General features: G+C 42.3%; 3 protein-coding genes and 2 long non-coding RNA genes across 31 annotated transcripts; 2 read left to right on the top strand and 3 right to left on the bottom strand.

The window, feature by feature from the left end:
• The first annotated feature begins 275,885 nt into the window (after positions 1-275,885).
• Positions 275,886-441,410, top strand: ANKH (ANKH inorganic pyrophosphate transport regulator). Of its 2 annotated transcripts, XM_003359727.6 has the most exons (12): positions 275,886-276,310; positions 370,935-371,151; positions 383,511-383,629; positions 387,406-387,489; positions 393,930-394,100; positions 397,419-397,553; positions 399,860-399,952; positions 404,591-404,686; positions 436,034-436,163; positions 438,170-438,293; positions 438,915-439,014; positions 439,400-441,410. In XM_003359727.6, exons 1-12 carry the CDS (start codon positions 276,215-276,217, stop codon positions 439,511-439,513), a joined length of 1,479 nt encoding a protein of 492 aa, XP_003359775.2. In that variant the 5' UTR covers positions 275,886-276,214; the 3' UTR covers positions 439,514-441,410. The 2 variants fall into 2 exon arrangements, 1 of the variants encoding a protein (XP_003359775.2); XR_014830779.1 differs by lacking the exons at positions 436,034-436,163; positions 438,170-438,293; positions 438,915-439,014; positions 439,400-441,410 and adding an exon at positions 407,531-409,853 and having other exon boundaries at positions 404,591-404,856.
• On the bottom strand, positions 280,858-292,355 carry LOC146395452 (uncharacterized). The gene is made up of 4 exons (XR_014830801.1): positions 292,146-292,355; positions 287,739-288,192; positions 284,216-285,447; positions 280,858-282,797 (listed from the first exon to the last, which is right to left on the bottom strand). It is a non-coding gene; the product is annotated as an uncharacterized LOC146395452 (long non-coding RNA).
• An 8,058-nt stretch (positions 441,411-449,468) lies between the features above and the next one.
• Positions 449,469-483,513, bottom strand: OTULIN (OTU deubiquitinase with linear linkage specificity). Of its 3 annotated transcripts, none has more exons than XM_003133841.5 (7): positions 483,215-483,513; positions 475,189-475,265; positions 470,478-470,572; positions 466,990-467,133; positions 460,397-460,522; positions 457,308-457,577; positions 449,469-454,887 (listed from the first exon to the last, which is right to left on the bottom strand). In XM_003133841.5, exons 1-7 carry the CDS (start codon positions 483,364-483,366, stop codon positions 454,693-454,695), a joined length of 1,059 nt encoding a protein of 352 aa, XP_003133889.1. In that variant the 5' UTR covers positions 483,367-483,513; the 3' UTR covers positions 449,469-454,692. The 3 variants fall into 3 exon arrangements, with proteins under 3 accessions (XP_003133889.1, XP_084857850.1, XP_084857851.1); XM_085001724.1 differs by lacking the exon at positions 483,215-483,513 and adding an exon at positions 475,534-475,585; XM_085001725.1 differs by lacking the exon at positions 475,189-475,265.
• Positions 483,514-483,672: 159 nt separating this feature from the next.
• Positions 483,673-555,520, top strand: LOC110257250 (uncharacterized). Of its 18 annotated transcripts, none has more exons than XR_014830784.1 (7): positions 483,673-483,795; positions 491,242-491,347; positions 491,993-492,100; positions 492,217-492,264; positions 497,590-497,669; positions 543,846-543,946; positions 553,387-555,520. It is a non-coding gene; the product is annotated as an uncharacterized LOC110257250 (long non-coding RNA). The 18 variants fall into 18 exon arrangements; XR_014830785.1 differs by having other exon boundaries at positions 483,673-484,100; XR_002339612.2 differs by lacking the exon at positions 553,387-555,520 and adding an exon at positions 550,014-550,150.
• OTULINL (OTU deubiquitinase with linear linkage specificity like) lies at positions 545,904-576,368 on the bottom strand. Of its 7 annotated transcripts, XM_085001722.1 has the most exons (10): positions 575,849-575,969; positions 560,718-560,764; positions 556,513-556,631; positions 555,208-555,367; positions 555,089-555,120; positions 554,891-554,982; positions 553,359-553,508; positions 550,450-550,578; positions 549,320-549,589; positions 545,904-548,581 (listed from the first exon to the last, which is right to left on the bottom strand). In XM_085001722.1, the coding sequence occupies exons 3-10, from the start codon at positions 556,556-556,558 to the stop codon at positions 548,408-548,410; spliced, it is 1,053 nt and encodes a 350-aa protein (XP_084857848.1). In that variant the 5' UTR covers positions 556,559-556,631; positions 560,718-560,764; positions 575,849-575,969; the 3' UTR covers positions 545,904-548,407. The 7 variants fall into 7 exon arrangements, 3 of the variants coding, with proteins under 3 accessions (XP_084857848.1, XP_084857849.1, XP_003133888.2); XM_085001723.1 differs by lacking the exon at positions 575,849-575,969 and having other exon boundaries at positions 560,507-560,764; XR_014830782.1 differs by lacking the exons at positions 556,513-556,631; positions 560,718-560,764; positions 575,849-575,969 and adding an exon at positions 576,217-576,368 and having other exon boundaries at positions 550,450-550,550.
• Positions 576,369-576,716: the final 348 nt, after the last annotated feature.

Genomic DNA, 576,716 nt, shown 5'->3' with positions numbered 1-576,716 from the left:
CCTGAGGTGTTAAAAGAATCTGAAGACATTGATGTTTCCCCCCAACCCTTTCTTCCGCATTTAAACTGTTTATAACACACAATTGTGTGTTTTTTTCCAGATTTGATCTCTGAGTAGATCTCAAAGCAGTGCTTTTGCTTGCTTGTCCCTTTCCTTTACTACAAATCTCAGAAGGAAATAGAACATTTTGAAATCTTAATCAGCTATTACTATCATTTCCCCAGGGCAAGGATGAGAGCAAATGATATAAAACCAAGCAGAGAATCATTTAAACTCATTTTTAACTCATAATCAATGTCTCAGACCTAGTTATGGCACAGTAGTTCCATGCGTAGGCATACCTCATTTTAATGAGTTTCACAGATACTGCTTTTTTTTTTTTAACAAATTGAAAGTTCGTGGCAATCCCACATTAAGCAAATCTATGAGCACCATTTTTCTGACAGCCTTTGCTCACTTTGTGTCACTGTGTCACATTTTGTTAATTCTCACAATATTTCAGACTTTTCCATTATTATTATATTTGTTACACTGATCTGTGATCAGTGATCTTTGATGCTTCTATGGTAATTGTTTTGGGGCACCACAAACTGTGCCCATATAAGACAACAAAATTAATGGAGAAATGTTTTGTGTGTGCTTTACCAACATGCCACTCCCCCAGCTCTCTCTTTCTCTCCTTGGGCTTCCCCTACTCCCTGAGATACCACAGTATTCAAAATATGCCATTTAATAACCCTATAGTGGCCTCTAAGTGTTCAAGTGAAAGGAGGAGTTGCATGTCTCTTTTCTTTTTTGCTTTTCTTTCTTTCTTTCTTTCTTTTAATGGCTACACTGACAGGATATGGAAGTTACCAGACTAGAGGTTGAATCAGAGCTCTAGCTGCCGCCCTATACCACAGCCACAGCAATTCAGGATGTGAGCCACATCTGCAACCTACACCACAGCTCACAGCAACACAGGGTCCTTATCCCACTGAACGAGGCCAGGGATGGAACCCACAACTTCATGGATAGTAGTCAGGTTCATTACTGCTGCCCCACAACAGGAACTCCACATCTCTGACTTTTAATCAAAAGCTAGAGACAATTCAGTGAGGAAAGTATGCTGAAAGTCTATATAGCCTGAAAGAGAGGCCTCTTGCCCCAAAGAGTTAGGCGAACATGGATGCAAAAGAACAGTGGTTGAAAGAAAGCAAAAATGCTACTACCCCAGTGAACACATAAATGTTAGGAAAGCAAAACAGCCTCACTGCTAATATGGACAAAGTTTTAGTGGTCTGGATAGAAGATTAAATCAGCCACAACATTCCCTTAAGCCAAAGCCTACTCCAGAGCAAGGCCTTAACTCTCTCCAAAGCCTATGAAGGCTGATTGATGTGAGGAAGGTGTAAAAGACAAGTTTGAAGCTGGCAGAGGTTGGTTGCTAAGGTTTAAGGGGAAATGTTGTTTCTATAATGTAAAATGCAAGGTGAAGCAGCAAGTGCTGATGTAGAAGCTGGGGCAAGTTAACAGAAGTTCTAGTTAAGAAAATTTATGAAGGTGGGTACACTAACCAATAGATTTTCCTTTTTTAAAAATTTGTTTAAGATTTTTATTTTTTTTCTATTAAGCTGATTTACAATGTTCTGTCAATTTCTGCTGTACAGCAAAGTAGCCCAGTCATATATATATATTTTTTTTTCTCACATTATCCTCTATCATGTTCCATCACAAGTGACTAGATATGGTTCCCTGTGTTGTACAGCAAGATCTCATTGCTTATCCACTCCAAATGCAATTGTTTGCATCTACCAACCCCAAACTTCCAGTCCATCCTACTCCCTCCCCCTGCCCTTGGCAACCACATGTCTGTTCTCCAAGTTCATGAACTTGTTTCTTTTCTATAGATAGGTTCATTTGTGCCGTATATTAAATTGCAGATATAAATGATATCATATGATATTTGTCTTTCTCTTTCTGACTTACTTCACTTAGTATGACAGTCTCTAGTTCCATCCACATTGCTGAAAATGGCATTCAGATTTTCAATGTAGACAAAACAGTCCCATACTGGAAGAAGATGGCATCTAGGACTTTCATAGCTAGAGAGGAGAAGTCAGTGCCTGGCTTCAAAGGACAGGCTGATGTTCTTGTTAGGGGCTAATGCAGCTAATGACTTTAAGTTAAAGCCAGCGCTCATTTACCATTCTGCAAATCTTAGGACCCTTAAGAATTACACTAAATCTACTCTGCCTGTGTTTTCTAAATGGAACCACAAAGCAGGGATGACAGCACATCTGTTTGCAGCATGGTTTACTGAATATTTTCAACCCACTATTGAGACCTACTTCTCAGAAAAAAGATCCCTTTCAAAATATTATTGCTAATTGACAATGCACTGACAGAACTATACAATGAGAGTAATGCTGTTTTCATGACTGCTAACACAACATCCTTTCTACAGCCCACAGGTCGAGGAGGGAGTTTGACTTTCAAGCCTTATTATTTAATACTTTTGTAAGGTTGTAGCTATTGTAGATGGTGATTCTGCCCATGGATCTGGACAAAATAAGTTGAAAAACTTCTGGAAAGTATTCACCATTCTAGGTGCCATGAAGTACATTTGTGATTCATGGAAGAGGTCAAAATATCAGCATTAACAGGAGTTTGTAAGAAGTTGATGCTAATTCTCATGGATGACATTGAGAGGTTCAAGACCTTGGGTGGGGGGAGTAACTGCTGATGTGGTGGAAATAGCAAGAGAACTAGAAGTGGAACCTGAGATATAATTGCTGCAATCTCATTATTAAACTTTAACAAATGAGGAATTGCTGTTAGGGATGAGCAACGAAAATGGTTTCTTGAGAAGGGATCTGCTCCTGATGAAGATGCAGTGATGATTGTTGAGACAAAAACAAAGGATTTAGAATACTGCCTTTGGAATGGATAAGCAATGAGATCCTGCTGTATAGCACTGGGGACCATATCTAGTCACTTAAGATGGAGCCTGATGAAGGATGATGTGAAAAAGAATGTATATATGTGTGTGACTGGTCCTTTTGCTGTACAGCAGAAAATTGACAGAACACTATAAACCAACTATAATGGAAAAAATAAAAATCATTTTTAAAAAAAGAATATTCCATAATCTTAGTTTCATAAAGTAACAGGTAGGTTTGAGAAGATTAACTCCAACTTTTAAAGTTCTTCTGTGGGTAAAATGCTGTAAAATAGCACTGCATGCTACAGAAAAACCATTGATGAAAGGAAGAGCTGACTGATGCGGCAATCTTCACTGTTGTCTTATTTTAAGAAATAAACTGGAGTTCCTGTCATGGCTCAGTAGTTAATGAATCTGACTAGGAACTATGAAGTTGAGGGTTTGTTCAGAGGGTTAGGGATCTGGCATTGCCATCAGCTGTGGTGCAGGTTTCAGACGCAGCTTGGATCCCGCGTTGCTGTGGCTCTGGTGTAGGCCGGTGGCTATAGCTCCAATTAGACCCCTAGTCTGGAAACCTCCATATGCCATGGGAGCAGCCCTAGAAGAGGCAAAAAGACAAAAAAGAAAGAAAGAAATCTTCAGCTGGAACAAATCAGTCAGCAGTTATCAACATTGAGGCAAGACTCTCCACCAGCAAAAATATTACAATAATGTAAATGCCCCAAGAAGGAGAGAGGTATGAGAAAATATCCAGGCATGAAGAAGAGCCTGAGTGATCTGAAATGATACCTGGGGTCATCAGAGGTGAGACCTGCCATTCTGGCTCTGCCTCCTCTCCACAGAAGTGCCCCTGCCATCCAAGAAGGTATATGTGCAGGTAAAGGTCTTCGTCCTTTTCTCTCCTGGAAGGTGTTTTTCTGCTGGTGGCATCTCTCTTGCACCCAGGGCATAAGCAGAAATATGCAAGGCCTTAAGTGCTCACCTGGGACCATCCTAACGCCAACCTTAACTCACCCAACGTGGGTTGGCTCACAGAAGGCTATCATCAAATTTCGCATTTCTTCTGCTGCTTAAAATCTTTGGCTTTTGCCTTTTTTTCCTAAGCAAGAGATTCCTGGGTCAAGAGCCTTAAAGACTTCCATTACAGAATTATAGATTTGTTAAAACTCTTGAACAAAATAGAAAGACGGCACTTCTAAAGATTTACACTTAATTTCCCCTTTAAAGGGACTCTTGGTCATGGAAAAAATGATCTCATTACATCAACCACACAAATCCCAGGGTCAATATAGAGTCTAGAATCATCAGAAAACTTTCATGTCAATGAAATCCCTAATATTAAATATGCATGCACATGTATGCATGCACATATTACACATGTATGTATATGTATATGTATGTGTTTATATATCATATATATGAGTTTTTAAGAAAAAGCTGAAAATTACTGACACATGTTTAAATACAAGAGAGTCTTTAGAATTCTAAAATCTGCCAATACAAACTCAGAATTCCCAGAAAAGTTAGAATTTCATTAACCCCATCTTCTGTCCTAGCCAAAGTGTACTGATCTTCATGGATTTTAAAGTAGGGATTTTCCTCCAAAGAAACATTATTTAAACTTAGTAATTGGTAGAAATATATCAATTACATTAGCAATCAGAAGACCTGGTACTAATGTGATTTCTCTTAAAAACCATGCATTCCAATTGGAAATTTAAAAGCTCAACTTAAGGATAAAGTATTTATTTTAAAAGTATGTATTACAAATGCATGAAGTTGCTAGAGGCACTCCTCATAACCTTGATGAGTTTGAAATCTTCAGCAAATTAAAGTTTGGAATTTGCTCCGGATAAAATATTAAAGGGTAAGTTGCTGAAATTTTCTATTATTAATTAAAGGCCCTCCGGTGGCAAGGATTGTATTGGCATTTAAGTTTTCTAATGATTCTAGACTCTATACTGGCCCTGGAATTTGTGTGGTTAATGTAATTGTGTGTTGCATAATGTTGGGTTACAATTATTTTAAAGTTTTATTGAAATAGACAAAATCTGTTATTTTCATTAATTCAAAAAATATTTTTTTGCACACCTACTACGTAAAAGGCACTGTCCTTGGGTATTACAACAGGAAAAAACAATAATCTTTGCTCTCTGGAACTTACCATTGAGACAAACAATTTATTTATTTTTTTTATTTTTTTGCTTTTTAGGGCCACACCATGACATACGGAAATTCCCAGAATAGGGGTCGAATCAGAGCTACAGCTGGCTGCCGACCTATGCCACAGCCACAGCAATGCGGGATCCGAGCTGAGTCTGCAGCCTATACTACAGCTCATGGAAACACCAGATCCTTAACCCACTGATCAAGGCCAGGGATCAAATTGGCATTCTCATGGATCTTAGCCAGGTTCATTACCACTGATCCACTATGGGAACTCTGAGACGAACAATTTTAAAATAAACAAAATAAGTCCATAAAATATATAGTATATAAGAAGGTAATAAGTACTATGAAAAATAGAGGAAAAAGTGCAGCATAAGGAGGTAAGGAGTGTGGAGAGGGTGGAGAGAGTCCCATTGCAATTTTCACATAGGGTAACCATTTAAAAAGATGATTAAGCAAAAACTTGAAGGCGCTAAGAACGTCATGCAGTTATCTGTGAGATTAGCATTTATGGAGTTTGTTCTTGGACCCCCCTGTCAGGGACATTATCAAAACTCAGTAATTGCTGACACTGACCTCCATAGTGAAGTCCCTCCATAATGGGTCCAGACTCTACAAATTCATCCACATCGATTTATCAGCTTATTAGCTCTTGGATTCAGGAGCTGACAAACCACCGCTGTGCCACTCCATAAGAATGCCTTGTAGACTGAAACTGCACAAACCTAGCTCATAAATCTTGAGCTCCAGCTGTAATTTGTGGATAGTAAAAAAGTTCTGGTTCAAGAGCTATCAATCAATGTCCTTAACTGCTCCAAGAGGAATCACCCCCTCAAGGGAATCACCCCCTCAAGTGACATAGAAAATAATCTCCAAAGGGTTTTTACTGGATGTGTGTCAACCAGAAAACTTTATAACTCTTTGCAGAAGTTTGAATACCTCCTATATGTTATAGACAGTCATTGTTATCTTAAAATAATTTTATCCTTGGCTACCTAAACATAGGGACAGCACATTTGGAGATAGAACTGACGCACTGATATTCTATTCTCTGCGGAGAATCACTTTTCTCAATGGGTGGTCCATCCCTACTCAGGGCCTGTCACATCACGTATTGCTAACCATTGTCACAGCACAGTTGCTAGTTTTCCCTCATCCATTAAAGAAAGCCCATCACTAAGGACAATGTGTAGAGCAGTGAGCAAACACCCCAGGAGTCACTCAGCATTCCCCTTCCTCTTAATCTCTCTGATGTGGTTGGAAATCTCAATTGTAGGATGAAGAACCTTCATCATCATGGGCTAAATTTAAATGGCTCCTGCTCGGAAGTGTGGACCTGTATTTTCCTGCTAGTACATTTGGTCTCTTGGTACACTAAGACCTAAGGGTGGTATGGTCCTTCATCCCTTATTTCAAGATACAAAAGACATGTAGGGTTCTATCTGGTGAACTTTCATGTGTCACAAAATGCAGAAGAGATATCATACCACCTGACTTGAAATGTATAACAATTAAACATTGAGAGGTGAAAATCTTCCTGAAGTTTCCATATATGAAAAAAACCTTACTTTAAAATAATATTTCCCCTACAGTGTCACAGTGGAAAAAGCGTATTAGCAAATCTAGTACCTAAGTTACTGTGCTATTCCAAGAATGATACTGGCATCTTAGAAACTAATTGTATCTTGGGCTGTGCAAAAAAAATAGCATTTTCAAGGGGAAAGAACATTCTGTTTGAAGGGGAAAAAATGTAGCTTTACAAAAGAAGGCATGATACATATAGTATTTATTACTAAACCAAGAGATATAAGTTGCTTCAGGTATTCTGAAGATACTGACAATTAAAATCTTGTTAGATCTAAGAGTAGGAGTTCCTGTCATGGCGCAGTGGTTAACACATCTGACTAGGAATGATGAGGGTGCAGGTTCGATCCCTGGCCTTGCTCAGTGGGTTGAGAATCTGGCATTGCTGTGAGCTGTGGTGTAGGTTGCAGACGCAGCTCGGATCCCACGTTGCTGTGGCTCTGGCATAGCAGATTAGTCCAATTAGGGGTCTAGACTGGTCCGATTAGACCCCTGGCCTGGGAATCTCCATATGCCGCAGGAGCGGCCCTAGAAAAGGCAAAAAGACCAAAAAAAAAAAAAAAAAAAAAAAGAGTAATGTGATTAATGATGTTAAAGTTGCACCTTTTAAAAAATGGCAGAGATCTCTCATAAAATATTAAACACAATGTATGTATATAAATTTGGGGGGGAATATTTTTAAAAATCTGAAAGGTGATCTTATCAGATCCAGCTTTGAAATAATATGGTACCAAAAGAGGCATCAAGAAAGATAACTATAGGAGATTAACCCCCTTTATTTTTTCTTAAAGGCTGATTTCCTGTAGTCTTTTGTTAAGTGTCAGTTTCCTTTAGACCTTGTATTTCTGATACTATTCTTACCAAATGAAAGCTTGTCAATAGTCATGAATATACAAGCCTTCCTAATAAGTTATGTTGATATAAGGCATCTGAAAACACAGGGTGGGGTGTTTAGGTACAAGAAAGAGAATTCCAAAGAGTAAAACCATTTAGAAGAAATGTGTTAGATAAAGTTGAAGGCTATGAATAGTCACTAGAATTAGATTCTTTTCAGGTTTGATAACCAAGCATGCATTCTTTAAAATTTGTCTATAACCCCCCGCCCCCACCTTGAATCTAGCTGGATTTCAAATGTTCAATGTTGTCTCCCATGAGATGTAAAAATATTGCAAGCTGAATGGTTATCATGGTACCTATATTGAAACTGCCATCTGTAACCCCCAAAAGTTTTGATTGGTGGCAGGGCTCAGACATATTCCTGCTCTTCTCCATGTGGGCAAAGGAAATGTTAATAAATCAATGACTCCAAGGTAATGTGTAGAGAATTTATATTACTACTTCCGAAGTGGAATTACCCTTCACTAAGTAACAGAGAAAGGCTTTTCTAATACTCCAAATCTATGTCTCAGGTAAGATGACATGCCTGGACTTTTATGGTCTTACCTTCAAAATGGGCATTATCACAATTTACATTCCTAAAAATGATAAAATCTAAAATTTAAAAATTATTTAATTCAAAATATTTTCCAATTCATCCTGTGATTTCTTCTTTAATCCATTCATTATTTGTATTTCTCAATATTTGGTGATTTTTATGAATATATTTTATCGTTGATTCCTAACAATTCTCTAAAGTTAATAACAAATTATGTGTTTCAGTCCTTTGATATTTAGCAAGATATGTTCTATATCTGTTTTGATAAATGTTCTGTGTATATTTGGAAAGAATATGTATTATATAGTTGTTGGGTATAATATTCCTATTGATTATGCTTTGGATGTTAGAACTTTTTCTATGAATCTGAATGCTTTCTTTGGTATATGTGTTTTATTTATTATTGAGAATGTGGTGTTAGTATATCTAATTATTATTGTAGACTTTTAAATTTTTCTCTCAGTTCTATAAATTTTATTCGTGTATCTTTAAGCTCTGTCACTACATGTATACATTTAGCATTGTTTTATATTCTTGATGAATTGACCCTTTGCTCAGTGTGAAATCATGTTCTCTGCCTCTAGTAATACATACCTTGCCTTGAAGTCTACTTTCTGTGATGATATATGACACATGAGCTTTCACGCTTAGAATTTGCTTGCTAGAACATTTTCCATTCAATCTGTTTATGTTTATTGAGAATCTCTTATAAACAGAAGTTGAATATTGCTTTTTTCTTTAGTCAATTTTTTTGACAATCTGTGTTCTACATAAAATTTTTTACACATTTAGATTTAATACAATTATTAATAGAATTGTGTTTAGTGTTTAAAGACTGTATGTCTTTCTAGTTGTTCTTTCTGTTTGTGTTGTTGTTTTATTATGCTGATCATCATCTTTACTCTCTATTGGATTGATCAAGTGTTTTTTTAAGTATTCCATTCTATTCTTTCATGGCTTTGTAATAGCAACTTTATATATATATATATATATAATATGATTATATATATATATATATATATTATGATTTTTAGTGATTGCTCCAGGGGTCATATTATGCATCTTTGACCTATCATAGTCAACTTTGAATTAATATTATATGACTTCCCATATAGTTTGGGGATCTCGCGACAGTTTAATTCCATTTACACCCTCTTCCATCTTTGTCCTACTATTGTTATATATTTTACTTCTACATATATCACAAATCCCTCAGTACACTGCTAATATTTTTACTGTAAAAAGTCAGTTGACGTTATAAGAATTTGAATTTTTTGATATTTAAAGTAGCTGTAGTGAATGTATTGGAATAAAACCAATATTCTTTTGATAAGTTGGAATTTGAAGTCAAAAATATTTTTTCCTTTTTGGTAAGCACAGTCGTAATGGAGAATGTAATGGGCAGGGCGTTATCCTCAGGATCACATGGCTGTAAAGTCACACGTCCTTTTTTTCACCATTTGGTCTGTTGCACCAGTTGATTCTTAAAATACCATTTTCACCGCACGGTGTAAAGTTTATACCGATTTTAAAGAGAGATTCTCTTCCTACACATGATTTTAATGCAGTCTGTGATATATTCCTGCCTTGTTTCTTCTGAAACTGATTGGCCCCATTTCAATGCATCCTGCACACACAAGGGGGCAGAATTAAACTAGTGGTGAGAACACAGGTCCTGAGCTTTCCTGTTTGCAAATAGTTCAGATTTCATTTTTGATTTACAACAGTCATTTCCCATGTAGAATGCTTTACCTTTCCGAAACATATCTGTCTATCAGAAATGTTTAATTAATGAGATAATAACTCTGCCTTGGAAACAAAGAGTCTATGTTTACAGTTTTATTCTTGTTCTTGAGTGTGTCTCGCTTAAATATTATCTAAATCTCACTCGCCCTTCTTGGTCTCTGGGAAAATGAGCACAGAGGTAAAATATAATGACTTTTTCAATAAAATAAGCAACTAATGAGGATGCAGACCTTGGTCCTTTTTTGTCAAAAGAAGGACAAAATTCAGATGAGAACAAGATCTCAGAGTAAGCTTGAGAGTTGTAACCAGGTTAAATATGCTGATTTTTCAGATCTTCAGAGACTTCTTAAATATGCCTCTGTTTCTTAAAGACAAAATTCTTTACAGATCTACCCTCTCTGTTCCACAGGATAGAGATAGATATTTTTGAACTGGAATGTTTGTTCCTGTCCTGTTCATCATAATGTATCTTAAGCACTGAATATATGATTATTAAAGGATTAGAGAGTCTTTTTTTTTTCAGATTTAAAATATGCTTCCTCCACCTGTTAAGAATCAAAGGTTAGTTATCAGGAAGAAAGCATTTTCTTCAGTACTTTCTTCTAAGACTTAAATGCAAATAACCATGAAAGAAATGATTCACTGGCTTCAAGTCACATAGAGAAAAATTGAATGAAATCAAACCCCTTCCTTAGTGTATGGTTTTGTTTTGTTTTGTTTTTTTGTTTTTTGATAAAACCGAGTAAGAGATAAGGCTGAGAGGAAAGTTCCACCTGCCAAAGGGGAGTTGAGGAAGAAACCAAGAAAATAAGAAAAACACAGAAACAGAAATGGGCTGAGGCCAAGACAACTTAGTCATATCACATTTTAACCTGGGGAGCAACCCACTAAGCAGCCTTTTAGAACATATTTCATTGAAAACTGATATAGAAATGTAATGTGTCTGATGTTTGACATGTTAGAAGGAAATATATTTTATCTCTTTTAATTCAAACTTTCGTGTGCAATTTTTTGTTAGGCACCAGTAAACTGATTTATAAAGCCACTATTTTTTTAAAAAATTGGGAAGATTGCACATCAAAATAAGATGAATGTGTCACTGAAAACTAAGACTATAAATCTACAAAAGTATGGCATACTATATCCTGTATTTTGTATTTTAAACATATTTCCTTTGTTCAATTAAAATAGTATTTTCCCAAGGATAATAATTTCAAAACTGTTAACATTATGCTACTAACTCAGGGGAACTATTAGAAACTAAACCTCATAATTCTGTGTGGGTAGAAGAGCTGAAAATCAACAGTATATTAAAAGATGGAATAATGAGGCATAAATGAAGAAAGTGCCTGAAGAAAATTTGAATGGAGCTAAAAAACAAGTGCCATGGCTTCTGATTCCCGGCTATCCACTGGTTAACAAAGATCATTACCTGTCCCATTTTTGTATTTTAAAATGTAGCAACAAGGAAAGGTTTCACAATTACTAGATTCTTTCAGACTGTTTAACATTAAAAAAAAAATCCATTCAACAACTTTAAAAAAAGCAAGCTGATTAAACTTGCCAATATGCCAGGAAAACTACCTGAAACAGTACCTTTTCTAATTATTTTAGGAAGGCCTCATCTGACATAAAATAATTTACGAGGTCACATTCTTTAGATTTTTAATATTTGGTCTTTAATAGCATTTTTCCCCATTTCCTTCCACATCAAACCAGACTACTTGCTCTTAATTCTTTTAGCTAATATAGTAATAACATGCAAACACTGAGGTTAAAGATGTATTCAGATAAGGCATTTGAGGAAAGAAATACAGGCAGGACATGGAAATAAGAATTTGTAAAAAGCAATTTTCATTTTCAGGATCTTTGCACTTACAGTTCTCATTTAATCCTACTGCATCATCATCCTAAAGTCAACAGAGTACTTTGACCCCAGTTTATAGTGAAGACACTGAGAAGTGGAGAAGTTCATTGATGTGCTGAGTTTATAGGGCTAGAGGAAGAGCTAGGACTTAGCCTGGGTTCTCTGGGTTTATTATTAAAAGATACTACTAAGAATAACTAAAGTTCATTAAGCTCCTACTCTGTGCTAAGCACTACTCTAAACACTTCCCTTGTGTGATTCCATGCAACCCTCAGTACAAGTCATTACTTGCAGCTCTATTTTACAGAAGAGAAGGTTGAAGTAACATCTTAGTGGTGAAGGCGGGGTTTGCTTCACATGCTTTGGCCATGCTGCTCATTGAAACACTTTTACTGACACATACGGCAGAAAATTAGCCTTCTTCCTTTCTTTCCTGATTTTCTTTTTTCTCTAAATCTAGGCTATCATGAAGCATATCCATCATGGGCCTGGATCTACAATCCAGAACTCTTTTCTCAGTTCTCCCATTTGAGGAATAGGACCCCAGCATTGGGAAGAAGGCTGGAATTCCAAGCCCAGCTGCAGCAGCTGGCTATAACTTGAGTAGGTCACCCAAATTCCTCTAGACCTTGGCTTTCTCTAAAGTGAAGATCTCATTAGTTCTCAAGAAAAGAGGTTAGAATTGGTGATTTTCAGTCTCTTTCCATTCTTACATTCACAGAGCAATGCTCTTGGAATCCACTCTTTCTTTGAAAGACATGTTGCTTTTGTTTTTATTTTAATTGTGCTAGGTGTGTCCAATTTAAAAAACTATGTAAGTGGGAATATGAAATGTATTTGATTCAACAAAACTTTGCCAAGCACCTAAAGAAAAAATGTTTTAAAATAGCAACTGCATAATACAATATACAATAAGCCAACTATAAATTATCCATTCCCAAAGTGGAAATAAGAACATCAATAAGGTGCCGTTAGATAAAACTTTCAAAGTATAACTCGTCTTAATGAAGTCCAGAATTAGGTCTGTAACTAATGAAGTTAACTTTGATTATCTCAAGTACAAATTTATTTTTGATGTTCAGTGTATGGTTAAGGCAACAACGTAGACAATTATGGAAGGTCAGAGAAAAAAATCATGTGTCTAAAAATAATTAAAAATTAGATCATTTCAGTTATTACATATTTCAAAGGGGGTACAGTAAGAAAACCAGTTAGAATCAGCTTGTATTGATCAAACTCTTCCTATTACAGAAAATTTTATATGAGAGACACTGCACATATTAGAAACAAGAAAGAATTTGGATGTAAAAAAATATAATTTGAAATTCTGGCATTATTTCTAAATGGGGCAAGCTTATTCATTTTTCTGAGTCTCAGTTTTCTGGTTTGTAATACGTGATACCTGTCTTGTCTGCTTCACAAGACACAGTTCTGGACTCACTTTTGTTTTCATTGCAGATTTGGCACCTGAAAAATCTTACTGAGTTTCAGACTTTTCAATGCCATCTATACTCTAACAACTCAAAACTTTATTCTCCCATCTGGAGTTTTCCTTGTCCTCCAAACACATACATCCAGTTCTGAGTCTGACATCTCCATACGGATGTCTACTAGACATTTCTAAATTTAAAACCAAATTTCTGAGTCAAGCCCCTCCCTTAAACATAGAACCATCTTTATTTTAGTTAAATAGTAACTCCAGCTGCTCAGACCAAAACCCTAGAGTCATCCTGGGCTCCTGTCTTTTCACACTTCATAATCTATCCATCAGAACATCCTGTTGGTTTTCCCTTCAAAATACAAACAGATTCCAAGCACTTCTCACCAACTCCATTTCCAGCAGTGTGGTTTGAGCCAACAACATCTCACCTGGCTATTGCATGCGTCTGACTGGTCTGCTCTCTTTTGCCCTTGCCAGCCATATTTGTTTCCCGCGGCTGCCATAACAAAGTGCCACCAAAGTAACGGCGTAAAGCAACAGAAATGTATTGGCTTACCATTCCGGAGGCTAGAAGTCCAAAATCAAGGTGTGGGCGTGGCTGCCACACTCCCTCTGAGACAGAATAGAATCCTTCTTTGCCTCTTCTTAGCTTCTGGTGGTTGCCCACAATCCTTGGCATTCCTTGGTTTACAGCTGCATCACTCAGGTTTCCCTTGCTGTCCTCACATGGTGTTCTCCCTGTGTGTCTGTTTCCATGTTTCCCTCTTCTATCTTATTTCTTTTTAGAGCCACACCTGCAGCATATGGAAGTTCCCAGGCTAGGGGTCAAATCAGAGCTGCAGCTGCCGGCCTATACCACAGCCACAGCAACATCAGATCCAAGCTGCATCTACAACCCACACCACAGCTCATGGAAATGCCAGATCCTTAACCCACTGAGCAAAGCCCAGGGATCAAACCTGCAACCTCAGAGAGACAGTGTTGGTTCTTAACCTGCTGACTCACAATGGGAACTCCCAAGTTTCTCTCTTCTTATAGAACATCAGGCATATTGGATATAATCCAAAAGGGCTAAATCTAATGACATTATCTTAACTTGATTATATCTGTAAAGACCCAGTTTCCAAGTGTCATATTCATGGGTACTTGGGGAAGACCTTCAATATATCTTTTGTGGGGGAACACAATTCACCCCCTAACACCAACCTTCAGAATACACTCAGTGCATCAGAGTGACCTCCATATCATCTGCCTGATTAGTCAGTCTCCTTAGCTCTTATCATCACAATACATTCTCTATTTATCTGCTTATTTGCTTCCCTCACTGGACTGTTCTAGCTACTTTTATTTGCTTATAGCGGAGTAGGCACGCCATACATACTCATTGAACAAATAAATAAATGAATTTGAGCAAGCATAAATTGAGAGGTTGTTTTTTTTTTTTTTTTTAAGTTTCCCAGCTTAGGGATAGACTGATTTTCTTGTAGTCATGATAGGAAGTAGCCATCAGAATCCTTTTTAAACCTGCTCAATTGATCAAGGATCACTTCCCTCCAGTTAACACACTCTTGCACATCAACCAATCATCATCAACCCATTGCTTCTGAAAACATCTGGTCAGAGATGGGCTTGTTCCAATGACTACACCCCTGAAGGCCCACAAACCCACAACAGCCGTGCCTCCTGAATAACCAGATTTCTTCTGGTGACATGAGCCCACTTACACCTCTGAAAGTCACCAGACCCTGAAGGAGAGACTGTCTCTGACCAACATAACCTCTTTTCCCAAGGTCAACAATAAGCAACGTTTGTGCACATGTATAACTTCATCACTTCGTCGTATAGCAGAAATTATCACAACATTGTAAATCAACTCTACTTCAGTCAAACTTTAAAAAATTTTTTAAAAAGCATCTTTTTTTTAAATTTCAGATATTCAGTGGTGGTCTCATCACTCTTTGACAAATATACATAGAAAAAAAATGCGAGAAACTCCTGGGAAAATATCAAGTGCTTTATAAATGTCACTTAACATGCAATATTATGTTGTTATTGTGCCTTAAGAATCTTGAATTATTAAAAAAAGACATCTTGTTTACATACTAAATTATTCAAAAACTACTATTTTCTTATCCATTTATTACACTAACTTAATTGGGCTGGTTATTCATTCAGTTCTTCATTTCTTCAACAACATAAATAGTCCACACCTAGAGTTACTGCAGCAGCAAGTTTCATGATATGTCTGTTTCATGTCTCACAAATGAACATCCCTGAGGTGCACATATTTGAGAAGCATTTACTCTTTTCAATGCTCCACTTATTGAGTGACTACTATGTACCAAATGCTACCAGAGGTCCTGGATAATGCAATCTCTACATCAGGAAGCTCAGGGCTGGGAGGGGGCTCCAGATCTTAGACTGATGACTTAACACGTTCAAACTATGTGCTAAGTAAGTGCTATGTGCCCTGAGAGAGGGTACCAGGAGCCTGGATTGAATGGAGAGCAGGAAAGCCTCCCTGAGGAGGTGACACTTTGATGGAGAAGGAGGAGTGCAGTGTGAAAAATGAAAATATTTCTTGAGGTTATCAAAGCAGCAAATTGTCTCATTTTAAAGATAGTTGAGCAAAAAAAAAAAAAAAAAAAAAAAAAAAAAAAAAAAAAAATGGAGTCCAGAGTTTGTATCGTGGTTCAGCAGAAACAAATCTGACTAGTATCCATGAGGATGCAGGTTCAATCCTTGGCCTTGCTCAGTGGGCTAAGGACCCGGCATTGCTGTGAGCTGTGGTGTAGGTCACAGATGTGGCTCAGATCCTGTGTTCCTGTGGCTGTGTCATAGGCCAGCAGCTGCAGTTCCAATTCAGCTCCTGGCCTGGGAATCTCCTGCTGATGTGACCCTAAAAAGACAAAAATAAAAATAAAATAAAGACAGTTGACAGGAAAGGTAAACAGGTAAAGGCAAGCACTAGTAAGTGACAGACACTGAGGAACATTCCAAGAATTACTGTCACATTCAGTGTGTTCTCCATGTACCCAACCACCTCAGCTTGTTGTCCTTATAACTAACTACCATCCTACATTACTCACTGCCTGGGATGGGCTCCAACTTTTAATTGCACACATTCGTTCTCTGGAAACAAAAATATTGCTCACACTCCACGAATCATGTGATCGAAACAGACACAGACATATGAGAATAGTACCTGCCCCCCCAAAAGGTATATCCATGGCCTAAAGCCTGGAGCCTGGGACTGTTCCTTGATGTGGGAAAAGACTCTTTGCAGACATAATTAACCATTTTGCAGTGAGGAGATCATTTTGGATGATCAGGTTGGCCCTAAATCCAAAGACCAGTGTCTTCCTAAGAGACACAAAGAGGAAAAGACAGAAAGGAGGAGGAAGGATGTGGCCACAGGCCAACATTGGAGTGATGAAGCTGCAAGCCAAGGAACAGCTGAAGCTATGAGAAGCTGAATGAGACAAAGAACAGAATCTCCCTTAGAGCCTTGGGAGGGAAGGTGGCCCTGTTGACACCCCGATTTTTGACCTCTGTCCTCCGTGACTTCATAATAAAGTTCTGTTGCCTGACACCCAGTCTGTGGTAACTTGTAACAGCAGCCCTAGGAAACAAATGTTTTTCTCAAGTAATCCCAACAGATTTCAAACTGGTAGTAACTATCTAACCCAAATGGACGTAACAGCGCTGACTTTTCCTTCCCTGTTTCTTTCCATAAAGTTAAAATAGTAAAAACCACTACTAGTAATTTTAATAACAGTGTATCATAAATAATAACAAGTCTTGTAACACATTTCTTAAGTGGAAACTCTTCAAAGAACTTTTTGTCTTTTACATCATCTAACTAATGCTCATAATTAGTCAATGGATTAGGTGCTCTTAACAAGCCCATTTTCTTCACTTAGCTAGACTGAAGCTCAGTGTAATTTCACGCCATTGCCCAGTTAGGATGTAATGAAAATGGCTTTGAATTCAGGTTTTATTCCCAGCTTTTTCTACTACATCATAGTGCCTCTTTAGAAAAGGGTCAACTGCTTAATTCCCTCCATTACTTTTCATCAGTAATGGGGACTGGGCCTTTTCTGATGTTCAACCACGTTCTCTCTCTGGACCTCTGTTTCTCTCTCTGGCTTTCTCTCTCCCTCTCTCTCTCTCTCTCCCCCCCCCCTTTTCTTCCTCCCTCCCTCAATTCCTCCTTCCTTCTCTCTTTTTTAATCTCCCTTCCTTCCTCCCTTCTTTGAATTCTTTCCAACTAAAGGAACCCATGTCTCCTGACACCTTATCCAGTCGAACTATTTGGAGCTCCAATCACAAGAAACTGACAGGTTTGAGATAGTCCTAAACTGCTCAGTCTTCTAAGGGTTCAAGACCGAGCTTTGTGGAGGATATTTCCTGGAAGAAATGTCACATCCATTATGTTCAGTGTTAGCTTTGGAAAGGTTGCCTGGAGAATGTCACTGAACACCAAATTTAACCTTTCAGCAATGTTCAATATGAGAATAATTGAAACAGTCTATAAAGCTTGTGCTTCCCTAAAATAAAGATGTTAAATACATCCAGCAACTGTGCTGGAGCTGTTGGGGAGTTTTCATGACTAACTTAATGGGTTGGAAGAAATGGGTTCCATTGTTCCAACTATACAATTCACTGCTCTGATATAGCTGTTGAACTTGTAGGTGGGAGAAACCCGGCTCAAGAGTGGTTGGACTTAAGTGTGACTTTGACCTTAAGGGAGCTAGCATAAGATAGCCTGGGAAACTTTTAGGCTTCCTTGAGGAATCAGCTCCAGTGTAAGGATTCTTCCAGAAATCCTCACGGACCCCTCTCACCTCCTCACAGGGAGGAGTTATGGGCATCTCTTGGGGCTACCTACCATGTCATCTCATTACATTGAAATGTTCTATTCTTTGGTGCCTCCCCTGTAGGACTGAAAGTTTCTCAAGGCAGGAGTGACTCCACCTCTTTGCATCTCCAATGCCTAATCCTGTACCTCTGTGGGTCTTAATAAAACAGTGTCCTCTATGCACTTCCTAAACCTACACCAGCGATAGGACATGTATTACAGGTTAGCAGGGTGGCATGTTCCCTGGAATCAACACAAGGCCTGGTAGAGCTCACTATGTGCTTTTTCAATCCTTCTCCATTTGGAGAGAGGTTTGGCCAAGAAGAAAACGGAAAACAAACATCACAGTATTAATCTGATGAGCACTGATTTTGAGAGTCCAGTGAACTTCCATTTAATGCCAACCCCAACTGATGATCCCTTTTTGGCTTCAAGGTTTCACAAGCTCTTCTTCTCCCAAGACCAGAGTCTCCTGGAGTATTTCACTGCTCTGCTAACAAGAGAACTAGAGTGGCTACTTCAAGCACAGACTGAAATCTAAATTAAAAGACTCCAACAAGAGAGGTTAACTGGAATACCTTTATGGTGAATCTGATTTTTCTGGAGAAGTACTAACATTCCAGGTACTAGAGACTTTGGGCATCAGAGTAAAGTAGAAATTAGAATTCAATGTATGGTACAGACTCACTGGAACTCAAAGACCACTCTATTTCCAAAGCATTTCTCTACAGAAGTGGTTCCCTACCAGGCAGCATTTTTGAAATTACAGAGGGAGTCTTTGGTTGTGGCAAGCCTCAGCAGGCGAGGAGTGGCAGGGTGGCGGGGGGGGTGGGGGGTGGGACAGAAATGCTACTGGAATTTAGTGTGCGGGACCAAGAATGCTAGATGGCCTATAGTTCATAGAGCAGTTGTACACAACAAGAATTGTCCCAAATTGCACATGATTTTCAAAAGTCCTACTGGACTTTTTCTTCTTTAATCTTTTTCTTCTCTTTCTCTTTTGGCTGCCCCACAGTTTATGGAATTCCCAGTCCAGGGATCAGATCCAAGCCACAGGTTTTTTCATTTGTTTTGTTTTGTTTTGTTTTGTTTTGTTTTTGTCTTTTTAGGGCCTCACCTGTGACATATGGAGGTTCCCAGGCAAGGGGTCAAATCAGAGCTGTAGCTGCAGGCATTCGCCACAGCCACAGCAACGCAGGATCCGAGCTGCATCTGTGACCTACACTACAGCTCATGGCAACACTGGATCCTTAACCCACTGAGCAAGGCTGGGGATCGAACTTGCCTCCTCATGGATACTAGTCGGGTTTGTTAAGCATTGAGCCACGACAGGAACTCCCCAAGCCACAGTTTTGATCTATGTCACAGCTGCAGCAATGCCATATCCTTAACTCACTGCTGGACAGAGATTGAACCTACATCCCAGCACTTCAGAAATGCTGCCATTCCCGTCATGCCACAGCAGGAACTCCAAAGTCTGTTGTATACAGTGAGAGCTCTGAAATTCCTCTTTATTTTGATGACATCTCCATTTTACATGTATAGTCAATCCTCATAATTTGTGGTAGTTATGTTCTATAAAGTCTCATGAAGACAAAATTAGCAACTAATGAGCCTTGCCCCTAAGGGAAATACAGAGGAAGTTTCCTGTGAGCCTTGGTCACAACATTTTCATCAACCCATCAATACATAAACTTGTTTTATATCTCTTTCTGTTTAAAGTCATCTTATCTAGTACAGATTTGTTATCATCAGACTTATAGCCAATGGCACTATAACTCATGCCTGAAAGATGCTCAACAAACCCACATATTCTCTCCATAAGGCGCATCACAGCCGCCTTGTGCTCAAGAACACTAGGCAATTCTTCAGCACTGTGCTTTGAGGGCATTTTAAACAGCAAAATCAGTCCCAAAAAGCACAAACCTGTGAAATACCTAGCACTAAAGAGACCACAAAAAGGACACCTGTTTTTAGTACGAGAGCTAAAGCAAAAGAGCCTAGTTGTCCCACCTCTTCTGGAAACAGGCACATTGCTGACTCAAATTTTTCTCAGCTCTGTACTTGCCAGCAGGACTGCAAAAGCACTGTGAGTATCAACTTTGAGGTTACAAATAAATTTTGGCAAGTAGCAAAATTGGCAAATATGGAATCCACGAATAACGAGGATCGACTGTATATACAGCATAGTATATATATATATATATATATATATATATATATATATATATATATATATATTGTGCAGCTTTTGTTTAGCCTGAATTTGTCAGAAATGCATAATGGAAACCCAGGGAAAGTTGTACTTCGGCTTGGGACTTCATTGAAAGTTGGCCACTATATTGGACTTCGTTTTACTGAAGGTAACACTGCTAATGATACTCGAGTCACCAGAGCAACACATCACTGTCACTCTGCACGTATAGCAGTACCGTTCATATAATTTTCTGTGTGGGTGCAAACAACCATTTCTTTAAGTTATCTAGCACAGCTGTAAATGAGATTTATATATTGAAATACATAGAATTTCAGTGTAAAATCAGTATCCTCTCAAGTTAACTGGTATCTCTATTTCTCTACATTAAAATTGAGGCAATTAAACACAATTTACTTAGTTACTGAATGCCTACCATCTTACATTTTATTTTATGTAGAACTTTTTTCTGTCTCTTTTTACTATAGGATCCAGCGATCCCACTCCTGGGCATATATCCAAAGAACTATATCTTAAAAAGATACATGCACCCAATGTTCATGGCAGCATTAATTACAATGACCAACATATGGAAGCAAACTAAATGCCACGGACAGAGAAATGGATAAAGAAGATATGGTACATCTATATGATGGAATATTACTAAGCCATAAAAGAATGAAATAATGTCATTTGCAGTAACATGGATGGATCTAGAGATTATCATACTAAGTGAAGTAAACCAGACAAATATCATATCACTTATATGTGGAATCTTAAAAAAATGACACAAATGAACTTATTTACAAAACAGAAACAGACTCAAAGACACAGAAAACAAACCTATGATTACCAAATTGGGAAGGAATGTGGATGGATAAATAGGAGTCTGGGGCTAATATATACACAGTACATATAAAATAGGTAAAAAATGAGAATCTGCTACATAGCACAGGAAACTATACTCAATATTTTGTAATAACCTATAACAGAAAAGAATTTGAAAAAGACTACGTGTATAACTGAATCACTGAGCTGTACACCTGAAACTAACACAACATTGTAAATCAACTATACTTCAATTATATAAGGGAAAAAAACTTAATTTAATTTACCTAGAATGCTGTGTTCACGAGTATTTTCCTTTGCATCCTATTTCGTTTCTCTGAGTTACCTTATGCCCTTAATTAGTTCTTTCAGTGGAGAATTATGGCAGACACACTCTGGATGCTTGGGAATGTCCTCATTTAATTCTCATGCATAAAGCATATCCTAATAGAATGTAATATCCCAGATCAAGATATATTTCCCTTCAACACTCTGAGGACATTATTCCCCTATCTTTTATCATTTATTTTTATTGCAGGGAAAATTGCTACCAGTCTAACTATTGTTCATTTGCAGATAATCTGTTTTTCTGGTCCAATAAGTTGAAGATTTTAAGATTGCTTATTTCCCTTTGGTTGCTCTTAAGATTTTCTCCTAATGTTTACAATATCATTTGGATGTGTCTGGTGCGAATTGATTTTTCTTTATGCTGTTCTGCATTCAGTTTATACTTCAAATCTGAAGGCCCATAGAGTTTCTTAATTTCTGGAGATTTCTTTAGCCTTTATTTTAAAACAGTGATTCTTCAATCACTATAATAATATATTTATATGATATAATAATGCATATTACTTCTAATGATAGATATAGTATAATAAAATATATTTATATAACAAAATAAATCTACCTGATTTATTTTAAGAAATTGGCCCACAGGATTATGGGAGCCGGCAGACCTGAAATCTGGGCAAGTCAGAAGGTTGGCAACTCAGGTTAGAGTTGATGTTGGAGTCTTGGGTCAGCATCAAGGAGTAGGAGATTGTTCGAGTCTTTTTTTTTAATTTTATTGGAGTAGAGTTGGCTTACAATATTGTATTCATCTCAGACGTACAGCAAAGTGAATCAGTTATACATGCAAATATATCCATTCTTTTTTCCCATTTAGGTTATTACAAATATTGAATAGTTTTTCCTATGCTATACATTAGGTTCTCGTTAATCATCTATTTTACACAGTACTGTGTATATGTTATTCCCACCCTCCCATCCTTCCCTGCCCCTCAATGGTTTTACCTATGGTAACCATAATATTGCTTTTGAAATCTGTGAGTTTGTTTCTGTATCTTATATATGTTCTCTTGTATCATTTTCTATTAGATTCCACAGAAAAGTGGTATCATATGATTTGTCTTTCTTTGACTTATTTCGGTCAGTATGATAATCTCTACCATTCATGTTGCTGAAAATGGCAGTATTTCATTCTTTTTTATGGTTGAATAATATTCCATTATATATATATATATACCACATCTTTATCCGTTCCTCTGTCAATGGACATTTAGGTTGCTTCCATCTCTGGCTCTGAGCTCATCTTTTCCATGCAGCAGTGTTGCCTCCATTCAGCTACTCAAGGTCCTGCCCCAAAGTGATATTAAGGACATTATTATCCCGGACAGAGAGCCAATGGCAATTTGGCTTGCCTCCTGCTGGTAAGGCAGACTTTGCCTTTCTCTCCTTCCCTAAGATGTGGGTCACAGCCAGAAACTAGTCACAACTTTCTCATCTTCCTTTCACAGGCTTCATAGCAGTAAACTGGTCACAGTCACTCACCTCACACAGAGCACTTTTACTTTCCACTAACACACAGGAGTAGAGCACCCAGGCACCTCTGCTCAGTTCCTTGTCTGGAGTCAACAGCTCCTTCCCACTGTAGTTCCATGAGTGTTATAGTGTTGCTCAGCTCAGCTTCAGTTCTAGAAATGTTTAACTTGATTTTAGATTGTGGCTATGACTTTGATTTCTTTTTCTTTTTAAATATTTAAATATACGTTTAAAAAATATACACACTACTATATATAAAATAAATAACCTACAAGGGCCTGCTGAATAGCATAGGGAACAATACTCAATATCTTGTAATAGCCTATAATGGAAAATAATCTTAAATATATAAAACTGAATCACATTGCTGTACACCCGAAGCTAACACAACAGTGTAAATCAACTATATTTTAATTAAAAAACTTTTAAAATGCTTAACTCTCATTGATATATATATATCAGTTCTATATTCACATAAGCTATATTTGATATATATATATACATAATATATATCCTGCCATTCCTTTTGTTTGAAGAAGAAAGATTCTCAAATTATATACACCTACTGTGCTGCCTTGACTAATTTGCTCTTGACAAATTTACTCAAAAGCCTATTTGGTTATTGTCTATTTTCCATTAGAGCTGGTCTGATTAATAGTTTTCAGTTATTAAGAAACAGAAACACATTTCCTTAAAGTAATGAGAGTTTCCCAAAACATTATAAGAACAACATAAGATAACAGATGCAGTATGCAAAGAGCCTTCATGGAGACCTGGATGCTATTCATGAAGCTAAAGCAAGATCCTCATCCCCACCACACAGGATTACATTATTACTCAACAACTTTTTTCTGGGCTTCCCTCTTTCTCATTGCTTCCTGCATATAGCCTACTCTTCCTACATCACTTCAATTATGTTTTATTCTCCTATGTATTTTGGTCTTCCTTAAATTGGTTTCAAATTTCCCAAAAGAGAAGATCTTATTGATTTGTTAAAGTTACCATCAATAGAAACAGAATGACTCTACGAGGTTGAATGCTCATGCAAAATCACATTCTGAACAACTCACCATTTTTATGCCCAGACAGTACCCCCCGGTCCCATCAGTAGTAGCCAAATCTATGAGTTTTTTTTTCCCCCATCTCAGACATAGAATTCTAGATTTAAAAACAGCCTTTTGCTTTTTTTGCCCAGAAGAGGAGTGTGGATATGGCAGGCACTTGGAAAAGAATGAACTATGCAGTACAGAGCTAGTCAAAGTTCTTTCTGTCCCTAGCCCAAAGTATCTACAATTATATTCATGGTAATTGAACGGTTGTTTTTTGTTTGTTTGGTTTTTTTTTTTTTTTGCAAGTCACTATAGGATTCCTTTTATCTATTAGTAAATTCTAATTTTGTGGGCAGCATTTTTCTCATGAAATTATACCCTTGGGAAATGTTCTGCATTTCTTAAGACTGCAAAATACACATAAGCATTCTTCAAAATCATGAATACTGACTCCAGAGTGAGATGTACAATTGTGAGAAATGGAAAAAAAATTTAAAGTAAATTTGCATCTGGATATTTCTTCAAATACTCTTTAAATACTTATACTCTAAAACTGATCTAATTTTCTTCACACTATCTTAAATTTCCATCTAATTTTATCTGCTGGCAATTCCTTATAGGTTTAAATTCAGCAGATAAAGTCCATCTCATGAGCCACCTGTACTTTTAATTGGCCATCCTACCACAAGTGAACAATTGCCCTAAATAGCATTTAGAAACCCTATGCCAACAAATGAACAAATGGCCACAACTGGGGACCCATTTTGTCAATCTATAATCAAAAGCTGAAGACTACTGAAGGCTATCATATGGCATATAAATTCTACTTTCTGCTTAAACATATATGTGTGCAAAAAAAGGCAACAATGTGTTAGTTACTCTGCTGGAAACTCCTTCAATTTCCAAAATTATTTTTCCTAACTCCATTTCTTCCATGGTGGGGTGTGGTGGAAGCAGATCCCATCTGTTCTTTTAGTAAGACTAGGGAATCTTTTTTTTTTTTTTTTTTTATTTTATTTTCCCACTGTACAGCAAGGGGATCAGGTTATCCTTACATGTATACATTACAATTACAGTTTTTCCCCCACCATTTCTTCTGTTGCAACATGAGTATCTAGACATAGTTCTGAATGCTATTCAGCGGGATCTCCTTGTAAATCTATTCTAGGTTGTGTCTGATAAGCCCAAGCTCCCGATCCCTCCCACTCCCTCCCCCTCCCATCAGGCAACCACAAGTCTCTTCTCCAAGTCCATGATTTTCTCTTCTGAGGAGATGTTCATTTGTGCTGGATATTAGATTCCAGTTATAAGTGATATCATATGGTATTTGTCTTTGTCTTTCTGGCTCATTTCACTCAGGATGAGATTCTCTAGTTCCATCCATGTTGCTGCAAATGGCATGATGTCATCCTTTTTTATGGCTGAGTAGTATTCCATTGTGTATATATACCACCTCTTCCGAATCCAATCCTCTGTCGATGGACATTTGGATTGTATCCATGTCCTGGCTATTGTGAATAGTGCTGCAATGAACATGCGGGTGCATGTGTCTCTTTTAAGTAGAGCTTTGTCCGGATAGATGCCCAAGAGTGGGATTGCAGGGTCATATGGAAGTTCTATGTATAGATTTCTAAGGTATCTCCAAACTGTTCTCCATAGTGGCTGTACCAGTTTACATTCCCACCAGCAGTGCAGGAGGGTTCGAGACTAGGGAATCTTTAGTCTATATTCTTACCCGGCCATTGGCTTAAATTCATGTTTGTCAAATCCACATGGAAAAAGGCTCAAAGGACCTAAATGGTGCCTGAAAGCACTGAGAAGGCCAGACTGTGACGTATAGGGTGAGAAGCATTTCCGTTAAAATGGTGACCTGGGTATTAGACTCAATTTTCTCATGAAAAATAATTTAAAGTGAAAATAAAAATTAAAAAAAAAAAAAAAAAACTTCCTAAAAGCATGGATGAGCTGCAAGGTAGTAAGAAAATCTAAGGCCCAAATCATAGTGAAAGCTGGAAGCTATAACAGGAAACCTGTGCCTTAGCCTCACTGGCCTAAGTTTGCCAAAGTGGTAACTTGAGAGGTGATTTTTAAGGTCTCATCAGGGATATAGAACAAGTGGGTGGTCTAATAACAAGACCTCTCCTCATAAAGCTGGGACCCCAGAGGGTTCACTTTTGATTTAAGGATTAACTGGTAGAACATTTATCATCCCTTCTCCAAAGACTGCAAGGAAATTTGCTTTGTTGCTTTGGCAATAAGCAAAGTAGAGGGGAAAGAAGGAAAGAAAGAAAGAAAGAAAGAAAGAAAGAAAGAAAGAAAGAAAGAAAGAAAGAAAGAAAGAAAGAAAGAGAGAGAGAGAGAGAGAAAGAAAGAAAGAAAGAAAGAAAGAAAGAAAGAAAGAAAGAAAGAAAGAAAGAAAGAAAGGAAGGAAGAAAGAAAGGAAGGAAGGAAGGAAGAAAGGAAGGAAGGAAGGACGGACAGAGGAAGAGTGGAAGGAAGAGAGAAAGGAAAAAAAGAGAAAGAGAGAGAAAGGGTCTACTGCCATGTCACCCTGAACGTGGCTGATCTCATCTGATCCCAGAAGCTAGGCAGGTTCGGTGCTGGTTAGTACTTAGATGGGAGAAAGAGAAAGGAAGGAAGAGTGAAGAAAAGAAAGAAAAAGAGAGAAAGGAAAAGAAAAGGAGGAAGGAAGTAGAGAAGGAGATAGGGAGGGAGGGAGAGAGAGAAAATGGTAATGACAAGCTAATTTTGCAGAATTTTCATCCAGATTCACACAAGCAAATTCAAGCAATGCATTTAGTTTAGAGTGCTCCAATGGGGATGGCTTCCAGGGGCCTGGAGAATTCTACCTGAATTCTACCTGGAGGCCTTATTCTAGACCTCAAAAAATTCTCACAATTAATTCTCCAAGGAATAAGAAACCATGAACAATAACCAACAATTCAGGGCAAAAATTAAAAAACAGACTTGAACATATCTTCAAAGTAAAGGAAACTGCAAAGGATTACATTGTACACTTGTGCAGGAAGCAAATAAAGATTTTATATAGAAATACAAAGTATGATTGAAAATTAAAAAAAAAAAAATCAGGAAGTTCCCATTGTAGCACAGCAGAAATGAATCCAACTAGTATCCATGAGGATGATGTTCGATCTCTGGCCTTGCTCAGTGGGTTGGGGATCCAGCATTGCCATGAGCTGTGGTGTAGGTGGCAGATGTGGCTTGGATCCTGCATTGCTGTAGCTGGAGACTCCTAGCCTGGAGACCTCCATATGACTCAGGTGTGGCCCTGGAAAAAGAGCAAAAAAAGAAGAAAAGAAAATTCAATAGACAGACTTAATAGCATATTAGATACCACTGAGGAGACATGAAAATTAACATAAGGATATCTCAAAAAATTTTCAGCCACATGAAATATTGTATTGCTCCACTCTCTCTCATTTCCTGTAACTCTAAACATTTGTTTTTATAACTAGAAAATATTTATTAACGTGCAAATATACAGAGTTTCTGATGAAGAGGACAGAGGACGGAATACAGGCAATATCTGAAGTTTTTCCAGATACAGTAAAAGATCAAGAAGCCAAATGAATCCCAAACAAGATAGATATAAATAAACTGACACCTAGATAAAATGGAATTTAGCTGAAAAACAAAAAGACAAACATACTCTTAATAGAAGCACAAAGACGAAGAACAGAACATCATTTAGATTGACAGATGGCTTCTTGACAGCTGCAGTAGAAGCTAGAATAGAGTTGTATAATATATTGATATAATCAGGTTTTGGTTATTTACTGCTGGAAAACAAATCACCTAGAAAGCTACTAGCTTAGAAAAACAATGATCATTCACTGTACTCAAGAATCTGTGATTTGGGCAGAGAGTGGCAGGAATGTCTCAACTCCGTCCGCTGAAGCATCAGACAAGGACTCTCAACTTGAGGCTGATCTACTTACAGTGTAATTCACTTACATGACAGGCAGGTTCTTCTAATGTGGGACCGTCCACAGGCTGTTAGGGCTTCATTACAATATGGTGGTTGTGTTTCAACAGCTAGTTAGCATTCCAAGAGAACAAAATAAAAGTATATGACATTCTTATGACCTTATCCAGAAGGTCATATAACATGACTTCCACCATATCTTACTGGTCAAGCCAATCACAAACCCTGCACAGATTCAAGGAAAAGATTAGCTTTTGAGGTGATTTCAAGGAAGAGGGGTAGACTTTATCTCCAAGAGAAGAAAGTCAAAGTTCCATTAGGATATGTAGAATGAGAGATACGTTTTCAACCATCTTTGGAAGACATAATTCCTCACATCCTTCATTTGCACAGAAATTCACATTTTTCTGAATACAAAAATATATGCTCTTCCTTCCTCAAGACCTCAAACTCATCACACAGCAGAAGGCTTAGGCTTGAGGTTCAGAATGTTGTCTTATAAATCATATTCATGTATGGATGAGATTCCTCAAATGCAATTCCTCAGCTTCAGCTCTTTAGGAATTGCTCTTTTTCATTCTGAAAACATGAATTAAAGAGAAAAGACAACTCACCACATACACAACCAGTGGACCATTGTGGCACAGACATTCCTGTTCAAAAATAGCAGGAGAAGTACCCAGATGTCACTGACCCATAAATTCTAAAATCCAGCTAGGCATATGTTTCTACTTGCTTGATTAATGCTAAATCCTATTCTTTGGGGTTATCCTCCAAAGTTCTTGGCTCCTCCTTCTGAGTAATCTTTCTTTTTATATTCACAGTAGCTCCTATTTGAAGCTGGATGGTTTTCTCAGCCTAATTAATAGAAGCTTTGTGGGAAAAGACCCTCCTTTTATTTCATAGTATGTCTAGGTTTCTTTAGCCCACTCCAGAAGTATTTATTTTGGAAAATTCTCCTGAAAACATTGTGGATTTTACATTAATCTCTTTTTTTTTTTTTGGTCTTTTTAGGGCCACAACCACAGTATATGGAGGTTCCCAGGCTAGGAGCCTAATTGGAACTACAGCTGCCAGCCTACAACACAGCCACAGCAATGCCAGATCTGAGCCGTGTCTGTGACCTACACCACAGCTCATGGCAACGCTGGATCTTTAACCCACTGAGCAAGGCCAGCAATCAAACCTGAAACCTCATGGTTCAGTGGATTCATTTCTGCTGTACCACAACAGGAACTCCAATTTTCTGCTAATTTTACTGAGATTTTCTCTGTTAGATAAAAGCTACTAAAACAAAATTCTTCATGATAAGCCTTCTCTGTCTCCTGCTGATGCTTCTTATGAGATATGCATGCCCACAATATCCTTAGAGGGCTGAGAATCATAGAAAGGCTTTAAAAGCTATGGCATTAGATTTTTATGATGTCTGTTAAAAATACCTTATAATTCTACCCTGGATATATCTTTACCTGAGGCACTTTCTTACTCTGAGAATTGTTTGAGGTCTAGGGAAACTGGGAAAACTCTCACTCTTTTATATAAACAGTTCAGATCTGGAGTTCCCGTCTTGGCTCAGTGGTTAACGAATCCAACTAGGATTGGGTTGTGGGTTCGATCTCTGACCTTGCTCAGTGGGTTAAAGATCCAACATTGCCATGAGCTGTGGTGTAGGTTGCAGATGCGGCTCAGATCCCACGTTGCTGTGGCTCTGGTGTAGGCCGGTGGCTACAGCTCCGATTCAACCCCTAGCCTGGGAACCTCCATATACTGCAGGGGCGGCTCAAGAAATGACAAAAAGACAAAAAAAAAAAAAAAAAAAAAAAAGAACAAAAAAACAGTTCAGATCTTTAGTTTGTCTCTCTTCTCTTGAATTTTCTCATAGACAACAAGAAGGAGGTTTCAATACTGTACCTGAAAATCTCCTTATCTCAATCTTTGTGTTCTAGGTATATTTACTTTTTTCCATACTACCGCAGATGACAGTATTGCAAAACATCCCACCACCAATCACCAAAGATTTACTTTCCTCCAACTTCCAATAATATTTCGCTCCTGTCCATTTAAGCCCTCACTCTCAGCCTCCCTTTGGACTTCTACCGACATTCTCCTCAAGGTCTTCTAGGCTCTCACTGACTGTCTCCCTAAAGCCTTCCAGCTTCTGCCTAGTACTCAGTCTGAAAGCCAACATTAAATTTTCCAGGGTTTTTTTTTAGGGATGTTCTTCACTCATAGGTACTAAATCTGTTGCAGTTTTCTATTGTTGTATAATCACCATCAATACTGAGAACAACGATCATCATTTACTTTCATCATGAATCTGATATTTGGTTATAGCTTTATAGGGATGGCTTCTCTCTATTCCACACAGAACCAGCTAGAAAGGCTTAACTGGGGGATGTAGGATCCACTTTTAAGATGGTTTATCCAATGAATGTCTGGTAAGTTGGTACTGGATGTTGGCATCTCAGCCAGGACCATAGGCCAGGGTTTTCAGTTCATCTCCACATGAGCCTCTCCACAGACTGTTTGGGCTTCCTTACAACATGGTGGTTGGATTCCAAGATTTAATACAAGAGATGTATTTTTTTATGATATATCTATATATCATACAGACCATAGATAAGATACTGCTCCGTTTTTCTCTTTTGGCTGATTTTAAGACATAGCAGACACATGTCTATAGATAGAGATAGAGATATGTGGTATATCCATCTATCTATCTATATACAGAGAGAGATATAGATAGATATAGATAGTGTGTATATGTCTTAAATGCAGCTCAAAGGGAAAAAAGATGCATTATTTTTAAAGGAGAAACAGACTAGTGCTCCTTTAATTGATGCTTCAGAAGAGAATCAATAGAAGCTATAACAGAATGGAATGGTCCTTTAATATGATGGTCAGTTATTGCAATGTCCCCTTTTTGCTACCATTCACTACCTTATCACCCTTGCACTTTGTTGTAATCATTGAGCTAAACCCCAGTTCTCATTAAATCCAAATCTCTGCATGTTCCAGGCCTGCAACCATAGCCACATTCAAACAATTGGAGAAAAACAAGTGTGCTGACAGGTCACCCTTTCAGCTCACAATCACAGTATCATGCGTCAAGCTAAGCTGCTATCATTAAGAAACCCAGTAATCACTGGATTAAGTATCAGAGAAATGCATTGTCTCAATCCAGTTTGGCAGAGTGTCACTGACTCATATGGTCCTTCAGATACCCAGCTACTCTCCATCTTATTCTGACAACCCCAGGGTATTCTTATCTATGTGGACAAAGCTGGGAAGCTTCCATGTCAACAGTCCAGCTGTAAAACAGGGGGAAAGAGTGTGGATGAGTCCATGTTCGATGTTTCAGGCCCAGACTTGGCTGAGGCACACATCTTTTCTCATAGTTTGCTTCTAAGAACTTAGTAAAATATTAGCTAAGTAAAAACTAAAAAGGAACCAAAAAAAAAAAAAAAAAAGGAGTTCCCATTGTGGCTTAGTGGTTATCAAACCCAACTAGCAGCCAGGAGGTCACAGGTTTGACCCCTGGACTCACTCAGTGGGTTAAGGATCCAGCGTTGCTGTGAGCTGTGGTGTAGGACACAGACATGGTTCAGGTCCGGCATTGCTGTGGCTCTGGTGTAGGCTGGCAGCTACAGTTCCAATTGGACCCTTAGCCTGGGAACACTCATATGCTGAGAATGTGGCCCTAAACAGACAAAAAGACAAAAAAAAAAAAAAAAAAAGCAAAAACAAAAAGCCTACAAAGGAATCAGTGGCTGTAAAACTGACTGGGTAGCCAAGTCCCTAATTAAAACTCTGTGACTCTAGAGGAAAGTGAGAAAGTGTTTTGATTGACAGTTTTTAGCCATCACCACAATTATTAGCCTTAAATGGGTCCTCAAGGTGTCTGGTAATCTTTCCACGTGTCCTTAGTCCATTTTCTCCCCCACTGTTTTGGACCCTTATGCCATCCCTTCATTCTCTCATCACAAACGGGCTTCCTTTCTATTTCACTGAGAAATTTAATGCTCCCACCATTACTTCTGCATACCCATCTTCATGTCGTCTTTCCTGAATGAATGATCTGTATTCCCAGCTAATGAAAGCTATTCCACTTGTCCACCAGACACCATGATCTATCACCTTCTCAAGAACATCAGTCCAACCATGGTCCTGTCTCTCTCTCCCACATCTTCAGCTTTCCTCTCTTGTAGATCATTATTAAGCATGCTGTTACTTCTCCCATAATGTCAACCTTCCCTGGACATCCGCTTTCCTCCACCAGCTACCATCAAATTTCCCTCCTTAATTTTATAGCAAAAAAGTTAACTATACTTAACATCACCAGTTTCTCTCTTCCCATTCTCATTTGAGCCAGGTCCAGTTTGACTCTCACTAAAATTTGCACAAAAATTTCTCTTCTTAGGACCACTGAGCAATTCCATGATACTAAATTCAAAAGTTCTCAGTTCTCACTGAGACCACACTCCTTCAGGTGGGACTCGAACCCAGCCACACCTCAGATTGGGACTTGAACCCACAATCCCTGACTTAGGAGTAGACTTGAACCCGCTGTCTTTTTTCTTAAACAAAATACTGATATATATAATATAACCATACAGTATAATACATATAATATCTGCACAAATACAAAGGATTCCAATAAATCAATAAAAATGATGAATATCCCATTTGAACCCATTGTCTTTTCATTAAAATCACTTATCTGGTGTCAGGACTTATGGAAGCTCAGGTTCTTCAGTCTTGTCTCAGAAAGAATTCAACCTGAGGCAAAGCAATTGGCAAAGAGTGAGTTTATTAGCATAGGATGTTTGTAAGAGATGCTGTAGAAGTGGGCAGGCAAGGGAGCACAGTCCTGAGAAAACAAAGAGAGCTACGTTTTTACAATCAAAGAAGAAGTGGGAAGGAGAGAAGACCACTTTCTTCCTTATTCTTCGGTCAACATTGAAGCTTACATCATTAGTTCCTCCTTGTCTACTAGGGACTGTCATGGTGCTATTTCAATCACATGAATATTAGCAAAAAGGCAGTGACATATACTGAAATATGGTAATTCATTCAGGTTTCAGTATAATATCCTCTTTCAACTAGTTTCTTTCACCTTTCACCTATATTCCTGTCTTGGCTACCTACAGAAATGCTACTCTTCAAGGGCCATTAACTCTCTGAATTCTTGTAATGAAATCCACACCCCATATCTATTGTCTTTTAACTAGCAGAATTTGTGGCTTGAGTCTGCCTGGTGCTTGAATGCACTTGGTCTTCCTTAAAGGTTACTGTACTGTTACTGTATTCTATTCTTGAGTGGTCATTACCTTACTATCACCTCACAAACTCCCTTAAAAATCCCTTTCTATCTTTAATCCCCTAGAGGGATTTCTAAACTATTCAATTATCCTACTCTATCCCTATCATCACCTTACTTGGTCATCAATATTCTGTGAACTATGTGTTAACTCTTTACTCTCCAAAACATTACCTCCACTCAATTTCTAGGTCTTTACATTCATCTAATTTTCCCTGCTACCTCTTAGACCACCTTTTCCTGATTCCTCCCTTCCACCTGTCATCCAAATATTTCAACGTCCCAGAATTAACCCCCCACACCTTTCTCATCTATTTTCAATCTCTCGTGATCGCCAACCTTGTGAAATTATCATCTATATGTAAAATCTTTTCAATTTAATATATCATTATCTTAGACTACTCCTTTAAATCCCAGATTTATATATCTACCTGCTTACCTAAACCTTACATAAACATTAATAAGCCTCTCAGTCGTTACTTGTTCAAACCAAGCTTCTAATATTTCCCCTAAATCTCTCTTTTTCTACTCTCTACCAACTCAGAAAGTGGCAACTGAATTCTTCCATTTGTTCAGACCAAAAAACCTGAACAAATTGTTATATACATTCTTATAGAGTAATTGTTACCATCAATTACTCTGTAAGAATCTTGCTGAATTTGCCTTCAGAATAATCAGTGAAGCTTTCAATTTTCATTACCTCTCTTGCTACCACTCTGGTTCAAGTCAGTGTGATTTCTTTACTGGAATATTGTAGTATCATTGGATTTTTATTTTCACTCTTGACCCACTACAATCTCTTATTGACAGAGCAGCCAGAGCCTTCCTATTGTGATGAGTCAAATCGTGTCATACCTCTTCTCAAAATCCGCCCATGGCTTTCCAGTTCCAAATATATTTGCATGGTTGCTCCAACACTTTCTTTAGATTTTACTTAATTATTGTGTACTTACTGAGGACTGAACCTAGACTGAGTAAGGACATTCTCAGCACATCTAAAATTGGATAAAACAAGACCAGAAGCTACTTGGATGCCATATCCTCTTTCCCTGCTTTGCTCCTCACCTTAGCACCTAACAAGTGCACACTGTAGATCGATCATTCTCAAACATTGATGTGCCTACAAATTGCCTGGGGACTTGCCAAATCAAAGATTCTGATTCAGCAGGTCCCAGTGAAACCAGAGATTCGGCACTTCTAACAAATTTCCAACTGAAGCTAATGCTGCTAGAATGTAGGCTACACAGGGTATTGCCAATTTCATAGAAATATGATGCAAGCCACACATGTGAGTCTAAATTTTCTAGTAGCTACATTTAAAAAATAAATCAATGAAACATAAATAAATAAGTGAAATTAATTTTAGTAACATATTTTAGTTAGCCCTATATATCTTAATTATTACCATTTCATCTCAGTTTGGACTGGCTGCATGTAAAGTACTCAGTAAGGCACATGTGGCTAGATACTACCATACTGGACAGCACTGATCTAGATTTTACTATATTCCTGCATTTGTAGTTCTCTCCTTTCAAAATGAAAGTTACAGATGGATTGGGTTTTTATTTTGCTTACTAAAGCATCCCCCTTGTACCTGAAAGAGTGTCTGGCCTTAGTAACCCTGAGAAAGATTTGTTGAATAAATAGATCCATGAGTATCTTGGTGTACTGAGAGAAAATTGGATTGGCTCTGTTTTTTGTCATTTCCCAGAATCTCCCAGAAAAAGTAAACTCGTCACCCGCAGTGGTGGCTTCTCTTAATTGGCTGCCTTCCCTTCGTTGGCCACATCTTTACTCTGCTCCAAGAAAATTACTTTCCCTGGAATCCTTATTTCAGGGTCTGCTTTGGGGGAAACATAAACCAATACACTGGCTTCAACCAACAATTCATTCCTCTACAATTTAGCTGAATGTGGGTCCCTCTTTCTTGGGCTCCCTACTCTGCTGGATGAGGGCCATGATTCATTTGCCAAAGAGGACACCAAGTTTAATGGCCAGCGTGTTCCTCATCCAGTTGACATTTCCCCAATCTCCTTTTCCATCCACCACCACCACCAGATTCAAAGAAATCAATTTGTTAAGATAGAAATTACCAAAATATTACCCAAAGCCCATGAACATGCCTGGAAAAGTCAACTGTGAGCTATGTCCAAGAAATTCCTGAGGAGTGACAAGGCTTTCTTTCTACTTTGCTTGGTGCTGACAACTGAGAGAAAATGCACACAAAACCATCCTTGTGATAATTCATCCTTGGGCTAGCAGCGGCTGGATAGTGCCATTTCTTTTTAAGGGACAGAAACAAAAAGTCTTTTATTTAGGATTACTTCTCCAAAATCAACATTTTTGAAATGGTGCCCATTCTCATAGCCTCCTTCTCTGAAGCATAAACATTGAAACCACCTCTTTGAATCTCAAGAATGAGGCCCCAGGGGCTGGGTACAAACACAGGCTTCCAGCCTTAAATGCTAGATCAGATATCAGCTGTAATACCTGGGGTCTGTTAGTACAGTATAGCTGTCTGAAGGGGAAGCAGTTTTTTGTTTTGTTTGTTTGTTTGTTTGTTTTCCAACACAGCAAATTCTGCAGCTCTGAAATTCTGAGTTCTGGATCAAGTTTGTTTTGATAATGCATACCTCAGCTGCTCCAGAGAAAGTTTCTCCCAGTAGAGAAATGGAGGCCTCAATTAGACTTGGCCACACTAGTCAAAGCCTGCAATTGTGATTCAATGGACTGCTGATGTCTTATTCTGCTGCTTTTGACATACATTGTTTTCTGTCTGTGGCTCATCTCCAACTCTGCTCCACAGAAGCCATCCATGAGTATAAAATGTGTCCCTCGCACAACAGAACAATTGATGACTTCTCAACGGCCAGGGGCCAAGGTCCTTCTTTCTATCTGCAGCTTCCTCTCTTAAAGGAAAGCCCTCCGTCCCACTTTCTCTCTACAAAAGTGAGTCTGCACACCATTGCAGAGAACAGATAAGCCAGGTGACACTGAAACCCTAGGAAGAAATAGATGCGAGCTGGCTTATTTGATGGTGCCTAAAGTATTAGAAAAGTGCAGAACCAGAGAAAACTTGAGTGTTTAAGGTTAAGCAATAGGAATCACTTCCCTGCTATTCTTTTATAAGCAGAAAAATTATTATCTCTATGATTTATTTTAGGTAAAAATGTTTCAGTTGATAGGAATGGTTGCCCAACTCATTTTCTCATTTCGGAAGTAATCTTCCTTGCTTCCACCAGGAGGTTGCTCAAGTAAATATCCAAGTGTTACCTTCTCAATGAGGTCTACATTGACCATTTGGTTTAAAATTACAAAACCAATTCCTCTCCCTCACTTTTGCTAAATTACCTATCAATTTCTATTTTTCTACATAATTTACTTATTATGCATATTAAGCAAAAGAGATGATATCAGGCAAATTATCTATTATACTTTTAAAAATCATGAGAAAAGGAATCCTTGTCAGTTTTTTTCAAGCACCTAGAATAAGGTCTGTCCAGATTGGCACTGACTAAATATCCCTGAATGAATATATAAATGAACTCGTGAACTAAGGAGTTACAGTGTAGTAGCCACAAATCAAGGCCATATAGGTAGGAGATTAATATCATATTAGATCACACTGTATCAGGGATTGTGAATTCAGATACCTCTAGGATCCAGGGAGATGCAATTCATGAGTGAAGTGGGACAAGTATAAAACAATAGAAGAGGGTGGGACTGGAGGCACCAGTAGAATACCCACCCCTACCAAAGGCATCACATTCAATTTAGGAAAGTTCTTTGCCAAATGAAAACACATCTGCAGAGTATCTGACCTTCCACATTAAGGTCTTTTCCAACATACCCATATTTTCTTCCTCCTCCTTTTAATTCTTTCCAAACTTCCTATCACAGAAAGTCAAAATACTATAAAGTCAGACTCAACTCTCATAAAATTGATGTTCCATTTCAAAGCTATTCCATTTCTGGTTCTAATTAAAAGAGTTATGCTCAAGTATTATTCAAGGGATTTAAAATCTATCTCATGTGTAAGAAACAACAGTTACTTCCCAGTATCTGATTTATTTGCAATAGAGGTAAATGTGGAGACCCAGTCTAGTCTTAGTTTTTCATTTCTAAATTGCTGTGTGAACTGGGGCCTTTCATTTAACCTCTCTAGATGCCAGTTTACCTATCTCTATAAGAAATACTGTGTTCTTTTAATTTTATGATTATATCTACAGTTTATATCCCCATCTTGCCCTGAGAATATAAAATCTAACATCTTTTAGTTTATAACCCTAAAGAATGCTTTAGGCATGTTGTATTAAGGCATTGTATCAATCAGCTATTGCTGTGTAATAAGCAACCACAAAACCTCAGAGGTGTACCCTCATGACTCTGATCCACAGGTCTCATGATGGCTACAAAGTGGGTAGAAATGGAAACATCAGATGGTATCCACCAAGCAAACACTTTGCAACCTCTGTCCACATCACATCCATTAACACACTTCAGCCCAGGGAGGCATGAGAATGCACCACTCGGATATCCTGCTGCAGGAAAACTAACCAACTGAAGGTGCCAATTGTTGCTGCTGTGCAGCCCCTTCCATATTCACGGTGGAGCCACATTTCTCTTGGGCTACTCCCAGCCAATGATTGAGGTCAGGAATAGAGGTACATTCATTCTTGAAAGATGCAGGACCCCTTATTTGAGTGACTTTGGCTTGAGGACTTTACATGAGTCTGGCCAACACTTTACAGGGACTGCCCTACAATCTGTCTCCTTTCCAACCTTCTTCCTTCTCCCTCTCCTGCACCTGTCCAGTCTGCACCTCAGTCTTCTCAGCCCCATAGCCTTTATTCTCCCAAGCAACTCAGCTGATCAATTTTAAATCCAAAGGGTAGAAAATCATCCTATGCCCACCTTAGACCCATGCCAGGTGTGCAGATGTGTAACGCTCTGACAGGGGAGTAAAACATGGGAGCTAACTGTTCTTTGTATCACAGTAACAAAATGAAGGCACTATTTTTTTAAAAAAAAAAAAAAGCAATTATAAAAAAGTTATTTGTAGGCAGAATCCTAAAATAACTCCAAGATTCCCACCCCAGCATCATCCCCTCCCCTTAAGTATCTTCAGGACTTTTGGATATGATGGGATTTCCTTTCCATGATTAGGTTGCCAATCAGTGGACTTTGAGTTAATCAAAAGGGAGATTATCCCCCCATCCATGGGCCTGACCTAATCAATGACCCCTAACAATATGGCCCCTAACAAGAGGAAGTCATAGAGATTGTGGCCACTGGCCTTGAAGAAGTAATTGATCAAGGATTTGGCCATGTGGAAGAAGACCATGTGGGAATGATGAGAGTGGTCCCCACCTAACAACCAGTTAAAAAACCAGGACCTCCACCCCACAACTGCAAAAAACTGAATTCTATCAACAATTTATGAGCTTAGAAGAACTTGCACTTCACACAAGTTTGTGGCCCCAACCTTGATTTCAGCCTGTTCAGACACTGAGCAGAGACATTAACCTCCACCCAGCCTCCTCATGCATGGAAAATGTGAGATAATAGATATTGTTTTAAACTTCCAAGTTTGTAAAGATGCATTATACAGCAATAGACCATTAACACAAAAAGACATTCTAAACTTAATGTGAATGGCTTGGCAATATTTTAAGTTTATCAAAATTACAGAAGCCCTGGAGGTCCTGTTGTGGTCCAGCGGGTTAAGAACCTAGCTAGTATCCATGAGGCTGTGGGTTTGATCCCTGGCCTCACTCAGTGAGGATCCAGCATTGCTGCAACCTGTGGTGAAGGTCAAAGATGCGGCTTGGATTCCATGTTGCTGTGGCTGTGGTGTAGACCGGCAGCTGCAGCTCCGATTTGACCCCTAGCCTGGGAACTTCCATATGCTGCAGGTGCAAACCTAAAGAGAAAAGAAAAATTACAGAAGCCCTTCAACAATTAGTAAATGATTTCCATCTTAAAGTACGTTGACATAAAAGGAAACAGCAGTGTATATCACACCCCTGATTGATCTCCTGCCTCCACCAGATCCACCTATTTGCTGTGACTTTCTTTTCCCTAGCTGGCTCTTCCCCATCATCTTTAGCAGCCCCCCTGCTCCCCTCTCAAACACACAGTCACACCGTGTCCCCTTCAGTTTCAGATGACATCACCACCTAATTTCAACCACATGGAGCAATAAATTCCATTTGTGTTTATGCCACTTTGATTTAGGTTTTCTGTTTCTTGGAAGAAAAGATTCCTACTGAAAAAAATCTCTTCCAGTTATTATCCTTTCTCTCTCTATTTCCTTTCCCAGCCAATGTCTTGAAAACATTGCTCCATGTTTCTATCCTTTTATACCGTCTTAGCTGTCTGGAATCTGAGGCTCTCCCCATTACTCCAAAGGAACTGCCATTATTAAATTCCCTAAAGACCTTTGTTGTTGGTGCAACCAACAGTCACTGCTCAAAGCTTAGTGTGCTTGATATTTCAGCAGCATTTGACAATTCTGCCTCTGTGAATATGCTTCCTGGGTTTTTATTTGTCTCCTCTGATAATTCTCTTTCTGTAAACTTTTTGGACCTCTCATTCTCTTCTCTTTCCTGAAATGATGATATTCTGGGGTGATGGCTTTGGCCCAAAACCTGAAAGTTGTGCTGGATTCCTCTTCTTCATTCCTTGAAGAATTATTTATCAAGTTCTGTGAAGTCCACTTCCAGAATATCTCCTGACTCTGTCCACTTCCCTCCCTTCCAAATACCACTACCACCATCCAGCCATCACCAGCCTGGTGCACATTCACCTAACAGTCCCCCTTCCAGTCTCGCTGATGGCTCTGTTCTTACCTTTTATCTTACCTTACCATAAGTCCATTATCCTCTCTATAGATTGATCCATTTTTCTAAAATGCAAATCTGGCTCCATCACTTCATTGCTTGAGATACTGCAGCATGTCTTCTCTGCCCTTCTCTGTCCCTGGTGATCTGACTTCTCCTTGCCTTGTTGTCCTTCCGAACAGTCTAAGCACCAGCCATTCTCTGGTCTCCAGAATATGCTCTTCTCTCTCTTGCTTTGTTTCCTCCAGAGGAATCATTTTCAACCCCTGCTCCTACCATCTTCTTCCTCCCAGGTTCCTTCCTGAGCCTTGCTCTCTGGGGCTATGCCCCTCCAGTGTGCCCTACACCTGGACAAAACTGTCTCAGCACGTCTCATTGTCCTTTAACCAGTAAAGTAATTACCATGATTGTCTCCCCTATTGCTGCATTCCCAGCATCCCACACAGTGCCTGGTACATGACAGATCCTCATGAAGTCATGGTTGATTACATATTGAAGGAATGAGTGTGTTCCGTGTGAGCTGGACACATCCATTGGTACTGGTCTTACTCCTCTGAGTTCCTGTATCTATCTCAGAAACCATGAGCTGCTTGCTGTGTGGTGAGGAATGTCTGTAGGCACTGGCTGGATATTCGCAGCTCCTAAGGGTGCCAGACAGCTCCCTTGGCAGAGGCAGGGTAGCTCCAGAGGGTGAAACCCTTACTATCATCCTCTGTCATCAATTCCCTGAGCCCTGGTCCCCCTCCCTCAGAGCGGAAGGGCCCAGCTGTCTACCTACCCTCTATTGTACCTAAATTAACTTTATGTCTTGGTCCGCCGAAACTTGGCCTTTAGATCAAGGATGCTTACAGATACATACTACCATGTATAAAATAGGCAAACAACAAGGATTTACTGTATAGCATGGGGAGCTATATTCAATAACTTGTAATAACCTATAATGGATAAGAATTTTTTAAAAGAACACATATAAAAAGCCAAATCACCACCATTCCCCTGAAACTAATACAATATTATAAATCAACAATAAACAAATAATAATCAAATAACATGATCAAAACTTTTTTAATTTTTAAAAAAAATTTTTAAAAAGAATTCTTAAACTATGTCTGAAGATCTAAAGAACTCAGGGATTCTACGAAATTAAATGAGGAAAAATAGATCTTTATTTTCACCAACCTCTACCTGGGCTCTAACGTTTCTTGCAGGATCGATGCAGTCCACAAACCACAGTTGTATTTGAAAAATGTGTGACCATCCCGCAAAAAATCACATATGTTTCATATCACATTTCAGATGTTGCCGATATCTCAATATCAGTATCAATATCTCTACCCACCACTACTTTGAAATGACATTGTCACTAGACTCACCACTAGATCTTGCATTCTAATTCAATAATAAAGAAGTATACATACCTTTTTGTAAGACATATGTCATTTATTATGATTTTAGTAACTGTATTTCAAGAAAGTTGTAATTTTGTAAACTATATATTATATTTTATGTCTTAAAAATGTTCTTAGGGAAATTCTTGTTGTGGTGCAGTGGATATGAATCCAACTAGTATCCATGAGGATGGAGGTTTGATCCCTGGCCTCTCTCAGTGGGTTGGGGATCCTGTGTTTCCCGTGAGCTGCGGTGTAGGTCGCAGACGCAGCTCAGATCCCACGTCACTCTGGCTGTGGTCTAGGCCAGTGGCTGTAGCTCCAATTTGACCCCTAGCCTGGGAACTTCTATATGCTGTGGGTGTGGCCCTAAAAAAGAAAAAATAAATCCTTAGAAGATCTCTCTGGACTTCTCCAGACCGCCAAGATGTTCCATGGCATAAAAAAAGGTTAAGTACCTCTACTTTATTCTCTAAAAAAAATACCCACTTAATATTTCTCTCAAAAAGCTCTTGAAAACAGGTTTTACCTTTCTCTTTCACAACTATTTTCTCCAAAATTGACTTTTAGAGTCTATTTTAGAATTTAAAACTTTTAAATCATTCTCCGCATTTTTGCTGTAATTACAACCTCTCCCTTGCCATGGACATCTCTGGCTGAACAGGGAGAGGGTCAACGACAACAAAATATGAAAAAGAAAAACATGTCAGCATCACCTGATATTATCTGCCTGAAAGTACTAGATAATGAAGGATAAGAAGGATTCTTGCCACTCAAAATATACCCCAAAAGACAGATTTTTTCCTGTGACCGACGTCTCCTTCTCGTCTGGGATGAAAAAATGCTGTGTGGCTGAGATATGAGGTTTAGGAGAAACAGGAAAGATTCCACGGTTTCTGCAACATTACAGTTATCAGGAACCTCGAGTAGACCCCACATATACATGCCAGCCACCCTCCAGTCTAAAATTATCACACTTCTGTTGCCTGCAGCACCCAGGAAACTCAACTTCATATGAGAGATGTCCCCTTCCTGCCCTCACTGTCCAACCAAAACTCAGCTGTCTCATCGATGGCTATGACCACAGTTGTTAAGTGACTGACACTCCCGAATTACAGTCACTGTGCCACACCCTCCCCTCTACCCCTGCCTGACTAATGAGGGGAAATCAGTAGTCAGTTCAGGTTTTACAGGACACAACTGAAGAGCTGAGTACAATGCCCTTCAAATCCATTTCACTTTTCATTTTTCACTCTTTCTGTTACTTCCCATTCTGACATCTGCAGTGGTCCTAGAAACTCATGAATTTATGATGCCATTAGTGTTTTGAAAAGCAAGTACTTCTCTTCCCAGATGTCATTTTGTATAAAGATTTTTCTTCTTCTGTACCAGTTCAAATAAACCAAGTCATGAGTCTAATTTGAATGAGGACACAGACCTCACTCTGTCACATTCCAGCTGTTGTGAATAAATATTATGACAGACAGGACACACGATGTGTCTTGAGGCTGGTAGGGACATGGCAGGCTTCCCACCCAAGAAGGCAGAGCAAACCATAGTGTTGGCACACTGCCTCGCTCTTTCCCCGGACCTCTGTCAAACCATTTGGAGGAAACATTAACTTGCAATATATCACAGGAAATTAAAATCAAAAGAATGGCCCATGTAAATATCCATGATTATCCATAATCATTTAATTCAAAACCCTGAAGTGTACAAAAGTGTCTACAGCACATTCTGGGGATTATTATTTTACATTTGAAGCCCTAGCGTATTATTCTGTCTTCTGAAATCATGTTGGGGGGGGTAACTTGGCCATCAGGATTCATCTTAGAAGTAGAAAAACCTTATCATAAAGAAATAAGTTCTTGGAGTAGAACTGAGAGATCACAAGTGAAAGTGTTTTCCCACAGAATTTTCCTGCCACTCCTTACATCACCAAATGTAGTCAAAAGGCTATTAGTACCCCTTAAAAAGAGTTAGTATGCCCATCCTAGGACATTAATTCAAGCTAGTTTGTGTCGATTGCTCTGCACCTATGAAGACAAAGTTCTACCCTGTCCAGACTGAGCCTCAGCATCCGTCTCGACACCAAACCCTTGGTTCAGAGCTGACATTGGAGAGACATTGGAGAGACATTGGAGAGAAAATTTATCTTCTCTGCATTAAGATACTGCATTAAGATATTGAAAGTGACAGGAAACTGAATGTGGAAGTAGGTCAAAGCAAGAAGCCTTTTCCCCATCACCACTTATCAAAATCCTGATGGCCAAATACCACCTCGATATTTGTACTTTCTTCAACATTTTTCTTGAGGTTCTCAACTTAAGAACTCAGTCCCAGAATCTGTAATATTCTGTAGTATTTGGCTCCTACCATTCAATGGCACATATGCATTGCAACATGTCAATTTGTAGAGTATGTGAGCATTTCTATTATCACCTTTACTTGTTTGACTCATTATTCAATCATTTTTAGAGCATTCATTATGTACTAGGATCTGGGGGTACAAAAATACATTGTCAAAATTCCTGTCTTTGAGTCGCTCACAGACATAACTAATTAAATATAAAAAAAGCTTAAGTACAAAATAATGTGTTTCCTAAACAATCCATTTTTATACTACCATAACTATACATGGTCATAAATATAGATTATATTTTAAAATTGGAAGTAGAGAAAAATAAGTAAGAAAATGGAGCAATTAAGATCTGGGGGATGGGGGTGAAGGAGAATAAACCAAAATATTAAACTCCACATGAAAAGCACCTAGGTTAGGGCAAGAATGAAAAGGCATGTAAGCAGCAAGATAATATGTGATAGTAATATTTGGAAGTCAGTGAACCACCATAGAAGCTTGGTGTATGGAATTAGCAGGATAAATTCCCACTTTCTCAAGGGGTGAGATCAAGACAGTGAGGAGGACACTGAACTCACCTGCCCTACAAATACATCAAAGATAAATCTATACATGCAGCAATTTTCACTGAAAACTAACTGGATACCAGCAGAAAGACTACCCTTCAACCAGAGCTGTAAGAAAGATCCACAAGGAATCAGGTAGGAAGGGAAGAGAAGCAATCAGATCAGAACCTGTGCCCCTAGGAGGGGACTCAGAAGAGGAGGGAGATTACCTGGGCAGAGATACTCCCTGGGGAGTGAAAGGTCCAAGACCTTATTGGGTGCCCTAGCCATGGAGTCCAAAATCGAGAAGATAAGTTCACTTGGATGGGTAAAGGAGTCAGTTGGACAAAAAGAGGGCTCTGGGAAGCCTGGACTCTCTGAGAGGTGTGCACACTTGCTTACTCCTGAAACAAGGCAGAGAGGGAAGATTGGAACTGCCCTAGACATTGACTGATTTCTGAGACCACCTTAGCATGCACCCCAGTGTGAGTCAAGTACCAGCGCTGGGCACTCTTGTTTCACAACATAGCTCCACATTGGGGCAAGTGCTGCCAAGACTGAAGGGATAGCTCAGCTGTGAGGGACAAAGATAGCTCAGACACAGCACATTTGAGCAGGTGTTTACAGCTTTACTGGTGTTTACAGAGGCGGCACGTCAGAACCTGTCCAGGTCGCTGACTGACCAGGACTGCCATAGCCTGTGCCAAGACCTATGTTGAGCACCTGAAACAGGCCCTCTTGCTCCAGCACTGCTTCCCTCTGGGGCAAGTGTACCAGTACTGGGATTGGGAGAGTATATGTTTAAAGAGGTAACTCAGACCTAAACCTCAGGACTTATTTTCCAACAACTTGGGACCTGACACCACCCCAAATAGTGTGGTGTTGGCCACCAAGCAGAGGAAAAGTCTCAGATCACACCTGGCCTTGGCCTAAGCCTCTCCATCTCCAGCCCCACCTCCTACCAAAGTGATAGCTGTTAGCACACCCTGGGTAAAGATGTGACTTGTTCTCGTGTCAGATCTAGCTCTCCCACCAAAACTACTAGGCACATACAGACTGTATAGTGATGCCCCCACCTAAGCACATCCATTTAAGACTACATTAGGTAACTGTGTCACCTAATTTCATAGACAGGGAAAGTTTAGCAAAAAGAGAAGAGAGAGAAAAACGTTTCAGTTGAAAGAATAAGAGAACCCCCTCAAAAAAACTAACGAAACAAATAATTTACAGATAAAGAGTTCAAAGCATTAGTAATAAGAATGCTAATGGAGAGTTCCCACCATAGCATGGTGGGTTAAGAATCCAACTGCAGGAGCTTGGGTCACTGTAGAGGCATGGATTCAATCCCTGGCCAGTTGTACTGGGTTAAAGTATTCACTGTTGCCATAGCTGCAACATAGTTCACAGCTCTGGCTCAGATTCAATTCCTGGCCCAGGATCTTCCATTTACCATGGGAGTGGCCATTAAAAGGGAAGAAGAAGAATGCTAATGGACTTAGGGAAAAGAATAGATAAAGACACTGAGAACTTTAACATGGGACTAAAAAATACAAGAAAGAAACAGTCATAACTGAAGAATATAATAACTGAAATAAAAAGCACACTAGAAGGAATTGATAGCAGACTGGGTGATAAGAAGAACACATAAGTGACCTGAAAGACAGAAAAATGGAAATCACCCAATCAGAACAACAAAATTAAAAAAAAATTTAATTGAGAATATTATCAAGAACAACATCAAATATACCAACATTTGCATTATAGGCATCCCATAGGAGAAGACAGAGAGAAAGAGTTGAAAATATATTTTATGAAATTATGGCTGAAGACTTTTTGAAACTGAAGAAGGAAACATATCTCCAGGTGCAGAAATAAGAGAGGTTCCCAAAACAAAAGGAAATCAAAAAGACCCACACCAAGATATATCATAATTAAAATGATAAATGTTAGAGATAAAAAGAGAATTCTAAAGGCAGCAGGAGAAAAATAAAGAGTCATATACAAGGGAATCCCCATAAGGCTATCAGCAATTTTCTCTGCACAAATTTTACAGGTGAGAAGGGAGTTACATAATTTATTTTAAGTACTAAAAGGGAAAAAGCTGCAACCTCGAATATTCTAACCAGTAAGATTTTCATTCAGATTCAAAGGAGAGATTTAAAAAGTTTCTCAGAAAAGCAAAAGCTAAAATAGCTCATTGATACTAAATCTACCCTAAAAGAAATGCTAAAGAGTCTTTTCAAGTGTAAATTAAACACTTGAAAAGAAGTATCTATAACAAGAAGTATCTATAGGAAAGTAAAAATCCCACTAGTAAAGGCAAATTTATAGTAAAGACTGATGGTCAACCACTTAAATAAGCTACTGCAATGATTAAGGACAAAAAAATATAAAACCAACTATATAACTACAATAATAAGTGAAGGGATAAACATGAAGATGTGAAATATGATGTCAAAAACACAAAATTTGAGGAAGAGGAGTAAAAGATATAGATCATTTAGAATGTGTTTGAGCTTAAATGACTACCAGTTTAAAAAACAGATATAGGGAATTCCCATCGTGGTGCAGTGGTTAACGAATCCAACTAGGAACCATGAGGTTGCGGGTTTGATCCCTGCCCTTGTTCAGTGGGTTAACAATCTGGCATTGCCATGAGCTGTGGTGTAGGTCGCAGACGTGGCTCAGATCCCGCATTGCTGTGGCTCTGGCATAGGCTGGCAGCTACGGCTCTGATTGGACCCCTAGCCTGGGAACCTCCATATGCTGCAGGAGCAGCTCAAGAAATGGCAAAAAGATTAAAAAAAAAAAAAAACAAAAAAAACAAAAAACAGATATAGCCATAGGTCAGTGCACATGAACCCCCATAAATCAAAAATCGACAATAGATATACAAAAAATAGATAGAAATGAACACATTTTACCATTAATGAAAATTATCAAACATGGAGAAAGAACCAAAAGGAAAAGTATAGAAAAGAACTACAAAATCAACCAGAAAACAAGTAACAACAGAGCAATAAGTACATACCTATCAATAATCACTTTTTTTCTTATTCAGCCACACACATGCCATATTAAGTTCCCAAGCTAGGGGTCAAATCTGAGCCTCAGCTGATACCTACACTACAGCTGTGGCAATGCCAGGCCAGGGATCAAACCTGCACCTCAGCAGTGAACCAATTTGCTGCAGAGACAAATCTTAACCCACAGCAGGAATTCCTCAATAATCACTTTTAATTACAATGGATTAAATTCTCCAAAAAAAAAAGGAATATAGGGTGGTATATAGAATACATAAAACAAGATCTATTTGCTGCTTACACTAGACTCCAGAGCTAAAGACATAAACTGACTGAAAATAAGGAAATGACAAAAGACATTTCATGCAAACAGAAATGACAAAAAAAGCAGTGGGAGAATGTTCACATCAGATAAAATAGACTTTAAAACAAGATGAAAGACAAAGATAGGCATAAAAATAATGATAAAGGGATAATATAAGGAAAGAATATAGCACTTATTAACATATACACACCTAATAAGAGAACACCTAAATATATTATGCAAATATTAACATATATAAAGGGATTACAATAATAGTAGAGGACTTTAACATTTCACTTACATCAATGGACAGATCATCTAGACAGAAAATCAGTAAAGAAATAGTGGTCTTAAGCAACACATTAGACCATTTGGACTACAGGACATTCCATCCAAAAACAGAAGAATACGCATTCTTTTCAAGTGCACATGGTACATTCTCCAGGATAGAGCACATGCTAAGGCCACAAAACAAGGCTCAACAAATTTAAGAAGATAAGAGGCTATAGTAAGCATTTTTTTCTATTCACAAGAGTAAAAAACTAGAAATCAGTTACAAAAATAAAAATGAGAAAAACACAAACAGTTGAAGACTCATGTCATTAAAAAAGTGATGGGTCAATGAAGAAATCAATAGGAAATAAGAAAATACCTCAAGATAAAGGAAAATGGAAACACAATATTCTAAAATAAATGGGATGTAGCAAAAGCAGTTCTAAGAGGGAAATTCATAGCAATACAGAAACAAAACACCTCAAGAAACAGGAAAAATCTCAAATAAACAACCTAATCTACTATCTACAGGAATTCAAAAAAGAACAAACAAAGCTAAAGCCAGCAGAAGGAAGGAAATAATAAAGACCAGAGAAGAAATAAATAAAACAGAGACCAAAATAATAGAAAAGGTCAATGAAAAACAAAGTTCATTTTAAAAAGATAAATAAAATTGATAAGTTTTGGCCAGGATAATCAAGGGGAAAAAAAGCCCAAATAAAGTAAGAAATGAAAGAGGAAGTATTAAACTAATATTACAGAGATACAAAAATGTCATAAGAGAATACTGCAAACAGTCATATGCCAACAAATAGGACAACCTAGAAGAAATGGATACTGTCTTCCAAGACTGAATCAGGAAGGAATAGATAATCTGAACAGTTGATCACTAGTAGTGAATATCAATTGGTAATTCAAAAAAAAAAATCCCAGCAAACAAAAGTCCAGAAACAGACAGCTTCACGGGGGAATGCAAATATAAAAAGAAGAGCTGATACCTACCCTTACCAAACTATTCCAAAAACACTGAGGAGGAAGTAACCATCCCAAACTCCTTCCAAGAGGTCAGAATTACCCTGATACCTAAAACAAAGACACAGAAAGAAAAAAAATTAGAGGCCAATATCTCTGATGATCATAGATGCAAAAACTCTCAACAAAATATTTAACTGAATTCAAAAATATATGAAAGAGATCATAAACCATAATCAAGTGGAAGTTATTCCAGGAATGCAAGGATGGTTCAGTGTTCACAAATCAATGTGATATTACCACATTCACAAAATGAAGGATAAAAACCGCATGATCATTTCAATATATGCAGCAAAAAATGACAAAATTTAACATCAATTGATAAAAATTCTCAATAAAATTGATATGGGGGAACATATCTCAACATAATAAAGGTCATTTATGGCAAAACTACAGCTAACATCATAATTAATGATGAAAGGCTATAAGTTTTTTTCTAAGATCAAGAACAGGACAAGATGCCCTCTCTTATCATTTCTATTTAACACAGTATTGGAAGTCTTTAGCCACAAGCATTCAGAGAGGAAAAAGAAATAAAAGGCATCCAAATTGGAAGGGAAAAACTAAAACTGTCACTATTTGCAGATGACATGATACTATATATAGAAGATCATAAAGACTCCACTAAAAAATCATTAGAACTAATGAATTAATTCAGTAAAGTTGCAAATGATATAACTGATAAGGGGTTGATATTCAAAATATACAAAGGGCTCATATAACTCAATATAAAAAAAAAACCTTAAAAAAAATGAGCAGAGGGAGTTCCTGTTGTGGCACAGTAGAAACAAATCCAACTAGTATCCGTGAGGATGTAAGCTTGATCCCTGGCTTCTCTGGTGGGTGAAGGATCTGGTGTTGTCGTGAGCTGTGTTGTAGGTCACAGACGTATCTTGGATTCCATGTCACTGTGGCTGTAGTGTAGTTGGCAGCTACAGCTCCGATCCATCCCCTAGCCTGGGAACTTCCATATGCTGCAGGTGAGACCCTAAAAAGAAAAAAAAAGGGGGGAAGGGCAGAGGACCTGAATGGGCATTTTTCCAAAGATATACAGATGGCCAATAGACATATGAAAATATGCTCAGTAGCCCTCATCAAGTAAACTCAAACCAAAACCACAATGAGAAATAACCTCACACCTGTCAGCATGGCTACCATCAAAAAGTCAATAAATAAGAAGTGTTGGAAAGGATGCAGAAAAAATATATCCCTCATGTACTGTTGGTGGAAGTGTAAATGGATACAGCCTTCATGGAAGACAATATGGAGATTCCTCAAAAAATTAAAAATAGAATTAATATATGGGTTAATCAATTCCACTGATAGGTATATATTTGAAGAAACTGGGAAAGATACATGTACCCCAATACTCATGGGAACATTATTTATAATAATCAAGGTATGGGAGTTCCCGTCGTGGCGCAGTGGTTAACGAATCCGACTAGGAACCATGAGGTTGCGGGTTCGGTCCCTGCCCTTGCTCAGTGGGTTAACGATCCGGCGTTGCCGTGAGCTGTGGTGTAGGTCGCAGACGCGGCTCGGATCCCGCGTTGCTGTGGCTCTGGTGTAGGCCGGTGGCTACAGCTCCGGTTCAACCCCTAGCCTGGGAACCTCCATATGCCGCGGGAGCGGCCCAAGAAATAGCAACAACAACAAAAGACAAAAAGACAAAAAAAAAAAAAAAAAAATCAAGGTATGAAAGAAACTTACATGTCCATCAACAAATGAACAAAGAAGATGTGCTATAAATACACAATAGAATATTTCTAAACCATAAAAAAGAATACAGTTTCATCCTTTGCAACAATATGGATAACTATAGAGGGTATCATACTTAGTGAATAAGTCAGACAGGGAAAAACAAATACTGTATGTTTTCACTTATATGCAGAATCTAAAAAAATAAAACAAATTGACAAATATAACAAAACAGAAACAGACTGAAAGATACAGAGAATAAACTAGTGATTATGAGTGTGGAGAGGGTTGGGGGAGGAGAAAGGCAGGGGGAGCTGATAAAGAGGTACCAACTACTACATACAAAATAACTAAGATATAAAGATGTAATGTACAGCACAGGGAATATAGCAAATTTTTATAATAACTTGAAATGGAATGTAATCTCTAAACATACAGAATCATAATGTTGTACACCTGAAACTAACTATGTAATAAATTCTAATACTTTATATTCTCTTTAGAAAAATTTGCTAGTTATAACACATGAAAATGACTATATGACCCACTTCTGACTATGACATTTATTTCAAATCACATAGCTTTAAGTGCATTGATAGGTGATCAGCAACATGAAACAGGCGTCAAGTGAAGGCGAATGAAGAGATCACAAAGTTTGGAGTTAGCCAAGTTAAGGTTAGATAAAATTAAAGTTTAAACTTTTGAAATTTATTTAAAGCAAATTTTTAATAATTTAACTTATTAATACTTTAAGCAAATACTAATAAATATTACTATTTATGCTTTTAAATGAATTTTTAAAATAATTTCAAATTTAAATACAAATTTGTTGTTTATTTAAATAAAACTGATATTTTGTATAATAATGTCTAATCATAAATAATTTCATGGGCACTAGAGTACCACTCTCTTCATTAAACTAAAATAATTGTCATTATTACTGCTTTCATTTTACCCTATATAGTAAGATAGATTTCAATATGGAAATTCTAAACTTGCCCATAGACTAATTTTTTATTCTTTGAAGAAAATGTCAGTATACACAGCCAAGCTCCTAAGTATCTAAATGAACTGGCCTTTCCCAAGTATGAAAATGGCTTCCTCTGGGCAATCATTCTATTATTTGGGACAAGTCATGGTTTTCCACCTGTGGTAAGAAGAAGCAAAGCATGGTCTCCAAGAGTCCTTAATCTCTCACTTCTAATAATAACTCACTCCCAAGAGCTACACAAATGAATAAAAATCTTAGAGAAAATTAAATTGGCTTTTATGGGTAGTAAGTATATAAAATAGTGTGAGAGCCATCAGGGCTTTGCAGCATTTTGCAAGCCCTCTCTTCCCAGATGAATGTGGAACTCCACCAGCTGCTTTAAGTATAACCTTGCGACTTGAAATATGAGCAGAGAATCACTATGTGCAAGTCCAGCCTGGGTCACAGAAGAAGGACAGTGTTGGCATGTGGACAGAACCCCCATGCATCCCTCAATGGGGCAGAAAATAAATCTTTGTTATTTTAAGTCACTGAGATTTGAGAGCTGGTTTTTATCTTTGCATAACCCCATTCACATGGTTATCTATAGAAGTGATATAGAAACACTGCGTGTGAAAATATTTCCTGTCTCTATCAAGATCCCTCAAATAAATTTTCTCTTTTCTGAAGTGTTTGAAGCCGTAAGAATACAATAAAGGAGGTTTCAAAGAAGCGATTTCACTTAGCCCATCAAAAAATATACAGAAATCCTCCTGAAAAAAACATATCTCATTTTTCCAATGAGAAAAAAAAATATGTACCAGAACAACACTTCATTTAGGTTTTGTAAATCAACACTTTCTAACATTTATGCCATCAAGTAGATCACCTTTTGGGTGTTTACACTGAAGAAGAAAGATTGGACCATCCTGGTTCACTTGGAAAGAGTAAATGTTTCTGGGCCTTGTTCACTGACCTGCTGGGAGTCACTAGGCAGAACTCATGAGTTGCTCTTTTTCATTTCCAAGGCATCCTACCAGATTAAATATGCACCATACCATATCGCATCCAAAGTTTTTTTTAATTATTCTGTAAATGATTCCACACCAAAACAAATATCAACTTGCAAGCAAAGTTTACAGAGCCAAAACAATTGCAAAGTACCATCACGTTAGAAGATCCATTTAAAAAAATGATCTCATCTTAAAGCTAGGGAAATATAACTGGCATTTTCTCTTTCCTAGCAGTGAAGAAACCACCCTCCAGATTCCAAAGGATCTAAACCCTCCAAAATCTATCTATCTATCTATCTATCTATCTATCTACATATCTATGTAAATTATTGACTGTGCTGGACAATTCTTTCCATCAGTTCAAAGGTGTACTGAGAATGGCTAAAAATGTGATCAAGTACAGAAGTCCCTTATCAAAATTTGCATCAATATCTTACACATATACTATTGAGGAGAACTCTGCTGTATATACTCATAATCAAAGATTTTGGTGGTATCTGTGCTCTGGGAAAACAGAAGACTTTATATATGCTCCCTCTTTAAAAGATGAAAGAATAGATATAATGGCAACTCATGAAATTGTCTAAACTAGTGAAACATATCACCTACATTAAATTTGCCTACAAGGGGTCATGATTTTGTTATGCTTGTAACATCCAAGACTAAGCTGTTTCATCTTGGAGATAAAAGGCAATGAATGATGTATGGTGATATCTTTATTAAAATGAAGCACATTATCTTGATTATACAATGTGTCATATGCCCTTTGTCTTTACAAAGCCTGTACAACCTCTGTGGGAATATTTTAAGCTATGTACATGCACATTTGTAATTACAAGGAGTTCCCTCTGAATTGGAAAACTTGGTTGAATCTGAGGATACAGAAAAGCTTCTCAAGTGCCTTTCTGAATGTCTTGGCTCCCAGAAAACCCCAAGTGCAATTGGCCAACCACTTTCACCCTTAACTTTCAAGCTCATGTGTATTTTAAAGGGAAATTCGATCCGTATGTTTCTGAATCATGGACACTGAACCCATTAAGATTTTTGTTTGGTAAGGGCTTTCTAAATCCCAAGATGACTTATAAGACTTTTTATAGCCTGTTTACTTTGAAGCAAAGAAGTCACGTTTTGCTGAAAGTAAACAGGACTTAGAAGTAAGGAACTCTGAGGCTTAGATAAAATGAGAGTTCAAGTAAGTTTATGTACATCCAACCTGTGCAAAACTCATTAGTTGATTCCTCCAATTTACTCTATCCAAAGCAGAATTAATGGCACATTGGGGCAATAAGTAGTTATTTTTATAAACATAGTCCACAGTATTTTAGAACAGCATAGCTCTTTAACTTGAGGCAATAGTTAGTCTCTCAATAGAATTGCATATTTATTCCTTTTTTTTTTAGTGGAAACACTTTCAAAAGTGAGTGTTGCTGATTTTGAGTTGTGATGCATGGCTTGATTTCAGTTTCTGTGTGTGTTAACTCTGAAGTGCTGTTGGCAAAATCTTCATTAAATCACATGGTATTAATTTGGAATTATTGATCTGGAGTAAAGTTTACTCATAATTCCACTGTGGAAAAGGATTTGGAAATAAACTTGCATATAAGCAAGAGCTGGGTAGAGTCTTATTTCACATATTAACTTCTTTAAAGTAGTGAGCACTCTTTTTCATGCAAAAATATATACCCATAAATAACTATCATTACTAAAGAAAGTTATAAAAATATTTTAGTTGTCAAAATTTAATGTACCTAAATCTAACAAAAATAAGCTCAAAATGGATTTAAGACCTAAACATAAGATCAGATACTATAAAACTCCTAAAGGAAAACATAGGCAGAATATTCCTTGACATAAATCACACTAATATTTTTTTTTGTATTTTCCTCTGAAAGCAAAGGAAATAAAAGCAAAAATAAACAAACAAGACCTAATTAAACTTAAAAGCTTTTGCAAAGCGAAGGAAACTATTGACAAAAAAAGACACCCTACTGAATGGGAGAAAGTATTTGCAAATGATATGACCTATAAGAGGTTAATATCCAATATATATAAACAGCTCTACAACTCAACATCAAAAATCAAACAACTCAATTTTAAAATGGGCAGAAGAACTGAATAGATATTTTTCCAAAGAAGAAATGCAGCTGGCCAATAGGCACATGAAAAGATGCTCAATATCACTAATCATCAGGGAAATACAAATGAAAACTTCAATGAGATATCACCTCATACTTGTCAGAATGGGTATTATCAAAAAGACAAGAAATAACAAATATTGGATAGGATGTGGAGAAAAGGGAGCCTTTCTATGTGTTGGTAGGAATGTAAATTGCTGCAACCACTATGGAAAACAGTATGAAAGTCTCTCTCTCAAAAAACTAAAAATAGAACTATCATGACACAGCAATTCCATTCCTAGGTAAATATATCTGAGATAAAAAATGCTAATTTAAGGAGATACATGCACCTCAATGGTCATAGCAAAATTATTTACAATTACCAAGATATAAAAGCAACATAAGTATTGAACAGATGAGTGGGTAAGATATGGTTATACCACATGCAATGGAATATTACTCAGCCATAAAAAATGAAATTTTGCCATTTGCAGCAACTTGGATGCACTTATAGGGCATTATGCTAAGTGGAATACGTCAGACAGAGAAAGACAAATACTGCATGATATCTCTTAATATGTGTAATATAAAAAAATGCAAAAAACTAGTAAATATAACAAAAAAGAAAGACTCACAAATATAGAGAACAAACTAGGGTTACCAGTGGGAAGATGGCAAAGAGGAGGGAAGGATTAAGAGGTACAAACTATTACATATAAAATAAGTTACAAGGATATATTTTACAACATGGGAAATATAGCCAATATTTTATAATAACCATAAATGTAGTATGAACTTTAAAAAAATTGTGAATCATTACAGTATACACCTGTAATTATATAATATTGTACATCAACTATATTTCAATTAAAAACATAAAAGTTCAAAAAAATATATACTTAAATCTAATAGTTGCATGTACTTGATAGTAACAAAATATAATTTATTTAATTAATCTGTCATTTTGGTTAGCCTTTCCTCTTTCATTTGCCTGAATTAGTGATGTGGGTTTTCAGATGTCAGACATTTTTAAATTCAGATTATCAGAGTCAAAGCTGTGGCACTTTGTGATTCAGCCACATTAATTTCAATGTATTATGGTTCAGAATGCCTTTATCAAACACCCTAGAGCACCCTCAATCATAATATTTTCTTGAATGCTTAAAGCTTTGAGAATGTTCATAGTACATACTTTATTAATTTAAATGTCTTGAAATAAATCAGTAAATGGCAACAATAAATATATCTTAGGCACCAGCTCTGTGCATGATGCAAGGCACCGTACTAGATACTAAGGCATTATTAACATAAGATGTAATTTTGCTGTGGAAGAAACTGGTTTTTTTAAATATGCAATTAATCCAAACACAAGCTGAGCAGTAAACACTTAGGAGGTGCTAAAATGTGTTAAGGCAGAACTAGAGAAAAAACAGTGAAGAAATCTGAGAATGTGAATTGGGCCCTGAAGAAAGAATCTACCTGTGGCAAGTGGAGGGAGGGAGGATTCTGGGAGCCATTCCCAGCGAAGGAAGGAGGTATCATAAGCAAAGGTAGTGGAGATGCAGAGGCCAAGCAGATTTAAGACATCCCAAGCAATATGACATGACTAAGACACAAGTAGTGAGAAGAATTTAGCATAAGGCAAAACTGGGATTGGATTAGACAACAAGATACTGTAGGAAAATCTAGTGAAGAATATGGGGTAGGGGGATACAAAACTTATCCAACATTATTTTTGTGAAAGAATAAGAGCAAATAAAAGAATAAGTGTTCTAGCAAGAGAGAAAACCTAGTGGATAAGATATAACCAGGAGATTGTTTTTCTCCCTCCAGTCAAGTGAGTTTAAGGAAGAAAAGAAGAAAGAGAAACATCAAAAAAGGGAGGAGTGAGGAAGGGAAGAAGAAAAAAGAAAATATTTTCTTATGAAGAATTCTAACCACGTATATAGTACACTTTATTTTTACTGAAACATCTTTGAAGTGAACATTGAGAGAATAAAATACCAAATTAATGTGTTGATCTCAACAAAAGAGATTAAATAGATTATTTTGTTAGCTTAAATTTCTGGCACAAACAAACTTGTAATTCCAGGATTTCAATTCCTCCATGTATTAAAAAAAAAAAAAAATCCTTCATCTAACATTTCAGATGAAAACCTAACTGAAATAGACATGGAGGATGTGAACTCCAGGGATGCGGGTTTTCCTATTTTCATCAGTTAAAACAAACACACAAACACAAAAAGGCATATCATCATCTAACTTTTATCCCTGACAAAAGAAGAGATCACACCAATAACTGAAATAGCCTATAAACATTTAGCATTCGATGCAAAAACAGCATTTGACTTTTCCATTCTTTGTTCATTTAAGTTATCCTGATAGGTGTGCTATGGAACCTCACCATGATTTCGTTTTGCATTTTTTAATGACTAATGAGATTGAGCACTTTTTTATATGCTTATTGGACATTCACATACCCTCTTTTGTGATGTCTCTTACCCACTTTTCTACTAGTTGTTCCTCTTTCCCTTTATTATTTCTCGCATTCTTTCTAAATGTATATATTCTGAATATACATGTTGCAAATATCTTTTCCCACTTTGTCGGTTGACTATTTACCCTTTAAATGATGGCCTTCATAAATAGAAGTTTCTGATTTTAATATGGCCCAATGTATCTGTTTTTACTTGATGGTGGATACTTTTTTTCAAAGAAATGTTTACCAATCCTAAGGTTAGGAAAATGTAACAAATATTTTGCCTTTAAAAGCTTTATTGCTTCTTCTTTCACACTTAAATCTACAAAGTATCTTGAATTTACCTTTTTTTTAATGGCTGCTCCCACAGCATATGGAAGGTCCGGGGCCAGGAATTGAATCTGAGCTCTAGCTGTGGCAATGCCAGATCATTTTACCCACTGTGCTGGGCCAGGGATCAAACCCATGCCTCTGCAGCAACCCAAGCCTTAACCAACTGTGCCACAGCAGGAACTTCCAGAATTTACTTTTTGTATGGTGTGAGGTATGGGCAATAATACATTTTTTTTTTTCTGTATTACTATCCGACTAACCACCCTTTTCTGGCTGCACTGCAGTGTTGAATTTCCAATAAGTCATATAAAAATGAATGTTGTGGTCTGTTTGTAGAATCTCTTCTATCGGTCAGTTTGTCTCTTCTTGAATCCAATATGACGGCTGTAATTTCTATAGTTTAGTTAAGATCCTCTGGTTTTGTTACCTTTCTTCAAGAGTGTCTTATATGTTCTTGGCTTTTTGCATGTCCAAATAAATTTTGTAATCAGCCTGTCAATTTCTGCACATATACAAAAATTTTTACTTGGATTTAGAATTGTATGGCATTATTTTACTCACTGAGAGATGGTGGGGATAATTGATGTCTTAATAATATTGAGTTTTCCAGTCCATGGCTTTCCATTTATAAAATCCTTTAAAATTTCCTTTTGTCTGTTGCTTATATATAAAAATACAGTTTATCCAATCACTATGTTGCAAACCTGAGACTAATACTATTGCATGTCAATTATGCCTCAATAAAAAATATGTTTTTTAAGAGAAATACAATTGAGAAGACTTGATAAATCCGCTTGTGAATTCTAACAGTTTGTACATTCTTTATGATTTTCTATACACACAATTATGTCATCTGAGAATAAAGTCACATTTGCTTCCTCCTTCCTAATTCTAGGATTAGAATAAATAAGGAATAAAGGTAAGAGAGAAAATATTACAAAAAGATAACAGATAATAGGAAATCCCAAATATATTCAAAAGTTCCATGTCTTTGTGCCTATTTTAATGTTAGTTTCTTAGAATGGCAGGCAGCATATTGCTTCCTGAAAACAAAGTACTTTTCTTGTCTAGTCGATTATCACTGTGCCTAATTCAGGAGTCCCTTCACATCATCAAAGCTTCCTACACTGGTACAAGAAAACCACAGTAAACTCTGGCCTAGGAATTCTTGCTCTCAGTAAATCTGCTAAGAGTTAATACAAATACTCAACAGACCAAGAACTGAGTGCAAGCAGAGCAAGACTACGTGCATGGTGAGACTGGAAGGGCACTGGCAGTATGTGTGTTGGCGGGGGAGGAGCATCAAATGTGCTCAGTGCTCAAGTTCCCTGCACCTGTACTTGGGCCTTCTTTATAGCAAACCTCAATGCCAAGCAAATAGGGAGCTGAGGAATGGATAGGTTGAATACGGAAATATGTCTTTCTTCACAAGTAGACTTTTAGTCTTTTGAAAAATTTTCTTTCTTTGAACATGACATTGTCATGGCTCGGTGACACAAGATCATCTTGTGTTTTTATTTCCCTATAAGAGATGAATCTGACCTACAGCAAAAGGCCCAGGGTACACACGGGTGATATTATTTCTATACATTTCTACGTAATAAATCAAAAGTCAGGTGGAATGAAGAAAACTTTCTTCTGTAGTACACACTAGTTTCAGAAGGGGGTTCTTGAGACTGTCAGCAAACACCTGAAGCTTGTTTCCACATATCACAGCACTGTATTTATGCCTGTTCTGTGTGATGGGGGAGCCCCACATTGACACCCTAATACAGTTAGACCCACTGGGGTTCAGGAGCACCAAGGGAGAAGCATACGAAGAACTGCAGAGACAGAGTGAGACTTGGAGAGGATGAGTACAAATTCTTCTTACTTGGCTTGGGGTCCTCTCAGAACAGCCCCTGAGAAAAGATTTTTAAGCCAATATCTTTGGGATAGATGGGCAGGTTCTCCAGAGTAACATAAAAAAAATAGTATATAGAGATAGATAGATAGATGATAGATAGATAGATAGATAGATAGATAGATAGATAGATAGATAGATATAGATAGACATGATAGAATTATGAGGAATTAGCTCAAAGGATTGTGTAGTCTGAAAAATGTGATGTCTGCCATGTGCAAGCTATGTGCCCAGGAAAGCAAGTAGTGTCCAGTCCCAACCAAAGGCCTGAGAACTAGTGGAGACAATAGTGTAAGTCCTAGTCCATGCCTACAGGGCCAAGAGTGTAGCATGGAACTTAGGGCAGAAGAAACTGGATGTACCAGCTTAAGCAGCAAGCTCGTCCTCCCTCTACCTCTTGGTTCTAGTCAGGCCTTCAGCAGATTGCCTAGGCCCACTTGCATTTGTGGGAGGGATCTTCTTGAGTCAGTCTACAGATCTGAATGCTCATCTCTTCCAGAAATACCCCCACAGGCATACTCAGAAATAGTGTTTTACCAGCTATCAGAGCATTCCTTAACCCAGTCAGGTTGACGCATAAAACCAACCATCACCTGAAGTAATTCCAGGGAGTGTGAAAGAGTGAAGACCTGAGGCAGGAAAGGGAGAAAGCTAAGAAGGAATATTAATGGGTGGGTCAACTGATGATCCATCTTCCCCAGTACTCACTGAGAGACGGTGGGTGTGCACTGTCCACCATGGTAGCCACTACTTATGTGTGATGATTTAAATTTGAATTTAAAATGTTGGAGAGGATGTGGAGAAGAAAGAATCCTCCTACAATGTTGGTGGGAATGTAAATGGGTGCAACTATTATGCAGAACAGTATGGAGGCTCCTAAAAAAAACTAAAAATAGGGTTACCATATGATTCAGCAATCCCATTCCTGAAGAAACCTATAATTTGAATGAAAATATGGTGTGTGTGTGTGTGTGTGTGTGTGTGTGTGTGTGTGTGTGTGTGTAGTGGAATATTACTCAGCCATAAAAAATGAAAAATGCCTTTGCAGCAACATGGGTAGACTTAAAGATTATCATACAAAGTGAAGTTAGTAATAAGAGAAAGACAAATATCATATGATGTCACTTATATTTGGAGTCTTAAAAAATGACACAAATGAACTTATTTACAAAACAGAAATGGACCCACTGACATAGAAAACTAACTTATGCTTTCCAAGGAGGAAAGGAAGAGAGGGATAAATTCAGAGTTTGGCATTAGTAGATACACACTATGATATATAAAATAGATAACCAACAAGGACCTACTGGATAACATAGGGAACTATATTTAATAGTTTGTAATAATTTATAAGGGAAGAGAACTTGAAAAAGAATACATACACACATATGTATGTATAGCAATAATTTTGCTGTACACCTGAAACTAACACAACATTGCAAATCAACTATACTTCAATTTAATAAATGAATAAATAAATAAATTTGAGTTTAAAATGCAGTTCCAGGTGTTCCCGTCATGACTCAGTGTTTGACAAACCTGAGTAGTATCCATGAGGACTCAGGTTCAATCCCTGGCCTCGCTCAGTGGGTTAAGGATCCAGCATTGCCATGAGCTGTGGTGCAGGTCAAAGATTTGGCTCAGATCCTAAGTTGCTATGGCAGTGGTGTAGGCCAGCAGCTGTAGCTCTGATTTGACCCCTAGCCTGGGAACCTCCATATACCTCCAGTACAGCCCACAAAAGACAAAAGAATAATAATAATAAATAAAATTAAAAATAAAATAAAATAAAATCCAGTTTATTATTCTCACTAGCAACATCCCAAGTGCTCAATAGCCACATGTGGCTAATGGCTACCCTATTAGAACAGATGACAGACTACTTCCACCATCGCAGAAAGTTCTGTTGGACTGTGCTGGTCTAGGTCCCAGCACAGAAATATCCCATCCAATGGGCAAGGAAACTGGGGTAAATATCTACCAACTCTCACCCCTTACTGGATAAGGGTCATTCATGGAGCCTTAATTACCTTGGTGTCTGGTTTGCTCCCTCTACCAGAAACTACTTTCAGGCAGAGAGATGCAGAGAACCTCCTAAGTGTATAGATATTGCTGACTAGTGGCCTCTGGAATGGATGCAAGGATATGGTGGAACACCAGGTGTCTGCCATGGTTGCATCCAAAACAAATGAGAGGCAGAAATAATGAGAGACACAAAGAAGACTACAGAAGAAAGCCCATTAATCAAAAAAAAAAAAAAAGGAGGAAGAGGAGAAAGGGGAAGAATAAAGATAGAAAGGCAGAAGGAAGAAAGGAGAGAGGGAAAGAGAAAGAAAGGAAGGAAGAGAGGGAAGGAGTGGAAAAGAAGGAAGGGAGGGAGGAGAAGGGAAGGGAGAGAAAGAGGGAAAGAAAGAAAGCAGAAGGGAGGTTGGGAGGAAGGAATAAAGAGGGGAGGGGAGGAATGAAGGAAGGAAGAGGGAAAGAAAGAAAGAGAAAATGTGCAACTATCTCAGAAACAGCCATGTGCAAAGTAATGTCTGCATTACCCAGCTGTCCTGCTGAAACACCCAGACCTGCACCCACACACCCCAGCCTACTCCTCTCTGAAATGGGAATATGACCTTGCTTAGACCCAGCCCTCGGCCTTGGTTTTCCTACTTTTTTATTTTTATTTTTTTTAACATACAAAGTAACTTTATGTAGTTTCTGATATAGAGAAGTAGTGGATTCTAATAAATTTTGAGAGGTAAAAATTATCTTTTCATGTTACCTGTAACCCAGCCTTCTTTCCTTACCTGCTAATTTTAATTTTTTAGATTTTCGTTTGTCAATTTATTTCCTTTTAGCTTCTTTTTTTTTGTTTTTTTAAATTTTTTTTATTGTAGTTCACTTACAATGTTCTGTCAATTTCTGCTGTACAGCAAAGTGATCCAGTCACACATATATATACACATTCTTTTTCTCATATTACCTTCCTTCATGTTCTATCACAAGTAACTAAATACAGTTCCCTGTACTATACAGCAAGATCTCATTGCTTATCCACTCCAAATGCAATATTTTGCATGTACTAACCCCAAACTCCCAGTCCATGCCACTCCCTCCCTCTCCCCCTTGGCAACCTCAAGTCTATAAGTTTGCTTCTTTTCTGTAGATAGGTTCATTGTACTTTTTATTTTATCTTTTTTTTTCATTGTGCTTTTTAAAAAGAGTATTACAAATGGAATGGGGCTTTTTGCATAGTAGGGAAGGCAGCAAATTAACTAGGACAGGGCCAAAGAGAATCCAATCTTCCCTACTCCTCCTTCCTCCTCTAGGCCTGCACGATGGCCCAAGAAAACACTATACTCTTGCCAAACTGCCTAGCAGCCTTCTTGATGGCCCACTAATTTTAAGAGCAAACAAAGCTTCTCTCTCGTGATGTCATCAATAGAGATAAAGCTGGAAATCTAAGCATCCTGGGAGAGAAAACGTTGACCGCTTTCTTGGTTGCATATAATTTTCTCAAATATTGTTCTATGAGACTTGCATTAATTTGAGAAAGGGAATCGTCTTGAATAAGAAGAAGGGGGGCATGGTGTGGACAGTGGGCTGTAGGAGACTAAGATTAAAAATGAAAAATGAGGGCTGCATGGCAGACAGACCCATGGTACGTGGTCAAGGTTAATTTCACCAGCAATAAGTGAAGCCAAGGAGAAGGGCCTGGTACCCTTGTTGAATTCTTCTCAAAAATTTGTAATCTCCATCCAATTATGAGAAAAACATCAGACACACTCAAGTAAAAAGGCATTTTCTAAATCCCTGAAAAACAAGGGAAAACTGAGAAACTGCCACAGAGTGAGGAGGGATGACACCTGGAGGCAATAGGACAGCATGAATGGGATCCTGAAAGAGAAAAGCGACATTAGCGGGGGGTGGGGTGGGGGGAACTGAGGTAAATCGAAATAAATTATAGAGCTCAGTTCATAGTTATGTATCAGTGTCAATTTCCTAGTTGTTATAAATATACCACAGTTACCTCAAATGTCAACAACAGGAGAAAGAGTGAAGCATATATGGGAATTCTCTGCCACTTTTCCATAAATCTAAAATCATTCCAAAATTTAAAAAGCTTAGTTTTGGAAAAGCCTGCATTACCAAAGACTAACTCCGTAATTCTCCTTCGGGATAACCTCTGGCATGGGAGAAGGTATAGTGAGAGAAATAAAGTGAAAAAATGTGGCATTTAAGTAGTAGAGACTTTGGAGGGATGGGTAAGTGGGTGTAACATAGAGAAATAGAAGATTAAAAAAGAAAATATTTGTTGGCTTATCTTAAACTTCCTCAACTTTTAAAAATTCCAAGTGAAGGTAAAGGTTTTGTTTGCAATTAGAAGGGGGAGGGAGAAGAGATGGAGGAGGAGAAGAAAAGGAAGAGGAAGAAAGGGAGGAGGAGGGGATCGGGGAAGGGGAAGGAGAAGAGGAAGAAGTAGTAATTGCTATATATCACAATAAGTTTAACTTGATAAAATGCAGTATAAATAGCTGCCTTCAGACGAGTGATGGGGAAATGAGCTGTACTTTATGTGCCCGAGCCAAACAGATTGGTCTGAGATCCAGTGGTAACAGATGGTGAACAGAAATTAAGTCCAGCCCAAAGCTTTTCAGATAAGTCAGTTAAAATTAAAGGAAACAAAAATGTTGAACTGTGTATGCTTTTAATGTGTAAGCAGTGCACACTGGCCTACTGACAAAACAACAATTGCAGTTTTATTTAGCCTCAACAACAAAAATTCTAATTCAGGGAATTTCTTTGTAATTATTTTAACTCTCATTAAACACACACACACACACACACACACACACACACACACACACACACACACATACTTTTATAACATGTAACTGAATAGTTGACAATTCCAAGACTCAACAATTTCGACAAGGGTACTATAAATGGAAATAAATCCTCCAAACCCATGAACAGAATAACTGGAAGTATGGAAAAGTTTACCAAGTTTACAAAAAGAAATCCCTGAATCATATGAACTAAACAAATAAAGAACGCAAACTGCTGACATAGCATCAGAGGTTTAAGAGGGTAAAGATGAAGCCACGGTAGGAAAACGCAATTAAGAAAAGATGGGCAGAAAGCATTGTGCAACTGAGAAATGATGAAAATAAAACTTCCATACATGTCGATGTGATGGCATCAGTTGCACCTCTTGCTGACCCTAAAATGGATTCCATGTGACCTAATTATTGTGAAAATGTGCCACCTCATCTTTTCTTTTAATTCATTTTTTTACCCATTTCTCATTTCAGTACTTCATTATTTAGAATCTTATAATGCATGTATATGTACCAGGGTGCTATGTGACTCTTCCTGGTCTCTGCAAGGGCTCCTAAAAACTTTTACAGGCACCAATAATTCTAAGTTCGTGATCGTTTCTGCTAAAATTGTAATAAGTATAAAAATCATCTGGGGGTCTCCTTGCAGTGCAGGTTCTGTAGGTCGGGACGGGGGTTCAATGTTTATATGTTTAATAATCTCCCAGGTGAAGACATTGCCTGTGGTTCAAGGACTGCACTTTGAATAACAACTGTCCAGAGTACCCAGGAAGGACCAGACAAAGATAAGTGACTTTGCAGGAATGGCCCCTTTGCTTCCCTCTAGGCTGCATAGCAGAAAAGAGAGCATAACCTGGGATTTTGATGAATCCAGTCATGGGGACCTTCTCTGAAGACAGTACCCTGATTTGTGCTACTTGGGTTCCCTTCCCTGTAAGCCAATTGAGAAGGGTTTTTAAGAGAATTCTATGGATATAGGATTGCCGAGGGGGAGCAGGGTGAGTAGGATGAACAGGGAGTTTGGGGTTGGTAGATGCAAACAATTACATTTAGAATGGATAAGCAGTGAGGTCCTGCTGTATAGCACAGGACACTATATCTCTTGTGATAGGACATGATGGAAGATAGTATGAGAAAAAGAGTGTGTATCTATATATATATATGTATGACTGGGCCACTGTGCTGTACAGCAGAAATTGGCACACTGTAAATCAACAATGCTTTAATTTAAAAAAAAAATAGAGAACTCCATGGATAAACAAATTGTATTCTAGAATTTGGGAGACAAGGAGACAGGAGACCTGATTCACACCTAAAAATTAGAAGGTGGGCTATAAGGTAATAAAATGAACCTGCCAAATTTGCAGGCATAAAGATGCATGCCACAAAATAGAATCAGCTTTTGGAGGCTATTATACTGGAAGGAATCAGCACCAGATTACAGTTCTACCAGGAAATCAAAACTTTCCTTACCTTTCTTTCTAATCCCTCTTCCTCCAAGGCTCCAAACAGCAGCTAGTGAGTGAGGAAGGGGTGGAGACTGGAAAGAGAGAAGCAGCCAGCATCAGCATCAGCATTTCCCTCCACTACACCCACTGTAGACATCTGAGTCAGAGGCTGGTCTGAGCCAGAATAGAGGAAAAGCTACAAAGGAGAATTGAAAAGATGGCATCAGGTGATTTTTCTCAACTGGAGTGAACTTTTAATTATCTAGGATAAACAAGACCTACTGAAAGACCCAAGACTTTATCCAAAAGAACATTTCCATAGATCAAGTTTAATGGGAAGTGATGAGAAAGGATAAAGTTGCTTTGCCTTCACACCTTAGGAGCCTGGTTGGTTTCATATTTGAGACTGTCAGTTATGCTCATTAGAGGAAAGAATTTCATAGATCACATATACATGTATATACAGATCACTGTGCACAGGCCATGAGAAACAAGTGGAAAGATTCAACAAATATGAGGCATTTACTTTAAAGCAAAAGGAATAACCCTTCAGCAAATACCAGAATGCTGATTTGCTTTATGAAGACTCAGACTTTGAGAGCGAGAAGAAACCCTAAGGCTCATCTTGTCAAAGTTTCACATTTCATGGAAAATTTCACCAGAGAAGGAAACTAAGACTTTTATCAAGTTAAGTGAACAGTCTGAAGATAAAATTACTTGCTGGTAGAGACTCAGGCCTGAAAACCCAGTTTCATGACTTCTACTGCAGCATTCTTTCCAGTATGCCATGAAGTCAAACAAGAACATTCAAGAAACAGTGGACCTCAAATAGCCAACAGATTTGTCGTCATTTATTGCTGGAAAAGCCATTTCAGTGGGAAATGGGTTCTGGTAAGTAAGGCATAAAAACCACTATGATATAAATTTAACTTTAAATAATCTTAAGCTAAAACTTGGAAAAGGAGCAAAGTTGGAGGACTCACAATTCTTTATTTCAAAACTTATTACAAAGCTACAGTAACCAAAACAGTGTGATGCTGACATAAAGAGAGATATTTAGGAAAATGGAACAGAGTGGAGAGCCCAGAAATAAACCTTTGCATATGTGGAAAATTTATTTTTGACAAGGGTGCCAATACTTTTCAGTGAGGAAAGGACAGTTTTTTCAACAAAAGTGTTAGGAAAACTGAATACCCACATGCAAAAGAATGAAGTTGGACCTTTACTTTACACCATATATAAAAGATATGGATAAAAATGGATAAAAGATCAGAACAGAAAAGCTAACACTATAAAAGTCTTAAAGAAAACATTGGAGGAAATCTTTGTGACTATGGATTTAGCAAGGTTTCTTGGATATGATACCAAAAATGCAGGCAACAAAAGCAAAAATAGACAAATGAAACTACATTGAACTTTAAAGCTTTTACTCATCAAAGTAAACCATCAACAGTGTGAAAAACAATGCACCAAATGGGAGGAAATATATACAAACCATATATCTGATAAGAGGTTAATATTCAGAGTATATAGACAACACCTACAACTCAACAACAACAAAATTCAAAAATGGCAAAAGGCTTGAGAAGACATTTCTCCAAAAAAGCCCTGCGAATGGCCAGTAGGCCCATGAAAAGATGCTCAAAATCACTAATCATTACGGAAATGTAAATCAAAACCGCAATGAAATATTACCTCATAGTCATTAGATGGCTGCTATTAAAAATAAAACAAAGCAAAATAAAAGAAACAAAGGACAGAGAATAACAAGAATTGGTGAGGATGTGGAGAAATTGAGATCTTGTGCACTAGTGGTGGGAATGCAAAATAGTACAGTCGCTGCAGAAAGAAGTATGCCAGGTTTTTTATAAAAACCAAAAATAAAATGACCATATAATCTAGCAATTTCACTTCTGGGCAGATACCTAAAAGAATTGAAAGTAAGTTCTCTAAAAGATATTTGTATATTGATGTTCACAGCAGCATTATTTATAATAGCCAACATATCTATTGGTGGATGAATGAATCAAACAAAATTTAAAAATAGCATTGAAACTGATTAAAAAAACTTCATTGAGGGTTTCTTCAACGCACATCTTCTTTCCAAAGCCAGTCTATTCATTGTTTGAGGGAGGAATGGCAAATAGAATTCAATTCGTGCCCTGGCAAGTTGGTAAATTTCCTTTGTCATGTTCTTTAAAATTTCATATTTTGCATGGTGCAACAAGCAGCCCTAAATTAGGTAATGGAAAATTATCTAATTAATAATAAAAGTAATGTGTATATAATTTCTTTAAGGAATAGAATAGACAGACAGTATCACTTTCAGTTCTAATAGTTACATACAAAGAGAGAGAATAGCTACAACCCCCACCCCACCACCTTCAGTCCAATTCAACCTACCCAACAATAGGGACTAAACAATGTCTAAGAAACTACAAAGAAAACATTGTCACCTCTGCCAAAAAAAACAAAACAAAACAAAACAAAAAACTTGTAGGTTGATAACAACCTGGCATATCAATGACATATTTTAAAGGCATCTTAAAGTTCTACCATATTCTCCCAACCATAAAAATCGGAAAAGCAAATGGATACCAAGCCAACATTTTGATTAAGGGGGAAAAACTATTTTGTTACAGTTTCATGGGTCAAAGTTAAGGGATTAGATGCGAGTTATAAAAATCAGGCACCACAATTTCCCTGACTAAATGAAGAATGGTGGAGCATAAGCACCAGGCCTGGAGACAGATATCAAATTGTCAGTTTTAGTACTGATCAAAAACAAAACCAGAACCAAAAAACAATGTGAGCACACGTAGTGTGCTCTCCACCTCATGAGACACTTTTATAGTGAAGGCCAAAACGTTGGGCCAGAAACACTGCTCTAATGGAAATTCCTTCAGACAAAAAGTAAATGGAAAGTGAGTTTCCACCTTCACACCCGCAGGTGAGTATCATTTCCTAGTAGAATTTTAAATTCTAAAATTGGCATCTGTTTTTTGGTTATTAAGTTGTATGAGCTGTTTGTATATTTTGGAGATCAGGCCCCTGTCTGCTGCATTGTTTGTAAAGATTTTCTTCCCTTTCTGTCAGTTGACTTTGTTTTTTTTAATGGTTTCCTTTGCTGTGCAAAAGTTTTAGAATTTAATTAGTTCCCATTGGTTTATTTTTGTCTTTATCATCATTATTCTAGGAGGTGGATCAAAAAAGATGTTGCTGCCATTTATGTCGAAGAGTGTTCTGCCTATATATTTCTCTGGGAGTTTTATAGCATCTGGCCTTACATTTAGATCTTTAATCCATTTTGAGTTTATTTTTGTGTATGGTGTTAGAGAGTGTTCTAATTTCATTCTTTAACATGCAGTCTTCCAGTTTTCCCAGCACCATTTATTGAAGAGACTATCTATCTTCTGCTGTAGGTTTTTTGCCTCTTTTGTCATAGATTAGTTGACCACAGGTGCTTCAGTTTATTTCTGGGCTTTCCATCCTCTTCCATTGATCTTTGTTTATATTTTAGGGTAGATGCAAACTATTACTTTTAGAATGGATAAGAAATGGTGTCCTGATGTACAGCACAGGGAACTATGTCCATTCTCTTGGGGTGGACCAAGATGGAAGATAGTAATAGAAAGATATAGATGATAGATAGATGATAGCTAGATAGCTAGATAGATAGATAGCTAGATGATAGCTAGCTAGCTAGCTAGCTAGCTAGCTAGATAGATAACTGGGTCACTATGCTGTACAGCAGAAATTGACACAACACTGTAAATCAACTATTCTCTAATAAAAATAAAATAAAATAGGCATCTGTGATCAGGAAAGCAAAAAATATTAGCTAAAAATAAGAAAACAAGGAAGGAGCTAGTCTTGAAGTTAAGAGGTTTTTTCCCAAACTCTGCTTCCATCATTTAGAAGCTCTGTCTGCAACTACAAAGTGAATGAAAGTCTAGCCTCCCTGCCTCTGGGAACCTCGTTGGCACCTTTACATAAAGAAATAATTGTGCCCACTCTACTTGTCTCATGGAGCTCTTTTGAAGGTCCAAAAGTTATTTGCATGCAAGTGCTTGACAAAGTGCAATAGTGCTAAGCAAACTGTATTTCTCCAGTTTCTAAAGGTATACACTGCCAAGGTTTCCCAAATCTGCTAAGCACATTATCTGAAAGAATATCATGACATTTTAGTTTCCTTATTCAGACAAAGTAAGCCACTAATTTGCTCCTAAATCCCTGTGCTTGAAACTGCTGATATTACAGATTCTGGCCTTTACAAGGACATTTCCTTCTGGGAATGGCAGCCAGGAAACTTGCAGGCAAGTGGGACGGTCCGCATCCAGGTGACCTGAAAACCAGGGCACAAAGCAGCACGGGCCAGTCTGAATCGCAGCCCGCCGTCTGCTATGTCTTATGGGGAGTGCTACTGTAACTTAAATGATAAATCATCAACTAGCGAAATATAAACACTGGTTATACAAACAAGTTCAATTCCGGAGTCCCTTAATGAAGTTTTAACAAGTTACATGTGGGCTGAAGATGCCAGGCTGCTCAATGTGTTTGCTTCTGAAAAAAAAAAAAAAAAAAAAAAAAAATTAAAAACACATCAGTTCCCTGTCAGATGACTCATCTCATTAGCAAAGTGCAGTTGAAGCAGCTGACTTTTGAATTAAAATGCTATTTACTGAAGGAAGGAGGCACATGCATCTGCCACTGAGTAAAGAACAGTGGTGATGCATTTGATCAGTGAGGATTTATGAAAAATTCAAAAGTTTCCATTTGCCCCACATGACGTCCTAATCAAAATGATCTTTCTTCCTTTTCTCACAGTTAGAACTCTGAAATTATAGGATTTTCCTCCTCAACCTTTGCCTTTATTGGCTGAGACTTAAAATAAACATACACTCACATGTACACAAAGACCTTTACTGAGGAGGAAAAGAGATAAGGGTTCAGATTTGTGTAATGAAAGACTAGATTACAGAAGGCAGTGACAGCCGTGAGTTTTGTTCCCATGATGACCCAAATCTACCCATAGCATTTCCATTTACTGATAAGGAGAAGCACAGAGTCAAAAAAGATAAGCCGTGGGAGCAGTAAGGAATGAGCTTTATTAAGAAGACAGCGCCTACTTCGACCACTTGAAGGTAATTCACACCGGCAGCAAATGACACAGGAGTTCATTTATTCTGAGTGTTCTTACACAGGACTCTTTTGCTCTTCACAAAACAAGGATTCTGACAGTATTTTAAAAGGCAGGGCACCTAGGTTGCAATTGCTGGTCAAAGTTCCAGAAACTTGGCATCTTAACATAGGCCCATTCTGAACATTTATATTAACCAGCGATCTGCCACAGACATAGGAATTCAGTTCCCTGAGAATCTGAGAAAACCAAACCAGGAAAGTTGTCAATTGTGTTGGAAAAATTTTTCCGTTGTCAGTTTCAACCTAAAAGTTTCAGGAGTTTCCAGAATACAGCATGTAAATCTCTGGTTTGTTTTTTGTCTTTGTTTTCAGCATCACTCAAGCCAAAGGGATGGATTGAAATTTTTTGTTTTTTGGTTTTTTCCCAAGGGCCGCACCTGTGGCATAAGGAGGTTCCCAGGCCAGGGGTCTAATTGGAGCTGTAGCCGCCAGCCTATACCACAGCCACAGAAACACAGGACCTGAGCCATGTCTTTGACCTATACCACAGCTCATAGCAACACTGGATCCTTAACCCACTGAGCAAGGCTAGGATTTAACCTACAACCTCATGGTTCCTAGTCTGATTCGTTAACCACTGAGCCACAATGGGAACTCCTGGACTGAAGCTTTAAGCAGTAGAAACCAGCAACCCAATCTCCAGTCAACTTGATCTTTCTCATTGGAGAACCAGCATCCTTTTGGCCATTAGGTCTTGGATGGAATTGAAATCATTATATCTGCTTTGGATGATCAAGGGTAAGAACTTCATTAGCTGTTCTCTGCCTGCATACATCTTTGGGGCACAAGGTTCAGAAGCAATTGAAGCTGTAGGAAAGAATTCAGGGATCTGAACTCACACTAGAGAATATGGTTTCATTTCTCTATCCATTTCTCATTAACAGGATTAGTGTATTTGCCATTCATTCCCTAAAAATGGCGCCCATCTCCTAAGGCAGTAGGTGCCTTGAAATGGCACCTTTTCTAGGAATTCTCCATTTTCCTTGCCCTTTAGAGCCATCCCTCCCTGTCCCCACTCAATAGATGTCACACAAGTTTCTAATAGAAAGAAATGGTAAAGGTATCTGGTCAACCACTACTAGCTCCTCATAAGATACCTGGCAACCCAGCTGCACATCTGAATCCCCCAGAGAGTTTTAAAAATAGAAATGTTCATGGAAGCAACCTAAGTGCCCATTGACAGAGGAATGGATAAAGATGACATGGTACATATATACAATGGAATACTATACAGCCATAAAAATGAAATAATGTCATTTGCGACATGGATGGACCCAGAAATTATCATACTAAGTAAAGTAAATCAGACAGTGAAAGACAAACATCATATGATATCACTTACAGGCAGAATCTTAAAAAAAAAAAAAGATACAAATGAACTTATTTGCAGAACAAAAACAGAGTCAGAATTTGCAAAACATATGGTTACCAAAGAGAACATGTGGGGTGGGGAAGGATGGACTAGAGGTTTGGAATTGGCATATGCACACTGGGGTATATGGAATGACTGACCAGTGCGGATCTGCTGTATAGCACAGGGAACTCTATCCAATATTCTGTGATAATCTATGTGGGAAAAGAATCTGAAAGTGAATGGATGTGTGTACATGTATAACTGAATCACTTTGTTGTATAGCAGAAATTTCACAACATTGTAAATCAACTATACTTTAATAAAACTTTAAAAAATAAATAAATAAATATCTAAACCATCTCAGAGATTTTGATCTCAAGGGTCTAAGGAGGCTTCTAGGTGCTAGTATTTTTTTTTTTTTTCCCACTGTACAGCAAGGGGGTCAGGTCATCCTTAGATGTATACATTGCAATTACAGTTTTTCCCCCACCCTTTCTTCTGTTGCAACATGAGTATCTAGACATAGTTCTCAATGCTATTCAGCAGGATCTCCTTGTAAATCTATTCTAGGTTGTGTCTGATAAGTCCAAGCTCCTGATCCCTCCCACTCCCTCCCCCTCCCATCAGGCAACCATAAGGTGCTAGTATTTTTTTTAAGTACCCCAGGAGTTTCTAATCCAGAGCTGGCAGAGTGTCAAAAAGTTCCTGTTTTCAGGGTTAACGCCTTGGTCAGTCTCTCCTTTTCATCTTGAAGTTTTCTTCTACTTCTTCTCAGGAGCCACCCATGGCTTTGCTTCTCTGCAGAGCCATTCTGGGCAAGAGGCTCGTAGGATTGGGCGTTTATTTCTCAACACTGACTTCCCACAGCTGTTTGCCACAGGAGGGAGGGGCCACACGTCTCAAGATCCACTACGTGGAGGGTCTCAAATATAGACTCTTGGCCTCATCAATAGAGGACTGGTTTCATGCAGTCAAAAAGATACACTGCAAGGTTTGAAAGAATACTTTCATCCAACAGCTTTTTTTTTTTTTTTTTGTCTTTTGTCTTTTGTCTTTTGTCTTTTTACAGCCACACCCATGGCATGTGGAGGTTCCCAGGCGAGGGGTCGAATCACAGCCACAGCAACTTGGGATCCAAACTGCATCTGTGACCTACACCACAGCTCACAGCAGCACTGGATCCTTAACCCACTGGATCGAACCCACATCCTCATGGATACTAGCCGGGTTCGTCCACTGAGCCCCAAAGGCAACTCCCATCCAACAGCTTTAAACATGAACGTCATTAATAATCAGAGTTCCCATCGTGGCTCGGTGGTTAACGAATCTGACTAGGAACCATGAGGTTTCGGGTTCAATCCCTGGCCTTGCTCAGTGGGTTAAGGATCTGGCGTTGCCATGAGCTGTGGTGTAGGTTGCAGACGCGGCTTGGATCCTGCGTGGCTGTGGATCTGGCATAGGCCGGTGGCTACAGCTCCGATTGTACCCCTAGCCTGGGAACCTCCATATGCTGCGGGAGCAGCCCAAAAAATAGCGAAAAAAGACAAAAATAATAATAATAATCTATACCACCTGGAGTGCAGCATGAAATCATATTTTTGTAAGTCATGAAATTAATTTTGAATAACAATTATAATGCATGGGGGGGAGTATATTTGAGGCAGCCACAAGTTAAACCGAGAACACTTTAAACTTAACCACAAATTTTACAACTCTGCTTTAGCTTTCCTCATTTTAAATACCTTGGAAAAGGAGAGAGCCTGGCCGTATCTAGCCCTGGTCACAGACCTTACCCAAGGGTAGTGTCCCAGGCATCACCGTCCACAGGGGGCAGAAAACTAAGCCAGCAACACCTCCATCCCTAATTCCTTCCTATTAGAGAATCCACAACAAGGCCAGGACCAGGGTGTGGTAAGAGAAATATAACGGGCCAGTATTTAAGGAGGCACTCACTCCCACGTACCAACCCTGCACTTGCACAACCCTAAGAGTCAGGACCTCCTTAAATATTATACCTTGGGTGCTCAGGTTCTTTCTGAGCCAGCACACTCATGCACACAAGTACATGCATTGTGTGCACACATGCAAATGCATACATACACACACACACACACACATCCAGCCATCCCAACACCAATATGATGACAAAATCCTGATGGAAAGTTTTCCACCATACTGCCTTTTACCCAAAAGCATGTTTTGCATTTGAGTCCCATTTATTCTATCATAATAATTAAAAATATTTGGTAACATTGCTATTGGACATTAGTAATCCTGAGCAGAGTATAAGGTTCCCAGAGAAGAGGAAACAGAAAATGTGTCGAAAGGCTTGTTGGTATGCAGCCTGCAGATACATAAGCAGGAAAGAGCCACAGGATCTCTTGGCAACAGAGCTACAGAGACCATTATTACTTTTGTTTTCACGAAGGGGAGTTTTCACAAAAGCTAAAATATATGGTGTTCTTTGAAATGGTGGAGACAATGAGGAAAAAAAAACAAATCTAATCCAGCCAAATGGAAAATTATGTTTAAAGACCTTGGTGATATGCCAGCAACTAATCCTGAGACATTTTTCCGTAAAAATCATGGACTACAGGAGAATATCATTCTGTTCTTCCTAAAAAAAAAAAAAATTAATTTAAAAATTTTGAGAAGTCGAAAGGTCAATATTGTTTATATCAGTTGAATTTATTGTTTCAGTTCATTGCAAGTTCAAGTTACTTTTCCATTTCAAAAGGGCGTCTATACAGAGATACAGCACTAACAAGACAGCCCACTTGATCTCATGAGCACTTCCTCATTGCAGCAGCCCTCTGAAGAAAGACTATTTCTTTTGCAGATAAAAGGATGCTGTTCCTCAAAAGTACATCCGAGGAAAACAGCTTGCCGATTTATTGAGTCCCAGACACAAATCTCTTCTGGGAGGCCTGCTCCTCGCCGCTAGTTCTTGATTCTGTTTCATCATTGAATGAGCCTTGCCAGTAAATAGCTTAAAAAGTAATTCAGTGCAAAGGAGAGGGTAGGTAACAAGGGAGAGCAGATCTGTTTCCTGTGAGTTGACCAATGTCACCTCCAGCCCTCCGGCTGCCATTTTGCTGAGGATCGATATTATTGAGTTTACGAAAAATAAATAAATGACGTTCTTGGAGTTCCTGTCATAGCTCAGTGGTTAATAAACCTGACGAGGATACATGAGGATGTGGGCTCGATCCCTGGCCTCGATCAGTGGATTAAGGATCCGACATTGCCATGAGCTGTGGTGAAAGTCACAGACTCGGCTCAGATCTGGCATTGCTGTGGCTACAGCTCCGATTCGACCCCTAGCCTGGGAACCTCCATATGCTGTGGGTGTGGCCCTAAAAAGACCAAAAAAAATTTTTTAAATAAATAAATAAATGATGTTCTAGACTTTAACCCCCACCTTGGCATGAAGAAGAACCACCCCCCACCTCCACCCCCCAAAATCAGACTCATTTACTTTATAATTGACAAAGTGAGGAAAGAAAAGTCTATTGTAGGGAAAATTTTGCTTACCAGTGGAATTTCTACTTCCTAGTTCTTTAACGATCAACTTCTGGATTTGTCTTTATGAAGGAACAACCAACAAGATCATGGTTGGGAGGTGGCATAGCTTAACCGTTAATGACGCCTACAACCAGCAGTGTCAGGTACCTTGACTTTAGATCGCCACTCTGCCAATTTTCTACCCAGTTGTTCTTCAGTCATCTGTTTAGCCTCTCTTTTACTCAAGTTCTTCATCTGTAAAATGCAGACAATAAAAGCACCTCCCTGCCACTATCACAGCAACTAACAACTCATATTCAACATGCTAATGCTGGAGTTTCCGTTGTGGCACAGTGGAAATGAATCCAACCAGTATCCACAAGGATGTGGGTTCAATCCCTGGCCACACTAAGTGGGTTGGGGATCTGGTGTTGTCATGAACTGTGGTATAGGCCACAGAGGCAGCTCGGATCTCGCGTTGCTGTGGCTGTGGTGTAGGCCGGCAGCTGTAGCTCCGTTTCAACCCTTAGCCTGGGAACTTCCACGTGCCACGTGTTTGGTCCTAAAAGGCAAAACATAAAGAAACAAACAAAAACATGCCAAGTGCTGAACATGCTTAACATGCTGGCTGGGTGCTTAACACAGTGCTTATCTCAAAGCAAGGGCTCAAAATTGTAACTATAATTATGGTTAATATTAGTAAGAATCCTTAAATAATTTTGCTGGATGCAAGATCTTTTAAAGAGGCCTTTTAAAAGATCTTTTATAATTTGTCAGGATGCAAGAAGTCTTTTGTTAAGAAGACATTTTATTTATTTTTTATTTTTTTAAATTTTATTTATTTACTTATTTTTTTCCACTGTACAGCATGGGGACCCAGTTACACACACATGTATACATAATTTTTCCTCCCATTGCCATGTTGCGATGTAAGTATCTAGACATAGTTTTCACTGCTACACAGCAGGATCTCACTGTTAATCCATTTCAAGAACAATAGTTGGCATCCGTTAACCCCAAGCTCCCAATCTACCCCCCTCCCTCCCCCTCCCCCCGGCAACCACAAGTCTATTCTCCAAGTCCATGATTTTCTTTTCTGTGGAAAGGTTCATTTGTGCTGTATATTAGATTCCAGTTATAAGTGATATGATATGGTATTTGCCTTTCTCTTTCTGACACATTTCACTCACTATGAGAGTCTCTTGTTCCATCCATGTTGCTGCAAATGGAATTATTTTGTTCTTTTTTATGGCTGAGTAGTATTCCATTGTGTATATATACCACTTCTTAATATAATCACCTGTCAGTGGACATTCCGGTTGTTTCCATGTCTTGGCTGTGCTGCAATGAACATGCGGGTGCATGTGTCTCTTTTAAGGAAAATTTTGTCCAGATATATGCCCAAGAGTGGGGTTGCTGGGTCATATGGTAGTTCTATGTATAGATTTCTAAGGGACCTCCATACTGTTCTCCATAGTGACTGTACCAGTTTATATTCCCACCAACAGTGCAGGAGGGTTCCCTTTTCTCCACACCCCTCCAGCATTTGTTATTTGTGGACTTCTTCATGATGACCATTCTGACTGGGGTGAGGTGGCATCTCATGGTAGTTTTGATTTGCATTTCTCTAATAATCAGGGATGGTGAGCATTTTTTCATGTGTTTGTTGGCCATCTGTATATCTTCCTTGGAGAAATGTCTATTCAGGTTGTTTGCCCATTTTTCCATTGGCTTTTTTGCTGTTGAGTTGTATAAGTTGCTTGTCAATTCTAGAGAAGAAGCCCTTGTCAGTTGCATCATTTGAAACTCTTTTCTCCCATTCTGTCAGTTGCCTTTTTGTTTTCTTTTTGGTTTCCTTTGCTGTGTAAAATCTTGTCACTTTGATTAGGTCCCACTGGCTTATTTTTGCTTTATTTCTGTTGCTTTGGGAGACTGACCTGAGGAAATCTTCATAAGGTTGATGTCAGAGAATGTTTTGCCTATGTTCTCTTGCAGGAGTTTGATGGTGTCTTGTCTTATATTTAAGTCTTTCAGCCATTTTGAGTTTATTTTTGTGCCTGGTGTGAGGGTGTGTTCTAGTTTCACTGATTTGCATGCAGCTGGCCAGGTTTTCCAGCAATACTTGCTGGAAAGGCTGTCTTTTTCCCATTTTGTGTTCTTGCCTCCTTTGTCAAAGATTAATTGACCATGGGTGTCAGGGTTTATTTTGGGGTTCTCTATTCAGTTCCATTGGTCTGTATGTCTTGTTTTGGTACCAGTACCACACTGTCTTGATGACTCTGGCTTTGTAATAGTGCCTGAAGTCTGGGAGAGTTATGCCTCCTGCTTGGTTTTGTTTCTCAGGATTGCTTTGGCAGTTCTGGGTCTTTTGTGGTTCCATATAAATTTTTGGATTGTTTGTTCTCGTTCTGTGAAAAATATCATGGGTAATTTGACAGGGATTGTATTGAATCCGTAGATCGCTTTCAGTAGTATGGCCATTTTTACAACATTAATTTTTCCAATCCACGAACATGGAATATGTTTCCATTTCTTTACATCTTCTTTAATTTCCTTGAGTAATGTTTTATAGTTCTCAGCATATAAGTCCTTAGCCTCCTTGGTCAGGTGTATTCCCAGGTATTTGATTTTTTGGGGTGCAGTTTTAAAAGGTATTGTGTTTTTGTATTCCTTTTCTAAAGTTTCATTTTTAGTATACAGAAATGCCATTGATTTCTGAATGTTAATCTTACATCCTGCTACTTTGCTGAATTTGTTAATCAGTTCAAGTAGTTTTTGGGTTGAGTCCTTAGGGTTTTCTGTGTATAGTCTCATGTCATCTGCATACAGTAACAGTTTTATCTCTTCTCTTCCTATATGGATGCCTTTTATTTCTTTTGTTTGTCTAATTGCTGTGGCTAGGACTTCCAAAACTATGTTGAATAGTAGTGGTGAGAGTGGGCATCCCTGTCTTGTTCCAGATTTTAGTGAGATGGTTTTCAGTTTTTCTCCATTGAGTATTATATTTGCTGTGGGTTTGTCATAAATGGCTTTGATTATGTTAAGGAATGTTCTCTGTATACACACTTCGGTGAGAGTTTTTATCATAAACGGATGTTGGACTTTGTGAAATGCTTTTTCTGCATCTATTGAAATGATCATATGGTTTTTGACTTTTCTGTTGTTAATGTGGTGTATTACGTTGATTGATTTGCATATGTTGAACCATCCTTGTGAACCTGGGATGAATCCCACCTGGTCGTGGTGTACGATCTTTTTGATATGTTGTTGGATTTGGTTTGCTAGAATTTTTTTGAGAATTTTTGCATCTATATTCATCAAAGATATTGGCCTATAGTTTTCTTTTTGGGGGGTATCTTTGTCTGGTTTTGGAATTAGGGTGATGGTGGCATCATAGAATGTCTTTGGGAGTGTTCCTTCTTCTTCAACCTTTTTAAAAAGTTTAAGGAGGATGGGCACCAGTTCTTCTTTGTATGTTTGGTAGAATTCACCTGTGAAGCCATCTGGTCCTTGGCTTTTATTTGTAGGGAGTGTTTTTATGACATATTCAATTTCATTTCTAGTGATTGGTCTGTTCAGTTGTTCTAATTCTTCTTGATTCAGTTTTGGCAGGCTGTAAGATTCTAGAAAGTTGTCCATTTCTTCCAGATTGTCAAATCTGTTGGCATATAATTGTTCATAGTGTTCTCTTATGGTTTTTTGTATTTCTGCAGTATCCATTGTGATTTCTCCTTTTTCATTTCTAATTTTTTTTTTGAGGGGGGTTCTTTCTCTCCTCTTCTTAGTGAGTCTAGCCAAAGGTTTGTCAATTTTGTTTACCTTATCAAAGAACCAGCTCTTGGTTTCATTAATTTTCTCTATTGTTTTTTGAGTCTCTATTTTATTGATTTCCTTTTTGATCTTTATGTTTTCCTTCCTTCTGCTGACTTTAGGGTTTTTTTGTTGTTGTTCTTATTCTTCTTTGTCTAATTCATTTAGGTGGTGGGTTATGTTGTCGATTTGAGACTTTTCTTCTTTTTTGAGGAAGGCCTGTACTGCTATGAATTTCCCTCTGAGCACTGCTTTTGAGGCATCCCATAGATTTTGAGAGGTTGTGCCTTCATTAGCATTTGTCTTGAGGTATTTTTTAATTTCCTTCTTGATTTCCTCATTGACCCATTGGTTTTTTAGTATTATGTTGTTTAGTCTCCATGTAGTAGGTTTTTTCTCATTTCTTTTCTGTGGTTGATCTCTAGTTTCATACCATTGTGGTCAGAGAAGATACTTGAAATAATTTCTATACCCTAAAATTTGTTGAGGTTAGCTTTGTGTCACAATATGTGAATCTTGAGAATGTTCCATGAGCACTTGAGAAGAATGTGTGTTCTGATTTTTTTGGATGTAGTGTCCTGAAGATGTCAATTAAGTCTAACTTTTCTATTGTTTCCTTTAGGATCTCTGTTGCTTTATTGGTTTTCAGTCTAGAGGATATGTCCACTGATGTGATAGGGTGTTAAAATCTCCTACTATGATTGTATTCCCATCAATTTCTCCCTTTATGTCTGTTAATATTTCTTGTATGTATCTGGGTGCTCCTATATTTGGGACATATATGTTGATGATAGTAATATCCTCTTCTTGAATGGATCCTTTAGCCATCAAATAGTGTCCTTCTTTATCTTTCTTCATGGCCTTTGTTTTAAAGTCTATTTCATCTGAAATGAGTATTGCAACTCCTGCTTTCCTGTCATGTCCATTGGCAGAAATATTTTTTCCCAACCCCTCACTTTCAATCTATATGTGTCCTTTGTCCTAAGGTGAGTTTCTTGTAGGCAGCAGATTGAAGGTTTTTGTTTTTTTATCCAATCAGCAACTCTGTGTCTTTTGATTGGAGCATTCAGTCCATTGACATTTAAGGTGGTAATTGATAGATTATTATTTATTTCCATTTTAAACCTTGTTTTCCAGTTGATTTTATGACTCTCCATTCTTCCTTTCTTTTTTTGGTTGGATGGTCTCCAATTGTTTTCTGCTCAAGTATTTTTCTTTTCACTTATTATGAATGTAATGTTTGGTTTTGATTTGTGCTTGCCTTGCTTTTTAAGTGTGTTAACCCCTTCCTATAATTGTGTTTTAGCCTGATAGTCCTGTAAGTTCAAACACTTCATTACCATAATAAAATTTTAAAAAAGAAGATTTAAAAAAAATCTATTTATTTCCTTACTTCCATTGCCTACATTTTATGATTTTGATGTCTTTTTTTTCTTTTTAATTTTATTTTGTTTTAAACTTCTTCATTATTAGATCTGTATGCTGGCTTATTTGAGTGACTACTCTCTGATTGTAGTTTCCTCCATCCTAGTTCTTCTTCTTTTTTTTTTTTTTTTTTTTTTTGATTTGGAGAAGCCCTTTCAACATTTCTTTTAGAATGGGTTTTGTATTGCTGTATTCTTTTAGCTTTGGTTTGTTGGAAAAAATTTTATTTCCCCTTCTATTTTAAATGATATTCTTGCTGGATAGAGTATTCTAGGTTGCATATTTTTTCCTTTCAGTGCTTTAAATACCTCTTGCCATTCCCTCCTGGCCTGTAGAGTTTCTGTAGAGAAATCAGCTGATAGCCTTATGGGGGTACCCTTATAATTAACACTTTGCTTTTCTCTTGCTGCCTTTAGGATCCTCTCTTTATCATTAACTTTTGCCATTTTTATTATAATATGTCTTAGTGTGGGTCTATTTGGGTTCAATTTGTTTGGGGCCCTCTGTGCTTCCTGTATCTTGAAATCAGTATTTGGGAAGTTTCCAGCAATAATTTCTTCAAATATATTTTCCACCCCCTTATCTTTTTATTCTCCTTCTGGAATTCCTATTATGCACAGATTGGCCCACTTTATATTATCCCATAGGTCTCTTATATCACTTTCATGTTTTTTCATTTGGTTTTCTGTCAGCTGCCCTGTTTGGGTGATTTCCATTATTCTATCTTCCACATCACTGATTCGTTCTTCTGAATTATTCATTCTGGTTTTTACTGCCCTAGCTCAGTGTGTATCTCTGCAAATGAATTTTCTAGTTTTTCTTGGCTCCTCCTTATATTTTCTAGTTCCTTTCTGAGGGTTTCTGCATTACTGTTCATATCTTCTCTTAATTCCTTCAGTATTTTCACTATCTCCCTTTTGAACTCCCAATCTGTCAGACTACAGAGGTCTGTTTCAGTGTTGACTGCTTTAGGTGAGTTCTCCTGTTGGTTTAACTGGGGGTGGTTTCTCAGCTTCTTCATCTTGCTTGTTATTTTCTTTTTCATGATGGAGGTGCACACCCATGGCACTGCTGTGGAGTGTTTTCCAAGGACTGGCAGTGTTGGCCAGCCTTCTTTGAGGCAGTGGGGCATTTCCTGAGGGTGGGAAGGGCTATTAGGGTCACTCTGAAGCAAAGGAAGACTTCTCAAGGGCTGGTGGGACTGGCAGGACCTCACCATGTTGGGGGTGCACTTCCTGTGGCTAGGCAGGGTTTGCCCTAATGCTCCTGGGCTGCAGAGCTCTTTGCAGGGGTGGGCAGTGTTGGGTGGCTGCCTCTGCAGGAGTGAAGCACCTCCCGAGGGTGGGAAAGGCTAACTGGGTCGCTTAGAGGCAAAGGAGCACTTCCCCAGGGCAGGCAGGACTGGCAGGACCACACTGTGGTGGAGGCAGACTTCCCCTGGCCAGGCAGGGCTTGCCCTGGTGCTTCTGGGCCATGGAGCTGTCCCAGGGGGTGGGCAGTGCTGGGCAGCTGCTCCGCAGGAGTGCAGCACCTCCAGAGGGTGGACAGGCCAGGCCAGGGAAAGCCCTGGAGGTGGTTGGCTTCCCACGAGCAGTGAGGCCAGTCCTCTGGGATGGCAGGTGGCCTCAGGTCAGGTGCGTGTGGGGTTGGGGGGGGGGGATGCACTGGGAAGCACTGCTCTCTGCTAGCTGGCAGACAAGTGTGCTCACTGGGGCACAAGGAGTATTCTACGGCGGCCCACCCCTCCTCTTCTCCCCTCACCAACACTGGTGCCTCGTCTCTCCTGAGGATCCAGACCTTCTCCCAGGTTCCTTCTGTTGTGGCTTTCCACTCCCCAGCCCTTAGCGTATTGCTCCCTCCACCCACGAAGCTCCACTTCCTAATCCCTCAGGCTGTCTCCAAACCACCAACCCAAGCCCGTTCCCAGGGACTAACCTCCAGAGCCTAGGTCTTGGTGCCCGGCCCCAACCCGAGCATCTCGGTTTTGGGTGAATGAGGCAGTAATTCAGATGATCTGTTCGGCTCTCACTCTGCTTTTCAGATCTCAGACCTACTGCTGTGCTTTTCTTGGCATCTGGAGATCCCTCTGACTCAGTTGATCTTTCCATCAATTAGGTGACTTTCCAGGGTGTGGGTTCCCTTTCTCCTTCACAGTTCCCTTTCAGGAGTGCCCACCCGGTCCTGATTCCCCTTCTCTCACTCTCCTCTTCTCTTGTTTTACCCAGTTTTATCACGAGATTCTTGCCATTTTTGGAGGTTTAAGTTCTTCTGCAGCATTCAGTTGCTCTTCTGTGTGAGTCATTTAACACATAGGTGTGGTTTTTTGTTGTTTTTGTGGGAGAGGGTGAGCGCATCCCCCTACTCTTCCACCATCTTGCCTAGTCTCCCAAGAAGTCATTTTATAAGATTTTTTTTAAAAAATGAACATCAGCCTGTGTGAGAAGGCTAACAGTGGCCTTTTGGGGAGAAGCTAAGTCCAATTCATTAATACAGAATTTATCATCAAATGCTACTGTTCGTGTATATTGTAGATTCCAATTACACTAAAATTTTGTCTACTTTAACTCAGAGCCTTCCACTGATGTTAAAGTTACAGGTTTCCTTAGCAACTGACCTATGCCATTAAAAGTAAAGCAGTATCCTTCTAGGCTTGGAGGGATAAATCACTATTTTCAGAAGGAGGATAGCCCTCAACAGAAAAGGAAAAACACACACTCAAGAAACAAATATGTTTTCATGTACATCCTTAAGGAGAGAAAGAAAAATGATGGGGGGTCATCAGCTCTAAAGAGAGATGGTATGGATTGAATTTGTTCTGTGTAATTGGTGCAGACTTGGGGTTTGGGACTGGCATATGGACACTCAGGTGTATGGAATGACTGGCCAGCAGGGATCTGCTGTATTGCACAGAGAACTCTACCCAATATTTGGTGATAACCCATGTGGGAAAAGAACTTGAAAAAGAATGGATTGTGTATATGTGTGACTGAATCACTTTGTTGTACAGCAGGAATTATCTAAACAATAAAACTTTAGTTCTTCAATAAAACTTTTAAAAATGAAAAAAAAAAAAAATAGCGTGTTATGTAAGGACAACCATGAAGGTAGAAGTGGCTGGATATAACCATTCTTTTCTCAGCCAGACATTAGTTCCATGTGATGGTCTTGGATGAACAACTTCTGTCTCTCTCCCTCAGTAAAGCCACAAATATTATCAATATCAACTTAAACTTCATCCTATCCCTGAAGTAACATGAAACCTTAGGTATGGAACACAGAAGGCACCTTAAAGATAGACAAACTACGAAATGGTGAAAATTGCTTCCCTTTTGCTCATAAGAATGTTTTTCCTCTCTGGCCAACCTCTCCCTCTCTAGGGAGAAGCAAATGAATTTTTCAACTGACCAGATGAGAAAACGCTGCCATAAGGTGTTGGATATCATAGGGTAACATCTTAATCACCATTCTAGGTAATTGGTAGCTGGCAAGATCTGAAATCTATGATTTCATGTCACATTTTGAATTTTCCTGCCCCTCTGGAGTTATTTTTTAAATTTTTTATTAAAGTATACTTGATTTACAATGTTCCTTCAATTTCTGCCATACACCTTGCTGTACAATTATTTTTATATTACCAACTCAAGAAAAGCATTGAACATATTGACATCATATTTCTGTCAATCATGGGTTACGTGAACTTCCCTTTGAGTTGCTGGATAGAAAGGAAATGGGAAGTCTAAGAAGAAATCAGCTCATGGCTGTCATGATTACTACATTGTTCACAACTAACTTTGGTCATAATTACTACGCATCTCTAGATTCCACCAGCACCATTTCAGGATTCAGGGAAAAATCAAGTCAAACACAGACTTTCCTGCAATTTTAAGAAACAAAGGATTTTTTTATTACTTATGTTTTATTATTTGTTTATTACTATGTTTTTACATAAATATCCCTAAAGAGAGAAAGAAAAATGGGCATCATAGCTAACAGGGAGATAACTCAGAATGAGTTGGATTACTGCTGAGCTTGATTCTGTATCATGGATGAGCAGTGATGTTCAAACGATTGACAGAGTCTCTTCCACGGCTAAAAATCCTATTGTGCTACTAAGCTTATAGTGGCCACCTTCAGTCACCTGAGGCAAAAGCCTTGGATACAGAGTCAGGCAGACCTGGACCGTAAGCTTCACTCCATCACTTACAACTTGTGTAGGACCATGGAAAATCTCCCTCTCTGAAGCAAAAAATACCCAGCTCCTAGAGTGTGGTTAGGTTTGCACCTTTGGAATATGGAATATGCACAACCATCTATAGACACTCAATCATTACAACTTTTCCTCCTGCTAGAATCAGCCCCATGGAGGCTTACCTAGTGCCACATGCCACAAACCCCCATCCTCTGGTTTCTTTTCAACTTCCTAGGACAGGATGCCCATCCAAACATCCTTTAAAGGGTTCTTCTTAGACCCTAGCTTCTATAAGCTTAATGAACCACAGTCTTTTTTCAGCTCATTGTGCAAGAACTACATTAATATCATGGCACTTTCTATTTTTTACATGGCCAACTCAAGAAAGATATAGAAGTTACTGATGTCAAAATTATTTATATTTTTTGGTTTCCTGTCTTCCCCTGATGGTCCCCAATCAGGTAGTTGGTAGAAAGTTTCTCTATAAATCCAAGATGTGTCATCCTCAATATTGTTATAATGATATTGATTCCCTTATGAAGGTAAATTTAATAAGTTAAGACACCACCCTAACATCACAATTCAATGCTCTGAAGAACCTCTCTCATAAAAAGTTGTAGTTTGAGAGAGGACTTCTCCAGCCAAGATTTCTTGTGAAATCAGGACATGGCAAGAAAACCAGCTGGGTTGTTCTGAGTGATCAATAAACCACGTATGGCAAATCAGAAGTCCAAAGTTGAGAGAAGAAAGTTCCCAAACTGAATGAGATGGCATTTTCATTCTATCCCGGTCTTTAGATATTTGGTAAAAATATTAAGTGTCCAGGAGAAATATAAGATCTTTTCTTTGGATTAAAAGAATTGACAAGTGCATCTCTATAGGCATGGAGCAGTTATCTTAGGGAACAGATTCAAAAGCTTTGCCAAAGTGATGTGGCTTCTAGAAAAGTGATACATCAACACAAATGTCGAGTGTGTAGTAAATAGAGTCCCTGCGTGACTCTGCCCAGGTGAGACCTTACCTGGAGAATAGAGGAAAGTAGGTAAGCCCACAGTGAGTAAGGAAGAAGGGGTTAAGAGGATGGTGGGGAGATATGAAACCATGACATGTGATGGTTTTACTTTCCTACCAAAGCCAAGGGTACTGTTTCCTTGGCGAAGTCCTTCACACCTATTCCTTTTTACATCTCCACTCTGCACATTCCACTCCTCTGGGCTAGTTTGAGCCCCTCTTGTCTCTTGCTGTTATTGCAACACCTTTTCCCTCGCTCTCTCCAGACCAGTCCTTCTCCCAAACAATGGAGCAGTTTAGAGCCCAGTCTCATGAGCCAGGCTATGTGGGTGCAGTTCTGGCTCTGCCACTTAAGTATGTGACCTTGAGTGCATTGCTCAAATTCCCTGCACTTCCATCAAAGTGGAGGTAATGATATTTATCCACAGGATTAAGAGAAAATGCAATGCATTCATATATGAGAAGCACTAAAACCAGTGTCTCTACACGGGAAGCACCTTATTACTGACAATCCAAGTAGGTTTTATATCACTCCCTTTTTTCAAATACTGCCAGTGGCTCATTTTGCTTAGACTGGAAATCAACATGCTCACAAAGCATTCTAGGCCATCGTTGCTCTAAACTCAACCTAACTTTCCAGGTTTCCCTTGTATTCTATTCTTCAGACACATGCAATGTCTAACCCACGTGTATCAGGCTACCTGGCTCTAATGGAAACTGCTAAATACTCTCATCTCCTCTCACTGCCACTACTGACTAAAGGCCCACTTTTCCCAAAGTGCCTTTTAAAATGCTTCATTGCTGAGTTCTCACTGAGGCTCAGTGATTTAAGAACCCAACTAACATCCACGAGGATGTGGGTTCAATCCCTAGCCTCGCTCAGTGGGATAAGGATACTGTATTGCCACAAGCTGTGGTGTAGGTCATAGATGCAGCTCAGATCTGGCATTGCTCTGGCTGTGGCATAGGCCAGCTGCTGCAGCTCCAACTTGACCCCTGACCCAGAAAGTAACATATGCCACAGGTGTGGCCCTAAATTTAAAAAAATAAGTAAAATGAAAAAGAAAATACTGCATGCCTTTCAAGGCCTGTCATCCAGTAATAGAGTCCTGGTAACCTCATTTGGAAGAATTATCTCATCCACCTGTTTTTCTGCCCTCTGTCACTCTATTAGATCCCCGTCACAGTCACTCTTGTGTTCTCCGAGCTGGGATGGGAGAGGAGAGAGGGATATGAGTACAAGGAGAAGTTGCCCAAAATTGTTCCAGGTCCCATTCTGTGACATTTCCACTCTTAACGAGGGAACATGCCAAGGGTTTCTCTCTTTAAATATCAGGGGTGAAATAAAGAAACTGAAGAGGACCCACAGAGCTGTTCTGTGTGCTAATTCCTGTGTGCTAACTAAGATCCTGTGAAGAGGAGATTGTAACATATTTGACGGCAGTGGAGACCAGTGCTTTGAAAGAAGTAGCCGTCAGATCAAAATCATTCAAACTCTAACACCAAACTCATCTCTGTTGAGATTTAGTTTTTAATTTCCACTCCATGAAGGCAATTCTGATCCATTCAATATTAACCATCTTATACCTTACATTCTTTGAACCATAAAAGGACATCTTCTCACTTGAACTGTTGTCTTGAAATCTTTCTTTCTGCAAGCATAGTTTCACCAGCTCTTATTAAATGTTGGACTCCTTAAATCTTGCAGGACACTGGAGCCACTTTAAAAACAAAATGAGATGCCCTGGACAGTTTCTACTTTAACCATCTATCATGTTGCAATCTGTTAACATATTGAAAGGAACAGATGTTAGATGCTGTGGTAACCTCATGCAACTAGTCAAGAAATAGCTGCCTTAAAGCATTTCTAAATTACTCTGGTCCTTTCTAATGTTAAAGTTTTAACGGCAGTTGGAAAAGTAGGATCCTTTAGGAAAAATTTAGCTCTAGTCATTATTTCACAGGGTGATAAAGTGAGTTCCATTTGTGGAGGAGGGAAACTAATCTACAATCAATGCAGATCTTAGGAATTCACTCTCGACATTATTAGTGTATCCTCCATGTCTTGGCTATTGTGAATAGTGCTGCTGTGAACATATGGGTGCATGTATCTTTTTGAACTAGTTTTGTTCAGATATATGCCCAGGAGTGGGATTGCTGAATCATATATTGCCTTGCTGAATCATTGCTGAATCATTGCTATATCAAATGCTGAATCATTTAGTTTTCTGAGAACCTCCATACTGTTTTCCATAGTGGTTGTACCAATTTACATTCCTATCAACAGTGTAGGAGTGTTCTCTTTTCTCCACACCCTCTCCAACATTTGTTATTTGTAGATTTATTAATGATAGCCATTCAGCCCAGTGCGAGGTGGTACCTAAATGTCCATCGGTAGATGATAGTGGGTTAAGAAGATATGATACATATACACAATAGAATACTTACTCATAAAAAAGAACAAAATAATGCCATTTGCAGCAACATAGAGGCAACTGGAGATTCTCATACTAAGTGAAGTAAGTCAGGAAGAAAAAAAAATACCATATGACATCACTTTTATGTGGAATCTAAAACATGGCACAAATGAACTTATCTGCAAACCGAAACATACTCACAGACATGGAGAAGAAACTTGTGGTTGCCAAGGGGACGGGGAGGGAGTGGGATGGACTGGGAGTTTGGGGTCAGTAGATGCAAACTATTGTATTTCTTATGTATAAGCAATGAGGTTCTACTGTATAGTGCAGGAAACTATACCAGTCTCTTGTGATAGAACATGATGGAAAATAATATGAGAAAAAGAATGGGTGTGTATACACACACACACACACACACACACACACACATATTTATGTATATGAATGTGTGTATGACTGTGTCAATTTCTATAGCAGAAATTGACAGAACATTATAAATCAATTATACTTAAATTTAAAAAAATAGCGTTTCTGGGAGTTCCCCTTGTGGCTCAGTGGAAACTAACCCAACTAGCATCCATTAGGCTGCAGATTCACTCCCTGGCCTTCCTCAGTAGATTAATGATCTCCTGCCTTGCAGTGAGCTCTGGTATAGGTCGCAGACGTGGCTCAGATCCCACATTGCTGTGGATGTGGTGTAGGCCAGCAGCTACATCTCCGATTCAACCTCTAGACTGGGAACCTCCATAGGCTGCAGGCATGGCCCTAAAAAGACAAAAAATAAAAATAAAAAATAGAGTGTCTTATAATTTCGTATTTTTTAATTTTTATTTTTTCCATGATAGTTGGTTTACAGTGTTCTACTGTACAGCAAAGTGACCCATTCACACACACACACACACATATATATATACATTCTTTTTCTCACATTATGCTCCATCATATTCCATCGCAAATGACTAGATATATTTCCCTATGCTATACAGCAGAATCTCATTGCTTATCCACTCCAAATGCAATAGTTTGCATCTATTAACCCCAGACCAAAATACCCTCTACCCACTAGGCAAATTACAATTATCTGGGTTCAAAGATACCAGCCCAGTCACGGGCTTTCCCCAGCACAGCACTGCCTTCTTACACAGTAGGAGGCCATTTTGTCAGTTGACCTGATTAATGAGCTGGGGCTTAACTCCATCTGGGGGTTCATCAAGTGAAAGAGAAACGTTTGCACTTCCTTCAGCCTTGGATAATCCTAAGGTTATACTGCTCTAACAAGATAATCCATTAAGCATAGTCGCTCAAGTGTCTGTCCATTTGGGGGAAGAATTTATCAGGAAGCTGTCAGAGGAAAAAGAACACAAATGATGTTTCTCCAGACGTTCAGCTCACCCTGAAGATTTGAGAAGGGCCCCTGCCAAAGAGCCCACACTGGAGACAAGCCCACAAGCAGATTTATGGAGCAGGGAGACCACACTGGCTGAGAGCGTCCCATGGGAGCCTGCTCATCTCTTCACAAGTTTGGAGCTTGGCTTCACCAACTCTGAACTCTCCTAGACATTTACAGTGATCTATAGCCTCAGTTTGAAGCTCATCCAAAGATAACTGCAGAGCCATCAAGTTCTATTTCAATGAGGCTCCTCTGGAATTTACTGAGTCTACACTGGGCCCTGGACAAAAATGACCTTAGTTTTCTTTGTCACAGGAGTCATACATTTCAATCATCGGTTCCTCACGGACTGTGATCTGAAATCTCAATTTTAAAGATGGAACCTATTAAAGATTATGTACTGTAGAAAGTTTCTAAGGGAGAAACATGTTCTCCTTGGATTTTGAAGGTTAATGGAAGTGTAATGGAAACATCCACTCATCCATAATTCTACCGATACCCATAGGAGGGAGGAACATTCACAGGTGACTGTTTAGAATTCAATGCCACAAAAAGAGAGTTGACCATAGTTTACATTTCTTAAGCAGAAAATTTAATAAATTGGTCATGGGCCAAGGGAGAGACATGTTAGGTGACATCCTTGCAATAGTACATAATTGTACTATTATCACATAAATAGCTAGAGGAAAACAACAGACAGTATTGGTGCAGATAAGAAAATACTCCATAGAGGTTCCATGGGATTATTGCTTTATAAACAATTTGTATCTTTTGTATACTTTGCAGAAAGCTCAAACTCTAGGCAAAGGATACAAGGACAACTCGTATTGTCTTTTTTCCCAATATACCTTCCCAGTCTTTTTTTCAAACATTTGGCTGATAAACACAGCATCAGATCTGCCATCCTTCTGTCATCCATGCCTCCTTCAGCCCTTCATCTGCACGCTCACATCTTCCTTCCAAGTAGAACAATGTTCTGAAACACTGCCATCTGGTGGCCACTCCCAGAGAGCGCATGAGCATTGAGCACCTCAGACACCAAACCACCCAAGAAAGGACACTTATAAGAGATCGAGTTTTCACAAATGGGCATTTGGGGGATGGGGGAATTAACACCCTCCAAAATGCGCAGGGGTATGCTCAAGGTGATAGATCTTACAAGCGACACTTATTGAAAACAGAATCCACTTTAAAAAAATTATAACCATTACATAGCCAAGTACAGCCAAATCACCATTCTGGAATAAAGAAAATAGAATCAAAGAAACAAACAGTTAAAAAAAAGAAGAAGAAAAAGAATTTAAGCAATGTCAACACTGCCACCAAACAATTTTTATGCAATAATTGAAAAAAAGAAACAACAAAACCTGTCTCAAGAAGACCCCTGCTCAGGGAGGACACCCAGAAGGCGACTGCTGATCTGTGAGATGATTTCTGTACATGGCATTCCAGAAAAGAGGGACAATATTAGGGACATGTTTCCTCAACTTTTTTTCTTTGTAAGGGCACACCTGTAGCCTATGGAAGTTCCCAAGCTAGAGTCAAATCGGAGCTGCAGCTGAGACCTATGCCACAGCCACAGCAAAGCCAGATCCAAGTTGCATCTGCAACCTACACCACAGCTCAGAGCAACATTGGATCCTTAACCCACTGAGCAGGGTCATGTATCAAACCTGCATCCTCATGGATACTAGCTGGGTTCTTAACCCGCTGAGCACAACAAAAACTCCTGTTCTCTCAACTTTTTATCTGAAAAATCTTCAAACCTTCAAAAAAGCTGAGTACATAATATTATAAAACACCTGTATTCCTGTCCTTAGATTTGCCAACTATTGGCTGTTTTATCTATTTCAGTCCACTTTTTTTTTCTGCATGATTGGACAGCACGTTGTAATAATCATTAGATTTCATCCAGAATTTTTTTTTTTTACCATTTAATGCTCCAAGAATAAAGGTCTTCTCTATAGCCAGGAAATCAATGCCATACTTAAGAAGATTAATGTAAAATCAATAACATTATGTAATAGAGTCCATATTTAAATTATTTTCAATTGTGCCCCAAAACATCTTTCACATCTTTTCTTTTTCCTGATCCAAATCCACTCAAGTTTCACATGTTGCATTTGATTATGTCTATACACTCTCTTTTCAACTAGCACAGCTCCTTCTCATCACTATTTTTGTCTTTCATGAGATTGATGTGTCTGGAGAGCCCAGAGAGTTTTCTATACAGATTTTAATATTCTGAATTTGTTCATATATTTTGACTTTAGAGGACAAGTTTCTTTAATGGCACCCTCTCTCATATCTACTCTTATTTTCATTAACTATGAAACTATTTTTTCTGTAGGTTTCTATAATGAGCACTGGAGTCCCTCTGTGAGGAAGCAGAAGATATCTCATTAAACAACTTGTCAATCTCCATCAAATCTCAAGGAAGAGATCCAGAGGCCCTGAGATTTTCAGAGGGTGTGGGGTGGTGGAGAATTGTTCTGCTTGTGATTGGCAATTACTGTCCAAGCCTCCATTCTCTTCTGCCACACCCACACAAGCAGAAATTAAAGGTGTATCCTCTTATTTTCAAACACATGTTCAAGTTTTGATCAAAACTTGTCACTACATAGAAACAACCTAAATGTCCATCAACAGATGAAAGGATTAAGAAGATGTGATATACATACACAAAAGAATATTACTCAGCCATAAAAAGAACAAAATAATGCCATTTGCAGCAATGCAGATGAAACAAGATTCTCATACAAAGTGAAGTAAGTCAGAAAGAAAAATACCATACCATATCACTTATATGTGGAATCTAAAATATGGCACAGATGAATCTATCCACAGAACAGAAACACACTCACAGACATAGAGAACAGACTTGTGGTTGCCAAGGGGGAGTGGGGAGAAAGTGGGATGGACTGGGAGTTTGGGGTTAGTCAGTGCAAACTATCACATTTATTATGTATAAACAATGAGGTCCTACTGCACAGCACAGGGAACTATATCCAGTCTTTGGAGATAAAACATGATGAAAGATAATAAAAGGAATGTATTAAGAAGATGTATATATACACAATGGAATATACTCAGCCATAAAAAAGAATGAAATAATGCCATTTGCAGCGATATGGATGGAACTAGAGATGCTCATACTAAGTGAAGTAAGTCAGAAAGAAAAAGACAAATACAATATCATATCACTTATATCTGGAATCTAATATACTGGACAAATGAACCTTTCCACAGAAAATAAACTCATGGACTTGGAGAACAGGGGATGGGGAGGGAGTAGGATGGACTGGAAGTCTGGGGTTAATAGATGCAAACTATCGCCTCTGGAATAGATAGGCAATGAGATCATGCTGTATAGCACAGGGAACTATACCTAGTCACTTGTGATGCAACATGATGGAGGATAATGTGAGAAAAAGAATGTGTATATTTGTGTGACTGGGTCACTTTACTGTACAGTAGAAATTGACAGAACACTGTAAGCCAACTATAATGGAAAAAAACAAATAAATGGATAAAGAAGATGTGGTACATATATACAATGGAATGGTAGTCATAAAAAAAAGAATGAAATAATGCCATTTGTAGCAACATGGTTAGACCTAGAGATTGTCATACTAAGTGAAGTATGTCAGACAGAGAAAGACAAATACCATCTGAGATTATTTGTATGTGGAATATAATAAAAATTATATAAAAGAACTTGATAAAATATACTCACAGATTTCAAAATCAAACTTATAGTTACTAAAGGAGAAACTATGGGGGGGATAAATTGGGAGTCTTGGATTTACATATACACAATTACACATAAAATAAATAACTAACAAGGACCTACTGTATAGCACAGGGAAATCTACTCAATACTCTGCAATAACTTACATAGGAAAAGAATCTGAAAAAGAATAGATATAGGTTATGTACAACTGATTCAACTTGCTGTACTCCTGAAACTAATATAATACTGTAAGTCAAGTATACGCCAATCAAAGTTTTAAACCCTCAAAAAAAAAAAAAAAGAAAAAAGAAATGGAATGTATACGTATGACTTGGTCACTTTGCTGTACAACAGAAATTGGCACATTGTAAACCAACTATAATTTCTAAAAAAACTTGTCTTTAAGGAAAAGAGCATTAACATGGTCAAAGCATGCAAAAATAGATGGAAACCTATCAAATTTCAAAAACCATCCTACCTTGTTTTTTATCCTTTTCAACCTCAGTTGTGATCATTTGCATCCTTGCTGCAGAACATGGTGTAATTGCCATCAGTGTTAAACTGTGCATCTATCATCAGCCTGGAATCCACTGCATCCAGAGGGAGTTCTTTCAGATTTTGCTGTGAGGTCACTTGCATAATTGTTTGAGGTCTTACATGAATGAGAACCTGGTAGTCTTCTTCAGTTACTTATGAGCACATAACATAGAACTTGCCATCATCAAGAGAGCATATACCCATAATCCTCTGGTTCCTGCCACTCCCAAATGATGTTCCATTTCCATTGCCCCATCACCCAGATCTTGATTACTCCAGAGAACACCAAATACCCAGATCAAAGAGGAAGGCTGTGCTGGCCCAATGGACACTCTGCTTTTATCAGGGGTTGTAGGACCTACTTGTCCAGTGGTGTGACCCAGGCCAAGAGGTGGCACTTAGTTCCTTTGAAATGTTTGATTACCACATCATTATAACCTGGCCATTCTAATCGCTGATTGCCTCTCTTTTCCTTGGAACTAAATTTCACAAGGGCACAAAACTGTTCTCCCACATCAAGAGGAAGAGAACCTACAAACTAGTCAGAAAAACAAACAAATCAACCAACCAGATTAGAGCTGATATTCTGGAGTCCAATCTACCTGATATTCCAGCTAAACCAACTGCTAGGTGATTAATCTGGGAAAAATTATACATCTCTGTAAATTTTGGTTTTCTCATCTGTAAAATAGGAGTGCTGACAAGAGGTATCCCTCTATGATGCCTATAAATCTTATGAGATAATACATATAAAATGCTTTATTTTTCAGCCTCCTTCAAATATTCCAACATGCTTGATATACTGATTTCAAGGTGTACCAACCATTGTGAAGATGATCATAAGACCTGTGTAATTCACCAATTAGTGAGTTACTTTGGGGGAGAACAAATCTTAGACAAGACCCATTGGGAATTTGAAGGTGGTGCAGAAATTCTTCATGGATGAGAAAAATCAAAAGCCATAATAAAGGGCACTTCATACACATTGTCCGGAGCCTTTAACAGCAGCCTTTGCCAAGGAAGAGGAAATTTTAGTAAAGGGTTCTACCTCACAGGATAAAGGACTATTTGGCCAGCAGCTGCAGGATTTCCTGACTGTGCCTGGCTGAACATTTGGCCTCAGCTGATAGAAGCACATAGACCTATGTCCTGGCAAAATGACAGAGATAAAATGTCTCTCTTAGTCTGAATTCTGCCAGAAGAAGTGGACTTGGTTTAATCAGGAGGTCTGAGAGCATAAACTGGCAGTGGTGGTGGGGGGAGGGCAGGGAAGGCAAAGACACGGTGCCTATGAGACAACCCCAGCACTGGGGCACATGGCAACCTCACTCAGTCTCACCTGGCTCCTCCCCTCCATTCACGCTGGCCTCGCCAACTTCTCAATTCATCATTTCAAGTCGTCATTATCAACTGATGGGAATGGACAGACAAGCTGATGTTCCATTTTCTGCTCATACTGCTCATACAAGTCACTCTTGTTCTGGCTATTGGAGATTTTCATTAACTTATTGTGATTGGACCCATTTCATATGTCTATCCCTGTGATGTGTGAGTGCTTTTCATCATCTCTATATGGATTGGTCCTATGATTATTAGCTTCACCTTTATTTTTTCTAGAAGAATGAGAATGAAAAACAATCACATCACAATAGCCTATAAGCACCTATAAGCACACATGTGCAGAGAATGTCTAAATCTTTTATATGTTAAATCATTTAACCCACGACGCTATGAGATAGTTAACAATGCTCTGAGGTAATTACCTTTACTCTCCATATTATGCATATAAAAAAACCCAGAGAAATTAAGCAGTTTGCTCAAAGTCACAGAGCTGGAAAGTGGCAAAGCTAGGATTTGAATCCAAGTAATGGAGTCTGTGCAATTAAACATTATCCTATACTATCTTTAAGATTCATTCACTCATTCCATATGCACTTATTTCTTAAGACTGTATACAAAGGTATGTAAATTCTATTTACACAAATTTATTAGTTTGATTTACAATCTTGCCACAGCATTTTGTTATATTATAAGAACATATTTTATACTGATCCTATTTTAACATTATGAAAATTCTGTCCCTTGTCTTTTTGATTTTAATTACCTACACTGAGCCATAATAGATAATTTTATCCTTCATCTGTATCCAGAACTACTAGACTGATGCCTCTTTTACTTCTTTACAGTAAATTTACCTAAATTACTAGATGTAAGGAATGATTTGTGGTTTCCTTTCAATGGAAAGCTGAGAAGCTATTACCCAAAATATTGAAATACCTATTTTAAATATCCTCAAAAATATCCAAATATCGCAACCTTTGATCTTCCCAAAGAGAAGAGCTATTGACATGTTTGTCATCTTATTTAGAAGTAATAAATATCTGTACATTAATAATAGGTAGAGAGAATAGAGGGTGGGGACAAATTTTGCTTTTTTTCTTTTAAAAAAGGTGGGTCAATATGTTAGGATGATACAATTGCTCACATATGTCCTTAGAGCAGAAGCTCCAGAAATTGAAATAAACAAAGTGTGTTTATGCCACTGATGACAAAATCAAACAATGAAAATGGGATGTTTATTCAAAATTACTCCATATTTAAGATTAATTATGAATGAGGTTTCAAATGTGCTGGTTGCAATGGTTATACATCACATTTAAAAAAATAAAACACAAAGAACATTTTTTCATGAGCTGCTAGTGGAATATAAATTAATTCAAATTAGCAGTAAATTCAGAGCATCCATTTCCATAAGCACCGTGAGAGAAGCATAGCTTATGGATTTTATTATTGACTGGTTTCTTAAAATATAACTTTATCAATTTCTCTTATTATTCACGCATAGTCCAAAGTGCACATATCCTATAGTCTTATCTCAGTAAAACATTAATTTGTCTGATATTCTAAACATCTAAACTGATTGGCCAGTAATTTTTAAAAATCAGTTTCCTATGCACCTCTTGTGTGCCAGCCACTTTGGGGATGTACAATATTATAAATTAACAAGCTACATAATGATTCTCTAACAGCAAGGCAGTCATCAAAATAACTTTCCAAAAACTAAAAATTCAACCTACTTGCTATTGCAAGGTTCATCTCTTCAGTGGAGTTCAAAATCATTTCCACAAGCATGTGACTTTGGGAAGGTTACCTAACCTTCCTGAGAATGTCCGTGACCTCATCACTATAATAGGGACCAAAACAGAACCTGCCCCATAGTATCGAGATGATGGTGAAATAAGATAATTTGTGCAAAGCACTTAGCACAGCACCTGGCATGTGGACAGCACTCGGTGTGTGTGGCCTTCATCATTATCATCATCGTCATCATCATCCAAAGATATAAAATATTTCTTCCATATCTGGAATATGACTCATTTGCATCACTCTTGAGATGTACAAATAAAAAAGAAATCCTGAGAACATAAAAATCTGAAAAAGTTACAATTTGCCACAGGTTCCAGTCAAAAGACAGTTGGGCAGGAAAAGTCTGTTGATTTTCTAAGCCACCATCACACTAGGCACTTGGTACTCTCTTTTAATCTCGTTTAACCCCAGGAGACAGGGTTATCATCTCCTATATGAAAACAGAGTCAGATACAGTCCAGAGAAATACCCAAATCCCCTCCTGAGAGACACCTGCCCTCAATGCAGGAGGCACAGCATACCTGATTTTGCGCTGTGCCAAGTGACCCCATCACTCTGATCCCATATAGGTTAGAGCAGGGGTGGAGTTCTCATACAATGCCAAGTATTCCTATAGGTCTGTCCACCAGGCATATATGCAGAAGCCAGGTGGTGACTGGCTAATAAAATCATTTCTTCTTTGGGGAATTTGAACTCAAGACATTCAGAGAGAGAGTTTGTCATCCCATGACAGCAGTATTGCTGTATAGAGTCCAAGCTCTTACTGTTCGCCGTATGACAAACCAATAAATCAAGGGATGAGGTGTTTGGGCGAGGAATAGAGGCCTTACTGGGAAAGCCAGCAGACTGAGATGAGGGTGGACTAGTGTCCCAAGAACCATCTTACATAAGTTAGAATTCAGGCTTCTCTTATACTAAAAGGGGCAGGGGTGTGGCTGGTTGTTACAAACCTCTTGGGGCAGGAATCTTTTGTTCTTGCAGGTCTGGTTACAATGTTTCTATAAACCTCCAACAAGACAAAAGTTATTCTCTGTTCTGCAATTTTTTTATTTCTATATGAATTAAAAAGTGTTATACCTTTAAAGGTCAGAGCCTTGAAAATTGGCTATCCTGTATATTTCAGGCTAAAGGCAACATTTTTTACAAAAGGTGCAGAGCCAACATAACTAAGCACAGGTAACAGATCACAAGGATTAGAGCTAAAGCTATAAATCCAATATGGAGTCAGGTTTGTTCTCTGTTACAGCGGCAGCAGAAGAAACTAAGAAACAGTGGCCCAGCTACCAAAATAGCAGAGAACTAGAAAAATGACCAAATTTTTCCACTGCTGAGGAAGAAACTGATAGCCCATCTTTTCTCAGATAGCTCCAGGGACACGCCTTATCCTGAGAAGGAGAACAGTGGTCACTGAGCATGAAAGGAGCCCTTTCGAGGCTGGATACCATGAGACTATTATGATGCCCAAGATGAAACATGGCAATGAAGAAGTAAATGTCATGGTTAAAAATCAACAGTAAATACAGGTCTCAGGAATCTTAACTTTCTCCAAAGAGAAAGATTTTTTTTTCTTTAAATAGAAGAAAAAGAAATACCAGGTATAATTCTGTTATCCTTTAAGCTACTTTCTCAGTACTGAAAGAAGTTACAAGACTTTATCTTCATAGAAGAAGCCAAGCTGACATTCCTCTATGTCTGGTATTCACCCACATATTCTTCAAGGACAACAAGTGTCCAATTTGCAGAGAGAGGACTGTGAAATTTCAGCAAATTGATGCGGCAAAAACCGCATTCTAATGTTTCTTTTTCAGTTGCCTTTACAATGAACAATGTTTCTTTCCAGTGAAACTGCTGAATGGACAATATGCTCTCTCTTTCCTCTCTCTCTCTTCCTGGCTCTCTTGGCTGCAAAGAGTTAAATCTTAGACCTTGAAGAGTTGGCTATCAGGTAGCTACACTTAACTCCAAACACACCGTTTTCTTCTTTTAAAAAAAGGTATATATAAGAAGAAAAAATATATATGTATACACAAATATGTCTACAGAGAGAGGGAGAGAGAGAGGGAAAGAGAAAAAGGATATAGATATAAAATTATATATGGATCATACTTATATATTCTTTTTATATCTATATACTTTTATGTATATATTTGTATATATATTATATGTGTATAGATAGATAGATAGATAGATAGATAGATAGATAGATAGATAGATAGATAGACAGACAGACACACATACATAGTTTATTATATACCAGGTCACCCAAATTTAGACTAAATCTTCAAATGAAGTTGTATACAATTTTTGAAATGGACACCAAGATTATATCATATTTATAGCTCCAATTCTAATCTAGAAGTTTTGACTTTTTAGTATCACCAGCCCATACATTTCTGTCCTAAGTCTCTTCATGTCAAATTATCATTTATATAAGCACGCGATAAGTACTCATTAACTCTGACTCTCAAAATAAAAGGTGGCTATTTCTGCTCATTTCAGTTGAATTTCTGATCTGGATAGCACAGGAAATAGCAGAGCTGCATAAATGCTAATCAAATAGATTTCTTTCAAAGGTTACCAGCTGGGCTTTAGAAGAACAAGCCATGCAATTGTGCATTACGTGAGGGTAAGGCCAGGCTGGTAGATTTCCTTCAACTTCTGAATGCAAGCCACCACATTGCACAGTTCTTGGCTGAGCAAAGAAGAATAACAAAGCTAATAAACTTGACTTTTTGTAGGCTCTCATAGGCTACAACTGTTGGCATTTTAAATACACCCTGAAGCCACTTCATTTGAGATAATATCTGGGAAAGACAGTCTTCAAATGGGAACATGCCCTCTTCCCTAATTACTGTCTTAGAAATTCAAATCAGCCACTGCAGAGAATCATATTAAAATTCCTACATTATTCCTAATCTCAGGGAGCCAGGGGGGTTGAAAGTGCTCAAGACTGATGATTGTCAGGTTTAATGCAACTTAATAAAATCATAACCTGCTTTGATATAGCACTTGGCACATCCTCTTGTTAAGTCTAACAATTAGGGTTTGTTTCTTGTTGTTGCTGATGTTGTTGTTTAATGCCCATGGCATATGGAAATTCCTGGGCCAGGGATTGAATCTGAGCTGCAGCAGTGACCTACACCACAGCTGTAGCAATTCTGGATCTGGGCCAGGGAATCAAACCTGCATCTCTGCAGCAACCTGAGCAGCTACAGTCAGATTCTTAACCTACCACCCCACAGATGGAACTCCAAAATAATCATGGTTCTTAATGTTTCCAAGGGGTGTAAAATTTTTAGGCTAGAAGGTAAAACCAGGAACAAGAGTCAAAATAGAAATATGATGAGAGAGGAAGTATTGGAATCCTAAGTAGTCAATATAACAATTGTATTCCAACCATGTCATGTAGAATTAAATGTCCTGCATGCTGTATACAAAGCCACCTACCTCCCAATCAAACTGCCTCTTTCAAGAGCTGAAAACCAAGTAAATACCACTCCTACTCAGAACGCCCAAATTTCTTAATTCCAGAGTCATTGCAGCTTTTCACAGTGGGCCAGTGTCACATCGATTTTGCAACCAATGCAACCTGATAATGTATGACTCAGAGATTATTATTTTGTTCCTAATTGCTGTGCAGATTGTTAATTGAATTATGTCTTATCATCTAGGCTAACATATCACCAATTTCACCACAGACTGTTCTTTTTTTAATGACTAAATTGGATGTATAATTCTTGTCAAAGGTTTTATATAATACTTGTATGTTTGTCTCTTCCTCTTTAATTTTTTCTTGACAGTGTAATGCATTGTTTCTGTGAGTTAATCCAGCTCACTCTTCCTCAATAGCTTGGCTAACTATTGACAAGCTAAAATTCACCAGAAGGTAAAATATTATGCTTTCCCTATAACTTAAAAATAATTTTCTGCAGATCTTTTGATTTACAATAGTAAATATCTGGATCAGGACTGGCAGTGGTAATATCTTCCAAGAGGGTCTAAAACACAAAATATAGGTTAAACTATGTCATTAGTGCTGTTTTATTCTATCAAAGAGTTGCCATGGCCCTTTTGGGGAAAGCCTATTGCCTATCATAATAAAGAGGCAACAGGAATCAACACAGCTTATAGAATCTCAGGAGATTTTATTGACTTTTCCATGTCTGGGACACCTTGAGAGAGAACTGGCACTCATGCCTGGATTAATGAAAAAAGGGCACATAAATTCTACAGATATGATTGTTTGCACTAGCCCAATATTATACTATTTTCTCCTGGTTGTTTCCAATTCCATTCTCTCCCTTAAACACAATAATCCATACTTATGAGAAAAAAAATAGTATGAAAAATATTTGATAGTCATGTTTTTGTGGCCTTATCATCTTTATACACAGTCAAAAATTCACCTATTAGCCATTCTGTATTTCTGGGTTTCCGTTCAAGCTTGTGCTGTGAAGTTCTTAATTTATCTGAAATTTATTTCAGTAAAAATAAATAAATAATTTTTGAAGGACAAAATAATTACAGTGGTCACAAACATTGTGGTAAGCAAAGAGGATGTCATGATGAAAGATCCTGGAGGAACCTACTCTAGATGGGGCAACAATGAGTGGCCTCCCTAACATTTAAGCTGGGAACGTGAAGATCGGATGGGAGTGGTCCAGGAGAACGACAATCATGTCTAAGCTCCCTAGGTGAGAAAGGGCTCATGTGCTGGAAGAACTGAGCAAGGGGAGAGGGACATGAGATGCGGCTACAGAAGACCATGTAAGGCCACACGTAGCATATTCTCTGATTGGGATTGTACTCAAAGCATTAGGAAGCACTTCAACTATTTATGCAGGAGCTTGGGAAGATCCAACTAACATTTTGAAACATGACTCTAGTTGGTGAGTGGAGAATGGATAGAAGAGTGGAAGGATAGGAGGCAGGAGTCAGCTAAGGATACTGAAAGCGATGATGATACAGACAGTGGAGATGGAAAAAACTGGTAAAAATTCAAGGTACGTTGGTGGATGCAGAATAATTGGTACTTGTGCATGGATTTGTTGTGAGGTTTGAAAGAAAATGAAATGAAGGCTGACTCTTAGTTTCTGGCTAGAGTCAAATGATGATTTTGGCTAGAGTCAAATGATATTGGAGCCAATTTCCAAAATGAGAAATTGGAGAAGGAAGAGACTTGGTGGGGAAGGGATTAGAAATCAAGTTTCAGTTTCCAGTATTAACTCTATGGTGGTTGTAGATGGGACTTCCAAGCAGAGATGAAAAGTGGACCTGTGGGCACATGATTATGAGGCTCAGAGAAGAGGGCTGAGTGTATATTTTGGGAGTTGTCACAATAGATGAAGCAATGGGAAAGGATGTGACTTCTTGGGCTTCCTCCCAGCATGGTGGTCTGGGGGTAGTCTCCTTACATGACAGCTAGCTTCCTCCAGAAATTGATTCCCAGAAGATTGATTCCCAGACACAAGCTGAACGTTTTCATGAATTCGTGTTGGACATTACAAACTTTCCCTTCCATAATAAATGGTAAAACTTTACACTTTGATTGGGGTTTTTTTCCCAATTTCTCTCTGCAGACTGCTTAACTCTGTCTGATTCTTCCATAAACCAGGTTTGAAGCTGGGATTGTTTTCTTACTGGGTCCGTGTTTAAATCACATTCTAAAATGTGAGTTTTGGGGTTAAAAACATACTAACAGAGTGAGTTAGGGTATAATTATAGGGACTTCCTTCTTGGAAGAATAGCAGAAAAGGCAACCCTGAAAACATGAGACAATGAATAGGATAGAGAAAAGCCATTTTCAAACATCAATGCTATTTACCACCAAGTACATAAATCTATCATGGACCTAGTTCCAAATCTGAAGTACAGAATAATCCCTAAATGTGGTTTGACAAATACATTGCTTCTAACCCTTCCAATACTGTTCTTTCCCTTTCTCTCTCTTTTACCCAATATTTCATTTCTAAAACAAGAACTCTCTCTTTCCCTCTTTATATGCTTGTTCATATCCAAACCACATCTTTCAAAAAAAAAAAGACACCAAAGTCATACAGCATTTTCCTTCTTAAAGTTTTTTAATCTTTAGTTAATTAAATTTCAGATCAAGATATTCTACCAGTCTGTCTAGACAGCCACTAAACATTGATTAAAATAGTTGTGCACATAACTATATAAGGAATGTGTTAGGGTTATTGAAACTGCAGTATTTATTTATGTAAAGTTTTTTACAATTAACATTTTTTCATAGTGAACTCTGAAAGATGCCTTGGGAAGTGTGTCTCACTATTTCTATATTAATTCTTATCCCAAGGAATCTTTTTAATGTTACTCTGACTGGGGTTACATATTTCTTTTTCTTTTCAGATAGTATCAAAGTACCATGAAGATAGTATCAAATGCCATGAAGTTAAACAATAGGTGGAGAGATTGCATTTCAAGGATCAGTAGGGAGCACAGAGTATGGACATCATGCTTATTTGAGGACTTATTTGAGGAGACTCCCTCCGTGTAGCTTCTGGTCCTCTTCCAAGGGCAACTACTTTGAGTTGTAAAGAAATAATGGATGAACCATATCCTTAAGAAAGAGCAAAGTGCTATAAGCCAAAACCAGGGAGCTATCAAGACACACTGCCACTTTTTAAAACAGGGAGAATTGTTTTTAACTTAAAGGGAGATGGAATAAAAACTTAGTTATTCTTTCAGGTTTGGAGAGAAGTATTTGAAGTCATCTGAATTATTGAAATGTCGATGTTTCACCAGCATCTTTATTGTTCAAAATTATACATATTATGGATGTTTGTTGAGTCTTCTAGAGTTATGTAGAAGATTGATAACACATGTCTGAAAAACATCCATGCTAAATTTTCACGGCCATACTCTGCAAAATCACAAATGGGATGTCCAAAGGCGAAAAGCAGCCCTCATATGTGTTTTATTTGACCCATATCATGTTAAAAATATTAATTTTGTCCAAAATTATTCATTAGTATATTCAGGAAATATTTACTGAGTACCCTCATATATGCTAATCTGAGTACCAGATTTTAGAAATACTGCAATGAGAAAAGACATGACTTCTCTTTCAAGAAAGGAAGCCATAACTAAACAAGCAGTTAGAAAAGATATGGAAAATGTTATGATACAGTAAAAGGCATAGCTGTGTGTGTATAATAACTAGTGCTACTTGAGCACTTGTTATGCCCCAGGAATTGTATCATGTGTTTTACCACATTCAGTCTTCACAGCCCTATAAAATGAGTGCTTTTATTATCATCTCCAATTTCCAGGTGAGTATTCTGAAGCACAGAAATTTTTAGCAATTTGTCCCATATAAACACCCTCTTGAATTCAATATTTTAGTTTATCTATTCCAGGTTATTCAGGAAGGGAACATGAGTAGTTTTGCAGCATCAATTTATTCATATCTGGGACTTCCCACTTTGGCGCAGTGGTTTTAGAATCTGACTGCAGCTGCTCAGGTCGCTGTGAAGGCATGGGTTGGATGCCTGGCCAGCGCAGTGGGTTGAAGGATCCAGCATTAGTGCAGCTTCAGCACCGGTTGCAACTGAGACTTTGATTCAATCCCTGGCCTGGTAACTTCCGTATGCCATGGGTGTGGCCACAAAATTAAAAACAAACAAGTATTCATATCTTATGTTTCTCTTATTTTAACAGATAGATGATAGATAGATACATAGATAGATAGATAGATAGATAGATAGATGATAGATATTCATTTATACATTTAAATCCATAAATAAAGTTGCTATTGGCTCATTGGGTATCTAACATATGTCACACAGTGTCCTAAGCATTTAGTAAATAGTGAATTTTGATGTCAATTAAATGTTAATGAGAAAGGCATTTCTGTAATATGAAATTAGTTGCAAGTATTACTATCAGTCTGACTCTCCATTCACTGGCCAGCACCTGGATGAACCCAACCAGAGTCTAACTTTCCATTCTCTACCTGATCGCTGATCATCAGTGTTCATTATTCTACTCCAAACTCAACTTATTTCTTTGGTTTTAAAACTTCCCTTAGTTGCTTCTTCCTCTTCTGAAGCCATTCATTTGTGCTTCTCTAATGTGTTGCACTGTAACTTGGCCTGTGGCATTGGGGAACAACACTCTAAGTGCCAAAAAAGCACCTCGTGTATAGGTACCATGTAGACTTATATTTTGCATTACTGATTTCACAGTAAACAGCTTCTAATCCTTTTGGGGAAAGGCAGACTATAAATCAATCATCAATTAACTTTCCATTCCCAGCCCAAAAAACTGATTTAGGCCTGTGGAAATACACAAAACACAATAGATTTGCTAAAATGAGACATCTACCCAGCTAGAAGATACGCTAGCTGAGTTATTTTGAGTAATCTAATACATTATTATTTACTGTAAAATTCATCAATAGATCACTTACCGAGAAGTTTGCTGGAAAATGAATTTTTGAAATGAACTTTATTCTTAAGGCAATTCTTATTTAAAGTAAAATAATTGTTTTAAATCTACCTCTTTTGTAAGTTCAAAATACAGATAAGATTTTGTTTTCTTATTTTGATGCACATCTAACAAGGCAACTTCAGTAGAAAAATTCCATCTGCTTTATAGTTCCAGTCATTCATCCTTCCATTTTCCTCCCAATTAGCAATAGCATTAGTATATAGGTAGAGTTACGCTCAAGGTCAGGCTCTAGTCTCATTTTGCCATCTCTAAGAGTTTTCAATATATTAGGGAGATAAGAGAGACCTAAACAGTCAGGATACAAAGAATATAAGCCTCCCAAGGCTGTGTAAAGAGTCACACACATCATACTATATATAGAAAACCCTCAGGACTCAACCCCAAAGCTAATTAAACTGATTTACAAATGCAGCAAAGTAGCAGGATGTAAGATTAACATTCAGAAATCAATGGCATTTCTGTATAGTAACAATGAAACTTTAGAAAAGGAATACAAAAACACAATACCTTTTAAAACTGCACCCCAAAAAATCAAATACCTGGGAATACACCTGACCAAGGAGGCAAAGGACTTATATGCTGAGAACTATAAAACATTACTCAAGGAAATTAAAGAAGATGTAAAGAAATGGAAACATATTCCATGTTCCTGGATTGGAAAAATTAATGTTGTAAAAATGGCCATACTACTGAAAGCGATCTACAGATTCAATGCAGTCCCTGTCAAATTACCCAGAATGAGAACAAACAATCCAAAAATTTATATGGAACCACAAAAGACCCAGAACTGCCAAAGCAATCCTGAGAAACAAAACCAAGCAGGAGGCATAACTCTCCCAGACTTCAGGCACTACTACAAAGCCAGAGTCATCAAGACAGTGTGGTACTGGTACCAAAACAAGACATACAGACCAATGGAACTGAATAGAGAACCCCAAAATAAACCCTGACACCCATGGTCAATTAATCTTTGACAAAGGAGGCAAGAACACAAAATGGGAAAAAGACAGCCTTTCCAGCAAGTATTGCTGGAAAACCTGGCCAGCTGCATGCAAATCAGTGAAACTAGAACACACCCTCACACCAGGCACAAAAATAAACTCAAAATGGCTGAAAGACTTAAATATAAGACAAGACACCATCAAACTCCTGCAAGAGAACATAGGCAAAACATTCTCTGACATCAACCTTATGACTTAAACAATGAGGCAATAAGGAGGGCTGGATTTGGGGTAGATGTGACCCAACCTTATGAAGATTTCCTCAGGTCAGTCTCCCAAAGAAATAGAAATAAAAGCAAAAATAAACCAGTGGGACCTAATCAAAGTGACAAGATTTTACACAGCATGTGTCTCTTTTAAGGAAAGTTTTGTCCAGCTATATGCCCAAGAGTGGGGTTGCTGGGTCATATGGTAGTTCTATGTATAGATTTCTAAGGGACCTCCATACTGTTCTCCATAGTGACTGTACCAGTTTATATTCCCACCAACAGTGCAGGAGGGTTCCCTTTTCTCCACACCCCTCCAGCATTTGTTATTTGTGGACTTCTTCATGATGGCCATTCTGACTGGTGTGAGGTGGCATCTCATGGTAGTTTTGATTTGCATTTCTCTAATAATCAGGGATGGCGAGCATTTTTTCATGTGCTTGTTGTCCATCTGTACATCTTCCTTGGAGAAATGTCTATTCAGGTTGTTTGCCCATTTTTTTTTTTTTTTTTTTTGCTGTTGAGTTGTATAAGTTGCTTGTCAGTTCTAGAGAAGCTGCCTTTCATATCTATATTCTATGGTAAAGATTCTAAGACATGTAAATGCTAGATGGCTTCTAAGACATATAAAAATTATTTTTAATTACAAATAATTTTTAAGAAGCCTATGACACTATTTTATTTTATTTATTTATTTATTTATTTATTTATTGCCATGCCCACAGTATGCAGAAGTTCCCAGGCCAGGAATCAAACTCATGCCACAGCAGTGACCTGAGCCACTGCAGTGACAATGCTGTATCCTTAAACTGCTGAGCCACATGGGAACTCCAACACTCTCATTTAATTACTGGTCTCAACCTCCCTGAAATTATCCACCAATCTAATCAATCTAAACAGAAAGATGAAAGATATCAAATAAGCTAGACAGGGCAGAAATATGTACAACAGAGGCTAAGGATATGAACTTGGAAATCAGGCTGTGTGGGTCTGCATTGCCTCCTCAACTTCCTAGCTGTGTGACTTTGGACAAGTTACTTTACCTTCCTCTGCTTCAGTTTGTTCATCTGTAAAATGGGGATAATGCTAATCCTCACCTATTGCTATGTAACAAATTACCCAGATTGAGGGGCTGAAAACAACAAGTATTTATTATCTCAAATAGTTTCTAAAGATCAGGAGTCCTGGAGTGGCTTAGCTGGTGGCTCTGGCTCAGGGTCCCTCTCCAGCTGCAGTCCAACTGCAGGCAGAGGCTGCAGTCACCTCCAGCTCCACGGGGAATCAGTCTCCAGAATCACTCGTGTAGTTGTCAGCAGGCCTCATGGCTCCTCAGCAGGTAGGCCTCTTCACAGGCCTGACTGAGCACCCCCTAGACATAGCAGCCAGTGCCTCCCAGAGTTAGTGGGGAGAGAGAGAAGAAACAACCCAGACGAAGCCATAGCTTTTTTATGACCCAGTCTCCAAAGGGTTACTTCTGCTGTATCCAACTATTAGAACAAGTCCTTAAGTTCAGCCCACATTCAAAAGGAGGGAAATCAGACCTCACTTCTTGAAGACAGGCACCTCAAGAATGTGTGGACGGGAGTTCCCGTCGTGGCTCAGTGGTTAACGAATCCAACTAGGAACCATGAGGTTGAAGGTTCGATCCCTGGCCTTGCTCAGTGGGTTAAGGATCCACCGTTGCTGTGAGCTGTGGTGTAGGTCACAGACGTGGCTCAGATCCAGTGTTGCTGTGGCTCTGGCGTAGGCCGGTGGCTACAGCTCCGATTAGACCCCTAGCCTGGGAACCTCCATATGCCACAGGAGTGGCCCTAGATAAGGCAAAAAGACAAAAAAAAAAGAATGTGTGGACATATTTTTTTAACATCCCACACTGTCTGACAGGATTATGGTCAGGAGAAAATGAATCAGTACAGGTGAAACACTTAGCAGATGTAATGAGAGCACGATAAAAGCCAGCACTTACCACACTTGTAAGTATTCATGGCGTGCTCACTGTGTTTCAGGCACTGTGATCTGTCAAGGAGAGACAGAGCCAGAATAGAAATTATGACAGACTGACTCGGGCTGGCATCCAAATTGGAGATGGGAGAGTTCCCTGGTGGCTCAGCAGATTAAGGATCTAGCATTGGTACTGCTGTGGCTCAGGTTCAAGCCCTGGCCCAGGAACTTCCAAATACCACAGGTATGGCCAAAAAATAAGCTAACTGATGATGGATTAACACATCGGGGAAACAGAAGAATGTAAAGAAGCAAAGACTGAGATCTGGGTCACATCTACCCCAAATCCAGCCCTCCTTATTGCCTCATTGTTTAAGTCAGTTCAAGGTTTTTGTTGTTGACACTAAGGTTTACATCCAAAAGCACCTCATGGGTAAATCCTGAAACATCCACTGTCATATTATACACTGATTTATAATAATTTATAATAATTATATTTATAATTTAATATAAATTTGCTTATGTAAATGGCCTCAGGAAAATCTATTTAGTTTCCTAAGTTTCACAGTGCCCAATTTTCAGGTCTCCATTCTAAGCATCTGATGGTTCATTTTCTTCTTGGAGATTCAACAGAAATTACAAACAGTGGATTAACATGTCGTGGTGTGTTATTATCACTTTGTAATTAGTTTTGTTATTTAAAAAGTTAGACACAATTCATAAGAATATAATAGTATAGTTGCTCCCAGCTAGGTATTTTACTTAGGCATATTTTCATTTCTTTGAGAATATTTAGTTTGGAAAAGGAAAGGAACCACAGAATTTTTTAATAAATTAAGAAGGATTCCTATGTGGAGTTTTAGTTAATTATGGGAACTCACACACTGCTAGTTCCTAGCCATCTATCTTTGGGCAGACTCTCTAAATTTCTTATTGGAGTCAGGATATTTTCTTTGGTTTGACATTAGTGATAGCTAAAAATTAATTTTTCACCCACAGGAAATATTAGTCTTTCATTGGAGAGTCAATAATATTATTTTTCTCTGATAAATCATCAGTGAGTCAGCCAGCTCTGAAACCCAAGATTCATAAATCATAAAATCAGGAAGTTGAAGGCATCTTAGGATCTTTAAGCCCTGTCCTTCTATGGGTAGGGAAACTGAATCTTAGAGAGAGAAAAAGAATTGCCCACAGCCATAAAAGTTGAAAAGCAGGCAGATCCAAACCCAGGATCTCCTCAATTCCAATGTTCTCATTTTTCAAATACATTATTGCTGGCATGAGGAATTAATGCCAACTGTTATTTTAAATAAAAGTATGAATTGAACTTTATTCATCACTAATCAGAATGAAAGGAAGCATAAATTGCTGTGTTCTTTCCCTGTGTTTCTAATTTTTGGCCTCTCCATTTGATGGGTATCTATCTTGCTTTACCCTGTGTTTGCAGCCTTGGGGAGGATTTCTCACCTTTTTGTGTGCCTAAGGGTTGCATGTTAGAAATTAGGAAAGTTGTGGGAGTTCCTGCTGAGGCACAGTAGGTTAATGATCTGCCTTGTCTCTGTAGCATTGCTGGTTTGATCCCCAGCCACCCAGCACAAAGCACAGTGGGTTAAGGACCTGGTGTTGCCACAGCTATGGCGTAGCCCACAGATGCAGCTAGGGTTCGATCCCTGGTCCAGGAACTCCCTTATGCCACAGGTGTGACCAAAAAAAAAAAAAAAAAAGATAATTTAGGAAAGTTGTATATTCTCAAGATCTTTAACTATCAAGCCAGCCATTTTATGAATCACCAGGTTTGGCTAAAATTGATTTGTGTTTTATAACTTGGACCTCCACAGTGTGCTTCTCCTCAAACAAAAGATGATGGGAGTTCCTCCTACGACTGGCTATAGTTCAAATACATCTGAAGATAGCAGAGGATTTCGTAGCCTCTACCCATGCTCTTCACACTGTTAATCTGCCCAGGGAATGCTATAAATAGTACTTATTAATCTTGTGGAAAGAATTTTGGCTTTGAACTTACAATGTGCACTTCAGGGAAAATCAATTTTCACCTCCATGCGTCCTTCTCAGCCTTTCATCACAGTATCTTAAAAGGAGAAGAAAGGGTCTCTTACAAAGAAGAACAATTTTCTCATTTTACATCAGCTTATTGAGTGTCTCTCTGAAAATTGTTGCCCAAAGATTTCCCATTAGTCAATTTCCATTTCTCAGTTAATTATTCAGTCAATAAAGCCTCAATGACCATTTTTCCTTTTTTCATATTTTAATGTGTCTTAAACTTTCTAGAGCAGAGACTGCTCTATATACCTTAGAGATAATTCCTGTAATTAAAATGTATTGCAGGAGTTCCCAGGTGGCTCAGTGGTTTAAGAATCCAGTGTTGTCACTGCTGTGGCTCTGCTTATGGCTGTGGTATGGTTTTGATCCCTGATCTGGGAACCTCTGCACGGCCAAAAAAAAAAAAAAAAAGAATATTGCATTTCTGCAAAGGCTTAATCACATAGTATTTATGCAGACATGGGGCTATGTCTCTGCCCTCTTGCTATTTAAATGTCATACGGATCAAAACCTATTTCTGATTGTCACTACGAAGGTCAGAGGACGTGAACAGGAGATAGGTTCTTCAAGAAGAGGATGAGGAGTTCCCGTTGTGGCTCAGTGGAAACAAATCTGACTCGTATCCATGGAGACTCAGGTTCGATCCCTGCCCTCTCTCAGTGGGTTAAGGACCCCACGTTGTCTTGAGTTATTGTGTAGGTCAAAGATGTGGCTTGGATCCCACATTGCTGTGGCTGGAGTGTAGGCTGGCAGCTGTAGCTCTGATTTGACCCCTAGTCTGGGAAACTCCATATGCCACAACTGCAGCCCTAAAAAGACACACACACGGCACACACACACACACACACAAGAGGATGAAAAGTAGTTTGCAGAAATGAAATATTGGCTTGGAGAATGTAATAAATAAGGTTAGTGGGAAGTTTTTTTGAATACTATTTTGTTGCAAAGTCCATAGGTATGGAAGCAAGCATCATTCAAAAATGAAGCCGACAGGTACCTTTCTTCAGGCATCATCTGCCCCATGAGAAGCAGGGGATGGGAATTGGGATATTCCCACTTAAACAAGGGTGGTAGAAATGCATTTTATTCAAGCAGGTGAAAGAAAAGAAATTAAACCTGACTCCAAGTCTCAATTTACTGGAGTGACTAGAAATTCAACCTCATTCACATTCAGGGTTGAATAAATGACATTCACTATGTCATGTGGAAATCTGATGGACTAAATGTGCCAGGAGACACAGGGAAGAGGCTCCAGCCTCCAGTCTGCAGGACTCACTCAAATGCTAGTTGTCTCTGCCCCTACTCGGAACATGAGCATGGGAACCTTTCACCTTCACCATGGCTTCTAAGGTTGTGACCTTGCCCTTCATGAAACCACCTTGCTCAACACCCATGTGTCATGTAGAAAATGCATCTCCTCTCTTGGAAGACCTGGTCCCTACCGCACCTTTTTTTTTTGAATCCTTATTGAGATATACTCACATGTAGTATGCAATTCAATAGTCTTTACACACAGATATGTGCAAACATCACCATAGCCATTTTGGAATATTTTCATTACTCCAAAAGAAATTCTATACCCAGTATCTCTCATTCCCATTCTCTACCTGTCACAATTTACTTTCAGTCTCTATAGATTTGCCTGTTCTGGACATTTCAAATAAATGGCATCAAATAATATGTGTGTGGGTTTTTTTTCTTTTTTTGGGGGGGGGAGGTTTAGGGCCTCAGGTGTGGCATATGGAACTTCCCAGGCTAAGGGTCTAACACCACAGCCACAACAACACCAGCTTTGAGCTGTGTCTGTGACCTGCCCTGCAGCTCATGGCAATGCTGGATCCTTAACCCAGTGAGCGGGGCCAGGAATTAAACCCATATCCTCATGGATACTAGTCAGTTTTGTTTCCCCTGAGCCATGATGGGAACTCCTAAAATGTGATTTTTTGTGACTGGGTTTTTTTCACTTAGCATACTATTTACAAGGTTCTTCCACAATGTAGCATATATAAGAATTTTATTTCTTTTTATTGCGGAATAATATTCCATTTTATGGACATACTCCATTTTATTTATCCATTTAATTTATTTATCCATTTTATTCATCAGTTGAGGGACATTTGGGTTGTTTCCTCATTTTGACTATTATCAATAATGCTGCTATGAACATCCATATACAAGTTTTTGTGCATACATATGTGTTCATTTTTCTTAAATATATACCTAGGAGAGGAATTGCTGGGTCAGATGATAACTATATGTCCAACAATTTGAGGAAGTGTCCAACTGTCTTCCAAAGTGGATGCACCACTTTACATTCTTATTGTCAGTGCATGAGGGTCTAATTTCTCCATATCCTCACCAATACTTTTCACATATGACCTGTCTTTTTTATTTCAACCAGTCTTATGCATGTGGAGTGGTATCTCATTGTGGTTTGGGTTTGCATTTCTTTTTCTTTTTCTTTTTTCAGCTTTATTCAGGATAATTGGCCAATAAAGTTGTAAGATATTTAAAGTATGTATCATGGTAATTTGATAAACATATGCATTGTGAAGGGATTTCTTCCATGGAGTTAATTAACACACCCATCACCTCATGTATCTTTTACTTTTTTAATTTGGTGAAACCATTTAAATCTTATTCTCTTGGAAAATTTCGATGATATAATAGTGTATCATAGAGTCACCCTGTTATAATTAGATCTTCAGACCTTATTCATCTTATAACTGCGTTTCCCTAATGACTAATGCTGAGCATCTTTTCATGTGTCTGACACTTTTTAAAAGCCTCAAAAACTCCCGCTACCTTCTTTCTAAGAGAAGTTGTTCCCAGCAATCATTTCCCAACCCCAGAGCGCCCCCACCCCCATCACCTTTTCCAGACAAAAAACCTGTTAACTCTGGTATAAGAATATTTGCAATCTTTGGTCTCTCAAAGCCCAGCTGGTTGAAGAAAGGGACCTGGGGAAAGACCACCTCTAGGGTGAGAGGACCCAAGAGCGGTTGTTTGTGTGAAGTCACCCTTCAGAGCAGACACAGATGGGGCGATCTTAACTGGGGAAAATAGCATCACCAGTGCTGGGCGGGGGGATGCAGTGGAGAGGGGGCCAAGGCTCAGGACCCTCATCTGCCTTCCCATGACCCGGCCTCTTGCTAAAATTTCACAAGAAAAACTGCTGCTCAGCATCTTACTTCATTCTGTTTGCACTTGGGCATGTATAACAAAACTTCCCCAGGAACGAGAAAAATAGCATCAGAAAACACTTGTGCAAACCAACAATAAAAGTGTACTCAGAGGGTGAAAATGTGCTTAGTGACACAATCATTTGATGAAGACCTATTCAGAAAATCTTGAGAGTCTGTGAGTGAGTGAAGAAGGAAAAGGCTAGATATTGTCTCCTTTGCCACTTGGTATTTGTAAAGAGAGCTCCTTTCTAGAATCAGCTCATAAGGAGGGAAAAGTCTTTGCCCAGAATGTCTTTCTAATAGCCATTTTGCTCCAAGGCATTTTTGTTTTTTGCCGACAGTTTTCTAGGGTGAACTAAGTCAGTTGTATTAGTTTGCTCTGGCTGCCATAACAAGTACCACTGACTGGGTGGCTTAAACAACAGAAATTGATATCCTCAGAGGTCTTAAGGCTGCAGGTGGAAGATCAAGGCGTCAGCAGGGTCAGCTTCTTCTGAGGCCTCTCTCCTTTGGTTCCAGACGGCAATCATCCTCTGGTGCCTTCACATGGTCCTCCTCCCCTGAGTGTCTGTGACCCAGTCGCCTCTTATGATTAGGACACCGGTTGCTGTGGTCCGAATGCATTCCTTGAAGTTCCTACGTTGGGTCTTACCCTCCAGTGTGATGCTATTTGAAGGTGGGGCCGTGGGGGTGCGTAGGTCATGAGGTGGAGCCCTCGTGCATGGGATTAGCGCCTTGGAAAGAGGATCAAATGAGACCCCTCATTCCTTTCATCACCTGAGAACATAGTGTGGAGGCCATCTATGATGAGGAAGAGGGCTCTAACCACACTCCGAATCTGCCAGAACAGTGAGAAGTAAGTAGAAACAAAATTTCTATTGTTTTCAAGCCACCCAGTCTGTGGTATTTTGTTAAAGCAGGCTGGACATATTAGAACATCAGTCATATTCTATTAGGGCCCAAGTATATGCGCTCTTTTCCCCTTAATTATCGCTTTAACGGACCTATCTCCAGGAGTTCCCGTCATGGCTCAGTGGTTGATGAATCCGACTAGGAACCATGAGGTTGCAGGTTTGATCCCTGGCCTTGCTCAGTGGGTTGAGGATCCGGCGTTGCCGTGAGCCGTGGTGTAGGCTGGCGGCTACAGCTCTGATTTGACCCCTAGCCTGGGAGCCTCCATAAGCTGCGGGAGCAGCCCTAGAAATGGCAAAAAGGCAAAAAAAAAAAAAAAAAAAAAAAAAAAAAAAGGACCTATCTCCAAATATAGTCAAATTCTGAGGTACTTAGGGTTAGGATACCAACATAGGAATTTCAGGACACAATTCATCCTACAACGAGAGTCACTCTATGAATTAATGAATTTGCATAGTATGTTGACATGATACGAAGTGTGTTGACCTTTGCTATCTCATTCAATTATCACCAAAAAACTATGATTTTTGACATTATTACTTATCATTTTTAATGGAAAAACAACAATAGAGGCTCAGAAGGGCTGAGAAAGTTTTCCAGTTTTATATAGCAAGCCAGTACTTGTTTTTTTAACATAGCAAAAAAGCCCAGTACTCAGACAGCCCATTGTTGATTTTAAAATCATGAATTTTAAGATAAATTTATATTTGTATTACACAGAAAAAAATGGAAATAAGCAGTGTATTCATCAATAATGAAATAATGGCATATAGAATAAGATGTATAGGAGTTCCTCTTGTGGCTCAGCAGTTAACATATCTGACTAGTATCGATCCCTGACCTTGCTAAGTGGGTTAAGAAACCAGCATTGCCATGAGCTGTAGTGTAGGTCGCAGATAAGGCTTGGATCCTGTGGTTGCTGTGGTTGTGTCATAGGCTGGTGGCTACAGCTCCGATTCAACCCCTAGCCTGGGAATCTCTATATGCTCTGGGTGCGGCCCTAAAAAGAAAAAAATAAAATAAAAAGATATATAAAATACAAAATGTATCTATAAAAAGATGGGTTGTTCTAAGTATCTGAATATCACTTTGCTCATCTATATATAAATTTTTTAAGTAGCCACCTCACAAGCTAAGAATAAGTTTTAAAAATTACGCCAACTAGAAATATATATCTGTTCTATAAATAGTTACTTAATGTAGTAACAGGCTAGGTGATTTTTTTGGTAAGAGATGAGACTCCCATTTTCTCTCTTCTCAGCATAACAACATACTTCCTTAAAAAAAAAAAAGTTTAGTAGTTTCCCTTGAATTTTAATTGAACATTTACAGCTAATCTAAGTCCTGCATTCAAATAACATTATACCACTTGGTGCATCTTACAACAGAGTATTCTCAGTTCCTCCCCCTCATTTTTTATGACTTTCCTGTCATTCACTTCAATTATTCACAAAATAATCAACCAGTGTATTATTGCTATTAGTTGTTTGAACAAATAGTTATCCATTAGCTCAATTAAGAGTGAAAAAAGGAAGGATTATATTTTACCTTTACTTATTCCTTCTCTAATGCTCGTTCTGTCTTTGTGCTCAGTTTTCTAACTTTTATCATTTTCCTTCCCTCTAAAGTACACCAAAAGCTGACAAAGATAAAAGGAACTCTCACCATTACTGGTGGGATGCAAAATAGTACAGACAGGTACAGTTTGGGCAATTTGTTACAAAACTCAGCATAGGTTATCTGCACAATGTAGCAGTCACACTCCTTAGTATTTACCCAAATGAGTTGAATAAAACTTGAATAAAATATCTAAAGCAAACTCAGTCATAACTGCCAAAAATTTGAAAAAATCAAGATGTCTTGCAAAAGGTAAATGAATAACAAATGAACTTAATTTTAATGTCTCATATAAGAAACCAATTAGTAATAAATACAAGAAAGATCACTTTGCAGCAATATTTAAATCTATATGAAAATCGCTTGAGTGTAATCACAAATACAAAGCACAATTAAACAAACAAAAAGATATTATTTCACACTACCTTTAAGCTGGAGTCAGCAATGCATTAAAAGGTGAAACTCCCACTCAGAATGGCTATCATCAAAAAGCCTAGAAATATTAAATGCTAGAGAGGATGTAGAGAAAGGGAATCTTCATATGCTGTTGGAGGGAATGTAAACTCATACAATCACTATGGAAAACTGTATGGAGTTTCCTTAAAAAACTAAAAATTAACTACTATATGACCCATCAGTCCAGTCCTGGGTATATAGCCAGAAAAAATTAAAACTGGAAAAGATGCATGACCCCAATGTTCATAGAGCACTATTTTTTGTTTTTTTTTTTGTTTTTTAGGGCTGTACCTGCAGCATATGGAAGTTCCCAGGCTAGGGATTGAATAGGAGCTACAGATGCCGGCCGCCTATACCACAGCCACAACACAGGATCCAAGCCATGTCTGCAACCTACACCACAGCCTGCCAACACCAGATCCTTAACCCACTGAGCGAGGACAGGGATTGAACCTGCATCCTCATGGATACTAGTCAGTTTCATTCCCACTGTACCACAATGGGAACTCCCACAGCAGCACTATTTACAATAGTTAAGATATGGAAGCAATCCAAGTGCTCATCAAGACAGAAAATTGCCTTTAAAAGACTATAGAAATAGATAGATAGATAGATAGATAGATAGATAGATAGATAGATAGATAGATGATAGAGAAATAATAGAATATTATTCAGCCATTAAAGAGAATGAAATCTTGCCATTTGCAGCAACAAGTGTAGACCTAAAGAATATTATGCTCAGTGAAATAAGTCAAACAGAGAAAGACAAATACTATATGATATCAAATACATGTGGAATGTAAAAAATAATACAAAAGTATCTACATACAAAACAGATTTACATACATGGAAAATTACCCAAGGAGAGAGGAAAGGGAAGAGGGACAAAGTAGGAGTATGAGATACAAACTATGCTACATAAAATAGATTCACAACAAGGATTTACTATATAGCATAAGGAATTATACCCAAAATCTTGTAATAACCTATAATTGAATATACTTTGAAAAAAAATGAATCACTATACTGTATACTTGAAATAACACCATATTGCAAATCTACTATATTTCAAATAAAAATAATAAGAAAGATGTAACTCAGTAATAGGAGAGATTTGATAAAAATCCCTTGATGGAAATATTTGATTATAGATCTCTTTTAGGTCAAAAAGAAAGAACAGGGAGTTCCCTTTGTGGCTCAGTGGTTAATGAACCTGACTGGGATCGATGAGGATGCAGGTTTCATCCCTGGCCTTGCTCAGTGGGTTAAGGATCCGGCGTTGCCGTGAGCTGTGGTGTAGGTCACAGATGAGCCTCGGACCCCACAGTCGCTGTGGCTGTGGTGTCAGCTGGCAGCTGTAGCTCTGACTGGACCCGTAGCCTGGAAACTTCCATATGCTGCAGGTGTGGCCCTAAAAAGGAAAGAAAGAGAGAGAGAGGGAGGGAGGGAGGGAGGAAGGAAGGAAGGAAGACATGTCCTTAAGTAAATCCTTAAATGTGTAATTTTATATGCTACTAAGACTTTACAAAACTGGAAAATCTTGTTAAGAAGCAGAGGTTCTCTATCTGCGGAACAGAAACAGACTCACAGACATGGAGAACAGACTTGTGGTTGCCAAGCGGGGCGGGGGAGGGAGTGGGATGGACTGGAAGTTTGGGGTAAGTAGATATAAACTATTATTTAGAATGGATGGGCAATAAGGTCCTACTGTATAGTACAGGAAACTGTGTCTAATCTTTCAGGATAGAACATGGTGTGAGATGATATGAGGAAAAGAATCTATATATATATGTGTGTATGTATGTATGTATGAGTGGGGGCACTTTGCTATTCAGCAGAAATTGGCACAAAACTGTAAATCAACTATACTTAAATTTTAAAAAAAGCAATGGAGGTCCTCTATTTACATTTCTGTATTCAACATTTAGTCATTTTAATGGCAGTCTTCTGTGAAAGCATGTCAATTTGCAACATACTTGATAGAAAATAGCCTGTGACAAAAAATGGACGAAAAAAAAGTTCTGTGCATGTTTTAATAGATAATGAGTCAAATGGGAAAACTGAATAGAAAACAAGCATGGAACGAAATCAATGAAGACAAAACAAAACTGCTGGCATCATAGGTGTCAGACCCCAGGCCATGAAGAAGAGCAATGCAGCAGCATTCATTTCATCACTCACTAAGAATAAAACACTTGCCTCTTAATTTTCTCATTGTGTTCGATGGGGTGATAAAAAACAGTAATTGGATAGAACAAACAAGATGACCCAAAAATCAGTGCTTAGAGATATCTTTGATGAAATAGGAAGCAGTTTTGAAAACTTACTCTAAATGACACAATGCTATACAGCACAAATTGGCACAACACTAAATCAACTATAATAAAAATATTTTTTAATCTTTTAAGGGCTGTACCTGTGGTATATGGAGGTTCCTAGGCAAAAGGTCGAATTGGAGCTGCAGCTGCCTCTCTATACCACAGCCACAGCAACATCAGATCCAAGTTGTATCTTTGACCTAAGCCATGACTTGCGGCAACACCAGATCCTTAACCCACTGAGTGAGGCCAGGGACTGAACTCACATCCTCATGGATACTAGTTAGGTTCTTAACCCTGAGCCACAATGGGAACTCATAAATTTTTTTTAATTAAAAAAAAAAGAATTTATCTTTGGAATGCATACAAAGGGACTCCATCATATTCTTTCTGTTCTCCAGTCCCTCATATGTCACTCCATAGGTTGCAAAGTGTGCTATTGAAAACTAGATAGATAGATAGATAGATGTAGATTGATAAAAAATAGATAGAAATGATTGATTGACAGGTAAACAGGTAAAAGATGATAGAAAGAGAGAGACACACAAAGAGAATAATGTATATATACATGCATTATACATAATAGGCCTGGAGATAAAATATAGTAAATAACCACCACGCTTATTTGACAGAGTAAAATAGGAATGTTTGAATTTTCGATCCTTCTGTGTTGTCTAGTATTGAACAATTTTTCAGGTTATCTCGCAACTGTAATGGCCAATAGATGGATCACCAACTACATGTGGCTATGCACATTTAAATTTAAATTATATAAAAAATTTATTTTTTTATTTTTTTTATAATTTTTTTTTATTTTCCCACTGTACAGCAAGGCAGTCAGGTTATCCTTACATGTATACATTACAATTACATTTTTCCCCCAGCCTTTCTTCTGTTGCAACATGAGTATCTAGACATAGTTCTCAATGCTATTCAGCAGGATCTCCTTGTAAATCTATTCTAAGTTGTGTCTGATAAGCCCAAGCTCCCAATCCCTCCCACTCCCTCCCCCTCCCATCAGGCAGCCACAAGTCTCTTCTCCAAGTCCATGATTTTCTTTTCTGAGGAGATGTTCATTTGTGCTGGATATTAGATTCCAGTTATAAGTGATATCATATGGTATTTGTCTTCGTCTTTCTGGCTCATTTCACTCAGGATGAGAGTCTCTAGTTCCATCCATGTTGCTGCAAATGGCATTATGTCATTCTTTTTTATGGCTGAGTAGTATTCCATTGTGTATATATACCACATCTTCCTTAAAAAATATCCTTATGTGTCTAGTGGCAATTGAATCTGACAGCACAAACTATACAAAACGTTTTGCGGTTGCAGTTCTCTTGGACAGTTGCTGTCTTGCAATTTTTTCATACATATATTTTTCCATCATTAAAAAAAAAAAGGTTTAAATGGACACTCAAGGCTGGAAGCATTCTTTTCTCAGAAGGAAAATTGCTTTTCTCAAACTCCTGTAGAAACTCAAAAGATGTTCTATAGATCAGTTTTGAACCACAGGAGATTAGATTATTAGAAAGCTCAAGACCTCTGGACTTTGAAGAGTCTATCCTATAATCATTGAACCTCAGGGTTGAAATAGACCTTAGAAGTCATCTGATTCAATAATTCTTTCCATGATTTCCCATTACCCCTTCAAGAACTCTACCAAAATGCAATCTAGCCCATGCTAGAAACCTTCAGTAGAACTTAGCCATGCCTCCAGGATATACCAAACCCAAAGTGTCCAACCTAAGGAGTTGTGAAATCAACAATTATGGAATCATAGGTCTTAGTTGTTCATGACTTTGCTGCCTGTGGTTTTGTTAAATTGCCACTCTGCTGAAAGTGGTAAGACTCTTCCTTTAGTGACTTATTAAAAAAATTAATTAATAAGAAAATTAATAGCTTCTGCCCAAAATATCATTTGGCAGCCCTTCCAAAAAAAACATAGCTTCCTTTCATAAAACACTTTTGTTTTGACAAAATACTTGCTTAGTCAACAAAATGCTCTAATCATCTTGCTAATTCTTCACCTAGGGCATGGTCAAGACCACTCTAGACACTTGACCCTCAACCTCAGCCACGTTTTACACTGAACCAGAGCATATGTTTGGGCAGATGTAGAAGATGTCTTTTTTTCTCCTAGGTCTATTGTCTCATTTTTTTCATAACTTGCCAGATGGAATATGGCTACAATGAATAGTGAGAACTAAATTTGACTTGCTTTTATATTCTTATAAGCAAGAGAACCAATAAAGTGTTCACAGATGGGAGCCAAACAGAATATGAGATATTATAAAAAGGGGAGTAATATCATTTTGTCCTTTTATGTCTAGAAAGTCCCGACCATTATAAAGATACCATCAGGTCTTCCTAATGGAACTGTCATGGTTTAGTTATTTCACGCCAATAAATCTGCCTTCACCCCGGCCTGGCAATTCAAAAACTTTCTGGTTAAGAGAAAAGTGGAACTAAGCCTACTCTGCACTTCATCGATCATAATTAGTATTTGCAAGCCTATAAGTAAAATTCATATAGTGTCTTCAAACAAACAGCTGTAAGTTGGCTCAAGAATAAAATCTGTTTTCCACAAGGTAGCTGTGATGATCTTTTTAAAACATACCTCAGATCACTCCCCACTCTCCAGCTCAAAGCCATCTCACTAGAATCTCATCCTTTCCACAGCTTAGGGGGATCTGGTCTTCCCTAGGGCACTGCAGAATCTGGTCCCAGATGATGTCTCTGATCCTTTTCCTCTCTGTCCTTGACTCCTTGCTGGCCTCCTTGCTGTTCTTCAAACATGCCAAGCCTACTCCTGACTCAGGATTTTGTTTGCTGCTCCCTCTGTCTGGAATTTTTCCCCCAGATATTCACAAGGTTTCCTCCTTTGCTTCAGCCAGGGCTCACATCAATTCTCCTCTCTTTAGAGAAGCCTGCTGGGGGCACCTGTGAAAAGTTGCTCGTCTCTTCCATCACTTTCCTGCCCTTCACCTTGATTTCCTCATGGGACTTATCCACACCTTGAAAAGTTATTGGGTTTCGTATTTTTGTTTTGGTTTTTCTTTTCACAGCTGTACCTGCAGAACATGGAAGTTCCCAGGCTAGGGGTCAAATTGGAGCTGCAGCTGCAAGCCTACACCATGGCCACAGCAACGAGGGATCCAAGCCACATCTGCAACCTACACTACAGCTCTCAGCAACACCAGATGCTTAACCCACTAAGTGAGACCAGAGATTGAACCCACATCCTCACAGATACTACGCTGGGTTCTTAACCCACTGAGCCACAACAGGAACGCCATAGTTTTTGTGTTTTAATATAAACCCACTGGAGTAAAGATTTTATCTGTCATTGCCAGATGCTAGTAGCCAGATCAGTGCTCAGCACATAGTAGGTGTTTAGTGAATATATTTTCATAAATCCACAAATGAGCAAATGAATGAGCATCAGCTGTCAAATGCCTCTCTGACAAGAGTACCCAAGATTTTCCCTTTATACCCCTCAGAACCCTTTTAATTACTTGGCATTTTTATTCTCTAATAGCTGATTCATTCATTGGTTCTTTCATTGATACATTCACTGCTGTAAACCCCCAATGATTTCCAAAATGTTCTTTAAATAGGCACTGAGTGAAAATGAATCAATGAACTATCTACTTTGATTACCCATAGGATCCATCCTGATGACAGATTCAACTCTCAGCCTCAGGCAATAAAGGTAGACAGGAAAAAGCTCATAGATTCCTAAGTGTTGTTGTGATTGCTAAGGGGATTGAGAGTGCTTGAATCAATGGCCAGACCAAGTCAGAAAAAGCAAGGCAATATCAGAATGGATGGCCTTGTCATGCCTCAGAAAAGTGGTCAGAGTACCCTACCAACCACTAGGCCAGTGAAGGATGGATCCAACTGCCCCCACACACAAGCTCGGGGAGAATTGTTCCGGCTGTGCCCCAATGTAGAAAACACATTTAGAGCATATAAGTGGCTCTGGGGACATGGTGGGACATGAGGACCCTTGTCATGTTCCTTGAAATGCCTACCAAGCTTCCTACACCCCCTTCCTATTCCAGGTTACACTGGCCCCTGCTTGGGAGATACTGCTTGAAACTCACATGGCAGGTGTGAGTGTCTGACCCAAGGCAGGCCAGAGACCAAGGCCTTGTGTGGGGGAGCCGTGACAATGGTAATTAACCAAGCTGACAGTACTTTCTTTAGAGATGAAGGAAAAGATTGGCTAGTTGGCAGCAGATGGAAAACAGAGCGGTCTCACAGAGTAAAATAGAGATGCCACCTGAAAAAGAGATCATGCGGACCATGAGAGACATAAAGAAGACAGGCAGGGGACCAAGAAGTTTCCGAATCTTGATGAATTTCCTGTTCCAACTTGAGGCTGCTTCTATTCTTCAAGTAAATAACCTTTTTGAAAAGCAGATTGTGGGTGTCATTTTCAGTTCCTGAAGGCATGGAAGAGACTGCTAAGATGCAGATTCTAAGCAACTTTCAAAGAGGATATAGAAGGAATATTAACACCAGAAATGGAAGAGGTTCTTGCCATCACTGTGGGGTTCTCCCCATCACTGCTTGGAAAGCAGACAGCCCGTGCCTTAACCCCACAAAGCAATTCAGAGCTGTTGCTTCTGATCCCTTGTGATAAGGGGGCAACTCAAAAGGAATAAGAAACACAAGCCAAAGAGGCTGGAAGACAGCTTCCCACAGCATCAGAATATTTGTGAGAAAGAAAGCTGGTCCCAGGTGTGTAGCTGACACAGTTAAGACATAGAGCTGGCCATTGTGGAACTCTGCTGCAGGAAAAGATTTCTGCAAGCTAGGAAGCAAACTGAGGCCAAAGGCTAATGGCAGTCATCAAGCACTATGATTATGGTCTTTTAGATTCACGTATGGCCAGGGTTTCACGTAAAATGAAACTAGCAGGAGTTCCTGTCACAGCTTAGCGGTTAACGAATCTGACTAGCAACCATGAGTACGCAGGTTCAATTCCTGGCCTTGCTCAGTGGGTTAAGGATCTGGCGTTGCTGGCAGCTATGGTGTAGGTCACAGATGGTGCTCAGATCCTGTGTTGCTGTGGCTGTGGCATAGGCCAGCAGCTACAGCTCCAATTTGACCCCTAGCCTGCGAATCTCCGTATGCTGAGGACTCAGTCCTAAAAAGCAAAATAATAATAGTAATAATTTAAAAATAAAAAAATAAAATGAAACTAGCAAAAACCATCAGCTCAGAATGGAAGAACCCGAAGCCATGGGATTCCCCAGACATTTCCCAGGAATCACCAAATGGGTCAATCTGCCTTGTTGTGGCTCATATATGCTCAAGAGGATAAGGGAATTTAATTTTTAAAATTGGTTAGAGAGGAATTATACTCAAAAGAAATCATTGGTATTGTGTAGGGAAGATTGTTGAGGACTAGGGAAAGAACATCTTGCAAAGGAATTTATAGGAGCTCATCCAAGAAAAAAAGCAGAATTTTTTTTCACTTTTTAAAAAGTTTTATTGAAATATGGTTGATTTACAAGGTTGTGATCATTTCTGCTGTACCACAAAGTGATTCACTTATACATGTACACATACCTATTCTCTATCAGATTCCTTTCCCTTTAGATTATCACAGAATATTGGGTAGAGTTCCCTGGGCGCAAAGCACGATTTTAGATCAAGCCAAATTCATTGCCGTGGGGCAAGCTTACCTAAGATGCATATTTGATGTCTGGTGCTGAATCAAATTCCAGATGATCGTGGTTGACATTGATGCCATGCAGACAGACAGAAAGCAAAGACTGGACGAGAGGATGCTATCCAGCCTTGGTACCCATTCCTCTTCCCAGCTGTTCAGAGACTGTGGCTAGGAGTTCCCGTCATGACTCAGCAGTTAACCAATCCGACTGGGAACCATGAGGTTGCAGGTTCGACCTCTGGCCTCGCTGAGCAGGCCAAGGATCCGGCATTGCCGTGAGCTCTGGTGGAAGTCACAGACATGGCTGGGATCCTGAGTCGCTATGGCTCTGGTGTAGGCCAGCAGCTACAGCTACGATTAGACCCCTAGCCTGAGAACCTCCATATGCCACAAGTATGGCTCTAAAGAGAAAAAAAGCAAAGAAGAAAAGAAAAAAGAAAAAAAAAGAGAGAGACTATGGCTAGTGGGCGCCCCTCTGGACATGACTTGGAATATGACAACAGCAGGAAGTAATAAGAATGAGATTACTGATAGCAAATAATGGTGCTGCTGCTGACTAATCCCAAGCAGAAGAGACATAGAAATAAGACTGGGATTCATAATGAAACTTGCCGCAATTTGTATCAACAGAACCCCAAGCCTAAAGGACAGAAGCTAAACCAGACCCCCAAACTGGAGAGTTTTTATTCTTCAGTTTCCAAAAGAGCGTCATTTTACTAACTAGAATCCCTAAGATAGGAAGGTTTAAGAAACCTTGGAGAAAGGCTCTTATAACCCTTTATTCTATTAATCTGCTCCAAAAGACAGGCCGTCATTTGCCAGCGTGAACAATGCTGCAAATGTTAGTCATTTTCCTTCGTCAACAGATGAACAAAGCAGCTATGGAAAAAAAAAAAAAAAAAAAAAAAAAAAGGAGAGTGGACTTTGCATGGCCTTGATAATAACAAAAAATATCCTCTCAAATGCCTACATGTCTGCAATGACTCCAAGTTCCTGATTTTCCAGTACCAGTGACCTACCCAGGCCTGGAATAAGACACGGTACATCAAAGGGACAAGTCCTCAAGACAGGCCAAACAAATAGAAGTTTTTAGGCATGGAGGGGAGAACCACTTGCATTTGCCTTTCGTATCTCCTGTCACTTGGTATTATCTTCTGAGGGCTTTACATGATGTGGTGTTCCACACAGCATTGCATCTGGCCAAGAAATTCATCTCAAAGCAAAAGAAACAAAGCTTTAGACAGATACACATGGGCTTCACTGGCTCTACTCTCCATCTTCAGAAAAAAGTTGTATCATCAAAAGCGACAACAGGAGTTCCTGTGTGGTGCAGCAGAAACAAATCCAACTAGGAACCATGAGGTGGCAGGTTCAATCCCCGGCCTCACCCAGTGGGTTAAGGATCCGGCGTTGCCATGAGCTGTGGTGTAGGTCACAGACGTGGCTCGGATCCCGCGTTGCTGTGGCTCTGTCGTAGGCCGGCAGCAACAGCTCCATTTAGACCCCTAGCCTGGGAACCTTCATATGCCGCAGGTGCGACCCTATAAAGACAAAAGACAAAAAAAAAGCAACAACAGAACAATAACCACATCTAAGACATGATTCAGCTAATTGCAGGCTAAGTTATTTGTACTAATTCCCTTCATGAAAAGCAAGCAAAATCTGACCGAAACATTTTTTAAAAAATATCCACCTGCTATTGTTCTCCATGCTTACAAGACCTCTTGGGAACATGTGGGAAAAGAAGGATCCCAAACAGGACAGAATTCAACATCCCAGGTCCATAGTTATAATACCATTGATTGCACCCAAACTCCTGTTAGTACCAGAATTATCCCCATCTTACAGGTGGAGAAACTGAGGATTGAGTCAAGTATTTAAGTTGTGATTTGTTCATAGTACTGTTGAGCATCAAGTTCAGTTCTGTCTTACTCCAAAGTCTATGCTCTTCACAACTAGAAAATTTAATCATAAGTGCCTAATCTCTGAGCTTTCAAGGGGGTGAAATATTACCCTTGCAAAAATCTAAGTAAATAACCTGATCCAATGACTTATTTGATACTGATGCGTAAGAAATTATAAATCACTTCTGTGATCCATGCTGAAAATTTTAAGGCAATTCATAAAACATGGTCCGATCAATTTCCCACTGTTCTCAACTCAATACATCTTCATTTTACAACTGTTTGTTTACAACACACTTATTACAGACCCACTTGATGAACTCTTGTTTTGATTTAAGCAGAAAATAAAGAGGCTTCTGCTAATAAAGAGTAAATGTGTTATAGATGCATTGCCAAATTTACAGATAGGTGGTTGAAGAAAGGAGAAGAAAATGTCCCCTACCTTTTGCAAAAATTTGCTATAAACTTAACTCAAACACAGAAACAGTACTTATGAAGTTCCGGTTCAACATAAAATAAACAAGTATCTTAAGAAAGTGAATATCAGCAGGCTTGCGTCAGAACGTGAAGCCCTGCTCTACCTGTTATTACTGTACTAGACAGGTGTAAACCTCTCTAAAGTTCAGATTTTCCATCTGGAATATGCCATAGAAATCCTCATTCTTACCAAGTGCAAGGTAAAATTGTTATAAGATTCAAAGAAAACAATGCAAATGAAAATGAAACAGGACACATAGTGAAAATACTAATATATTATCTGGTAGGAACCTCTGCAAGAACTAGATGCTGCAGACAGGGGGAAATTGGAGGCAGAGTCTAGGAGTCTCTCCCAGAAGATAAAACCGCTTCTGTGTGCATAGCTTATGTTCTGGGTCCTTCTGTTCTTGCATAAGCAAGGGGAGAAAAGGGAGCCAAATGCTTTTGATGATGTTTACTTTTCTGGAGACCCTTGGGGTCAGAGTTTAGAGTTGCTCCCAAAAGGGGATTTTTTTATTGACGTATAGTTGGTTTACAATATTGTGTCAGTTTTAGGTGTATAGCAAAATAATTCAGTTATATTATTTTTCATTATGAGGTATTATAAGATATTGAATATAATTCCCTCTGCTATACAGTAAATACGGTTGCTTATGTATTTTCTGTAGAGCAGTTTGTATCTGTTAACCCCTTCCTCTTAATTTACCCATCCCCCACCTCCCTTTCCCCCTTGGTAAGCACAGGTTTGTTTGCTATGCCTATAAATATGTTTCTGTTTTTTCATATAGATTCATTTGCATTATTTTTTGGATTCCACATGTGAGTGATATCATATAATATTTTTCTTTCTCTGTCTGACTTACTTGATTTAGTATGACATTCTCTAGGCCCATCTATCTATGTTACTGAAGATGGCAATATTCATTCTTTTCATGGCTGAGTAATATTCCATTTTATACATGTACCACATCTTCTTAAACCAGTCATCTATTAATGGACACTTGGGTTATTTCTATGCCTTGAGTATTATAAGTAGCGCTGCTATGAACATTGGGGTTCATGTATCTTTTCAAATTAGAGTTTTTGTCTTTTCCAAATATATGCCAGGAATGGGATTACTGGATCATATGATGGTTCTATAGTTTTTTAAGGAACCTCCATACTGTTCTCCATGATTGCTGCACCAATTTACATTCTACCACCAGTGAGATGTTTCCTCAGGGGGATTTATTTCTTTCTGATCATTACCTAAAAGTATTTTCCCCTAGAGAGATGTTACCTCTTGTCCTGCTGGATTTTGGACATCTAGCCTCCAGATCTGAGAGGGAATAATGATTTTAAATTACCAAGTTTATGGTAATTTGCTTGAGCAGTCCTAGGAAACTGGAACAATATTGTTTAAAACATGGAAGGTGACTGCAAACACCAAGGGAGTGAATTATTGAAAAGAGGACATAAGACTGAGCTTTAAGGCCCTTCAACTGAGACGGGGCATCTAGAAAAGGACAGTGATGCAGGAGGAAACCATGGAGGGTGGGTCTGGAAGTGCATAAAGAAGGAAGGTTGGGTAACATGTCAAACGCTGCTGATTGGTGAACTTAGCAAACTGGAGATGTTGAGAGACCTCAACAAGAAAAGTTCTGTGAAGCAAAACCTGATTAGAGTTGACTTAAGACAGAACTGGAGAGAAGAGTTCCCATCGTGGCTCAGCAGTAATGAACCCAACTAGTATCTATGAGGATGCCGGTGTGATCCCTGCCCTCACTCAAGAGGTTAAGATCTGTCATTGCCATCAGCTGTGGTGTAGGTTACAAGTGCAGCTCAGCTCAGATCTGGCATTGCTGTGGCTGTGGCATAGTCTGGCAGTTGTAGCTCCAATTCAACCCCTAGCCTGGGAACTTCCATATGCCGAAGGGAAAAAAAGAAAAGGAACTGGAATGAGAAATCAGAGACTGTACATATCTAGACAACTCTCTCAAAGTTTCTTGGAAAAATGAAAGCAGAGAAATGGGGTGACAGGTAGGAAATAAAGTAAGCAAGGTTTTTTGCAACAGAAGGAGCTCCAGCAGCATATATGTATAAGCTGATGGAAATGATCAAGACAGAGCACCAAGAAATGCATTACTTAAAAGAGATAGAAAATTGCTGCAACAATGCACACAAAAAAATTTTTTTGGTAATTTTTTATACCACCATCTGTCAAGATTACAACTGTGAAGTGAGTTTCCTTAAAGTGCTTTCTACGCCTTTTTTACATGGTTGAGATTATAGTTCAAAGAATCGAGAGAGAGAGATTTAAAGATAATTACCTTGGTGATACACACAGTTCTGGAATTGAGTATTATTTGAACTCAATAATATCTGCTATTTGAATAGTTTCAAAAATGACTCAGTCCACTTAATATAATATGCCAAAAATGGTTAAATTCTTTGGCAACCTAAATGGCCATTGTGGAATTCTCCGGAATTCTGCTTTTGTGAGAACAAAAGGCTTTTTGTTTAACAGTTTTCCCTACACTACGCCCTGCTGTATTATTAGTTGGTGCATTCTTAGCAGGCACTGCAAACTGAAGAGCACAGTAGTTTTTTCACACAGTTGTCAAATATGTCAAGAAGTCAATCTGAACAGTGGGTTGAAAGAGAGGTACCTTGGGAAACATGTTTCCTGACATAGAAAAAGAAGCTGAAAAAGAACTAAGAAGAAAGCAGGAAGTCTCAAGAGTCACAGCTGACCTCCTGAATCAAAAGAACAGCAAGTAAGACAAAGAGCTCCTGTCTTTGTCTTTTTATTCTTGAGAATAAAGAATAAACAAAATAGGTGAAGGGGACTAAGAGGACAAAGCTCCACTTATAAAATAATTAAGCCACGGTGATGAACTTAATGTACTTATATGGAATATAGTCAAAAATATTGCAATAACTTTGTATGGAGACTGATGGTTACTAGACTTAACTTGGTGATCAGGAGTTCCTGTCACAGGTTAGCAGCTAACGAACCACCCTAGTATCCATGAGGATGGGGGTTAGATCCCTGGCCTTGCTTAGTGGGTTAAGGATCTGGCATTGCCATGATTTGCAGTGTAGGTCGAAGATGCGACTCAGATTTAGTGTTGCTGTGGCTGTGGTGTAGGCCAGCTGCTGCAGTTCCAATTAGACCCTAGCCTGGGATCCTCCATATGCCGTGGACGCAGCCCTAAAAAGACAAAAAATAAAAACCAAAAAAAGGCTGAAGATTTATTCGATCTGAAGAGAAACCAGAGTAAAAAGCAAGCAGGAGGCATCACTCTCCCAGACTTCAGGCAATATTACGAAGCTACAGTCATCAAGACAGCTTGGTACTGGTACCAAAACAAGACATACAGACCAATGGAACAGAATACCGAACCCAAAAATAAACCCTGACACCTATGGTCAATTAATCTTTGACAAAGTAGGCAAGAACATAAAATTCGAAAGTCTATTCAGCAAGAATTTCTGGGAAACCTGGAACAACCCAATGGAAAAATGGGCAAAAGACCTGAATAGACATTTCTCCAAGGAAGATATACAGATGGCCAACAAGCAGCTCTATTCACAATAGCCAAGACATGGAAACAACCCAAATGTCTATCCACAGATGATTGGATTAGGAAGAAGTGGTGTATATATACACAATGGAATACTACTCAGCCATAAAAAAGAACGAAATAATGCCATTTGCAGCAACATGGATGAAACTAGAGACTCTCATCCTGAGTGAAGTAAGTCAGAAAGAGAAAGACAAATACCATATGATATTGCTCGATACCTGGTATCTAATATACAGTACAAATGAAGCTTCCCACAGAAAAGAAAATCATGGACTTGGAGAATAGACCTGTGGTTACCAAGGGGAGGGGGAAGGAGTGGGGTGGATTGGGAGCTTGCAGTTAGTAGATGCAAACTATTGCCTTTGGAATGGATTAGCAATGAGCTCCTGCTGTGTAGCACTGGGGACTATGTCTAGTCACTTATGATGGAGCATGATAATGTGTGAAAATAGAATGTGCCCATGTATGTGTAACTGGGTCACCATGCTGTACAGTAGGAAAAAAACTGTATTGGGAAAATAACAATTAAAAAATATAAGAAATTATAATAATAAAAAACACCGCCATGGTGATCATTTCATAGTGTATGCAAATGTCAAGTCACTGAGTAATACTGAGTAGTGCACCTAAAACTAACATGTTACTGTACATCAATTATATTTCAATTTATAAAAAAATAATGACATCCACATTCTTGAGTCCTTCACTCATAGTTTGTAAGTTTGCATACATTATTGTAAATTTCTCATGCCTTTCCTATGACTGACAACTTCTCTATGCTCACACAGTTTTCCTTATCATCTCTTTTGATTTCTCTCCATTGTATGTGGTTTTGTTTTGCTGTTGTTGTTGTTGTTTTGTCTTTTTATGGCCACACTCCCAGGCTAGTGGTTCAATAGGAGGTGCAGCCGCCGGCCTACACCACAGCCACAGTGACACGGGACCCGAGCTACATTTGTGACCTACACCACAGCTCATGGCAACCCCGGATCCTTAACCCACTGAGAGAGGTCAAAATCAAACTTGCGTCCTCATGGATACTAGTCAGATTCATTTCTGCTGAGCCACAAAGGGAATTCACATCTGTGGTCTTTAGATTCTACAGAAGAGTAATACTTTTCTGTTGGAATTTTCTGCATTCCTAATTCAAAATTCAAACCAGAATTGCTCTGGGTATATATTTCTCATTGGTTATTTAACATGAACTAGAGTGAGGAAACAAGGAAAATAATCAATTCTTAATTCTCTCTCCTATAGGGAACTATGTTCCAGTTATTCTGATTTACACCTATAATTTTTATGTTCAAAGTCTCCATTTTTAATTTTCTATGCCGTTCTTTTCTTTTTTTTCTCCTTTCAGCACTTTAAATGTGTGATCCCACTGCATTTCTAACCTCATGGTTCCTGATATCAATTCTTAATCTTTTTTTTTTTTTTTTTTTTTTTTTTTTTTTTTTTTTTTTTGGTCTGTTTAGGGCTGCACCTGCAGCATATGGAGGTTCCCGGGCTCAGAGTAGAACTGGAGCTGTAGCCGCTGGCCTACACCACAGCCATAGCAAAGCCATATCTGAGCTGTGTCTGTGACCTACACCACAGCTCAAGGTAACACTGGATCCTTAACCCACTGATCAAGGCTAGAGATCCAACCTGAGCCCTAATGGATGCTAGTCTGATTCATTGCCACTGAGCCATAACAGGAACTCCCTGTGTATGTCATTACTTTCTTATCTAGGTCTTTTTCCTTAAGGGCTTTTAAAGTTTATTTTCCACAGTGCCTGTTTTACGTCAATTTGAATTTTACTTTATATATTATAGATTGAGTTCATTAAAATTTCCACTTCTATTTTATATTGGCTTTCATATTATCCTTTTATTTTGTTTTGTTTTGTTTGACCTTGCAATTACTATCTCTGTTATACAACAATGAATTCCTCTAGTGTCATTTTGGAGAGAGGATATAAAAGGACTTTCTAATACATTTTTTCTGATTCTTTAAAGAAGGGATTCTCAGATATTTCCTCTTCCTTGGGAATCAATTATTTCAAATATATACTTTTTTCTCTATTTCTCTATTTTTATTTATTTATTTTTATTTTTTCTTTTTAGGGCCATACTTGCTGCATACAGCACTTCCCGGCTAGGGTCCAATCAGAGCTGCAGCTGCCAACCTAAGCCACAGCCACAGCAACTTGGGATCTGAGCCACTCTGCAGCCTGCACCACAGCTCATGGCAACGCCGGATCCTTAACCCACTGAATCGAGCCAGGAATTGAACCCGAGCCCTTATGGGTACTAGTCGGATTCATTACTGCTGAGCTATAGTGGGAACTCTCCTCTATTTTTATTTATTTATTTTTTCCTCTCTATTTTTAAATGGTAGATTAGACTTTATTAAAATTTAAAACTTCTGCTCATCATCCTTCCAACTAGAATGTATCCATTTATAATGATAAGTAGGTCTGAGGAACATAGATATATTTAACTTGGAAAAAACCTATTCAGTCATCGTTAGATGAGAAAAAGAAGTTCCTGAAGAGATAGGAAAGTATAAGCCCATCTTTGCTTTAAGTACAAATATATACTTCAATCATATTGAAAAAATATTTAGCACCTCCTAACTGCCACAGTCAGCTGTAAAAAGGACAAACCTCCCGCTCTCATGATGAGTACCTTCTACAAGGGGAAAATGATAAAAGCAAAGAAATAATGTAATCTCTTTAAATCATTAAAAAATTGAGATGATTCATCTGAAAGAAAGAAATAGAGTGATCAGAACTAAAGCACAGATGACGGCTCACGTAGGGTAAACAGGATGACCTTGCCATGACCTCACTTCTGGCAAAGTGAGCTTGGAAGGATGAAAATGAATCGCCCTGAGCCCTAGGGAAGACTCTGCACATGCATAGAACAGCAAAGGCTGGAAGGTAGGAAAGGATTTGGTGTGTTTTGAAAAGTAAGTAAATAGGAGTTCCTGTGGTTGCTCAGAGGAAACGAATCTGACCAGTATCCATGAGGATACGTGTTCAATCCCTGGCCTTGCTCAATGGGTTGGGGATCTGGCGTTACCGTGAGCTGTGGTGTAGGTTGCAATTGTGGCTCAGATCCCACATTGCTGTGGCTGTGGCATAAGCTGGCAGCTACAGCTCCAATTTGACCCAAGGAAAGAAAAGAAAAGTAAGTAAATAAATGGGGGCCTGGACCTGCCTGGAATGTGTATATGGAGAAGGACAGGAATATGAGATGCAAAAGGGCATCTAATTCACTGCAAATTATTCAGGGCCTGGAAGGCCTTGCTAGGGAATCGAGAGTTAATTCTAAGAGCTCGGAAAGAGAGCTTTTTGACAAACAGAAATTGAACCCCAGAGTGTACTTCATTTCTAAGTTAATACTATATTTATTACATTTATAGATCATGTGGACCTTCCCTTGTGGCACAGCAGGTTAAGGATCCAGCGTTGTCACTGCTGTGGCTCAGATTGCTGCTGTGGCACAGGTTCGATCCCTGGCCCTGGAACTTCAGCATGCCACGGACACGGCCAACAAAAATAAAATAAGGTTACAGATCATGCATTTAGTTCTACTTTAAGCTTTTAAGGAATTTTATTGTTCAATTTCAAAGACTAGAAAATTTTAATAATCACTTAATAAGGGGTCTGGTTGATGTCTGACCTCACAAACTCAATTTATTGCCTTGAAACACTTTAAACTGTATTTATAAATTTAATATTTTTTTTCCTAATTTTGAAATTGTCTGACAAAGTTCCCTAAGCACTTAAATAATTAGCATAAATATATTGAAATACCATGTCTTTTTTTTTTTTTTTTTTTTTTTTGCCTCACCTGCAGCATATGGAGATTCCCAGGCTAGGGGTTGAATCCGAGTTACAGCTGCTGGCCTACACCACAGCTCACTGCGACACCAGATCCTTAACCCACTGACTGAGGCCAGGGATCAAACCCGCACCCTGATGGTTACTAGTCAGATTTGTTTCCACTGCACCACAGCGGGAACTCCTGAAACACATGATTCTTAAACTCTGTTAAATGTCTCAGTAACATGTGTAAGCTTAGTATGATTTCAAATTCATCAGAAACCTAAAGTAATTATTCATTTTCATACTTTTAAACTGAAATCCAGGGTTATGCTGTTGATACTCTAATATGTCTGATATTCTAAAATGTTATAGATACTTTGTCTAACAAAGGTACTATGGACTCTGAGGGTTTTTTCCTCCATATTTATATTTAATTCTAAGCCTCTATGGAATTAAAGGGACTTATCCAGGAAGGCAAAAACTGTCACCTCAAACATTTTTTTCCAACTTTATTGAGACAGAATTGACAAATTAAACTGTATGTATCTAAAGTGTACATGATTTGGAAGACATTGTGGAATGATCACCACATTCAAGCTAATAAATACGTTCATCTCTTATGGTTAGCCGTTTTGTATGTATGATGAGAATGCAAATTTCAAGTACATTATGCAGTATTTTTAACTGTAGTCACCAGACTAAACACTAGGTCTCCAGAACTTATTCATCTTTTAACTGGAAGTTTATACCCTTTGGCTAACATCTCCCCATGTCCCCTAACCCCTGGCCCCTGGTAACCGCCATTCTACTCTCCATTTCTATGAGTTTGATTTTTTTTTTTTAGATTCCACATCTGAGTGAGATCATACTGTATTTGCCTTTCTCTGTCTGGCTTATTTCACTTAGCACAATGTCTTCTAGGTTCATCCATGTTGTCACAAATGTATCCAGCCATAAAAAAGAAGGAAATCCTGCCCCACAAATGATATTGAGTTTGCTCCCCCCAAGGGAATATTTGGTCTGCTTAACGACCAGACCAAATCTGGAGCTCCAGATATCCAGGACAATCTTTCTTCCCATTCTGACTGCCAAGTCAAGTCCTATTTTGTAGTCCTTTTTATAGCTACGAATTGAGTCACAGCATTACTGAATCTTCACATCAGCTTAATCTATAAACCCCCTCCAAATCTTCTCCACCTGATTGCATTTAACAAATCTATGCACTGCTTCAGTCTGCCCTGAATTTATTTTTTCAGCTGCATTTACAGCATATGGAAGTTTCCAGACTAAGGGTCAAATCGGAATTATAGCTGCAGGCCTACACCGTAGCCAAGCAACGCCAGATCCAAGCCAGATCTGCAAACTACGTGGTTGCTTGAAGCAACACCGTATCCTTGACCCACTGGATGAGACCAGGGATCAAACCTATCTCCTCAGAGAGACAATGTTGGGTCCTTAACCTGCTGAGCCATAATGGGAATTCCTATCAATTCTTGCTCCTATTCTTCCTACTTTTTTAGACCCACCATTTGTACAGTAACATCAATCTGATGTTACTTTAATATCTGTCTCCGTGGCTTCTTCTGACAAGAGCAACAAGAAGTCATTCAACAATTTTGAGCAGGGGTGTAATGTGAACAGTTTGTATTTTCAAAGTATTATTCTGGTAACTCTGGACAAAATGAGTTAGAAGGATGCAGAGAGGATTCAGAGAGACTGACTGGAGGCTCTTGCTGTCCTGCCGGCAGGAGACAGCTTTGTGATTCAACCGGGGATTGCTTCTACTCCGACAACCTTGACCCAAGAATGGCCCTCTACCTGGGGAATCTGCCGTTTTCCATTCGGAGCCAAGGTGTGGAGGGAGACGTTAGAGGGGAAGCAGACCCCATCCAGCCAACCACACCAGCCCCATGATCCTGTCTCAATCATTTTACCTTCCTGTCCCCGGGGCATTGAACCTACAAGCCGCAGGAATTCAGCAAAGAAAGAGGCCAAAAAGGTGAGAAACCATCGTATTGGGGAGAGACCTGAGCCTGACCCAGTCATCAGGTTGTGACTGTCCCCCACTGGAATCTATGGAGGGGTGGCCACCCTGAAAGTATTTCTATGCTTTTACACTCACCTCCAAGCTCTGCAGGTGATGATGGGAGGGGAGGAGATAACTGTACCTGCAGATTCTTTGCACCTGTCTACTAATGCTATCATTTCATTCAAGTCTTTGAGAGAAGAGGGACCTGTTTTTATGAGGATCCAATTTTTATATGAGGATATTGAGACTTACAGATGCTAAATAGCCCAAGGCCATATCCAAGTGTGTGTGTGTGTGTGTGTGTCTCTCTCTCTCTCTCTCACACACACACACACACACACACACACACACACGAGGGTTAGGACTCGATTCTGAAAGTATTCCTTCCTTCAAGTATCTGCTCATATGGTTTAGGATTGTCAGTCAGGAAACGTCTCAAAGCCACGAATGCACATTTCTAACAATCCAATTTTCTCCATTATAAAAATAGTATTAAATGCTTACTGGTGGTGGGCACCGCTGTGGAGGAGATAAAGCCTGTATGATCCCTCTTTTGTTCATTATTTGGTCCCCTGAACCTAGCACTGAGCCTGGCAATGTTCAATAAATACTTAATTGGATGTTAGTTGTTAGCTATGTTCCGCTTCTTCCCAGTTGGAAGCATGTGGGGGGCAACAGTAGATTTCAAATAAGAGTAGAGTCCATTCCTGCACCATTGTTACTAGGCTGACAACCCCTAAGCCCTCTGTTCTGGTTCAAATGTGTTTTCTGCATGGTTCCCAGGAGCCCTGCCTCTTCAAGCCTTGACTCCTACAAGTAGATGCTGGTCCTGCAGCTTCTCAGGCCTCCCCCCATCCCCCGACACTGTGTAAGCACATGGAATTGATCAAATATGGTCTTTCCTCCAGGGGAAAGGAATGAAGACCAACTAATTACTTCTGTTTTGGCAGAGACCCAAAGACTCAACGTGGAAAAGAGAGACAGCTTCAGGTGGGTCCTCTGTGGAGGCTATTGGCCTGGAGAAGTTGGAGGCGAGCAAAGGAAAAGCAGGACACCCTCTGTGACTGGTTAGGTGTATACATTTGTCTTTCTCCATTTAGTCCTAAATTGGAAGCAGGGACAAAAATTCAGGAAAGCTGGGAGTTCCCATCGTGGCTCAGCAGTAAAAGAACCCAACTAGTATCCATGAGGATGTGGGTTCGATCTCTGGCCCTGCTCAGTGGGTTAAGGATCTGGCATTGCTGTGAACTGTGATGTAGGTTGAAGACAAGGCTCGGATCTGGCATTGTTGTGGCTGTGGTGTAGGCCGGCAGCTGCAGCTCCAATTCGACCTATAGCCTGGGAACATTCCTATGCTGCGGGTATGGCCCTAAAAAGACAAAAGACAAAAGACAAAAAAAAAAAAGAAAAGAAAATTTAGAAAAGCTGTCAAGTCCTGGCCATTTGAGGTTGATTGTTACAGGCATTATTGTTTGGCTTCCCGACTTGGTGCTAGAGACAGTGATCAGCTTCCTGGGCTGGCTACTCCTTGACAACAGGTTGGTTTCCTGGGTTGGCTGGATCAGAAGTCTATTTTTATGTGTATGTATAATATGGCTATTATCCATTTCTATATTTAGTCTTATACACCTCTTCAGAATTTGGCTCTTAGGCCAAAATCAGAGCTGCCTCTTACGTGTTTTGTTTTTGTTTTTTTTTTTTCTTTTTTGGCCACAGTCCCGGCATGGGGCATGTGGAAGTTCCCAGACCAAGGATTAAACCTACACCACAGCAATGACCCGAGTGAGCCACTGCAGTGATAACACTGGATTCTTAACCTGCTGGGCCGTAAGAGAACTCCATTTTATGTTTTTTAATGAGATTTAAAACAATACAGTTATTTTCACGTGACGCACTTCCTAGCATAACCTTTTTCTTCCTTGAAACCTGATCAGAAAGAAGGACTAAATAACTGGAGTTCCTGTCGTGGCACAGTGGTTAACAAATCCAACTAGGAGCCATGAGGTTGTGGGTTCGATCCCTGGCCTTGCTCAGTGGGTTAAGGATCTGGCATTGCTGTGAGCTGTGGTGTAGGTTGCAGATTCGGCTCAGATCCTGCGTTGCTGTGGCTCTGGCGTAGGCCGGTGGCTACAGCTCCGATTCAACCCCTAGCCTGGGAACCTCCATATGCCACTGGAGCGGCCCAAGAAATGGCAAAAAAAAAACAAGGACTAAATAGCTTAAATATCAAGAGCTCAGAATTGTCTCCTCCTTGTGATCCCCTTCTACAGCCCCCCGAAAAGTTTGGGTACCTATGCTTTCTTTCTAAGGCAAATGTTCTTCCCATCAGCTACTCTGCTTGAGGCAGACACAGGGATGTGCTGGCCAGATGGCCCCTAGGGTGTTATTCCTGCAGATGACAGACAGGTCAACATAAACATGAACATTCTGTTGATTCACAGCTTCAACGTTCCCGTCCCTAAATCTGGGAGTAAACACACACACACACACACACACACACACACACACACACAGAGCAATCAACCTGCCTCTGACTAGTTGCATATGTGGATAAGACCTAAGACAGAGATGAGTGAGTGATAGCTCTTAATCTGCCACTTGGTTACTGATATGCAAGGATCAAATTTACACACAGGGAAGAGTTTATCCTTCTTTTCTGTGTGGAAATGAGGCGGCAGCTGTGCTGTCATGACTCCCCTGTGCCTCTTAATCTGAGGTATGAGTATAACATGGAACCCAAGACAGTCTACTCAGTAACAGAAGAATAGAAAGGTTCACAGAGAAGTTCCCACTGTGGCTCAGTGGGTTAAGAATCCGACTAGTATCCACGAGGATGAGGGTTTGATCCCTGGCCTCGCTCAGGGGGTTAAGGATCCGGCATTGCCATGAGCTGCAGCTGCAGATGCAGCTCAGATCTGGCGTTGCTGTGCCTATGTCATAGGCTGGCAACTGTAACTCTGATCCGACCCTAGCCGGGGACTTCCATATGCTGCAGGTGTGGCTCTAAAAAGAAAAAGAAAAAATAAAAAAGTTCATAGAAAGAAGATTGGATTTAGCAAAGTTGTTACTTAGAGTCATTCCTGCTTTATAATTTAACCCTGGGCTTAGCATTTCAGCCCATAACAGGAATTTAGCATGAATCCTTTGAGCCCCAAGCTGGTCTGGGACCTAGTTGTCTGGGTTTCGGATGCTGCAAGCACAGAACCATTGACAAACACAGGCACTGGCTCCAGACAGCTACTGGATTAAGGAGAAAACTTTTTCACTGGTGTTAAATGAAACATGATCCAAATCCTCACATGACTAATATTTTGTACTTTTTTTTCTAATCAAAGGTGATTTATTGAGTAGAGGAAATGGACATTGGGAGCAAATAGCAAAGTGAATGAGCACCAGTGTGGAGAAGGAGAAAAACGCACTGCTTTAGCCTCCATTGGCTGGTGAATCACCCCCTATAGAATTATCACCAGCAATGAGAAAATACATCCATCAGGCAGAGAGTGGGCTAGAGAGGCTGGGAACAAAAGCCAAGGAGCCAGCCCCCGCCTCCTGTTTCCCAATGTGAATGCATTCCAAAATGCAGACAGCAAAGACAAGGGTCCCCAGTTGTTCATATTACACTCAAATGAACTCTCATTACTATGAGTCATTATGTTCCAGTAGCTTTATCTCTAGTGCTTTTAAGCGGCAAGACTGAATATTTCATCTGACATTAACGGGCCTGGGATAACTTGGGGTTTGGGGCATTATAGAATCACAAAAGTCAACAACCTAAATCACACAAAGAACATCAGATCAAATTAGATCAAGATGGCAGACTGAGGAGTTCCCATCTTGGCTCAGTGGTTAACGCACCTGACTAGTATCCGCGAGGGTTTGCTCCCTGGCCTTGCTCAGTGGGTTAAGGATCCAGCATTGCCATTAGCTGTGGTGTAGGTCACAGATGCAGCTCAGATCTGGCATCGCTGTGGCTGTGGGGTAGGCCAGCGGCTACAGCTCCAATTTGGCACCTAGCCTAGGAACACCCATATGCCGAGAGTGCGGCCCGACAAAGACCTCCCCCCAAAAAATAGATGGCAGACTGAGGACAAAGACGGCTTCCTCACCTATCCTAAATCCCCAGAAACATAAGAAATTAAGGGAAAGTGTGCGTGTGTGTGTACAAGAGAATAATTGCTTACCGCCATTAGGAAAAAAAATCTAGGAGTTCCCACTGGGGCTCAGCAGGTTAAGAACCCCACATAGTGTCCGTAAGGATTCAGGTTCAATTCCTGGCCTCCCTCAGTGGGTTAAGGATCCGGCATTATGCAAATCTCAGCAGTGTTCACAGATGCAACTCGAATCCAGTCTTGCTGTGGCTGTGGTGTAGGCCTACAGTTGTGGTTCCAATTTGACCCCTGGCCTAGGAACTTCCATATGTGCTGCAGCCCTAAAAAAAAAAATAAGATCAGTACACCAGAAATTTGGCTAACTCCCAAAAGAAAGAAGGCAATTGAAGTTGGTTGGATGCAGCAATCAGGAACCCCAAGCTCAGCCTACAAGAGGGAAGGTATGAAAAATGGAAGCAGGGGAGGCCCCATTGTGACTTAGCGGTAAGGAACCCAACTAGGGTCCATGAGGATGTGGATCCCTCGCCTCGACCAGTGGGTTAAGGATCTGGCGTTTCCATGAGCTGTGGTGTAGGTCGCAGACCTGGCTCAGATCTGGCACTGCTGTGGCTGTGGTGTATGTAGGGCGACAACTGCAGCTCTGATTTGACCCCCTAGGCTGGGAACTTCCATATGCCATGGATGTAGCCCTAAAAAGAAAAAAAGAAAGTGGAAGGAGGGCTGGGTGTGCCCTAAACATGGATATGGTGGTTGCAGGGAGCTGGGGAGCCCTCGGGGTTACCGAAGCACAGTTGGATGGAACAAAACAGCCTGGCAGGTCCTTCCTGCCTTCTCTGTCCCTTCACTCCACATTAGAAGAAAGCATTTTCTCCTAGACCATGGCAGTTAGTCTAAATGCTCAGGGTGGTGCTGTTGGCACCAACAGTAACTTCTGACAAATAGGAAAAGAGGAAGCCCCCAAGCCCTCAAGGCACAGTAATCAAAGGCTCCTCCAGGGAGCACATCCTGTCTTCTTCTAAAATCACTGGAGGCAGCCTGAAGCAAACGGAGACACAAACTCACAAGTGCCAAAAGGAATCTCAGATTTTTTGTTTTTTCATTTTATTTTACTTATTTATTTTATTTTATTTTTTATGGCCATACTCACAGCATATGGAAGTTCCCAGGCTAGGGGTCGAATTGGAGCTGCAGCTACCAGCCTACACCACAGCCACAGCAACACCGGATCCTTGACCCAATGAGCAGGACCAGGGATCAAACCTGAGTCCTCGTGGATACTTGGGTTTGTTACCACTGAGCCACAATGGGAACTCCACACATTTTTTAAAAGAGCACATGAGCAACAAACAGAAAATATTTAAAGAAAATTAATACTTTGAGGCAGAGGCTCAAAAGACAGTAAATAGAGAAACATGCACAATAGACCAAAAAAAAGAGGGGAATTTAAATGAAGTATAATTAATAACATCAGAGTTATGAGAGGCTCTCTCATCTATGAAATAAATATAAGTTATTTTGGAGTTCCTGCTGTGGCACACTGGGTTAAGAATCCAACTGCAGTGGCTTGGATTCTATCCCCGGAGCAGAGCAGTGGGTTAAGGACCTGCCATTGCTGTGGCTATTGTGTAGGTCGAAGCTGCAGCTCAGATTCAATCCCTGGCCTGGGAATTTCTGCATGTCACAATGCAGCCATTAAAAAAAAAAAAGAAGAATTATTTTAACAAAGAATCAGATATTTAAGAAATAAAAGAACATGATTATCAAAATAAAAATCTCAAATAGACCAATATCAAAATAAAATTCCCTGAGGAATAAATTATTAAGTTGGAAGATGGAGCTGAAAAATTCTCAGAATTCTGTACAGGGGGGGAAAAGAAAAGAAGGCATGAAATAATAAAAGTCTAAATTATGACGTTTACTTGCAAGAGTTCAAAAATCCATTGAACTAGAAAAGCTCAGGGCAATGTAAATCAAGATTCTGACAGATCTTTTGTTGCACTTGAAGTTAATTATAACATGGAAAAGAAAATGTTGAATAAAAAACAACAATGATAGAGATTTGACCCACCAAACATCAGAATGAGCTATAAGTTCTATCAGCTAATACAGTATGGAGACTGTGTATTGGTCTTGGTACATGAACATAAGTATAAAAAATAGAAGGCCTATATATTGAGATGTATTTCTTGTGAAGAGGTGATATGACAAATCAGATCCTTTTGAGGAGAGAGTGGGCCTTGGTAAAGTCCGATGACCTAACCTTGAGTCATCAGGTAACCATGGATCCTGAGTCTCCCATCATGAACCAAGTGTTGTCTGACCGACCCAGCCATCGATTGGGTGTGCAGCGATCTGTCGTCAGATGGAAATGGTATTTTAATGGCTTCATAATGTGCCATCTGGATGAGGCTGAACTACATTTCCCAGGATTCCCTTTCCTGTAGTTTCTGATTAAGGAGGGTCCCGTGGGAGATTCTTGAGCCTTTGAGAAGGCTGGAAAGAAGCAGCTGTTTGTAATGCATACACAATAGTTGCTCACCTGTTGATTCACATCATTAGCACGAAGCAGCATGTGGACCTGCAAATACTCCTTCTTATTCTACATCCTCCTTTCTCTTTTCTGAGTTCTGGGCTAGGTATGCGTGTGTTTTACTTCCAGGATAAAGGGTCATCAAAGTCAGAGGGTTTGGTTTGTCCTCCTGGGCTCCCAGCTCAGGCTCACCAGGTTTCAGTCTACTTATGATCTTCCCCTCTAACTACACACTCTGCGGATGTGCAAGAATGGCCTTAGGGAGGTTGCTTAGCCAGCTCCACGTGGCATAAGCAGGGTAAGAGCTCAAGTGAATCCAGAAAGTGCAATCCAGAAGAAAATCCATAAATCACTTCTGGGTTATGAGCAGGTGGCCCAGACTTCTTCAACACCACATCCAGTTGGAATTGCCTCCTGTCCCTACTTTTATGCCAATGGCCTCCTATGATGTTCCTATGACCCACTGACTGAGGAAAAAAACTTCAGCGTGATATGCAGGCACCACCAGGAAGTGGAAACCTGCAGCGCTACAGCCCCACTCAGGGACAACACTGAAGGACGAGGTGAAGGAAAGTCCTCCAGTGGGGAGACACGTGTCCAGCATGCAGAGTCAAAAACGGCAGAGGTGTGGCTCTACATCAATTCCTGAAGTGTTACAAGTGATTTGGCTGGACAGTCAGAGACTTGAAAGTTGGAAGTTCTGGAAACTTCCAAGTATGAAAGCTTGGGCACAAGGAAGTCTGGGGGAAAGTATGCGTATGAACCTCTCAGACTGAGATATTTGTGACTCAGGCAAATTCCATCAGAGGGCACCCACGGCCGAGGAGACTCTTAATAATCAGGTGAACAAAATGACTTAATCTGTGGAAGTCGGTCTCCTTCCTCAGACCCACCATCATTCATATTTCTGTTCACGTCACCTTCTCACCCTCATCCCTTCCTCCTCTGATTCCTTAGCCTCATTTATTTCCTTTCTTCTTTGCATGGATCACACTGTGTACCCACCATATTTATTTCTCTCTGTTCACATTCTTCTCCTATCCAGGTCACCATCAAATCCCACATGGACACAGCAACCACTTCTAACTGCTCTCATGTTTATTCTCCCACTTATTTGTCACATTGCAAAGAACACAAACTTCCTAGAATAAAAGATAAATGTGTCACTCCTCTTTGGAAAGGCTCCCGCAGCTCCCCTTTATGTAAAAAGCTTCAAATGCCCTTCATGACACATCTCCTGCACTGACTCCCTCCCCACCTCAATTAGGGGGACTCCAGACTCCATGCACACTAACCTCCTTTCTGTTCCTCAAACGCCACCACACCACACGCCACATAGAGGCCTTGCCACACATTCTCCCCTACCTGGAACACTCTCTTCTCCTTCTCTCCTCCTTTGGCTGGCTTCTCTTTGTCCTTAAGTCTTAGAATGAACGTCACTTTTCCCAGAAGACCTTTCCCAGCCCTTCCCCCATTGTAATGTCAACTTAAAAAAATATATACATGCACAACTTAAAATTTGAGCGTTAAGATTTATTTGGGAGAAATGAGGACTCTAGCCCAGGAGGCACCATTGCAGATAGCTCTGAAATACCGCTCCAAAGAGGCAAGGGGGGCTGTCAATATACATGCGCTTTTGGTGAAGCGGGAGGTACATGTGGCTGCGCACGCATTTTACAATGTCTGCTGGTCTCGTCATGAAGGTGACTACTAGTCACGAGGAGCAGACATCACCACGGAGGATCTTCTTACTTTTCTAGACATGAGGAGATGCAAGAATTGGGCTCATAAAATTTTCTCTTGAAAGTATCTGTCTGAACACCTCATCTGCCAATTTTCCCCGAGTACGGAGTGCCTCACTATGAACTCCGCCCTAAGCTCTTTCAGGGAGTATTGAGAATCAGCAGCTGCAGGGGCTCATGATTCAATCCATGTAAGGGCAGATGGCAAGTGCCAAACTCCAGTTCACAATAAGGAACACATGGCATCCTCTAGTTTTTGTATTATACCTATCACCATCTTTTCATGCACTTACTCACTTAATTATTTATGGAGAGGTAATAAAATATAGTTTTAAGAGCCTGGACTCTGAGTCTGCTGCCTGCTTGGATTTAAACCCCAGCTCTGCCTTTTACCAGCTTTATGACTGCAGGTAAATTATACCAACAATGGTAAAAAGTTCATGTGAGAATTGAGTGAACTAATAATATACATAAAGCCCTTATAATTATCATAGCACAGCAAAAACACAGTAAATGTTCCTTGTCCTTGGTGTTTCCATTCGTTGCTATTTTGTCTTCCCAGAGAGATTTCCACAGAAGGAGGGGACCCTGTACACCTCTGATTTACGGTGCCTAGTGCCTCGTAGACAAGCAACAAGTCTTTGTTGAATGAATAGATAAATAAATGGATGCAATCTTCCTTACAGTCACAGTAAGTGTGTCAGCTAGGATTGGAATCTAAGTCTTCTGTCTTTCCTTGCATTGTTTTCCCCCTTGTAATTGCGTTTCTCAAACTGAGAAGAATTTACCTCCAGGAGTAATATGCTCAGATACTCCAAGGCCCAACACAAACAGGGTTCACCTTGCTTGAGAATCAACTGTTTCTAGTGATAAGCAGTTTAAAGTGCTATCTTTACATTGGAAGTAAAATGAAATATTCACCCAAATATTTTAAGTAACACTAGCCTAGAAATAAAATTTCCTACTTGTGGCTATGCCTCATCCCACCCCCATTCCCGTCCCCTTCCCCCTGCTCCAGCACTGCCCTTCACTAACAAGGCAGGAGTTCCCATCGTGGCTCAGCAGAAATGAATCTGACTAGCATCCATGAGGATGCAGGTTTGACCCTTGGCCTTGCTCCTGAGTTAAGGATCTGGCATTGCAGTGAGCTGTGGTGTAGGTCACAGATGTGGCTCTGATCCCTCATTGCTGTGGCTGGGGTGTAGGCCAGCAGCTACAGCTCTGATTCAACCCCTAGCCTTAGAACCTCCAAATACCACTGGTGCAGCCCTAAAGAGTCCCCCCCCCCCCAAAAAAAAACCCAAAACCAAGACAGCCATATCCAATTAGGGATAGCCCTGTCACCAAATTACTTTTAGTGCCATTATCGGTAAGAATGATCAAAACAAGGTAATTATCTCCAATGACCTTGAAAATATCAGACACCATCTTAGATCTTATTTTAATTAGTTTGAGGATCATTTGGATTTTAAACAAAGTTTGAAAATATGTTTTCTTTACCACTTCAGATTACAAGTTTCAATTTTTTCTTAAAGACTATTAAAAAAAGAAAGCATAAGCTGTTAAACAACCATACATCATGGCCTAACATTAATTTTAGGCAAACCGATAATGAATAGCAAAACCATCCGTGGTGGCAAAAGGCAGTTGACATCACCCATGTCCATGTATGATCACTGAGTCAGGTACTGGAAGAGGTGCGCAAGAGCTGGAAGAAAAAGTGTCCACGAACGTGTGGTTTCTCAGCTGCAGCACTATTGACTTAAGGGTGGATATTTTGCTGTGAGGCCTGTCCTGTGCAGAGAAGAATGTTTCAGGTTTAATAGATAAAAAACTCCAAATACAAATTACCTTGTCTGCTATCCAGTAAGTTGAATATACAGATGACTGTGCTGTTAAAATGTGTGATTACAAAAGGGAAATGTGGTGAAATATGTGTGATTTTCCGTGAAAACCTTATAAAACCTATTTAAGGAAAACTGGTCTTCAGTGGAAGATTATTTAAAAGCTTAGGAGGAAAGCAGGTTGAAACTGTCCTAATTTATTGCCCATCAGATAGATCTGGCTTTTGTGAGAGATTTAATCAGTGTATCGGGAAAGTACAGAGATATAAATGTGTGCATGCCTTCAGCAGTGATCTCAACAGCAGAAATTGACAACTAGGCTCAAGGGGGAGTGGAATTCTTTCTGGGAAGGAATATAGGCTATTTGAGTCATTCTGACACCAGCCAAACTGCAGATAGAGATCTAACTTGCTTTATCCCTTGAACTATACAATAGAGGTTTGGGTAGGATTCTTCCCATAAAGAAAAACGCTTAGATAATCACATTGTCTTTTAAGGGGGTGGAAGAAAAGATGCTTTGGTATTTTTACTACTTTTACTGTTCTCTTCAGAGCTTGAAAACTCACAGCTGAGCCACAAATACTCAACATGCTTTTAAAATCTCAAAAGTCAAATATAGTAAGACATTAAACACAAGACACTGGCCTCAAAAATGGGAAACTTCCTGAGTCACTTATCACTGGTCTTGAACTCAATGTCCAAGAAGAGATGGCAGTCTTGGCACAAAACACAGAAATCATTTCCCTCTCATGCCCTTATTCCCAAAGTCCTAACTCTAAAATGATGAGTAAGAAGGTGTTGAGTTAAACAAGAATAAAACTGCTTTGAAAGGCCAGGTCAAATAATGTCAAAGGAGGAACTAAGAAAACAAGGCATGGAGTTCCTGTTGTGGCTCAGTGGTTAACAAATCCGACTAGGAACCATGAGGTTGCGGGTTCGATCCCTAGCCTTGCTCAGTGGGTTAAGGATCCGGCGTTGCCATGAGCTGTGGTGTAGATTACAGACGCGGCTTGGATCCCGCGTTGCTGTGACTCTGGCGTAGGCCGGCAGCTACAGCTCCAATTAGACCCCTAGCCTGGGAACCTCCATATGCCGCAGGAGTGGCCCTAGAAAAGGCAAAAGGCAAAAATTAATTAATTAATTAATTAATTAAAATTCAAAAAAAAAGAAAGAAAGAAAACAAGGCATGGTATTTTTGAAAATCTCAGGTAGGACTTAGAAAATATAAATCATTTGTTAATGTGGTGTATGATGTTGATTGATTGCATATGTTGAACCATCCTTGTGAACCTGGGATGAACCCAACCTGGTCATGGTGTATAATTTTTTTGATATGTTGTTGGATTCGGTTGGCTAAGATTTTGTTGAGAATTTTTGCATCTATATTCATCAATGATATTGGCCGATAGTTTTCTTTTTTGGTGGTATCTCTGTCTGGTTTTGGAATGAGGGTGATGGTGGCATCATAGAATGTCTTTGGGTATCCTGCTGAGTAGCATTGAGAACTATGTCTAGATAGTCATGTTGCAACAGAACAAAGGGTGGGGGAAAAATATGTAATGTATACATGTAAGGATAACTTGATCCCCTTGCTGTACAGTGGGAAAATTAAAAAAAAAAGAAAATATAAATCAAATGACTCAGCCACACGGTTTAGAAAACATACACAAAATCCCTGTGAAAAACCTAAATGGAATGCCAATAAAAAGGAAATGTCAAGGAGTTCCCCCTGTGGCTCTATGGGTTAAGAACCCAACATAGTGTCCATGAGGATGTGTGTTTGATCCCAGGCCTCGTTCGGTTGGTTAAGGATCCAGGATTGCAGATTCGGCTCAGATTCCCAGTTGCCATGGCTGTGGTGTAGGCCAGCAGCTTCAGCTCTGATTCAACCCCTAGCCCAGGAACTTCCAAATGCCACAGATGTGGCCCTATAAAGAAAAAACGGGGGGATGTCAAAATGGTTGATAAACGTATTTCATTTCCCACTTGCCATACAGGGTGCATGAGGGATGCTGGTGCCTTTGAAGGTCTAGCTTCTCTTGGTCAATAGCCCCACATCCCATGGAGCATGAGGTTAAATAGAAAACAAAAAACACCATGAAGCCTGCAGAGAGAACACAGAGGGTAGGAAGAGGTTTGTATTTTAGTACTTTAATGACATTCTTTCCTGGTTTTTGATTTTTTGTTATTTGTTTGTTTTTGTATTTTTAGGGCTGCACCTGCAGCATATGGAGGTTCCCAGACTAGGGGTTGAATTGGAGCTGTAGCCACCAGCCTACACAACCGCCACAGTAACACAGGATCTGAGCTGCGTCTGTGACCTACCCCACAGCTCATGGCAACGCTCACTGAGCAAGCCCAGGGATCGAACCTGAGTTCTCATGGATACTTAGTCGGGTTCATTAACTACCAAGCCACGAGAGGACCTCCTCTTTCTTGGTCTTTTTAAGGGGGTTCTGCGTTTTCACTGTGCCCGAGCCCAGCAGATAATGTAGCCAGCCCTGCCTAGAACATTCCCAAGTTAAAGATCCCCCACAGATAATGATGAACTGTCCATGTACAAATCTGGAAGGAGCCCAAATAGTAGATTCACAGGTCTCTTGGAGACTGAATCTCGAAACGTACTAATGAGGAAAAAATTCTGATTGTGGGGGTTCCTGTTGTGGCTCAACAGATTAAGAACCCAACTAGTATCCTTGAGGATGCAGGTTTGATCTCTGGCCTTGCTCAGTGGGTTAAGGATCTGGCATTGGTATAAGCAGCATAGGTTGCAGATATGGCTTGGATCCGGTGTTGCTGTGACCCTAAAAAGAAAAAAAAAAAAGAAAAAAAAATCCTGACTGTGTCCTCCATGTAGTGATCATAAAACAAACTCCCAATGCCCAGACAAAAATCCTGATAGTATATTTTAAGGTATCCCAAGAGGATATCTTCTCTAGACTCTTCGGTCTCTTAAACCAATAGATTCTCTTTGCTGCTTAGAGTTCAACTCCTGTAACTTTCAAATTGAAAGAGTCCTGAGCTATGCAGAGCTCTGAGGGTGGTGGTTCCCTGGAAGGGTGAGGTGACATCTCATTTCTCACTCACCATGGCGGAATTGTCATCAGTTTCACAATGGGGCTTTGGTAGGGGAAATGCCCACTACATCAGATCAGGCTGGTACCCTGGGGTCCTGTCCCAGGTTGATTGAAGACCCTACTCCCCCTCAAAAAATTTATTTTCTTTTTAGGGCCACACCTGCAGCATATGGAGGTTCCCAGGGTAGGGGTTGAATCAGAGCTGCAGCTGCCATCCTACACCACAGCCCCAACAACAAGGGATCCAAGCTGAATCTGCAAACTTCGCTGCAGCTTGTGGCAACACAGTATCCTTAACACACTGAGCCAGGCCAGAGGTCAAACTTGCATCCAAATGGACATTATGTCTAGTTCTTAACCAGCTAAGCCACAACGGGAACTCCCCCCAAAGTTTTAAGTTGATGGAAAGTTTGTTCAAAGTCCACCAGGAATAATAAAAATAGACAAGACAGGAGACAAATTTTGATAGGAACATAACCCTAAACAGTTGATTAACTGGAGATTAAAAGTCAAGAGGAGTTTCAAAATAGTCCTTTTAGTAATAATATTTACAGGAAGAGGAGATCTACTCTTGCAGAAAGGTTCGCTCTGAATTTTAGAAATGAGTCACAACTTTTGGCAAAAGTTTCAAGGTCACTTTGGAAAGAATAGAAAAGTTAGTTGCTCAGTCCAGAGAATAAAACTGAGGACTGCTTTGTCTGCAAAAGATAGAGAGAGGGCGTTACTGTTTGCGTTACAGAATCTGCCTTGGGATTTTGACTCAATACTGAACATATCGCTGCTAAAAATAATTCCAAAGGTAGAAATCTATTCCTGTTTCCTGAATACTTTTTTTTTTTTTTTACTTGACAGCAAAACTCAGTATTACAAAGAAACTGGAATGTGTCATTTACTTTTTACAGCTCTTGGAGATAAATTAGATTATTTTTCCCATTTTACAGAAATTGAAGCTCAGAGAGGTTAGGTACATTGCCTAATATCTCAGGGGAAACTGGCAAGTTCAAAACACGCCCAGGTGTGTCTAACTGCCCATGGTGTCAATTTCATGTTACACAATATCTCACAAAGCTAGAGAGGCCCTGGATGAACACAGCTTCTAAAGAAAATTGTTAGAGGAGGAGAGAGGAGCTACACGCTGCATGTTGTCTTTTTTTAATTCATATGCCTCTTTTCCCTCCATTTGTAAATGGAGAATACACTACTGTCTGACTCTATTCTCTTGATTCGATTTCCCAAAAGACAGCATCCTTGTGAGTTCAAAATAAAAATGTATTTGATTTGGGAGTTCCTGTCATGGCTCAGGGGTAACAAATCCAACTAGTATCCATGAGGACGCAGGTTCGATCCCTGGCCTCACTCAGTGGGTTAAGGATCCAGTGTTGCCCCGAGCTGTGTTGTAGGTCAAAGACGTGGCTTGGATCCCCGTGGTTGTGGCTGCAGTGTAGTCCAGCAGCTACAGCTCCAATTTGACCCCTAGCTCGGGAACCTCCATTAAAAAAAAAAAATTATTTGCTCATACTTGGAGCAAGAAGAGGGAGGGGTGATAAAAAAGCTAAAAATTATTTTATCTTAAGAAATTTGTTTTCAAAGAATGGTTTTAATAAAAATCCAAACTACACTTTTCTGAACAGCAGAAATTGGCACTGCATTGTAAATCCACTATTCTTTTATTTTTTAAAAAATATCCAAACTCTACACACCAAGTATAAAAATTTGCCACATGCATTTGTGTGTGCAATTCATGTGTGTACACACCTGTGTGTATTGTCTACCTACCAGGTCATACTAAGGGAAACCCTGAACATTTTACAAACACCTAATGTAAACTGTGTTTGGTTGTCACTGATCTTAGATGGGCTGTGAATCCATAAGGATCTTCGTACTAGGCAAGCTTTACGTCATTGTTCAACTGGTCTTTTCCTGGTTTCTTCCAGCTAATGGACTCTTTCTAGTAAGTAAAAGGAAGCACAAGTAATAGTTTCATCTTTCTTCAAACTGAAAACATTTGCTAAAAATGCCACAGAGGCCTGAAATAATAAAGTGGATTTTTTTTTTTTTGCAACCCCACTTGAACCCTTCACCATCCTTCTGAGCGGGAACTAAAAGAAGCAAGCTTGAACACTAGAGGGCAACATTGTTCCTTAAATATACAGACACAGGATTAACGAGAGACGTATAAAATTCCTCAGTATTTTTTTCTTCCCTTTAAGAACACTGCCTTTTGATACACACAATTTGATCACTTTGGAGGTTTACATATACCCTTGAAACCATCGCCTCCAAAAGTTTCTTCCTCTGCCCTCCACTCCAGCGCCTCCACCCCCTTTTAACAGCAAGAACATGTAACATGAGATCTATCCTCTTAAGTTTCCAAGTGTCGAATACAGTATCGTTAACTGTAGGATCTTTGCAGTACACGAGGTATCTAGAACTCGTTCATCTTGTGCAACTGAAAACTTTGTACCTGCTGGACCAAAACTCTTCATTTCTCACCTACCAGCCCTGGGCAACCACCATTTTACTCTCTGTTTCTATGAGTTGACTATTTTCGATAACTCATCTAAGTGGAACCAGGCTGCAGTCATCCTTCTCTGATTGGCTTATTTCACTGTTACGTCCTCCAGCTACATCTGTCTTGTCTTAAATGGCAGGATCTCCCTTTCTTTAGGCCTGAATAATATTTCATTGTATGTCTATACAACATTTTCTTTACCTGTTCATCCATCCATGGACATGGAGGCTGTTTCCGACCTTGGCTATTGTGAATAATGCTGCAATGAACCTTGGAGTGCAGAAAGCTCTTTTGAGATTCTGATTTTAGTTCTTTTGGGTTGTGGGATCACTCGATCATAGGATTCTACGTTTCATTTTTTGAGGAAACACCATACTGTTTTCTTTTCTTTTTTTTTTTTTTTTTTTTTTTTTTTTGTCTTTTGTTGTCTTTTGCTGTTGTTGCTATTTCTTGGGCCGCTCCCGCGGCATATGGAGGTTCCCAGGTTAGGGGTCGAATCGGAGCTGTAGCTACCGGCCTACGCCAGAGTCACAGCAACGCGGGATCCGAGCCGCGTCTGCAACCTACACCACAGCTCACGGCAACGCCGGATCGTTAACCCACTGAGCAAGGGCAGTGACCGAACCCGCAACCTCATGGTTCCTAGTCGGATTCGTTGACCACTGCGCCACGACGGGAACTCCACCATACTGTTTTCTATAGTCACTTTTCCCATACACTATGGATGATCTGCTTTTGTTTCTACAATGGTCAAACCCTCTACTCGCCTAATACTTCCCATACTCTCTTATCTATTCAGGGATATTCCTTCAGCTGTTTATGAATATTACCTTTTTTTTTTTTTTTGGAAAGTCTGTCAATCGACAACCAATTACATCCATGATCCATATGGATGGATCTCTATACATTATGCTGCATTCTACTCATCTTCTTGTTCTTCTTATAAACTTTTTTTTTTTTCTGGATTTCCTGTTGTGGCTCAGCAGAAATAAATCTGACTAGTATCCATGAGGATGCAGGTTCCATCCCTGGCCTTGCTCAGTGGGTTAAGGATCCGGCGTTACTGTGGCTGTGGTGTGGAACAGAGGCTACAGCTCCAATTCGACCCCTAGCCTGGGAACCTCCATATGCTGTGGGTGTGGTCCTAAAAAGACAAAAAATGAAAATAAACTATTTTTTCCCTAGTAAGAAGCATGATCCACACGATAATTTTGTCTGCTTCGTTCACTTCGTACTAAACCAGGAAAATTCACTCTGTACTAAACTAGGATTAGAAAAGTGACTGCCATATAATATTTTAGATATTTCCCCTTTGGAAAAACATACTCCTTTTCAATTTATTTTGCAATAGCCCTAGGAAATAATGCCTTATTTTCTGTATATCCCACCTTGAACTCAACATGTCCAAAACCAGACTCCTCACCTTTTCCATCTTCTGGACTTTCTGATTTGGGTGGTAGTCGGTACCAGCAAACACCAAGATAGCCATCTGGAAGACATTCCACTATTATCCTGTTTATCTCACTTCATTTTGAATGTACGTTTAGTTGTTTTCCATCTTCACCTGGCTTGAGTTTAGTGGGAGCAGAAACCTGCTTTATCTTCCCCACTATTGTGTACTCAAGGCCTGGCACCATATCTGTCATGTACTGGGAGTTTAATAAATATTAGTTAGATAAATGTTACTGAATACATGCTAGATGCCTTCCTTTCTCTCATGCCTCCCTTTCCAAGAGTCATCAAGTCCCTGATTCTCTTCCTAAATGTCTCTCTCATCAACCCTTCTTCCTATCTCCAGCTTGGCCCAGGCTTTTCTCATCCTTCACATTAATTCTTGCAATAATCTTCTAAGGGGGCCCTGCCCTCACACGTGCCCTGCTCCCTTCCATCCTTCTACTCAACCCCATGACTTCCTGAGGATCTGCTGTCAACACTCTAATGGAGTCCCTTTGCCTAAAGCACGGCATCTCACCTCCTTTACAAGTTCTGAAGCTCACGTCTTCCCCCTCAAATGCCACTTCCCCAACCAGGCCATAGCATTCATGCTCCCCATTTCTCAGCTGGCCCTATCCTGCCTCCATACCCCTCCCTGTGCCATGGCCTCCACCTGGGGTGCTCCCGCCCACCTGTCAGGTCTGCTTAATTAACTCCTGCTCATCTTCCCACTGCACCAGGACATACCTTTCCGACAGCCGTCACTGAGGTGGAGCCCTCTGTCCCCCTTCGTCCCCCACCTGTGCCTCGAGGTCAGGAATCTTCTGTTTCCTCTTAGAGCCTCGCCCGTCCCTCTGTGACAACAAGCCCTGGAAGTGTATTTGCTGAACCAGAGCTTAGAACACATCTTCATTTATGATTCTACATCTTTACCCCACCTGGCTTTTAGTTTCATTTGTTACTCAGCTTTTAAAGCTTATGAAGTGTTGAATTTTTATTTTCATAGTGACTTTAATGAAGTCTTTCTTTTCAAAGCTCACATCAAAATGGTATTGAGATAACTGGGTCGGGAGAATGGAAACCTAAGAAGACTGAATTTCAGTCACTCTACCAAGACATGAGGTCTCCGTGCCTGGAAAAGTCAAGGGCAGAGGGGGAGACTGACTAAATTCTCCTTGCCCAGAATTGCCCTGCCCCACAGACAGTGTTGCCCATCATCCTGGCAAAAGGTACCCATATCTCTCACCCAGGACCCCTTGCTATGGGCTGAATTCTATGTTAAGTCCTAACCTCCATCCCTCAAAATGTGACTACCTTGAAGGTAGGATCTTTACAGGGGTGATTAAGTTACAATGAAATCATGACCCAAGCCTCTTTGTCTCTGAGCCCACTTCCACATCTAGACATCTGTAACATGTCCAGAACTACAACACCTCTCAAGGGTCGTGGGGAGGAATAAGTGGAAGGAAATCATGGACTCCAAATCAATATGACTAATGTCATTGAAGGAAGAGAAAATTTTTGGACACAGACATGCTCAGAGGGAAGACAAAACGGGGAAATGGCCATCAACAAGCCAAGGGCAGAGGCCTCAGGGAAAAACTAGACCTGTTGATACCTTGATCTCAGAGTTCCAGCCTCCAAAATTGTTCAAGCCACTCAGTCTGCGGTCCTTTGTTTTGGTGGCCCTGGCGAACTAAAAATATGCTAATATTTGTGTGTCTGTCTTTCCATACTTATGCCTTTTGCAATAGTGGAGTCGTCATACTGTTTCACAACAGGCTTTTTCGTGTAACAGTGATCATCTTTCAATGCTAAGCATGTTTAATGGCCCAATAGCCCTTTTGGACATAACACACCATATAACCTTCTTCAAGAAGCCATGCCTTGTCTTTCCAGTACATTTAAAAACACAGTTGAATTCAGTAATTATCCTTTTGAAAAGTGGGGACATCTTCCCATCAACTCATCTCCCCAATTTGACTTCCATTTAGAAAGGAAAAGGAGAGATCAGACCCTAACACCTCAAAATCTTCCTACATCCTCTTCCTCTGCCCTTATCTTTCTCCAACCCACCTGGATCCATGTCACTCATGGAGAATTGATGATTCTCCAACATTCTGGGAAGCACGAACTCATAAATTCTTCGAATGCCATAGATCTTAAGCAATTTATTTGTAATTATTCTTGAAAGAAAAGGAATGTTCCTAAAAGTAGCTTAGAATTCACTTGGAGTTGGTTTATAGATTAGAAGTGTGAAAGTCAAGATACAGCGTGGCTTATTATATTACTCTTGCTTTCATGCACCTTCCTTGTTTTACGTTTGGCTTTGTTTTCTAAATTAGAGTGAAAACATCTTATAACCTGTTTTGAGCCCTGTATTGGGCTTTGTTCATGAAAGACATGATATTGAAATGAGTTCAAACTGGAGCTTTGGTGGTTGCCAGACCTCTTTTCAAATTCTTCTCTATCAACAAACCATGACAGGTGACCCAAGCCTCTGTGTCTCTGAGCGCATTTCCACACCTAGACATCTATAACATGTCCAGAACTGCATCACCTCTCAAGGGCCGTGGGGAGGAATAAATGAAATACAAAATATTTAGTGTGGTGTCTGACACATAGTTGATATTAGCAAAAAAGAAAAAAAAAGAAAAATAGAACTTAGAAAGATATTTTCTTGTGATGGCCCCTATAGCTTTACTATAAGGAAATCCTACATGCTGAATGAAAGATGCATATCTTAGATGTATAAAGCATGCTGACTTAGTATTTTGTCCTACTCTTCACTGATTGATTGGTGAAAAGAGCATGACCTAAATTGTAACGTTTGTAAGAAGTTAAGGTAGAATATGAGCACAGAAATTAATGGATTCCTTATTGTTGTCACAAGAGCATGTCCATGAATGCTTTTTAAATTTTCTACTCAAAAGATACACTTTCATGAATAAACAGTGTAGCTGCTGTTACTGGGTTTTATTGACTCTCTCAGTAAATATTGCAGGGTTTCAGAAAGTAAATTTAGGCAGGGACAGAGAGTTTCAAAGCTTAGAGTTCTTGTTGTGGCTCAGTGCGTTAAGAATCTGATGCTATCTCTGTGAGGATTCCTGGCCTTGCTCAGTGGGTTAAGGATCTGCATTGTTGCAAGCCAAGGCATAGGTCACAGATGCAGCCCCAATGTGACACTTAACCTGGGAACTTCCATATGTAGCAGGTGCAGCAATAAAAAGAAAAAAAGAGAGAGAGAATTATAAAGCACAATATTCCTTAGGTTGGAGGCCCTGGGAACCACAGATAAAGCTAAGCTAACTTCAGCCATTCAGGAATGTTAAGGGGTCTATCCTTTTGTGTAGAGTGGGCTTTTTAACCATGATTATGTAAAGTCATCTATTTCTGCATAAACTGGCAGAACAACAGTTTTAAATAAAGACACTTTCTCTCACAAAATTTTACCTTAGTATTTTAAGAATTGGAATAATTTATGCACCCATTGTAGTGTAAATCAGCCAATTTTTTTAGGGAATTTGAGTGTTCTTTGGGAAAAAAATTACACATCACACTTCCTCTGCTAAAAAAAATAATAATAAGTCATCTTAGTTACCTTTTAATTTTAGCTTATCTATCTTTTCTCCAGTTCACACCATAGTTTTGCAGGACTCCGCCCCTTTCTTCTGTGCCTCAACAAACTACCTCTGATTATCAGGTCAAGGGCCTGGCTCTGACCCAGAATCCACTGACCCACTTGCCCATATGCCTGATTGATCTAAACATTCCACCTATAACTCTGAGACTTCCTGAAAGTACCTAAAAGAAAACCAAAGGCCACCCAGCCCTTGAGCCAAGACAGAATTTCCTCTGGAATCACACTGAACTAGAATAATTCTTGACCATCTTTGTTAAGCAATTGTTTAAATGATTTAGGGATTGATGTGTTAAGGTAGTATTTCCTTTCCGACATAAGGAAAGAGAAGCCATAGAAGAAGACAGACTTTTCTTGTTGAGAAATAACTTTGGGCTTCCATTCACCCTACATCACTGCATCAGGCAACTACAAGAAGCCAACACTGCCAAAACACACTGACTAAATGGAACCACAACTCTTCCTGACATGCTGGACACTCAGCCTTTGGATGACGCAAGATTGTTAGTCAGGCGCAAACAAGAGTGGCCCTTGACAAGCTTTACTTACTTGAATTCCAAGCATCCACCTACACCGTACCAAGCTTATAATGGTAAAGACTGTATTCATTCCTTTGTCCATTGATACAGCATTCATCTCTTGAACAAGATTGATTCTAGTTCAAACCATGCTAGTTACGGAAAGAATAATTTGAGTGAAGCACATCCATGGTCACCCATCAATGACACACAATCTAATGGAGAAGAGGACAATTCCAAAACAATAAGGAAACTCAGTGAAAAACAACGACCATATAAAAAAAAAAAAATCTAACCAAGAGAACAGAGGGAGGAAGCAAAGCTCTCTTGGAAAAGGCAATGCCTGAATTGAAAGTTACACTTGAAATCTCAGAGATCTCAGAGGTCCAAATACTTTCACACACTCAGGAAAGTCCTTGTGTTTCAAGGAGATTACCTCTCAAGCCAAACTGTTCCACAAACACTCTCAATTCCCACTGGAAAATGGGCTCCAGAGCTGTGATTTCTTTATGGATTTAAATTTTGTCCATTTTGCTTTTACTTCTTCTCCTCTTTGGAATGAAACCATAAATCCTGTTCACAAGATAGGTATTTCTTGACTTGCAAGACTTTGGTTCGGCAAACATCCATTTCCTGCTCAGTTAAATAAGGCTCTCACAGATGCTAGATCTCACCCTCCTGTCAAAGCCATTAGACACATGGGCTGCGGTGTTTGGACAGACTTGAAATAGGAATGTTGAGTCCCGACGGGTGTGTCCTGATGTGATAATTGCTTTTGGGACAGGTTATTGTGTGTGGCTTTTGGTCCAAGACATTCGGCTTAAAATACATTTTGCATATCCTGCAAATCATTTGGAAAAAAAAAAAAAAAGTCTTGGTGAACTGCTTATAAAATTCCTAGCACGGGCTAGCCATATCCTCAAGTATTTTGTTTTTCCATTGGACCCAACTTCCCAAGAGTTTTTTTTTTTTTTTAAATAGAGACTTTAAAGGCAAATTTTATTACTCTCATAATAAGGGTTGAGAAATAAGCACACTAAAATGAGTCATCCACAGTTGCAGAAAGAGTTAGAGGCAAAATCTACTGGTAGATGTGGAGTTCAAGTGTCTCTTCATTAGATGTTTCTGCTTCTTACCTTATCCTTCCTTAAGATATTTTTCCATGTTTACGATATAATGCAACACATCTGTAAAACTGAATGCAGAAAAAAAGGACAAAGTTATTGATACTCCAGGATTGTCTTGGATTATACAATTCATTAGACATGAACATCATGTCTTTAGTTACATTCGATATCATATTTACACTACCCTTCAATGTAGCGTGTTGACTGCCATAAATTCAGCCTGTTTCTGGTCTCCATAAAGTACATTTTAAAGCTGTATTGATACTGTTAAACTGCTTTCATGTAAATATATTGCTCTATTATTTTTAATTTATAGTCCGTACCAGTGAATATTCAAGAAATATACCATCAGTGTCACAGTTTGCATCCCAGTGTTCATAGGAGCATTATTTACAATAACTAAGACATGGAAGCCACCAAAGTGTCCATCAAGAGATGAATGGATAGGGAGTTCCTGTTGTGGCTAAGTACGTTACAAATCCGACTAGTATACATGAGGATGCCAGTTCGATCCCTGACCCCACTCAGTGGGTTAAGGATCCGGCTTTGCTGTGAGCTGTGGTGTAGGTTGCAGACACGGCTCAGACCTGGTGTTGCTGTGGCTGTGGTGAAGGCTGGCAGTTGTAGCTCTGATTCAGCCCCTAGCCTGGGAACTTCCATATGCCTCGGGTACAGCCCTAAAAAGAAAAAAAGAGAGAGAGAGAGAGACAGAGAGAGAGAGAGAGAGATGCATGGATAAAGAAGATGTGGTACATATATACAATTGAGTATTACTCAACCATGGGAAAGAATGAAATAATGCCAATTGCAACAACAAGGTTGGGCCTTAAGTGAAGTCAGTCAAAGACAAATAATGTTATCACGTATATGTGGAATCTAAATAGTAAAACTAGTGAGTATAACAAAAAAGAAACAGACCCACAGATATAGAGAACAAACTAGTTAACAGTGGGGAGAGGGAAGGGAAAGAGGCAGGACAGGGGTACAGGATTAAAAGGTACTCACTACTATGTATAAAATAAATATGGTAAATAACAATACATTGTACAGCACAGAGAATAGTCAATATTTTATAACTATAAATGGAGTATAATGTCTAAAAATTTTGAATCACTATGTTGTACACCTGGAACTAATATAATATTGTAAATCAACTACACCCCAGTAAAAAAAAAATGAGTAACAGTCAAGTGGAAATATCCTTTGACTGTTGAGTATTGAGAATGTTTTTCTTGGTGAATGTTCATGCTTGAAGACAGTTAATTAAAAATACATTAAGAGGCCAATCCTTTGTGGGAGGGCTGCCCAATGATCAAATATAGTCCTTGATAATTCTGCTTCTTGCCATGGCCCAGCAATCGATGCATTCCCAGCGGCAAGGAAACACTCTCCCAGGTGATGGAATGGGGGTTGCCTTCCAGCCCTCCTCTGCTTTGCAGCTGTTCCATTGACTCACACCATGTGGCGGCAGGCGCCTGAGCCCCCTTTGAGCTGCAGCTTCCCATACTTTGGCGAGGTCCAGCTGTTGGTAATGAGAAAACTAAGACAACATCAGGCCAGCTTTCATGCTTCTCTCCTCAATGCCAGGCCCTGTGCTACACCTTAGGAATAGAGAAAGCAAGACAACAGACACAGTCTATCAGGAGAGGCAATCAACTAATGCTGAAAAGTACAGAGAACTAGAAGGTGGAATGGAGGAACCCAAACTGGACTGGGAGATGAGGAAACCAGGCACCTTTGTGGAGAAATGATTTCATCTAAGAACTGGCTCTCAAACTTGGCTGCAGATTGAAATCACCTGGGGAGCTTTTTAAAAATACTTTTTGGGGGAGTCCCCATCGTGATTCAGTGGTTAACGAACCCAACTAGTATCCATGAGGACAAGGGTTCGATACCTGGCATTGGATCTGGCATTGCCGTGAGCTGTGGTATAAGTCAAAGACATGGCTTGGATTCCGAGTTGCTGTGGCTCAGGTGTAGTCGCAACTACTTCTCTGATTCAAACCCTAGCCTGGGAACCTTCATATGCTGTGGGTGAGGCCCTAAAAAGGCAAAAAAAAAAAATTTTTTTTTTTGGTGTGAGCCTCCCTTCTCAGAATTTATAGATTCCGACTAAACTGGTATGAGGTGAAGTTGGACATCAGCATTTTGTACTACTCCCTAGGCCATTCTAAGGTTCAGCGAAGTTTGGGACCGAAAGCCTAAGGGTAAATGAGAGTGAGTCCAGTGAAGATGGTCCCGGTGGTGGTGGGGGAACAGCATGTACAAAGGCCCTGTGGTCTGAAGGAGTCTAGAACATTCTGGAAATACAGTGGTGTCTAAGGAGGAGGCCTGGAGGGGCAGGAGATGAGAATGAGGATGGAGAAGCTGGCAGGGGCTAGATCACATATGGCCTTGGTAAGTTAAGCTACAGGTTTCATTCTTTTTCGTAAGAGTAATGGAAGCCACTGTATGGCTTTAGACAAGGAAGTGAAATCACTGCACTTGTGATTATAAAAGGTGTCTCGGGTGGACGGAGAGGGAATGTGTTAGAGGTGATAGGACATCATGATTTGAACCAAGTCTGTCTCTACATTCAAGTAGCTCCAAGCCTAGGAAGAGCAGGGTGATAGAATATGAACAGGATCATGGTTGTGCCAAAGCAAAGAACAGAATTGGGCTCTCCTAGCTGCTCTTGGATAGTGGGAAGAGTCTGACTCTCTTTTCCACAAGCCTCACAAATCCAGCCCCCTCCCATGACACTGTCCTCCTATCTTCCACCCTCTAGATTGAAATTCCTCACCCAGCCCACACTCTCAACCCCTCCAGCAGCAAGCCCAGACTGCACTGCATGAGCAGAGACACATCACAGAGAAGAAAGCCTCGAGGGAAGAGGTTTCTCTGTTCACCCATGGTGATCCCCGCATGCCCTGAGAATCAAGACGGAAAGCCACGTGCCTTCTGCAAGGGCTGGAGAGTGCGTCCTTGAGAGAGGAGAGGGGCTGTTCCCAAATCTTCATTACCCACAGCCACTATACAGGCAGGAAGAGCCGCTGACCCCCCGGGTGAACTCTCTCTGGAGGCTTCGTGTTGATAGAGATGGAGTAGTTGCGTTATACTGGTAGATGTGGAAGTCCCGATAAGGTACCATAGACAGAGAGGGAAACCTAGGGGACTTTGGGAGATCACTGTGAGTTAATAATTGCTCAAGAGGCAGGTTTGTTTGACTTGTGGAGGCCTGAGCTATGCCTCAGGTCGCTGGGTGGGGGATGGAGGGAGGCCTGCATTCAGGTTCAGACCCAGGGCAGGAGTGTAAGGACCGCCCTTCTGCTGATTTGAATAAGCACCATGGCAGTCCTTACAGGGTCAAATACTGTCTTACCAGCCTCCTTGCCTGCCCACTTGCATCTCTCACAAGCACTTTATCTTAATAAATAAATCTATCTCTTGCCTATCACTTTGTTGCAGAATTCCTTCTGCGCTGATGCACAAAGAACCTGAACCTCTGTAAGTCCAGACACCACTGGGTGAGTGATTCTAATTTAAAAACCATGGGTGCAAGTCCCAATCGGGGCTCTGGCTAGGTTCAAGTCATAAATGCTGTCGGTTTCCGTGTGGGTGGCCTTGCCAAAAGCGGCAACACTATGTGGTATGAACAAGCCGCTCCTTCCTTCTACCCTAAGTGACAAATTAGAAACCCTGTAACTCAACTATATTCTAATAGAAATAAAATACATTTTTTTTTAAAAAGTACTCTTCAGGAACAACAACAACAACAACAAAGAAATAGGATTACACCACTTTCTGTTCTACTCCAGATTTGCTGTTGAACCCTAAAACAAAGGCTTCTTGTCTCATTATTTTCCATCCACAAAATGAGTGTTTTGATAGCTTGAGCGGGAGGTAGAGGACTCCAATCATTGAGTGATTTCAGCATTCAGAGAAATTAAAATAGAAAGCCACATCTAAAAAATTAAAACATCGTAAGAGTAATCTAGCGGCAGCGCTTTGAAATCCACTGTGAGCCGTACTCTATCACGCGAAGCTTACCCAGCGCTGCCAGCTCCTCCTCGACTAGGTTATAGCATTATCTCCATTTTACAGAAGAGGAAACCAAGGTTCCAAGTAGTTGAAGCATAATTTGCCCAAGGACACAAGAGGAGTAAATGGCTCTGGGTTGTGACTTGAACCCAGTCCTAGTCTAAACCTGGAATGTCCATCCTCAATCAGTGTGTGCCCCACTTCCCTAGACACTGGTTCTTTCTCAGATTGGGAACAATTCTGAGTGCCACCTACTCACAGCAGAGGTTCCTCTGATGACACCAACATGAAAAGGCCTGAAAACTTACCGTCAGTGAGACAGGGAAGGTTTTCATCCTATCAATACCAGATGTGTAACTGAGGCCAGTTACTTGAGCTCCATGTGCCTCAACTTCCTCACCTGCAAAATGAGGAGAATAAGAATAAAATCTACCTTATAGGGTCTGGTGAGGGTTGACTAAAAGGACTACAAAAAGCAGTAAAAGTCTATTGCATTAGGGCTCAATAAATATTAGCGATGATTAGGGAGTTCCCTCTGTGGCTCAGCAGTTAACGTACCCCAGGATCCATGAGGATGAGGGTTTGATCCCTGGCCTTGCTCACTAGGTTAAGGATCTGGCATTGCCATGAGCTGTGGTGTAGATGGCAGACATGGCTCGGATCCTGGGTGGCTGTGGTATAGGCTGAGGCATAGGCTGGGGCATAGGCTGAAATATATGATTATTATTGCTCTTATTGCAATGTTTTTCACACTTCTCCCTCTTTTAACCCCAACTGTGCAGCACCTTTCACTTTCAAGGTGGAAAGTGGCAACTAATTGAGATAAAAAGGCTAAATGTTATGAGTTCAATCAGTTGTGCTTGGCAGTAATTTGAGGGAGGCAGAGTCATGGGAAGTGAAGGAAGGTAGCTTTACCCATCACCACTAGGTGGTGCTAATATATTACATCCACCCACAATGCTTTTCATATAAATTTCACAATCAAAAATGTGCTTGCCGGCTGACAGGCGCCAGAGTATTATTTTCTAAAGGTTGCTATTATTCTACTTCTGGCACAAAGACTCTACAGTGTAACTTACATTAGGCCCTGCACCACCCCCAAGAAAAAGACACTCATTGCTTTATTTTAGATAGAAGACAACTTTAAATGGTTGTCTTTTGATATCACACATAATTAGGGTCACCCAGTCAATGTAAGAAATCTACATTTTTTGCTAACTGAAAAGTGTAATGAATTTTTGCTGTGAAAGAGTAACTTGATACAGGGACAAATGAAAGAGTCTTAGACAAAAGCATTACAATGTGTCTTTTTGCTCAATTAAGAAAAATCACATGATCTCCTCGAATGAACAAGTCCTCACAGACTCTAATTTAACAAGTATTATGGTAAATTTTCCCTGCCTAATGTTAAAAGTAAATTCCTGCCTTTTCACAAGTCTCGCCTATCAACAATACCCAGTTTCACCCACAGATGGAAGCCCTGAACACAATTTCAGGCTTGTTTCCGTGAAAGGGTCATTCAAGGATTCCTGTTCATTGCTACATCGCCTGGGTGATGAAATGCTGTTGCTGTTGCTTCCTGGGAACCACACAGGTGGGCAGGGCTTTGGGCATTTTGTGTCCCAGTCAACAGAGGACCCAGCTTCCCTGAGCAAGGAGCATGCCTTGCTCCTCCAAATGGAAAAGCACTCTCTTCACAACCATTATCAGCAGATTCCACACAAGGTGTTCAGCTATCTCCCACTCACCTTTCTTCCAAAGGATGATGGCTACTTGCCAAAGGGAAAATATCATGTTATTTTCTGTTCTCATAGCCAAAAATAATCCCAAAGGGAACCTGCTTTTAATTTCTTGTTTTAATTTCCATTGGGCCATGTTGAAAGCTGTATCATTGGAGATTCAAGATACAAGGGGAAAAGGCTTGCCTGTGCAACCCTGGCTTGATTCTGATACCTCCCACGATTTGAATTCCTCCAACGTTTTAGCTTCCAGCTCACAGCCCATTTTACATGCATTTTCTCACCTTGGTCTCTGCGCCGATGCTGTTGGAAGACAGGCAGGCAATTACTATCACTCTCTGTTGATGCATAAAATCAGATTAGTCCAAGATTGAAAATTAGCTAATGGTACAGTTGGGACTCAAACCCAAGTCTTCTTGCTGTTGCACATCAGACTCTGCTTCTTAATCAATCTTGTTCTTTTGATATTCATCATCAACGGCCTGCAGTTCTTCAGGGGTGTATGCAGTCTCTGTCCAACTAAATGTTAAGTTTAAAGACAGTGACCATGTATAATAAACTTATTATTCCCACAATGTCTTTTTATTTTATTTTTTAATTTATTATTATTATTATTTTGCCTTTTTTTTTTGTCTTTTTGCCTTTTCTAGGGCCACACCTGTGGCATATGGAGGTTCCCAGGCTAAGGGTCTAATTGGAGCTGTAGCCACCGGCCTAAGCCAGAGCCATAGCAACATGGGATCCGAGCCCCATCTGCGGCCTACACCACAACTCACAGCAATGTCAGATCCACTGAGCAAGGCCAGGGATCAAACCGGCAACCTCATGGTTCCTAGTCGGATTCCTTAACCACTGTGCCATGATGGGAACTCCCTTATTTTGCTCTTTACGGCCACATCCGAAGCCTATGGAAGTTCCCAGGCTAAGGGTCAAATTGAAGCTACAGCTATCAGCCTACACCACAGCCACAGCAATTCGGAATCCCAGCTGCATCTGTGACCTACACCACAGCTCACGGCAACGTGGATGCTTAACCCACTGAATGAGGCCAGAGATTGAACCCACTTCCTAATGAATGCTAGTGGAGCTCGTTTCCACTGAGCCACAACAGGAACTCCCAAAGTCTTTTTATTTTTACTTGTGTACTCACTTTTTAATGTTTTTATTTCCATTTATTTATTATTAAAGTATAGTTGATTTACAGTGTTGCGACAATTTCTGCTGCACAGAATAGTCGCTTAATCATACATATACACATAAGGATTCTTTTTCTCATACTATCTTCAAAGGCTTAAACACAAAAAAAAATAATTATTATTGTGTGATGAGTGAAGGCAACACAATACTCTTAAATCTAAATAAAACTGAATGCTTAGATTCTCCTTTTGTATAAAGGAAAAACACATCAGGACTGAGAAATGAACAATTTTTTCAAGTTTATTTTAAATGGAAGAAGTATGTCAATTCGGGGAAAACTCATTTCCTATTCTATATCCCTTATGGGTTTAGGTTATAATGTTTATGAGAGCAAAGAGACTAGGATTTTTTTTTTGTTTTCCTTTACTAAATGACATGATTTGGGTACAAGGAAAATTATGTTTCTGTGGGTTTGCCTCCACATTTACTCCCTGCCTGACTCCCATTTTCCAGTGTTTCATAGTCTGGAGAGGAAGTATGGTCTAGTGGTCAGAAAAACAGTTTGGGAGACTAGAGTCGTGGTTTCTATTCCTGTCTTGTTTCCTGACTCATCATAAGCTCTTGGGAGAGTCACTTAAGCATTATGAGCTTCAGTTTACCCACTCTTTTCCCACCTAGAGAAGGTGCTCAGAAATAATCAGATCATCTGACTAGGAAATAAGAAAGAAGCTTGGCTCTAAAAAGAATACCATCTGAATACAAGACTTCATGAAATGGGTACTATTGGCTATGGACGAAAAACAGGATCCTCTACCAACTGAAAGGAGTTAGCAAAAACTCTTCTAAGAAGTGTTGGTTCAGCTGGTTATGGGTACTAACTGAGATAGCATCTAGAAAACAATCTGCAATGGGAAGAAAATCAAAGAACCAAGAACCTAGACGAAAGGAGGGGCAGGAATTTACCCCTGGCCTCCAGAAGGAACAAGTAACTCCGAAGAAGCACTCAGATTTCCCTTGAGGCACAGTCTTAGGCATATCAACAGACATTCTTGAGGGTTCCTCTTTGGTCAGGCTACAGATTCAGATCTACCTGAGATCCTGGCTTCTCTCCACCCTTCTTTCACACCATGTTATCCTTCTTCAAAAAGAAAAGCTTCAGTGGATGTTACCCCAAGTGGAGTTAAAATAGAAGGAATCTGCCAAACAAAAATCAGAGCCACTCAATTTCCCACAGAGAGAATCATTTTTATTCCATCATTATTTATGGGCTGGTTAATTTAGAGCCACCAAAAGCTGCTCAAAAGAATAGAACACAATTGCCTCCAGGAGTTCCCATTATGGAGCAGTAGAAACAAATTTGACTAGTATCCATGAGGATACAGATTCGATCCCTGGCCTTGCTCTGTGGGTTAAGAATCCAGTGTTGCCGTGAACTGTGGCATAGGTCGCAGACGAGGCTCGGATCCCTGTAGCTGTGGCTGTGGCTGGCAACTGTAGCTCCAATTTGACTCCTAGCCTGGGAACTTCCACACGCCATGCGTGTGGCCCTAAAAAGAAAAAAAAAGATTACCTCCAGAACCTCACTGTTGGCTCAGTAATTGCTGTCATTGTGTTAGGTGTCGCTGTCAACTTCATAAGACAGAATCTGATGAATTGATTCTTCGGTATAATTCTGGCACTAAAACTAAAACTAGTAGTTATTATTGTAAGAATAACAACACTTTACTAATATTGACTAGGCTAGGCACAATGCTGAGTATTCTATGCATGACCTCATTAACTCTCACCTAAATCCAATAAGGTAATAATTGATTGATAGTCTCATTTTACAAATGAGGAAACTTAGAAATAAAGGCCACAGAGTAAAGAATGAAACGCAAAGCTGTCTTACTCCGAGGTCATGATCTTGACCTCTGAGATGTGCTGTCTCCCTTAAACTGGGACAGGTCAAAGGGAAGCCCCCTCCAGGAGGTATTTGGAGAGAAACAAAGGGCTTGACATTCAAATACACCTTATTTTCCAAGAAGTAGAGAAGCATGGCCCATGGGAACTTGCTAGGCCCATGGGAACTTGCTAGGTTTTTGTTTTGTTTTGTTTTTCTTGCTGAAGGCCCCATTTAGCCAAGCTGATGTCCTTGCTTGAAGAACAGGTGGGAAAAGCCGAGCCAACTCTTGTCGGCATGCCTGCTGGTTAGACGCAACAAAGTGTTCCTGGAAAAAAAATAGCAATTCCAGATTTCAAAGTTTCTTGGGATATGGGTTGGTGAAAAAGAAAAGGAAGAGGAAAAGAAGAGACTGAGAACCAGATCACCTGTACAAAATGTGAAGCCCATCCTCCCGTAGACTCTGAACCACTGACCTGATGAGGATGGGTCAAAACAACACATCCTGCAGAAATAAGCAGAGGAACCAGCACATTGAAACCAAGGGGTCAGAGACCCAAGGGGGAGGGGGGAACTACTGGGGTGGATGGCACAGTCCAGCCAGATGTGGACTTAACACAGTCAGGAGCATGTGACTGGAAAAACTCAAGGGCTGGAAGCACAGGTCAGGAAATTAAAGGTCCAGAGGGCACAGATGTTGTTTTTAAATCTTTATTTCCAACATAGGATTTAGTTTTTGAGAGAGGATATAGAATGCGAGGTTTAAAAAAAAAAAAACAAAACTTTGGTAGTGTAATCATATAATTTAGAATCCAAACTAGCACACTTTTGAAAACAAATGGGTAGGTATTAACTATTAGTTCCCCCTGGAAGAACAGATAAACTGGAGCGGTCTCAGGCAGGCTGGGATATGCGGTCAGGCTAACCTTTGCGGATACCTATCAATATAAGAATAAAACTTCAGTAGCAAAATCTAGGTCATGGTAGAATATATATACAAATACATACACTTAAAGGTGTGTATAATATAGAGAGAGGAACGAAGGAAGTTCTGTAATGCAAATATGCTGAAGAAAGGGGTTAATCTTGAAACTGATCCAAAAATGGTCACATTGAAACGGAAATAAGGAGAGACCTCATATACCTAGAAGTATTGGAAATTTCCATCTGACAACCAGGTCATCTGATAAATGTCTGGATTGAACTTGCCTTACAATTTCACTTCTCAGAAAGTAAGGGAACTCACAAAGGAACTGCTATATTACATGTGATTCTCCTTAATTTTGAGGAACTTCCAGGAGATGTGCCATCTGATACATGCTCAGACCTGCATCCTATGGCTGATTCCCTCAGTTTCCAGGGAAGAGGAATAGGATCCCACAGACCGAGATGGTACAAGAGGGAAGAGATAGATGCCCAGGAAGGCGAACATTACACAACACAGTCACAACAATTCGTGCATGATAAAGGACACGATACTAAAAAGACCTGTGAAAATAAAGCCAGAGATGCCAAAGCCAAGACGAAGTGAGGCTGGAGGAAACGTTTAAAGCTTCAGAGGAAACTCTTTGGAGCAAGAAGAAGACATTCACTGGACACATCTACCCTTTAGAGAACCCTTGAAGGATCACAAGAAGTAGAAAGAGTTGAGCATTAACCCACACTATTCCTTTGATGTCCGAGACCTTCAAGCCATTGCACGTCGTTCATTTATTTCCACTGAAGAACTCCCACTCTGTAATTAGTTCTCTCTCTCTCAAAATACTCTCACGAAGAAACACATTTGTATTCATTAGAGACACACGAGAGAGGTAAGGCAGCTGAAACTAGTAATAAGATTTATGAAATTAGAAATAAGCAGGAATATGGTTTGATGTATGGAGGTTCTCCCCATAAAAACAAAAAGGGGGAGAAGGGGAAGAAGCAAAAACAAAGAAAATAATGTGCAATTGAATATGGCATATTTACTTAGGCAACTTCCAGGAACTGAGTTCCGGCTGATTTAGAAGCCATTGCGCGTTACCACATTCCGGGGTCTGTGGGGTCTTCCGTCTTCTCATTGCCTCACAGGGTCCTGCACGTAGTAGCGCTCAGTAAATATTCGCTCAGGAAGTGGTGTTTGGGATGATACTCTAGGATTGATCTGCGTCTATATAATGCAATAATTTCTGTAGTGCAGTCCTCGAAGTTCTCTCTTGGTTAGCAACCCAAGGAAGCTAAGAATGAGAATATACAGCTCTCACCAAGTGAACAGTATTTTTAAAAAGCTCGGAGTTCCCGTTGTGGCGCGGCGGGAACAAATCCGACTAGGAACCATGAGGTTTCGGATTCAATCCCTGGCCTCGCTCAGTGGGTTAGGGATCCGGCGTTGCCCTGAGCTGTGTGTAGGTCGCAGTTGCCGCTGGGATCCGGTGCTGCTGTGGCTCTGGCCTAAGTCAGCAGCTACAGCTCTATTAGACCCCTAGCCTGGGAAGCTCCGCATGCCACAGGTGCAGCCCTAAAAAGGACAGAGGACAAAAATAAGAAGAATTAATTAATTAAAAATAAAAAAAAAGGCTCAACTTACCTGCCTGTAAAATAGGGATCTGAGTGTATCATGTAAATATAAAATAAGAAAGTGAAACAGAAAATGGGCAAGGCATAGAGAGTTTCTGAGAATAAATTGGCTCCTGCACTTGGAACGAAACCCAGGTCGTAACAATGGCGCCCTGGGATGGGGTCTGGGTTTTCCTCACCTCTCTCTCAACTCTCCTTTGACTCCTCACTCTCTCCCCTCCAGCCACCCGGATAAAAGGGCCTCTGTCCGGCACCGGATACTGTCTCCCCCTATTATCTGCGTGATTACTACCTCCCTTCCCCAGGCCTTTTCTCGAATACACCTTCTTAGCGATACCTTCCCTGGAAACCCCGCTTATATTTGCAACACCATCCCAACCTCTGCGTTCTCCGTCTCAGCCTGGGGTCCCCCAAAGCAGAGCCTGGACAGAGGCTTAAGGCAGGGGGTTATTTGAGAAATCACTCCCAGGGGGGAGTTCCCGTCGTGGCACAGTGGTTAACGAATCCGACTAGGAACCATGAGGTTGCGGATTCGGTCCCTGCCCTTGTTCAGTGGGTTAATGATCCGGCGTTGCCGTGAGCTGTGGTGTAGCTTGCAGACGCGGCTCGGATCCTGCTTTGCTGTGGCTCTGGCGTAGGCCGGTGGCTACAGCTCCGATTCAACCCCTAGCCTGGGAACCTCCATATGCCGAGGGAGCGGCCCAAGAAATAGCAACAACAACAACAACAACAACAAAAAGACAAAAAAAAAAAAAAAAAAAAAAAAAGAAATCACTCCCAGGGAGCAGAAGGGCCGGGCCAGGTGAGTGGAAGAGGCAAGGAGGGAAGGGCAATCAGGATGTGCCATCTGGCTGGCTGTCCCCTTGTGACTGATCCTTCTGGGGCCCTTGGAGGGAAGCTTAGGACGTGATATCAGAGCTATGCTTCTGGGGAACAAACACAAGAAGCATTTGTTAACTCCCTCCTGCCCACGCTCTGGGGTCATGCATGTCTGAATATAAAGCTGGTTTCCAAGGAGTGTCCTGGGCTCAGCATCAGGAAACCCCAGAGTCCTGTGCAGCACTGGGCAAGGTTGGCCAAGTTGCCAGGACCGGTCATGGCAACAGAAACTGGACTCAAAGAGAAGGCTGTGAAGACTTGAAACCGAGCACCCATTCCTTCCCCTGCTGTTTCTCCGTTGCTCTTAGCACCTTAAGAAAACCTGTTTTACTTAAGTATTTACTCCCTCTTACTGAGTAAGCTCCATGAGGGAAGAAATTAGGTTTTGTTCACTGCCATATTCCCAGTCCCCAGAGGACTGTCCAGCAGAGCGAGCCCTCGGTGTGCAATAGAGGAGGGTATAAATGAATGCACGCAAAGGCTGTTTATTCTCATATTGGGATTTAATGAACAGAAACTCACAGTTGATGTTCATGATCACATATTACCACATTATCCTCGAATTCATCCAGAAATAATTCTTCATTTTTTTCATGCTGTAAGCAAGCACTGACCATAATTAAACCCAATGAGAAAGTAGACAAAAGCAGTCAAAAATCCTTCCAAAAAAAGGAAACATTTTAGCACTTTCATTTCTCTTATGTTTTATGCAACTTTACCCAACTATATGCCATTGAGAAATGGGCAAGTTCAACCACAAAATCTAGTTCTTTTTTGCTCAATACTTTCCATTGCTTCCAGCAAATATAGCATCAGCTGTAACTGGCTTAGCTAATATTTAAAATATTTATCTCAAATATGTATTTTATATTGAAATGTTTATTTTTATATATAATATAGCCATGCAGAGATGCAAATTTACTTATTTCCTCTCTTACTTATACAAATTAATATCCCTTGCTTTCATTTCTTCTTCCCAAGCCAGTTCCCATTTCTAAGCCCCTTCCTTCATATACAATACATTTAAAAAGTGACCTGAAACATACCCATGTAATAATTTTGTGGATATTCATCTAGCTCAGGTACTGACCTCTCACCACCAATACATATAAATATATTGGTGTCTTTAAGAAAATCCAAATTTGCCAGAGACAAAGTATTCTTGTTCCAAGAGATTTCTTTATTAAGGAGCATAACCTCCTTGTGTTTTTAAATGACTGTTTAAGGAGTGATAACTAGCTAACAGATGTTGACTAGTTGCAAAGGCCTGCCCTAGTCACTTCTTACATCTCACAAGAACGCCAGGCCACATTGTATGTGATGTTGTAAGCTAGATCCCACTAGGCCTTCCACCCTATTTATCCTAAGGTGAAATACAGCCAATCCTTATTATACACAGATTTTGTATTTGCGAATTCATCTACTCAATAAAATTTACTTGTAACCCCCAAATCAATGAAACTCCAGGCACTTTTACCATCACTCATGAACATGAGCAGAACAGCAAAAAAACTGAGTTGCCTGAAGCATGCAGTCCTAGCGGTTTTGCCATTCCCCAAATCGGAGCTATGGCTGCCAGCCTACACCACAGCCACAGCAACTTGGGATCTGAGCGGTGGCTGCGACCTACACCACAGCTCACAGCAATGCCGGATCCCTAACCCACTGAGCAAGGCCAGGGATTGAACCCACAACTTCATGTTTACTAGTCGGATGCGTTTCCACTGGGTCAGGATGGGAACTCCCTGACTGCCTTCTTTTTCTGCTCTTACACTGCAAATAAGCGTCCATTTTGCAGTCTATTTTGTGCCACACTCTTCTCATTTTTATGCTTACTGTTGTTGATTTCAGTGTTTAAAATGGCCCCTGAGCATAGTAGTGTCCAGCATCTAGGGTTACAGAGCAGGAAGTCTGTGATGGGTCTTATTGGAGAAAATGTGTTAGACAAGTTTCACCAGACGGGAATTAAAGCACTAATGGCCTTGAGTTCAACATTAATGAACACTGTATATTAAATACAGTGACTTCAAACAGAAATGCATAAAACAAGGTTATGCGTTGGTCTGTTGACCAATAGTGTGCAGGTACCTGATCTGTGTTGCCTCTAGGAGTGATGGTGTCCACAGTGACTTTATCACACATTACTGCAAATAATGAGAATCACTGTACAAGCAGAAAACAGGGGTCTCCCTGCTCTAGCGAATCCATTGGTCCTCTGCCATAGCCCTGCAGCCTTCGCCTCTCCATGTGGAGGGCTGTCCAGAGCAAGGTCAGCCACCCTGAGCCCTTCTTACTGACCACAGCACCTGCAGGTAAGCAGAGCACACACTCACATTCAATACCCCTAACCACTCTCAGCAGTGATGTCTGGGGACACACAGAGGATGACACCCAGCTTCCTGGAGCCTCAGCTGGGCTAAGTCTGAGGCCAGCTCTGCACAGCTTCCCAGGTTCTCCTGGAGGAGTTGGCCTCCAGCTGCCTACAGGGCACTGACTTGATTGTGCCATTTTTAGTAGCTCTGCCCCCTTCTTATCTCACTTGTCTGGGACCATCTCCCTGATAAGCTACTTACACTCACATCCCTGTCTCAAAGTAGGCTACGTGGGACCCAAACCAAGACACATGTTTATCCCAAAGCTGCCACAAGCATCTCAGCTAAGGTGACACCATGGTAGACTCATCACCAACTCAGTGACATCCCACACTGTGTGAGGTATTCTATGACTTATAGACATGCACACTGCCCACAACGTGAGGTCTCCAGAACGCCACGCTAGGGACCAAATTTCAGGCTGATACCTTCGTGACTTGGCTCTGCTGGAGAACCTATGACAAGAGAGCCCCTGACAGCGCCTGGCTCAAAAGATGGGCTCCGAATGAATTGTTCAGCGAATGAATGTACGGTATACTTTCAATGTCATCTTGTAAGTAATGAAAAACTGCAGTGGGGTTTTGAGCAATAGAACAGCAGTATGAATTTTTTCAGAGAAATTAATCTGATGTCGACATAGAGGATGAGGAAGAAGGAGACAAACTCCAGGTTTCTAAATGAGAGAAGGAAGCATTTATTTAGATATTTTAATGGAAATCTATGCAAAAGCAAAAGATCAAAATCTGCATGGAGAGAAAGAGATTGAGAGAGAACAACAGAGGTTAGAAGAGTAAGAGTTGGAAGTTCCTGCTGTGGCTCAGCAGTAGCAAGTCTGGCTAGAAACCCTAAGGATGCGGGTTCGATCCCTGGCCTTGCTCAGTGGGTTAAGGATCTGGCCTTGCCATGAGCTGCATTGTAGGTCGCAGGTGCAGCTCAGATCCTGTATTGCTGTGGCTCTGGCATAAGCTGGCAGCAGCATCTCCGATTCAACCCTAGCCTAGGAATTCCCATATACCGCAGGTGCGGTCAAAAAAAAAAAAAATATATATATATATATATATAAAAGGGCAAGAGCCCAAGTCCTGTAATGAGCAGAGCAAAGCCAGCCACTGCCACCAGCAACAGGAGCCCTTAGCCCTGCCATGTAAATAAACGTATAGAACAAAGGTCTGGTGAGAGGTGAGAGCAGGCTTAGTGGGAGCAGGGAGTTCAGGGTTCACTGGCGGTCTTAGCAGCCACAGTAGCAGACAGCGTCCTGTGCTTGAAGGGCAGACCACGGGCAGGAAGCAGCCTCTGTCTTTATGTCTTTCTAAGATATTTATACCCTTCACTGTGGCCAGCAAACATAAGTGGTGTAACTTGGATGAAATTTTAATTATACAGGATTTTAATGACTTAAGTTGCCGTGGGTGGAGAGGGGAAGCCAGGAAGGAGGGAGCAAAGGTTCACCCAAGTACGGCTGCCCGTTTCCCTGTAGCCCTGCAGAAAAGCCGGCATTCCAGAGGAAGGTCTCAAGGTTCACTGTATAAGGTAGGAGAGAGCCACTAATTCTAGCTCCTGGCTATGGGCACTGGTTTTGTCAGTCTTCAGTCTCGCCACAACATGTCAACAAGTTGACAGAGCTGGAGTTGGTAATCTTGCTATAAAAAGGATTATCGGACCGTGGTCATCTCCATACTCCACGCTATTCTTTTTTTTTAATTTTTTATTACAGTTGATTTACAATGTTCTGTTAATTTCTACTATTCAGCAAAGTGACCCAGTTATACATACATACATACATATACATATATATATATATACACACACATTCTTTTTCTTATATTGTCTTCTATCATATTCTATCACAAGTGATTGAATATAGTTCTCTGTACTACACAGTGGGACCTCAATACTTTTCCTTTTTTTTTTTTTTTTTTTTTTTTTTTTAGGGCTAAGGGTCGAATTAGAGCTGCAGCTGCTGGCCTACACCACAGCCAGTCACAGCAACATGGGGTCTGATCCGCATCTGCAACCTACACCACAGGTAACACTGGATTCTTAACACACTGAGTGAGGCCAGGGATCGAACTCACATTCTCATGGTAGTCGGGTTCTTAACCTGCTGAGCCACAATGGGACTCCCATGTATCCATTCTAAATGTAATAATTTGCACCTGCTAACCCCAAATTCACAGTACACCTCCTTTCCCCTTGGCAACCAAAAGTCTGTTCTCTATGTCTATGAGTCTGTTTCTGTTCTGTTAGGTTCATTTGTGCCATATTTTAGATTCCACATGTAACTGATGTCATATCATATTTGTCCTTCTCTTTCTGACTTACTTCACTTAGTATGAGAATCTCTAATTGCATACATGTTGCTACAAATGGCATTATTTGGTTCTTTTTATGGCCAAGTAGTATTCCATTGTGTATATATACCCCATCTTCTTTATCCATTCATCTGTCGATGGATCTTTAGGTTGTTTCCAAGTCTTGGCTATTGTGAATAGTGCTGCAACGAACATAGGGGAGAATGTATCTTTTTGAACGAAAGCTGTGCCCAGATATATACTCGCTATTCATTTTCCCCTGCTCTTGTCTTCCTTCCCTTTATCTCTTCTTTACTCTTCTGGACTAGTCTTTCCACCTTCCTTCCATTGCCAAGAGCTGTACTAGAGGGAGACCACTCTTTTCTGCCCAGAACAGGCTTATCCTTATCTTGCCAATAGTAAGGAGGAGGTGGGCTAGACTGGCCTCCGCGTGGAGCCATGGAAGCATGCTTGATGAGACTTTCACTCAACATTGCTGACATCTGCCTGGCCTGGGTGGCAATGAGGACAATCATTGCCCCAGTGATACTTACCAAGCAGTTCATGGGCCCTTTTTAAATTACGACATAACCCTACACAAGACCTACAACATCAGACAGCTTGGGGTGGGGGGCTTTGCAAGATGCCTGAGTTGGCCATACAGTGAATAAAGGATGTGTTTTCATTCACTCAAGCCTTTACTGAGAACTAACTACTGTGCTGGCTGCCTTGATGGCCATGAGGATGAATACAGCCAAGTTTCAATCCACAGGTTGTTGATAACTTGGCAGGAAGCATAATGTATGTTCCACAATAGGACATAGCAAAGCATCCTCCCAGAGAAGAGGGGGTATGAAGGCTGTCAGCTGGGAGTTCAGGAAAGCTTCACAGACAGCGCTTGAACTTGGCCTGGGAGGACGGAGAGGATTTCCAAATGGGCAAAGGTTTGCGGATGAAATGAACAGAGAGGTAGGAAGGAACAGGGGCAGGAATGTACAAAGTGGGGGGTGAAGGCATTAAGGGACACAAAGTATTTCATTGTGGCTAAAGTATATGTATGTTAAAGGAGTTAAGCCTAAAACAGTTAGATTAGGGCTAGGAGTTGTTTTAATAGACAGTTGGGAGGCAAGGAATGTCAGAACACCTGGTCCATCCCCTCCCTTCAAAGATTAGAGCCCCACACCTAGAAAGGTGACAAGTCTTTCCTAAGATCCCTCAGCAAGTCAGAGCTGGCTCTGGGCTCCTGGTCCAGGCCTCCTCACGGTGTGTGGCTGTTCTACAATCAGAGCTGAACCTTAGGACTAAAAATCTGGCAGCAGAATGAAAAACAGATGACAGAGGGGAAGACTGAGTTACACAGAGGCCTTCAGAGGTTCCAAGAAAGGAATACCGGGCACCTGGACTGAGTTGTTGGCAGGTCTGAGTCCAAGATAATTGTGGGGGCAGAATTTACAGGAGGAGACTGTTTGGATGTGCGGGCTGTGGCAGGGCAGGCGGAAGAGTTGATTCCAAGATTTCAAGCCCAACTGACTAGGAGTCCCTTTTATGGCAAAAGGAAACCGCCCACTCCTTCCCCAGCTCCTGGCAGTGCCCCTTCCTCTCTGTCCCTCTGCTGCCAAAAGTACTCCTTCTGAGTCTTTCCTGGCCCCTGAGTCAAGCCTCTGGACGGAGCCCTTGTTCCCTGACACCTGATGACATGACACTGTTACCTGCTCCTCCTTGTTCTTTTAAGATTTTAATTTTTTCTTGTATGGTTGCTGTACAGTGTTTGTCAATTTCTGCTGTATAGCGAAGTGACCCAGTCATACATCTATATAGACACATTCTTTTTCTCACATTATCCTCCATCATGTCCCATCACGCTCGACTAGGTACAGTTCCCTGTGCTATACAGCAGGAGTGCACTGCTTACCCAGTCCAAGGGCAATAGTTTGCATCCCATCCCTCCTTTTTGTTACTCTCTCCCCATCCTGGATTTCCTGTCTCCATAGGCTTTTGTTGCCTACACTTTACCCTTTCTTCAGCCCTCTAAATGTAACTTTTTTTAAGTTTATATGCTTTTCTTCTTTCATAGTAGTGACATATGACAATAAACCCAATTCAAATTACTTCAGATTAAAAAAAAAAAAAAAAAAAAAAAAGAACATATTGGTCCTGAAATTGAAAAGCTTGGAGATATGTATGGCTTCTGGTGCAGCTGAATCCAGAGATCTAAATTGCCTCTTTTTTTTTTTTTTTTTTTTTTTTGTCTTTTTGCTATTTCTTGGGCCGCTCCCGCGGCATATGGAGGTTCCCAGGCTAGGGGCCTAATCGGAGCTGTAGCCACTGGCCTACGCCAGAGCCACAGCAACGTGGGATCCGAGCCATGTCTGCAACCTACACCACAGCTCACGGCAACGCCGGATTGTTAACCCACTGAGCAAGGGCAGGGACCGAACCCGCAACCTCATGGTTCCTAGTCGGATTCATTAACCACTGCGCCACCTCGGGAACTCCTAAATTGCCTCTTCATCCCACTCCCCCTCCACTTTCCCTCTCTCTCTCCCTCTGTCTCTTTCACACACACACAATGGAAATTGTGCTCTCTGAGAACTGAATTAATCTTTATTGATTAAAAAAAATAAGACATAGAAGCAACCTAAATATCCACTGATAGATGAATGGATAAAGAAGATGTGGTATATTTTTACAATGGACTGTTACTCAGCCATAAAAAGAAGGAAATAATACACATTGCAGAAACATGGATGGACCTAGAAATTATCAAACTAAGTGAAGCAAGTCAGACAAAGACAAATATCATCTGATATCACTTCCATGTGGAATCTAAAAAAAAATGATACAAATGAACTAAATTACAAAACAAAAAATAGACTCACAGACATAGAAAACAAATTTAGGGTTACCAAAGGGAAAATGAAGGGGGAAGAATGAATTAGGAGTTTGGGATTAACAGGTACACACTGCTATATATAAAACAGACAACCAATAAGGATCTGCTGCGGAACACAGAGAGCTGTATTCAATTGCTTGTTATAATCTATAATGGAAAAGAATCTGAAAAAGAATGTATTTATACACACATATACATAGATTTATATACATATATATTTATACACATATATATAGCTGAGTACTTATATATAACTGTACACCTTAAACTAACACATTGTAAATCAACTATACTTTAGTTAAAAAATAGAGAGGGAAAACCTACTCAAATAAAATATTGCAGTACTATAAGAAAGATTACATTACTGTTATCATTGTGCAATGTTTATCAAAGCTACTGTGTTTGACAAATTTAACCAAGAAAATTACATATTAAGTATTTAAGGATAGCAATACTAAATAATAAAGATTGTCCTGGCCTCCCCATCAGTTACTCTGCCATAGTCTCAGAAATAACCCATACCTAAAATGAATACTGTGACAAATCTACCATGGAAATTTCCCCAGTGTGAAAGAATTCCCAGAGTGGTGGGAGAGGGGGGCAAGGAAGAAGAAGTATTTTTTTCCCTTTTTTTTAAATTTTTTAGTTAAAAGGAGAAGTATTATAGAATAACAGAATTTTCAAATTAAATGAGACTATATTTGAGGGCTCTTTTAAAATCTTTTACCATTTAAGACTAAACGCAATACCTTTTTTTTTTTTAACAAGTTAGATCAATATTTCTAGCAGCTATTCTGTTTGTTGTTTTTATGCTGTTTGTTCCAAGTATAGTGGAGAAGGAAGACAGGTGGGGTTGAAAGTACAAAATTTATAGTCACTCATGAAAATGAGTCCAATTAAGAATTTTATTTTTGTTGAAAAAATACCACAAGATAGATAGAGGTCAGCCTTAACAAGGCCATAAAATAGGGAGAAGTAGCAGGATGAGCCTGGCCCTGATACCCAGCACAAAAGAGCCCATTGTGCTTGAGGTATGATCATCATACTTGATGGATGCTCTGCATCCTGGAAAACATAATTTCAGTTTTGTTCTTGGAGCCTGAACTATTTCAATCTTTGCTGCTGCTAAAATACACACAAGAGTTCCATAAACATAGATGAGTGTGGGAGTAGTGAGGAAATAGAAATGGGGCAAAGACAAACCAACTTCGAAGGTAAAAGATGAAACCTGAAATTGTCTCATGTCACAAAATAGATGCTGTGCCACGTTATGGACATCTATTTAATCGTTTAATTTCCCGTTAAAGTTTGAAAACAAATTGACATTTCATTTCCTACTATTAGTAATTGCAAAGTGCATTCCTACTATTAGTAATTGCAAAGTGCAAGAATTGGAAACACTTTTAGAATTTAAGGTAAAGCATTAAAAATAACAAGAGGTATTCTGCTATGGTACACTGGGTTGAGAATCCAACTACAGCAGGTCAGATCGCTGCAGAGGCACAGGTTTGAACCCTGGCCCGATGCAGTGGGTTAAAAGGATTTGGAGTTCCCTCACTGCAGTAAGTTTGCAGCTGTGCCACCAATACACTCCCTGCCAAGGCACTTCCATATGCCATGGCTGTGGCCACAAAATTTAAAAAAATAAAATACAAAAAATAACAATTGTGTATATGTTACGGAATACTACTCAGCCATAAAAAGAAGAAAAAATAATGCCGTTTGCAGCAACATGTATGGAATTAGAAACTCTCATACTGAGTGAAGTATTCAGAAAGAGAAAGACAAATACCGTATGATATCACTTATATCTGGAATCTGATATATGGCACACATGAACCTTTCCACAGAAAAGAAAATCATGGACTTGGAGAATAGACTTGTGGTTGCCGGGGGGAGGGGTAGGGAGGGGGGTGGATTGGGAGCTTGGGGTTAATAGATGCAAACTATTGCTTTTGGAATGGATTCCCGCAGCATATGGAGGGTCCCAGGCTAGGGGTCTATGCCAGAGCCATAGCAACAGAGGATCGGAGCTGCGTCTGTGACCTACACCACAGCTCACGGCAACGCCGGGTCCTTAACCCACTGAGCAAGGCCAGGGATCAAACCCACAATCTCATGGTTCCTAGTCGGATTTGTTAACCACTGTGCCACAACAGGAACTCCAACAATAAAAAATGTTTTTAAAAAATCAGAAGAAAAATCTCTTAGATCAGGTGAGAAAAAAATGACTGTGGTGGTATTATCTTATTGACTTCCCAGAAAAATTGGAAAATGTCGCAGAGACAAGTTACATTCTGTTTTATTATAAAATACCTTTGAAGAACATGCCAGGAAAAAAAAATGTAATCCTGCTTGCCACTTGTTATCTATATCATATTGCTGAGTATTCTTATTGTCTCAAAATGCAACCCTAGGTTGATTTTTTTTATCCCTTGCTCAGCCTCTCTTAAAGACAAATCTCTAATGGATTTAACTTTAAAGGGGTCATGTAAATGTCTTTAATCCTACAGCACAGTGAATGTACACAGTTAGAGGAATCTGAAATGGTAGATCAGTGATTTCCTCTTCCAAACACTGCTTCTCTATAATCATTTCTTAGGGATTAAAATGTATTATTCCAAGCCACAAAAAGAATAGCTGATGAACAGGCTACTTTGGAGCAGCCACCAAGAAGGTAGTCATAATTTTAGAATCCTGACACCTGCTACACCCTCAGTTTTTTTATGGGTCAAGAAGTTCTAAGCACAGTGAGTTTCCATCTGTATCTCTGTAAAAATATTATGCTATCATTTTGCTCATGGGATGGTTAGAACTAGACTTGAACATGGCCCCAGAGACCATCAAGCTTCACTTCATCTCATAAATCAGGAAATGGAAACCTGAGGAAAAGAAAAGGGTTTTCCCAAGGATCACATATCCAGCCAATTGCAGAGCAAGGAGGAAAAATCAAGTCCCTGGACTTTTCAGCAGACCCGTCTTTCCATTTATAAGAAATAAGTGCCTTGAAGCTCTTGAAACAAACATGTATCTCCTTGTACCAAAGTTGCTAATGATGGAATATGTAAATGGATATGGAACATGAGAATAATGCTTTCTAAGTACATCAGAACATTTTGTGGCATCGTTTTGTGATCTAGGTAAAGAGAGCATCATTGAAAGTCATTGTAGGCTTATAAAACAATTAAGACCTCTTCCTACCAAAGATATACTTGTAAGGTTTCCATAATGTTTAAACTCTCTGACAGCAACAATTGCATATTAGAATTGCTATGCAGAGTACCAGAAAAGATGGCAAATATTGTTTAATAACTGCTAGAGTTCTCTCCTGTCATTCTATTGGTTTTTCCTATTTTTATTACAGAATGGGCATCACCATCCTTGAGCTTCATGCATCTTGATTTTTTGCTGTGGCTGCATTTTATCCCAGAAGTTAATACAGAGTGAAAATTTCTTCTTCTTCTTCTTCTTCTTCTTTTTTTTTTTTTTTTGCCACCATGCCTGTGGCATGTGGAAGTTCCCAGGACAGGGATCAAACCGACACCACAGCAGTGACCAGAGAGACACTGCAGTGACAATACTGGATCTTTAATCCATTGCGCTGCAAAGGAATTCCAGAGTGGAAATTTCTATGTGGGACATAATAGCTCTAACAAAGAAAGGCAACAGAAACTCAACCATCATTTAAGAAACATTAGCTCAGTACCTGCACTATACTTGGTATTAGTATAGTAATAGTATACTATTAGTAATAGTAATAGTAATGTATTAGATGCTACAAGGAATATAAAAAAGAATAAGCTTTGATATTTGCTCTCAAAACTTTCATACACTTTCACAAATTGTTGAGTGTTAGTGAAATAAATAAAATACTCAAAGTCAGGAGGAAGAAAGAAAAATAAATAAATAAATAAATAAATAAAATACCAAGAGACTAAAAAAAAAAAAAAAAGCTATTAGTTATGGGCAAGGAAGAAAGCCAAGATGTTGTTAAGGGTGGCTTTTCTGCTATTTATTGTTGTTTAACCAACTATCCCAAAATTTAAAAGCTTAAAACAATGATGTCATTTATTTTGCTCCTAAATCTGCAATTTGGTCAGGACTCAGTAGGAACAGCTGGGATGGCTTGAAAGCTCACTCATTCATATTTTCAGAGATTGGTCCCTTCCTGTGGCCTTGCCTAGGACTGTTAGCCAGAACACCTGTCCATAGCATCTCCATGTTACCTGGGCTCCCTTATAACATGATGGCTAGGTTTTAAGGGTGAATTTCCTGAAAAAAAAAGAGAGAGTCCATGGGAGCCATATGACCTATGACTTAGCCTCAGGAGTCACACAGCATCAATTTTGCCACATTCTATTCATTGACATGGCCACAAAATCCTGTGCACTAGGAGTTCCTATTGTGGCTCAGTGGGCTAAGAACCTGACTAGTATCCATGAAGATGCGGGTCCGCTCCCTGGCCTCTCTCAGTGGGTTCCCTGGCCTCTCTCAGTGGATTAAGGATCCAGCATTGCTATAAGCTCTAGTGTAGGTCACAGATGTGGCTCAGATCCCGCATTTCTGTGGCTGTGGTGTAGGTCAGCAGCTGCAGCTCTGATTTGACCCCTAGCCTGGGATCTTTCATATGCCACAGATGTGGCCCTAAAAATAAAATTTAAAAAAAATCCTCTGTATCAGTTGATGAGGAAATGGTGAAGTTCCAGAAGAGGTTCAGGATCAGAAATATTGCTGTGGCCATTTCAGAAAAGTAAAATAAACCACAGGCAGTAATTTTTAAGCTAGACCTTGAAGGATGAGAATTTTTTCCCAGATGAGGAAAGGAATGTTTAGACAGAGAATACAAAGAAAATAATCAGGTAGGTGGAACTGCATAGCATGCTATCTGATCATAAATAATATATAAATCACATAGAAAATAGTTAAAACTCATTAGAGTGATTTTTCCATTAAAGTGAAAAAGATAAATTATAAATATGAAAAATATTTATGATATGCCAGTTACTGTGCAAAATACTTTCTATTTAATCTTCACAATAATCCTAAGTAGTGGGTACTATATTCTCATTTTACAGATGAAGAAAAGTTAAAATATCTGCCAAGCTAGTGAGGGATTCCGTCTTGGGTCTATGTGATTCCCAGGCTAATGACTTAATAATGGTGTTATTTTAAAACTGAAAAACGGGAATCAAATCTGAGCCCCAAATCTAGAGCTCTCATATAAGTTAAGGAATTGCCAGCTGATAAACCCCCAAACCTCAGCATATTATTATAGCTGAGATTTATTTTTACTCATGAAAATTCTGAAATGTATGTTGCTGATCAACACTCTCTTTCAAATGATTAGCTTAGATATCTGTGTTCCTTCTCTCTTATATCACACTGTCTTCCACATTTTCCTTCTGAGATTGACTTTGAAAGGGAAAGAGCTGGGAAATTGTACAACTCAGGGTACCCTTCACCTCCACTCACATTCTAGTGGCTAGAACTCAGTCACATGATCAAATGCTACCTTTCACCTCCAATCACATTCTATTGGCTAGAACTCAGTCACATGATCAAATGTTACCTTTCACCTCCACTCACACTCTATTGGCTAGAACCTAGTCACAGGATCATACTTAACTGCAAAGGAGTCTGGGAAATGTGCCTTGACCACAGCCATTTAGCAAGGAAAGTCGTTGTCTCATAGAGCTGTAATATCTATTTAAAGTGTTGAAAAGTTTTATGGAAACAAATAAGCACTTCACTCATGTTTAAATCAATGGATTTTTATTCATTTTTTCCTCATATTAAGGTATGGAATTCAGGAAAGCATTAGCATATAATCTAAACATGAACTCATCAATGTTTGTTTTTAAGTGAGATAATATATATTCTATAATGAATATCACAGTCAAGGGAGAATTATAGGCTGAGTCAACCATTGCCAGAAACAAAAGTGAATAAAGAATTTGGATTTTCAATAGATGCACTATGGAGTTCCCGTCGTGGCGCAGTGGTTTACGAATCCGACTAGGAACCATGAGGTTTCGGGTTCAGTAACTGCCCTTGCTCAGTGGGTTAATGATCCGGCGTTGCCGTGAGCTGTGGTGTAGGTTGCAGACGCAGCTCGGATCCCGCGTTGCTGTGGCTCTGGCGTAAGCTGGCAGCTACAGCTCCGATTAGGCCCCTAGCCTGGGAACCTCCATATGCCGCGGGAGCAGCCCAAAGAAATAACGAAAAGACCAAAAAAAAAAAAAAAAATAGATGCACTAACTTGTCATTGAGAATTTTTTTTTTTTTTGGTCTTTTTGCCTTTTCTAGGGCTGCACCCATGGCACATGGAGGTTTCCAGGCATGGGGTCTAATCAGAGCTGTAGCTGTTGGCCTACACCAGAGCCACAGCAACACAGGATCCAAGCCACATCTTCGACCCTACACCACACTCATGGCAACGCCGGATCCTTAACCCACTGAGCGAGGCCAGGGATCGAACCCGCAACCTAATGGTTTCTAGTCGGATTCATTAACCACTGAGCCAGAACAGGAACTCCCCTGTCATTGAGAATTAATAAGGAGTAAAAATATAGTCCACATATAAATGATATTAAACATACTCTGCAGTTTGGATTTTGGTGACTCAAACTTTTACACTGGCCATCTTGACTGCTTTTATCAAGGCCTTCCATGTCTGTCCCCAGGCATATTACCTCTCCTCTTGCTGGCTCTGCTCACCAGTGCCAAACAGAAACACAGAGACAGAGTTTTGAGCGAAGGAGAAAAAATAGCTTTATTGCTTTGCCAGGCAAAGGAGAGTCACAGTAGGGCTAATACCTTAAAGACTGTGCCCCCCTTAGAAGAGGTTGGGAGGTGGTTTTATAGTTTTGGGAGTGAAAAATAGGGCCACAGATAAGGATCAGGGTAGAGGAAAACTGCATTGATTTCAAAGCTGGTGTTCAGTGGACTGGTGCTCTCCTTTATGGCATAAAGAATGCTTCATTAACATCTTCCATTTGTTGGGGGTTTTAGTTCTGCAGAAGGACTCAAAGATATTGTTATCTCTATTCCTTGAGGAGCGTCCAGGACCCTCCTCCAAAGCTGCACTATTGTTTCTTTCTTTCTCTTTGCCTTTTTTTTTTTTTTTTGTCTTTTGTCTTTTTAGGGCCGCACCCATAGCATATGGAGGTTCCCAGGCTAGGGGTCCATTTGGAGCTACAGCTGCCTACACCACAGCCATAGTAATGTTGGATCCAAGCCGTGTCTGTGACCTACACCACAGCTCATGGCAATGCCGGAACCTTAACCCACTGAGTGAGGCCAGGGATCGAACCCACAACATCATGGTTCTTAGTTGGATTTGTTTCTGCCGCACCATGAAGGGAATTCCCTTGGTAGTTTCTTGACTGCTCCTCTCTGTTCTCTGCATCCCTTCCCTAATTAACAACTGTTTGAACCTTCCCTTTGGAACTCGGGGAAGATCATGGAGGGTGAAGTTTATGAAAACAAGAAATGAGGGGACAGAGAAAGCTTGTGTGCCCAGGAGCCCACAGCGTCCTGCTCAGTTTTACCCTCTCTGTTTCTTGAACACCACATAAATGCTTTCATCTCAGAGCCTTTGCTCTGGGGAAGCATCTAACTTTTCGCAGGATAACTCATGGACAAAGAAAGGTAATCTAGCCAGGATGGAAAGTGCCTATCCACATTGATTTTTGAAGCTAAAGAGATGATTTGCAAAGCTGGAAAAGACCCCAAAATTGCCCATGATCAAATGGGAGATTACATAGGTGAGTCATGAATCACTACATGGCTATAAAACTGAAACTTTGTAGATGGATGAAATGAGCTTGATCTTAGTTACCTTGGAAAAACAAGAACCACTCTCTAATAATGCTTTTTATTCCGTAAAGAAAGATTATATTACAGGAACAACAAAAACTGAGGATCCTTCATCTCCATCCTCATCCTATTCCACTCTAACAGGGACCACTAACTATGTAATAGGATAGCTTTTGGTTAAACATTAAAAAAACTGGAGGGCCAATAAGATTAACAAACAATAAGGAAAGCCTCAACTCTCCCAACTAGCACCCTCAGGACAGAGATAAAGAACATACCTCTTTTGGTAGGTCCTTTAAAACTCCAGTTGTCAATATATCCTGCTCTTATAACCTGAGCTGACGTCATCCCCAAAAAGCAAATTGTGTCTGGAGGCCACATTTCCACTTCGGATGATCTCTCAGAAGACACCCTTCACCTCCTGAAGGAGGCTGCTTTGGACTGAATCTTTGTCTCCCTTCAAAATTCGTATGTTGAACATTAAACCCCAAAGCCAAGATATTTAGAGGTGGGGCCTTAGGAAGGTAATTAAGTTGTGAGAGTGAAGCCATCACAAAAGGGAAATAATCTCTCTTTCTACTGGGTGAGAATACAACAAGAAAGCAGCCATCTGTAAACCAGAAAGAGAGCTCTCTCCAGGGACCAAATTGACCAACACCTTGATTTTGAACTTCTTAGCATCCAGACCTGTGAGAAATAAATGCTGTTTAAGTCACCCAGTGTTCTATCGGAGTAGCCTGAAAGGACTAAGACCAAAGCGAAAGCCAGAACTACCTCTATGCCCCAAATAGAGCCCTAACCCCTCAAACGGGCTTTCCCTGAGCCCATTTCTCAGAAAAATTTGTGCCTCTCACTTCCTCTATGTTTACAGAACAAGTTATTTAATATAGAGACAAAGGTACAGCAGAAATGAGTCAGGTGTTCTTAAAACCTCAGATATATTCATCTAAGAGCAGAACAATCCAACAGAAGCAAAATCACAACACTTTGAACCCGACTCATTATTCTGTGATAATCTATGTGGGAAAAGAAACTGAAAGAGAATGGATGTGTGTACAGGTATTAACTGAATCACTTTGTTGTACAGCAGAAATTGCCACAACCTTGTAAATCAACTATACTTCAATAAAACTTTAAAAAGTGAAAAAAAATTATAACACTTTCACCCTACCCATTATTCAAGTCCAAACTCATCTGTTATGTGCTTCCTGTACACCTTTCTCTTCCAATGGCTTGGCAGGATAGAAATATTTAATTAATTTTGGAAGACCTAGTGAGCTGGGAGGAATGGAACAGATCACAAGGAACACCAAGATTTTTTTCAGCCACTATTTCAAACACAGGTGGAAAATGATGTCTATTTTGTTGACTGACTTAGATATAAAGACACAAAAATAATCCCAATTCTAGTCATCACTTGTTACTTATTTACATTTTCTACCAGTATTAGCTATAATAGCAAAAAGAAGTAAGAAATGGAAGAAATTCAAATAGTCAACAACGTGGAGGATGGTTCATAAATTACAGTAAAAATAAACATAATAACTTACAACTTTTGAGAACTTATTTTGTGCCAGGCACTATGCTGTGCAATTCAGGTTATTTTAGCCAATCTTTACAATAATCTCCATTTCCCATCTGACACATTTTCACATACGATAGACCTCTTAACAAAGAAGTAAAGTAACTTACCTGGGATAGTAGAACTAATTCACAGATGTCTGGATTTAAAATCAGGACTGCAGCTCGTTTTTTTTTTTTAAGCATATTAAACAAAATTTATAAAATGAGCAAAACTATTTACAGCAATACTTAAAGAATATAAATATGCAGATATACTTAGCTCCCTGATATAACCCTTGCTTCTCACGAAAAAAATTTTGTTGTTTTGGGTTCTTTTTTAATTATAGTTGACTTACAGTGTTGTGTCAATTTCTGCTGTACAACATAGTGACCCAGTCATACAAATATATACATTCTTTTCCTCATGCTATCTTCTTCCATTATGTTCTATCCCAATAGATTGGATATAGTTTTCTGTGCTGTACAGTAGGACCTCATTGCTTATCCTTTTGTGTTTGTTTTTTTTTTTTTTTGCTTTTTTAGGGCCACACCCACAGCACGTGGAATTTCCAGGCTAGGGGTCAAATCAGAGCTATAGCTGCTGACCTACACCACAAACACAGCAATGCAAGATCCAGGCCGAGTCTTTGATCTATACCCCAGCTCAAGGCAACACCAGATCCTTAACCCAAGGAGTGAGGCCAGAGATCGAACCCACATCTTCATGGATACTAGTCGGATTTGTTTCCACTGCACCACAATAGGAACTCTCTGCTTATCCATTCTGTGTGTAATAGAGCCCTTTCTCATACCACCATGTGGTCAGATAAGATCCTGTCTCAGAAAGGTATTGTATAGTCTCTAGGATAGGCAGATATGAAAACTAGAATAACTGTGATATCTTGCACTAAGTACAGTTATAGAATTAAATATCTAGGCAAACTTCAAAAATAAATAATTCTTTTGCTAAATTTTGAGGATCAGATTGGTAGACAAAGGAGGAAAGAGGAGGAAGTGGGGGCATTCCCAAGAGAAGAAAACTATATTTCAGAACAGTGGGGGAATGGTTCAGAGAGAGAAAAGTGGAGGCAAAGAGGTTTGTTACAGGGTTATGGCACCAATAGCCCAGGCAAGAAATAAGGAGGTCCTAAATGAAGACAAAGCAGTGGACAGCAGATGTTAAGTTCAGAAAATACTGAAGAAGTAGAATCAGCAGATGTGAGGAATGACGGCAGATGTGAATGAGGGGGTAGAAAGTGACTTCCAGATTCTGGCCTCAGAAGACTGGGTCAATGATGGGATCACCAGCTGAAACACTGAAGAGAGAAGAAGGAATCTGAGGGCAGCCTGTTGCATTTAAGAGCCTGTAGAACATTCAGAAAGAGATGCTTCTGAAGGTCCAAAGCCTGGAGAAGCAGTCGTCTGTTTTAACCCTCACTGATCATTAGCACATGCATGGGGAACATTCCTAAGAAAGCACAACCACATCTTATCTTACCTAAAGAAAAGACATTGAAAGAGAGCTAAAAACCCCGGACACTGTGTATGAAACAAACATAAAAAGAGTCTGAAAGGTGGAGAGAAAAGGCCAGCCTACAAGGGGCCTTAAGCCTCAAGGACAACATTAAGCCTGGTTCCCTAGATTTTCCTTTTGCTTCTCAAAGCCCAGTCAAGGGACCGGAGAAGCCAGAAATGCAAACACCCACCACAGGAACAGACCAAAAAGCCCCAAGAAAAGGCTGCTCCCTCTATTTGAAGGACTAAGAAAGAGATAACTTAGCAAGACTGAAAAACATTCAGTGATAACTATCCTACCCCAACCAAACACCAGAGAAAAGCCATGACCCCCACTTCCATCAGCAAAGGCCAAGTGGGAGCCCAGACTTCCACTCCTGCTCCTTCTCAATATGACAGATTTATAAAGATGGAGAATAGATTAGTGGTTGCCAGGGGTTAGGGATGATGTGGGGAAGATGAGGTGATTATAAGGGGATCACTGGGGCCATCTTTGTGGAAATGGAAGAGTTTGCATCTTTATTGCAGTGGTGCTTATATGAGTCTTCACATGAGGCAAAATGGCAAAAACACACATACTTTACCAATGTCAATTTGCTGGCTTTGATACCATACGTTAGTTAGATAAGATGTAACCACTGGGGGAGTTCCCATTATGGCTCAGTGGGTTAAGGATTTGGTGTTGTCTCTATTTGGATGTGGGTTCAATCCCTGGCCTCATGCAGTGGCTTAAGGATCTGGCATTGCCATAAGCTTCAGCAAAATTTGCAGGTGTAGCTCAGATCCTGTGTTGCCCTGACTGTGACGTAGGCCTGCAGCTGCACCTCCAATTCAATCCTTGCTCAAAGAACTTCCACATTCTGGAAAAAAAAAAAAAAAGATGTAAATACTGGGAAAAATTGGATTAAGGATGCCCAGAATCTCTGCACTGTCTTGCAAGTTCCTGAAAATCTCTAATTATTTCCAAATAAAAGGTTTTCGATTTTCATAGAACTAGAAAAAGAACAAAATTGCATATCGAAAAAGGTCACCAGATTCTATTTGACTTCAGTATTTTTCGCATTTGTGTTTTATTATAGTGATATCTGATATCTGAGTTTATTAAAATTTAAAGCACTTCAACAAAAGGATGCTGCAGATTCTACCCAGAAATAGCTAAATGTTTCTCAGTTTCTACAACATGCTTGGTTGTGTTTCTCTAGCTCCGCAGTTTTCTACCTCTGTTACCTTTCCAGAGTCTCAGTGTCAACTGTGAAATGGAGCTAAGAAAACATACCACCCCCATTGTTGTATCTAAAGTCCTTTCCTAGCATTGACTCCAAGTTGAGGGTGGGTCCCTTTAGCCTCTTCCTTCTCAGGAATGGTCTTTCCTTAAAAAAAAAAAAAAAAAAAAAAAAAAAAGTAGTACCAGCCAAGTTAACAATGATAGGGCTGGAATTCCTGCCGTGGCAAACTGGGTTAAGGATCTGCCATTGCCACAGCTGTGGCATAGGTTGCAACTGTGCTCAGATTTGATGCCTGGGAACATATGGCCTGGGAACTTCCATATGTCATGGGTGCAGCCGAAAAAGAAAAAAGAGAAAAAAAATTGATAGTGCAGAAGTTTGCATACATTGTACTAGAGAAAAAGTATATGTTTCTATACAGCAATGCTATATTTGCTCTGGATGTATGATTCTCATTGTATGAGGTGGCAAATCAAGTAGCAATACCATAATTTACAATATAGCAAAATACCACATGATTTGAGTGACCCATATATTCCCAGTATTTAAGAAGCTCCTAGAGACACCAGAAAGCTAATATCCTTGCCTTTGCTTCTTTGATCCCATGAGCTAACCTCTATCCCTTCCAGCCTGGAAACAGAGTCAACAATTAGGAAGCTGTTTCTGTAATAGCAAACTGTAGTAAACTAACACATTAGCAATGGGAAATGAAAGAAGAGCAGATATAAGTGATATATATATATATATATTTGTCTTTTGTCCTTTTTAGGGCTGCACCCATGGCACACAGAGGTTCCCAGGCTAGGGGTCTAATTGGAGCTACAGCTGCCGGCCTACGCCAATGCCAGATCTGAGCCATGTCTGCGACATACACCACAGCTCACAGCAACGGCAGATCCTTAACCCACTGAGCAAGGCATCAAACCCGCAACCTCATGGTTCCTAGTTGGATTCTCTTCCGATGCGCCAGGACGGGAACTCCATAAGCAATACAGTGATGATGAATTGGACATCAGGATTAAGAATGAGGAAGAAAACAATGAGAATGGCACACAGATTTCTGGCTCAAAAAAAAAAAATGGGTGAGAAAAACAAGATGAGGAGGCTTGTAAACATCACAAGCCTGTTTGGGAACATGTTTACTATCAAGAGTCTGGATACAGAGATGAGGAGCTAGAAAGGGGGTTGTGCTCCAGGGGAGTCTGTGGGAATCACTGGTATCCCAGTCAAAGCTCCTGGCATGGGTGAGCATCTCAGAAGGAATACAAGGAGACGAGGGGCAGCTGAGGACACCCCTCTGAGGAATTCTAAAACACAGTGTGGGTAGAAGAGCTTCCTGAAAAGGCATCTCCTCTAAAGAGAGCAGAAAGGAAGGAGGTGACCGGGGAAAGGGTGAGGTCATGGAAGGCAAATGAGGAAGGAGAGGGATGGGGTTGGGTGACAGATTTTTACAGTGGACTCAAGGTAAGACAGAACACAAAGTGTCCACTGAATTCAATGCATGGGTGTCAGTGGGGGAGGGGCAGAGGTCACATTTCCACAGACTGGGGGAGCCAATGAAACAAGACCAAGGGCAGCCAGCACAGGGGGTGGCTTCCCACTGGGTCCCCAGCTGTCAGCACCACTGAGGAACTTGTTAGAAATGCATATTTTGGACCCTACACCAAATTTAATAAGTCAGAAACTTTCAGGGTGAAGGCTTTAATAAGCTCTCTAGTTGATCTATGCTTTAATAAGCTCTCTATGCTTTAATAAGCTCTCTAGTTGATCCTAGTGGCAGCCAGGGTTTAGATGCACAGACCTAGACAACTGTGCATCTGCAGAGAAGGAAAGGAAACCATTGGTGGAAGGGAGAAGAGGACAGTCAGTGACCTTCATTTTCCAAAATGGGAGAGACTTTTAACATGTTTGCATGCTCTGAGAAAAAGAACTAGCATTTTAAAAGAAGAGACTGGATATATCGAAAAATAAAAGATAAGGGTTAGAGCTGAGTCAGAAGAGCAGGAAAGTAGATGGTAACTATCTGGAGATATAAAAACAGACGCAGGAGTTCCCAGTGTGGCTCAGTGGGTTAAGAACCTGACTAGTATCCTTGAGGATGTGGGCTTAATCCCTGGCCTCACTCAGTGGGTTAAGAATTTGGCACGTTGCCATGAGCTGTGTTGTAGGTCACAGATATGGCTCAGATCCGTTGTTGCAGTGGCTGTGGTGTAGGCCTCAGCTGCAGCTCTGTTTCAAATTCCTAGCCTGGGAACTTCCATATGCTGCAGGTACAACCCCAAAAAGAAAAAAAAAAATTTAAAAAAAAAGACAGACTTAGCCTAAGAATTATATCTCAGTGTCAGGACCCACCTGTCCATTAAGCAAAGCAATGAGGATGAGATATTTCTGTTATGACAAATCTACTTCTAATACTTTAATCACTGCCTCCTCCAAGAATCTCTGTATTTTCACCCACTGTGGTGTAACAGATGTTAGACTGTTTCACCACATATAAGCTTTGAAGTCTAGGCAGGCTCACAGTCTCCCTAGACCAGGTCCCAGGGCCGTTCGTAACACAGGAGATGGATCTCATCATGCTTAGGCACCCTGGCTCGGATGTTTGTCTCTACACTGCATCTCCTCCATGCTTGGGGCCACACAAGGCAGAGGCCTCAGGGTCACGACCAGGAGGAGCCGTATTTTCCAGAGGCAAATGAGAAGGGACATCTGGGGCTTTTTCCAAACCAAGTACGTAGGAGATGCTCACACAGTGACCTCAATGAAAACAAGATTCCACCTTCTGATTCAAAATGTCCATTCTACAGACAAAATTTTAAAGGGGGAAAAAAAGAGGTTTGTCTGGTAGGGGAAAAAAAAAAAAAAGAGTCTGACAGCCCGTTATTGTAACATTTACGTTATTTTTCCTCTGGTCCAACTGGTCTGCAAAGACCTGGCGGACCCAGACAAGAGACGGTGGCAAAACAAGTGTCTGTACAGGAGACCTACCAGGAGATTCAAAGATTTTTAACTTTCATTAACCCCAAACTTGAAATTCATTTTCTTAAAAACATGGTGCTAAATCTTTGTGGTGAGAAACCTAGGTGGACAGCCTTTAATAAAGAAGTCTGGAAAACCAAAAAAATAAACACAGCTATGGACCAAATCACATTCTCCTTTGCGAGTTGCTTTTGAAAGCCCAAGGGAGCACCACTAGCACTAGCATCATAGGAAGAGCAGGCAATTAATTTCCCTCTGAGGGGCTTTTAGCATGTCTGCCAGAACTGACCACAGAGAGCAAACAAGTGCCACATCAAGACGTTAATCCAGATCACCAATCAGTCTACCCCAAGTTCTGCCTGGTAGTAACTTCTGTTTACTACTAGTTTGGAGGAGGTGTGAGAGTTGAAAAAAGAGTCCCAATTCCCAGCATCAATCCATACCCAATCCAGTTTCAACTGACACCGATGTTTTTCTTTCCCATCCCACTTCAGGGAAAGCAAGGTCAAATTTGGGAGCTGTGAATGGTAAAGAATAGAGTACATACCTCCCTGTGTGGATCTGTATCTCCTGAAAGAGCACATCTTTACCTTTCCTCCTCTTTATCCTTCTCACCTTGGGGAGGAGGAAGACTGGGCAGAAGTCAGTGCATCTGGGACCCAGATCAGTCAGGACAGAAGAGCTTCTTCATCGCCAAAGAAGCTTCTTCATTGTTCGCAAAGCTGCACTAATGCAGATTTTCTTTTCTAGGAGTAGATCAGGTGCTTTCTACCTGGCATTAAAGTGTCATAAAATCAATTTAATGAGTCATAATGAGGACTTTGGATATGGATAAGATAGGATGGGATGGGAATGGGATATGATGGGTTGAGGATGGGATGGGATGGATTATATAGGATAGGATAGATGGTATAGAAAATATCAGAACTAGTCACAGGTAACAAGGTTGGGAACCAGTCTGTAATGCTTCTATTTCAGTTTTGTATGTAAGTGTGTGTGTACATACACAAATGCAGTTGTGTTCTAAGTCAAATGTAACCAAAAAGTTTGAGCACTGCTATATCAGAAATGAGACCTCTCTACCTAAATCCCAGTGACTGCTGGTGTTTTTAAGCTATAAATTAAGAGCTATTCTTGCTGGCTTAGTATACCAGCCAAACATTTTATGGAGCAGAAGTAAGAGGCAAGAGTAAGCTCATCTTTGCTGAATGGGGCCTCCTAGCTCTGTGACTCTCTGAAGCATGGCCTGGCTGGGATACTGTGAGGCCAATGTTCTGGGGCTGCAGAGAGGTGGACACAGAAACACCATGTGGCTCCTCTTCATGATTTCTGAGAAATAATGTACCCAGGCCCAGCCACACTTACTAGCCCCGCATGGGCAAATACCCAAACACCAAGTCTTGGTCCAGCCTCTGCAGACCACCCATGGACAAACCAATGGACCCCACAGTCTGGATTTTCAATTTCAAATGATGTTTTAAGAAAACATTTAAGCGTTACTTTCCAAGAAATCGGTTGCAAGAGGCTCTAACACAAACACTCCCATTTATATTCTCGCCTCAATCTAGATGAAAAGGGCTGGGCTAAAAAATTTTCCTTTCCATGCAGCAGGTTCTAACCCCTGAGTTTCACCACCACAAATTGAAAGGATGCCCTGGTCCCCCAGCTTGACCGCCCTCACTGCCCCTAGATGGCTTTCTTGTGGTTCCTGCTCTTGTTGGCTTGCTGGCTGGGCACCTGGGATGCCTGGAGTCACCTCCCATTTTCACAAAATGTGGAAAATGTTGCTTTTGATTCAGGCAATAAATAATATTACAAAGTTGCTTGGGGTTTTTCTTCCCCTTGAATTCTCTTGAGATTATTTTATTATAAAAATCAAAATATTTAAAGCTCCCTTTTTCTCTTCATGCATAGTAATAGAATTTGAGGTTTTAAAAAAATAGCCAGCATCTTATGAGGACTGTCTGTCATGCTCAGGAAACATCAAAGCATCTTAGTATGTGTTTAATATGTTCATATCAACAGAACTTGAATTTTATAGTCAAATTTGATGAAACGCAAGCTACCCAAGAAATGAGAAGATCAAAAGAGTTTTTGGTGGAAAAGAGAATTTCTATAATCCCATGACAAACTACCCTTAACAAATAAGTTGGGTAATTATTCCCCCTTCATATTTCACTTTTTCTAGGTCAATAGTTAGTGACCAAGGAGTAGAACCTAGACCTAAGTGCAAAGACATTTTCTTTCTTATTGGATGTGCCTTGCATTTTCATAGCATTCATTTTGTATGCTCTAGCATCACATATACTGAAAAGGCTAAAATTACTGGAACTAAAAGAAGCTATGTGAACTGCAATAAACATTATTCCAGCTATTAAAAACATGAAGCCACAGTGAAAGTTACTATGTATGAATATTGATCAGCCAAGTGCATGTTTTCTCCTAAAAGGAAACATTACCCGTATGTACAGAATCCATACCTATAGAAATTATATTCATTTGGTACCTTTTGAAGGACACAACCTTCAGAACTAAACAGTGACTACAGATTCTCAAAGGTCTTTCCTGACACCCTCCTCTCCAGAAACAAAGGGGAGGAGGCAAGGAGACAGTTGACTGAAAGTGTGGATATTCCTTCTGTGCCTCTTTCATGAAAAGTAAGAAAATTTTTCCTTCAAATCTGGTGTCCTGGGCACATGTCCCCTCTCAAGGTCTTAGGAACCATGAGGACAGAGTAGCAGGATCTGGGCTTTCTCTCACACCACAGGAAGGACTCCATTTAGGAGCTGGAAAGCAGACCATGCAGGCCGGTCCTCTCATGGCTGATGCTGCTTATAAAGAATATACTACACGGCACTTTCAAAAAATTCCTTTCAAAACAGAGGATAGTTTTTCATGACTCAGTTGCGATGGTGCGTCTTACGTGTCAGCGTGGCATGGCTATCGTACCCAGCTACTCAAAGACTGGTCTAGGTGTATTTTGTGGATGTGATTAATATCTATAGTCAATTAACTTTAAACAAAGGGGATCACACAAGTCGACTGGACCACATCCAATTCACTGAAGGCCTTACGTGCAAAACTGAGGTTTCTTGGTGGAAGAAGAAATGTCACCTGTAGATTGCAACATTAGTTCCTGCCTGGGAGTTTCCAGACAGCTCTTCCCAATGTCTGCCCTAATCACGCTAGACTTGCCAGCTCACGCAATTACTGGTTCTGTTTCTCTGATAGAATCTTCACTGATAAGCCAGTCCGCCTCTCTGGAATGGCATCAATCTAAGTTCATTGGGAAACGAGGGTCTTCATTATACCTTAAATTTAGTCAGTCGACAAATCCCAAAACAGTGAATTTGTAACCTAGAGCACAAAGTAGCAGACCTTTAAAATGACCTGCAGCTATGTCCTTAAAGGTCATGTGGAGGGGAGTTAGTAAGAATATACTCTACTGTATAACTAGTTAATCCCAGTGCCTTTCAGGGTGAAAGACGCTTGAAATTGATGTTTGTGCTAGTTGGGTTTCCGCTGTTAAACGGCTACAGCCTTTCAAGGCAGAAAGGGAACGCATATGGAGTATGGTTTCTGAAACACCACCAAAACCCAAGTCATCTAAAATAAGTACGACTTGATGAATGCTCAAATGAAGTGGAAATTGGTTTCAGCTCATTTCCTAAATTGCAGCTGTTCTTCTGATAATTCCACTTTACCTACCTTATTTCGGTAGTTTCCTGCAGGGTTGTTTTTTTAAAATCCACATCCAAGACAGAACTGTATTCTAAATTTTTCATGCAAACTATCACCAATAAGTTTAACAGTCTTTTTCCCTACCGCAAAAGACTACAAATTCTCTTCCTGTTACATTCCTCTTTTGCCAAAATAGACCCCTATGGCTGGGTGGTTTTCTTTTGTTCCGTCATAAGAGAGTTTAATATAAGCTTGTCAAAAACAGAGACAGCCGTGACAGTCAAATTAAAAGTGGCACAAATTAATGTATTTATAGAACACGATACGAAAACAGGCAACAGATGAGGAGACAATATGCACACGTGATAAGCACGCCAGACTTCTGCAATAATCAGTTTTTCAGAAGGGCTTCACCCCAACAGATTATTAGCACAATAAAATCCCAGAGATCAAAAGAGCATAAAAAGGAGCCAATTATCCTGCCACCTGGCTTCCCCGGGGTCACAACCGCAAACCCGGGAGGCAGTGGCACAGGGCTCAAGATAATCAGTGGACAGTAACACACTCAGTTACCCATCTACCTATGGACTATGGGTCCTAGGAGGAGATTAAGCCCATCAAGCCTCCTGGTCCCTCTGGTTACCATGGCAACAGAAGGATCATTTGCCTCTGTCCAGACACCATCAGACACATGATCAGAATGTTGGCTGACTGTTTTCCTCTTTTTTGCCTCTTTCTCTCATGCCCCAATTCTGCTCTTAAAGAAGAACCTGACATCTGTCATTCACTAGTCAGCATGTTACCCTGGCCTCTCAGAGTTTCTTTCTATGGAATCTGCTCCTTATTGAAGGGATTTCTGACATCAATACCAGGCTGGGATCAGGGAGGCAAAGAAGCAAACAGAGCTTTAAGCAATTTTACAGAGCCAGGAAGACAAAATTGACTTTGAAGCTACAAAAAGGCCTTGAATAAAGAAGATGCAGTGTAAAAATAAAAAAACAAAACAAACAAAAAAATTAAGATGCAGTGCTTGTGTACACACACACACACACAATGGAATACTACTAAGTCATAGAAAAGAATGGAATCATGCCATTTGCAGCAACAGGGATGGACCTAGAGATTACCACAAATCAGAAAGACAAAGACAAATACCATATGATGTCACTTAGATGTGGAATCTAAAATACGAAACGCATGAACATATCTATGAAACAGAAACAGACACACAAATATTAAGAATAGGCTTGCAGGAGTTTCCGTCATGGCTCAGTGGTTAACGAATCCGTCTAGGAACAATGAGGTTGCAGGTTCAATCCCTGGCCTTGCTCAGTGGGTTAAGTATCCCGTGTTGCTGTGAGCTGTAGTGTCGGTCGCAGACGCAGCTCAGATCCCGTGTTGCTGTGGCTCTGGCGTAGGCCGGTGGCTACAGCTCTGATTCGACCCCTAGCCTGGGAACCCTCCATATGCTGAAGGAGCAGCCTAAGAAAATGGCAAAAAGGCAAAAAAAAAAAAAAAAAAAAAAAAGAATAGGCTTGCAGTTGCTAAGAGGGATGGGGGGAAGGGTGGATTGGAAGTTTGGCAATTTAGTACATGCAAACTATTATATACAGGATGGATGATATATATATAGTATATATCTCAGGGAACTATATTCAATATTCTGTAATAAAACATAAAGGAAAAAAGATATGAAAAAGAATATATATATATGTATAACTGAATCACTTTGCTATATAGTAGAAATTCAGAAATTAACACAACATTGTAAATCAACTATACTTCAATAAAAAATTTTAAAAAAAAGAAAGAAAATAAAGGACTTGAGAGGCCAAAGTACCAAAAAGAAGAGGGCATAAAGAATGAATCCAGCACTCAGCAGTGGTTTTCACCAATGTCAGGCAGAAGACGACTATGTGTATAAAAATACATAAGAATAATGAGCAAATGTAAATGTGTGCAATATAAATGAATATTAATTCAAACAGTAATAACAGTGTCTTATGGAGATTTAAACAAGATTCTATCAGCAAAATCAATAAACAGTTAATGAGACTGATTAAAAGAAAAGAAATGCTACAAAATGTAAAGAGAAGGAGTGGGAATGGGGCCAACCTTTGCCAATCCTACAGGTATGTAAAAGATATTAAGGGGATCTCACCAACTTTATTCCAAAACTATATTCTGAAAATTCCAATGAAAGGACAGAGTCCTTAAAGAAAAAAAAAAACTGTAAGTGACAATAAAATAAATAGAAAATCTGAATAGTTAGGTATCTAATAAAAAAAAAAAACTGAAAGTAATTGTAAGCATTATTTACCCCCATAAAGTTACCTTCAGTGTATTAGAGAAAATTAGTGCTACACCAATAATTAAAGTAGTAAAAACACATTTTATTCAAAAGCAATTACAACAGGGAAAAGATAACTGAGTTTAAAACTGGACTCTGGAGTTCCTACTGTGGTGCAGTGGGTTAATGAGCTAGCTTGACTCTGTGGAGGCACTGGTTCGATCCCAGGCATGGTGCAGTGGGTTAAGGATCCAGCATTACTGCAGTTGTGGCATAGGCTGCAGGCCCAGTTCAGATTTGATCCCGGCCCAGGAACTTCCATATGCTGGACTCAATTCCTCATACAGTAAAAGTAGCTAGGGATTTTCAGTGAGTAAGCATAATAAGGGGCTCAGTGGATGGAAAATCAAGGGGGGAGGAGGAGTTTCCTGCTGAACCAACTTAACAGGATTCTTGCCCAAGTGAGCAGATAGCAAGGGTGGGGTAGTCTTGAATAGGTACTTTCCAAAAAACAACCAAACAGCCATGAAACAAAGAAAAATGCTCATTATTAGGCATCAGAAAAATACAAATCAAAACTACAGTGAAATGCCAGTATACACCCATCAGAACACCAGCTTCAGGTGAGCATATTAAGCAATTATATTTGTCATAACTGCTATTGATAATGTAAACTAGTACAAACAATTGAAAATAGTTTGACCATACCCCCCAAAGCTGAACATAGTTTTCTCCAGTGACTAACAATTCTACTACTAAATATATTCCCAAAGAAAAAAGCACACATGTGTGCCAAAAGACATGTACAAGAATGCTCATGGAAGCACTCTGCTTATTTACCAGAAACTGGAAACTACTCAAAAGTCCATTAACAGTAAATGGATAGTTTTATGCCCTTGGCAATGAGAATGAACAAACTGGCTACAAGTAACAACAAGAAAAGAATTTCATAGACAAATGTTGAATGAGAGAAACCAGACAGTGAAGAGTACTTACTGTACTATTTCATTTATAGGAAGTTTAAAAACTTGCAAAACCAACAATTACTACTGAAGTATGGATATTGGTTACCTTTGAGGGGAGAAGGGGATTTACTGAGAAGAGTCTTCAGAGTTACCGGTAATGTTCTTTATTTTTTTTATTTTTATTTTTATTTTTTTATTTTTTTGCTTTTTAGGGCCACACCCATGGCATATGGAGGTTCCCAGGCCAGGAAGCGAATTGGAGCTGCAGCCGCCAGCCTACACCACAGCTCACAACAATGCCAGATCCTTCACCCACTGAGAAAGGCCAGGGATTGAACCAACATCCTCATGGATCCTAGTCAATTTCATTAACCACTGAGCGACAAAGGGAACTCCACCAGTAATGTTCTGTGTCTTGGCCTGGATGATGTTTATAATTCATGTTCACCTTATGAAAATTAATACATGCCTTCTTCTGTTTTTGGCATACTTTAATTAAAAGTTTATTTTCAATGTACAATTTCTCTTGTATAAAAGCAATAGGAAATGTGAAGGGGAGACAGTTATTTCTTCAAAAATATATAGATGTAGGACTATGGAAGGAATTGATTTTGCCTGGAATTTGAATTGGGAGCTTCACAAGGCTAGAAGACTACACAGAAGCTCAAAAAAAAAAAAAAAAAAAAAAGTTGTCCAAAGACATCATACAATTTCTTTGCACATTTGTAATGACCTTTTGTTGCTTTATGTCTCATGCCAATTTTTCCAATCCATAGTGCCCTAAAGAAATCTGCATAATACAATCCATAAATTGTGCTGTTTGTCCCTGGCTCACTGATACCACATCAAGGCTTGAGCACAAAGAATTAGAGTCTTAAACCTAAATCTCCTCCTCATTACATCTGTGCCACCCGAAGCCCCACAATCGCCCAGAAATGGAAACGTGCCTCTTGACCATTTCCCTGAGGAATGCCACAAAGGCTCCTTGTGGCATCATAAAGGGCAAGGCTTCCTGGGCAAAATCCCTCAACAGGAAGAATTTTGCCTCACCCTGGTTGTTCCAGTAGAGCTCATGTAGATTGTACTGAAGAAGTAAGTTCTTCCTGCTAGAGTCTGGGTAAATAATGTTCACAGAGGAGAGGGTAAAGAGAGGAAATAGGTAGTACTCCAGTGGGAAAACACTACTGAATTGAAACTCTGGCTCTGTTTCTCTTGAGTTGTTTGGTGCTAGCCAGCTCATGGAACTTAGCATTTAACCTCTTTGCAAAGTGGAGGTATGACTGGATGGTTGCTAAGCCCCTTGGCCGTGCAAATATTCTCTGATATTCTGATGAATGTTTTAAAGTGATTGAAAAACAAAACAAAGCAGAAATGGGAACGACATTGTAAATCAACTAAACTTTAATTTAAAACAAACAAACAAACAAAAAAAAAACAAAACCAGAAACAAAAACCCAAAGCCCATCTTGGTACAATGGGCTCCGAGTCAGGACTCTGTCCTAATGCCCTCCGCTGGATGGCATGTGCCAGTGCTTATTACACATATGGGAACATTCCCTGGGCATATGGTAAAGCAGATATTCTTCCTTCATTCCCAGCCAGGAATTTGTATCTTGAGAATCTAAGGTTAGATTTCTGCTACTAGAGCCTCAACCAGGAGATTTTGCTGTTTTATCCCAAGACTCTGGTTATTTGCTTTTCACATATCAGGGAATGGAACAATGCACAGTAACAAATAGAATTCTTAAATGGAGCCAAAACATAGCATGATTCTTTTCATTTAACCGCCTAGGTGGCCATAAATAGGAAGGAAAACTTTACTTCTATTTTCCCAAATGTTTGCATAGGATGTGATTTCCAATCAGAGGCATTTTAAATTGTTCTGGGCAAAATTTAAAACCTGCATCCAATGCTAACAAGTTCTAGAAATCAAAACCTCCCTATTTATTTCTCTCGGTACAACCTCATTAGACAGCTTCCAACCTTAATCGTTCAGACCATGATGTGGCCAACATGACTCTAAGTTCCCAGTTTCTCAGGACCGGGCCTACTCTCCTATGCTTGGATTCATAAATCAGCAGTACCAACAACATCTTCAAACTTCTCAAAATAGCCAAACTGCAGACTGCCTAGTCACTGAGAACTTCCTATGTGCCAAACACTATTCTAGGCACAGGAAATGCAATGCTGTGCAAAAGTTGACATTGCTGTTGACATCATGGAAAGAACACTCTAGGATAATCTTGAAAACTGCAAGATAAGCAGGACCTCCCCCATGAGGTTTAACTGTGTGAAAGTCCTTCAAATATGTTCAGTTTAAAAAATATCTCACTGGGAGTCCCTTCGTGGCTCAGTGGTTAACAAGCCCGACTAGGATCCATGAGGATTCAGGTTCACTCCCTGGCCTCGCTCAGTGGATTAAGGATCCTGTGTTGCCGTGAGCTGTGGCGTAGGTCACAGATGCGGCTCGGATCCCACCGTACTGTGGCTGTTGCAGCTCGGATCTCACCTTGCTGTGGCTGTTGTGTAGGTCAGCAGCTGTAGCTCCGATTAGACCCCTAGCCCAGGAACTCCATATGCCACTGGTGTAGTCCTAAAATGCAAAACAAAAAACAAAACAAAACAAAAGTCATTAATTTTGTACAAAAGGGATTTGGGGATGGGAAGGGATCATTCCAAGGATCATAATTATTATTATTTATTTAACATTACTATACATTAATGGTAACTGCTATATAATATTTAAGGATGCCATGAAAAGGCTCGGTATACTACAGAAAAGCAATCCCGTGTAAAATATAAATACTCTCACTTTAGCTGTTGGTCAAGTATTGGTAATTGAAATTTAGAAACTACAAAAAAATAAAAAATAAAAAAAATAAGGAGTTCCCCTCTTGGCGCAGCAGAAACGAATCTGACTAGGAACCATGAGGTTGCAGGTTCGATCCCTGGCCTTGCTCAGTGGGTTAAGGATCCGGCATTGCAGTGAGCTGTGGTATAGGTCGCAGACATGGCTCGGATTCCTTGTTGCTGTAGCTGTGGTGTAGGCCAGCAGCTACAGCTCCAATTGTACCCCTCAGCTGGGAACCTCCATAAACCACGGGTGCAGCACTAGACAAAAGACAAAAAAATAAAAATAAAAAATAGAAACTCTACTTTGTTTTCCTGAAGAAGACAAGAAGAAACGTAAATAGAAGTATGGCTCTGTATCACCTCTCAGGGTGGGTGAACCCTGGGAGACGAAGCTGCTGGAGAGAAACCTGTGATGTATAGGATATCGAAGATATTTCGACAAACTTAGTTCAGAAGATAATTTAATTAATGGAGGAGAAGAATCATTCTCTTGGATCTTTGATTTGGGCTGAGTTGTAGGAAAAGTTTGATTTAGTTCCCAGGAAGTTTTTCTTGTAGATTCTAGAGGGGTCCAGAGAGAGGGTTGGCTTGCTCAAAGACTCAGGAACACACGACTAAAGTGACTGAGAAAACAGGGTAAGGCTCAGTAAAGGTCAGGAAGTGACACAGGAAGGAGGGTGAAACAAAAACAGAGACCAAACCATCAGGGTAACGTAATGATGCCATTCTCTTGTGTGGGTGATAAGCCCTCTCCAGGGAATTCCAAAAATGTTCTATTATTTGAGCCAACACAATGCCCATTTTGAGGATGGATGCATTTATTGTTATGATTGTTTAAAACCAACCCCACAACTTAAGTCATACATTTCTCTGACTGTAAACAACAGTAAAAACAGCTCTGATGAGAGCTGTGACTTTTATAAAGGTACAATACTGGTCTTTGAGTCGCACAGAAAGGCTTGCTTTGGAGATGGAGGAATACCATTCAAGGCTGTGTACCTGAAAGTCCGTCTTCGTCTAAACAGAAGGGACATTTTGATGGGAAGAAACAACTACCTGAGAGAAGAGTTAAACAATTCTGTGGAAGTAGCAGATATGCTTTTGTGGCATTACAGGAAAGCTTATAGCAGTGGCAGCTTGAATAATCAGATTTCTGAGAAATTTTCCCTAAGAAGTCCTTTCTTGGCTCCATGACCCTGATATATCTTTTTTTAATTTATATTATTTCTATTGAAATATAATTGTTGTGTTAGTTTCAGGTGTACAGCAAAATGATTTACTTTTATGTATATGTGTATATATGTATCTATATGTGTGCGTGTGTATATATATATTCTTTTTCCCTTATAGGTTATTACAAAATATTGAATGTAGTTCCCTGTGCTATATAGTAAGTCCTTGTTGGTTATCTGCTTTATATTGAATAGTATAAATACATTAATCCCAAACTCCTAATTTACCCCCTTTCACCTTTTGTAAACATTAGTTTGTTTTCTATGTCTGTGGAATATTTTTGTTTTGTATGTAAATTCATTTGTATTTTTTTTAAGATTCCACATATAAGTGATATTATATGATATTTGTCTCTGTTTGGCTTACTTCACTTAGTGTAATAATCTCTAGGTCCATCCACGTTGCTGCAAATGGCATTATTTTATTCTTTTTTATGGCTGAGTAATATTCGTGTGTGTGTGTGTATTACACTGTTGGTAGGAATGCAAATTGGTTCAGCCACTATGGAGAACAGTATAGAGGTTCATTAAAAAATTAAAAATAGAGGTACCATATGATCCAGAAATCCCACTCCTAAGCATATATCCAGAGAAAACTGTAGTTTGAAAAAACACATGCACCCCAATGTTCATTGCAAAACTATTCACAATAGCCAAGACATAAAAGCTATGTAAATATCCATCAGCAGACGAATGAATAAAGAAGATGTGATATACCTTTTTATTCACTTGATGTATGCTACAATGAAATAAGTTATGACTGGTGAAAATGAGAATTTTGAACAATGCATTATACTATAAAACTTTAAATGGAACTTTTTGTGATGGACTATGGGACTTCAGGGTCTAATGTATGTTTTTTAGGCTATAATGTTTCTCTTCAGGTACATCATTTATAGTTGATAACATAGGATAACTTGTTTTTTCTACAAAAAAATTTATCATCTACACAATTCCCTCCCATACCAATATTTCAAAGTACAAATCATTTTAAATATTTAACCCCTTTCCTAAAAGTAAGCCCTGCCCCAATATGTATGTGCATGTTGGCCAACACTCCTTTGAACCCTAAACAAGCAAACAAAAAAGCTATCTAAAGTTATACTTCATTATTTTCAGTTGACTTTAGGAATCTATTAAATAATACAATCTTGTCATTCTCCACAATCTACACAGGATTAGATAAATGTCACACGGGTGCATAAGGTAAAGAAACTGAACTATATTTAACGTGACAGATTTAAGTAGCTGTCAGGTTTAGGAGTTGAAGTCGGGTAATCCTTTAGCTCCCGTCTCTGTGAGTATCTGGAGGTCATGCAAGTCCCCTGAGACCATGTAACTGGGAGGAAAATTCTATGAATACAAGGATTATGATGGGTACTGTCAAATAGACTTAAGCTTTTCATTGCATCTTAATACTATTCATTTTTATTTTTGTTTGGTGCTTAATAGAATTAAAACAGAATAAAAATATATCAAATGTCATTTTTTTTTTCTCAAATCCTGCTTAAATAGGAGCGGGATAATGAATTCAGAAGGTTATTTCTGAACCAAGCTAATGTCACAGTTTCCAACCTGCTGAGCTGTTGTCGTGTATGCTTAGATGTGAAGAGATAGTGTCTAAGATTAAAAGTAGATTTGATTTGATTTGATAGGTTGGTTTTCTACAGAAAATAAAGGACATGCACTCCAGGCTCTAGGCTCCCCCCAGGTCTGTAAGCAGAGGAGGTGGGATTTTCAGCCAGGTGAAATCTCTTCATCTGTCCACAGAAATGCTGGGAGAAGCAGAGCAATGGATACCTGGGGCAGGATATTACATCAGGTGCTTCTCTCCTTTGTGCCTTCAAGTCAAAACACGCTGTCTAAGGGATAAATTTTCCCCCAAGCAAAATATTCAGCTCAAGAGATGACAGTAGTTGATGAAAGAAATATCTGCCACCTTTATCTTTTTTAATTCTAAAGCATAATGGAAGGACATCCTCAGAGATCTCTGCCTTCCCTAACTATATTAAAAACAAAAATCAAAGGCAAGAAACACACCTTGAGGTTGAATGTTTAGAAAATGTTTTCACAAAAGCATGTAAAACAAGTGCCATTCCCAAAAGAAGGGAAAATGTTGATGACATCACTGACTTGAGTTAGGAGCCTTCCAAAATTAATTCTTTTGATGAATTTGGTCAACCTCAAGTTTATTCTTGTCGCTTCTCTATAATATAATGTTTTGGAGGACCATATTATAAGGCTTTTTAAAAGGAATTAATCCAACTATATATAAAATAGATAACCAACAAGACCCTATTGTATAGCACCGGGAACTATACTCAATACCTTGTAATAAACTATGAGAGAAAAGAATCCAAAAAAGAATAGATATGTATGTATGTATAACTGAATCACTTTGCTATATACCTGAAACTAACAGAACTTGTGAATCAACTATACATCAACAAAAAATGAAAATAAGTAGGGAGTTCCCATCAAGGCTCAGCAGCAAGGAACTTTACTAGGATACATGAGGACATGGGTTCAGTCCTTGGCCTCGATCAGTGGGTTAAGGATCCAGTGTTGCCATGAGCTGTGGTGTAGGCTGGCAGCTGCAGCTCAGATTCAACCCCTAGCCTGGGAACTTCCATATGCTGCAGTTGCAGCCATAAAAAAAAAAAAAAAGACAAAATAAATAATTTTAATTAACTGTTCTTTAATTTTTTTTATTTTAAGGGAATTATTCCCGGGTATATAAAAGAGTTTTTGCTAAGTGTTTTAAGATTAAAGGGTAAAAGATTCTGTAAAAGAAAGAGGAAATAACTCCTCAGTTATTACTGCTTCAAAGCACCGTGTCCTTTTTTCCTATGAACTTCTTGGAGTCATTACCCTTAACTCTATTTAGATAACTATTAGTCATTCAGGAGTAAATGATCAGTAGATATTTTTCTAGACAATTTTTGTGCTTCATCATAAGCATAATGAGTTTTTCCTGCTGTAACATCAAATGTTTATTCAAATGTAATAAAAGGGACAGAAGTCAGAAAAGGAAAAAGGCATAGGCAAAGCTGCTCATGATGTTTTAAATAGTTGTCAGTCATCCAGGGAAACAAATTACAGAACAGTTTAGGAGAGCTGTCCAGACCAGAAATTTACCAGCAGATTATCTCAATTGATATCAGAAGTTTAGGGTTCTGAAATATTTCTTTTTGGGACTAAATAGTAGAAATGGTTCTTCATACTGCTATGGCTCTAATTATAAACACTATAAAAGGATGCCCTTAAGGATTGGTAGATGAAGATACAAAATAAAGTTTCAATTTCTTATTTCAAAAAGCTGTCATCAAGAAGAGCACTTTCCATTCCATTAAAATATATATAACCTCTTGCTAATTATTTCTTTTTCATCAGACGAGACTTACTTCCTTTATCAAGGAACAGATAGGAATGTCTCCCATTACCTGGTTGTCCTTTTGGCACTGGGTCATAGTATTCCAGTCAGATTGACTCCAGGCTACTACAAAAATTACAGCCAAAACCAAGTCAACAAATCACCCAGGAAAGAGATGTCAAGCCCCAGAGGTACTGTTTCTCTGTTTCTCTCTTACCAAGCTCTTTTTTTCTTTTTTCTTTTTTTCTTTTTTTTTTTTTTTTTTTTAGCATAAGGTATAACCAATCTCTTCTTTAAATACTTCGGCTGTGGCTTTCCCCTGCCATTCCACAAGAGTCAAAATTTTCTTTCATCTCGGTGTCTTCCACTGGAATTGCAGACTCAAATTTAAAAACAGAAAATGCATGGTTTAAAATATATTATTGCAGTACTTCGCCCTATCCACACAGGAAAATAGGACTCATTCCTTGGCGCCACCTCACTTTCTTGTTCTTATTTCCTCAAAGAAATGAGGAGTTTGATGGTGAGGCAGAGCTACTTAGCACTTTTGTTTCTCCAACCTCTGCCCCATCAAACCACAGTAGAAGAATACACCGATCACACACTGTGATTTATTTGCTGTTCAGGACAACACACCCATTGGTGCATAGTAGTAGTTGTGATGCTGGCAGTAGCAATAGCAGTCGTCGTAGTAGTAATGAACATTAATTGGAAAAGTTAATTAGAAATATCAATTAACATCTGCTTTCTAGACACCAGACTAAGTACCTTACATACATTATCTAATTGAATTGTTTCTTAATAACTTTCCAAAAGGCCTATCATGATATTTGTGAACAAAATTATTGTAATGGATATATTTGCATTGGGAAGATTACTCCAATTGGAAAAAAGAGAGAGGTACCCTCCATCATTCACATTACCTCCCCAGAAAAGCTACATAGAAATCTCAGAATAAGACAATCAGTGTGGCAACAGAACAGGGACGATACTATCAGTTTCTTCACACTGGTCATGATCTGTGTGGGTGACAATGTGCAAAGTGGCAGAAGTTGGCCACCTCCATCAAAAAAAAAATAAAAATAGCCTTATAAAGAGTCTGCTCTGAAGGGTTTGCCTCAAAGTTACATCGTGCCAAAAGGCTCCATCCTTCCAATCTCTTTTATTACAGTAGTATTGGTGGTTGGCTCCCTAAACCCATCCCATCCCAAATGGTCAGCCATGGTGATCCCATTGCTCTCACTGGTAATTAGCTTAGAGGTGCCATTCAATACTACAATTTAGCCAAAAACCTTTGGGGGAAAGTTTTCCTCTTTTTCCTTTAAATGATGTCCTGTATGCTTTAATACCTAAAATTAGGGCTATGACATCAACACATAATGAAGGTCAAAGTAAAGAGAATCTCCAGCAAGCAAAGCTAAGGCTTGGAGATACCACAGCAGGAGTTGCCTTACCTCTGAAATTCTTGTTAAGTGAGATGAAAAAACTCCCTAACTTTTCCTTATGTTTAAATAAACTTAAGTTGGAGATCTCTGTCACTTAAAACATAAGTTACCCTAACAGCATCTATTAACTTTTAAAATCTCCAGAATTCTTCATACTCACTAAGCATATGGGAGGCATACAGGATTGTTCTTATCTATGTAGAAATCATTACCTGCAAACAACTCATAAAGCAGCCAGCAAAGGCACCTCCATAGACCTCATTTGGAGAAGTATTTACAAGGAAAACATGGGATGAATGAGGCAGGGGAAATCCTTTTTCTCCCTCTCTTTTGTATCTCTAAGTACAGAGAAGAAAATCAAAAGAGCTAAAAAAATTTTTCATAAAAGTCACTCTATAAGTATGATTAAGACAGAATCTTACTAATTCCTTTCGCAGTGCTTCATAGCATGAAACGCATTTTCAAATGCTTTCTGTGTATCACATTTGATGTGCAGCATCAAAGGGATTCAGATAGGTCCTGTATTAACTTCCCTTAACAAATGAGGAAACTATGATTCAGAGAAGTCATATGACTTGTCCTTATTAAAGACACATCTATGACTATGACCCAGGTCCCCTGATCTGTATCGCAGTGATTTTTCCATTGTCTGGGGGTCAGTACAGCAGAGTGAAAAGGATACGAGATTTTAATTTAAGCTCTGCTCCTCACTATTGCCAACTAACCATGTTACTTTAGGCAAACTGCTTGTGCCTAGTACATAATAGATGCTCACAGATGATCCTCATTAATTTCATCCTTGTTCCAATGGCCTTTTTCCTGTAAGTTTCCATCATAGGGGTGCACAAACTCAAAATCACATATTGGAGAGTGATTATTAAATGTAAATGAAATGTAAATGTAAAAATAAATGTAAATGAAATCAGACAAGTAACTTTTACCATGTGTACCTAATCTAAATCAGTTCTGCTTTTTAACCATCCCTACCTTTACCCCTTGGAATCATAAATGACACCCACTTGATTAAGTATGTTCATGCAATAGCTTTTATTATGTGGTAATTGCTTTGCTGTGAAATTTACTTATCAAGGGAATGGCAGAGAGTAAAACTGTTCCTAATGAGTTTTCTTGTTCGTTTCCTGCTGATCCCTGAAAAGGAGCCCATTTATAGCCACATTTTAGGATTTCTCCTCATTGTATGGGCTCTGGTGAAACCTAAGTGGTCCCAGGCTGCCTTTGTTTGTTTGTTTGTTTGTTTGTTTGTTTGCTTGTTGTGGGTGCACCCTTGGCATGCAAAAGTTCCAGGCCCAGGGATCAAACCCACGCCACAGCTTTGACCCATGCCACAACAGACACAGCACCGATCCTTAACCTGTTGCACCACCAGGGAACTCCAAGGCTGCCTTGTTTTGATTTGAAGTCTGAGAGGGGCACAAGAATGGCCCAAAAGATCTTGGCTGAAGCAAATTCCCCTTCACTCTGGTCTTTGCCTGGACCCATACCCACCAGGCAGCTTTGTCGTGGCCACACTCTATCAAACTGATTTGGGTTGACTTCGATTTCGGCTCACATCACCAGAATAGGCCACACTAGAAAAGCACATTAGGAAAATTAGAAGGGCAACCACCATAGCAATGGACTCTTACCTCACTGTCCTTTCCATTGAAAATCTAGCTTACAGCTTAGAGAATCTAGCTGGCTTATAGCTTATAGAAATAAAAATTCCCCCTGTTACTAATTTTTTCCTTGATAAATCAACAAGAACATTGAGAATAAAAACTCAAGTGGTTTTCATTAATATGCATCTCAGTTTGCCCAAGACAGTTCTGGTTTACGCCTTGTCCTGTATAATTAGTAGTGCATCCTTTTCTCAAAAAGGTCCTAGTTTGGACAATAAATTGTGTTCCCCAAAGATTTAGTTGCTTAGGAAATGACCATCTGTTCATTGGTCTAAATACTTACGGTTAGAACAATACCTAAATTGTCCCCATGAAGGCTCTGATAAATGAAAATTACCAATCTGTTTTCACAGGGATGAGTTACTGTAATGTTTCATGTTGTTTCCCTATCCTCTTCATCAGAAATACGTCAGAAAACTCTGTTCTAAAAGATTGTTTTGAGAATGACATTTTGCCATCTGCAAAAACATAGTCATTACGCTTAGTGAAATAAGTCAGACAAAGAAACACAAATACTGTATGATATCAATTGTATGAGGAATCTAAAAAGTAAAACAAATGAATATATATAACAAAACAGAAAAAACTCTTCATAGATACAGAGAACTAATGGTTACCAGTGGGGAGAGGGAAGGGGGAGGGGCAAGACAGGGGTAAGGAGTTAAGAGATACACACTATTATGTGTAAAATAAATAAGCTACAAGGATATATTGTAAAACATTGGAATATAGCCTATATATATATTATAATATCATTTTCTAATATAAAAATATAATATAAATATATTTATGTATCTTTTTAAATAATATACTTTATATATATATATTTAACGTATAAATACATATTAAAAAATTGTTTTTTTGCTTTTCAGGGCCACATGTACAGCATATGGAAGTTCTTAGGCTAAGGATTGAACCAGAGCTACAGCTGCCAGCCTATACCACAACCACAGCAATGCAGGATCCAAGCCATGTCTGTGACCTGCACCACAGTTCAAAGCAACAACGGATACTTAACTGCCTGAGCAAGGCCAGGGATGGAACTTACATTCTCACGGATACTAGTTGTGTTCATTACAGCTGAGCCACAACAGGAAATCCAGAATATAGCCAATATTTTATAATAACTTTAAATGGGATAAAATCTATAAAATATTGAATCATTATATTGTACATCAGAAACTAATATAGTGTTGTAAATCAATTTTACCTTAATAAAAATATATATAACATTTTTATTATTTCATATAACTGACTCATTTCCCTGGCATTGACAAGGAACAAGATATACAATATAAAAATCCACAAAATTGAAACTTTCCCTTCTGTCAACATTTTAATTTCATGTTTATAAAACTTTTTGCTAAATGTACTACTGATTGAGTTATACTAAATATAATATGGTCTCTCATTGCTAACTCAAGTTCATCGTAAGTTATTGATTGCGTAACAGTGGGACAATATGGTCACTGAAGTAGTCAATATTTAACTTGCCCTTTCACCAAATTTCTTCTGTTTCTGCTTTTCTTCCTTCTTTCTTTTTGTCAACTGTCATTTCTCCAAGTGTCAGCCATTGGCAATCCCTAATCTCTTCCCTGCTTTTAATTCAGTATGTGTTATAAATTAGAAAGAACCACAAGCTGCTAAGGAAAACACCAAGCTTACTAAATCAGTAATCCTAATTTTAGAAATGATCCTTAGCCAGTTGAGTTTCATCAGAAAGTAGATCTAGTCAAGTAAGACAAATAGTTTTGTAATAGTCATTGAAATAGAATAGAGGACTATTCTACGATTTCTATGTTCTTAGATATGTTCCAGATGGAAAATTTGCCAAAGCACCTAACTTCCGAAAAAATAGGTCATTATTAAACCACCGGTATTAGTCTGTGAATTGGAATAAATGAAAAATGTTCTGCAAAATCCATTACTTTCAGTAGAATGTTGAATAGCAGTGGTGAAAATGGGCATCTTTGTCTTATTCCCATTTTCACCACTGTTATTCAATATTGTACTGAAAGTCTTAGCCAGAGTAATTTGGCAAGAAAAAAATAACAATAAAAGACATCCTGGAGTTCCCATCGTGGCTCAGTGGTTGATGAATCTGACTAGGAACCATGAGGTTGAGGGTTCGATCCCTGGCCTTGCTCAGTGGATTAAGGATCTGGCATTGCAGTGAGCTGTGGTATAGGTCACAGACGTGGCTCAGATCACGCTTTGCTGTGGCTCTGGCGAAGGCCGGTGGCTACGGCTCCAATTGGACCCCTGGCCTGGGAACCTCCATGTGCAGCAGGAGCGGCTCTGGAAAAGGCAAAAAGACAAAAAAAAAAAAGAAAAAAAGAAGAAGACATCCAAATTGGAAAGTAAGAATTAAAACTACATTTATTTGCAGATGGCATGCTTCTATATACAGAAAATTCCAATGAATCTAATCAAAAAAAAAAAAACAACCCAGTAAGAACTAATAAATTCAGGAAAGTTTAGGGTAGAAGACCAACGCGTAAAAATCAGCTGTGTTTCTATACATCAGCAATGATCAATCCAAAAAGGAAATTAAGAAAACAATTCTTTTTACAATGGTATCCAAAGGAATAAAAACCTAGCAATGAAGTTAACCACAAAGGTGAAAGACTTGTACATCTGAAAACTATAAAATATTACTGAAAGAAAATAAAGAAGACCTAAATAAATCAAAAGACATCCAGTTTTCATGGATAGACTTAGAATTGCTAAAATGGCAGTATACCCCCAAAGCATTCTGCAGATAAAATGCCAGTGGCCTTTTTCTAAGAAATGGAAATGTTTTTCTCAAATCTATATAGAATTTCAAGTGGTCTTGAATAGCCAAAACAATGTTGAAAAAGGAAAAAGGAGTTAGAAGACTCACATTTCCTGATTTCAAAATAACTTCAAGGCTACATAATCATGATAGTGCAGTACTAGCATGAGAGATTTACAGACCAGAATTGATAGCCCAGAGGTAAATCTAAACATCTAGAGGCAATTGCTTTTTTTTTTTTTTTCCTTTTCTGGCTGCACTTGCAGCATATATAAGTTCCCAGGCCAGGGATTGAAACTGAGCCACATCTGCAACCTATGCCACAGACAATGACAGATCCTTAACTCACTGTGCTACAGCAGGAACTATAGGCAACTACTTTTGACAAGGGCATTGAGATCAATTAATTGGAAAATAAGTCTCTTCAGCAAATGGTTCTGGAAAAACTGTATGAATACATGCAAAAGAATAAAGTTGGACCCTTACCTCACTCCATAATAAAAAATTAACTCAAAATTGATCAAAGACTAAATAAACATAATATTTAAAAATAAAAACAATTGGCAGAAAACATAGGGGTAAATCTTCATGACCTTGAATTCGGTAATAGAACCTTAAATATTATACCAAAAGCCTGAGCAACAAAGGCAAAAATAAATAAATTGAATTTCATAAACAGAATATTTTTCGCATTGCAGGATGTTATCAAAAAGGCAAAAAGACAACATGCAGAATGGGGCAAAATATTTGTCAGTTATATACCTGATAAAAACTTAGTATCTAGAATATATACAACTATTACAATTCAACAACAAAAAGACAAACAACCCAATTACAAACTGGACAGGAGTTCCTGCTATGGCTCAGTGGATTAAGAATCCAACTGCAGTGGCTCGGGTTTCAGCTATGGCTCAGACTCAGTTTCTGGCCTGGGAATTTCCATATGCAATAAGTACAGCCATTGAAAAAAAAACTGGACATAGAATTTGGATAGACATTTCTCCAAAGATGAAATAAATGTTACATATTACATGGGTTTTTTTTAATATGACATGTCCAAAAAAAGGAAAGTCCATAAAGGCAGATAAGTGATTCCCAGAGGACTGGGCAAGGGGATTGGGGGTGAATTCTTAATGTACAGGCTGTTTTTATGGAGTAACAAAAAAAGTTTCAAAACTAAGGAGAAGTGGTGATTCCATGACATTGTGAATGTAACTAAATGCCACTGAACTGTGTACTTTGTAATAGTTAATTGTACAGTTTGTAGATTTCTTTTTCCATTGAAAAAGAAAAGCCATTACTTCATTGGTAAATAATAGCATGTATCTAGAGTTCCCTCTGGCTCAGTAGGCTGAGGATCTGACTTTGTCACTGCTGTGGCACAGGTTCAATCCCTGGCTTGGAGATTTCACATGCCATGGGTGCAGCCAAAAAAAAAAAAAAAAAAAGTATTATATGTCTTAAATTCCAGTCCACTGTTCCTGGTTCCCATACTTTTTCAGATTAAATATCAATCCTGTTGGCTTTTTTAAAAATCACTCCCAGAAGCAAAATGTTTAAAAAGTGATAAACATATCTCTTAAAGCTATTTGACAGTGAATTGTCAAAAGAATTAACCAAAAATAGATGATGAATAGAGGCAATTCCCTGTTGTTTTTTCAAGAAGAAAGTTAGATTCTCAAAATATGCATTGATGAGAACACAAGCATGGCAAAATCTTTAGCAGAGCCTAGTGTGTCTAGTGGAAGTTTCCCATGGACTTGGTGGTCTCAAGCTGACAAAGAAGCAAGACCACTCACTTCCACCTCTGAGCATCACCTAATGAATGTTTTTTCTTATTCCTGAAAAGCCTGAAATATAAGCAACCATTAAAGGGAATATGCAAAGAGGGATGGGAAAAAGAAAAAATGAAAAGAAGAATATGAAAAAGAGGTGACTATTAGGAAATGGATTTCCTTGACAGTCCCTCAGCTAAATTACATATTTCTTATCTTTATCAAAATGCCTTCAATCAAGCATAGTCCAAATGCATGGGGCAAAAATGCCTAACACCATTTGCTGAAAAGGGACTGCTACCTGGCCCAGGAACTTCCATATGCTGGAACTTCCCTTCTGCTTCTCCTCAGAGTTTGAGAAATCACTCATCTGCTTTTTTCCTCTATAGATTTACCTATTTTGGATAATTCTTATGAATTCACACAATACGTGGACTTTTGCGTCTGATTTTTTTTCTTTTTTTTTTTTTTTTTTTTTTTTGTCTTTTTGTCTTTTTGCCTTTTTGCCTTTTCTAGGGCCTCTTCCTGAGGCATATGGAGGTTCCCAGGCTAGGGGTCTAATCGGAACTGTAGGAGCTGTAGCTGCTGGCCTACACCACAGCCACAGCAACTCAGGTTCCGAGCCGGGTCTGCGACCTACACCACAGCTCACAGCAATGCTGGATCCTTAACCCACTGAGCAAGGCCAGGGATGGAACCAGCAAACTCATGGTTCCTAATCGGATTTGTTAACCACTGAGCCACGACAGGAACTCCATGTGTCTGATTTTTTTAACATAGCACCATGTTCTCAAGATGCATCTTCGCTGCAGCAAGTTTCAGTACTTCTTTTTTGTTTTGTAGCTAAATAATACTCCATTGTATGGATATACCACAATTTGTCTATCCCTTGATCCCTCTCTGGACATTTGGGTTGTTTCTACGTTATGGCTATTGTAAATGATGCTGCTATGAACATCTGTTTCTAATCTGGGAGAGTGGAATTGCTGAGTCATGTGGTGATTCTGTTTAACTTATGGAGGAATCACCACACTGTTTTCCACAGTGGCTGGACCACTTTACATTCCCACTAGTCATGTATGAATCACACTTTTTATGTCTCCAAGTTTCAGGGTGTATATATTATAGTCACTTAGAAAGAGTTTTCCACCAATGAAATTTTTTTAAATTTTGCTTTCTACCAATTACTACACTATTTACAATAGCAAAATGTGAGAAACAACTTGAATGTCTGACTATATGAAACTGTTTATATCAAATATGATATACAATAGCTTAGAAAATCATTTTCCAGTCCTCTTACTGTGTTTAATAATACTTTAATCTTAATATAGATAAATGATAGTTTATGTCACTACTTCCCAAGGTCATTTGACCAAGAACACACTTAAATCCTAAGAGGAGTTAAGATGAAACACTAGCTTGAGTTGCTACAAGAAAAGATACCAAATTTACTTGACATTTGTAATCTTCGTAATAGAGCAAAAAATAAATTGGGAAATAAATTTTTTTTATTTCAATATGCTGCTAGAATGAAAAATGATGTTGCTGGAAATTCCCATCATAGCTCAGCAGAAACGAATCTGACTAGCAACCATGAGGACGCAGGTTCAATCCCTGGCCTCATTCAGTGGGTTAAGGATCTGGCGTTGCCCCGAGCTATGATGTAGCTTGCAGAAGCAACTCAGATCCTGAGTTGCTGTGGCTGTGGTATAGGCCAGTTGATTCAACCCCTAGTCTGGGAACTTCCACATGCCATCTGTGCAGCCCTAAAAAAAAAAAAAAAAATAGCCAATCTGCTGGGACATTACAATATATCAGACATTGTCCTAAACATTTTACATTCACTCTCAAAACCCTTTCATGTATCTGCCACTGATTTTTTCCTTCTATAAATGAGAAAACAGAAGTTTAGTGAAATTAAATAATACTCAAAGTTAAGAGTAAATAGCTAGAGTCTAGATTTGAACTCCCATTCACTTTTTTTTTTTTTTTGAAGAAAAAGCCTAGGGAAGTCATTTGGGCCCATTCAGAATTTAAACTATGTATTAAGAAATTTAACTCTATCTACAAACTGTCACAATTCGACACTATGCAGAATTAGAAGTCAACTTTTCTTCTTTGGAGTAATGAAACTATTGCAGGACAACAGAGGCTAAAAGAGTTGAGCATAATACAGCCGGAAATCTTAACGATACAAAAGTGTCAATAATAATATTTTGTCTCTGTGGAGCAGCTCTCAGCCAAGAAGCTCAAAGCTGAATGTGGACAGAGATACCAGAACCCCCTGAATGTTCTTGAGGGAGTTCCCCTTGTGCCCCAGGGGGTTATGGACCCAACTAGTATCAAGGAGGATTCAGGTTCAATCCCTGCCCTTGCTCAGTGGGTTAAGGATTTGGCGTTGCCATGAACTGTGGTGTAGGTCACAGATTCGGCTGGGATCCCGTGTTGCTGTGGCTGTGGTATAGGCTGGCAGCTGTAGCTCTGCTTCAGTTCCTAGCCTGCGACATCCATATGCCACACCTGAGGCCCTAAAAGAAACAAGAAAAAGGTTCCTGAGTTAACACTGGTGTTACTGGTAGAAAAACCTCGGTGAATGCTAGTATTACCGATTTGGAGGGAACGATGTCAGAACAGAAACAACGACATAGGCAAACAGACTGCTTTCAGCTTGCCCCCCCTTCCCTCAACAGCACTCCAGGACTCCAGGACTCCAGTGTCTCTTGCCCCACACGAAAACTTGTCACTTCATTCAACAGTAGTCCCCTACCCTCAGCACCCTGACATATAGTCATCTTCCCTAACAAGAGAGGTGTCTGACAGTTTGGCACTCAGGTTAGTCAAGATTGCACTGCTTTCAAGAGTCACCGACTTGAAGGAGACTCCAGTGAGTCCGACAGGGTGGGTCTCCAGTAAGGAGAATCAGAGCCAAGTACTGCAAAGAGCCCCCTAGATCTGGAGGAAGGGAAATGTGCACCCACCTAGGACGTGACCAAGGACATTCAACTTCCTTGAGCCCCAGTCCCATCATCAGCGAAGCAGGGAAGAAGAGGGGCCAGGGCCAAGTTCTCTTCTAATTCCAGGCCTTGAAGATCCCAAGAGGACGGGGGCACCTAGCCCAGGGCTGAGCGGGGGGCCAGCCCAGTCTGTGGGGCACAGTGCAGACAAGGGATATGACGAGGTTACCAGCGCCAAGTGAGTCAGCCTGGAGGTTAGGAAAAGCTGGCTGGCCGGAACTCAGCCCACACTGGGTAAGGGTATGTGGGTGGTGGAGAGAGTTCTCTCACATCAAATCTCTCACCACAGCCGCTTGCACTCCACCTTCTCTGACCAGCCTTGGAGATGATACGCCATAGTAGAAAAACATCCAGAAGGCAAGGGTGGTGATTAAGCACTGCTATTACAAAAGGGACCCTGCCACTCTCTGCAAGCCATTAGCTTTACCTGACCCTCAATTTCCCTTTTACTTCAGTCCCTGGACTGTGTATAAAGGATGTCTGACTTCTATCCAGAGTCAAATGACTGAGAGTTGAGAGGCCATTATTCTTAGGTAATTCTGGTCCTACTTCCTACAAAGAAGAACGTCAAATTAAAAAAAAAAATTTTAAATCAACTTTACGAATCAGAAGCTACAAATTGTCCTTATGACTGAAGACCTATGTTCAGTGTTAGTAAACCTCCTTGTCCTCATACCTGGTTTTAAACTAAGTTGAAAAGGAAAAAGTTTCATTATGGGTTTGTTTTTATAGTCAGAAGTTGATGGCAGTGGGCGAATATGTTTCACAATTTCTGTTTGGACTAGAAGCCCTAGAAGCCACAGTTAGGCATTTAAAACAAGTATAACAAGCTACCTCTCCTTCCTACAGTTAAAATAATAGGAAGTGATTTATAAACTGTCTTTGGAGAGTTAGCTAAGCAACGTTGGCTTTTAGCTCATTTAGTTGGCATGATTTAAAACTCTTGGCAAATGAAAATGAGAAGTATCATCTTCACCCACTGTCATACAATGAGATTCACAACCCCAAAAAAAGCAAAAAAAAAAAAAAAATTGAATGCAGGTTTAGAGGTATAACCTTTCCAAAATTTGGACTGAGATGTATATAGAAGAGTTAGCTATATACTCAGTTGAGGATCTATAACTCAAATCATTTAGGCATAAGCTAATTGCTAGAAAGATCAAAGAGTTTGGCAATATGAAGCTGACGGTATATCAGCAAACTCTGAGAATCAGATATGACCTATGTCTGAAGGTAAAATACTATATGCAATAACTGCAATGAACATTCCAATAAAACTGTAAAAACCTTTTGCCTTCTGAAGATCAAGCCCATTTTCAACAATTGATTAATTCAAATAGAAGGTACCACCTTCTTGATTTTGACCCAGTTTTAATCTCTCCACAGAAATCCCTCACCACACACTCCATTAAAGGGTTCTGTGGAAACCACCAAGGAAAGTGAAAATTGCATCTTACATAATATTCTCAAATATTTATCCATTTATTGTCCTTTAATTTTATGCCACAGCATTCACATTTATTTATTTATTTATTTTTGTCTTTTTGTCTTTTTAGGGCTGCACTCATGGCATATGGGGTCCAATCAGAGCTGTAGCCGCAGGCCTACACCACTGCCACAGCAACTCAGGATCCAAGCCACATCTGTGACCTACACCACAGCTCATGGCAATGCCAGGTCCTTAACCCACTGAACAAGGCCAGGGATTGAACCCGCAACCTCATGGTTCCTAGTGGGATTCGTTTCCGCTGCACCATGATGAGACCTCCCATAGCACTCGCGTTAAACAAGATTTTAGCCCTAAAATAGAATAACACATTCAAATGTCATTAGAAGTAAGTAGTTTAAAATCTTGGTGTGTTAACGTCATCAGATTAATGAAACTTAATTGCTAAATTTACTTGAGATACAGAACATATAGTAAGCTTTCAAATGGCAGTAGCCAAAGAGCCACCATCTCCATAAATCAAGAAAATAGAAAAGCTCAGAAATCTCATAGATGGATGAATGAATTAAATAAGAACAGCATAGAATATCATAGGACTATTTAAAAAATGAATGGGAGTTATGCTGGTGGACTGGCAAGGCTTTCCAGGAGGTGGAGTGAATACAAAAGACAAAATGCAGAGATGAAAAGCCTGTAAGTGTATTTACATATGTAAATGTCTAAATGCTTGTACGCATGTATATGATGAATCCATGTGTATATGCATATCCTTGTATATGTATTTGTACGTGTCTATATAGAAAAAAGTACAAAAGCATAAGTATCAAGTTGCTGGCATCACCTGGTGAAGTAGACAGTGAGGGGGATACACAGGGAGTGGAAAGATTAGAAAGAAAAGGAAAAAAGAAAATGAGCCCAAAAACATATGATTCTATTTGTGTAAAATTATATGTGTGTTCAAGAAATTATTTTGAAAAGAGAGATTTTCTGACTCTTGAGTTATAGGAATGGCTTTGGAATATTAGAAGAAAAGTTGCAGAGTGATGTGTCAAGTGAGATTCTTTTTATTTCCACTTCTCAATAATTTCTTTTTTTTTTTTATTATTATTTTCCCACTGTACAGCAAGGGGGTCAGGTCATCCTTAGATGTATACATTGCAGTTACAGTTTTTTCCCCCACCCTTTCTTCTGTTGCGACATGAGTATCTAGACATAGTTCTCAATGCTATTCAGCAGGATCTCCTTATAAATCTATTCTAGGTTGTGTCTGATAAGCCCAAGCTCCCGTCCCTCCCACTCCCTCCCCCTCCCATCAGGCAACCACAAGTCTCTTCTCCAAGTCCATGATTTTCTTTTCTGAGGAGATGTTCATTTGTGCTGGATATTAGATTCCAGTTATAAGTGATATCATATGGTATTTGTCTTTGTCTTTCTGGCTCATTTCACTCAGTATGAGATTCTCTCGTTCCATCCATGTTGCTGCAAATGGCATTATGTCATCCTTTTTTATGGCTGAGTAGTATTCCATTGTGTATATATACCACATCTTCCGAATCCAATCATCTGTCGGTGGACAATTTCTATTGTTTTTTTATTTTTACTTTTTTGGCCGCATCTTTGGCATGCAAATTTCCTGGGCCAGGGATTGAGCTCATGCCACAGCTGCAGTCAGAGCTGCATCAGCAACAACACCAGATCCTTAACCTATTGAGTTGCCAGGGAACTCCATCTTCTGCTTTTTATTTTTAAAGATAGATCTTTTCTCTTTTTACAAAATTAACTTTCTCATAACAAAGTATGTTCAAAAATAGAGAAGCAGAAGAGAAAAAGATTATAATTCTAACAACCAGCGTGACCATCAACCTTCCAGGTTGTGTCATTAAGGAAAACGGGATGATGACATGTACTATACTCTCATCTTCTTTTATCAGGTCAAAGGACTCATTAGTAACACCTGGTCAGGCATTCCCTCTTCACTGACCTGCCTCCTCGTTGCTCAAGCAGGGGAACACCTGTGTTTCCAGCACATTTTCCTTTAGTTCTTAGCCTGAGTGGTCCATCCTGGCCTCTGCTAAAGGTCCACCTTCCCCTCACCACAGGGAGACCTGAGCTGATCTGCTGGACTGCAACTTAGCTACCTTCTGTGTCACCTGCCAAGGACACAGCAGGAAATTCTAGGCCCCATCCATGACCCTCCAGAAGCAAGGCAACCCAGGCTAATGAAACTTCAGCCCACTCTGGGTTTCCTAGCTTACTTCGAGGGGAGTTCCTCAGATTCACAAGGGAACAGCCTATAAGGCAACATAAAGTTGGATTAACAGTCCCCTACTCTCAGTATTTCCTTAACGACACCCCTCCTTTTTCTGGATTGTTTCCCAGAAATGTGTGATTAGGATGATGTGGATAAAAGGGAACACTTGCACCCTGCTGATAGGAATGTAAAATGGTACAGCCCCTTTTTGGAAAAAATATGGAGATTCCCCCCAAAATTAAAAATAGAACTACCATATGATCCCACAATTCCACTTCTGGGCACATACCCAAAACAACTGAAATCAAGATTTTGAAGAGATATTCATACCCTTGCATTCATCACCAGCATTATTCACAATAGTCATGACACAGAAACAACCTAAGTGTCCATTGATGGATGAATGGATAAAGAAAATGTTGTATGTACGTACAGTGGAATATTATTCAGCCTTGAAAAAGACAAGGAAATCCTGACATTTGTGAGAACATAGGTAAACCTAGAAAATATTATGCTAAGTGAAATAAGCCAGAGACAGAAGGACAAATACTGCATGAACTCATTGATACATGGAGTCTAAAACAGTCAGTAAAATGGTAGCTAACAGGAGTCAGGGTGGAGAAAACATGGGAGGTGTTGGTGGAGGGATTCTCAGTTTTAGTTGTGCAAGATAAGTTCTGGAGATCTAGTGTACAGTAATGTGATTACAGTTAACAATACTGTTTTGTAACTTGAAATTTGCTAGGTGGGTAGATCCTAAATGTTCTCACCACACACGCAGAAAAGTAATTATGTGAGGTAATGGATATGTTAATTACCTTGACTTCAGTGATCATCTCACAATGTATACATATATCAAATCATAAATTGCACACCTAAATGTATATACAATTTTTAATTGTCAATTATTCCTTAATAAAGCTGTGATGAGGAGAGAAAAAGAACACATATCATATTCCTGCAGAAACAGAAGGGCTGGGTTTCAGAACTCGATGTGCTGGTGGGGATGCAAAAACCTCTCAAGCCTACAGTTTGGCAGCAAAAGCTTATTTTGAATGTCAGAAGCCGAGTATTAATTCATTAATTTCCTTTGACATTTCTGTTGTAATGTCAACAAATCCCTATTAGTTACCCCAGCATCACACCAGCAAGGCAGATGCAGTGATTAGGGGTGATTAGGGATAAGGTAACATACTCAAAAGTGCAGAAGATAAAACACATTGCCATTTTTTCCAATATTCTGTTTCGCAAAGAAATCATCTTTCAGCAATCATTAATAGCATTCATTTTCTCTAAACTTACTCTTGGTTATAACTTAAGTGGTGCCATTGGTTACATTACAAAGTAATTTAAGCAGAAAGGTGATCGGTGCCTCCAAGAGAGAAAACAGAAGTTACCCATGTAAGAAGATGTACTTCCTTAAACACAGACCAGTGAGCACAGCTTAAATCTAAAAAGGTATAATCACAGTGCTTGGGTCTATTGAATGAAATTTCTGTATAAGTTAAGAGTTTCAAATTTGGGTGAATAATGAGAGAGGTGGAGCTTAGAAATCTCAGGTCCAAATATGGAATGACTGAATGCTGCCAGAAGGGGTGTCCTGCAAAACAATGCCAGGAACAAAGCCACAACTTCTTGCAGCCAAACAGACTCAAGTGGGGGCACTGAAAGGGCAGTGACAAGATAAAAGCCCTGGTCCCCAGATGGGAGCAGAGAGCACAGAGAAGGTTCCAGGTCAGAACATGGCATCCAGAGGTCCAAGCTGTGTGGTGAGCAGTAGGTCTGAACTTGGGTAAAGTTGAGTCCCAGAAGCCAGCACACAGGCGAGCAGACCTGCAGGGAGGCACAGATGACAAAAGCCACAAGGTTGAAACCAAGCACAGAACACCAGTAAGAGCAATGAGGCAGGTCTGCAGAGGATGGAGCAAAATGGATCCCTGAAGGAGAATGGAACGTGCTCTGCTCTCTGCCTTGCTCTAAGCCACCTTCCTGGGAGGGGCAGGCAATGGCTGGCTGGCAGGCAGGCGTCACTCACCAGAGCAAGGGCAGGACCTGAAGCTGTCAGCACTGGCTGCATATCACCGGGGAGGCTTCTTGGGTTGCATAAAGGACTGGAGAATTCATGGGAGGAGCATGAGAACGAGTGAGAACCTGCTTTTAGAATGACAGGCACCCTGCCTCATCTCCTGCAACCCTAGGATCAGGGGCAGGGGAATCATCAATGCATTTTAAAGGGGTCTCTGAGCTACATAAATTGTCCCTTTCCTGGGATTAGGATGAAAGTTAATATCAGGATGTTTCTGCAAAGTGTGATATCAGTCACAGCTAAAGTGAAAAGTCGGGTGGTGGGGCAGGGGAGAAGAGGGGAGGAAAGAAGAGACGGAGAGACAGACAGACAGACAGAGACAGAGAAGGGCTGCAAGACTAGGATAGTGGGGAAAGCTGCAGTGACTTCATAGGTGCAAACATTCTGAATTAAATGACATTTCCATAGGTTGTTTTGGGGGTTTTTGTTTGTTTGTTTGTTTGTTTGCTTTATAGGGCCACACCGCGGCACATGGAAGTTCCCAAGCTAGGGGTTAAATCAGAGCTGTAGCTGTTGGCATACACCACAGCCACAGCAACTCGGGGATCCTTTAACCTACTGAGTAAGGCCAGGGATCGAACCTGAATCCTCATGGATACTAGTCAGATTCGTTAACCACTGAGCCATGACAGGAACTCTTTCCACGGGTCTTTATTAAGTATAGAAAGAAACACTGCAGAACCCAACAGATGGTACTCAGAAATTCAGAAACAAGAATATAGTGGCCACTCAAAAAAAAAAAAAAAAAAAAAAAAAAAAGGCAGTTCCTAGCAATTGCTGGTGTTCAGCCAACATTCTCAGCTGGAAACTATAAAGTCACTTTATTTGGGGACATCCAAGGCCTCAGGGCAGGATATGATGAGTCCAGTAAATGCCGACAATCCTCCCTGCAAATATTTCCAGAGCACATCACCTCCAGGCCATTCTCGCCACCTGTGTTTGAATGTAAGCCCTCCTGGTTCTCACCTGAATTCCTAAAACAGTCTCCCAACCAGTGTCCTGGTGCCAAGCTCACCCCTCCGCCCCCTCTCCAGATGGAAGCACAATGTGTTTTCATTAAAGCGCCAGGAGCCACTCTGAACAGGAAAGTGAAAAATGGACTTGCCAGGAGTTCACTCTCCTTGTGTGTCCTGAAAGCCCCCCCTTGTGGTCCCTTGTGGGTGGATCCATGTCCAAGTACTTATATCTATCCTGGGGGAGGGGGGGCAAAGGGGAATTGTGCAGAGGCGTGTAGAGACCCTGCCCTTTCACACACCCTGCTTTAGTCTTCCAGCCAACTGTCCTGGGGTTCACATTTGGCCCCAGCCTGGAGACACTGGGTGGGGTTCCTAGGAGCTCCCTCCATCATGCAAAAAGTTTATTCAATAATTCATCTCTCCTTTCTTCCCTCCCTCCATCTATTCATTCATTTATCTAATAAATATTCAGTCTGCACCAAATATGGTGCAGGAGCTAGAGGCAGAACACTGAGCAAATACCACATGGAGGAGATTCTATAGGTCTTCAACCTTCCTAGCCTGCTGCCAGGACTGACATGTTTCTCTGCAGAGCAAACTCCTAAACACTTTAAACACAAGAAGGACAGACCCAGAAAGGGAGACTGTTAGAAAGTTGTCCTGCATCAAAGCCACACGTCTGCAGAATTCTCTTGAGTGGGATCCCAGATGGGTCTGGTTTTCAGTGTTGACTGTGGCCTTCTGTGTCACAAACCTGTCCTTGGTGTCCCCTGGTATAACTTCAGGGTCCCCTGAGCAGTTCCAGGATGGGGGGACCCCACACCATCCACCCATCTCAGGTGGCCCCTGGGGTCACCTCGTCAGAGCCTCCCAATTTTAGACACAAAATATCAGCCTGAGGACATCAGTTGAGCATCCTTAGCTTTTACAACAACCCTTCCGGGTCGCTCTTCTCTACCCAGAAAGAAGGAATGAGTTTTGGGTTTGGGGAGACCTGGGTTTTGGTCCCAGTTCATTCACTTGCTAGCTGTGTGGCCCTAGACAAATTGATCCACATCTCTGAGCTCTAAAAAATGAGGATTGTAACTAACACACATGTGGTGTGTACCCTGTGCAAAGCACTGATCTGCATTCCATAAACACATGAGTCAAGGCTCACAACAACCCCTTGAGGTGTGTGTGCTTTTTATTGTTTTGTTTTATTTTGTTTTTTTTCTTCTTAGGGCCACACCCTCAGCATATGGCGGTTCCAAGGCCAGGGCTCGAATCAGAGCTACAGCTGTTAGCCTCCGCCACAGCCACAGCAATGCCAGATCTAAGCCATGTCCAAAACCTATACCACATCACACGGCAATGCCAGATCCTCAACCCACTGAGTGAGGCCAGGGAGTGAATCTGCGTCCTCATAGATGCTAGTCAGGTTCGTTTCCATCGAGCCACAATGGGAACTCCTATTATTGACATTTTGCAGGCAGGGAAACTGAGGCACAGAGAGGAGTGGCAGAGGTCAGATGAGAACCTAGGTGGTCTCTCTTCAGAGCCCTTGCTCTTAAAAACTCTACTGCTTCCCTGGCTTGTCAGCCAATGGCAGGTTTTAAGCCAAGGATACTAGATACCTGCCCACCCACCTCCTTCTCTTGCACCCCCCTCCTCCGCCACCACCGCCTGCCCGTGGCCACCGGACCAGACCGAATGAACTTTCCAGATTGGGGTCACTCTTCAGGATTTAACACATACTCACCTATAAGTCTGAGGAACATAAAATATTGAAAAATAAGCCTTTATTTTACCTTCTTACACAGAGTTGGTTGCCTTGTTTATGGGACATGAAAAATAAAGATTGCTTTTTCACCTGCCGAGCGTAGTCTACTATTTTCAGACAGGTTTTCAAGAGTAAGTAAAAATTATTGCTTTCATTATATGTATTCCCCTCAAGCTCTAAAACGCTATGATTTAATGCACAACATTGGAAGCAATTGCCTGAAAGTATGTCTTCCTACCATTTCCTGAGGTGAAAAGTTCAATCCTGGGATCCCCCAGCGCAGCAGCTGCAGCCATTGCGGTGAAGGGCTGTCTTGCTGGCTAATGCTGGTGCATTACACTGCTGCAGTGGGTAATAATGCACAGCAATGTCTGAATCATAAGAATCAGTTCCACCTAGAAGGAAAAAAACCAAAAAAGTAAAGCGCTAGCCTGCCATTGCCAGCTGGGGTTAACTTCCCCCATGAAAGCTTAGAGAGGCCAAGCTGAGACTTAGCAAATTCTCATTTGACAATCTTTGAAATGGCAGTTGGTCTAGTGTAAGAGTTTGGATTTTGGGGTCAAACGGACCTGGCCTCCAATCCAGGCTTTGCCCCTTCCCAGGTGTGTGATCTTGGGCTAGTAGCTTAACTTCTCTGAGCCTGTTTCCTCATCTATAAAACAGAGATAATAAAACCCAAGTTGTTGGGTTGCCCTGAAGATGAAAGGAAATTTGATAGACATACTGTAACAGTGTCTGGAATGAAGGAGAGAATCAGTAAATATTTCTGACATTGTTTTAAAAGTCTAAAACCCAACATAAAGTCATTTTTCAGGGTCTCAGTTTTATTAGTAAGTTAGCAGTGTGTATAGGGAATTTTTATAACAGACACATTGAGGATTACTATACCCGAAGTATAGAAAATTCTACTCTCTGGTTTTCTATTAGCCAGACTTCCCAAACATCTTTAGTACCATTATCATTGTTACAAAACCATGGCTCTTGAAACATGGCTGTCTCCTGAAATACCTTCTGAATCATCAAAAAACAAACAAATGGAATTCTGTGCTAAATGGCACTTTTCTAAATGTATTTTATTGTATCACTTTTTTTAGACACATATTTGCCAAGGAGGAGCTACTCTCCACTCTTATTCAAAGATCCCAGTGAAATATTTCCCCCCCCTGCCAATTTCTTGTGAATTTCTTATTAGTCAAGGAAGAATATCACAAAGAGTTAATGAGCTGCTTTACTCTTTCACCTACCGAAGGTTGGAAAATACACAAACCTTCACAGAAAATCGAACCATCAGAATCACAGCAGGAACTAGATGGCACCCATAAACTGAGAGCGTTAACAAAGGTGTGGGCACTCCACTTCACTCTTCTCCCGTCCACCTTTCTCCCCACGCTTTGCATCCCACTGGCTGGACCCAGCAGAAGGCCAGATGGCAGAAGAGTCACTGATGTAGCCTGGTAAGTCCAGCTTCTCAGGGCATAGAATATGACAGAGAAGGGAGAAGGATGTATTCAGAGGGACAAAGATACACAACATGGTATGCTCACCTCGTTTTCCCTTATTCAGGGATACACTTTACCATGGGGAAAGTCTATTTTTGTAATGAGCTAAAATGTGAACGTTTTAAATCATCCCGGATAGGAGTTCCCATTGAGGCTCGGTAGGTTAAGAACTCAGTATAATGTCTGTGAGGATGTGGGGTCAATCCTGGCCTGGCTCAGTGGGTTAAGGATCTGTCATTGCTGCAAGCTCTGGCATAGGTCACAGATGAGGATCAGATCTGGTGTTGCTGTGGCTGTGGTGTAGGCCTGCAGCTGTAGTTCCAGTTCAACCCCTAGCCCAGAAGCTTCCACATGCTGCAGGTGTGGCCTTAAAAAGAAAAAAAAAAAAAAAAAAAAGTTTTATATGGATAAATCACTTTCCATAACCCTAGAAATAATTTTAATGTGTTTTATTCTTTCAACAAGTCTAGTTCATGTTTACTGGAAAAAAAGACACCAATACTTCTGCTGGATTGCAACATAAGCATACCTGAACACACCTCACATTCTTGAAAAACACTAAAATGACAGTTTATGAGAAGAGTAGGGTTGGGCAGACCACACCAAAGCTATGCAACTTGGTAACCTGAGTCTTCCTTAAAAAAAAAAAAAAAAAAAGTATTTGTTCCTGGAGAAATAATTTGAACAGCGCAGACAGGCAGCTCAGCCTGGCTGGAGGCAGCTACCGGGCTCTTAAAAATGCCCAAAAGTTTTCTTTTTTTTGTGATATCTATGTCTGGTTTTGGTATGAGAATGATGGTGGTCTCACAGAATAAGCTTGGGAGGGTTTCTTCCTCTGCAAATTTTTGGAAGTGTTTCAATAGAATAGGTGTTAAATCTTCTCTAAATGTTTGATAGAATTAGCCTATGAAGACACCTGGTCCTGGGCTTTCGCTTGTTGGAAGTTTTTTAAACACATTTTTAATTTCCATTATTTGTGATTGGTCTATTCATATTTTCTATTTCTTCCTGGTTCAGTCTTGGAAGTTTGTACCTTTGTAAGAATTTGTCCATTTCTTCTAGGTGGCCCATGTTATTGGCATATAGTTGTTTATAGTCTCTTTTCTTATGAACCTTTGTATTTCTATGGTGTTAGTAGTAACTCCTCCTGAACTACCATGTGATCCAGCAATCCCACACCTGGGCTTCTATCCAGAGAAAACCATAATTTGAAAAGACACATGGACCCCAATGTTCACTGCAGCACTATTTATAATAGCCAAGGCTCAGAAGCAACTTAAATATCTGTCAACAGAGGAATGAATAAAGATGTGGTACATATACACAATGGACTGTTACTTGGCCATCAAAAGAACAAAATAATGTCATTTGCAGTAACGTGGATAGACCTAGAGATTATCACACGGAGTGCAGCAAGCTAGACAGAGAAAGACAAATACCATATGATATCACCTACAATCTAATTTTTTTAATGATACAAAAGAATTTATCTATAAAAATGGAAACAAACACACAGATTTTGAAATCAAACTTACCAAAGAAGAAACTGTGGAGGAAAGGGGTAAATTGGGAGGATGGGGTTGACACATACACACTGCTATAAATAGAACGGACGCGAACAGGGACCTACTGTAAAACAAGGGAGGTCTGCTCAGTGTTCTGTAGTAACCTCTATGGGGACGGATATATGTCTATGTATAGGTGATTCACTCTGCTGTAAACTTGAAGCTAACACGTCATTGTAAATAAGATATACCCCAATAACTTTTTTTTAGATCCACACCCTTGGCATATGAAAGTTCCCCAGCTAGGGGTCAAATCAGAACTATAGCTACAGGCCTACGCCACAGCCACAGCAACACAGGATCCAAGCCACATCTGTAACCTACACCACAGCTCACCGTAATGCCGGATCCCCAGCCCTCTGAGCAAAGGCAAGGGATTGAACCCGCAGCCTCATGGATACTAGTCAGATTTGTTTCTGCTTCACCACAATGGGAACTCCCTACCCCAATAAAAATTTTTTTTAATGCCCAAAAGCAACAGGGTGAAAATGTGAGCAGTAGGCTAGTTAGAGCAGAGATAGGGGTGTGAACAAGGCAGATGGGAGAGGAGCACTGAGCTGGAAGTCACCTGTGAAGATGGGCCCAGGAGGCAGGACAACCTGACCTGACTCAGAGCCACATGCAGCCAGCCTGTGTGTCTCAGAGGGAGCCCCAGACACAGGCAGGCATCTTAATTGTAAAATGCAGCCAAAGGGCTCTTGGTGCTCGGGCAGCAGCTGGGTTGAAGGCTCTCTCTCCACCTGATGAAGGCTGTAATTCCACTCCCGTTATCTATGCTTGTGTAGGAAAAATCAGACTGCCATGGCAGTACGCTGGCATTGTCTTGGCTAAGTTCCCTGGAAAACAGAGCCCTGAGGCAAAGCTTACCCCATGTGGGGGTGGCTGGAGTGAAAAGAGAAGGAAAATGAAGCAGGGAAGGAGGGAACAAATATAAGGCTGTTACAAAGCTGGCCACAGCGTCGCAGAGACACCCCGACTCAGGGTCATAGGGAACCATGGCATCTCAGGAAAGATGTTTGAGCTGAGTGGAGGGTGGGCAGTTTCTCTGCCAGCTTCTTTTTGTCTCCCCCCCTTCTTTGGTAAAGTTTACCCCATAAATTCTGCTACCTTCTGGTTTGGGTTGCACCTCCCACCCCAGCCCAGGTAACAGCAGGGTCCAGCTGGGCAGAACGGGCACGGCATCTGCCCCAAACCTGGCCAGGACATTCAGGGGAGACAACTTGTTGGAAACCAAGTAGCAGCCCAAGCTATCACAGAGGCCTCTCTTGGTGGGTGGAGGGAAATGCGAAAGGGGGGAGGGCAGCGATGAGCAACTTGGAAAGGCGCCGAAACTGGGTTCAATGCTGACGTTCTTCTATTATTAGCAAATTGCATGTGAATTCATTCATGTCTTAAAAGCCCACAATACAGCACAACAGACAAGACTCTAAAGAGGAACCTGGAACCTGGGCTCCAGAAGCTGTGTTCTTATTAAACAGAAGATCGGTGCCCACAAAGCATACCCAGAATGCCCACAACACCCTCACCCACTCATCTATCCTTCAGTGGATAATGGAGTGATTTTGACACATGTCTCATCATATCACTCCCTGACTAAAATCCTTCAGTGCTTCTCCTCATCTTCATGGAGGCTGAAATCCACGCTCCATCATTTAGCAACAAGTCACCTTTTTAGAGATTGTCTTTTTCAGGAACATCTTTTCCAAGCCCTCAGTCTTCTGCTCCCCACCTCTCAGCTCCACCTGCCTCTCTCCAATGACCCCTTCTGCCACTGAAGACCAGGGATGGTAGCTGAGCTTGGGTCAGCAGAGAAAGGAGATGACACCTGTGGTGAAGCGATTGCTGCCTCAACGTGATAATCCTCTATGGATTAACTGGACAAACTTAAGTATTTGGTTTCATATAAAGTTATACAGCAGCACGAAAATTTCCTGTGATCCACGTAGGATTGTCACATTCCCAAATGCAGATGTCAGGAAATTATTATTACATAATATCACATTCCCCTGCCTCTCAGCACTCAGACACTTATCAAATTTTCCAGGATGATAGGATTAAAGATGCCTCATTCTTTCCTTGAGTTGAAAAAGAAGTCATGAGCCTATGAACATGCAAGTGGAAAAAAATAATGGCTCTGTTTTCTTTTCCTGGTGATTCCCTTTCTTTTTGTGCCTCTCTCAGACGGTGATTCTGTGTTAGTGCTGACAACAATTGTAAGTGTACCTGGTGTTCCACACCTTACCAGTTGTGTGTGGAATCCCGTGCTAGGGACATTCTTTACACACTGAGTTGGTGGCAGCCATCCTGCCTTCTCTGCCAGTGTTCCTTGCTTTGGCTGAGCTTTTCATCAGGGATTGAGGCAAAATGGGCAGTAGGGACCGCCCCCCCCATCTGCTTAGACATTACCATGTAAGTCCATGATCTTGATAGTACACACTCCCACCCCCATTTCTTTTTTTTTTTTCTTTTTTTTTTTTTTTTTTTTTTTGTCTTTTTAGGGCTGCACCCATGGCATATGGAGGTTCCCAGGCTAGGGGTCAAATTGGAGCTGTAACTGCCGGCCACAGCCACAGCAACGCAGGATATGAGCCGCAACTGCAACCTATACCACAGCTTACAGACAGCAACGCCGGATCCTTAACCTGCTGAGAAAGGTCAGGGATCGAACCTGCATCCTCATGGATGCTAGTCAGATTTGTTTCCGCTGAGCCACAATGGGAACTCCCCCACCCCCATTTCTATACCTCCCTTCCCATCCATTGGTACCTGAGTTGGTAGTAAGCTTCTAACAAATAAAATACATAACTACTCATTTAGGCTACTAGGTTCAGCTAATAAAGCAATTTGTCAGTAAAAAAAAAAAAAAAAAAAAAAAAATGGAGGGGTGGTTCTGATGAGCACAAAGTTTAAGAAAGTTGGTGCTATAGAAACATGAAAAAGCATCTCCACTGCAGGACTTCTCAGGGCCTCTGTGTTTATGTGTATGGCGATTCTCCCTTCGTAAGTGAACCACAACATGTAGTTTTCCTCCCTCCTGCTGTCTTTTCCAATGTGATGGTTAACTTGGAGGGTATCTGTGAATGAAATTAACATTTAATTGATGAAATTTTTTTCTTTTTTAGGGCCACACCCATAGCATATGGAGGTTCCCAGGCCAGGGGTCCAGTTGGAGCTACCACTGCCAGCCTACACCACAGCCACAGCAATGCCAGATCTGAGCCACATCTGTGAACTACACCAGAGCTCACAGCAACACCAGATCCTTAACTCACTGAGCGAGGCCAGGGATCTAACCAAACCCTTATTGATCCTAGTCAGGTTCCACTGAGCCACAACAGGAACTCCCTAAATTTGTGAACTTTGAGTCACACAGATTGCCCTCCAGAGCAGGATGGGCCTCGTCCAATCAGCTGATGGCCTGCATAGAACAAAAAGTGTGGCCTCCCTGAGCAAGAGGGACTTCTCCAGCTGAATGCCTTCGGACTTCATCTGCATCATGGCTCTCCTCCAGTCTCCAGCATCAGAGAAGAGACCTGCATCATCTGTTTCCTGGACCTCAAGCTGCCAGGCCATAGTGCAGATTTTGGACTTGTCAGCCTCCGTAATTGCATGAGCTAATTCCTTATAACAAAGGAATATCTATCTATCTATCTATCTATCTATCTATCTATACATATAGATATATGTATGTATATGTATACAGACACAAAGAGAGAGAGACTAATACAAATGTTGGTACTAGAAGTGGGATGATAAGGCAGCCTCCTGGTAGCAGGTTAGTTACATTGGACAACTTCCATCATGGAAGGCTGTTCTTACTAAAACAGACATTTTCTCTGGATGTGGATTTGCCTTCCCTGCATGCAATGCCTCTGCCAAAACCACCATCCGTGAACTTATAGAATGCCTTATCCACCATCATGATATCCACACAGCATTGCTTCTTATCGAGGAACTCGCTTCAGAGCAAATCAAGTGCGGCAAATTCCTCGTGGAATTTACTGGTCTTACCATGTTCCCCATCATCCTGAACAGGCTGGCTTCACAGAATAGTGAGACAGCCTTTTGAAGACTCAGCAACAAGAGAACAAACATACTAGTGGTTAGCACTGGAGAGAGGAAAGGAGAGAGGGGCGAGATAGGGGTAAGGGACTTACCTGTTATATATACAATAAATAAGCTACACGGATACATTGCACAGTACGGGAATGATAACTAGTATTTTATATTAACTTTAAATGAAGTATAATTTTTAGATTTTTGCATCACTCTATATATATATGAAATTAATATTGTAAATTAAATATATCTCAGTTTAAAAAATAAGACTCCACTTCAGTGCCAGCCAGTTGGCAATATCTTTCAGGGCTGGTGCAAGACTCCCCGGGAAGCTGAATATACTCGGAGTCAGTGTACAACATAAGGTGCTATTTCTCTGATAGGATTCATGGGTCCAGGAATCAAGGGGTGGAGATGGAAGGGGAACCACTGGCTATTCCCCCTAGTAACCCACTTGCACAAGGCCCACTTCCTGTCCTCATGACCTTATACTCTAGGCCAGCAGGCTGAGAGGTCTTTGTTTCAAAGAGAGGGATGCTTCTACCAGGAAGCCCAGCAATGATTTCATTGCACTGGCTACTTGGGAGCCTTCATGCCTCTGAATCAAGAGGCAAAGGAGAGAGTTACTCTGCTGGCTGGAGTGACTGATCCTGACTATCAGGAGAAATTGGGCTGCTAAGGAAGAGTATACCTGGACTACAGGAGAGTCTTAGGGGATCTCTTAGAACTACCACCGCTTGTGGTTGGGATCATGAAAAACCTATAGCACCCCAATCACAGTAGAACTACTGATGGCCTAGATCCTCCAGGAATGGAGATTTAGCTCAGGCCACCAGGTAATGAACCGTGACCAGCAGAGGCACTGGCTGAAGGCAAAGGGAATACAGAATGGGGCATGAAAGAAGGTAGTTATAAATATCAACAACTACCCTGGGACCAGGAATGAGCACTGTGAGTGTCATGAATATTTCATGTTATTTTGTTATGAATCTGTATGGGTGTGTGTGTGTGTGTGTGTGTGTGTGTGTGTGCGCTCATGCGCATGTCTGCTTTCTCCCCTCTTATCTCCTTATCTATTATTTAAAGAGAGGCATATGAGGGCCATGTTGACAAGGGGTGGACTTGTGATGGTTAATTTTATTTGTCAAGTTGGAGCGTGTCTTGGAAGAGGTTAATATTTAAAGTGGTCCATTTTGAACAGAACAAATTCACCTCAGCAATGAGGGTGGGCCTTATCCAGTCAATTGAAGACCTGAATAGAACCCAAAAGACCAGCCTTCTTCAAGCAAGAGGAAATTTTCCAGCAAAAGGCCTTCAGGCTTCATTTGCACCATCAGCTCTCCTGTGTCTCAAGCCTGTGGACCAACCCTGCAGATTTTGGACTTGTCAGCCTCCATAATCAGGTGAGCCTATTCCTTACAATAAATCTCTTTATATTCATATACACACCTATCACTTCTGTTTCTCTGGAGAACCTTGATTAATACAGCCAAGAAAATCCCTCTCCCTTTTTTTTTTCATGAAACTGCTATCAACTTTTGTGAGATACTAGAGTTCTGAGAAAAATAGTCTGTTACAAAAACGCCACCATAGACCATAGCCTTCTAGACGATCTGCTGTCACACAAATGCAGAATATTGGCAAGAAAAGGATCTGGAAAAAGAGAAGAAACCTAAAGAAATCATCACCAGGGGTTAGTTAGCAAGCTTTCATATTAAGGGTGTCATTCATAGGATCATTTTTCTATCACTCAAGAGCTGTTCATTCACATACCTCAAAAAAAAAATAAGTTGCAACACAAATAGAAATATGATCTCAGGAATCTTTCAAAAGATGTTTTCCCACATGACACACCTATATTCCACTAAATGTGTGTCACAGTTTTTCTTTGGCCATGAACTTTCAGGAGTGGCTATAGCGACTGATGCTGACAGATTTTGGTTCCAGATGGCTGGCATGTTCTGCACACCCAGCCCTCCACAAGCTGAAAGACAACTTGCAAAGGAATTTTAAGATGTTCTCCTGGCCCGGCGGCACCCAAGTAGCTTATCCGCGTGGCAAAACACATACAGCTGGGCAGTAATATTAAGACAAATGTGAATCTTTTGCTAAAACACGAGATAAAAACATAAAGGACTCTAAGCATTTCTGTGACACAATGACCATGAACTTTATTGCCATCTTAAACAAATAACCCTTTTTTTGGCTATAGCTGGAGGAAATTTTCCTTATATATTAAAATGAATTATTTTAGGCACTGATGTCTCATAAATAAAATAACCCTGTATGCCTAAAATATTACCTATATTCAGGAAGTCCTTCCTGTGAAGGGAGGGTAGGAAAAATTAAACACTGACTTATCAACTATGTTTAAGTAAAAATATGTCAGTTCTAGAGAATTCCATTTCAGAACATGCCTTTAAGGAGATTCCTTTTCTAACCATGTAGCTGATACTCTCATCAAGAGTTTTCTCACTTTGCAAGTAAGACTGAAAGATTACCACCTACGAAACAACCTCAAGTATTTTAAATAAAAGATGCTGAAATTCTACAATGTAGTATTTTGAATGATGCCAGACCAGAACAGTATGCAAAGCACAAGGCTATATAAGCCTTTGGAACACAGCCTAGGTTGACAGTTCTAATGGATCTATGAGTAGATAAAGTTACAGCCCTTCAAAGATGGCCTTTGCAGGAGTTCCTGTTGTAGCACAGCAGAAACGAATCCAACTAGGAACCATGAGGTTGCGGGTTTGATCCCTGGCCTCAATCAATCGGTTAAGGATCCCACATTGCCTACACCTCTGGTCGCAAACACAGCTCAGATCTGCTGTGGCATAGGCTGGCAGCCGTAGCTCCAACTGGACCCTAGCCTCTGGGAACCTCCATAAGTCACGGGTGTGGCCCTAAAAAGCAAAAAAAAAAAAAAAAAAAAAAAATGGGCTTTGCCATCTAGGGGAAAGGGGTTGAGATGTAATAATGCACCATGATTATGTGAGATCCAACCTAAAGCTTTCATGGAAGTGAAAGAAAAAGGCATGTGAGAAAACATGGCCTTGAGAAACATTATCCCCACAAAGCCCATCTGAAGGAAGGGTACCTTTCATATAAGATAGAAAGTACAGTCATACTTTCTCTAGGTCATTAGACCCAAATGATGCTCTCCAATAATGGAGTGCCCTTGCCTCTCCAACAATAATCCAACAGAGTGATTATTCAGCATTTCTAAAAGAGCACTGTGATATTATTAAGACATAGGATCTTTTCTTTTCTTATTACATCTGGATTTATGAATATGACAGCAAGATATTAAAACAGTCACTGTATATGACCTTATGTGAATTTTGCAATGGTGAAAATGGTCCTTGAATAAGAATTTAAAAGATCTTTCAAGTATTTAGAGTCTCTAACAATGAAACTAACTACCTAATGAGAAATGCATTATTTCAATTGAAAGTCTTATAGGAAAGTAATAGGTTTAGAAAAATCCTTGAGGCAAATAACTCTATTCTGATAAAAATCACAAGACTCTGAAACTGCTGGAGAATGACATTTCTCGTTGAACAGCTTCTAGCTAAGAAATTGCCCAAAGTTTGATGAGAGATCATGCCTCTGCTGATTTTTTATTAGCATCTAGTTAAGATAAATGCAAGAAAAAATTAGATTCGGGAGTACCTTGCCCTAAAACTTCATACCCTGGAACAGGTCTGTGGTTGACCATTACCCAGAAGGCTTGCACTGTGGAGGGAACTTCATCCCCAACACGGGGGACTGACTCATGACTCAAAGCGGGTGGGGTAACATGCAATACACAGAATGACCACTCAGATTTTGTCTGTCATTGAAAACAAAGCCATTTTTGCAGTGCCTGAAAACAAGGTGATAATACTGAGAAGGAAGGAAAGATAAGTGATTTTTATTGACTAGTTTATGACAAATGAGCAACTTGTCACCCATCACTGAGATGGAAATTTTTGGAAGGGATCTACATAGAAATAGCAGCACCTAAAAACGTCTTAGGCTCACTACTTAATTCAAACATATGTGTGGCCTTTTAGTCTGAGGATATATTTCCGCATACTTCACATCCTTTGGGGGTGGTGACGGGGCAGGTAAGGACTGTCACCACTGTCTCAGCTCTGTAGCTGGAGAGGCCAGCAGCAAGAGGAAACAATAATGTCTCAAGATCATTAAGTTCAGTTAACTCCAGATTGAGGTTGGAATCCACATCTCCTAACCCCTGAGCCTATTCTAACGTTTACCGGCTTTTCAACATTTCAGAGGTTAATTCAGAATTGCTATTTTGACTTTTCAATAATTAAAAGAAATCTGAAAATCATCTGTCAATCGGGAAAACCACATTGTTGACTTTCAGAGCCTGTTGATACTTGGGAACACATCTGCCACAAGATAAAGACATGGATGTAATTTGGTCACTGAAAAAGAAAAGAGATTAGATTTAGAAATTACATCTCCACCAGAGTTTTAAAATATGTGTAAACAAGAGGAACAAAGGTGTATCACTCATCCTCTCCTTATACAAAAGGTTAAGTTGCAACCCTGTGCATCACCCAGGATAGCGCACCACAAGAGGAATTCAGGACGAAAAAAACAGGATGTTTTGGATAAATGGATCCAGAGAGAGTCAAGATGTATATCTAAAGAAGAATTTCAGTCCTACTGTAAAACACAGAGAACCATAAACAATCTCTTGTGATAGAACATGATGGAAGATATGAGAAAAATAATGTATATATAATGAATGACTGGATCACTCTCCTGTGCAGCAGAAACTGACACAACATTGTAAGTCAACTATAATAAAGATAATTTAAAAATAAAGAATTTCAGTGACCCCAGAGTCTTGCATCTTCCTATACGTAGAAAAGCATTAAAATTATTCATTGAGATACTTGTTCTCTGTCACTAGCAGTAATCTTTTCATGCTTAACTACAGGTATTTCTAAGCCAAAAAAAAAAAAAAAATCATATATATCTTGGCTCATCCCCTACTTCTTTGGAGCAGTCCCTTAGAGCTATCTGAGAGGCTATCTCCTGGGCTATAGTTCTTAGTAGGCCCCCAAATAAAATGAAACTCACTGCTCTTACATTGTGCTTTTTTTTCAGTCAACACATGCAATAAGTCATTACTTTCAACAGAACACCTAAAACGCAAGGAAGCCATAAAATATAATATGGAGAACCCAATAGGCTACTTCATATACAGAAGTATTTTGAAAGGGTGTCCTAAAATGCCAAGAACTTCCACTTGCAGCTATCACAATGTCTTTGACTTAGGATAACTCTTTGACACCTATTTCTTGAAAGCTCATAGAGTCATCCCAGCTCTGAAGGATAAGAATGTTCAGTGACTACTCTGTGTCCAAGGAACTGCAGCTGAGAAGAAGGCAGCTGGGGGAGACATGACTTTGTCCAACTGTGCCCTAAATCCAGGTCAATGATCCCATCTTCAGCTCCTGGTCCTTATGGGACCTTTCTGAGAAAGACACCCCACCCCAGTGTCCTCTACTTTAACTCCTCTCCGTAGCACCTAGATGACAGTATTTGATGCACATTGCCGGAGCTGTTTTACAGATGCTAAAACCCCCACCAAATGGAAAAAGTTAACTACTTGATGACTATGAGCCTGGAGCCCCTGATCTACAGAAGCCTGAGGATTGATAATGTTAACCTTTGTGATGCCACCCTCTGATCTCACCATCAGCCAATCAGAGAATTGTGTCCCAGCTGATCACATACCCTGCAACTCCCCCTCCCTCACTTGGCCTTTAAGAATGCCTTCTTGAAGGGAGTTCCTGTTCTGGCACAGTGGTTAACGAATCCGACTAGGAACCATGAGGTTGCGGGTTCGGTCCCTGCCCTTGCTCAGTGGGTTAACGATCTGGCGTTGCCGTGAGCTGTGGTGTAGGTTGCAGACGCGGCTCGGATCCCACATTGCTGTGGCTCTGGCGTAGGCCGGTGGCTACAGCTCCGATTAGACCCCTAGCCTGGGAACCTCCATATGCCACAGGAGCGGCCCAAGAAATAGCAAAAGAAAAAAAAAAAAAAAAAAGAATGCCTTCTTGAAACCCATTGTCAGAGAGTTCAAGTTTCTGAACATTCATGCCTCCTGGACTCCTTGCCTGAAGCCTTATAATAAACACTGCCCTTTTCTTCATCACAACTTAGTGTCACCAGATGGACTTTACTGCGCAGTACCAGGGCAAGCAGACCCAAGTTTGGTATGGTAACACCCACATCCGAATGCAACCCACCCTTTGTACAGTAAAGCACCAGTGCTAGTTTAACAATGTATATTGTCTGCCTTTTGATCGTGAAATCTATGCATGAATGCACAGATAAAATAGCACCTTCTGTCAGCATACACCTCCCCCTGCCCATCAGAGAAAAGAAAAGCCCCTCTGCACCATTAAATTAGCTCAAAGGAATTATACACAAAAGAAGAAATGATTTTCAAAAGAAAGATCTCTTCACTGGGCACCTTTTTTCTCTTGCAGATTTAATTTCTGTGACACATAAAGGATACCTAATTACTATTCCTTTTGATGTTTTACTAACCAAAAGGAATTTATTCATTCTACATATGCTATATGTAAAAACTATAATATAAGTAAGGTGGAGTTCCTGCTTTGAAGTTTATAGCCTAAAACAGAAACCAGCTATAAGCATGTCTACTACACTCCAAAATAGAAATACGGCATTGACTACTTTAGAATAAACTCAGCTCTATGGGAGGTCAGAGTGACAAAGTTTATTCCAGAAAGCAGAGGAGACTGAGAGATGAAATATGCAGGGAGCTGGGAACAAAACAGGGTTGAGCAGAAAAACAGCTGGAAAGGTGGAGTTCCCACTGTGGCTCAACTATAAGGAGCCCAACTAGCATCCATGAGGATGAGGGTTGGTTCCTTGGTTCTTCTCAGTGTGTTAAGGATCCAGCATTGCCATGAGCTGTGGTGTAGGTCACAGATGAGGCTTGGGTCTGGCGTTGCTGTGGCTATGATGTAAGCCGGCAGCTCCAACTCCAATTCAACACCTAGCCTGGGAACTTCCATATGCCACAGGTGTGGCCCTAAAAAAAAAAAAAAGGCTGTGAAGTTAGGATGGGCAGTGACTTGGGAAACTTCTGACACACCAGACTAAGCAAGGAAACTTTATGCCCTACATGAGAATAATAATGCCTCACAGGACTATGAGATTTTTCAGCCTAGCCAGACATTCAAGGGGAATGAGAAGAGCTTGTCTGTAACTTAGACAAATGACTCCAGGGAAAGCAAGTTGCCTGTTTGTACTGAATTGAATTAAACTGGGCGGGTTGCAGGCAGGAAAAGTGTGGAGGTGGGAGGGAAGTGACTACTGGGGTGCAGGGGGGCAAAGCGACCAAGGCCTGGGACAGGGGGTGGCGGTGGGACCGGAAATGCCCAACAGTCATCTCTCAGAATAAATACACTCCCATGTTATTTTGTGAAAACACAGAAAAGACAACAATAACATCCTGACCACAACAGTCAACAGCAAATGCAGGCCCACCAAATGGGGGCTTTCCTTTAGGAAAGGAGTTGAGTACCGAGTGCCTGCTGTCTGAGGAAGAACAGAGACCCACCCACGCTCTTGGCTTCTTTCCCGTCATTCAGGGTCATGCTGCAAGAGGCAGGGGCCGAAACCTCTTGGTCTGCAGGGTACGCATGCGTCAGTTACCTGCACTGTTGATGCTTAGCTCCTGTCTCTTACTGAATGCTAATGGAGCCTACATTTATAAAGAAATAAAGGAGTTCCTGTTGTGGTGCAGCAGAAAAGAATCCAACTAGGAACCATGAGGATGCGTGCTCCATCCCTGGCCTCGCTCAGTGGGTTAAGGATCTGGCATTGCCGTGAGCTGTGGTGTTGGTTGCAGATGTGGCTCTGATCCTGCGTTGCTGTGGCTTTGGTTTCGGCCAGCAGCTGCAGCTCTGATTCGACCCACATGCCGAGAGGGTGGCCCTAACAAAGAAAAAGAAAGAAAGAAAAGAAGTAGAGAGTGAAAGGGAACAGAATTTGCCACGCTTAAATATATGTCTTTGGCCTATTCATTATTTTAAGCTGATTATTTTCTCAGAAACTGCAGACAAGGGGGAAAACTCTGAAGACAAAGTAGAAGTTACCCTTTGGTAAGAAATATTTACATTTATGCAAGTTCCTATTGTGGCTCAGCAGGTTAAGAACCTGACTGGTATCCATGAGGATGCAGGTTCAATCCCCTGTCTTGCTCAGTGGGTTAAGGACGTTGCCACAAGCTATGGCATAGTTGCGGCTCGGATCTGGCATCCCTGTGGCTGTGGCTGTGGCTGTGGTGTAGGCTTGCAGCTACAGCTTCAGTTCAATCCCTAGCCTGGGAACGTCCATACACAGACGGTGCGGCCTTAAAAGGAAAAAAAAATTGTACATTTATAAGGGAAATCTTCACATGTAAGCCTGTCTCCTTCCCCATCCTGGGACAAGAAGGATGATTAAATCTCTAGAGACTTAATCTGCCTGTGTAACAACCTTTCCTTTGTTTACTGTGCTTTTCCTGGGAGCCTCTTAGAACTGACTTTCCCCACCCTCGACATCCCCTTTTGTCTTTAGCTAAGAATAGTATTTAAGGTGAGGGACTTGTCCATTTGGTGAATCACTCTGTTTTCCTCAGTCTCTCCCATGTATACAAGTTATAAACATTGCTTTGATTTTTTTTTCTCCTGTGACTCAGGTAAATTTAGTAATAGACCAGCCAGAAGAACCTAGAAGGGTAGAGAATATTTCTTCCTCCCTCCCCGACAAAGACATGGGTCCATCCTGTCATGTCCTTGGGAATATACAACCCACAGGCTAAAATCAAGTTACTTCTTTCAAAATAAAACAATGGTAATAATAGCAATAAGCTTCATCATAAGTATCATTTCATTGAACTCTGTGCGCTAGGCACTCAGCAATGCACTTAACGTGGGTTCACCTGTTTCAATATTCGTAACAGGGACCTGCTGCAGAGCACAGGGAACTCTACCCAATATTCTGTGATAATCCATCAGGAAAAGAATCTGAAAGAGAATGGATGTGTGTAACTGTATAACTGAATCACTTTGTTGTGCAGCAGAAATTATCACAACATGGTAAACCAACTATACTCCAATAAAACTTAAGAAAATTCATAACCAGCCTTTGTGGTGGGAATGCCAAATTTTGCATAAATTCTAAGAAATTGATTTTTTTAACATGTTAACATACACAGGATTGGCTGTTTTACAATCAAAATATATGTTTAATGTAAGAACAGTGTTGCTTTTTTGGGGTATATTTCATTTTTCACTGAGAAGTTATTATTAAATGATGTCATTTATTTATTTTTATTTTATTTTACTTTTTGGCTGCACCTGCAGCATGTGGAATTTCACAGGCCAGGGATCAAACCTGAGCCACAGCAGTGATAACAACGAATCTTTAACTGATAGGCCACCAGAGAATTCCTTAAATGATGTCATTTAATAACGGTGTCTTCGAGTTCCTGTTGTGGCTCAGCGGTAATGAAACCCACTAATATCCATGAGGATCCGTGGCCTCACTCAGTGGGTTAAGGATCCGGTGTTGCTGTGAGCTGTGGCGTAGTTCACAGAAATAGCTCAGATCCTGCCTTGTTGTGGCTGTGGTGTAGGCAGCACTGAAGCTCTGATTCGACCCCTAGCCTGGAAACTTCCATATGCCATAGGTGCAGCCCTAAAAAAGACCAAAAAAAAAAAAAAAAAAAAAAAAAAGTAAATAAAAATAAAAAATAATGGTATCTTAAGGTGAAGAAAAAGTGAAGATATTATCCTCATTTTTAAATGAGACTGAGGCAAAGGTAATAATAAGGTCCCAACACTAGTAGGTGAGAAAGCAGGTGAGGAAACCTGCCCAGTTGTCTTAAAGGCTCTGCTCTGAATGACACTTTTTTTTTTTTTTGCTTTTTTTGCTTTTTAGGGCCACACCCAAGGCATATGGAGATTCTCAGGCTAGGGGTCGAATCAGATCTGTAGCTGCTGGCCTATGTCACAGCCACAGCAACATGGGATCCGAGCCGTGTCTGTGACCTACACCACAGCTCAAGGAAATGCTGGATCCTTAACCCACTGAGCAAGGCCAGGGATTGAACCTGCATTCTTATGGATGCTAGTCAGACTTGTTTCTGCCGAGCCACGAAGGGAACTCGTGAATGACACTCTTCTTGACATAAAAAATAGTTCATCCTCTTGCAAGGAAACTGCATGCAAGCATATGCAGTCACTGCACTAACACAATCAAGCCACTAGCCATATTCTTTCTTTCTTTCTTTCTTTTTTTTTTTTTTTTTTTTTTTTGCTTTTTAGGGCCACACCCAAGGCATATGGAGGTTTCCAGGCTAGGGGTCCAATAGGAGCTACAGCTGCTAGCCTACACCGCAGACCACAGCAACATCAGATCCTTACCTGATGTCTGCAACCTACCCTACAGCTCACGGCAACACCAGATCCTTAACCTACTGAGCAAGGCCGGGGATCAAACCCGCAACCTCATGTTTCCTAGTTGGATTCATTTCCGCTGCGCCACAACAGGAACTCCTCCACTAGCCATATTCTGTCAGTATCCACTAATTCATTTGACAAGCACCTGTCTGTCCCAGGTTGTGTGGGCCATCCTGTCTCTGGTGATAAGAAAAGCCACCTCTTTGCCCATGAACAAGAAAGACCAATGGGAGGGACAGACATCAAGCAATAATGACATAGATAAGCATTAAATTGCAAACAACAAAGCATCAGAAGCAAAAACACCTGTTGTGGTAACGTTCCTCAGAGGCTCATGTAGTCTGAAGTATCAGGGGCAGCCTTTCCTGAAGATGTTAGTTTTGAGCTCATCTAAAGGATTCAACTAAGTCTGGGCAAAGGAGGGCCCTAAAGTAGTGTCTGCTGGGTCTGGAATAATCCAGGAGATAGTAGACTACTCTAGACAGTGGAAATTGCATGTGCAAAGGCCCTGCTGTGTTTGACATCTGGAAAGAAGGTCAAGGAGGCCTTCCTTGAAGGAGAGAGTTTGCAAGAGATGAGACCAGAGAGGCTTGCAGGTCATGGAGAAGAAGTGGCTATTTATCCTAAGGGCACTAGGAGGCAGCTGCTTTTTTTACTTTAAAATGTATGAAACCATATGGTGGCAGCTGAGGGAGGCAAATAATTTCAGTTTTATATCAATGCCAATTTGAAAGCAATATGGTATCACAAGGGAAAAGCCTCTTTCAAAATAGTTAAGGTTTCTGTCTACAAATATCCTAAAGGTAAATCTGTGGTCTGTAGCAAATACATGTTACCCATCAATTAACAAGCCATTAATTAACACAATCATTAATTCTTCTAATGAGCCATTTGAAACGTATCAGCAGCCCTGTGACCAGAATCAATTTCAGATACTAAGAGGTGTTTCTATATGGAGGGGACACTTGCCAGTCATGGTGAACACCAGGGCTCGATTATCCCCTTTAGAAAGGGACAGTCACTTAGGGTGAATCTGCGTTTTTGCTGACCATAGCGTCACTGGCTTCCTATTGCTGTAAGACAGCAACAATGACAAAATTACGGGTTGTCTTTCCTCTATGAAGGCAGACTGCATGCATGTGTCAGCAGAGTAGGAGGTGCTGAGCAGTAAGAAGACTGGCCATGAACCTAATGACTGGAAGTGACCAAATTCATCAGGGGGAGAAGGCTGGCTCTGAGGTTCCCACAGGAGCAAATATTAGGGGAATCGCCCAGCCCGCCTGTCTTCCAGCCAGAAGCCTCCCTCCTCCTGAGGTCTAAACAACTGCTAGAGGAAATCCAAAAGAAAATAGGACTGGAGAGCCAGGAAAAAACAAGTTTCCAGTAGAGGTGGAGTGAGTTAGGCATTTTATCCAATTACTGGACCTTAAAATCAGCAAGAATCCCATACACTTCTGGAGGTAGTGTCAGCTGTTTCAATCTTTTAGAAATCCATATGTGTATCATTAGCCTTAAAAATGCCTATAGAGGCACTCCCGTTGTGGCGAAGCAGAAATGAATTCAACTAGGAACCATGAGGTTGAGAGTTCAATCCCTGGCCTTGTTCAGTGGGTTAAGGATCCGGCATTGCCGTGAGCTGTGGTGTAGGTTACAGACATGGCTTGGATCCTACATTGCTGTGGCTCTGGCATAGGCTGGCAACTATAGCTCCAATCGGACCCCTCGCCTGGGACCTCCATATGCCACAGGTGCAGCCCTAAAAAAAGCAAAAAAAAAATGCCCATAGGTTTTGAACCCATAATTCTGTTCCTAGAAATGTATCTTAATGGACTCATCAGAAACAATGTTCACAGCCCATCATTTACAGTACCAAGAAGTCAGAAATAGTTTATAGATCCAGTTATAGAAAAATGATGGAATAATGATAGCATGTGCAGAAGATGAACTATCTTGCAGCCACTGAAAATCGTATCTCTGAAGAACATTTGATGACATAGGAAAATATAATCCATCAAGTTTGAAAAGCCTGTGACAAAACCATAGATACTGTATAATTTCAAATACACATCTACACACACATTGTAACAGGAAAAAATGATAATAGTGATTATATCAAAATGCTAGTTACTTGCTTTTTCTATACGTTATTATTTACAATGGTCATGAAGCTTTTTTAAAAATAGGAGAAAGTACAGGAAAATAATGGGCCCTCCACCCCAAAGTAATTGTTGTTTTTGCTTCAAATATGTAATGAAGGAATAGAACTTTCCAAATGAAGTTTGAGTCCACATTATTCCTAGTTCCAGACCCCTCTCTTCCTGAGAATGCACCATCCGTCTGTATACTTTTCTATACATTATGCTTTCATAAACATCAATAACGTGTTTCTATAAATTTTTTCACAGTGCAACTTACTTCTTTCACATTTGATTTTTTTTTTTTTTTTTTTTTTTTTTTTTTTGGTGTCACCCACGGCACATGGCAGTTCCATGTGCTAGGGATCAAACCCGAGCTGTAGCTGCAACCTATACCACAGCTGTGGCAACACTGGATCCCTAACCTGCTGTGTCACAACAGGAACTCCTAAATATTCAACTTTTGAAAGCCTTTCGGGTTTCCATGTATGGAACCAATTCATGTATTTTAACTGCTCTATTCATTAAATATACCACAATTAATTAACCATTCCCCTACTGATAAAAATTTAGATTGTTTCCAGGGAGTTCCCGTCATGGCTCAGTGGTTAACGAACCTGACTAGGAACCATGATGCGGGTTCGATCCCTGGCCTTGCTCAGTGGGTTAAGGATCCGGTGTTGCTGTAAACTGTGGTGTAGGTCGCAGAAGTGGCTCAGATCCTGCATTGTTGTGGCTGTGGTGTAGGCCGGTGGCTACAGCTGCGATTCGACCCCTAGCTTGGGAATCTCCATATGCCACGGGTGCGGCCCTAAAAAGCAAACAAACAAACAAACAGAAATTTAGATTATTTCCACTTTTTAGCTATTTCAAATAACACTGCAATGTAGAGCTTTCATAATAGAAAAAGGTCATTGGCGTTCCCGCCGTGGCACATGCCTCTTTCCAGAAGTAGCAAACATGAGTCTTTATCAACTTGTTTAATCCTCAGGATTTTTCACCTGAGGAAATGAGGCACAGAAAGGTTAAGTAACTTGTCTGAGATCACACAGCTAATAAGAGGTAGAGCTGAGTTCAAAGTCCATACTCTTAACCTCTGTGCCCAAGTCCTCCTGTAATTTTCCACTGACCTACTCCTTATCACATTTCATTTTTACAGCCTCACCTCTCACCTGCTGCAAGGGAGAGACACAGGCCATCCTGCTTCCTCAGGTCTGGACTCTGACTCCTCTTTGTGGTTGTCAACCACACTGGCTCCTGTGCTTGCGTTCCTATGGCTTATAACCACTGCCCCCCACCACAAATCAATCTTTGTATTTATAATTCTGGTCTTGTCATCATTATGTTTCTTGAGCCACTGAAATCCTGACCCCTTTCTTCTTCTTCTGGCCCTAATAACCTGCTGCCAAAGCATGGGGAGCAAGAAATAAAGTAGTAAAGCTACAAGTTTTTCCCCTTCTGTCTTTACAGAATATCTGTGTCATTGGTATAAGTAAATAAATCAAAACTCTACCCACTTGGGAATGACTCTCTGCCATGGACACCTGTCTGTCAGGGGCATGGAGTGAATTTTCTACACTTCTTGGGCTCATGGCTCAAGTCCAGTTAGTAAACTGTATTGCTCAAATATTTTCTGTGGGTACTGATTTTTTCCCCCTGCTTATTCTATAAGCTTACCAAGAGAAGCGTGCTGTTGAGCTCTATAACTATAATGTGGATTGCTAGCTCTCCTTTTAGTTCTGCTGGTATTGGCTTCATATGTTTTAAAGCCATGTTATTAGCTGTATATGATTTAAGATTGTTGTGTGTTAAGATTGCTATGTGTATTGTTAAACTTGGTGAATAGCTTATTTTATCCACACATGATGTTCCTCTTTTTCCTGCAGCAGACTTTAGCTTAGAGTCTGTTTGGTTTGACACTAACACAGCCCCAACAGCCTCTGTGGGCTAGGGTTTGTGTGGTGTACTAGATTCTCTCTCTCTTTCTCTCTCTATCTCTCTTTGTTAACATTCAGCCTGTGTCTTTTTATTTAAAGCGTGTCTCTCATAAATAACACATAGGTTGCTTCTCATTCAGCATGACAATCTTTATCTTTCCATTGCAATGATTGGTCTAGGAGTTTACTTCCTAGGGTGGCCCTAACAAATCACCACAAACTGAAGGAACTCAAATGACAGAAACTGATCCTCTCCCAAGGCATGGATGCTAAAAGTCCAAAATTAAGGTGTCAGCTGGACCACACTTCCATGGAAGGCTCTAGGGAAAACTCCTTCCTCACTCGTTCCATCTGCTGGTGGTTGCCATCATTCTTGGTGCTACCTGGCTTGCAGCAGCATAATGTCAATCTCTGCTTCCATTAGCTTCTGCCTCTTCCCTGTGACTCCTCTGTCACTCTGTCCAGACCTCCCCTTCCTCTAAGGATGCCAGTCATTGGACTGAAGACCCACCCTAACCCAGTGTGACCTCATCGTAATCTTTTTCTCCAGTTATATTGAGATATAATTGACATACAGTTCTAAGTTTAAAATGTACAGCATAATGACTTATTTATATTGTGAAATAACTACCTCAATAAGTTTAGGTAACATCCATCATCTCATATAAATACAAAAGAAAAAATAAACATGTTTCTTCCTCATGATGAGAATTTCCAGCATCCACTTTATTGTAAACTTCATCTTAACTTGATTACATCTGCAAAGACCCTATTTCCAAATAAGGTCAGATTCACAGGTACCAGGGGCAGTCCACATATCTTTTGGTAGGTACACAATTTAACACATCACAGCCCATTAAGGGTTAACACAACTAGTGATACCGCCAAGAGCAGGTCAAAGCACATGGGGACATTCTTTTGGTGGTGACTTTTCTCACTTGGAATAGATCTTAGAGTTCCACAATGGAATTACACTGCCTCTTAGAATGAAGCACATCAAAATAAGTGTGTTCTCCATCTACAGAACAGAAACAGACTCACAGACATGGAGAACAGAGCTGTGGTTGCCAAGGGGGGAAGGGGAGGGAGTGGGATGGGCTGGGAGTTTGAGATTAGTAAATGCAAAATATTAGTTAGGAATGCATAAGTAATGAGGTCTTGCTGTATGGCACAGGGAATTGCATCCAATCACTTGGGATAGAACATGATGGATGATAAGATGAGAAAAAAAATATGACTGGGTCATTTTTCTATACAACAGAAATTGACAGAACATTGTAAATCGACTATACTTTACTAAAAATTTAAAAAAATAAGTGTGTTCTTATCATTCCAGAGTGGTTAGAAAGGTTTTGCCTTCCTAGTATTTTGTGAAGTGATTTTTGTTCATTTTTATATTCTAGAAGGTTTTCAGGCATGTCCTACAGCTACTATGCTTCATGGCCTTCATTTTTGCCTTTTTAGCTGGCTCACTTTTTTCCCCTTCACCCCCCCTCTCACCAGGCTGGTCCATGTTAAAGACGGATCAGCTCAAGTGCTATTTCTCTGATCCGACACCTACAAAATCATTTTACAAACACTGACAGTCTATAAAATGCAAAGTTTATGATCATTATGGCTGTGTTAGCAAAGAAAAAAAAAGGAGTAAGTTAATATTGGCTGGGTAGGCAAACAACAGTATCTGTCAGCAATAATCACATACAAAATAAAAGTCAAACTCTTTGGTCTGGTTTTCTTTTCCTTTTTTTTTCAGGGCCACACCTGTGGCATATTGATGTTCCCAAGTCAGGGCTGGAATTGGAGCTGCAGCTGCCAGACTACACCAGAGCCACAGCACCTTGGGACCCAAGCCATGTCTGCAATCTACACCACAGTTCACAGCAATGCCAGATCCTTAACCCACTGAGCAGGGCCAGAGATTGAACCTGCCTCCTCATGGATACTAGTTCCCACTGAGCCACAGTGGGAACTCCTGGTCTTGTTTTCAAAGCTCCTACCACTATCTCATCTTCAACCTAACTCTCCAACGCTCATCTCTAGGATCCCTATGTCCCACCTGCCCTCGTGACCCCTGGGAAAAACCTTGGGCTTTCAGATGCATGTTCTTTCATTTTTCAGGCTTGCAATCCTCTGCATCTTACATGCCCTGATCTTAGCTACTAAGACAGCAAATGTTTTCTAATCCTCTTCCTAGACCCCATCCCTGAAGGCTTAGTGCTCTGTATCTCTCTCCAGCGTGTCACCATTTTCCACCTTCTATTAGAGTTATGCACATATGTATCTTACATCCCATGCAGTTTGTAAGCGCCCTTTCTTGTCATCACCTTGCCAAATCTCAAGCACTTTCCTGGGAGAGGTCCACCCATATGCAAAATCTAGGATTGTTTCAATCCAGCCCTCACCCACAAATCTATCAAGATATCATATAAATTCAGGCTCAATTTTTTGGTCAGGTCTCTCACGGTGAAAGAATATTCCTTGACCATTCTCTCCTTTGCTAGCTAGAAGTATTTGTCTCCTTATAATTACTGAAAAATTTACAGATGTGAAATACCACCAGATTTGATTTTGATCATTGCTAATGTCAACAATAGCTCGTTGGAGGAAAAAGCAATTATACAACAGACATCATAAACCCATTCTATAGCAAGATCGCTCCAGTTGTTCTAATCATCTACAGTCTTTCTGGTGTTGCTTTGATGTTTGTTACCTCATAAAGGTGGCTCTTTAATTTTTGAACTACTTAGCAATGAGGGGTAGTTTTTCTATTGGACTGGTGAACTCTGCTCACCTGGAAAGTGTGTCAAGAGTTAACTGGGTGCTGTCTCACGACTTACCAAGGAGACACTAAAAATGAGGTCCGCCACACACACCAAGCCCTTTCTGGATGCGTGGTGTGTGCCTCACTGAATCTCTGGTTTGCAATCTACCGCTTTACCCACAGATATTCTTTTTCATAGTCGTGGGTACCAGATCAATTCTGTTACGTAGGGCTGAATGTTGTGAAGTGTAGGTAAGGAAAGGATTGTCATTACCTGTGTGTTTCCTGTCAATCATTCTACTCACCAGATGATGATATGAACACAGTGAGAACGAGATCCTGCCTGATTAGTCTTACCGAATTAGACAAACTATAAAAATTCCATCAGCGTTTCTGACATTTCCATGTGGGAAATGGCGCATGTCCGATATCCTGGGAGTTCAGTTGGCTGTGTTTATTTTGATTTGGGATTTTGCTCTGAGGTAGTAAAATCTGACGTCCTCCTTCTTTTATCTTCTCTCTGCGTGTTTTGTTCAACATTATGCTGGGTGTGCCCATTATTTGAGACCTGCTCTCTCTAGCCCTGATCCCACATGCAGACACCCTTGGCCCTTCTGGGCAGGGCTCTGTCCCCCTCCCTCTCCTCACCCCTCATGCACCACCCTACATAGAAATTCTAATTGCCTGGCTCTCAATCTTTAGAAACATATGCTCTCCCAGGCCCTCAAAGAGACCGTTAGAAGACAGCTCTTTAGTGAGAAAGATGGGAGTTCCCACTGTGGCTCAGCAGAAACGAACCCGATGGTAGCCCTGAGATGCTGGTTTAATCCCTGGTCCCACTCAGTGGATTAAGGATCCAGTGTCGCCGTGAGCTGTGGTGTAGGTCACAGATGCAGCTCAGATCTGGTGTGGCTGTGTCTGTGGCTGTGGTGCAGGCCGACAGCTGCAGCTCTGATTCAATCCCTAGCCTGGGAACTTCCATAAGCCTCAGGTAAGGCCCTAAAAAGCAAAATATAAATAAATAAACAAACAAACAAACAGATAAATAAGTAGAAAGCCTGCAATCATTTTGTTCAAATTAAAGGGATGTTCCTTTCACGGATTTGTGGTCTTATTTTCAACAGTTACTCAGAGTCAGCGAGGCAAGGTGGGAAAAAGGATATTCCTGAGCAGTTCCTATATGAGAGTCATTATTACAATTTAAAAATCATCCACTAAGGACACCTACCCATTTGCCCTCAAATAGGGGCTCTGTTGTTGACTGTTCTTTCTGCTTTCTTTAGAGTAGTCATTCCCAGACTTTGGGATTTCACAGAAATAACAATAATAATAGTAATAATTTTTTTAAAATAGGATGTCACCTGAGTCTATTTTTCCACGTAAAAATGTTTTCTAAAAAAAAAAAAAAAAACTAATACTGATTATTTTTGCCAATATCTTGTGGAAGAAAGGTTCACCTGAATATCAGCAAAGAACAGACATGGTATCATCATGAAGCCAGTTCTATAATTAAGTAAATTTAATTTTCTGCTCATATTTTCCTCCTATCAAAGACTGGTGAATCTTTGGTCCTGAGCTGGGGCTGGCCAGTGAACTAACACTCGGAAGCCATCACTCTGGATGTTGACATGTTTGGCCAAAGCTATGATTAGCCACCTACACTTTGCAAGTCACAATAAACATGAAGTTCACTGTGGGTGCATTTATTCAATCAGTCATTCCAACACAGAAAGAATTTGGACCATCAAGCCAGACACACCTTCATCCAAGGCCCGGCTCCACCTCTTGCCAACTGGGTGGCCTTAGGTATGTCATTTCATCTTTCTAAGTTTCTGCTGTAGCATCTATAAAAGGAAGAGAGGCAAAAATTCACTGAATTGTTAAGAGGATTAATTGAGGATTAGCAAAGCGTCTTTGTTTCAACAAACCCATCACTTGCTAGAACTGGAGTTGTCTAACCGCATGCCAGGCAGTGTCTAAGACCCTAAGACACAGAGCCCCATGTCACCATCTTCTCCTTTAAGGACCTCACAGTTAAAGGAGGAGACCCACAGAAGGGTGGCCAGACCCAGAGAAACCAGGGCTAGGAGAAAGTCAAACCTCAAAAGCCACAGGAGCTTGGAGAGGATAAAAGAAAGAAGAAGAGGAGGAGGTGAGGTCAGAGCAAAGTCTTGAGGGATATACAATTTTTAAAAGTAAAAGAAAAAAGGAATTATTAGGCTCTCAGGTGAGAACTAGGCTGAAATGTACAGAAACTCCCAGGAGCAGGAGTTCCTGTTGTGGCTCAGTAGGTTAAGAACCCAATTAGTTTCCACGAGGATGTAGATTCTACCCCTGGCCTCGCTCAGAGGGTTAAGGATCCCGTGTTGCCATGAGCTGCAGCGTAGGTCATGGATGTGGCTCCAATCTGGTGTTGCTGTGGCTGTGGCATAGGCTGGCAACTGCAGCTCTGATTTATCCCCTAGCCTGGGAACTTCCATATGCAGCAAGAGCAGCCCTAAAAAGAAAAAATAATAATAACAAAGTCTGGGGGCAAAAGCCCCTGGGTCAGCACCCTTGTTGGCTGAAAAAATGGCTGTCACCAAGGCAGACATCTCTCTGCCTTACGGCCTCCATCCTATTTGGGCTGCCCTAAGAAGATTCTTCTCTGCCAAGTATTACTTGAAGAAGATGAATTTTCAGTGAAAAAGGAAAAAGAAGTCACAGCGGATAGTCTTTGGGAAATACAGAGTGTAGAATTTTTGAAAAGACCAGAGTTTTTTATTGTTGTTTTTGATGGGGTTTTTTGGATTTTTTTTTTTTTTTGGTCTTTTTAGGGCCGCACCTGAAGCATATGGAGGTTCCCAGGCTAGGGGTCAAATTAGGGCTGTAGCTTTCAGCCTACACCACGGCCACAGCAATGACAGATCCAAGCTGCCTCTGTGACCTACCACTCATGGCAATGCCAGATCCTTAACCCACCAAATGAGACCAGGGATCGAATCTGCATCCTCACGGATACTAGTCAGATTTGTTTCCACTGAGCCACGATGAGAACTCCCAAGACCAGAGTTTTTCAGTGACTGAATTTTAGGGTGTTGCCTCGACCCTTGCAACTCCTCCATGTGGCAGTATCCACTTCACCCAGGCCCCTGCTGAAAATGCAGAATTTTGGGCCCCAGTCAAGAGCAGCTGAATGAAATACTGCATTTCCACAAGCTCCCCAGAGGAAGAAAGGGGACTTTTCAAATGTAATTCAATTATAGATCAAAAAATGAGATCATCCTGGATTTAGGGTGGGCCCTGAATCCAAGGACAGTGTCCTTGGCAGAAGAAAGTCAGAGGGAGATTTGAGACTCAGGAGACTTGAGAGAGAAGCCAGGTAGAGACAAAGGTAGAGATTAGACTTGGCTGTCATGAGCCAGGGGATGCCTCGGACTCTGGCAGCTGGAAGAGGTAAGGGAGGATTTCCCCTGGCGCAGGGCCTGGCCAACACCTCCATTTCTGACTTCAGCCCCCAGAATAAGGCCAGAGAATAAATTCCTATTGTTTCAAGCCTTCCAGCTTGTGGTAATTTGTTATGGCAGTGCCAGGAAACTAAGTCACACTGAAATGAAGGATCTCTCATTTTGTAACTATCCCGTGTTGCTACCTAGAGCCTTTAAAACCTACCTACTCTAGGAGTTCCCTGGTAGCCTAGTGGTTAAGGATCTGGCATTTTTACTGCTTGTGGCTCTGGTTTGATTCCTGGCCAGGGTGTGGCCAAAATAAATTTTTTTAATAAAAAAATTTAAGAATAAAACTTACTTACTCTGAATCCACATGATTTTGAATTGGGAAATCCAGATTTGAACATCTATGTCCAGAGTATTATTGATTTTAAGAATATACAGTCAGAAAATAATAAAATAGGGAGTTCTCACTGTGGCTCAGTGGTAACAAACCCAACTAGTATCCTTGAGGATATGGGTTCGATCCCTGGCCCTGGTCAGTTGATTAAGGGTCTGGCATTGCTGTGAGCTGCAGTATATATAGGTCGAAGACACAGCTCGGACCTAGCATTGCTGTGGCTGTGATGTAGGCCAGCAGCTGCAGCTCCAGTTCGACCCCTAGCCTGAGAACATCCATATGCTGCAAGTGTGGCCCTAAAATAAGTAAATAAATAAATAAACAAATAAACATAAATAAAATAGGGCAGTGAGTCAGCTACATCTTTCTGAAAGATGAAAATGCCTTTTCATGCAACATTTTTTGTAGTCGATAGATAATATTATTTAGCAATGAGGGCTACTTATGCTACTTCTCTAGTATCCTAATTAACTTTTCTTAAATGGGCATTAGCATAAAAGAGAGGAAATGAAAAATAACAAACACAAAGAACCTAGATTTCACCCACGAATCTGTTTTGCAGCTTGCAGTCTGTCAGAAAAGCTTGCAAATATCCCACTAGATTTTTTTGGTATAAACACTTTCTATTTTGAGCCTTTTCTTCTTCCCTTTCACGCTAATAAGAAATCTTTCAAGCAATCATGAGCCCAAACCAAAGATAAGTGGTAAGACAGGCTTCTCTTAAACACTCCACATTACCTTCCCTCTGTCCTCATTTTGAGTCATCCTCTCTGAAGATCCTGCAACAATTTAATCCTCCTCCAAATGGAGTTGAGAAAGGCTTCCACCCTAGAGCGCTCTTTACCTGGGAGGTGAGGTTAAAAAGCCCAGAACTCAGAGTTTCTGTTGTGGCTCAGCCATAATGAGCCCAATTGGTATCCATGAGGAGGCGGGTTTGATCCCTGCAGCTCGGTGGATGTGGATCCAGTGCTGCCATGAACTGGTCACAAATGCAGCCCGGACCTGGCATTGCTGTGGCTGTGGTGTAAGCCAAGAGCTGTGGCTCCGAGTTGACCCCTCGCTTGGGTGCAGATGCCATTTGCTGCAGGTACGGTCCTAAAAACACACACACACACACACACACACACACACACACACACACACACAAACCCAGAATTCCTGAACTGGAAATAGAGGAGAGAACATCTCAGGGAGCCTCTGGGTTTAGCAGCCTCGACCTGGCCTGGCTCCATCTCTGACTGTGTGAGCCCCAGTAAGTTACTAAAACTCCGAGTCTTGGCTTCCTCCCTGGCAAAGTGTGACTAGTAACAGTGCCCACCGGATCAGGTTTTGAGATAAATGAAGTACAAGTTGATAAACCCTGTGATCCACTCTGTTTTCATCTCACTCAGTGTATTGGTGCACTGGACACGGTGGGTCACTTTCTTGATTTACTGTCACAGTAAGCATTCCTGCTTTCCCTCCTCCTCTTTGAACATCCTTCAGCAGGTGTCCCTTTCTCAGCCTAAAGGCTGGAGGAGTGCAGATCTCTTATCTTCTCACTCCCTGGAGGGCCTCATCCAGGACTGTGACTTCACACAGCCCTTTTCCCTGCTGATAACACCCAAATCTAAATGCCCAGCCTGCCCTCTAGCCTCATGACTAAGCTCCCCGCCACTCTGCTCTCTCTGTCTCTGACATCACCGGATGTGTCAGAAGCATCACAAAGGTGGCAGGTCCACACCAAATTCCCGCTCTGCATCCCTGGAACTGCTCCTCTTCCCAAGCTGCCCATGGAAGTCACTGAAACAGCTAGTTCAAACTCGGGTCAAGACAAGCCTCCTCTAATGCTCTCACCACATATCCCAACCCATCGGCAAATATGTCCATCATAACTTCAGAGCATTTCCAGAATCCTCCACTTCTCAACTCCTCCCATCTTCGGTCATGGCTGCAAACCACCACCCTCCTAGATAACTGCAGGAGCTTCCTAACTGGGTTTCCTGCTCCCACTGTTACCCACAACCAGCCTTTCTTCCACTAACCAAGCAATGCAATTCCTTTCTAACCTATGTCAAAACATATCCCTGCTCAATAACCTGAATCCCTAGCTACCCCGTGGACCTCATTCCCAACCACCTCCCTCTTCCTCCCTGCTTCAACATGCCATGCCCTTCCCAGGCTCAGGGCACTGTTGTTCCCTCTGCCTGGGAAGCAGATAGTTACCCACTTGGCAGAGAAAGCTCCCCAGCCACCCTCCGTCCCCCTCTATCCCATGCTCAGATTTATTTTTCATCTTAGGACTCATCTACTTTGCATGGTATCTGTATTTGTTTGGTTGGCTGTGTCCTTTCTAGAATGTAAGCTCTAGGAGAGTGCAGACTTTGTTGCATTCACTGCTGTATCCTTGGCACCTAGCACACTGCTTGATATTAATGTTCGACATTAATAACTGTAGAAAAATTGAATAAAGGAAAGAATATGTGAATGAATCAATGATGTTCTACATCATAGTATGTAATTCTATGTATTAGTATGTAATAGTATATGTTACATAGTATGCAATTTTTTTAATATATGTATTTTTTTGTCTTTTGAATTTTTAGGGCCACACCCACAGCATATGGAGGTTCCCAGGCCAGGGGTCCAATCGGAGCTACAGTTGCCAGTCTATGCCACAGCTGCAGTGTCAGATCAGAGCCTTGTCTTCGACCTACACCATAGCTCATGGCAATGCCAGATCCTTAAACCACTGAGTGAGGCCAGGGATCGAACCAGTGTGCTCATGGACCCTAGTTGGGTTCATTAAACTCTGACCCATGATGGGAAATTCTCTTCTTTATATTTTTAATAATTATTTGTCTAGGTGCTTTACACACCCTGCCTTTCCTCCTGCCCTTCAGATTTTTAGACCTCCTGTCTGCCCAAACCTCTCCACGGGAACCAAAGGACAGTCGGAATGACAACAATGGAGATCACCACCTCTGTGGCAAGAGAGAATGCCAATGGTCAACCCTCTTCTGTTGTCACAGAGTTTGGTTCTGCCAGATACAGAGACAAGGAGGATGGTTGAACTAAACTATCTTCAGATATGCCCATCAAATGCCCCGGATGAGTTTTTGGATGGCCTCAATTCCAATTATGTGTTCTGTCCTTTTCATATACCAGCCACAGCAGGAACTCTGATGTACAAATTTAAATGGAGTATGCGATACAGGATTTTTTTTTTCTTTTTTAAGGGCCACACCCACGGCATATGGAAGTTCCCAGGCTAGGGGTCAAATTGGAGCTGCCGCTGCCAGCCTACACCACATCCATAGCAATGTGGGATCCGAGCTGCATCTGCGATAGGTCATAGCAACGCTGGGTTCTTAACGCACTGGAGCAAAGCCAGGGATCAAACCTGCATCCTCATGGACACTAGTCAGGTTCTTCACAGATGAGCCACAATAGGAACTCCCAGGATAGGGGATTTTGTAGGAAAAAGTTAGAGTAAGCCCTGGGAAAAACAAACCAAAGAAACTAGTCCCATAGTTTGCACTGGAAACTGTTATGTACTAGATAGACACTAAATCTAACCTGTGAGTGATCTGCACCTTTTTATTTATTTATTTTTATTTATTTATTTATTTTTTTTTTGAGCGACATATTCTGCATGATGTGCCAAGGAGAGATGAGTGCTCAGGCGACATGTCATTGTAAACACACCTTAAAAAGCCCTTCGCAGTGTCTTAGGGTACCACTGGGGCAGAGACAAGATGTTTTTCTTTACTGAGAGGATGAGACCTCAGGTAACAGCTCCCCTGGGCTGATAGGCAGACAGGCCACCGGAGATAAGGCCTGTCAGCGATGCCTGTCTGTGCAGACACCCCGGCGCCTGCAGCTGATGGGGTTACTTAGAGGGTCAGACCCAAGTCGAACACCCACCCGTGGCCCCAGCTCCAGAGGGAACTGGAAAATTACTAACTCTAAGGCCAAGGCTATGTCCAGAGCCACCAGACTCCCCATCCTCCCTGAGGGCAAAACACTCTTGGAGACAAACTGGCAGGATTCTTAGACAGAAGGAGACAAAATCACTGACTCGGGAAAACCAGACCCTCTCTGGAGGCGCTAAACCCTTTAAGACAGACGGAACATTCTTGGGTGGGGCAGTTCACCAAAAAATAAACAACTTAGCCCTTCACCTCCACCCAAAACAAGTCGCTCTCTGAGCCGCCCCCAGGCCAGGCCGCTCAGGCTGCTCCTTTCCTTCAGCCACAGGGACCACACCTTGGTGTGTCCCAATTCCTGACCTGCCATGGACCGGCCCTGACTCAGTCCAACCAGGGGCCGCTTCGTATGCAATCCCTTGCTCAGCCCACCTCAGGTGGCCACCGTAACTCAAAGCCTGCCTACATGAGGTCGAAACAGAAGGCAGAGAAGAGAGCAGGCTTTGGAATCAGAGACCGCATAGACCTAATCAATGAGGTTCCCAGAAACTGGGAGAACTGGCTTTGGAATCAAGACCTAAAATTCTATGTCCACTCTTTTCAGCTGTGCAGACAAAACAGGACCAGCCCTGTGAATAGCTATGGATGCTTTCTTGCCCTATTGTTTCCTGGCAACAAGATAATGGGTCCAAGGACTCAGTCCTACCAGGCCAGCTCTCTGGTAGAAAGGGGTCTCCCTCAGGACAAGGAGCAATTGAGGTCTCCAGAGGCCAGACAGCTGGTCTTCACCAGCCTTCCCTTGGTCAGCTGGCATCTTGGCTCTTGGTATGTTTATCCCTCTGGGCAAAGCCACCCTCCCTCTACAAAAAGAGAGACCCAGGCGTTCCTGTTGTGGCTTAGCAGGTTAAGAACTCAACCTAGTCTCCGTGAGGATGCAAGCTTGGTCCCTGGCCTCGCTCAATGGGTAAGGATCCGGCATTGCTGCAAGCTGCAGCATAGGTTGCAAATGTGGCTCAAATCTAGTGTTGCCATGGGTATGGCACAGGCCTACAGCTCTGATTCAAGCTCTAGCCTGGGAATTTCCATACGCTGCTGGTGCAGTTGTAAAAAAAAAAAAAAAAAAAAAGAGAGAGAGAGAGAGAGAGAGAGACCCAGGTGGGGTCCCTCTGCTGGGGCACGACTTCACAGTGTGTGCAGGTGTGCCCCAGCCCAAGAACTCTTTTCTATAAGATGCAGAGAGAACAGAGACCCTGGCTGGGCATAGATGCCAATTTGGAAGCCCCAGCAGGAAAAAAGAATGTAAAACATCATTGATGTTTTTATATTGATTACATGCTGTAATAGTAATATTGCAGATATGTTCATTAATCAAAATGAAATATATGATTAATATTAATTTCACCTGTTTTGTTTTACCTTTTTTGTTTTGTTTCTTTTCTTTTTCCTGGGGCCCATGCCACAGCCACAGCAACAATGGATCTGAGCCACCTCTACTGGATCCTTAACCCACTGAGCAAGGCCAGGAATCAAACCTGCATTCTCTTGGATACTAGTTAGGAGCTTAACCTGCCAAGTCACAACAGGAACTCCTGATCTGCCTTTTTTAAAGAAGCTACTTGTGCTGGGCTAAGTAATGATGTCCTAGGAGACCTGCTCCCTGGAACCTGGGATGGACACTCAACTTGGCAAAAGAGGGACAACTGCCTTCTATGGCAAAGGTGAGATTGTCTGTGAAGCATGGATCTCAATTCTGCAGAGTGGCCGGATGTGACCTTGAGTTGTCTTCTATTGGGGAAGGGGAGTAGACATTTGCAGTTGTACCTAGAATAGTAAGGCCTTGTGAGGCAGAGGCATCTTTGAAAGACCATATGTGGGATGACATGTATAGGTGTGGCATAGCCAAGAGGCAGGGGTCCATGTGCTGGACACCTATTGGGTTGTCTGCAAGCCCTCCTCCCTGGGGCTCCCAGTAGTCATGCTGGACAACAGGACCCCCTCCCCCCGACTTCTCTGAGTGAACCAGGGCAAGGACCTGACCCAAGCTGGCCCATACAGACCTGGGAGCAAAAAGAACCTGATATTTACACATCAGAGCAGTGGTTGGGCACTTCCTAACCACTCTGTGGACCAGAAAGGCAGAGGATGATGGAGGAGAGAGAGGAGAGGGGGAAGAAGGGAGGGAGGGAGAAAAGAGGAGAGAGAGTGATTAGAGATGCAGAGAAAGTCCTGATCATAGCTCAGGCCCTGATTCCAGCCCCTTCCTGAGGCTACGGTTCTTGAGCCCTGGGTTCTATGGGGCATACCCACATCTTCACAGTAGATGGCTAATTGAGGCTGATCTCTCTGACATTCAGCCAAAGGGACTCAACAATTACACCTTCTCATAGACAGCTCTGAGCAAGGACTATAATTCATAGAAAAATACTTTGCAAAGGACGTAGGACATAGAGAAAGGCTACTTGTGCAATTATTATCAAGGCAGCCTCTACTGCTGCTCAAGCCCTGACCTTGACTCCAGCTTTGGGAAACCCAGACTTCCTACTGTTTCTTCTCACAAGCCTGGGAACAGGCCCTGCTCCCAAACCATCCCTCATTTCCTGATTTCTGAGAACCCCAAGCACTGCTGACTTACCTCCAGGGCCCACAGTCTTTTCTCTTTGTGATCGAAAACACAGGATACACAACTGGACTAAATTATCTGTAAAATCCCCTGCGGCCTTGCTATCCTGGAATTCTGAGTCTCTTTAAGGATCCACACAACTCCCATTTCTGATAAAAACCCTTCAGAAAGGGGGCATAGAGGGAACCTATGTCAACATAATAAAGGCCATATATGACAAACCCAGAGCTAACATCATTCTCAATGGTGAAAAGCTGAAAGAATTCCTGCTGAGAACAGGAACAAGACAAGGATGTCTGCTCTCACCACTACTGTTCAACATAGTTTTGGAAGTCCTAGCCACAGCAATCAGAGAAGAAAAAGAAATAAAAGGAGTACATATTGGAAAGGAAGAAGTAAAACCATCTCTATTTGCAGATGACATGATACTATACCTAGAGAATCCTAAAGACTCTACCTGAAAACTATAGAATGAATTTGGCAAAGTCACAGGATACAAAATTAATACACAGAAATCAACTGCATTTCTATATACTAACAATGAAAGATCAGAAAGAGAAATTAGGGAAGCAATCCCATTTACCATCACATCCAAAAGAATAAAATACCTAGGAGTAAACCTACCTAAAGAGACAAAAGACTTGTACTCTGAAAACTATAAGACACTGATGAAAGAAATCAAAGATGACACAAACAGATGGAAAGATATACCATGCTCTTGGATTGGAAGAGTCAATATTGTCAAAATGACTATACTACCCAAGGCAATCTACAGATTCAATGCAATCCCTATCAAATTACCAAGGACATTTCTCACAGAACTCAAACAAAATATTTTAAAGTTTGTTTGGAAGCACAAAACACCCAGAATAGCCAAAGACATCCTGAAAAAGAAAAATGGAGCTGGAGGAATTAGGCTCCTGGACTTCAGACTCTACTACAAAACAACAATCATCAAAACTGTATGGTACTGGCACAAAGACAGAAATATAGATCAGTGGAACAGGAGAGAAAGCCCAGAATTAAACCCATGCACCTACAGCCAACTAATCTAGGACAAAGGAGGCAAGAATATACAGTGGAGAAAGGACAGCCTGTTCAACAAGTGGTGCTGGGAAAGTTGGACAGCCATGTGGAAAAGAATGAAATTAGAACACTCCCTAACACCAGACACAAAAATAAACTCCACATGGATTAAATACCTAGATATAAGACCAGACACTAGAAAACTCTTAGGGGAAAACATAGGCCAAACACTCTCTGACATGAACGACAGCAACATCGTCTCAGATCCACCTCTTAGAGTATTGACAATAAAAACAAAAATAAACAAATGGGACCTAATCAAACTGAAAAGCTTCTGCACAGCACAGGAAACCCTAAACAAAATGAAAAGACAATCCACAGAATGGGACAAAAATCTTTGCAAATGAATCGACTGACAAGGGATTCATCTCCAAAATTTATAAACACCTCCTATAGCTCAATACCAAAAAAACAAACAACCCCATCCAAAAATGGGCAGAAGATCTAAACAGACAGTTCTCCAAAGAAGACATACAGATGGCCAAAAAACACAGGAAAAGATGTTCAACATCACTCATTCTTAGAGAAATGCAAATCAAAACCACTAAGAGGTACCACCTTACACCAGCCAGAATGGCCATCATCCAAAAGTCTACAAACAGTAAGTGCTGGAGAGGGTGTGGAGGAAAAGGAACCCTATTACACGGTTGGTGGGATTGTAAATTGGTGCAACCACTGTGGAAAACAGGATGGAGATTCCTCAGAAAACTCAAAATAGAACTACCATTTGAGCCAGCAATCCCACTCCTGGGCATCTATCTAGAGGAAACCATGACTCGCAAAGACACATGTACTTCAACGTTCATTGCAGCACTCTTTGCAATAGCCAAGACGTGGAAACAACCTAAATGTCCATCGACAGGAGAGTGGATAAAGAAGAGGTGGTACATCTGCACAATGGAACATTACTCAGCCATTAAAAGCAAAGAAATAATGGCATTTGTAGCAACATGAATGGACCTAGAAATTATCACGCTAAGTGAACTCAGTCAGACAATGAGACACCAACATCAAATGTGTTCACTGACATGTGGAATCTGAAAAAAGGACAGAATGAACTTCTTTGCAGAACAGATACAGACTCACAGAATTTGCAAAACTTATGGTTTCCAAATGAGACAGGTTGGGGAGTGAAGGGATGCACTGAGGGTTTGGGGCGGACATGCTATAAAATTTGGTTGTGATAACTGTTGTACACCTATACATGTAATAACATTCATTAAGTATTAAAAAAATAAAGTTGAAATATAGACCAGAAAAAAATTAATTTTAATTTAATTTAATTTAATTTAAAAAGGAAAAAAAAAAAAGGATCCTCGAAACTCTATTAACTCCAGACTACTTCAGACTCCAGACTAGGAGAGATGATCTGAATCAGGAGATATGCAGAATCTCATGGGATGCTGTGGAAATGCAGCCTCCAGCCCTACCTCTATTCTTCATTCTGAATCCCAGGATCTGAGCAAGGGCTGAGAGTCTGCACTGTAAGCATAGAATATTAATTAATTAATTAATTTAAAAATTTTAAGCATAGAACATTTAAAAGGCCCCAGCGTGGGGATCAATTTCTTTTAAGTCATGCATATCTGGGTTGAGTACAAACCTTGCTGCTTATTCGTTGTGAGACCTTAAACAATTGGCTGAATTTTGTGTTTATGCTTCCATTGCATAAAAACAAGGGGGTAAGAGCAGAGCATTTATAGGAAGACTTAGAGGATTAAATAAGATGAGGTATGTAAAGAACATAGTGTGGTATCTGGCATACAGAAAGATCGTAATTTAGCTATTATTAGTATTACAGACAATAGAAGACTTGGTACCAAATACTAAAGCAAATTAACTGGATCAATTTGATATTTGAACATAAGTTTGTAAATTTCCTTATCCAGCTCTTCTTTATGATATGAGATGGCCAGCTATTGTTGAATGTAGTACACAATTGCACATTTACTTGTTTATTGTATATATATTATTGTTTAATAGCTGCTCAAGAAAGGAAGGGATTATGTTTCATTTTAATGTTCATGTATACTTAAAGTAGGTTTATCAAGACATAATTTATATAAATAAAATTCCCCCTTTTTAGGTGGACAGTTCTGAGTTACATCACCACAACTATAGTCAAAATATAAAACAATTCCATCTCCCTCAAAAGTTCCCTTATACCACCTTGTGGTCAGTCCTTTCAGCTCCCCAGACACTGGTGACACTGGTCTGATTTTTGCCCCTACAATTTTGTGTTTTCCATAATGTCATATCAGTAGTATCATACAGACTCTGGCTTCTTTTGCTTCTGATAAAGCCTTTGGGATTCATCCATATTATGGCACATATCTGTGGTTTGTTCTTTGAATTGCTGAGTACTATTCCATATATGGATATATCACAATTTGTTTATTCATTCACCAGTTGATGGTTTTGGTTTTTTGGGGGGGATTTTTTTGTTGTTGTTGTTGTCTTTTCTAAGGCTGTACCCGAGGCATATGGAGGTTCCCAGGCTAGGGGTCTAATCTGTTGCCACTGGCCTACGCCACAGCCACAGCAACTTGGGATCCGAGCCCCATCTGCAATTTATACCACAGCTCACAGTTAAGTGGATCCTTAACCCACTGAGCAAGGCTAGGGATAGAACCTGCAACCTCATGGTTCCTAGTTGGATTTGTTAACCACTGAGCCACGACGGGAACTCCTGATGGTCATTTAAGTTGTTTCCAGTTGTTGGTAATTATGAATAAAGCTGCTGTGACCATTCATGTGAAGGTCTTTTTCTGGACATACACTTTCATTTCTCTGGGGTAAATACCTAGGAGTGGGATCATTGGCTTGTTTTGCTAAGTGTATATTTAAGTTTATAAGGGACCTTCAAATTATTTTCCAAAGTGGTTGTACAATTTTGCATTCCCACCAGCCATGTATAACAGTCCCATTTGCTCTTTGTCCTCACCAGCACTTGGTAACATTAGGCATTTTTTTGTTTCATTTGTTTGTTTTTAATTTTAGCCATTCTTAGAGGTAACAAGCGGTTTTAATGTGCATTCCTCTAATGACTCATGAGGTTGAGAGTGTTTTCATGTGTTTATTTGCCTTCCTTGCATCTTCTTTGGTGAGGTAGCTTTTCAAAATTTTTTGCCCATTGTTTATTGGGTTATATAAATTTCTATCATTTGGTTTGAAAGTTTGTATATATGTGTGTGTGTGCGTGTGTGCGTGTATGTGTGTGCATGTGTGTGTGTGTGTGTGTGTGTGTATTCATTCATTCTGGATGCAAGTCCTTTATATGTTTTGTTTTCCTAATCTGTGGCTAGCATTTTTAATTTTCTTACCATAGCTTTCAAAGAGAAGTTTTAAATTGTGAAGTCCAATTTAGGAAGATTTTTGCATATAGTTTGTGCTTTTGGTGTATATCTAAGAAATTTTGACCTAACCCAAGGTCACAAAGATTCTCTCCTACATCTTTGTCTAGAAGTCTTGTAGTTATTACTTTAATCTGTAATCTATTTTTAGCTAATCTGTACATATGACTGAAGTATGACTCACAGGTCACTGCTTTGCCGGTAGATGTCCAACTGACCCAGCATCAATTGTTGAAAATATTACTCTTTCTCCATTTAATTGCCTTGGTATTTTTTGGTGGAAAATCAATTGACCATATGTGTGAGGGCCTGTTTCTGACTCTTCATTCTATTTCATTGGTTTGTGTGTGTATTTCATCTAAGATGATATGGTAGCTTTATAGTAAGTCTTGAAATCAAATAGAATGACTCTTCTAGTTTTGGTCTTCTTTTTCAACGTTGTTTTGGCTATGGAGTTCCCGTCATGGCTCAGCAGTCAGTGAACCCAACTAGCATCTATGAGGATGCGGGTTCGATCCCTGGCCTCGCTAAGTTGGTTAAGGATCTGGCGTTGCCGTGAGCTGTGCTGTGGGTCGCAGACACAGCTCAGATTCTGTGTTGCTGTGGCTCTGGTGTAGGCCAGTGGCTATAGCTCTGATTCGACCCCTAGCCTAGGAACCTCCATACGCCGTGGGTGTGACCCTAAAAAGACAAAAAGACAAAAAAAAAAAAGTTTTTTTGGCTATCCTCTGTCTTGTGCTTTTTCTTTTTCCAAAGGATTCTGAGTGAGATTCTGTTTATTCTGTAGGCCAATTAGGGGAGAATTGACACCTTAATAATCTTCAGGTTTCTGAGCCATCGACACATCACACCTCTCCATTTATTTAGGTCATCTCCGAACTCCTAATGTTTTGTAGTTTTCAGCACACAAGCTCTCAATGTTTTGTTAGATCTATGCCTAAGTATTTCATGGGTTTTAACACCACTGTAAATGACAGATTTTTTATTTCTATTTCCAATTCTTCACTGCTAGTATACATGATTACAATTGATGATTATAGTATATTGACTTTGTGTTCCGTGACCTTGCTAAGCGCACACATTGTTTCTGGCCACTTCCTTATAGAATCTCTGGGATTGTCTACATAAACTGGCTCATCTTCTGTGAATGAAAAATGATTTTTTTTTTCTTTCAAATGTGTATGCCTTTTATTTCTTTCACTTGCCTGAGTGCATTAGCTTACGTCCTCTGGGGTGGTGAACATGAGTGAGAGCGCACAGCTTGCATTGCTCCCAGCCTTAGGGGGATCACGTTTGCTTTGTTCAATGCTATATAACCAGCATCTTGCACTATGCACACAATAGATCCTCCAAAGAGGCTGCCGAGTGAGTTAAAAACAAAGTTAACTGATCTATACTGAGATTAAAATAACATTGGTTTATTAACACCTTGTCCAACCAGTCAATTTACTGAGTCACAAGCAAAATCATATAATAAGTAGCAGGATACCATTTTGAAATCAGGAACATTTTTAAGGATAAAAATGCTCTGGTGGAGATACAAGAATTGAGGGGTAAGCTATATACTTAATGTGAAGATGACTCTGTGCTATTTGTCTGATTAATTGATCAATTAATACCTACTCTAACCTCATTAGTAATGCTGAAAAGGGAAAATCGATTTGATTAAAATGCAGTAACAATTAAAAGAAGCATGGTTTGCCTACCTCTTCTCTTGGATGGTAAAGTCTGAGAAGCTGGAAAATCCGATTTCTATTTATACCACCCAAATGCTAAGGATGTCCAGTCAGTATTAACTGTATAACAGAAAGAATAATACACTTGTCAACCGGGAGGTTAAACACAAAAACACTTATGGAAAACTCAATTCGAAACATACTGTGTAGCGTCTATTATTGTTCTGGGATGGAAGTGAGAAGTAAGAGGGTGAAAAGAGATGGAATGATATTTTAAATAGTTCCTAACCTCAAGAAATTTAATATTTTGTGGTCAACATCAGATTTATAAACTAGAAAAAGAGACTAATATAGCGCCCATTCTGATCGTCAAAACATAAAACAGAAGAGAAATCATTCAAGTGAGCTAGAATTGCACAGAATATCTTTGTAAAACACAGGGTATTTTAAAAGTAAATAGACCTTGGGTAGGTAGCAAGAATAAAAATTTAAGTTTTATTATATGTATTTACAGGCATACCTTGGCGATATTTCAGGTTCAGTTTTAGGCCATCACTATAAAGTGAGTGTTTCAATAAAGCAAGTCACACACATTTTTTGGTTTCCAAGGCATATAAAAGTTTTCTTTACACTACACTGTAGTCTATTAAGTACACAATAGCATTATGTCTAAAAAACAGTATTTACCTTAATTTAAAAATACTTTATTGGAGTTCCTGTCGTGGTGCAGTGGTTAACGAATCCGACTAGGAACCATGAGGTTGCGGGTTCGGTCCCTGGCCTGGCTCAGTGGGTTAAGGATCCGGCGTTGCCGTGAGCTGTGGTGTAGGTTGCAGTCGCGGTACGATCCCTATGGTTCTGGTGTAGGCCTGCGGCTATAGCTTCGATTCGGCCCCTAGCCTGGGAACCTCTATATGCCGCGAGAGCGGCGCTAGAAAAGGCAAAGAGACAAAAAATAAAATAAAAAAATAAAAATAAAAATACTTTATTGCCAAAAATGCTAACAATAATCTGAGTCTTCAGCTAGTTGTAGTGGTAACATCAAAGACCACTGATCACAGATCACTATAACAAATATAATAATAATGAAAAATCTGAAATATTGGCAGAATTACCAAAATGTGACACAGAGATGTGAAGTGAGCAAATATTGTGGAAAAAAATGGCACCCATAGACAGGGTTGTCATAAATCTTCAATTGTAAAAAGAAAACAAAACACAAACAAACAAAAACCTTGCAATATCTGTGAAGCATAGTAAAGCAGTGAGGTATGTTTGTAATTACAGACGTTTTGATATTCTGGTCATTTTTTAAAAAAAGCAAAACTGGAAGTTGGAGAAAGAGGAAAAAAAAAGGGAATGAAAAGTACCTACATTTTCATCTGTTCTGTTTTCCATCTCACTCCATGGAGTTCCCCTTGTGGCTCAGCCGTAACGAACCCGACTAGGATCCATGAAGACACGGGTTCATGTCTTTGCTCAGTGGGTTAAGGATCTGGCATTGCCATGAGCTGTGGTGTCGTCCAGCAGCTGTAGCTCCAATTCAAACTTTAGCCTGGGAATTTCCTTATGCCACAGATGGGGCCGTCAAAAGACAAAAAAAAAAAAAAAAAATTTCCAGACCTAAGGTTTGGAGAGTCAGGATGCATTACATAAACAATTACCTTGTGCATTTTAGCAAAAAGAGCCAAATATAAGCCCGCAAATCATCAACTGCTCACCTATATAAAGAATCCCTATAGAAACCTGAAAGTCAGGTGGTGGTAACGATGATGATGTTTTGAGAGGCATGAGAGGAATCCATCCCAAAAAGTACTTTTGTTTTTTAGGTCACTTTTCAGGTGTAGGAGTGAGTCAACAGTTACCAATACATAACGCCATCAGCTTACATAAATGACCTGGCAAAGAGCTCCCCAAATGTTTCATTCTTTAGCAAGGATAGATCAATCAAAATTCATAAAATGTATAAGTCATATGTTTATACTCTGATGAAATCTGCCTCAAATCCTCTTCTCAGAATAATAGAGGAGTAAACAAGGAAAAAACACAGATTAGATTTGTATGTCTGCCATCGATAATTATTTTATTTACTTTTATGTTTCAACATGGAAAACCCATAAATGTTTCCAAAGCCAAAACTAGACAATAAGTTCCATTCAGAGAAATTCTTTTTCCATCCCTATTCCATCCTGGTCTCTCTCTTCTTCCCCCATAGATAAACATTTCAATAATTTTTGTTTGTATTTCCAGTGTGTCTTTTCACAAATACAGGCAAATACACAGACACACACAGGCACATTCATATTTCTCTCCCTTTTTTGCTCCTTAAAGAGCCAACCATTTCACAATTGGGCACCTTGCTTTTTTCACTTATCAAAATATTCTGCAGATCACTCCATATTACTATATAGAACTAGTCCCCATCCTTCTATAAAGCACATTTCAAAGCATCTGTGTGGTCCTTCTAAAAATATAATTGGATATCCCGTTGTGGCTCAGCAGTAATGAATCTGACTAGTATCCATGAGGACGCTGGTTCAATCCCTGGCATTGCTGCAAGCTAGGGTATAGTTCGCAGATGCAGTGGGTTAAGGATCCAGCATTGCCGTGAGCTGTGGTGTAGGTCACAGACACGGCTCAGATCTGGCATTGCTGTGGCTGTGGTGTAGGCCAGTAGCTGCAGCTCTCATTGGACCCCTAGCCTGGGAACTTCCATATGCTTCGAGAGCATCCCTAAAAAGACTACATATATATATATATATATATATATATATATATATATATATATATATATATGTATATATACATATATTTTTTAAAGAAGTTATTAAAAGTGAGAACTATAGCTTTTGGGAGAATTTATCTAATTCTTGCTTATCTATAGCAAAAGTTCAATTTCAGATAATTTATCCATGCAACTCACCTCCTACCTCCAACTATTGGGATATGCTTAGAGTACAAAAATTGCTTTTGATTTTTAGTCCAGGAAAATTGTAACTAGGCTTTGGTCTGGAATGACACAGAGATGGCAAAAGTAAAATTTGCAGTTTAGGGAAGGAAACAACTTCTCTTTTAGTTCTCTGGAAGCTTGGATATGGGCAGAAATCATGACTTCATTAAATAAGACACTAAATAGTCTAGAATCAGAAATTCCCCCCACCCCCAGCTCATTCACAATGAGCATGTACTAACAGTGTGCTAGGCCCAGGAATAGAACCACAAGGCTTGAATTTATATCTAGTCTACTCGATTTTGGACAGCTTAATGATTATTTCAAAACCAGACAATGCCAATCCTTAACCTACTGTGCCACAAGGGAACTCCTAGAATTGGATGAGCTATTTTTGTTTTTAAGCTTTTATTTTTTTTCTTTTTTTATGGCTGAGGTATGGCATATGGAAGCTCCTGGGCCAGGGGTCAAACAGGAGCTGCATCTGCGAACTATGCCCTAGCTTGCAGCAATGCCAGATCCTTAACCCACTGGGCAAGGCCAGAGATCGAGCCTGCATCCTTACAGACACTATGTCAGGTTCTCAACCAGCTGAGCCTTAATGGGAACTTCTGAAATTAAATGGTGTTAAGCATGATCTTTTATTCTGTCCTTTGGGCCAGATGTTTCTCAGGTGTAATTTGAACATATTCCTCTACAATCAATTACAGAAGAAAAGTAAATCAGACATGTATATAACTTTTAGCTTCTCTTTTCACACTAGCTTCTTCAGAATTGGTGTTACTAGTTTTAGGCATCAAAATAATAGTTTTTTTTTTTTCATTTATGAAATTGTTTTGGGAAGAGTAACTTTTTCCATGCTCTGAGACCAATTCTAACTTGGACTTCTAAGGCAGTTTTGTAAATATTAAAAAATTTTTTTTCTATTTATAAACTTATATATACCATTGTGTTAAATACTGAAAAGTATAAGAGTAATAACGCTATGCAGCTGAAAGTAACCCCTGTAAACTGTCAAGGATATTTTCTTCCAGCATTTTTTCCTATATGCACCTAATTTTTTCGTACACTCTTGAATATAGAGCGTATAAATCCTGTCATGATCTTTGGCCAAAAGCAACTGAATATCAATGAAAAACTTTGTATATTGAAAATAAAGCTGTACCCTATGAAAGATAATACTCTCTGAATCTAACTTGAAGGATTTTGTGATCTCCTCTTGGATTCTGGGTAATCTGGAAAGCTTCATATTCATTACTACCACTTGTGTTCTGGAGTTATCTTTTCAAACAAATCCTAAGTTAATAAAGGATAGGGGGAGAAAGAGAGGGAGAGAGAGAGAGAGAGAGAGAGGCCAAATATCCCTTTGAAATCTATCTGATCTTTGACTCTTCGACAGAAAAAAAGTAATTAATTGTTCCATTCAGTTCTACATAGCCATAGTGTGACTGAAATGCAAAGCCATTTCAAATATAAAGTGTCCTTAGCCATAATCAAAGATGACACTATTAAATCACTTATTTAAAAAAGCACACTTAGAATACTCAAACAAGGAGGATGACCTTCCATTGATTCAACTGGAACTTTCTCACCATTCCTTCTTCAGACCAAAGGTGTGCATTTGTATCAGTTAGCAGAAGCAGTGTGGCCAGTCCTTGTCCAGGGAACAACCAAAGCAAACGAGACTTGCTGGGGATCGATTGAAAACCTTATCAACCCCACATTCTAGACAAAGGTCAGTGTAATTAGATTGCTTTAAGTAAAACTGCCTGAGTACAGAAAGGATAGACCACAAGGTGATATTTGCTTTAGCAAAGACTGCTTCCCTGAGAGTTTCTTTAAATAATAGGCTCTCTAGGGGTGGGGGTGTTTTTTTTTTTTTTTTTTTCTGGCTGCACCCATGGCATATAGAAGTTTCCAGGCCAGGAATCAAATGCAAGTCACAGCTGTGACCAACACCACAGCTGTGGCAACACTGGATCCTCAACTCGCTGTGCCACAGTGGGAACTCCTCTCTTGGTATATTTAAAATAACATCCAACTATATTAAAACACAACTTTCAGGAACTTGCTATTGAGGAGAGTCCTATACACAAGAACTTCCTGTTTTGCTGGGAAACGTCAAATAATATGATCTAACACAATAAAAAATGACCAGAATCATTTTAATTATAGGGGATATAATTTGAGGTTACATTAGAGCCACAAGGTAAATTAGCTTCCTATTTCTCAAGGCCTTGTTCTGTTTGGAATTTTAAATGGCTTGAAAGGTCAAAAAAATATGGAAAACATTTAATACTTTCAAATAATGGGGAAATACCTGCACCCAGGAGGTGGCGGTCTCAAGCTCACTACAAGCACAAGCTTTACAATGCTAAATGGGAGGGAGGTGATAGGCTCATTTCTGGGTGCAGAATTACCTTATTACTTCCAATAATAAATTAATTTATTATGTCTAGTGTACTTTGAAAGATGTATATGTGCCAGGAGTGGGGAAAGGTGTGAGGTAATATGAGCAGGACAGGCTACAGAACTTGCCAACCCCTCCTTCAAAAACTATGTATTTCAAGAGGCAGAGCATTAAATGGGCACAGCTCCTCCTAAGTGCCAGGGCCTTTGTGTGAGCACAGGTCACACACCCATGAATCCAGACCTGCACACGAGGCCTTCTTTTATCCTCCTTTAAGGTACAGAGATCTCGCTGCAATCCCTCCCCTCCTGAGGCACTTTTCATTCCCAGGGCCTCAACCCCTGATCACCTGCTCTAGGCACATCGTGCACTTTGCTGCTGGCACTGTTCTTAAGTTTAAGGTAAAACACTCAACGCAGTTATTATTTACCCTGAAATCACTGGGGCAAGCATTATACAACAGGTTTTTCTTTCTTTTTCTTCTATATCTAAAAGAAACAGACTTTTCAAGTTTGTTGTTATAATAGTGGTGCGTGGAGAGGAATCTCAGCTCACAGCAAACTCGCCTGGAGGCAGGTCTGCGATCCCCAAAGATCTGCAGGCCTAGCCTGGGCGCCTGCGGGAATCGTCCCTGCGACTCTCCGCGCATCTGCCCCCAGAATGCGGGTCACCGTCGCCCCCGGACACCCTGAGAGAGATGCTCCTTGTCTTGGTCTCTGGATCCTGCCCAGAGCGACGCCTTCATCACTCTCAGGGCGCCGGCTCTGCGTAAAGCAGGTTCCCGGCCGGGAGCGGCCTCCTCCGCACGTCCCCGCCCGCTTCAAGGCAGCCACCTGGGGATGAGGTCCGCCCGGGGCCCGCCGGAGGAGAAAGGGGGCTTGCCAAACCCTCTCCCTCCCGGGTCCTACGCACCCCCCGATCCCTCCTAGCGCATCCGCGCTCACGTCTCCTACTCTTGACTGCCAGTTTTGCATACGTCCTGGCCCTTCCCAGGACAGCACGGGGACCCCAGTTCCCGGCCCCGTGGGGCTCCGGCGGCAAGGCCCGACCGCGGGAACTCGGGAGGCCCCCAGAGCCTCCCGATCACCGGGGGCGCCCGCCCCTGGGCACCCCCTCCGCCACACCCCCAGCGCCCCCCCACACACCCGCATCCCCAGCAGCCTTGCGCCGGGGCCCCTGCAACGACAGGGGCGCCGCGGCGAGTTGCATCCAGGACGCCGCGGAGGCGACAGGCCCGCGGCGTGTGCGTGCGCAGCGCCCCCCGCGGCCGCGCCGAGCGCAGGCGGCGGCGGAGGGAAGGAGGGCGCCGCCCGCCGAGCTCGGCCCGGCCCCTTCCCAAGCCCGCCGCCCTCCCGCCCCCCCTCCCCCGGGGCCGCCAGCGGTGTCCGCGCCTCCACGCCCGCCCCTGATTTCCTCCGCACCGCGGCGGCGGCGGCGGCGGCGGCGGCGGTGGCGGCGCCTCGTGCGCGCGGTTATTTATTTCCGGGCCCCAGAGCGCTTATAATGGAGCCGCTGTCAGCAGAACCTTCTGCTGCCGCTGCCGCCGCCGCCGCTGCCGTCCCTCCTCTTTTTTTTCCTGGCAGATCTTTGTTGTGTGGGAGGGCAGCAGGGATGGACTTGAGCTTGCGGATCTCCTGCTAGAGCAGCCGCGCTTGGAGAGGGCGCCGCAGCTACAAAGAGGAGCCGCCGCCGCCGCACCGAGGCCCCACCGACCCGGCCTCCGTCCGCCCGCGCCCCCGCCCGGCCTTTTCGGCCCGCGCCTCCCGGCAGAGTCCCCTTGCGGCGGCAGATGTGTGTGGGGTCAGCCCACGGCGGGGACTATGGTGAAATTCCCGGCGCTCACGCACTACTGGCCCCTGATCCGGTTCCTGGTGCCCCTGGGCATCACCAACATAGCCATCGACTTCGGGGAGCAGGTAAACCCCGGCCGCGCCCCTCGCCCGGCCCGGGCAGCGCCGCCCAGCGCCCCGCACCCTGCACTCTGCTCCCTCTGCCCTGGCCTTAGACGCCCGGGCGGCAGGGGATGGGGGCAGAGGAGAGTCACCTGCTCCGAGTCTCTTTTTATCCTGGAACATTTGCTTGGGTTTACAGCTTGTCAGGGATGACTTTCCAGCATTCCATTCCCCCCTCCCCCCAGTTATTCAGCAGACTTTTCCAGCGCTCTCTGGAAAATGTTAGAAGACTGGAGGGTTTGGAGCTTCACCTATAGAAGTGGTTTTAGTGCACAGGAGGAGTATTATGTAATTTGTGATTATGTAAACCTCTGGCTTGTAAGTAAAATATAGTTTCTGATAGCTCGAGTGCTGGGGTTTTGTTTATCCCGGGCTTGTGGTGATGGTGATGATGGGGAGATTTTTATATTAGAATGTGTCTGTGTGATTTCCCAGGTACTTCTAATTTTTTAAAAAGCGTATGTATGGATTAGAGGTGTCCCAAGCGTGTCCTGAGAAACCGACCACTGACCATCTCTAGTTTAGGGTTTCTTTCCGCCGCCGCCCCCCCCCCCCTTTAAAGAAGGGGAGCACATTTGTGTTTGTTGCTTTCTCATCCTTGTTTCTTTTTCATGTTTTCCCCCATTTCTCTTCATGTGGCGTCATTGCAAATCCAGCTCTGCAGACTCTCCAGCAGCGGGGCTTTGGTACTCTGCCCTTTGCTGCTGGGGACCGTTTTCGCAGGCCTCCAGCGGGATGCAGTTGTGTTTTAAGACCCAGAAGAGGATTGGGGGGAAGGTGCAGCAGCCTGTCACCTTGATGGGCAGGTGTATGACTGGCCCTGGGCAGCTCCTGCTGTTGTCCTACCCTATTTCTTTTCCTTCAAGTCAAGAGACCTCAAAGGATGTTTGAGGTAGAAAAGGCACCTATTCTGATGCACCTTTAGTTTCAAAAAACCAAACAGTTTTTTCCAAGGGGAGTTCCTTTGACTCCTCCTTTTGCTGAATATCTGCTTACATTTGTCTCTTTGCGGCTCAGAACTTTTGATTGATTGTGATGGTTTAAGCGCCTTAATACTTAACCCACTTTGTAAGCTACTTTTTACTTCGAATTTTATAGCCAGCAAGTGTTCATAATGTAGCGTAGCCTCTAGAGACCTTTGACTAGCTAGTAAGCCAACTAATTCCCTTTGATGAAATGTTATTTTTTTCTGTTGCCGCTTTGCTCTGCCAGCACCTGACCAGGTCCCCCAAGGCTTCTCTGCTACTACCCGGCCCCCAACCCCCTACGCCCCAACACACACACCTTCCCTTCTTTCATAATTAACTGGTGGCTCTGGGCATTTCCTCTAATCTTTGGAAAGGTTTTTAGACATGAATTTATTACGTTGCATATTTTAGATGAGTCAAGTGCTGCGTGTTCACCTCAACCTTTCGCTATTTTAAGACTTATCTTCTTGGAGCTGCCCCAAAGGTTATCAGAAAGCCTAGGCTGCTCACCTGATCGCTTCTCTCTGAACTGTAGTGTGTGTGTGTGGGTGTGTGTGGGTGTGGGTGTGGGTGTGGTGTAATAAAGTGATAACTGGAAGAATGAATATTCTTTGTCATAATTAAAGGGCCTGGAGTTCCCATGGTGGCTCAGCAGGTTACAAACCCAACTAGTATCCATGAGGATTTGGGTTCAACCCCTGGCCTCACTCAGTGGGTTAAAAGACCTGGTGTTGCTGTGAGCTGTGGTGTAGGTCACAGAGGTGACTGGATCTGGCCTTGCTATGGCTGTGGTGTAGGCCAGCAGCTGCAGCTCCAACTCGACCCCTGGCCTTCCATATGCCGCAGGTGTGTGGCTCTAAAAAGAAAAGGAAAAAAATAGTAATGAAGGGCCTAAAGAAAACCATGGTATTGCCTCACATTTGCCTTGATTTTATACATGGCTGATATAACTAAGGTTTGATTTTAGTGTAAGGAAAAGGGTCTCCCCAAGATCACAAAAGGGGGGCTTGACATAAGAGACAACCGTACATAAGAGACAACTGGTCTGTCCTAGTGGGTCTAATAATTCAAACTCATCCTTGAAATGTCGCTAACCTCCTTATCGTAGGTGATGTAAGCAAAGCTCTAGAAGAGTTGTCTTGTTTGCACAGAAGCAAGTTTTATCAGCAAGTGTCCTTTGCAGTTCTTATCCCTTAAGCGCAGGTATAGGCATGAGGTTATAGGCTGCCTGGTGGTGGAGATATTTTATCAGAGTTAAGGGTGGAGAGAGGAGGGAAGGAATGGTTGTGTTTCCAAAACCTTGCTCTGCCTTCCATCATCATGGTAAGTGTGCAAAATGGTGCAGGGTAAAAAGAATGGAACTTATTTTTTCATGCTGTTAAGCTGGAGGGAAAGAATTACAGTGCAAGCTAAAAAGTGATCTGGTCATAGGTGAGTAAGGAATGAAAGAGCATTTCACCCTAACTGCTTTGAGGCACAATGAAGAGGAGGAAAAAAACAAACCTATTTGCAAAAGTGGGTCTGCATTAGATTTCTGAAAGTATGCAGCCATTGACATGAAGTTTTGTCAAGTTTTAGACAGACAGACACATGAAGGTCACCACCATCCTTCTTTCAGATGAGACACATGAATTACACCTTGTTGTGAGTGGACAGTGAGTTGTACTTCAGTCACTTAGTAAATCCTAAACAAGGCTAGTGACATGGGAGCCCAGAGGTCAAAACAGTCCTTGAGTTCACAAGTTTTTGAGATGATAAATCCAAAATTAAAAAGTAGAACATCTCATTAGCTTTCAAGTCTCCGAGTTGTCAAGAACCAAAGGATAATGAAATCAATTTAATGTTTCTTCAATGAGGGTTTTTTGTGTGTGTGTGTGATTATAGACATCTCACTTTGTGGTTTCCGTAGAAAATGTGGACAGAACTTTTGAAATACAAATCCAGTTATATACTAGATACCACTGAATTTTGAATAATCAGCACATGTGACTCTGTAAAGGAGTTACACGTTAATTAACTTGGAGCTATTAGTTTTGGGGTTGGGGGAAGCCATGAAGAAGCCTGTAAACCCGTAACAGTCCATCCAGAACCTTCTACTGTTTTCCATGAACATGATCTGTTATGTGCAGGCTGTAATGTTACATAGCTTAGCCAGAAAAAGAAACCAAATATTATGGTTTCTAACAAACTTAGCGTTTCTAACAAACTCGATTTCAGTTTTGGTGGTGGTAGTAATTTGGGGGTGGGGGCATGTGATGAATTCTAGAATTCTAGACTGGAAAAAAAGCTGTATGAAATAGAATGGCATGCTATTTATTTATTTATTTATTTTTGCTTTTTTAGGGCCGCACCTGTAGCATATGGAAGTTCCTGGGTTAAGGGTCCATTCAGAGCTGCAGCTGCTAGCCTACACCACAGCCACAGAAACACAGAATCCAAGCATCTGTGACCCATACCACAGCTCACGGCTATGCTAGATCCCTGACCCACTGAGGGAGGCCAGAGATTGAACCTGCTTCCTCATGGATACTAGTCGGATTTCTTTCCACTGTGCCACAGTGGGTTCTCCTGTGACGTGCTTTTTAATGTTAAGCATAGGCAACTAAGAAAAAAATGAGAATGCATCCCTTATTGCAGAAACTAAAATAATGTTTGTAGAACCCTTTAGTTGTGTAGAACACTTTATGATATTTGCACTATGTGCAAATATTGTTTTATCTCTGTTTTTACAGATTGAGAATCAAAAGTATTCATTGCTCTCATTCATTGAGCACTCAGTGTGTGCTTGTGACATGTCAGCACATGTTATATATGAAGAAAAAATAAGAGGCCAAGGCCTGTTAAGACCCTTGTCCAAGTTCACAGGCAGTGCAGGGCAGAGCTGGGGTTCAAACCATGTCCGCCTGGCCCGTAGCCGTTCTGCTCTCTGCTTACTCACTGAGATCCACCCCGGAATTCTTAGAAATTTAGAAGTTCTGGCTTTTCTGAGTCCCAGCCTTGCTTTAAACTTAATCTTAGCTGTCATGTGTTGCATTTTAATGACTCAGCTGATATAAGACAATCATAATGAAGCCTCTTAGGAAAGGGAGACTGTGACCAATAGGCCAAATTATCCAGATAATTAATTAAATGAACACTGTATCTTATTTTGACAAGGTTGGCATAGCCTTTGGTTAAAAGGGAGGGAAAAAGATAAGAAACAACTGATACTTGACAATCAAATTGTTTAGAAGTCAGTTAAAGCCTTACAGCTTGCTAAGGAGAGATGGAAGATGCTGAGATAGATTCTGAACAGTGTATTTCTTCCAGAGTGTCTGCAGATGTCCATTTGAGCTCATCATATTCAGAGGATTGTTATTCTATTTAAAATTAAAGTGGGGGAGTTCCCATTGTGTCTCAGCGGATACAAATCTAACTAATATCCCTGAGGATGCAGGTTCGATCCCTGGCCTCAGTGGGTTAAGGATCCGGTATTGCCGTGAGCTGTGGTCACAGACACGGCTCAGATCTGGCGTTGCTGTGGCTGTGGTATAGGCTGGCAGCTGCAGCTCTGATTTGACCACTAGCCCAGGAACCTCCATATGCCTTGGGTGTGGCCCTAAAAAATTTAAATTAAATAAAATTAATTCAATTAAACTTGGTACAAAGTCCCTGAATTCCTTAAAAGCCAAGTTCACCAAATTATGTAGAATAAATCTGTGATTTTTTTTTTAAAGGTACCTAGTGACACATGAAATGTTAAGGACAGCTTTGCTGTGAAGACTTGAAACAGAAAAAGTTGAAGTCGTTCTCACTTAAGAAGAAATGTGTTCTGCTCAGTGGCAGGTAGCCTACTCTTTGACACTCAAGTGACGACTTGAGATATTTCAGATGGCCCTGAGTGAATCACTGAATTTGGTTGGGTCCAATAGGATAATTCAAAGATTCAGGGTATTTATCTCTGAAGGAAGAGTTTTGCATATGGATTGTTACAATGACTACAGTGAGATGAGTAATAGAAATGTTTTGTGTTTCCCCAGCCCCCCCTTTCTAACTTAAGAAACCCAGCCTATGGTATAAGGGGGTCTCAAATCACTAACATCACAAATGGAAAAAAAAGAGAAGCCCAGAAACCGTAGCTTAATAAATGTTCTCCTGTCTGCTAAGTAGAGAAATGCACCCCACCACCACCTTTAAAAAAGGTCTCTGTTAGACCAGGAAGTACAGGAATTTTTAAAAAGTGAATGTTATCATGGCACTGGCCACTCCTGGGCAGGGACTCTTCACCCAAGGTCACTAAGTGATGGAAGAGGCCCTCCTAGGCAGAGCTTGCACTGAGTAATAGCAAACGGGTCCGTCACATATTCCACTTTCCAAAGTACTCACATACAGAAAAGTGGATCCCAGGCTAAGTTTCTGAGTAACTGTAGGAGGGGGCCCCCCACCCCCATCTATTCAATATGAATGGAATAAATCTCAAAGCAACATTTTATCCTAATTATTAAAGTAGCATATGCTGTTGAAAGTTTGGTTACATATTTTCAAATGGAGGGGAAAAGTAAAAATATCTCTAATTCCACTCTGAAGCAAAAACCCTGTTAACATTTGGGTATCTCCTGCCAATTTTTTTTTTTTAATGTAATTTAAGGTGATACGCACACATACATACACACACATTTCACAGAACTCAGAGGCATTTTTCTCATGTCATTTAAAAGTAGATGAATGTGATTGTTTTGGAGGAGTTCCAGTCATGGCACATGGGAAACGAATCTGACTAGAAACCATGAGGTATTGGGTTCGATCCCTGGCCTCTCTCAGTGGGTTAAGGATCTGGCATTGCTGTGAGCTGTGGTGTAGGTCACAGACATGGCTCGGATCTGGTGTTGCTGTGGCTCTGGCGTAGGCCAGGAGTTGTAGCTCTGATTCTGCCCCTAGCCTGGGAACCTTCATATGCCTCAGGTGCAGCCCTAAAAATCCAAAAAAAAAAAAAAAAAAAAAAGTATGTAAGTGTGATTTTTTTCTTTTTTTTTATTTTAAAGTTTTACTGAAGTATAGTTGACTTCCTATGTTGTGATAATTTGTGCTGTACAACAGAGTGATTCGGTGCCACATACACACACATCCATTCTCTTTCAGATTCTTTTCCCACGGAATTATCACAGAATATTGGGTAGAGTTCCCTGTGTTGCACAGCAGGTCCCCAGTATTGTGATTTTTAACTAGCAGTGTCATGTGTGATTGTATGAGCATGCGGTAATTCCTTTTACTGTATATTCTCCTGTCGTTGAAATGCTGAGGTTATCTGTTTGTGGCCACACAATGTTTCAGTGAGCACCTTTGTGCTGTCGGTAGATAATATGTTTCCTCTGACTGCCTTGGGCTTTAAGCCTGACTTAATTTGATGCCTATTTCAGTTTCTCATTCATACATAGAAAATGAGGTCACTGGCAGGCCATAGTTAGTCAAGGACTCAGTGACCTCCTTAGTCCAAACGATACTCACTGCTCGGTTGTTTCCTGGTTTCCTTGAGATGTACATAGGCATTTAAAGTACCTCTCTTTGACTGCACTTAGATAAGGAGATTATTTCTAGAGCCACAAAGGTGTAATCCTGTGGTTTGCTTCTTTACTCCTTTATTTATTGAGATGGTTTGATGACCACCCTACTACTTTGTCAGAATACTTTTCTTCCCAAACATCTCCTTCAAAAACTAATCAAATACTTCTTACATCAAAACCATATCTAAGTCTCTTTCTAGTAATACATCACCTTCTTCAGCAGCAGTTTAAAAAGTGTACCAAGTAATACTGTTCATGGTACCATCTTACTTTGTTGAAGTGACAAGCCCAGATTTATAGTAGTGGGCAGTAATTGGTTTCCATGTCTTTTTTCTCTTCTTTGTTTGATCTGGGGCAATGAGCAGATTATGTTGGGATGGGAAGGCAAGAGGTCACGGTGGAAAGTCATTCTTTTAATGTCTTATGCGAGTTGGAATAAATAAACTTCGTTAAACTCATACCAGAGTGACTTGGGTCATGTCAACATTTAAAAAAATCAGTCTGGTATTTTTTGACACCTGAAACTTTATTAGTTGTTGCAGAGATGCCATAGAAATACAGAAAACCCTGTTTTATGTAGCATTATCTGTATATGAGCTACCTCTGTGAGTGCATTGTCTTGATAACTGAGGTTTATCCTTTAAAATGCAAACCACAGGTTTTTTTCCTTTTTTTAGTACAAGATTATTTTTGCTGCAAGTCTATGTTGCACGTTTCTTGACCTTATTAGATAAATATTTGTGCAAAACGCAATGAACTTTTTTTTTTTTTTTTTTTTTTTTTTGGTGGCTTATGAGTGTTGTGCTGAGCAACACTCACTGACAGGTGATATTAAAAATACTTAACAAGGAGTTCCCATAGTGGCTTAGCAGAAACAAATCTGACTATTATCATGAGGACACACAGGTTCAATCCCTGGCCTTGCTCAGTGGGTTAAGGATCTGGTGTTGCCGTGAGCTGTGGTGTAGGTTGCAGACATGGCTCGGATCTGGCATTGCTGTGGCTGTGGCGTAGGCTGGTGGCTACAGCTCTGATTCAACCCCTAGTGTGGAAACCTCCCTATGCCGTAGTGCAGCCCTAAAAGGACGACAACAACAAAAAATATTTAACAAAGAGTTTGGCACTGACCAATAAAATCAAAATAATAAGATAATAATTAATAAAAATAGCTAGTACATGTTGAATAGTTGCTTTTTTTTTTTTATTTTTAGGGCTGCACTTGCAGCATATGGAGGTTCCCAGGCTAGGGGTCGAATCAGAGCTATAGCTGCCAGTCTATGCCACAGCCACAGCAGCACAGGATCCAAGCTGCATTTGCAACCTACATCATAGCTCACGGCAATGCCAGATCCTTAACCCACTGAGCAAGGCCAGGGACCTACCCTGCAACCTCATGGTTACTAGTGAGATGTGTTTCCACTGTGCCAAAACGGGAACTCCTGAATAGTTGCTCTTTTAACTTTCTACTTTGGCTCTTCTCTGGGCCCTGAAACTATAATTTATTACAAGTCCCTGAAAAAAAAAAAATTGAAGAGTGAATCCTTTGGGAGGCTTTCCTTTGTTAAAAAAAAAAAAAAAGAAAGAAAGAAAAAGAGAAAAAAAGCATATATACTTTGTGACCCTAGCTCTTCTGCCCTGCCCTAATTTTGTTTCTGTTCTAGTGAGATTCTCCAGTGTCGGGAATGTGACCTTTGAACGAGAGGTGTTGCCAGATTTGACACAGCCCAGGCTCTCAGATTAGGTCCTGGTTGAGAAAACACACATGACACACATTTGCAGTCAGAGCATCACAGAGCGGAATGCCTCATTGCACAGTGTGGTTGGTGATGACACCCAGCAAGGTGCTCATTCGCTGTAGCATCTTGGTGAGTCTGTGGTCATGGTTAATGAAACAGGGGATATAGAGGTAGTTCTCACCCAGAGGTTGTCACCCCTGCCTTGTTCTCTGCACGCTCCTGTCACCAGAGTGGGCAGCACCTGTCTGCAAGGATGAAAGTAGAGTCACAGGGTAGGCCAATTAGCAGACTTTATATCAAGCCCTTCAGATCCTGGGTTTTTTTTTTTTGTTTCTGGTTTGTTTTATTGTTGGTATTTCCATGGTTAGAGGATCATTTAGCTGCTCTGCCAACAAACAAGCATCTCATGATGCTGAGACCAAATGAGCTTAAACATGATAAGGACTCCAGTTATCTCGGTCAGCTGAAGACTTCTGCATCACAGCTTCCTGGTTCTATATGGTTGCTTCTCCCTGCCAGAGAGGTTTTCCACATCCATCTCGGAAAGGGAAATAACTCGGTTATTTGTCAGGGCAAAGGTGGTATTTATTCCCCTAGATAATGAGTTATCAGAAAGCAGCCTGTACATCTAGTCCAGGAAAGGCCACATGGTCCCTTCGTTTCTAGTAGAGAGAGTACATTTTGGTCTAAGCTGACAAGTCCTAGCCAGCTTTTACATTTTTTATGGGGTTCTGGTGTCACAGGTTTGGCAAGGCTTTTCATGAGTTGGACGCCGGGCACTGTTATGGGGTCACTTGTGTGCAGATGGGTTTGTTGGTATGAACAGGTGTTCCTCTTACCAACCTGGGTCCACATCTCTGTCCCCAAGCTCAGGGTGGGGGAGGGGCTGTGTGTACGGCTCCTTTTCCAGCACAAGGAGTGGAGAGGCCCCCACCCCATCCCAGACATTTCCAAGCCCACATTACCAGCACACTTCCTGTGCCATGTCAGGCTGCCAGTTCCTCCTCACCTCAGTCGTCTGGATGGAGACTGTGGCTGGCAGGGGGGCCCTGTGACTCCAGGCTGGAAGGTAATTCAAAGCAAAAGCGGACTTCCCTATAGAGCTCCCATTGTGGGTCACTGAGTTAAGACCTGACATAGTGTCTATAGGGATGTGGTTCAATTCCTGGCCTCGCTGAGTGGGTTAAGGATCCAGTGTTGCTGTGAGCTGTGGCATAGGTTGCAGATGTGGCTCAGATCTGGCGTTGCTGTGGCTGCAGTATAGGTCGCAGATGCAGCTCCGATTCAACCTCTGGCCTGGAAACTTCCATATGCACCAAGATTGGCTCTAAAAAAAAAAAGTGGGACTCCCTGGATAGGAACTGTCAAGGGTGACCAAAAAGGTGAGGTTGAAGCTCCATTGGAATTCAGTGGCTGAAAGGCAGAATGTTTACCAGCAGGTTACCGAGCCTTATTCTAGGGAGCAAACTGAGCTAAGAGTGAAAAGGGGCCAAAGTTGACTCTGTGGCCATCACCTCCCCTGGGTATAAGAAGCAGAGATAGCTTATTTGGTGAGAGGCACAGAAAGGACCATTTGGGGTCAGGAAGCTTTCAAGGGTCATGGTCCAGTGCAAGCATTTACACAATGAGAGCCGGTCACTCCAGGGTGTTGTCTTGGCTAATGATAATGAGTCCACATCTATAAGCTTGCCAGGATCCCTACTCAGATTTTTTAGAAACAAATATACCATCAAGTCTAGACTTTTGAGTGGTGAACTGTCAGCTTTTCTTTTGCCTTTTGGCTTAGGAATGGCTGTGTGTTGTTTTCAAAGAAGTCTTTAAGATGATAAGAAAGTTTGTTTGCTCTTGAAGGCTGATCTGTAAACAGCCCCAGAGCTCTGCTGGCCCCTGGATTATGCGTTTTAATAGAGGGGAATGGTAGTGTGGCAAACCTAAAATAGGAGATTACAAGAAAAGAAAAAAAGAGATTGTCTGAGTGCTTTAAATGGTTTGGCAGGAAATTCAACCGTGGCTGGAACACAACGGCCTCCCACGATGTGTGGCCTAAACTTGACATTTATAAAGATGGTCAGCACAGAGGAGAATAACAAATAACCAGGCTGCGTAAGACGGGGGTGACTTTTACCTTGTCTCTTGGAGTTCCCGTTGTGGCTCAGTGGTTAACAAACCCAACTAGCATCCTTAAGGACGTGGGTTTGATCCCTGGCCTCGCTCAGTGGGTTAAGGATCTGGTGTGGCCGTGAGCTGTGAAGTAGGTCGCAGTCTCGGCTCAGATCTGGCACTGCTGTGGCTGTGGTGTAGGCCAGCGGCTACAGCTCCCATGGGACCCCTAGCTTGGGAACCTCTCCATATGCCACCTGCGGCCTAAAAGACAAAAACAAAAACAAAGCACTTTTACCTCGTCTTGATTCTGGCCACGTCTAATACAGAAGTAACTGGAAAGAGCCCTTGAGGCCGGCTTGATCCCGATTAGGGAGTGAAGGGTCCCTTCCATTGCTCCAGACTCACATTCAGCTGTGGTTCCCTGGAGCCCTCCCAGAGATCTTGTTTTTTCTTAGGATGAGTTCTGCTTCTCACCACCTCCCTTTTCCAATGCTGTGTAGCCTCCCCTGGAGCCCCAGATGAGGTCAGGGCGTTCCCATCTCCTCCCACACTGGGTCACACCTTTAGGTGTCAACACCACCCGGGCCTCACACCTACCAGGCTGCTTACCAAACCTGGGCAGCTTCCCTGGCATTGTCAGTAGTTAGCCCAACTATTTACCCGACTTCCAGGATGTCACAGTGTTTCCGCAGCAAGGAACTTGGACTTGGTTTTGGCGACAAGAGACCCACTGAAGGGCCTCAGCAGTTGGTGGCAGTGAGCCTCAGTGGCTGAGCTGCAGAACCCCTCCTGTGTTTCTAAAATTCTTATTTTCTCTTATTTTTTTTTTTTAGGCTGAGTGTGTCTTCTTTCAGGGGAGGAGGCTGGTGAACCTCTTTTTCTTTCCTTTTTAAAGATGAAAGTATCAATGGCATACAGTGAGGTGCACAGATGGTACATGAACAGATCCAAAAGTTTTGACAAATGGCCAGTGGACACCCGCGTACTATCCACACCCCAGTCAAGAGATAAGAGTGTTTCCAGCAGCCCAGAAGGTTTCTGGTGCCCCTCCCCCAGAGGCCACTGCTGTTCTGGGTGCTGTGGCAAGTCTTTTTAATTGCTCAGACAAAAGGACACACACGCCTTTTGTCCTAGATAACTGAGCTTGAGGCCACGCATTGTTCGTGCACTGTATAGTGCTGTTCCTCTTTCCTATTACAAAATATGCCCAATATTGTGGATTTTAGTGGATTTAAGGCCAGTGGAGAGTTTGCCTCTCTGCGTAAAATAACTTTTCCCTCATTTTGTACTATTTGGTGTTTGGGATTATTTGGTATTGTGTTTTTTGTTTTTTGGGTTTTGTTTTGTCTTGTCACCTCGCAGCATGTGGAAGTTCCTGGGTCAGGGGTCGAATCTGAGCCACAGCTGCAACCTACACCACAGCTGAAGCAACGTTGTATCCTTTAACCCGCTGTGTCAGGCCAGGGATGGAACCCGCACCTCTGCAGCAACCCAGGCCACTGCAGTCGGATGCTTAACCCACTGCACCACAGCAGGAACTCCTATTTGATATTTTTAATCCGTCAGTTGATATACATCCTTTAGTTTTGTGAACCGCTCATCATTTTGATATTCAGATATGCTAAAAAAAATCAGTTTGCTTAGAAAGCTAGCATCATAAAACAAAATGTGGTACCTTCATACCGTGGACTATTCAGCCTTAAAAAAAGGGAATGAAATTATGATGTGTGCTACAACATAGATGAACCTTGAGGACGTTATGCTAAGTTATTTCAGCCAGACAGAAAAGGACACACTTTTGTGTCTGTGCAAGTATGCTTTTACTTGCATGCAGTACCTAAAATAGTCCAAGTCACAGAGACAGAAAGTGGAATAGTAGTTACCCGGGTTTAGGGGAGACAGGAATGGGAGTTAGTGGTTAATGGGTGCAGAGTTTCAGTTTAGGATGACGAAGTTCTGGGGTGGGGAATGGTGGTGATGGTTGCACAATACTGTGAATATGCTGAATTCCCATGAACTATACACTTGAAATGCTTAAAATGGTAAATTTTATGTTATGTGTATTTTATCAGAATTTAAAAATTTTTCATTAATTTCATAAGCTCCCTGGAGAGCCGGTGGCTTTTGAAGAGGATCTCTTTTTTTAAGGAAAAATAATACTTATTAATTTTATTCTAGTTATAGTCATTGTTTAAAGAAGGAAAAGAAAATACCAAGAAGAAAATGAGAATCATCCGCAAGCCCACTGCCTAGAGATAATGCTGTTTATTATTTTAGTGTGTGTCTTTCTCATCTCTTTTCTATCCATCCATCTATTTTAAAACAAAACTGTAACCTCTTTCCATTTTACATCCCAGGCAGTTTCCCTTGATTTTTAAGTATTCATCTGAAATGTGCTGATTAATGGCATTTTTTCACACAGATACACAATAATTTACTTAACTACTGCTCTATGGCTAGATGTTCAGTTTATTTCTTTCTTTTTTTGTCTTTTTAGGGCCACACCCACAGCATACAGAGGTTCCCAGGCTAGGGGTCGAATCAAAGCTGCCGACTGCACCACAGCCAGAGCAATGTGGGATACAAGCCAAGTCTGCAATCTACATCGCAGCTCACAGCAACACCAGATCCGCAACCCACTGAGCGAGGCCAGGATCGAACCCATGTCCTCAAGGATGCTAGTCAGTTCGTTAATCGCTAAGCCACAATGGGAACTCCTAGATATTCAGTTTTTTCTGTTTCATTCCTTTATAAATAATGCTCTGAAACCTTTGTGTTCAGAAATCTTTGTACACCTCTGATTACTTCTTTAAATTAATACTAGAAATACTTTTGGACGCATGCACCTCTTCAAGGCTTCTGCTCTGTGTGACACCACAGTCCTGCAGAAAGGTGCCCAGGGCACCCTACAGGTGCCAGGTTAATGTGTCCTGGGCCCTAGCCCACAGTGGACATTCCTCCCTTGAGGCTCTTTTACTGTCCAGTGACTTCTGCTACCAGAAACTCCATCCTTTTTTTTTTTTTTTTTTTTTTTGTCTTTTTTTTGTCTTTTTTTTTTTCCTTTTCTAGGACCATACCCGCGGCATATGGAGGTTCCCAGGCTAGGGACCTAATCGGAGCTGTAGTTGCCGGCCTATGCCAGAGCCACAGCAACACAAGATCTGAGCCACGTCTGCAACCTACACCACAGCTCATGGCAATGCCGGACCCTTAACCCACTGAGCAAGGCCAGGGACCGAACCCACAACCTCATGGTTCCTAGTCTCATTTGTTAACCACTGTGCCACGACGGGAACTCCGGAAACTGCATTCTAATTCACTTGAAGCCGCATGGTACTAAACTCCTTCAAATAATTTCTTTTATTAAAAGCACTTTTTTTAATGCTGAGAAGTCAATTCAGTTTTTCATAATGTAATACTTTAAAACTGTTTCAAGACTTTTATTCTTTTCAGTAATCACTTTTTGGACCAAATATATACTCTGCTTTCAATTAGGCATCAGCACAGGGAGGAAAAGGAGTGACTTGGTTTTTTTCTTTAATTTTTATTTATTTATTTTTCTCTTCTTAGGGCTGAACCTGTAGTAGCACATGGAAGTTCCCAAGCCAGGGTTTGAATTGGAGCTGCGGCTGCCGGCCCATGCCACAGCCACAGCAACACCTGATCGGAGCCATGTCTGCGACCTACACCACAGCTCATGGCAATACCAGATCCTTTAACCCACCAAGTGAGACCAGGGATCAAACCTGCAACCTCATGAATACTAGTTGGATTCTTAACCTGCTGAGCTAGAATGGGAATTGCAGGAGTGACTTGATTTTACTCGCAGGGGAAGATACCTGTCCCTGCAAGTTTCAAGGCAGAGAAAGTGCCTTTTTTTTTTCTTTTTTTCTTTTTTCTTTTCTTTTCTTTTCTTTTCTTTTCTTTTCTTTTCTTTTCTTTTCTTTCTTTCTTTATTTAATTTATTTTGTAGTACCTGCAGCATTCAGAAGTTCCTGGGCCAGGGATTGAACCCATGGCCACAGCAGTGACAACACCAAATCCTTTTCCACTGAGCCACCAGGAAACTCCAATAAAGTGCTTTTTTTTGATGAGTCCAATGATGCTGAAGAAATTTGCTTCCCCAAACTTCCCATGCGAACACGTGGGAGAGGAGAAAAAAATTAACTGACCTTCCAAGATGCCAGGTCCTGCCTAAAGGTCTTGGCATGTTCTGAGGTGGGGGGAGCACATGTGCCAGGTCCTTCAGCCTCTCCGCACAGCAGCCAGGCTCCTCTGACCCATGGCTCAGGCTTAGAGTCTCATAGGAGGTTATTTGGTGTTGACTGTGTTCTAGGGAAATGCAGAGCTAGTGATTCTTAGGGGAACTGGAAGAGAAAATGGTCTCTCTTTCTACCACCCTGCCTGTGATTTCTTCCATTTAACCTGGGCTCCTTGCTGTTTCGAGCCCGCCTTGGAGGAAAGGGGCAGAGCAGACAGAGAGGGGAAGTGGTCATGCTTACGGAGGGTGCACTGCATTCCTGTGGCTCCTCCTCTGTAGTTTCTAGCAGTTCTGCAGCTGACTACAGCGTGGTTGAAAGAATGCCCGCTCCTGAAAGGTTCCCCCTAACCCCCAACCTCTGTTCCTGCACCCACTGGCTCTTTGACCTTGAGCCAAGAACTTGACTTCTGGGAATTCCCTTTGTGACTCAGCAGAAACAAGCCTGACTAGTATCCATGAGGACTCGGGTTCCTTTCCTGGCCTCTCTCAGTGGGTTAAGGATCCCATGTTGCCATGAGCTGTGGTTTAGATCATTGATGTGGCTCGGATCCCACCTTGCTGTGGCTGTGGCATAGGCCAGAGGCTGCAGTTCCAATTCAACCTCTAACCTGGCAACTTCTGTATGCTGTGGGAGCAGCCCTAAAAAGCAAAAAAAAAAAAAAAAAAAGAACTTGACTTCTGGGGGCTTCAGCTTTCCCAGCTGTTAAATGGGTGCAAAGAGTTTCTGTTCCTTCTTTTGGAAGAGCAGACCACACAGAGATTGGACACAAAAGAACTTTGAAAAGTATGCAACTCTGCCTACATAATAAGGCAGTATTGCTAAGACTTCAAGCCAGGCATGCTAATGCTCCACCTGTTTATTTTCACCCATCCTTGACTAGAGCTGACCCTTCTTGTTTTGTATGGAATCCATGACTTGCAATAAGGGGACTTGTTAAACTAGAGCCAGCTAGGTTAGAGCAAGCAAAAAAAAAGGACAGATGCGGGAAACACTTGGATTTTACAACACGTGTGTCAGCAATATTTCTGCTATTTTTTTTTTTTCTTTTCCACTTTGGAGAAAAGACATTTAAGGCTGAATTTACTCCATAGTGTTTTTTGTTTGTTTGTTTTAATTGAGTTACTGTGATTTTGGTAACATATTCTTTTTGAAATGATGGGAGAGTTCCCACAGTGGGTTAAGGATCCAACTGCAGCCGCTTGAGTCGCTGAGGAGGCGCAGGTTCAATCCCCAGCCGGGTGCAGTGGGTTAAAGGATCTGGCATTGCCGCAGCTGTGGCGTGGGTCGAAGATGCAGTTTAGATTTGATCTCTGGCCCAGGAACTTGTATATGCTGCAGATGTGGCAGAAAGGAAGGAAGGAAGGAAGGAAGAAAAGAAAGAAAGAAAAGAAAGAAAGAAAGAGGAGTTCCTCTCACAGCTCAGTGGTTAACGAATCCGACTAGGAACCATGAGGTTGCAGGTTTGATCCCTGGCCTTGCTCAGTGGGTTAAGTATCCGGCATTGCCGTCAGCTGTGGTGTAGGTTGCAGACGAGGCTCTGATCTGGTGGTGTTGTGGCTGTGGTATAGGCCGGTGGCTACAGCTCGGATTAGACCCCTAGCCTGGGAACCTCCACATGCCGCAGGAGCAGCCCTAGAAAAGGCAAAAGGACAAAAAAGAAAAAAAAAAAAAAAAGGAAGGCTAGGTTAAATGTAATTTTCTCGAGTCATAGCCTCCTGTTTGACACGGGTTGGAGGGATGGTGATTACATGTACCGTGAGCCTCTTCTCTAATCTAGACATTGAAATGGGACCACTCTTTCTCAAATTTGTTGACAATTAAGGCAGTAACACACCAAAGTGTTTGAAACAAAGTGTGGTGGCTGCTTAATGAGTTGAAAGTTGTAAGCACTTCCTCAGATGCTTAATAGACTGTTTTGGAGTGTTTTCACTATTATGTGGAGAGTAGGTTCACTCTTAATGGAGCATACGGGGCGCAGGGGGCAAGAGTGTCTTTGTGAACGTGTTCATTCAACAAATGCTTCCCGAACACCTGTCACGTGGCAGGCCCAGTGCTAAAGGTGGGCGAGGAAAAGGCCCCAGCCCTTGCCTGTGCAGTGATTAATCTAGAAGGGCAAGCAGGCAGGCAGGCACCTACCAGAAAATGTGATCAGGTCCGAGATAGAGGAATACCTGGGTGTTTACCCCAAGATCCTGTATGAGGAAGCTTCTCTGTCCTAAGGGTCAGGGAAGCTTTGGTTTAAGCTGAGACCTGAGCCCTAAAGAGAATGATAGGGTCCCCTATTCTGGAAAACATGAGAGTTCCAGGTGGAAAGTGACAGATGCTTAGTATGACTGGGGAAGGGAACAAGGCCAGGAGGGGGCAGAAGGGCGGGTGTCATGGGGTGACCCAGACAGGAAGGGCCCCTTCGGTCAGGGTGTGGAGTCTGGCCTTGATCCTGAGGGCGGTAGGGAACTTTGAAGTGTTCTGTGTAGGGTGTGGTATGCTTGGATTTGCCTGTTCACAAGATAACTTTGGTTTCAGTGTGGCTAATGAATGAGAGGAAGGTGAGAACAGAGGCTGGGGAACCAATTAAGAGGCTCTTGTGACAACCACCAGAGAGAAGGAGGCGGCCTAGATTAGGGCTGGGGGTGGGGAGGAGGGCTGAGCGAGGAAAGCTCTCTAGACGCAAATGGACTTTTCCATCACTGACTGGACAGGGTGGGAGAGAACGAAGCAGGGTAAGGTGTTACCCAACTTTATTTTTATTTATTTATTTGTCTTTTTTTGTCTTTTTTTTTTTTTCTTTGTCTTTTTGCCTTTTTCTAGGGCCGCTCCCAAGGTATATGGAGGTTCCCAGGCTAGGGGTCGAATCAGAGCTGTAGCCACCGGCCTATGCCAGAAACACAGCAATGCCAGATCGGAGCCCCGTCTGGAGCCTATACCACAGCTCATGGCAACGCCAGATCCTTAACCCACTGAGCGAGGTCAGGGATCAAATCCAAAACCTCATGGTTCCTAGTCAGATTCATTAACCACTGAGCCACGACGGGAACTCCCTACCCAGCTTTGAAAGAGTTCGTTTGGAGTGAAGAGAGTGAGTTCCATTTCAGCTGTGTTGATTTGCTGATAGATTTAGTAAAATGTTTTAAACTGCTTCCTTGAGAGAGAATACAAGTTATGCATAATGGTGGGAGCAATGATAAATACTTGGAATCTGGAATAGCACTGTGCTCTTTCGCCTTCCCTTCCCGAAGGGGCAATGGCACGGCCTCATCCGTAAGTGGGAGCTCTTTGCATTTTTACCTACATGCAGATAGCATGAATATTCATTTTTCTCCTTCAAAAAGTATGAATGTTTTATGATACTACATTCGGTTCTCAGCCGTTTGCCTTCATGAAATAGTGAATGGAAAATTCAAAACTGCTTCCGAATCATTGGCATTGGAAGACATCAGGACTGAGGGAAGCAGGTCCATCTGCATCACCATCAGGCTGTGCCGAGGATAATATTACACTTAGACCGGGTGCCTGGTGACAGGGGAGAGGTACCATCTGGAATTAAATTTGATGGGGCCCCACGGTTTTCCTTCTTCCCTCTGTATATTAAATGTTTACTGTGGAAACAGCAGGGAGTGGACAAGCCTTAGAGGGTTTCTTTTTCTGGCTTCGTGTTTGTTTCTTTGTTTTTTGGTATTTATCTACAGCTTACAGTCTGGGTGTACTTCATAAAAGCCATTGAGAATACATTTTGCTGTAGAAATAATATTAAAAATTGTGATTAGGGAGTTCCCATCGTGGCGTAACGGAAACGACTCTGACTAGGAACCATGAGGTGGCGGGTTCAATCCCTGGCCCCGCTCAGTGGGTTAAGGATCTGGCGTTGCCGTGAGCTGTGGTGTAGGTTGCAGATGTGGCTCGGATCCCTCGTTGCTATGGCTCTGGCATAGGCCAGTGGCTACAGCTCCGATTAGACCCCTAGCCGCACCCCATATGCCTCGGGTACAGCCCTCAAAAGACAAGAAAAGACAAAATAAATAATTAAATAAATAAATAAAATAAAAATTGTGGTTAGGTTTCCAGGCCACTTGACCAAAGTTACTTAATCCCTAATGTTATTATGTTGTTATAATGTTTCATGCTAAGGCTTCATTTCTTTTCTTTTTAAAAAAAATATTTATCGTAGTTGATTTACATTGTTCCATAAATTTCTGCTGTATAGCAAATGACCCAGTCATATATGTATGACATACATACATGTATATATGTGTGCACATACATTCTTTTCCTCAATTACCTTTCATCATGTTCTGTCACAAGTGATTGGATATAATTCCCTGTGCTATACAGCAGGACCTCATTGCTTATGTTATAATGTTATTAAAATATTATCTCTTTGCAACAAAGAGTGTTAGAAAACCATGCTGTTAGAATAGTAGTAATTGAAAAAAGCAGTAATATTGAAAAATGTTATTTGTCTTAATTAACTTTACCAATAGTTGGTTGGATAAGTGTAGGGAAGGTGATGGTGTTTGGGGTGCTAGGGAGGTGCCACCAGCCTTAGAGACTGGGTTGATTTAAAATCAAAACATTGGCGTTTCTATCATGGCTCAGCGGTAACAAACCCAGCTAGTATCCATGAGGACGAGGGTTCGATCCCTGGCCTCACTCAGTGGGTTAAGGATCCGGTGTTGCCATGAGCTGCAGTGTCAGTTGCAGACATGGCTTGCTTCCTGCATTGCTGTGACTGTGGCATAGGCTGACAACTGCAGCTCCGATTCATCCCCTAGTCTGGGAACTTCCATGTGCCACAGGTGTGGCCCTACAAAGACACACACACACACAAAATCAAAATGTCACCTAGATGCACATGGCTCGTTAGCTGTGATTGTGTTGATTTCATAAATGGGAGTGCCCTGCACTCCTAGTAGGAACTTGACAAGACCTGGAGAGAGAGGGATGGATGTGAAACAGATCCCTGGGGTGGAGTTGACGTGGAGTGGGGGCAGATTCTCCTGGGTGGACGGTGGAGACTGAAGAACAGAGGAGCATAAGGCTGGACGCCCCTCCAGGCTGGACCCCTGCCTCCCTTTGGTGTCTGGGACCCAGGATAGCTGCGGGGCTCAGATGGTGACCACCATAGGAGGAAGGTAATGCGCCTCCAGCCATTCATGTAGGACTATTGCCTGTAACCTGGTGTGATCTGAAGTCTGGTGGTGGTGAGCTGGCCCCCGCTAGGGAAAAATGGAAGGCAGTTTTAAATGTTTTCACCTGGAGAATAACTCTGATTTCTTTATGGCTAGAGAAACACTTATTCTGCTGGTCACAATCAGTAGCTCCCTGGACTTTAAAATTCATGCTTCCTGCAGTGTAATTGATTGTGACCTAATCACGTCTCACATGCCAGGGCCCTGCCCCTTCTGTATTGTGCTTCCTTCCCCCTAATTAGCCTTTAAGTGGCATTCACATTTGATTTTTGTGTATTATTGCCAAGTTTTCTAGTGCGTAAAATTTTAAAACACCTACCTGTAGGAGTTCCCGTTGTGGCTCAGTGGGTTAGGATGCTGACATAGTGTCCGTGAGGATGCAGGTTGGATCCCTGGCCCCCGCTCAGTGGGTTAAGGATCCAGTGTTGTCCTGAGCTGTGGTGTAGGTTGCAGAAACAGCTCAGATCTGGCATTGCTGTGGCTGTGGTGTGGGCCAGCAGCTACAGCTCTAATGAGATCGCTAGCCTGGGAACTTCCATATGCTGCAGGTGCAGCTCTGAAAAGACAAAATTTTTAAAAATTTTAATTAAAAAAAATAAAATAAAAATACCTACCTGCATCTGTTGATTTTAGGCTTACCTGTGCCTTCATGCCATTGATACCTTCTTGAAAAAATAGTGCAAAATGCAGCATTTAATGGTACCAAACCAATAAGCTACTAACAAGCTCAAAACTTAAGTGTGAATTGGAGCAATGACAGTATTTTCTGTAATTGGACCATATCCATATTGTAAAAGGAATACTTCTAATTATATATATTTATATATTTCATATCCGAATACTTATATTTATTCCTTCCTTCCTTTCCTTTTCTTTCTTTCTTTCAGAATCCGTCAATGTTAATAGAAATACCTTAAATTAAAGGAAGGGGAAACTAATACTTAACTTGCTTTTTTCTTCTAAGTTCAGCAGAATTGGACAGGATGCTGTTAATGAGTGAGGGCTGGTGTCCCCACAGCACAGAAAGCCATACTCTGAGAAGTGTTTGCAGCAAAGTAGGGGTTTATGACAGGATGCTAATCAAGGGAATGGCAAACAAGCCTCAGATCCACCCCAGGTTGGTCTTTGAGTTGGGGGCGGGGTGGGGGGGTGTTTTTAAAGGGAAAGAACAAAGAAGCTGGGATTCGTCATCCTCTCATGACATTTCTTGATCAGAGTTTCAGGGGGTCAGGATGTCCCCGGTTTATATTCTCTGACCATGTGGTCCATGGCTTGGGGGCCTGCTAACTCATCTTGCCCTGGAGAAACACCCTGAGTCTGTATGTTAATGATTATATCTATAATAGCAATTATAGTACATTAACGATGTTAACAACAGCAATTTTAGTCATTAACAGCGGATATTACCAACATTAGCGATTTCAGTCATCTGACCCTGTGGGTTAGTGTTCAGTTAGTACTGGATTGAGGGCAGAGGGTACAAGAAAAGGAGTGCAGTGTTGGACACAGAGATTAATCATAAACCCTGCAGGGGAACTCAGTTGGGATCTTGGTTTTAATGCAACAAAGTGAGCAGTGTCCTTTTGCTTGCCTGGTGCACTCTTCCCATTTGTAGAGCACTTAACAGTTGGTAAAATATATTCTCATGAATGCAGTAGTTCCACAAATCACGGGCCTGTAGAGTGACAGTGTCCAGAGGAGAGTGAGGCCATGAGCAGCGGACATCTGTAGAAAACAAGCTTGGGCATAGAGCCCACTGGCCCCACAGTGGTGATGGGTGAGTTCCCTCTTCCTTGCCCTGGATGGTGCTCCTTGGCAGGAGTCCTCTTGCGCATGGAGGAGTGTGGAGTCCAGTCTTGAAGGTAGAGAAGTTGGCGTGGATGGTGGGGAGCTCCTAAGAGCCTGTGATGTGTATGGGGGTCAGAGGACCACAGCGGGAGGATAGCCTTCCTTCCCTGCCTGTCTCCCTGGGCTGAGCCTCCTCCCCCTGCCATTTGAGGGTCCACTCTGTCCTCATGAAGATGATGGGTGCCCCCCTTTTGCACTGAGGTGGGGTCACAGCACAGGCTTAGCTGTTCATTTTCACCTGTAGGCTCTGCCAGTGTCCTCTTGGAATCCTGTCCTTATGTTCATAAGTCTTTTTTCAATATCAAAGCACATGGCTCCAAACTACCAGGGGGTTCTGCCCCACCCCTCCCTGCCCTCCTCTGAACTGAGTGCCCCATTCCTTCTCCTTATTTATGTTTCAGAGTATTACTTTCTTCAAATGTAATCATTAGGTTAAAAAAACAAACAACAACAACAAAAAAAAGAACACTCCCACGTGGGCTTTCTGGGCTCTCAGCAACTTTTCATAAATCAGGTGTCTTTATTTTAGTTTAGTTTAGTTTAGTTTAGTTTGGTTTGCTTTTAGGCATATGGAGGTTCCCAGGCTAGGGGTTGAATCGGAGCTACAGCTGCCAGCCTACCATGCCACAGCAGTGTGGGATTCGAGCTACATCTGCGACCTACGCTGTAGCTCACAGATACTAGACGGATTCATTTCTGTTGAGCCACAGTGGGAACTCCCCAAGTGTCTTTTTTTTAAAGATTTTTTTTTCCTTCCAAGCATTCATGAATTTCAGATTCATTTCCCTGGGTTTCCATCATGCTGCATTTCTTGCCTTTCATGGCAGCTGGCTCCAGAGAGGCAGAGAGAGTGGCCTTTGTTCCGCCCTTCCTGGAGGCACCTCGCCCATCTCCATAGCCCAAGGCATCTCCATAGTCACATAGCTGATGCCTCATCTCCCCACAACCCCCCAACGGCAGAGCTGGTGTGTGATGCCACCTACTGTACCTGCCTCCAGGCTCCCCTTCCTATAGCACCTGGCACAGACACAGTCTCAGAAGAGCTGAGTGAAGTAACTGAATGAAGTGAACCCGTGCCTGAATGTACAAGCCATGTGACTAATGCACTTTGCTCAGGGTTAGTGCAGGTTAGCTGTCCCTCTAAATGGAGGGGTAGCTGGGTCTACTCAATTTCTTCCTCAGCACGATACCCTGTAGGCAGTTGGCTCAGGTATGCAGCAGGAAGGTGACGTGCATTAATGTCAAGTAGAGTAGCCTCCCTCCCCACTCAACCAGGGAAGCAGCTCCTCTCCAATGTTCAATCTCATGGATTTACTATTTGGGTTTGTTAGCCAGTTATAATATCAAGATACCAGTGAGACTGACTACTTTGAAAAACAGTTATTTTTTTGTGTTTGGGTGAAAAATGATTGCTGGTAAAAGAAAAAATGCAAAACGGTGTCTTTTGCACAACATGATTTCACCCAAGGGGGGAGTATCAGGGTGATCTCTGACCATCCCCGTGCTCCCTGATGTGGAGACTGTCTTACCCCTGCAGGACACATTGTCCCAGGGAAGAGGGGAGGGTGCCCAGAGAGACCCCTGTCCACTGCCAGCCCTCATCCTGAGAGTCCACCAAGAAGACCAGCTTCTCTCTAGGGATCCATGTGCGAGTGACCATTAGCACAGTGTCTTAGTGCCTGGAGATCTTGCTTGATTGACAGGTATCTTCATCCAGGACAGTGGCATCATCCTGCACAACCGTGGCTGGAATTAGACTGGGTCAACCTGGATGTGAAGAACAGCATCCTAATATCAGCTATCTTCTCCTACAAAGAGCATTCTGTACTTTGCTCTTTCAGAGTGGGCTATGGCCGAACCAAAGCGCTTTTAATGTGCATATTACATGTCGTAGCACTGGCAATATTATATGTCATAGTGTGGGATCCGAGCAAAAGAACATTAAAGTAGTAGTCATCTAAGAGCTAGCAAACATTACTGCTGTTAAGCCTACCTTCCCTCTCTCTAGCTACCCAGTATAAGCCTAATCACCTGCAATAATTTCTATGCAAATAATATTAACCATTGTACTTTATGGATTATCTGTACGTACATAACACTGTAAGAGGGAAGCGTCCTTTGCTGTAGGGATTCTGCCCATTGACCATTACCTAAGGGAGAAGATATGGTCAAGAAGAGAACTAGAATGCTTTCCCTCCCCCAAATCCAAATGACAGAGAAAAATGCACCAGGGACTTGGCTGCTGTGCCAAGTCTACAAAGAAGAAACCTGATCTCCGGTATATATGCAAGTTCCTTAGCAACTGAGGTTGAGGCTCAAATCCAAAGAGAAAGTATAGAAATAAGAGCTATATGTTTTTAAAACACAAACACTGTTTGGTGAACTTAAACCCTATCCTCCTTAACCCAGAACCATGATATTTACTTGTTTGCAATGATTTCCCTTTGGGGGTTATTAAATCATTGATGACATAAACCTCAGCAACATTTTGATAGTTTTCTATTGTTGGAGGTTCCCTTTAGCATGATATAAAATATTTACAGGTTGGAGTTCCTATTGTGGTGCAGCAGAAACAAATCTGACTAGTATCCATGAAGATGCAGGTTTGATTGCTGGCTTTGCTTAGTGGGTTAAGAAGGATACAGTGTTGCCATGAGCTGCAGTGTAGTTCCCTGAGGCAGATTGGAGCCCATGTGGCTGTGGCTGTGGCTGTGGCTGTGGTATAGGACAGCAGCTGTAGCTCCAATTCTACCCCTAGCCTGGGAACCTCCATGTGCCTTGCAAGTGGGGCCCTAAAAAAAAAAAAAAAAAAAAAAAAAAAAAAAAAAAATTTACAGGTTGTTTGAAATCAGCTAGTTTTTGTTTTTTTTTTTTTTAAATATGCTGGAGTTAATTTTGGAAAAAAAACAACCAACCAGCCAACAAAAAATCCTTAGAAAGCAAAGCATGGATTTGCCATAAAGCTGATGGTGGGGCTTCAAAAATAAAGCCCACAGCCCAAACTAGATGAGTACCCTATATGGTTAATTTCTTAGTGACTGTAGGCTCCTCTAGTCTGCAAGTCAGTGTGGTTTCCCAAAACGTAGAAATGACCATTTTATGTGTGTGCGCTGTGGTCCTTTTTAGGGGTGGACAGCTTCTATAGGCATGAGAGCATTTTTCTTCTTTTCTTCCTCTGAGATGTGTTTTTGTTTGCATGATTTTTATGGGCGTTTTGTTTTTTTTTTTTTGGTCTGTTTTGATAGGGAGGGGAGTGAGATGAGGGGGAGAATGGAGGGAGATAGCCCACTCTTTCCCTTTCAGTAGATCACTTAAAATAATTCATAATTTACCTTTCTTCGTAATAAAGCGCCATCTTCTTCCTCATAATTACTATCGCTTTATCACAGAAAGGTACGGTCGTGACATTGGACGTTTCTCATCTTCCTAGAACAGAGTGTAAAACTGAAAAAAAAAATCTGATTGAATTTTCAGCTGTCATTTTTCCTGAGGATCTCCTATGGGCAGTGGTCATTTGAAAGCACGCGGTCCTTCTTAAGTGAGTAGAGAAACTCTCTATTCTAAGGCTGTCAGAAAGGCGGGGTCCGTGTCTGCAGACACAGCACAGGCGGGCTCTTACTCTGCCAAGCCGTATGTCTGGGCAGCCTGATCGGTAGATTGCCCCTCTGCTCTGAGGCCCCAGCAGTTGTCATGGACCCAGAGGACCACTAAAGTGAAAACATCAGCCTGTGCAGAGCCGGTTTAGCGGGAGCACGCATGAAGCCCTTGAAGTGCGCCATCCTTCTTGATCATGTCCCATTTGTTCACTTAGCAGCGCTGCGAGCTTGCTGCTTCTCTTTACTGAAGCCCTCAGGTCCTGCAGGATGACAGGGTACCTTCCTTTCTTCTGCCATCAGGGCATCCTTGTGCACAGCTGATATTCAGAGCTCCACGGTGCAGCCTCCATGGCAAAGATTTTATTTCAAAGCCAGGAACAGGCATGCTTTTCCCTTCACAATCTTGGTTTGCTTTACCGACCACATAACCACTCAGTTTGAGGTGCCTGCTTTTACCCCTTTTTCTGCCCCCTGCCCTGTCATGCATGAAAATAGTAAAGGATTTTGTTCCTGTCACCTAACCCTGTGCCTTCAGTGGTTTATCAGCCCCATCCTTTGAGAGCCTCACCCTGCTTTTGAAGAGCGCTGCAAGACTGTAGTTTGCAAAGGACTGAACTTGAGGTTTATTCTTTTCTTTGTTTGCTTTGTTTTTTGTTTTTTAGGGCCACACTCGGGCATATGGAAGTTCCCAGGCTAGAGGTCGAATCAGAGCCACAGCTGCTGGCCTACACCACAGCCATAGCAATGCCAGATCTGAGCCAAGTCTGCCACCTATACCACAGCTCACTGCAATGCCGGATCCTTAACCCACTGAGTGAGGTCAGGAATCAAACCCACATCCTCATGGATACTAGTCGAGTTCGTAACCCACTGAGCCCCAACAGGAACTCCAAGGTTTCTTCTTATTTAACATTTTTATTTGACATCTTTCTTAAATGACCGTGTGTCAGATGTGTGTGTTCTTTCTCAAATGAGTTGTGTTGGATGACGTAAACTAGGTCTCTCACAGAAACAGCCCAAGAAACAGTAACCAGAAGCTTAGCCATGGCTTCGTCATTTACTCTTGAACTACCATCCCATTGCCCATATGTGAAATAATTGAAAAAGAAACCCTCTGAAAAGCTGAATGTCTAAAAAGGACTTAAATGTGGTTATTAAATAAATCTCGCTCGCTTCTTACCATAGTCCAAACTTCACTGACTGTTACACTGAATACGTGTAAATGATGGACATGCCTTACACACTTGACTCAGAGGAAGTCCTCTTAGACACTTTGGTAACAGTCTTTAAACTTCAAAATTTATCCTAAGATTGTCAGAAAGGTGGGGTCCATAACCTTAGGTAGCAGTTGGCATGGTGCTTTGAGCATGATTTATCAAAAGACACAGGGTTACAATTTGGCTGTGTCAGAATAAGAGTTTTATTAGAATATCTTAGATGGTGAAAAGCCCACAAGGAGATTTTTCTGTGGCCACAGTTACAGTACCAGGGCAGGGTGATTAATCTGTAACCTTTGGCACATTGCTGGTGAGACACACCCTAGGTCCCCTTGCACCTCTGGTCATTGACCGGTGTTAGAGGACATTAAAGAAATCCCACAGAGCCCAGTATGCAGAGTCAGATTAGGCTGTGCCTGGCTCCTTTGATGGACTGGAATCCAAGGGGAACTCCAGCAGCCCTGTGTTGCTTCTCCTAGGACTTGACCCAGTAACTTCCTCTCAAGTCATTGTCACCCTTTGTGTAGGGGGTTCAGAAGACTCTGTAAATGTATCCACTATGTGGTAACAACAGCAGGTACAAAGGCTTATGGGAAACTCCTGACATAGCTCTTCCTGGACTCAAGCCCCTTAAACACACACACACACACACACACACACACACACACAGGCCATTTTGTTTGATTACTTTATCCTTCTTTTTTTTTCTTTTTTGTCTTTTCTAGGGCCACACTTGCAGCATATGGAGGTTCCTAGGCTAGGGGTCTAATCAGAGCTGTAGCCACAGGCCTACACCACAGCCACAGCAACTCAGGATCTGAGCCATGTCTGCAACCAGCTCATGGCAATGCCGGATCCTTAACCCACTAAGCAAAGCCAGGGATTGAACCCGCAACCTCATGGTTCTTAGTCGGATTCGTTAACCACTGCGCCATGACGGGAACTCCTATCCTGTCCTCTTTTCTTGTCCTTAATGAAACCAGGAAAGTTTAAAATCAAACACACACACCGTATTTTCTTTTGCCAGCAGCAAAGCCTTTAAACCTCAGGATGGTGATTTCAGGTGCAGGATAGAGGGAAGAAAGACAGCTCTGAACTCATTTATTCATTCACCTGGCTAGACTTTCACCAGATTTGCTAATTAGATAAACAGGTAGAATGATACTCATTTTTGTTCTTTGCCATAACAACAAAATGGAGGATTTACTGGAAAGCACGTTTCTGTCAACACCATTCATCTGGATGTTAAATGATCAGCTTATGAAAGTCTTCTCTGAAAGTTCAGTTATAAAGAAAGAGCTGTTTTCCCCCCGCATGCTTAGCTCAACAGGACTAGAAGAGCAGGAAGAAGTTGATAATGTGATAGGTTGGTAAGTAATTTCTTCCCCAAGGGGAACATTTTTAAGGAGAAAATTGATACCAGCCCAGTGGCTCCAATCTTCCCTCAACACGGTCCTAGAAACACCAGAATTCTCAGACCCAGACAAAGAGCTGGTTATACACAAAGAAAAGGCGGGGGGCAGGGGGCCGAGAAAGACACAAGTAACTCCCAACCTCAACACAAAAAATCCTTAAAGTGTGGAGAGGATGCCAGTAAACAAATCCCAAATCCCTTCCTGTGCCACCGTGAAGCGGATGTTACAGACAGTGCACGGGGCGCCTCTGAGCCCAGATGGCCTCGCTTCCATATGCAGCTGGAAATTTAGAAAATATAAAGTTCTCTTTGACTTCCTCTGTGTCCCCAGATCTCTGCGCTGTAACTGCAACACCTTAATAAAGTCTAAACCTTCACAGTGAAAGCTCAGCAAATTGAGGGCAAGCCTGAAGGGTTCAGTGGCTACAGTCATGATAGAAATGGCATTAATGCCTTCCTCTAGGTTAAGGGCCTCTTCTGAAGTAAAGTCAGACTACTGCCTTTGAGCTGATAAGACATTTGGCAAAAAACGCTGAAATAGTCCATGTAGCTAGAAATGCCATAGGCTGAAAGTAAGGTGAGGGAACCTTGGCAGGTGAAAATATCGTGTGTTTAGAACGGAAGCAAGCCTATTTGCTTGTTGGGCAGAGAGAGTGGGTTACAGGGAGACATTAGAGTTGTCCCAAGTCTGTCAACCTTGGGGATATTCAAAAATTTAAAAAGACTTTGGGTTATACCTGAAATTCAGGGCAAATAAAACATGAGACGGAAGGAGACACATCCCCCAGGCCAGCTAATGAAGTTGTTCTGCAGCCCAGCAACTGGTTGGCTCTACCGTGAATGTGAACTTGACTGCCAGTCAGAATCTCAAGGCTGATGCAAGAATACTCTCTTCTTCCCTTTCACCCTCGCTGGGTGGATTCACGGAAGGAAGAGAAAAGCATGTGTCCACGATGAAAAGGTCACATTCAGGTGTCTGAAATCGGTCCCCAGTGCATTTACTTACCTGAATGTGTGAAGTGGGGGCCTGCCGCGTGTGAGGGGTGCTGCCTGGGTGGTCAGTTTGGGAGTTGCGATTTCACTCACGCTGGCAGGTTCTCTTGACCGCCTCTCCTGCATAACCTTCCTTCACTGAGGGCCCACCTCCTCTCCCACCCAGAGCGCACAGCACCTCAGGGAAGGCAGTCATTCAGCAGAAGAGGAACCCACCTCACACCTGAGTTTCCTCCTGTCCGCTGCCTTCTCTGGCTTTTGCTTCTGACCAGGGCCTGACAACCTGCTCTTGCTTCCTGGTTGTCTGGGTCACCTTTTCTGCTACTTGAAAATGAGCTCTCTTTCCTTTTTAGTCAACCCCTACGCTCAGCAGAAGCTCCCTCTATTGAGGTCAAGGGTGCTAAAGAGAAATGGGAAGTGGGGGCTTGGTTAGGGAGTTAAATGGCCCAGGGGATGGGCTTCCCCGGGGTGCAGGCAGTTCCCATCCTCAGAATGTTCCCATCACCCAGGAGTTCCTGTTGTGGCTCAGCAGGTTATGAACCCGACTAGTATCCCTGAGGACTTGGGTTCCATCCCTGGCTTTGCTCAGTGGGTTGAGGATCCAGCATTGCCGTGAGCTGTGGTGTAGGTCACAGACACGGCTCAGATCTGGCATTGCTATGGCTGTGGTGTAGGTTGGCAGCTGCAGCTCCAGTTTGACCCCTAGCCTGGGAGCTTTCATAGGCCGCAGGTGTGGCTCTAAAAAGAAAAAGAATTAAAAATAAAAAAATAATGTTCTTGTCCCCCAGCACTCTGGCCACTACTCAGCACCCCGATTACTGTGATGCTCTCTTAGACTTTACTGTCCTGCGGTGGAACCACAGTAAAGCAGAGGCCGTGGGGAGAACAGAATCTCTAGACATCTTCATGTGTTCTGCCTTGCTTGTCCACGACATTCTGCTCTAAGCAGTATTACTAAGTGGCAAAGAGATGGAAAACCACCCTCTGATGCTGACATGACTGCTTGGTCCTGACTCATGAACACTTAGTAAAGGGAGGGGACTTGGGGAGATAGAAGACAGCTCCCATTCCCCGTCCCGCCAGCCCCATCTATTCCAAGTCCAGCCCAAGAAGCTTAACAGTATTTTTTCAGGATGCTGCAAACTAAAGGCTCGCCAGGCTGCAGGTCTGGATAATGAGCTCACTTTTCTTTCCCCACATCCATGTGGAGTGAGACGTAGCTGGTTCCCGAGGAAGGTCCGGGCGGGGCTCAACCACCTGTGTGTCTTCCTGACTGAACCCTCTGGCCAAGCCTGAACAGTGGGCCAGCCCCAGGACTCCATGAGGTGCGGCTAATGTGGCCAGGCCCTTTGGGGGTGTTGCTTGGTCAGAGCTGGTGTCTGTCCTTGGCTGTCAGATCTGCCCACCCGCTGAGTTTTTAATGTAGTTCACTCCTGCCTGAAATACACCAGTGGTCTCTAGACCTGGCAGGTGGAGTGACGATTAGCAAGGTCATTAGCTTGTTGAGAAACTGCACGCGCTTGCACGCACACATGAGCACACACACACACACACACCAGCCTCAAAGTGCTCTTCGGTGGGAGCAGTGTTATAGTGGACCCCAACTAACTATTGGCCATCTCTACCATCTCTGCTTAAACAGAACAGGCTGAGATGATATTCTCAATTTTCTCACAATAAATAGCCTTCTACGCATCTGTTACCTAGGAATTCATCTAGTTTTAGTGAAAGCATTTGTCTAGTTAACCTTTTACTATCTTCTGGGGGTAGAAATTGCTTAATGTTAATTTCCCTTTGCAAAGCACTAGTTCATTTCATTTCCTTAAACAAAAAATAATAATAATAACTCCTGGAGTTCCCGTTGTGGCTCAGTGGTTAATGAATCCAACTAGGAACCATGAGGTTTCAGGTTCGATCCCTGGCCTTGCTCAGTGGGTTAAGGATCTGGCGTTGCCATGAGCTGTGGCGTAGGTCGCAGACTTGGCTCGGATCCTGCGTTGCTGTGGCTGTGGTGTAAGCCGGCAGCTGTAGCTTCGATTCAACCCGTAGCCTGGGAACCTCCATATGCTGTGGGAGCGGCCCTAGAAAAGACAAAAAGACAAATAAATAAATAAATAAATAATAACTCCTTAGAGCTTCAGAATTGAATTAATTCTGGAATTCTAAGATTGGGGGAAATTACCACGTATTGAGACGTGCTACAACATGGATGAACCTGAAGACGTTACTCAAAGTGAAATAAGTCAGTCACAAAAAGACAAGTACAGTGTGATTCCACCCAGGGCGCCCAAACTCCTAGAGACAGAGGAGGATGGTGGTTGCTGGGGGCTGAGGGGAGGGGGATGGGGAGGTAGTGTTTGATAAGTACGGAGTTTCCAGTTTGCAAGGCAAAAAATGTTCTGGAGATGGATAGTGGCTTCAGTTGTATGACAATGACTTCATGCCACTTTAAAAATGGTTAAAATGGTAAATTTTACATTATGTGTTTTTTTTTAACCACAATTTTAAAAAAGAAGATATTAAAAAAGAAGATACTTATCCCTTAATTTATGCTTTCATTATTTTCCTTTAGCTCCTTTGTTGGTCCAGATCGAGGAGGCCCTAAGCGTTTTCTTTTGCTTTTTTAACAAAAGTATGCATGTTCACTCTTCGTCCCTCTAACATTTTCTTTGCCCATTTCTACTTAGTGAATGTAAAAGCAGTAGTGGATGAGAACCTTATCAAATTAGTTAGAGACATTCCCCCTCAAAACTCTCAGAACAGTTCTAGACATGTGTCGTAGGGTGAAGAAGAAAACAAATTGTGATTATCTGCCTGTCAAGTTATCTAAAAACCAAATAGGAGCCCAGTTTGGAGCAGCTGTGTGCTCTCTTTCTGAGGCTTCCCTCGGCGGGAACATCCCTGTTTTCCATTCATTTCCTATTTCATAGAGGCCCTTGGTGTCGCTTCTGAAATGCACCTTCGTGGCCTTTAGGTGTCTGAACCATCTCCTCTTGGACAGACTGACTGAGGCTGCCTGGACATCATTAGAAAGCCAGGGGGAGCTCCTTTAACCTGACAAATCAGTAGAATTTGGAAGCAAATCTGAAAATGCAATTCTTAGTAAATCAAATTATTTGTCCTTTCCAGAAGCCATCTTAAACATTGAATTCATAAACATCTACATTTTCTTGAAGCAGGCAACTAAACCAACCATTAGAAAAACCATTGCACCATAATTACTAATACTGTATTGTATGTTGGAGTGCTAAGAGAGTAGATTTTTAATGTTCTTATCATAAGAAAATGTGTATGATGATGGATATTAGCTAAACTTACTGTGATCACTTCACCATATATGCACATATCAAATCATTATGTTTTATGCCTAAAACTAATACAAGGTTATATGTCGATTGTATCTCAGTTTTAAAACAAGAAGTAGGGAGTTCCTGTTGTGGCACAGTGGAAACAAATCTATTAGTATCCAAGAGGATTTGGGTTCGATCCCCAGCCTCACTCAGTGGGTTGATGATCCGGCATTGCCGGATCTGTTGTGTAGGTTGCGGATATGGCTCTGCGGCTGTGGGATAGGTCGGCAGCTGTAACTCCAGTTCGATCCCTAGCCTGGGAACTTCCGTATGCCATGGGTGTGATCCTAAAAAGCAAAAAAAAGAAGTAGAAGCAAACTTTTGTGTTATTTTGATAGTGGTGATTGCTTCAATGCCATAAATGATGTCAAAATATCAAATTGAACACTTTAAAATATACCTCAATGAAGCCGTTCTAAAATTTTTTCATTTAAAGAAGAAATGATAAGCAATGAAAAAAGAGTATCACAAATCAAGAAAATGCACAGATCAATTAACCTCATAAATAGATTATAGGATTTCAAATTTAATATGCTAGAAACCAAGTGAGGAAAAAAAATCAGAATTTGGTCAAGCTCTGAATCCAGAGAAGAATAATCCATATTTGCGAATTTTTTTAATGTTTAACAGTCCCCTCTTTCCTGGAAAATTGTAGCAGAAAGAACTTTCTTAATGTGGTTCTATCCTGGGACTAAACAGAAGATGGTAGACACCTACTCTGCTGAAATAATATAATGTTCCTTTGAAATCTTTGAACTGTAACTTGGATACGGAAAGAGGAAAAACAAACTATTATTAAAAAGTGTTGGGGGAATTCCTTACTTTGGCCAGATACTCCACTTGTTGAGAATTTACAAGAGTGTCAGGATCTCTTTGTGAGCCAGCTGATTATAGGAGGTATAAGGTGTGATTAGGACAAAAGCAAAGTTATCATCCATCACTTGTATGGCAAGAACCCACCTCCCCTTTTAAGACATTTAAGAACCTCTCACATATTCTCTTGCTTAATCTCACAAGGTTTCTGTGATAGCCACAGAGCGGTGTGGCTAAATGTCTTGGACGAGGCTGGCCTGGACATTTATTATATTAGCTCACAAAAAAAGTCAGACATTGGTCAGAGTTCCCACTGTGGTGCAGCGGGTTAAGGATCTGGCATTACCACAGCTGTGGTGTATTCGAAGCTTCAGCTCGGATTTGATCCCTGGCCCAGAGACTTCGGTTCGGCCAAAAAAAAAAAATCAGACTTTGGTCATTTTTGCTGATACAATGTGTGATTGGTTACACAAGGTACTTGATAATCAAGGCATAGTTCTTGGTGAATATTTTATCTCCACATTCTTTCAGGGTTAAAATAATTGCTGGGTCCCACAGACATCCAAGACATGCATACAGTGTCTTATTTATGGTGCAAAATTAGAATATTGAGAATGAAAGGCTAAAAATTGACTGCCATTAGGATTTGAAATCTGGTATCCAATGATCTGTAGTTTCTTCCAGGAAGAGGAAAATCTAGGGCTTGGTATTTTGTAGTCTTGATTTCAGCCTGAAGATAACAGGAGTTTGGAGACTGATCAAAATCTAGCCAACCTTGAAAACAGAAGCAAACAAAAGCCCCTTTTGTTTTTTATTCCTAACTGATAAAACTCGAAGAGTTGAGGCTAGACACCTAACCTTGGTAGAGTATGCTGGCATAACACTCTTAAAAAGGACCAAGTCAGCCGGTAAGAGAAAACCATACGTGTGTGTGTGTGTGTGTGTGTGTGTGTGTGTGTGTGTGTGTGTTTCAAGTTATGAAGTATTAACTTCCCTATTTTAGCATTCTTTTTACCTGTCTTCTTTATGCTTCACTTAGATCTAAACTTAGGATGCAAGTTTAAGTTGAATCAGGAAGTAAATGGTCGCTATGGTGACTCACCTTTACATCTCTTACTTTACTTTCTAAACCTTTCCCCTTGTTAACCTGGCATGAGACTAGGCTCAATTTGCTAAAAATGAAGATGAGATCTATTTGGATGACTAGATCAAATTCATTTTAAGGGTCTCTGCTGAGTTTTGTTTTGTTTTGTTTTGTTTTGTTTTTGTCTTTTTGCCTTTTCTAAGGCCACACCCGAGGCATATGGAGGCTCCCAAGCTAGGGGTCTAATCGGAGCAGTAGCCGCAGGCCTACACCACAGTCACAGCAGCACAGGATCAGAGCCACATCTACAACCTACACCACAGCTTATGACAACACCAGATCCTTAACCCACTGAGCAAGGCCAGGGATCGAACCCACAACCTCATGGTTCCTAGTCGGATTCATTAACCACTGAGCCACGACAGGAACACCTCTGCTGAGATGTTTATGCATAGTTTTTCAGTTGCCATGTTGTTCAAAGAGATTCTCATGTTATTTACAAACAAGTGCTCAGGCCCTTGATGTGCTTTGTCTTCATGTGCATGTCTGTTCTGAGGCCAACATATGCACACTTTAGAGGCTGGGAGGCATTTGGTTGGGTTTTTGCCGGGGGCCCACCTGTGGTTTGTATACCTTGGCAGAAAAATTTCCCCCCATGTTTTGTTTTGTCATGCTCATTAAATGATTTATTGAAAAAATAAACTGATGCTAAAACTTCCCTTTATCAGAAAGCATGCAAAGGGGCATCTGCCAAATAACACAGTCCCAGTGGAATTAAGCAAACAGCCCCTCAGGAACCAGTTGTTTGTGTTGGAGCTTCTCCCCTCCTCCACTTCCTCTCCCTCTGACAACCCAGGCAAGGGAGTGGCCCCCCCAGCGCTTTGTCATTCCAGGCTTGCACTAGGAAGAACATGGCTCTGGAGTGAAAGATATCCGTGGTTTTCTGAGGGTAGAAGGGGTTGCCCACTGAGCGTGATTCAGTGGAGAGGGAGGGAGAAGGCGCACCCGGTTAAGCAGAAAGACAAACAGGAAAAGTAATGTGCAGCCGGCAGGAGCTTCTGGTAGACTCTCACAAGGCCAAAATTCGGAAGAACGCTGTGTTGACGTTTCTGGATCTTCCCAAGGCTTGAGAATAAATGATAGGGAACACGATGAGTTAGAAGCCTGTAGGGTATGGTGTGGGACGCCTGCTGCTTTGTGTCACCCGCACACCTAACTATCAGAAGGATTGTGGTTCCTGGTGGCCTAAGAGTTGAGGATCTAGCATTGTCACTGCTATGGCTCAGGTCACTGCTGTGGCTCGGGTTCAGTCCTTGGACTGGGAACTTCTGTATGCCTCAAGCACAATGGACTTATTTATTTATTTTTTTTATTGCTCAAATGAATTTATCACATCTGTAGTTGCATAATGATCATAGCAATCCAATTTCACAGGATTTCCATCCCATAACCCAAACACATCCCCCCACCCCCCAAACTGTCTCCTCCAGAGACCATAAGTTTTTCAATGTCTGTGAGTCAGCACCTGTTCTGCAAAGTTCAGTCTGTCCTTTTTTCAGATTCCATATGTCAGTGATAGCATTTGATGTTAGTGTCTCATTTTCTGACCGACTTCACTTTGTGTGATAATTTCTAGGTCCATCCATGTTGCTACAAATGCCATTATTTCTTTGCTTTTAATGGCTGAGTAATGTTCCATTGTGCAGATGTACCACCTCTTCTTTATCCACTCTCCTGTCGATGGACATTTAGGTTGTTTCCATGTCTTGGCTATTGCAAAGAGTGCTGCAATGAACATGGGAGTACCTGTGTCTTTTTGAGTCATGGTTTTCTCTGGATAGATGCCCAGGAGTGGGACTGCTGGCTCAAATGGTAGTTCTATTTTGAGTTTTCTGAGGCATCTCCATACTGTTTTCCACAGTGGTTGCACCAATTTACAATCCCACCAACCGTGTAATAGGGTTCCTTTTCCTCCACACCCTCTCCAGCACTTACTGTTTGTAGACTTTTGGATGATGGCCATTCTGGCTGGTGTAAGGTGGTACCTCTTAGTGATTTTGATTTGCATTTCTCTAAGAATGAGTGATATTGAACATCTTTTCATGCATTTTTTGGCCATCTGTATGTCTTCTTTGGAGAACTGTCTAGATCTTCTGCCCGTGTTTTTATGGGGTTGTGTGTTTTTTTGGTATGGAGCTGCAGAAAGTGTTTATAAATTTTGGAGGTTAATCACTTGTCAGTTGATTCATTTGCAAAGATTTTCTCCCATTCTGTGGGTTGTCTTGTTTAGGGTTTCCTGTGCTGTGCAGAAACTTTTCAGTTTGATTAAGTCCCATTTGTTTATTTTTGTTTTTCTGTCAATAAGAGGTGGATCTGAGAAGATGTTGCTATTGTTTATGTCAGAGAGTGTTTGGCTCATGTTTTCCTCCAAGAGTTTTCTAGTGTCTGGTCTTATATCTAGGTATTTAATCCATGTGGAGTTTCTTTTTGTGTATGGTGTTAGGGAGTGTTCTAATTTCATTCTTTTCCATGTGGCTGTCCAGTTTTCCCAGCACCACTTACTGAACAGGCTGTCTTTTCTCCATTGTATATTCTTGCCTCCTTTGTCCTAGATTAGTTGGCTGTAGGTGCATGGGTTTAATTCTGGGCTTTCTCTCCTGTTCCACTGATCTATATTTCTGTCTTTGTGCCAGTACCATACGGTTTTGATGATTGTTGCTTTGTATTAGAGTCTGAAGTCCGGGAGCCTAATTCCTCCAGCTCCATTTTTCTTTTTCAGGATGTCTTTGACTATTCTGGGTGTTTTGTGCTTCCAAACAAACTTTAAAATATTTTGTTTGAGTTCTGTGAGAAATGTCCTTGGTAATTTGATAGGGATTGCATTGAATCTGTAGATTGCCTTGGGTAGTATAGTCATTTTGATAATATTGACTCTTCCAATCACACAATGAAATTAAAAAAAAAGATTAATGGCCAGTTGTCATCATGGTTTTTAATGTCAGTGCTGCTGAGAAACATCTCAACATGCACTGAGCTGGCCATGGGCACAGTCAGATGTTCCTGAGTTTTCCTTTTGCAATGGGACAGACTCTTCCAAGAGACAGATTATTTGAACGATTAATCAGGGGCACACTTTCATCTCTTTTAGCAACATGTCTCTCTTCGTCTCTACAGAATTAGAAATATTTATGGAAGCACTCTAAAAATTTAACAAGTTCTGTCCAAATCCAGAATTGCAACTAAAAAAACAAACAAACAAAAAAACCTGTAAGGATATCACCATAAAATTAATTTTATCAGTAGCAGGAGTAATGATTAATCCTGCTTGATTCAGAAATGTTAGTGAAATAAGTAACCTTTTCTTCCCTACCTTGGCTGACTTATTTGAGAGCAGTGCTTTTCTTTCTCTTAATGCAGGTAATAATAACTAAAGGTTAAAGAACCCTGACTCTGTTCTAGGTAATGGCTCTAAGTTCTTTATGTATATTAATCCATTAATCTCTAAATAACCCAACCAAGTGGTGACTCGTAGGATCCTCTTTCTCTAAAGGAGGAAATACGGCACAGAAAACATGACTTGCCCAAGATCACACAATAGGTCTGTACATTTATTTTTTTTAAGAATCTGGAGAAATATGGGTTTTCTCCCTAACACTGCCTTTTTCTCCCTGGCTCTTTGAGCATGCTGGCCTTTAATTAGCGAGAGCAGTAATAATAGCCATCGCCATTTATGGAGAGCATATTACTCCCAACCATGCAAACACTAAATCTTTTAAATGGGTGTTTTCCATTGTGGCTCCAGTAACGATCTCCATGTCACAGATGGGAAGACTGAGGTTAAGGATGGCAGATGGCTTGTCCAGGGTCAGTGCCCAAAGCCCAGTGGCAGAGTTCATGTTCTTTGCTGCGTCCTCCGTCCCTCTTTCCTTGTATTTTAAAATTGTATATAAAAATCGCTGTAGATTTTTGTGTACAATTTTAAAGTCGCTTGTGAATTTTGCAAAAGGGGAGCCAGGTTCTAAATTTAAGCCAGGTCAGTGCCCAACGGAATGCATGTCAGCGTGAGCTTGCCACAAGCCGCACGGCAGTGCCGTTTGGTTTTCCAGTTCCTTCCTGCTGCCAAATCTGAGGTGGTGTCTTACTGAGAAGCGTTTTAATCTGAGAGAGAAGGGAGCACGCTGTGGGAGGACAGCAGGACCCCTGACAGTCTGCACATCAGCATTTCTGTTGTGTGAACAAAGGAATGACCCCCTAGGGGCTGTAACCATGCGCCAGGTCGTCCACTTCTTGCAGACTGTGATGAGCAGGGCAGGGCCTCAGGTCAACCCAGCTTGTCTCCCTCGAGCCCAGCAGAGGTCAGTCCACAAAGCAGAACGTCTTGGGTATTGTCAGAGGTCTCTGGCAGACTTGCTTTAAGCTTGTGTAGCAGCCTTCTCAGCCCTGAATGCTCGATGTGGCCCTCACCCTCTCTTACTCCTGTGGCCGCAGGATTCACCCCAACACCCTATACCCAGGCCAGGGAAAGAGCAGGCTCCAGGTTTTACAGGATGGGTACAGGTTCAAAAGTTCATTTTGCGCCACTTCACTGTTATGTCAGACCTGCGCTGGGACCTGTTTTTGCTAACCGAAAGAAAGCCAAAGAGGATTTTCAAATTTAGGGGAAAAGGGGAAAAGCAAAATAGCATTCAGCATTAGTTTCTCAGAAGGTTGTTACAAAGGCAGCTCACACCCAGAGCAGAGAAGGGGCCTTGCCAAAGCCCCTTCTCTAGGATCCACACTCAGAATCCAGCCTCCAGAGCGTTGAACTCTATCTGGGAGCAACTGTGCTTCATCTCAGTTTATTTTGTGCCTCCATTAGCAAGATGTGTCCTGAGGTAACTGCGTTTTCACTTCATACCATTTTGGCTTAGAAAAGGTTTTGCAGAAGGCTCTGCTTTCTTTTTGCTTTTTCTTTCTTTCTTTCTTTTTTTTTTTTTTTTTTTCGTCATTTTGTCTTTTTAGGGCCGCACCCATGGCATATGGAAGTTCCCAGGCCAAGGGTCCAATCGGAGCTGTTGCTACCGGCCTATGCCAGAGTCACAGCAGCACAGGATCCGAGCCGCAATTTCAACCTACACCACAGCTTACAGCAACGCTGGATCCTTAACCCACTGAGCGAGGCCAGGGATCGAACCCCTGTCCTCATGAATGCTAGTCAGGTTCGCTAACCACTGAGCCATGACGGGAACGCCACGCTCTGCTTTCTGATAGCCGGGGAAACCTGTGTTGCTAACAGCCCAACAAGCTATACAGGTGCCAATGAAAGAATGTCACTTGCAGTCCAGCTCTACAAGCATTAGGTCATTAAACCCTGTTGCCTCTGTCCTCCAACACATCCTGAGAGGTATTCAGGGTGCAGATAAGGAATGAGCTGCTCTGCTCTTGGAAAAACTGGCAGAACAGGCCTTCAAATAGTTAGATATTTTTAGAAGAAAGTTTTACGGACCCAATTTCTGGTATCTTCTCATACCTAGAAAAGCACTAAAATCGTGAACAGAGACATCTGCTCCTGGTGACTAAGCAGTAACCTTCTACCAAGATGCGGGCTTGATGACGGGTACTGCTTTGCCAAACTTATGCATATGCTGACCTCTTCCCCAGCCTCTCCAGGACAGCTTCTCAGAGTATCTGAAAGGCTGTCTCCCGGGCTAGAGTCCTCACTAAGACAGTGAAGAAACTCAACTCACAGCTTTGATGTTGTGTGGTTTTGTTTGTTTTTAGCAGGAGAGAGCTTTGGCTAGTCAGTTACCAATGACCATAAATAGCTAATACTCTTGTCAGTGAGTGAGCCCCACCCTCTACCCCAAGACCTGAGCACCACAGAAGGGGGTCATCAGAATATCAAGACAGGCGTTTCCGTTGTGGCTCAGTGGCTTAGGACCCTGACGTTGTGTCCTTGAGGATGCAGGTTGGATCCCAGGCCTCCCTCAGTGGGTTAAGCATCCAGCATTGTCATGAGCTGCGGGAGCTGTTGTGAGATTGAAGAGGCAGCTCAATCCCATATTGCTGTGGCTGAGGCATAGGCCAGTAGCTGCAGCTCCAATTCAACCCCTAGTCTGGGAACTTCCATGTGTTGCAGGTGCGGCTATAAAAAAAAAATATCCAGATTGACACCTTATTTTTAATGAGCCTGTCAAGTCAATTCTTCTTCCCAGTCTGCTCTGGCAGAACTTCCAAAATATATGACTACGCTATGATTTAAGCGTAGAACGAGGCTTCGCCTGCCTTGGGGACATCTGAAGATATCTCTCCAGAGCCTTAACATGAGCAGAGGGAAGCCACAGACCTCACCATGGTTGTGTTTGCGGCCCGACTGCTCCATCTGAGACACAGGAATAAGAACCAAGTTGGCCATCGTGGGGGCCTATCAAAGCTGCTATGTGATTGCATCAAAGAATTCCAAACATGCTAAGCACTAGAAATTGTCTCCAGGTACCCACTCACTCCGTTAGAGCTAGATATGTTTTAATTGTCTATTGGAAGGTAGCTGAAGTAATTTTTGTAAACTAGTTAAATTTCTCCTTTTCAGAAACGTTAGGTATTGATGCATCTTCCAGTATCTCAATAGTCATAGTCTTCCCAAGGTTTTTATTGCTTTCATGATGTAATGGATATCCTTATTCCTGTTTTAAAGCTAAGAAACTAAAGCATGAAAAGCAATTAAAACTTACTTTAACCTCGTTGGAAACATACCTCCTCTGATTCCCCTTGGAGCAGTTTTAAATAAATCTGTTATAATTTGTTTTTAATTTTCATGCTGTGTTTTCTAGATGATTTGAACAATTCTATAAATCTGCTTATTTACTAAGTAAGACTTTTCCCCCTGTGTGTGACCTCTAGAACTGTTAATTAGCAATTTGATCATTGACTTTGCTTTGAATTTTTTCGGAAAGGATATTGCGTGTTTATAATCTAGAAATACTTTTCCCCTCATTGCAACTATTTAGGGACCTTATAACAAAGCACAATAGTGGAAGTAGTATTTATTTCCACGTGGAAAAGCTGTCAGAATTTTCACCAAGACAATGAAATTTATGTCTGTGACAGCATCCTTTTAATAACTGAAAGACTTCCTGTCAAGTTTTTAGTTTTTGAATGGTGCTCTATTTTGGAAAGTTAACTGCTTAAAGACTTAATTCCTTCATATGATTTTCAGACCAGAAAATATTTTTTAAAAACTGTATTTGGAGATTATTGATCTCAAAATTGCTGTTGTTGGTAGGAGACTGCCAAAAAATTTCACTGTAATTTTGAGCAGTGCTGTGCACGGTTGGGTGTTAAGAGTGGGAGCTATTGAGAAATTCTTGGTGAGGCGAGGCAGATTTGGGTATTTCACTGGGCAAGGATTTTTTTTTTTTTTTTTTTTTGGTCTCTTTGTCTTTTGGGGCCACACCCGTGACTTATGGAGGTTCCCAGGCTAGGGGTCAAATCGGAACTACAACTACAGTTGCTGACCTACACCACAGCTACAGCAATGCATGATCTGAACCGCATCTGCAACCTATACCACAGCTCACGGCAACTCCAGATCCTTAACCCACTGAGCGAGGCCAGGGATTGAACTCGAGTTCTCATGGATGCTAGTCAGTTTCGTTAACCACTGAGCCATGATGGGAACTCCCGGGTAAGGATTTTTTTTCCTTCAAGATTTAGGTTGTTTTAAAAGCAAGACATGTTTCATAAATGATTAATCTTTGTTCCTTAAAGGTTATCTCTCTTCCTTATCTTTCTTAATTTAACTAGGTGATGAAAAAGATTAACCTAGGAGTTTCCTTTGTGGCTCAGCAGGTTAAGAACCCGATGTAGTGTCTGTAAGGGTACAGGTTGGATCCCTGGCCTCACTCAGTGGGTTAAGGACCTGGCGTTGCTACAAGCTATGGCATAGGTCGCAGATGCGGCTCTGTGGCTATGGCATAGGCTGGCAGCTGCAGCTCTGATTCAACCCCTAGTCTGGGAACCACCATATGCCGCATATGCAGCCCTAAAAAGAAAATGAAAAAGAAAAAGATTAAATGGAAATAGTCTGTGATTTGGTAACTGCTTTTCCCTAATTAGCAGTTTTGTGAATACCTTAGTTGGGTAAGTTTCGCATAATCTACTGCAGGATAATAAGAAACCTTGGTGAAAATTGGACCTTGTGATCAAGGAAGTTTGGGCAAAGTTAGGTTGACTACAGTAAAATCATTTTAAAGATTTTTTTTTTCCAGATCCCTGGCCTTTGCAAATGATTAGCACATGTTTAAACACCCATTGGAAGAAATGACATTCTCTGACTTTTTCAAAATCAGTAAATCAGCAGCAACAAAACCCAGGCAACCTCACGCTGTCTCTCCAGAATCCAAAGCAGTAAATTGAGTGAAAGGCTGTTACGAGGCAGGCATCCTGGGGTCACTGAGAACTCTGTAGAGGCCATCAAATGCCCAATGAAGTGGCCCCATGGAGTTTTGCTGCAACAAGGGCCGAAATGTGGTCATGGCAGAATATGGAAATTCTGCAGTCCTTCCCTTTGTTCTCAGCCTGTTCCTACCTACTCCAAGCTGGCACAGGAAGCGGTCATGTCAGGAAGTACAATGGAGAAGGGGAGGGGTCAAATGTCAGTAAGGGGAGACTGGAGATTGGGGATTAACCTTGGCTCCTGTTTGCTTCTGCCCCACTCCCTTCTGGAGGGGCGGAGTTCCACTCGGGAGGCTGCAGCCTGGCTCAGGGCCTTCAGGAGTTATCAAAGTTGTAAAACGTTATGTCAATTTGAGCTGAAAGAATATGGTTTTTCAATTACCAGCAATAGTACTACAGTACTATATATATACTATATATATATATTATATATAGTATACATATATACATATACTATATATATATATTATATATAGTATACATATATACATATACTATATATATATTATATATAGTATACATATATACATATACTATATATATATATTATATATAGTATACATATATACATATACTATATATATTATATATAGTATACATATATACATATACTATATATATATTATATATAGTATACATATATACATATACTATATATATATATTATATATAGTATACATATATACATATACTATATATATATTATATATAGTATACATATATACTATATACACTATGTATATTATATATAGTATACATATATACTATATACACTATGTATATTATATATAGTATACATATATACTATATACACTATATATATATTATATATAGTATACATATATACTATATACACTATATATATATTATATATAGTATACATATATACTATATACACTATATATATTATATATAGTATACATATATACTATATACACTATATATATATTATATATAGTATACATATATACTATATACTATACATATATATATAGTATATATATTGTATATCTTAATGTGAAAAAAAAATGCATCAGGGAGTTCTCTTTGTGGCTCGGTGATAGCAAACCTGACTAGTATCCATGAGGACACATGTTCAGTCCCTGGCCTTGCTCAGGGGGTTAAGGCTGTGGTGTAGGTCGCAGATGCAACTTGGATCCCGCGTTGCAGTGGCTGTGGTGTAGGCCCACAGCTGTAGCTCCAATTTGACCTGTAGCTAGGGAACTTCCATATGCCGCTAGGGTGGAGCCTTGAAAAGACCAAAAAAAAAAAAAAAAAGAAAATGTATAAGAGGTTGCCTTATATGACTTTTAAAAAGCTTTTAAGTCTGTTTGAATTTGTCACCTCAAATATGGTCCAGCACTAGGAATATTCAAAATTAGAGTTTCCCTTGGATTGTAGTCTTTTTATCAAAAAGTTGCTTCAGGTGTTCCCATTGTGGCTCAGGGGTAAGAACACAACTAGTATCTGTGAGGATGTGGGTTCCATCCCCGGCCTTGATCAGTGGGTTACGTAGATTGCACGCAGCTAGGATCTGGCATTGCTGTGGCCGTGGCCTCAGCTGTGGCTCCGATTTGGCTCCTATCCTGGGAACTTCCATATGCCATGAGTACGGCTCTAAAAAGGCAAAAGCCAAACAAACAAACTGGTCTTCATATAAAAGTGTGTCCTTCAATAAGGAAAAAAAAAAAAAGGGACAGTCTAACCACCTCTCTGTGAAGGCGTCATACGGAGAACATGAGATATCTTTACGGTGCCCAGTTGGCCTAGTCTGCCCAGGACTGAGGGGTTTCCCAGGACCCAGGACTCTCATTGCTAAAGTCAGACAGGTCCCAGGCATGGCCAACCTTCCGAGTGCCATGCACCAGGCTAGATGTGGCAGAAAGTAGCAATCAGATTCCATGCTTCCTGGGCAGGGCCAACTCCAGGGCTGGCCTTCCTGGGCAGTGCTTGTGCGGATGGCCAGTGGGAAGGCACTTTCGGAAAACAGACCTATGACCCTGGGCCCTTCAACAGCTCTCTGCTGCCGTGTTTGTGTTTTGCTGTTGGCTGTAATTTTTCAGTTATGACCAGATTATTTTCCTAAATTTGAGAAGTTGCTTTTTACCCCCCAAAAGCTTCACACTCACTTCCACAGTATTTAAATATCTCAAGCCATCAGGGAGTATCTTTTGGACATTTCTTCCCCCACCCCTCCCCGCTTCCCCCAGGCCCCTTGGGTGTGTTTGATTTGGCCTCTTGGCTCAGCACAGAGACAACTTTCCTATTCTGCCGTCCCCACCTTTGGGTGTTCCGGCCTGTGTGGGTGGGTGTATTGGGTGAGGTAGTGCCAGCTTCAGGGTCTAGCCACAAGTAATGTGTTCTCCGCATGATAGGGCCCTGCATTAGGAAAACACACTTGCCCAACAGGCCCAGGCACAAAAGAGGATTGTTTTGAAGGGCAGCCTCAAATACCCAAGAAGACTTTTGCCTAGCAATTTTGCTTACTATGCCCATTTTTTTTAAACCTGCTTAGCTTAGTGGTTATCCTTAAGTATGTATTCGGTCAGTCCTGGTGATTTTAGTGTATCATTGAAAGAGGTGCTTTTCAGCTTAAAACACTGCATGTTCCTGACATAAATTCATCCCTCCATCCATCTTTCAGATAAAGAATAGATGGGTGGCTTCTCCCCCACCAATCCAAAAATGGCAAAACCACGACTTATAGAACATGCTACCGATATTGCAAAAGATCATTTTAGAGGCTAGGTTAGGATCATTTTAGAGGCTAGGTTGATGTCTTCTGAGCTGAAATTATCAGGAGAGAATTGATAAGTTTTGATGAAGACGCAGAACTTACTCATGTATGACATTTTTTATAGATCTTGAGGATGGGGAAAATAGTTTATATTTGTCTCAGGTTGCTTACTGAAAACACAGGATCTGTCTGATAATTCCTTTTATTTGACTTGATTTTTTTGAGGGGAGGCACTTTCAAAGACTGGTTGTTTTTTTTCCCCCAATTTTTAAAAGTATAGTTGACTTATAATGCTGTGCCGATTTCCACTGTACAGCAAAGTGACCCACTCGTATGTATGTATGTATGTGTGTGTATGTATGTATGTGTGTGTATGTATGTGTATATGTGTGTGTGTGTGTGACTGTGATGTATACATACATATGCACATTCCTTTTCTTATATTGTGATCTACCATGGTCTATCCCAAGAGACTGGATATAGTTCCCTCTGCTATACAGTAAGACCCTATTGTTTATCCATTTTAAATGTAATAGTTTGCATCTACTAACCCCAAACTCCCAGTCCATCCCACTCTCCCCACTCCCCCTTGGCAACCACAAGTCTATTCTCCATGCAAAGACTGATCCTTAAGACACACATGGTGTGTAGTAGGCAAGCTAGTCTAGTTGAAGTGAATTCTAGATCCTATGTCAAGCATTCCTCTTGATTTGCTGCACAAGAACAGGCAACTTGCCCATATGCATTTTCCTAAGCATTTGGTAGTTTATTTATAAAGTAAAAATTTGACACTTTTCTTCTTACGTTTCAGAAAGAGGCTGTGTTATTTGCAGAACTGTGATATTTTCCAATAGAAGCCGATTCCAAACTGTGTAATACATTCAGCTTTTGATTGTTTGATTGGATTATTTCTAGAAACCTGGCCACCAAGATGAGGAAGGAGAACAGAGGGCATCTGTATATCAAAATAAATGTTTCTGGTTCTATACAGGGTGGTAGTGCTCAAATATATCAATGAATTCACCTGAGTTCAAGTACTGGCTTTGGCGCTTAGTCATGACGGCACTTAGTCACTCTCAGCCTGCTTTCTCCTCTGTAAAAGGCTGGCTTCTGGATTCTTTTATTTTGTTCATTATAATATACAACAAAAGTCAAGCATTAACTCAAAGTGTAGTAAAGGTCCATGCTTTGAAATTGCTTCTTCTGAATCATTGCCAGTAAAGAATTCCCTTGAGTAATTTAGACCTTAAAAATAAGGACATTTGACTTGGGCAAAGCAAAGTTAGCCGGTTCTTCTACCTCTATTTTGGATAAAGTGCCTTATTTTGGTAGGTTGATATTTTCCTGTAACACGCGTAGAGTCTTGGCAGTGAACCATTTGCACAGGTAAAATTCATCATCTGAGATCCTCACTAGAAGGCATGTTACCGACAGTTTTATTCCAGGGTACAGGCCCGAAGACTGCATCACAGTACAGACTTGTTTTTATGATACAGGATATCCTTCTGTGTGGTCCAAGCTGACCTGTCATGTACAGCTTCATGTCCAATTGTGTGATGGGATTACCATGGTTCCTTTTTCTAACTAGCATAACATAGACTGCAGTGCTTGAAGGAGGGTGTTGAAGCCACAGCCTAGAAATGAGGGGACATGTTTTACAGTTTGTCTGTGGTAACTGAGCTTTATCCCAAGCTAGAGTAGGTGCCTGCATGGTGTGATCTGAGGTGTACCAAATGCTCCCCTTTCTCCAAACAGATACTGCACCTATACCTACCTGGAGATGCTAGAAACTCTCAGAAATCAAATTGCTATTCCAGATTGTTGCATTGTCTCTTGAAGGCTTCTGTTAAAATCTCCACAGAAGTACATAGATATCCGAGAGGAAAACTTCGATAAAATGTATTAAATTGCTGAGCCATCAACTTCCATAGATCAGAATCCCAAGAAAAATAAGATTTAAAACAGAGGGTTTTGATATAAAGAGAGAAGGCCAAGAATTTATGTAATGTGCCCAGACAGGATCATTAAATTAATAACCCACGGAAGCTAAAGAAAGGATGAAGTATCCACTTAACAGAGAAGTGGAGGCTCTGTGAAAGGATGCTTTGGGGATCCTTTATTAACAACCAGCCTTCTCAACTGTGCCTGGACTGACCCTATATCACACCCAGGGGAATAACCCCAAAATGTGTGTGTGATGTGTGTACAATTATATTTAAAAAGCAGTATAGGAGTTCCCATTTTGGCTCAGAGGTTAACGAATCTGACTAGTATCCATGAGGATGCAGGTTCTATCCCTGGCCTCACTCACTGGGTTAAGGATCCGGCGTTGCTGTGAGCTGTGGTGTAGGCTGGTGGCTACGGCACCAATTAGACCCCTAGCCTGGGAACCTCCATATGACAAGAGCATGGCCCTAAAAAGACAAAAAAGACAAAAAAGAAAAAAGGAAAGGCAGTATAGACTAGTGGTTGAGAATACCAACCCAAGGGGGCTAGACTGTAGTTGGCACCCCAGTTCATCGATTTACATTAGTCAGATACCTTAGGTTTTAATTATTTGTGTTTCACTCTCCTTGTCTGAAAAAAATACTTGACTCATAGGATTGTGGGGAGAATTAAAAGAGCTAATGTATAGAAAGCACTTAGAGCTTTGTGTGGCACATGGTAACAGTATTTGTTGCTGTTGTTGCTAAACTGCATTGTAGCCATGCCTGCAGGAAGGAAAAACTATGGACTGGGGTCTGATAACTCCCTGAGGGAAAAATACTGACATCTCAGAGTTTCTTTCTTGTTGGTGCCACAGCCCTTGTCAGTTAGGTTATGCTCTATGCAGATCTCTAGGTGATCTTGTATATAATAGTTGTGCCATATTCTGGGGCAACTGAGTTCACTGATTTTCAGCATCCAACTGGCAGGTAAGGAAAAAGGTTTGTTCGCTCAGGAATTCTTAGAGAACAGACCTTCTTCCACATTCCCACGTTCCCACGTTTCATCAGCTTCATTACTTCTCCCACATTTCATTGGCCAAAGCTGGTGACACGGCGCCACCCAACTGCAGAGGAAACTGGGAAATGTAGTTTAGCTCTGTGCCCAGGGAGCAGAGAACAGGGAGATTGGTCAGACGGTGGATAAACCAATAGCAAATCGATGATTTTGACTTTGGTTTATGGTTTCTCTATGAAGCATAAGCATTTTTCGGTTTAATTTTAAGAATTAATGGGACGATCTACTCCCTTTTTGGTACACAACACTTAAATGCTAATGTTCATGCAGAACATCAGCTCCGTTGTCTTTCCTGAGTAAAATAATAATAAAAACTAGCATCTATGAAGCATTTACTGTATACCATCATACTAAGCACTTTGCATGTTAATTTTGTCATGTTTAGTAAGATGAAATTAATTTATTCAGAATCCACTACAGCCCTTATGAGGGAGGTACCAGAGTTGTTGGCATTCGATGGATGAAGAAACAGAATTACAAGGAAGCCATTAATCCAAATGGAAAAAAAAATGTGAATTTATAAGGAATCACAGGATTAACAGAGATTAACAAAATTGGATAGAGAGCAAATTTAAAGTCGTCAACTCCTTTCTTCATAGGAGACCAAATCTAGATACATAGCAGAAGATACTTCGTCCAGTATGGGGTGTTTCCTCTTCCTGATACAGCACTCATTAAATTGTCATGAGCTGGGTGGTTTGTCAAGACCTAATACACCCATGTGTGGAAAAACACACATCACTGTGTACTTTATCCTTTGGTTTATTTTAGTTTATTTGCTTAGCTAAACATGGTGTGTTTATTATAAAGTTAACCATGCAGATGTTGAATTAGTCTGAAAAAGTCCCCGTAGTGTCTTAACCTGATAGCTGTTTTAGATATTCCTTGAAAAATCAGTTAGTTCCCTTCCTTATATCAGAGCTTACCATTTTAATCAGAGAGGTTAAGTAATCTGATGTCACTGGCATCTGCACTTTAATCTTTTGAGCATGGCATTGTAAAGAAAAAGATAAAAGCACAATTCTGTGAGCCCCTCTAAATGGACAGTATAAAGACTGATCTTTGAATCAGGAGCTTATTGTCTTAAGAGATTCTACATGATCAGTTAAAATGAGTCAGCTCTCTGCAATCTTTATTAACCTCACAGACTGCAAGTCCCTCTATGAAACTAAGATAAGCTTGTAAAAGCACTGAAAAAGCTGAGATTTAAACAGATGTCAGATGGCAGCAGCAGATGTGTAATAGTACAAAGGTTTTGGATAGACATTGGAATAGCTGAGTAATTAGAATTTCTCTGTGCCATCGTATCTACTTAAACACTTTTGGCCAAGCCTGAAGACGACTGGGCAGGTGTCCAGTTGCCTGTGGCCTCATCTGCCTGTTGAAAAATCTCAGTATGGCAGCCAAATAAGGAAAGCACCTCCTCCTGGATATTTGGCTCTATGGCCATGGGTTTTTTTCTTTTCCATACTGCCTAGTTTGGGTGTTATAAAAATATGGGGAGAAATTGGGCTAACCGTCTAAGCTGTCCACAACTAACAGGTGTTTTATGCTTTTCACCTCTAGATCTCAGATTGTTTTCCACTGCGTAAGGTTATACTTTTTATGGAGTTGCTGTCGTGGCACAGCAGAAACGAATCTGACTAGGAACCATGAGGTTACAGGTTCAATCCCTGGCCTTGCTCAGTGGGTTAAGGATCCAGCCTTGCCAAGAGCTGTGGTATAGGTCGCAGATGCGGCTCAGATCTGGCGCTGCTATGGCTGTGGTGTAGGCCAGCAGCTGCAGGTCCAATTAAACCCCTAGCCTCCATATGCCGTGGGTGTGGCCCTAAAAAGACAAAAAAAAAGTTATACTTTTTCTTATCATGTTTGTTCTTCAAAGTAATTTTTATTGAGTTAAGAAAGTGACATTGCTCACTGTGCAGAGCCTGTAACCAGAGTCCCACAGCACTGAGCTAAACTCTGATAGACCAGGCTCAAGGCATGGGCCAGGCAGGAAGTGGAAGTATCCTGGGCTGTTATCTTGGGCTGTGACATTTGTCGTTTAGTAGGGACAGAGGACTTGGTTCCTTATTCTTTTTTTTTTTTTTTTGCTTATTAGGGCCACACTTGAGGCATATGGAAATTCCCAGGCGGGGGTCGAATCAGAGCTGCAGTTGCCGGCCTACACCGCAGCCACAGCAACTTGGGATCCAAGCTGCATCTACAGCCTTCACCACAGCTCATGGCAAACGCCAGATCCTTAACCCACTGAGTGAGGCCAGGGATCAAACCAGTCAGATTCATTTCTGCTGAGCCACAGCAGGAACTCCAGGGGACCTCAGTCTTGAGAGCCAGGGACCCTCCAAACACATCAGGAACCAGGAGCAATCACTCATGTGAGCTGGTTAAATGATGTCACAAACTACAGAACTGCTTGTATTTATTGGCTGGCGTTGCTTGGAAATGACCACTTCTTTTTATAATGAACAACCTAACATGGCTATTCTCATTCCACGAGTGAAACTGAGGGTATTTTTGGTCCCTTTGGCACTTCAGGCGGCTGTTTTAGATTTTCTGGCCATGGACATGCTTTTCATCTCTTTTCTAACTCAACACAGCTCAATTTTTGCACTAAGAAAGAACTACTTTTCTCTGTGCTCTAGGACCAAGCGCAATCTTTATTGCCCTTTAGGCTTCTGGTCCAATTTCGGTTTGATTTCTAATCAAGACTAGGTTGCATGCAGCAGACAAACCATTTCTGGGCTAGGTCTGTTCAAATCTAATCCCCCTCCCCAACCCCCCAGGGAGACAAGGAGGGGGAGTCAGCTTTTCATCACTTTTAATTTTTCCTGATCATATCGCATCAGAACCTATTTGCCCCCTTGTTTCAAGGAAGGCCAGTCCTACCAGAGATAGATCATTCCAGCATCTATATTTGTGGAGACAGAATGTAACAGAGGTGGTGTTTTTCTTCAGTCCAGGCTGTCCGAAGATTCTGCAGTCAGTATAAGATATTCTCACCACCACCTACTTGTTCAGTGGGTTTCTGTCTGCTGCCTATTTATCTGGGCAGCGGCACCGCAGGAAGAAAGGAAAGCTTAAATGTGGAAATGACTTCTTATGCGTCAGAGGCTGTAAACTTGAAAGTCATTTGTTAGTTTTGATCCCCAGTTTACTTGAAAATAACCCACTTTTTCCTCTCTCAGCCTCTCAATTACTGAATTATTTGTAAGAGGCTCACCCCACCCACTCCTACGCCACACCTTGATTGCTTTGTTGCCATACAACGCTGTAAATTGTTCATTTCCACAGCCAGTTGTTGATTTCATAAACAAAACCGCTCTCCTTTTTTAAAATTATTTTTATTTTAAGATCATTGTCACTGTTATTTCTGGTCATCTACAACATAACGCACATTGACGACGTTTAAATGAATCACACTTCAAAATACATAGGACCGATAAAAGAAATGAGCTAAAGTTATTGTCTTATAGGTGTAAAATAGTATGGATTCAGTTTTCCGATGGTCCAAGCAACTGTTAGCAGTGATCTCTGAAGTTCACAGAGAAAAGTCCTTTGCAACAAAAAGTCAATGTCAGATGTGTAGTTGAAAGTCTGGCTTCATTTAGTGCTGTAAAATTTCATAATGTTGTGTTTAATTTTATCAAGCCCAGATAACCTCACATTAATACAGTACTCCTGGGGGCTCATGGCAGGCACTTAGGGCACAAGAAAAGGGTGAAGTGGCTTTCATGTATTTCTTCAGTTTGCAGATCTGTGGCCATGAAATTTCTACTGTTTATTGGCAGAGTTTTTACTACTGCGGTTTGCCTTGCTTCTGAATGTATGCTGTATACCATGGAAAACGAGGGCCACTGCCTTTAATATACAATCAAAAGATTATGTAACAGAGTTAAATCAGCATCTGAGCAGATGGGCCCATTGTAGGGTCATATGTGATTCTGCTGGTGTGCTATTTCTGAAGTGTGAACTATTCATTCTGTTCAGATGGCTAGGAACACAGCCTCCCCCAAAGAAATACCTACTGCAGCGCTGTCTAATGCAAATGTAACCTGAGCCTCCTGGGTAATTAAACATTTTCTTCTTTTTTCTAAATAATCGAAGTAAAAGGAAAACAATAGATAGTATTTGTTCTCCATTTTATTATTATTATTATTATTATTGTTTGTCTTTTTGTGGCTGCTCCACTGGCAGGCAATAGGGAGATTCCCAAGCTAGGGGTCGAATTGGAGCTGTAGCCACACACCTACACCAGAGACACAGCAATTAAGGATCTGAGCTACATCTTCGAACTATGCTGCAGCTCATGCCAACACCGGATTGTTAACCCACTGAGTGAGGCCAGGGAATCAAACCTGTGTCCTCATGGATGCTAGTTAGATTCAATTACATTCATTTCCACTGAGCCGCAATGGGAACTCCTAATTAAACATTTTCTAGTAGCCCCATGCAAAAGGTGAAAATAATTTGATGGCTATATTTCAGTTAACCTAATGCTGCCATTTCAACATGTCATCAAAATTAAATTATTAAGGAGAGATTTAGTCCGTTTGTTGCTGTTGTTGTTGTACTGTCTTTGATATCCAGTGTGTATTTTACACTTACAGCCCCTCTCAGTTCAGACTGGTCACATTTCTGGTGCTCAGTAGCCAAATGTGACCAGTGGTTGCAGCATTGGACGAGCCAGGTCTCATGTTTTCCTAAAGAAAGTCCATTCATGGCTTGATTGCAGCTTCAGAAAGGAGGAAGAAAGGAATCATGTGAAATGTCTGCTCACTTGCAGAAAACTGAACATCGCTTCACGAAAAGGAAAATGTTGACTGGACTCTCTGGAAAATATAACTTTATTTTTGAATTGTTTATTTGTACCGGTAGAATGCTGCTCCATAGCAGAACTGACTTTATTTTTATGGAAAAATAAACACTGATTTAATGTTAGTCATTACTTAAAGGAAATTAAAAATCAACATCAGAGAGCCTTAATGTAAAGGATGCCTTTTTTCACTCCTTTATCAGAGTCGCCGTTGCCATAGCTACATGGAGGCGATCCAGTAGAAATTAAAGACTCCAATTATAGCTCTTCAACTTTCTTTCCTTATCATATTCCTTTTCAGCTCACGGATGTTTTATTGTATTGGGCTTTTTTTCCCACTGAAAATGTGGAAGTTTTGATTCATGAAGGCTTATGTTTTTATTTAGTATGGTTGGTGGGAAAATGGCACATTAACGCCATTTCAGATGTTTTGAAGCCCTCCCTTACAAAAAGTATAAGCTGTAATTAACAAAAGCGATTAATGTTTGCACCTAGCCAGAACCTGTCCTGGAGTCTTATTTGTGACCATTTTCTCCCTTCAGTGCTTCCTCTGGAATATAGGCTGTGTCACTCTGTTTTCAGAGTCTTAAGAGCTGTTTCTGTAGTTCTAAGTGAGGTGATAACAGGCTGTGTCTTTGTGGCCAGTTGAGCGTTGTTGCCAACAGGATCACTCTCCTTCTGAAGAAGCTAAGACCTTTGGGTTTATTACTGTTGATCGGAGAGGGATGTTTTGCTCGTTTATTACTCTCATGGGATCCCTGACAGAGGCATGTGCTCATACAAAGCCACAGTTTATCATTCTTAGGATGTCAGGCTCTCATAAAGTCTTTGCCTGTTTTTGAAGTTTAATTTTAAAAAATGTCGTATGGTAGAAATTGACAAAGACTGTCTCCTTAAATATTTGCTCATCTTCTTCTGGACAAGACCTCAGACTTGACCTTCAGTATCTGTCCTTGCCGGGCTTGCCTTTAGCAAGAGTCTTGCGATGTCAGATTACAAAGAATCCCGCACTTTGACATATGATTGCTCTCAATATCTGATCAAATTTCTTATCCACCAACTTTGATGTATGAGCCTTTGGCCTGCCTTTAGCCAGAATTCACCTACCTTGATGTCTCCTCTTTTTTTTTGTCTTTTTGCTATTTCTTGGGCCGCTCGCGCGGCATATGGAGGTTCCCAGGCTAGGGGTCTAATTGGAGCTGAGCCGCCAGCCTACACCAGAGCCACAGCAACATGGGACCTGAGCTGCGTCTGCGACCCACATCACAGCTCACGGCAACGCCGGATCGTTAACCCACTGAGCAAGGGCAGGGATCGAACCCGCAACCTCATGGTTCCTAGTCGGATTCGTGAACCACTGCGTCACGATGGGGACTCCTGATGTCTCCTCTTAATAACTTTCCATCCACTGACCCCCTCCCTCTGCTTATTGGTTACAAATCCCTGCTTGTCTTGCTGCCTTCAGAGCTGAACTTGATCTCTGCCCCGTTACAATAGTGTTGACCCTCGAATGCGGTAGTCTTCAATAAAATCTTTACTATTTTAACAAATGTCAGAATAACTTTTTCTATAAGTTATACTTCAGTGAAAATAAGTACATAAGAATAACCTTTTCTCCAGCAAAATAAAGAAGTTGCATAGGAAGCCCATGTATGAAAACTTTAGGACTTTATTGTATAATAACACATAGTAAGTGTTTGTTTCATTCCAACTAAAAATACTGCGTTAGTAGGCTGAAATCAAGCCTATGGTTAGACTTGAAGTTCATACTTAGAAAGTTCACTCATGTGTTACTTTTATTTTATGTAGACATTTTATTATACTTACCATCGATGCATAAATGCTGGCCTAAAACTATAAAAAGCGTATCTATAAAATACTGGATTTCCATAGTATTAACTGTTTCTGTAAGAGTAAGTTGTTTTTAATGTATAGCGTAGTATTTGGCCCAACACATATGCATCCCTCTCCCAGTGATGTTCTCTACTGAGCTGCAAAGGTCATTTGCGATTAGGCTTAATTTATTTTAAGCCACTTGCAGGAAGTCCATAGGAGTTGGTTGGGAAAGTGGCTCTTTCTATGGCAAAAATAAACGTACTAAAATGAAGGTGAGAAAGAATTCCTTTTAAACTTGGAACAGCTTTGACTGCAGAGAGGACCTCCTTTATAAATGCCAGGCTCATCAGGAGGGCTTATTTCTTTAGAGACCCTGACCCACACTGCAGGCCTTCATGATGGCATTATACCAATATGGCCCCAGATAAGATATGGGTACGTAGATTCGTGTATCAGTCTGTTTCCTGCTGGAATGGCTTTCTTCAATGTTTAGGGATTTACAAGTTATGCAAAAGAAAGAGGGAAAGCAGAATAATATCTAGTTTCAGTATTTTATTTTACTGAAGATAATTATGAACTTCCTGGAGAGTCACCTTCCAGGATTAGATCAGCTCTTTCTGGACACCAGCCAGCAGTGCCCATTTGTGATAGACAAGGGACAGCTTGTGCCAGTGGCCTGATCATTAATTCCCTGCTTAGAGTTGGGCCTTGTAGTGAAACCACTCTCAATCTCTATGTTAAAACCTTAATTAATTTCTGTTTGTTTTTAGAATAAGATATACCATGATATTTAAATATTAATACTTTACAAAAGAAGAAGCAATTAAATATTAGTTCTTTGTTGGAGTTCCCACTGTGGCACAGTGGGTTAAGAATCTAACTACCGTGGCTTAGGTTGCTTTGGAGGTGCAGGTTCGATCCCTGGCTCAGTGCAGTGTGTTAAAGGATCTGGCATTGCTGCAGCTGCAGCTCACTTTCAGTCCATGGTCGGGGAACTGCCATATGCTGCAAGTCCAGCCATGAAAAAATAAAATAAAATTAAAAATATTAGTTCTTTGTTAAGGCCTTGGCTAAAGGATCATCTATTAAGTGTGCATTTTGGGTATACTTCAGCAAGTTGTAGGCCAGAGTGATAGTATTGCAGTCAGGCTTTTTATTTCCTTCTGAAAAAGGACAGGATCTCTGCATTCACATTAGAAAAATGACACCCATGAGACTGGGTGGTATGGAGGCTACCAGTTTGCATACATGCACTTGCTTACATGTATATGATCCTTTCTCTAATTCCGCCTCATTAAAAAATTTTTTATTGTAAAGCTGGACAGGAATTCCCATCATGGCTCAGTGGTTAATAAACCCGACCAGTATCAATCCCTGGCCTCACTCAGTGGCTTAAGGATCTGGCATTGCCATAAAATATGATGTACGTTGAAGATGTGGCTTGGATCCTGCGTTGCTATAGCTCTGATTTGACCCCTAGCCTGGGAAGCTCCATATGCTATGGGTAAGGCCCTAAAAATACAAAAGATAAATAAATAAATAAAGAGGGACGGCTCAAGGAAGATGGTGGTGGGCAATAAAGACTTAAAGATGGGGGAGTTCCCATTGTGGCTCAGTGGGTTACAAACCAGACTAGTACTCATGACAATGCAGGTTCGATCCCTGGCTTTGCTCAGTGGGTTAAGGATCTGGTGTTGCCATGAGCTGTGGTATAGGTTGAAGATGCGGCTTGAATATGAAATTGCCATGGCTGTGGCTTTGGTTGGTAGCTACAGCTCCACTTCGACCTCTAGCCTGGGAACCTCCATATGCCACAGGTGGGGCCCTAAAAAGAAAAAAAAAAAAACAAACTTAAATAGGGACTGCCATGTGAAATGTAAGTAGGTGAGAGGGAAAAAAAAAAAGCTAAAGCCTTCATCAGCATGCCACATGAATCATCACTGATGGGCAGGGGAATTTGGTAGGTATTGGTTGCTTTAAATCTTGCTTTTTCTATATATGCACTTAAATTTTAAATTTTACTGCTATTGTTATAATAAGCTCTTTATTTTTACAATGAAGACGTGGATGACCCCTCTCCCCAGGTGAAGGCTATCTCTGCTGGATGCTGGTGTTACAGGTTGTGTGGCCATGTTTGAGACAGGGCTGCCTCCTGGGAGCGTTTCTCTAGACAAAATACCCTGAGAAAATAAGCAGCCTTTTTATGGTCATTGTGAACCTTGACTTGTAAAGTGGTGGCAGGTGTCACACTTTCTAAAGCCACGTCTGACATCCTGATTCTTTTTTATGTAAGATAAATACAGAAGGAGGTCAGGAAGTGAGAAGAAAGCTGGTTGGACAGCCTTTGGTGAATGCAGAGTGTATAAGTAGGGGAGAATCAATTCAACACTACAAATATATTTCATCTCATGATAGTTGTGGGATATCCATGCACTTTTTTTTTTTTTTTTTTTTTTTTTTTGGTCTTTTCTAGGGTTGCACCTAAGGCATATGAGTTTTCCAGGCTGGAGGTCTAATCAGAGCTGTAGCCACCAGCCTACGCCACAGCCACAGCAATGCAGGATCCAAGCTGCATCTGCAACCTGCACCACAGCTCATGGCAACGCCGGATCCTTAACCCACTGAGCAAGGCCAGGGATTGAACCCGCATGCTCATGGTTCCTAGTCAGATTTGTTAACCACTGAGCCATGACGGGAACTCCTCTATGCACTTTCTTACATTCATGTGGGCTCTTCCTTTTTTCTTTCCTTCCCTTTTGGCTCTTCCTATTTCCATCCTTGCATTTCACTCCTTTCCACTCTCGTTGACCAGTTTCCATTGTTTTCTTGCCCCTGTTTTAGCAGCACATGCAGAATCCTGTCACCATCAACCAGCATTCAGGGTCAGACAGCCTCTGACACATGTGTTCCAAGGCTGCTCGTGTGCGCCACGGAAAGCCAAACAGAATCCGGAAGTCTTGATTCATCGTTTCTACCCCACAGTGTCCAATCCTAGACCCTTACACGACACATCCTTTCCATCTGTCTATTTGGCAAGAGCTACCGAGAAACGAGAGCCCATGTCTAAAGGAACTGAAGCATTTTATCCAGTGAAATGTTTGAATTTAGAAAATACCATGCCACGGAATGATCAAAGAAGATTTTACATTATTTTTTAACTTAAAAAAATGTATCCAACAGAAACTCATGGCAATGCATGTAGGAAAGCCAAGCTCCATAGAATTAAGGAAAAGCGCTTGTTCCCAGTCCATGGCCCTTTCTTTCTTCACATCCCAACTGTGTGTTTTTCTTTTCCCTGTGGGAGAGTCTGTTTTGCCATCACGTTGCATCGTGGCCAGGGCCCGTGGCCTGTCGTGTTGACTGCCCTGCCTCTTGGTCGGGTGAATTTTTGAGAAGCTTTTCTTGGTTCCAGACCAGCCTATTACAGAGTCTCTACTGAGGAACAGTCAGATGTTCTTGACATTCATGTTCCAAGAAAGACAACTGAGACATAGGGGCCTCAGGAAAATATTGATGCCTGAATAAAAACCTCTTGTGAGAGAAAGGATCTGGAGAGCTAGTCGTCAAGAGTTCTCCCTCCTTTGTAAGGCCGTCACGACTTATTCTCACTTCTAAAGTTGAGAATTTCCAATCTGAACTGTTCTCTTCCCTCTCACGCTGGGTCCTATTCCTTTCTTCTGCTCCAGATCACTCTCTGGTGCTACAGTGGATCATTGAGCAGTGAAAACACTGGGGGGAAAAAAACAAAAAAACCTGTTCAGCTCTTTGAGGGTTAGAAGAAACCAAACTTAGATTCCCTTCAAGTAGCTCCTCTCTCTTTTTTTCTTTCTTTCTTTTTTTTTTTTTTTTCTTTTTGTCTTTTGTCCTTTTAGGGCCACACCCACAGCTTATGCAGGTTCCCAGGCTAGGGGTCCAATTGGAGCTGTAGCCACTGGCCTCCACCCTAGCCACAGCAATGTCAGATCAGAGCTGCGCCTGCAAACCTTCACCACAGCCCACGGCAATGCCGGATCCTTGACCCACTGAGTGAGGCCAGGGATCAAACCTGGTTTCTAGTTGGATTCGTTTCCGCTGCACCACGATGGAAACTCTCCCTCCCTCTTTTCTTAGAGCTTCTTTGTTTTAGTTTGTATGTAAGGAAACTGAGATCTAGAGAGATTATTAGTGGAAAGTAACACACTGAGAGATGACAGATGCAGATGTGGGGTGTCCTCTTCTAGGACAAACTTCTCCTTCCTTCAGCTGCTTCCTGTCAACCAAGTAAAATGTTTTGAGGTTGAGAAAAGAAAGAAATTCAGCGTAGTATGTCTCCACATTAGAATAACAACTGGCAGCATTTTTAGGTCATGAATAATCTCTCATAAGCTTATCTTCAGGGCTTTGTCAGCTGATGTAACAAAAACACCTTTAGCTGGACTGGGCAGTCTGGTGAACAGGCCCTGCAAACAGAAGACTGATCGAAACTCAGAACTGACCACATATAACAACAATCCATCTGCCTTGGGTCAGGTACTGGCTGGAGCCCTTGATGTTTACCTTAAGAGTCTGCGTGAGCTGAGTTTTGGAATGGCTGGATGCAACAGGCGACATTCGGAATCCCTTCCAACTTGTTTTTAGCAGTACTTGGTGTCTCCATTTGGTGCCACCATGCTCTTTGACGCTCTGCATTGTTTCCGTCTGCCTTGTGGCCCCTGTCTGTGTATGGACCCCTGGTGTTCTTTTTTTGCGTTTGTCTGGAAATGGCCGAGCTGTGGGGGTCATCTTCTACAGAAAAAATACTCCTTGGTAGGGACTGATGAAAACACTGTCATCCATGGGAACTGACTTGGGCCGAAGATCCAGCACATCTGGACAATGTAGAAGCCATGAAGGTCCCTGGAAATGATATGGATTTAGAATCAAATGGGAAATCGGGATCTCTCCTGTCTTATAGTGATCTAAGGGAGGAAGTACTGGGGAAATAGCTTCCATAACATGATGAGCATGGCTGTCGATGAGACATGTCGAGGCTGCGGCTACGTTCTGTTGCAGGAGACGCACTTGCCTGCACATCCGTCCACCCTGTTAACTCGTGGGTTTATGGGAGGGAAGGAATCCCTTTGATTACAGCACAGTACACATCAGTTGTTAACTCTTCACCTGTGGTACAACCCAGGAGACGAGTTAATCTCTCTGGAGCACATCAGCCCCAAGGTCCTGCAGGGGACATGTAGGTATCCTTAGGTAGAGGATATTGAAAATGAAACGGAAAATATTTCCTTACTTTTCTAAACAGCCACAGTCCTAAAGTATTGAGCATAGTTTGTCTCTGTAGAATGACATAATTTCCAGAAAGGGCCAAGTGAAATGTTCAAAAAGACAGAGATAAGATGCTGGTGTGCAAGAACATACTTGGGAGGTTAGGACTCCAGACTAGAAAGGTGAAAACTCTGTTAAGTATTCCAAGTCCATTTTCAGGTAGAGTGAGTAAAAATGGCCTTGTTAGGAGACCCAGGTGGCCTAGGTGTTAAGGATCTGGTGTTGTCATTGCCATGACTCAGGTCACTGCTATGGCATGGGTTTGATCCTTGGCCTGGGAACTTCTGCATTCTGCAGGCACAGCCAAAAAAAAAGTTTTGTTAAATAAATATTGGCATTCTGGATTGAAGATAGATCCATGAAATCTGAAGAAAGTAAAATTTGATTTAGAGAGGGGAGGAAGGAATTCCCCTCGTGGCACAGTGGAAATGAATCCGACTAGGAACCATGAGGTGGCGGGATCGATCCCTTGCCTTGCTCAGAGGGTTGAGGATCTGGCGTTGCTGTGAGCTGTGATGTAGGTCGCAGACGCGGCTCGGATCCCACGTTGCTGTGGCTGTGGCATAGGCTGGCAGCTACAGCTCCGATTAGACCCCTAGCCTGGGAACCTCCATATGCCATGGGTGCGGCCCTAAAAGGACAGAGACAAAAAAAAAATAGTAAATAAATAAAAAATAGAAAGGGGAGGGAGGGAGGAGAGAACTTGATTGGGTGACTATTAGGGAACTTGATGACCCCAAGAGGTGTTTGTTGTAAGTTGAAAGTATGAACTGTTCAGATAAATTCTTAAATGGATAGATCCATGGTGGATCCTTGAATCAGAGTTAAAGAATGCTATAAAATGCACCTTGGTGTCAGAAACAGACTATTGAACTTAAAAAAAAGAAAAGAAAAAAGAAAATCCCGGCATTCCCTCTGTGGCACAGTGGGTTAAGAATCTGACTGCATTTACTCTGATCGCTGGAGAGGCAGGCCTTTAATCTCCTGCCCATCACAGTGCATTAAGGGATCCGATATCATCACAGCTGTGGCATGCACGGGGCCATCAAAAAAAAAAAATCTGACTTAATCTGTCCACTTTGGGGTCCATTTATTTACATTTTTAGATATCTGAAGTTTGCCAGAAGCTGGGTTCGTACATCTCATTCTCAATCTCTCTCTCTCAGTATACACATACACACTCCAGTTAAATTAGTCTATTTGCTGAGTTCCATGCCTTTTTCTGTGATATTTTTCCTGTCTGGAAAACGCACACACACACACACAACCACACACATGCATACGCAGTCTTCTGCCCTTCTATGGTTTATGACCTAGTAGAACAGGCAAACATGTAAGTAACTAACTTTAAAACCTATATATCAGTGAAATAAATGTCATGCAGAGATTAACAATTGTCTATCAAAAAGATCCTGAAAAAGGAATTCTCAATTCTGGTGTGAGAGGTGGAAGTGCCGTCTCAAAGACCTCAGCCCCTGAGCTGCCCCTTGAAGGCTAGTGGGGAAATTAGGAGAGGTTTGTGTGGCTTGAGGAATCAGTCCAAGCAAAGTCGGAGGGAGATGATGCTCCAGAGGTGAGTGGTGAGTGGTTTGGAGCGAGTGAGCTGCAACACGGAATGCAGGGAAAGATGGCTAGAGGAGAAGCTGGAAAAGAACATGGCACAGGTGGAAGTTTAAACTTAACAGTTGTAGGCAGTGGGCATCCATGATGGATTTTGAAGATGAAAGTAGCGTGATTTTGTCCATCTTCTAGGAAGAGGACTCTGGAGCAGTGCAGAGAAACAATTGGAGAGCCAAGAAATTAGAACTGGAGTTGACAGGCTGTCGCAGGTGTACTGATGGGGTCTAAGGACCAGTAAAGCTCAGCCTCTGAAGGATGCCCCCAGGGGGTCCACAGGGAGGATCCAGGCATTGACAGGCATCCGAGCACACACAAATACAGATCGTTTCACAATGGGTGTTTCCAGAATGACACAGAACTTTGTGATCACCTTAACACTAAAGCTGAGGATAGTCTTACATATTTTTGCGATAATTAATCCTCCTTTCTTCTTGTGACTCCTCTGCATTTTTTATGATTAGTTAAGTGTATTTTAATTTCATGACCATAATATACCTCTCCATTTTAAAACATTTTATTGAAGTAGTTGATTTACAATGCTATGTTAATTTCTGCTATAGAGCAGAGGGTTTTATATATATATATTTTTATACATATATGTATATATTAATATATATGTATATGTGTATATATTAATATATATGTATATATGTGTATATAATATATAGAGGGTTTTATATATATTATAATATATACGTGTATATTAATATACACACGTATACGTGTGTATATTAATATATACATATATATTAATACACATTAATATTATATTAATATTAATGCATATGTATTCTTTTTCATATTCTTTTCCATATGGTTTATCACAGAATATTGAATCTAGTTCCCTGCGCTATACAAGTAGGACCTTGTCGTTTATCCATTCTGTGCATAATAGTTTGCATCTGCTAATCCCAAACTCCCAATCCATTCCTCCCCCACCCCCTCCCCCTTGGCAACCACGAGTCTGTTCTATATATTTGTGCTAACTCTTTTGTATTTATATTTTGGCCAAAATAGCTCTGTAGTAGAACCTGAACTGAACATTTCCTTAGGGAATTCAGGCTTTCACTGGCATTGCGAATCTACACAGTGTTTTTGCTGAAATTCATACTCTAAAGAGTTTGTGAGCCTATTCTAACATCATCTTGTGACATCTCAAAACCTTTACACCCACTGAAGAAATGGGTTATGCTCATAAGAACCTATTCAATCGTATATAAATATGACAAGGATGCTTACACAGAATAAAATTAAAACACAGCACTTTGCTTGTAGATTAACTGTTCATAGCACTCAATTCATGCTGCCTTGTATTCATGTTGGTTGTACTGTAGGTCTCTTTCCCTGTCTAGGCTCTCAGTTGCTTGAGGGCATGTAAACTTTATTTGTTTTGGCTGTGCCCATGGCATGCAGAAATTCCCAAGCTAGGGATCGAACCTGAGCCATAGTAGTAACTGGAACCCCTGCAGTGACAATGCCGAGTCCTTAACCACTAAGCCACCAGGAAACTCCCAGACTTTATACATCTTTGGATTATTGCCATGTTAAAGAAGAAAGTAGTCTGACATTTGTTAAAATGATAAGGAAGATTTTACTCAGGAGTATTGCACCAGGGAGTGGACACTGTCATAACTGGGGAGATCAAGCTCAGCTCTGAAGACAGCAGGACAAGTAGGAATTTGCAGCCAGTGAGCGGAGAGGAGAGGGTCACTATAACCCTGACAGTTACTAAGAGGAGGCATCGAGGGTAGAGGGGCTCTTGCTCCTCTGACCTAACAGGGTTCTTGCTCCAGGCAGGCCAAGTGTGAGTGATGGGAAGTTTGATTATATCTTGAGGGTGATCAGATATCAAGAGTAGGGGAAATCTAACTAAACCGACATAGCAGGATTCTTGCTCCAAATGGACTAGACAGGCTGAAAACAAGGCCCGCGGTCAATGAGATCTGGTGAAGAGGAGGATTCAGAGGAGTCTGCCTGATGTTGGTTGGCTCAGTGTGAGGGTCTGGTCAGCTGCAGGGCCCACAAGTGCTTGCTCCATGTTTTAAAACTGGAAAACACATTAAGTGTGTATTGGGCAGGGGGAGACCTGTAATGCCCCTCTACAGTTTGCTTCCAGACCAAGAGGCCTCCCTCAGTGGGTTAAGCATCCGTCATTGCTGTGGCTGTGGTGTAGGCCGGCGGCTACAGCTCCAGTTCAGCTCCTAACCTGGAAATTTGCATATGCTGTGGGTGCGGCCCTAAAAAGACAAAAAAAATTTTAAAACAAAAAAGTATCCAATCGGGGAGTTCCCACTGTGGTACAGTGGCTGAAGAATCTGACAGCAGTGGCTTGGGTCGCTGCAGAGGCACGGCGTCAGTCCCTGGCCCAGCACAGTGGGTTAAAGAATCTGGTATTGCCACAGCTGTGGCGTAGGTTGCAGCTGTGACTTGGATTCAATCCCTGGCCCAGGAACTTCCATATGCTGTAGGTACAGCCATTAAAAAAAATTAATTAAAAAAAAGTATCTAATCAAGAATTTTACAGAGGGAACTCTATAGGGAGAGAAGGAAGGAAGGACTTAGTACAAAAATTCATTTTTTCTAAATTTACACTTCTGATGAACCCCAGTGGTGTCATGTCTTTTTCTGTTGGTCCTTAGACCTTGAAGAATTAAGAAAAAATTGAATAAGGCAGCTAATATTAAGCATGACTCTTGATGAAAAAGTGGATGAAATATTCCAGCTCTAGGACCTTGCTGCCATGGTATTTGATTGTTTAACTTGGAAAAGGGTTCATAGCTGAATCCCTTCAGCAGAAAACGGAAATTTGCACAAAGTGTCAATGTGTCTCTTTGCGTTAGACCCCAGGTCTACCCCAGGTTTGAACAGATAAGTGTGCAAATGTTAGTAAACTAAAAATTCTGTGGGCTGAAGATAGAAGTGTCAACATTCTCTTTATTCTTGTTGTATCACACAAGGTTAATTGTTGGCTTGCATTTGGGGAGAATGCGTAATGTCCTCAGAATGCTGTTAAGCTCTTAGTTCCAACACTGCACACCCACAAGGCAACTCAAAGGGCTCTACAGTGTCCCGGGGCTTTTCTGAGCTGAAACCAGCAACCCTGCCTCCCACTGACTTTGCACAGTGGTGGTGCATGGGGGCTTCTTCATCTGGAAAGGAATAATGCGTCTGATCGGGGCAGCGGGGAGGGGTGGTGCATTGGGCAGTGGAGTTGTCAGAGCTGAGAGAATCCTGGCACCCAGACGCCTGGTTTTATCTCTTTCTCCTCTCCAGTCTCTGGGCTGTCGACCTTGGTCAGCCCTGTCTTTCTCTTCTGTGTGAGTCCAGTCATCATCCAGTGGCTGAGCTTGTTTCATCGGTCGAGTGGAAACTTTTGCCAGCCGAGTAACTACTTCGTTACAGCAAAGTGTTGGCAGTGCAAGATGCTGCTGGGGGCCAGGAGGTTCCCTAATTTAGGAGACTGTGTGGGCTTGTGCCGGAGGGACCATGAGCTGTACTTGCGGGAACATGATTTATCTTCTGCTTTTAATAGTCCATTTATCTCCCACCTACCTTCCTCACCCCCAGTGCCCTGCTGAAGTCATAATTCTCTGTCAAATGACATCTTGTCACCATGGAAATGAGAGCACTGAATCTGGGATTTTATGAATATAGTATATATATATACACCAGCCAGTGCGCTAGATGTAGAAGAGGTTAAAGAAATGACCTTGATGGTGATTCACCAGGTTTGATCTCATACTAAATCTTTTGTTCTTTTGCTGACTTTTTAATTTAGAAACAAAAAGTCCACTGTGGATTAATAAGTCAGGGAGCCAAGGACAAGTAATGGCTTCTGAGGGCACACAAAGTAGCAGCTAAACATGCACTTGTCTCTTTAGTTTCTTAGTGTTGCAAGAGATTCCTGCAACTTGAAAATGCTAGGATAAATGGCCAGAAACTGAATTCATGGTTACTGTAATTAGTCTTGTCACTTAGGTACTTTCTACTCAAAATTGGTGAAAGTTAATCTGGACAAACTTATCAGTGCAGTTAGGTACAAACAGGCCCATCATTATTCTGCTTTACATCTTAAAAGTTCATCATTTGCATGCTTTCGTAAGTGTGATTCTTCCCTCCCATGAAATTCAGAAGTGCATCTTACATCTTCCCTCCCTTGGATGGGATTCAGAAACTGCTGGTGGAACACAGCCCCTGAAAAAGTCAGAATAATGGGCAGTGATGCCACCAGAGACTGAAAACAGAGTCAGTGTCTATGGCCACGGTTCAGCTGGCATCCAAAACCTTACTTCCTGTTTAGGCTCTTTTGCGAGCAAAAGCTTGGTTTTAGGTCTTAATTCTGTTTTGGCTTCAGGGGCCCAGTGCCCACTCCGGGGTCACACTGAGACCAACCGGGCTGACTCGGAGGAGGAGGAGGGAGCCATCCTGTTGAGTCATCCACTCCACTTCCTGTGGGTCCAAAGTTTTCTTTGGAGGCATCTCATCCAAGCAGTCCCTGGCCTTAGCCTAAAGTCTGGAAATTCAGAAGGATAGGCATTGAACATCGGCAGGTCACACTCCTGCCTCTCAACTGTATACAAAGGCATCATTTCATCCCATGAACAGTTGCTTTCAAGGAGACGTAGAAAACGGGGGGCGGGGGGGCGGTCCACGGGAATCAGAGTCTTCTGTTGTGATGAATACACACTTCATCAAAGCACTTAAACACTCTCCCTACCTGTGCCCCTTTGCTGGCCTATAGACTTACTGTAGAAGACACAGTGCCTGAATATTAGAGACTTACAACTTAAATCGATGCCTTAGTGAATGTGCATGTGAAGATGTACATACAAAAATTGAAAATATTTTGGTAGGTTTACCTTTCTCACAACTGGTTCAGGTTAAGAAAACTAGTACCTGGAGTTCCCGCTATGGTGCAGTGGGTTGAGAATCTGACTGCAGCGGCTCAAGTCACTGCAGAGGCTCAGACTCAATCCCTGGCCTGGCACAGTGGGTTAAAGGATCTGGCATTGCCACGGTTGCAGCTCATATTCCATCCCTGGCCCTGGAACTTCCATATGCCATGGGTTCGGCCATTAAAAAAAAAGAAAAGAGAAAAAAGAAAATTGGTACCTAAACAACCAAAAAGTGTTATAATCTTTAGCTTTCATGAACTCAGTGCATTGACTCAATAACATTGGATGGGGTATCTGTGTAGCTGTGACTGTGATAGTTTGTCTAAGGCTGGGCTAGTGAGGAAGGGGCGCAAGAAATATTTATTTCATCACATGGACTGAAAAAAAAAGATGCATTTTTTAAAGTAGAACCATCCTTTCAGAATTCACAACAACCAGTATTGTGATTTAGTATCTCAGTTCTGCAGAGGTGCTGCAGGCTTGCTCTCTTTCTCCTGTGTTACTTTACCAGGTATCAGTTCTGTCTTTTCCACATGCATGTCCTTTTTCTACTTACAAGAGGTCACAAGAGGATAGTTAAGATGGATCACATCTGATGGAAGAGGCCCGTTCCCAGTAGAAGGGCTTCCAAGATCAACACTCACAGGAACTCACCCTGTTCACTCCTGATGCTCTGCAGTGTCACCCCTGCCCTCTTGGGGGGAGGGTGACCTCCTGCCGCAGCCACAGCCAGCACTTCCTCCCCTGACTTCCCCGGAAATGGGCTCCTGATGCCTAAGAGTAAAAGAGCAAATGCTCATCAGACACTGCCCAAAGGGGAGTGTTCTGTGGGACTCAGAGATGATTATTAAGTGGTAGTTGTTAAAACTGTGATGAACATCCCATCCAAAACATTAAAGTCCCTTGTTTTCACCCTGTTCAAGCAGTAGGCTTATATATAGATTGTTTCTCCCCTCCCAAATATATTTTATGATGGGATGTTGAGAGTTTTGTTAAGTTGTAGAGAGAAGGGGACAGGTAGTGACCAGGGAGAGTTTCTACACGGGGGATAATTCTCTTTAACTGATGAATGCTTTTATTTTATTCAACAACTGTTGAGTTAAGCAGCTCATACCTTTAGTGTTTTTGACACAAACGTATTGAGATGGCAGAAGCATGGAAGCATTGAAAATTATGGTTACACAGTTGCACCTAAGTGGCATATAACTTCATGTCTACTTGTCTTCTTTTTATAAGTTTACCTTATCTCCCCACCTATATTGTGAATGAGTCAAAAAGTACCCATTAATTTTACATGTTATCTTCTCCAAAGGTCTAGCTTAGGTGCTAATCCACATACTTAGAAGCACAGACCATTGGAGCGGGAAGCTTGTCAAAACTACCTATGGTTGGATAGGGATCCCAGTAAACCTGGGTAAACAGCCAGCAGCATATGCTATGCAGTGACAGTGTTGTCTTTGTGTGGGGAGGCAAGGTGAATATTTTTACAATCGGATGAAACCATCTACAAAGTTATACATCCAGCTTGGAGAACATACGTCAACTAGTCAATGTGAGTCACTATCTAGTACAGAAAAGAAGCGTACAGATTAGGTCTGTAGCTACCAAAGAGGTAATTACAAAAGGTGAGGCAAATTCCATGCAAACTAGATACCCCAGAATAAATACCCAAAGCAAGAGAGGCTAAACTTTCAGAAGAGTCCTTGATAACCTCCAGCGGCCTCATACAAATATATTGAGAATCACACCATTTAGAGAACCTTGGAGGCCACCTGATCATGCAAGGTGAGCTGGTGACTTCTCCAAGATCCCAAAGCCACCTGTGACAGAGCAGGAATTAGACACTGATGAACCTGCAGCTCCTAGCACCCTGTTTGAACCATCGGTGAACACAGATAATGTGTCTATTCTCTTGTTCAAAAAATGTTCTATCCTTAGTATTCATTTCCTCAGCTGTGTGTGCACGCCTAGCAACAGCAAATATTATTTAGAAAGGTCAGCAGTGTGACATGTGCCTCAAAAATGGCTTCTGGAAGTTCCCATTGTGGCTCAGCAGGTTAGGAACCTGGCTAGTATCCCTAAGGATGCTGGTTCCATCCCTGGCCTCGCTCAGTGGGTTAAGGATCTGGCGTTGGCGTGAGATGTGGTATAGGTTGAAGACGCAGCTCAGATCCTGCGTTGCTGTAGCTGTGGCCAGCAGCTGCAGCTTCGATTCAACCCCTAGCCTAGGAACTTCCATATGCTGCAGGTGCAGCCCTACAAAAAAAAAAAAAAAAAAAAAAAAAAAAAAAAAAAAAACCTCAGGCTTCAGTAGGCAAAACCATTTGGGAAACTCTATCTGTTGTCCCCTTAGAGATTTATAGCACATATTGGCATATAAAGGCTTTGAGATGTTCTTTTATAAAAATGATTAACTTGGTCAAGTTATTTGCCTGCTTTGTGCTTTTTTGTATATAGCCCTTATTAACATCCAGAAAACAGTGTTCCTGGAACATGCTTTCAAAAACACTGCCTGAGCTTGTCAATTTCCAAACCTAGACAATTTCAGAGTGATGCTGGTAATCACTAGCTTAGGGGCTTAGGCATTAGGGATGGAGTGAAACAGTGGAATTTGTTATCAGGAGAGACACAGAGAATTTAAAGACCTAAAGAGGCATCTAACAGGGTCCTGTGTAAAGATAAGAGATAAATGAAACAGTCTGGTAAAAAGAAACGTTTTAGTCCAGTGATTCTGTTAAACCTTCTAAGATATATACATCAAATTACACTCACAAGGCAGAGATAGAAATTTCTTGGTAAAAATATCCCACAAGAAAGGCAGAATTTTTTTCAGCTGCAATTCACTCTGACAATCCAAAAGGAAAATGTGTCCCGTATAATTTTAACTCTACTGGGTTCCAAGAAACAGAACCACTAGTAAGGTGTTACATTGCAAGAAGAATAATTAACCAGCCTCACAGGATCTGGGCTCATCTCAGATAATTTGCTTTTATATATTTTGCGCTACAATCTGCTTTCACAATATGTCTTCTACAGTTCTCTATTGAAAAGAGTGAGAGTTTGCTTAAAGAATCCAGCATTTTCCTTCTTCATTTTTTTCATATCTCAGTCAATTTCGCATGACTTGGGACTTATTTTCACTTAAGATGGGCTTAAGAATCACAAAGGATTGTTGAGGGAGTTCTCTAGAAGAAAAGCTGCATCTTTTTTATCAAATGCAAAGGAAAAAAAATGATGCCTGTTCTAATAGCAAACAATTATGCTCAGTGGGTCATGATTGGATCTTACTTTCCTTGAAGGTCAATTATTTTTACTCTCTTCTTATTGATTGTATTTTGACATTTGGTGGTATGGGCTCCAAATCAGTGAGCAAATTTTGTGTTTCCAGGAGCATGCTGCAGAGACAATGGTAAATGTTTCTGTGCAGGAGCATAAAAAATCCAGCTTCAGGAAATCCCGTTTCAGCTCAGCGTGTTAAAACAGGACCTGGCACCCATGACTATGCAGGTTCGATCCCTGGCCTCGCTCAGTGGGTTAAGGATCTCGCATTGTTGCAAGCTTCGGCGTCGGTTGCAGATGTGGCTCTGATCTGGTGTTGCCATTGCTGTAACGTAGGCTGGCAGCTGCAGCTCCAACTCAACCCTAGCCTGGGAATTCCATATGATGAAGGTGCGATCATTAAAAGAAAAAAAAAAAAACTCCAGCTCCAGAAAAGAGCAAGTGTTTGCAGGAGCACGTGATTAGTGAGGTGCCGTGGATAAGCATTGGACCACACTTGGGTCCAGGCATTTGGTGTTACTCAGCCAAGTAGCACAGAATAAATAAAAAACTGTGTGCCTTCTACTTCCATTACCTCTGGAAGCACACAGCACCTCGAAGGACAAAATGAGTGCATACCTCCCAAAGCGCTAAAGTAATTCTATTTCTATTGCCTCATCTCGTGCTGAATGGAACACGTGTATTTCCTCGAAGTTTTAGGACAAGGTAGTGCTAAATGCAACCTCAACCCAATTCCAAGAAGAGAAGACTGATCTGTTCCAAACCTGGATGTGCAGAACTTAAGGCCACATCTATTGAAAACCAGGCTTACTGTATGATTTGTGACAAGCACAGCCATTTGCATATTGGGTTTATCACCTCCACAGGAGAAATAATTCAGCGCGCCTTAAGAAGGGATGTGTCTGTGGGGGTCAGCTTTTAACCACAGCACATTCACAAATTGCCACAGTTAGTAAACCTGGGGAAGATTTATCTTGAAACTGATCTAACAGCAACTAAAAGGATTTCTTGTGGAAGGGGAACTATTAAGTAATTAGGGTGATGACAAAGAAAGTGGGGGAGGGCGGCATTTAATTGGAACATCCCCAACGCTCCAGTGCTGCACCATCTGCCTTTGGGTCAAGGTCAGGGCTTTTGTCTGCAGCCGTACTTCCTCCTTTCTTGTCTTCGCCATAGAGGTAGAGGCAGGGCTGGGCTCACAGGAAGCTGCCATGTAACACTTCCAGCTTGAGTAATCCAGTTTTTTCCAGGCTGCCACTGTGGCGAAATGTGTCCTTTGAAAATGGGCTCTGGTGCCCTGGAACAGCTGGGGTTCCCAGCACACTTCCTGATGGTGCTTCTGCGTCTGGGGCCGTGAGGACCTCCCCCAGGGCACACAGCACACACCCTACCTTAAGAGAATAGAGCCGTGCAGTTGCATGGTCTCCGTCTACATCCCACAGGATTTGGGTCTCACCGCTGTCAACAGGTCCCAGTGATATTTCTGTTTATCCCAACGGAAGATTGCCATCAGATGAGTGTTGGCTTCGCAAACACATTTGCTTTGCAGACTCCAAGGCAGCCTTGGTTAACACGGCCTCTTCCACTTAGAGAAACATATTCCTCCCAGTGGGCAGTGACTCCATTCATGGCTCAACAGTCAGCAACCAAGAAAAGTCATGGTGGTAAGCAAAGCGCTACTGGGCAGGAAACTGCTCCTGCCAGGGCCTTGCTTGCTTCTCTGCCCTCCTGCGGCCCCCTAGCTAGCTGGTCACCAGTTGTCACCTGAAGACTTCAGGGAAAACTCACTTGGGATCAGGTTTCTCAGCTGAGAGCCAGAGACAGTGAAGCTGAGCAGCAGTGGGCTTCCTTCTTGCCTGTTACCTGTCCTGCCGTCTTACCCTGGGCTCCCTGGTAAATTGCCTGCTTCTGGCCACCTGGCCCTTGGCCCGTTTATTCTGCCTCTTCCTGCCCTGTGCATCTCCAACCACTCACCTGTGTACCTTCCAGCGAACTGTGCTGCAGGGTATCAGATGGTCCCACCAGCCCGGTCCCCACAGGCATTACCAGGCTACCAGCTCTGTGCAGGCACAACCCCTTGGGGTTTGGGGGAAATTCCTGTGAGTAGTTGAGCAAAGCCACCAGAGGTGAGGGGTGCTTAGGAGTGAGGTATGTGGCTATGCTTGGTCCAGAGATAAACAGGGTCCCATGAACTGTCACTGCACACAGTATAGAATCAGTGTTTAATCCACAGTATCTCTGTGGGCATTTTTCAAGTCCAGGATTCTTAGATGTCAGAGTCAAGGCATTCTGGTTCTGGTGAAGCATCCTTCCCTAAAGATTATATCCCTCTTTAAACTTGGTAAGAATCTCTGCCTCTCTCTCTCTTTTTAAGGCTCCACTGTAACTAAGTATTGTTTTATTTTTGTTTTACTAACTTGGAGAATGGATGGTCCCAGATAGTGTTCTCAGCTTGTGTTCTCTGGCACCCAGTTTGCGGTAGCAACACCCCTCCTTCTTTCAGCTAGAAACCCTGAGATCCTTCTTTCCTTTCACCCGCGTTGACTGACGCCTGAGATCAGGCCCCACCCTCAGGGAGACTGATCTGGGAGGGGGGATGCTCAAGGCAGATGAGAAGCAGATCCTCTTGCATCAAAATAAATGTTGATAAGGTAGGAAACAGAGGGAATTACAGTTGTGTTCAAAACTAAAAAAAAAAAAAAAAAAAAAGTTGTGATGGTCCAAATAAAGCAAGAATGTTTGTGATATGAATAATCGGGATAATTGATTTAATAGCTTACTTTCCATGTACAGTCTAAGAAGAAAATAAACTTAATGGTTTAGTTATACCAGGCATGATATTTCTAGGTGAAATATGTTTTCCAAATATCATTAAGTAAATTTCAACTTGACTTTCAAACCTAAATAAATAAGTAAATGTTGGCCCCCATCCTTTTCCACCACCCACGCCATGGGTTCCTTGGGGCACTGTGACGGGAGGTGGTTTTCTGACTCTTTCTTCCCATTCTTGCCCATTACACACATTCCTAACTGATCAGTTTCTAAAGCTCTGCACTTACAAGCTCTCTGTCTTTCCAGTTGTCCATCACTTCCAATCTAAACTGCCCTGTCTGGGGCACATGATCCCACTTGAACGCTTTTCCCTGCGCTACTCCAGGCCCAGCCTCTTCTCCATGGGCCCGGGGCAGACTCTGCTCCATCGCTCCCGGCCCCTCCCCACTCCTCCCTGCCAGCCCAGGACTCTTCTTGTCTCCTCCAGCACACACACAGTGACTGTTGCTTTTCAGGCTGTCTCACTGCTAGTTCTTATCTTACCACCATTTAGCACTTGAGTCATTCTTTACTGATTCTGGATTCTTGCTGTAACCTCCCTAAAGTCAGAGACCTCATCTCCAGTCCCTTTTGTACACTCCAGGACCCTGGGCATGTCATAGCTACTGAACCAGCCTTCCTCATCAAGCAATTGTCGGACAGACCAGGTCCATGCAACACCTGCGTGGCAGAGATTTTCTAGGTGGAAGGTAGGAGTTGGGAGGGCCCTGAGGTAGACGCCTGGGTAGATGTTTGGCTTAATGAACTATCACTGAAACCTGCCCTTGAACCTGTAAAACCAGTGCTGCGTTACGCACCTTGTGCACATTGCCTTCTAAAGCTGTCAGATTAATGAGGATACATATTGGATAATGAGAAGTTTGCTTGGTTTTGCTTAGTTACTGCTGCTTTTGACTGCGTGGCTGAATTTATTCAAAACCAGTTTCTGCTCATTTTTAAGCAAGAGAGCAATGTTTTTAGAGAGAGAGAGAAATTAAGAGAGAGAGAGAGGGAGGGAGGAAGGGAGCAGAATGGGGTGATCAAAGCTGGAAAAGCCTAGCTCAGCAGCACTTGGTGTAGAAAGCAAGGCACTTTTGGTTTTTTGGGGTTTTTTTTTTTGGAGGGGGGTTCTTTTTACGTCTGCACCTGCAGCATATGGAAAATCCCAGGCTAGGGGTAGAATTGGAGCTGCATCTGTGACCTGTGCCACAGCTTGCTGAAACGCCGGATCTCTAACCCACTGAGTGAGGCCAGAGATCAAACCTACATCCTCTCAGAGGCTCTGTTGGGTTCTTAACCCCCTGAGCCACAATGTGAACACTAGGCAAGGTGCTTTTGGAACCACTTTGCTGAACCTGTATCTTTGCATTTTCAATAGAAATCACAAGGCAACTTCCAGTGGTATCTTCTTGCTGTTTCTCTCCTCCCCACTTAATGGGAGAGCCTTACATTTCAGGCAGTTTGAGTCATCGGTCACTTTTGGAGGGCAGAGCTCATCCATCACCCAGAAATAGGGTCCTTCACCAACCCCCTGAGTCTATACTGAGAGCCATGTGGGTGTGACCTGTTGCATGTAATGGGCCTGCATCTCTCCCTGAGCTGTGGCTACTCTAAAAAGCAAGTAAATTCCAAGAGATATTTAGACCTGCTGCAGGTCTTCGGGATGAATTCTTAATCTGCCCTGAACCAAAATTGCATCCTCAGGTCCCACAGGGTCCTTGAAGGGTCTCTGGTGTAGGTCAGACATCCAAACCATCGTATTTCCAGGGCCCTTATTTGGGGGAGGACGAAAGGGTTGGTGATTTCCTTCCTTGGGTACTAAGCACTTTCGTGGATATAATCTCAGTTCATCCTAGCATCTGTCCTACAGGAGACCACTTTGGGTGAGCAGTCCTATGCTGCTAAGCACACTGAGTTTCAGCGAGGTACAGTCACATGTCCAAGGGAACACAGCTAGAACAGGGGGGGAAATGCAGGTCTTAAACTGATGGTCAAACAGGGGGAAAAAAGCAGGTCTTAAACCGCCCATCGTAGCTCGGCGGTTAACGAACCCGACTAGGATCCATGACAATGGGGGTTCAATCCCTTGCCAGGCTCAGTGTGTTAAGGATCCAGTATTGCCATGAATTGTGGTGTAGGTCAGAGACTCTGCTCGGATCTTGTGTTGCTCTGGCTGTGGCACCGATTCAACCCCTATCCTGGGACCCTCCATATGCCACAGGTATAGCCCTAAAAAGCGAAACAAAAACAAAAACAAAAAACACTGATGGTTCAAGGGCTTCCCAGATTACTCTGCAGTATTTAGGGGCCCAAGAGCTAAGAGCTCTAAGAGCTTCCTGACCTTGGGTAATTCATTTTTCCCTATGAGTCTCAGTCTCTCCATCTTTCACAAGAGCTAAGACTCCCTACCTTGCTGGGTTTTCAGAACGATTAAATGAAACGTGACAAACTCAGGAGAAAATGCCCAGTACAGACACCTGTACCCTCAGGAGAGTACTTGAAAATAGTCAACGCTTCTGACAATGCTGCTGATCTGTACAGGGATGAATAGGAAAATAATTTTAGCTTTCTACTTAGCAGTTCCTTTAAAATATATTTTCCAAGAAGAAAAAAAAATGAAAAGAATATGTGAAAAGAGGATTTGAGTCTCATTCCAGATATATTTTAAGGTTTTATCCCCTTTCAAAATCTACAGCCAATATCAACAAACACTTAGTTTGTCTAATCTTTTTATGGTTTGCAGAGAAGGTGGATTGAGTGTTTTTCAAAGTTGGGACTTCCTGTTTTTCCCTGATCGGTGTTTTTCTCTTTGACTTCTTCAATTTTTGCATCAGCCAAGAAAACATGTGATGCAGTCATATGGGATTGGTCTTATATTTGCTTGTGTTTGAGAGGACTAGAAATTAGGTGATATAATGGTTTATATCCTACTTTATCTATTTAGCGTACTTTCATCTTCACGTGGAACTAAGCAATTATAGAGAAAGAGCTTTCATTCTATAGAAATGGTCTTATAGCAAGGTCAAGGGGAAAGTCCTAATGTATTTTAACCTGTGAGGAAACATCATGTTCTATAGTGAGCAGTTGAAAGGCATCATAAAGCTTCCCTTAAGACAGATTAAAATATACTGCAGAGTTATTTTATGCAATGAGGAAATCTTTTACTACTCAAAGTCCAAAATTATTGTTGGTTTTATCCTTCAAGTGTGATTTAAAAAAAAAAAAATCTGCACTTTGCTACTTAGCTTTGGGAAATTCCTTTTTACTCTCAGTAAAATAAGAAAAAATATTGTTTACTTTGGTTTATTCCTAAGTGTTAAGGGGAAGTTATCAAGCCAAAATCCTGAACCCTTTAAAGACTTTCTAGCAAAAGAGCTTAGCATTTTCACCACCAGCTCTCTCGAAGGACAACATGAGTTTAGAGTAATTGAAGTGAGCCTACATGTATAGAGTGGGGATATTAAGCTTGGTTTCAAAAACATGCACTTAAGCCATAGGGAAGCTCAAGACTTGGTAAAGCAATTCTAACACTGAGGGTAGAGTGATTCTTAAGTTCTTACATAAATGCAGTTACATGTTATGCCAAATGAGTGTAAATGTAGTTGTACCCAAAAAGTATACCTTTTTTTTTTTTTAAATTTTATGGCTGCATCCACAGCATATGGAAGTTCCCAGGCCAGGAGCTGAATGCGAACCACAGCTGCAGCAATGCCAGATCTTTTAATCCCCTGTGCTGCGCTGGGGATGCAACCCACACCTCTGAAGTGACCTGAGCCACCACGGTCAGATTCTAAACCCACTGCACCACGGCAGGAACTCCCCGAGAATACACCTTTTCAATTAATTTCTTTTTGCACAGCTACGGAGGGCTTATTCCCTATACTTTGTCCTCAAGTTCCCTTCTCCACATTTTGATCAGTTGGAATTTTCATCCCATCTGTACCCCTTGCAGAGCTGCACTGCTGGGTTTGTATCTTGGCACCGGTTGCAGTGATCATCTTTCCATGTGCATCTCTCTCCCCTTTCAGTGTTGTCTCCTCCCCTCCCCCACTGCTTTTTCCATCTTCAGCTCCTTGAGTCTGTCCTCCTCCTTGTCATACAAAACTTCCCTCATCCTCAGGACAAGCTGTCACTGAGTAACGAGTCATACAAGCCCCTAACTCTAAGGTTCGTGGGAGATGTAAAGAAATACTCAAGTACGCTTAGTGAGTACCACAGACTTGCCTGGCTCCGTGCATTGGTTGATCAGTGTGCATGACCTGGTGGCCATAAAAGGTCATGTTTTGCCATCGCATCATGTTCATTGGTCAATAAAGAGCACAGTGCCAGGCAGATATTCCACACTCACTAAGGATATGCGAACAAATGAAATCATGGCATGAATTAAGAGATGATGACATTAATTCACACATTAATTGTGTGGCCGAGACTGGTTGGAGAGGGGTTCCTAGGGAAAGAAAGACTTGACCTTGATTTCAGAGGATGGGCAGACACTGGCATTTCAGCTGGGATTAAGAGCTAGTACAGCAAGGAAATTCAGAGTTTTCCTCTGAAATTGCCAAGGGCAACATTGATCATCCTGTTAAGTTTATAGGACTCCAAGAAGCCTTCTTTCCCCCTGCAGACTGAGTTAAATGCCTTTATACTGTAGTCAGACTGTGTGATAATCATCGTGTTACCTATTCGTAAATACATCATGACTTAGGTGTTAAAGTCCCAAAAGGTGGAAGTAGGTCACAGAGGGCTTAAACAAGTGGCAGCAGGAGGGGTAGTTAAACAAGAGAAAATTTCTCTTTTTCTTAATGCCCAGAGGTCTGGAGTTTGGAGACTTGAAGCTTCATGAATTCAGCCCTGTGTTTAAAACGTTGGAAATCCAGGGGTTTTCAAGTGAAATGAGCAAGGGGATTCCTTCTAAGAGATATAATTCCAGGGTCGGGGGTCACAAAAAGCATGCCAGTGACTCTTCAACCTGTGCTTTGTAGGGTGGTTATCTGGCTTTGCCCCCTAAGAATTAAACATTTCATCTACTTTGTTTCCATTCATGAAATTGTTTTTACTTCATTTTAAACTATCAAAGTAACATATGTTCTTTGTCATAAGTAAAACCCTACCAATACCTGTGTAAAATTAATAATTTTCTGGAGTTCCCATCATGGCTCAGTGGTAACAAACCCGACTAGGATCCCCGAGGATTCGGGTTCAATCCCTGGCCTCACTAAGTGGGTTAGGGATCTGGCATTGCATTGAGCTGCGGTGTAGGTCTCAGATGAGACTCAGATCCTGCGTTGCTGTGGCTGTGGAGTAGGCTGGCAACTGCAGCTTTGATTCAACCCCTAGCCTGCGAACTTTCATACGCCATGGGGTGTGGCCCTAAAAAAGTAAAAAAAAAAAAAAAAAAAATTCCTTCTCCTAAAAGAACCGATATGAAGAATTTATTGATTTGTCACTTACACATTATAGTTATGCATTTTTTCGGAGTTCCCGTTGTGGCTCAGTAGTTAATGAATCTGACTAGGAACCATGAGGTTGCAGGTTCGATCCCTGGCCTTGTTCAGTGGGTTAAGGATCCGGCGTTGCCGTGAGCTGTGATGTAGGTTGCAGACACGACTCGGATCCTGTGTTGCTCCAGCTCAGATTAGACCCCTAGCCTGGGAACCTACATATGCCATGAGTGCAGCCCTAGAAAAGACAAAAAAATATATATATCGTTACGCATTTTTGAGGTCTTTTTTTAGTTTTCTTGTTTATTTACTTATTTTTAATAGAGTGCAAATATACTATTCAGCTTACAGTGCAACCTTCTTCTACTTAAACACTGTATCACAGATTTCTTTCTAGTTCCATACGTTTAGTTGTTTAGTCGCACTAGTTGCACCTGGTGCTCTGTGATTGCTGGCCAGAACTCCCCCACGTGCATGTACTGTATACACACCAAATAATAACCATCATTACTTCACATGTTCCATGCTGGCAGACAGACAGATTGTTGTCAGCTGCCTGCCCTTGCAAAGGATGCTTTAATGAACACCTTTGTATGCGAGGCATCTTGTCCTAGTGCCTTCTTGTGTTTGGATAGATTCTAAAGGAGGATTACTGGATCAAGGAGTTGGTATACTTTAAGTTTTAATACCTTTTGACCTATTCCTTTGCCACAAAAAGAAAGCAGCTCACACTCCAGCCAATACTCTATGAAATTTCCTTTTGTGCCACATCTTCACCAGCACTGGACTTTATCAGTCGTAGTGTTTTTAATCCGATGGCAGTCTTCTTCTTTCCATGTTTACTTCCCTGATGGCTTACTCTCAGGAACATCTTTTCACATGTGTACGATCCATTGGTATTTCTGCTGTGAGCCCTTTGCTCTTGGGGACTTTCACACCTGGTCAGTGAAGCTCCCCTTCCTAGACTTGTTTATCACATTTTTTTGGTTAACTGCTCCTACAGAGTTAAAAAGCATTTCAGTCAGGTCCAAATGAATACCCGAATTTCTGGAATTCTTATTGAAACCCATTACCGATGAATTCAGAAAACTCTCCAATATGGTCATAATGTTGTCTTCTCATCAAGGAACACAGCTCATCTTCTGTTTACCTAGGTCTCACTTTATGAACTTCAAGAAAGATTCCATGGTCTTCTTCATTTAGAAATTGTATTCCCTGTTGAATTCATCCCCAAGAATTGTATAGTTATCCCTCTTTTATGATGGGAAAGAGGCAGTTTACTTGTCTAACATTGGTCCAAGACGTTTATTAGTCTAATGAGACACAGACTGTGCCACCAGAAACAAAGAAAAATTGGCTTTTCTTTTTTCCCTCAACACATTATCTTAAATAACAAACATATAAAGAGTTTTAGTAGAGAATGTGATTCTTTTATCCAGCTATGTGAATGTTTTCCTAAATATTTTAAAATAATGTCAGTGTCAACCGGTAAGATTTAGGGCTTCTATTGCGTATCAGTCCTTTTTTCTTTGGGGTCTCAAGTCCGTGTAGAAATGTCACAGGACTCACAAAAGCTTGAATAACCCCAGGTGGGTTAGTTGTGAGTGACTGGATCCTGGAGGCACTGAAGGAGGGTGCTGCATGTGACCAGTAGACTTTCTGAAGCCAGGTGGTGCCTGGGCTGCTGTCGTACTGTCAGCAGGGGCAACTAGTCTTCTTGGAATCATTAGTGCCTCAAATGGGGCTCTGCTACATTTTAAATTATTTTTATTTTTTTAATTTTTTTCTAAATTTTATTGTTGGTTTACGATGTTGTATTAGCTTTAGGTTTACAGAAAAGTGAATCAGTTATATGTGTACATATACCTATTTTTTTCCCATGTAGATTATTATAGGACATTGGGTAGACTTCCCTGGGGTATACAGTGAGCACCTGTTAGTTATCTACCCTACGTATATATACCTATATATATAGTAGTTAACAGATGCTCTTCCTAGGTACTCACTGGAGTTGGTCCAGGGAGCTTTCCCAGCTTCTCATCCTGTAGGACTTCCTTACCCACACAGCAGGGTAGGGGCTGCCCAGCCTAGGCTCTGCCACCTACAGCAGCATCACTTGGCGCCAGGAGCCTGCTCTTGACTCCTTCTGAAGGGGAAGACCTCAAGGGGGTTTTAACTCAACCTGACACACCTTTCTTATAAAGGCTCTCCAATTTCCCAAATTAGATTGCCATCAGGTAAAAGTAACGATTTCCTTTAATAAAATTTCTCGTACCTAACCATCTAGATGGATAAAGACGTTTCTGTATAAGGACACACACACACCTTCCCCTGCCTCGTTGATCATGGGGAGGTATTTATCCTGCCCCCCTCCCCCCACCCACCATCTTCAGTCTAGTGTTGAGAGGACAAAATACCCCCAGGTTAATGGTCTCCCTGACATCTGGGTTGGTCTACACCATCAGTTAGCCAAGAACCTTGGGCAAGTCATGGAATCTCTTTGAGCCTTGGTTCCTTTTCCACAAAATGGGAATTTTCTGATGCCTATCCTGTGGTTGTAGCATTGTCAGATAAAATCAATGAGATAATGTGCGAGGGCACATTCAAGACTGCGCTACCGCATAGGAAAGAGGCTGGTATTCTTCAGGGGATCCATAAACGTTTCTTGAATGAATTATTGCACTCCATCAACAAACATGCTTCTGTGGCTGCAGGCTCCTTCAGGGCTCGGAGCCAAATGGAGAGGTCCACAGATGTCCCCCTTCACTGGGTCCCATCGTCCCCTCTCCACTGTAGGAGGAAGGGCTGGAGCAAGACAGCTCTGCAGTCTACTCTGATTTTCAAAGATCTAAAATCCGAATTATAGCGAATCTGGATGTACAGAATGAAGTTCAGCATGTGCATTTACTAGCTTGTTACGTTATGTATATATATATGAAATAGAAAGTGACAGAAATGTATTCATTCTCTCTTGAGTCTAGAAATTTTCAGAGCACTCTGATTTTATCCACATTATTCTATGGCTTATTACTTTGTCACATCACTTTTCTTGATGAAAAAAAAAATTAGGCCTAAAGCGTGATTATAATGATAAGGACAAAGTACATTTAAAATGTATCATTCTTAAACCCTCGCTACAGCTGTAGACACCATGTGATTCCCAGTTTGCTATGCTAAGTAATACCCTTTGTCCCTTCTCGTGTTGTGTTCAGTGAGATGATTTTACTTCACCTAGAATCCCATAAATTGGGTCAGTAATTTAGACCAGTAATAGCAGTGGGGGCGTGGCGGGGGGGGGTCATGACAAACCTGCTTGCACACAGCAAACATTGAAGACAGCTTTGTCACATTAAATATGTCTATTTGAAGGTTCCATTGTGGTTAAGAACCCAATTAGTATCCATGAGGACACAGGTTCAATCTCCGGCTGCACTCAGTGGATTAAGGGTCCGGCATTGCCGCAAGCTGTGGTGTAGGTTGCCAATGAGGCTTGGCTCCCACATTGCTGTGGCTGTGGTGTGGGCCAGCAGCTGCAGCACCAATTCACCCCTAGCCCGGGAACCTCTCTGTGCCGCAGGTTCAGCCCTAATAAAGGAAAAGAAAATTTTGTACAAGTCAAAGGTACTGAGATGATACTCTATTTCCATGGATAAGAGAAGCTCACGAACATTCTCCTCCACATCTTCTGATGGCCCTGTAGAGAGCCTCCTGGCATTTCTACCACCCTGCTGATGGGGAACTGGTGCACGAGCCATGTGTGCTGAGTTCTCAGGTGTTGATACCCTTCGCCCAGGCTGTGTGGTGCTGATGCTGGAGCATCAGTGACCTGATTTCCTTTATCCTCATTTTCTTGGCCTGGCTCAGATGCATGATGACTTCAGCCTCGCTCCGTTCATCCTCCACATTTACACTTGTAGTGCTTGCTATACATCATCACTTTAAAAAATAATCTTTGCTTTAGGGCCTTTGGAATTTTCCATAAAAAAAATAGTCTTTATCCAGAAGTTCTCTTTGTTCTGCTCAGCTAATCCTCTCTGTTTAAAGTAGGCATTTGGTCCCAACTTCAGTGTCTAATTCAAAGTGGAAGGAGGGCTTGGTTCAGGATAAGAGAGTGATGGTTAGGCTCTTCAGCCCAGAGGTCAAGGCATTCTGGATTCTTCTTCCAGCTCTGTGTCACCCTGGAGAAGTGACTTAGCCTCTCAGTATGGCAGTTTTCTTACCTGTAAGCTGGGAAATAATAGAGTTGTTGGGAGAAATTAAGACCTTAGGACAGTATCTGTCACAGAGCAAGCACTAAGGAAATGTTAGCCACCAAGGTATTTTGTCATTATTATTGTGGTCGTTGAATTTCTTAAGCTCCAGATGCAAATAGGCATTCACTTTTTCTTCTCTTAGAATAAATGCATTTAGACGTGTCAATAGAAGTTCATAGATGACATTTCAGAATGTTGCAGTTGAGCCAGAAAAAAGAATGGAGCTTCTGAGGCTCGCTGATTTACCCCCAAATGTAGGGTGCTAGAGTAATCTAGAAAAAAACTTTCCTGGAATTTCCCTTGTAGCTTAGCAGAAACAAATCTGACTAGTATCCATGAAGATGCAGGTTCGATCCCTGGCTTCACTCAGTGGGTTAAGGATCTGGCGTTGCCATGAGCTGTGGTGTGGGTCACAGATGCAGCTCAGATCTGACATTGCTGTGGCTCTGGAGTAGGCCAGTGGCTACAGCTCTCATTGGACCCCTAGCCTGGGAATCTCCATATACCATGGGTGCGGCCCTAAAAAGATAGACAGACAGACAGACCAAAAGAAAGAAAGAAAAAAAAATTAGTAGTAATCATGGAGGGAGGATGTACGTAAACAGGGTGCATGAGAATGTAGGCAGAGAGAAAGCCTAGAAAGTTAGTAACGACTCCCCAGATCCCAGACTCAGTCTGTGTCAAATGATTGTTTATAGAGTTGTCGTGTTGGTTGTTCTGTTTTGTTTTCATGGAAAAGCATTTTAAACTTGGTTCTAGAGTGGAATGGACATAGTCTTGAGATAGGAACCAAGAAGTAGCATTATTTAAGAGCCCGTGACTTTATACGTATTAAAAAAGGAGTAGGAAACCTGGAACTTTTCATAATAGTAAAGCCGTGAGACCAAGATGAGGAAGAAGTAAAGATTCTTGAATGGCATGAGAAGCTCTGGTTTTTTAAGTACACTAGACTTTTCATAGTAACATTTCCTCCTTGTCAAGTCTCCCATCATCTTGAATTGAAGTTAAATTAGGTAAATAATGCCCTAAAAAGACAAAAAAAAAAAAAAAACAACAACAAAACAAAAAATGTTGAGTGCAGGTATGGCCCTAAAAAGACGAAAACAAATAAATAAATTTAGGTAAATAAGCTTTGTGTTTAGATGAAAGCTCTAGAGGATTTGAGGAGTGTCCTGTGACACTAAAATATATCTTTGAATGAACTAATGTGTTTCCAGATTAAGAGATAAAAGTAAACTGCTTTTTGTTTCCCCTGAAGTATTGAAGAAACAATAGGAGAAAACTGAGTTAGCCTAATTTTGTACCTGTTCGGTGGTTTGTCTCTGTTCTTTATAGAAACTTCTCTCCAGGTGTGAGATGTGGCAGAGAAAACCAGGGTTGTATTTTGGACTTGCCCTGTGTTGTCTCGGAGTTTTCAGGAAGCACTAAATACGGACAGCACTGCAGGGCAGTGACTCTGATGGCCAAAGAGACCAGGCTTCATTTTACTGCCGCTCCCTTTAAACCACAACCTCATGTGTGGGTGTCAAGTTCTTGGCCAGAGCTCCAGCTAGACAGAGCGAGGGTGTCTCCTTGAGAGTAGTATAGATCCTTGAGAAAATAAAACATGGCTGGAAAACTACTGGGAAGGCAAATGATCTAATTTAACCCAAACCACTTTTTAAAATACAGACAAGCAGAACAATAACAGTGGAAAATTACAGGAACTCAGACTCTCGGAGAGGCTCGAAATCCAAAGATACTGATTATCTCTGTCTTTGGAAGAAACTGTTCCCACAGGTAGTATTGTCTCCATCTGTACTTCTGACTTTTCCACGAATGCGGATCTTCTGAGGATGCTTGGTTTGAGAAAGATGTTCCAGCTGTGTTACTTTTGCGACAATAATAGTGAGGTTACTTCCTGTTATAGAAGATGTACAGGATCTTTGAAACTGTAAAGGAGTAGTCTTTTATCAAAGAGATGAAATGACAACCTAGCAAGACAGAGTTAGTACCCAGCCCTGTGTCCTATTAGTTTTTCTAATCCAGGATGAGGCAAGGAAAGAAAGTCTTCATCTTACTAAAAGTAAAATAATGGGACTTCCAGCATTTCATATAATAATATGTGCTTTTTTTTATTATTAATTTTAGGGCTGCACCCACAGCGTATGGAGGTTCCCAGGCTAGGGGTTGAACTGGAGCTGCGGCTGCCAGCCTACACTGCAGCCAAGCAACACCAGCCTGCAACCTACACCACAGCTCAAGGCAACTCTGGATCCTTAACCCACTGAGCAGGGCCAGGGGTTGAACCCGTATCCTCATGGGTACTGGTAGGGTTCCTTACCACTGAGCCAAAACGAGAACTCCAATCTGCTGTTGTAGAGAACAAAACCATTTTCCAACTCAATGTCTTTTTGTGGAAGAATTTGAAATGCCGTTTCTACACAGGTGAACCTATCTACAGAACAGAAATGGTCTCACAGACATGAGAGCAGACATGTGGTTGCCAAGGGGGAGGAGGGGAATGGGATGGGCAGGCAGTTTGGGATTAGTAGATGCAAACTATTACATGTAGAATGGATAAGCAATGAGGTCTTGCTGGACAGTACAGGGAGCTACATCCAATCTCTTGTGATAGAACATGATGGAAGATAATATGAGAAAAAGTGTGGGAATTCCCATCGTGGCGCAGCAGAAACAAATCCGACTAGGAACCATGAGGTTGTGGGTTTGATCCCTGGCCTTGCTCAGTGGATTAAGGATCCGGCGTTGCCGTGAGCTCTGGTGTAGGTCACGGATGTGGCTTGGATCTGGCGTTGCTGTGGCTCTGGCGTAGGCTGGCATCTGTAGCTCTGATTGGACCTCTCTCCTGGGAAACTTCATGTGCCACAGGTGCAGCCCTAAAAAGAAAAGAAAAAGTGTGTATGCATATGTATGTTTAGGTCACTTTACTGTACAGCAGAAATTGACAGAACATTGTAAATCAACTATAATAAAAAAATTTTTTAAAAAATAAAAATAAAAAAGAAAGAAAAGCCATTTCTATATGAACAACACAGTCAATTTTTTTTGCCATGTGGCCATGAATGTCAGTTACAAGATCAGAGTCCACCTGCCCCGGCACTTCCTGAACTGGGTGACCATCTCTCTCGAAGCCTCGTTGCCCTTCCAAACACCCGTCACTCTGAATTTGGAGATTACCACTCCGGTTACCTGTCAGGGCACACACTGCCCTCAGCAGGGTTCTTTCAGCTTCTCCAAGAAGGTTCTTTGAAGCTAAACTTCGTATTTTCTTCTCATGGCAGCTGACTTCTGTTACAGGATTTGATTTCACAGGGGAACGGCATGTTCTGTATTCCAGTTGACGTCCAAGGGACATTAAAAAAAAAGGAGTTGGAAAAGAATCTTTGTTTAAGCTTTACACTTAAGAGGCTAATCATGTGGCTCAATGTTACGTCATATTTACGTCCCTGTGTCTACAGTTAAGGAGTCACCTTTATCCAGTACCTACTGGGGTCCCCACCTGACAGAGCACAAATAGCAGTGGAAATCCTTGTCTACTTTGTGAGAAAATATCAGAACTGCAGGAAGATATAGGATGCTACTCTCACCCTTTGCATATTTGAAATGTGAAACTTCTACCAAAAATAAGTTTATTACTCAGAAAACCAAACCTGGAGTTGGTTTTACAATCAGCTGGTGGTTACCGCTAACACATTTGTGTGTTCGCATAAGGAGTTTCAACTATGTGTCAGGCATGATGCTGAGTAGATGTAAGAAAGCTGGTGACAAATAAGCCCCATCCATCCTTGCCTCAAGGGGTCTGGTGAGATGGGCAAGCAAGTAACCAGGCAACCACAGCAGAGCCCGATGGGTGCCGTGACGCGACCTGGGGTTTGGGGTCTACAGAGCACAGAGGCGACCAAGGCTTAGGGGATGGCTTCTCAGAGATGTGACTCCTGAACTGACTGTGAGTTCACCAGGAGAGCAGGGGTGGGGGCAGGCATGAAGGTGATTCTCTGTAGAGGAAAGAGCTTGAACAAAGGCTTTTTTTAGCTGAAAGGGAGTGTGGCAAATCCAGAAAACTGCACCTACTTTAGTCCTCATAAACACACACATGAGGGGAAGTGTAGAGGGTTGAAACCAGACAGACAAGCAAGCAGGATCATGAATGGCCTTTGTGAGAGCTCACTCGTTGCACAGATACTTAGTGGATGCCTCTCCCTGTGTGCCAGACACTGTTAACAGACACAGAGCAACGGTGATGCAGTCCATAGTCTATGAACAGGATGCAGCCCTGAAGCACCTCAGATGCCCTTTGAGGAATTCAGATTTTTTTTGTGATCCGACCATAGCATGGACAGAAGGAGAGCTTGGGACAAGACCCAAGGCATGGTGGTGGGGCTGGAGAGTACTGGACAGAGTGACCAGGGCAGGAGTGTGGATGGGACCAAGAAATCTGTGGGTGTGAGGGCTCAAAGGCATCCAGGGTGGGAAACCTGGATGCATTCATTGGGATGAAACCCATGAGGAAGGCCGGGTCTGTGGGAACCCAAGCAGCCTAGTAGGTGGCGAACTCAGTTTTGGAAATGAAGGTTGTGAGGTGCCAGTGGGGCGTTCAGATGGAGATGTGTGGGTCGGAAGCTCAAGGGAAGCCCAAGAAAGCTGGAGAGATGTATGGAAGACTCCTGAGCAGACAGACAGTCACTGAAGTGGTGGGAGAGGGCGGGACGGCCGAGCCAGAGTGGAGAGTGACAGGAGGCGAGGGTCCCAGATAGAACCCTGGGGTCACCGAGACAGAGAGAGAGAAGCCATCAAAGAGAAGGAGCTGGAGCAGAAGAGATAGGAGGAGAGCCTAGAAACTTTGGTGTCACTGAATCCAAGGAGAAAAAAAGCATTTCAGAGAGGGAGTGGCCAACAGGGTCAGATCAGCTGAGGGGTCAGAAAGTGCTCCTGTGGTTCAGCAAGAAGCGCATATGGGGCCGGGGAGGAGGAGACAGAAGCCAGGACCCAGTGGCTGCCTTCCATAAAGCAGTCTGTGCTGACTGCCAGTCGCGTGACCAGATCAGGCTGGAGCTGTCCTTTTGGGGATACAGACGAGGCCCTTTTACTTCTGGAGGTGATGCTCTAATAGGCTGAGGCGTAAACGGGAAGAACAAAAGTTGAAATGAGGACTTACTCGTGCTGCCTGGACGCCAGACCTGTGCTCAGAGTCAAGGCATCCCCCCGGGCCCATTCCCAAGGGCTACAACACTCTGTCCAGCTAGCAAGGCACACTCGCTGTTAGCCCATTCCCAAGGGCTACAACACTCTGTCCAGCTAGCAAGGCACACTCGCTGTTAGCACTGGCATGAAATGATTGGCAGGATAGGGGTGAGGTGGTGACTCTTGGTTTGAAGACACTCCATCTGCAATAGAGAGATGTTTCCAGTCTCTAGAGGCCAAGTTTAAAATGTCAGGATCTCTTTTGGGGTTTAACAACCTAAGGCAGTTCATACCAGGGGGATCACATATGGGATTTGTTAGGCATTTCCCAGGAGGTGTTTTTGGTTTTGTTTTGTTTTTCACTTTTTAATATCCTGTAGTTTTGCTGACTTTCAGGGAAGGGGGGTAGAAATCAGGCCACAGAACACCATGAACCTGGCAGACCCGGGGAGATACTAGGGCAGAGAGGACCCAAGGAGAGCCTTCTGGAGCCAGATTTTTTTTAATTTATTTTTTATTAGGGTATAGTGACCCAGTCATACATATATGTACATTCTTTTTCTCATGTTGTCTTCCATTACAGTCTATCTCAAGAGGCTGGATGTAGTTCCCTGTGCTATGCAGTAGGACCTCATTGCTTATCCATTCTACATGTAATAGCTTGCACCTCCCAACCCCTAAATCTCCATCCATCCAACTTCTGCCCCCTTCCCCTCTGGCAATCGCAAGTCTGTTCTCTATGGCCGTGAGTCTGTTTCTGTTTTGTAGATAGGTTCATTTGTGCCATATTTTAGATTCCACATATAAGTGATACCATATAGTATTTGTTTTTCTCTTTTGACTTACTTTACTTAGGGTGAGAATCTCTAGTTGCATCCATGTTGCTGAAAATGGCATTATTTTGTTCTTTTTTATAGCTGAATAGTATTCCACTGACAGCTTGGATTTCTCGCTTTTGCTCATGCCTACCACGCAGTCCATCATCTGACCCATTTACTTTACCACCAAAAAGCCCTCAAGTCAGTCTGCTTCTCTCCATTTCCACTAACCCCCACCCCCAGTCGAAGCCATCACCTTCTCTCTCCTGGATGACCACTGGCTTCCTGCTCCACCTGTCCCTCTCCAGACCACGTCCATCCCTGCAGCTAGCAGGAGCCTCTGTCCCACCTCTGCTCAGATCCGTTGATGGCTTCGCACCTCTCTTAGGATGAAGCACCGTGTTCTTCCTGTTCTCCACCGTGATGCAAAGATCCCAGGTTGCCTATTCTTCCAAGTTCACCCTATACCCTTTTCTGCTCTCACTTGCTGCCTTTCTGTTCCTTAAAAACACCAAGCCCTTGGAGTTCCCGCTGTGGTACAGTGGGTTAAGTCTCCAACTGCAGCGGCTTGGGTCACTGCATAAGCAAGGATTCAATTCCCAACCCAACACAGTGGGTTAAGGATCTGGTGTTTCTGCAGCTGTGGCATGGGTCGCAGCTGTAGCTCAGATTCAGTCCTTGCCCAGGAACTTCCATATGGTGCAGGAGCAGCCATAAAGATAGAACAAAAAGCACCAAGCCCTCCTGAGGCCCCTGCCTTCCTCCAGCTCTTCCTCCAGCTGTCCATTCTTGTTCTTCAACTCTCAGTTCAAATGTTACCTCTTTGAAGGCGTTTCCTTGTTTAGTTCATGTGAATGAGCTTCTCCAAGGAGTCCCCAGCTCATTAATTTCATGGCTGCAGTACTCATTAGGAGAAATGATTATACCAATTGTGTACAGTTCTCTTTCATTCTTTCAAATAGTCATGGTTTGCCTACCTTCTGATCCCCTCTCATGTTTATCTCTGAGGATGTGGTGTGAACCAGACGAAGTTCATTGTACAAGCAGGGTCAGCAAACTGAGACAGATAAAGCAAATAACAGGGGACTGGAGGACATAAGAACTAATGGCTGATAGGAGAACATCACAAATAAATGGGCAATGGGCATTTTATTCAAACTGCTTTTGAAGAAGCTAACTATTATAGAAAACGTACCTGCTGTATAGCATTGGGAACTGTATCTAGTCACTTGTGATGGAGCATGATGGAAGATAATGTGAGAAAAAGAATGTATACATATATATGTGTGACTGAGTCACTTTGCTGTACAGTAAAAAGTTGACAGAACACTGTTAACCAACTATAATGGAAAAAATAAAAATCACTTAAAAACTTTATTTGAAGCTTTATCTCATAGCATAAGTGCCAGGAGGAGTAAAAAGTAAAATGTGCAGGAGTTCCCATCGTGGCGCAGTGGTTAACGAATCTGACTAGGAACCATGAGGTTACGGGTTTGATCCCTGCCCTTGCTCAGTGGGTTAACGATCCGGCATTGCCGTGAGCTGTGGTGTATGTCGCAGACGCGGCTCGGATCCTGCATTGCTGTGGCTCTGGCATAAGCTGGCAGCTACAGCTCCGATTCGACCCCTAGCCTGGGAACCTCCATATGCCGCAGCAGCGGCCCAAGAAATGGCAAAAAGACAAAAAAAAAAAAAAGTTAAATGTGCAAATGAAACTATAAACTAGACAAAATTACCTTATCTAGAGATGGAAAAGAATGACAAAGTCCAAAAGCATGGAAAGAAACTCTATGAAATGATAGGCCAATTACATGATAACAATATTTTTGGTATCAAAAGAAAATCATAAAATTAGGAGTGAACAAATTGGAGATAATATGACAGGTGGGAATAATAAAAAGGCTGATAATATTAGTAGAGCGTATCTCCTCAGTTCTGAAGCTCTTTTTTCTTTGCATTTTAATGCTTCCCGGAATGTTTTCCCATCACTATGTGCATTTAATATGGTCAATAAAAATGCTAAATCAATAGTAGATCTCATAAGTAATAACATGTGCATCTTACAATCAAAGTGTTATTTTTTAAGTGCCTGCAAATTAGTATCAACATTGAAATTCCTGGTAGAAAAGACCTAATTCATTCATTCATCCAGCAAGTATTTGAGTGTTTATGATGGAGCAAGGTGGTAGGTGTAGAGTGGTAAACAATTTAGATAAAAATCCTTGCTTTCAACCGCCTTCTCTAAGCCAGTCATGCCTCGTACCCTGGACACCACTTCTCTACAATCTGAGATCCATCATTTCAGTGAGAATAAGTACCTTGGCCAAGGCCATTCAGTAGTTAAGTGATAGAAGCAGGTCTAATCAAATCTGCCTGGCTCTAAACACTATGCTCTTTCCTCAAATTACCGTAATCATTGAGCTCAGTGGAGTTTTCACACCCAGTTCTTGCTGACAACACTGTTATTCCCTGTGCCCTTCCTTCTCTTCTGCCTCAGCACTGGGTTTAGGACTCCGTCAAAGAACAGCTGGTGGAAACAGAAAGATGGTGGTGGAGGCTCCAGCCAGGGCTGGTATCTTTTTAGCGAAGAATAAAGTTTTGCCTACAAGTCATATGAAAAGACTAATCCTACCTTATTTAGGCACCCTCCTATGTGCTTTTAAAACATGTGCTAATATATAATATATAATTACATCATTTAAATCTGAACACACATTGTAGCAATAAAAAGTAAACAATTTGCAGGCATCATTTGGGGAAGGATGAAAAGGAAAAAGAACAAACCAGACACTGTTCTCTATGTTTCAGAGAAGCATAATTAGAAGCTGTCTTGGAATTCCTGTTGTGGCTCAGCAGGAACAAATCCCACTAGTATCCATGAGGATGCGGGTTCGAGCCCCGGCCTTGCTCAGTGGGTTAAGAATCCAGTGTTTCTGTGAGCTGTGGTGTAGGTCACAGACACTGCAAGATCCTGCATTGCTGTGGCTGTGGCGTGGGCTGACAGCTGTAACTCCCATTCAACCCCTAGCCTGGAAACTTTCATATGCTGCGGGTGCGGCCCTAAAAAGCAAAAGCAAAAAAAAAAAAAAAAGGAAGCTGTCTTTTGTGGGGTTCTCTGGAAGCAGAGCCTGCCCTGGGGATTTCTTGTGCAAGTGATTTATTGAATGTGCATTCTCAGGAGAAGGGGAGAAGGAAGGAGTGAGTGTGGGGACAAGTTAAACAAGGATGTGGTGTCCACTGGAGACAAGCTTTCCCGCATCCCATGGATATCTCTGGAAGGTGACTTGTGCAGTGAGGCAGGGGACGTGATCTTTCATACCCCATGTCATCCAGTCATTGGCTGGGTGCTGCCCACTGGCCAGGTGTGGCTTAACTAACCCAAGGTGGCTGGGGGCCATGTGCCTGAGAATGAGGCAGCTGTGAGCCATGAGTGGCCAACTCCCAGCCCCTAGGGATGGGTACACTGACCAGTAAAGGGGATGTGGGGGGACACCGAGGACATCCACTGTACAAGTCCAAAAGGAAATCAGTTTGTAAGATTAATTTGTAAGTGATAGATTTTGACACATAGCGGGAGTCCTCTACCTCCATACCACTTTGGAACACAGGATTAATTATCAAAGAGCTTGTTGGCTTTTATGTCACTTTAGAGTGTTAACGGTATTATTAGATCAGCTGTGGTCGAAGAAAATTTGTTCCTAAGGAAGGTGTCATGGCAGGTATGCTCTGCAAAGGCTAAGAATGTTCTTACGGAAATTTTTAAGTTATTATTGGAAAAAGGTAAAGTGAGTAAGAGATATAATTGGAAACAATGATCAAAAAACTACCTTATATAATATAATAGCAGCTTTGTCGGAAAATGGTACTGAAGTGCTTCAGCCTCATACATTTTTATTCTATATTTTTCTAAAATTATTTTACACATTGGCATTTCCATGGAAGTACTCTTTTTGCTAATAGCACTTTCCGGAGAATGATAAGCATCATGGACGTTTACCAAAACCCTTAGATTGTACCACACCAAGAATGAACCCTAATGTAAAGTGTGGACTTTGAGTGATACTGATGAGTCAATGTAGGCTCACTGATTTAGTAAATGTAGCACTCTTGTTTGGGTGTGTTGTGGGTGCTTCTGGGGAGACGGGATGTGGTAACTCTGTACTTTCTGCTACATTTTGCTGTGAATCTAAAAGTAACCCCCCCAAAAGTCTATTTTTTTAAGTGTGTATACAATGAAATATTACTCAGTCATAAAAAAGAATGAAATCATGCCATTTGCAGCAACATGGACAGACCTAGAGATGATCATACTAAGTGAAGTAAATCAGAAAAAGATAATTATGGTATATCCACTTCTACGTGGCATCTAAAAAAAAAAGATACAGGAAGTTTTTGGCACAGCGGAAATGAATCTGACTAGTAACCATGAGGTTGTGGGTTCAATCCCTGGCCCTGCTCAGTGGGTGAAGGATCCAGCGTTGCTGTGAGATGTGGTATCCAGATGAGGCTCGGTCCTCTGTTGCTGTGGCTTTGGCTGTGGCTGGCAGCTGTAGCTCTGATTCAACCCCTAGGAACCTCCATATGCTGTGGATGTGGCCCTAAAAACCAAAAAAAAAAAAAAAAGATATAAATGAACTTATTTACAAAAGAGAAACAGACTCACAGACATAGAAAACAAGCTTAACGGTTGCCAAAGGAAAAGCAGAGAAGAACAAATTAGAGGAGTTTGGGATTAACATATACATGCTACTGTATATAAAATAAACAACAAGGTCCTACTGTGATGTCACTGTACTGTGTGTAAGTGATTTCTGAATCACTTTGCACCTGAAACTAACACAACATTATAAATCATCTATACCTCAATTAAAAATAAAAAGCAAAAAGTATATGACTATACAGAAATCTGACTCTCCTGGCCTGTCAGTTGCCTTTTCCTAAAGACAGAGGCAATGTTTTGGCAACCTTTTATTTATTTTTACTTTTTTATTTTTTGTCTTTTTAGAGCCGCATCTGAGGCCTATGGAGGTTCCCAGGCTAGGGATCTATTCGGAGCCGTAGCCGCTGGCCTGCGCCACAGCCACAGCAATGTGGGATCAGAGCCAAGTCTGCGACCTACACACAGCTCACGGCAACACCGGGTCCTTAACCCACTGAGCAAGGCCAGGGATCAAACCCACCACCTCATGGTTCCTAGTCAAATTCGTTTCCACTGCACCGCCAGGGGAACTCCTGGCAACCTTTAAAAATAAAGTTCTCACCTGGACGTCTGTTTCCACCATCTCTAGTCTAGTTTTATTCCTCTAGTAGGCGGGAAATTTAGTTTGGAAATGCCCTCCTGACAAGATCACCGGTACTTCAGAGAGTCCCTCATGTAGGATGGTTAAAACAGAATAGTTGGAGTTCCCGTTGTGGTTCAGTGGGTTAAAAACCTGACATAGTGTCCCTGAGGATGTGGGTTCAATCCCTGGCCTCGCTCAGTGGGTTAAGGATCCAGCGTTGCTGTGAGCTGTGGTGTAGGTAGCAGATGCAGCTGGGATCTGGCATTGCTGTGGCTGTGGTGTGGGCTCTGAAGGATACATACATAACACATCCACAAGATTTCACACACACACACACACCTTCCTTAAAGGAAAAAAAGAAACCATTACCCACTGCATATAGTGTTTGACCCATTTCCAGAATGCCTGTTGCTATTATGTAGATTCAACCTACAAAAAAAATTTAACATGTTAAGCTTTTAACCAACTTCTTAGAATTATCTCCTTTCCTGATATTCACATAAAACGCTGGTTGTTTGTTGTTGTTGGTTTTTTTTTCTATTACTTTCATCCCAGCAGACAGGTAGCTCCCCCACCAGCAGATATTTCAAACTGAAGTTAATAGGGATGAAAATGAAAACTAATAACCTTTATCAAATTATAGTGCGATTTACCTTATAAGCTGCTTAGCGTTTCTATAGAAACACAATCTGCTGAGTTTTATTGCAGAAGTGTGACTCCCTGAAGACGAGATGACTTTTCTAATGCATTTGTGGGTTTCTTCCCGCCACAGGCCTTGAACCGGGGCATCGCTGCTGTCAAGGAAGATGCAGTGGAGATGCTGGCCAGCTACGGGCTGGCGTACTCCCTCATGAAGTTCTTCACGGGGCCCATGAGTGACTTCAAGAATGTGGGCCTGGTGTTTGTGAACAGCAAGCGGGACAGGACCAAAGCTGTCCTGTGCATGGTGGTGGCCGGCGCCGTTGCCGCTGTCTTCCACACCCTAATAGGTAAGGCTGTGGGCCCTCCCCTGAGGATCTAGCTTCTGTAATTCCTTTTTTCCCCTTGATGTATTTACATGCCTTTTTTTGTCATCAGTGAATTCGCCCATAATTATTAAATATGTCTCCTGAAAATTTCAAGGGATAGAAGGATTGGAGTTTATGCTCCTAGATCAAGGAAAAAAAAAAAGTCTTTTCTCTGGGAAGCTGAAGTTTTATATCTCTGATTCCCAAACCCCATGTCAGAAAGGGATCAGTTCCATGAAGAGGTGAGGGGATCTAAGACTGGCATTCAGTAAGGTCAAAAAAATGTCAGGTGCTTTGGTGAGAGACAGGCCTTACTGTATAGACTCACTTAACCTTTTTTTTTTTTTTTTTTTTTGTCTTTTTAGGACCGCACCTATGGCATATGGAAGTCAAATCGGCCACGGCCATGTCTGCCACCTACGCCATAGCTCACAGCAACACCAGATCCTTAACCCACTGAGCGAGGCCAGGGATTGAACCCGCATCCTCATGGATACTAGTTGGGTTCATTACCCCTGAGCCACAACAGGAACTCCTCACTTAATCTTAAGAATAAAAACAGAATGGTTGTTAGGATGAAGGCTTATCAGCAGTTAAGGGCAGATTGTTTTACATATTAAAATGAACTCATTTTAGGGCTTCATGCTTCTATTTTAGACTAGACTAAATACTCTTGGTGTAATATTCTTTCCATTAAACACCAAGAAAATTGTATCACGAAGTAACTGGCCTACAGTGTCACCAGGAGAAGGCTCCATCCTTTAGAGCTGGATTTCTACTTCTGCTGCCTTCTTGGTGGTGATGAAAACCCCAAGGGCTTGATTTCAGAACCCTTTGGCTTTAAAACAGCTCAGTTTACTTGGCATAAAAATTGAATGGCACACCTACTGAACCAGTTACATAAAGCCTGTGAACGACATTTCACAAAGCCATTGTGTGCTTTCAAATTGTCATTGGTTGTATAAGAACCATGAGTGTCCACGGTGAATGAGAGCCAAGAGATTAACCTAAAGCGTTCACAGTGTACTCAGGTGTCAACTGATATTTACTCATGTAATTGCGGATCCAAAAGTAAACGGACTGAGGCCTTTGTGGTTTTCCTTTTGATGTAGCATAGAATTTCATGCTAAGAATGGTGTGAACCAGTGGTTGCTCCTCATGGGCCAAATATCCAGTCAAAGTGTGGATGTGGGCTCAGAGCTTTATTTGGGCCCAGAGCTTCAGAGCATGGGATGGAAAAGAGATGCCTTTCTTTCTCTCAACTCACTCAACACTAACTTGTCGACTGAGTTTTGAAGAAAACTTCTGCAGCCAGATTTGATCTGGACCATTTTCAAAGGTGGTATGTGTGTTTGAGCAAATTCCACACGTGAAATGAGTAGGTCTAAATACATCTTTGCCTTATTTAGTTTTTGCTACTTACTTTCAAGTAAACCCAACATTCCCTGTTTTAGTCATACTTGAATGAGACTTTGGGACTAACAGCTAATTACTCATGGTCAGTAATTAAGGAAAAGTTGAGCATAGTGTTATTGACACTGTTGGGAGGAACATTTGGTCATTAAAAAAAAAAAAAGTCATTTTCCAAGTTAAATCCAAGTTTTTTCATTTTGAATTGGAATCATAAGATCTTAAATTTGGAGTTCCCTTTGTAGCTCAGGTCAAGGACCCGCTGTCTCTTTGAGGATGTGGGTCCAATCCCTGGCCTCACTCGGTGGGTTAAGGATACAGCATTGCCACAAGCTGTGCCACAGGCTGCAGGTACAGCTCTGATTCAACCCCTGGCCTGGGAACTTCCATATGCCACAGGTGTGGTGGTAAAAAGAAAAAAAAAATTTTTTTTAATTAAATCTTAAATTTGAACCACAACAGTTCTATACCCCAGATATATTTAACAATTGCTTTTATCACTGTGGATATTTTTATAATTATAGCTTTTTTCCCCTTCTACCAAAGAAATGCATTCTACAGTTACTAAGAAAGCATGTATTCATCCCTTTCAAAGACTTAAAACTCAAATTTTAATGATTTTCCCTCCTTGAGTCTGTTGGCCTCATTTCAATTTTCTGCCTAACTTTTTGATTCTTCTCTTGCCTCTTCTGTCTGCTGCCTCAGGCATCTCTGCTCACCTTCCTTCCTCCTCCTCCTTTTTCCGCTAATCTTGTTAAGCTTTTCTTTACTCAGATCTGGCCCATTCTTTGTTTCTCCTGACCTTGACCACAAGCTCCAGATGAGATGTTGCTCTGTTGGCATCCCCCACATCTTCCAACGTTATTTTCCCACCACCAATAAACATCCCCCCATTCAGTTTCTACTTTATGATATGTCACCTACACTGCATACTAAAGCCCATTTTCACGTCTTAATGCTGAAAACAGCTTACTTACATTTCGACTTCAATGGTCAGCTCTCAGATAACTAACTATGCTTGTGACAGGGGAACAGTGCAAATAAACCAAAAAAGTAAATATTCCAAATATATGAACTGAGAAGCCATTGTCTGTTCTGAGGCAGTCTTCCTAATTATATTTGCTTGGTCTAATAGTGAAATGAGTATATATTCCCTACAAAAACAGCTCCTGAGTAGGGCTTAGAGTAAGTACCAGAAGCCATATGTTACAAATTCAGCATGCTTAACTCAAGAGTGAAATAGGAACCAGGCTAATCTAGGCTTGAAACCTAATTTCTCTATATTATTTTGTTTGGGCAAAACTAGTCTAATTGCCTTAAACTTTCCTCATTAGGTGCTATTTCCCTCTCTCCTTTGTGAATTTTTTTCTTTTATCAAGACCTTCTAACTTCTCCATGATATTTATATTAGGACATGTGAGAGCATGAAGGAGGAGGAGATTCTTTCTCTTAGGGGTTGGTTCTGAAAAGCTCATGGGGCAGGTCAGCTCTTTACCAGCTCTGAAAGCATGAGCTGTATTGCAGCACAACTCTTTCTAATTTCTCCCTTATCTTCAATGCAAAATGAGATTGAGAATCTGACCACATGCTCTACATTAACATTTTGCTATAGCCCCATAAGATTCCAAATGGTGACCCTTCTTGGCTATTACGTTTCTATTAATTCCATCAAACCTCAGGCTTGTGGTTTTAACACCATCACTGTGTTCTGTGGGTGTTTTTGTTTTGTTTTATTTTGTTTTCATTTAATGGCCAATCCTTGGTTTGCTTTTTCTTTCTTTCCTAATTGACCTGCTTACTCATTTTATTCTTTACAATATTAGTTGCTTTTCCCGGCAAGATGCCTTCTGTACATTTAATGAATATGTTCTTCTTTTTTTAAGAAATGGTCCAACATTAATAAAATTCATCCGTTTTCCCTTATGATGTTATTAATATGAATGTTACCTCTAAGGAGACACACCACTAGTATTAGTAGAGCTGGTGTTCTTGCTTCGAATTTCAGGGGCTTTGACTAAAGAGTAAGAATTGCCCCTGTTTAACTTGCTTTTAAAACAATCCAAGCCCCATCTATCAAAAAAAAAAAAAAAAAAAAAAAAGAACTTGTTGAAGAAATAGTATATACATGCCATTCAGGTCCTATTGATCAAAAGTTGCGTACAGAGGTGAGATCTGTATAAAAGATTTGGTGGCCAGATAATGCCCTTTTCCTCAAGGGGATGTAGTTGATAGGAAAGCAGGCACATTCAACGCCAAAAGCAAAAGCTATTTTCAGCCTGCGGACACTATTGAGAGATGGTGGAAGTAAACCAGAATCAAAGTGGGGGGAGCTGAAAACCACTCTCAGACTTGAAGACGCACAGGGACAGTAAGAAAGTAAGACACGGAGCTGTTGGGGAGGAAAAGCTGTGGGGTGCACACAGCAAACACATATCTACAAATCAGGGGAGAATAAAGCAAATGAGTTCAGTGTTGAATGTCACAGGTATGGGGGTGGATGCCCGATGCTAGGGTCGGGGCACGTAACCAGGTAAAGGGCGTTTGGAGCCCGAGACCATAGTAGAGCCCATTAAACAACACAGACAGCAAAAAGGGGAAGGTGGGGAGAACAGGGAAGGACAAAGTAGGAGGAGAACCAGCAGGAAAGACATTATGCTTTGAGTTCTACGTCTCTACCTGGGTCCCCTGGATAGCCTTTGCCACCAGTGGGCATTTTTTTGTGACGTCTCAAGGACAGCTATATTGAATAAAGCAGATTTATACTAGTCTTCATATGTTTAACACAGCTTTAACAACAAGAAAGATCTGTATGCTCTGCTTATTTACTGCTTTATAACCGCATGGTCTCTAAATAATTTTTTTATATTTAGAAAAGCTGAACGTATTCTGTCATTCTGCATAATCTCCTTATGCACTAGCGCCCTGGCTAGGTACTAAGATTTTTTTTTTTTCAAATGTTGTGTATTCCATGGTGCCTCCAGTCATTGATGAAATCCCGATTCCCAGCATGATCTTGTCTAGCTCTGATTCATTTTCCAATCTGGATGTATGTCAGCATTTCAAACTTTTCAGTATCTACTGATAATCTACCAGTTGCTGAAAGATATTCTTCACTTTATTTATTTATTTATTTATTTATTTATTTATTTTTTATATTCTTCACTTTAGAAGGATTTTAAATGTGAATGTCTCCAGCTTTGGAAAACTCAGTGTCACGTTAGTTCTTTATCTTCACTAACCTGGTGTCACATCTGGGCAGCCTTTGACAGGTCACAGTAAGATGTTAGAGGCAGACTCAGGTCAGGGTGGACCAAAACCTCCTTTGTAGTGTCATCACTTACTGTGTTTGCCCCAATAAAGGACAGGACTTTCACTAGGTCCGTTTTAATGCATTTGCTGTAAACAATGTTCTTTGTGTTTCATATTCATTTTCCTCTCTCTCTCTCTTTTTTTTTTTTTTTTTTTTTCTTTTTGGACCTAATTGATAAGCCAAGCATTCTCCCATCCTTGAGAGGTTGGCACATGGTTGTTGTGGATTTTCCCAGACATGGCTGGAGCGGATCCCACTGACCACACAGGTGCTTCCTCAGGAAAGTGTGGTGGAGATTGTGAGCAGAAGATGGCTCAAGAAAATGTACCCCAACCCCAAAACCTTATGCACTTTAGCCAACTGAGTAACCACTTGGAATTGTGTAGAACTGACAGACTTGAAATCTAGAAGATCCGCTGGCCAAAAAGTTGAGGTCCATTCTATGTGTACGTGTGGCCAGGCTCAGGATACCCTAATTGCAGAAGACTTGGAGTGTGGCTAGCTTTGTGTTCTTGGCCTTTGTTGGCCATCTGCCATTAAGTGTCCCTTTTTAAGCTAAATTGTACCCACTGCTCTTATCAGGGACTCATCTCTGAGACTACATTTTTTTCTTTTTCTTTTTCTTTTTGGGGCAACACATGCAGCATGTGTTAGTTCCTGAGCTAGGAGTTTGAGGCCTACACCACAGACTTAGCAACACCGGATCTGAGCCACATCTGTGACCCACACCACAGCTTGCAGCAATTCTGATCCTTAACCCACTGAGTGAGGCCAGGGATTGAACCCGCATCCTCACAGAGACAGCATCAGGTCCTTCACCCACTGAGCACAATGGGAGCTGAGACCCCATTTTTTTTTTTTATGATTTTTATTTTTTTCTGTTATAGCTGGTTTACAGTGTTCTGTCGATTTTCTGCTCTACAGCATGGTGGCCCAGTTACACATACATGTATAGATTCTTTTTTCTCACATTCCTCATGCTCCATCATAAGTGACCAGACATAGTTTCCAGTGCTACACAGCAGGATCTCATTGCTCATCCATTCCAAAGGCAATAGTCTGCATCTGTTAACCCCAAGCACCCCATCCATCCCACTCCTTCCCCCTTGGCAAGCACAAGTCTATTCTCCAAGTCCATGATTTTCTTTTCTGTGGAAAGGTTCATTTTGTAAACCTCAGGGCATGGGGTTTGCCACACGAGACCTTAATTTAGGCCAGGGGTCAGGTCAGCTATTATCCTATCTCTCTCCCTCTTTATCTGTAAAAGAGAAGAAAATTTGTGGGCCTTATATTTGGTTTCATTGGGGTCAGTGTTAATTTCACATGCACGGAAGTTAGTATTGCCTGAACTCCTAATTCCCATTGATGTAGAGACCACTGCTGGGAATTTTTTTATTTCTTTACACATTTATTCTCTGCAGTGATCGGTAAGGCCTCTTTCATGTTCCGAAGGGGCCTGGGCAGTCCGTGGAATTCAGAGGAACACAACTCGCAGGTTCCTGTGCTCCCACAGTGAGCAATTGAAGTAGTTTCTAGAGTGGTTCTGTTTGTTGGTCTCCCTACGTCGGCCAAGTTTTCTCTTATTCATGGACCATAAACCAGTCCTGTAAGGGGTAAATTGGTACAATATTATATAATTTAATCCAACAAAGGTGCTAGGAATGGACAGGCAGTTTCTGTATGGTCTCACAATGTATTGGCAACAAACCACCCCAATACTTAGTGACTCGTAACACAAGTGCCTCTGCTTGATCACCAGGCTGTGGGTTGGTGGGGTGGTTCTTTTGGACCTGGCTGTGCTTAGCCCTCTGTGGTCAGCTGAGAGTCAGGAGGAGGCTCCGCTGACTTTGGTGGGCTCACTGGAGGACCTTCAGTTGATGGTGGGCTTATCTAGATGGTCTGTGCTGAAATAGCTGAGCTCCCTTTCACATTACTTCTCGTCTTCCACCAGCCCGACCTTGTTTAAACAGCTGTGGCAGGAGTTCCCACTGTGGTGCAATGGGATCGGCGGCATCTTGGGAGCACTGGGACACAGGTTCAGTCCCTAACCCCTTAACTAGTGGGTTAAGGATCCAGCATTGCTCCAGCTGCAGCTTAGGTCACAACTGCGGCTTGGGTCTGATTCCTGGCCCAGGAACTCCATTTGCCGAGGGGTGACAAAAAAGAAAAAAAAAAAAAAAGCAGCTGTGGCAGTACTTCAAGTGAGAGAGCGAGGCACCTGAGGTCTCTTGGGACAAGAGTCAGAATCGGCTCCCCATCACTGCCACTGCACTGACCAGGACAAATCATAGGCCAGCCCAGCCTGGAGGGGTAGGGAAATAGACCCCAACTTCTTAGAAGAGGAACCATAAAATCACATCACAAGGTAGGGATATAAGGAGAGAAGAATGGCAGACACTTTGGCCATCAGTCCACCCCAGTCATCTCTGTGGGGGATCATGGATTCATGCATTTATTCCATCGATATAGTCTGAACACTTACTACGTGGCAAACAGTGGGCTAGAATCCTGGGGTTTCAGACATAAGACATGCTCTCTAGAGAGAAGCTAAAATTATGAAATAAATTATTACAAAGCCCACTCTTACCAAGGCTTGATACCAATGAGATAGAATTTAAGTTCTTGTGTTAAAACTTCACATTTACTTTCCTTACTTCATGCATTGGGCTGATGACATCTCTCCAAGGCTTGGGCAATGTTTGCCCTTCCCATCTTCCTATCTTCCAGATAAATGTTGCATGGGTGCAAATGATAAATGAAACGAGTGGCTCATATATACTATATGTATCTCAGCCCTCATGCAGGCGACTCGCCTCTCCACAGCTGGGTTCGTTGGCACAGTACCACGTACACACACGTCTTTCAGCCGTATTTGCTGAAGTGATTTAAACATGGCCCAATCACCATACAAACACACACGCTTTGGAAACGAGCCATTGGAAACACAGGGGTGAAGCTACCTGCCCTGTGAAAAGCCTGGTGAACAGAACATGTGGATCAGTCAATAGAACTTGGGTGCCTTTTAAGCATGGGAACGAAGGCATTTGAATTACAACAAGGGGTTCTCGAATGGGCCTCTTGAAAATACACATATTATTCTTTTACTAAAGTGAGAGGAGGTCTTTTCCTTCAAGGCCCATAGGAAAATTATAGACAATGAAACTTTTTTTTTTTTTGGTCTTTTTGTCTTTTGTTGTTGTTATTGTTGCTATTACAATGAAACTTTTTTGATTGATATTAATATTTTGTGGCATTTTACAAGAGGTGCTGGCAATTTCTGGTTGAACAAATTTTGAGAACCCCTGATTCTGGAAAGAGTCCGTCCCTCTGGTGGGCTGAGGTCAGAGGAGCTAGGAACTTGAATGGTCCTTCCTGTTTCTTGTCTGGGTGGCTCACAGCTGTCCACCTGCACATGGGTCACGTCCACGTCCTGCGGCAGCCATACCATGAAATCCATTTACAGTGGGTTCAGAAGCCTTGCTTAATTTTTCTCTTTTCTGTTCTCCTTTTCATAAGGAATATAAGCTCTTTCAGAACAGTCTTGGTAAAGGCAGTTTATAGAAGATGAAGGTTACTAAACATTGTTAAGGCCGCGAGCCTGGTAATTATGGACTCCATGCAAAGCACTTTAAACAAATTACCCCCAGCCTATAGCTCTCGCCAGAAACAGCTTGGGGACGGGGGAGGGGAGGAGGTATTGAGTGAAAAACAGCTGCTGGGATTTTACTTTCCCAGCTCACAGGGTGGAAACAGCCATTGAGTTATAATCAGGCTCTCCTGCTGCATAGGGGAGGCGTGAAAGGAAGAAAAAAGGGAAGAAAAAGCTTCTTTCCTGGGCCTCCAAAGTTTTCCTCTAGTAGCTAAAAGAAAACAAGAAGTACAAAGAGGCAAAAGCATCGTTGGGGAGTTCCTGCTGTGGCTCAGTGGGTTAAGAACTTGACACTGTCTGCGAGGATTCGGGTTTGATCCCTGTCCTCGCTGTTGGGTCAAGGATCTGGTGTTACTCTGTCTGTGGCATAGGCTGGTAGCTGCAGCTCCAGTTCAGCTCCTAGCCTGGGAACTTCCATCTGTCACAGGTGCGGCCGTGAAAAGAGGGGGAAAAAGCATCCTTGGGCCTGTTGGCCACCAGGTTCCCTGGAACCTGGAGACCCAGGAGCTGCAGGCAGAACAAAGCAGGGGACTGAGGTGGGGGTGGGGAGGCACATCCTGGTAGCTCAGCACTCAGCCTTCCTTCAGCCCCTGCTCAACTTCAGGTGTTTGCTCTTCTTTGCCCTGCCTACAGGCACTGTTGCTGGTGTTTTAGTTAAAATATATGAGTAAGTTGGCATATGTAGGGATAGTCAGAGAAGTTAGAAGAACTTATTTGTACTGATCCCTGTACACTCAGGCTGCACCAGCACAATGCACGGCCTGTCCACAGCTACTCCAACTCACATGCCCCTTCTTTTTTTGCTTCCACCCCAGAATCTCACAGAAAAAGGATTCTCTCCTTTTCTCAGAAGCTGCCTTTATGAGTTATCTAGGGCTGTCCTGAAAAGCACCACAGACAGGGGCACTTGAACACAGATGTGTCATCTCAGAGGCTGGAGGCTGGAGGTGGTGGCAGGCTGGGTTCCATGTGAAGCCATGCGGGAGAATGTTCCAGGCTTCTCTCCAGCTCTCCGTGGTTTGCCATGTATGATGCTTCTTGGCTGGGCGAAGCATCTCCCCATCTCTGCCTCCATGTTCTCATGGTCTTCTCACGTGCCTCTGTATCTGTGTCCGAATGTTCTAAAAGAAGGACACCAGTCACGTCAGGCCGAGAGCCTGCTCTACTCCAGCGTGACCCCATCTGAACTAATTATACCTGCAGTGACCCTGTTGCCAAATCAGGCCACGTTCTGAGGTTCTGTGGGCCAGGACACAACACACGGATTGTGAAGGAGCCCAGGTTAAACTATACATCGCCCCCTGGAGCTCAGCCTTCCACCAGTTTTGAGGTCCCGGCTTTGACCATGCAATCAAGCGGAATGGACAGAGTCCTGAGATAGGAGCCAAGAAGTAGCATCATTTGGGATCATATAACTTTAGAAGTATTAAGAAAGGAGTAGGAAACCTGAAACTTTTCATAATAGTAAAGCTGTGAGATCAAGATGAGGAAGAAGTAAAGATTCTTCAATGGCACGAGAAACTTTGGTTTTTTAAAGCACACTAGAATTTTTGTCGTAATATTTCCTCCTTGTCAAGCCTCCCACCATCTTGAATTGAAGCTAAATTTAGGTAAATAAGCTTTGTGTTTAAATGAAAGCTCTAGAGGATTTGAGGAGTGTCCTGTGACACTAAAATATATCTTTGAACGAACTAAATGTTTCCAGTTTAAGAGATAAAAGTAACCTGCATTTTGTTTCCCCTGAAGTATTGAAGAAACAATAGGAGAAAACTGAGTTAGCCAAATTTTGTACCGTTTGGTGGTTTGTCTCTGTTCTTTACAGAAACTCCTCTCCAGAGGAGTTCCCACTTCGGCACAGTGGAAACGAATCTGACTAGTACCAATGAGGTTGCCGGTTCGACCCCTGGCCTTGCTTAGTGGGTTAAGGATCCAGTGTTGCCTCCAGCTGTGGTGTAGTTGGAAGACGCGGCCCTAAAAAACAGAAAGAAAGAAGTGTGAGAAGTGACAGAGAAATCCTGGGTTGTATTTTGGACTTGCCAGCTGGCATTTTTTGGGCTCTAACCTTTACCAGGGAATTTTAGCTGATGAGCTATTCATAGCCAGGCTCGTGCACTTGGCATGACATTGCTCTGCTTGCAAAGTGTGGCAGCCTTTACCATTGCCATCGGCCTCTGCAGGAGGGGCAAGGAGTGAGTAGGGTCAGGACCACAAATGTGCAGGTTGACAGCAGCCACAGTTTCCAAGTTTCAGCACCAACGCCAGCTGTGTGTAGGATACAGTCACACATTCAACCTGGCTTTGTGTTCCGTCAGTGGCTCTTCTGGACCCACTATGCTCCACACCTGACAACTGGGCTCACCTGGCAGCTCACCCTCTGGTTTCCACCTCTGCCCCCTACCCCCTGGCAGAACTTGAACTCTCTCTTCTGCATCTGCCTTCTCACCAGCCTCGTTCTCTGGATGTCTTAGCCACTCCAGCCCCTGCCCCTTGAAGTCACTGACTTGTCCCTCTCCCTCTGCTGGGGTTCCTATTTGTACATTTAAATATCTTTGATACCATCCAGAAAACCACACTTAATTCAGCATCCCCACAATTCCAGACTAATTCTCGACAAAGGATGGAAGAGTGTATGGTGATGTCACCCCCAAACTTTGAAATGGGGGAGGGATTCATATTATTTCATATGAAAGGAGACCCTCACTCCCTTGTCTCCTATCTGATTTCAAGCAGCTTCTGCTGTTGTCAGTACATGAATATTCATATTTATAAATGAGTGAACACTGCACAAACACTACAATTAGATCCTGTGTTAAGCGCTAGGAAAAACACAAAGATTATTGTTTTCCTATGTAGTCCAAACATGTATCAATGAGGTAGAAAATAGCTTAATATTTTAATTTTTACAAATAATCTCTCTCAAAGCATCTAGCTAATACTTTGGGAGGACCTTTCTCTTTCATCCTTTCTGTCTCTTTGGCACTTACACTTTCATTCAACCTGGACTGGTTAAGACCCATTGTGTCCCAGTCACACACTGGTCTCAAGTCCTCATGTTGGGGAGACTCAGAAAGCACCTAAAGAGAGTACTTTTCACTGGGCAGGACTATACCCGCAGTTACCCCCCTCCTCCCCAGTAAAACTAAACTAAAGGAATGACAAGAGGTTAAAAACTAGCTTTAAACTTGTTATTAAAAAGGCATGTTATGTTGAATCACTATGTTGTACACTTGGAACTAACATAGCACTGATGGTCAAATATAGTTAATAAAGAAGGGGAAGAAAGAAGGAAGGAAGGAAGGAGAGAGAGAGGGAGGGAAGGAAGGAAAGAGAAAGAAAAGGAAAGAAAGAGAAAGCAGGGAGGGAAGGGAGAAGGGAAAGGAGGGAAGGAAGGAAGCAAGAAGGAAAAGAAATATTTAGGTTTAGGAATTTTCTCTTAGCAAACAATTAAGAAGAATATGAAGAAACATTTAACTTCCAAGCTATTCATCCTTGTGTTTTACATTATAAAAATAATAGAAAAAACCCACGTGTATAATAATAGGAGATTAAGTGACCCTAAGTAAACCTAGAAAAAGGAATTCATTGCAACTATTCAAATGTAGAAGCCTACTATGGATAGATGTTCATAGTTTACAAAAGAGTATGTATATGTTATGCTGAATAATATGCCTTGTATGTATAGACCACATTTTGTGTGATGCCATTTTACGTTAAAACACCCACACACAGCCCACCACACACACACCTGAAACAACAGGTGGTTAGAATCCAGAGTGTCGACTGTGACCCTTTCTGGATAGAGGATGAATGAGACTGTAGACCATCTTCTTTTTCCTCATCCGATTTTTCTATTTTTTTTTCTACCAACACCCAGATATTGTATTTTGAATTATTTTTAAACTTCTGAGATAAAAAGCTTATTGGGATAACTTTTTCTAAATATGGCCGTGCCTATTGTTTTACCTTTTGCAGCATATAGTGACCTAGGCTACTACATCATCAATAAGTTGCACCATGTGGATGAGTCAGTGGGGAATAAAACGAGAAGGGCCTTCCTGTATCTTGCTGCCTTCCCGTTTATGGATGCCATGGTGAGTAGAGAGCGCTAGCAAATTTAAAAAAAAAAATACGGTAAAAAATATATAACCTAAAATTTACTATGTTAACCATTTTGACTTTTTATTAAAGTATGGTTGATTTACAATGTTGTGCCAACGTCTGCTGTACAGCAAAGTGACCCTGTACCTTCCCTTTCTCATACTCTCTTCCATCCTCTTCTATCCCAAGAGACTGGAAAGAGTTCCCTGGGCTGTGCAGTAGGATCTCATTACTTATCTATTCTAAATGGAAGAGTTTGCATCTGTTAGCACCAACTGCCCATCCATCCCACTGCCTCCTCCCCCCACCCCTGGCAACCACAAGTCTGTTATGTCTGTGAGTCTGTTTCTGTTTTGCATTTAGGTTCACTCGTGCTGTAGTTTAGGTTACACATGTGAGTGATATCATATGTTAACCATTGCTCTGCATGTGGTTCAGGGGTGTGTAGCACATTCACACTGTTGTGAATCCTCAGAGCTCTTTTCATCTTGGGATACTGACTTTATTCCCATGAACCACTGACTCTCCATCCTCCCCTCCCCAGCCCTGGCACCTTGGAAGTGGAAATGGCCCCACTGTTTCCCCCAAAATGGGCAGCACACTTGACGCTGTCTTCACTGCCTCCGAGTGATTCTAACTGTGATGATGCACACAAAACATAAACTCACCATCTTAACTGTTTCCAAGTGCTCACTTCAGTGGCTTTAGGCGTGTTCACATCCTCTGGCTCCCATCACCCCACCCCCACCCTCAGCTCCCCATCCGCCCAGCTGAGACTCTTCCCCCTTGGACACCAGCCCCTGGCACCCACCACTCCCCTTCTGTCTGTATGAGCTTGACTGCTCTCAGCACCTCATGAGCAGAATCACACAGTATTTGTCTTTTTGTGTCATTTAACATACCGTCCTCAAGGTCTGTGTTGTATGTAGCCTGTGTCAGCATATCCTTCCTTTTGAAGGCTGAATAATATTCCTTGTATATATAGACTACATTTTGCTTATCCATTTATCCATCACTGGGCATTTGGGTTACTGCCACCTTTTGGCAATTATGAAAAACGCCTCTATGAACATGGATGGGCAAATATCTCTTGGGGTCCTTGGTTTAGTCCTTTTGAGTGTATACCCAGAAGAGGTATTATTGAATCATACAATAATTCTATTTTTATTTTTCTGAGGACCCATCATTCTGAACCACAGCAGCTGCACCATTTTACATCCCCACCAGCAGTGTACAAGAGTTCCAATTGACCACTGGCTTTTAACCAGTCTATCTGGTCAGTTTATTTTATGAGCATTATCTGTATGTGCCACACGTTCTGACTGGAGGCAAGAGAGCTCGTTGGAAAATTTGATTCAAATATAAATTCCTTTCTGATATATTCAGGATCAAAGGATCAGGATAGCTTTTTGATAAATTTACCACTCGTGTGGTATAAGCGCCCAGAGCTTTTTTAGAGTAAGACTCTCTTCAGTATACTGATAGGATTTTATTACTTTAATAAGCAGCTTTGCTGGATTAGCTAAGGGTCACTCGCTTCCATAGATTAAATTCTTTGTCATGATACTGAAGAGTTCTCAAGGGATGCTTTTTTCCTATTCATCTGTGTTACAGATACAAAACAGACTTAGCAAAAAAATTATATATATATGTTTGTATGTATATATATTTCCAACAGTGGCTAATGCTAGAAAATAAATCCTGTCTTTGGGCTCCATTTTAAATTACCTTGGAAGGAGACGATGTGTATAGGATTTCTTTTCACCACCCCTTTCCTCAAGTTATATATACATTAGACTGTAAGGTGAATGGATAGCCATACTAAGGTAAGGCAACAGCCCCAGATCCTGGGAGAAATGCAACTAGGCAAAAATGTATGTGGTCCCTCCTCTCAGATGTCATCAGAAGTCTTAGTTTGGGAGCTCCCTTCGTGGCTCAGTAGTTAACGAACCTGACTAGGATCCATGAGGATGTGGGCGTTGCCATGACCTGTGGTGTAGGTCACAGACGCTGCTCAGTTGCTGTGGCCATGGCTAGGCCTACAGCTGTAGCTCCGATTAGACCCCTAGCCTAGGAACTGCCATATGCCACAAGTGCAGCCCTGAACAAAACAAAACAAAAACAACTTAGGAGAAGTCTTAGTTTGGTCATGAGCATAGCCTCATTGAATCTGACAGCTTTCTACCTGTGTACATGGGAGCCTTAAATATTATACTCTTAGTTTTGACTAAAGGTTCTGATTTTCCATTGTCGTGACATCACTTTAGGTGGGGAATTTGGCCATTGAAACACTTCTCCCTGGATTTTCTTTTTTCTTCCTTCTCACCAGGTGTGTTTACTCTGGTCACCGACACAGACCCCCTACCCCCTCCCAGACCCACCCTCGCCCCCAAAAGAAAAGGCCAAGGGGTTGGAGTATGTAGAACCAGATTCCCCACGGTGCCCAGACTGGACTGAGGTGGCATCACAGGGCTTTCAAAGCAGTGAGAGAACTGAATGGAGTGACCTTTTCCATATCCTAGGAGAGTAAAAGCCCAGAGTCCATGGTTCTGCTCTAATACCTGCCCCCCCTGCCCCCCCAAGCTGTACTGGGACTTTGTAAACACACAGAAGAATTACAGGTATATGTGAGTTTAAGGATCTCACAGACTCTTTAGTGCCCTGTGTTCCACTCCTCTTCTGTATTTATTTGCCCCAAGAGTTTCCCAAATGCAGTCTAACACCAAAATGTTGTGATAGGCACCCTTTGCTTCTGTGTTTCATCTATCAACTCCCCCAACGACTTAGTAGTAAGGGACTGCTAATAAAAACCAAAATAGTATACATCACCTCCACACACACACACACACACACACACACACACACACACACACACACATCCTGTAGCATGGCCCTGGTGTATTAGTTGGAGAGAGAATACTTGAAAACCACAAAGCTTATCAGCCACATGGCTTTCAGTCAACAAAGATAGCCCACAAGCCGCAAATGTTATCTATGCTTTGTATTTCTTTTCACATTTGGCACCTTGGGACCTGAGTTGAGGAAGGAAGTAGATGTACAAGCTGCTATCTAAAGTCTTGACACAGACTGAGGGAATATGCCATTCTTATCTGATTGTGTTGCGCTCACATGAAATGTTATTTCTATGTCAGTTCAGGTCGGCTTTTACAGGTAAGAAGGATGATCCTTAAAGAGATCTTGCTTGGAACTTCAGACCCTCTCCAAACCCACCATCCCGTGGGCTTGTCAATGTCTGCAACTCCTGTTGGACCTTCTTCTTAATTGCCCTCAAAGGCACCAAGTGTCAGACCAGATGCTGCCCAAACTTGCAGAGAAGGAAATAGTAGAATGCTAATCAGTCCATGAGAGCCTGTAATGACTGTAGTAACTCAGAACCAATTCAGAGCCCTCACTGGAATGTGCTTCCTTTACGGAGAACGTAGCTGCTTTGTGATTCCCACTGCCCGTGGAGAGAGGGGTCGCCTTCTCCGTCCCTGGTATTCCTCCAACTTTGCTGCCAGGCACACTAGTCCACATGTAACTGGGTACCAGTAAATACTGGGCAGGCACTGGTTCTACTGAAAATTCTTCTGTGGCCACCAGGCTAAGTTATGGCCATTTTAATGAAGATTTGTCAAACTTGTGCTACCAAGGTTTGGGGGATGGATGGGTACAAAGTCTATTTCGGGAACACCCAGGAACTCATAACAACCAGAAATAACCTAATCTTGCAAGTGTATCTAATGCCCGATTCTTTCCTTTCTGGCAGGCCTGGACGCATGCTGGCATTCTCTTAAAACACAAATACAGTTTCCTGGTGGGATGTGCCTCAATCTCAGACGTCATAGCTCAGGTAAATATGGTCTGTGTGTCCATCAGGGCTGCTCAGAGCCCCTTTCTGGTGGTGGACAGAACCGCTGATGCCCCCTTTACATCAGCCACTCTGCAGGGCATCCCTATATAACTCAAATCCAATGTGGACTTTGATAATGCTTGTTCAATGAATGAGAAAATGAAACCTTCCATGATACAAGTACGTAGGATCTTGCACGAAGGGGATTTGTAGGAATTTAAGTTTATTATCAGGGGTTTTGACCTTATTATTAGGGAGCTTGCATGTGAAATGAGTCTAAAGCCACAATTGGTAGGTGGTCACAGGTCACTGGGCACTTGGCTGGGTGAACACATGGGCCTCTGTGTTGCCAAGTCACTGGGTTTTGGTTTCCAGAGAGCACACCTAGGAATTATTCTCTTTTTTTTTTTCTTTTTTCTTTTAATAGCTGCAGCTGCGGCATATGGAAGTTCATGGGCCAGGGGTCAAATCCAAGCCGCAGCTTTGTCCTCCGCCAAAGCTATGGCAACACTGGATCTGAGCCGCATCTGCAAGCTACGCTGAGGCTTATGGCAATGCTGGATCCTTAACCCACAGGTCAAGGTCAGGGATCCAACCCATATCCTCGTGGATACTAGTCGGGTCCTTAACCCATTGAACCACAATGGGAACTCCTTGGGAATTATTTCTAAATGCTGCTGCCACCTGCGGCTGCCACTCTGTCATTCCCCCACGTTTGGAAGGAACCATGAAGTTAGTTCTGAGAGGAAGACCTACCTTATACTTTCTCTTCTGTCTGGCTCCCCGGAGTCTGGCCCCAGGCCTGGTTTCCATTCTCCTTCGTTTATTCTTCCACCAAGGATACCTCATGGAAAATTTCAGCAGAAAATTAGACTTAGTTCCTGTAGCCTCAAGTTAGACTTAGTTCCCACAATCAGGGGTTGGGAGGATGATTTCTTTATAGAGGAGGAGGTTGGACTGATTTGAAGCTCCCTTCCCAGGGCTCAGGGCCATCCTGTGACCGTGTGCACGCATTTCTTCCTGGTTTTTCCCTGTTGCACCTGTTAGTCTTTCGGCCACCTTTTTGAAATAACCTGCTTTTAACTGCTAGCACCTCCCTAAAGGCCAAGGGTTAAATTTCCAAATTAATTGCGTTTACTCCATGGATAACTATTAAAAGTAATTTAAATTAATTTCTGCTGGAGTTCCCATTGCAGCTCAGCAGGTTAAGGACCCAACATAGTGTCTGTGAGGATACAGGTTCAATTCTGGCCTCGCTCAGTGAGTTAATGACCCCATGTTGCTGTGGCTGTGGCACAGGCTGGCAGCTGCAGCCCCAATGCAACCCCTCGGCCGGGAACTTCCATGTGCCATGGGTGTGGCCATAAAAAGAAAATTAATTAATTAATTAATTAATTTCTGCTAACACTGTGTGTGTGAGAGCAAGTGTGTGTATGTACACATGCATACACATACACATGTCTGAATTTTAGCTAACATCATTCTTTGATATGTCTTTGTTAATTTTCTTTTATTAGAGATTTTTTTTTTCCTGGTCTTGTCATTCATCCTCTGGAGAATGAACTAAACTGCCTTATTCACTCTAATCATTTAATTTGAAATTAAGGAAATCCTTCTCATTTTCAGCGTTAGCATCAGCAGCTCAATGAGCATTTGTAGATGTGTTATATTAAAAGCAGAAGGACCAAAAAAAATGTTGTCTTTGTCTAAGATAAACGTAGTAAGCATCCAAGGGTGGAGGAAAAAATCATGTCCCTGAAAAATGCTTTACCAGTACGCCCACAGCCACTTCCCTTCTGCATTTTAAACCTGGTCCTGGCCTCTGTCTATTGGAAGGGTGCAAAAGTTCAGAATAAACATATCTGGTTCGTAGGAGTGATGGAAGTTGGATTCGTACACCATCTGGCCTCAGGCTATTTCTGATGATGTAGTTTTTTTGGTAGGTTTTGGGGTTTTTTTTTTTTGTCTTTTTTTTTTTTTTTTGCCTTTTCTAGGGCCGTACCTGCGGCATATGGAGGTTCCCGGTCTAAATCGGAGCTGTAGCCACCGGCCTACACCAGAGCCACAGCAACGCGGGATCTGAGCCACGTCTGCAACCTACACCACAGCTCACGGCAACACCAGATCCTTAACCCACTGAGCAAGGCCAGGGATCGAACCCGAAACCTCGTGGTTCCTAGTTGGATTCATTAACCACTGCGTCACCACGGGAACTCCATTTTTTTAGGATCACACCTGCAGCATGTGGAGGTTCCCAGGCTAGGGGGCTAATCAGAGCTACAGCTGCTGGCCTACCTCAGAGCCACAGCAGTGTGGGATCCTTAACCCACTGATCGAGGCCAGGGATCAAACCCGAAACCTCATGGTTCCTGGTCAGATTTGTTTCTGCTGCACCATGATGGGAACTCCTGAAGTAGTTATTTTAAACCTTGAGTTCCTCCCACTATTTAGTTGGTGAAATAAATTCAATTTTTTTCTTAAAGTCTTTCACCCCACCCCCACCCCAGCTTCATTCCTCCCGTTACTTGAAAGCATTTGTCAATTAGCAAAGATGGTGATGAATAAATAGATCCTAGGCAGAGTTCTTTGAAAGATCACCTTGGCATAGACAGATAGGGAGTGATCGCCAATGATACAATGAAAATAGTTTATCGTGCCTTGAATTTCAGTGGCAACTCCCTTTTAAAAAAAATAATTTACTAAGCTAATTGATTTCACATCATAATACAAATGAAAAAACACTCTTGGTTGGGTTCTAACATGGTGTGCTTTCTGTGTCACCATCGTTGTTATGGTCATATGATGTTTTTGTTTTCCTTCACGATCACCAGGACTTTTATAGCTTGCTCATTATCAAAATGAGAATTCTCCTGGGGTCGTTGGATCGCACTGGGACCCCTTGTCCTTTTCCCTTTCCTCTGTCATCAGCTCTTGTCTTGGGAAGTCAGCTGAGGTCCCCAGGATGGGATCCCTAGATCCCAGTTAAGTAATCTGGCTGCACTACTGTAACCCCTCCTTGTCTCCTGCCTTCCATTCCAGCCTTCTGGCAAGATCCCAGTCCAGAACCACCCAATGGCATGCATCTTGCACCACTTGCACCCTGGTAGCAAGTGCTCCTGCAAAAAGTGGGACAAACCAACCAAACGATAAACTCCTAATCTCATCACTCACCTCAGCTAACATTAGTAACCATGTCAGAGGGTCTCCACCCCCTTCACTGTCCCCAGCAGGTGACCTCATTTCTCACCTCGCCGAGAAATTCTTTTTCTGGCCACCAGACCTACAAGACTTCCTTCAGACCCTTGCATTGTCTCTGTTTCATCCCCTGGCCCCCACTATGGGGAAGAAGGTTCCCTCCTCTGCCCAAGGCCACTTTTCCCACCTGTGCCTGTCCTGCCCTTTCTCAGGAACCTTATCTACCAGTTATCAGTGATTCCTTCTCTCTCCCCTGGACCATTTCTCTTGCCCTGGAAACAGGCTCACATATCTGCCATCTTGATACAGCAACAACACCCAGCTTTTTCTGGCTCCCACGGACCTCTTCAGCGTCAATACCCTCTCTCTTTACTGCTTCACAGTCCAATCTTTCAGAAGAGTGGTTTCCTCTCATGGTCTCCATCTTTTCACTTCTCTGTCCTCCTTCTACCTACTCCAGGCTGACTCCACACCCATCCGTCCACCCACACAGGTCTTACCAATGACCTCCTGCCCTTGAATCCAGCGGACGGTTTCCGTCGACTTAGTGGGCGTCTCAGCAGCACTTCACTCTGCTGACTCCTCCCCCTTCCATGAAACACCGCTCTCCACTGGCTCTCCCTCCACCACATCCTGGTTTCTCTTCTATTTCTGACAGCCCCGCTCATCTATTGGTGTGTAAATGTTGAAGTTCCTCAAACCCGTCTCTCCTCACTGTGTATGCCATGCATGAAGACTCTACTGCATGCCCTCCATTTATGCCGTCTGTGACGTGATCGATCATCACCAAGGAAATATTTGCAGCCAAGCCCTCTCCTCTAAACTCTAGACAAAGTATCTAAATGTCTCTGGGATAATTGCACTCAGATCCTTCAGAGGCATCTTCAGCTTCCATTCATAATTTTCATGATCTTGATGACTGCGTTTTTCAGTGAATCGGGGACACTGCCATCGGCTCAGAAACCTGGGAACTACCCTAGGTGCATTCCTCTCCATTAGCATCTTTTATAAACTCTTTTTTTTTTTTTTTTGGTCTTTTTAGGGCCGCATCTGCGGCATGTGGAGGTTCCCAGGCTAGGGGTCTAATCGGAGCTGTAGCTGCCAGCCTCCACCACAGCCACAGCAATGCCAGATCCGAGCGGCGTCTGCAACCTACACCACAGCTCACAAAAACGCCAGATCCTTAACCCACTGAGCGAGGCCGGGAATCGAACCTGCAACCTCATAGTTCCCAGTTGGATTCGTTTCTGCTTCGCCATGGCGGGAACTCCCTCTTTTATAAATTTTTAATCCTGGATGTTTCTTTGTCTTCCCTCTTCTCCACATCTCTGCTGCCTTGCCCTGGTCTGAGAAATTCTCCCACCTGGACTCCAAAATGCCTCCTAACTCGGGTCTGCCCGGGTCTCCTCACTTCCCTACTGCGTCCACGGTGAAATTCTGGCCACCTCACCCCTGCCTGCTTTAAAATTACCTCCTGGTGTTCTTGAGAGAAAAAGCCAAAATCCTGATCATGGCCTCCAGCCCTGCTTCCCCCCAACCCAGCGCCGTCACCCTCCTCTGTCCCTTTACTCTTTGCCCTCCAGCCATGGGGTCTCACTTCCAGACCTCGATGTGGCTGAGCACCCCGCCCTGGGGTCTTCGCCTGGATCCTCCTGCCCAGAAGGAAATGCCCTGCCTTGGCTCTCCCACAACCTCCGACTCCTGCCACCTCCTGCCCAGGCTCTGGCTCTCGGCTCAGATGCACCCACGTGGGTTGCCCTCCCCACCCACAGCCCAGCTCTCCCAGCATTGCCGCCCTCCTTCCTTCACGGGCCCTTCACAGGTTGTCAGTGGCTGCTCACTGGCATCACTGCTGATCACACATCTACCTTCCCTGCTAGACTGTCGGCCCCAGAACAGTCTGAGGCAGTCTCATCTATCATCGAATCCCCAGCACCCAGGACGGGGCCAGCACGCATCAGGCTCTCGATAGGAAAAATCCACACCCCTGAGACAGTAGGTTCCCCTCAGAAAATAATCCGACAAAGTTTTGATGGCTTTATCAGATTCGAACATCTCAATTCTGGATTGAAATGCAAAAGGCTCATGTGTTTATTTAAATTGATAATTGATATAAGATCTGCGATAAGTCTGGACCACAGGGCATAGAGTTCTTAACACGGGAGAGGCTAATAAAGTCCTTTTTTTTTTTTTTTTTTTTTGTCTTTTTGCCATTTCTTGGGCCGCTCCCGAGGCATATGGAGGTTCCCAGGCTAGGGGTTGAATCGGAGCTGTAGCCGCCAGCCTACGCCAGAGCAACAGCAATGCAGGATCCGAGCCGAGTCTGCGACCTACACCACAGCTCACGGCAACGCCAGATCCTTAACCCACTGAGCAAGGCCAGAGACCGAACCCATGACCTTATGGTTCCTGGTCGGATTCTTTAACCACTGAGCCACGACGGGAACTCTGACGAAGTCTTCACTTTGGCCTTGAATTGCTACCGACCAAATGCCTCCATCCCACTCTTGCCCACTCTGCTCCTCAGGCCACTGTCTTGTCATCTCCTTCACGTCCAGATCCTCCTCCTTGATCCTGCTCATCTTACATGGCCATCCTGACTGCTGGGACCCTTCCTGGACTTGGCAAAGCAGGGATTGATCTTCATGGACTCATTTTCCCACCAGTGGGGTCTGGGAAGCCAAGGATTCTAGATATTTTTTAGCAATAACCTTAACCAGAGGTGCAGCCGCCTGAAAAGAATCTCAGTGATGAATATAATACAAGGATTGTGTGGCTCTTCCAGTGAACCCCCTTGTCTGACCCTGAATTCTGCATGAGCAGTATTGGGCTACGGCCCAAGTTTCTGTTCTCTTTCTTATCAGTGTCAAGGTTTTCGCTCAGAAGATCCATCTCATCCAGGGGCAAGAGGTCTTCTCCCCTGGATGAGGGTTCCGTCTTCTCCCCACTGACTTGTTCTCTTTTTTCTTTTTTTTTTTTTTTGTGCTCCCACAGCATATGGAGGTTCCCAGGCTTGGGGTCCAATCGGAGCTGTTGCCGCCGGCCTACACCAGAGCCACAGCAAAACCGGGATCCGAGCCACATCTGCAAGCTACACCACAGCTCACGGCAACGCCGGGTCCTTAACCCACTGAGCAAGGCCAGGGATCGAACCCGCAACCTCGTGGTTCCTAGTCGGATTTGTTAACCACTGCGCCACGACGGGACCTCCTCCACTGACTTGTTCTTGTTTCGGCACCCCTCAGGTCGTTTTCGTTGCCATTCTGCTGCACAGTCACCTGGAATGCAGAGAGCCCCTGCTCATCCCCATCCTCTCGTTGTACATGGGCGCCCTGGTGCGTTGCACCACCCTGTGCCTGGGCTACTACAAGAACATCCACGACATCATCCCCGACAGGAGTGGACCCGAGCTGGGGGTAGGTCCTTCGGCCTCGCAGACACCCGTCTGCACCTTCGTGTGGAGTTCAATGTCACCCCACCCCTATGGGAAACACGACATCCGTGTAACCAGCACATACCCTGGGATGGCCTATCCAAAGGCCAAGTGCTCCGCAGTGTCCACAGGGAAGGGCAGGTGGAGACCTGATAAACTCTGGAGGTGGAAGAGACCTTAGAGGTCGCCTCCAGCCTCCTTGCCTCCACACGAGGAGACCTGGGCAGGGTGAGTCGTGTCAGGCCAGGAAGGAGACACAACATTTCTGGTGCTCCTTGCTCTCTGTTGTCACAAGTAAGTCATTCTATAGTCAGCAAAGACTTTAGGACCTATGGTTCCATTGAACTCACATTTGGTTATTTTTAATTTGGAGGGGGTGCTTTTTTAGGGCTGCACATGCAGCATATGGAAGTTTCCAGGCTAGGGGTGGAATCAGAGCTGTAGCTGCCAGCCTATGCCACAGCCACAGCAATGCCTCTGTGACCTACACCACAGCTCACAGCAACGCTGGATCCTTAACCCACTAGACAAGGTCAGGGATTAAACCCTAGTCCTCATGATTACTAGTCAGATTCGTAACCCCTGAGCCACGACGGGAATTCCACATTTGGTTATTTTTAATTTCACAGCAGGGATCCAGGCTGTGTTCACACTTTCTGCACTTGCCAAACACAGTCACTCATTCAGGTACCTTCTATGGAGGGAGTAGAGCATTTCGGAAACACAGGGCAACACAGGAATTTTTTGATTTTTTTATTTTTTGTCTTTTATGGCCACACCCGTGGCAAATAGAAGTTCCCAGCCCAGAGGTCGAATCAGAACTGTAGCTGTTGGCCCATGCCCGAGCCATAGCAACGCAGGATCCGAGCTGCATCTGTGACTACAGTTCACCGTAATGCCAGATCCTTAACCCACTGAGCAGGGCCAGGGATCGAACCTGCATCCTCATGGTTACCAGTCAGATTCATTTTCACTGAGCAACAATGAGAACTCCCAACACAGGAAGTTTTAAGATACGGTCTCTGGCCTCAAGCAGTCTTATGTTCCACTTGGCTTATCTGCCAAAACAGAAGCGACAGTTACACATGAATCCAAGACAGCAACCACAATGGGACCACTAGAGACTCTCTCACTGAGGCTGAGAGAAGGAAGATAGGGATGTGGTCTAAGAAGCCTCCTTGGTGGAGGCTGAGCTTGACCTTGAAAGGTGAATAAAGTACAAGAAAGGTATAACCTTGCACAGGGGGCCAAAGCACTCTTTTCATGTCACTATAAATAGTACCTGATTTTCCTGTATGCTAATCTTCTCTACCCTTAGGTATCGTTTGGGTTGATAGCCATCTAGCTGTTGCCCTGGTGGTCTCATGGATAGGTCTCTCCATCTAGCTGTAAGACAGACATGCCTGACTGTATATGTAGCCCTGAGAAGTGTAGGTTACCACACTCCACCCCCGATCCCCCCCGTGACCACATCACTTTTGTCATGTCAAAACAGTCATGGTATTGCCTCACCTTATCTGAGATCAGGCCATCAGTAATATCATAGCTAGTTATTTCCATCACAAGGACAGCCACATCTCATTGGTCTCGTCGGTAACAGTCAACATTCAGCCACCAGCAAAGGGAAATAAAGTGACTGAGATGATTCCATGATGGAACGCTTACCCTCGTGAGGAATCAACAGCCAAACTGCATAATGAAAGCCAGGATTTAGAGATACACATGGAGCTCCCTCTGGGGTGCAGCAGGGTAAGGATCCAGCGTTGCCATAGCTGTGGCATAGGTCGCAGCTGTGGCTCACATTTGATCCCTGGCCCGGGAACTTCCATATGGCTCAGATGTGGCCATAAAAAAATTAAAATTAAAAAATAAAGAGAGTTCCCATCATGGTGCAGAGGAAATGAATCTGACTAGGATCCATGAGGTTGGGGGTTCGATCCCTGGCCCTGCTCAGTGGGTTAAGGAAACCCTGGTAAGGACTCAGAACGCACAGCTCTGATTAGACCCCTAGCCTGGGAACCTCCGTATGCCGCAGATGCAGCCCTAAAGACAAAAGTAAATAAATAAATAAGGAGAGCACACATCTTTGCTATAGAATTCTTAATAAAGCATCTTCTCTTTACCAGACTTTTATTTTGCTTATGCTTCTGAACATTTACAAGACTCATTCATGTCAGAGCTTTGAGAACAGGAACCTCTCTGTAGTAGGTATAAACAGTGCCCAAATAATTAGGCACTTTTGTAAGCTGACTGATTCCAAAATAAATTATACTAATTTTTTACTTCTGTGAGTTACCTCTTACTGACATGGCTTCTAGCCAGTCAGTTTCATGATTTAAACAAAAACTAATTTCCAACCTGTCTCTCAGCCTATGAGGTTGAGTTCTGCCTGGGTTAAAATTGCCCTGTTTGGAAAACAGTGGTTTGGATGCATCAAGCTCAAACACGTGTTTTGATTTCACAGGAGCTTGCCAACCATCTGAGTTAATTTCTAATAAGACTGTACTGTTTTATGTTAATTCAACTTGGGTTATCTATACAGCCTTTTTTCCTATATTATTTTTTAAGGATAGTGAATTGGTTCATGATTGACATCAGAAGAAAAGGCTTTGGGAGTTCCTGTCGTCTCAGCAGTTAACAAATCCAACTAGCATCCATGAGGATGCGGGTTCAATCCCTGGCCCTGCTCAGTGTGGGTTAAGGATCCAGCATTGCCGTGGCTGTGGTGTAAGCCGGCAGCTATAGCTCTGATTCAGCCTCTAGCCTGGGAACTTCCACATGGCACAGGTGTGCCCCCACCCCCAGAAAAAGAATTGCTTTCAGTATGTCTCACATTACTTCACCACATATCTTTATTTTATAATAAATCCAGGAGTTCCCATCGTGGCGCAGTGGTTAACGAATCCAACTAGGAACCATGAGGTTGCAGGTTCGGTCCCTACCCTTGCTCAGTGGGTTAACGATCGGGCATTGCCGTGAGCTGTGGTGTAGGTTGCAGATGAGGCTCGGATCCCGCGTTGCTGTGGCTCTGGCGTAGGCCAGTGGCTACAGCTCCAATTGGACCCCTAGCCTGGGAACCTCCATATGCCGCGGGAGCGGCCCAAGAAATAGCTAAAAAGACAAAAACAAACAAACAAACAAAAATCCAGTGAAGCAAGATATCCTTCTTCTCTAATACTGTACAATATTGTGTACTCTACCCAACATGCCCACTGAGTTCACCGAGAATGAAATAATAAGGTAAATGTTTTAAAATGCTTCCTATGATATGGAAATTCTTTGCCCCGTTCTCTTGCTGTAGGGAGATGCAACCATAAGGAAGATGCTGAGCTTCTGGTGGCCTCTGGCTCTCATCTTGGCTACACAGAGAATCAGCAGGCCTATTGTCAACCTCTTTGTTTCCCGGGACCTTGGTGGCAGTTCTGCAGCTACAGAGGTAGGGCGGATCCCGGGTGTGTGGGACGTGAAAAATGAGGTGGGGGAGTCGGATGACCAGCTTGCTTCTAATCCATCTTGAGAGCTCAAGAAATTCTGTGATGTTAACTTTTGTGACACACTCTCAGAACAGACCATGATGGAAGATAATCTAAGAAATGGAATGTATGCATATGTTGTGTCACTTTGCTGTACAGCAGAAATTGACACAACATGGTAAATCAACTGTACTTCAATTTTTTTAAAAAATTATGTAACACGGTCCCACAAGGAGGCCTTGAAGATCTCCATCCGTGACTTAGAATCAAGTGGTTTTATATTTTATGAGCATGGAAGAAAATATCTCATCTGCCCTTCTCTTTTACCATATGAGGAAACCCTGGTCAGAACTCAGAACACACAGGAAGCTGGGCTCATGTTAGAATCCAGATTTTATGTCTGCATCCCGTGGCCTCCCCAGTCTCCCAGGGTGATGCCTCCTCACCGTAGCCGCAGAGGATGATGGAACCTGCCATGCGCAGTGGCGGACGGGAGGGCAGCCAGAGAGTGAAGGCTGATGCCTCCGTTCTGACCTGCCACTTCTTTCCTGTGCCTTCTCATCTCCTGCCTGTGCTGCCAGCCCTCAGTGGCTTTGTGTGCTCCTTGGCAATTTGCCCTCCTCCAGTGGCAGGGCGGGGGGCTCCAGTATGTTCTCCCAACTCAAGAAATTGATCTGAAAACTGGAAGCTCCTCCAAAAAGAGTGGAAGCACTTTTTTCCATCTTTCGAGTGTGGTATGAACAAATAGAATGACTTCATTTGTTTCCTCCTCCGCTGCCCTCTGGAGAATTAGTTCTGTCTCTGGAACTGCTGATCCTTCAGGAAGGCTGAGGGTGGCTCATGAGGGCCTCCTGTTGATGCGTCGCCCTTGACTGCTCTGTCAGCATGTTTTCAGGTTGGGGTCTCCTGCCCGTTTCCATGTCCCGGGAAGCAGCGCGTGTTGGAAAGAGGAGCATATAAATCACAAGCAAATGATTTCTCTTGCCTCTGCAGCTTCCTGGGTGTTGTTTTTTGAATCATGAATGTCATCTGGGATGGCTTCTGTGACATAGCAGCTTTTTTACTTACATAGTTCAGCTTCAGTTGCCCAGTAAAAAGCACGGGACCCCCACCTCCCAATCACCTGTGTGATGAATAGAATTCTACCTTCCCCTTAGAAAAAAACAAGGCAAATGATATATTTGAGCCATTTCTAAATGGACCTCAGGGGCATAGACATAGCATGTTGGGGTGGGAGGCAGAGCTGACATGGATTGGCTGCCTCTGATACATTCGCACTCACTTACATTTCATTGACTCCCAACAACCCTGAGTGATGGGTACTGTTATTCTCACCGTCCTGCTGGAGGAATAGAAAGGGGGCCCTAAGCAGGTTAGTGCTTTGCACAGCTGGGCAGTGATGACATGGGGTTGGATCCGAGTCCACCTGATTCCAGGGGTCTTGGGTCCATCACATGCTCCTCACAGGACTAGGTTTCTTCACCTGACGGGGACTTAGCTTTGCTTATGTTCCTGGCATCACTGCTGTGTTAATGAAGAAGCCCAACACGCCTTTGCCAGTTAGACAGGGGACCTTTGCCACGATGTAGGGCTAGATGCTCGGTTTTCATTCTTCTTCTTTGTCCTTCACATGAGAAAAGAGACTCTCATTTTCCTGGAAGAAACTGTTTGGCTTCCTATGAGAAGTAGTCATTGAGCTTTCTTAAGTTAAACATCCAGATTGGGCTCTCCTGGCTGAATGATTTGGAAGTGCATCAATTTGGAAGGAAATCCCACAACACCATCGACCAGCGTGCACCGTCAGCCTCCTTGTAGGGCAGCAAAGGTCTGGGACTCGGACCCAGAGTGAAAAGTAGCCACAGCGCAGGGGTGGGGCTCAGAATCACCTTGAGACTTGGGAATCTGGCTGGACCAGAGGGTTCGCCGTGGCTCTTTGGCAGAGTCAGTTGCACCTGGGTTGAAATCCTGGCTCCTCAAGCAGCCATCGAACCCGTTCCTTGTTGGATTCGCGTAAAACGAGACTCATCCTCCTGGTCTCAGGTGCACGCCCAGGGCTACTCAGCACACTGCCTGGGATGCAGGGGGGCACCTGCCACTTCCTCCCACTCCAGGGCCATCCTGGGGCTGGCCATACCGTGACCCAGGGTGGAGGGACCCGTCAGTGGGCCACACCTGACACAGCTTGCTCTGCTACGTGACAGACACCAGCCAGCTGCTGGGAGATGCTCTCTGCGGTTCCCCTCCTAACTGCCGCCTCTTCCTCTTGCAGGCCGTGGCCATTTTGACAGCCACATACCCCGTGGGTCACATGCCCTATGGCTGGTTGACGGAAATCCGCGCTGTCTACCCCGCTTTTGACAAGGTAAGGATCTAGTGCGGCATGGCTTCTGAAACATACTCTTTAAAATTAGTGTTTGATAGACAGGGATCTCCGATAAGAGACAGCTTCACTTTCTCAACTCTCACCTCCCCCTGTAAGGTTAATGTGGCGCTGGGGCCAGTGGCGGTGGTTGTGGAATAGTTCCCTCTGAAAATAACAGAGACAATTTTTGCTTGCTGTGATTCTGCTCCCATGATGCCTCTGCAGACTGATACTCACTCCCAGGCTACTCCTGTTGAGAAATTACTTGCGAAAGGGAAATTGCACTCTCAAAAAATTTTAATATGTTGGATCTTGTTTCTGCGGTCTGTTTTGTTTTGTTTTTAAGGCCGCACCCATGGCGTATGGATGTTGCTGCGCCACGGAATGAATCTGAGTTGCAGCTGTGGCAACGCCAGATCCTTTAACCCACTGCACCACAACGGGAACTCCTCTGGGTTTTTTTGGTTTTGTTTGTTTTGTTTTTTTGTTTTTGCTTTTTAGGGCCGCACCCATGGCATAGGGAGTTTCCCAGGCTCTGGGTCAAATCGGAGCTACAGCTGCCAGCCTACACCAGAGCCACAGCAACATCAGATCCGAGCCACATCTGCAACCTACACCACAGCTCATGCTGGATCCTTAGCCCACTGATTGAGGCCAGAAATCGAACCCACAACTTCATGGTTCCTAGTCGGATTTGTTTACTCTGTGCCACGACAGAAACTCCTGGTTTGTTCTTTTTACTTAAACCAATCCTTTACTGACCTCATAGCAGATGTGAAGGTACAGACAGGAAGTTGTGTGCTTGAGTCCATGAGCTTACAGCCCTCCTACAGGGTGCCAGAGTCCATACCCGCCAAAGGTGTCCATGCAGCAGCCGTGGGTTCAGGCTGGTGGGATGCAGCAGACTTATTCCAGCTAAAAGCCTCAGGTGACAGCTGCTCAGTCCTCCCATAGTTGCTGACGCAGCCGTAACCTGAGGCCAGCTCAGGACTGACCTGCACATCATTGGAGAAATATCTGTTTCACAAAAGCTAAATTGTTTGACCCTGGAGACTTTTATCCTACACAAATACGTAGAAAAATATATCCCCCAAAAGACCGTGTGCAGTGTTTGGAAATGGAAAAAAGCAAACAATCTGCCCCTTGCACTCTTCATAGCAACTGATTAGCCTTGAATTTCTGTAGAACTAGCTCAGAGCCATGGCCTATATCATTTAATCTGATCCCAACAAGACCAACAGAAGGTGAGGAGGGGAAGTCTTTTTCCCCCAAGGGTGCCCAGCAGAAAACCTGCCTCTACTCCCACCCCATAATCAATCACCCATGATGGGAACCCATCTCCAAGAGCTTCAGGGGCCGCCCCTCCAAGCCTAACATGAGAGAGAGTAGTGGTGTTGGAGTTCCTGCTGGGGTGCAGTGGGTTAAGAACCTGACTGTGGCAACCCAGGTCGCTGTGGAGGTGTGGGTTCGATTTCCTGGCCTGGGAACTTGCACATGCCACAGGTCCAGCCAAAAGGAAAAAAAGAATGGAACTAGAGAGGGTAGTGGTGTTGCCCAGAACTCTTTACTGGTGTGGAACTTGCCCAGTAAACCATGAGCCGCCCCCTCCACCGACTGCCAGCTTTAGGATGCAGAGCAAGCGTCTCCTAAAAAATCCCCTTTGTTCCAGGGTTCCTGTGGTGACTTAGCGGTTAACAAACCCGACTAGGATCCATGGGGATATGGGTTTGATCCCTGGCCTTGCTCAGTGGGTTAAGGATCCCGCATTGCCATGAGCTGTGCTCTAGGTCACAGACTCGACTTGGATCTTACATCGATGTGGCTGTGGTGTAGGCCGACAGCAGTAACACTGATTCAGCCCCTAGCCTGGGAACTTCCACATGCCATGGGTGCAGCCATAAAAAGAAAAAAAAAAATCGCTTTCATTCCTGCTTCCCAGGCCTTGAGCGTGGGCTTTAGAGAGCGTGAGTCCCTTCAGAAGAGACCTGTGTGTGTCTGAATGGGTTTCACCCAATCGTTGACAGAAATCAGTGTCTTCATGTCAAGGAACATGTGTATAGAAGTAAATGCTCAAAAACCAAGCCAGATACGTGTTCTTGCAAAATGACTAGCTCTTGGAGAGCCAGATTATATAATAAAACTCAATTTCAGGTTCTAAGTGTCAGAACCTCCTGGCTGTGAGCGTCCCCTCAGAAATTGTTTTTGGCTCCCTTGAAATAATAAAATTTAACAATTCAGCTCTATACAGTTTCACTAAGCGCATCCAAGAAAAACACTGTTTTATTCATGATCACAGAGGTTAGGTGCTATGAAATTCCTTCAACGAGCGGACCTCTAGCCAGATGCTGGAGTTGTTCAGAGTCCCTTTTGGAACCTCCCCCATTGTTTCCATACATTCCACTGGGCCACTCAGAGCCACTTCCATGAATGCCATCCATTCACCCAAATCTTAGACACCTCCGTGTGGACTGCCAGAATTTGCTGCATTGACAGTTAAAGTCCTTAGCCTCCTTGTGGGTTCCAGAATAAGAGACTGAAAATTTCTGGAATAACTTCGGCTGTTTCTAGCTAAAGAGCCTGCTGGGAGGGCATTTCCACTGATCCAAATTCTCTGCAGTGTTTGGTTATCATCTGCAAAAGAGAATGTTCCCACGAAAGAGCAGATTGGGCAAACAAAACGAAACACAACTGCTAGGAGTTTCCATTGTGGCTCAGTGGATTACAAACCCAACTAGTATCCATGAGGATGCGGGTTTGATCCCTGGGTTAAGGATCTGGCATTGCTGTGAGCTATGGTTTAGGTTGCAGACGCAGCTCAGATCCTGCATTGCTGTGGCTGTGGTTTAGGTGGGCGGCTGTAGCTCCGATTTACCCCCTGGCCTGGGAACTTCCATATGCTATGGGTCTGACCCTAAAAAGCAAAACAACATCACCAACAACAACAAAGAAACACAGGTGTTAATCTAGTGATACATGCTAGTGTAGTCCAGCCATACTGGCAGAAATGTTTGCTGTTTTAAAAATAAAAGTGTGCTTTGGACTTCCCGTCATGGCTCAGTGGTTAACGAATCCGACTAGGAACCATGAGGTTTCAGGTTCAATCCCTGGCCTTGCTCAGCGGGTTAAGGATCCAGCGTTGCCGTGAGCTGTGGTGTAGGTTGCAGACACGACTCGGATCCCACGTTGCTGTGGCTCTGGCGTAGGCCGGTGACTACAGCTCTGACTGGACCCCTAGCCTGGGAACCTCCATATGCCGCAGAAGTGGCCCTAGAAAAGGCAAAAAGACAAAAAAAATAATAATAATAAAAATAAAAGTGTGCCTGAAGGAAGCAGGGGCCCGTGGCTGTCACCACGGGTGGCACGTGCATTTGGAAGTCCCTAATTCCTTCCAGCATGGCCTCCTTCTCCCCCTCCTTCTCCTTCTCTCCACCGGGGCCTCACCCTTGGAGATCCCTGGGGGATGCGGAGCCAGAGGAACGTTTAACCCATTGTGACTTGCACGTCGCTATGACCAGGGTCTGTTTTTCAAAAAAGCGGATGTGCTTTGAGGACCAGAGTTAAGAAAATATAAACCCCTGCAGAGGTTTGTGCCGCTGGTGTTTGCAAGGGGAAGGGATTCGGGAGATTGCCTTCCCTCTGAAGGGAAGGAAACACCAGAAGCTCCTTTGCAAGTGGAACCTGTAACACCTCTGCTGTGTATCTTTCCTTAGGTGGGATGTGGGAGCTAGGGGCTTGAGATTTGTTTTTGTGAGTCAGCTCAGGGACTAACACACCGAGGTGGGCGTTGTTTTTTCTGCACTGCTGTTCATGGTCAAGGGCCAGAGGTGCACTTAGCACTGACGCTGGGGTGGCCTCAGCAGGCCTTGGGGATATGTCAGAGGACCTCTGAGCCCTTGGCATCATTTGCTTAAATTTCAACCTAACAAAGCCTTTTTTTTTTTTTTTTTTTTTTTTTTTACTTTTTAGGGCCACACCCGAGGCATATGGAAGTTCGCAGGCCAGGGGTCGAATCAGAGCTACAGCTACCAGCCTACACCACAGCCACAGCAACTCTGGATCCAAGACTTGTCTGCAACCTACACCGCGGCTCATGGCAACTGCATCCTTAACCCACTGATCGAGGCCAGGGATCAAACCTGCCTCGTCATGGATACTAGTCAGGTTCATTACTGCTGAGCCACAACAGGAACTCCAGCAAGGGCTTTTTGAGCATCGTCTCTAGTGGAGACAGATTGTGCCAAGTTGCAGGAGCTAAGGAGATGGGTGAGACACCCAGTGCTTTATTTCAGAGAGCGAACACGCACCAAGACACCTGCCCCCAAATACAGGCCTAGTCGCCTCCCCTGTCTGCAGAGCTCCAGGGTGGTCAGGGCCCTGGACAGGCTGCGTGGGCGCCTGGCGCCAAGGAGAGGGGACTTATTCAGGAGACACTGCCAGGCACTCAGTGCAGACTCCCTCTGGTTAGCGTTCCCATCCGGAAACTTGACAACTGTCTGAGAGACACTAAGTGACAGCTGTCTTCCAAGGTGTCCCTTGACATCGCTGCTTCAGATGAAGCATATAAAACAGAAATGAGATGCTCTGCGGGATGCACGTGTGGTCACCCAAGGATAACCCGGAGCCTTTTCTTTCCCCCAGAATAACCCCAGCAATAAAGCGGTGAGCACAAGCAACACGGTCACGGCAGCCCACATCAAGAAGTTCACGTTTGTCTGCATGGCCTTGTCGCTAACGGTAAGGAGAGACCCACCTCTGCCCCCGCTTCTGTTTTTGTCTTTGGAAAGGGCAGAATTACTGTTTTTTTAATTGAAGTATCGTTGATTTGCAATGTTGTATTAGTTTCAGGTGTACAGCGCAATGAGTCAGTTATGTGTGTGTGTGTGTGTGTGTTTATTCTTTTTCAGGTTCTTTTCCATTATAGGTTATTACTATAGGTTATAGTTCCTTGAGCTCTACATAGGACTTTGCTGGTTGTCTATTTTATATATAGTAGTGTGTATCTGTTATCCCAAACTCCTAATTTATCCGCCTCCCCTTTCCCCTTTGGTAACCATAAGTTTGTTTTCTGTGAGTCTATTTCTGTGGGAAATTGTCATTTTAAAGGGAGAAGTCTTGTCGTCCCTAATGTGATGTTTCGCTAGGTTATAGGTAAAAACCCCTTTAAGATATTTTCATCCCAAAATATGAACAATTGTTATTCAAAGAGATCACTGAATCTAAGAATAGATGGTCAGCTTCTGGCGTTTCTAGGACTTCTAACATTCTGATGAAAGGCAGGCTTTGCCTTTAATTTTAATAATACTGTCTTTACTGAATAATTCCTAGCCCATTTTTAAACAGCCAGAGTCAATGTCCCTTTGCCAAATGTAATTTTGGTGGTAAAAGTTCTTTTTGTCATACATTTACATGGATGTCTCCTACTGATTTATTTATCATTCAACACATATTATCTCGCACCTACTGAATCCCAACCTTGTAGCATCTTTAAGGATGCAGTAAACAAGCCTGGATAACACTTCACTGTTGGCAAGGCATGTCACTGACTCTGTGCAGTCTTTTTTTTTTTTTTCCTTTGGCCACACCTGGGGGCTTTTGGAAGTTCCCAGGCCAGGACTAGAACCCACACCTCTGCAGCAACCCCAGCCACTGCAGTCAGATCCTTAACCCACTGCGCCAACGTGGTAACTCTGTGCACAATCTTAAACAGCACCCATCCTTTCTTTATCAACTCCCTTGGGTAATTCAAATGTAGGAGATAACATTCACAAAACGTGGAAAAAAATCCTCCATGCTCTGTAATCCAAAGCACAGTGATATATAATTTAAGACTGTAATAGTCTTTATCAACAGTAGCAAGGCAATAATAGTAACACTTATAGACAACTTTACATTATAAGACTGTGCCCTTTGGGTTCTAAAGAGGGAAAAGAGAAGAGATTCTAAAAAGGAATATGGGGCAGAGCTTCCTTGCCTGCCCACTTGCATCTCTCACAAGCATCCTATGGTAATAAATCTATTTCTTGCCAAAAAAAAAGAAAGGACTGTGGGTATTTTGGACTTGGTTCATTGTTGTTGTAACCACACTTGTTCTGTAGAAAGTCTCCATTTTTATAGTACAATGTAAGGTTGTAACAAAAATGCCTGGATGTGTGCAGTTGCCGTCATAAATGATGGATAACGAGGCAGTAAGGCAATAGGAGGTGTTGGGCTGTGCTAAGGGCAAGAACACAGTGACCTTATCCTTCTAACCATTATCAGAAGAACCACTTAATAGATGAGCCCCAATCGTGGGTCCGTTAAAATCAAGCCCTCCCACATTTTAAATCTTTTATGGATTTTTTTTTTTTTTTTTTTTACAAAACCCACAGCTTAATATTTGATCCATCGATTCAACACCTGAGTAGATTGTATCAAGGGCAACACAAGATACATAGCCCGTCACCTAACACCGCTGACATGGAGTCATGACCTTGCATCCTCAGTCACTTGTCACCTCAACCTGGCCGTGCCCTCTCAGTCTGTCCCTCATAAAATCAGGAGGGGGTGTCAAAAGCATATTCCAGGTGTGGGGGGAATCTGATAGCCTGCCTACCTGAGAGTCAGGGCAGGTTACCCAGGCAACTCTACTCTCCTGGTTACACTATTTCTCCCTAGGGCGTGCAAGTTTTTCCATAGTTCCCCTAAATATTAGCAAAACACTGCACAACTTTGAAACCGTTTAAAGGAGTGTTTTAGGAAAAACAGAGACCATTTCTATTTCAGGAACAGACCTAAGCTTTTGGAGAGCATGTTAAGTGACTGGAAGTTGAAAGTTGAGTTGGTTTGGATGCCAGGTTCTGTGACTTGGCCCTCATCCGGCTTGAGAGCTAGAAGATTTTCGTTGTTGCTGGCTCTGAGTCAGGCTCCTCTCTCTCTTGCTCCATTTAAACAGCCTCCCTCAGCTACAGTTGAGTCCAATGGAGAACTTTACCAGACTGAGTTTAAGGATATTCCTTTCCCCCTTCAGTTCACAGGCAATTAATCTATGCCTCTAAAACGAGAGCAATACGTTTGTTTGGAAATAACTACAAAAGATCTAGAAACACGCGTTGATTTCCCATAAAGATTTTATTTAATTATTCTGATCCTACCATCTGTAACTAGATGTCTCTCAGGGGAGATTTGTCACCATAGAAATAGAGACTCAGAATCTTTTGTTGGGGAGTTCCCATTTTGGCTCCGTGGGTTAAGGAGCCAGACTTTGTCTCTGTCAGGATGCAGGTTCGATCCCTGCCCTCTCCCAGCGGGTTAAGGATCTAGCATTGCTGCAAGCTGGAGTGTCAATTGCGGATGCGACTCAGATCTGGTATTGCTGTGGCTGTGCTGTAGGCTGTCAGCTGCAGCTCTGATTTGACCCCTAGCCCAGGAACTTCCATATGCCACAGGTGCAGCTGTAAAAAGAAAAAAAAAAAACTCCTGTGTTGGAAAGGAACTGGGAGATGAACTGATCAAATCTCATAATTTCTTTTTTTTTTTTTTTTTGTCTTTTTTTTTTTTTTTTTTTGCTATTTCTTTGGGCTGCTTCCGCGGCATATGGAGGTTCCCAGGCTAGGGGTCTAATCAGAGCTGTAGCCACCGGCCAACGCCAGAGCCACAGCAACGCAGGATCTGAGCCGCGTCTGCAACCTACACCACAGCTCACAGCAACACCAGATCGTTAACCCACTGAGCAAGCGCAGGCACCGAACCCGCAACCTCATGGTTCCTAGTCGGATTCGTTAACCACTGCGCCACGACGGGAACTCCCTCATAATTTCTTAGTAAAGGAAATGAATGACTCAGAGAAGATAAGTGACTTGCTCCAGCACCCATATAGACATATGTCACTTTATTGCACTTTCCCAGGTAGTACATTTTTTACTAATTGAAGTTTTGTGGCAGCCCCGCATTGTCAGATGATGGTTTTTTAGCAATGAAGTATTTTTTAATTTTTTTAATTGAAGTATAATTGATTTACGGTGTTGTGTTAGTTATTGGTGTACAGCAAAGTGATTTAGTTATACATACATTTATACCTTTGTTTTCATATTCTTTTCCACTGTGGTTTATTATAGGATATTGAATATATAGTTCCCTTTGCTGTACAGGAGGACCTTGTTGATTATCTATTTTATATGTGTATCTGCTAATCCCAATCTCCTAATTTATCCCCCCTCCCCCGACACCCGTGGCCGTCCCCTTTGGTGACCATAGATTTGTGAGCCTGTTTCTGTTTTGTAATTAAAGGTATTTGTATCATATTTTAGATTCCACATATAAGTTGTAGCATATGATATTTGTCTTTGATTTACTTCAGTTAGTATGATAATTTCTAGGTCCACCCATGTTGCTGCAAATGATATTATTTCATTTCTTTATGGCTAAGTATTATCCCATTGTATATATGTACCACATTTTCTTTATCCATTCATCTATTGATGGACACTTAGGTTGCTTCCATATCTTGGCTATTGTAGATAATGCTGCTGTGAATATTGGGGTGCAGGTATCTTTTTGAATTAGAGCTTTGTCTGAATATATGACCAGGAGTGTGATTGCTGGATCATGTGGTAGTTCTATTTTTAGTTTTTTAAGAAGCCTCTATACTGTTCTCTATAGTGACTGCATCAATTTACATTCCCACCAACAGTACAGAAGGCTTCCCTTTTCTCCACACCATTTCCAGCATCTGTTGTTTATAGACTTGTTAATGATGGCCATTCTGACTGGTGTGAGGTAATACCTCACTGTAGTTTTGATATGCATTTCTCTAATAATTAGCAATGTTGAGCATCTTTTCATGTGCCTATTGGCCATCTGTATGTCCTTGTTGGAGAAATGTCTATTTAGGTCTTATCTATTTTTTGATTGGTTTGTTTAGGATTTTTTGTTATTGAGTAGTATGAGCTGTTTGTATATTTTGGAACTTAAACCCTTGTCAGTCACATTGTTTGCAAATATTTTCTCCCAGTCTGTAGGTTTTTTCATTTTATTTATGTCTTTCTTTGTTGTGCAAAAGCTTATAAGTTTGATTTGGTTCCATTTGTTTATTTTTGTTGTCATTTCTATTGCCTTGGGAGATTGACCAAAGCAAACAATGGTGCAATTTATATTGGAGAATGTTTTGCCTATTTTCTTCTAGGAGTCTTAGGGTGTCATGTTGTATATAGTTAAGTCTTTAAGCCATTTTGAGTTCTTTTGTGTGTATGGTATGAAGGGATGTTCTAACTTCATTGATTTACATGCAGTTGTCAAGAGTTCCCAACACCGCTTGCCAAAGAGACTGTATTTTCTCTATTGTATGTTCTTGCCTCCCTCGTCAGAGATTAATTGACTATAGGTGTGTAGGTTTATTTCTAGACTCCCTATTTTTTTTCCATTGAGTCCACACTGTTTTGATTACTGTATTTTTGTAATATTGTCTGAAATCTGGGACAGTTATTCCTCTTGCTTTGCTCATTTTCCTCAGGATTGCTTTGGCAATTCTGAGTCTTTTACGGTTCCAAATAAATTTTTGGATTTTTGTTCTAGTTCTGGGAAAATGTCATGAGTAATTTGATGGGGATTGCATTAAATCTGTAGATTGCTTTGGGTAGTATAACTATTTTAACAATATTAATTCTTCCAGAGTTCCCGTCATGGCTCAGAGGTAGCAAAACCAACTAGGACCCCTGATGATGCAGGTTCAATCCCTGGCCTTGCCCAATGGGTCAGGGATCCAGCACTGCTGTGAGCTGTGGTGTAGGTCACAGATGTGGCTCAGATCCCAAGTTGCTGTGGCTGTGGTGTAGGCCAGCAGCTGTAGCTCCAATTTGACCCCTAGCCTGGGAACTTCCATGTGCTGCAGGTGTGGCCCTAAAAAGCAAAAAGCAGAAAAAAAAAATTAGTTCTTCCAATCCAGTAGTATGGGATATCTTTCCATTTATTTGAATCATCTTCTATTTCTTTTATCAATGTTTTATAGTTCTCAGTATATTAATCTTTTACCTCTTTAGTCAGGCTTATTCCTGAGTACCTTTATTACACTTTAAGTACACTTATTCCTAAGTGGTTTTAAAAGTGATTTTTTTTTAGTTTCCCTTTCTGATACTTTATTGTTAGTGTAGGGAAATGTAACAGATTTCTGTATTTTAATCTTGTATCCTGCTACCTTGTTGAATTTGCTTATCGGTTCTAATAGTTTTTGTGTGGAGTCTTTAGGATTTTCTATATATAGCATCATGTCATCTGCATAAATTTTACCTCTTGCATATATACAATTTTACCTCTTCTCTTCCAACATGGATACCTTTTATTTATTTTTCTTGTCTGATTGCTATGGCTAGGAAGTATTTTTAAATTAAAGGATGTACATTGGTTCTTTAGACATAACACAATTGGACATTTAATAGGCTATAATATAGTGTAAATATAACTTTTATATGCAGTGGGAAACCAAAAAATTCTTGTGACTCACTTTATTACAATATTTGCTTTACTGTGGGGTGGTCTAGACCCAAACTTGCAGTATCTCTGAGATAATGCTTGTAATAGCATCTGCTAGAAGCCAGCCTTCCAGGCTTATTCTCTAGGGCCCTTTCCTCCATGCTGTGCTGTTTCCATGGGGCAGGAACAGCAATCTGGCCCTGCTGCCATGCTTGAAGCAGTTTCTTCAACACTAAAAATAGTAATATTTGAGTTTACAGCTTAGGGTGTGTCTCATATACATTATCTTTATAATAAGACAATCCGTTGGCCAACATCTTGGCTAGAACTGTCATTAAAAGATAGATAGAGGGAGTTCCCATTGTGGCTCAATGGTAATGAACCCTACTAGCATCCATGAGGATACAGGTTCAATCCCTGGCTTCACTCAGTCGGTTAAGAATGCAGCATTGACATGAGCCAGGCTGTGGTGTAGGTCCCAGATGCAGCTCGGATCCTGCGTTGCTGTGGCTGTTGTGTAGGCTAGCAGCTCCAATTTGACCCCTAGCCTGGGAACTTCCATATGCTAAGGAAGCAAGCAAGAAGAAGGAAGGAAGGAAGAAAAAAGAAAAAAAAAGGTTTTTTTCTCCCTCTAAATTCAATGCTATGCTGTTGCTATAATGTGTACATACTTTTTTATAGCACTTAACATATTCATTCTCCACGTCTATTAGTCCTCCTTGGCTCTGAGCTTCCAAGGCAGGATCTGTGGCTTAGTCATCTTTTATCCCCATGGCCCAGAATCCTGCCTGCCACAGAAGGGACACGATAACACAGACACATGAATCAATTAATGATTAACCGTGAGATAAAGACCAGAAAGGTGCCCATGGCACCCACCCCTCATGAGCAACAGTCTCCTTATTTATACTCAGGTGATCCTATTTTAAAAGCTTTTAAGAGGCCCTTAACTCTCAAGTCTGTTTTCAGCTTTTTAATTTTGAAATTTCTTAGTGTCAGGAAATGAACATAGCAGAGCACTTAAGATCGGCACATCATGTTTATTCCAGTGGATGACAGTCCCTTCAAAATATGAGCCTTCTGATGGTTTGACAGCTTTCTAGGCATCACCTAGGATTAGAGCACTTCCCCAGGCTCTGGTCCTTGGAGCACGCTGGCTCTTCCCCCTGGGACTTTGGGAAGAACTGACCCCATGACCCCCACAGACCCTCAGTGATCCAGGGATGCTAACCGGGTTCCAAAGAAAAACATATACTCTCCAGAACAAGAACGCATCCTGTGTTCAGAATAGGCTACTTTCAGACCCTGGCATTTGGCTTTGGCATCTGCCTTTGCTGGTGAAAAGTTCTTTCAACAGTTCATAGGAGACTGCCAGGTAAGCGTGCCACAGCCCACAAATGTGTTCGTTCTCTAGTACAGATTTTTAATGTAAATTTAGCATATCCATCCTACTCCAAACGTTGGTTCTTCCCTCATCTTCTCATCTAGGGTTTGTTAGAGCCACTGGGCTTCAAGACAAGCAGCAAATGCCTTCCTCCCCGCTGGAAAAGGAAGTGGATTCAGGAGGCATGTACAGTAGGAAAGTAAAAGTATTTTCCAAGTAGCATCTTGTTTTCCTTCCTTCCAAGCGCCTTTAGGAATGCTTGGCAAAGCGCTGAATGACTTATTTAGACCATGTGAGGAGTGAGGGTGAGGAAAGGTGGCACTTTAGTGGATCCAAAAGATTAGCTTCAAAATTATAGAAAGTGTCAGATAAGATGTAATCCCCTCAGTGGCAACAAAGGAGCAGACACAGTGCAAACCAGGGCTGCCAAGGTAACTGCAAACTGGCACACTACCGTTTGGGGTGAAGGAGCACAAAGTTCAAAGATATGGGAGTTCCCATTGTGGCTTAGCGGGTTAAGAACCCGACTAGTATCCATGAGGATGCAGGTTCGATCCCTGACCTCACCCAGTGGATTAAGGATATGGCATTGCCGTGAGCTGTGGTATATAGGTCACAGGTGGGGCTCAGATCCGGCATTGCCGTGGGCTGTGGCTGTGGTGTAGGCTGGGAGCTGCAGCTCCGATTCAACCCCTAGCCCAGGAACTTCCATATGCTGCAGGTGCGGCCCTAAAAAAACAAACCCCCAAAAATTACAATTCAGGGAGTCCCCTGGTGGTTTGGTGGTTAGGACTCATTACTTTCATCACTGCAGCCTGGGTTCAATCCCTGGTCTGGGAATTGAGACCACACATCAAGGCACTGCACACCACAGCCAAAAAAAAAAAGTACAGTTTAAATCAATGTGGAAGAGCAGCTTCAGATACTATACCATGTGGTGGGAGCCTGTGTGGTGGCCACATGGAGGACACAGCATCACAGACCAGCAATCAGCCTCACAGGAGAAGGCAGGACCACAAAGCACAAGACAGCAGCTGGTTCTGGGGTCAGAAGCAAACAGCCAGTTTTGCCCTGAACCTTCTTCCGGTGGAGCTTCAGTCTCCATGGCTTATGTGACTGACTATAAAGTCTGATGATTAGTGTATCCTAAAAGACTGCCTTTCTCTACTGGACAGTCGTGGTGGTCACAGACAGAGGGTAATGGCAACAAGCCTGTGATAAGGAAGCAGGAACAGCTTTCCTTCGTCTTGGGGAAAGGAGCTGGTAATGCTAAGCTCACAGAAACACAGACACGAAGTTCCCGTTGTGGCTCAGGGGGTTAAGAACCTAACTGGTATCCATGGAGATGAGGGTTCCACCCCCAGCCTCGCTCATTGGGTTGAGGATCCAGCATTAGCACAAGCTGCAGCACAGTTCACAGATTCGACCTATGGATCCTGCATCGTGGTGGCTGAAGGCTGGCAGCTGCAGCTCCAATTCGATCCCTAGCCCGGGGAACTTCCATATGCCACAGTTGCAACCCTAAAAAAGAAAAAAAAAAAAAACACAGCCTTGGAATTTGAGTCGTGGCTCAGTGGTTAACGAACCCAACAAGCATCCATGAGGTCTTGGGTTCTATCCCCGGCCTTGCTCAGTGGGTTAAGGATCCGGTGTTGCTGTGAACTGTGGTGTAGGTTGCAGATGTGGCTCAGATCCTGCATTGCTGTGGCTCTGGCATAGGCGATTTGACCCCTAGCCTAGGAACCTCCATATGCCACAGGCGTGGCCCAAAAAAGACAAAAAGAAATAGCCTCTTGTAAACCCTTTGGGACTTATAGTGATTCCCTCCCAGATTCCAGATTTGGGGATAAAATAGAAACCACTAATCTGGGTAGGATGTGTCTTTTCAAAAACCTTTTTTGGTGCAGGGAAGCACCCCCCAAAAAAATAACAGACTTCCATGGTCCTGGATGTTAGGCCATTTTGGTGAAGCCAATAGATTGGCTTAGTAAATTTACAAAACTTGCCAACTGACCCCAAACATGTGGGTTTAAAAAAAAAAAAAAAAAAAAAAAAAAAAAAACCTTTTTCTCAAGTTCATAGCAGATCATATTAAATGGAGAAGTTTTAATAGTTTTAGGTGATTTTAGTTGACCAGTTTCCATTTTGACTTCATAGTGGCATTTTTAAAACATTTGGTGTTTTCTTAAGTTCCCTGCTGCTCTAGTTTGGGGGAGCCGTTGCCAAGAGAGAGGAGGTCCCTCTGCTGCAAAGGGGGTGGGGAAGAATCATTGCAAAGCACAGGCTTGGCTGCTGCTGAGGCCTCCCCAACCCCCTTTTACAAAATGGAAATGGGCATGGCTCCCAGTGGAAGTTGGCAGGCAGAGCCAGCAAGGCGCTTTTGTGCAGTGAACAACCTACACAGTCATACCCAGAGAGGCTGAACCCAGAGATGGTGGAGGGGAAGAGCAAAGAGCAGAAAAAGGAGAGAGACAATGTGAGAGAGGTGGAGAGGGCAGGTCAGAAGGACAAGCGGAGAGCCCACGGGTCAGAAAAAGAACAGGGAGGTTGAGAGTCAAAGGAAATAGAGCAGAGTGATGGAGGTGAGAGCAATAGACAGACAAGAAGAATGGGAAGTCCCTAAAGACCCCCTAGAGCCCTCCCAGTCCCCCAGGACCCCGCCAGTCCTTCCAAGACCAATTACATGATGTCAATGTCACAGGACTGTCCCAGGGCCTCCAGGCTACATCCCACTGGCCTCCCTCAGCTTCGACAACTGGAGACTACTCCTTGGTGCTGGTGATAGTGTTGGTGTGTGTGTTGCTGTCACTTATGGCAGAGAGAGAAAGGGACCTTGCCATCAAAACACAGCACCTCACACAATAGGATGAAAGGGTATCTGAGGCCAGGAGCTGTTGTAGACTTATGGATCTAGTTATTTTAAAAAAAGAATTTAAATGGGTTTTTACTCTGGTTCCATCTGAGCCTTGTTTTTTGACATCTGTAGATGGTAGAAAAAGGAAAGTGCAAATCTGCCACCAACCCTGAGTTTTCTATTCTGATTGCTGTGGATTGAATTGTGTCTGCCCCAGATTTCTATGTTGAAATCATAACCTCCAGTGCCTCCAAATGTGGTCTTACTTGAGGTCCTGGTGGGTGAGGAAGGTGGATCCCTAATCCAGTCTGACTGGTGTTCTTAGAGGACGGGGATGTGCCACAGACCAGCACACAGGGAGGGCGCCACATCGGAGCGAGGGGGCGTGGTCCTGCCCACACCTCGATCCCAGCGATTGCTGTCACTCCAGGACTCATTGCACTAAGCTGCCTGATTCATGGTACTTTGTTACAGCAGCCCTAGCAGACTTATACCCTAGTGTTTCTGAAACAAAGGCATCTTCTTGTCATTTAAGGCCACATGGATTGATCAGACCTAACTATACAACCGATTTACTTTCTTTTTAAATTCTCCACACACTGTTTCCATAAGACATCTCTATTCGTGCCTTTCCAGTTTCTGCAGGTGAGAATCTGAGTGTAAGCTTTACTTAGAAATATCGTTCATGCAGGTCAGCACTGAACTCAATGATGTGCTTAATTAGGTCCTTGCTAGTGGAGGAGGGGTTGTTAACATCATAGCATCCAGTAGCCGTAGGTGTTCAATTTAGGTTGCTTTGCTTTTCGGGGTTTTTCTGCTTTCCATTCGTTGAACAATCCAGTGCATCTCACCCCAGCCCTTGCAGAACCTACCGTCACTAACCGTGAAAGGCTGAAACGTGTTCCCGAGTTTCCGGAAACAAATGAAGTTGCTAGTATTTCATCCAGTTGTGTGTATCCTCCCAAATTGTCTCAAAGCCTTGATCCATTCTACTGCTTCCCGCATAAACATTATAAGTGGTTTCTGATTTGGCGCAGTATTGTAAAAATTACTTAGTTTCCGTTTCTCCTGTCCGTACACACCTGCTTTCTATAAAGAAATGGTGCAAGGCCACCACCTGAAGGGGTTTGGGAATCAGGGGGAAGACACTGCACCTGCAGAGGAGTCCTAGTTGGCCTGTGGTTTCTGCACCGTCCCTAGCTGTCTGCTGGACCCCAGGCTTACATCCCAAGTTTGGTTCCCAGGCTCCAACCTCAGGCTTTTCTGGTGAAAATGCAGGTTAATCAGCAGTGGGAGGTGGTGGTCAGGAATTGTTTCCCAGAAAAGCCAAGTAACCAACTCATCATCTTCCAGGAATTATATGTGATGATTCCCTGTAACTTTTTTTAAAAAATCATTTTTATTTGTCTCAGCTTAAAGACAGAAGCCATAGGGGAGTATTTTTCTTCTTAACCGGTGGACACATTCGCAGTGTGTAAGACCCAGACATCAGTTTGGTGAGATATGTGGTCCAGACCCTCCGGACAATGACCATGATGAGCCTCATGGACAAAACAGCCTGAGGCGTTCGTGGCTGCTCGGTGTTCTGCACCTGCTCTTGCTCTCGGGTGCTTTGGGTCCTGAACACAAGCACCTTCCTGGTGGCCTGAAGCCTTGATGTCCTGTCGATTAACATGGATGAGACATGTAGGAGGAGTCAGCAAAGCCCATGTAAAATAGCTCGAAACTTCAGTTTGTAAATTATCTCAAAAAACACTGAATGGATGTATTGAAATCAGCCTGTGAGGACATGAAACGCTGCTTGATATCTTAACTGGTCATTTTGTGTTGAGTGAAACCAGAGGGCACTGGACCCAGAAACAAGAGAAAACAACCAGGCAATTCCCGTTGTGGCACAACAGAAGCAAATCCAACTAGCATCCATGAGAATGCAGGTTTGATCCCCGGCCTCGCTCAGTGGGTCAGGATCTGGCGTTGCCCTGAGCTATGGTGTAAGTCTCCAACACAGCTTGGATCCCATGTTGCTGTGGCTGTGGCGTACGTAGGCCGGCAGCTGCAGCTCTGATTCAACCCCTAGCCTGTGAATTTCCATATGCTGCAAGAAAGCTATCTGAAGAAAGCAAGAAAATTATCCAATATCATTCTGGTCACAAGGAGGTTTGTCCCCGAAAAGTAAAGTAACATAAACACTGATACTTCCATCCGATGCCATGCCACTCCTCACCTTCGTCCCCCCCCCAAAAGCATATAATTAAACACCTAAGTTTGGACACAGCTGACCTGCATGAAGATTTCTAAGCAGATCTTGGACTCAGATTCTCACCTGGGGAATCTGGAAATACAAGAAAAGAGATGTTCCATGGAAACAGTGAGCGGCTAGTTTAATTGGCTTTATTTCTCCCCATGCTTAGGTGTCTCCTGCACCTGCAGGCAGATTAGGAGGGTGCCTGGGAAAGTAGAGTCTCTTTCAACTAACTGATACATGGCCTTTGCTGGAAATGGTCTTTATTGTATCCTAAAGAGTTTTCCTGCATTTCCAGTTCTGGGCAGGAGCGCTGCGCGTTCAGGCAGTGAGGGAAACACGATTGAATTGTGCCATGAGATCACTCCAGGGGTCTCTGTGTACTTTCTGAGGCCAGGGCAAGCCTCACAGAACCACAGTGCGACACTGAGGAAAAGCACGCGTAGCAAATAATCGTGCCCCAGAAACATACTGACTGTGAATCGGGTACCAGACAGTTTTCAAAGGCCCGCCTTTAATCCTCTCGCAGAGATGGCTCTTAACCCACGTGGCTTGACAAATGAATTGGCCCTTACCAACAGAAACAAGAGGATTTTGAGAGCCGTGCTGCACATGCCAGAGCCGGCCCCTCTGAACCCGAGATGGGTTCAGACGCAGGACTGTGCCTCGTGCCAAATGGCCCTGGGCTCCTGTGACACTTAACCACCTTCTTTTCAGATTTTGATTTAACGGGGATGGGTTGGAGGCGGGGGGTGGGGGGGGGAAGGGCCCAGGAAAAGGGATTAGCTGAGGCATGAATTCTGAGCTACCCAACACAGTGTTCATGGAGGCGGCCCTGAAGCCCCGGGGCTTGGGTTCAAATCCTGCTTCACCCACTCACCAGCTGGATGGTCACTGAAAACTGTAAGCCTTGGCTTCCCCAGCTGCCATGCAGGCATGATAAAAATACCCAAGACTTTTCAAAGTTTAGTATAGCGCCTGGCATGCTGGAAGCAGAGAGTGCCAACCCTCTCCTCCACCGCCGTCCCCAGGTATGTGGGACTCCCCATAAGGAAAGAAGGCTGCACCTATAAGTGAATGGCTGCTGGTAGATTCAAAGGTAGTGATTAATTTTATGAATTTTTCTAGTAATATATATGTAATACCCTTCCAAATTTCTATGGTTTTTTTTTTGGTGTTTAAAATAATATAAATTCAACTTCTTGATAGATTTATGCATACCTTCTCTAGACAGACCCTACCTGTCCACGAGACACATATATATGTGCCCATTTTTCTCCTGCAACTTGAGAAAGCTCTTCCATGTCCCATCAACCCTTCCTGGGTTTTGGGGGAGGTTTTTGGTTTTTTGTTTTTTTTTTTTTTAATTGTTTTTTAATTAAAGTATATTTGACTCACAATGTTGTGCCAGTATCTGCACTACAGCAAAGTAACCCATATATATGACTGGGTTATATATATAACATGATGGAAGATAATATGAGAAAAAGAATGTGTGTTTGTACATATATGTGTGTGACTATATACATGTGTGTGTGTGTGTGTGTGTGTGTGTATATATATGTATGTATACACACACACACATTCTTTTTCTCATACCATCTTCCGTCATGTTTTATCTCAAGAGATTGGATATAGTCCCTGTGCTGTACAGTAGAACCTTATTGTCTATCCATTCTAAATGGAATGGTTTGCATCTACTAACCCCAAACCCCCAGCCCCTTCCTGTTTATAGCCTCCAATCCCAGGTGCTGACCATGCCTTTGGTCATCTTGCTAATTCAGAAATGCCAGTTACCCACAAGCCACTGTGAGTGCAGAGAGAGAGAAACTGGCATATTTAGTCCTCTGGCTTCGATCTGCACATGCCAACCAAATATTAGAAATGCCAGTAAGGAAAGATGTTGAAGCCACACACGGATGCATCGCCAACTGCATCTAAAGCCTGGGACACTTGCGGTGAGATGGTTGATGGAACACTTGCAGTGGGATGGTGATGCTGAGCGATTCTGTGTTTACAGCACAGCTCCCTAGAGACAGAGCACGTACATATTTACTCCTCCGACACATGCTTGAGCCCCTGCTCCATCCCAGGGCTACCACAGTGAAACAAACACACAAAGGCTTTCCTCTCAGGGAATTTATCCCATCTGGAAGAAGACAGGCAATTAACATATACCGTCATGGTGGATAGTATGTCTATTTCCTGTGGCTGCTGTAACAAATTACCATAAACCTGACTGCCTAAAACAGCGGAAATGTATTCTTTGCTAGTTCTGGAGGCCAGAAATTGAAATCAGTTCACTGGGCTGAAATCAAGGTGTTAGTGGGGCCTACTCCCTCCAGTGGTTTGCTTGCTTTGTTGTCATTTTAGGGCCGCACCCGTGGCATATGGAGGTTCCCAGGCTAGAGGTCAAATCGGGGCTGTTGCTGCCAGCCTACGCCACAGCCACAGCAATGCCAGATCCGAGCCACATCTGCAACCTACACGATGGGTCACAGCAATGCCGGATCCTTAACCCACTGAGCAAGGCCAGGGGTTGAACCTACCATCCTCATAGATGCTAGTCAGATTTGTTTCTACTGAGCCATGACGGGAACTCTGCTCCAGCGGCTTTAGAAAAGAATCCATCCCTGGCCACTTTCAGCTCCACTGCCAGCATTCCTTGGCGAAATCACTCCAATCTCTGTTTCCACATCACCTGCCCCCTTTCCTTTCCTTTTTTTTTTTTTTTTTTTTAATTCTGCCCTGCTTTTATTTATTTATTTTTAACATTTTTATTATAGTTGACTTACAATGTTCTGTCAATTTCTGCGGTATAGCAAAGTGAGCCAGTCACTATGACAAAGTCCCTTGTGATAGTATTTAGGGCTCACCCTGATGTGCCTGGGTAATCTTACCTCAATATCCTTCATTTGATCACCTCTCTTACCATATAAAGCAATAAATACTTGTTCTGGGGATTAGGGAGGGAGTATATCTTTGGGTGGCCGTTCCACAGCCTTCTACAAGTAGTCCCGGCTGCTGGGGAGAAAAATGAAGTAAAAGGAAAGAGGATGAGGGAGATGCTGTTTGGGACAAGGGCCCACATTTGCAGTAAGCTGTCCTCCAGCCCAGCGCCCCCTGTGCACACACAGCTGTGCTGGCTCCTCTGCACGTGCTCAGCTGAGCTGCTCCATTCATCCTTTCAGGGACCCTGTCTCAGTTTCTCCCTCTCTCTGATGTCTGCCTCTCCAAACACTCCTTCCTATCCACATTTAAATATCCTCAAGGCTCCCAACTTAAACAAAAAGTTAAATGTTGAAATCATGTCTTTAGGAGTTCTCATTATGGCTCAGCAGGTCACAAACCTGACATTGTCTCAGAGTTCCCATTGGCTGCAGGTTTGATCCCTGGCCTCACTCAGTGGCTTCAAGATCCAGCGTTGCCGTGAGCTATGGTGTAGGTCACAGATGTGGCTCGGATCTTGTATTGCTGTGGCTGTGGCGTAGGTCAGCAGCTGTGGCTCTGATTCAACCCCTAGCCTGGGAACTTCCATATGCACAATGTGTGGCCCTAAAAAAACCAAAAAAAATTGTGTCTTTAGCCAGCAGGTCCCCTACATTTCTCCTCTCCTTGGCATCCAAGCTCCTAGAGAGAATTATGTGAATGCACCTCACAACCACCTTCCCCGCTGCTGTTGGCCACATCTGTGCCCCCAACCTGTGCCATCTGCTGCTCCCACTGCACCCCCCTTACTCCTCCTTCAGGGGCGAGGGATCCTGCTTCCTTCCTAGGTTGTTACCGTGATCTGCCTTCTTGCCACTGTTCCCTGTCATCCCCTTAGAAAGCTCCCCGAGGTCCCCCTGGCTCATGCCCCAGCCCCCAAGGGCACCATCCAGTTCTCACCTCCTGTATTTGTCGAAGCCATCATCTGCATCCTTGGCTCATTTCCTGTGGCTTCTGTGACCCCATCCTCGGCTGCTTGTCCATCTTCCTCTCTGAGTGTCCCTTCACAGGTTTCTTCTTGAAATGCCCGTCTTCTGAGCAGTGAGCATCAGAACTCTGTCTGGGCCCCCTGCCCACCTCCTCCCAAGCCCTCTTTCTACAGGTCGTGCGTGGCTTCCATTGCTGTGTCCAGCTGATTCCTGAATCAGCGTCTGTGACTCCGATCTCTCTCCTGAGCTTCAAGCCCAAACATCTAACTGCCTTCTGCACAAATGTGCTTCAATTTCCCGTAGCACAGACTCCTCAGCCTATCCCCGAGGGGGTTCATGGCTTGCCCCCTAAACCCCGTCTCCCCTCTGTTCCCATTTCAGTGACCAGCAGGCTCCTCTGCCTGGTATGGCCAGAGCTGGAAGCGTGGGCTTGTCCTCGGCTTGGCCCCTTCCTCAGATGTGCACCGGGGACCTTAGCCGCCTCCTAAAACCCCTCAGATCTCCCTTTCCTCCTTCCCCCGCAAGTATCACCCTACCTCTGCTTCCATAGCCACCCCATCAATAGGCCCCACAGGTTAAGAATCTAACTAGTATCTATGAGGATATGGGTTCGATCCCTGGCCTCGCTCAGTGGATTGAGGATCCAGCGTTGCCGTGAGCTGTGGTGTAGGTTGCAGATCCCGTGTTGCTGTGGCTGTGGTGTAAGCCAATGGCTGCAGCTCCAATTCGACCCCTAGCCTGGGAACTTCCATATGCTACAGGTGCAGCCCTAAAAAGACAAAAAAAAAAAAAAAAAAAAATAGGCACCACAGCCCCCAATGGGGCCCCACACACTTCCCCTCCAAACCAGACCTTATGGAACAGCCGGTGTAAAGCTTCTTCATCGGCTCTGGAGCCAATGTAACCCAAACCCAAAACAAGCAAGCCCATCTCAATGTCCTCCTGCTCCCCGTCCCAGCCACGCAGAGCACTTGGTGTTGAGGGACCACTTTGTGTGTTCTCTCTGCCCAGACCTCTGCCCACCCTGTCCCTTCTCCCTGAGCCCTCTCCCGGCCTCCTTGTCCAGCAGACGTGACTCTGACCTGCTTTCGGACACTGACTAGGATGCTGTCAACGGCCTTCCCATCCTCTGCCACCCCCACTTTCCCCTTCAGATCCCGAGGCCCCCATCATGCCCCTGAAGGCTCTCTGGTCTTGGGGGCTGTATGAGGGCTGGTGTCACCTCCACCCTGTTGACCCATCGTCTGGCACAGTGCCTGATAGGACAGGTGCCCAATCATTGATTTTTGAGTGAAGACACACATAAAGCACATTGTTATAATAACAGACTGATTGCTCCAGGAATCAGTAGGTCCCTGTAGAATCAAACCTACAGAAGTAAACAGAGTTCTCTGGTGGCCTAGCAGTTGGGGACTCAGCATTGTCACTGCTGTGTCGCTATTGTGGCTCTGGTTCAATCTCTGGCCTGGGAGCCTGTGCGTGCCACAGCCATGGCCAAAAAGCAAGCAAACAAAACAAAGTACAGAAGTAACTGAGTATCTGGGAGGGGAGGAGGCTATGAAGACAGAATGCAACTTCCCTCAGACAGCGATGGTCAGGGGCTCGTCCTCATCTGCCCTCTTTGCTAACGAGCCCATCTAATCCCCCTTCCACGTGGTAGCCCTTCAAACACAAAAGCCCATTTTAATACCTTTTCACAGCCTGGCTTCTGAATCCTCTGGTGTTTTGGTTCCGTTCCTTGAAATTGTTTCAGTTTGTCAGTGTCCTCTGAGACCATGGAGCAAAAATTCCAAATCAGGTCTGGAATGGATTAGGATTGTCCAGTTTGGGGGAGTTCCTGTCCTGGCGCAGCAAAGACAAATCCGACTAGGAATCATGAGGTTCAATCTCTGGCCTCGTTCAATGGGTTAAGGATCCGGCGTTGCCGCGAGCTGTGGTGCAGGTCGCAGACCCGGCTCAGATCCTGTGTTGCTGTGGCTGTGGCGTAGGCTGGCAGCTACAGCTCCGATTAGACCGCTAGCCTAGGAAGCTCCATATGCCATGGGTGTGGCCCTAAAAAGACAAAAGACAAAAAAAAAGATTGTCCAGTTTTGACCTTAGAATTGTCGTTTATGCAGCCTAAGGCTCCAGGGGCTTTATCAGTTAGGAGGTGAAACACAAGAGCCATTAAGACTCCCTTGGCCATATTCTCAGGACAGTCAGGGACTGGCCACTTCCCAGAATCCATCTTTAGGGGATTTTCTCCTGGTATCTCCCCAGTTCTCTGCTTCCGTCCTCATGGATATTAGTCAGGCTCATTACTGCTGAGCCATGACGGGAACTCCACCTTCAAGTTTTAAGATGACTCCCTGTCGTGAAAAAGGCAGGCTCAAAGGAGGGGCTTGGGATGTAACCTCAGCCCCTAGTGGTTCTTGCCTTTTTCTCATCTCACTTCGAATGTAACTATTTTAAGGCTCTTTCTCTTGATCTCAGCACTTGCGGGCATTCAGTGTAGCTGGACTTCTGCCTGCCTGACCTGATTCATCCAGGAGGTTGTGAGACCTTGAAGGTGGTAGTCCTTAGACTTCTCCTGGGCTCACCCTCCGGGAACGTGGGCAGAGAGAGCCTGGGAGCCTGCAGACGAAGGCAGGGAGATGGCAGGTAACTGGCTACCTCCCCCAGCAGCTGGGGAACCCCTGACATCTTCAGGTGCCTGCTGTTCTCTTTTCTGGTTGTAGAGGGGGAGGGGAGTTCTCTTTTGAGAGCTTTCCAGCTCCTTTCAGAATCTTTGCTGTTATTAGGTCTTACTTGCCTCTTGCCCATGAACTTTGAAATCTCTCTCTTTTTTTTTTTTTTTTTTGTGGAGAAGACAAATGGATCATCTATTGCAGCAGCTTTTACTCAAAAAGCCTGAACTTCTCTATAGCATTCAGCAAAGCATTTTTTTTTTTTTTTTTTTTTTTTTTTTGTCTTTCTAGGGCCACACATGCAGCATATGGAAGTTCCCAGGCTTGGGGTCAAATCAGAGCTGCAGCTGCTGGCCTACGTCACAGCCACAGCAATACAGGATCCAAGCCACATCTGTGACCTCCACCACGGCTCAAGGCAATGCCGGATCTTTAATCCCCTGAGTGAGGCCAGGGATGGAACCGCAGCCTCATGGATACTAGGCAGGTTTCTAACCTGCTGAGCCGCGATGGAAACTCCCAGCAGAGCATTTTCAAAGGCAGGGTGAGGGAGGGGACTCCCAGCTGAAATCTCTTTCCTTTAATTGATTGGGGGTTTTTTATTTTCCTGGTTCTTGTGAGCTTAACAAGGACATGGTCACTCTCTCCCACGTGAGTGGCCATCTCTGCTTTGACGGCCACTGTTCCATCCAATGAGGCTGTTCTTCCTCTTGGTCCCCAGCTTCCTGAGATAAGCCTCATCTGGGAGGGGTTACTGGAGAGCGGAGGGGGTGGCTGTGCCGTCTGTGGACACCAGGCCTGGGATTGCAACACCGCTGGGTGCGTGTCGCATCTTGCCCAGGCCAGCACGAACATACATGCCACCCAAGGGGTGGAGGCCACGGCAGAATCTAAGGTGAAGATATTTGGTATTTGAAACGTTTTAATCCTAAAGCTTCAGAACTTCAGGGTCTTGGGGGGACCCCCCCCAGAGGGAAAGAAAACAAAAGGCGCAGCATCAGAGGAGGCAGCAGTGCGGAAGGCTGGTCTGATCCATCCGCCTCTCCCTCTGTGACACACTGAGATAATCCCTTTCAAGGGAGGTTCAGCTAATCTTAAAATACTTCTGCTGTTTGCACTGCTTAAGTCCTCAGAGAGCACAGATCCCACAGACACAAACAGGACCTCCACTCTGCCTTGTCCCCTCCCCCCAAAAGCGGCCACCACCTTGGAAAGGCAGCGAGGTCACTGACAGTGGCAGTATTTATAGTCCCCTAATCCTGCCAGGCCAGCTCCGGCCACCTGCTCTGCTCAAGGTCTGGGCAGCTTGGCTAAGGCGCTGCCGGCAGAAAACACCAGAAAATGCCCTGCCTACCAGTCGCAGGCTGGAGTGTTGTCCAGCCTTGCCTGTCACAGCCTCAGTTTCCCCCAGTTAGGGGGCTTTTTCATCATTCAAAGGTCAGTTTCGCTTAACAAGGACATGGATAAGGTCCCCTCCTTCCATTTTGACATATAATGGACAGTCCCAAGGGCTCTGGCCAGCACATTAAACCTCCACTGTTGCTACATCATGGGACAGCATATGTCAGCACCCAACCAGCACCTCAAGGCTCCCTTTTTCTTAGCCACACCCACCCGTCCGAGCTGCATCCCAGTAAAGAGGCCAGCCCTGAGCCCCTCCGCTGTGTGCCAGAAAGCTGCACAGTCCAAACTGAGAAATAGCAAAGGCCACCGCACGGGACCCTGTCCAGTCAGCCCCGTGCTCACAGGGAAAAGTTTGGTTGGTGAGGGTGACCCACCCCGACCCCTTGCTCTGGCTGACCTGACCCAGCACCTGTCCCTCAGCCATCGGGGTGGCGGACACTACCGGCCTTATTCCGACCGAGGTACCACACTGGCCCTGTGTCTCCAACAAGGACAGCCTGTGTGAGGCTTTGTTTCTGCTGCGCCGCCCCACGCCCGCGCCCCGAGCCTGCCTCCCCATTGTCCGCGTTATCCAGGCAAAGAAAAGGATCTCTTGTGCGTGGGGGGAGGACGAAAGGCCCGAAGGTAGATGAGCTGAACTGAAGACATTCGCGTTTTCTCACAGTGTCTGTGTACCGTGTACCCCCCGGGCCATTCAGGTGTCTTTAGACATCCCAAAAACATGGGAAGAGCAAGGCTTCTGCATCCCCAAGGCCAAGGCTGAAATCCCGGCCCCACCCTTTACAGATGAGGTGACCTGGGGACAGTCGCACAGCCCCCCAGACCCTGGTGTCCTCGGTAGAGGAGCACAAAATAATGCCCCGGTCCTGGGATTCACTAATCCAGTATTTGCTTTTTAAATCATCATACATTGTAGGTTTGAGGGGTTGATTGGTTTGTTCTGGGGAGATTAAAGACAATTAAGACGGGTCCCCTGATCTCCACCTAAGCCCTCATAATAGAATGACAGCACACATCCACACGCGCATGCTTTTGTTGTTGTTGTTGCAAAAAGCTTTGTTTCCATTTGGTCCAAGGCTTGGAAGAGGGCTCCAGGGTCGTTAAAAAAGCTGCCTTGTGGAAGCAGAGAGGGGCTTCTCAAAGGCCATGGGGCACACGTGTATTCTTAAAGCAGTTAGCAAATGAACAAGCATGCTGTGTTGTTATAAGCAGTTTCCAATTTTCTTTCTTTCTTTCTTTCTTTTTTTGCTTTTTAGGGCCACACCCCAGGCACATGGAGGTTTCCAGGCAAGGGGTCAAATTGGGGCTATAAGCCGCCGGCCTATGCCACAGCCGCAGCAATGCAGCATCAGAGCTGCGTCTGCAACCTACACCGAAGCTCACAGCAACGCCAGATCCTTAACCCACTGAGCGAGGCCAGGGATGGAACCCGCAACCTCATGGTTCCTAGTTGGATTCATTTCTGCTGCACCACAATGGGAACTCCCCAGTTTTCTTTTTAATTTTTAAAAACTACAGTACAGTACACCTCACGTATAACTTAGCACCTTAACCATGTTTCTGTGGACAGTTCAATAACTTCAAATTGTGGTGCTCCTGTCCCCACCATCCATCCACAGAAGTCTTCATCTTGCGAAACTGAACCACTCTACCCATTAAACAATGACTCCCCATCCCCACCCCGGCCCCGACCCCAGCCTCTCACAAGCTCCAATCTGACTGTTAACAGTCAACAAAAGTAAAGGCTAAACATAAGCTGAGGTTGGAACTTTCTAAATATTCTTCAAATCAGAGGAGGAAAGAATTAACATTCTGTGGATGGACGGAATGGGCAGGATTTAGGAACTGGAGCACCATCTGCGTGCTGGGTTTATGGCGCCCCCTACTGTTTGAAGTATGCAGTTTCTTTCAATCAACCCTTTGTTTCTTCCTAAGAATGTGGTCATATTAAGTCTGAAAGATACACTGCCGTGGTGCAGCAGAAATGAATCCAGCTAGGAACCATGAGGATTGGGGTTCAATCCCTGGCCTAGCTCAGTGGGTTAAGGATCTAGCATTGCCGTGAGCTATGGTTTAGGTCGCAGACCTGGCTTGGATCTGGCGTTGCTGTGTCTCTGGCATAGGCCAGCGGCTATACCTCCAATTGGACCCCTAGCCTGGGAACGTCCATATGCTGCAGGTGTGGCCATTAAAAAAAAAAAAAGTCCTCCTTTTTACATAGCTCCTCCTTTTAATATAAATTGTCCTATATATATCATCGTCCTACCTTTGACTCTGCCCTGCTCAGACGTGTTCCTCTGGATCACCCCCTCCCGTGCTGCCCCTTCGTGGCCTCTCACCCTTTCAGAGGATGGGTCAGCGGTCCCAGTCAGCGGCTCCACAGGACAGCAGCCCCATTCCCTCTGGAGAGTACTGCAGGCTTGCTCCCGCCACCGCCTTTCATGCTGATCCCCTGGAAATTGGATTCATTGCCCTTTTCACACACAGTCTGCGCCAGGCATTTCCACCCTGGTAAAATGGCATTTTTTTTTCTTTTACATTAGGACTCACCGTGGTTTTTAGAGACAGTTCTGATGAAATGCTGTCATTCCACTGGAGATGTGGTGACTTCTCATAACCTCGCTGTTAGCCTTAAGAACCTTCTTAGAAATTACTCCATCTAGCAGCTGTGGAGAGGACAGCACCCGCCCCCTCCGCCAGGCAGCCAGGCCTCCAGCCTGGAGGAGGAGACATGTGCACTCACCTCTCATCATAGCCCCTCACACTGTATGTGGACCCCTCAGCACACCCCATTAGCACCCACTTCAAACACCTCCAGATCTGACCATGTCTCACTTCCTGGACCAAAGCCATCTCTCATCTGGATTGTTACAGTAGCCCCCCAACGGGGCTTCTCCCTGCTCCTGCCCTTGAGCCCCCTGTCCCCCTCTGTTCTCACCCAGCCCTGGGAGAGCCTATCAAAACAACAATCTGATCATGTCACTTCTCCACCCACGATGTCCCACGGGCCTGGAGTCATGACCGCAACCCTCAGAACCCTTTGTGAATTCCCCCATCCCACCCCCAGCCTACCTCCACCCCCACCCCCTGTACAGCCAGCACAGTTTGATGCTAAGAATCAAAAGGCCAAATAGCATCCCTCAGGTCTACATCAGCCCTCTGTGAAAACTCAAGCAAGACAGGTGTGTGTATCTGATGGTGTCTGGCCTTGTTTTGCCCCGCCCCCAATCCCACCCCCAAGAAAATTAAATCGGTGTCCCTGCGGCCTGGAGTGTATGGCACTGGCTGTGAAACACCCCCCGCCCAAAACAAGACTGCCCCACCCCTGTCATGAGCACATACGGAGACTGACTTTATCTGTGAAGACAGATTACAGGGTCCTTTCTATTCTAAAATGTTTTCAGAGCCAGAAAAAAAGAAGATCCACTCTTTGTGCAAAAGAGGGAAAAATATACAAAGAGGAAAATAAAATCAATCCTAATCTCACCACCTGCCGACGGCCCCACTGTCAGCATTTACTGTGGTCCCAGGAAACCTTTTACAATGATGAGAGCTAAGTTTGAGCCATGTTTGCCTTGCGCGGCACTGGTGGGAGCATTTTGCGCAGATCACGGGCTCCTGAGCCTGAGGCTGCAGACGTGCGGGCGGTCAGGTCATCTGAGGTGCGCTAAGGAGCTGGCCCCAGCATGTAAATCAACTAATTCACCAAGCGCAGGGTCCACAGCCAAGCTTGTAATCACCTCTATGTATGCAGTATTGTTGAGGGTTAACCGCTGGTTTACCCGGTAAAGACTTGAACCTAATTAAACCTAAGTTGAACCCTTCTTTCTAAGTAAAACCTCAAAATAAAAATGATGCGCAGGGCCAACTATTTTAACTCAAAACAGCTGCATGTGTTTCCGTTCTAACTGCAGGGTTAAGAATGTCTGAGTTAGTACTAACCCGATTACTCAGGGTAATGGAGACAGCTCTGTGAGTTCCTCAAAAGCCTGGTCAGCAGCTCCCGGAAGTCAAGGCAAAACCAGAGCTCTTGGCTGTGTTCCTTTGTGCAATGGAATCCTCTCGGGACATGTGGAAAAGTGTTGTCCTGCCATGGCTGGGTTTGTATGTTCTCTGAGTTCAGATGCTGATGGAGACAATCAGCTTCTTCAAATCCCAAGTTCTTGGGAAAGAGACTCAGTCCCAGGGCAGGTCAGGGACTGACTCTGGATGAGGAAGTTCTTGGGAGAGACGCTCTTTTGTGGTCCTGGTCATTTTGACTCCAACTGTGGCAGCTTGGGCTCAGAAGTGTTATTTCTGTAAGGGTCGGGGCTTCCTTTCTGTACACCCTAAACCTATTTGGGGATCTTAGTATACGGTTAAACTTTGACATAACTTAGCTCACTATGACTTGGATTTGGAAATAAAAAGTTAAATACTGCTCCCAACAGAGAATAACAACATACTATATACACTTGTCAAAACTAATCCAGGAGTTTCCTAGTGGCCTAGTAGTTGAGGATCCAGCATTGTCACTGCTATGGCACAGATTTGATCCCTGGCCTGGGAACTTCCGCATGCCATAGGCGCAACTAAAAAAAAACTAGCCACTTGTACTGTATTATCTGTAAATTACACTTCAATAAAGCTTGACATTTTTTAAAGCAAAAACACAAAAACGAAAACAAAAGCTGAAACCTGCTTAAGAGGTCCTCTAAAGAAGATGTTGCATTACTCATTGATCTGCCAATCAAGCCCTCACTGGAAATGTGACCATGGATGGGTGCCTCTGTGTAACTGAATCACTTTGTTGCACAGCAGAAGTTGTCACAACCTTGTGACTCAACTGCACTTCAGTAAAACTTTGTTTAAGAACAGCATATAAAAAATTTTTAAAAACCTTCAATCTGTAGAAAAAAGAGAAAGAAAAGAAAGAAAGAGAAAGAAAGGTAACTGTATGGAGTTCCCGTCGTGGCTCAGCAGAACCAAATCTGACTAGGAACCATGAGGACGCAGGTTGGATCCCTGGCCTTGCTCAGTGGGTTAAGGATCTGGCATTGCCATGAGCTGTGGTGTAAGTCACAGACGCAGCTTGGATCCCACGTTGGCCAGCAGCTGTAACTCCAGCAGGTGTAGCTCCGATAAGACCCCTAGCCTGGGAACCTCCATATGCTGTGGGTGTGGCCCTTAAAAGCCAAAAAAAAGAAATGTGACTGTAACACATATGCTAACCAGAGAAACTTCATGTTAAGGTTGTGTATAAAAAGGCTGAAACCCTTTGGGTCAATTTCTACAGAGGCTAATACAATTCTAAAAAGAAGCAGCTAATGATCATGGAGACAGAAGGTGTGTCTATATACTCTATTCGAGATGATTGTATCTTGAAATACAAATTAGTGTTTCAAAATTCAAATTTAGTTTGAATTTGAAACACTAATTTGAAAAAAAAATTCAAAATTAGTGTTTCAAAAGTGAAAATTTCATGGTCAGTGCCTGGTCTTCAGAAAAAGAATCATAGTCTGTCAAAAGAGTGGGGTACGGGTTGTCTATTTTTTTTTCTTACTTTTTTTTAAAGAATTTTTTTGGCCACACCCGCAGTGTGTGGAAGTCCCCGGGCCAGGAATGGAACCCTCAACACAGCAGTGACCCAAGTCATAGCAGTGGCGATACCAGGTCCTTAACCTGCTGAGCCACCAGGGAACTCCTAGAATTATTTTAGGTTTACAGAAGCATGGTGAAAATAGCACAGAACTTTCACCTCACAATCTTACTGTGCTGTGGTACATTCGTCACAACTGAGGAACCAACCTTGGTACATTCTTATGAACGAAACTGCACAGCTTATCGAGATCTCACTAGCTTTTTCCTCATGTCCTTTTTCTGTTGTAGGGCCCCATCCATGTTACTACAGTACAGTTGTCTCCATAGTCTCTTCTGGTCTGTGAGAGTTTCTCAGACTTTGTTTCTGTGGCCTTCCCAGTTTCAAGGAATACTGGTTGGGTTATGTGTAGGATGGACCTCAATGTGGGTCTGTCTGGAGTTTTCTCATGGTTAGACTGGGCTTAGGGGCTTTGGGGAGGAAAACCACATGCGGGAAATGCCATTCTCATCACATCTTATCAAGAGAACCTGCCAGCAACCGAGCCATCCTGATGATGTTGACCTTGATCGCCTGGCCAAGGTCACGTTTGCCAGGTTCCTCCACTCTGAAGGCCTTCTTCCCCCTTTCCATCCTGACCTCGCTTTGGAAAGAAGTTACCATGGTCAGCTCACATTTCAGGAGTGGGGAGATATGCCCCCCTTCCTTGAGGGTATCCAGATAAATTACTTGGAATTCTGTGCTGGAGATTTGCCCTTGTTTATATCAATATGGACTCATTGGTATATATTGTATGCTGTGGAAAGTAATTCAATACTACATCTCTTTTTTTTCTTTTTCTTTTTCTTTTTTTGTCTTTTTTTAGGGCCGCACCTGCGGCATATGTAAGTTCCCAGGCTAGAGGTCCAATAGGAGCTACAGCTGCCGGCCTACGCCACAGCCACAGCAGTGCCAGATCCGAGCCACGTCTGCAGCCTACACTGAGGCTTACCAGAACGCTGGATCCTTAACCCACTGAGTGGAGGCCAGAGATGGAACCCTCGTCCTCATGGATACTAGTCGGGTTTGTTACAGCTGCACTAGGACAGGAACTCCCAATTATTCTTTGTTGCTCAGGTTCTTCCAGCTTTGCCACTGGGCGCTCTTTCTTCTGGACTCTTGTGTCCTTTAATACATTATTCCAAGCTGATCATCTTGTTTATTTACCACCCTCGTCTGAGAATGAGCCATTTCTCCAAGGAGCCCCGGTTCCTTTTATAGGAAAATAAATAGAAAAACCAAGATCTGGGCACTGAGTGGGTTGTTCTGTTTTGCTGGCTGCTTCCTAATGAGATAATGTTGACAGCAAGCTCTTCATTGGCAAACCCAACCCTGCAGCTCCTCCGAGGAACAAATCATGTTCACTGTCAGTAGTTTATTAGCTTTGTGTTCTGGTTTGGAAAAGTCAATGTCATTAGGCTCTGCAAATATTTGAAGAACCCAGCATGCCCTGGTCAACTGGCAGGACATGTTCTGAGTCAAGACTACTCAAGGTGAACTCTCCTTGTGAGGTTAATTTGTAGAACTTCTTGTCTTCTGAAACAGATTGGTTAAATCTGATCTGGTTATGATGCTAGGGCTCAATCTGTTTCTTGGGGAAAGCTGACCTACAGATAGGTATTGCAGCTCTTAATCAACACCATACCTGCTTCTGCGTTGCATGTTTTCCTTTCTGGGCAAGGTAGGAAATAGTCACTTTTTAAAGAACTTGCTGGAAGGCAAGGAGCATTTTCATCCTGGAAGCATGGTCTTGCTCAGTGGGTTAAAGGATCCGGTGAGCTGTGGTGTAGGTTGAAGATGCGGCTCGCATCCTCATGGATACTAGCTGGGTTCTTAACCTACTGAGCCACAATGGGAACTCCTGCTCATTTAATTCTTTACAGCTTTACTGCTATGGAATCCTGTCCCAGTGCTGTCCAGTGTCATTGAGAAGGTGTGATCTGAAATTGCCACCAGATCTGGGCTGAAGGTGTGAGTGACAGCTCACCATTTCAGGCTGGTACTTTAGCCATGGGAAAAGATGGCAGGGACCACTTGTCCAGGCCACTAGGTGATAAAACCTCTGAGCTCTGAGTTGCTAGATCTAAGGAAGTTTTTTCCCTTCATGTCGAAGATGGGGTGTGAGGAGTTCCTGCTGTGGCTCAGCAGCAATGAACCCAGCTCGTACCCATGAGGACACAGGTTCAATCCCTGGTCCCACTCAGTGGGTTAAGGATCTGGCACTGCCGTGAGCTGTGGTGTAGGTCACAGATGCCGCTCGGATCCTGCGTTGCTGTGGCTGTGGTGTAGGTCAGCAACTGCAGCTTTGATTCAACCCCTAGCCTGGGAACTTCCATGTGCCATGGGTGCAGCCAGGAAAAAAAAAAAAAATCATTGGGCCTCTGAGGATTGTTCCCCACAATAGCTGTTCTCCCAACCTGCCCTCTCTCCTTCTCTTACTCCAGGGTCTTCACATCTTTTGATGGATTCAGACTGTGGTCCACTCTGAGAGCTGAGCAATGATGCCCTTTCATTTAAAAAAAAAAAAATTAGTTTTTCCCAGACTTAATCATTGTCTTAGTTATCATTTTTCTTAGCTTTCTGGAAACTAAGCAGTCATTACTTTTTTTTTTTTTTTTTTTTTTTTTGTCTTTTTGCCTTTGCTAGGGCCGCTCCCGAGGCATGTGGAGATTCCCAGGCTAGGGTCTAATAGGAGCTGTAGCCACTGGCCTACACCAGAGCCACAGCAACTAGGGATCTGAGCCGCATCTGCAACCTACACCACAGCTCATGGCAACGCCGATCCTTAACCCGCTGAGCAAGGCCAGGGATTGAACCCGAAACCTCAGAGTTCCTAGTCGGATTCGTTAACCACTGTGCCACGACGGGAACTCCAAAGCAGTCATGACTTACCACTCATTTATTCCTACCATTTCCTGTAGCTGCAAAACCCCCCTTTCATGTGTTCACACACATCTTGTTTCCTGTTTCACCTCCTAAGGAAGCATCTCTGGGAGCCTTCCAACCCGCTCCAGGACGGAGAGCTGACCTGTGGGCCTTCCCGGGAGGAGCTCCCTTACCCTAGGCTGGGGGCTTCCTGTGCCTTTGGTCACTGTGATCAACCCTGTATCTTTCTTTTTCTGCATCTATGGCTCCCTTGCTTAGGCAAAGTATACCCTCAAAAGCTTCTTGAAAAAGTATGCATGGAGGGTAAATTTTTTGAGACTTTAAGCATCCAAAAGTGTCTTTCTTCTAGATAACCTTAATTGACAGTTTGGTTTCAAGTTCTAGGGGATTTTCCCTGCTAACTTATTGCCCATGCCTTCTCTCAGTGCTGGATCCCTAAGTGTCTAAAGCTGGCAGCTCTGGAAATCCAGTGTCAGCCCCAAACCTTGTCCAGTGCCATATGCCCAGTGGGTCTTTTTTCACCCACTGTGCCATGTCCGCATGATGGACCCTTTCAGGCTTAAAATTTATATCGTTCAGCTCTCAGGTTTTCACTGTCTGGAACTCATAGTATTTGAATCTTAGACGTCTTACGCTGGTCCTTTATTTATATTTTTAAAATCCATTCTTATGTACTTGCCAGGTCTTCATTTTCTGCTTTATCTTTGTGGTAGGTTTCCTCAATTTTATCTGTCATTTAGTGAATTTTTCATTCCTGCTTTTTTTTTCTTTTCTTTTCTTTTTTTTTTTTTTTTTTTCATTCCTGGGATGTCTTTCTTGTTCTTTGAAATGTCTTTTTTTTTTCTTTTTTTTTTTTGTCTTTTTGCTATTTCTTGGGCCGCTCCCACAGCATATGGAGGTTCCCAGGCTAGGGGTCTAATCGGAGCTGTAGCCACTGGCCCACGACAGAGCCACAGCAATGCGGGATCCGAGCCGCGTCTGCAACCTACACCACAGCTCACGGCAACGCTGGATCGTTAACCCACTGAGCAAGGGCAGGGACCGAACCCGCAACCTCATGGTTCCTAGTCGGATTCGTTAACCACTGCGCCATGACGGGAACTCTGAAATGTCTTTTTAATATCATTTCCATTCTGTTCTTGGCTAGAGTGTCTTCTTCAGTCACTGGAAATATCAATGGGGAAAAGTTCTCTTCCTCTTTCTCTCCCTCCCTCTTCCTTCCCCCTTTTGCCTCTCAGTATTGTCTCTATTTCCTCCCAAGTTCTTTTCCTCTTTGCTTTAGTCTCTTCATATTGAGTCCTTCCTTCAAAGCCCGGTGATCCCTGGCTGCCTCCTCGGTTTTAGGGGTGGGGCACTAGAAGCTGGCTGGCAGCTACGCACAGGTGGGTGAGGTCTCTCCTTGTGTGGCCCTCACTGATGGCTCGTTCTGGTGGGGGTGCTCCTTTGTCAGGAACCTCCAGCTTTCGGGAATTTGCAGTCTTCTCTCTTGAGCTGGTCAGGTTCCTCAGAGAGCACTCTGATCTCCTGCCTGCAGGGGGCCAGCCTGAACTGGTTTCCTGTGTCCCAGGAGGTGAATAGAAGAAGAAGGCCAGAACATTCCATATGCCATCCATCCCTTAATTCTTCTGTTTCTGTGCAGTAACTGCCCTCACCTGTGCCTGTTTTGCTTTGTTCAGAGACTAAAATCTAGTAAGTTCAAGGAGGCATAGTACTACACCAGCTGAGCAAGGGGAGCAGAAGATGAACTAACTAGACTCTCCTCCAGCCTGCCTTCACCCCACTTCCAGAAGGGCCTGCCTTCACCCCACTTTTGGAAGAGCCTGACCTCACTCCACTTGCAGAAGGGCCTGTGGCCGCATCCCCTGATGTGTACAGATGGGAAGGGCAAGAGAAAACTCCCTTTCTCCTGTCAGTTTAAGGACTCTGTTTTCTCACGTCTTTTAAATCAGCTTACCTCTTTCCCACCTGCTTCCCCAGATTCCAGATGTTGAGGCTGTTGTCTCTTAACTAGATCTCGTCTCTTCCTCTCTTAACTAGATCTTGAGCAGCTTCCAGGCCTATCATTAGATATTAGCATTTCCATTTTTTAGCAGGTGTGCTGACTCAGGGTGGTTCTGCATGCATCCAAATTCAGGTCACTTTTCACTATTGGGTTAAAGCTGTAAAAATTGCATTCATAAACATGTCCCCCCTGAACTGCTAATATAACTGCTAATGCTAATATCATTAGATATTAGCATTTCCATTTTTTAGCAGGTGTGCTGACTCAGGGTGGTTCTGCATGCATCCAATTCAGGTCACTTTTCACTATTGGGTTAAAGCTGTAAAAATTGCATTCATAAACATGTCCCCCCTGAACTGCTGAGCTCAGCCTAGGTGAGAACCCTTCCGCAAAAGCACAGTCTTCCCCCCCACCCCCCGCCACCCCTGGTTACCCACTCAGGTGCCTGTCCCATCTGCCCCCTGCCAGGCCCCCTCTGGGGCAGAGGTGATGAGTAAGGGAGGGCCCGTGTTGTCTGGCAGCTGGAGGACCGGCTTGCCAGCTCCCCAGTCGGGCGGTTCACCCCCTTTCCTGGCTCCTCGGGTGTCACGTGATACCTGCCTGTCTCATTTCACTCATTGGTGCCTTTTTCTAACAGTCTTGCTTCCTGTTCTTTTTTCCCTACAGCTCTGTTTTGTGATGTTCTGGACCCCCAACGTTTCTGAGAAAATTTTGATAGACATCATTGGTGTGGACTTTGCCTTTGCAGAACTCTGCGTCGTTCCCTTGCGTATCTTCTCCTTCTTCCCGGTTCCAGGTAAAGGAAAACAGAGAATGAAAGAAAAATTGCTGTTTACCCTCATGCCCAATTTGGTCTTCTTTCTTTGGAAACGTCTGCAGCCCTGTGCCAAAAGAAAAAAGAAAATGTGTCTTTTTTTCAATTTCACAGTGGATTAAAAAAATGCAAAGACATGATTCAGTCAGTTGAAATTCGAAAAACAAATCAAACAGGCATCATTTGTCTCTTAAAGGACAGTGGTTGCAAACTCAGTAAAAAGAAAGTAGACCCAGAGTTCCCATTGCTGCTCAGCGGGTTAAGGGCCTGATGTAATATTTGCGAGGGTGCGGGTTCTATCCCTGGCCTCACTCAGTGGGTTAAGGTGTGCTGTAGGTCACAGATATGGCTCAGATCTGGTGTTGCTGTGGCTGTGATGTAGGCTGGCAGCTGCAGCTCTGATTCGACCCCTAGCCCGGGAACTTCCATATGCCATGGGTGCAGCCCTAAAAAGAAAAAAGAGAGACAGAAGGAAAAGTAGACCCAAAGGGATGGCAAAGGTTTGGGCACAGTCGCACTGTTCTGTATCTTCTATGTGGTGGTGGTTACACAAATCTATGCATGTACAGAGATTCTGAAAGGACTGCTGGAGGAAAGAAGAATCCAGGCGAAAAGTTGAGGTCAGAAATGGGCCATGGAACCAGGCAATGGCACACCTGCCATGCCGTGCTGTTCACAAGTCCGGCCACAAGCTGCCCCTGCTCTTAGATGCCACACATTCGTGGAGGCTGCCATACATTCCTTCTGGTGCTTGGGGTGGGGGTGGGGGACCACTGGGCGTGGCCAAGCTTGGGGCCGCTGGGAGGAGGCTGTACTCCCTGGAGATCAAGGCATGTGTCATGGACTTGCCAGTCCGGGCTTGAGGAGGGGCCGAAGGTCCCAGAGCTGTGACTGGTGTGGGATTTGCCTTTAGTCTCCTCTCGATCCCACTTCCTTCCCTGACAGGTCAGGGGCTTGCAGGCAGGCAGCAGGCCCATCTGTCCTTGCAACCAGCTGGGTTTGGACAACAGGTTAGCTCCCTGCCTGCAGGGCCTCCCCCTCTCCTTTGGCCAAACCCATGTGAGTGTCCAAAACTCATCAATTCAAGGCTTCCTCCTGGGGCGGGCAGAGCCCAGCATTAGACCAGGAAGACAGTGGGTTCTTCCTCCAGATGCGCCCTGGACACGAGTTCCTACCCCAGGCGTGAGCACTTCCTCCCCTGGGATACACCTGTGTCTGGGATAAAGGACTAGGCCTCTGCTTCCTCAAACCCCTTCCAGTTTCAGATCAAACCGAAACGATTCCCAAGGATGTCTTTGCCCGCAAACCAACCTGTCCGTACCTGACACACGGCCCATGGGGCTTGGGGCCCTGCCTTCCCTCCAGCACCTCGCAAGTCAGAATGGGGAGATGGGGTGCGAGAACAGGTCACCTGGTCTTTGTGAAACGTTGACATAGGGAAATGAGGGAGCCGGCCAAGGGCCAGTGGTCAGGATGCTGGGGAAGAAACAGGGAAGCAAGACAGGTCCCTCTTCCTCACCCAGCGTTGTGCCTCCGCGTCTCCCCCAGCCTGTGGGCCACGAAACCCGGTCTCTGATCCAGCTTCTCACCATCCATTTGCCGCTTCTGAATTTTCTAGATAGAAGTGATCTGAGCTTAAGGCTGGGTGGGGGCGTGGGGGTAGGACTGGCAGCACCCCCACCCCCCAGGGATGGCAGTCAGGTGGGGAAAGGAGCTGCCCACCACCCAGGACACTAAGGGCTGTGATGGGGTGGGGAGCTGGGGTGGAGTCAGGCCTCCCCCCCAACCCCCACTCCAGCCCAGAGGCAGCGATTGGGAAACCCCCCCCCCCCCCCCGCCAGGTAGAGAAGGTGAGCAGCCCAGGGCAATAGCAGTGGGTCCCACCCAGCCTCCCAGGACCTTGGCTGTGCTGCAGCGGCTCTGGGGGCTGGAGGCTGCGGGTCGGGGAGAAGCAGGCATTGCTGATGCACCCCTGGTTCTCCCCTCAGTCACCGTGAGGGCCCATCTCACCGGGTGGCTGATGACGCTGAAGAAGACCTTCGTCCTGGCCCCCAGCTCCGTGCTTCGGATCATCGTCCTCATCACCAGCCTGGTGGTCCTGCCCTACCTGGGGTACGTGTCGGGGGCCGGGGGCTAGGGGCCCCGGCTGCCACTCGGTACTCCAGAAGTTTACATTTGTTTTTTCCAGTAAAATCCCTAAGCATGTTTGGAATTAGACATGCAGAGTGATGCCTTGTTTCTCTGCCTGGACACCCAGTGGGAGGCCGTTAAGATCCATTCTAGAAAAGCACTTTCTGGGTCAGAGCCATGCCCCAGCTCTGCTAAGCACCCACCATGGCGGCGTGCAGGCACAGCAGGTGAAAAACCAGGGAGGGAGGGAGTTGCCCTCGTCCTCCTCGGGGGCTCTCCATCTCCTGGGAAAGGAGCTTGGTCAGTTCCACCGCTGCTAAAACTGCACTATACGGAGAGGAGAGGCGGGATGCTGTGGGCTCACAAGTGGGGGGAGGTGGCCCCCCAGCAGAGGCTGAGCTGAGACCTAGAGAAGGAGGGGGAGCCCCTCCTCATGCAGGTGGACTGTTTATTAGGCGCAGCCCCAGCCAGCAGATCTCGCTGCAATTGTCCAGTCCTCCTGTTCTTGGCACCTTTCCTGGGTTTTGGCTGCTGCGTTTTGAATCTCTTTGTGCCTCCACACGACTTTCACAGACACATGGCCTCTTGTGTTCTCATCCCCAGGGTACACGGAGCAACCCTAGGCGTGGGCTCCCTCCTTGCAGGGTTTGTGGGAGAATCCACCATGGTCGCCATAGCAGCATGCTACGTCTACCGGAAACAGGTAAGACCTGGCGCCACAACCACCCACCTGCGTGGCACTCCCCCAGGTGCCTGGAGCACCTGCATGGTGGCCGTGATGGGGAAGGGAGGACACAGCCGTCACTGGGAAGGGCCGCGGGGAAGTGTCCTGGGGCAGAGGCAGGTCTCCATCAGCTGATGGACAAGAGGTGGAAGGCGGGACCCCCAGTGCCCAGCGCAGAGCCAGGCACACAGACGATGCCCAGTCACCCAACTGAAAGGAATGTTCTGACCTGAGATGCAGCCTTGGCAAGGTCACCCCAACCAAGGCCTGGGCGAGGGGGCCCTGAGACCCCATGGCCTCTCCCTGCTCTTGGCTCCACTACCACGTGTCCCAGCCTCAGGCTGATGAGTTTTCTTTGGTTTAGAAAAAGAAGATGGAGAATGAGTCTGCCGTGGAGGGGGAGGATTCGGCGATGACAGACATACCTCCAGCAGAGGAGGGGACGGATGTCGTGGAAATGAGGGAGGAGACTGAGTGAGGCGCCGACGCCCGGGCACCGCAGGGACAGCTGACACTCCAGTGTCATCTGCTCTCCCTCTTGTGTCGTTCCGGTTTGGGGTTTGCTTTTTGATTGGGTCACAACAGAGGCCTTGGTTTAAAGGTTTCGCGGACACTCGGGCATACCGGGGATGCTCACACTGACGTGGGGACCTGCAGGGTGGTCTCGCCATGGCTTGGTGGAAACAAACAGAACAGTCGACTTCATGCCCCCGCTTCGTGAAAACCCCAAAGACGTAGCTGCCTCGTAGTCCTCGTTGCCTCTCCCTCCCCCTGGACAATCTCCTTTTGGAACCAAAGGACTGCGGCTGTGCCGTCCATCGCCCCTCAGCCACCACCGCCCAGCAGGCCACAGACTCACCCTGTCCCCTTGCATCTCCCTTAGAATCAGCAGGTGACAACTTTCTTTGATTGGCTTCCCAGTAACATGACTGTGCAGAGACGTGGCCCAGCAGCTTCCCACCATGGAGTCATTAACTGTCTGCCACCCGCGTGCAGAGGGCAGCGCCAGGCTGCGGCCCGGAGTGGCCGTTCACGACGAGGAAGAGATTTGTGAATGCACTCCTCGGATGGACGGATGGACATAGTCTTGCGTGGGAAGGTTTCAGGTGCCACGGAAACAGCCAGCTGACATGTGCAAGCGATAGCCTTTCACCTCGCATTTTCCTAGAGTTGAGTGTGCGCTTTCATGTCCCGCCATGTACATACCTGAGCTATCTTGTCAAAGTTGTCACCAAAGTGCATCTCCCCATCGCCGTGTCCTTGGGCATGACTTTCCCCAAAGGCTTGTTTTTCACTCACCTTTCCTGAAGATGGCACTAGAGCAAGTGAAACAGAGCATTCTAACTCGACATTTTAGTTTTTAAAGTGAACGGAAGCTTTAAGTCATAATCTAGCCTTCTAATGCCCGGCTGCTGTATCGCTACCTTGGAAGTAGATGTCTGACCTGCCATTCTTAGTCCTAACCGCGCGGTACAGGTAATTTCGAGTGTAAGTCCCCTCTCACGCCGCATGAGAAAGCAAGACATTTTATAAATGACGGCAGAGTCACTCTGTGATATTCCCTGAAATGACACATTTGAAATCCATTCAGTGCAGTATATTTTTCTAAGTTTTGGAAAGCGGGTTTTTTCTTTAAAAAAAAAAAAAATATGGACACAGTTCACTAAATTCTTGATTTAGTCAAAATTCCTAGACAGAAAGAACCTAGACACAAAAATATTTTAAAGATATAAATATATACTGTATATGTTATGTAATTTATTTTAGGCTATAATACATTTCCTATTTTCGCATTTTCAATAAAATGTCTCTAATACAATATGGTGACTGCTTGTGTGCACCACATACCTGCGGTTGAAACGTATTGTATCAATGAGCATTGTGTCTTGTTTGCAGCAGTTTTATAGTGTGTCATTTGTATATAAATGTAAGGGTCAGTCAATGACCAGAGAACTATTTTTCATTATGAATAACAGAGGTACGAGTGGGTCAGCTGATGTAGACCATAGTGGGAAGGGAAAGAGATGCTAGAAGGACAAAAACGAAAAGTCAAGCCTTTGGCACTTACTCCTTTCAGTGCCGTGTAATCATACTGTTCCTCATAGAAAAAAAGAATGTAAGGGCTGGGAGTCAGCCCCGAACATCACAGGGTTCGTTCGCACTTCTGGTCACCCAGTGACCTGGGGAACAAAACCCTCACGCGCTTCCTCTGAGCGGTTTCTCCCCCATGTCTATATATATTTGAGTGCAAGAAATTTAGACACATACCTTTGGGGTGGTTTCTGGGGCAGATCTGAGAAAATGGGGGGGGGGGTCTAATTGTATCGGCTTTTTTAAAGTACATGACTAGAAAATTAAACAACAGTATTTTTGAACATGTGTGACTAGTAGTTCATGCTTGTGGGGTGGGAGCTTAAAGAGTATTGAAAAAGCAAATTCTTCCCCTCAAAACCGGGGAAGACCAAAGAGGTTCTTTCATTTATGCGGCTAGGACGGGGCATCGTGATTCATGGGCCAGGGTGTCTTGTCAGAGTTTTGGAAAACATAGGAAGCAAGCCCAGGCCCAGACCACAACGACAGAGCTGTGACTGTGCCGACCCACGTGTGTGTCCCAAACCTTTCTCCTCGAGGCGCACACTCCCTGCTCATGTTACAGTTCCTCCACCTGGGCCGTTTGAGTCGCTCGGCCTGACAAGTACACACCTTCACTTCCCAAGCAAAACCCATTGCTGGCAGATTCTTCTGCATCTGTTCTAAGCAACACAGGTGGAAAGGAACCAGTCTCCTTCCCACTTTTCAGGGTAAGGGGGGTGGGGCGCCCCTTTGAATGTGCCGCCCAAAGAAACGTTCCTCCAACACAGGTTTCTTTTTTCCTGCAAGTCACTCAGCTCACAGAAGTATTTAGGAGGGTGCCGTGAGAATCTCAGGTCAAGGACCAAGAAAGGACCAGATGTGACTTTCTCAGGATGGACCAATGCATTGCACTAGAATCTAAAACCACAAGGGCATTAAGCTGCTTTTTTTTAGATGCTGAGGAGTGAGTTTGGGCCACTCAGAATGCTCTTTCCATCCTGGGGGTCTTCTCCAGGCCAGGCCGGGCCAGGTCAGAGCACCTCATCCTGTGGCCTCTATGCTTTCTGAGCTCATTCAGAAATGGCGCTGCACCCATGAGCCAGACCTCGGTCCTACTGGCATCTGTGAGACACCAAGATCTGAGCAGGAGGAAGCAGGCCGGGCTCGCTCCAGGAAAGTCGATAGGGCAGGACCTGCAGGCCACTGGCTCAGGGCACGTCCAGAGGTTTACACATGGGCTGGAAACCCTCACCTGTTGGGATCCTTGCATTTGTGCACCACGGCCAGGGGTTTATGTCACAGTATAAGAGCCAAGCGTGCCCCCTGACTGCTGCCTACATGGGGCTGGTCTTGTGCCCAAGGTTGTCTTCTGTTCTGCACGTGTGTTTTCTCTTGCGTTGTGTCTTAGCACTAGCAGATGGTTTGGCTCTGGAACTGCCAGGATGGTGATACTCAGAAACTTTTAGTGTTGGTTTAGGGTACATTGAATGGGGCCAAGTAACCTTCGTTACAGTAGTAAAAGCGCTTTGTTTTTCACTCCCCAAGTCCTCTCAGAAAATAACCACAAGAGGTGCAGAGGGCGAGAGGCGCACGATGAGGGCCCAGGGCCCCATTGTGGTCTGGCTCCATCCAGCTGGGCTGTTTCCATATCCCAGGCACTTCCCAAACCAGGAGCCAGCTCCAGAGTCCTTGCACAGGGTTTCCTGATCTCTCTTGGGGTTGGGGATAGTCACTGCATTTCCCAAATGTCAGAAAAGTTATTCAAGAAGTGAAAAAGTTATTCAAGAAGTGAAAAAGCTACCTCCCTCCTCCTAATCCATTCTCATTTTGGGGATTCTGGAAGGAATGGGCAGGGGGAGATGCATGTATTTTGTATCTTGAGTTCCCAGAAACACATCCATTTAGACTTAGTAGTTCTCAGGATTTTTTTTCTTTTTTCTTTTCTCCCACTTTTCTGAAGTGGGAGATAGACTGAGAGAGTATTCACATTGTTGTAATTAAATGGCATTACCTTGAGAAATATTTTCTTATATTTAAAAATCTTTGTACTTGTGTAAATCTCTCAGCAGACAGTGACCAGAACAGCATGACTGGTGTGTACCAACCAGCCAGGGTTTCTGGCCTCTTACTTCATTTTGGTTTTTTTGTTTTGTTTTTTGCTTCTTAGGGCTGCACCTGCAGCATATGGAGGCTCCCAGGCTAAGGGTCAAATCGGAGCTGCAGCTGCCGGCCTACGTCACAGTCACAGCAACACAGGATCTGAGCCACATCTGCAACCTACACCACTGCCACAGCCACGCCGGATCCTTGAACCCACTGAGCAAGGCCAGGGATAGAACTGCATCTTCGTGGATACTTGTCGGGTTTGTAACCCACTAAGCCAAACGGGCACTCCTGGCCTCCTACTTTAAAGTGAGCTGACCGCCACACTCAGGGTGAGGTCATCATCAATCAGAGCAACACACAGTGCAGGAAAGGGGCCTTTTATGTTCTAAGTCCTGACCTTCTGCAACAACCAAGGCTTTACAGCTCTTGGAGATCTGTAAGTGTTGAGACATCTGGGTTGCACGTGCATCCAGTTCCCCACAACTAGGCTCCAGCCCATCTTCTGCAGAGAGCCACCCTCAGGCACAGCCCTCTCAAGGTGCTTTCATAAACACTTGAACTGTAGAAAAGCATGTTTCTGAGCTAGCTGTTTGGTAAACATTCAAGATGCTCCCCCGTGTGGTTATTTTGAGTCTCTATTTCTGTCCCTTGAAGCAGCAAAACATCACCTGATTCATCAGCTGATCTGACCACACATAAAACAGGATGTAGAGAAAACCTGAAGAAAAATACATGCAAAGGCCCTGTTGCCTGTCCTTTTAAAGGGTAAAGGTCTAAAATTAACTATCCAAATATTCACAATGAGAGACATGCAATTGCATAATCAAAATAACCCAAACCTCACTCCGAAAAGAAAAGGTGTAACAAACTTCAGAGTAATTTGATCTCCAAAGAGAAACTACTGAGGAGGAGCTGGTGAGAGCTTAAGACATCACTTTCTCCTCCGGAGGGGAGCGTAGAGCTGTGAGCTGTTACACTCTCCACAAAGAGCACCAAAGATGTGCTTCCACAGTCTCTCTCTTTTTAATCATCTTTGCCAAGTCCAGGTGGTTCCAAGAGTCATTCTTTCTCTGCCTCATTTGCAATCAACCAGGGTCTGTGAAAGACTGTGCAAGACCCATGCACGTTTATAGATGGCTGTCAGCTGCCCAGAGCTTCAGCTCATGTTCTGTTCGGTGCCTCTTTATCAGTGAGATGTAACCTCAAGTGCACTTTAGTAACAAGACTTGGCATTGGCTTCTACAATCCGTATATATCAACAGAAGCGCATAAGAGCCAGGGGGCGTTTCTCTCCCCAGAAGCATATGTGGTGTCCTTTAGGGAAAGAAGGCGGGAGATAGGGACAGACCAGTTGACAATGCTTGAACCATTCACTGTCTGGCTTCATGGAAATTCAGTGATGTAGGGAGATTGGTTGTTACTCTAAGATTTACAGGCAGATGTTCTCCAATCATGAACCGAGGACAAGGAATGGTGCCTTGGGAGTGGGGTGTCTGGTTCCCTTAAGTGTGGGGCCGTGGACAGTGGGAGGGGGAGGGAGGACGACCCACAGTTTGGACGAACCAGATATTGAAGGCGAAATCAAGCCGCCCTGGTCGAACAAAGGAAATACAGGGTACATATCAAGACCAGCCACCTAGCACCTAAGGATGTGGACCAGTCACGGAGAAGCAGGCCACGCCCCCAGGGAGCGCCACATCCAAAAGGCAAATACGCTGCTCCTGGGGGTTTGTTTAGTGATGTATTGAGAAGGAAAATACCTATAAAGCCAGAATGACCAAGGAGCCAGTCTTAGAGCTTCAGGAATCTTGACAAGTGCCACACACAGGACTCTGCCCAATACCGACAAGGCTGTGCTCAATCATTTAAGGAAATCTTCCACATCACCCACACCTCTCCGGCCTCACGTTGGTCACCTGGACAATTGCTAAGGCACCTTCCTGGTCCAAAAGTCTACGTAGGATCGAGGATTTTTTTTTTTTTTTTGCCATGCCCATGGCATGAGGAAGTTCCAGGGCCAGGGATCGAATGTGGCCACAGCAGTGACAATGCTGAATCCTTAACTGCTAGGCCACTAGGGAACTCCAAGATCTAGGATTTAGAACATGATATGGGATCCCACAATGGAAAAATAAAATTACCTCATTCTTGGTTTCAGGTCTGAACATTAGCAGCAATCCAGATTTTTTTTTTTTTTAATAAAATTAAGTCTACTGGGAGTCATTATTCTCTGTGTGCTATGGCTGTCAGCTTACAGGCGTTTCAGTTTCACACCAAAATTGTGGGTTTAATTTAACTGTTGAAACCAATCACATTAAAATATTTGTGCAGCCTTGATTAAACTTGACTGCAGAGGTCAGTATAAAATATACGTTGCATTTAAACAAGTGCTGTGTACGTAATTAATAGGCATAAGTTTTTGCATTGTTAAAAGCAGTTATATATGCTTTTCCTTCTTGGATTTTTTTTTGGAGGGGAGGAATTTGTGCCTGTCATGTATTGTCAAATACTTTTTATACTCTAATTTTACTTTAAGTAAAACTTAAATGGTTGACATATGATTGAGATTGCTTTTAGTTTCTTGTCTTCTTCTAACCACGCATCTGTTTTCACAGACCCCAAGATGTAGTCTCCTGATTCTGACTACAAATTCCCTTTTTTGTCTAATGTACATGAGATATTAAAATTTCGCTCTTTGCTTTGGTAGCTGAAACCACTGGAATAGTTCCCCAAACTCCCTGTCTTATTTAAATATGACCTATTTCTTCAAATTTTATTCTGTATTAAAATGAATTTTTACTTCCCATAACTATAGTAATATTGAAAGTACTGCTCTGGGGCCCAGCTTCTCCCCACCCCTTCTAGAATGGGGATACCAGGCAGCCTGGCTTTAGGAAAGTGAGAGGAACAGAATGTGAAAACCCCTCCTGCCCACATCTAAGAGACACTTGCTTTTTATCAGTCTTTATGTGAAAAGCAATTCTCTTCTTTAAGCCCTAAGGTCTTCAGAGAATGATGGTGCTCGTTTCTTTAACCTCCTGTGCGCTGCTATAGAGAACATGTCGTATCACTGCCTGGAATCAAAAGGGCGTGACGTTCTTGATTGGCTCGAGATGACAGTTTTCTGTACTGCTTTATTGTTGCCTCTGGGCTCAGTCCCAGACTCGGAGCTGCCTCTCCTGGGTTTCAGCAGCCTGCCTCACCCCGCAACTGTGTTTCCCCACGCTATTTAACTCCGCTCTCTGGAAAATGACTCCAAGGCCCCAGGCCTGCTCCCACCTTAGCTGGGAATCCAGTTCTACGTGCTCCTGGGTGACCTAATCTGGGCCTGTGTTTCCAATTCCAAATATACACTGGGGATCCCCAGGCTGCTTTTCCAGCCCTGACTTGTTCCAGAGCTGCCGCCCAGTCACCAATATCTCCTCAGAAGGGGCTCCCAGAAGGGCCTTGGCCTTAAGCCCCTCGCCAATGCACACTTCCTCTCCACCCCTCCCACATTGTCTCCTGCCAAGATGAATCACATTAGCACCCACCCAGAACCCCGCCTACACCACATCCCACCTCCCCCTGTCAAGTCTCTAACCCTGTCCGTTCTCTCCCAGCAATCTCTCACTTCTCCCCCTTCCTCTGCATGTCCTCTCTGCAGCGTAGGTCACAGTTGAAGCTCTGATCTGGCACTGCTGTGAGCTGTGGCATAGGTCACAGATGCAGCTCCCATCTGGTATTGCCATGCCTGTGGTGTAGGCCAGCAGCTGCAGCTCTGATTCCGCCTCTAGCCCAGGGACTTCCACGTGCTGCAGGTGTGGCCCTAAAAAGAAAAAAAAAAAAAAATTAATTATAAAAAGAGTACTAAGACCTCTACCCTTGGCTCTCCTGCCTCGCTTCTTCCTCCTGCTCTTAACTCCTGATGGAGCAGGGAATGATGAGCCATCAGTGATTAGCGATTCTACGCCTGGTTCAGCTTATGTTACAAATGCATGTGAGCTCCCACGTGGGGACGGGTGGAGAGGCATGGGGGCGGGGCTGCCCCAGCTCTTCTCACATCCCTGACTTTGTCACCGTGCTTGCCCAGAGCAGATATTCTTTGATGAATGAAGTCATTCACACGTTCCTCCCCCAACATACTCTGAACCTAGGGTCACTTGCACAACCGCCCTGTTTCCTGCAGCCTTATCTCCAACCCCCCTCTTCTTGTCACTAAGGTCAATGGCTCCATGAACTAATAAGGTAGAAGTTTGTGAGCCAGTTCTTGTCACTTGTCACCAAAAGGGCTTGACACGGATGCCTGAAAGCCCACCCTGCGGGCCTTCTTTTGTGGATGCTCCCAGTCCTACACCTCTCTGTGAAACACAGATGGGAAAACCCAAAGTATTCTCACATACGACTTGTCTAGGTAGAAACTGTAACAGATGGGCAAAGAGCATGAACAAATGGTTCCCAGAAAATGACCCATGAATGGCTTCTACAGAAGAAAACAGGCTCAGCCTTGCTTGAGCAGAGGAACACAAATTCAAAGACCAACTATCAACTTAGCAAAGATCGAAGTTTGACATTGCTCAGCACTGGCAAGGACCTAAGGAAACTGGCAATCCCGCTCTGCAGCAGAAATGCCAACCAGTCGTACCTCTTCAGAGGACAATTCAGGGAGAGGTTTCAAGCTCACACTCAACTAGGGAAAGAGGCTGGTCTCGTGATCAAAGAACGTGAAGTAGCGATGCCGGAAAGGAGTAGCACTGGCCTATAAATATCTAGGGAAAACATTCACCATTATGAGAATCAAAAGCCATTTAAAACTGGTCTTTGTCTCTTTCCACTTTTTTTTCCTTGCCAGGTTGATTGATCAGTTTAAAATCAAATTACCCCTCTTGTCCCCCAGGGGACAAGGAAGCAGCCCCGCAGCACCTGCTGGTGGGAACAAAATTCCTGCAGCTTGTGAGGGTGCAGGGTCATGGAGGGCGGAGCAGAAAACACCTCCCTCAGCCCTAGGGAGCCAAGGGGGACAGTTCACTCCAGGCTTTTCCACCCAAAAGCCAAATCGGCTTTGCTTCTTGGGACTGTGCTGAGGACAGGAGTCAGGAATGAACCCTCCAGACCCAGTAAGTCAGAAGGTCATTACCAGGCCTCTCACGCAGATCCCAGACAAGAGGTAGGAATAGGAGGAGTGGGGAGGGGAGAGAAGTTTGAGAACTTGCAGGAAGAATGCCCAGGTTTTGAGCAAGACAGAAATGCTAAGTGGGAAGGTAGTGTGTATATCTGTATTTACACACATAAATTCTCTTATTTTATACACACATAACACCGCTGGTATGTCCGTGGTCATGTGATGGTTATAATTCCGAAGGCCTTCCCTGGGATCCACAATCTGGATCTATTTTTCTCTACACGTCCTACTGTGGCGGGCAGCCCATGGAGGAGAAATGCCAGAAATCCCACCCTCAGGATTGAGCAGAGCACAATTCAGACAAGAAGAGGGGGAAGGTGTATCTCAATCAGACATTTTGCTTGTTAACCCAACGGAATGGGGCAGTGAAGGATGAAATAGCTTGTTGTTGCTGTTTAGCGCAGGCTGTGGCTGCTCACACCAACCCCACACTGCTCTCTAGATGCCCAGCCCCTGAGCGGTGGGTTCCTAGAAACCAAGCACCATTTTGCAAAGACTCAGTTTTTAACTCAGGTGTCTGCAGGCTCAAACTTCATCCTCTGATGCCATGAGGACCTCTGAAAGCCCACCAGTTCCCCTCCTCCAGGTAATTAGCCTCGGTGGCAGTCAAGTCACAGCAGTGCATGCAAGTTCTTGCTATCCCACTTGTTTCCCTTGGTCTGGGTGGTGTCTGAACACCCACCAGTGTTGCACACATCCAGGGCCTCCCCTCGGCGGACACACAGCAAGGCTGGGTCTGGACTGTGGCTGCGGCCTTGCTGGGCAGGCCTGGGGGATCTTCCTGGAAGCCTCTGCTCAGGGCTTGCTCCTCCTTCACCCCCACTCCCACTGGAAACAGGCTGTGGGGGAAGTGAGGACTGACGCCGGGGAGCTGGGGTAACTGGCCCAAAAGGTGCTGAATCCAGACCCAAGTCCAGAACTACACACCTGCTTTGCGGCGGGGGGCGGGGGGGGGGGGCTTCCTAGGGGCTCGGCACTGTCAAAGGCTTCAGCATCACAGGCCTGTCCTGGGTCTGGAGAGCTGAAGCCCTGAACCCAGATCTCCCAAGTCCTCAAAGTCAGGCATTCAACCAGAGCAACACAGGCAGGCTTCTGCGTTTTTATTTTCTAAGTTTATTTTTAGTTACTTATTTTTACAGTCCTCAGCAGCCGAATGTGCTACAGGGGATCCCCAAGTTGGCTCTGCCTCTGACAGTGACGACGAAGACCCAACCGGTCCCGAGTGTGGGTGGGGGGCAAGGCCTGGAGCTGCCGGAGCCTTGGGGCCACCTTTGTTCGGAGCAGGTGAGGTTTTTGACAAATGCTGACATTTTACAGTGCAAACAGGACACTCTGCTTAGGGGCCAGGTTCACACCAAGTTGCCGGCTGCCCCCTCTTCACGGCCCGGCTGCCAGGGAAAGAAAACTGCCGCCATGGGAGAAGGTGGGTCATTAATCCCCTCCAAATTCACAACAGTCAGAAGCTGCTAAAATGCAGGTAACAATACCAAAACAGTTTCATAAAGACAATGGAAATGAGAAGGGAGCTCATTAAATACATTCATTTTGGCTTTTTTTCCCATTATGGAAATACTCAGAAGTAACCAACATTACTGTAGATTGCTCTGGCTCCTATAAGGGGTACCATATTTTAGCACCATTTATGAGAGTATACATCAAGGCATTTTTCCTTATATAAGAGGTCTTAAAATTAAGTACAAAAAATTGCTTTGAAGTTCAGAATTAAGCCACCCCTGGTTACTGGGGAAACAGCTGCCAAGACCACGGTCATTTCAAGCCCTGTATCCTTTCCTGGGATTAACCATGTTTTGGTGATTTCTATCCCTGATCCATACCTACCAAGAAATCAACAAGAATGAAATAAAACTCTAATCAGTGTTCTCCCTATTAATGAGCCCTGGCTATTAATGAGCATTCAAAATATTAAAATACACAGGCGGTCATAAGGCCTGGGAACAGAGTTGCTTTTTTTGTTTGTTTTGATTTTCAGGGCCACACCTGCAGCATATGGAAGTTCCCAACCGAGGGGTAAAGTCGGAGATGCAGCTGCCAGCCTACCCACAGCCAGAGCAACGCTGGATCCTTAACCCGCTGAGTGAGGCCAGGGATCGAAAGTGCATCCACATGGATACCAGTCAGGTTTGTTACCGCTAAGCCACGATGGGAGCTCCGAGATACACTTAATAAATGGCTTGCTGATATGACATTTCAATACAATTAACAGACTTAATGACCACTCCATATAGTTTAATTATACCTTGTATTAACCCATTCTACCATTCCCAGTAATAAATTTCGATTTACCATGAACACAAATGCAAAGGGGCAGATTACCTCCACCCTCCCAGATGAGGCTGGGCCTCATGTTGTGGGACCTCACACACAGGAATTTTACAGTGTGCCTGCAGACTAGCAGGCAGGTGCACACGCGTGCGTGTACACGTACACACACACACACACACACACACACACACACACACACACAGAGCTCTTCTGGTCATGGCCAGCCGAACCTACCCTGCCCCTACTGCTACAGCTGCCAGGGTGGGGCAGCCAAACCAGCATAGTTTTGTGCTTTTCGTGGCTCCACATTATTAACTGGATCACACAAGCATTAATCATCAGTATCCCGTGTCTTTATTCACCGTATAACTCAGCACGGGTGCCCTGGTCTCTCCAGCCCCTCCAGAGAGACCACCAAGGAGGCTCCCCCAAAGAGTTAGGCATCATGTATTCTATTTCTGTTCAACAGGGGACTTAAAATTTGGAAAAAGGAATTTGCAGAATCCAAGCACAGAAGTCTTTCCACTGGTTCAGATTTTTAACCTTTTACAACTTAAATCAGGAAGGTCTGTCAGGCATCTGCTGTTTTGCTTTTAAAAAGGCATTTTTTCACCTAAAATCAGTCCCTCCTTCTTCAGTTCACTTCTTACAGTTCCTTGGGTCATTTTGAAATTACATGACACCATGCCCTGCCTTTGTCAACCATTTGGGGATTCCTGCCTTTCACACACATTTCAGATTCACTCACACACACACACACACACACACACACACACACACACACACACTCCTGTTTATTGTTTTTCAGTAGTCACAGATCTTTTCAAAAAGGCATTTATGTATTTTTTTTTTTTTTTGGTATGCCTATAAAGAAGATTCCCTGGAGGTTTATACTTCTGAAAATGCTTCCTGCCTTTCAAAGGGGGGTACCTACGAAGTCTAGCTCAAGACAGATAGAGAGGAAATAATCAAACTTTAACATCAAAATGAAGACAAAGTCTGGAAGTCTACTTGAGTCCTACTCCGATGCTGAGATGCTAAGAGCGCTAGATCATTAAAGGTGACACAGCACCTAAGAGTCATTATCTGGAAACTCTTCAAAAAGCAGACAACAAACTCTTAGGTAAAACAGCACCTTGAGGTGAAGAAGGCAGGAGGAACAACACAGCCTCTTAACAAACAAACAAAGAAGAAAAACACACAAAAACCAATTAAGGCGTTCCTTCCAACGGAAGTGTGAGATTCACGTGGCCTGAGATTTTACCTGATAAGCTCTAGGACTGGAGGGGAAGAGAAAAATGAAAGAATACAATGTCTGTTTCTCACAATCAAAGAAAATTCTCATCAGACATTAGCCAAATACATAACAGTATAATAAAAGCGTAAATGGCTATAGGAAGAGAGCAGGGTCAATTCCATTCTGTGCGTTCAAACCATTTTCAAACACGCTGTACTCTAAGGAAGAGGCACTGACATTTCAGATCGAATCCCATCTATGCCTAGAGTGCAAGTGAAAGACCACACACTGCCATCTTGTCTTCTACTGCTGCCATCACCTGTGCCATGTGTATGGGCGAAATCAACAGATTCTGTAAATGCAGAAGTAGCTTAGCAGGAGAGGAGAGGAGCGGAAAAAGTCCTAAAGGAGCAGTGTTAATTCCACAGAATTTGTGACAGGAAACTTTAGGTTTAAGGCACCTTATATGCCCTCAAAGGTATAACTCATACCTGCTTAAGGCAGACATTTTCTTTCTGCCAAGACCACAGGGCCTCAAACTGCTGAATTCTTACAATAAACTCTGGGTTGGAAAAGTAAGCACAGGGTAGTTCCTGCTACTTTCCTTCTTCTGGAACACTCTTTATCATTTTAGAGATCCCTCTAGGTAGATTACCCTCCTGAATCCACTTCGGCCTCAATTCAATTTCAGTTCTGCTGACATCACCCGACCAGGTCAAGTCCAGGAATGAGAAATGGAATTAAAACTCTAGACAACTGTAATTGCATGCTGCAACAAAATATATTTTTAGAGTTATCCAATCATCTAAATTTCCTAAAGTACCATTTCTTTGAAAACTTGTCTTCTGTGATGCTATGATCCCTCTAAGCCTGGATGACAATCTGAGAGCAGAGCCTTGGGATAGAAAGCAACTGCAATGCATCCTTTTGAATTTCTATCAATGTGGTAGTTAAGACAACAATACCACACAGAGGAACAAGAAAAAAGTATGAAATGTAAACAATTCGATTGTCCAAAAGCTCCGTTCTGGTTCACTAAGACTACAACATTTTCAAAGTGCAAAGGCAGATGATTACGAATATTATTAAACTCAACAGGGGCTATGAGCCAACAGTTGGACGGACACAGACCCTACGGCCTTGTGCAGCCTGAGGGTGTGAAGCTGTGCTTTTAAAAATGTTCAAGAATGAATGGAAGTTACATGAAAATGAGGTTACATAAAACGAAGCATCAGAACTAACAAGAAGTCATCATTACCTTCATTTGCCTTCCAGGTGCCTCCTTATTTGAGGCACTGTTGCATTTCACAGTGAAAAACAAGCCTCTCTAACACATTCACTCACATTCAGAGAAGAAGTGGATTCAAACACTCCAGGGAATATGCATCTATCAAAATGTGGTGAATATTATTGATGAGGTAATGGGGAAAATACTATTGCAACAGTCTGCATAGTTTTTATGTGTCCTCAGAGTTTTCTCAACCAAAAATTTTAATTTTTAAGTGAAAGCAAAAGTTACATTTTCGCAAAAGGTACATCTTTCCCTCTGGGGGAAAAGAAAAAGCAGATAGCTTATAAACTATATTAAGTTGGACCAAATAAAAGATTTTAATTATAAAATAAAACTAGGTACTTCAGGGTAACAGCACCTCCACAAATACTGAGCCGATTCAGGTGCCACTGATAGGGAGTCCTACAGAGTGACACAACTGGTTCCTGGGAACAATGTCCACATGGATGATTCAGGCCCCATCACAGACCCTGCGCAGCTGGGCTGCCCTGCCCCACCCACAGGCACCACCTGGCCTGGGCCATGCAGGCAATCGTGGGTGGCCAGAACACCCTCCCCCAGGCATCCCAAACCGAACAGGGCAGATACAGCTCAGCCATGCTCTTGCACTGTTTCAGAACAGGCTTCTGCCTAAACTTACTAATGAAGAACCTTAGCCGCTTTGTGGTTACTCATCCCCAGGAAGCAGATGAGTTACGTGACTTTGGCACAGAGCACTCTGCAAAAAACAGCATGAAAAGGGCACGGGAAGTCCTGGATCCAGCTCATCCCTCCTTCTGAACCCAGCTGAGTGCCTGAGTCATCTGGCCTTGGTTTCCTCTAAAAAGCAGGTGGATCTAACCTTGTTCTGACTATGAGGTGGTGAATCTACAGAAGTGGAGAATAACCAACACCCCTGACCCTAGGGACCAACTGTAAGTAGCACTCCCCCACTGACCACCCACCACTTGCGCCAGCGCAGCCGCCAGCTCAGGCGCCTGCCACGTTCCTGCAGAGCAAGGGTGTCCTGGTGCCACTGCCTCCTCTGGCACCTCTTTCTCCAGCCGTTAAGTAACTCACTTTTGGACCCAATTCTTGATCTTCTATAAGACAATCTGCTTAAAATAGCTTTAATGAACATATAAATCCAAACCACTGCTCGATGAGACCGTCAGAGGCCACGCCACTAACAGACTCTGCCCCAGAATTCTACTAGGGAAGCTGATGGCATAGGAAGGGCACTGCTGAGACCCAATACCTCCAAAACAAAAACATTACTACCTTTAAAAAAAAAAAAATGAAAGCCTGTTTACCATTAGGTATGCTCTGAAGGCCCCAACTGAAACATGCTGCATCAGATAAAGGGAAAGCTTGGTTCATTCCTAAAATCCAGTCTTCAGAACATCACTGTCCAGCCTGGCTCACAGGGCCCAAGAGTCCTCAGAGGTCATTCTAGGGGACCCGCAGGCTGAGCCGAGGAGTGCCCACGCACCTTGGCCAGGTGGCCAGGCTGTCCAGGTGCGTCTCTCACAGACTTGTCTCCTCACACACTCGGACGGGGATGTTGTAGTGCCGATCGTCCTCGGCGATCAGGGTCACCACCGGCCAGTCCCTGGGTGGGTCGGTGGGATAGATGGTAATGAACTCCTCGGTGCTGTACTTGGAGAGCCGGTACACCTGGATGGTGTGGCGCACGGCGTAGGCCAGAAGGAACATTTCAACCTGGGAGAAGAGCACACGGGTGTGTGGAGGGAAGCCCCGCTGCCGGATGCCACTCTGCACCCGCTCCCTCCCCGACACCCCAGGCAGCACACAGCGAGGCTAAGCCACCACCTTTCCTCCTCCCGGTGGGCGCAGCCCCAGTCCTTTGGCATATGGTCACTGTCAACACTGCATCATCAAGAAGGGATTCCATGTCTGCCAAAGGACTTGTGTCTGGAACATATAAGGAACATCTTACAACTCAACAATAAAAAAGCAAATAATCGGTTTAAAAATTGGGCAAAGGACTTGAATAGAATGGCTATTTCTCCAAAGAAGATATGCAAATGCTAGTAAGCACATGAAAAGTGCCAGGGAAATGCAAATCAAACCCACAATGAGATACCCACTTCCCCGCCACCAGAATGACCATAATCAAAAGACAAATGATTGCGGGGAACGGACTGCTTGGAGAACAAGGGCTTCTTTCAGGGGAGTTAAACTATTTTGGAACTTGACACAGGCAATAGTCATACATTGTAAATGTACCAGAAGTGACTGAGTTGTATGCTTTAAAAGGGTTAATTTTGTGTTATATGAACGTTACCTCAATTAAAAAAAAAAAGTTGTGGTACGGATGTGAAGAATTGGGATTCTGAAACAATGCTGGGCTGGTAGGGATATAAACAGTGCAGCTGCTTTTAAAGAGTTGGGCAGTTCCTCAAAATTTCAAACAGAAAATTACCACATGGTCCAGTAATTCCATTCCTAGGTATATACCCAAAGAGAACTGAAAACACGTCCACACAAAAAACTTGTATGATGCTCACAGCAGGGTTATTCATAATCGCTAAAAAATGGAAAACAACCCAAATGGATGAATAAAATGTGATCTATACAGACAATGGAATATTATTTGTCAAGAAAAAGGAATGAACTACTGATGCATGCTGCAACACGGATGAGTCTTGAAGACATCAGGCTCAGCAAGAGAAGCCAGTCATAAAAGACCACATATTGTAAGATTCCATTTATATGAAATGCCCAGAAGAGGCAAATCTGTAACAACAGAAAGTAAGTCAGTGGCTGCCTAGGGCTGGAGAAGGGGAATGAGTGCTGATGGGTATGGAGTTTCCTTTAAGGGTGATAAAATAGCCTAAAATTAAAGACTGCTGCTGAGGGTTGCAAAACTCCATAAACATACTAAAAACCACTGAGTTACACACTTTAAAGGGATTTATTTTATGATATGTAAACCATATTTCAATAAAGCTGTTATTTAAAAAATGTTACAGCAGACCTTAAGTTAGTCCTCAGAAAGGGCTAACGTCACTGTAATAAGCAAACCATGCTCTACCAGGCTTGTTACAGCAAAGGATGCGCAATGGGTCAGGAGACTTGAGTAACCTACCCTACAAGGACAGACAATTTTTCAAAATGGTTATCTTCAATCTTGCCTGACCCAGCACTAATCATCATCTTTGCTCTTTCCTATGTACCAGGAAAAGTCATGCAAGCAAGAAGGTGGCACTCTGCATGGAGAGCCTTATGCTACACTAGTGGTTGGCTAGTCCACAAAAAAAGACTTAGGCTCTTCAGGCAAGGTAGTCAACAATCAAAGACAGACAGTGCAGGTGTGGTGAGGCAACTACTGACCCATGGGGCAGTACTGCTTTGGGTCTCTGTGTAAAGTTGCAAACTTAGCACATCTGTAAGAGATCCAAGAGCAGTCCAGGCTCTCCTGGCTAAACTGGCTCCATTTCTACTTTTAAAGGATGCTACCCAACACGGCTACAGCTGCCAAGATTAAACAAGACCCTTCAGATGACCCTTCCATTCCAAGTGCCTGGTTTACTTGCAGCTCTCCAGAGCCAAGAGTACTGGTCCATGCACCACACTGCAGAAGAAAGCCCGGGCTGAGAGAACCACAGCATTAAAGAACAGATTCACAAACCTACAGAACAGCTTCACAATTCTCAAGTAGGGCAGCCCTCACTTGAGTGTAGGAAGGATTAAGTGACTCGCTTCTAACAAACAGTATGGTGTAAGTGATGTCTAAGATTAGGTCACAGAAGGAACTGTGGCTTCCTCCTTGCTCTCTCTTTGGATCACTTTCTGAGAGAAGCCAGCTGCCATGTTCTGAGGACACTCAAGCAGCCCTAGGAAAACCCCACAAGGCGAAGAACCTAACCCTCTCGCTAACTACCACTGAGGGACCAAGGCCTCCTGCCGACAGCCAGCTGGTGTGCCGTGATGAAGTGGATCTTCCGGCCCTCTGGTGGCTGTGGCCCTGAGCAAGACTCAACAGCAACCTCCTGAGACCCTGAGCCAGAACCATGCAGCAAAGTTGCTCCTGAACTCCTGACTCACAAAAACGGAGATGATGTCTAGTGGTTGAAGCTGCTATTTGGGGGCAAAATACTCCCAGAGGTACAACTCACCTGTTCAAGGCCACCAGTGTGTCCCACCTGGTTTAGATGGTTCCTCAGCAGCTGTCCAGGGTCATTTGATGTATCCCGAGCAAACAGAAGCACAGAGAAAAATGGGACATCCTTTCCCTTCTCTTTATCATCATATAGTTCAATGGCTCTGTTCAGCATTAGAAATTTTACAGCTTCATAGAGGCTGTACTCTTCTTCTTCATTGGTGAACAGTTCATCACAAGCTATCTGCCTCGCCTCGGCAGTTCTCAGTTCAGCCAAGCCTGCCCACTATAATAAGAAAGTTACACAATAATTACGTTTCTGTTCAAAAAGTCTCTGGTAAAATTCTGTACTATCAGCACATTATTTTCAAAAGCATGAGTCATGTACCAACGCTCAACGTCCAAGCTTCCAGCTCAAACAATGGTAGCTTCTTTAGACCACACAAATTCCTTATTCAGCTTTCCCCCCATTAAGTTGAAATAAAAATATAAGGCACTGAGGAGAAGCTCTAGGGCCATGGAATGGAAATTTCAAGTCCTCTATCCTCCCAGGCAAAGAGATGGAACCAGTCAATCAAATATTTAAAGGAGAGCTAACGTGAGTGTATGAAGCCTGTGTGTAAGCTGTGAAGGGAGCTAAAATTGCTCCTCTTCTTAAGGGGCCTACAGCAGCTGTTACCAGCCAGAAATACCAAGCCAACTTTCAAACTTGAAGATGGGCAAGGAAGATTGTGGGGTCTCTTGAACATTTGCTTATTAAATTTACCCTTCTAACCTCTTAAAAATACATGTTGCATTTCAAATGAATAAATCCAGTCAGGAAATTCTTATTGACTCCTGATTAAGAATAAAGCAGAGGACAAGGCAAACTCAGTGAAAAAGAAAACCCTACACATATGTGTCTTTAAGTTAAAGTGAATAAGATAAAACTAATCCTTATGAATAACCAGTAAATCCTGCTCCTCTCAAAAAACATTCCAATTTAAAATTCAAGAGTGGAGCTCCCGTTGTGGCACAGTGGAAACAAATCTGACGAGGAACCATGAGGTTGCAGGTTCAATCCCTGGCCTCGCTCAGTGGTTTGGGGATCCAGTGTTGCCGTGAGCTGTGGTGTAGGTCGCAGACTCGGCTTGGATCCCGAGTTCCTGTGGCTCTGGTGTAGGCCAGCAGCTACAGCTCCAATTGGACCCCTAGTCTGGGAACCTCCATATGCCGTGGGTGCAGCCCTAAAAATACAAAAAGACAAAAATAAATAAATAAATAAATAAAATTCAAGAGTAAATTTTAATGGCAATGGCTATGCCAAAGGACTCTCTCCAATATTTGGGTTGAAAGCTGGAAGATGCCATAGTTGCAGAAGTAGACCAACCTGGCAGGCAAGAGCAAGGCTTTAGAGTCAGTCAGGATAGAATAAAGGCCTCGCCACCGAGGAGCTGGTGGCTTCTACAGGGCTGTAGTGTCCTCATCTGTAAAATGAGGACAACCACAGCAACAACACCCCTGGTAGCTGAGAGAGTCAAATAATACATAAACCTTTTAGGGTACAGCCTGGAATATACGAAGTGCTAGTATGTATGTTATTATCAGATTATTAATGAATAATTTCAATGTTACTGTAAACTGGAATCACTCCCCAAAATGAGGATCTATTTATACCAGACACACCTAAAAAAGCAAAAACTGTAACTTCACAAGAACTTGAAAGAGTTAAAAAGCAAACTGTCCCCAGTGGCTGAGCTAAAGAGCCTTCCCGTTCACCCCCACAGAGCCCGGAGCCCTGCACCCACCTCCCACTAGCTCAGGGCCTGGATAGGAACAGTCCTTCAGCCCCCTTGAATCCTGTGCTCTGCCCCAAACGGCAACAAGAACAGACCTCCCCCTTCTCTGGCTCCCATTTCTTTATTACGAGTCTTCCTTTGACAGCATGTTTTCCAGTAAACACGTCTCATTTTTATAAAGGAAAACTAGACTCAAGGACGTCGTCAGGGCCCCCCATTCACTCAACAAAACATTTACCAAATGCCTATTATATGTGGCTCAGTGCTCAGCACTGGCTGTAAAGGAACGAGCAGGACAGGCTCTAGGTCTCACATGGAGTTGAGAGTTTAATGGGGGTGGCAGACCATATTCCAATAAACAGATCAACGGCAAGAGTAAGTGCCGTGAGGAATCTTGAAAGCCGATGCCTGACACCTCCTTGCCGGCCTCCCTTCTCCACCTGAAGCCTGGAGCAATCAACACGCCCTCGAGTCCCTGGTGAGGAGTCTTCAGGCTGTTTCAAGACAAGCAGCCTAGAGGTGTGCAGGGGCCAGTGTACAAGCAGGATAGCCAACCACGTTAAGACAGTGGAAAGCCACAGAGAGAGGCTATTTAAATGTATTTATTTTTTCTTTTTAGGGCCGCATCTGCGGCATACGGAAATTCCCAGGCTAGGGGTCGAATCGGAGCTACAGCTGCCTGCCTACATCACAGCCACAGCAATGCCAGATGAGCAAGGCCAGGGATCGAACCCACATCTTCATGGATGCTAGTTGGGTTCGTTACCGCTGAGCCACGACAGTAACTCCCAGAGAGGGGCTATTTAGTAACCACATCAATGGGAATCAGCAGATCAACTTCCCCTCACAATTCTGTTTCAGAGAAACCCTCAGGGCAGTTTTCAAAAGACAAGTTACTAAATCCATTTACTAGACAATCATCATGAAAGAAAATGAATCTAATAAATATAGACAGAATCTTAAAACATGAACACAACTGGGAAGATTTTAATAAATGTGGATTTCTATCAGTGATAATACTGTAAGAAATATGGACTAAATGACATCCCTGAAGTTGGTATGACTTAGAACGAAGACTACATTTATAAGGTTTCCTTTAAACAGAGTTAAACATTTCACTAAACACATCATTTCCTCTAAGAATATATGATGTTGGTATTTCTTCATTTTACCAAAGACCTCACAGGGAGAGTGAGCGTTCATTTAGAATTATTTTGCCTACAAACCAGTCAAGAGCGTGCGGTAACCCACTAAGTGAGAACTAGGGATGGCAATCAGCAGTGAGAGCTTTGCACCCATCAGAGAAAAGAAACTGCACATTCCAAACCTTCTTCCTCAGCAAAGCAAGGGACTCCTTTATTTTATCAACCAGGTCCTCGCTCTTCCCCTCAAATTTCAGTCCAAGTTTCCACTGCTTGATCCAGCTGTATTTGCTCACGAGTTTCTCTGGTAACTAGAGTATCAAGAAATTGAGAGATAAAGGTTGTTAATATTCCCCAAAGTCCATAGCACGACCCAGGCTGTAAAAAACCATGACGTCTACAAGACTACCTTCATTTCCAGAACTAACTCCCACACACCTGTCTGGGTTTAGGATGGGGGGATCTAAATCTGGAAGGCAGGAACCCGGAACCCGAAAGTCCCACCCTGAGGAGGGCTGCTAGAGTGACATGGTGGTTTTGGCAGAGACACCGAGGTACACTCTACCTTGCTGGGCTCCAGCCCTGGCCGGGAATATTCCACAGCACTTTGTAAGAGAACTTAAAGGCAGTGTCCACACCTGCACAAACCCCCCAGGCAGCTGCTGGGCTCACAGGCAGCCTCCCTTCCATCCCCCAATGCCTAACTCAGGAGGATGCTTCAGGTAGGTGGATGGTCCTTTCCTGACTAGGAAAATAAAGCTGAATTTCTGGTATTTACACATATCCTCAAAGCTTTAATATTAAAAAGAAACAATATGGTTTCTAATTTAACTGCCTAATCAATGTAGTGAGATAAATACAACTGAGACTAAGAAGCAAGGATTACTGGAACTATGATGGCACAGCTCATTAAAGAACTGACAGCAGAACTATTACTTTGCCAGTTTTCTTTTTTTCCTAGGAGCATTTGTTATTTTGTTTTCCCCTAGTCATCAATAGAGGCTGGAGTCTGAAAGGCAGGCTGGAACATAACTTGATGGACGACGGCATGAGAACTCAGACTCTCCCAACAGTCCTGGGTGTGTCAGGAGAAAACCATATAATTAGGCTGGGCACAGGCACATCACTTGAGTGCTATAAAATGCAGAAAGGAAAAAAAGTTCACCTCTAAGTTTAAAGATCATTAGAGAATAATTAATTCCTACCTGAAACCTAAGCTTGTTTAACAGTTATAAATAGTTTTAAACGAGGCCCTATGTTCCTTCCTCCTGGAATCTAAGATTGACGACCTTTTCATGAGTGATAATGCCAGTTTCACCTTCTTACTCTAAAGCAATCATGTGAAACTAAGGTGGTTTGTTCTCTACACAAAAACAAAACCACAACAGGGATGTAAATTCCTCTTCGGGTAGTTACCACAATGATGGCCAACTACACTCATTAATGGGGGAAGGGCTGTGTCTGCATCTGATCAGGATGACAAATGACCACTCATCCCACAGCAGCCCAGCTCTGTGCCCACACTGTCCCTCACTGCAGCAACACGTGTGGGCAGTTCTGCTGCAAACCTTCAACCAGGATTTCAGGTTTCTCACCAGAACCCAAAATGCCCCCAAGTGGCAACAAGCTGAAATCACAACTGGGCAGTGCAACAAGCAGAAAAAACTGGCTACCCAGATGTGAGCTGGGAAAGTAGGGTGGAGAGAAGCCCAGGAGGCCATGGGAGTATCATGTGGCATTATGCAGGTACTTAAAGGCAGGCACAGTGCTCAAGTGAATCACTCAGGAGACACCAAAGATCTAACCACACAGAAAGAAACCCAAATAAAAGTCTGCTTCCTCATCCCTTCCATGCATGCACCAAGCTGTTGATAGAGTAAGTATACAGGGTTGTACACTTCTGGGAGATGTGGAAAATCTGGAGAAAGCCCAAAAATTGAGGGTGAAAATAAACTATAAGAAAAGAATAATGGAGTTGAATTCTTTACTCAGATGAAAAAGATCTATCTTCAAATGCTTTCAGGGAGTCATGACACACGACATACACATAGTCATTTTCTTACACTACACACACACACACATTCAGACTTCTTTAAGAGTTAGGGAGAGCTGAGGAAGAAACAAGATTTAAACAAGAAACAATGGGAAATACTTAACAAAGTAGATAATTAGCTTAAGTAGGAATTCCCGTCGTGGCTCAGTGGTTAATGAATCCAACTAGGAACCATGAGGTTGCAGGTTTGATCCCCGGCCTTGCTCAGTGCGTTAAGGATCCAGCGTTGCTGTGAGCTGTGGTGTAGGTTGCAGATGCAGCTTGGATCCCACATTGCTGTAGCTCTGGCGTAGGCTGGTGGCTACAGCTCCTATTAGACCCATAGCCTGGGAACCTCCATATGCCACAGGAGCGGCCCAAGAAATAGCAAAAAGACAAAAAAAAAAAAAAAAAAAAAAAAAAAAAAGAACTAGCTTAAGCATAATTTCACTTGTGACTAAACTATAAAAAGAGCCTATTTTCTCTACAAGTGTCCCTGATGCTTTTCTTTTCTTTTTTCTTTTTGGCCACACCCATGGCATACAGAAATTCCAGGGCCAGGGATCGAACTCATGCCACAGCAGCAACAACACTGAATTCTCAACCTGCTGTGCCACCAGGGGACTCCTACAAGTCTCCATAATTCTTGAAATCAGCACCATGATTAAAGGGGCAGCAAATAACACAATTTGTCTTCCCCAAACCAACTCGTAAAATGAGGTTTGCTACACAGTCTATCGCACTTGAAGCAAACACTGTCACAAGTCCCACCCACTTAAAGACATTCTAAAACTTAGAGAATTTGGAAACCAAAGGCCCCGGCCCCAAAGGACATCACCTCCTGGAGACCCAGGTAATGCCCAACTTTAAGAATAGCCAGACCGCACCATATTCAAGGTCAAGGTCAGATGCTTTGACTATAGTCAAACACAGAGACTGGGATCTGGACAGAAGCAGGAGACACACACAAGGAACCCAGGTACAATGACAGGAGGTGACGGGAAGCTGAGCTGTCAGAGGAGCAATGAAGGGAGCAAGGCCTGAAGAGCAGCGCAGCAGCAGAAAGCACGGCATGGCTCTCTCCCACTGAGCTCAGATTAAGGGGAGGGTCTCAGTCTAAACCTCCCATTTCCCCTTAATGTCCTGAAATCAAGCATGTTCTAGGAGAGAGGGAAGATGGCAAAATGCTACAGAGAACATCTCTACAAATATAAATGGAGGCAGATACAGCCAGCTATAGGGCACGTGGCTTCCCTAGGCTCACTGAATTCTTGAAATGCATGCTGAGGTCCACGGCTGTTTAGCACAGCATGCAGCCTGCAGGCTATGGGCCAAGGCTGGTTCTGGCTCTACAGCTTCACATATAACCTTAGGTGTCCCAGGACCTGCCTAGTCCCCAAAGCTGAAGAGGGGGGTTACCACAGAGCCCTAAAAATGCTGAAACCAGATTCCCTCCAACTTTCCTGCAGACAGCAGCCTTTCTGTGCCCCCAGAAGTAGTCAGTGCTCCCAAGACTTCTAAAAGCCCCAGGGACACCAGGACATATGACTGTCATTAGACTCAGGGCAGTGGTCAGTAGAGGCCCTCTGCAATTCAGAAAGACAAGGATCAAGGTAAACTGAGACAGACTTATTGTCAGACGGTTATTGTGTTTATAATAGCAAGCCAACCCCCTTTTAAACCCCAATAATTTAAACCAAGCAAGCATGGTTTAATTAATATGACAGGATGCAAGTTATTCAGATTTAGTAAGAAGATGGGTAGGGAATGGGCATAGAGACTTTCATACCACAATTCCTGTAAGATGTTCTTGTTTTGTAAAAACAGTTAAGTATCACTTGATCTGCTTGTCTGAAGCATTAAATATTAAGCATTAAATATTAAGGTGTTTACTATTAATGTTGCACAAATAGTATCTAGTGATGGAGAGACTCCGTTCCCGGGGTGAGGGCGTCCAGGTACCCTACCACCATGGGAGCCCCGCCAGCCTCTGGGCCTCACCACCCATCTGTGTTCGCACTTGGTTCCACCTCAACTTCTTCCATTCGCAAGACCCTTGTCAGTGCAGACTTCCTGAGGGAAGACCTGTGGGAAGGGCCAGAACGAGAACAGGGGTAGAATGGTAGCCATAGAAGGGTGTGCGTGACAACTGGGAGATGGTTGAAAAGGAGTTCGTAAATAAAAAATGGCAAAGTGCCATAAGCAAGCCTGTGTGCCCCTTACTGCACTGGCACCTTGAATAAGAGGTATGTGGTGCACCCAGCATCTGCACAAGACACACAACAAAAGAGACCCTGTCAAGAAAGTGCTCAAATAAAGGAGAGTTGGGGGGGGGGCATCAAAAAGTCAACACCAGGACAAGTCTGCTAGTTGAATGAGAGCAAAAAAAGGTTAACAAATTTTCACACTATAACTTACAGGCAGGTATGATGCGCTTTTTCTCTAACACTGGCCTCCTGGCATCAATAAAGGTTAGATGACAAAAACAATACCACTGTGACCAACTAATTAGATTGTGCTCCCAAGAGAAACACCTATTTGTTGGCTGATACATAGAGAAAAGGGAAAAAATTAGAGTGCTTGAGAATTTCCACATGACTCAAATTAAGTCAGGAAAATCACCTCACAGCCCCACAGCTCATACATGCAACCTATTCTCACACTGATCAGAAAGGAAGCACAGTCTACCCAGATTCTTTTTAATATGGCAGATGATCTTACTCAAATGTATCCTGTTAGTAAAATAAAAGGGACATTGTGTTTTACTTTTATGGGGAGTGTTTTTTATGTTTATTCATGGGGAACACTAATTGCACCAGAGTTTCTTGGAAAGCATAAAAATTCAAATTCATTACATCAATTAAGTCCATAAATCCAAGCAGCCCCTTAAAGCAAAAGGCTCGAAAGAAAACTCAGCCTAAAATTAAGGAGGATTCTATGTCACAATCTATAGGTTATGGTTGCCAAACAGAAGTTAGAGCAAAATACGGTGAGTCCACCTGTGTCTGTTTCCCCAGCAGTGTCTTATACCCACAGGCATCTATCTGACTGACCAATAATTCTGAAGTGTTGCAGTACTAACAAAAATGATGATGTGCCAAGCTAAAAACAGGCCACTGTATCAATTTCTTCTGCCTCTTTATAAGTTAATTCCGAGAAACCTGCTTTCTTAAGACCCATCTTTGATTAGAAGAAAGTATCTTTCACAGATAGCATTTAGGCAATTTTTACAAGTGTACTACCTTCACCCTGGATTATAAAATAGTTCATCACTTGACAGACAGGCAGTGTCCTCCAGCAATGGGCCTGGTTTTGCCCTTCGAGGGTGTGAGATCCCCTGTCCACGTAACAGACCTCTAATTAGCTTAGCTGCCAACCAGCAGCCCCTAAAAGTCCTTATTCTAAAGGCAAACACCCAGCTTCTTCAACTGTTCTCAAAATGAGATGAATCACCCTGGGCACACACCCACCTGTACTGAGGGTACAGGTGCAGAGATGCACTGGGTCCTTAAGATGGGATCTGACCAGCCATGTTCAAGACAGGACCACCCCTGCCCATGCTTTAGAAGCATTCCTTTTAAAACAGGGCTTTGTTCACACAAAGGCCATCACACAGGTGGGCTCATGGTGGGCCTGTAATCAATTAAAATCCTGACTTTTTCCCCCCTTATAAGTTGCAGGCAAGGCAGATTCCCACAGCTAGCACTCTGGGTTTTGGTTTTTGGCCGTGGGTGTGTTTTTTGCTTTGTTTTGTTTTGTTTTGTCTTTTTAGGGCTGCACCTGCAGAATATGGAGGTTCCCGGGCTAGGAGTCTAATCGCAGCTAAACCTCTGGCCTACACCACAGCCGCAGTAATGCGGGATCTGAGCCGTGTCTGCAACCTACATCACAGCTCACGGCAATGCCAGATCCTTAACCCACTGAGCAAGGTCAGGGATCAAATCCCTGTTCTCACGGATGCTAGTCTGGTTCATTAACCACTGAGCCACGATGGAAACTCCTTTGCTGTGTTTTAATATAAGCACAGGGTTTCCAAATTTCTTCCAGTTAATGTTATATGGTGAGTTCTGCTCAATCACACCTGCCCACCAAACTCTTCTGGGATAGTCTATCATCCAACCTATGACATGACCTCAGTTGATGTGTATCATGGATATATAACACACTGATAACCTGACTTCCTGGGGTGTTACCACCAGGCTGCAGATTTAAAACACCAAAGAGGGCCAGGCATGGGACAGAGCCCCTGACCTCACCTCTTCCCTCCAGGGAGCCTCTCCCAGGCTGACCTTAACCATTCCTCTTCTAGTGTTGCTGTGCTGCTGCCCAATAAGCCAGTCCTTCTAATGCTATGCAGATGGGCTGATTTCTTGAACTGGAGCCAGAAGCAGAGAGATGTGCCTTCAAAAACCTCTCAGCAGGTTCTCAGGTAAAATACATACAAGCCCACCTGGTACTGAGTCCTACATTCAAGGCATTCTGCCCTCAGTGCCTTGTACGAACCCTAAATACCTGCTCCCTTATTCAGCTGCAGTAGCAAATATATTTTACCACCTTCCTCTTCTGGGAAATACCAACCATTTGGGGTTGCTTTACTATGCAAAATCACCGAGTCACACAAAACCGAACACACCCACACGCTGACGTCACCCTGCAGACAGCAGCAGCACACGCATGGGCGAGGACAGTCTTTCTCTCAGAAACGACTGGAAACATTGCAGACTCAAACCTGCAGCAGCAGCGTACCAGCGTGAGCTCCGGGTCCTCCAGCCAGGAGGGCAGCGCCGCCGGCTGGCTCATGGCCTGGAACAGCGTGGCCCTCAGCGCGCAGTAATTATCTCCACGGACTCGTCTTATGGAGGTGAATTTCTGAGACACCTCCTCGTAGCCCTGGGTGGAAGCATCACAAAATTCAAAATGATCGTTGCTGACTTCAGACAGTGGGGATAACTTTATTTCTGTGGGAAAAATGTGCCCCCCATCACTGGAAGAATGGAAACAACACTGGCTGAGTCTTTCATATAGATATTCGAATTCCTTTTTTTATTAATCAAAAGGAATTAACCAATGTTAGTATTATACAAAATATCAGCATATGTAGCAGATGCAATACATTAGAACATATAAAATAATATACCAAGTATTATTAAAACACCAGTCACCCCCAAAGTTGGAGTAATATGTCCCATTCTAAGCAATTTTAACATTCACTTATTAATAATCAACATTCTGAAGGCTTTAACCTGTTTTTAAATTGACCCCAAGCTCTTTAATGAACAGACAGGAAAGAAAAGAGAGACGTACCTAGCTTATAACTCCATATTAAAAATAACACCCCCAAATCCCAAATTTCCATGGAATATATTTTAAAAATCTACATGCTAGGAGGTGCCTGGACAAATCTATTAGACTTTTCTTAAAGTAAATTTAAGTGTCATCCTTGTTCAGCCTGGAAGTGAAACAAGGAAGTGAAAACGCTCAGTGGCCTGCCCAGCCACTCAAATACAGCCATCCAAATGGATCTTTCTGAAGCATACCTCCGAAAAAGGACACCCTAAAATCCCAGTGACCTGCTCCATAGGCACCGACGACTGAGTTCCCCACTGGACACTGCCCAGGCACCAGAATCGACTTCTCAGCTTCCCCAGGTCACTCGCCCCCAGCCTGGCGGCCCTTTCACTGGTCCTGCCCTTCCTCAACAGTCACTAGAAACCCTGCTTCCCACACACCTCTACACAAAGGAAGGAGTGCCACCCTCACCACGGGACGGGCACCATGCAGACAGTCATCCTGTGTCCAAGCACTGTACCCTTGGTATTAGCTGTTCTCAGCATTCAGGAAGATGTTCTAGGCAGATATGATAGTATGTCTTTCCAGTAACCAAATTTTGAGAGTCGCATTTTTATTTAGTGGCCCAACCACTGCAATCAATATACGAGCCCGTCAAGCAGACTCACACGCCTACTAATATGCACCTCTTCCCTCTGGTGAACCCCTAGCTACATCCCAAATACTCATGCTGGCTAGTTCAACAGCAACTGCACCTCTCCAAATGCATACTTCACTCATTCTATTTCAGAGGTGACCCAAACTTTTTAAATTAATTTATATGCACTTACTTTCAAAAGAATATCCAAAACAAAACAATTAAACAAATAAGTACTAAACTGTAACTGGGTCCAAGATGGTCTTGGTCCAGAAATGCTCCAATCACCACATGGATCCCCATGGGATGTTTTTCTAACTGATGTGCCTTTAATTATTTGGGCACTGAAGAGCCCAACTACAGGGTCACATCTTTACCTCAAACTAAAATCACAGAGGAACGATTTCAGCATGAGTTTCAAAACACGGAATATTTGGTTAAGTTAGTAAACATCTCTGTTTACTGTTGCCAACTGTTAAAACAGATCCTTTAAAGGGACTGAGGTCAAAAAGTAAAACTGTAAGTCGGTGAAAGCATTTCTGGGGAAGATGAGAAAAGTGTTTAGATAGCTGACCTCTGGTATCCACTTTGATACAGAGCTGGAGGTTTTTAGAAAAAAATCTACAAGTGGCCAATATGCACATTCAGCAGATGGCCCCCCAAATCAAAATGTTCTTAACCTCTGGCAGGAACTGAGTCCCAAGCACTTCGTGACTGCAGTCCATACAAGCGCCCGAGACACAAAGAGTCTGCAGTCCAGACCTGCAGGGAGCAGGGTTGACATGTGCACTCAGAGCTTCCAGAGTGGCAGCGACATTCCCAGTAAGGCCAGCCCATTTCAGGGCAGGTAGGGGCAGCCTGCTGAAAGGTGTACAACATTTTCTACAAAATGAAACTCTGAGGATGGGAAGAAATGTATTCAGATGTTTGACAATTTTAAATCCTAAACAGTACAGTTCTAAACAAAATTTTAACGAAAAAAAGTTAAAGATATTTTAATCAAGTATGACAGATTAACATTTCCAATATACCAGAGGTCTATTCAAACTCATAATGTAAATAATCCCAAGAGAAAAATGAGCAAAGGATAGAATCCATAAATTATAAGAGATGGTAGATGTGCTAAGGTGAAACTGCCATTTCTGTATCTCAGAAAAATTCAAATATAGTTGACCACTGAACAACTTGGCAGTGAAGGGTGGTTTGGGGCGCTGACTCCCAACTCTGTGAAAAATCCACGTGTAACTTTATTTTCAGCCCTCCACATCCATGGATCATACAGTACTATAGTACATCTTTAGTGAAAAAAAATCTGTGTATAAATGGGCCCGAGCAGTTGAAAGCTGTATTGTTCAAGGGTCAAGAGTAGCAGTAACTTCGGAGTTCCCGTCGTGGCGCAGTGGTTAACGAATCTGACTAGGAACCATGAGGTTGCGGGTTCGGTCCCTGCCCTTGCTCAGTGGGTTAACGATCCGGCGTTGCCGTGAGCTGTGGTGTAGGTTGCAGACGCGGCTCGGATCTCGCGTTGCTGTGGCTCTGGCCTAGGCCGGTGGCTACAGCTCCGATTCAACCCCTAGCCTGGGAACCTCCATATGCCACAGGAGCGGCCCAAGAAATAGCAACAACAACAACAAGACAAAAGACAAAAGACAAAAAAGACAAAAAAAAAAAAAAAAAGAGTAGCAGTAACTTCAACCTACTATGGCATGTTGGCTTCAGCATCCATCTGAGGGGGAACCAAGAGGGCGTGCTGTTGACTAGCTGTGCAGTGTTTGACCTGAGCAATGACCCAGCCCAATCACAGCGGGATCGTGTCATGGGAATTCCTGAGGTCCCACAGCCTCAGAAGGACCACACTAGGGTCACCAATCTATGCAACTGCAAAGGGACTGAAAGGGGGAAGCCCCTGGGACACAAAGGAAGCGGCTGCAGATCCCTCTGCCTAGGATGTGCAGGAGGGACCAGGCCGCCTAGGACTGGAAGACATGAAAATAAATCCGAGGGGGGACAGCAATGTATGACAACTGAGGGCATTCCCAAATGACCCTAAGAGGACAAACTCTGAACAGCACTCATTTATGTGTTTTGCAAAGAAATCAAGTTACTGAATAACTGATGATTCTATATTAATACTGTGACTTCAAGCAAGTCCCTTATCTTTGGAGCCTGTCTCCTCATCTCTAAAATTAGAACACCAATAGTTCCATAGTTGTCATAACATCTGAAAATACAGAAGGACATATTAAATAATTCATTATTAAATAAGACTATTGGAAAGACTTGAAATACGTGAATCCAGGCATCATACCTTTTTCATACATGTTGCTTTTTGTGTATTTCCTCTCCATTCTTTTTTGCAGTAGTCCATGATATCCATTTCAGGAGCTACACTTAATCTGGGTTCTGTTAAAAAAAATTCAAAAGGGGGAGGGGAAAATAATGAAACAAAGCATAATCAAAATAATGGTTCTGCTTTACCTGTGGGTTACTTTCTTACTCACTTCATTCTCAAAATATGCAGAATCCTGCCACTGATGCTCCTGTCCTACCTGCAAGGTACCTGCTCCTCACTCCCTGCAGGTCTCTGCTCACTTCCAATACTGACACCTGATATCAAAACGTCTCACACAAACCTTACTCTATTCCCCTTGCATGGTTTTGTTTTTCTTCCTGGTACTGATGCATGTTTCTTTTTCTGCACCCTGTCCCCCCACCAACCCTTATACACACACTCGCACACGCACACAGCAAGACATGAGTTCCTTGAGGGCAGGGGTTTGTTTTGTTTCTTGGCTGCTTCCTCAGCACCTGAAACCACACTGACCCAGGTGTCTATGAATAATGTTCAAATTAACCACGCAGCAGTCTGAGCTACGAGAAGATACATTTAAAGAGTTGTGATTACATCCACTACACCAAGAGATGACTCCTCTATTAAAAAAGTATATTTGTCTTTAGTTATATCCAGCCCTGATCCCAAAAGGCTACAAACTGTTGATAATCAGGCAGAAAATAACAGAGCTCTCAACATTAGCTGAACCACAGACCTTGACTCTAATAAAACATCCCCTCCAGATTAAAAATACAACTTATGATCAGACAAATGACAGAGTAAAAACATGGCCTTTAGATTTTCCTTGTTTAATAGATGAAGTCTGGGGTTTGATTTTGCGGCATGTGCATATGCAGACACACACGCGTGTGTGTGTGTTTCAGGAAGAAAAAAGGTAAATTCTCAGACATATCTTGACTTCCTTTTAAAATATTAAAGAAGTAAATGTTATCAAAGAAATTAGAATATAAACACAGAACATACACAACATATTTACTCTGGAGGAAGCTGTACCTAAAATAAAGATGTGATATTCAGCTCAACTGAAAAAAAACTGACTGCATGTCTAATGTATGCCAAGCAGTGAGCTGGGAACAGGGGACATGAAGACAATAAAGCCCCAGGTTCTGTCCTGAATGGGTTTCCAGACCACGAAGAAGGAAGGACCACAAGCATTCACCACACAGGGTGGGATGGCTGCGGGGACGGAGACACATAGGAGGGGCCCCAAGCCCTCCTTCCAGTTTAGGTAAATCAATTTTTAAAAAAAAGAGTTTAAGAACCACCTATTTTTTTTAAATCTCATGGTGAATCCCTTCATAAGGAAAATAAACCTTTTATACAGAAGGGAAAATAACACATTCTCTGATAACACAGGTACTTTTGTCTGTGGCTAAGTCAGGATTGGCTTAATGGTGAAAGAGACCCCTGAAGCATAATATAGGGAGACCACAAATACCAAAGCTGCACAGCCAACCCTCAAACTAAGACAATTCATTGTTTAAAGTCAAGAAACACATCTGTCTATTTGCAGGGGAAGAGATCCCTTTTATCGCCTTTCCACTCACCTCCCCACAAAGCCCGAGAAACTACAGATGTTCAGAGTCAAGGACATTCATTGGGCCTTGTTCTCCCACCAGGCAGACTACGCTTCTAGCTCAGGAAGGTCCTCCCAGGAAGAAAGTCCAGCCTTGCTGCTCTCCCCGCTTGCAGTCCTCTTTCCTGTGCTCACCAAGATAAGACCTGGTCCCTGGCCAGGGCAGCATGGGCCCCCACCTCCTCAGGCTAGGAGACCAAGCCACACGCCGCAATCCTGTGCTGCATCAGAGGCCTGGGTGAGGAAGTGACGGTGGGAAAATGGGTGCTTGCACACTGACAGCATCAACACTGTACTTTCCTTCCCACCCGCTGCTGTTCTTTGGGAGGAGGATTCCAACAGCCACTGCATGCTGGAAGCTGGACACGCAGGATGGACACATCTGACCTCAAGTGGCTTAAAGCATACAACAGTTCCTTTTTTGTCTAATTGTATACAATACAGCCTGATTACTGTGTCCAGGAAAGAACATAAAATACCACAAAAGAACACGAAGGGGAAAGCTGAAAATAACCAAATGGTGACAAAGACAAAGACACAGTCCCCGGGAGGATGGGAAGTTAAAAGTGAACCCCTCCAGAACGCTGGGACTCGCAATCAATAGGCTAGGGTGAGAATCACAAACTTTTTCTCTAGTGGGCCAGAGGGTAAGTAACATAGGCCTTGAGGGCTGTAAGAGTTCTGTCACAATCACTCAACTTCACTGCACATGTGTGTGAAAATCACCATGAGCTATATGTAAACTAAGAGCTTCCAATAAACTTTTATGTCAAAGCCTGGTGGCATGTCAAATTTGCCTAAAAGCCATAGTTTGCTGACCCCTGGACTAGGTGAAAAAAACCTTTTCACTAACAAAGAGACAGGATGAGAAAACTTTCTGCCTTGGCCTGGTCTCTGACTTGGGCAGAGAGAAAGTCTCAACAAGCATGTATAACCAGAGGCTGGCTCTCTCACAAGGACAGGGTGTGAGGGACTTTACATTAGCTGCAAGACCCTGAAAACTCAAGCCCAGAAATTAACCCAAAGTGGCTCAAGGCAGGTGACTCCCTCAGTACCTTGTAGAAACAAGGCCAAATCTGCTCACACTCAAGACAGCTGTACTCACTCTAAAGATACACAGAGGCTGAGCTTAGAACCCAGACTTGGAAGGAAAAAGAAATAAGTAAAAACGGCAACTGGCACAATCAGACCTGCCAGGACTTTCAGATAATGGAATTATCAGGCCCAAAAGAGTATGTTTAAAATGTCTTAAAAAATAAAAGTAGGAATCAAAACATGAGCAAAGAGCAATACACTATCAATAAAGACCAAGCAAATTTGGAGGGAAAACAGAATTTTTCCAAAAAAAGAAAGAAAAAGAAAACTTTTCTGAAATTTCAAAAGAAACAGTCCAGAATGCAACAGACGCTAAAAGTCAGAAAATATTTGAAAAGGTGCATAACTGAGGGCCCTAGATGACTGAATGAGAGCAAGCAAACACCTAATTAGAGTTTAGGAAGAGGTAAATAAAGAACAGAAAAAATGAAATATTCAAAAAGATAATGGCTGAGAATTCTCCTGAACTGAAGAAAACTAGGCATCCTCAGATTAAAAAAAGTCAAAAAAAAAAAAAAAAAAAGATCCTAAGCAAAATGTTGAAAAAAAAAATTCACACTTAAGAGACCTCAAAGAGAAACTACAGAACATCAGAGAGAGAGAGATGGGGGAGAGACAGATCACCAAGGGTCAGACCGACTGCAGCACTTTCACCTACAACAGAAACCAAAAGACAATGGAATAAAATCTTCAAAAAAAATTAGAGGAAACAACTATTCCTCTACAGTTATTCAAGAGACAAGGTGAAATAAAGAAATCTCCAAACAAACAGAGCTTCCCACTGGAGGCACTTGCACAAGACGTCATTTCAGGAAGGACAAAGAACCCAGAAGGATGGAGAGGCAGAGTGTAACGGGATCCATTCCCAGCGCAGACTAAAGCTGGGAGCAGCAAGGCCCACTGAAAGGCTAGAGTGCCTGCAGAGTGCATCACCGGGGGACAGACGACAACTCCACCAGAGAGCCTGCAGAGTTGGCGAGAGTGCAGCAGCAACCAGCTCAAGACCACTTGGGCCTCAGGAACATGATTGATAAGGACTGAACCCAAAGTGAACTCTGAAGTTTATGGAGGACCAGAACACACTCTGCTGGACCACGACAGAGACCATCCCCCTCGGCCACCACAGCGAAAAGTTCCACCAAAGCTTTGTGAGGAAGACTAGAAGATTATGATCAAAAACCCCACTTTGTATCTTTAATTCCTAATTACACATAAAAAACTTTGTTAACCATATAGTAAAGAGCTAGTTCTTGAAACAAACCAGTAGAATACACATGGTACACAGGTGATGTGCAAGAAAATGCCACTGTGCATCATCCATGGCACCGCCCCAAATGGGCACAGGCTCCCTTGGCTCCTGCCCGAGGCGAGAGGGAAGCAAGGCGGTACCGACAGCCCTGCTGGCTGTGCCCACGGCAGAGGCGCCCAGGAGCAGTGGCTCCCCCAGCAGCAATGGGCAGATACGGCTGGTGGGGTGGACAGGGTGGGCATGACTGAGCAGAAGCATGGACACAAAATCATGAAGTGAGGAAAGAATTACTGCTATCAATCCCATGACCATTCCTTCTTATAAGTCAATCAAAGTGACATGGTCTTCTGCACACAAAGACCCGGAGAGTCAGCTTCTCAATAAGACCTTCTGCTTGAAATGAAAAATGCTCTTCAAGCTCAAACTCTCCCTCTAAGAATATAAGGAAATCAAGGACTGAGAGAGTGGTGTGAAGAGATTAAAGAAATCCTCCTGGGTGCAAAGATGATATGAATGTAAAGAATGCAGCGAAAGTGCTTGTATTAAAATTTCAAAACCTCAGGAAACCAGAATTCCCCAAACATACCTCAGCAAAATGAATAATCCCATGGAGGTTAAGATCACATGCCTAAGAATATTTTCTAGGAAGTATACCTCAGTATTTTATGAACGTAGATACACTGATTTAACTGCATTTTCTATTATAAACAGTAAGAACTCTATAAATAAAGCAATTCCAAACATACCTGATGCCCCTCTTTCATGTATAAGTAATTCTTTCTCCTTTTCTATTTCATCCGCTGCACGATACATGTCCTCCTCGCTGAAATCACACCAAATTAGAAATTTCAAAATGTGTTGCACTGACATTTTCCCTCTTATCACAATATGCAGCTGCTTAAAAAATATATTAGACATGCTAAGTTTAACTTTTTCACATTACATGATGACAATCTGATAAAATATGGCCTTTTATCTTAGACTCATGTTTCTGTCATTCCAATTTGGGGGGGGGGGTACTTTAAATGAGACACCAGCTACCTGGCTCTGAGGCCACTTTAACTGTTCGATCTTTAACGCCTCAAACACACCTGTAAGCATCTTAGCATGCGTCTTAGCAGTGAGGCCCAGCGTGATTCCTCAAGCTCCTGGAATGGAAAGAGTGCTAATGAAAGTATCTATACAGGACTGTAGCCTGTCACAAGCAGGCTTTACAAGAGCTGCTTTAAGAACAAAGATAGGAGAGTACAAGCCCCCAAAGCTACAAAACCTCCCGAGGTTTCTCCTAGTCCCTGACTGCCTTCCGTTGAGCACTTCCCTGCTGTCCCCACACTTCCGCTGAGACTCACACAGTAGCTCCCTCAAGAGGCTGCAGTCTCACCTAGTGAGCGAACAAGAACCTACTAAGTCCTGGAAAGGGAGAAAACCCCACTGGGGGGGCTAGACAAAGATGAATAAAGGGCAGAGTTTTAAGATGCTTTCTTTTCCTCTCAAGATACACACACAACACAAGGATGGGAAACAGAAATGCCAGCTCTCTACTGAAACCACAAGACTCGTGAAAGTCCAAACCATCCAAAAGTGGAAGAAAGGGTAGTGAGTGACAGAGGACGGGGGAAGCCGCGGGGCCAGTGCAGGGCCCTCTGCAGGAAGGGCAGGCAGGTAACCGCTCAGAGGCCTGGAAAGGCTCAGCAATGGGGGTGCCAAGGACTTCAGAGGGTATGGGAGACACCCAGGCTGAAAACAGGAAACTGGCTCACGTCCATATCAGGAGAGACCAGCCCCCCCAATTCCCCGTACGCCATCAGGACAGCACACCCCCAATCCTCATACAAGACAAGGCGGGAGGCTGCAGGCACAACAGAACAGAGTGGAGAAGTTAACAAGGTCAGTAAAAAATAAGGAATTAAGTGAATGCCTTGAGAGACTCCCACCCCCAATTCCCTAAGCACTCAGCTCCTACAGCGTGGCTCAGCACTGCTGGAGGAAGAGGAGGGGTGAGAGGGAGCAGGAGGGAGGAAGGGGTGCTGAGAAAGGCTAACTGAGGTGGAGACAACACACTAGGCCCTCCACCCCACGGAAACCCTCCAACAGCTCCCAAAGCAGCAGGGAAGTCTAAATCTGGACCTGACCCACCACTCTAGTCTGTATTCTGTGACTACCCTACACACACCCACACTTCAGCCCAAACACCTGACCTACCCCAGCCCGTGACTGGCACCGCACAGGCCCTAGGCGTAACTGGCTCACTGCCAAACACATCAGGGCCTGTGCTGTGTGGGTGACCTCACAGTGAGCATCAGGGCTGGAGTCAGACTGTCAGGTTTAACCACTCCTCACTCCAGCCCTTACTGGCCATATGTAGACTGTGGAACTAAAGTGAGTACACTTCTCAGCACCTAAATTTATCCACCTGTAAAAAAAAGAGTGCTCACTCAAGAGAGTGTTGTGAAAACAGACTTGCAAAATACTTAGCACTCAAAAAACTTAGCTGGCCTTATTAGTTCTCATACTACATCCACTTGTGCAGAGTAGTGATAAACAGTTCACCCAATCATCAGTTCTGCTGTTTTTCCCTTTTTTTTAATCTCTACATAAAAATGATATGTGTGTGTGTGTGTGCCCATTTTTTAAAAAACGTTGTGGGGTTGAGGGCTTGCCATGTGTTCCAACCCAGTGAGATTTCAAGTAAAAGATGTGATGTCACCCATGAGTGTCAGGGTTAAAAGCAAACAAAAACCAGATTCGCAGGGACTATACAACAAACACTTAAAATAAAAAGAGACTGTTAGTTCTTGTTTCAGTAGTTTAAAGTTACCTTTCAGCTGCCTTCCTAGTTTTATCAGATGGGAGAGAAATTCTGATCCTGCACAAGAGGGACTTAAATGAATCATTGTCATAGTATCATTATCTTTGCAGAAGCTACTTCCTTAATCTTGGCCTCAGTTTTCTCATCTTCAAAATGAGAAGACCAGACAAGATCTAAGTGATTTACAAGGTTCCTCTTCCAGTTCTTAGTTCTAACAGCCTATGACTCTATCTGTACTTCAAACGAATTCTGTGGCTATGGGCACACATATCTGCCTCTGCTCTTGTCTTCTCTTCTAATCCACAAAACAACCACGTGCAATGGCAACACCACTGCCCCGAGGAGGTTCTCTAAACAAGCATCTCTCTGCACAGCCACAAATACAAATTCCCACAAAGACCAACAGGACGGGGAAGGAACGAAGTCAACAGGAGAACTAAATGCAAAAAGAAAACCGACAGAGCAGGAAGGGAGATTACAGGAAATAAAAAAGTATTCAAGAATACTTTTAACAATAAATAAATAAATAAATATTCAAGATCTACAAAAGAGGTAAAGCAGAGATTGATGAATGGGAGGCCTAAAGAGCATATTCAAATTACTTTAGCCTCACTACATTCATTTCATTCGGATTCCGTGCACAAACGTTTGCTAACTTCCACGGCCACCAAGGATACGTATCCAAGGACATTCGCTAACTTGCCAAGGCAGCAGGGAAACTGCAATACGGCCTTTAAAGATCTGAAAATGATCCGAGAGCTATATTTCCTTGGAGAGAGGATAAGGCACAAATTCAAACAATAAAGCTCAATCAATACAGTGAGAAAAGAAGACATTTAACAGCCAAAATGAAATATTCATCCAACACAAGGACAATCAACAGGAAAGAGAGAGAGAGGTGAGAGCAAGAAAAATTATAATTTTTTTAAGAAAATAATTCAATAAACTTCTGCCTTAACATTTTTAAGTATCAAAATAATAAAACTGAAAATAACAACAAAACAAGATTTAAAGTTGGGGATCTGAAAACAACTAGGGGTTTAAATTTTTGTTATGGGACGGGAAGAGAGCAAAACAATGAAAGGAAAGGGGATAATACATGATACGGTAAAACCCTTGACGCTGACCAGTTTCAGAAATGTGGCCATCTTTTGTGTATGACAAGTTAGGGTTGGGGTGAAGAGTGTCCACCATATGGCACAAAAGAGGCCACTGAAGTCCACAGGCTCAAATGGTCACCACAGCAAAAAGTTTCCTTTGGGAAAACATTAGATTGCCAGAAAAGTAGTTTAAAAAAGTCCAAGTCTTAAATGTGACTTGATTTCTTGGGGACCATGGCATGTAAGTCATACTCAATTACATAACCGAGTTAAATTTTAAAACCAAAATGTTAATAATTCCTACTTAGAAAATTATTAATTTAGCATTATAATCTTATTTCAAAATGTGTATCAAATAGCAATTTAAAAAATTTTTTTAAAATGTGTATCTTTAAGCTCCCATTTTCTCCTGGAGATGAAACATTTTATTCTCAATATTAAGGCAATATCCACCACTGAGGTTACACGACATTGTATATTAAATGATCACCTTCCTCTTGCTCTATTCATAGACCTGGATAACAATAAAATGTTTGAAAACTTAATTTTAAAATGCTTACTACATACAATTATCCTGTTCCCCAAAACAAAAGCTATAAGCTAAAAACACAGAGCTCAGTAAAGCAGAAGATATTTCTGTGAAGCCAAGTTTTCAATTTCTGATAACAAGTAAACACATAATTCTAACATACGTGCAGAGCTAACAAGACGATTTTAATCACTCGCCGTTATGAACGTTTGCACAAAGTTCCCCTTGGTTTCTTAAAAAAGCTAATCTGAGTGTGACTTTGTTTAGCTCTCTGGACTTGAACGCTGCAGTTCATGCTTAACGTGGCCTGTCCTCGAAGACTAATGGCCCAGGTAGTGTTGGTGAGATAGTGTCAACCACTGTGACACTGTGCACCGTCCTACAGGCACAGGAAGAGCAAAGACCACTCAACCCAGCCTTTCTCCACCTCTTAGTGGTTGTATAGATGAGCGAACAACACATCAAATGCAGGAAAGTACCGGCACCCAGGCCAAAATTCCACCTCCTTTCTGCAAGTGGACTTTCCACAACTGGCTCATGCCTCTCCATGTGACTTCCAGAGGTATCTGGGGACAACCTGACACCCTCAACAAATGAGGTTCTCAGAGACATCTCAACTCTGAAGCAGGTCGGGGAAGGGACAAGAGGGAGTAGCTGTTACCCCATCAAAGATAGCCCCCCAGAGCGGCTAAGGTGTGAGGTCAGTAGGAAAACACATTCACACAACAGTACACTTAGCAACACCCAGGAACAAGGGTTTCACAGTCTGTTGCTCACAGCCCTTTTGAGAATCCACAGCTTTCCTCAGAACCTCAGTCCAAAAAAAACATACACATATAATTCTGCCTTTATTTTCAGAGGGGTACACAGATGCATGCTCCCCCCCACACACACAGCCAGCCCATGGACCCCAGAATCAAACCCTGTCCCACCATCAGGCAGACAGAGGAGTCTCACTTCTCAATTCCCTAAGCCTGTCTATCTAGGTCACTGTCTATCTAGTCCCCAAGGACTGTAGCATAGCTTAGGGAAGAGCACGAGGTAGACAGCCTAAGTTTCAACTGTGAGGTGAGCAGGAGATGGAGTCTAAGAGTCGTGCTGATAGGAGGAGTGAGGAGGTTTCCAAAAAAGTCAACTAAACCTGCGCTGACCCAATGCTTCTACAAAAGGGGGAGGTCCCACCCTGGCACAGTGGGTTAAGAATCTGAATGCAGCGGCTCAGGCTGCTGTGGAGGCATGGATTAAAAGACCTGGCATTGCCAAAGGATTCTATCCCTGGCCCAGGAACTTTCATATGCCATGGGTGCAGCCAGAAAAAAAAAAAAAAAAAAAAATTAAGTGTAGAAAAGGGGGCCCTAAGTCATCTCGTGAGCCATTTGTAGGGCTTGTCAAAGGGCTGACAGCTCTCAAGAGAACTGGAAAAGGAAAGGAAGAGGAGATGTAGAAAGCAGCTCATCCATGTGACTTTTGTGTCTTTCTTCCCCATTTCTCTCCCGGTGAGTTCAGTCAAAAGAAGCAGGTAACCTACAGTGTTGTCTAGGAAATGAGCTGTCCCTTCCCCTACCCACCCCTCAGAGAGTCACATCCCAAATGTATAACGGCTGCAAAAGGTGAGCTACGATTTGTATTCATAATTGTTCACTGAATGTAATAAACAGATCCTGCAGGGTATCTCAAAATACCTGCATTTTATGGTGTTTCATATTCCTGTGCAAGGCAAACCCAACTCTATGGGTGGGAAGCCAGGATTTGGCCCCAATGACAGAAAAACACAAGGCTTTAAAAACTATTTTAGGGCCTAATTCAAGTATTACACTATTTATTTAAATCAACAGTCAATAATCAGTATGCATATATACATTTAAGAACTGACATGCACACATTATATAATAAGCAATGTTTATATGCTGCAGTAGTTTCTCTAGCCCTTGAGAAAATATCACAGAGCAACCCTCCACTGTCCAGATACTAAGAAAGCCCAAAACGTAGCTGTGTGGTTCAGAAGCTGACGTTTGAAGTTACCTTCACCTCCTTTCCTTTGTTCCCCTTTGTTCTCTTGTGAGAGTTAAAAAGAAAGTGAGGTCATCAAAGACAACAAAAGTAGGAAGAAAAGAAATTAAACTACAAAATAAATGGCAAACTGGAACATCTATTTCAGGGGGGAAAAAAAAAAAGTGAAGGCTATAGTCATTCTAAGTCACATCCCTCTGCCTAGTTTTGCAGAGGAAGCCAGAAAAGGTATGCAGGAGGCCACCACCCAGTGAACACAGCCCTGAAACCTATTCCCTGCACCTTCCTGGCCCAGCTGCACCTATCAAATCTGCAACTCAGTCTCCTAAACTGTAAAATGATAAACCTAGCCTGGGGTTTTTAGGTTCCTTTCAGCTCTAAGCCTATGATTCTACTGACAGTAGACAGAAGAGGAATCTATGCCACAAAATCTTTTCATCAGGGGACAGTGTACCTTTCGTACCATGACCCATTTCCCCAGGTGCTCAGACTCTGGGAACCACATCCAAGCAGAAAAACTTGTCAAATAACTCTAATAATATTTTGGGTACCTTGGTTCTGACTTCAAAATTTTTGCATTTCCCAGGGGGCATAAAAAGACTGAGGAGGAGGAGCAGCATCTGAGGGCCAGGGCCTCTAAGTGGGGACACAGCTCAGACCACTGGGGCATGAGAGGTAGCAGCAGCCAGCCTGGCAGCAGCAGTCAGAAACCAGCATAGGCTGGGAAGGGGCAGAGGCAAAAGACCACCTCCCAACCCCCGCTTTACCAGCTATAGAGCCCAAGGCAGGGCTCAAACCCTGGGAGCAAAACTGCAGCCACAAGTCATATCAGCTCACAAGTGGGCCTGCACAGTGGTTTCAATTTAAAAAAAAAAAAAAAAGGAGTTCCAGCTGTGGCTCAGCCAGTTAAGAAAAGTGCCCCAACATCGTGTCTGTGAGGATGCAGGTTTGATCCCTGGCCTCGCTCAGTGGGTTCAGCATCCAGGGCTGCCACAAGCTGCAGTATAAGCTGCAGATGCTGTTCAGATCTGGTGTTGATGTGGCATAGGCCTCAGCTGCAGCTGCAATTAGACACCTAGCCTGGGACCTTCCATATGCCACAGGTGTGGCCATAAGAAGAAAAGAATAAGATAAAATGCTATTTAAAAATCAGGACATTTCCAATAAAAGTTAGAATATCTGGATTCTTCAAACATAGGATATCTGGCAATTATAAGCTGGAACTTAGCCGACCTTGGCCCCAACAAACCCAGCTCCCCAGGAATCCATGTTCTACACCTGGCCAGCTTCACTCACTCACTCAGGTTATCTGCTTAGCTCCTGTGAGCAGGAATTTAAGACCTCCTGCTCTAAATCTTTCTCAGTGGGTTGTTTACCCACTTAGTGCACATATTATTATCCCAAGGGGTGTGGGTATTCAAGAAATGAGAATGCCAAACCCCACAGTAAAGAACCAGGCAAGCAAGAATTATTTTAATACATTATCTGCAATAACAGCCCCCCACCCCTTTTTAGGAAATGGCACACTTTTAGGGCACTTTTTGGCCAATTAAGGTATCTGTCAAACTGCTTATTTGAGAGCTTCCGTCATTTTTGGAATTCCAAAGGCATTTATATGTGACCAGAACTTGAAAGTGCAGTAAAGTTTCGGTCTTCTACTTTAAATTTTGCTTCCAACCCCCGCCCCCAACCCCCAGATCTTTGCAGAAACTCTAAACTCCTTTGATTTACACTGCCTTCTTTACGGTTCAATAAATAATTGATCTAACCAGCACTGCCTTTGGTATTTAAAAATATAGGGGGTTGGAGACACCTAGTTAAGCAGCTAACAGGCAAAACAATTGGGTCAGCCTCCGTCCAAAGTCTGTCCAACAGGTGGGACGCTCATCAAGCCGCGACTTGCCTTCCAAGAACAAACATGTCGCCTGGCTCAGCTTCCCCGTGGCTGTGACAGGGACAACCTTACTTCCTTCCCGCACCAGGCTGGAGAAGAGATCTCATGGAAGGGAGCTGTAATATGCTTCTGAAGTTTGTTCCCCAAGACTCTGGAGCGTTCTTTAGCTTTAAAAGCTATAGAGGGATCAAAAAAGGGGATGGAGGCACCGGATAACCTGGATTTTAAGAAGCGCCCTCCGGAAAAACTTTTGTACTCAGACACGATACAAGGGGCTTCAAATTCCTCGTCGCCCATGACCTTACTTAGAAAACAAGGTGCGAAGAAGCCTCCCCCTGGCTACTCTCCCGCCCACCCACAGCCTCCCCTACGGGACGGAGCCCGGCGCCCCCGCCCGTCCAGCCGGCCCCAGCCCGCGCCCCTCACTCACTGCTCGGCTGCGCACCGCATCGCGGCCCGCGGCGGCCCGCCGGCTGCCGCCTTCCCGCCCTCCGGTGCCGCGGCCCCCGCCTCCCACGCCGGCTTCTCGGCACAGCTCGCGCCCGGCCACGCTCCGGGCTGAGGCATGGTCCCCCGACGCATGGGGCCGCCGGCGGCGCCGCGGGGGTTCAGCCGCTCTCGAGCGACCCGGGGCCCCACCCTTCGGGGCGCCCGGCCGTGGCCGCTGCCGCCCTGCTGCCCGCGGGCTCGGGTGGGTGCACCGGCCGCTTCCGCGCGCGTCACCACCTCCCGCCCCGTGGCCTCTAACCCGCGGCGAGGGGGCGCGGCCAGAGGCGGCGGGGAGCCCGGCGACGAGGCGCCTGCGCATGCGCTTGCGCCCGCCTAGCGGCCTGCGGCCAGGACCGCCCACGCGAGGCTTTTTCTGCGCTTGCTCCGCCTCCGCACGCCGCTGGCCGCCCGGGCTTCTCGGCGCGCGTTCGTCGCGCTGACAGTCCCGTCCGCTGCTTGTCCTCGAGTCCTGGGGTGTGAGGAAGCGAAAAGGGACTGGACGAGCGGTGGGCTACCTCTTCGGTGAGGAAGAAGTCCGGCCTGGGGTGCGAAGGGCGCTGACGTTTGGGGGCACCTTACAGTGTCGCTCTGGGCTTCCGAGTTTCTCCCTCCGCTGGCTGGCTTCCTCAGCTAAAGAGCAAGGGATGTGCCCGGGTGGGTGATATGCAACTTGCTAGGCCTCCCTCCGTGGCTGTCCCGTCACCACCCGCCCCGAGCTCAGAGACCGGAGGCTTCTGGTGTGGGGTCGGGCTTGTCGCCCCAGGGCAGGGAGTTACAGCCCCTTCCTTCCGTGAGGGTGAGAAGGGCGACATGGTTCGACACAGCAGGTGAGCCAGCACAGCACAGTGTGTATTCTTGGACCACGTTCTTTAAAATAAAATTTGAAATTTGATTTAGGAAGGAGCAACAGCAAAGGAAAAATACTAGCAGACTTCAGACATCAGAAGACAAAATGTTTCAGCTTTAGGGAGGAAATAGAGTAGCCGCTAAAGATGGGCAGCAGTCGAAAGTGCTAGAAGTGTTACTAAAGCAAAGAGCTCAGGACCAAATAATGGGGAAGGGATTGGTATGGGCAATCCAGAAACCTACAAGTAGCTCTGGGGCAAAACTGGTTCAAAACAGGGTATTTTATTGAAAGATGAAACTGGGAGAAGGGTGCTGGAGACCAGATCTCAAAAAGTCACCTGCAGTTAATTAAAGACCTTGATCTTCCTTGAAAGATCACTACAGTTAGAGAAAAGATTGGGAAAGAGCAAGACGGACCAGTGTTAGGGAGACTAAGTGCTAATGGGCATCAAAGGGAGAAACTGGATGTAAAGAATCCTTGCATTTTAAGGCAAAGAACTATGGTGGGTTTTACCCTTTCATTTTGAGAGTGATAAATACACATGCTTTAAAAATGCATAGCATACAAAAGACTATGCAGTTAAATTTTGTATTGATAGTAAGGGTGTGGGATTATAGCGGATGACTAGTGTACCCTAAAATTCATTCCAACTGGAAACTCACTGTGACCTTATTTGGAAATAGGTTCTTTGAGGATGCAATCAGTTAAAATTAGGTCAGATTGGATTAGATTGGGTGAAAATCAATGTCTGGTATCTTTATATAAGAGAAAATGCCGAGATACATAGAAACAGGAGTGAGGACATGGGAAGATGAAGGCAGAGGTTAGGGTGATGTTGCTAGAAGCCAAGAAATGGCAGGAGCTGCTAGAAGCTAGGAAAAGTCAAAGATCATTCCAAAGGGGCTTTGGAAGGCGCATGGCCCTGCTGACAACTTGATTTCAGATACCTAGTCTCAAGAACCATGAGAGAATAAATTCCTGTTGTTTTAAGCCACTCAGTTTGTGTTATTTTGCAGTAACAGAGCAGGGAAACTAACAGAGATAAAAGTGAAGGATCATACAGCAGAAATTGACATAGCAATGTAAATAAACTATAATAAAAAAAATTTTTAAGTGAAAAATTGTAAAATATTATCAGGGCAAATTTATTGATAAGGGCTACTAAGCAGATACACTTTACTTCAAAGAGCTAGAAAAAGCTTAATAGTTTGGTTGCTAAGTATTTTTCTTCCTATTGTGCCTATGGAACTGAGAAAGTAACCACAAAATGGATTTGAGAGCCCAGTAGACCCACTGTGAGAAGGAATTGCATGAAAACACCATGGATCACATGACTTCGTTCCACCCAAAAGTGCCTACACTAAATGCAGTTGAAGTACCAGAACTGCCTAGGATACTGTATCGAGGAAGATATCTAAAGACTTGGGAAGATGGGGACCCTAGAGTGGATTTATCATGTAAGACCTTCTCACCCACCTCAGGATAATTCAGAAGACATTACCCTTCACCATGACAGTGAGAAATAATTTGTGAAGTGAGCCCCAGCATCTTAAAGAGATCTGCAACTGCTGCTCTTGTCTGTTCAGACGTATCCTTCAATGAAAACTGTTAGCATCAAACTGGGATTCCTACATGCAGTGGGGATAATGGGACCTCAGGGTGGTAGGTAGGGACCAGTGTGGTTACTGTAGTGAACGACTGAGCAAAGCAGTAATTAGGATTGTCTGACTCCAGAGACTTGTAGTGTTGGCTGATCGATCATGGTATCCCTAGAAAAGAAATAAATGGATGATTGCCAGTTCTTCTTTATAAACAGAAAATGTCTAGGTCTATGAACCTAGAAATCCAAACTTGCATCGCTGAAACATAAAATCACAGCCCCTCAATCAATTCTCAGACTTGAGCCAATTTACGTTTCCAGAACTCTTTGATTGAAGGGGAGGCCAGGTCTTCTTGAGAAAGGACCCTACTTCATTGTCCAAAGTGTACAGTATTAATTTTTTCCCAGCCTTCCCAAAAAGATCCTGTAACCATCCAGTAGAGTGACTGTGCATTGGTGCAAAGGAAATAACCAGACTTTGGGGGGATTTGTAGACAATGTCTATGACCTAGAAGTAATTTGTGGAAACCCAAAACATCACTGTGTCTACCTATCAGAGTAGGGACTTGTGAAGGTCAAGTGATCAGTGGAATTTTAGTTCAAGTTCATCTTACATTAGCCCCACCAAGTCTCCGAACACATCCTGTGCTTATTTCCCCGGTTCCAGAATGCATTTGAAAAAAAAAAAAAAAAAAAAAAGACATATTCAGCAGCTGGCAGAATCCCCACATTGGTCTCCTGACCTGTAGAGTGAAGGCTGTTACTATAGGAATGGACAAATGGAAGCCATTAGAACTGTTTCTACCTGTAAACAATACCACATTTATGGAGGGCTTGAAAGTTGCAAGCTTTGTGATACCCACCACATCCCTCTGCAGCCCACCTATTTGTCAAGTGCAGAATACAGATGGCATCTTCGAGAATGACAGTGGGTTTCTGTAAATCTGATTATTGATAATTCCAGTTGCACTGCTATTCCAGATGTGGTTTCATTCCTAGTACCAGGTATGCAGCTATTGATCTGATCATTGCTTTTTTCCGTTATATGTGTTGAAAAGATGACTAGAAGGAATCAGCTGGCAAGGCTAGCAACACACCTTCACTGTCCTACCACAGGCTATATCATCTCTTCAGCCTTGTGACATGAGTTAGTCTGAAGGGATCTCCTTCCCTTCCCCTACCTCTTCCACATCCACGAACATCATGCTGGTCCATCACATTAATGTTGATATGCTGATTGGTCCTGGTAGGCAGGAAGTAGCAATTACTATATACATGTTGGTAAGAAATTTGTGTGTCAGAGGATAGGAAATAAGTCCCCCCAAATCCAGAGGCTTTCTATCTCAGTGAAATTTCTAGTGATCCAGGGGAGTGAGGTATATTAAAATATCTAACATGAAGGATAAGTTGTTATATCTGGCCTCTCCTACTATTTTAAAAAAAAAAATGCATAAGACCTAGAGAGAGAAGTCTCTGCAGCAGGTCCAGGTTGTTGTATAAGTTGCTCTGCTTCTTGGATAGTAAGATTCAGTAGGTCCAATGTTACTTGAAGTGGTAAGTAGAGATGATTTTGGAGTCTTTGACAAATACCTATGTAAATGAATCAATGCAGACCCTTAGGATTTTGGAGCAAAGCCCTGCCATCCTCTGAAGATAATGACTCTCCTTTTGAGAAACAGCTTTTGGCTTGCTAATGGGCCATGTAACCTGAGCTCAGTAATAAATCATGTTGCTGATATATAACCTTGATATGATTGGATGAAAATGGCACCACACCTCTGTGATCTTCCAAAAATTCACAGCCACAGTCTAATTATGAGAAGAACACTAGACAAATTACACATTGCATTAGAGGGGCATCCTAAAAATTACTTAACCAGTAGTCTTCAAAAAGTCAAGAGGAGCCTAAGGAGACACAGCAACTGAATGTAATGTGGTATTCTGGATGGGATCCTGGAACAGAAAAAGACATTAGGTTAAACAAAGGATGTCTGAATAAACTGTGGACTTTATTGACTAATAATGGATCAGTATTGGTTCATTAAGTGTAATAAATAAACCATACTAATGTAAGATGTTAGTAATAGGATGAGAACAGGGTATATAGGCACTCTGTACTGTCTTATCTGTCGCTCTATAAATCTAAAACTATTCCCCCATCTGTTATATTAGAAAAAAATGAAACTCAAATCACCATGTCATGCAATTATAAATCAAGACTTTCCAAAATAAGGAAGAATGTCTAATCATACTGTCCTTATTTTGTACTTCAAAAGAAAGGTTTAAATGTAAATGTTAATTATTTCATCTGTAATCCTTTAAAAATCTACTGTGTCTATGTTTTATAGTTTGCCTAACATAGAGGTATGTGTGTATTTTTAATGTGTATATGCATATTGGGAATGTCCAAATTTTTTATCAGCATATAGAACTAAATTATCAGAGAACAAATGTGTTAAATAAAAACTAAATCAGAGGTTCTTAGAGGAAGCTGTGAGAAGTAGGCCCATGAACTATGATATAATTACACTTAACTTACTGTTACATCAAGATGAATAAATAATAACAAATTCTATAAGCCTAAGTAAAAGCTTATAATAACATTGCTAGAGACAATTACAGATAGTTTACCTCTTCCTCTTAGAGTCAAACATTCCTAAATTATATAACTAATAAAAGTAAAATTGTGGTATAATTTGTAAATGCTTAGACTTGGTAAAATATTTTGAACCATCTCAAACTAGTATACTTACTTCTTCAGTGGTCTTGCCTACAATAGTTAATGCATGAAAGATTCTATGTTCCTTTCCTTTGAACATTTCAGCCCTTACTTAGAGTAAATGCTCATGAAGAATACTACTGAGCTGTTAGTGTTGGTTGGTTGGATTGATTTTTTTTTTTAATTCTCTGTAAGGAACTTAGTACAATTTATATGCATATATACCCTTTCAATACCATAAACTCCTATTTTACAGCAAGGTCAAAACATATTTTTACTTTATGGAATTTCCCAATGTCACAGCAATAAGAAATAGACTTCAAGGGTATTCTGTACATCGGTTCCTAAAGTCGTCACAGGAAAGGTACTTTTTAGCTTATTCTTGTTTCATAGGTTTATGCACTGTACTCAAGCTTGGAAGGAAGTGTTGCTAGTTTCACTTAGAAATTAACTACTGTAAGAATACCTGAGTATTTATTTCAAGGACCCCTGTTTTTAGCATGTTTCCTGATTGTGGAATGCTCATTGTTTTTTATCAGGATTTTGTTGTGGGGGCTACTGTGTCTTCGTAGTTCTGAGACTAGAAGAAATAACTTTATGGGGAAATAGTCCATTAAAAAATACCTTGCAGTAGTAATAGTTTACCTGGAAACCCCCAAAATTGTCCCCAAGAGTTTTTCTTGGGAGAAGTATGAAATTCAGTCATAATGAAATTTTATCATGAAATTGAAACCATTTCATGTATAAGGAGATGACAGAGAATGATGTTGTACAAAGACTTGGAATTCTGGAAAAGTATTAAACCAGTCTTATGCCTCCAGCTAAAGAGAATTTCATCCTAAAAAAAATGATTCAGGCATATGATAATTTTTTTGAAGAGCCGTAAAATAGAATTCCATGCCCTTAGTACCTGCTATGGACTGAATATGCCCCCCCATGCATATGTTGAAGCCCTAACCCCCAGTATGACTTATATCTGGTGATATTAACTGAATATTTGTGTCCTCCTAAAATTCATGTGTTGAAACCCTATTCTCCAAGGGGATGGTATTAGGAGGTGGGGCCATTAGCAGGTAATTAGGATCAGATGATCAGGAGGGTGGAACCCTCATGAATGAGATTAATGCTTTTATGAGAATCACGAGAGTACCCAGTCTTTCACTTAGGTCTTTAATCCATCTTGAATTTATTTTTAATATGGTGTTAGAGAGTGTTCTAATTTCATTCTTTGATATGGAGCTGTCTGGTTCTTATAGCACTATTTATTGAAGAAATTGTCTTTTCTCCATTCTATATATTCTCATATCCTTTGTTGTAGATTAATTGACCATAAGTGCATAGGTTTATTTCTGGGTTTTTATCCTATTCTCTTGATCTCTGTGTCTGGTTTTGTGCCAGTACCATACTGTTTTGATGACTATTGCTTTGTAGTATAATCTGAAGCCAGGGAGCTTTATTTGTCTTTCTCAAGATTGTTTTAGTTATTTGGGTTCTTTTGTATTTCCATACAAATCTAGAAAATTTTGTTCTAGTTCTGTGAAAAATACCATTGCTAATTTGATACAGTTAGCATTGACTCTGTAGATCACCTTAGGTAGTATTGTCATTTTAACAATGCTGATGTTTTAAATCCAAGAAATGGTCTATCTTTCCATCCGTTTGTGTTGTCTTCAATTTCTTTGTTAAGCATTTTATAGTTTTCAGAGTATAGGAACTTATAGAGGAAAATCTAAGCAGAACACTGACATAAATCACAGCAATATTTTTTTGGACCTGTTCCCTAGAGTAATGGAAACAAAGGCAAAAGTAAACAAATGGGACCTAATTAAACCTAAAAGCTTTTGCACAGCAAAGGAAAGCATAAACAAAATTAAAAGACAACCTACATATGAGGAGAAAATATTTGCAAACAATGTTGCAGCAAGCAACCAACTTGTTGGTTTAGATTGACTTCTAAAATGTACAAACAGTTCACACAGCTCACTATCAAAAAACAAACAAACAAAAAAAACCCAATCAAAAAATGGGCAGAAGACCTAAATAGATATTTCTCCAAGGAAGGCATACAGATGGCCAGTAGGCACATGCGCAGATGCTCAGCATCACTAGTTATTAGAGAAATGCAAACCAAAGCTACAATGAGGTATTACCTCCCACTGGTCGGAGTGATCATCATCAAAAAGTCTGCAAATAATAAATGCTGGAGAGGGTGTGAAGAAAAGGAAACTCCTGTGTACTGTTTGAGGGAATGTAAATTTGTGCAGCCACTATGGAAAACAGTATGTAGGTTCCTTAAAAAACTAAACATAGGATTTACCGTTGTGGCTTAGCAGGTTAAGGACCTGACCAAACATTGTATCTGTGAGGATGCAGGTTCAATCCCTGGCCTTGCTCAGTGGGTTAAGGATCCAGCATTGCCGTGAGCTGTGGTATAGGTTGCAGACATGGCTTGGCTGGCGTTGCTGTGACAGTGGTAGGCCAGCAACTGTGGCTCCGATTCGACCCTTAGCCTGGGAACTTTCATATGCTACAGGTGCAGCCCTAAAAAGCAAAAAATAAATAATTAAACAACAAGGACCTACTGTATAGCATAGGGAACTTACGATAACATAATGGAAAAATATCTGAAAATATATATATAAAGATATATATATATATATATAACTGAATGACTTTCCTCTACACCTGAAACATTGTAAATTGACTATTTCTCAATTTAAAAGTTATAAATACAAAAAAATAAAATTAATTAATTTTAAAAAGAGTCACAAGAAATTTTGCTCTTCCTCTGCTCTTTACCAGGTGAAGGGTATAAGAAGAAGTTAGCAGTCTACAAGCCAGAAAAAAATTTCTCACCCGGACTCAACCATACTGGTACCCTGATCTTGGATTTCCAGTCTCCAGAAATGTAAGAAATAAATTTCTGTTGTTTAATCCATCCAGTGTGTGGTAGTTCGTTGTAGCAGCCTAAACTAAGACATTTGGAGATAGGGCCTGTATGGAGGTGATGAAGGTTAAATGAGGTCATGGGGTAGAGCCCTTATAAGAGGAAGAGGAGTTTTCATTGTGACTCAGCTGTGATGAACCTGACTAGCATCCATGAGGATGTGGGTTTGAACCCTGGCCTCGCTCAGTGGGTTAAGGATCCAGCATTGCCATGAGGTGTAGTGTAGGTCATAGACGCAGCACAGATCTGGTGTTGCTGTGGCCGTGGCATAGGCTGGCAGCTGCAGCGGTGGTTTGACCCCTAGCCTGGGAACTTCCATATGCTGTGGGTGCAGCTCTTAAAAAAAAAAAAAAAAAAAAGAGGAAGAGTCACCAGACTTCTCTGTCTGCCAGAGAGGACACAGAAGGCAGCCATGTGCAAGCCAGGAAGAAAGCTCTTGCCAGAAACCAAATTGGTTAGCACCTTGATCTTGGATTTCCGAACCTCCAGAACTGTGAGAAAAGAAACCTCTGTTGTTTAAGCTGCTCAGTCTATGATATTTTGTCATGGCAGCCCAAGGTGACTAAGATAGTAGCATAGACTACTTCTTGATACTTACCTTTTTAGGACAAACATCTGGGTTCATTTGGAAAGGAAGTCCATCATTCATACTGCACAGTGGAATTTAGAAAGTGCTAAAGACACAAAGTGAAGAAGTTTCCTAAGAGAATATAGGTAAGGAAGAGAGTCTTTGTCATTTCTATGCTGTATTATGGGAAACCTTCACCTCCTAGAGTAACCTGATGCTAGGTTGATGATTTTCATACAAGCTCATCTTATCTCCATCACAGAGGGAAGAACATCACTCTACTGTTACCAAAATCTCTATTTGTGATAAGGTAGGTTGTCAACTATGCCTTAAAAAATCATAGCAGGATATTGCTGACAAAGTAACAAGGGCTTTCCGGATCTTTTGCTAATGTTTTGTCACATTAATTTTTTGTTTTTCCTTAGTCCAGAATTTTAGAAGGCAGTTGACTAGGTCTTCTTCAGAAGATAAGGCTACATAATTTCATTATCACTGCATTATTTCCCAAAGACCTTGTCAGCTAGAATCTGCTTTAAAATAATGGTCTTTTGGAGTTCGCTTTGTGGCTTAGCAGGTTAAGGACCTGCTGTTGTCTCATGAGGATTTGGGTTCGATCCCTGGCCTCACTCAGTGGGTTAAGGATCCTGCATTGCCATAAGCCGTGGCACAGGTTGCAGATGCAGCTCGGATCCAGTGTTGCTGTGGCTATGGTGTAGGCCTCAGCTGCAGCTCCAAGATTTGACCCCGATTCCTGGAACTTCCATATGCTGCAGGTATGGCCATTAAAAAATAAATAAATAAAATAATGGTCTTCAAAGTGAGTTACCTCTATTGCTTGGGCTACACAAGGGCCACTTACCAGCTGTGCGGGAGTGCCCCACTCCTGGTCTCCACTCTGAGCTCTGCTCAGGGGGTGCTGCAGGTCGGCAGCTGCGGTGGCTCACGTTTACTCAGTATAGAGACTGATGGCAAGTGACAAACGTCAATTCACAGTAATAAAAGACTTTAAAACATAAAAATATACTGCATTACCTAAAATTCTGGGAATGGAGAATGGAGTGGAAATAAGATTTCAGTAAGAAAAAGGAATGATGTAAAATGCAGTCTCTTTTGTTGGACTTTAAGGCGCCTGCAAGGGAATACAACTCAAAGCCTCTGGCCAAGATAAGAATTACCAGACCTTTATCATCGCCCCACACTTCTCATTGTAAGGCACCCTCCCTCACCTGGAGCAACCTGGCCTACTCCTTCCTGACCCCTACTAGGAAAGGCATGTGGCCCACTCCTCACCCCACACCTATAGGCCCCCAGCTACTCAGCAAGTGTATCATAAGACTCCTCTTTCCCCAACAAATCAGCAGGTCAGCAGGCAGAGCACACTTCTCCTCTCCCTGGATTGTAAAAACAGACATGACCACACGCCCCGGTCGGCTCTCCCTGATTGTTGTCCTCCTGCGCTTGCAGCATCTCTTATCTCAGTAAACTCTACTTTCTCTTCACCCTGCCATGCTCAATAAACTCTTCTTTCTTTGTACCTTGACATGAGTCCGGAAATTCTTTGCCCACCCAAGTGCACAGACCACAACGTTTTTTATGAATGATAGTGAGTGTCTAATAAATATATTATTTAGATGTATTAGAGACACGAGTCATGTGATGATTTTATTTTAAAATGCCAAGATTTATAATACAATGGAAGTTACATCCTATAAAGTGAAATTTCTAATGGAAAGTTTTAGATGTCAACTTTCAAATGTGGAAACAGTGTTTCAAAACTCTTTTAAGGGAGAAAGTGGGCAAAAATATTCAGATGACTGCCTCAGATGACAGCTAATCAAACCCCTTTCATTTTATAGAAGTGGCAGCTGAGGACCAGAAGTTCTGTTCTTGAACCAGAATCCAGGACACATCCAGTCACTGGTTCTGTGACTCTATTCCATCTCCTACACACAGGGTTCTGTGAGAAAGCCCGTGTTTATTAATGACACGATACCTCTAAGTAAGAGGTCGTCTCTGAAATGCATTTGAGTTGAGAGCTGTCTGACATCTGCAGTAGCCTGTCACCACCAGTCTCAGCTGTCATCAGGATTGTCTCTAAAGCAAACATTTAGAAATATGAAGTGTCCATACATCTATCTCAGTCACCTGGGTTGTAGTTTAACTATTGATTTCCCTGACACAGCTGGAAGCAGCTTGGGCTATTCATTGCCTTAGTTGGCTTGGGCTGTGCTGACAACAAAATACCATAAACTGGGTGGCTTAAACAACAAAAATTAACTTTCTCACAGTTCTGGAGCTAAAAGTGAGATTAGATTGCCAGCACGGTCAGGTCCTGGTGAGAGTTCTGTTCCTGGCTTGCACACAGTTGCCTTCCCTCTGCTCCTGCCTGCTAAGAGAAAGCAAGCTCTGGTCTCTCCTCTTTGTTTTGGCTGTGCCCATGGCATGTGGCAGTTCCTGGGCCAGGGATTGAACCCATGCCACAGCAGTAACCAGAGCCAGAGTAGTGACAATGCCAGGTCCTTAACCCACTGAGCCACCAGAGAACTCTGGTCTCCTCTTCTTACAGGGGCATAATCCTATTGGATCAGCCTCCTACCCTATGATCTCATTTAACTTTACTTCCATAACAGCTCCATCTCCAAATGTCACAGTAGGGGTTAGGGCTTCAACATACAAATTTCAGTTGGACACAAACATTCGGTTCCTAACATGCGTAAATCTTTATATACCTTGTACCTAACCTAATAGATGGTACCAGTGATCATTAATAAATTTCTGCTGAATGAATTCATATTAATGCCTTATATGAGTGGCAATGTAGTAAAGCAAAGGGAAAACTAACTCTATGACCTCGGGCAAGTCATGTAAACTTCATGAAGAGCCTCAACTTGTTCAGATGTAAAATCTAGGTAGCAACTCTTATGTTATGAGGCTTAGAAGGGAGGTGTGGGAATTCCCTTTGTGGCTCAGTGGAAACAAGCCTGACTGGTATCCTTGAGGATGTGGGTTTGCTCCCTTGGCCTTGCTCAGTGAGTTAAGGATCTGGCATTTCCATGAACTGTGGTGTGGGTTGTAGATGCAGCTTGGATCTGGCATTGCTGTGGCTGTGGTGTAGGCCAACAGCTATAGCTCCTTTGGCCCCTAGCCTGGGAACTTCCACATGCCTCGGGTTTAGCCCTAAAAATAAAAATAAAAAAAAAGAAAGAAAAAGAAGGGAGGTGTGTGTCAAGGATATGGATGTGTATTTGTGCAATAATAGCATATATCTAATACTTTTGCTTAACATCTTACAATTTATGAAGTACATCTGCATACACCGTCCCACTGAGAGAAGACTGAATGCCCCAGATACCTCGGACACCAAATTCCATGATCTTTTCACTATACCAGGTGATCCAAGACCTTAAAAGAAAGTGTTCATTTTAAAATAGCCTTGAACTTCACTAGGTCATAATTTCTGTTTTATGCAATGAAATAATTCATTGCATTCGTCTAGCCCTCAGGGTAATCATGAGGCCAGATTAAGAAATCTTCCTGGCAGGGAAAGAAAAATATTAGGTGTTTTAATATCTATTCCTTTGCAAAATTAATCAGCTACTTGCAATTTCCTTAATTTCTTTTTCAGAATATTTGTAGCCAAAGCTTTGTGAACAAGTCCAACCATGAACACTAGATGGCAGCATAAGAACCTCACTATAAGTTCCCAGTGGTCCAGCCTCGCTTTCCCACTGCTGATAGCCTGGAGATTTCTAGCACGGAGTCAAGGGTGAAGGAGACTTAGACAAATGTTGTTTTTCTGTGTAGAGGCTAAAAGTGTTCTGTCTAAGAGGTTGATATACTGTGAATAGTGCATAGAGGAACAATGCTCTCAGGGCAAACTACAGCCAGTGTGGATCAAGTCAGGAGACATGGTCTGAGTCCCAGGGCTGACACTTTGCAGTTGGTTTTCCCGGAGAAGGCCTATTTGCTGCCCTGTATGCATCTCATCAGGTTGCTTCGAGGACTCTACAGAGTCGTGTATAAGAGCTGCCACATGCTACAATTGAAATACAAGGTTCAGAAGTTCCCATTGTGGCTCCATGGAAACAAACTTGACCAGTATCCATGAGGATGCAGGTTGGATCCCTGGTCTCACTCAGGGGGTTAAGGATCTGGTGGTGTTGTGGCTGTGGCTGTGACCGGCAGCAGCAGCTCTCATTCAGCTCCTAACCTGGGAACTTCCCTGTGCCACAGGTGTGGCCATAAAAAGCAGAAAGAAAGAAAAAAATGAGATCCTTTCTGTCCCTGCAGTCTTCCTCTTCCTGCGAGGCTCGGGCCATGTACCAGCCCTGGGCTTCTGCTACGGGGCCCCTGCCTACCCTTCATCAACTCCAAGATCACTCTCAGACAGTAAAGGACTCTGATCTCAGATCTCTTTTCCAGCTTTCACTCAAAACAGCTGAAACTCACAGTTCTTAGTGTCCTCCACACCAGTGGTGTTCTGCTTCTCTTCAGTAACTTAAGCAAGGCTATACTCTAGACCTTGTCACCATCCAGAAGTGAACCCCTTAAAATTGTCAGTTTCCCATCCCACAATGTCAAAGTCGCTCCTCCTTTCCCCTCCCCACTTGCACATCCATTTCATTGTGGTTCCAGCTCCTCCACTTCTTTGCTTTCCCCCATCAGCTCCCCCCTTCTCTGCACATGGAGCCCCCTTCTCTTCTGGCCTATGCTGTTTTACTCTCACCAACACCTCGTATTCCAGTGCCTCCAGCCCTCAGCCCTCCACCCCACCCCCAGACACAGGACCAGTGCAGCCCTTTGAGGCAGTGCAGAGCACGGAGGTGGAAGAGCACAGGCAGAGAACTGAATTACTTTGCTGACAATTAACAGCTGTGTAACCCTGAGCACATTCGTAATCTCTCTGCTCATCAGCACTGGGTGTTTTAGAGGGATAAAAACACCTGCTCACAAGAGAATTAAGAGAGGTAGTAGGTAAAAAGATTTTTTTAAAAAAATCTATATTTATGCATTTGTCTTTTGCATCTTCCACATACATGCCTCTCCCTGTGATCCAGAGGTACCTCTCTGGAGGGCCAGTGGGTGAATGGGTAGACCAGGATTATTAGAGCAGGACTCAAGAGGCAGGGTGTGGCTTGCTTCTAAAACAGGTGTTTGAGATACAAAATAAAGGCCTGAGGGACGTGGCTTAGAGATCATGCTGAAATATGGTTTGGAAACAGAACAAGGGAGAACCAGGTAAACTCGCTTCCTATTCCCTTCACAATGACAGAGGCTCCTGAGGGCCCTGAACAGGGTGTGCCCTTGAAGGAAGTGGGCAGGGAGGGCAGAGGAGCTCAGTTTGTCCCTGAATGGTCAGAGCCCCCAAGATGGCTGTTCTCTTGCTCTGTGTCCATCCCCTGCCTGCCTCATCTGCACCCTGCTCACCTGTCGGACCTTCCCTCCTCAATAAAGGCCTATGTACTTGCGCCCAGCCCCAACTCGTGACTGTTGTAATTTTGAGATCAGAATACCTCCACCTTGATAGCTCATCAAAGGGGCAGTGAGGGGCGGGCTGCTCTGTGGTTTCCCTGGTAACCAATAAGCCAATCTGGCATCGAGTCCCCCTATAAGTGCTAACCTTCCCTCCCCCCAGGAAATGAAGACAGTTGTTATGTCCCGCTCGCTGCTTGCCGCTTGCAGTGGGGAGTGACTCCAGGACCCTGCTTCACACAGGTAAGTTTCCCCTGTCCATTAGACCAGTAATGTCTCTGTCTTGGGTCTTGAGGCTGAGCAAATACTGAGCTTTCAGGCCTTTGGGGAGCAACGCAACCACCCCCTTTCAGGAGTTCAACATTCTCGTAAGTGTGAAAACATGAAACCTTAAGTGGGTCTCTGAATGCCCCCCCAGCAGGGGCCTGGAAAGAAAATCCACAGCATATAGTCTTTTAGTCTTCAAAACAACGCTACAAAACCATTATTACTGCATTAAGATGACACCACAAGGAGTGCCCATTGTAGTGCAGCAGTTATGAATCAGACTAGTATCCGTGAGGATGCAGGTTTGACCCCTGGCCTCACTCAGTGGGCTGGGGATCCATAGTTGCCGAGTGTTGTAGTGAGGTCACAGACGAGGCTCAGATCCCATGTGGCTGTGGCCTAGGCCAGCAGCTATAACTGATTCAACCCCTAGTCTGGGAACTTCCATATGCCAAAAGTGTGGCCCTAAAAAAAAACCCAAAAAATAAAAACCCACCACCACAAGACTATTATTTTCCCCATTTTACTGAATGGGAAAGTAAATGACAGAGTGAAAATTTTAACTCAGGCCAGCTGGCTTCAAAGATTGTGCTTTGAACCCTCACTCTCACTGCCTCTCAATAAACATGAGTTCCCTATACTCACTCTGACCCCTTCTCTGCTCAATGCCAGGGTTAAGAAGCCCAGTTAGAAAAGGTAAACTGCCATGTGTTTCATGCAGTTACTAGAGCTGGGCCTTTAGTTCTGCTCCATCACCTGTTGTATGTTCTTGGTCCGCTCCCTTTCCCAATCGCTGAATGGGCCTCCTGAATCCTAAACCTTCATCATTCCCTGCCTGCCTCACCTCCAGTAATGAACTTGCCTGGGATTTGTAGAGAAAATTAGTGCCATTAAGGGTAGACTCTTATATATACACAATGGAATACTACTCAGCCATAAAAAAGGATGACATAATGCCATTTGCAGCAACATGGATGGAACTAGAGAATCTCATACTGAGTGACATGAGCCAGAAAGACAAAGACAAATACCATATGATATCACTTATAACTGGAATCTAATATCCAGCACAAATGAACGTCTCCTCAGAAAAGAAAATCATGGACTTGGAGAAGAGACTTGTGGCTGCCTGATGGGAGGGGGAGGGAGTGGGAGGGATCGGGAGCTTGGGCTTATCAGACACAACTTGGAATAGATTTACAAGGAGATCCTGCTGAATAGCATTGAGAACTATGTCTAGATACTCATGTTGCAACAGAACAAAGGGTGGGGGAAAAACTGTAATTGTAATGTATACATGTAAGGATAACCTGACCCCCTTGCTGTACAGTGGGAAAATAAAAAAAATAAAATAAAAAAAAAGGGTAGACTCTGCTCAGCTTCTCTCCTTCTAACATCTTCAAGGGCACCTTCTCCTCCTCCTCCTCTCCAGCCAGTGTTCCAGGAAGCAGCGTCTGTCTTCCTCCTTCAGACCATTCCCTCCCTGGACCTTTCGCCTCCTCCAGGATTTCCATCAGGGTCTCTTTTTCCATCTCTTCAACCTTCCCCCTTTCAGCATCTAAACAAAAAGTAAGGTCTTTCTTCCCCTTTGCATTGTTTTCATCCATAATTGTCCTAAAGGTCAGAAATTTCCAAGCCTCCATCCCTGAACTCTTCCTATGAAGTGATGAAATTTCACTAATTCATGGGAAAAAAAGTAAATATAGGGAATTTCTCATGAAACGAAAATAAATTATTTTTCTTTGTTCTCATGACTTTTTTTTTTTTCCATTTCTTGGGCCACTCCCATGGCATATGGAGATTCCCAGGCTAGGGATCAAATCAGAGCTGCAACTGCTGGCCTACGCCAGAGCCACAGCAACACGGGATCCGAGCCACATCTGCAACCTACACCACAGTTCACGCCAACGCTGGATCCTTCACCCACTGAGCAAGGCCAGGGATTGAACCTGCAACGTCATGGTTCCTAGTCGGAGTCATTAACCACTGCGCCACGACGGGAACTCCTCATATGACTTTTTAAAAATGTTCTGATATTCTTTGTACAGGAGGTCTTTTGTGTCTGCAGGTTCCACATTCTCAGAGAGGGCTGACTGTACCACAGTATAAAAGGGACTTGAGCATCCATAAAGTTTGATATCCTTGAGGGGTCGGGAACCAGTCTTCCACATATCCCAAGGAATGACTCGTCCCTTCAGAAAAGTGTGATGACTTCGCTTGACCAACAACAAAAAAACCTCTCTGTTTCTGTTAAGATAGTGCGATACGGGGCATCTTTATGCATGACCTAGGCCAGAAGGTCTCAAACATTTTGTGTCTGAAACATCTTTACACTCGTAAGAACTATTAAGGATCTTCATCGGCTATATTTTTCCTACTTTCTATATTCTTGATGCCCTGACATCAGGAACCTTGCTGGCCCACGAGAAACTGCCCCTTTGAGGACTAGCTGATTCCTAGAGATAACAAACTCTTCCCCTGGAGTACACCTTTCATGTGCAAATTAACTGATCCAAAACCATACTCTCTCCCCACAACCACCCACCTGATCCGGCTCTCACAGGGCTCTTACACTTTGGGCCAATACAGGGATAAGTCTTTTTTATTGCACTTCACAGATACTGCATATTTTACAAATTGAAGGCTTGGGACAATCCTGCCCTGAGCAAGTCTTTCAGTGCCATTTTTCCAGCAATGTTACTTTGTAATTAAGGTATATACATTGTCTTTTTTTTTTAGACACAATACTGCACACTTAATAGACTATAGTATAAACTTACCATTTATATGCGGTGGAAACTGAAAAATTCATGAGGCCTTATTGCCACATTGGCTTTATTGCAGTAGTGTGGGACCAAACCTGAAGTATCTCCAAGGTATCTGTGTTCACCTGTTCTAATCACCCCAGGGCCAGATACAGGAAACCCTAGAACAGCCCTACACCATAGAGCCTGCTGAAAGTACTCAAACCAGCCACTCCTAAAGCCACTTACCCTGCCTTGCCTGTTCTTCTGCGAAAACCACAATAAGGCTCTAACCTGTGCTTTCTCCTCACTGACCACTGCTTCCTGTGTGGCCCTGTGTGACATGGCAGGCCCTTGTTTTGGGAACAGACTCCCCTTTCAGTGATAGTTGTCTCCTGACTTACTGACCTAACCATAGTTGAATAATAAAAAAGTCTACCTTTTAAAACAGTGCCTTCAGTAAGCTCTTGTTTATATGGGCTCTATATATTGATATTTACTGTTTTAGATATTAAAACTGAGAAATTTTTTAAATACATGAATATGTCATTCATTAACATAATAACATCTTAATGAAAAATAACTATTTTCCAAAAACAAGACGTATGAGAAGAGGTAGCACTCTTTCAGTCTTTGCAAATCTCTTCAAGGTCTGGCTTAATTGAACAAAGCGGAATTTTTTGGTCTGCTTCTGCATTCAAAGAGCTGCAATATCGCATTCTAGAAAACTCCACATTACATTCATGAGATTGAGAATGAAAGAAGCAAATAACATTTTAGTATTGAATACTTGATTTTGAAATTGATTTTGACCTCACAGAACCACTGAAAATATGTCCAGACCACACTTTGAGAATGCTAACCTAGGCCATCTTAAGTAATACACATTTTTTTATTTTTATTTTTTCCTCCAGCTTTATTGAGATACAACAGCATTATGTAAGTTTAAGTTGTACAGCATAATGATTTTACTTACATATATCATGAAATGTTATCACAGTAAGTTTAGTGAACATTCATCACCTCATATCAATACAAAATTAAAGAAATAGAAAAAAATGTCCTCCTTATGATGGGAACGCTTAGGATTTACTCTCAATAACTTTCATGTGTAACATACAGCGGTGTTAATTACCATATTGTACATTCCATCCCTAGTACTTAGTTATCTCATAATAGGAAGTTTGTAACTTTTGACCACCTTCATCTGATACCTCACCCCCACCCATGCCTCGGGTAACCACCAGTCTGCTCTCTTTTTCCATGAGTTTGTTTTTTGTTTGCTTTCAAAGTATAACTGACCTACAACACTATGTTGATTCCTGATATACAACAAAGTGATGAATATTTCTGCACGTTTCAAAATGATCACCATGATAAGTCCAGTTACCATCTGTTACCATACAAAGTTCTTACATATTTGTTTACTATTTTCCCCATTTTGTGCACTTCATATGCGTGATTCATTTATTTCACAACTAGAAGTTTCTACCAAATCTCCCTCATCTATGTCTTACCTCCCTCCTACACTCCTCCCTTCTGGTAACCACCAGTTTCTTCTCTGTATCCATAACTCAGTTCCTGTTTTGTTCTAATTGCTTGTTTTTTTGATTCCACATACAAGGAATAGAATAATTTGTCTTTCTCTGTCTGACATTTCACTTAGCTTAATTTGCTCTAGGTCCATCCATGATGTCACAAATACCAAGATTTCATTCTTTTTTTATGGCTGAGTAATATTTCATTATACATACAAATGTGTGGGTGTAGCCAAGTAATATTCCATTGCATACATAAATGTATGTATCATATATATAGACACATATATATACATCTCACACCTTTATCCATTCATGGACATTTAGGTGGTTTCCATGTCCTGGCTATTGTAAATTAATGCTGCTATGAACATAGGGTTGCATATATCTTCTCTAATTAGTGTTTTCATTTTCTTTGGATAAATACCAAGGAGAAGAATTGCTGGATCATATGACATTCTATTTTTAATTTTTGAGAAATTTCCATGCTATTTTCCACAATGGCTGCAACAATTTCCATTCCTACCAAAAGTGGACAAAGGTTCTTTTCTCCAAATCCTTGTAAATAGGATTTTTGTCTTGCTGTTATTTGTTGCCTTTTTGATAATAGCCATTCTGAAAAATATCAGGTGATATCTCATTGTGGGTTTTTTGTTGTTTGGTGGTTTTTTTTTGTTTTGTTTGTTTGTTTGTTTTTATGTTTTTGATTTGGTTGTACCTGCAGTGTGTGAAAGTTTTCAGGCCAGGGATCAAGCCCATGCCACAGCACTGACAGTGCTGGATCCTTAAACTGCTAGGCCACCAGGGAATTCCTCATCGTGGTTGTGATTTGTATTTCCCTGATGATTAGTGATGTGAATATCTTTTCATGTCCCTGTTTGCTGTCTGTAAGTTTCTTTGTGAAAATGTTTACTCATAACTTCTGCCGATTTTGCAGAGGGTGGGAAGAGGGGCCATACCTATGGCATGTGGACCTTTCCACGCCAAAGGTTGAATTCAAGCCAGAGCTGCAACATATGTCACAGCTATGGCAACCCTGAATCCTTAACCCACTGTGCCACAGTGAGAATGCCCCTCTGTCCACGTTTTTTTTTTTTTTTTTTTTGGGGGGGGGGTTCTTTTTGTCTTTTGAGTGCTGCACTCTCGGCATATGGAGGTTCCCAGGCTAGGGGTCTAATCGGAGCTGTAGCTGCCGGCCTACACCAGAGCCACAGCAATGTCAGATCCAAGCCGTGTCTGCAACCTACACCACAGCTCATGGCAACACCGGATCCCTTAACCCACTGAGCAAGGCAAGGGATTGAACCCGCAACCTCATGGTTCCTAGTCCAGTTTGTTTCCACTGCACCACAGTGGGAACTCCCTTCTGCCCATTTTTTAATCAGGCCTTTTGGTTTTTTGTTGTTGAGATGTATGAATTTTCCCTGTAGTTTGGATTTAACCCCTTATTGGCTGTTTTGTTTGCAAATATCTTTCAAGAGGAGGTGGTCTTTTCATTTAGTTGATAGTTTTCTTCAACAGGCAAGAGTTTTTACTGTGATATAGTCCCATTTGTTTGTTTTTGCTTTTGTTTCCCTTGGATGAGGAGACATAACCAAAAAATATTAAGACCAATGTCAAAGAGTGTACGTACTGCCTATGTTTTCTGATTTTGTGGTTTCAGGTCTTAAATTTATATCTTTAATCCATTCGAATTTATTTTTGTGCATGGTATGAGTAGCACAGTTTGCTGCATTTGCATGCAGCTGCCCAGTTTTCTCAACACCGTTTGTTGAAGAGACTTTCTTTTCCACATTGTATATTCTTAGCTCCTTGGTTGTGGATTCATGGCCCATATAAGTGTCGGTTCATTTCTGGGCTGTCTTTTCTTTTCCATTGATCTATGTGGCTGGGTTTTTATTCATACATTTATTTATTTTTGTGATTTAATAAAACATTTTTTAAAGTACAGTTGATTTACAGTGTGGTGTCTGCTGTACAGCAAAGTGACCCAGTCTGCCAGTCATACTCAAACAGACACACACAGACACACACACACACACACACATACATATATACATTCTCATTTTATTTTCCATCATGCTCTATCACAAGATTGGATATAGTTCCCTATGCTATACAGTAGGAACTCATTTTTTTATCCCTTCTAAATGTAATAGTTTTCATCTGCTAACCCTAAACCTCCAGTCCATCCCACTCCCTCCCACACACAAATCTGTTTTCTACGTCCATGAGTCTGTAGATAGGTTCATCTGTGCCATATTTTAAATTCCATGTATAGATGATGACATTTGTCTTTCTCTTTCTGACTTATTTCGCTTAGTACGAGAATCTCTAGTTGCATCCAGGTTGCTGCAAATGGCTTTATTTTGTTTTTTTAATGGCTGAGGAATATCCCATTGTGTTATGGACAACATCTTAATCCATTCATCTGTCTATGGACATTTAGGTTGTTTCCATGTCTTGGCTACTGTGAATAGTGCTGCTATGACCATAGAGGTGCGTGTATCTTTTTCAATGAAAGTTTCATCCAGATATATGCCTGGGAGTAGGGTTGCTGGATTGTATGGTAGTTCTATATTTAGTTTTCTGAGGAAACTCCATACTGTTTTACAGAGTGGTTGTACCAGTTTACATCCCCAACAACAGTATAGAAGGGTTCCCTTTTCTCCACACTCTCTCCAGCATTTGTTATTTGTAGACTTATTAATGATGGCCATTCTGACCTGTGCGAGGTGGTACTTCATTGTAGTTTTGATTTACATTTCTCTAATAATTAGTGATGATGAACATTTTTTTCATGTGCCTTTTGGCCATCTGTATGTCTTTGGAGATATGTCTATTTTGGTCTTTTGCCCACTTCTCAGTTGGGTTGTTGGGTTTTTTTGTTGTTTTTGTTTGTTTTAGTTTTATCGAAGTAGAGTTGATTGACAAGCTTGTGAAAATTTCTGCTGTACAACAAAGTAATTCAGTCAGACATACACACATGTCTATTCTCATTCAGATTATTTTCCCACATAGATTACACAGAATATTGGGTAGAGTTCTCTGTGCTATATAGCAGATCCTAGGCCAGTCATTCTGTATACCTCAGTGTGCCTCTCAGTCACAAAACTCCAGTCCATCCCTTCCACCTTATCACCTGTTCCCTTTGGTCCATTCCTATTGCTGCAAATGGCATTATTTCATTCTTTTTTATGGATGAGTAATATTGTGTTGTATATATGTACCACAACTTCTTTATCCATTCCTCTGTTGATGGACATTAGGTTATTTCCATGTCTTGGCTGCAGTTAAAATTGAGGTACATGTATCTTTTCAAGTTATGCTTTTCTCCAGAAAGATGCTGGGAGCAGGATTGCTGGATCATGTTGTAGTTCTACTTTGGGTTTTTTGAGGAACCTCCATACTGTTTTCCATTATGGTTGTACTAATTTATATTCCTACCAACAGTGTAAAAGTGTCCCCTCTTCTCCACCCCCTCTCTAGCATTTATTGTTTGTGGACTTTTGATGATGGCCATTCTGGCTGATGTAAGGTGGTACCTTTATAGTAGTTGACATTTCTGTAATAATTAGTGATGTTGAACATATTTTCATGTGGGCTTTTGGACATCTATGTGATTTATTTGAAGAATGTTTAGGTCTTCTGCCCATTTTTTGATTGGGTTGTTTTTTGATATTAAACTGCAAAGTTGTATGTTTTGGAGATTAAACCCTTGTCAGTTACAAATGTATTCTCCCATTCTGTGGGTTGTCACTTCGTCTTATTTATGGTTTACTATGCAAAAACTTTTAAGTTTAATTAAGTCCCATTTGTTTATTTTTATTTTTATAGTCTTTAAGATGGATCTGAAAAAATGTTGCTTCAGTTTAAGTCAGTGTTCAGCATGTTTTTCCTCTAAGAGTTTTATAGTATCTGGTCCTACATATAGATCTTTAATCCATTTTGAGTTTATTTTTTGTGTATGGTGTTAGAGAGTGTCCTAATTTCCTTCTTTTGCATATAGGTGTCCAGTTTTCCCAGCACCATTTATTGAAGAGACTGTCTTTTCTCCATTGTATATTCTTTGTCATAGATTAATTGGCCATAGGTGTTTATTTCTGAGCTTTCTATACTGTTCCATTGATTATATTTCTGTTTCTGTGCCAGTACCATATTGTTGCGATTACTGTAGCTTTGTAATATAGTCCTCCAGCTCCATTTCTTTTTCCTTGGAATTGCTTTGTCTATTTGAGGTCTCCTGTTTTTCCAATTAAATTTAAAATTTTTTTATCTAGTTTTGTGGAAAATAGCAGGTAATTTAATAGAGATTGTGCTGAATCTGTAGATTGCCTTGGGTAGTTTAGTCATTTTGACAATGTTGATTCTTCCAATCCAAAACCATGGTATATCTTTCCATCTGCTTGTGTCATCTTTGATTTCCTAATTTTTAAAAAATGTTTTTTCTTTTAACTGAGTGAATTTTATTACACTTATATTTGTACAACAATCATCACAACCCAGTTTTACAGCATTTCAATCCCAAAATCCCAGCCCATCCCTCCTCCACACCCAAACTGTCTCCTTTGAAAACCGTAAGTTTTTCAAAGGCTGTGAGTCAGTTTCTGTTCTGCCAAGAAGTCAATTGTATCCTTATCTTAGATCCCACATATCAGCAATAGCATATGACAATTGTGTCTCACTGTCTGTCAACTTCACTTGCCATGATAATTTCTAAGTCCATCCATGTTGCTGCAAGTGACAATATTCCATTCCTTTTTATGGCTGAGTAATATTCCAGGTATATATGTACCACATCTTCTTTATCCACTCCTCTGTCAGTGGACATTTAGGTTGCTTCCATGTCTTTGCTGTTGTGTATAGTGCTGCAATGAACATTGGAGTACATGTATCTTTTTGAGGCATGGTTTTCTCTGGATAGATGCCCAGGAGTGAGATTGCTGGATCATGTTGTAGTTCTACTTTGGGTTTTTTGAGGAACTTCCATATTGTTTTCCATTGTGGTTGTATCAATTTACATTCCCACCAACAGTGTAAGAGGGTTCCCTCTTCTCCACTCCCTCTCCAGCATTTATTGTTTGCAGACTTTTGATGATGGCCATTCTGGCTGATGTAAGGTGGTACCTTTATAGTAGCTTTCATTTGTATTTTTCCAATAATAGTGATGTTGAACATCTTTTCCTGTGTTTTTTGGCCATCTGTATGTCTTCTTTGGAGAATTGTCTGTTTAGATCTTCTGCCCATTTTTTGATGGAGCTGTTTGTTTTTTTGGTATTGAGCTGCAGAAGGTATTTATGTATTTTGGAGATTAATCCCTTGTCAGTTGCTCCCATTCTGTGGGTTGTCTTTTAATTTTGTTTAGGGTTTCCTTTGCTGTGCAAAAACTCTTTTTAGTTTAATTAAGTCCCATTTGTTTATTTTTGTTTTTTGTTTGTTTGTTTATATCATCATTACTCTGGGAGATGGCTCTGAGAAGATATTGCTGTGGTTTATGTCAGAGACTATTCAGGCTATGTCTCCTCAAACAGTTTGATACTATCCAGTCTTATATTTAGGTCTTTAATCCATTTTGAGTTTATTTTTGTAAATGGTATTAGAGAGTGTTCTAGTTTCATTCTTTTACATGTAGCTGTCCACTTTTCCCAGCACCACTTTATGAAGGGACTGTCTTTTTTCCATTACATTTTCTTGCCTCCTTTGTCATAGACTAGTACTTGACTACAGGTGTGTGGGTTTAATTCTGGGCTTTCTATCCTGATCCACTGATCTGTATTTCTGGTTTTGTGCCAGTTCATATTGTTTTGATGACTTTATCTTTGTAGTATATTCTAAAGTCAGGGAGCCTGATTCCTCCAGCTTCATTTTTCTTTCTCAGGATAGCTTTGGCCATACTGGGTCTTTCTATGTTTCCAAACAAACTTTATTTTATTTTATTTTTTTTGTCTTTTTGCTATTTCTTGGGCCGCTCCCACGGCATATGGAGGTTCCCAGGCTAGGGGTCTAATCGGAGCTGTAGCCACTGGCCTACACCAGAGCCACAGCAACGTGGGATCCGAGCCGTGTCTGCAACCTACACCACAGCTCACGGCAACGCCGGATCGTTAACCCACTGAGCAAGGGCAGGGAGCGAACCTGCAACCTCATGGTTCCTAGTCAGATTCGTTAACCACTGCACCACCACGGGAACTCCAAACAAACTTTAAAATAATTTGTTCTACTTCTGTGAAAAATGTCGTTGGTAATTTAGGGATTGCACTGAATCTGTAGATTGCCTTTAGTAGTATAGTCATTTTGACAATATTTTGACAATATTGATATTTCCAATCCAAGAGCATGGTATAACTTTCCATCTGTTTATGTGATCTTTGATTTCTTTCCTCAGCATCTCATAGTTTTTTAGAGTGTAAGTTTTTTGTCTCTTTAGGTAGATTTATTCCTAGGTATTTTATTCTTCTTGATGCAGTCGTAAATGGGATTTGTTTCCCTAATTTCTCTTTCTGATCTTTTATTGTTAGTTTATTGAAATGCAGTCAGTTGGAATGGATAAGCAATGGGATCCTGCAGTATAGCACTGGGAACTATGTCTGGTCACTTGTAATGGAGCATGATAATGTGAGAAAAAGGAATATATACATGTATTTGTTACTGGGTCACATTGCTATGCAGCAGAAAATTGGTAGAACACTGTAAATCAGCTATAATGGGAAAAAATGAAAATCATTATTAAAAAATAAATAAATAAAAATTAAAAAATAGAAATGCAGTCAATTTCTTTGTATTAATTTGTATCCTGTGACTTTGCCAAATTCATTGATGAGCTCTAACATTTTTCTAGTAGTGTCCTTAGGATTTTCTAGGTATAGCATCATGTCATCTGCAAAGAGTGATAGTTTTATCTCTTCCTTCAATTTGGATTCCTTTTATTTCTTTTTCTTCTCTGATTGCTGTGGCTAGGACTTTCAAAACCATGTTGAGTAGTAGTGGTGAGAGTGGAAATCTTTGTCTTGTTCCTGATCTTAGTGGAAATTCTTTCAGCTTTTTACCATTGAGAATGATGTTAGCTATGGGTTTGTCATATATGGCCTTTATTATGTTGAGGCCAGTTCCCTCTATGCCCATCTTCTGTTGGGTTTTTATCAGAAATGGGTGTTAGATTTTGTCAAAAGCTTTTTCTGCATCTATTGGGAGGATAATAGGGTTTTATTTTATTTTTTAGGGCCGCACTGGCAGCATATAGATGTTCCCAGGCTAGAGGTCAAATTGGAGCTGTGGCTGCTGGCCGACATCACAGCCAGCAATGCCAGATCTGAGCCACCTCTGTGACCTACACCACAGCTCATAGTAATGCCAGATCCTTAACCCATTTAGCAAGGCCACAGATTGAACCCTTGTCCTCATGGATGCTAGTCAAGTTAGTTAACCACTGAGCCACAATGAGAACTCCATTTCTTTGGTTTGTTAATGTGGTTTATCACACTGATTGACTTGCAGGTGTTGAAGTATCCTTGCATCCTTGAGATAAATCACACTTGATCATGGTGTATAATCCTTTTAAGGTATTTCTGGATTAGGTTTGCTGGTGTTTCATTGAGGATTTTTCATCAATATTCATTATTCATGTTGGCCTGTAATTTTCTTTTTTCTGTGTGATTATCTGATTTTTCTATCAAGGTGATGGTGGCCTCATAGAATGAGGCGAGCTCCTTCCTCTTCAATTTTTGAAATAGTTTCAGAAGGATAGGTGTTAACTCTTCTCTAAATTTTTGATAGAATTTTCCTGTCAAGCCATCTGGTCCTGGACTTTTGTTTGTTGGGAGTTTTTTTAATCGGTTCCATTTCAGTACTTGTGATTGGTCTGTTCATCTTTCTATTTCATCTTGGTTTAGTCTTGAAAGATTGTACTTTTCTAGGAATTTGTCCATTTTTTTTCTAGGTTGTCTCTTCAGATTTTATCTCTGCTCCCATCTCTCTCTCTTCTCCTTCTGGCATGCCTATATTACAGATATTGGTGCATTTATGTTGTCCCATAGTTATCTTAGACTGTTCATTTCTTTTCATTGAAAGACTCTTCAGTCTTTTTTCTCTTTTCTGTTCTGCATCAGTGATTTCCACTAGTCTCTCTTCTACCTCACTTATTCATTCTTCTGCCTCCTGCATTCTGATGTTTGCTTCTAGTGAATTTTTTATTTCAGCTTTTGTATTTTGCATCACTCCTTGTTTAATCCGTAAATATTCTATTTTTTAGCTCAATGTTTCTTATAATCTATCAGTCTTCACCTCCAGTTTATTTCCATCATCTCAAATCAGCTTTACTATCATTGGTGTAAAGTCTTATTCATGGAGGTTGGTAATTTCCAGATTACTTAGATGTTTTTCTGGGTTTTTTTGTTTGTTTTTCCTTGTTCTCTTATCAGGGTCATAATTCTCTGCCTTCTCATTTTGAATAGATTTTTGGTGTGGTCTCCCTTTTGCAGAGAATAGGGTTGAAAGCCTCTCTTGGGTTCTGATGCCTGTTCCCCTTGTGACTGAAGTTGGGTACCGGGGCTTGTTAACAGGCTTCCCAATTGGAGACACACTGGTGCTTACCCACTGGTAGGTAGAACTGATTCTTAATCCCTCTGGTGGGTGGGGCTTTGTCTCTGGGTGTAATTCGAGATGGCTATGTGCCTGAAGGGTCTTTATGCAGACTGTTTGCTGATGGGTGGGCCTGTGTTCCCACCAGGTTTATTGTTTGGCCTGGGTCTCTTAGCTCTAATGGGTGGGGCTAGATTTTTCCAAAATGGCCACCTCTAGAGGAGCTCATGCTGATCATTATTCCCAAGACTTTGCCTCCAGTGTCCTTCCCCCACAAGGATCCACAGTCACCCCCTGTTTTCTGAGGAGATCCTCCAAGAACCACAGGTAGGATTTAGATTCCTATGGAGTTTCTGCTTTTCCTTGGGACCCAGTGCATGTGAAAGCCTCTGTGTGCCTTTCAAGAGTGGAGTCTGTGTCCCCCAGTACTGTGGAGCTCCTGTGCAGAAACCTCACTGGCCCTCAATGCTAAATGCTCTGGGAGTGCCTCCTCCCAATGCCAGAACCTAGGCCTGGGTCTCAGAACTCTCATTCCTATGGGAGAGCCTCTGTGATATAGTTACTTTCCAGTCTTTGGGCCACCCACCCAGCGAGTATGGGGTTGCTTCCATCACATAAAGGCTCCTCTTTGTATTCTAAGTTGAATATCTTTTTTGATAGCTTTCAGTCTATCTTGTTGAAGCTTGTTAAGCAGCGGGTTCTAATTTTTTGCTTTCATGAAAGAAGAGGAATTCTAGTCCTTCTATTCTGCCATCTTGCATAAATCCCGAATTTAGGTTTTGTTTGTTCTTTTTCTAATTCTTTTAGGTGGTAGGTTAGGTTGTTGATTTGAGACTTTTCTTCTTTTTTTGAAGAAGGCCTGTATTGTTATGAACTTCCCTCTAAGAACTGCTTTTGTGCCATCCCATAGATTTTGAATGGTTGTATTTTCATTGTCATTTGTCTTGAAGTATTTTTCAGTTTCCTTTTTGATTTCCTTGTTGATCCATTGGTTTTGTAGTAGCATGTTTAGTCTCCATGTATTCAGTTTTTTCACATTTTTACCCTGTGGTTGCTTTCTGGTTTCATGCCATTGTGTTCAGAAAAGATGCTTGAAATAATTTCTGTAACCTTAAATTTGTTGCAGTTAGTTTTGTGTCCTGGTAAGTGGTCAATCCTAGAGAATGTTCCATGTGCATTTGAGAAGAATGTATAATCTTGGGGGAGGGGATGTAATGTCCTGAAAATATCAATTAAATCTAACTGTTCTATTGTATCATTTAGGATCTCTGTTGTCTTGTGATTTTATGTCTAGAGGATCTGTCCATTGATGTGAGTGGTGTATTAAAGTCTCCTGCTATTACTTTATTACCATCAGTTTCTCCTTTTATGTATTTGTTATGTGTATTTGGGAGCTCCTATATTAGAGGCATATATATTGATGAGTGTGATAGCCTCTTCTTGAATTGATCTTTTTTATCGTTAGTGTCCTTTGTCTTTCTTTATGGTCTTTGTTTTAAAGTCTATTTTGTCTGATGTGAGTATTGTGACTCCTGTTTTCCTGTCATTTCCATTCATGTGAAGTATCTTTTTACATCCCCTCACTTTCAATTTATATGTGTCCTTTGCCCTAAGGTGAGTCTCTTGTAAGCCATATATTGTAGGCTCTTGTTTTTTGATCTAATCTGCCACTCTGTCTTTCGATTGGAGCATTCAGTCCATTGATATTTAAGGTAATTGCTGGTAAATATGAATTTATTGCCATTCCCAACCTTATTTTCCATTTCATTCTATGTTTCTGCTTTTTTCCTTTTTCTTTTTTGGTTGGATGATTTCCTTTTATTTTATGATTTTGTCCTCTTCTTTTTAGTTTTTGTGAATGTATTGTTTGGTTTTGATTTGTGGTTGCCCTGGTTTTCAAGTTTGTTAACCCCCTCCTATATTTGCTTGCTTTAGCGTGATAGTCATATGGCTCAAACAGGTTCTAAAAAAATGAGTCTAGATTTTCTTACTTTTTTCCTTCCCCAAATTTTATGATTTTGATGTCCTTTTTTTAATATCCTCACATTTATCCTTTCACTGTTCCTGATGTTTAACATCATTTACAAATAGTTTTTTTTTCCCTTTTTGATCTGTACACTGGCTTATTTAAGTGATTACTTCCTATTGTGATTTCCTTCATTCTGTATCTTCTTACTTCTTTCCTATTTATAGGAGATAAATTGAGAAGTATTTCTTTTAGATTGGGTTTATTATTGCTGTATTCATTTAGGTTTTGTTTGAGAAGCTCTTTTCTTTCTTTCTTTATAGTTTTTTTTTTCTTTTTTTGGCTGCCCCGAGGCCAAGGATCAGACCTGAGCCACAGTTGTAGCAACACCAGATCCTTAACCCACTGTGCTGGGCTGGGGACTGAACCTGCATCCCTGCACTCCTGAGACAAGGTTGATCCCTTTGCACCACAGCAGGAACTCCTTTCCTATTTTAAATGATATCCTTGCTGGGTAGATTATTCTAGGCTGCAATTTTTTTTCTCTTTTAGAACTTTGAATATATCTTCCCACTCTCTTCTGGCCTGTGGTGTTTCTATAGAGAAATCAGCTGATAGCCTTATGGGGGGGGTTCCCTTTCAATTAATTCTTTGTTTTTCTCTTGCTGCCTTTAGAATCTGCTCCTTCTCTTTAACTTTTGCCATTTTTACTATAAGATGTCTTGGTGTAGGTCTGTTTGGGTTCAAGTAGTTTGGGGCCCTCTATGCTTCTTGTATCTGGATATCTGTTTCCTTTAGACTTGGAAAGATTTCAGCCATAATTTCTTCAAATACGTTTTTAATCCCCTTTTTCTTCTCCTTCTGGAATCTCTATTATGCATAGATTAACCCACTTTATATTATCCCATAGATCTCCTATATGGCTTTCATGTTTTTTCATTTGGTTTCCTGTCTTTTGTCCTAATTGGGTAATGTCCATTATTCTCTCTTCCAAGTTACTTATTTATTCTTATGCACTATTCATCCTGCTCTTCAATGCCTTTAACTCAGCTTTCATTTATGCAAATGAATTTTCTAATTTTTCTTGGCTCCTCTTTATAGTTTCTAGTTCCTTTCTTTAGTATTCTACATTACTGTTGATATCCGACCTTAATTCTTTTGGTATTTTCATTACCTTCTTTTTTGAACTTTGTGTCTGTAAGACTGCAGAGGTTTGTTCCATTGTTTGCTCCTTCAGGGGAATTCTGTTCTTTTAACTGGGAATGGTTCCTGTGCTTCTTCATTTTGCTTATATTTTTCTTATTTTTTAAGTTTAGGGGAAACAATTATCTACTGTAATCTCGTATGGCTATTTATATGCAGGGTCCTCCCTGGGTTGCTCCTGAGAGCTTACAGGGTTGTTGTTTTTTGTTTTGTTTTGTTTTGTTTTTTGTTTTTTGTGTTTTTTTTGGCATGAGGGCTGCTTTTGTTTTGGATGCTAATTGTCTTTTTCCTCAGTGTGTGCAGGCTCTTATCCCCTTGATAGCTGGTGTGCTTTTGTATGGCCTACAAGTCTTTCAGGGAAATGGGAACAATGGATGGGGCCTGTAACCAGTGCCTGGTTGCCAGGCCCTTGGAAGGGGCAAGGACCCACAGGGAGGTGGGGGCAGATGCTGCTCCTGGTTGCAGGGCCCTGGACAGTGGCAGTGATTTTCAGGGAGGTGGCAGCAGTGCTCAGAGACTTTGGCAACAGCAGTGTTGTGTGCATTCCCAAGGGAGTGAGGGCAACTGGTGGCACAGTTGTAAGGCCTGTCTTGCAAAGTGACTACTGGGGTGACTGGGGCTGTAGGTGATGCTTGTTTATGAGACCTTGTTTTGGGGTCTGTGCTCACCTCAGGAGTCCATGATGGCTGTGGTGGTTTGCACTTGCTGCCCATAGCCTGCACAAGAGGCACCCCACTGCCCAAGAGCCATATGCCAATCCCAAGAGCCCACACATGCTCAGAGAAGGATGTTTCTTTGGTGGTCCTGCCTTGCTTCCTCTTGGCTCTTCCCCATAATGGCATCTTGTTTCTCTTGCAGTTCTGGCCTCACACTCACTCAGCTGTAGTGGTCCATTTCTTAGCCCACTTAGCCTGTCTCCACACATCCGACCCTAGTCCTCTCCCCAGAAATGACCTCTGAATCCTAAGTCTAAGCACCCAGCCCCACCCGAGTGTCGTAAGCTGTGGTGTCCTGGGAAGTGGTGCCATTGGTCTGTTTGGCTCTCTCTCTGCTTTGCCTTCCTCAGTCCAGGTCCTGTGCTTTTCTTCCAGGCTTGGAATTCTCCCTCTGTCCTGATTGATTTCCCTGTCAGTTAAGTGGCCAGGTGTGTAATCTTTCCCTCTTTCATAGCTCCATCTCAGGAATGCTGGACCTGTCTTTATCCCTTTTTTTCCCTCTTCTCTCTTTTTCTTTTATTCTACCCAGTTATTTGGAGGGTTTCTTACCATTTGGGGAGGTCTAAGGTCTTCTGCCAGTATTCAGAAGATGTTCTGTATGACTACTTCTACATGTAGATGGTTGGGGTTTTATTTTTTTATGTGTTTGTGGGAGGAGATGAGCACCATGTCTTAATCCTCCACCATCTTGATACTACCCAACAAAACATTTTAATTAAATCAAGTGATATTCAAAAAGAAAAATGCAATACAAGAAAGTGGAGTTATTCCACTTAGGAAAAGCTAATTTCACATTTCGAAACCAGTGCAATTCACAGTATTAACAGAGAAAAGGAGAAAAATATGTTTTTTTCAATAGATGCAAAGTTAGCTTTTGACATAACATTTATTCTTTTTTCAGATTTATAGTTTTGTATTTCTGCTGTACAACAAAGTGATTAAGTTATACGTATACACATATTCATTCCCATATAGGTTATCACAGAATATTGAGTATATTTCCATGTCCTATACAGCAGGTCCCCATTGACTATCCATTCTATATACATAGTGTGCATATGCCAATCCCCAAGCTCCCAATCCTTCCTTCACCCCCACACTTCCCCTTTGTAACCATAAGTTTATTTTGGAAGTCTGTGAGTCTGTTTCTGTTTTGTAAATAAGTTCATTTGTATCTTTTTTTAGATTCTACGTATAAGTGATATATGATATTTGTCTTTCTCTGACTTCATGAAGTATGATAATCTCTAGGTCTATCCATGCTGCTGCGTATGGCATTATTTCATTCTTTTTTAAGGCTAAACAATATTCCACTGTGTTTATAGCACATATTCTTTATCTATTCCTCTGTTGATTGATATTTAGGTTGCTTCCAGGTCTTGTCTATTGTGAATAGTGCTGCTGTGAACATTGGGGTGTGTGTATCTTTTTGAATTTGGTTTTCTCCAGATATATGCCTGAGAGTAGGATTGCTGAGTCATATGGTAGTTCCATTTTTAGTTTTTTTGTGGAATCTCCATACTGTTTTCCATAGTGGTTTTGCTAATTTACATTCCTATGACCAGTATAGGAGGGTTGGTTCCTCTTTCTCTGCATCCTCTCTAGCATTTATAATTTGTAGATTTTTTGATGGCCATTCTGATCAGAGTGAGTTGATATCTCATTGTGGTTTTGATTTTAATTTCGCTAATAATCAATTTTGAGCATCTACTCATGTGCTTTTTAGCCATCTGTATGTCTTCTTTGGAAAAGTGTCTATTTAGATCTTCTGCCATTTTTTTGATTGGGTTGTTTTTTTTCTTTTGGGCTTCATGAGTTGTTTGTGTATTTTGGAGATCAATCCCTTGTCAATCACAGTTTGCAAATATTTTCTCTTATTCTGTGAGTTGTCTTATATTGTTATATTGTTTATGGCTTCCTTTGCTATGCAAAATCTTTTAAGTTAGTTAGGTCCCTTTTAAAATTTTTGTTTTTATTTTCATTAGTGTAGGAAATGAAAGATAATGCTGCAATTTATGTCAAGGAGTGTTCTGCCTATGTTTTCCTCTAAGAGTTTTATAGTATCTGGTCTTATATTTAGGTATTTAATCCATTTTGAGTTTATTTTTGTGTATGGTATTAGAGAGTGTTTTAATTTCCTTCTTTTACATGCTGCTGTCCAGTTTTCCCAGCACCCCTTATTGAAGAGGCTTTTTATTCCATTGTGTACTCTTGACAACTTTGTTAAAGATTAATAGGTCACTGCAATCCCACTCTTGGGCATCTATCCAGACAAAGCTCTACTTAAAAGAGACACATGCACCCGCATGTTCATTGCAGCACCATTCACAATAGCCAGGACATGGAAACAATCCAAATGTCCATCGACAGATGATTGGATTCGGAAGATGTGGTATATATACACAATGGAATACTACTCAGCCATAAAAAAGGATGACATAATGCCATTTGCAGCAACATGGATGGAACTAGAGAATCTCATACTGAGTGACATGAGCCAGAAAGACAAAGACAAATACCATATGATATCACTTATAACTGGAATCTAATATCCAGCACAAATGAACATCTCCTCAGAAAAGAAAATCATGGACTTGGAGAAGAGACTTGTGGCTGCCTGATGGGAGGGGGAGGGAGTGGGAGGGATCGGGAGCTTGGGCTTATCAGACACAACCTAGAATAGATTTATAAGGAGATCCTGCTGAATAGCATTGAGAACTATGTCTAGATACTCATGTTGCAACAGAAGAAAGGGTGGGGGAAAAAACTGTAACTGCAATGTATACATCTAAGGATGACCTGACCCCCTTGCTGTACAGTGGGAAAATAATAATAAAAAAAAAAAGATTAATAGGTCATAGGTGTGTTGGTTTGTTTCTGGGCTTTATATCATGGTCCACTGATCTATGTGTCTGTCTTTATGTCAGTGTCAGACTGTTTTTATGACCGTAGCTTTTTTAGTATAATCTGAAGCCAGGGAGGTTGATTATTCCAACTACATTTTTCCGTCTTAAGATTTCTTTGGCTCTTAGAGGTCTTTTATGTTTACATTCAAAAATTTTTAATTTTTTCTTCTAGCTCTGTGAAAAATGCCATTGGGAATGTGATAAGGATTGGGAATGTGATAGGGATTGCATTGAATCTGTAGATTCCCTTGCACGATATGGTCATTTTGAACAACATTGATTCTTCCAATCCAGGAACATGGTATATCTTTCCATCCATTTATGTAATCTTTGATTTCTTTCATTAGCATCTTATAGTTTTCAGAGTACAGGTCTTTTGCCTTCCTTGGTAGGTTTATTCCTAGGTATTTTATTCTTTTTGATGTGATGGTAAATGAGATTGTTTCCTTGATTTCTCTTTGTGTTCTTTCATTGTTAATGTATAGGAGTGCAACAGATTTCTGTGTATTAATTTTGTATTGTGCAACTTTACCAAATTCACTGATGAGCTCTAGTGGATTTCTCATAGCATCTTTAGGATTTTCTATGTATAGTATCATGTCATCTGCAAACAGTGATAGTTTTACTTCTTCCTTTCTAATTTGGATTCCTCTTCTTTCTTTTTCTTCTCTGATTGCCATGGCTAGGACTTCCAAGACTATGTTGAATAAAAGTGGTGTCAGTGAACATCTTCGTCCTTTTCCTGATCTTAGCAGGAATTCTTTTCAGCTTTTCACCATTGAGAATGATGTTGACTGTGGGTTTGTCATATGTGGCGTCTATTATGTTGAGGTAGGTTCCCTCTGTGCCTATTTTCTGCACAGTTTTTCTCATAAATGGGTATTGAATTTTGTCAAAAGCTCTCTCTGCATCTGTCGAGAGACCATATGGTTTTTATTTTTCAGTTTGTTAGTGTGTATCATACTGATCGATTTGTGGACATTGAAGAATCCTTGCATCCCTGGGATAAATCACTCTTGATCATGGGGTATGATCCTTTTAATGTATTGCTGGATTCAGTTTACTAATACTTTGTTGGGGATTTTTGCATCTGTGTTCAGCAGTGATATCAACCTGTAATTTTGTTTTGTGTGTAATATCTTTGGCTTTGATATGAGGGTGATGGTGGCCTCATAGAATGAGCATGGAAGTGTTCATCTGCAATTTTTTTTAAAAAGAGTTTCAGGAGGATAGGTGTTAACTCTTGAAATGTTAGACAGAGTTCACCTGTGAAGCCATCTGGTCCTGGACTTTTGTTTGTTGGAAGTTTTTAAACCATGTCTTCAATTTCAGTACTTGTGATTGGTCTATTCACATTATCTATTTCTTCCTGGTTCCATCTTGGAATGTTGCACATCTATAAAAATATCCATTTCTTCTGGGTTGAATTTTTTGGCATATAGTTTCCTGTAGTAGTCTCTTATTATCCTTTGTATTTCTGTGATATATTTCTATATTTCTCCTTTTTTTTCATTTCTAATTTTATTGATTTGATTCTTCTCCCTTTTTTTTCCTTAATAAGTCTGACTAAATGTTTATCAATTTTGTTGATCTTTTCAAAGAATCAGCTTTTCGTTTCATTGATCTTTTTATTGTTTTTTTAACCTTTATTCTCTGATCTTTGATTTCTTTCCTTTTATAAATTTTGTCTTTTGTCTGTTCTTCTTTAGCCTCTTTTAGGTATAAGCTTAGGTTGTTTATTTCATGTTTTTCTTGTTTCCTGAGATTGAACTTCTCACTTAGAACTGCTTTTGCAGCATCCCATTGGTTTTGGTGCATTATTTTATTTCATTTGTCTCTAGGTATTTTTTAGATTTCCTCTTTGATTTCTTCATTGATCCATTGGTTGCTGAGTAGCATATTGTTTATCCTTCAGTGTTCGTGTTTCTTGCAGCTTTGTTCTTGTAGTTGATTTCTGGTCTCATAGCATTGTGGTTGGCAAAGATGCATGATATGATTTCAGTTTTCTTAAATTTACTGAGACTTGCTTTGTTGTCCAGCATGTGGTTGATTCTGGAGCACATTCCATGTACATTTGGAAAGAGTGTATATCCTGCTGTGGTCATATGGAATGCTCTATAAATATCAGTTAAGTCCATCAGGTGTGATGTATCATTTAAGGCCTGTTTCCTTATCGCTTTTTTTTCATTGGCTCCTTTTTATAGTCCGTAGTTCCTTGTTATAGTGATCTGTGTTTCTATCAATAACCTTTCTTAATCTTCAGAGTTTTCATTATGTCCTTTTTGAACTCAGGATTTCATAGACTGAAGAGGTCTGTTTCATTGTTTGTTCTTTCAGGGAATTTCTCTTTTTAATTGGGAGTGGTTCCTCTGCTTTTCATTTTAATTATACTTCTATTACTCTATGCATTTAGGGTAAACAGTTGCCTACTGTGGTCTTGAAGGGTTGTTTGTAAAGTGGGACTATCTTTGGTTAGCCTGCATATGTCTTATATTTTTGGTGCAAAGGATGTTTTTTAGTATGGATGTCTGGCATGTCTTTCCTCAGTGTGTGCTGGCTCTTATCTCCTTGATGGGGGTGTGCCTGGTGTTGTGACCAGAGCCTGCACTGGATGTTGAGTGGGGCCTCCTCTTTACTCTCTGGTTGTCAGAGCCCTTTCAGGGAAGGTCTGCTCCCTAGTTGTTGGACTATTAGTCCCTAGATATGTTACTGTGCTTGTTTGAAAGTCAGTGGGACAGGAGTGCTTCTGCTGGTAGAGGAGCCACTGAATACTCCTCTGCAGGAGCTATCCGTTGGGAAGTGCACTCTCTGGTATTGCTTGTCACTCGTACATGCTCACAAAGTACACCATTGTTGGCACTGCCCTTGGCACTGCCTCAGCTGTGGAAATGGCAGAAATCAGCCTGGATATCCTTCAGGCACTATGCTTACAAAGCCACCAGTACAGATCTGCAGGTCAGGCACTTGGACCCATCATAGTCATGTCTGTAGGTGCTACAGAATCACCCTAGACCCTGGCTGCACTTCTGCATGCACATACCCACAAATCCCACAGATTTTAACACCAGCCCCTCCCCAGCCACTGGAGCACCAAAAATCTTCTCAGATGTCCTATAGGCGCTGAGGTTACAAAGACACCAGTGGTGCAAATGGCCTAAGTTACATAGCTACAAGGACTTGGCTCAAATTTTAGGCCACTCCTCCCCACCCCCCGCTAGCAGTGCACCGCTCCCTAGCCCCTTAGGCTGTCTCCACACTGCTAACCCCAGCTTGCTCCCCGGAAATGACCACCAGAGCCTAGGTCTCTGTGCCTAGCCCCCACCCAAGCGTCTCTGTCTTTGGTGTCTATGCCAGTGGTTCAGATGATCTGTGCAGCTCTAACTCTGTTTTTCAGTTCTCAGACCTGCTGCTGTGCTTTTCTCAGTGTCTTGGAGTTCCCTCCAACTCAGCTACTCTTTCTGTGGTTAGGTGGCTTCCAAGGGTGTGGGTTCCCTTTCTCCTTCACAGTTCTCTCATGGGAGTGCTACTCCTGGTCCTGGTTCCTTTTCTCTCTCTCTTTTTTTTCCTTTTGTTCTCCCCAGTTATGTCAAGAGTTTCTTGCCCTTTTCGGAAGTTTAAATTCTTCTGCCAGCATTCAGTTGATGTTCCATGCAAACTGTTTTACATGTAGATTTTTCTTTGTCTTTTTGCCTTTTCTAGGGCTGTTCCCACAGCATATGAATGTTCCCAGGTTAGGGGTCTAATTGGAGCTGTAGCCGCTGGCCTACGCCAGAGCCATAGCAACACGGGATCAGAGCTGCATCTGTGGTCTACACCACAGCTCACGGCAATGCCGGATCCTTAACCCACTGAGCAAGGCCAGGGACCGAACCCGCAACCTCATGGTTCCTAGTTGGATTCGTTAACCACTGAGCCACGACGGGAACTCCCATAGATGAGTTTTTTTGATGTGTTTGTGGGAGAGGGTGGGCACGTCCTCTTACTTTTCCGCCATCTTGCCTCCTCTCCAGAAGAAGCTATTTAAATGTTCATCAGCTAATGAATAGATGAGCTGAAATGCATATTTATATAATAGATTATTGTTTGTCAATAAAAATTAATAAAAAATATTGATACGTATTACAACATAGACTGTCCTCAAAAACATTATGCTATGTGAAAGAAAACAGTCACAAAAGGCCATATATTGTACAATTTCATTTATGAAAGTCCAGAATAGACAAGTCTATAGAGACTGGAAGTAGATTCCTGGTTTCCAGAGGCTGAGGAAATTGGTTTTTTTTGCAGTGATAAAAAATATTCTAAAATTAGACAGTGGTGATAATTCCACATCTTATGTAACTATACTAAAATCTACTACATTATACATTTTAAAAAATTTAATTGGATGTATATAACAACTCAACAAAGCTGTAATTTTATAAAGTCCTTAAAATGTTTAAGAAGGAAAATTTTTATAAGTATAATTTTTATGTTAGTATTGTCAGTAGTTACAGAAGCCCAGAAGAAAATATATACCAAAATTAATGAAGGCTGTCCTCTGACCTATTAGCCTCACTGCTGCAGGTTCAGCACCAGGGACAGCTCCACCACCATGCCATCTTTCCAGAGGCAGCTTACAAAAGGCTAACAAGGCCTTGCAAAAGTTCTGTAAGAGTCAGAGTTCCCGTTGTGGCTCAGCAGTTAACAAACCACATAGCATCCATGAAAGCGAGAGTTCGATCCCTGGCCTCACTCAGTGGGTTGGGGATCTGGCGTTGCCATGGGCTGTGGTATGGGTAGCAGATGTGGCTCAGATCCCAAGTTGCTGTGGCTGTGGTGTAGGCCAGCAGCTACAGCTCCAACTGGACCCCTAGCCTGGGAACCTCCATATGCTGCGGATGCAGCCCTATAAAAAAAAAAAAAAGACCAAAAAATGAAAAAAAAAAAGATCTGTAAGAGTGACATTTCTGTTACACTTTTCTTCTTCTTTTCAACACCACCATGTAGGTAGCTATGCTTTTCCTTATTTGTACATTTTGTGAGCAGTTGACCAGAAGACAAAAGTATTTACTATACTACTTCATTACTCCATTTAGCAAAATATATTGACTGGTTGTTATGTGCCAGACACTCACTCAGCCAGACACTCAGTCAGCATGAAATCTAAGACGTGTCACTTGCCTCTATTATCTTCATTTTTTAAATCTAAATCCTGTGAATAGTTACTCATGCATTGAAAAAAAATGAGATAATATTTTTGAAATAAGTCATATGACTTGTATTCATGAAAGTTATTTTTATTACTGAAATTCTTGAACAAGTCATCCCATTGCATTATTAAGCAAGTTATTTTATTCTGGGGGCAGATAATAATCCTGCAGCACTAAGCCCAGACTAGTGTCTGGGTCATACTCAGGTTTAAGATTAATTCTGGTAAGAGCCATTTTCTTGGGAGTTCCCTGGTGGCCTAACAGTAAAGGACTCAGCATTGTCACTGCTGTGGCTTGGGTTATTGATGTGGCTTGGGAACTTCAGCATGCCATGGGCATGGCCAAAAAAAAAAACCCTTGTTCTTTAGCATGCATCAGATGGGCACAAATTTCTAAGACATAACCCCTCTCTGTCCAGGAAATGTGTCCATTTCTAAAGAGGAGGAAAAGATTAAGCTATATATCTAATCCTTCACCTTTCTAAATTTAGTTGAAGATGAACTTCATCTCATAATTGCAGATACTTGTCCCCTACACATATGATCAATCCTGTTGTAACAGAATTTACCTATAAGGTGGATATTCATTCTAACCCCATACTGTGATGAAAGAATTGTGTAAGAAATAGCACTTCAAAACAGGAAATTATATAGAAAAGTCCCATAAATATTTGAAACAGAGAAATTGTATCAAATCATGTGAACTCATGTGTTCATCTGTATGACTGTAATGGAGGAGGGGCAAGAAGATCCAACTAAAAGTAACTGGTGCCCATCCTCCTTAAACTCTTTCAAAAGGTTGAAGAAGAAGGAATACTCCCAAAGACATTCTATGATGCCACCATCACCCTAATTCCAAAACCAGACAGAGATACCACCAAAAAAGAAAACTACCGTCCAATATCTTTGATGAATATAGATGCAACAATTCTCAACAAAATCTTATCCAACTGAATCCAACAACATATCAAAAAAATCATACACCATGACCAGGTAGGGTTCATCCCAGGTTCACAAGGATGGTTCAACATATGCAAATCAATCAATGTCATACACCACATTAACAAAAGAAAAGTCAAAAATCATATGATCATCTCAATAGACACAGAAAAAGCATTTGACAAAGTCCAACATCCATTCATGATCAAGACCCTCACCAAGGTGGGTATAGAGGGAACATTCCTGAACATAATCAAAGCCATTTATGACAAACCCACAGCAAATATAATACTCAATGGGGAAAAACTGAAAGCTTTCTCACTCTAATCTGGAACAAGACAGGGATGCCCACTCTCACCACTGCTCTTCAACATAGTTTTGGAAGTCATAGCCATAGCAATTAGACAAACAAAAGAAATAAAATGTATCCATATAGGAAGAGAAGAGATAAAACTGTCACTGTACGCAGACGACATGATACTATACATAGAAAACCGTAAGAACTCAACCCAAAAAATACTTGAACTGATTAACAAATTCAGCAAAGTAGCAGGCTATAAGATTAACATTCAGAAGTCAGTTGCATTTCTGTATACCAGCAATGAAATATTAGAAAAGGAATACAAAAATACAATACCTTTTAAAATTGCACCTCACAAAACCAAATACCTTGGAATACAAGGAAGTAAAGGACTTATATGCTGAGAACTATAAAACTATAATCAAGGAAATCAAAGAAGATGTAAAGAAATGGAAAGATATTCCATGTTCATGGATTGGGAAAATCAATATTGTAAAAATGGCCATACTACCCAAAGCAATCTACAGATTCAATGCAATCCCTATCACATTACCCATGACATTGTTCACAGAACTAGAACAAACAATCCAAACATTTATATGGAACCACAAAAGACCCAGAATCACCAAAGCAATCCTGAGAAACAAAAACCAAGCAGGAGGCATCACTCTCCCAGAATTCAAAAAATATTACAAAGCCACAGTCATCAAAACAGTGTGGTACTGGTACCAAAACAGACAGACAGACCAATGGAACAGAATAGGGAACCCGGAAATAAACCCTGACACCTATGGTTAATTAATCTTTGACAAGGGAGGCAAGAACATAAAATGGGAAAAAGAAAGTCTATTCAGCAAGCATTACTGGGAAACCTGGACAGCAACATGCAAAGCAATGAAACTAGAACACACCCTCACCCCATGCACAAAAATAAATTCAAAATGGCTGAAAGACTTAAATATACAACAGGACACCATCAAACTCCTAGAAGAAAACATAGGCAAAACACTGTCTGACATCAACATCATGAATATTTTCTCAGGTCAGTCTCCCAAAGCAATAGAAATAGCAAAAATAAACCAATGGGACCTAATCAAACTGAAAAGCTTTTGCACAGCAAAGGAAACCACAAAGAAAACAAAAAGACAACTCACAGAGTGGGAGAAAATAGTAACAAATGATGCAACGGACAAGGGCTTAATCTCTAGAATATATAAACAACTTATACAACTCAACAGCAAAAAAACCAATCAACCAAAGGAAAAATGGGAAAAAAATCCTGAATAGACATTTCTCCAAGGAAGATATACAGATGGCCAGCAAACACATGAAAAAATGCTCAACATCACTGATTATAAGAGAAATGCAAATCAAAACTACCATGAGATACCACCTCACACCAGTCAGAATGGCCCTCATTAATAAGTCCACAAATAACAAGTGCTGGAGGGGCTGTGGAGAAAAGGTAATGTAAACTGGTACAGCCACTATGGAGAACAGTTTGGAGATACCTTAGAAATCTATACATAGAAATTCCATATGACCCTGCAATCCCACTCTTGGGCATCTATCCAGACAAAACTCTACTTAAAAGAGACACATGCACCCACATGTTCATTGCAGCACCATTCACAATAGCCAGTACATGGAAACAACCCAGATGTCCATCGACAGAGGATTGGATTCGGAAGAGGTGGTATATATACACAATGGAATACTACTCAGCCATAAAAAAGAATGACATAATGCCATTTGCAGCAACATGGATGGAACTAGAGAATCTCATACTGAGTGACATGAGCCAGAAAGACAAAGACAAATACCATATGATATCACTTATAACTGGAATCTAATATCCAGCACAAATGAACATCTCCTCAGAAAAGAAAATCATGGACTTGGAGAAGAGACTTGTGGCTGCCTGATGGGAGAGGGATGGAGTGGGAGGGATCGGGAGCTTGGGCTTATCAGACACAACCTAGAATAGATTTACAAGGAGATCCTGCTGAGTAGCATTGAGAACTTTGTCTAGATACTCATATTGCAACAGAACAAGGGTGGGGGGAAAATGTATACATGTAAGGATAACTTGATCCCCTTGCTATACAGTAGGGAAAAAATAAATTGAAAAAAAAAAACATTAAAAAAGTATATGGTTCAGCTTTCCTGATTTTCATTACTCTCATTCTCACTCAAATGGTTCAACTTTAGTTGCCATTTACCAATCTTGATTGTTTTTAAAAACCTTAATTAGCACAAGAGGCTCAACTGTGCCAAATTCCACAAAGCCAGATGCTGCTTTCTGAAGTAGAAAAAAAATACATAAAAAGTTACTAATTTTTTTTAAAAAAGGGAACAGTGAAAGGCAGCCATTTGATCTCTCCATGTCCATTATTTACTTTGCTCTGGTTTAAGTAAAAATGTTGGGTAAGAGGCCAGAGAACATTTCCATAGGAGCACTGAGGTTCATTAACACAGAAGTTGTAGATAGTACATTTCTTCCTGAGGAAAGGAAGTTCATGACTCTGAGCAGACACACACAGGTGCCCCCAACATTCTGGGAAGTTGGGAGATGGATCTTGAGTCCAAATGTTTTAAAAAGCCAACACTTCCCATTTTGATTCTGTAATGATTCTTTAACCCTTACCTTGACCTTCAGTGATTATTTATTGCTTTCTTCAAGCAGAAGCCCATCTGCAAGATAGTTATTCTTTTGTGGTGTACAAATTTTAACAGTCTGCTTTATTCCCCTAATGATTTCTGTGATTTGCACACATGCATACATTTTTCGGCAAGGTTGAATTTAAGCTTGCCGTATCATTTCATATCACTCAGCAACATTTATTACATTTAGAACAGCTTTTTCCCCAAATGTATTAATGTGGTTTCTTTCTGATCAGTTTTATGGTCCCATCAGAAAAAAAACTCACCCATGATAATTATATATATTTATGGAAACACTTGAGATGAGAGACTGAAGTTTATATTGAAAAAAAATTCATGTAATACTTATACAGTGGTTTGTGTTTGTGTTGGTTTATTTTATGTTTTCTTCATGCTGAACATAAGCCATATCACATCTCTTATACTGAGTTTGGGAGTATAAATTCAGTTCCCACAGATGAATAACACAAAGGTATTTACAAACCTTGCTTTCCTCAGTCTGGACCCCAGACCTCAGGAACACAGTGGGATCGTGTGCTGCATGTAGATTCCATATGCCAGCTGTGAGCTCAACTCTGTGCACATTTCTCCATAGTTCCTCTTTTTCCTGTACCAAGAATCATACGTTTTGGTCACCCAATATCCCTGAACCCTTCCTTAGAACACCCTGAATTCTTTTGGAGAAATGGGCTTTTCTCTATGTGCATGATTTTGGTGGAACTGTGATTACAGGAAGCAGCCTTCTTGTTACTGAGACCCTGAGGTGTCCTGAGCAAGTCCTAGTGGGTCATGATGTATCTAGAGAATGGGTACATGATGAGTCCAGTGCTTTCTTCTGGGACTTTGACATGTGAGCCAGTGATGTAAATTTGAAGTTAAGACTGGAGTTAATTCATTCATTTTTTAATATAATTGTTTATTATTTCCCCAATACATTTTTTTTCACTGTACAGCATGGTGACCAAGTTACACATACATTTATACATTCTTTTTTCTCCCATTATCATGCTCCATCATAAGTGACTAGACCTAGTTCTCAGTGCTACACAGCAGGATCTCATTGCTAATCCATTCCAAAAGCAATAGTCTGCATCTATTAACCCCAAGTTCCCTATCCACCCCACTCCCTCCCCATCCCCCTAGGCAACCACAAATCTTTTCTCCAAGTCAATGATTTTCCTTTCTGTGGAAATGTTCATTTGTGCTGTATATTAGATACCAGATATGAGTGATATCATATGGTATTTGTCTTTTTCTGACTCCAGTCAGTATGAGATTCTCTAGTTCCATCCATGTTGCTGCAAATGGCATTATTTTGTTTTTTTTAAGGCTGAGTAGTATTCCATTGTGTATGGAGTTCATTCATTTTAGTGGAAGCAACCCAACGAGACTGATGCTGCTATGGACCATCCCTAGAATTTCTGCTTCCTCCTCCTAGAGCTGCCTCAAATGCAACACTAATTTTCTAGTTTTCCCAGTAGTTTTCTTAGGTCGACTAAGGTCAGTTCTTGCTACTTGCAACCAAAGAACACTGACTGACTTATTTCTTACTTCAGGTGGAGTCTCTTGCCATGTTTAGTGACTACTTACAACAGCCAGTGCTATGTGGTAATACCAGACAAATGCTACAGCACTTACAGGGCTGAAACTGCCTTGGAAAAGGTCTTTGCTTTCCCTCTTCAAAATCAGAGATTCAAAGAACCACTATAAAACACTATATAAAAGGAAATTGGGTCATGATTTTCTTTATCATCTAACCTCATATGTTTATTTTATTTTAACATTTTTTTTGTTATAAAAGCTAAACTGAAGAATAAAATTAACCACAATCCCATTCTAAGTCAGTTTAATGTTTTTACTTGTTCATATCCTCTCCTAGTCCTGGTCTATGTTCAGAACTCATTTTTATTATCAAAAACATTGTCATAGATTGTATTTAACACTCTTTGTTCATGCATATGTTTCCATTTTGCCAGTCTCCATGTATTTTTTCCCTCACCTCTTCCTCCTTCTATCCATAGAAAAACAAATGCTAATAGTAACATCATTATGCTTCACAACATATCATGGGTTCCCTCCAGTCAGCTGGATCTAATTCATTGTTTGTATTTGGAGGGTTTGTAACTCTTTTTTTTTTTTTTGTCTTTTTTTTAGGGCCACACTCATGGCATATTGAGGTTCCCAGACTAGGGATATAATCAGAGCTTTTGCTGCTGGCCTACACCAGAGCCACAGCAACGCCAGATCTGAGCCATGTCTGCGACCTACACCACAGGTCACGGCAACGCCAGATCCTTAACCCACTGAGCGAGGCCAGGGATCAAACCCGCAACCTCATCGTTCCTAGTCAGGTTCATTTCTGCTGCACCAAGACGGGAACTCCAGTTTGTAACTATTTACATGTAATGTTTGGGATTAAATCTGTCATCTTGATGTTTGTCCCCTATTTATCCCATCTGTTCTATATTCATTTTTCCCCTTATTACCTGTTGTAGGTTTCTTAGCTATACCTCTACATTTTAGTTTCAGTGGTTGTGCTAATGTTTGTAATATATACCCTCAATTTACCAAATCTACTTTATTTGAATGTTATGTAATAACTTATAACAGTATACCTCCATTTTCTCCTTCCATCCTTTGCGCTATCATTGCCATACATTTTATTTATGCATAAGTTATGAACTCAACATGTTTATTTTTGCTTTATGTAGTTAGTTACTCTCAGAAGAAATTTTAAAATGGAAAAATACTTTCATATTTACCCACGCATTTACCATTTCTTGTGCTCTTCATTCCTTCATGTAGATTCAAGTTTCCATATGGTTTTATTTGTCTTCTGTTTAAAAAACTTCCTTTAACATTACTTAGAATGATGTTAAATGGCAAAGTCTCTCAGCTTCTATTTCTTTTCTTTTTTTTTAATTTACCCACTGTACAGCAAGGGGGTCAGGTTATCCTTACATGTATACATTACAATTACATTTTTTCCCCCACCCTTTCTTCTGTTGCAACATGAGTATCTAGACATAGTTCTCAATGCTATTCAGCAGGATCTCCTTGTAAATCTATTCTAGGTTGTGTCTGATAAGCCCAAGCTCCCGATCCCTCCCACTCCCTCCCCCTCCCATCAGGCAGCCACAAGTCTCTTCTCCAAGTCCATGATTTTCTTTTCTGAGGAGATGTTCATTTGTGCTGGATATTAGATTCCAGTTATAAGTGATATCATATGGTATTTGTCTTTGTCTTTCTGGCTCATGTCACTCAGTATGAGATTCTCTAGTTCCATCCATGTTGCTGCAAATGGCATTATGTCATTCTTTTTTATGGCTGAGTAGTATTCCATTGTGTATATATACCACCTCTTCCGAATCCAATCCTCTGTCGATGGACATTTGGATTGTTTCCATGTCCTGGCTATTGTGAATGGTGCTGCAATGAACATGTGGGTGCATGTGTCTCTTTTAAGTAGAGTTTTGTCTGGATAGATGCCCAAGAGTGGGATTGCGGGGTCATATGGAATTTCTATGTATAGATTTCTAAGGTATCTCCAAACTGTTCTCCATAGTGGCTGTACCAGTTTACATTCCCACCAGCAGTGCAGGAGGGTTCCCTTTTCTCCACAGCCCCTCCAGCACTTGTTATTTGTGGACTTATTAATGAGGGCCATTCTGACTGGTGTGAGGTGGTATCTCATGGTAGTTTTGATTTGCATTTCTCTTATAATCAGTGATGTTGAGCATTTTTTCATGTGTTTGCTGGCCATCTGTACATCTTCCTTGGAGAAATGTCTATTCAGGTCTTTTGCCCATTTTTCCTTTGGTTGATTGGTTTTTTTGCTGTTGAGTTGTATAAGTTGTTTATATATTCTAGAGATTAAGCCCTTGTCAGTTGCATCATTTGAAACTATTTTCTCCCACTCTGTAAGTTGTCTTTTTGTTTTCTTTGTGGTTTCCTTTGCTGTGCAAAAGCTTTTCAGTTTGATTAGGTCCCATTGGTTTATTTTTGCTCTAATTTCTATTGCTTTGGGAGACTGACCTGAGAAAATATTCATGATGATGATGTCAGACAGTGTTTTGCCTATGTTTTCTTCTAGGAGTTTGATGGTGTCCTGTTGTATATTTAAGTCTTTCAGCCATTTTGAATTTATTTTTGTGCATGGGGTGAGGGTGTGTTCTAGTTTCATTGCTTTGCATGTTGCTGTCCAGGTTTCCCAGCAATGCTTGCTGAATAGACTTTCTTTTTCCCATTTTATGTTCTTGCCTCCCTTGTCAAAGATTAATTGACCATAGGTGTCAGGGTTTATTTCCGGATTCCCTATTCTGTTCCATTGGTCTGTCTGTCTGTTTTGGTACCAGTACCACACTGTTTTGATGACTGTGGCTTTGTAGTATTTCTTGAAGTCTGGGAGGGTCATGCCTCCTGCTTGGTTTTTGTTTCTCAGGATTGCTTTGGCGATTCTGGGTCTTTTGTGGTTCCATATAAATGTTTGGATTGTTTGTTCTAGTTCTGTGAACAATGTCATGGGTAATTTGATAGGGATTGCATTGAATCTGTAGATTGCTTTGGGTAGTATGGCCATTTTTACAATATTGATTTTCCCAATCCAGGAACATGGAATATCTTTCCATTTCTTTACATCTTATTTGATTTCTTTGATTAAAGTTTTATAGTTCTTGGCATATAGGTCCTTTACCTCCTTGGTCAGGTGTATTCCGAGGTATTTGATTTTGTGAGGTACAATTTTAAAAGGTATTGTATTTTTGTATTCCTTTTCTAATATTTCATTGCTGGTATACAGAAATGCGACTGAGTTCTGAATGTTAATCTTATAGCCTGCTACTTCGCTGAATTTGTTAATCAGTTCAAGTATTTTTTGGGTTGAGTTCTTACGGTTTTCTATGTATAGTATCATGTCGTCTGCGTACAGTGACAGTTTTATCTCTTCTCTTCCTATATGGATGCCTTTTATTTCTTTTGTTTGTCTAATTGCTGTGGCTAGGACTTCCAAAACTATGTTGAAGAGCAGTGGTGAGAGTGGGCATCCCTGTCTTGTTCCAGATTAGAGTGAGAAAGTTTTCAGTTTTTCCCCATTGAGTATTATATTTGCTGTGGGTTTATCATAAATGGCTTTGATTATGTTCAGGAATGTTCCCTCTATACCCACCTTGGCGAGGGTCTTGATCATGAATGGATGTTGGACTTTGTCAAATGCTTTTTCTGCGTCTATTGAGATGATCATATGATTTTTGACTTTTCTTTTGTTAATGTGGTGTATGACATTGATTGATTTGCATATGTTGAACCATCCTTGTGAACCTGGGATGAACCCTACCTGGTCATGGTGTATGATTTTTTTGATATGTTGTTGAATTCAGTTGGATAAGATTTTGTTGAGAATTGTTGCATCTATATTCATCAATGATATTGGCCGATAGTTTTCTTTTTTGGTGGTATCTCTGTCTGGTTTTGGAATTAGGGTGATGGTGGCATCATAGAATGTCTTTGGGAGTATTCCTTCTTCTTCAACCTTTTGAAAGAGTTTAAGGAGGATGGGCACCAATTCCTCTTTATATGTTTGATGGAATTCACCTGTGAAGCCATCTGGTCCTGGACTTTTATTTGTAGGGAGTGATTTTATGACCTCTTCAATTTCATTTCTAGTGATCAGTCTGTTCAGTTGGTCTGTTTCTTCTTGATTCAGTTTTGGCAGGCTGTAAGATTCTAGAAAATTGTCCATTTCTTCCAGATTGTCAAACTTATTGCCATATAGTTGTTCATTGTATTTTCTTATGGTTTTTTGTATTTCTGCTGTATCTGTTGTGATGTCTCCTTTTTCATTTATAATTTTGGTTATTTGGGTTCTTTCTCTCCTCTTTTTAGTGAGTCTGGCCAGGGGTTTGTCAATTTTGTTCACCTTTTCAAAGAACCAGCTCTTGGTTTTATTAATTTTCTCTATTGTTTTCTGAGTCTCTACTTTATTGATTTCTTCTTTGATCTTTATAATTTCCTTCCTTCTGCTGACTTTAGGACTTCTTTGTTCTTCTTTTTCTAATTCGTTTAGGTGGAGGGTTAAGTTGTCAATTTGGGATCTTTCTTCTTTTTTGAGAAAGGCCTGTATTGCTATAAATGTCCCTCTGAGCACTGCTTTCGCAGCCTCCCATAGATTTTGAGAGGTTGTGTCTTCATTATCATCTGTTTCAAGGTAGTTTTTATTTTCCTTCTTGATTTCCTCATTGACCCATTGGTTTTTTAGTAGCATGTTGTTGAGTCTCCATGTAGTAGGTTTTTTCTCTTTCCTTTTCCCATGGTTGATTTCTAATTTCATGGCATTGTGGTCAGAGAAGATACTTGAGATAATTTCTACACTCCTAAATTTATTGAGATTTGCTTTGTGTCCCAATATGTGGTCAATTCTTGAGAATGTTCCATGAGCATTTGAGAAGAATGTGTATTCTGATTTTTTTGGATGTAGTGTCCTGAAGATATCAATTAAGTCTAACTTTTCTATTGTTTCCTTTAGGATCTCTGTTGCTTTATTGGTTTTCTGTCTAGAGGATCTGTCCATTGATGTGAGGGGGGTATTAAGGTCTCCTACTATGATTGTATTCTCATCAATATCTCCCTTTATGTCTGTTAGTATTTGTTGTATGTATCTGGGTGCTCCTATATTTGGAGCATATATGTTGATGATAGTAACATCCTCTCCTTGGATGGATCCCTTAATCATTAAATAGTGTCCTTCTTTGTCTTTCTTTATGTCTTTTGTTTTAAAGTCTATTTTGTCTGATATGAGTGTTGCAACTCCTGCTTTTCTGTCTTGTCTATTGGCGTGAAATATTTTTCCCCACCCTTTCACTTTCAATCTATATGTATCTTTTGTCCTAAGGTGAGTTTCTTGTAGGCAGCATATTGAAGGTTTTTGCCTTTTTATCCACTCAGCCTCTCTGTGTCTTTTGATTGGGGCATTCAGTCCATTGACATTTAAGGTGATAATTGATAGATGATTATTTATTGCCATTTGAACCTCGTGTTCCAGTTGATTCTATGGTTCTCCATTCTTCCTTTTTTTTTTTTTTTTTTTTTTTTTGGTTGGATGGTCTCCTGTTGTTATCTGCTTGAGTGTATTTTTTTTTCATTTTTTGCAAATGCAATATTTGGTTTTGGCTTGTGGTTGCCCTGTTTTTTAAATATGCTAACCCCTTCCCATAATTGTGTGTTTTATCCTGATGGTCCTGTAAGTTCAAACACTTCATTACTATATTAAAATTAAGAAGAGAAACATACAAACAAACAAAAAGGGTTATTTACTTCCTAACATCCTTTGCCCACATTTTATGGTTTTGATGACTCTTTATTTTTTTCTTTTTAATTTTATTTTGTTTGAAGCATATTCATGATTAAATCTGTATGCTGGCTTATTTGAGTGACTGCTCTCTGATTGCAGTTTCCTCAGTCCTAGTTCTTCCTCTTCTTCTTCTTTTTTTTTTCTTTTCTTTTTTCTTCCCTTTCCTTCCTTTCTTGTTGGTTTAGAGAAGCCCTTTCAATATTTCCTTTAACCTGGGTTTTGTGTTGCTGTATTCTTTAAGTTTTTGTTTGTTGGGAAAAATTTTTATTTCCCCTTCTATTTTAAATGATATTCTTGCTAGATAGAGTATTCTAGGTTGCATATTTTTTCCTTTTAGCACTTTAAATATCTCTTGCCATTCCCCCCTGGCCTGTAGTGTTTCTGTAGAGAAATCAGCTGATATTCTTATGGGGGTTCCCTTGTAGGTAACATTCTGTTTTTCTCTTGCTGCCTTTAGGATCCTCTCTTTATCACTAACTTTTGCCATTTTTATTATGATGTGTCTTGGTGTGGGTCTGTTTGGGTTCAGTTTGTTTGGGGCCCTCTGTGCTTCTTGTATCTTGAACCTAGTGTCCTTTAGATTTGGGAAGTTTCCATCGATAATTTCTTCAAATATATTTTCCATCCCCTTATCTTTTTGTACTCCTTCTGGAATTCCTATTATGCGTAGGTTGGCCCGCTTTATATTATCCCATAGGTCTCTTATATTGCTTTCCAGTTTTTTGATTCGGTTTTCTGTCTGTTGACCAGATTGAGTGATTTCCATTATTCTATCTTCCACATCACTGATTCGTTCTTCTGCATTATTCATTCTGGTTTTTACTGCCCCTAGTTCAGTTTGCATCTCTGCAAATGAATGTTCTAGTTTTTCTTGGCTCCTCCTTATATTTTCTAGTTCCTTTCTGAGGGTATCTGCATTGCTGTTCATATCTTCTCTTAATTCCTTCAGTATTTTCACTATTTCTCTTTTGAACTCCAGGTCTGTTTGACTGCAGAGATCTGTTTCATTGCTGACTGTTTTAGGTGAGTTCTCCTGTTGGTTTGACTGGGGGTGGGTTCTCAGCTTCTTCATCATCTTGCTTGTTGTTTTCTTTCTCCTGAGGGAGTTGTACTCTCCGTGATCGGGCAGTGTTTGCCTTGTCACTGCCGTGGATTATTTCCTGAGGGCTGGCGTTGTTGGTCAATCTTTTTTGAGGCAGTGTGGCTTTTCTGGAGTGTTGATGGGGCTAACAGTGTTTCTTTGAAGCAAAGGAGGGCTTCCTGAGGGCAGACAGGACTGGGAGGTCCACACCACGATGGTAGCAGATTTCACTTGGTCATGCAGAGCTTGCTCTGGTGTTTTTAGGCTGTGGGGTTCTTGCAGGGGGTTGGCGGTGTTGGGCAGCTGTTCCTCAGGAGTGCAGCACCCCCTGGGGGCTGGAGCAGCTATCTGGGTCACTGAGAACCTAAGATGCTCTTCCCTAGGGCAGCCCAACTCAGAAGGACAGCCTGAGAATGTAGGCGGATCTTTTCACAATCTGGCCGAGCTTGTTGCAGCTTTTCTGGGCTGCAGGGGCTCTTCCAGGGGGCTGGTGGTGCTGAGCAGATATTCCGCGGGAGTGGGGCACCCCCTGGGGGCTTGGGCAGGTAGCAGGGCCGTTGGAGACCCAAGAGGCTCCTCCCCGGGGCAGCTCGACTCAGAAAAACCGTCTGAGATCTTTTCCCGACTCGGCCAGGCTTGTTGCAGCTTTTCTGGGCTGCAGGGGGTCCTGCCTGGAGCTGTCAGTCCTATGCTGCTGGTCCACTAGGTCTCAGCACCCCCTGGGGGCTTGGGCGGGTAGCAGGGCCACTGGAAACCCAAGAGGCTCCTCCCCAGGGCAGCCCGACTCAGAAAGACCGTCTGAGATCTTTTCCCAACTCAGCCAGGCTTGTTGCAGCTTTTCTGAGCTGCAGGGGGTCCTGCCTGGAGCTGGCAGTCCTATGCAGCTGATCCACTAGAGCATCCCCTGGGGGCTTGGGTGGGTAGCAGGGCCATTGGAGACCCAAGAGGCTCCTCCCCGGGGCAGCCCGACTCAGAAAAACCGTCCGAGAATTAGGCCGATCTATTCACGGCCTGGCTAGGCTTGTTCTAGCTTTTCTGGGCTGCAGGCCTTTTCTCGGGGGCTGGTGGTGTTTGGTGCTGCTCTGCGTTAGTGTAGCCCCTCCAAAGGGCAAGCAGACCTGTGCAGGGACAGCCCCTGTGGTGGTAGGCTTCAGGCAATTGTTGAGGCCAGCCCTCCTGGATGGCAGGCAGCCCCAGGTTCGGCGAGAGCATAGGAGGTGGCGGGGGTGGGGGGAGGGAATGCACTGGGAAGCACAGCTTTCTGCTAGCTAGCAGGCCTGTAAGCTTGCTGTGGCGTGGGGGGTATTCTATGGGGACTCACCCCTTCTTCTTTCCCCTCCCCAGCACGGGCGCAGACCAGGCTCTTCTCCCAGGTTCCCTCTGATGCGGCTTTCCACTTCCCCGCCCCTAGAGTATTGTTCCCTTCCTCTGCGACAGCTTTGTTTTCTAGTCTCCCAGGCAGTCTCTGCCCCGTCAAATGGTTTCTAGACCTCCCAAGCAGTTTCTGCTCCGCCCCGCCCCCCCAGCCCGGGGACTAACCTCCTGGGCCGAGGTCTCGGTGCCCAGCCCCCACCCAGGCGTCCCCCGGCCGTTTCTCAGGGACTAACCTTCAGAGGCGAGGTCTCAGTGCCCAGCCCCCACCCAGGCGTCTCAATTTTTGGTGACTGTGCCCGTAGTTCAGATGGTCCGTTGGGTTCTTGATCGGCTTTTCCGTACTCCAACTTACTGCTACACTCTTCTCTGCATCTGGAGATTCCTCCAGTTCGTTTGATCTTTCGCCTGGTAGGTGACTTTCCAGGGTGCGGGAACCCTTTCTCCTCCGCAGTTCCCTTTCGGGAGTGCCCGTCCCGCTCGAATTCACCTTCTCTCACTCTCCTCTTTTCTCCCGTTCTGCCCAGTAATGTCACGAACTTCTTGCCGTTATTGGAGGTTAGGTTCCTTTGCCAGTGATTGGTTGCTGTTCTGTGCGAGTCATTTATTCTGTAGATGTGCTTTTTTTGTTGTGTTTGTGGGAGAGGGCGAGCGTGTCTCCCTACTCCTCTGCCATCTTGTCCTCTCTCCAGCTTCTATTTCTTAATAAGTCTTTATTTCACCTTAAGGTGAAATTTTTAAAGATTTTTGCTGGATATAGAATTCTATATTGACAGTATTTTTTGTGTGTGTGCTTTTTAGGGCCGCACCCATGGCATATGGATGTTCCCAAGCTAGGGGTCCAATCAGAGCTACAACTGCTGGCCTATGCCGCAGCCACAGCAACCACCAGATCTGAGCCACATATGTGACCTACACAACAGCTCATGGCACCACCAGATCCTTAACCCGCTGAGCAAGGCCAGGGACCAAACCTGCAACCTCATGGTTCCTAGTTGGATTCGTTTCCACTGCACCATGACAGAACTCCTAACGGTATTTTTTTTTTTTCTGTAATTTAAAGATGCCATACCATTGTCTTCTGACTTGCATCATTTCTGAAATCTGCTCTCATTCTTCTGTACACCATGTGCCTTTTTTCTTTGGCTGATTTTAAGAGCTTTCTGTTTAGGTTTTTTTTTTTTTTTTTTTTTTTAGAAATTTGATTTTGATGTGCTTTGATGTGATTTTTGTGCTTATCCTCCTTGGGGTTTCTTAAGTTTCTTAGATCTCTGGGTTCATAGTTTTTATTAAATTTGGAATTTTTTTCAGCCATTATTTCTTCAAATATTTTCCTGCTTCCCTCTCCTCCCCTCCACAACACATTGCTGGGACTCCAATTAAACATATAGTGAACCACTTGATATTATCCCCAGGTCATTGGGGACTCATTTATATTTTTTATGTTTCAGATTGAATAGCTTGTATTGCATCATCTTCAGGTCCACTGATCTTTTCTTTTTCTATGTCCAAGCTACAGTTAGTCTCATCCAGTATATTTTTCCACTTCAGATATCTTAATTTTCATCTCTACAAGTTCCATTTAGTTCTTTTTTATGTCTTTACTATCTCTCCTGATTATATTGACATTATTTAAAGATCCTTAAACATATTGAGCATGTTTGTAATACCTATTTCCAAGTATTTGTATACTAATTTCACTATCTCTGTCATTGATGGGTCTTTTTACTATTGATTTTTTTTTTTTTTTTTGCTTCTCCTGGACATGGGTCATATTTTTTCTGATTCTTGGCATGTCTAGTAATTTTTTATTGGATGCTAAACATTCAGCTGTTAGTAGATCATTGAGTATGTGAACTTTGCTAACCTCCTTTAAAGAATAATTGTTTTGTTCTGGAAGATCAGATTGGTTCAGTCTTTTCATGGCTTTTTTTAAACTGTAGTAACTTCTATTCTGGGCTAATTCAGGTCTACTACTCAGCTGTTACCCTCTGGGTCTCTTGAACCATCACTTTTAAAGCTGGGTCTTTTGAAGGCATAATGCGGAAGATCAATAACTTGAACTTAACCTTAAGGATCCTTGGCAAGAGATTCATAAAATCCTCTCCACATGGTAAAGCTTGAGACCAAAGAGTTGATATGAGAAAATAAGGAACTGAGGTTTCCTTCAACTGCATAGAAGGACCTAACATATGTTTGGATGCTGAGAAACAGTTGGAACGCTCCTGTGAGAGTGTCAGACAGTAGACCATTAATCACGAGGTCAGTAATTCAGTGTGATACCTGATTCTGTGTACAAGGACTTGACGGCTTTTTGGCCTGCCATATAGATGATGTCTAACTTCCTGGTCCCTGTTAGGATAAAATGGCACTGAAGACTTCATTAATCTACCCATGTATCTCCTTAGGACCTCATCCTACAAACGGGAACTTTGAGGCACTGCTACAACTCTACATCAGTTGTCCTTCATCACATGTCTTTGCTTACATTCCTGAATTTTATAAAATTTAATTAAATGGTTTTATGTTGAGAGATTCCTTTCCAGTTCATATTTGAAAAGGCCTATTTTGTTTCACCCATTTGAAAATGCCTTCCTTTACAATTTTTCATCACTGCCCTTTTTTCAACACAGTATTTGACTTTGAAAATCTCATTTATCTTGGGATGGTTTAAGGGTAAAGGGAGATGGCTTGGAACCATTTGAAACCATTTTACCCTATTTTTTCATGAGCTCTGGTAATAACTATGGGTATAGTACCAACAATATCTATTTTATAAGGTAATTGCTTCAGCTTTGGTGTCTGAGGCTAGTAAAATGAAGCTTGATGTCTGATTTTTTTGTTATTGTGATTTTTACAGCATTGTTCAACACATTTACCCATTCCATTAAGCCTTACTGATTATTAGCTCAAAGGAATTATTTCCTCTTCTCTATATTAATTTTTTAAGCCCAAATTTACCTTGGCTTAGTTTAGTTGCATTGTTAACCTTTGAAATGTAGGTAAATTTAATGTCCTCAACACAGGTTGGCCCACCAATAGATTTAGTGAATATTCATTTATAATACCAAACCAAGTTCCTGCTGGAGTGTGGTGCCAGGATGCAGGTTCAATCCTCAGCCAGGCACAGGAGGTTAAAGGATCCATTGTTGCCACAGCTTCAGTGTAGGTTGCAATTGCAGCTTGGATCTGATCCCTGGCCTGGGAACTCCATATGCCATAGGGTGGCCAAAAAACCCCACTATATACATACACAGACACAACTTATATGTGTGTGTGTAATATCATGTATATATTCATGTGTGTGTATGTGTATGTATGTATATCCAAACAGTCTTTTCTGATATTCACTATAAGGTTCTCTAAAGATTTCCCATTTTTTTTATTTACTTAATGTCTAGAGAACCACAAATGTAATCTGGCCAATAAGAACAACCAGCAGGTTTACCCTTCTGAGGCTCTGGATTCTCTGCTCTGTTCCCTGGCCCCAGGCTACACTTTTTAAAATTATTTTTTATTACAGTATAGTTGATCTACAATGTTGTGCTAATTTCTGCCATATAGCAAAGTCACTTAAACACATATATACAGTTTTTAATAATCTTTTCTATCCAGGAGACTGGATATAATTCCTATGCTATACAGCAGGACCTTTGTTATCTATTCTAAGTGTAAGAGTTTGCGTCTACTAACCTCAAACTCCCAATCCATACTCCACACCCGCCCCCCACCTCTGTCGTAACAAATATCCTGTAGAAGTCATAATAAGCATGTGGAAAAAATATCTCGTTAAAGTGAATATAAAGTGATCGAAGTGTTAGGAATTCTGTGTATGAAGTTCCAGAAATCAGATTTGACCTTGGTGCTTATGCTTAAGAACGCAGGAGCCAATTTCCACTGTTGGTAAGAATTTACTACCCACGGCACAAAGAGAAAAACAAATTAAGGAAGTCGTCATAGAACCTGGAGGAAGCAGACAATGCCAGATTCACCCTTTGCAACACAAAGTCCAAGTGCTGGAGTTGGAACACTTTACAGCAAGCCAACTTCAGGCTTAAAGTGGGACTGAAAACATAAGGTTTAGAGGACAGAGAAGAACTCTAATTCACTGTCCATCAAAACCCTGTGGAAAAGCTCACAGGACATTGGTCTGCATTTTAAAAAGAGCACATGTGTGTCTTTTCAGCTATTTAAACAGAACAGCAACAAATCCACACATGAAGGAAATTACTCCGGGCACCTATAGGTTATAACTCATTTTTCTTGCTCTCTCCTCCCCCACCACTGACAAAACTGCCTCATAAGGGCGACCTTATGTGACTATTAACGCTCTGGTGCCACCAGCATCTCTGTTCCTCTCCAAAGAACTCACATTTCTTATCAATAAGAATGCTAACTGGATGATTACCAATTACTAGTTATGAGGTGCCGTGAATCATGTGGATTCTTCTTCCATTGCTGAAGGTTACTAATGTTTGCCCTTGAGCTGTGAAAATCTCCACTTGCATTTGATATGTTTTGAGGCGCCACCTCATCACACCCACTTCCCAGAAACTTGGAATCTGTGCTGCAGGCATCTGGGCCCCATGCGCTGGCCGCAGATGATTGGACAGAGTTGTGCACGTGGTTCAGGGGCCACAGGCCGGCTGAGCCAATCAGATTCTCTTTCTCAGGAATTTGAACTTGGTGAGCTAAGTTGCAGTTTCCTTCGGTGGTAGGAACAGCCTTGTGTGCCCGGAGGATAAAAGTGGGAGATAGAGGGGGAAAGAGACAAAGAGAGGAAATGAAGGAGGAGAGAGAGAGAACATATAGCGTGAGGCAGGAAATCTTGAGCGATGAGACTGTTTCTCTGTGGATTGCTAGAGACGCAGCTGGAAACTTAAATTCTTGGCTCTCTAGGTCCCAGGCGCCTTCCAGGAGGACTGGCTGTGCTTCCTGCCTTGTCCTTCTGCGGAATTCTCCTTATCAAACTAACTTACAGGGTTCTGTCCTCACAACCTAAACTGTTGGCACAGAACCCAAAGTATGTTAGAAACTCGTATTTCTTGCACATTTCTGGCAAGACTGACTTGGGCTCAAGCGATATTTCATATTAATCATAAACAGAAACTTAAGCTCATAAGCATTCGTCATTCACACTAAACCCCACACAGAACTGGAATTCAGGGATTTCCTTAGAACTCTTCCTTACTGCAGACATTGAGCCTGTGCCCTTTTTTTTTTTTTTTTAATTTTTATTTATTTATTTAGTCTTTTTTTTTTTTTTTTTTTTTTTTAGCTATTTCTTGGGCTGCTCCCGCGGCATATGGAGGTCCCCAGGCTAGGGGTCCAATCGGAGCTGTAGCCACCAGCCTACGCCAGAGCCACAGCAACGCGGGATCCGAGCCGTGTCTGCAACCTACACCACAGCTCACGGCAGCCGGGATCGCTAACCCACTGAGCAAGGCCAGGGACCGAACCCGCAACCTCATGGTTCCTAGTTGGATTCATTAACCACTGCAGCACAACGGGAACTCCCTGTGCCCTTTCTTCAGCCCACTATAACGGAGGCCTGTAAAGGCCACGCAGAGTGTGCACCCCGTGAAGATGGTCAGGAACCAAGGCAGGATGGGTGACTCTTGTGAAGAAACTATTTAAGAACTCTTTCCTCTCCCATTTGCCACCAAAAGGTATTTCTTCTGTGTTGGTGATAAGCTTCCAGGCCTTCGTTTTTCCTGATTTCAGCTGGGTGTGCCAAGGGGCGGGTCCTTCTGCTTTGACTTTAATAAATATCTGAGATGGACTCCAGCGTACCTGCCATGGCTTTCTGGATTCAGGCTGCTCTGCCCTTGCTTCTCTGCCATCCCAGCCCGACCCTAAAGAGCTATCTCCTACCTGGAATCTGCCAGGAGGCTCTCTAGAGTCCAGGGTGGGGTCAGGCCTTTTCCACAGGGTGGAACATGGCATGTTGTGTTTCCTGCACATATTAAGGTTCTGTTCATTCTTGAGAGTCCGACCCCAGTAAATAACATTCTTTCATTTGGCATATTTACTTAAGAACCTGTTTCTCGGTGAACTCAATGTCCTTGGTTAATTTTAACCTCATTAGAGATAAAATGTTAGCAATACGTGGTTTGACCTCTTATTTCTATTGTGGCCATTCCATGGGTCCTTGTGACTTTAAGAATATGTCAGGGTATCATTAACTTTAGGAAGCATCTCTCCCCAGGACTACAGCTAAAAGAGACTAAATCAAGGCCTTAACCAATTTAAAAAAAAAAGAAGGAAAATCATCACACTATTAGATTCTTTGATTCAAGAAGGTTAACAGCTCAGCTTGGCTTTCATTGTCAACTTGTGGTTTGGAATTCATTTGATATTAGTATGAGCTCTGTTCTAGTCACAATGAGTCACAATGATAGAAGACTCACCTTCCTTCTCACAAGAGCTTGAAGTTCAGTAAAGAAATGCATGTGATGAACATTTTTGTTAAGCATAAAGAACTGAAATAAAAATGAGGTTCTTGCTGATTTTTGCTTAGAGATTGTAGAAACCTATGGAAGCCTTCTCAAAAAAGTAGCAGATGTAACTGGGACTATCTGATGGCTGACCCAAGCACTTCTGCCAAGCCAGAGGATCATCACCCAGGGGAGAGACCCCAGCCCCCATTCACCTCAGTATGGTGCCCTGGGCAAGGCATATACAGCACAACTCTACCCAGTGGCCTCGGTTGGACCAATAGCAAAAGAAAACAAAAGTACTGCCCTCCCACCCTGGGCAAAACCCCAAACTCCCAGATAAGTAGCATCAGAATCTATGGATTCTCGCCTAAAACTACTAAAGTGTGCTCTATGGACCGCGCCGCATTGCAGTCTTTCTGCTAGTCTGCAAGAATATGTACAGAAACTGAGACCAAATATTTAGAAATGTTTATAGCAATTTGATATCAGTGAAATATTTTAATTTAACTTTACAGAAGTGCCAGTCTGCAAAGAATTGGAAATTTAAGAAATGGGTCCGTCACCACAGATTGACCATGGATAGGTTTAAAAACACTGCTCTGCCACAAATTTCAAAGGGAAAAAGCCACTTTACTTCCGGCTTTAAAAAGATAATCACATGACATTTCCTTTTCCTGTCCATAGAGTGTTTTTCAGTGTGCTTATGCATAGAGTGACTACAGGAGGGACGGCTGAAAATGCAACTAGAAATACAACTGATCTCATAAGCAGATTGAAGTGTTTTGCTCTCACCTTGCGAAACATAAACCACACGGAAAAATTAGTTTCTCATTTACCATTTTCTGACTAAGGAATTACACATAGATCCAGCATACGCCAGGGCTGAATTTTTCTTTTAATCTATCCAGCAGGTTTATCTATAGCTAATGGTAGCTCCTGATAAGAGAGCTATAAATACATATTTATCTTTCCTATTTACCTACAATGATATGAGTATTTTATAACAAACATCATTTTCACCAAGCGTCACCTCCTCTCTGCTCCTTTTTCACTTAAGAGTCATGAATATGTCTGCTTGGAATCACGTACTGAAAGTTCCAGAACATTCATGCAGCTTTTCAGGTCTTCATCCCTGTTGTCACTTTGCATCTGCTGCTTCTCTCCACCTAGCCTTGGGGTCCTTCCCATGAAGCTTGGTCCAACAGAGAAGCGAGCACCCAAAGGAAGTCCATGCACATCCTGAGCGGTGGACAAAAGCCAAGACTTGACAGGTAGGTGAAGTAGTTCCAAGTTGTTTCCCAGATTTTGTCTTCAGGGATGACAGTAATAACAAGAAATGGGGCCAGGAAAGTCTCAGGCTTTTGTGTTTGTCCTTACGAATGTGCCGATGTGTGGTAAGGAGCAATGGCACAGTTAGAGGCTGTCCTTGAAGCCTTCTAGCTTATGGATTTGACCTCCACTCCACCTTTTCAAGCTCAAGGGTGAGCAAAACAGAATTATAAAATGCTGTGCCAATACTTAGTTTTAACTACTAGCCTCTACTTGGTTCTGTCTAGATGTTCCATCTGAGGCTTTATAAGTTAGAAACAAAATATTTTGTTTAGAGGAGTTACCCTTGTGGCACAGTGGAAACGAATCCAACTAGCAACCATGAAGTTGTGGGTTTGATTCCTGTCCTCGCTCAGTGGGTTAAGGATCTGGCGTTGCCGTGACCTGTGGTGTAGGTCGCAGACACGGCTCAGATCTGGCATGGCCGTGGCTGTGGCATAGGCCGGCAGCAACAGCTCCGATTAGACTCCTAGACTGGGAACCTCTATATGTCACGGGTGCAGCCCTCAAAGAACAAAAGGACAAAAAAAAAAAATGTTTACAAATAGGATATTTCAATGGAAAAAAATTCTGTATTTTGGGAATGCTTCTTAGAACACACTCCTCGTTTAAATAAATGACTTGTACAGAAATGGGTTTTACAACCCATCTAGACTAAGTTAAAAATACTCAAAGCATTTAAAAAAAATTTGCCAAATTTTCCTGACTAAACTTTCCAAGTGACTAACACTAGTAGCAGCAAAATGACTTAACCGCCTAAGGCCCGATGACATTGATTCTAAGGACCAACAGATCAGTTATACACAGACATCTGTTATCTGGAAACAGAGAATGGTCTTTTCTCCAGAGACTCCAGCTAAGACTATAACTTGAAGGTCTCATGTGTGGTTCACTCATCCTCACTGGCTTTGAACCACATTCGTTCCACCATGAGCGCTCATTTCCTCAAACACATTCTGTGATCTTCCAGTGCAGACATGTGGCATGCTCTTCCAGCTGTTCTACACTGCCTTCCTTGAGTATTTTTAACTTAGTCTAGTTAAGCCAGATAAGCTTTCTTCTTCTTGGCCTAGAGGAGTATAACATGATTCAAACCAAATGATTTGAGGAAGACAACGTTTTTCAACAAATAATATAGAAGTGATTCTATAATTTGGACCCACTTAATTGTGTGTCTGACTATAAAATGTCTGTCTGACAAACACAGGATTTGAAGCAAAACTGGCTATAGAGAAACAGTATACCTAAATACAACCAATACTAAAGTAATGAAAGAATATTCAACTTATGACAAGCAACCCAACAGACCATAAAAGTTTTAGATCTATGAAAATATATTTAAAAATTTTAGTCTTAAGCAGTGTGAGACACATTCTTATAAAAGAATCACAGCTTTAGAAACTTGCTATTTATGAGAAGAGATACTGTTTCTGAATTAGTAATTCCTTTATTCCTATTTGTATATCTTTTCAAGTATCAGTCGATTATCAATTAAAAAAATTTACCTTCTTTACTGGAGAATTCCCAACATTTTCAGAGTACTCAGAAGTTAGACTTTTTTTCCTTCCTAGGGCCAGCTTGGATGGAATTAAAATGGTCTTTCTTAGAGCTCACTAAAATATGAGGACATTATCTGACATACGATAATAACAAATATTTCCTGAGTTCCCACTGTGGCTCCGCAGGTTAAGAACCCAACATAGTGTCCCGAGGATGCGGGCTCGATCCCTGTCCTTGCTCAGTGGGAAGGATCTAGTGTTACCACAAGCTATGGCATAGGTTGCAGGTGCAGCTCAGATTCGGTGTTGCTGTGGTAGCAGCTGCAGCTTGGATTGGACCCATAGCCGAGAACTTCGAAGTACCGCAGATGTGACCGTTAAAAAAAAACAGACAAGGGCATGTTTTCATTGTTGCTATAATTCTTGTCATCATTTGAAACCTAAACAGAGAGACATTAAATGTTGACATCACACAGGAAATTCACTTCCAATTCATTGTTGGCATTTAAAAGCGGTGCTAATTTATACGCAGTTCCTTCTAATTAGTTTGTTACATTCATCATACAACTGAATTAAAAACAAACCCACCCGATACCTATTCCCTTAAAAATCTTCTGTGTTGATGCTTTCTCCAAACACAGCACTACTGAAAAGACCTCTTCAGTGTTTATTCTCATCGTATTGAAATACTTTCACAATTTGGTCTTGGCCCTCTGTTTAAAGAATTCTTTTCCCACCTTGCCCGTCACCTAACACACACAGTTAAGGATAAACGTCATGGGTTTATATGCCACAGAGTTACAGGCTACACTCCCTGTGAAAAAGTTCTTCCTTTAAATCCTGGACTGATGTGGAAATCACTGAACCAGGTACAGAGGTGCAAGGCAAGTGGAAACATACAGATGTCAGGTACATACCTGGAAGCTCCGCTGGAGCCAGGAGTCCTGGGCAGCAGTTCTGGAAGTGATCAGTCAGGGCAGAACTGCTGCTGGCTGTCCTGACAGCTGCTCATGAACACCAAGGGGAGAGTTCATTTTGTCTTGGTCACAGTAACACAGCAGGGGGTAACGTGCAGCATTATCAATTAAATGACAGGGGTTATGCAAAACCATAGATGCCTCCAAGCAGGAAAGGGCTGTAGAAATCAATTAAGAACTCCTGCTTTGTGTGGTTGTCTAGGTAACATAAAGCCCCTTGGTCTGAGCTCATTTTTCTCTAACTCTTGGCCCAGAAAACAAAATGACAGCAGTGACTATCCCCATTACAAAAGGATCTGAACATGATGTTCATACACCACAGCACTGAACATGCCTCATTTTTATTTATAGTAAAACCGTGGAAATGTGAGGAAACATGAGCATCCAACATGTTAAGTCATTCTCAGAAGGCATCTGTAACTTTGAAGTAGCATATTAGCCAAGATCTTCAGTTATTTCATATTTATTGAAATTCTAAACAGATTAGCAAAGTATTTCCAGAATAAAGATTACCCAAATGAACAAGAACAGTATTTCCAAAATAAAAATGACCAAAAAGTTAGTTGTCCTGAGTATATTAGTTGTCTCTGGTTGCTGTAACACATTATCACAAACTTAGTGACTTAACCCATTTATTACCTTGCTGTTCTGTAAATCTGAGTCTAACACAGGTTCCACTGGGCTAAAACCAAAGTGTCGAGGCAGGGCCATGTTCGTTTCTGGAGGCTCCAGGGGAGAAGCTTCCTTTGCCTTTTCTACATACATTCCTTGGCATATGGCTCCTTCCTGTAACTGCAGCAACTTCTTCCTGTATCTCCTGTACGTAACCAAAGCCTGCAACGTTGCCTCTCTGACTCTCCACATCTCACATTTCTGACTTGCACTGTCTCAAGTCCTGCTTCTACTTTTAAGGACTCTTGTGATTATACCAGGTCCACTGGAGAATCCAGCATACTCTACCGCTTTCAAGGTCAGTAGGTTAGTACCATAATTCCACGTGCAACCTTATTTGCCTTTGCCCTTTAACCCAACATATTCACAGGTTCTGGGGCTTGGGATATAGACACGCGGGCGGGCAGGATTCTATCTACTGTACCTTAAATACACATGTAAATACACATTAAATACACCAGTTTAATATTTTTTTGATAGCTCAGTAATTGTCATTCAATTGCCTTAATCGACAGAATTTACCTTTTTAATCTATTTAAAACATATTAAAGGGGCCAAATGTAATAGTAACAAAAAACGAGATATAAAACATTTTGTACAACATTACAAAGTAGTGGCTATGTGTGTGCATGTGTTTAGATACGTTTATATAAAATTGTACATGTATATATATGAGTGTATACACACACGCACACACGATTAGGTACATGTTTATATATATGTGTATATATATATATATGAGTGTATGCACACCCACGATTAACATCAATCAAATGGTTCTGGAAAATCATTATACCATAGAAACTGCTGGGAAGGTAATGCTTATAAGAAGACCATGTTTATGAAGATCCCAAAAATCAGTCAATGACAAGATTCTTAAGAATATAAAGACTATATAAATCAAAGAAATTCTTTCCCTTTTGTCCTTTTCCCCTACTTGTTTTTCTCATTTTTTTTTTCCTGTTCAAATTAAACATCCTTGTGTTCTTAAGGCCTGTTATGTATGAAATGACCAGAGCCCTTAGGAACAAGGGCAAACCACCAACCCACAGATTCCTTAGTGCAGCCGCTCTGAAGGAAATCACGGAAACCAAAGGGCAGCCACCACGGGGTCTCTGGCCAGTGTACCTGAAATCCCAGACAGGAAGGTCCAGACTCCTTCAACGGCAGCAACGCTAGCTTTGGTTTTCGAGAAACACTACTTGCAGGTGTGACTCTTGTCACTGGCGAGAGCTGGTGCCCAGTCCAGCCAGACTTAAAAGACAGGAATGTGGTAGTGGCGGTCGTTCTCAGTCAGCAGGGAGATCTCCGGCCACTCCCTGAGTGACTCCTCTGGGTAGCAGACTTCAAAGTCTCTGGAGTTAAACTTGAACAGTCTGAACACTTTTATCTTGACTTCAAGGGAGTATCCAAGTATAAACATATCAATCTGGGGGAGAGATGAAAGAGAGGTCACACACACACACACACACATTTCCAAGTTCCTCCTCCGTCCAGCGGGGGCAGCGTGTGCTTCTGCAGCTCCTGGAACAATGTACGTGTTGACAGATGCCCACGTGGAGCCATGAGTGGGCACAGAGCCGGGAACAAACGTCCACACTTGGAAGGCGGGGGACAGGCAGAGGGACCTCTCTGAGGCCTGGCATGAAGAAATCACAGGGAAAGCGGATGGGAAAAAATAATGCTCACCAGAAAAATTACACTTTCCCAACTTCATCGTTTTAATTATTAAAATGTCAGATAATGTTGAGCACCTCCTAGGACAGCAAAGCAAAATCAAACCCCTTTCTAGAGGGATAGAAAAGCACTGTCTGGACTTTTTCAGTGATTTTGATTTACCTGCACAAATAACCAAATGCTTTCCCAAATATTATCTTGTTGTGCCCCTGGGTAACCTCTGTGGTAGGAGAGCCTGTTCCTACCATAGAGGTGGCGTGAAAGGTCAGAAAGGCTCCTGGCCCCAGGGCTGCAAAAACGCAGCAACCAGCACAGGGTAGGGAGGTTTATCACGCTTCTTTTCCCATTTGAGGGCAATAATAACCACCTGCCACCTCCTTGCAGCTGGTTTTATTCCTACTGAACGTAAACCCCAAACACCTATGTGCTCAAGTGTTGCCAACGTCACCCTTCATCAAACACACACGAATCTTCTGCCCTGTTTAATTACCTGCTCCAGGCCACAGGTGTCGCCTACAGAGTTCAGGTGGTTCATCATGAAGCTCAAAGGATCGGATGAGCTTTCCCGAGTAAACAGGAGTCGAAAAAGACTGGGAATGACCTTCTTAGTCTTCATTTGTTCATAAACCTCGGTGACCTGATACAGCATGATAAACTTCAGAGCTTCGTAAAGTTTGTATTCCAGGATGGCATCAGAAAAAAGGATGTTACACATGCTTCCTCTCTTGTGATAATCTTTCATGCCACTAAATTCAGTCCACTAAAAACAGATATAAAAGTGGAACTCAGAAGGGTCAGGGTGAATCCATACACCATTGATTTTAAAGTACTTATACAACAAACCATGAGGAGAGTGGAACTTTAACTTTTCATTTTATATCTTTTATATATTTTGACGCTGATTTTTTTTTAACCCTAAGTATTTATGACCTCTACAATAACTAACTCAAATGAATTTTTTTTTTTTCAAAAAGAACCACCTATTAGTTAAAACACTAAATAAGTCAGTTTCCTAAAACTGCCTTTAAGGTAATTGAGTTACACAAAGGACAGGCCAGAGACCAACAGTACCAACTAGTAGTATTTACCACTCGCTGTGTGCCAGGGCACAGTTTACAGCAATCTACGTGTGTATTTACTCACTGAATCTTCACAATAACACGGTGGATGCTATTGTATTCCAGGTTTACAAATGAGAAAACCATGGCACAGAAAATTTACGGTATTTCCCAAGGAAGATTCAACAGTCTAAAATCCTTGTCTATATTAAAAAGCAGGAAGAGCTCTGAGTCAAATTATAACATCTGTGCTATCTCCAAGTTACTGAAAGTTCCAGAAGGGCACCACATTTTTCTGGAGAAACAAAGGCACATGATCATAAAGGTTTTCTGGCAGACCCCAAAAGACTCCTGAACCTATTGATCACAAGAACAGCGTTGCTCTTGTTTATCACTTGGAGGAGAAAGAAGAACCGGAAAGGAACCAGTTATTTACTAGAAGAGTATTTTTGCCTGCACTTCCTACTGATGGAACATAAAGTGACACGCCTGACATGGGAGACAGATGCCTGCGTGTGGAATGCACGCTTGCATTCCCCATCTTCATCCCCTAGAGACTCACCTGTGCTTTCAGTAGTTCCACACATTTACGCAATTTTCCAAACACATTCGAACCTGTATACTTCTCAGGACCAAAACTGTATTGCTGGATCCAATTACAACCTTGTGAAAAGAGCAGTTTTTCAGGAAGCTTGAAAAGGAAGTAGATGCCAACACTGATCAGTATCTCAACATGTATTACACACAGTGTGGAGTATGTCACAGCAGATAATCTCAGCAATCTTCATTTAAAAATAATATAGCAATTCAGTAAAGCGATATGACCATGTTGTTTTTTTTTTTTTTTTTGATTTGTGAATTGATTTGGATCATCCTCTTAAGTTCACAATTGATGAAAACCTAAAAGAAGATTATGTCTCTAGAATCTTTTTGAATAAAATGCTTCCCAGATTTCCTATATATATATATATATATATATATTTACACCACACACACATATATATATATATATCCATTTAGAATTTTTTTTAATCAAATAATGTTACAGTAACACAGTACATCAAGGAACATGTGAACTGCAGAAGGATATACTCTGAGGTTCAAACCTAGCTCTGTTACTTGCCTGCTGAGTGATTACTCAACCAGCCAGACTATCCACCCTCTTAGACTCAACCTCCACTTGTAAAGCAAGGACAATACTACCCATTTTGCAGGATTCTTGTGGGGACTAAATAAGACTACGGAAAAACCTAAGAATCTGATCCATTGTGTATATCTGATACATCTTCCCACCCAGCTGAGCTTGTGCAGTCCAGAGTCCCTGTCCTCAGCAACTAGCAGCAAGACTGGCACAGAGCATACACTCCATGACTGCTAGATGAAATTAAACTACCAGAGTTCCCATTGTGATGTAACAGAAATGAATCTGACCAGTATCCATGAGAATGCGGGATTGATCCCTGGCCTTGCTCAGTGGATCAGGGTTCTGGGATTGCCATGAGCTATGGTGTAGATTGCAGATGCAGCTCAGATCCCATGTTGCTATGGCTGTGCCATAGGCTGGCAGCTATAGCTCCAATTCGACCCCTAGCCTGGAAACTTCCATGTGCTGAGGGTACAGCCCTAAAAAGCAAAAAAGAAAAAGAAGAAAAGAAATTAAACTACTAATAACAACTCTAAGCAAAAGATGTTAAGGAAATAAAATGTGTGTAGTTATACATATGCATATACTTTATATTTCCTTGCTACTCCATCCTTGAATGCACATAGGCCTACTATATTCAAATAAAAAATAAGCTTATTCATCAAGAATGTACTGCCTTACACTGTTAAGAAAGTGACAAAACAAAGTAGAGACTGAGAGGTGTTCCTGTGTGGCTCAGCGGAAAGGAACCAGACTAGGATCCGCGAGGATGCAGGTTTGACCTCTGGCCCTGCTCAGTCAGTTAAGGATCTGGGATTGCCACAAGCTGTGGTGTAGGTCACTGATGCGGCTAGGATCCTGCATTGCTGTGGCTGTGATGTAGGCCGGTAGCTGCAGCTCCGATTCAACCCCTAGCCTGGGAACTTCCATATGCTGCATTTGCGGCCCTTAAAAAAAAAAAAAATCACTGAGAGAAAACATTTGCAAATGCCATATACGATAAAGCACTCATATTCAGATATATATATATATATAAAGAACTCTCAAAACTCGATCAGTAATAAAACCAAACCCAATAAAAAAATGGGGAAAAGATATGAACAGACTTCTTCATGGATGGCAAGTAAACACATGAAAAGATGCTCAATATCATTGCCCATTTAGGGAATGCAAAGTAAAAGCACAGTGATACAAATGCACCCCTGTGAGAATCACTAAAAACAAAAACCCCGAGAGCGTGGAGCGGTTGGAATTCATACATTATTGGTGGGAATGCAAAATGGCAGAGCTACTTTAGAAAACAGTTTGGCAGGTTCTTAGAAAGTTAAACATAACCTCTCATATAACCCAGCAATTTCACCCCTAGATGTTAGCCAAAAGGAATGAAAATTTATGTTCACGCAAAACCCTGTATGGGAATATTTATAACAGCCTCATTCATAATTGTCGAAAACTGGAAGCAACCCAGGTGTCCTTTGACAGATGAATGGAAAAACAAGATATAACATGTACATATCAAGGAACACCCCTCATCAATAAAAGGAGTAAAGTACAAATCCACAGAATAATAAGGATGAACTGTAGAAGCATTTATGCTAAGTGTAAGAGGCAGATTCAAGAGGCTAAGCACTGGATAATTCCATTTATGTGACATTCTGGAAAAGGCAAAACTAGAGGGCTAGAAGCCACGTCAGTGGTGGTCCGGGGCTGGGGGTGAGAGGACTGACAAAATGGGATACGAGGGGATCTTTGGGGTGGAGGTTACATACTGTGTGCATTCCTCAATGCTCAAATAACCAAAGAGTAGAAAAATGATTTTTAGTCAATTGCCTTACTTATAAAGGATAGAGGCTCTTCTCAAGAAAAGATGCTGGCATTAAGAACAAAATTGTAGGAGTTCCCATTGTGGCTCAGTGGGTTAAGAACCTGACACAGTGTCCGTGAGGATGCGGGTTTTATCCATGACCTCGCTCAGTGGGTTAAGGATCCGGTGTTGCCGTGAGCTACAGTGTAGGTTGCAGCTGTGGCTCGGATCCTGCATTGTTGTGACTGTGGTGTAAGCCTTCAGCTGCAGCTCCAATTCAACCCCTAGCCCAGGAACTTTCATCTGCCACAGGTTCGGCCAAAAAGGGGAGAAAAAAAAATGTGAACAACTATCTTTCTAAGATGATTTATTTGCAAAGTGACATGAGAGACAGAGGCCTGGGCTAAAAGACCTTCAACCTCATGATGCCCTGTGTACAGAGCTGCCCACAGAGACCTGAGAGCACCTGAGTTGCAGTTCCCATCAACGTGGCTTTTCCTAGGTGTCCAGGGCGAGGACCTACCTTCACAATATCTTTTTCTTTCATCCAGGATGGAAAAGAGAGGCCCTGGCTGAAGATCTGAAATAGCACCGACCTTAGTGCATCATAGTTATCTCTCCTTACTTGTCGAACACATTTAATATGACGCCGCCAAAACAGCTCCTCGTAAGCCTGTTAGCACACAAGGAAAAAGTAGTTTTTAATTCCACCGGACAAGAAAATAAAGAAAGTGAATTCATGGCACCTTCAGCAAGGTTTTACTCCCAAATAAAGTAGGCAATGATAAATTAAGAATGCGACCATGCATAATTTGAAAGTGACTTGTGTTTGCATAGAGTCCATGTCATGTGATTTCAGATGCTCAATTCCTGGAAGCCCAGAGCAAGGGAATGTCTTCCTGGGGAGATGATGGCTACAACTTGACTGCAGTGAAAAATACTGGTATCTACTTTTAAGACCGTGCTGAAGAGTAATTTAAATGCACTTTTTTTTTTTTTTTCCCTTTCTGGCTTTCACTAGTGACCAGATTATTGCACAACACTGCTTGGAATATTTACCAAGACTGGTTCAATGGAAGAGTTTCTGTTGTGGCTCAGTGGAAATGAACCCAACTAGTATCCTTGAGGTTTGATCGCTGGCCCCACTCAATGGGCTAAGGATTCAGTGTTGCCGCAAGCTGCAGTGTAGGTCACAGACATGACTCAGATCCCAAGTTGCTGTGGCTGTGGTATAGGCCAGCAGCTGCAGCTCTGAGAATGGACCCCTAGCCTGGGAACTTCCACATGCTGTAGGTACATCCTCCAGATGTTTTATGTTGGAGTTCCCTCAAGGCTCATTGGCTCATCAGGTTAAGGATCCAGGGTTGTCACTGCTGTGGCTCTGGTTATAGCTATGGCTCAGGTTGGATCCCTGGCCTGGGAACTTGCACGTGTTGCAGGGCGACCAAAAAAATATGTTTTATGTCAAGGTCCCTGATCCCTTCACGGATGCACAGATGTTTACTGGGCCTGGCCAGGAGAGAGCTGAAAAGTTCAACACTCCAGTGTCCTGAAATTACAGACTTAATTTACCCAAGTCCTCAAAGGCACTAGCTCTCGGTACAAGGCCTAATGGCAACATCTAGCAGCTGTTTGGCTTTTAGTTAGAGCCCCAGTTGTTTGTTCTTTGTGTTACACTTGGTACTCGCTGATCTTGGGTAAAGCAGAATGCAATGTGTGTTTCCTGATTTTTTTTTTTTTTTTTTTTTTTTGGTCTTTTTAGGGCCACAGCCGCAGCATTTGGAGGATCGCAGGCTAGAGGTTGAATCAGAGCTACAGCTGCTGGCCCACACCGCAGCCACAGCAACGCCAGATCCGAGCCACGTCTTTGACCTACCCCACAGCTCACGACAACACCAGATCCTTAACCCACTGAGTGACGCCAGGAATTGAACCCACGTCCTCATGGATTCTAGTCAAGTTTGTTAACCGCTGAGCCACAATGGGAACGCCTATTTCCTGATTTTTACACACATGTTCTTTTCCATCCTCCACGAGCTGTATAAACAGACTCACCTTCCTCATCAGCTTGGCACGGGGTGTCTCTCCTTTCCATTCTCTTGCACAATAACTGAGTAAATCAACTTCCGCCTCCACGCTGAGGTTCCCTGCACCAAATCAAAAATACAGGGTAGTGAATTTTCCTTTTCCTCTCCCTTTAAGACCCCCCTCTGCACCTTAAAAACAAGGAAACATATGCATGAAGATATTTACTTTTGAATTTTCTCTGTAGATATCCAATCCACCTAAAAGATAAAGGGAACAATAATATCAAACTTCTATTTTGAATAATGAGAGTAGTTTTGAAATTTAAAGATGACTCAACCACATACCATTTCAGCCGGTGCCCTAAATATACATGCAGCCTTCTGAAGTAGTAGAGGGTGGCCACCAGAAGTGAAACAGCCAGTGTCACGGATCCTTTTGCTACCCTCCACGCCGTATCTAAGGCTTGGCTGGTGACTAGTGTCCAGGAGTGAACTTGGTCATTTCCTACAAAAATTTAATAATAATAATAATGAGGAGGAGGAGGAAGAGGAGCACATCACAGTTACACAGGCCTGCTTTGTGTAAGGGAGAAGGAAGAAGCGCTGGAGAATTTTACCTGTCAAATGTCTATCATTAATTTATATAAACATTTTTTTACGATTTTTTTTTTCCTGGGACTTCCTGTCGGGGAGCAGCAGAAATAAATCAAACTGGGAACCATGAGATTGCTGTTTCGATCCCTGGCCCCCCTCAGTGGGTTAAGCATCTGGCGTTGCCATGAGCTGTGCTGTAATTTGCAGACACGGCTCGGATCTGGCGTAGGCCAGTGGCTACAGCTCCGATTAGACGCCTAGCCTGGGAACTTCCATATGCCGCAGGCATGGCCCTAAAAAGGACAAAAAGACAAAAAAAAAAGTTTTTTTTTTTCTTTTTAGGGCTATACCTGCGGCATATGGAAGTTCCCAGGCTAGGGGTCAAATCAGAGCTGTAGCCACTGGCCCACACCACAGCCACAGCTACATCAGCAGGATTCGAGCCACGTCTGCAACCAACACCACAGCTCACAGCAACACCAGATCCTTAACCCACTGCTCAGGGCCAGGGATCAAACCCGCATCCCCATGGATACTAGGCGGGTTCTTAACCCACTAAGCCATGACAGAAACTCTATATAAGTATTTTTTAAAGCATTCAAAAATTCAACCTAAAAATTAAATACCTGGTCCTCCTAGAATGAGTATCAGATATAAGAATATCTTTGTTCCACAAAATTCACAAGGAATGGGGAACATAAAGAGCATGGGTTTCAGAATCCCTCAGACCTGAATTTAAAAACTGCTCTCCTCCTTATTCAGCTCTCTGACTGCGGGACACCTAACTTCTCTTACTTTACATTCTCTTCACTGTGAAATGGGAGTAAAAATACAGACCCTGATGGAGAAAGACGCAATGAAATTATTTAAGAACCAGCCCCGTGCGCCTCACACTGTGCAGACTATCTGTTAAGTCCAAGAACAATCAAGGGGTCCTTCTGGCCAGGAGCCCACAGGAGTCAGTCACAACCTGGGGGCCTCCAGCCAGGCTGCCACCACCCACTCTGCCCACGCTGATATTCTTAGGTCACTACGGGCCATGACACATGGCATCACCTGGACACGCAGAACGAGACTCAGACCGCAGACATGAAGACATCATTTCCAGAAAGTGGGCCGCTCAGGACATCCATGGACAGAGGCAGGGGTGCTGCTTACCAGGGACACTGGGACTCCTGACGTGACAAGAAGAAATTCGCAGGCCCAGAGAGCTCAAAGTGCACACTTGCAATATTTTACTATGCTCAGCAGAGTCCTAATTATGTTTGAGCATGTAAAATGCTGAAGTACAAATGAGGAAGAGAACTTTTGAATAGTGGCCAAACCTCCTGGGGTTCATTGTGAAACAGTCCCCTCCCTGGTGCATAGTTTAGTGAAATTCCAACGATTCACTGCAGTAAAGGCCTCATCAATTCAGAATCTACAACTTTAGTATTTTTGATCATAGGGATATTTGCCATGATTATCTCGATAAAGTTGATATACAGTCTCGATAAATATATATATATATATATACACACACACTCTTAATAAAGAATTTACCAGCAAAGAAAGTTAATAGCAGATGAAAATATGCATATTCAGAATTACTTAAAAGTACATTTTCAAAAGCAGGTGTTTATCTGTTTAGAATAATTGATTAGCTGTTAATTATATATTTACTCCTACCTATTTAGTAAAAATTTTCTAATGAATTATTTCAAAATGTAAGCTATAATACCTTTGCTTTTTTTTTTTTTTTTGGTCTTTTTGCCATTTCTTGAGGCGCTCCCGTGGCATATGGAGGTTCCCAGGCCAGGGGTCGAATTGGAGCTGCAGCCACCGGCCTACACCAGAGCCACAGCAACGCAGGATCCGAGCCGCGTCTGCGACCTACACCACAGCTCACGGCAACGCCGGATCGTTAACCCACTGAGCAAGGGCAGGGATCGAACCCGCAACCTCATGGTTTCTAGTTGGATTCATCAACCACTGAGCCACGACGGGAACTCCTGAATTTTTTATTTATTTATTTATTTTAGGCATGTGGAAGTTTCCAGACCAGGGATCGAATCCTAGCCTCAGCTGCAACCCAAGCCACTGCAGAGACAATGCCGGACCCTTAACTGCTGCACCAGAGCGGGAACTACTACATCTATAATTTAGACTTTTATTTAAAAGACTACATTGTTCTTTTTAAAGAATGTATAATATTTCAGGATAAAGACAGGCCATCATATGTGCCCATCATCATTGCCTTGTTAAAGCGTTAGGATTATTTTCCATTTTGTACTCTTACAAACATTGCTGAGACAAACATTTTCCTCCAACAGTCCTTGTGGACTCATGGTATCTTTTAGGATAATTTTGAGAAGAGGAAACTCTGGGTCAAAGGGTGTGTACATTTCCAGATGTTGCCAGAGTGTCTTCCAAAACAATCAACACCACCCCCGACCCCCCCACCGCCGCCACCACGTGCGAGAGCCTGTATTTCCCTAAACCCCGGGGCAGGCTATGATCTCTCACTGCAGATACAAGGCCACATTTCCTCTTCTATGAGGAGCTTCGTAGAGCAGCTGCCTCCTTCCCACAGGGTCGCCCTGGATTCTGTGTGGACTTGGAGGGCTGGCTGCTGTCCCCTCCAAGGGGCACTGCTCTCATTTGTCACAGACCCAACCAATGTGCTGCATTCTTAGAAGATGCTGCCCAGCCCTTCAGGGCATTTGATTTGAGACCCTGTGGGGCCTCCTTCTGAGCATGGGGTCTCTCAGCAGCTGCCCGGGGCTGCCATGGGGACCCGTGACAGATTAAGGTGTTCTCACACCTACACACACATCTACATGCACGCTCACACACGTGAGCGCACGCGCACGCATGCAGGCACACACACACTTCCCTAGCCTACTGCCCTCATCCTAAAAATTAACCCCACCTCCAACCCAAGAAAGGATCGGAAAAAAACGTGTAAGGGCTCAACAACCTCTTCCTATGCAAATGAGGATACAAACTTAAACTCCTCGAATTCCTTCCATACACTCGCCCACAGGTTATCTGTCAAGTAACCCAAGCCAGGAAGGGCCAGCCTGCATGTGGTGGGGCCAGTGCGGGTACCAGGGAGCCAGCTGCAAGCATGACTTAGGAGGTCACACACTAACGGGGTGCAGCCCATCGATGACCCAAAGTGTTCATATAATTCAGGGTGAAAACGTCATCAGGAGAGGGGCTCTAAGTCAAAGGGGAGAAAACACAATGTTTTAGTTGGAAAAAGTACAGCTTTTAATTAAAATAATTAAAAGAGCTACCATCTGAGCTTTTGGTACATGCAGAGTGTTTTACAGGGAGTGTCTACTTTGTTCCTGCAAACAGCTTGGAGGGCCTGGTACAGGGCGGGTAGCCCAGCTCCCCAGGCTGTTCCTCCTTCCTTCACCAAGGGAGGAACAGCAACGAGCGTCTGGTGCACAGGGAGCGCTCAGGGACCAAGTGACATGGGGCACTGCATGCTGCCTCTTGGAGCTGCTGTGATAGTTGCAGCAGATGTTGGGAAAGTGCTGAGCTCACCAAGAGCCACGTATAAGTTCACACGCTCCCTGTTATTTTATCACCTGAGGAAACTGTGAGGGAGAGGAAGATTAAATAAGCCTAGGAGCTAGGATGCGAACATAGGGACACGGTGATGCAGAAGCTGCTTGCCGGTCCCGCCTCTGGATGACGGAGTGGATGGAATCTCAGATCAGCTCTGCCACAGCAAGTGGAATCAGACTATTTCAAGAGAGAGTTAAAAAGCATTTCTCCTGTCATATGTCAGTAACGGAATTACAACTCCAAGCAACACAGAGAAAAACACCATAAATGAGGCACCACAAAACACTGTCATGATCATAGCTTTGATGATCTGACTCAGATCTCACTTCCCCTCAGGCAGCTGAGAGGGGGTCAAATCTTCCATGTCAAACTCTTCGTGGGCACCCCTTTTGGCCAAGGAGAAGAGAACCTCTGCCCCACTTCCCCTGCCCTGCCCAGCGCACCCTGCCTTGCAGGGAGCTGGCCCTGGGGGTGTCCACTGGACCAACAGGAAAGGAGGGACAATTCCACCACCAGGGAGTCAGCCTATCAACACAGTAAACAGAGGAGTGAGAACAAGGGCCAGAAACAAGAGGAGCGGGGGTGGGGGGTGGGTAGCCATGAAGAGGCAGAAAACAAACATTGCCAGGAATTAGGGACTTGCTCCTCTTTAGTGCTCATTGTGATATAAAATGAGGAGTTCCCCTATGGCACAGTGGGTTAGGGATCCAGCATTGCCACAGGCTGTGGTGTAGGTTGCAGCTGAGGCTTGCATCCTGTCCCTGGCCTGGGAACTTCCATATGCTGCTAGTGCAGCCAAAAAAGGAAAAAAAAAAAAACTATAAAGGAAAAGTCTTTTTCAAATGCCATATGGTATCACTTATACGTGGAATCTAAAGTATGGCACACACCAACATCAAATGCTATCATATATGTGGAATCTGAAAAAAGGACGCAATGAACTTTGTAGAACAGATACTGACTCACAAACTTTGAAACTTTATGGTTTCCAAAGGAGACAGTTTCGGGGGTGGGGGATACACTGGGGGTGTGGGATGGAAAGACTATAAAACTGGATTGTGATGACCACTGTACAACTATAAAGGTAATAAATTCATTGAGTAATTTAAAAGAAGATTACAAAAATAAAATATGGCACAAATGAACCTACCTATAAAACAGAAACAGACTCATAGACTTGGAGAACAGACTTGTGGTTGCCAAGGGGGAAGGGAAGGGGGAGGAATAGACGGGGAGTTTGGGGGTAGTAAATGCAAACTATTACACATACAATGGATAAGCAATGAGGTCATACTGTACAGCACAGGGAACTATATCCAGTCTCTTGGGATGGACCATACTAGCAGATAATGTAATAAAAGGAGTGTGTGTGTGTGTGTGTATGTACATATATATATATATATAGCAGAAATTGGCACAACATTGTAAATCAACTATACTTTAATAAAAATGTTTTTAAATGAAGTATCTTTTTAATACGTTTTAATACCTTTAATACGCTTGGGTGGTGGCCGAAAGGAGACGCTATATAAGGCCCTGGGCATTTTATGACACTGGAAAGTGGATTGACTGGGGCTCATTCATCAGCATTAAACCTGCTGCGAGAGCCCAGCGCCTACCATCAGAGGTAAGATGTCCTTGGGTAATTGCACCATGACCTCCTGAAGCCAGCAAAGGGCCATCTGAAACTCACATCTCACCTGTCCTCACCCAAACTACACCTGGCAGATGAGACCACTGAGAAGAACTGAAAAAAAAAAAAAAAAAAGCCCCTGTTGGTTTTTTTTGGTGGTAAAATATCATGCAGAATTTTTTTCCGTTCTCTAAAGTGTAGAAAAACTGAAATAATTCAAACATTCAAACAGGAAACCAAAGACAAAGCAAACCTGAAAACAACACTTAAAAGACACTGAGGAGCCGGAAACAGCGTGAGTACACTGACAGTGCCCCCGCCCCAGCCTCAGGCTCGCTGCTCTCAGTGGCTGAGACTCCACCCCCTGCCTTGCTCCCCGCGCCACCGCTGCCCGCGGTCCCCCCACCCTGTTTACTCCTGGGGTGGCAGCAGCATGGAGCCCTTTGACCCTACACGTGGAGCCCCTCTCCCCACCCACTGACTTGCTCCTGAAGCAGATCAAGGGCTACCCAGCAGCCTTGAGGGGTGCAAACCAGGCCTGAGCAAAAAAAAGAAGGAAAAGGCAATTTAATATCAATGTTTGAGACAGCAGAGGGGGGGACAACATATCATATGGCAAAATCACTGTTAAGGTGAAAAACACTAAATTTAATAAATATAACAGGGAGTTCCTGTGGTGGCGCAGTGGTTAACGAATCCGACTAGGAACCATGAGGTTGCGGGTTCGGTCCCTGCCCTTGCTCAGTGGGTTAACGATCCGGCGTTGCCATGAGCTGTGGTGTAGGTCGCAGACGCGGCTCGGATCCCGCGTTGCTGTGGCTCTGGTGTAGGCCGGTGGCTACAGCTCCGATTCGACCCCTAGCCTGGGAACCTCCATATGCCGCGGGAGCGGCCCAAGAAATAGCAACAACAACAACAAAAAAAGAGAAAAAAATATAACAGAGACTCTATCGGCTTCAACACCATATCACGGTTAATTAGCAGGAGATGGAAGAAAGAATGGCCAGGAGAGCCTGATGGACCAGGAAGCAAAAAAAGTGGGGGTGGGGAAGGTGGCCACCCCAGGACAGCCGTGCACCCCCTCGGTGGCAGGAGCAGTGGATGGATGGGGGCGCTGGGCTGGTGGGCAGTGAAGACGCAGGCTCTGGCCCCTGGGAGCTCGCGGTCTGGTGGCGCAATGCCCTCCAGCCAGGAAAGGCTACTAGTCAGCTTGTCCAGGCCTCCAGGGTAGCACACCCTGGGGTCGGGTCTGGCCAGGACACTGAATAACATGAGGCTCTATAATAAGCTGGATGCCCAGGGATCACCCACATCTCGGAGGTGAGTTCTGAGAAATTCAGAGGCTCAAGAATAAAGCAAAATATGGCACATTCATCCAAGCAGATAAAACTAAGCAATATGCCAGCAGAATGATCAACATACCGAACAAATCCTGTTATGTCAGCAAGGTTTCCGAATAATCTGGAGTGCTGGGAGACTACTAGAAATTATTATTATTTTTTTTTTTTGGTCTTGCCCATGGCATGTGGAAGTTCCAGGTTCCAGGGCCTGAACCTGAGTGACAGCAGCAACCCAAGCTGCTACAACACTGGATCCTTAACCCACTCCTCCACAAGGGAACTCCTAGAGATTTTTTTAGAAGTCAGCACAGCAGAGTAAGAAACTGGGTTTAAATGGTCTCAGATCTTGCAAAACCATAGGTCAGTTGGTTGTTTTTGTCTCAGTTATGGGGGAAACATTCAAAACAAATATCCTCATAATAAATCTCTGAGACAGTGAAGTCAAGAGAATTTCTAGGCTTTTGTATTTCAGGTATTAATTCTGCTCAATTAAGTCTTCCCCTTAGTAAAGTTCTATAACCAACAACAAGATCAGTATCACTGAGGAAGAAGAGAACCACCAGCGTGAAAGCCTTTTATCTTGAAAGTCAGGACCAGTGAGGCCCACAACAGTAGTCCTGTCCTGCAACCAACCTAACAAGGCCACCCGCACAATGACACCAAGTCGGGTGTGCTCACCCAAGGCTCCTGCCAACCAAGATTCAGCAAAACGCAGCAGGAATGCCAAACACTAGAGCACTGTACCTGTGTTTGTAACAACATCGAAACTCAGAGTTTTTCCATGACTGGGCACACCTTCAGGTGTGTTAAATGCTGCCCATGGCTTTAATTTTCTAATCCTGTGGAGGGGGTTTAAAACCCATCCAACTACAAAAACACAAAGGCTGCAGGTGGAATAGGCTTCTCTCAGAGATCAGGTTAGAATTCCTGCTCTGGGAATCCCAGAGCTCCAGGTCACCTCATCCAGCCAGGCAGGCCACCTAACCCTGGCCTGCTGGGGACAGCAGGTGGGCAGAACAAGCCTGGGACCCTGTCTTTATCCTGCCATTTTCTAGCTGCAGAACCTCAGACAAATCATTTGGCCTTAAAGATCCCCCAAAGTCTCCCCAACAATAGAGACCCATAGGGGTGACACACAAAAACGAAACACAGGCTGAGTGTGCTCATAATCACACAGGCACTTGCACATGTAATTTCACAGGCACTTGCACATGTAATTGCATAGGCACTTGTACACATAATTGCACAGACACTTGCACACGTGATCACAGAGGCACTATGCACACGTAATCACACAGGCGCTATGCACATGCAAGCTCTGGCCTGGGCCCTGGCTACCATCTCCCTCCATCTGGTCATGGCCAGTGTCTACACCTCTCCCTCCCGTGGGAGTCCACTTCTTTTTCTTTTTTTTCTAAAAGTAATTTTATTTTTTTTTATTACTCAAATGAATTTATCACATCTGTAGTTGTATAATGATCATAACAATCTGATTTCACAGGATTTCCATCCCACAGCCCAAGCACATCCCCCCACCCCCAAACTGTCTCCTCCGGAGACCATAAGTTTTTCCATGTCTGTGAGTCAGCATCTCTTCTGCAGAGAAGTTCAGTCTGTCCTTTTTTCAGATTCCACATGTCAGTGAACGCATTTGATGTTGGTGTCTCATTGTATGGCTGACTTACTTAGCATGATAATTTCTAGGTCCATCCATGTTGCTACAAATGCTGGTATTTCGTTCATTTTAATGGCTGAGTAATATTCCATTGTGTATATGTACCACATCTTCTTGATCCACTCCTCTGTCGATGGACATTTAGGTTGTTTCCAGGTCTTGGCTGTTGAAAATAGTGCTGCAATGAACATTGGAGTACGTGTGTCTTTGCGAGTCATGGTTCTCTTTGGATAGATGCCCAGGAGTGGGACTGCTGGCTCAAATGGTAGTTCTATTTTGAGTTTTCTGAGGCATCTCCATCCTGTTTTCCACAGTGGTTGCACCAATTTACAATCCCACCAACAGTGTACTAGGGTTCCTTTTTCTCCCCACCCTCTCCAGCACTTATTGTTTGTAGACGTTTTGATGATGGCCATTCCGGCTGATGTACGGTGGTACCTCAGAGTGGTTTTGATTTGCATCTCCCTAATGATGAGTGATGTTGAACATCTTTTCCTGTGTTTCTTGGCCATCTGTATGTCTTCTTTGGAGAACTGTCTGTTTAGATCTTCTGCCCATTTTTTGATGGGGTTGTTTTTTTGGTATGGAGCTATAGGAGGTGTTTATAAATTTTGGAGATGAATCCCTTGTCAGTTGAATCACTTGCAGAGATTTTCTCCCATTCTGTGGGTTGTCCTTTTGTTTTGTTTAGGGTTTCCTTTGCTTTGCAGAAACTTTTCAGTTTGATTAGGTCCCATTTGTTTATTTTTGTTTTTACTGTCAATACTCTAAGAGGTGGATCTGAGAAGATGTTGCTGTCATTTATGTCAGAGAGTATTTGGCCTATGTTTTCCTCTAAGAGTTTTGGATAGTGTCTGGTCTTATATCTAGGTCTCTAATCCATGTGGAGTTTGTTTTTGTGTCTGGTGTTAGGGAGTGTTCTAATTTCATGCTTTTCCATGTGGCTGTCCAGTTTTCCCAGCACCACTTACTGAACAAGCTGTCCTTTCTCCATTGTATATTCTTGCCTCCTTTGTCATAGATGAGTTGGCTGTAGGTGTGTGGGTTTAATTCTGGGCTTTCTATCCTGTTCTACTGATCTATATTTCTGTCTTTGTGCCAGTGCCATATGGTTTTGATTATTGTTGCTTTGTAGTATAGTCTGAAGTCCAGGCGCCTGATTCCTCCAGCTCCACATTTCTTTTTCTAGAGTGTTTCTGTATTAGTCAAATCTGTCATTATCCATAACTATAGATGAAGCTGCTCCTGCGGGCCAGGCACTGTGTCAAGGGCTGATGCTATAGTGAACTCGAAAGCCTGGACTCCCCTGTGTAATTCACTCATGACACACCGCCTTTGTGTATTCAGAGCACAACCAAGGTGATGCTCCAGAGGACAGGGGTGGGGGGATAATGTGATGCCCTGACCTGGACCAGAGTTGGGGGAGGCCTCCCCACAGATGTAACAGCCAGAGCGTGGGTGGGAAAGGGAGGGGAGGCCAGCCAAGCTCAGCCATCAGGGTCCTGAGATCCCCTTAGAGATGCTGATGTTTAACTGAAGAGCAAGGAAAGCCCCTGATGAGGTTTTTTTGCTTTCTCGGTTTTGTTTTGTTTTGTTTTGTTTTTTCGCTTTTTAGGTCCACAGCATGTGGAAGTTCCCAGGCTAGGGGTTGAATCGGAGCTACAGCTGCCAGCCCACACCACAGCCACAGCAATGCGGGATCCGAGCTGCATCCATGACCACAGTTCACAGCAATGCCAGAACCTTAACCTACCGAGTGAGGCCAGGAATTGAACCTGTGTCTTCACAGGTATTAGTCAGGTTCACTACCTCTGAGCCATGACAGGCACTCCCCCCAGCGAGTTTTAGGTAAGAGGCTGGTGTGACAGATCTGTCACCACCACCTGAATCGCTGCTGCTTGGGGTCACAAGGAACATGTCTGATTCCTCTTCCACTTCACAGCCTTTCAGATCTTTTATAGACTCACAGAATGCTTTGGGCCAAAGAGGCTGGAATCCTATCTGTTCTCCGGGCCTGGGTCACACCAGCCACTCAGCAGAATGAATGCCTCCCCACTCCCCGTCCCCCTAGTCCCCTGTGCACACTGTCCACACTGCAGGTCAGTTCCAGTTCCATGTATGTACAACAGTGTCCTCTCCTGGCTGGAAAGCACCTCTGAGGTGACAGCAGAACCTTAATTCACTGTGGACCTGGTGACCTGATGAGCTGTCACACACAGGCTTCACCTCTGAAGCCCAGAGAAAGCAAACAGAAGTGTGAACTTGAACCCAACTGTTCTGACTCAAGGTCAGTGCCCTTTGAACTAACTACACGACTGCCTTCCCTGAGTAGTTCTCTTCCAAGAATTCAGAACAATTAACAGTCCTTCCCACTGTGCCTTTTTGTCTTCTACACCAGACCCCCTCCCCTTCTCTCCACCAGGCCCACTTGACCTTCTTTGGGGGTGGGCGTGTCTTCATCATCCTGGTCATTTGTCATGACACTGCCCACTTAAGGTGAGACCTCAGGTTAGAACACAGGGCCCCAAGCATGACCACCAGGAGAGAACCCAACAACAAGGCCACTTCATTCTCCATCGAGAGTCAGCGGTTTTCTGAACAGTCAGAGAATAAGTCAGAGATTTTAGGCATCACCAGCCTTCTGGTCTCTGCCACCATCGCTCAGATCTGCCCTGACAGAGTGGAAGCAGCCATCAGTACGTACACAGCAGGGCACTGTTCCCAGAAACTGCTGTGTCCCACTGTCCTTTTTTATGGACACTGAAATTTGAATTTCCCACGTTTCACATGTCAGGCAATGATCTTCTTTAGATTTTTCTCCAACCATTAAAAACCATTCATAGGTCAGAGACCATATAAAAATTAAGGAGATCTGGTCCATGGGCCCTGGTTAGCCAGACACCGTCTAGATGACACATTCAACTTGGCACAGCCTGTGACTGTTTCAGTGATCAGCTGCCATCGACCCAAAGCCCTTCAGACCTGATGCTGGAATACGTCTCCCCATCTGCTGAAGGGGGAGAGAGGGACGAGTGCTTTCACCCCACCGGCCTCAAACTTCCAGGTGGAAGAGCCTTCCGGGAGATGGGGTCTGGCCTCCACCCACGACTCTCCCCTTATTTCTTCCAGAGGGAGGGAGCCTCACGTGCTGGCATCTGTTCAGTGCAGCCCCTCCTCTCCTCTACAACCTGTCTGCTGGCCAAGGTGCCCCTGGGGCTGCTGTCTTGGTAGGAGGGGGCGGGGGGAGGGGCTGACCTTGAGGGAGAGGGGCCTGACCTTGTTTCGGGGGAGGGCGGTGCAGTACTCCCAGGAGTCCATCAGGGCACACAACTAAGACACAAGGATGTGATCACTGAGCTGGCGTTTAAAAGATCCCTGACTCTTGAGTCCACTTGTCAGTTAGTTCAGAACCTGGAAAGGGACGCAAGGGGTTATCCGGATCCTGTGTGCAAGCTCTGAGCTTTGTAGGCCCGGCAGCCCACACGCATCCCTGCTCAATGTCACACGGCTGGACTTGGCTCGCAGCTTCGCTCCGCCATGCTTCTGTGGTGCATGGGCCCCCTCTCCACTCTCAGGCCTGTAAAGATGAAGCCTGTCCCCCACATCCCAACCCAACACAAATCATCTGTGAACACGTGACCGAGAGAGACGGAAAGGGATGGCTCGGTGATTTTCCCATTAATCAGAATCGTTTGGCCTCCATCACTCATGGCTACTAATCCTTCTAATTGGCTTCCCTTCCCCAATGCCATTTGCCATTCTGAAGCCAGTGGTGTGTTTTTTCTTTGTTTTTTTCACATTCAATGGATATGTCAACTCCTTCCTGGCTTCTCACAGAAGGACCCACACATCCTGGCAGCCATGGGGGTGAGGTGGAAGGGGCCGCTAGACAAGAGCGAGCGGTCAGGGGGGCCTCGCCTACGGCACCACCCCAGCCAGAGGCCTCAGAGAGCCGGTTCTCCCGTCACCAGGAACCAGCCTCACCTGGTCACACCCAACCATCCTGCCACCAGCTGAGAAGTGGGAACCGGCCCACCGCTGATGGGGCCGCAGAGAAGCCTCCCCGCCCTCCTCGCCGGGTCCCTGCCTCGCTCTCCTTCTGTGGGCCATTCAGGTGGTCCCTCAGATCTGCCCTCCTAAAAAGAAACCTGTGGCCTCCAAACAAACTCATCAGGAGCTCCCTGGTGGCCCAGCAGGTTAAGGATCTGGTATTGTCACTGCTGTGGCGCGGGTTTGATTGTGTTCCACAAGATCACCCGTGGCTGGTGCGCAGCCTGAAACCGGAGAGGCGCTGCTGTGGGGCAGCCAAACCCTGCTGCCCTGGCTCCACCTGTGGGGCTTCCAACTTACTGCGCTGGGGCCCAGGTGCCTGTCTTTTCTCAGGTTCCCAGGTAATCCCAGCGTATCACCGATGCTGAGAAGCACCGCTCTGGAGTCTGGGCTTCCCCATCCCTGGCTGTTTCCGCTGGCTCCCATAGTGTCACGGGCCAACGCATTTCCAAAATGACCCTTTGGAGAAATCCCACCAGAGGAAGAAAAGTCTCACGAATCATGTGCTCCAACTACAACTAAGTGCCACCTGTTCTGTGACTCGTTCCCTTTGGCCAAGGCGAGGAGCTACCTTGACACGTCCATGGCTGGAAGCTAAGCCTCCCTAAAAAGGAACTGTGCTGAAATGAATAATACAGGAGCCCAAGTATTCCTGTGACCTCCTGGGAGGGTGACCAAGTCATCCTGCCTGCCCGGGATGCTCCCAGTTTTAACTCTAAACAGTCCTCGTCCATGGACATCCTATGTTTCACACAAACTGGGGTGTGTGGTCACCCAGCCTCCAGGGCTCCACAGGACCTGACTCTGATTCTTCCCTATTCTCTCACCTCTTCCTCTTGCTCCAAGATGACTGGCCACCCTCGGTTCCTCCATCAACGCTCACCGTCACCTCCCCATCTGCTTCAGCCGTGATCTTCCCCTGCCTGGAACACCCTTCCTCACCCTCCAGCTCTCAGCTCAAACGTCACTTCCTGGGGCAAAGCTTCTCCCGCCCAATCCCAGGCCCCGGGCTTGACCAAACCCCTGCTACCCTCTCTCACAGCACAGCGTGTCCTTTCCCCCACAGCACTCATCACAGTTTATACAACTAACTGTGTTTGTGTTTGATTAGGGTCTGCCTCCCTACGTAGGGAAATGTCTTAGGGACCTGAGATGCCATCTGTTTTCTCCCTGCTTTCGGTGCTTCGGCACATAGCAGTTAGTAAATACTTGTTGAATTAATAAAAAATGAGTCAGTGTAGTCAGAATCCAGTCCTTATGTCTCCACAACAGAGACTGCAAGCTAATCTCAGGATCTGTTCTTTCTTCTTCCATAAAAATGGGATCCTGACTTTCGGCTGGATACAAAGCTACTCTGAACAAAGGCTATGTTCCACCCTGCCTATGTGCTGAGTATAGCTGTGTGAGTGAACTCTGGCTAAGATGCTATGTGTGCAATTTTCAAAAGGCTGTTGAGAGGGGTGTGTACTCCATGCCCTTCCTCCTCCCTACTAGTTGGAATGTAGGTGTGATGACCGACGTTCAGCAGCCACTTTGAATCAGGAAGGAGCTGTGGGCATGAAAGCCAGGCACGGTAGAAACAAAGCGGAAGGAGCCTGGGCTTCTAGCCCCAGGGAGCCACCTCTGAGCTTTGACATGAGAGCAATAAACTTGACTCACTTATTTGGGTTGTTGTGTTATTCCACTGTATCTAATCCCAGCTAAGAACCTCCACCTTGCTGATCCCTTCTGACTTGGAACATGCAGGTGAGAAACAGTGAGCTGCCAGTGTGTTATCCCTTCCCTTAATTACACTCATGTAAATATAACGCAGGAAGTGAAGCCATAAAGCGTTACCTAGTGGGGGTAGCTTCAAGGTCATGGAATGGGCAGGTCGAGACTATAATACGCAGAGGCCAGGCCATTAACCACCATGTTCCTTCCCCCTCCAAAGGCCTCTTTAGACTAAGGTGTTTCAGAGTCACGCTGGCAAACAGTCACATTGAGGCACAAGGCACAGAATTTAAAGTAATTGTGAAACAACTGAAATTAAACTCGATTCCAAACATTACTCAAAACTTGCACCATAGTAAAGATGCCCTGAGCGCGTACAGAAGACACATGAGACCTTGACAAATGCCAGCAAATACTCCAGTCCTGAGATGTGTGTGCTTCGGGCTGCAGGTCTATTATACCGACTGACCTGAGAGCAGAGCTTTAATAAAGAGCCTTTCCCACAGGGGCTTCCAGGGAGGTGACCAGTTTCTAAAAGACAGTAAGATATAAAGAAGGAAGGTTGAGGAGCCTCGGGGTGGGAGGAGAATTATACCTTCACACATTACAGGCTCCAGACTTTGAAGACATCCATCAGTGAGGTGTATATGGGAGAAGAGGCTGGAATAGCAGAGCACGAAGAACAGACGGTACAAGATAGGTCTACAAGCAGTGGCTGTACCAGTCCCCTGTGCTAACAGTCAGCGGAGTATCCCAAACAGACTTTGTAAATATTTAAGCAACAAAATGAAGGGACAGACCACGGATAAAACTGACCTAATAAAATCTCAGTTCAAGTGATTTTTCTCTCTACATCAGATTTCAGGGGAAGGAATCACGGCACCTGAGTCGTGTGCTCCTTCAGGTGCAAAACTGAGGGACCCAACATTTATATTAATAATTCCACTGGCTACATTTGCATTTCAAGGTGAACGGCCAGCCTGAGCTATGCACTGAACTCCAAGTTCCTTGGTTAAATACCAAGTAAACTGACTAGGGCTGCTCTGGTCCACTGATAGGAGTGCCACCGCACCCCTCCCGGCTGGCCTTCTCCCCCACTTTCCCTGTCCCATCAGAGGCTCTGCTTCCTCCGAAGCATTTCCTCCTGTCTGTCAGGCAAGATGGAAGACACAGGGCACTCAGTTTTCCTGTCACTTTAGAGATCTCACAGCAAAGGTAAGACACATACACCCACGAGGAGCCAGGTGTTACTCTAGGGCCACAGAGGAAGGTTCTCTCTCTCTACCAGGAAGGAGTTCAGCTTGGCCTCTCATCACATGGGAGATGGATGCTTTGGGGAACCCTCTCTGTCCCCGCTCAGAGGACAGACCCACGCCCCCCACCCCAGCCCCCAGGGAACTGGCTTCTCCCCCAGCCTGGAGGGAGCAGGCACAGTTTTTGTGAAAAAAGTTTTTGTGTTTGATTTACAATGAGTAAGATTTACACAAAGGGGTGAGGAGGTCCTAGGGTCCTGGCCCCCCACCCCCATCTGGGTAGCGCCTCCAGGACAGCCCGACTGGCCCATGCTGCCTATTCCCACCCCTCACCCCTCCCACCCCTGTCTGCTGGGTCCCTTCTGAAAGCCAGGGCCTCGGTGTCTGATGGCTACCTTGACTTTTGGGTTGGGGCCCCAAGGCCCTGCTGGGCCAGGAAGGCATCTTGCAGGCCCGCGGATACTGGGGCCCCACCCAAGAGGCCAAACTCAGGTCTGGGAAGTGATGCTGGTGAGCGGGAAGGCGGCTGCAGTGGGAAGAGCACGCTCTCGGGAAACTGACTTCCAATTACACCACCACTCCTGCTGCCAGAAAGCGAACCCTAATTACTATTCACTAAAAATCAGTAACAGGGCAAGCACAGAAAGAGTGAGTAAGGGCTTTTAAATGACCGACTATGTATCTATCATCTCACAATTTTGCTTTGGTTCAAAGTCAGAGTCACACGGGTACTATTAAATTCTTAATTCAGAGATAATTCCTGGGCAGGGCATTTTATGTGCTATGGTTTCTGGGATTTCTGTTTATGGCCTGGGAATCCCAGCAACAGTCCTAACAGACCACAGTCCTTAGTCTCCTAGAAATGAACACAAACATTTTATTAGCCTCTTACTTTAAACATTATGGCACCTGTCTATTCTGGCTCAATTAAATGAAAAAGTAGAAAAGCAAGAATATGACGAGAACAAAAGGTCACTGGAAAAATAATGGCATAAACAGAGACTTTTCCCTGCTGATTTATTGTAAAGTGACATTCACATGTTCTTCCATTAAATTAATTACAAATCAATGAATGTGTAAACAGCCTCCGTTTTGAGAACAGGTTTTCCCAGGTAACTGAACATTTACCGGAGGATTTGAGTGGACAGGAGAGAAAGGTCAAATACATTAGTCCATTATCTCCTCCACCAGGTACCTAGAGCCTTAACAGCCAGGTATAAAGAACCACATCTGCAGGAAGTTTTAGCTCAATAACAATGACTTTTTCCTAATCTCTCTTCTCCTTACGCCTGACCTGTGAGTTACCTTGAGCAACAGCAATGGTATGAAAATGATAACCCAACTTTACCTCCGAACAGCTCACAGGTGATGAGGTAACTTTGGAAAGGAGAGTGCTCCCAGGTGGAAGCCTGAACTGTTTCAGGAGACAGAAGTGGGCGGATGGTTAGGAATCTGTTGTGGGTGGAGCTGCTAGGCCAGGGTTTGAATCCTGGCCACCACTTACTGGCTGGAAACTCTGAGCAAATTCCATGACCATTCCGAGCGTCACAGGGTGGTGGCTGTAAAGATTACATAGGCCTACCTGTGGGCAGTGTCTACTCGACCAGCATCGCTACAAAGAGAACTCACATACCCACTGTCACTGTGGCAGGGACAGAACTGGGTGCTGCAGGCCCACAGGCCAGCACCCACCCATGCCAGGGAGCCAGGTAAAAGGTCATGTTCAAACTTAGTAATTGGTGTCAATCATGAATTTCTATTTTATTTTATAATGATGTTTATTTCTTCCATTATAGCTGGTTTACAGTGTTCTGTCAATTCTCCCCTGTACAGCAAGGTGACCCAGTCACACATACATGTCTACATTCTTTTTTCTCACGTTCTCATGACTAGATATAGTTCCCAGTGCTACACAGCAGGATCTCATTGCTTCTCCATTCCAAAGGCAATAGTCTGAAGCTATGAACCCCAAATTCCCAGTCCATCCCACTCCCTCCGCCTCCCCCTTGGCAACCACAGTCGTGAATTTCTACTTAGCTAAAACCCCTGGTCCCCAAATTTACCTTTTATTTGGTATTTGATCCATCGCACGGAAATGTAAGAGTAGAAGCATCAAAGTGGAGCAGACAGGCTGGCAAAAAAATATCAACTGTGGACCATTTGGTTTTAAGCATTCTGTTGTGGGCATGTGTTTTTAATTGCCGTGTTTGTTGTCTTTTTCCCAAGCCCTCCATCCATTTTTTAAAGAAGGAAAATGTTTTTCTTTAAGGTCACGACCGGCACACAAAGAAAGCACTGCAGCCGCTCTCGCCCCTCCCCCTCGGCAATACTGTCCCAGCCCGAGTGCTTAGCTCGCCAGAGCAAAGGGCTAGAAGGCTCCGGCTCTGGAATAAACTCACAAGCCTCCGTCCCCTCGGCAGTCCGTGCGGAGGAGGGAGCGTGTGCCCGCAGTCCCCAACACCCCACCTCGCTGGCCCGCCACCTGGTCACTAGCTGTTCTGATTTGCCCGCTCTCCCGTGAAAGCACAGACTCACTCACCAGGTAACCTCGCCTGAGGGTGGTACCTGTGATTACCCAAGGGAACAGGCCAAAGACTGCACAGGGCGGGTCTGAAACATCTGCTTCGTACATAAAGTAAGTCACCCCTGAATAGCCTGGAACAGTGGACTCCATGATACTGAAGCAGACACACTTTAATGAACAGAAAAGTCTAGGTGGGCAGTGGGGGGATCTTGTACAAGTTTGTACGTAACTCGGTTTCATAACATGGGAATAAAAACAATGACCTTTGAGTACAAGGTCATGAAAATCCTAAGAAGAGCAGCTAACCTCTGAGTGCTTAGTATTGGCCATGCATGGTTCTAAGCCCCTTTACATGTAATAAAGACACGAGCAGCACTGGAAGATATTAGCCATTATCATTATTGCTAACTTTCTGTTTAGCATTGGGCTCTTTTCCCCAAACAAAATCTTACCCAGAGCAGCAATTAAAACAAGAAAAAAAAAAAAAAAAAAAAAGGCAGAGCTGCTCCATATGCAGCTAGAGTCCGGGGAACGGGCTGTTGGGCCCCACAACCCACATTGGGCATTCCTGTCCCCTGAGCCAACCCCTAGGAACCACACGGAGTCCTAAGGCTCCCGAGTACATGGTTGAAAACTCCTTTATCCCCTCCCATATCTACTAAACAAATGGCAAGGAACCAGTGTTCCTAAGAAACCGCAGCAGCACCTGAACCAATAGGAAGAGGTAAGGACCCTGTGGGTGGCCAGGGACAAGGAAGCCATGAGGAGGGAGTGTCACACAGCCCCTCTTCAAACACCAGCCTGCTGGTGGGGTGCTAGGACCCATCTCCTCTGCTTCCTCCCATCTTCTCCCACAAATGACCTTTGGTGCCTCTTCTCAGTTTAGCATTCCCAGGCTGGGGTCTAATCAGAGATACAGTTGCTGGCCTACACCACAGCCACAGCAACACCAGATCCAAGTCACGCCTGTGACCTACAGCACAGCTCACAGCAAAACCACATCCTTAACCCACTGAACAAGGCCAGGGACTGAATCTGAATCCTCATGGATACTAGTCAAATTCCTTACCGCTGAGCCACGAGGGAAACTCCTAGCATTCTGTTTCTGATAATGCCTTCCCTGTAAGAGGTTTAGTTCACAATTCTCAATATCCAAATACTTAAAAGGAAGTAAAAAACGGCTACCAAAAAAAAATCCTTTCCATCCCTATTTGTTCTGTGGGTTTTCTTCTGCTGCTGTCCTTTTGTCTTGCACTGTCAAATGTCAGTTGTTATTTGCTTTATCTCCAATGTGCATCTTGGTCTCTCTCTTTTGCATCTTGGTTAAAAGACTTAAGGGTAAGGTAAAAAACCTGTCCCCATCCTAGCTTTGGCAACTGATTTTCAAACTTTTTTTTTTCCAGACATGACCAGCAAAGAAAGGGAACTATGTTCCTGAACCCATGGAGGTTATGTTTTGGAGAAAAAAGTTTTACATAACCTGATCCTTGAATTACATTCTTCTCCAGCCACATACCAACTGCAGTCCCCATAGGCTGGAGCTGAGGAAAGAATTCGCTCCCCTAGTACAGTGCTGGCACACCTTGAACTTGGTGCACTGGAAGGGAAAATTCCTGGCGACTGCATTAAGCTCAGAGTAGACACCTTTCTGCCTCCCAAACCAGCTTTTTCCAGCTCTGCCCCTACCTCCACTTCCAGCTTTGCTTTCTCTGCCAAAATAAGGCAGGGAGAAGGGAAGAAAATCACATAATAAAAAGTTCTGATGAATACGCCCACAGGAAATATTTGGCTAATTCTATAACAATCCAAGGTGCAGAAAGGTTGAAAAAAGGAGTTCATTCCCCCAACTTTTGAGAGTGGGAGGTTTGTCAACCACAGAATTCTAGACTGGGAGAGGCCTTATGGATCAGCTAGCCCAACGCCCTCATTTATGAACTTGGATGAGGAAGTCCACAGTGGTTGTGGCTTCTGGGCACACAGTACTGGGCAGAATGATGTCTGAAACTCATGTCCTGACTGCTTGCCTGGTGCTGTTTTCCACCACACCCCAGAGTTTGCTGTGTGAATCAAAAGCTCGTGCTGGGACCAAGAACCCTAATTAATAAGCATTCCTGGCAACCTTCCATTAACGCTGCAGCACCTGGAGCCCCAACTCTGTAAACAGGCATGCTCCCCCAAATCGCCAGTGGCCTCTCACCCCTGGGGCGGCTGCCAGGGAAATCCACAAACGAGCAAGTGCTCCAAATTGAGCAGCAGCTACAGTCACCTCCCTCAGACCGGGGACTGAAAGGATGGGAAGGAAAATACCGTCCCTTGGCTTGTCTGGTGAGGGCCCAGGTACCGACGCAGAGGTTGGAGACGCCGCGCCCCCGGTGGTGCGCCCCAGACAGCGGCGACCTGTAACATACTGCGCTGCTGCTGCTTCTGTCCCTGATGGTATTTTTGTTTCAAAAGCCTGCGTTTTCTCTGTTGCTCATCGAATCTCGACTGCTGCGAACGTGTGGGCCACATCCTCTGCCGCAAAGCGCGAAACCCGTCAACTTCCCTCGGATAACAATCGAGTTCTCGAGGGGACATGGAGAAGGGGACACCGCCGCTCGTCGAGACCAGGGCCCGACGCCAACCGGTGCCTTGCCCCCCTACCTCGTCGCACCGCGCCCCCGCCAGCCCGCAGGACGGGCCTTTTCTTTCCAGGAACCTGCTAGCTTTGCCTCCGCGGGTGGCTCGCTGCCTGGACCCGAACAGCTCTGCTTCTCCAGGGCGCAGTTCCTTACTGAGATGGGACCCCCGCCCCGGACAGCCGCCCAAACCCCGCAGGCGGTGTGCAGATGCAGCCCGTCCCTCCCCGCCCGGGTCAGAGACGCGCCCGGCTCCTGGGGTGCCCCTGCCCTCCTACCCCTCGAACGGCGGGACGCGCACCCCCAAACTAGGGCTGCTCCAACAGCCGGCGAAGAGCACCTTCTGGGCTTCCAGCGGCCCCCCGCCCAGCCTCCAGCCCGCTCGGAGCCCACCTGTGGCGGGGGCGCGAGGCCGCTCCCGATCCCGCTCGTGCGCGGCACTCCTCCGTCCCGCCATGCCTGCAGCGTGCCGCAGACAGGCGCGGAACCTCGGCTGCTGGGTTTAGCAGACGCGGCGGCCGCCCGCGGGCCGCCCGGCTCGCTTCCCGGCTGCGGGAGGGCGCGGGAGGGATGGGGCGGGACCGCGGTTTGTGCTCCCGCCCCGGGCGCGCGGGGTCTGACTGACGCGCCGATCCGCCAATGGGAGGCCGCGGCGGAGTTGGGCGGTGCCCCCTGGGCGGTGCCTTCGCGCAGTCTTTGTAGCCAACACCCTCTGCGCTTAGACTCTGGGTACTGCGCGGGGGCGCGGGGAAACTGCGGTTGGGGTGCCAGAGCTGCCACCTGGACAACATCCTGGGAATTCAACCTGGACAGATCCCGCGACCTCCCGGGCACTTTGCATGGAAGGCCCATTGAGTGAGGAAGAAGGAAAGAAACCTGGTGGGTGGGATGCT

Source organism: Sus scrofa, chromosome 16 (assembly GCF_054392235.1).
Source record: "Sus scrofa isolate SSC_HxYL_T2T_F1_AM1 chromosome 16, Sscrofa_HxYL_maternal_Yorkshire_Landrace_v2.0, whole genome shotgun sequence".
Lineage (NCBI taxonomy): Eukaryota > Metazoa > Chordata > Mammalia > Artiodactyla > Suidae > Sus > Sus scrofa.
This window is presented reverse-complemented; position numbering and strand designations above follow the sequence as displayed.

Excerpts from the sequence above, each read along its gene's own strand:
- OTULINL (XM_003133840.5), bottom strand. The coding sequence starts at position 576,280 with ATGGCGGGACGGAGGAGTGCCGCGCACGAGCGGGATCGGGAGCGGCCT. Across the intron at positions 555,121-555,207 it reads TTAGGGCACCGGCTGAAATG|GTGGATTGGATATCTACAGA; the intron begins GTATGTGGTTGA and ends TTTATCTTTTAG. Across the intron at positions 549,590-550,449 it reads TGGAACTACTGAAAGCACAG|TGGACTGAATTTAGTGGCAT; the intron begins GTGAGTCTCTAG and ends ATCTGTTTTTAG.
- OTULIN (XM_003133841.5), bottom strand. The coding sequence starts at position 483,366 with ATGCGTCGGGGGACCATGCCTCAGCCCGGAGCGTGGCCGGGCGCGAGC. Across the intron at positions 470,573-475,188 it reads ACATGAAAGAGGGGCATCAG|AACCCAGATTAAGTGTAGCT; the intron begins GTATGTTTGGAA and ends TTTTTTTAACAG. Across the intron at positions 467,134-470,477 it reads AAGCAACATGTATGAAAAAG|GGCTACGAGGAGGTGTCTCA; the intron begins GTATGATGCCTG and ends GCTTCCACCCAG.
- ANKH (XM_003359727.6), top strand. The coding sequence starts at position 276,215 with ATGGTGAAATTCCCGGCGCTCACGCACTACTGGCCCCTGATCCGGTTC. Across the intron at positions 276,311-370,934 it reads CCATCGACTTCGGGGAGCAG|GCCTTGAACCGGGGCATCGC; the intron begins GTAAACCCCGGC and ends TTCCCGCCACAG. Across the intron at positions 397,554-399,859 it reads GCAGTTCTGCAGCTACAGAG|GCCGTGGCCATTTTGACAGC; the intron begins GTAGGGCGGATC and ends TTCCTCTTGCAG.